We start from the raw sequence: 551,549 nt of genomic DNA, 5'->3' as shown, positions 1-551,549 counted from the left end.
AAAGTTGGGTTGTATATTTGTTGTGTACGTGTTGCAGTATATGCTTTGCCCCCTCCGTACACAGGATCTATATCTGGATATATATATAATTATTTGTATGATCAGTGTGTCACCATTTCTGTCTGTGTATTGGGGTGTATCGATGTGGGTGTATAAATGTACAGATGTGGGCGTCTTGGGGTGTATATGATGTGTACAGATGTGGGTGTATTGGGATATATATGATGTGTACAGATGTGGGTGTATATATGTACAGATGTGGGTGTATTGGGATATATGATGTGTAGATGTGGGTGTATATATGTACAGATGTGGGTGTATTGGGGTGTATATGATGTGTACAGATGTGGGTGTATATGATGTGTACAGATGTGGATGTATTGGGGTGTATATAATATGTACAGATGTGGGTGTAGTGGGGTGTATATAATATGTACAGATGTGAGTGTATTGGGGTGTATATAATATGTACAGATGTGGGTGTAGTGGGGTGTATATAATATGTACAGATGTGGGTGTATTGGGGTGTATATAATATGTATAGATGTGGGGGTAGTGGGGTGTATATGATGTGTACAGATGTGGGTGTATATAATATGTACAGATGGGGTGTATATGATGTGTACAGGTGAGGTGTATTGGGGTGTATATGATGTGTACAGATGGGGTGTATATGATGTGTACAGATGTGAGTGTATTGGGGTGTATATAATATGTACAGATGGGGTGTATATAATATGTACAGATGGGGTGTATATAATATGTACAGATGGTGTATTGGGGTGTATATGATGTAGGTGTATTGGGGTGTATATGATGTAGGTGTATTGGGGTGTAGATATGTGACCCCCCTAGGAGGACAGGTCAGGGATCCCCCATCCTGGCCCAGGGCCCCTCCTGTACTCCGGTGACAGGCGAGGCGCACATTGTCGGGTCCGGCTCATCTCCGGTGTATTGGTGAGATCGGCACCCCGGACCTCACACGGGGCCGTTGCCGGTGCAGCCCGGTCCGGCGGGACAGAACTGAGCGAGATTCGTTCCGGCACCGGGATAAGCGCCCGGCCCGCCGTATATTCGTTGTGCGATGTTCGTACATCGGGGAAGGACGGCCGATCGGGGCGGATGGAGGGTGCAGGTCCGGGGCTGTAGTGTGCACACTTCCCTGGGGGGGAGGGGGGGACCACAGACCTGACCGGGCACCGACCGACCGACCGACCGACCCCAATGTATGGGCAAGTCTAGGGGAAATCCCGACCGATCCCTCCACTTCACTCTATACAACTCACACCGACAGCAGAGGAACCAGAAAGAAAAATAATATACCGATTGTATATTGTGTGTGTATATATATATATATGTGTGTATGTATATGTATGTGTGTGTGTATATATATATATATACTGTGTGTATGTAGATATATATATATGTAGATATATATGTGTATATATATATATATACACACAAATACATCTGGAGATACACAGAAATATGATAGAATTCTGTCGGATTTGGGTATAAATCCCCTTCCCATCTCTATACACCGAGATATACAGAGAATATAGAACTATCATTAATATATACAGACATTTCATCTACATGTGTACATGGACCGACACATACATGTGTGTATACAAAATATAGACATGACATATATGATGTGTGTATATTGATATATATATATATATAAGAGCTGTCCATGTATACATGTCCCTCGCTGTATATACACAATGACAGGGATGGAGGGAAGATTCCGCTATAATGGGACATATTTATAACTCGATATCCATCAGTCTATATACCGCGTGCATGGCACATATACAGCAATGTACATCTACCGGAGGATTTGTCGGTTTCTGTATGTAATGTGGTGTCATTGGTGTGTGTATACTGATATCCAGCTATATGTCTATTATCTATATACAGTGTATATTTAGCATGTATATGTGTGTGTGTGTGTGTGTGTATATATATATATATATATATATATATATATATATATATATATATATATATATATATTAGTATATTCGGTGTGTGTATATAGATAACTATATATAGTATATATTCGGTGTGTGTATACAGAGATCTGTATGTAGTATATTGGAGGTGAGTGTATACATATTTCTATGTTGTGTATACAGACATCTATGTGTAGTGTGTATTCGGTGATCCTGGTCGGATGTGTCGCTCTGTGTGTGGAGGAGGAAGGAGATCGGGTGGTTGCTCTGAGTGTGGTGCCCGAGGGTGGGGGTGGGGGGGTGTACAGGGGGGGTCAGGACAGGGCAAGCTTCATTAAACAGCAGCTGTTGTCACTTTAGGGTCCCAGAAGAGATCATCTGCACAATGCAGATCCAGGGCCACCACCACTGCCAGGCACTGGACTGCACACACTGGGTACACTGGGCTATACTGGGCTCTCCTGTGACCCTGGACATCCCTGCCTACAACATGCTCTGCTGCTGTGTCTGTACAGAATACTGGCAGCCAAGTATGGGATAGGAAACTACAAGTGTGTGTACAAGTTTATGTGTTTCTGTCTTTAATGATTGCATAGTTTAATCAATGCAGGGTTCCCCTTAATTATTGTGTTTATATATATATATATATATATATATATAGATACATATCACACAATACACATGGAGAGACAGACCACTTAATTAGTGTGTGTGTGTATATATGTATGTGTATGTGTATATATATATATATATATATATATATATATATATATATATATATTTGTGATATAATTCACCTTCTTATTGTATATGTGCTCATGTGACCAGAGTGTATAATTGCATGTGTATATGTGTGTGTGTGTGTGTATATATATATCATACTCATTGTGGTCACATATGCACACATATAAAATACATGAGTGATAAACATATAATGCACACAAATATACACTGTGGTCACATGAGCACACATACAATAAGTGCTGAAATATATATATATATATATATATATATATATATATATATATATATATATATATACATACACACACACACACATACAGACTGTGGTCAGACTTGCAGTAATATATATATACACAGACATACAATTTTTTTTGCTTACCATAGATTGGCCAATTATTGTATGTGTGTTAATAGGTATATATGTGTGAGGTTGTATAAATCTCCTAAATGCTTTTTGTGTATATATTAGACTACAGTGTATGTTTATATATGTGGATATAGAGACAGACAGACATTATACATCTATGTATGTGTGCATTTTATAGATACAAATATTTTATATATATATTTCTATGTGTGTGTGTGTCTGTATATACATATATGTATGTGTGTGTGTGTATATATATATATATATATATATATATATATATATATATATATGTGTATGTGTGTGTGTGTGTGTATGTATGTATGTATGTATGTGTGTATATATATATATATATATATATATATATATATATATAAATTTTGTGTGTGCCTGTACCTATCTATTGTGGTGTATGTAGAGTATATATTGTGTATACTGTATAATATGGATGGATGGCTGTGTGTGCTTCTACAGAACATACAGAAGGACACTGCACCCATGGCCGCCTAGGACTTCCACTCTCTCTGCATCATTGTAGGAATTCTTGCATAGCTGTATACATATTGAAGTCATATTTCCTGTGTACAGATGCTTCCCATTACTTTCTGTACACGGCAAGAAGTTGGTATTTTTAGAATCTCTGGAAATGTTGAGGTGTGTTCATGTGACAATCCCATCCAGTTATTATAAATAGGCACTTTTGGTTTTCGCCAGGTCTCGTGTTCCATGCACATGTATTGTAATATGTATATGTAACCTGAGTCTGTCAATATACAAGTGATACAAGTAGGTGTGTCAGGGGTTGGGGTGAGGAATGTATAGATGTAGGTGCAGATATATATCCTGTATAATTAGACGTCTATGTGTATGGGGAATAAAATGAAGCCCAGATGCAGCTGTTCAGGGACAGAAGTCATGTTCTGCTCATTTTAATCATTTTAATGTGGGAAACCTCATATACCAAAAAAAAAGAACAATCCAGCCTAGCAATGTATTCATCCATACACCTTGTTCTAAATTCTTTTTCTGCAGCAATGGTAATAGTATGTTTTATACAGGATATGAATAGGAAAATGATTTACACTGAATGCCTTCTGATCACTATAGGGTGTATTGTGTGCTTATAGATCTGTGTGCAAAGCCATAACAACCTACATATTTAGATATATATATATAAGATTTAATGTACTAAGCTGGTGTCGGCACACCTGCAAGCCGCAATATTTGGCGACATTAGCCCGCCCCACCGCCAATTGCCAGTCTAAGTGATGCGTCTCCTATGTGGTGTTTCTATGTACATATAATCTCCGCGCCCCAGGCTGCGACTGCGCCTCAGCCTGACCCCTGGACGTCACGTTAGACCCCGCCGCATTACGTATATATTCCCAGATACAAATATTGGAGTGTAATCCTTTTCTATATCGAGCGAAAAAAAAAAAAAAAAAAACCCAGCCTGCATATCTGGCAATCTTAACATACTTGCAGATGAGCAAACATTCTTCCGAGGGGCCTACAACACTCGATTTCAGTGTCTGGATGATTATTATTCAGCTCTGATGCAAAAAAAAAAAAATATATATATATGAACCTGAATAAAATCTGGATTTTCCTAAAGGCGTAAACTAAGATCATCCAGAGGTTTAAGTTTGCAAATCAGAAAAATCTAAATGAGGACGAAGCCACGGGCCTCCTGCTGTCATGGGTACTACAAGTCCTAGCAGGCCAGGGGTGGTATATTTATGATGTGGATATATGAAGCTGTGCGACTCACATTAGTGTCAGGCCTCCTTAAATGAATGTCTAGTCAGCTCTTTACCATTCATAGAGGATGTGGTTGAAATATTGGTTTATAGAAAGGGATCCTATATCCATGATTGCTCATGAATGTCATTCACATATACAGCATATCATCATCATCACCATCACCATCATCATTATTATTATACAGGATTTATCATTATTTTGTAATAAGAAGAATAATAAAACGTAATATATGTCATTTTTTTTTTTTTTTTTGGCCACACATGTTCGGTTTTGTATATTTCAGACCTCGCCGTCCTCTCTGTGTATAGGAAGTACTAGTCGGTGTATATGTCCATGCCTGTCGGTGAAGGCGCTGGGGTCAGCAGTGAGACGCAGGGTGATGCTATCTATAGTAGAGTCCCTGCCTCTCTACTGGAAGTGGCTGTGCTACAGGCAACCCAGTTTCTACAGCACAGCTCACATAATGCTGAACGCCTTTCAACTCTACGACAAGGAGAAGATTTTCCACAGAGAATGATGCTTCTTGTGTGGGGTTTTTTTTTTTTTTTCGCCGCAGTCCCTTAAAGGTGCGGTTTGCTGTACATTGGCTGGTGCTCCCCTCGTACATCTTGTCCTACATTCTCTCTAAGCTCCAGAGTATTTTTCAGAGGTGGCTTTTTTCATACGGCACGGCTTCTCCGTCTTGTGCCCAGGTGTGCCGGCGTCCCATCTTTTTTTTTTTTCGCTTACTGTAAATTAAAAACAGTTTTGCAGAATCTGTTATTTTTTTTTTCCCGTTTCACTCCTGTTTGGCGGATGAGATTAAATTGCGTCATTTTTTTGATGCCGAATAACTTGGAAAATATCTTTGTATCTCCTTATCAGCATTTAGCTGTTTTTTTTTATATATATATCTCTGCCCCATCTATCTACCTCTCTGCCTTTCCATCTTGCGGTCTATCTATCCATCTGTCTCCTATCTGTCTATCTCTCGCTCTATCAGTCGAGCTATTTAATGTCGCTTTTTTTTTTTTTAGCTCATGCGCCCGTCCTATATCACTGATACCGGCTCTTCTAAATAGTAGAATGTTTACATTTTCAAACATTAGACCGGTCAAGTTTGCATCTTTCTTCCTTGGATTCTGGCAGCCGAATTCTGCTTTTAAGATGTACCTACAGAAAAAAAAGCAGGTCGCAGAATGGCAGGTCTTACCCAATAAACTGGATCCTAAACTGTGACATGGGCCGGATTGTCGGTCATTTACCCAACGCTCTTGTGAACGTTTTATAAATGAATGCAAATAAAAAACAAATACAGGATCAAATCTGTGGATCCTAAAGCGTGACATGGGCTGGACCGTCGGTAATTTACCCAACGCTATTGTGAACATTTTATAAATGTATGCAAATAAAAACCAAATACAGGATCCAATCTGTGGATCCTAAATTGTGACATGGCTTGTATTATTGGTAGTTGACTCAATGCTCTTGTGAACATTTTATAAATGTATGCAAATAAAAAACAATCACAGGATCAAATCTGAGGATCCTAAATAGTGACATGGGTCGGATTGTCCGTAATGAACTCAGCGCTCTTGTGAACGTTTTATAAATGAATCCATATAAAAAACAAACCTGGGATCGAATCTGTGGATCCTAAAGTGTGACATGGCCTGTATTATTGGTAGTTGACTCAACGCTCTTGTGAACCTTTTATAAATGTATGCAAATAAAAAACAAACCTGGGATCGAATCTGTGGATCCTAAAGTGTGACATGGGCTGGACTGTCAGTAATTTACTCAACGCTCTTGTGAACATTTTATAAATGTATGCAAATAAAAACCAAATACAGGATCCAATCTGTGGATCCTAAATTGTGACATGGCTTGTATTATTGGTAGTTGACTCAATGCTCTTGTGAACATTTTATAAATGTATGCAAATAAAAAACAATCACAGGATCAAATCTGAGGATCCTAAATAGTGACATGGGTCGGATTGTCCGTAATGAACTCAGCGCTCTTGTGAACGTTTTATAAATGAATCCATATAAAAAACAAACCTGGGATCGAATCTGTGGATCCTAAAGTGTGACATGGCCTGTATTATTGGTAGTTGACTCAACGCTCTTGTGAACCTTTTATAAATGTATGCAAATAAAAAACAAACCTGGGATCGAATCTGTGGATCCTAAAGTGTGACATGGGCTGGACTGTCAGTAATTTACTCAACGCTCTTGTGAACATTTTATAAATGTATGCAAATAAAAAACAATCACAGGATCAAATCTGAGGATCCTAAATAGTGACATGGGTCGGATTGTCCGTAATGAACTCAGCGCTCTTGTGAACGTTTTATAAATGAATCCATATAAAAAACAAACCTGGGATCGAATCTGTGGATCCTAAATTGTGACATGGCCTGTATTATTGGTAGTTGACTCAACGCTCTTGTGAACCTTTTATAAATGTATGCAAATAAAAAACAAATACAGGATCAAATCTGTGGATCCTAAATTGTGACATGGGCTGGATTGTCGTTAATTAACTCAGCGCTCTTATGAACATTTTATAAATGAATCCATATAATAAACAAACATGGGATCGAATCTGTGGATCCTAAATTGTGACATGGTCTGGATTGTCGGTAATTTACTCTGGTGAACGGTTTATAAAACTTTGCAAAAAAAAAAACAAATGCAGGATCGAATCTGAGGATCCTAAATTGTGACATGGGCTGGATCGGAGGCAATTTACTTAACGCTCCTGTGAACATTTTATAAATTAATGCAAATAAAAAACAAACATGGCATAGAATCTGAGGATCCTATATTGTGACATGGGCCACACTGTCGGTCTTTTACCCAAAGCTCTTGTGAACGTTTTATAAATTAATGCAAATAATAAACAAACATGGCATAGAATCTGAAGATCCTAAATAGTGACATGGCGATTGTCGGTCATTTACTCTGGTGAACGTTTTATAAAACATTGCAAAAAAAAAAATCAAATACAGGATCTAATCTGAGGATCCTAAATTGTGACATGGGCCGGATTGTCGGTAATTTACTTAACGCTCTTGTGAACGTTTTATAAATGTATGCAAATAAAAAACAAACATGGGATCAAATCTGAGGATCCTATATTGTGACATGGGCCGGATTGTTGGTCATTTACCCAAAGCTCTTGTGAACGTTTTATAAATTAATGCAAATAAAAAACAAATATGGGATCGAATCTAAGGATCCTATATGGTGACATGGACCGGATTGTCGGTCATTTACTCTGGTGAACGTTTTATAAAACATTGCAAAAAAAAATCTAATACAGGATCGAATCTGAGGATCCTAAATTGTGACATGGCCTGGATTGACCGACGATCCAGCCCATGTCGCAATTTAGGATCCTCAGATTCGATCCCATATTTGTTTTTTTTATTTGCATACATTTAAAAAACGTATGCAAATAAAAAACAAACATGGGATCGAATCTGTGGATCCTAAATTGCGACATGGGCCGGATCGTCGGTCATTTACACAACACTGTGGTGAACATTTTATAAATGTATGCAAATAAAAACCAAATACGGGATCGCATCTGTGGATCCTAAATTGTGACATGGGCCGGATTGTTGGTAATTGACTCAACGCTCTTGTGAACGTTTTATAAATGTATGCAAATAAAAAACAAACATGGGATCAAATCTGAGGATCCTATATTGTGACATGGGCCACACTGTCGGTCATTTACCCAAAGCTCTTGTGAACGTTTTATAAATAAATGCAAATAAAAAACAAATATGGGATCGAATCTGAGGATCCTAAATTGGGACATGGGCCGGATCGTCGGTCATTTACACAATGCTGTTGTGAACGTTTTATAAATGTATGCAAATAAAAACCAAATACAGGATCGCATCTGTGGATCCTAAATTGTGACATGGGCCGGATTGTTGGTCATTTACAAATTAAAAAAAAACAATCACAGGATCGAATCTGAAGATCCTAAATTGTGACATGGCCCAGATTGTCGGTAATTAACTCAAAGCTCTTGTGAACGTTTTTATAAATGATTTGCTAATAAAAACAAACACAGAATTGAATCGGTTCAAATAGACACAGAAAAATACAGAATATATCTTGGAAAACGCAGATCTATCTAAAACCAGGGAAATCAGTGACACAAATCTGCCTGTTTTTTTATTTATGTCGCTGCAATAGAATTAGTTATACCTTGAGCGATGGGCCGCGCCATTCCCTTCATCATACTATCAGGTCCTCTTCATGTAAATACACAAATTGTGTAATAACCCCCCCCCCACCAAAAAAAAAAAAAATATAAAAAATGCTTTTCAGCTGAGTATAAAACCACTCACAGGCCAGCAGTCCTATAAATCTCAGCAAAGGAAATAACCTGCCCTATCCAAACACCTGCAGCTTATAAAAACACGCCAAACCCCCCAAAAAAAAATAAAATAAAAATGAAGAACATATACATGTCATAAAACAGCGGTTTTCTTCATAAAACTTTCCTTTTTCTTAATTTCTAATTTCTTTTAAAATGTGTTTTCCTGGTTTTGTTTTTAAAGGAATCCACACACACACAAAAAAAAAAATACATGGAAAAAAAAAAAACCCCCCTTCAGTAGGAATTTTAATAGCACAATTACATGCTTTATTCCCAATCCCTCCCCGTGCCGTGGAGTCAGGGAGAGGAATGGCTGTACGATGCCGGATGATATTCCAGCATGTTCTATGAAGTTGTCAGACCGACCTTATGCATTATTCACAATCGACGAGACAAACGTATTGGTTTTTGTTTATTGGGATGTAGGTGTGTGTGTTTATTATAGCGCGGGTAGGATCGGATTTATTTATAAGGGGGGGGGGGGGGGCGGTAATTGTCGTGATCAAATTGGACAATTCGCTGCTGAGGTTGCGTGGTATTGGTGCACCTTCCAAGGCCCCGTGCACACTAGGCGACTTGGAATAGCGCCGATTCTGCCCGCCATTTCAAATCGCAGCAAAACTAGCAACATGTATTTGGGTACCATTCTTTTTTTTTTCCAGAAAAGAGGGTGCTAATATTCTTAATGGCACCCCAAACGCGGCACGATTTGGCAATGTGCATTAAAAATCGCGCTAAGCTTGTCGACCAAAAAGGCGCAGGAACTTCTTTTAGGTCACAAACGCGCATAAGGCAGCCATTAAAGTGGATGGAGAGACACACAGACGCGCGTAAATTGTGCTTAAAAAAAATCGCAAGCTGGAATGCTTGTTCCCGCAATGTGATATCAGAATGGAGCCTGACAGTGCTGACGGTCTTTTCCTGGACTGACTTTTTAAGTGTCTGTGGACATCCAATGTTAGAGACACTTTTGAATATCATTAGGACCACACCGGCGCCAGAACTGCTTCTGCATATTTTCAGAAATGATTCTGACCATTTAGTTACAAGGTTACAAAATCTTGTCATGTGACCATCTCTTCTTCCTGATTGGGGGGGCGGGGTTACAGGATGCTGTGCAGACACACAAGAGGCAGGTTGTGCTTGAGCAGGGGGTGTGTTCAAGAGGCTGGCTGTGATAGGAGGGGGCGTGTTCAAGAGTTAGGCTTTGATTGGGAGGGAGCATGTTCAGGAGGCAGACTGTGATTGGGAGAGGGTGTGTTCAAGAGGCAGGCTGTGATTGGGAGGGGGTGTGTGTTAGAGGCTGGCTGTGATTGGGAGGGAGCGTTTTCAAGAGGCAGGCTTTGATTGGAAGGGGGTGTGTTCAAGAGGCAGGCTGTGATTGTGAGGGGGCATGTGCCAGAGGCAGGCTGTGATTGGGAGGGGTCGTGTTCAAGAGGCAGGCTGTGATTGGGAGGGGTTGTGATCAAGAGGCAGGCTGTGATTGTGAGGGGGCATGTGCCAGAAGTAGGCTGTGATTTGTGAGGGGGGTGTGGTCCAAATGCACGCTGTGATTTGTCAGGGGGCATGATGGCTGAAAAAAAACTACCCAATCCAGGCATGCTGTGTGTCTGGCTGTCCATTCACAGGTACAGGACACTAAGCAAAGGATGAAAACTGGCCACACTAACACAGATCAGCTTCTATACTTTGTGTAGTCAGTTTAGAACAACAAAGAAAGATGACTGTCAGGATCAACCAGGTACATCAGATGGAAGAAGAACACGAAAATGACAGGGACTATAATTTATAAAATACACAGATGGGAACACACACACATAGAGAAAAAATATATTTAGGGTAATGTACATTTTCAGTGCTAAAAAACTCTTTGTTGATCTCCTTCTGATAATACTAGTTGGCCACCCCTGGCTCCTGTGGGAGCGACACAGAAGAGGTAGGTAGATTTGGAGTTCAGACTCTATTGGCTACATGTCTGTTCAAGGTCAACGACTCAGAGGCCACTGGAATGGCAAGAGGAAGATCAGCAATCAACGTATTTTCTCAGCACAGGGGATGTGGCCTATTTATTCACTAGAAGCTTATTAAATCTATGAGGCTTGAGAAACGCAACTCATTCCAAGACAGGGGGTGGAAAATGGCTTCCAGCCTTGTTCAGGAGGGGAGGGGGGACCTGGTGCAGTGTTTCCATGTGGGGGGGGGGGAGGCTAACATATCTCTTCATTGCTACAGGCTGACCGAAGTAGGGACAGCAGCATCACACGTCACAAGTGGTGAGCCAACACTGGAGAGTAAGAGAAAGGCAGGAGTAGGTGCAGGCTGTGCTCCCTCTCCTCTGTCCTGTCCATCCTGGACGGGCAGATGCCCCTGGTGCAGTGTTTTCATCTGGGGGGAGGAAGGCTAAGGTGTCTTCATTGCTACAGGCTGACCAAAGTAGTGACAGCAGCATCACAGGTCACAAGTGGTAAGTCAACACTGGAGAAGAGGAGAAAGCCTGGAGTAGGCACAGGCTGTGCTCCCTCTCCTCCTCCATCCTGGAGGGGCAGATACCCCTGGTGTAGTGTTTCCATGTGGGGGGGAAGGCTAACATATGTCTTGATTGCTACAGGCTGACTGAAGTAGTGACAGCAGCATCACACAACACAAGTGGTGAGCCAATACTTGAGAAAAGAAAGCAGAGCCAGGAGGAGGTTCAGGCTGTGCTTCCTCTCCTCCTCCATCCTGGAGGGGCAGATTCCCCTGGTGCAGTGTTTCCATGTGGGGGTAAAGGCTAACATATGTTTTGATTGCAGGCTGATTGAAGTAGTGACAGCAGCATCACACGTCACAAGTGGTGAGCCAATACTGGAGAAGAGGAGAAAGCCAGGAGGAGGTGCAGGCTGTGCTCCCTCTCCTCCTCCGTCCTGTCCATCCTGAAGGGGCAGTTTCCCGTGGTGCAGTGTTTCCATGTGGGGGGAGGCTAACATATGTCTTGATTGCTACAGGCTGACCGAAGTAGTGACAGCAGCATCACACGTCACAAGTGGAGAGCCAACACTGGAGAAGAGGAGAGAGCCAGGAAGAGGTGCAGGCTGTGCTTCCTCTCCTCCTCCATCCTGGCCAGCACACCCATGCCAATGCTGTCCCCCCCCCAGCCATGTGAGTGGCAGGAGCAGCAATGACAACAACACAGCACACTGCAGCGCTCACCACCTTCAATGCTGCGCACCCTTTCTGCATCCTTCTCCAACCACCTCACCTACAAAGCCCCCTCCCCCCACCCCTTCTGCTATTTACTGTACTCAAGCACATGTGCCTGTAGCTGGGACACAATAGGCTCCAATCACAGAGCTTCCACACCGCGATGAAGGAACTAAATGACAGATATTTCCAGCTGAGATTTGACAGTCACATGGCTGAAAATAAAAATCCATATCTTTGCCAAAAAGTTTGTGAACGAAACCCTTTATTTTCCATATCTGGAGCCGTTTTTGTTTTGATATTTTTGGGGAATTTGTTTGTATTTGTTCATTTTTATTTACTTATTTTCTGTGGCTGTGAATAGACCTGGAAGTATAATGATTTATCTACAACAAACATTTTATTATATTGCAGCTTCCCAATTCTTAGATGTGGTGGCTTCATTCGTTTTCTTTTTTGAGCTCTCTTCCTTTTATTTTCATCTGGTGATCCAGCCAGTAAGTCTGTTTTTAATATGAACAAGCTGTCCTGCAGATGTAGCAGTTACAGCAATGAGACAAACCATTTATCACTGACGGGTGCTTACAATGATCAGCTTTACTGACGTAATGAAAAAGGAAACGGTTTGCTGTAAAGAAAGTTTATAAAGATAATGACGTGTGAGCTGGAGGCTGGTTTCAATTTGTTAGTGTATTTAAATCTGCTAGTCCGTCTTAACACTCACGCCCCCCCCCCAGACTGACAATGCTGCTGTCCAAAGATGCCCCCTGTGCTCCTTCCTCCAGAGTGGGGGCGCTCTAATACAGGAGGTGTGGTACGGGCCAGATCACCAGGTGAAAACAGAGGGGGAAAACGCCTAAAAAAGAAAACAAATGCAGCCACCACATCTAATGAGTGAGATCCTTGAGATCTATTAAAACCAGGGGCGGACTGACAACTCATGGGGCGCCCGGGCAATAGGGGATCATGGGGCCCCTGTGTCCGTGCCCAAACTCAAAAAAGCCTATGAAAGGTACCAGGGGCATCTCATGGGGCCCCCTACTGACCCCCAGCCCTCGGGCAGTGGCCGAGTTTCCAAATGGTCAGTCCGCCCCTGATTAAAACTGATTAAAGTAGTTGTAAACCTTCCATATCCCCAGAGAAGTGACTGGCCTCAGGTGAGGCACAGAGATGAAACAAATCCTCCTACATACGTTGCATCTGTTTATCTGTAGCAAGTGCTGAATTTATACAGCTTGTCCGAGCTTTCAGAAAACGGGATGGGGAGCTGAAGTTAGGCTGGCCATACATGTTACATTCTGACGTTACAGTCTACTTTAGATCAATTAAAACGGATTAAAGTGGTTGTAAACCCTCCATATTCCCAATGAAGTGATCAGCCTCAGGTGATACACAGAGATGAAACAAATCCTCCTACATAAGTTGCATCTGTTTATCTGCAGCAAAGTGCAGAATTTATACAGCTTGTCCGAGCTTTCAGAAAACGGAACAGGGAGCTGAAGTTAGGTTGGCCATACACTATACAATTTTCTGCCCAATTTCCTTTAGATTTACCTTCCACTATGTAGTGCAAAGGCCCGCCTAATTAGATACAATTGAAAGTGTTGTTTAGGTTTTGACCTCATATTATATGGTTTTTGGTAAATCTAAAGCAATAATCTAAGGAAAATTGTATAATGTATGGCCAGCCTTACTCTCTGTGAGAGATAACTGGATGGAAACATCATCCCCCCCCCCTTCACACAGAGTTGAGGCTGTCAATCACAGGCTGTGCCCTCCCCTGTCACCATTTTTCTCTTGGTGTCAGGAACAGGGGTGGACTGACAACTCATGGGGCCCCTGTGTCCTTGCCCACACTTAAACCACACCCAAAACAGCCTATGAAAGATACCAGGGGCATCTCATGGGGCCCCCTACTGACCCTGGGCCCTCGGGCAATGCCCGAGTACCCTAATGGTCAGTCCGCCCCTGGTCAAGAAAACTTGTTAGAAGCGATTCATACTGATAGCAGAGGAAGGAGGCAGAAGTGACACTTCAGTGCTCTGGACTGAGACAAGTACACACTATAGAGGGGTGTGCTTTGTTCATATTTCATGGCTGAGGGTTGCACTTTAGAGCCCATTCACACCCATGACACATCGCACCCCGTGTTTCCCAATGAGCACCATTCATATCTGTGCGACTTCAAGTAGCAGCGACTCGACACTGCACTGCTTTGGTCTGACTTTCATGTGACTTGGGGGGGGCCAAAGACTTCAATGTAAACCCTTCAAAGTCACACCTGAAGGTTCTACATGTGACTAGAGCACAATTATCCGTGGTCAAAGCCCAATGCCCCGTACCACCGACAACTCATGGGGCCCCCGGGCAATAGGAAATCATGGGGCCCCTATATCCTCACCCACACTCAAATTACACCCAAAAAAGCCCATGAAAGGTACCAGGGGCATCTCATGGGGCCCCCTACTGACCCCGGGCCCCCCGGGCAGTGCCTGAGTGGCTAAATGGTCAGTCCGCCCCTGCCCCGTAAACACTATAAGAAAATCGTACAGAAATTTTCGCACAAGGACCGATCGCCCGATAATCGGATCGTTGGCACACAGCTTTCGAGAGCCGATCACGACAATTCATGCGACAATATCCGAAGGGACCAGCGCGATACCAGATTGTACGATTTTCGTTTAATCAGCACAGTAGTCCTCCGAAAATACAAATACAGCGCAATACATGACATCACTTTCCAAATTCTTTTCTTTCATAGGAGAATTTTTGTATCTTTAGTCAGCTTTTCACTTTCGATGTGAGACTGGGAGGTGAAAAAAAACGGCCGATCGTTAGTCCGATATTCTCATCGTGTGTACGGGGCAAAAGTCGTCCAAAGTCGCAGTGAAAATCGCACGATCTTGAAGTCGCACCAATTTATATGCAATCGGGAAGGTTTTGTAGTTTGGGTAAATCCAAAGATTGTACAACTAGATAATAATTTAACCCCCCTGGCGGTATTCCTGAGTGTTGCTCGGGGTAAAGTTTCAGCACCACAAGCGGTAACCCCCCCCCCGAGCTACACTCGGGAATACACTGCAGCGTTGCTCCGGGATCTCTTCTGCACTTACCTTGTCCTGCGCTCCCGCGATGTCCCCCCTGCAGCGTCCCCGGCAGGGGCGGACTGACAACTCATGGGGCCCCCGGGCAATAGGGGATCATGGGGCCCCTGTGTCCTTGCCCACACTGAAATGGTTTGATACAGGAATGTTATACTATGTGATTTTAGTGAATGTCACTTTTTGACATTTTTTTAAATTTCCCGCCAGTTCCGTCCCCCGTACATCCCGAAAAAGCCTATGAAAAAGGTACCAGGGGCATCTCATGGGGCCCCCCTACTGACCCCACATCCTCGGGCAGTGCCCGAGTGCTTGAATGGTCAGTCCGCTCCTGGTCCCCTGCCATCTCCTCCGGCCGATGCCGGCATCCATCTTCCGGGTTCCGGTCCCTGCGACGTCGGGACGTACGGGGGACAGAACTGGCGGGAAATTTCAAAAATGTCAAAAAGTGACATTCACTAAATACACTAAAATCACATAATATAACATTCCTGTATCAAACCATTTCACATACATTTTGTCCCGAGTGCTTTGTCCGGCGCCCTGCCTGCATTTTTACTGTTCTTTCTGCCTGGAAACTGAGAAACGTCCATGGCGTCCAAAAAGCGTCCCTTTAGGTCAGACGCGGTTTTAGACCGGCTAGAGAACAGCGATAGTAAATCAGAACCACTTGCAGAATTGAGTGATAATGATTGGTGGGGGAAATTCCTCATCAGACACTGAAAACGATTCTGCGACTGAGCTCAGTGATGTGCGAACTTGGCGCTCTATTTCACATTTCAGTGTTTTTGGTTTGATTATATTATTGAATTACATTTATTATTATTATATTAATATTTTTTATGATTATTTATTATATTATAATTTATGATTTCGTGTTTTATCCTCCCCGGGATGTTTACTAGACTCTTGTTCGGACAGATTTCAGTGAGTTATTCCTAAGAATTACAGGACTACAATAAAAAAACGACATATTTCCATGCAAAAAAAGTACCACTTTGAGCACAGAAATACTGACATCATCAGACCGCTAGGGAGGTTAAAAAAAAAGAATGGTGGTTGCTATGGGTTACTACCAGGGGCGGATTGACCATTCTGGCACGAGGGCCCGGGGTCAGTAGGGGGCCCCATGAGATGCCCCTGGTACCTTTCATAGACCTTTTTGGGTGTGGTTTGAGTGTGGGCGAGGACACAGGGGTCCCATGATCCCCTATTGCTCGGGGGCCCCATGAGTTGTCAGTCCACCCTTGGTTACTATGCTTTACATATTGCACTGAGGAAGGTATTTTACCGTCAGCGAGGGAGGGGGGGGGTAAAGAACCAGCGAGTTCTGTGACCCCCGGTGTATCCCTATACCAGTCCTTCTAGGAGTCTTTGGTTCTGGTCCCTGCGATGGCAGCCCCCCCCCCCCCCGTGAAGACGGCGTGCTCCTGAGGCGTAGGAAGCGACTTTCCCTAGATGACAAGATTAACAGTTCCAGGGCCAAAGGAAATCTTTTCTTGGATGGCGATCAAGCGCCAGGAATTTCAGGTTTGGCCTGATGTTCCTGGTAGATGCAACTTTGCAGCGTGCCCAGGGAGTGCCCATTCACAGATCCCAGAGGCCCCGAAGGCGCGACAAAACAACATACCGCAAGGTGCAGGAAAACCACGCGGGGAGGAAGGAGAAAGACGATTCTGCGAGAGCAGAGAGGAGAGAAATGCAAAGCAGCCCGAGGCAACACGAGGCATCTGAGGAGCGTTCTGCCGGCGTGGCGTCCCCTCCATCCCCACGTCTGCCGCTCCTCAGATCCTGCATCCAGCCCCCCCAATAGAACGGGGGGCCACATTATCCAGCAGCACCCCTGCCATCGGACAGCCATTGGATTTAGGGGCCCATTTGGACCTTGGCGTCCAGGTTGGCACACGTATGTCCCCACATACAGGAAGTGAGGGGGAATCTTCTCAATGGGGACACCGGCGACAATAAAAAGCCGCCAGAGAATCGCACTGCCCCCCCACCCCCCCATCTGGAAGACATTTACTATCATGGATTCATCGCTGCTCTTTGTCAGAATTGCATCTCATTGCGGTAATACAGAGGCACGGCGTCCCCTCCATCCCCACGTCTGCCGCTCCTCAGATCCCGCATTCCCCCCGTAGGACGGGGCGCTGCATTATCCAGTGACACCCCTGCCATCGCAGCGGGACTGTCATCGGATTTAGGGGCTCATTTGGACCTTGGCGTCCAGGTTGGCACACGTGGTAAGGTCCCCACATACAGGAAGTGAGGGGGATCTTCTCAATGGGGACACCGGTGACAATAAAAAGCCGCCAGAGAATCGCACTGCCCCCCCACCCCCCCATCTGGAAGACATTTACTATCATGGATTCAGTAATACAGAGGCTGCAATCGCCGATCTCCTACACGTGAAATCTGTGCAGCATGCCTATTGATCAAGGCGCCCCTGCCAGACAGCGCGGTCAGGTCAGGACCTCCACTACAGGTACAGTTTTTGTTTTTTTTTTAAACAAAGCCTTGCCGCCAGGTTCTCACATGTGCGTGTAACATTGTACATGCCTGCGATTCACCTGTACCAGCCCCCCCTTGTGTAGGCATCCAGGAACCGCGAGACTGCGATGGGGCGCCGCCATCTTGGATGTTATGTCAGCAGCCCCAGAGCAGCAACAGGGATAGAATTCCTGCACCAGCCACAGAGCAAAGCATTTGTACTCCCCACAGCCGCTGCCCCTGCAGGTAGAGGGGCAGTAAAAACATGGCTCAACTGGGGTTTTACCACCCCCAGTTTACAAATGTAAATCAGCCCTAAAGGAAAAAAAAAAGTTTATAGTCAGCAATAAAAGTGAACACAAAATGTGTAATAAAATGCTGGAAGGGCTGGAAATGGGGCTGGGTGTCACTGTGGGGTAGCTGGGGACTGTGGAGGGGATTAGGGGGGCTGTGAAGGGGATTAGGGGGGCTGTGGAGGGGATTAGGGGGGCTGTGAAGGGGATTAGGGGGGCTGTGGAGGGGATTAGGGGGGCTGTGAAGGGGTTTAGGGGGGCTGTGGAGGGGATTAGGGGGGCTGTGAAGGGGTTTAGGGGGGCTGTGAAGGGGATTAAGGGGGCTGTGGAGGGGATTAGGGGGGCTGTGAAGGGGATTAGGGGGGCTGTGGAGGGGATTAGGGGGGCTGTGAAGGGGTTTAGGGGGGCTGTGGAGGGGATTAGGGGGGCTGTGAAGGGGTTTAGGGGGACTGTGGAGGGGTTAGGGGGGCTGTGAAGGGGTTTAGGGGGGCTGTGGAGGGGATTAGGGGGGCTGTGAAGGGGATTAGGGGGGCTGTGGAGAGGATTAGGGGGGCTGTGGAGGGGATTAGGGGGGCTGTGTAGCATATGATGTAGCCCTGTATGGGATGAGGTCTCTGGAGGAGACTGAGAGGATAGGAGGTACTGTGGGTGGGTTGGCAGCAACAGTGGGACACAGTTTGGGGGTGCTATAGTGGGGCTGGAGACTGGGGGGCTCTGAGGGAGGTTGGGGGGTACTGTGGGGGGGGGGGGACTAGAGGCTCTCAAGGAGCACTGCGGGCAATTAGAGGAGGTTAGGGACACTATGGCAGACTGCAGATTTTGCAGCAAGCTGGGGGGTACTGTGGGAGGTTGGGGGGCACTGGGGGGCTGTGGCCACTGTGCATTGTTGCAGGCAATTATGGGAGGTTAGGGACAGTATGGCAGACTGCAGCAGGTTGGGGGGCACTATGGTTGCAGGTGGTCTGGGGGTACTGTGTGGGGTTGTGGGCAATTATGGGAGGTTTGGGACACTATGGCAGACGACTTTGCAGCAAGCTGGGAGGGGGTATTGTGGGATGTTGGGGGACACTGGGGGGGCTAGAGGCCCTTTGGGAGCCTGTGGGCACTGTGCAGGGTTGAGAGCAATTATGGGAGGTTGGGGACAATATGGCAGACTGCAGCAGGTTGGGGGGTCCCTGGCCCCACCCCTTTCTTCATTAGATTTCAGTTGGCTCAGTGCCACATGTGACCATTTCTTAGGGCAGTCTGAATGACAATGCCACCTGCTCAGGAATGTCCACCAGACCAGGGGTGGACTGACCATTTGGGAACTCGGGCACTACCCGAGGGCCCGGGGTCAGTAGGGGGCCCCATGAGATGCCCCTGGTACCTTTTTCATAGGCTTTTTTGAGTTTGGGCAAGGACACAGGGGCCCCATGATCCCCTATTGCCCGGGGGCCCCATGAGTTGTCAGTCTGCCCCTGCATCTACCCATTCAGGCATTTTCATATTTGCAGCAGGGCTGAGGGTACCTGAGATAGGAGTGCTGAGGCGGGGTGCTGTGATGCTTTCAGGAAGCTATGTACAACACCCTGGCAGCCTCTCCCACCAGCCATGATCTGCCTGCTTTGCAGAGAGAAGCACAGAGACCCAGCAATGGTATCACTGGGTCTTCAATAAGGTATGAAAATGAAAAAGAAAACTGATGAAGGCAAAATATTCAGCAGATTAAACTTCAGCTTCAAATGTATTTTGAATGCAGCCAGTGAAAGTACCTGAATTTGTCCTGGAATCAGCATTTTGCATTCCCCCTATGCAGCAGCACTCAGACTGGGAGAGGGGAGGGTCAGCACTAGGAGCCAAGTAGATCTGCTGCATGCAGACATGCTGATAGGAGACCAGAGCAGAGGGAGCTCCGGCTCTTCAGCCACATGACATGACACCCTTCCCCAGGCACACGCTACACGCTACACGCTACACGCAGTACCTGCTGCCCTCCAGCACCTTGCCTTCCCCTCCCTGTGTCTGGTGCATGGCTGCCATGCGGTTCTTAGGGCCAGTAGGACTTGGAACAAAGACAAAATAGGAGAGAGGACCGTGACATCTTCAAGCTGAACCAGGGCTGCCTTAATAGCATCAGGGGCCCCTGGGCAAAGTAATATATTGGGGCCCCTACCAGCCTGCTCCATTTTACACACCTACTCTCAAGAATTAAAATATAAAGAGTTCATAGAATCCATCGTGTCTATTTGTACTTCCAGCAAAACTGATTTAAAAAAAATAAGAAACCCATAAATCAATGATTAATCAACACAAAGGGCACAGTACACAGGGAAGGGGGGGGGGGGCAGGAGGGCACAATACTGGGGTCAGGGGGGCACAGTACACAGGAGGGGGGGGGGCAGGATACTGGGGAGTATTGGGCAATATTGGGATCAGGGGGGCACAATACTGGGGAGTCAGGAGGGCACAGTACTGGGACCAGGAAGGAACAATACTGGGATCAGGGGGGCACAGTACACAAGAGGGGGGGGGGGGGGGGCAGGAGGGCACAATACTGGGGTCAGGGGGGCACAGTACACAGGAGGGGGGGGGGCAGGAGGGCACAGTACTGGGACCAGGAGGGAACAATACTGGGATCAGGGGGGCACAGTACACAGGAGGGGGGGGGGGGCAGGAGGGCACAATACTGGGGTCAGGAGGGAACAATACTGGGATCAGGGGGGCACAGTACACAGGAGGGGGGGGGGGCAGGAGGGCACAATACTGGGACCAGGAGGGAACAATACTGGGATCAGGGGGGCACAGTACACAGGAGGGGGGGGGGGCAGGAGGGCACAATACTGGGGTCAGGGGGGCACAGTACACAGGAGGGGGGGGGGCAGGAGGGCACAATACTGGGATCAGGGGGGCACAGTACACAAGAGGGGGGGGGGCAGGAGGGCACAGTACTGGGACCAGGAGGGAACAATACTGGGATCAGGGGGGCACAGTACACAGGAGGGGGGGGGCAGGAGGGCACAATACTGGGGTCAGGGGGGCACAGTACACAGGAGGGGGGAGGCAGGATACTGGGGAGTATTGGGCAATATTGGGATCAGGGGGGCACAATACTGGGGAGTCAGGAGGGCACAGTACTGGGACCAGGAGGGAACAATACTGGGATCAGGGGGGCACAGTACACAGGGAAGGGGGGGGGGCAGGAGGGCACAATACTGGGGTCAGGGGGGCACAGTACACAGGAGGGGGGGGGGGCAGGATACTGGGGAGTATTGGGCAATATTGGGATCAGGAGGGCACAGTACTGGGACCAGGAAGGAACAATACTGGGATCAGGGGGGCACAGTACACAAGAGGGGGGGGGGCAGGAGGGCACAATACTGGGGAGTCAGCAGGGCACAGTACTGGGACCAGGAGGGCACAATACTGGGGAGTCAGCAGGGCACAGTACTGGGACCAGGAGGGCACAATACTGGGGAGTCAGCAGGGCACAGTACTGGGACCAGGAGGGCACAATACTGGGATCAATACTGGGATCAGGAAGACACAGTACAGGTTCTAGGACGCTGGCCGGGCCATCCTGGGACAGCTTAGTAAAAAGTGTGACTGTCCCTGCAAATCCGGGACAGTTGGCAAGTATGATGTAATGTAAGATTATCATGGGGTCCCCATGCACCTGGGGCCCCTGGGCATTGCCCAAGGGTGCCCATGCATTAAGACCTAAACTCCAGGCACATGTGAAAAACAGAAATAAATGCGGTTCTGTATTCATTAACACATCATTAAATGCGTTTTGTAAGACCTAGACCTAGAACAGGCCTCATATCATCCCCTTTGCTGTTGCTGTACAGCAGGGCTGGAGTGTTCAAGGAAGAAGCAGCACAAGAAGCCAGTCAGTATATATCCTAACGAGGAGCATACTGATAGGAGGAGAAAGAGTAATAAAGAGATGAGCTCATACCTGTGCTGTTTCTTATTTCACTGTCCAAGCACTGACTGAGGGGGAGGGGGTCGGTTCCACAATGATCTGGGCTCAGAGGAAGTAGACTGAATAAAGCTGGCCATCAGAATGAGGATATCTAGTGGCAAATAGAAGTACTGTGGGGGAAATTTCTAAATTGAAGCTGAATATTTCATGGGCTTTTGATTTTGTTGTATTTGGCTGGAGTCCTTCCTTTGGTGGAAGGAGCTGAGATTGCGAATTTCCCAAACAAATGAGGCGTGTATACAGTATATATATATATATTTCGGCTGCCATTTGCATTTAATTTTTTTCAGGACAAATTGGGCTTTCATTTGGTGGTAAATAGTGACGGATATCAAAGGAAAACTGGCCCAATACGGTAAAAACAAATAATAATGTTCTACAATGTATCCGGATTGAGCTGAACAACCCAAAATAAATCCTCCTGACCATCGCAGTGATACCACATACAGTATGGTGGTTGTCTGCACCCGTAGTGCGGCCCAGAGGCAGGAGGGCGCATTTTACTTTTTTTTCCCCTTGTTTTAATCAAAACACGCTGACGCTAATTTAAAAAAAGAAGCTTTTTTTTTTAGAAAAAAAATACCTAAAATATTCAGACCCTGACCTTTGACCTTGACTTTGGCCCTTGACCTCTGACTGCCCTTGACCTTTGACCCTGACATTGATCCTGACTCTAACCCTGACACTGACCTAGATTTAACCTTGATCTAAATATGTTTCTTATTTAATTTTTTTATTTATTTTTTAACCTTCGCTTTGTTTATTTACCATTTCATTTTGTATTATATATTTTGTACTACTGATTACTCACATGTCTTGCATTTAAAATTGTTTTATTGTATACCTTAGATTGTACGCCCCTTGAGGGTTAGGGACCTTAGATTGTACGCCCCTTGAGGGTTAGGGACCTTAGATTGTACGCCCCTTGAGGGTTAGGGACCTTAGATTGTACGCCCCTTGAGGGTTAGGGACCTTAGATTGTACACCCCTTGAGGGTTAGGGACCTTAGATTGTACGCCCCTTGAGGGTTAGGGACTGATGTGATTGTACAATATATATGTAAAGTGCTGTGTACATTGATGGCGCTATATAAGTACCTGAAATAAATAAATAAAATAAATATTATGTAGTACTAAGTGTATTCTTGTATATTATGTAGTACTGGGTATTTTTGTACATTATGTAGTATTGGGTATTTTTGTATATTATGTAGTATTGGGTATTTTTATACATTATGTAGTACTGGGTATTTTTGTATATTAGGTAGTACTGGGTATTTTTGTATATTATGTATTACTGGGTATTTTTGTATATTATGTAATACTGGGTATTTTTGTATATTATGTAGTATTGGGTATTTTTGTATATTATGTAGTATTGGGTATTTTTGTATATTATGTAGTACTGGGTATTTTTGTATATTATGTAATACTGGGTATTTTTGTATATTATGTAATACTGGGTATTTTTGTATATTATGTAGTATTGGGTATTTTTGTATATTATGTAGTACTGAGTATTTTTGTATATTATGTAGTACTGGGTATTTTTGTATATTATGTAGTATTGGGAATTTTTGTATATTATGTAGTATTGGGAATTTTTGTATTTTTGTATATTATGTATTACTGGGTATTTTTGTATATTATGTAATACTGGGTATTTTTGTATATTATGTAGTATTGGGTATTTTTGTATATTATGTAGTACTGAGTATTTTTGTATATTATGTAGTACTGGGTATTTTTGTATATTATGTAATACTGGGTATTTTTGTATATTATGTAATACTGGGTATTTTTGTATATTATGTAGTATTGGGTATTTTTGTATATTATGTAGTACTGAGTATTTTTGTATATTATGTAGTACTGGGTATTTTTGTATTTTTTGTATATTATGTAGTACTGGGTATTTTTGTATATTATGTAGTATTGGGAATTTTTGTATTTTTGTATATTATGTATTACTGGGTATTTTTGTACATTATGTAGTACTGGGTATTTTTGTATATTATGTAATACTGGGTATTTTTGTATATTATGTAGTACTGGGTATTTTTGTATATTATGTAGTACTGGGTATTTTTGTATATTAGGTAGTACTGGGTATTTTTGTATTTTTTGTATATTATGTAGTATTGGGGTTTTTGTATTTTTGTATATTATGTAGTACTGGGTATTTTTGTATATTATGTATTACTGGGTATTTTTGTACATTATGTAGTACTGAGTATCTTTGTAGTATTGGACATCATGATGTGTACATTTCTGAGTCGGAGAACATTCCCCAAACAAACAATCCGATGACAAACTTCCTGAAAATGTAACGTTGCAAAATCTCCCCATCGGCACGGATTACGTAAGGCTGAGTGTGGAAATACATGAAATAAATCTAATAGTGTGTTCTGGTTGGAGAATCAGGCGACATGTATGTCTTGTCATAGGACTCCGCCCCCCCCATATTTCCAGGCAGGTCACTGTTTGGGGGCGGGGTCTCCTTTCTTGGCTGAAATATAAATGAGGTTTATCCTGAAGAGCAGTGCAGGTCACAGAAGGTCCGATGTAGCATGCAGGCTGCAATTGCTGACCTATTGGAAATGCTAGATGCCTGGCTTTCTTCGCATTTAGTACTCCCTAACCCGGAACAAGAACGTGGTCATGAAGTCAATGGAACTAAAAAGCTGTTGAAGCCATTAAATCAGCAAACAGCCAGGCGACTGGCATTTTCAGCTGGACAAGTCTGCTCTGGCATCCTGGCACTTCTATCAGTACAGGATTACTAGAGAGAACCTGTCATGGAGGTGCGCTACTGCTGACCCCCTTCTGAAAATGGCAGTTGCCTGGCAGTTCACTGTTCAACCGGCTTCACTCCTTTCAGGGTTTGCAAAGAGGACAGGCAGAGGAAAGTCCTTGACTGCATACTTGTTTCAGGTCAGCGACTTGAGGCGTTGAAGCGGGAGGATGAGGATAACAGGCAAGTCATTGACTTGAGGTGTTGAAGCGGGAGGATGAGGATAACAGGCAAGTCATTGACTTGAGGTGTTGAAGTGGGAGGATGAGGATAACCAAGTCATTGACTTGAGGTGTTGAAGCGGGAGGATGAGGATGACAGTGTTGATACAGGAGGATGAGGATAACAGCCAAGTCATTGACTTGAGGCGTTGAAGCGGGAGGATGAGGATAACAGCCATGTCATTGACTTGAGGCGTTAAAGAGGGAGGATGAGGATAACCAAGTCATTGACTTGAGGCATTGAAGCGGGAGGATGAGGATAACAGCCATGTCATTGACTTGAGGCATTAAAGAGGGAGGATGAGGATAACCAAGTCATTGACTTGAGGCATTGAAGCGGGAGGATGAGGATAACAGCCAAGTCATTGACTTGAGGCGTTGAAGCGGGAGGATGAGGATAACAGGCAAGTCATTGACTTGAGGCGTTGAAGCGGGAGGATGAGGATAACAGCCAAGTCATTGACTTGAGGCGTTGAAGCGGGAGGATGAGGATAACAGCCAAGTCATGTGTATTATCAGCAGTCAGCCTCTGCCTGTACCCAGCGGGGGGGGGGGGCAGTCTGCACCGGGTGACACCGGACACGCCACACAAACAGGTAAGTTGTAAAGCAAGCAGACGATCCCCGCGGGATGGATCCGATCCATTCTGCAGGGATCATCGGCTTTCTTTACAACTTACCTATTCTTGGAGCGGGTCCAGTGCAGGGGCGGACTGACAACTCATGGGGCCCTCGGGCAATAGGGGATCATGGGGCCCCACGTGTCCTTGCCCACACTCAAACAAGCCTATAAGAAAGGTACCAGGGGCATCTCATGGGGCCCCCCACTGACCCCGGGCCCTGTGGCAGTGCCGAGTGCTCGAATGGTCAGTCCGCCCCTGGTCCGGTGTCACCCCGTATAGGTCCTGCGGGGATCATCGGCATGCAGCCTATTCGGGGTGACACCGGACCCGCTCCGCGAAAAGGTAAATTGTAAAGAAAGCCGATAATCTCCTCAGGATGGATCGGATCTGCGGATTGGGGAGCATAATGGATCAGAGTCCGATCTGTTATGCTCAATCCGCAGATCCGATCCATCCTGCGGGGATCGTCGGAGGGGGTGTCACCAAGTGTTACCGCACCGGGTGACACCAACCCTAGGGACAACTCTGCCTGTACCTGCCTGCAAAAAAATGTGCATTTAATATTTTTGGTCAAAAGGTGAACTTATCCTTTAAATCTGAAGTTTAAATCAGCAGCTGATTGAATCACTTGCTGGGTATGCAGCTACTTGATCTTTAGTCCTTGACTGTGCGTTGGTGACACTGCCCCAGGTTTCCTGTTTTAGGGTGACTGCTGATATCATCCTATGGAGCCACCATGCATGCAGGGACTAGGTTTGTGTCTCCCTACACTGCGTTCATCAATAGAAACACACAGCCCTGTAACATAGGGTGGCAAGACACTCCCCTGCTCCTCCCCCCTCTGTACTCCAAGCTAACAGGCTGACTCCAGATTGCACCGCCCACCGTTAACGCTTTCCTGTGAAGATCGGAAGTTCAGGGAAGCAGCACTGAGACAGCAGGACTGAAAAATTGTAAATTGTCTTTTGTTATATTCAGCCAAAGAATACTTACCTCTATTTTGAATAGATATCGAGGCCTTACAGACGCTCCCTGAGTCCTGTTGTTAAATGAAAAATTGTTTTGTTGTCGAAAAATATTTAATAAAAATCATTGAAAAGAGAAAATGTGTGAATTGCATCTGCTGGGGTCAGAATGTTGGCAACGAGACTGGGGAATGTTCGTGAAAGGCTAAAAAAGCCCTAAGCCCCGGTCAGGGGCGGACTGACAACTCATGGGGCCCCCGGGCAATAGGGGATCATGGGGCCCCTGTGTCCTCACCCACACTAAAACCACATCCAAAAAAGCTTATGAAAGGTACCAGGAGCATCTCACGGGGCCCCCTACTGACCCCGGGCCCTCGGGCAGTGCCCAAATGGTCAGTCCGCCCCTGGCCCCTGGGTGCGGCTTTGAATTCGGTGCGACTTCATACACAGATGTCACTGCCAGTCACACACAAAGTCGCACAAATATCATGCGAGGACCTTTTTCAAAGTCGCACCGAATTGAAGGGTTCCGTAGCAGAAATTTGGGGGTGCGACTTTTCATGTGACTTTGATCTGCCCCGGTGTGAACCCGGTGTGAACGGGGGCTGAGGGTTCAATACTACTGTCAGTAAATGGACTGGCAAGGCACCAAAATGTTCAAAAAAAGGACCTGCACCATTTTTGGCAATGCGGTGCACCACAACGCACAGTAGTGCATTGCTGTGTGTTGTGCATTTCATATGCATTGGAGAGCTGCCTTAGTGTGTTGGGGTTCCATTAACAATGAATGTAATATACATGAAGGTGCGTCGCGCACTACAGCAGAAACGTGTGTCTTGTCCCTCTTGTATCTCTGGGATGGGAACTGAAAGGGAAACACCCCAACAGGACACATAGGAAAACATACACGGCCAGCAGTTTTACCACTCCCCCCTATATTTAATACTAAGTTTGGCTTTATGTAGACTTCAGAATATACACTATATTGCCCAAAGTATTGGTCGGCCGGCCTTTCCACACACATGACCTTTAATGGCCCCCCAGTCCTAGTCCGTAGGGTTCAATATTGAGTTGGCCCCGCCCTTTCCACGCACATGTCCTTTAATGGCCCCCCAGTCCTAGTCCGTAGGGTTCAATATTGAGTTGGCCCCGCCCTTTCCACGCACATGTCCTTTAATGGCTCCCCAGTCCTAGTCCGTAGGGTTCAATATTGAGTTGGCCCCGCCCTTTCCACGCACATGTCCTTTAATGGTCCCCCAGTCTTAGTCCGTAGGGTTCCATATTGAGTTGGCCCGCCCTTTCCACACACATGACCTTTAATGGCCCCCCAGTCTTAGTCCGTAGGGTTCCATATTGAGTTGGCCCCGCCCTTTCCACACACATGACCTTTAATGGCCCCCCAGTCTTAGTCCGTAGGGTTCAATATTGAGTTGGCCCCGTCCTTTCCACACACATGACCTTTAATGGCCCCCCAGTCTTAGTCCGTAGGGTTCCATATTGAGTTGGCCCCGCCCTTTCCACACACATGACCTTTAATGGCCCCCCAGTCTTAGTCCGTAGGGTTCCATATTGAGTTGGCCCCGTCCTTTCCACACACATGACCTTTAATGGCCCCCCAGTCTTAGTCCGTAGGGTTCAATATTGAGTTGGCCCCGCCCTTTCCACGCACATGACCTTTAATGGCCCCCCAGTCTTAGTCCGTAGGGTTCAATATTGAGTTGGCCGGCCTTTCCATGCACATGACCTTTAATGGCCCCCCAGTCTTAGTCCGTAGGGTTCCATATTGAGTTGGCCTCGCCCTTTCCACATACATGACCTTTAATGGCCTCCCAGTCTTAGTCCATAGGGTTCAATATTGAGTTGGCCCCGCCCTTTGCAGCTATAACAGCTTCAACTCTTCTGGGAAGGCCGTCCACAAGGTTTAGGAGGGTGTCTATGGGAAGGTTGGACCATTCTTCCAGAAGCACATTTGTCAGGTCAGGCACTGATGTCGGGGGAGGAGGCCTGGCTCACAGTCTCCGCTCTAATTCATCCCAAAGGTGTTCTATGGGGTTGAGGTCAGGACTCTGTGCAGGACAGTCAAGTTCCTCCACCCCAAACTGGATCCTCCATGTCTTTATGGACCTTGCTTTGTGCACTGGTGGGCAGTCATGTTGGAACAGGAAGGGGCCATCCCCAAACTCTTCCCACAAAGTTGGGAGCATGAAATTGTCCAAAATGTTGCCTTAAGTGCTACCTTCACTGGAACTAGGGGGCCAAGCCCAACGCCTGAAGAACAACCGCACACCATAATCCCCCCTCCACCAAACTTTACACTTGGCACAATGCAGTCAGGCAAGTACTGTTCTCCTGGCCACTGCCAAACCCAGACACGTCCATCGGATTGCCAGACAGAGAAGCCTGATTGGTCACTCCAGAGAAGACGTCTCCACTGCTCTAGAGTCCAGTGGCGGCGTGCTTTACACCACTGCATCCAACGCTTTGCATTGCACTTGGTGATGGAAGGCTTGGATGCAGCTGCTCGGCCATGGAAACCCATTCCATGAAGCTCTCTACGCACTGTTGTTGGGCTCATCTGAAGGCCACACCAAGTTTGGAGGTCTTTAGCTATTGACTCTGCAGACAGTTGGCGACTTCTGCGCACTGTGCGTTCAGCATGCGCTGACCCCGCCCTGTCATGTGACGTGGCCTACCACTTGGTGGCTGAGTGGCTGTTGTTCCCAGTGGCTTCCACTTTGTTATAATCCCACTAACAGTTGAGCGTGGAATATTTAGTAGCCAGGAAATGTCACGGATGGACTTATTGCCCAGGTGGCCACCTATCACGGGACCACGCTTGGAGTCACTGAGCTCCTGAGAGCGACCCATTCTTTCACAAATGTTTGTAGAAGCAGTCTGCATGCCTAGGGGCTTGATTGTATACACCTGTGTCCATGGAGGGGATTGGAACACCTGAATCACATGATTGGGAGGGGATTGGAACACCTGAATCACATGATTGGGAGGGTGGGGCCAATACTTCCAGTGATATAGTGTTTGTGTCTTCATGAGCTTCAGTTGGTTTTGTACTATTTCCCTGCAATGTTACCACCATTCTGAGTTTTATATCAAAGGATCAGATTTATTATTTTTTTCAAACCCTTCTAGACAATCGCCAGACTGGCTTTGTGTTGCTCGTCTGTAACTTACTTTCTTCGGACTTATCTTGGAAAAATTGATCTTCCTGTTTTTTTTTATGGCATACAACAAAAGCACAAATCTAATGAAACAAAGTAAGACATTAAAATGAATCCAGATTAGGAGAATCAAAGTCAGGACCTTCAAAGCCCAACTCCGGTCAAAGCGATTTATTTCCACATAGACAGAGTGATGGGGGGATGGAGCCTCTGTCGGGTCTTTATTGTCATCAGTATAGGAAGTGTTGGATGGGACATTTCTCCAATGGGGATACTGACTGAACAAATGAGTAGGGTGAGGAAGGATTACAATTTCTAACAATGTTTTATTGCTCCCTACAGTGTCCCGTGACTACCACTCCCCCCCATTTCATGAACAGGTTGGGCCAGGAGTGGTGACCCAATTTATTGTGGCCTCTGTACATTGCTGCTCAGCCTGTGGATTCTTCAGATACCCTTCATTATAAGGAGGGGGTTCCTAACCTTCCCCCCCAAGTAACAATGTCTAGAGTGGCCATTCTCAACTCGGAGTCCTCCAGAGGTTGCTATCAGTTGGAGGAATAGTGCCCCATCATTGGTATCAGGGGGAGGAATAGTGCCCCATCATTGGTGTCAGTGGGAGGAATGGTGCCCCATCATTGGTGTCAGTGGGAGGAATAGTGCCCCATCATTGGGGTCAGTGGGAGGAATAGTGGCCCATCATTGGTGTCAGTGGAAGGAATAGTGCCCCATCATTGGTGTCAGTGGAAGGAATAGTGCCCCATCATTGGTGTCAGTGGGAGGAATAGTGCCCCATCATTGGTATCAGGGGGAGGAATAGTGCCCCATCATTGGTGTCAGTGGGAGGAATAGTGCCCCATCATTGGGGTCAGTGGGAGGAATAGTGCCCCATCATTGGTGTCAGTGGAGGAATAGTGCCTCATCATTGGTGTCAGTGGAGGAATAGTGCCTCATCATTGGTGTCAGTGGAGGAATAGTGCCCCATCATTGGTGTCAGTGGGTAGAATAGTGCCCCATCATTGATATCAGTGGGAGGAATAATGCCCCATCATTGGTATGAATAGAGCTCCATGATTGGTGTCAGTGGAAGGAATAGTGCCCCATCATTGGTGTCAGTGGGAGGAATAGTGCCCCATCATTGGCGTCAGTGAGAAGAATAGTGCCCCATCATTGGTGTCAGTGGAAGGAATAGTGCCCCATCATTGGTGTCAGTGGAAGGAATAGTGCCCCATCATTGGTGTCAGTGGGAGGAATAGTGCCCCATCATTGGTATTAGTAGGAGGAATAGTTCCCCATCATTGGTATGAATAGAGCTCCATGATTGGTGTCAGGGGGAGGAATAGTGCCCCATCATTGGTGTCAGTGGGAGGAATGGTGCCCCATCATTGGGGTCAGTGGGAGGAATAGTGCCCCATCATTGGGGTCAGTGGGAGGAATAGTGCCCCATCATTGGTGTCAGTGAGAGGAATAGTGCCCCATCATTGGTGTCAGTGGGAGGAATAGTGCCCCATCATTGGTATCAGGGGGAGGAATAGTGCCCCATCATTGGTGTCAGTGGGAGGAATAGTGCCCCATCATTGGGGTCAGTGGGAGGAATAGTGCCCCATCATTGGTGTCAGTGGAAGGAATAGTGCCCCATCATTGGTGTCAGCGGGAGGAATAGTGCCCCATCATTGGTGTCAGTGGGAGGAATAGTGCCCCATCATTGGTATCAGTAGGAGGAATAATGCCCCATCATTGGTATCAGTAGGAGGAATAGTGCCTCATCATTGGTGTCAGTGGAGGAATAGTGCCTCATCATTGGTGTCAGTGGAGGAATAGTGCCCCATCATTGGTATCAGTGGGAGGAATAGTACCCCATCATTGGTGTCAGTAGGAGGAATAGTGCCCCATCATTGGTATCAGTGGAGGAATAGTGCCTCATCATTGGTGTCAGTGGAGGAATAGTGCCTCATCATTGGTGTCAGTGGAGGAATAGTGCCCCATCATTGGTGTCAGTGGGTAGAATAGTGCCCCATCATTGATATCAGTGGGAGGAATAGTGCCCCATCATTGGTATGAATAGAGCTCCATGATTGGTGTCAGTGGAAGGAATAGTGCCCCATCATTGGTGTCTTTGGGAGGAATAGTGCCCCATCATTGGTGTCAGTGGGAGGAATAGTGCCCCATCATTGGTGTCAGTGGAAGGAATAGTGCCCCATCATTGGTGTCAGTGGGAGGAATAGTGCCCCATCATTGGTATTAGTAGGAGGAATAGTTCCCCATCATTGGTATGAATAGAGCTCCATGATTGGTGTCAGTGGAAAGAATAGTGCCCCATCATTGGTATCAGTGGAAGGAATAGTGCCCCATCATTGGTGTCAGTAGGAGGAATAGTGCCCCATCATTGGTGTCAGTGTGAGGAATAGTGTCCCATCATTGGTATCAGTGGGAGGAATAGTGCCCCATCATTGGTGTCAGTGGGAGGAATAGTGCGCCATCATTGGTATCACTGGGAGGAATAGTGCCCCATCATTGGTGTCAGTGGGAGGAATAGTGCCCCATCATTGGTATCAGTGGAAGGAATAGTGCCCCATCATTGGTATCAGTGGGAGGAATAGTGCTCCATCATTGGTGTCAGTGGGAGGAATAGTGCCCCATCATTGGTATCACTGGGAGGAATAGTGCCCCATCACTGTTGTCAGTGGGAGGAATAGTGCCCCATCATTGGTGTCAGTGGGAGGAATAGTGCCCCATCATTGGTGTCAGTGGGAGGAATAGTGCCTCATCATTGGTGTCAGTGGGAGGAATAGTGCCCCATCATTGGTGTTAGTGGGAAGAATAGTGCCCCATCATTGGTGTCAGTGGGAGGAATAGTGCCCCATCATTGGTATCAGTGGAAAGAATAGTGCCCCATCATTGGTGTCAGTGGGAGGAATAGTGCCCCATCATTGGTATGAATAGAGCTCCATGATTGGTGTCAGTGGAAGGAATAGTGCCCCATCATTGGTATCAGTGGAAGGAATAGTGCCCCATCATTGGTGTCAGTGGGAGGAATAGTGCCCCATCATTGGTATGAATAGAGCTCCATGATTGGTGTCAGTGGGAGGAATAGTGCCCCATCATTGGTGTCAGTGGGAGGAATAGTGCCCCGTCATTGGTACCAGTGGGAGGAATAGTGCCCCATCATTGGTATCAGTAGGAGGAATAGTATCCCATCATTGGTGTCAGTGGGAGGAATAGTGCCCCATCATTGGTGTCAGTGGGAGGAATTATACCCCACTGTTGGTGTCAGCAGAAGCAGTAGTGCCCCAAGGGCCAGGTAAAGGCTAGCAAAGGGCCACATTTTAAAGGCCACTGCTCTGAAGGAACCCTAGGGGTCCAGGGAACCTGGATGTGAATGGCTGCTCTGCTCTCATAATTGCTGTTTTTGCTACCAGGTAGGTCAATAGATGTGGGCAGGAACCCCTGCAAGTGACACCTTCGTGTGTCTGTGTCCCGGCCATGGACGATGTATTTGATATTTGGATGTCAAGGTGCCCCCCTGTCCACGTGATACGGAGATCTTCAGGCGCTCTTCTCTCTCGTTATCCCTCCCAGATGTGTGCAATTTGTCAGATTGCCGTTTGCTGGATGAACATGTTTTCCATATGAGTACATTTTAAAACAAATAAACAGCTTAACAAACCGACGTCTCGTTACAAATTCGGGGAAAGGCCCCCCCCCCCCACCCAGAACGCAGCAGTCTTAGATAATCATCCTAAATGGTTGGTTAGCAGTGATCCGAAATAGTAAAACTTCTGTCCCGGGAGATTCCCCCGATCCGGCAGACTCGCTCCAAAAACAAATCTATAAAAACAAAATGTCTTGCCAGAAGTCATTACTACTCCGCGTCCAGTAGTGAGCGGGGAGGCCGTGTTATTTCATAGTACATGAAAATATGTCCATTAAACACGAGGAGGAGAAATCCGGGCCTTTCATTGGCCGTGTCTGTCTTTTGTCTCTCTAGATGCCGATTGGGACGCCGTCCAGCCAGCGATGAGCCGAGCCGCTCGCCGTCCGTCGCAAGATCAACGCTCTTCATTTCGTTCTTTTTTTTTTGGCTATGAATTAATAAACATCTGATGAGTTTACATTTGTTGGCTGTTTTTTGGGTTTGTTTGTTACAAAAAAAGACAAAACCTGTCCAAAGGCCGGCCGTGCGATGCCGCTGATACAGAGGATGGAAGTTGGCTGCATTCACGCCGGAGATTTAAGCAGGCCATAGACGGGTCGAAAATCGGACGTTTTTTAAAAAAACAAAAACAAAAAATTGGTCGTTCGATCGGCTGACATTACCACCAACCAGGGGTGGACTGACCATTTGGAAACTCGGGCACTGCCCGAGGGCCCGGGGTCAGTAGGGGGCCACTTGAGATTCCCCGGGTACCTTTTTCATAGGCTTTTTTGAGTTTGGGCAAGGACACAGGGGCCCCATGATCCCCTATTGCCCGGGGGCCCCATGAGTTGTCAGTCCACCCTTGCCACCAACGGTAAAGAAATCGGCCAATTTTTGTCCCGTCTATGGCCGGCATTTAACCCCATAATTACTTCTGTCCCTTGCAGAGACAGGGGAGCACACAGGGGAGCAATACATGAGAAGAAGAAGAAGAAGAAGAGGAAGAAAAAGAAGAATTCCAGTCCGCTATTATATTTTATATGAAAAGTCTTGCAGTTGCAACAATGTATCCATTTGTATCCATTTCAGATACAGATGTTTTTATTCAGATACAAATGGATACATTGTTGCAACTGCAAGACTTTTCATATAAAATATAATAGCGGACTGGAAATCTTCTTTTTCCTTTTTTCTTCTTCTTCTTTTTCTGCTGCTTCTTTTTCCTCTTTTTGTACTTCTACTTCTTTTCTTCTTTTTTCTCCTTCTTCTTCTTCTTCTTCTTTTCTTCTTCTTCTTCTGCTTTTTCTTCTTCTACTTTTTTTTCTCCTTCTTCCTCTTTTTCTGCTTTTCTTCTTCTTTTTCTTCTTTTCTTCTTCTTCTTCTTATTCTTCTTCCTCTTCTTATTCTTCTTCTTTTTTCTTCTTCTTTTCTTCTTCTTCTTTTGCTTTTTCTACTTCTGGTTTTTCTTCTTCTTCTTCCTCTTTTTCTTCTTTTCCTCCTCTTCTTCTTTTCCTCTTCTTCTTCTTCTCCTTTTGCTTCTTCTTCTTTTTCTTCTTCTTCTTCCTTTTTTCTTCTGCTTCTTTTTTTTCTTCTTCTTCTTTCTCTTCTTGCAGGTCACAGCTCATGCGCAGATTTTTTATCAGTAAAACGATCGACCAATTTGCCCATCACTGCCAGGAAAATCGGCCGATTGTTAAGATCGGCCGCCAATTTTCCAACATGACCGATAAAAAATAGTGCAAAAACCCCGAAAACGGCCGACCAATTAACCCACTAACGGTCCGTTTTTTTTTTTTGGGCCGATTTTCGACCCATCTATGGCCGGCATTAGGCTCAGTTCACGTCTTTGCAGGTTGCGGTTGATGCATTTTTTTTTTTTTGCTTTTTTGAGCACGCGCTTTTGATGCGTTTCACGTTTTGTGTTTTTGTTTTTTGTTAGCTGATTGGAAAGTATGACAGTTCTGTTGTGTAGTGTGACTTTGATGCGACTTTTAGGGCTCTTTCATACGGATCAGCTGGGTGTAGGATTATAACTTTTTTTTTTTTCTATGGTTGAACTGGATGGACTTTTGTCTTTTTTCAGCCGGACTATCTATGTAATTGGATGTTCCGATCGGGTCCGCCTGCCCGTTTTTTTCAGGCAGACTCGATCGGAATCTCCGTTCTCCTCTATGGAGCGGCGGGTATAAACGGACACGTGTTTGTTTACACCCGCCGACATCCGATCCGATCCGCCAAAAAGGGACGGATGGGGATCCAATTGCCCTTCCATCTGTCTGATCAAGTCGGATGAAAACGGACAAGTGGTTCATTTTCATGCGACTGCCCATTGAGGAGAGCGAGCTGCTCTGCGTCTTCTCTGCAGCAGCGGAGCAGACACAGACCTGTCATCTGCTTGGGCAGCGGGGATCAGCGAAGAGATCCCCCCGCTGAGCAAGAGGATCCGCTAAACGGGTCCGATCCGCGTGAAAGGACCATATCACGCTCTGGCACTCAAGTCGCATCAAAGTAGTGCAGGAACCTTTACATGTCCAAAGTCGCCTTGTTTTTTGGCCACTAGGAAAGTATGACAGTTCTGTTCATGCTGTGCGACTTTAATGCGACTTTACACTGCCTGGTACTCAAGTCGCATCAAAGTAGTGCTGGAACCTTTACATGTCCAAAGTCGCTTTGCTTTTTGGCTACTAGGAACGTATGACAGTTCTGTTCATGTAGTGCGACTTTGATGCGACTTTACACACTCAAGGAGCATCATGAACAGAACTGACATACTTTCCTAGAGGCCAAAAAACAAGGCGACTTTGGTCACATAAAGATTCCTGCACTACTTTGATGTGACTTCAGTACCAGAGAGTGTAAAGTTGCATCCAAGTCGCACTACATGAACTGAACTGTCAGCCTTTCCTAGTAGCCAAAAGCAAGGCGACTTTGGACTTATAAAAGGTTTCTGCACTATTTTGATGCGACTTGAGTGGCAGAGAGTGTAGAGTCACTTCAAAGTCGCACTACATGAACAGAACTGTCATACTTTCCTAGTAGGCAAAAACAAAGCGACTTTGGACATGTAAAGGTTCCTGCACTACTTTGATGCGACTTTACATTCTCTGCCACTCAAGGGGCATCATGAACAGAACTGTCATACTTTCCTAATGGCCAAAAAACAATGCGACTTTGGACATACAAAGCTACCTGCACTACCTTGATGCGACTTGAGTACCAGAGAGTGTAAAGTCGCATCAAAGTCGCACTACATGAACAGAACTGTCATACTTTCCTGGTGGCTTAAAAAGCAAGCTGACTTTGGACATGTAAAGGTTCCAGCACTACTTTGATGCGACTTGAGTGGCAGAGAGTGTAAAGTCGCATCCAAGTCGCACTACATGAACAGAGCTGTCATACTTTCCTAGTGGCCAAAAAACAAGGCGACTTTGGACATGTAAAGGTTCCAGCACTACTTTGATGCCACTTGAGTGGCAGAGAGTGTAAAGTCGCATCAAAGTCGCACTATATGAATTAGCAAAAAAAACCCTGCAAACTGCAAAACACATTTCCTGCGGATCTAGTTGACATCTGTGCGTTCTGAACCGGTGCGTTTTTTGGAAAGGGTCAGGGACTTTTCTTGCGTTTTGCGTGTCATGGACTTCATCAGGTGTTCCGTGCAGCCCTGTGCAGGCAGGCCCGTTCCTGTTCATTAGGACACCGCGGCTGCTACTTCCAGTGTGATGCGTGTGCGATTATTTGAACTCGCACTGTCTGCATTCGGGGACACGCTCCGGGACGCACCCACACGGGTGTCAGATTGGGGGCAGTGCTGTATCTGTGCAGCTGCTGCATCCCGATTGACATGAATGGAACAGCCTGCATGGGGATGCACGGAACACCTCTCCATCCTGCGTGGGCAATCACAGTCCTCATGCTACACAGTTAAAGCGGCTGTAGCGTTCACAGACATATCCCCAGTGAAGTGACCGGCCTCAGGTGATACACAGAGATGACACAAATCCTCCTACATACGTTGTACCTGTTTATCTGCAGCCTTTCAAAGTGCAGAATTAAGGGTCAGTTCACACTATAGGAACGCAGCCCAGATGTGTTCCGGATGTGTTTCTGCATGCGCGTTTTTCATGCGTTTTTGGCGCGTTTCAGTTCATTTTTTCCTCTTTCTTTTTCTTCACTTTTTATCAGGGACAAGTGCCTTCCGGTGCATTTTTGATGCGTTTTACAGCATTCCAGTACTGTTCTGTGCAGGAAAAATGCAGCCAGTTCTAGTTTTTTCTCCGCAACCGAAACGCACTGGAACTGCAAGCGCTGATGTGAACTATGACATTGACAACCATAAAGCCTACTTTCTGTACATTTTGGATGCAGAAAAAAAGCAACTGAAACGCATGGAGTGTGAACTGGCCCTTAACCTCTTCACGCCGGCCGGGCACAGGTCTCCCGGTGTCTGGGCCTAGACGCCGAGCGGCCGCACATTTGTGTTCTATTAAAAAAGGACATATGTGCTGAGAGCGCGCGCCCTGCACGCTCCCTGCACACGTGTCCGGTACTCACGGAAAGGTCTCAATCTCCTCTTTCGATCGGGACCTTTCCTGATCATGTGACTGCCATGACGACGCGTCACGGTGGTCACATGACCCTAAACCCCGCCCCGCCTTCTGGCTTCTGAAACTCTTAAAGGGCCCGGAGGCGCTGGCGTGAAGGGGTTAAACAGCATGTCTGAGCTTTCAGAAAGCAGGGGGCGGGAAGCTGACGTTACACTCTGCAGAGCTCAATGACGGCTGATTGGATGGAAGGGACACACTCCCCTCCAAACAGCACGCAGGAACAGAGCTGGGTCTGTCAATCACAAGCTGTGTGCTGGAGCTCCCTCCTCTGTCACCTTTTTTTCTCTCGGTGTCAGAAAAATTTGTCAGAAGTGACTCATGCTGATAGCAGAGGAAGGAGGCAGCGGACGGAAATGACACTTAGTGCTCTGGACTGAGACAAGCACACACTATAGAGGGATGTGCTTTGTTTATATTTCATGTCTGAGGTTCACAACCACTTTAAGTACGGCGTAGGCCTAAATGACTAATGTTATGAAGATACAATGCAGAGTACAGAGTTCAGCAATGTAATGTATAGCACAGTGTACAATGCAGCAGTCTGATGTACATATTACATAGCACAGCAAACAGATTGCAATGGTCCAAAATACGCAATATACAGCGCAGTATATATTATATATACAGTATATACACACAAGATATCACTTGCCCTGCCTATGTAAATGGACTTAGAACACAACACACACTGTACCAGGGGCGGACTGACTATTCGAGCACTCGGGCACTGCCCGAGGGCCCAGGGTCAGTAGGGGGCCCCATGAGATGCATCTGATGCCTTTCATTGGCTTTTTCATAGGCTTTTTTGGGTGTTGCCCAAGATCCCCTATTGCCCAGGGGCCCCATGAGTTGTCAGTCCGCCCCTGCACTGTACTCAATACATCAGACATGAAAGAAGAGCCAACTGTGAAACGAAGGACAGAATTGGGACTTATAACAAGGGCCACCTACTGGAGAGAGAGGCCGCCGGGTCCTGTGGCATGTAAACCCAATCACTAAAGTCTCATCTATGCCCTCTACATATTAATGGGATTCTAAAAGTAATGTTCGATATTTACTCTGCACCAGGGGTGGACTGACAACTCATGGGGCCCCTGGGCAATAGGGGATCATGGGGCCCCTGTGTCCTTGCCCAAAGTCAAAAAAGCCTATGAAAAAGGTACCAGGGGCATCTCATGGGGCCCCCTACTGACCCCGGCCCTTGGGCAGTGCCCAAGTTTCCATATGGTCAATCCGCCCCTGCTCTGCACTTTTCTCTAAAATAAAGATCAATGTTCAGGCACTTCCTGTGATAGAGTGACAACGCTCTGGTCTTGTCTCCCATCTGTGCACTTGTGTTGTCACCCTGCTCTCCCAATGCAGACTACAAGAAGCCTCGCTGACGTACCTCATGCAGCCACATTGCGCCAGTGAACCCCTATCCAACATGCGGCACCGCTCCAAGCTCCGCTGATTTTGTCACCCGGTGATTCAGTCCCTGTCGGGTGCAGCTCTCACAGAATTCGTCCTGCCCAATTGCCAGAAACTTACAAGGGAGGGATGACAGCGCACACCAAAAAGACGCTCAGTTTCAAATAAGCTCCATCCCCTACTGAACCACACCCACTAACGCGTTTCACCCATCACGGGCTTAGAGTGGAACTACACGGCATGTGAGACCCACAAACCAACAATGCCATTGAATTCATTTTTAGTATTTAAAGCAAACTCCCCCATCCATCCATCCATCCGTGTCTCCATGCTTTATTTTGCTGAGAAATCACTTTGAAAAACACCCCTCTAGCATTTCTGGCATTTCTAGCATTCCTGCATGCCTGAGCTAAGGGCAGATAGATTCCAGGAAGTAAATGCTGCATGAATCATCTGCCCTTAGTCAAGATGGCCACCATCTTGACTAAGGGCAGATGATTCATGTAGCATTTACTTCCTGGAATCTATCTGCACTTAGTTCAGGCATGCAGGCAGGAGGGTGTGCTTAGCTAAGAAAGCCCCTCCTCCCCTCCTAAAGGATCCTGGGATGTATGGCATCATTTGCCTAGGCATGGAAACCAGGAAGGAAGTGAAAAAAGTATAAAACAAGTAAATATAATATACCTTCCTATCTATCTAGCAGCATACGGATTACAATAATCAAAGCTGATTGAGAGAATGAAGTTCCACTGCCATTGATTAAAGTGCTTCTAAAGCAGGGGCGGACTGACCATTTGGAAACTCGGGCACTGCCCGAGGGCCCGGGATCAGTAGGGGGCCCCATGAGATGCCCCTGGTACCTTTTTCATAGGCTTTTTTGAGTTTGGGCAAGGACACAGGGGCCCCATGATCCCTTATTGCCCGGGGGCCCCATGAGTTGTCAGTCCGCCCTTGGTCTAAAGGCAGAAGGTTTTTATTCCATGTACTAAGGTAAAACACTTTCTCCAAGCAGCCCCCCCCCCCCTAAATACTTACCTGAGCCCGATGTTGTCTCGGCTCTCTCTCTCCTCATTGGCTCACAGACAGTGGGAGCCATTGCCTAAACACAATTTGTGTCCTTTTTCACACAAATGTTGCGTTGGTTTGGTGGTCTTTGATCAGCACTGGGTTTTTGTTTGTGATATAAAAAAAAAAAGGCTGACATTTTTGAAAAATGAATATTTTCTACTTTCTGTTATAAAGAATATCCAATGAACCCAAATGTAGTCATAAATGTAGTCCCACGTGTCTTCTGCTACTTGTCTTTGGTGAAAAAAAATAAAAATCACAATATGTGAATATTAATTAGTTTGTGTGAAAGTTATAGCGACTACAAACTATTGGTGTGTATATTGGAATTTATGCAGCTTTTACTTTCTGAGTTACTTTCTTACTTTTTTACATTTTTTGAGGTGCTAAAATGCCAGGGAAGTACAACCCCCCCCCCCCAAATGACCCCTTTGTAGCCTCCCTAGCGGTCTGATTATGTCAGTATTTCTGTGCTCAAAGCGGTACACTATTTTGCATGGAAATATGTAGTTTTTTATTGTAGGTCTGTAATTCTTAGGAATAACTCACTGAAATCTGTCCGAACAAGAGTCTAGTAAACATCCCGGGGAGGATAAAATTTGAAACACGAAATCATAAATAATAATATAATAAATAATCATAAATAATAATAATATAATAATAATAAATGTAATTCAATAATATAATCAAACCAAAAACACTGAAATGTGAAATAGAGCGCCAAGTTCGCACATCGCTGAGCTCAGTCGCAGAATCGTTTTCAGTGTCTGATGAGGAATTTCCCCCACCAATCATTATCACTCAATTCTGCAAGTGGTTCTGATTTACTATCGCTGTTCTCTAGCCGGTCTAAAACCGCGTCTGACCTAAAGGGACGCTTTTTGGACGCCATGGACGTTTCTCAGTTTCCAGGCAGAAAGAACAGTAAAAATGCAGGCAGGGCGCCGGACAAAGCACTCGGGACACAATGTATGTGAAATGGTTGGATACAGGAATGTTATACTATGTGATTTTAGTGAATTTAGTGAATGTCACTTTTTCACATTTTTAAATTTCCCGCCAGTTCCGTCCCCCGTATGTCCCGACGCTCGCAGGGAACGGAACCCGGAAGACAGATGCCAGCATCAGCCGGAGGACATTGCCGGGGACACTGCAGGAGGGACATCGCGGGAGCGAAGGACAAGGTAAGTGCAGAAGAGATCCCAGAGCAGCGCTGCAGTGTATTCCTGAGTGTAGCTCGGGGTTACCGCTTGTGGTACTGAAACGTTACCCCGAGCTACACTTGGAAATACCGCCACGGGGGTTGACACCCCAAGGAATTTGCCAAGTAGACACCCCAAGGAATTTGCCAAGTAGACACCCCAAGGAATTTGCTAAGTAGACACCCCAAGGAATTTGCCAAGTAGACACCCCAAGGAATTTGCCAAGTAGACACCCCAAGGAATTTGCTGAGAGGCTTATTGAAGTCCATGGAAGATTTTCTTTTTTGCCACCAATTTTTCTCATGTAGATTTCTACTTTTTTCCTTTGGTTCCGTCTGCATTGCTTCGCACCTCACGTCTACCTGTGTAGCCCGGCTTCGGCTGCCATGGCACACTAAGATGCGTAGATGTTGTGCCGTTAAAGGGTCTTAGGTTGGCCGCCTATTTCAAGCCACTTATGTACTGAAGAACATGCCTAAGGATGTCATTATAAACTTCAAAGGAGGATAGGAAAATGTCCGCACCTCCTGCATTTTGTTATGAATTTGTGCATAATGTGGACATTAAATCTGCCAGACAAGCTAAGCTCCGCTTCAGCGTTAAAATCGTAATTTAAGTTATTTTCTAGTGAATTTTGGTCAGGCAGAGGAGCTGATCTGTGCTGGAGATAGGAGCAGCGAGACGTTTGCATTTTAACCCCTGGGGAACTAATTAGTGTTCTCGTTTTTATGTGGTTTCATAAACACCAACGCCGGAGTCAGACAGGGCTGGAATAATAGCCTTTCCCTGCTACAGTCATAAATCTTAAAGGGGGGCTCCAACCCCGAAGCACAGGCCGGCTTTCCAGCTTATTACCTCTTCTTTCTGCTTGTTGTTATGGAGGAAAGACGTTGGAGGGGGTTTTTTTTGTTGTTGTTTTTTTAGCAGAAGTCGATCATACGGGGCAGACGACAATTCCCGGGTGAAAAGTCTGCGCTTTTTAAAATAACTGCTTACTAATGTTAAGAGCAGATACGTTCAGGAAAAGGTTCGGGGTTTTCTGGGAAGACAGATCTGTCTCTACAGATGTTAGAGCTGGAATCTGGGATTTTTATTAAAAAAACAAAAAGCGATTACAGTGTCCGCCGCCACCCCCACCCCCGCCACACACTGCAAGGATTAACTCCTCCTTTATTGCGGTGGTAGAGGAATACGCTGCAATGGTCACCACGTTCCTTGCCCCGGCAAGCCAGGAAATCTCTTCTGTATGGAGCCCCAGCCGGCAGCCGTGCTCAGACTTCTTCTCGGAAAATGCAGCTCCGGCAGTCCTGCTGGAGTGAGGAGTAAGGTAAGTATAAGTCACACCGCTGCGATTTAAAATCACGTGACTTGTGTGCGATTTCAGTGCGATTTCAGGTGCGGTTTCTGAAGACTTTATTGCTACTAGTGAAGATTTTCAGCGATTTCTTACAATTTGCAGTGCGATTTCTATTATATTCTATATATGTGAAATCGCAACAAAACTGCAGAAAAAGTAACACAAGAACTACTTTAGAAATCGCGCTGCAGAAAATTGCAAATGTTGAGGCGCCGATGTTCACATTCATTAGATGCGATTTCAGGTGTGAATTCAATTCCCAAATAGCTGCAATGTGACCGGGCACTAAGGCCGCATGCGCACTGGGTGGATAGGAGATGTCTACACTGATGATGTCTTTGCTGCCTGATGTCTATGCTGATGATGTCTACGCCAGGGGCGGACTAACCATTTGGAAACTTGGGCACTGCCCGAGGGCCCGGGGTCAGTAGGGGGCCCCATGAGATGCCCCTGGTACCTTTTTCATAGGCTTTTTTGAGTTTGGGCAAGGACACAGGGGCCCCATGATCCCCTATTGCCTGGGGGCCCCATGAGTTGTCAATCCGCCCCGGTCTACGCTGATGATGTCTACGCTGATGATATCTATTCTGCCTGATGTCTATGCTGCCTGATGTCTACGCTGATGATGTCTACAGTGATGATGTCTATGCTGATGATGTCTACACTGATGATGTCTACACTGCCTGATGTCTACGCTGCATGATGTCTATGCTGATGATGTCTACACTGATGATGTCTATGCTGATGATGTCTACACTGATGAAGTCTATGCTGATGATATCTACACTGATGATGTCTACACTGATGATGTCTACACTGATGATGTCTACGCTGATGATGTCTACGCTGATGATGTCTACACTGCTTGATGTCTACACTGATGATGTCTACACTGCCTGATGTCTACGCTGATGATGTCTACGCTGCCTGATGTCTACACTGATGATGTCTACACTGAAGATGTCTACGCTGATGATGTCTACGCTGATGATGTCTACGCTGCATTATGTCTACGCTGCATTATGTCTACACTGATGATGTCTACGCTGATGATGTCTACGCTGCATGATGTCTACGCTGCATTATGTCTACACTGATGATGTCTACGCTGATGATGTCTACGCTGATGATTTCTACACTGATGATGTCTACACTGATGATGTCTACGCTGATGATGTCTACGCTGAGGATGTCTACAATGATGATGTCTATGCTGATGATGTCTACGCTGATGATGTCTACGCTGATGATGTCTACGCTGCATTATGTCTACGCTGATGATGTCTACACTGCTTGATGTCTACACTGATGATGTCTATGCTGATGATGTCTACACTGATGATGTCTACACTGATGATGTCTACACTGATGATGTCTATGCTGATGATGTCTACACTGATGATGTCTACACTGATGATGTCTACACTGCCTGATGTCTACGCTGCATGATGTCTACGCTGCATGATGTCTATGCTGATGATGTCTACACTGATGATGTCTACACTGATGATGTCTACGCTGATGATGTCTACACTGATGATGTCTACACTGATGATGTCTACACTGCCTGATGTCTACGCTGCATGATGTCTATGCTGATGATGTCTACACTGATGATGTCTATGCTGATGATGTCTACACTGATGAAGTCTATGCTGATGATGTCTACACTGATGATGTCTACACTGCTTGATGTCTACACTGATGATGTCTACACTGATGATGTCTACGCTGATGATGTCTACACTGATGATGTCTACGCTGATGATGTCTACGCTGATGATGTCTACACTGCTTGATGTCTACACTGATGATGTCTACACTGCCTGATGTCTACGCTGATGATGTCTACGCTGATGATGTCTATGCTGATGATGTCTACGCTGATGATGTCTACGCTGATGATGTCTACACTGCTTGATGTCTACACTGATGATGTCTACGCTGCCTGATGTCTACACTGATGATGTCTACACTGAAGATGTCTACGCTGATGATGTCTACGCTGATGATGTCTACGCTGCATTATGTCTACACTGATGATGTCTACACTGATGATGTCTACGCTGATGATGTCTACACTGATGATGTCTACACTGATGATGTCTACACTGCCTGATGTCTACGCTGCATGATGTCTATGGTGATGATGTCTACACTGATGATGTCTATGCTGATGATGTCTACACTGATGAAGTCTATGCTGATGATGTCTACACTGATGATGTCTACACTGATGATGTCTACACTGCTTGATGTCTACACTGATGATGTCTACACTGATGATGTCTACGCTGATGATGTCTACACTGATGATGTCTACGCTGATGATGTCTACGCTGATGATGTCTACACTGCTTGATGTCTACACTGATGATGTCTACACTGCCTGATGTCTACGCTGATGATGTCTACGCTGATGATGTCTATGCTGATGATGTCTACGCTGATGATGTCTACGCTGATGATGTCTACACTGCTTGATGTCTACACTGATGATGTCTACGCTGCCTGATGTCTACACTGATGATGTCTACACTGAAGATGTCTACGCTGATGATGTCTACGCTGATGATGTCTACGCTGCATTATGTCTACACTGATGATGTCTACGCTGATGATGTCTACGCTGATGATGTCTACACTGATGATGTCTACACTGATGATGTCTACGCTGATGATGTCTACACTGATGATGTCTACACTGATGATGTCTACGCTGATGATGTCTACGCTGATGATGTCTACACTGCTTGATGTCTACACTGATGATGTCTACACTGATGATGTCTACACTGCCTGATGTCTACGCTGATGATGTCTACACTGCCTGATGTCTACACTGCATTATGTCTACGCTGATGATGTCTACGCTGATGATATCTACACTGATGATGTCTATGCTGCCTGATGTCTACGCTGATGATGTCTACGCTGCCTGATGTCTACACTGATGATGTCTACGCTGATGATGTCTACGCTGATGATGTCTACGCTGATGATGTCTATGCTGCCTGATGTCTACACTGATGATGTCTACGCTGATGATGTCTACGCTGCCTGATGTCTACGCTGCATTATGTCTACGCTGATGATGTCTACGCTGATGATGTCTACGCTGATGATGAGGCCAGTAGAGAGATTGGCAGAGAGGGGTAGAGGACACTAAGTTGAGGCCAGTGGAGGGATTGGCAGAGAGGGGTGGAGGACACTGAATGGAGGCCAGTGGAGGGATTGGCAGAGAGGGGTGGAGGACACTGAATGGAGGCCAGTGGAGGGATTGACAGAGAGGGGTGGAGGACACTGAGTGGAGGCCAGTGGTGGGATTGGCAGAGAGGGATGGAGGACACTGAGTGGAGGCCAGTGGAGGGATTGGCAGAGAGGGGTGGCAGATACAGAATGGTTAGTAAGGTGGATGAGTCTGGCAGCAACATTTATAGTTCCCCATCCAAGTTGATTTCCTTTAATAAAACAACAAAGCAAGCCCTCGGACTGGATGCGTCTGTGTGAGGAATTCCTGTTGCCTGGCTGTGCGGAGAGAATCTTCAGGGTACCCACAACACAGCGGCCCCCATGAAGGTAGCTCTCCATACATCTCTGCACACATGGCAGTAGACCGCAGGGCGCTGCGTAAACTTGTAAAATGTATCTTCTTTCTTCCTCGGCTGCATTTTCCTATTTTTTGTTTTAATTGCTTGTCATGTGCTAAGTGATCCTGAGCGTCCTCCTTATGGAGCCCCGGGGCTAGAAGGCACCACCTGCCCAGCCTAAACTACCCATCTGGGGGTCTGCGCGGTGGGAGCAGTTGGGACTTGCTGCTCCGGGGGGAGGAATCCTCGTCCTCTTTGGGCACGGAGCCAGAATATGCAACAGAGAGGAAATAATTAATTAAGGACGAGGGAAGCCTTTTGGACAGACGTTGTTCTCTGGTAGGAAGGTGGAGTGCTTTAGGGACGGTGGAGGGGCCCCGTGGCCTGTGACTGAGGACGTATATATGCTGGGAATCCCACCAAGAGCCATCAAGAGGGTTCATAAACCACCCGGGAGAAGGGGGGCCCATTAGAGAGTCTATTAAGCTGGCATTAGATAGGTGTGAGATCATTACCATGATCCTGGAAGGAGGGGACGGTGCATGTAGGACATTATCGGTCCTAATGGCTTACATTTACCACTCATTGCCATGTGATAAAACACCTCCGTGCCTCAAAAGCCGATTCAGCCATCAGCCGGGACTGGTGGGGGCAGCCTGAGCGGTGAAAGTGTGGCCGCGGCGAGGAGGGAGAAGCCTGTGTGTACTGAGGGAGTGTTAAGAGGCTTCCAGGAACCGGCAATAAGTGCGTTGTCTTCACCCACTATTTATTAGTAGCTGCAGGCGGTGCAGCTTCCGCCGCGGTGTAATAAGCGGAGCTCAGTAAATCTGGGGATTCCAGCCATAAACAGGCTTTTACCGCCCTCCTGGGCTGCTGTGCAGATCAAGGGCTGAGAAAACCGCCGAGATTGTCACCGAGTAACCCCCACACACGACTTAATGGTCATTGTCGCGGGATATATCCTGGCACAGGGCTGCTGTAAGGAACCGTGGGGCCCCATACAACCTAGGGACACCCCCCCCCCCAAAAAAAAAGTCTTCGCCGAGATGCCACGGCTGTGATGCTATACAGCCATGGCCAGAAATGATACGCTTGTCAAGCAGGACCCATTCAAATGTATAGTGCAGCTCTGAGCGCCGTGCGAAGCAGCGGTTGTGGTGCGTCAGTGCGGGGATAGAGAGGCAATATGCCTCCTCACCGCCTGTCAAATGCTCTCTGAAAAACGATCCAAATGCTGACTGCTCTTCAGAGAGCAAAGTACATGGAAAGGAGATCTTAAAGGATAAGTTCACTTTTGGGAATGTGTTACATGTTCCACCCGTTGCTGCAGCCACCCCCCCCCCCCTCTGACAGAAGTACCGGGAGGATTTCCCCATGCTAGCTATCAGATTTGAAAACATGGCTGACATGGCCACGTCATTCATTCTCAGACTTCTGTGAATGAACTGCAAATCCCAAAAGCCGTAGTGGCTGTAGGCTTCTAGTTCTAATTTTCCTGTCAGTATGTCTGCTTTTCAATGCATCCCGCAATCCCATACATCCCGCAATCCCATACATCCCGCACATCCCATACATCCCATATATCCCGTACATCCCATATATCCCATACATCCCGTACATGCCATATATCCCATACATCCCGTACATGCCATACATCATATACATCCCGTACATCATATACATCCCATACATCCCGTACATCATATACATCCCGTACATCATATACATTCCGTACATCCCATACATCCCGTACATCATATACATCCCATACATCCCGTACATCATATACATCCCATACATCCCATACATCCCGTACATCATATACATCCCGTACATCCCGTACATCCCATATATCCCATACATCCCGTACATCATATACATCCCGTACATCATATACATCCCATACATCCCGTACATCCCATACATCCCGTACATCCCGTACATCATATACATCCCATACATCCCGTACATCCCATATATCCCATACATCCTGTACATCATATACATCCCGTACATCATATACATCCCATACATCCCGTACATCATACACATCCCATACATCCCGTACATAATATATATCCCATACATCCCGTACATCCCATACATCATATATATCCCATACATCCCATACATCCCGTACATCCCATACACCCCATACATCCCGTACATCCCATACATCCCATACATCCCGTACATCCCATACATCTCATACATCATATACATCCCGTACATCATATACATCCCATACATCATATACATCCCATACATCCCGTACATCCCATATATCTCGTACATCCCATACATCCTGTACATCCCATACATCTCGTACATCTTGTACATCCCATACATCCCGTATATCCCATACATCCCGTACATCCCATACACCCCATACATCCCGTATATCCCATATATCCCGTACATCCCATACATCTCGTACATCATATACATCCCATACATCCCATACATCCCGTACACCCCATACATCCCGTACATCCCATACATCCCGTACATACCATACATCTCGTACATCATATACATTCCATGCATCCCATACATCCCGTACATCCCATACATCCCGTACATCCCATACATCCTGTACACCCCATACATCCTGTACATCCCGTACATCCCATACATCCCATACATCCCGTGCATCCTGTACATCCCATACATCCCGTACATCTCATACATCCCATATATCCCGTACATCCCATACAAGCCATACATCCCGTGCATCCTGTACATCCCATACATCCCGTACATCCCGTACATCCCTTACATCCCATACATCCTGTACATTCCATGCATCCCGTACATCCCATAAATCCCGTACATCCCATACATCTTGTACATCCCATATCCTCCTAGATTGTAAGCTCCAAGGAGCAGGGCCCTCAAATCCCTCTCCCGTTATATTGTAAAGTGCTGAGCAAACTGTTGGCGCCATAAATCCTGTATAATAATAATAATCTTGTACATCCCGTACATCCAGTACATCCCCGTACATCCCGTGCATCCTGTGCATCCTGTACATCCCACACATCACGTACATCACATACATTCCATACATCCCGTACTCCCCATACATGCCGTACATCCCACACATCATGTACATCACATACATTCCGTACATCCCGTACATCCCATAAATCCCATACATCCCACACATCACGTACATCACATACATCCCGCACATCTCGTACATCCCATACATCCCGTACATCCCACACATCACGTACATCACATACATTCCGTACATCCCGTACATCTCATAAATCCCGTACATCCCATACATCCCATACATCCTGCACATCCCGTACATCCCATACATCCTGTACATCCCATACACCCCATACATCCCATACACCCCGTACATCCCGTACATCCCATACACCACGTACATCCCATAAATCCCATACATCCCATACATCCCGTACATCCCATGCATCCCATACATCCTGTACATCCCATACATCTCGTACATCCCATACACCCCATACATCCTGTACATCCCATATATCCCATACATCCCGTACATCTCGTACATCCCATGCATCCCATACATCCCGTACATCCCGTACATCCCATACATCCCGTACATCTCGTACATCCTGTACATCCCATACATCCCATTTCTGGCAAAGGTATACTTATGCTTTAAATTTTTTTATTATGTTTCAGATTTTCTTTTTATATTTGATTATTTATTTTATAGGGGTTTTTTTTAAACTGCCCTGTGGGGAGGGGGGGGGCGGGATTTGGTGAAATATCAGGGGTCTAAGCAGACCCCTGATGTCTCACATTTGAAGCAATGAAAGAGACTGAAAACATACGGGTTGATTTACTAAAGGCAAATAGACTGTGCACTTTGCAACTTTCCAGAGCTTAGTAAATGAGGTGAAGCTTCACTTTACGAATAATACCCAATCACATGCAAGGAAAATAAAAAGAACCTGCATTTTTGCTTGCACATGATTGGACGCTGGAAGTCAGCAGAGAGCTTCTCCTCATTTACTAAGTTCTGCAGCAACTGCTCTTGCAGAGTGCCCAGTCTATTTGCCTTTAGTAAATCATCCCCATAGATTCATCAGACCCTTTCTCTGCAGCCTCAGCTGCACAGATGAATGAACAGAAAGCACAGATGAATGCACAGATGAATGAACAGGAAGCACAGATGAATGCACAGATGAATGAACACATTGGGCGATTGGTACCAACCATTCCTGTGTCCATTCATCCCTGAAGCATAGTAAACTGTATATACTATGCTTCATTTGCAATGTATTAGATTGCATGTATTAGATTTGTGCATTGTAGCCGGCAAAGCATTGTAGCCATGACCAACGGTTCGCAGGTGCAATGCACAGGCTCCTGCACACTATTCCTCCAGCACTAGGTCCATACCAAGGTACAGAACTTCATTTATGGAGCTGGAGGAAGTATCATTTGTCTACACCTGCGGTGACATCCAGAGGCGTAACTAGAATCTTCAGGGCCCTGGTGCAGCAAACCATGAAGGACCCATTCGCAAATTGAAGCATAGTATATACAGTTTACTATGCTTCAGGGATGAATGGACACAAGAATGATCGGTACCAACCCCCCACTGTGTTTATTTAGGAAAGACCTAAGAAGAGAAAATTTAGAAAAGGACATATTTACCAGCACCCCCGCTTTCCATTCTGAAACCGAACCCCCTGTATGCCCCCATCAGTGCCCACAGGAGGAAGAGGAGGAAAGCTGACAGCACTGCTGGGGCAGGGGGAGGCACACAAGGGGGCTCAACAGCAGGTGGACAGGGGTGCAGATACAAGAGCAAAGTACAGCACACATACTCACATTCATACATACACATACTAGGACCAATTTAGACAGGAGCCAATTAACCTACCTGCATGTCTTTGGAGTGTGGGAGGAAACCAGAGTACGCAGAGAAAACCCACGCAGGCACAGGGAGAACATGCAAACTCCAGGCAGGTGGTGCCAGGGTTGGGATTTGAACCAGCGACCCAAGTACTGCCAGGAGGAAGTGCTAACCACTAAGCCACTGTGCTGCACCCAACCCCACCCATATCGCCCTGGGGTTGATTTACTAAAGGCAAATAGAATGTGTATTTTACAAGTGCAGTTAAACGCTGCAAGGGGCATTCATAAATGAGGGGAGAGCTTTACAGACGGAAAGTGCTCTGTCAATTTGCCTTTAGTAAATCAACCCCGGTGTGTATGTGCGTTGCGGTGCACTGACCATTCATCTTCAATGGCACCCCAACATGCATACACGGCTAAAATGAGCGCACCACACGCATGTGTCAGGCTTTGCATTTATGTATTTGAATTTTTCCAATTGCATTTACTAAAACTAAACAGACTGTGCACTTTGCAAGTGCAGTTGCTTCAGAGCTTAGTAAATGAGATGAGACTTCACTTTGCAAAGAATACCCAATCACAGGCATGGGAAAATTAAAAGGGGGGGGGGGGGGTAGGGGCAGAAAAAAGGGGCAGTTTGACAGCGGTAGTGTACATGAGGCCTTGGAAGCACATTCATTATTTTTTATTTATTATTTATTTCAGGTACTTATATAGCGCCGTCAATTTACGCAGCACTTTACATATATATTGTACATTCACATCAGTCCCCGCCCCCGAGGAGCGTACAATCTAAGGTCCCTAACTCACATTCATACATACACATACTAGGGACAATGTAGACAGGAGCCAATTCACCTACCAGCATGTCTACATGATACATTGTAACCTCTACATGATACATTGTAATAATATCTATCATATTATTAGTATTTCAGGTACTTGTATAGCGCCAACAATTTACACAGCACTTTACATATATATTGTACATTCACATCAGTCCCTAACCCTCAAGGGGCGTACAATCTAAGGTCCCTAACCCTCAAGGGGCGTACAATCTAAGGTCCCTAACCCTCAAGGGGCGTACAATCTAAGGTCCCTAACCCTCAAGGGGCGTACAATCTAAGGTCCCTAACCCTCAAGGGGCGTACAATCTAAGGTCCCTAACCCTCAAGGGGTGTACAATCTAAGGTCCCTAACCCTCAAGGGGCGTACAATCTAAGGTCCCTAACCCTCAAGGGGCATACAATCTAAGGTCCCTAACCCTCAGGGGGCCTACAATCTAAGGTCCCTAACCCTCAGGGGGCGTACAATCTAAGGTCCCTAACCCTCAGGGGGCGTACAATCTAAGGTCCCTAACCCTCAAGGGGCGTACAATCTAAGGTCCCTAACCCTCAGGGGGCGTACAATCTAAGGTCCCTAACCCTCAAGGGGCGTACAATCTAAGGTCCCTAACTTACATTCATACTTTATTATTATTATTTTACAGGATTTATATATTATTATTATACAGGATTTATGGCGCCAACAGTTTTCTCAGCGCTTTACAATATAATGGGAGACAATACAGCAATGATACAGTTCAATACAAGAGGGATAGGAGGGCCTGATCCTGGGAGCTTACAATCTAAGAGGGAGGGGCTAGTGGTACAAAAGGTAGTAACTGTGGGGGATGGACTGTTTGGAAGAGTAGAAGATTCCATTATTAGCTGAGGGCAGGATAGGCTTCCCTGAAGAGAGAGGTTTTCAGAGATCACCTGAAAGTGAGCAGAGTAGGCGATAGTCTGATAACTTGGGGTAGAGAGTTCCAGAGGATAGGGGAAGCTCTGGAGATGAGCATGGGAGGAGGAGACTAGGGAGCAGGAGGTCTTGCGAGGAGAGGATGGTTTGGGTGGTATTTGGAGACAAGATTGGTGATGTAATTTGGGGAGGAGTTATAAATCGCTTTATACGTTATTGTTAATGTTTTGAATTTTATCTGTTGGGCAATGGGAAGCCAGTGGAGGGATTGGCAGAGAGGGGTGGAGGCAAGTGGAGGGATTTGCATCATACATACACATACTAGGGCCAATTTTGGACCATAGCCAATTCGCCTACCAGCATGTCTTTGGAGTGTGGAGGGAAACCCACGAAGGCACAGGGAGAACATGCAAACTCCAGGCAGGTGGTGCCGTGGTTGGGATTCGAACCAACGACCCCAGTGCTGCCAGGTGGAAGTGCTAACCATTTAGCCAGTGTGCTGCCATTTTCTTTTCCAGTCTGTTCATTAAGTTTTGACAAGACAAGGGAGGTGCATCTCACGATTTGGGAAAGCATCAGCACATGACACCACAGACATCGAACAATGGTTCACAGAAATAAAACATCACTTACAAAGGAAAGTAGTACAGGAAATGCGTTCCCCGATATCAGCTGAACTTATTCCATATTTTTTGGTAAAAATGACTAAATGCCCCCATACTGTAAAAGGAAAAACGTGTGCATGTGTTAGTTGTGTGCATTGTAGCCATGACCAGCGGTTCGCAGGTGCAATACTCAGGCTCCTGCAGACTATTCCTCCAGCACAATGCAAAAACCCTAATAGAGAAAAACTAATGGGGCATTCTAAGGCGCCATACTATATGAAAATATAAAGATACACAGCATGAAAACACTAAATAATATAGGACACATTTTATTATTAAAAAACCACATAAATGGTAAGAGAGACCATATGGTCAGCCAAAGTAGACACATACATAGTAAAGCAACAAAAACAAAATATAAATCTATAAGTAACAAAAAAGGGGGGGAAGGCTCTGGCCCGGGATGTCACGAGCAAGAGTCTAAAAGCCCCAACAATCACATTAGATAAGTAAATCATCATTGGGCAATTGTATTTCCATAGAGTTGAATTAAAGAAATGGATAATTAATTCAGAAATCCGACGCGTTTCGTGGGATAAGACGCACTTCCTCAGGGAATTTAGGAACACAAAATAACTGATGACAATAGTCTGTACAATAGTAACACCTGATGTAGACAAAGATCAATATTGGTAGAAAATACAAGAAAGCCTTATTCAGCGGACAACGGGGAGGAAACCACCAGTCCAAGAGCACCTCGTTCCAATTGTGTAAGGCTGCAGTAACCACTCATCAAAATTCAATGATGAAACCAAAGCTTAGCCGTATGCAGATGGAAAAAGAGCAGAAGTTCCAGCAATGGACAAAAAGAGGGCAAAACCTGCCCAAACAAGAGCCCCAGTGTAGTCCTTCTCCAGCACTAAGGTACAGAACTTCATTTATGGAGCTGGAGGACGTATCATTTGCCTACAAGTACAGCGACATCCAGAGGAGTAACTAGAAGCTTCAGGGCCCTGGTGCAGCAAACCATGAAGGACCCCCCTGACCCCCGTTTCGGGGCCCTTTCCATTGGTCACTGGGCCCTTCCTAATGATCCTGGGGCATATTACTCTCATCGCGGGGCCCTTTATAACAGATCTGCAGTGGGACACTTTCACATCTTCTGCAGCAGGCCCCCTTCCTGCCATCTTGGGGACCTGTATGTTTCAGAACGCAAGGGCCCGGTCACAAATGCGACCTTTGTGATCTTGGTAGCTCTGCCACTGCTGAGGCCTCTCTCTCAGTGGTGCCCCTCTCTCTTAGTATGACCTCTGACCCTTCCCTCTGCTTCTCTCTCAGTGGTGCCCCTCACTCTTAGTATGACCTCTGACCCTTCCCTCTGCTTCTCTCTCAGTGGTGCCCCTCTCTCTTAGTATGACCTCTGACCCTTCCCTCTGCTTCTCTCTCAGTGGTGCCCCTCTCTCTTAGTATGACCTCTGACCCTTCCCTCTGCCTCTCTCTCAGTGGTGCCCCTCTCTCTTAGTATGACCTCTGACCCTTCCCTCTGCCTCTCTCTCAGTGGTGCCCCTCTCTCTTAGTATGACCTCTGACCCTTCCCTCTGCCTCTCTCTCAGTGGTGCCCCTCTCTCTTAGTATGACCTCTGACCCTTCCCTCTGCCTCTCTCTCAGTGGTGCCCCTCTCTCTTAGTATGACCTCTGACCCTTCCCTCTGCTTCTCTCTCAGTGGTGCCCCTCTCTCTTAGTATGACCTCTGACCCTTCCCTCTGCTTCTCTCTCAGTGGTGCCCCTCTCTCTTAGTATGACCTCTGACCCTTCCCTCTGCTTCTCTCTCACTGGTGCCCCTCTCTCTTAGTATGACCTCTGACCCTTCCCTCTGCTTCTCTCTCAGTGGTGCCCCTCACTCTTAGTATGACCTCTGACCCTTCCCTCTGCTTCTCTCTCAGTGGTGCCCCTCTCTCTTAGTATGACCTCTGACCCTTCCCTCTGCTTCTCTCTCAGTGGTGCCCCTCTCTCTTAGTATGACCTCTGACCCTTCCCTCTGCTTCTCTCTCAGTGGTGCCCCTCTATCTTAGTATGACCTCTGACCCTTCCCTCTGCCTCTCTCTCAGTGGTGCCCCTCTATCTTAGTATGACCTCTGACCCTTCCCTCTGCTTCTCTCTCACTGGGGCCTCTCTCCTAATGTGCCCCCTGGCTCATCTCTCTGTTTCTCATTGGGTCCCCTCATGCGCTCTATCTCACCCCTTGGGTGCTCAGGTTACCCCACACATATTTTGATGCACAGATCCACAGAAATCCGAGGAGAAGAAGTCTGAGCCCACTGGGAGCCCCATCACTTGGCCTGGCTGAGGATGAGAACAGAAAGACGCGAGGGATGAGACACCGCATCATTGAACCAGTTCCGGTAACACGGTGGGGATGGGGTGATCAGCAGATGACACTGACAGACACTGGGCACAGGGAGACAGACAGCTGTATCTCCGGGATGCAGGGGCGGACTGACAACTCATGGGGCCCCCGGGCAATAGGGGATCATGGGGCCCCTTTGTCCTTGCCGACACTCAAAGCACACCCAAAAAAGTCTATAAAAAGGTACCAGGGACATTTCATGGGGCCCCCTACTGACCCCGGGCCTTCGGGCAGTGCCCGAGTGCTCGAATGGTCAGTCCGCCCCTGCCGGGATGTATTACTGGGGAGGCAGGCAGTACGGGGCAGGCATAAATCCAGTGCAGTGGTGGGGAGCGAGGGACCCTTTATATATGTTCTGCAGAGGGTTATGGGCCCTCCACTGGAATGCCAGAGCCTTGTTCCAATTGCGACCTTTGCGACCCCGGCAGTTCCGCTGCTGGACTTCGCTAAAAGTGTGTCCCATTGGGAAGTATGAGTCCCTCTGCTATGTTGGAATGGATCTGTCAGTAAAGTAAAAATAAGAACTCAAAAATATATAGATTGCTATAGGTAGAGGCACCCCTCGGTTCAGGTAGGAGGGGGGCGGTTTGAGGATAGGGGCTGCAGAATGGAACCATTACTCCCAAATGTAATATGAAACATCGGGGTGGATTTACAAAAGACAAATAGACTCTGCACTCTGCACCACACCAGGGGCAGACTGACAACTCATGGGGCCCCCAGGCAATAGGGGATCATGGGGCCCCTGTGTCCTTGCCCAAACTCAAAAAAGCCTATGAAAAAGGTACCAGGGGCATCTCATGGGGCCCCCTACTGACCCCGGGCCCTCGGGCAGTGCCCGAGTTTCCAAATGGTCAGTCCGCCCCTGCACCACACGCATGCGTCAGGCTTTGCATTTATGCATTTGAATTTTTCCAGTTGGATTTACTAAAGCTTAACAGACTGTGCACTTTGCAAGTGCCGCTGCTCCAGAGATTAGTAAATCAGATGAAGCTCCACTTTGCAAATAATACCCAATCACATGCAAGGAAAATAATAAAAACAGCCTCTTTGCTTTCACGTGATTGGATGATGGAAGTCAGCAGAGCTTCCCCTCATTTACTAAGCTCTGGCACAACTGCACTTGAAAAGTGCCCAGTCTATTTGCCTTTACTAAGTGCCCCCCACAGCATGAAAGGTGGAATTAACCTTCGAGGTCCACACTATCCTCACCCGGGAGACAGCCAATGGATGAACCAACAAGTCCTCCAAACACAGCACGCCTAATGAGTAGGATTCAAGAAGCATTCTAATTAGTATTTCTAAATCCCGGCGTTCTATGTGCCGTCACTTAGTAGGACCATCTTACCTGGGTGCAGGAGATAATGATGACATCAAACAGCGATCACCTCGGGAACTGCAAAAATAATAGAAACAAGTGTTAATCGAGAAGAAGCGCTGACATCTCTAGGCATAAAATATACTCCAGATCCCTATCGCCATCAGAACGCTATATTTTAAATTGACACATTTGTATCTCAAGGAATAACATAAAGCATTGCTGTGAAGTAAAAAGGAATGAAAGGTCACGGGTAATTCCGGAGATCTGTATACGAGGCTCCCACGGCCATGAACTCAGAAAAGACCGCAAATATCCTTTTCATTTTATGGCAAATTGTAGTTTTTTTTTTTTTCTCGCAATACACCAATTAAAGCCAAATTCCAGCTGATATAAAAAAAAAATGCCATTTATTCCATATATGTAGACATTAAAGCAAACCTGTCACGGCGGTTGCTAATCTCTTTCCAAAAATGCCGGTTGCCTGGCTGTTATGCTTTTACCAGGAACATCAGGCCAAACCTGAAATTCCTGGCGCTTGATCGCCATCCAAGAAAAGATTTCAATTGGCCCTGGAACTGTAAATCTTGTCATCTAGGGAAAGTCGCTTCCTACGCCTCAGGAGCACGCCGTCTGTAAGGGGGGGGGGGCTGCCATCGCAGGGACCAGAACCAAAGACTCCTAGAAGGACTGGTATAGGGATACGCCGGGGGTCACAGAACTCGCTGTGCCCCCCCCCTCTCTCTAGTGGTAAAATACCTTCCTCAGCGCAATATGCAAAGAGTAGTAACCCATAGCAACCACCATTCTTTTTTTTAACCTCCCAGGGGCATCTCATGGAGCCCCCTACTGACCCAGGGCCCTCGTGCCAGAATGGTCAGTCCGCCCCTGGTAGTAACTCATAGCAACCACCATTCTTTTTTTTAACCTCCCAGGGGCATCTCATGGAGCCCCCTACTGACCCAGGGCCCTCGTGCCAGAATGGTCAGTCCGCCCCTGGTAGTAACTCATAGCAACCACCATTCTTTTCTTTTTAACCTCCCTAGCGGTCTGATTATGTCCATATTTCTGTGCTCAAAGCGGTACATTTTTTTGCATGGAAATATGTATTATTTTTATTGTAGGCCTGTAATTCTCAGGAATAACTCACTGAAATCTGTCCGAACAAGAGTCTAGTAAACATCCCGAGGAGGATAAAATTTGAAACACAAAATCATAAATTATAATATAATAAATAATCATAAAAATAATAATATAATAATACATTTAATTCAATAATGTCATCAAACCAAAAACACTGAAATTTGAAATAGAGCGTCAAGTTCGCACATCACGCTCCCGACGCGCGAAGGGAACGGAACCCGGAAGACAGATGCCGGCATTGGCCGGAGGGGATGGCCGGGGACACTGTGGGGGGGACATCGCGGGAGTGCAGGACAAGGTAAGTGATCGAGGGATCCCGGAGCAACGCTGCAGTGTATTCCCGAGTGTAGCTCGGGGGGGTTACCGCTTGTGGTGCTGAAACTTTACCCCGAGCTACACTCGGGAATACCTCCAGGGGGGTTAACCTCCCTAGCGGTCTGATTATGTCAGTATTTCTGTGCTCAAAGCGGTACATTTTTTTGCATGGAAATATGTCGTTTTTTTATTGTAGGCCTGTAATTCTTAGGAATAACTGACTGAAATCTGTCTGAACAAGAGTCTAGTAAACATCCCGGGGAGGATAAAATGAAACACAAAATCATAAATTATAATATAATAAATAATCAAAAAAAATAATAATATAATAATAATAAATATAATTCAATAATATAATCAAACCAAAAACACTGAAATGTGAAATAGAGCGCCAAGTTTGGACATCACTGAGAATCGTTTTCAGTGTCTGATGAGGAATTTCTCCCACGAATCATTATCACTCAATTCTGCAAGTGGTTCTGATTTACTATCGCTGTTCTCTAGCCGGTCTAAAACCGCGTCTGACCTAAAGGGATGCTTTTTGGACGCCATGGACGTGTCTCAGTTTCCAGGCAGAAAGGGCGGTAAAAATGCAGGTAGGGTGCTGGACAAAGCACTCGGGACAAAATGTATGTGAAATGGTTTGATACAGGAATGTTATACTATGTGATTTTAGTGTATTGAGTGAATGTCACTTTTACAACTTTCAAATTTCCCGCCAGTTCCGTCCCCCGTACGTCCCGACGTCGCAGGGAATGGAACCCGGAAGACAGATGCCGGCATCGGCCGAAGGAGATGGCCGGGGACACTGCAGGGGGGACATCACGGGAGCGCAGGACAAGGTAAGTGAAGAAGAGATCCCGGAGCAACGCTGCAGAGTATTCCTGAGTGTAGCTCGGGGTCACCGCTTGTGGTGCTGAAACTTTATCCCGAGCTACACTCGGGAATACCTCCAGGGGGGTTAACTGCAATTTGAATAGTCTATAGTGCACTGTAGGAGGTTGGCTAGGATATGGTGCAGTGTCCCCTGAGAGGTATCTCTTAGTATAAGAAATAGGTGAAGGTCTCTGTGTTGCAGCTGTAAAGGGATAATCTTTAGTCCTAACTCTTCAGCCGGCTTACGCTGGGGCCCAGTTGTACCGTTGGTGCACATGAGTCTCGGTTGAACCTGCAGGCAGAAATGAGGCTACTAGTTGGCTGTATGGTCAGTTAATGAAGGGCTCAGTCTCTCCAGTAGCAGATAGTAAATCCCCGCAGTTCACACATGAGGTTGGGGGGCAGTATAACCCCACAGTTGAACCGTACTTTGCCACCCGGCAACTGCTACCCCCTTTAGCTCCAGAGGCAGCGGCCAGGGGTGTACATATGCCATGGCCACGATGCTTTGCAACTGCCTCAGGAGTTATACACTCTGATGATTTTTGGTGGGTGTAGCGCCTGCTGAATGTCACCCATTTAAGTGAAAGCCCACCAAGACCTGCAATGCGCGCTTTTTCGGCACACTAGTGGGAAATTCAAGGGGTTAAAGTAGGTGATGAGGCAATACAAGGCCACTCACTGTCTGCAAATGCTGCATTTGAATCGTTCTTCAATAACCACAACTAGTGTGAACCTTACTTTGCCCAACATTGGCCAGGCGACAGTGTCTGTTAAAGCGAGGTGTCTCAATCTTTCCAAAGAAAGGGCCAATTTAGTGTCCTTCAGACTTTAGGGGGGGACTGTGGCTGTGCCCAATGGGAGTAAAAAATGTCTGATCCTTGGTATTAGGGGGAGAAATAGTAGGTGCCAGTGGGAGGAAAATCGCCCCATTGTTGGTGCCAGTGGAAGGAATTAGGCCCATCGTTTGTATCAGTGGGAGGAAAAGCGCCCCATTGTTGGTGTCAGTGGATGGAATTAGGCCCATCGTTTGTATCAGTGGGAGGAATAGTGCCCCATTGTTGGTGTCAATGGAAGGAATTAGGTACCATCCTTGGTGCCAGTGGAAGGAATAGCACCTCATTTTTGGTGTCATTGGGAGGAATAGTGCACCACTGTTGGTGTCATTGGGAAGAATAGTGCCCCATAGATGGTGTCAGTGAAAGGCATTAGGTACCATCGTTGGTGCCAGTGGAATGAATAGTGCCCCATTGTTGGTGTCAGTGGGATGAATAGTGCCCCATTGTTGGTGCCAGTGGAATGAATAGTGCCCCATTGTTGGTGTCAGTGGGATGAATAGTGCCCCATTGTTAGTGTCAGTGGAAGGAATTATGTACCATCTTTGGTGCCAGTGGGATGAATAGTGCCCCATCATTGGTGTCAGTGGGAGGAATAGTGCCCCATCATTGGTATCAATGGGAGGAATAGCGCCCCATTTTTGGTGTCAGTGTAAGTAATAGTGCCACATTGTTGGTGTCAGTGGAAGTAATAGTGCCACATTGTTGGTGTCAGTGGAAGTAATAGTGTCCCATTGTTGGTGTTAGTGGAAGTAAAAGTGCCCCATTGTTGGTGTCAGTGGAAGTAAAAGTGACCCATTGTTGGTGTCAGTGGAAGTAATAGTGCCCCATTGTTGGTGTCAATGGAAGTAATAGTGCCCCATTGTTGGTATCAGTGTAAGTAATAGTGCCCCATTGTTGGTGTCAGTGTAAGTAATAGGGCCACATTGTTGGTGTCAGTGTAAGTAATAGTGCCCCATTGTTGGTGTCAGTGTAAGTAATAGGGCCACATTGTTGGTGTCAGTGTAAGTAATAGTGCCCCATTGTTGGTGTTGGTGTCAGTGTAAGTAATAGTGCCCCACTGTTAGTGTCAGTGTAAGTAAAAGTGCCACATTGTTGGTGTCAATGGAAGTAAAAGTGCCACATTGTTGGTGTCAGTGGAAGTAATAGTACCTCATTGTTGGTGTCAATGGAAGTAATAGTGCCTCATTGTTGGTGTCAGTGGCAGGTATAGTGCCTAAAAGGCCAGATAAAGCCAAGCAAATGGCCACATTCAGCCTTAGGGACGCAGTTTGGAAACCACTGGTTTAAGCCCTGAGGAAGTGTCCTTTAAGCCCTGAGGAAGCGTCCTTTAAGCCCTGAGGAAGCGTCCTTTAAGCCCTGACGAAGCGTCCTTTAAGTCCTGAGGAAGCGTCCTTTAAGCCCTGACGAAGCGTCCTTTAAGCCCTGAGGAAGCATCCTTTAAGCCCTGAGGAAGTGCCCTTTAAGCCCTGAGGAAGTGTCCTTTAAGCCCTGAGGAAGCGTCCTTTAAGCCCTGAAACGCGTTGTCTAGCTACTGTGGCATTTTATGATGACATAAATACTAAAAGAACCCAAAAAACCACGTGCGTGGCACTTTTGTCTTTCCTTACCGCCACGCCTTTCCTCCGAATGTGGACAGTGGCACGTCTGTCACCTCACAAGTACCCGCAGGAATATACAATTCGTTCTGCGTTGCCTACGATTATCGCAGACACCCACCATTCACCGTTTACCTCCGTTTTTACGTATTGAAAATAATTGTACAATGAGTCCTTTTCTCCGTTGTCTGAGATCACAGCCTCTCCTCCCAGCGGTATAATTAATCCCCCTCGCCGCGTGCCGTAGCTTTCGCTAAAATATTTATTTCAGGACAAATATGGAATAGCAGATGTTAAATACCCTATAAAAATCCTATTTTATATACAAATGAAGTGACAAGGAGAAAATGCTGCCTGAGAGTGGCCGCAAGACGTTCCAATCCAATCCCTCCATCTGTCATCTCACCCTCAACTGTGGGGAAATTAAATGAATCCACATAATGGGAGATTTTCTTCATCACGGCTTACAAGATCTAGTCTAGAAACAAATTAAAATATTCTGGCGTAATTACATTTCTCCCTTTGGTCTGGGTGCTTGTGAGTGAGAGCTTCTGGTGTATCAGGTGTATGGGAGATAATTCCTATATTTCTATGAGAAGAGCCAGATAGAGCGGGCAATGGGGCTCTTCAAAATCCGGCATATGTAAATGGATGAAAAACAGATGTAAATGGACAGAAATGGATGTAAACGGATGTAAATGGACAAAAACGGATGAAAAACGGATGTAAACGGACAAAAAACAGATGTAAATGGACAGAAATGGATGTAAACAGATGTAAACAGACAAAAACGAATGTAAATGGACAAAAAAAAGTTGTAAATGGACAGAAATGCATGTAAATGGACAAAAACAGATGTAAACAGATGAAAAACGGATGTAAACAGATGAAAACTGATATAAATGGATGAAAAATGGATGTTAACAGATGAAAACGGATGAAAAACGGATGTAAACTGATGTAAAATGAATGAAAAACGGATGTAAACTGATTAAAAAAGGATGTAAACTGATGAAAAATGAATGAAAAACGGATGTAAACTGATGAAAAAAGGATGTAAACTGATGAAAAAACGAATGAAAAATGGATGTAAACTGATGAAAACGAATGTAAACTGATGAAAAAACTAATGAAAAACGGATGTAAACTGATGAAAACGGATGTCAACTGATGAAAAACGGATGTAAACTGATGAAAAAACGAATGAAAAAAGGATGTAAACTGATGAAAAAACGAATGAAAAACGGATGTAAACTGATGAAAAAACAGATGTAAAACTGATGTAAACTGATGAAAACTGATGAAAAATGAATGAAAAACAGATGTAAACTAATGAAAAATGGATGTAAACTGATGAAAAACGGATGTAAACTGATAAAAAATGAATGAAAAACAGATGTAAACTGATGAAAAACGAATGAAAAACGGATGTAAACTGATGAAAACGGATGTAAACTGATGAAAAAACGAATGAAAAACTGATGTAAACTGATGAAAACGGATGTAAACTAATGAAAAAACAAATTCAACACTTTCCCCCCCTTCCAGTCCGGACGCTTTCACCCCCTTCCAGTCCGGACACTTTCCCCCCTTCCAGTCCGGACACTTTCCCCCCCTTCCAGTCCGGACACTTTCCCCCCCCCCTTCCAGTCCAGACGCTTTCACCCCCTTCCAGTCCGGACACTTTCCCCCCCTTCCAGTCCGGACACTTTCACCCCCTTCCAGTCCGGACACTTTCCCCCCCTTCCAGTCCAGACACTTTCCCCCCCTTCCAGTCCGGACACTTTCACCCCCTTCCAGTCCGGACACTTTCCCCCCCCCCTTCCAGTCCGGGCCCTTTCCCCCCCTTCCAGTCTGGACACTTTCCCCCCCTTCCAGTCCGGACACTTTCCTCCCCTTCCAGTCCGGACACTTTCCCCCCTTTCCAGTCCGGACACTTTCCTGCCCAGGCCAATTTTCAGCTTTCAGCGCTATCACACTTTGAATGACAATTGCGCGGTCATGCAACACTGTACCCATATGAATTTTTTTGAGACAAATAAAACTTTATTTTGGTGGTATTTATTCACTGCTGAGATTTTTATTTTTTTTGCTATGTAAATGAAAATGTCCAAAAATTTTGAAAAGTGTTTTTCTTATAAAATTTTGCAAATAAATAATATTTCATCATAAACCTTGGCCAAAATGTATTCCGTTATCTTTTTAGTAAAAAAAAAAAAAATAACCCAAATTAGTTTATAACCAAAAATTATAATTTTTACACTTTTTTTTACATTTTTATTTTTTTTTATATTATTATTTGTTTTTTTTTTTTTTTTACATACTGTCACCCTAGCAGTACAGGGTTACCATGGTGACACTGTACTACTTGTGGGGGGTGATGAAGATTTTTTTTCTTTTTTTTTACACTGATTGCTTTTACACCCATAAAGGCTGTAAAAGCAATCATTTCTCCTTCTCTCTGGCTGCATTCTTGCAGCCATTGAGAACTACTGTGAGAGCTGTGATTGGTCGCAGCTTATCACATGGTACAAGGCTGTTGTGAATAGCCCTCTACCATGTGACCTCTGTGATCATTCACAGATTTCACACGTAGTAAGCAATGATGTCAGAAGTGACATCTTGCTTACTACTCAGCATGTGATCACTGATTGGCCAATCAGTGATCACATGATCGGGACCTCGCACAGAGGTCCCGTCCGACGATCGGTGTTCCACTGTGTCCGCCACACACTTCTGACATCATTGCTGACTACGTGTGAAATGTGTGAATGATCACAGAGATCACATGGTACAGGGCTATTCACAACAGCCTTGTACCATGTGACAAGCTGCGACCAATCACAGCTCACACAGCATTTCTCAATGGCTGCAGGAATGCAGCCAGAGAGAAGGAGAAATGATTGCTTTTACAGCCTTTATGGGTGTAAAAGCAATCAGTGTAAAAAAAAAAAAAAAATCTTCATCACCCCCCACAAGTAGTACAGTGTCACCATGGTGACCTCTACTGCTAGGGTGACAGTATCGCGGTGCTGCGCGCTCCCAGGGAGTGCGCACAAGCAGGGGGCGGGGAGGCCGTTTATATACATGGGCCGGACGGGAAGTGGTTAAAAATTAAAAAAATTGCAATTGTTTATAATCTTCAGCCTTTTCTTGGGAAATAAAATTCTTCCCTGATGACATCATCGCCATCAAGTCCTGGTATCAGCGGCCAGGTGACAACCCCTAGATGAATAGAGCTTTAGAAAATGAAATGTCATTGGCCGGGGCTCCCGTAACAAAACAAACAAGGCAATCAGCGTTATTTACCGAGGTTACTATTTCAACGGTTTCCCAATCGCCGGATTTGTCGCAGAGGTGGAGTTGGGCGTTCGGTCGCGGTTGGTAGAGGAAGGGTTCAAGGCTTCCAAGCAAAGCTCCCCAGGCAGAGTGATCCGGCACCGCGGGGAGGACAATGGCAGCCCTGAGCACTTCTGGCAGGTGTCTGGGAAGTATTGGCATTTTCGGGCTCATGATATAGTGGATGTAATCAGGGGGACGATCCGCCGTGTATCACCGATACTCCAACCTTTCCCACGCACACATTATTCCATCCTGAAGTGTGACTGGCAGAAAACCAATGCCGGCCACTTCATTATCTGCTGACCTCCGTCCTCTTGGCTGGCTGCAATTCTCCGAGGCGGCTAACCCGCAGGACTCGGCCTCATTAAAGGTCACGACCTCCGGGCCTTCCCTACAACACATTGTGATTCTTGTTCCCAGGAAGTTTCCTCTTGGCTGACGTCTTGTGTTACCCATCTGTCCTTTGGATTTGTTTTCCGAGGGGAGATCTGAATGTGTTTAGGACGGTGTCATAGAAAACATTGGTGGAGGCTGACGTGGTGCAGGTGGAAAGTACGTTTGCTGTATATCAGGGGGTCTCCAAACTGCGGCCCGAGGGCCAGATGTGGCCCTTTGCTAGCTTATATCCGGCCCTTGGGGCACGATTCCTCCCAATGATAGGAGGCACTATTCCCTCTACAGACACCAACAATGGGGCACCATATCTTCCATCGATGGGGCACTATTCCTTCTACAGACACCAACAATGGGGCACCATTTCTTCCACTGATGGGGCACTATTCCTTCTACAGACACCAACAATGGTCCACCATTTCTTCCACCAATGGGGTACTATTCCTTCTACAGACACCAACAATGGGGCACCATATCTTCCACCGATGGGGTACTATTCCTTCTACAGACACCAACAATGGTGCACCATTTCTTCCACCGATGGGGTACTATTCCTTCTACAGACACCAACAATGGGGCACCATTTCTTCCACCAATGGGGTACTATTCCTTCTACAGACACCAACAATGGTCCACCATTTCTTCCACCAATGGGGTACTATTCCTTCTACAGACACCAACAATGGGGCACCATTTCTTCCACCGATGGGGCAGTATTCCTTCTACAGACACCAACAATGGGGCACCATTTCTTCCACTGATGGGGCACTATTCCTTCTACAGACACCAACAATGGGGCACCATTTCTTCCACCGATGGGGCACTATTCCTTCTACAGACACCAACAATGGGGAACCATTTCTTCCACTGATGGGGTACTATTCCGTCTACAGACACCAACAATGAGGCACCATATCTTCCACTGATGGGGTACTATTCCTTTTACAGACACCAACAATGGGGCACCATTTCTTCAACCGATGGGGCACTATTCCTTCTACAGACACCAACAATGGGGCACCATATCTTCCACCGATGGGGTACTATTCCTTCTACAGACACCAACAATGGTGCACCATTTCTTCAACCGATGGGGCACTATTCCTTCTACAGACACCAACAATGGGGCACCATATCTTCCACCGATGGGGTACTATTCCTTCTACAGACACCAACAATGGGGCACCATATCTTCCACCGATAGGGTACTATTCCTTCTACAGACACCAACAATGGTGCACCATTTCTTCCACCGATGGGGTACTATTCCTTCTACAGACACCAACAATGGGGCACCATTTCTTCCACCGATGGGGCACTATTCCTTCTACAGACACCAACAATGGGGCACCATTTCTTCCACCGATGGGGCACTATTCCTTCTACAGACACCAACAATGTGGCACCATTTCTTCCACCGATGGGGTACTATTCCTTCTACAGACACCAACAATGGGGCACCATATCTTCCATTGATGGGGCACTATTCCTTCTACAGACATCAACAATGGGGCACGATATCTTCCACTGATGGGGTACTATTCCTTCTACAGACACCAACAATGGGGCACCATTTCTTCCACCGATGGGGCAGTATTCCTTCTACAGACACCAACAATGGGGCACCATTTCTTCCACCGATGGGGCACTATTCCTTCTACAGACACCAACAATTGGGCACCATTTCTTCCACTGATGGGGTACTATTCTGTCTACAGACACCAACAATGGGGCACCATATCTTCCACTGATGGGGTACTATTCCTTTTACAGACACCAACAATGGGGCACCATTTCTTCAACCGATGGGGCACTATTCCTTCTACAGACACCAACAATGGGGCACCATATCTTCCACCGATGGGGTACTATTCCTTCTACAGACACCAACAATGGTGCACCATTTCTTCCACCGATGGGGCACTATTCCTTCTACAGAAACCAACAATGGTGCACCATTTCTTCCACTGATGGGGTACTATTCCGTCTACAGACACCAACAATGGGGCACCATATCTTCCACTGATGGGGTACTATTCCTTTTACAGACACCAACAATGTGGCACCATTTCTTCCACCGATGGGGTACTATTCCTTCTACAGACACCAACAATGGTGCACCATTTCTTCCACCGATGGGGTACTATTCGTTCTACAGACACCAACAATGGGGCACCATTTCTTCCACCGATGGGGTACTATTCCTTCTACAGACACCAACAATGGGGCACCATTTCTTCCACTGATGGGGCACTATTCCTTCTACAGACATCAACAATGGGGCACCATATCTTCCACCGATGGGGCACTATTCCGTCTACAGACACCAACAATGGGGCACCATATCTTCCACCGATGGGGCACTATTCCTTCTACAGACACCATCAATGGGGCACCATTTCTTCCACCGATGGGGTACTATTCCGTCTACAGACACCAACAATGGGGCACCATATCTTCCACCGATGGGGTACTATTCCTTCTACAGACACCAAAACGCTGCTGCTCCCGGACACACTGGCCCCGGGTTTTTTTTTTCTGCTGGTAAATGCTACTGTTATTAAAAAGCTTCACCATCACACCAGAGACTCCTTTCACATCAGAAGCCCCGCTTCCCATCAGAGCCCCACCCCTATCACATCAGAGTCCCACCCTTTATGTCAGAGTCCCCCATCACATCAGAGACCCCTTTCACATCAGAAGATGCCTTCTCATCAGAGCTCCACCCCCATCACATCAGAATCCCACCCTTTATGTCAGAGTCCCCATCACATCAGAGACCCCTTTCGCATCCTAGCTAAGCGCATCAAAACGCAAGGCTTGAGCGTTAATTCATTTCAGTGGTCAGAATAAATGATCGTTCTGGCCAACAAAATGAATTGACGCTTGTAAAAGCGTTCGATACTCTTACAAGCGTCAGGCGTTTTTTCTGCGAAGGAGGAGAACGGCTTCTAGGAGAGTTTTTTTTTTTACATGAGGCCTAAGGCTCCTCCGGGCCTCGTGTGTATACTGATGCCTGTATGCGATTATTGAGCGCACCGCCAGTTCAGACACAGGCGCCGCGCGGCAGGTGCATCGATCGCCGAGCGCTCTGTAGCCAGCAGAGGAGATCAGTTCCTAAAAGGTTAATCGCTTTGTGAAATCTCTGGCGGGATTTACAGAGGAAACGTTTGTATTGACAGTCAGATCCTCCAGCCCGAGGCCATCGGAGAGTCAGACAAGCAGAGGCTGATACTGTGGAAGGAGGCGAAATCGCTGGGGCCGGGGGTTCCAGAGCGGAACACACAAATCACCTGCGTCTTCATTCACACCCAACTTATGGAATTAGTCGTCATGGAGACGGAGGTGAATATTTGCAGAGCGGGCAAGGTGTGTTGCAGGAATACACGGAGCAGAGGGCCCCGGCGTACATGCGTCCAGGCAGTATTCTTCTCCCCGCCTCCTGCGCCCTGCGCGGCCCGTGATGAATTGTCAAGTAAAACGAGACGAGATAAGGAGCTAATCAGCAAGGCAAACATTCATATACACACACAGATATATACATCCAGGTGTCACTGCCAACCGGATCACAATGGAGACCCGGCCTTAAAGGGCCAACGCCATCCAAACGCTGCAAGAGAGGAACTCCGGGCAAAATCTTTTTCTGCTTTTCAGTTTGGAGTGGAGAAAGGCTAGAATCCCGCAAAGAGATCATTATTATTAACTGATACAATGTACTCAACACAGGAACTGCCTCCCCCCGGGGCGATCGACGCACATCGCAGGGATTGTAACAAATGTTGTAGCAGATTCCTCCCTTTTGTTACTCTGAAGAAATCTGTTTGTTTCTCTGTGTCCTGTGCAGGGGTGGACTGACCATTTGGAAACTCGGGCACTGCCCGAGGGCCCGGGGTCAGTAGGGGGCCCCATGAGATGTCCCTGGTACCTTTTTCATAGGCTTTTTTAAGTTTGGGCAAGGACACAGGGGCCCCATGATCCCCTATTGCCCGGGGGCCCCATGAGTTGTCAGTCCGCCCCTGCAGTGGCCCCATGATCCCCTATTGCCCGGGGGCCCCATGAGTTGTCAGCCCGCCCCTGCAGTGGCCCCATGATCCCCTATTGCCCGGGGGCCCCATGAGTTGTCAGTCTGCCCCTGCAGGGGCCCCATGTTCCCCTATTGCCCGGGGGCCCCATGAGTTGTCAGTTCGCCCCTGCAGGGGCCCCATGTTCCCCTATTGCCCGGGGGGTCCCATGAGTTGTCAGCCCGCCCCTGCAGGGGCCCCATGATCCCCTATTGCCCGGGGGACCCATGAGTTGTCAGTCCGCCCCTGCAGGGGCCCCATGATCCCCTATTGCCCGGGGACCCCAGAAGTTGTCAGTCCGCCCCTGCAGGGGCCCCATGATCCCCTATTGCCCGGGGGCCCCATGAGTTGTCAGTCCACCCCTGCAGGGGCCCCATGATCCCCTATTGCCCGGGGGCCCCATGAGTTGTCAGTCCGCCCCTGCAGGGGCCCCAGGTTCCCCTATTGCCCGGGGACCCCAGAAGTTGTCAGTCCGCCCCTGGTCCTGTGCAGAGTGAGTGTGAAAAGGAGCGACTTTAGAATGATCGATCAGCTGCAGCACTTGCAGGGCTCCAATGAGGAAAGCCGCGGGGTCTGTGATTAATGCCGGCCATAGACGGTTCGAAAATCGGCCGAAAAAAAATCGGCTGATTTTCACACCGTTAGTGGGTTAATTGGTCAGCTGTTTTTTGGGGTTTTTACACATTTTTTTTATCGGTCATGTTGGAAATTTGCAGCCGATTTTGACGATCGCCCGATTTTCCCGGCAATGATGGGCAAATTGGCCGATCGTTTTTCCAATAAAAAATCTATGCATAACAAATCTGCGCGGAGGAGGAGAAGAAATTTTATTCTGCTAAAGCAGTGGTTCTCAACCTTTCTAATGCCGCGACCCCTTAATACAATTCCTCATGTTGTGGTGACCCCCAACCATAAAATTATTTTCGTTGCTACTTCATAACTGTAATTTTGCAGTGGGAGGACTAGCGCCCCATCATTGGTGTCAGTGGGAGGAATAGTGTCCCATCGTTGGTATCAGTGGGAGGAATAGTTCCCCATCATTGGTGTCAATGGGAGGAATAGTGCCCCATCATTGGTGTCAGTGGGAGGAATAGTGCCCCATCATTGGTGTCAGTGGGATGAATAGTGTCCCATCGTTGGTATCAGTGGGAGGAATAGTGCCCCATCATTGGTATCAGTGGGGGGAATAGTGCCCCATCATTGGTATCAGTGGGAGGAATAGTGCCCCATCATTGGTGTCAGTGGGAGGAATAGTGCCCCATCATTGGTATCAGTGGGAGGAATAGTGCCCCATCATTGGTATCAGTGGGAGGAATAGTACCCCATCATTGGTGTCAGTGGGAGGAATAGTGTCCCATCATTGGTGTCAGTGGGAGGAATAGTGCCCCATCATTGGTATCGGGAGGAATAGTGCCCCATCATTGGTATCAGTGGGAGGAATAGTGCCCCATCATTGGTGTCAGTGGGAGGAATAATGCCCCATCATTGGTGTCAGTGGGAGGAATAGTGCCCCATCATTGGTATCAGTGGGAGGAATAGTACCCCATCATTGGTGTCAGTGGGAGGAATAGTGTCCCATCATTGGTGTCAGTGGGAGGAATAGTGCCCCATCATTGGTGTCAGTGGGAGGAATAGTGCCCCATCATTGGTGTCAGTGGGAGGAATAGTGCCCCATCATTGGTATCAGTGGGAGGAATAGTACCCCATCATTGGTATCAGTGGGAGGAATAGTGCTCCATCATTGGTGTCAGTGGGAGGAATAGTGCCCCATCATTGGTGTCAGTGGGAGAAATAGTGCCCCATCATTGGTGTCAGTGGGAGGAATAGTGTCCCATCATTGGTATCAGTGGGAGGAATAGTGTCCCATCATTGGTGTCAGTGGGAGGAATAGTGCCCCATCATTGGTATCAGTGGGAGGAATAGTGCCCCATCATTGGTATCAGTGGGAGGAATAGTGCCCCATCATTGGTATCAGTGGGAGGAATAGTGCTCCATCATTGGTGTCAGTGGGAGGAATAGTGCCCCATCATTGGTGTCAGTGGGAGAAATAGTGCCCCATCATTGGTGTCAGTGGGAGGAATAGTGTCCCATCATTGGTATCAGTGGGAGGAATAGTGCCCCATCATTGGTGTCAGTGGGATGAATAGTGCGCCATCATTGGTATCAGTGGGAGGAATAGTGCCCCATCATTGGTATCAGTGGGAGGAATAGTGCCCCATCATTGGTGTCAGTGGGAGGAATAGTGCCCCATCATTGGTATCAGTGGGAGGAATAGTGTCCCATCATTGGTATCAGTGGGAGGAATAGTGCCCCATCATTGGTGTCAGTGGGAGGAATAGTGCCCCATCATTGGTATCGGGAGGAATAGTGCCCCATCATTGGTATCAGTGGGAGGAATAGTGCCCCATCATTGGTGTCAGTGGGAGGAATAATGCCCCATCATTGGTGTCAGTGGGAGGAATAGTGCCCCATCATTGGTATCGGTGGGAGGAATAGTACCCCATCATTGGTGTCAGTGGGAGGAATAGTGTCCCATCATTGGTGTCAGTGGGAGGAATAGTGCCCCATCATTGGTGTCAGTGGGAAGAATAGTGCCCCATCATTGGTGTCAGTGGGAGGAATAGTGCCCCATCATTGGTATCAGTGGGAGGAATAGTACCCCATCATTGGTATCAGTGGGAGGAATAGTGCTCCATCATTGGTGTCAGTGGGAGGAATAGTACCCCATCATTGGTGTCAGTGGGAGGAATAGTGCTCCATCATTGGTGTCAGTGGGAGGAATAGTGCCCCATCATTGGTGTCAGTGGGAGAAATAGTGCCCCATCATTGGTGTCAGTGGGAGGAATAGTGTCCCATCATTGGTATCAGTGGGAGGAATAGTGCTCCATCATTGGTGTCAGTGGGAGGAATAGTGTCCCATCATTGGTATCAGTGGGAGGAATAGTGCCCCATCATTGGTGTCAGTGGGATGAATAGTGCCCCATCATTGGTATCAGTGGGAGGAATAGTGCCCCATCATTGGTATCAGTGGGAGGAATAGTGTCCCATCATTGGTATCAGTGGGAGGAATAGTGCCCCATCATTGGTGTCAGTGGGAGGAATAGTGCCCCATCATTGGTATCAGTGGGAGGAATAGTACCCCATCATTGGTGTCAGTGGGAGGAATAGTGCCCCATCATTGGTGTCAGTGGGAGGAATAGTGCCCCATCATTGGTATCAGTGGGAGGAATAGTGCCCCATCATTGGTGTCAGTGGGAGAAATAGTGCCCCATCATTGGTGTCAGTGGGAGGAATAGTGCCCCATCATTGGTATCAGTGGGAGGAATAGTGCCCCATCATTGGCGTCAGTGGGAGGAATAGTGCCCCATCGTGGGTGTCAGTGGGGGGAGGAATAGTGCCCCATCGTTGGTGTCAGTGGGGGGAGGAATAGTGCCCCATCGTTGGTGTCAGTGGGGGGAGGAATAGTGCCCCATCGTTGGTGTCAGTGGGGGGAGGAATAGTGCCCCATCGTTGGTGTCAGTGGGGGGAGGAATAGTGCCCCATCGTTGGTGTCAGTGGGGGGAGGAATAGTGCCCCATCGTTGGTGTCAGTGGGGGGAGGAATAGTGCCCCATCGTTGGTGTCAGTGGGGGGAGGAATAGTGCCCCATCGTTGGTGTCAGTGGGGGGAGGAATAGTGCCCCATCGTTGGTGTCAGTGGGGGGAGGAATAGTGCCCCATCGTTGGTGTCAGTGGGGGGAGGAATAGTGCCCCATCGTTGGTGTCAGTGGGGGGAGGAATAGTGCCCCATCGTTGGTGTCAGTGGGGGGAGGAATAGTGCCCCATCGTTTGTGTCAGTGGGGGGAGGAATAGTGCTCCATCGTTGGTGTCAGTGGGGGGAGGAATAGTGCCCCATCATTGGTGTCAGTGGGGGAGGAATAGTGCCCCATCGTTGGTATTAGTGACACAAATGATGGAGCACTATCCCTCCCACTGACACCAATGATACTTACCTTGCTGACTCCTGCTCCAGCCTGGGCTCGCTCTCTCCCTCTCCCATCTACATCCTGCATACCTGGCTGCAGCAGCAAAATTTGCACTTACCTGTCAGCTGTCTTCCTTCTCTGGCCTCTCTCTTCACTCGCTCCTGCAGCTCCCTGGATCTTCTTCGATCTCCGCGCGCTGCCGCTCGGCTCCTCCTCTCCAAGCTCCACCTCCTCGCCGGTGATTGGCCGCCTGTGTGCCTCTCCTGAGCTACAGTTCCGGTGGCCAATCAGCGGCGAGGAGGCGGTGACAGGGGCAGCATATCATCCCGCCCACACATCGCCGGAGACAGCAGCGGTGTCTCGGTTCCTAAGACCATCGGAAATATGTGTTTTCCGATGGTCTTAGGCGACCCCTGGGACATGGTCGTTCGACCCCCAAAGGGGTCGCGACCCCCAGGTTGAGAACCGCTGAGCTAAAGTGAATGGATGCTGGAATGGGAGACGCCGGAATCCTGAAGTCCAGTCCGCTATTATATTTTATATGAAAAGTCTTGCAGTTGCAACAATGTATCCATTTGTATCCGAATAAAAACATCTGTATCCACATAATGTATTTGTATTGCTGTCACATTGTATGGTGCGCTCCCGTCACATTGTATGGTGCGCTCCCATCACATTGTATGGTGTGCTCCCCCGTCACATTGTATGGTGCGCTCCCCCGTCACATTGTATGGTGCGCTCCCCTGTCACATTGTATGGTGTGCTCCCCCGTCACATTGTATGGTGCGCTCCCCTGTCACATTGTATGGTGCGCTCCCCCGTCACATTGTATGGTGCGCTCCCCCGTCACATTGTATGGTGCGCTCCCCCGTCACATTGTATGGTGCGCTCCCCCGTCACATTGTATGGTGCGCTCCTCTGTCACATTGTATGGTGCGCTCCCCCGTCACATTGTATGGTGCGCTCCCCCGTCACATTGTATGGTGCGCTCCCCCGTCACATTGTATGGTGCGCTCCCGTCACATTGTATGGTGCGCTCCCCCGTCACATTGTATGGTGCGCTCCTCTGTCACATTGTATGGTGCGCTCCCCCGTCTCTAATGCCGGCCACAGACAGGTCGAAAATCGGCCGATTTTTTAAACGTTGGTGGTAACGTCGGCCGATCAAACGATCGATTTTTCTTTTTTTTTACAAATCGGCCGATGTTCGACCCGTCTATGGCCTGCTTAACCCTTCGGGAGTATCTCACCAAAAAGGACATTTTTTGTTGCAGGAGATGCCCAAAATCTGACTCGTATCTTAGTGCAGACTTCTGGGGAACTCGGTGAGCCAATCACACAGCAGGAAGTGACATATCTGGGGGCGCTCCGCATACCATCTGTATACAGAACACCTCCAGGCGGCCATATTGCATTTTACAGAAAATGACGGCGCTGCAGATTGAGGAGGAAAGGGACATTCTGATGACATTCAGTTACAATGTGACTCGTGTTGTCGTTTTATACGCTTCATTCATTTTGTTTGTTTCCTATTTTGCCCCACAAAAGTGGAGTTGCCCTTTAAGTGTTTTTTCAACCTTTTTTCCAGTCATGGCACCCTTTAAACACATGAAAAATTATCTGGAGGCACACCAGTTCTAAAATGTAAAAATGGGAAATCTGAGCCTGCTACACAACCACCCTATTCACGTCAGAGTCCCCCCCCATCACATCAGAGTCCCCCCCATCACATCAGAGTCCCCCCTCCCCATCACATCAGAGTCCCGCCTTCATGTCAGAGTCCCACCATCACATCGAAGGTCTCATTTTTATATGAGAGTCACCTCATCATATCAGAGACCCCTTTCACATCTAAACCTCCCTTTCCCATCGGAGCCCCACCCCCATCACATCAGCGTTCCACCCTTTATGTCAGAGTCCCCCATCACATCAAAGACTCCTTTCACATCTAAAGCCCCCTTTCCCATCAGAGCCCTACCCCCCATCACATCAGAGTTCCACCCTTTATGTCAGAGTCCCCCATCACATCAGAGACTCCTTTCACATCAGAAGACACTTTCTCATTAGAGCTCCACCCCCATCACATCCGAGTCCCACCCTGTATGTCAGAGTCCTCCATCACATCAGAGACTCCTTTCACATCAGAAGCCCCCCTTCCCATCAGAGCCCTACCCCTATCACATCTGAGTTCCACCCTGTATGTCAGAGTCCTCCATCACATCAGAGACTCCTTTCATATTAGAAGCCCCCCTTCCCATCAGAGCCCTACCCCTATCACATCAGAGTCCCACCCTTTATGTCAGAGTCCCCCATCACATCAGAGAATCCTTTCACATCAGAAGACACTTTCTCATTAGAGCTCCACCCCCATCACATCAGAGTCCCACCCTTTTTTGTTAGAGTCCCCCATCACATCAGAGACCCCTTTCACATCAGAAGCCCCCCCTTCCCATCAGAGCCCCACCCCTATTACATCAGAATCCCCCCTAAATGTCAGAGTTGCACATAACATCAGACATCCCATCTTCGTATGAGAGTCTCCTTATCACATCAAAGACCCCATTCACATTTGAAGCCCCCTTTCCCATCAGAGTCCCACCCCCATTACATCAGAGGTCCCATGTCCATATGAAAGTCTCTCATCACATCAGAGACCCCTTTCACATCAGAATCCCCGCCTTCCCATCAGAGCCCCACCCCTACTACATCAGATTCCCTCCTAAATGTCAGAGTTGCAGATCACATCAGTCGTCCCATCTTCATATTAGAGTCCCCTCATCACATCAGAGACCCCTTTCATATCAGAAACCCCCCTTTTCATCAGAGCCCCACCCCCGTGACATCAGAGTCCTGCCCCTCATCTTAGAGTTCCGCCATGACATTTAAGCCCCCCTTCCATATCAGAGTCCCCCTTTCACAAAGTCCCCCTATCATTGAGTCCCCACCATCACTGAATCCCCCATCAGAGTCCCCCCATCACAGAGCTCTCTCTTCCCACCAGCGCCCTACCTTACCCCAGCAGCATGGCAGAGGGCCGGAGGCGGGATAGGTCTGGATGGAGGTGCTCTTCTGTGAATGCAGAGGGTGGCCCTGCATGCAGCTGGCCCTGGATCAGTGTCATGCACACCCCTGGTGCAGGCGGGATGACGTGTGTCCTAGCAGTAGAGCTTGCAGCCAACCTCCCCACACCATGGCAATGCACCCTGATCCAGGGCAGACTACGTCCAATGTTTGTGGTACCCCAGGGGAACCCAAATGGCACCCCAATTCGGTAATTATGCTTTAACCAACATGTCTCAGGGGTTCTCGGGGGGGTCCCCCCTTCATTACATACAGAAATTCACAGATTCCTGCTGCAAAGCCAGCTATTAAAATGTATCTAAATGACAAAAACTGAATATTTTTCAGTTTTGTGCTTATATATGGTGGTTGCATTAGTTTTCTCTTTTCAGGCTTTTTTCTCCCTTGATTTTCACCTGGTGATCCTTCCAGTAACACATCCTGTCCTGGGGTGACAACGCTCACTCACTGTACTGTATCTTTGTAAAAACAGCTTTTTTATCCTAGAAAGGGAAGTATATTAGACCGGAGCTACCTATGATTTGTTCTAATTAAAATTTCAATCAATACTCTCTTGTCCTGAATGCTGCAGGTTCTGTTCACGAGATCCAACACCGGGAGGTTCTCACACGGCATCTGGATGCACTTCGGAATCCGCAACCTGTGTGCCTACACCGTGAGGCCCGGTTTGCATTTGCAGTTGAGGGTCAGTAAAGATAGGCAGTTGTGCCACAGTTTTAACCCCCCCTTCCCGTCAGCTACAGTTTTTGTATTTTTTCACGTTTGCACTGGAGCTCCGCTTTAAGGTCCATTGTATTGAAATGGACAATAGGGGATCATGGGGCCCCTGCAGGGGCAGACTGACAAATCATTGGGCCCCCGGGCAATAGGGGATCATGGGGCCCCTGTATCTTCGCCCACACTCAAACCACACCCAAAAAAGCCTATGAAAGGTACCAGGGGCATCTCATGGGGCCCCCTACTGACCCCGGGCCCTCAGGCAGTGCCCGAGTTCCCAAATGGTCAGTCCGCCCCTGGTATCCAGTGTATTTCATTGTGTCCAGGAGATCGGCCGGTGATGCTGTAACACCAGCATGGCCAGTGAATGATTCCAGCCAGGGGACCATGTGGTCTGTCACCTCCAGGCGTGTGGCTGGGCCGGTGAGCGATTGCAGGGCTGACTGCGGGTCAGGGTCAGGGTCAGGAATCAGGCCATAGCCGCTCACTAATGGACTGCGAGCGAACAAGCTGAGCGCCTTGTAAGGTCGGTGTCCAGCTCGTGCCATGGCTGACCCCTGCCTGGGGGAACAAGGGGATCAGCCGTCCTGGAAACCTGCCAGCTGATGGAAGCGGCTGATAATAGCTACAGCCTGTGATGGCCGAGGAAGTTCGTCCGCTTCATCGACTGACCCTGCACAGCCGGGCATTGATGCTTTCCTTTTTTTCCCCTCACTTAATGAATCCATTCCCCGTCTCCAGCTGAATGTAAAGCATTTGTGGTAGGGTTGAGCCAATACCGTTTTTTTAATTGGAAGTACGAGTACTGATACTGTGTTCAAGTACAACTGCCGATTCCTTTGCAGAGCGACTTCAACCCGTACAAAATGAATGGCTAAAACCGCTCTGCAAATCGGAACTGCCCCCCGCAGGGAAACTGCATGTGATTCGGACAGAAATTGCACCGCATTCCTGTTCAAGTCGCATGCGATTCTTTGCGGTGCGATTTGAGGCCCATTCATCTTGTACAGGCTCAACTCACAGCGCCAAGGTATGGATTCCAGGTATCGGAGCGCTTGCACGAGTCCAGTGCAATCTATCTATTTATCTATCTATCTATCTATCTATCTATCTATCTATCTATCTATCTATCTATTATCTATCTATCTATTATCTATCTATCTATCTATCTATCTATCTATCTATCTATCTATTATCTATCTATCTATTATCTATCTATCTATCTATCTATCTATCTATCTATCTATCTATTATCTATCTATCTATCTATTATCTATCTATTATCTATCTATCTATTATCTATCTATCTATTATCTATCTATCTATCTATTATCTATCTATCTATCTATTATCTATCTATTATCTATCTATCTATTATCTATCTATCTATTATCTATCTATCTATCTATCTATCTATCTATCTATTATCTATCTATCTATCTATTATCTATCTATCTATTATCTATCTATCTATTATCTATCTATCTATCTATTATCTATCTATCTATTATCTATCTATTATCTATCTATCTATCTATCTATCTATCTATCTATCTATCTATCTATCTATCTATTATCTATCTATTATCTATCTATCTATTATCTATCTGTCTATCTATCTATTATCTATCTATCTATCTATCTATCTATTATCTATCTATCTATCTATCTATCTATCTATCTATCTATCTATTATCTATCTATTTACCTATCTATCTATCTATCTATCTATCTATCTATCTATCTATCTATCTATCTATTATCTATCTATCTATTATCTATCTATCTATTATCTATCTATCTATTATCTATCTGTCTATCTATCTATCTATTATCTATCTATCTATCTATCTATCTATCTATCTATCTATCTATCTATTATCTATCTATCTATTATCTATCTATCTATCTATCTATCTATCTATCTATCTATCTATCTATCTATTATCTATCTATCTATCTATCTATCTATCTATCTATCTATCTATCATCTATCCATCTATTATCTATCTATTATCTATCTATCTATCTATCTATCTATCTATCTATCTATCTATCTATCTATTATCTATCTATCTATCTATCTATCTATCTATCTATCTATCTATCTATTATCTATCTATCTATCTATCTATCTATCTATCTATCTATCTATCTATCTATCTATCTATCATTTATCTATCTATCTATCTATCTATCTATCTATCTATCTATCTATCTATCTATCTATCTATTATCTATCTATATATCTATCTATCTATTATCTATCTATCTATTATCTATCTATCTATCTATCTATCTATCTATCTATCTATCTATCTATTATCTATCTATCTATCTATCTATCTATCTATCTATCTATTATCTATCTATCTATCTATCTATCTATCTATCTATCTATTATCTATCTATCTATCTATCTATCTATCTATCTATCTATCTATCTATCTATTATCTATCTATCTATCTATCTATCTATCATCTATGTATTTATCTATCTTTCTCTCGCTATATTTCTATAAACATAGAACAGCCCAGTATTCTACAGAGAAGAAGCTGGATGTAATATGTTGGCTCTTCACTAATAAGCTGTAAGAATGAATGTGACTTTTCCCCTCACATACATAGAGAATCTATATTTTAATGTTGAAAGAAATGTGTGTATACATATATATATATAAAACAATATATACAATAAACTTAGATCATGTGTGCGGTTTCCTGTTGTGTGCATACAATAAATAAATAATAACAAAATAAAAATAAATTAAGAATAAATTAAAAAATAAATAAATAAATAAATATATAATATATAATATACATATAATAAATATATATATGTTAATTCAATTTTCCAGTTCCCACTGACCATTTTTGCCTGTATAGTAGCGTTACCGCCAGTACAATTGCCTCGGTTGCAGTTATCGCTGTGATAATATAGCGTTTATCACCTTGAGAGCTTAAATTTCACCTGAGATGAGTGTTTGGTTCATCTCGCACATTCATTTTAGGGGTTAGGTTCAGGGTAATGTCTGGGCTTACAGGCTAGGTGTAGGAGTTACATTGGGGTTAGTGGCCATTAAGTCGCTATTACTGTTTCAAGTGTGATCAATGCGGAACACATGCAGTGAAAGTTAAAATTCAAGTGCCAAAATCTCTGACAAGGCATTTTTCATTAAAAGGCACCTCCCCCCACCCTTTCTCTCTCTCTCTCTCTCTCTCTCTCTCTCCCCTGTTCCCTCTCTCTCGCTCCCAGCCATTCTCTCTCTCTCTCTATGTCTCTCCCCTGTTCCCTCTCTCTCCCCCTGCTCTCTCTCTCTCTCCTGCCCCCCCCTGTTCTCTCTCACCCCCTGTTCTCTCTCTCTCTTTCTCTCTCTCTCCAACCTGTTCTCTCTCTCTGCCTCCCCTGCTCTCTCTCACTCTCCCCATGTTCTCTCTTCCTGTTCTCTCCCCCTCCTCTCTCTCCCTCTCTCTCTTGTTCTCTCTCTCCTGCTCCCCCCCTCTCTCCTGTTCTCTCCCCCTTTCTCTCTCTCTCTTCCCCTGTTCTATCTCCCTCATGTTTCCTCTCTCCTGCCACCCCTCTCTCTCCTGTTCTCTCCCCCGTTCTCTCTCCCACCCCTCTCTCCCCTCTCCCCCCTCTCTCTCTCCTGTTCTCCCCTCTTTTCTCTCTCCCCTCTCTCCCCCCCCCTCTATCTCTCCTGTTCTCTCCCCCTTTCTCTCTCTACTCTCTCTCTCTCCCCCTCCCCCCTCTCTCCTGTTCTCTCCCCTTTCTCGCTCTCCCCCTCTCCCCCCCCCTCTCTCTCTCCTGTTCTCCCCCTTTTCTCTCCCCCTCTCCCCCCCTCTCATGTTCTCTCCCCCTTTATCTCTCTCCCCCCTCTCTCCCTCTCCCCCTCTCTCCCCCCTCTCTCTCCTGTTCTCCCCCCTCTCTCTCTTCTGTTCTCTCCCCCTTTCTCTCTCTCCTTTCTCTCTCTCCCCTCTCCCCCCTCTTTCCTGTTCTCCCCCCCTTTCTCTCCCCCCCTCTCTCTCTCCTGTTCTCTCCCCCTCCCCCCCTCTCTCCTGTTCTCTCCCCCTTTCTCTCTCTCCTCTTTCTCTCTCCCCCCCCTCTCTCTCTCCTGTTCTCTCCCCCTCCCCCTCTCTCTCCTGTTCTCTCCCCCTCCCCCCCTCTCTCCTGTTCTCTCCGCCTTTCTCTCTCTCCCCTCTCCCCTCTCCCCCTCTCCTGTTCTCTCTTCCTCTCTCTCTCCCCCCCTCTCTCCTGTTCTCTCCCCCTCTCTCCCCCCTCTCTCTCCTGTTCTCCCCCCTCTCTCTCTTCTGTTCTCTCCCCCTTTCTCTCTCTCCTTTCTCTCTCTCCCCTCTCCCCCCTCTTTCCTGTTCTCCCCCCTTTCTCTCCCCCCCTCTCTCTCTCCTGTTCTCTCCCCCTCCCCCCTCTCTCCTGTTCTCTCCCCCTTTCTCTCTCTCCTCTTTCTCTCTCTCCCCCCCTCTCTCTCTCCTGTTCTCTCCCCCTCCCCCTCTCTCTCCTGTTCTCTCCCCCTCCCCCCCTCTCTCCTGTTCTCTCCGCCTTTCTCTCTCTCCCCTCTCCCCTCTCCCCCCTCTCCTGTTCTCTCTTCCTCTCTCTCTCCCCCCCTCTCTCCTGTTCTCTCCCCCTCTCTCCCCCCTCCCCCTCTCTCTCCTCTCTCTCCCCCTTTCTCCCCACCTCTCTCTCCCCCCCTCTCCCCTCCCCCCCTCTCCTGTTCTCTCTCTCTCTCTCTCTATATATATATATATACTGGATGAAGATATTTACAGTCACTCCATCTCTACCGCACCCGCAGGAGCCGGAGTTCCAAACTCTTCATCATTTTGCTGCAGCACTCATTTGAATATGTAAATACGTTCGTGGGCTCTCAAAAAGCTGATAATATATAGTATTTTTGTTCCCTACTTTATCCGGGGAGATTATTTTTTAACCCAAATTATTTTGCATTGTTAATATTTAAATCCACATTAAATCCAGATTAGTGCTGGTGAGATATGACAAGATATTTACAGGAAACAAAAAAACATCAAATTACTGCAGTCAGCTCATTCTGAGAAATCCTTTGTCAGGCTGGTGTGTTCAGATGGGTTCAGGGAAGAGCAAGGCATGGCAGTGTCCACACTTCACACCGTCACCCTCCCCTGTGCTATGCAACATCCATCACTGGAATTAATAACACAGATAAACCCAAAATAAATCAGGATTAGCGTGAACCGCATCTTGGGGTTTAGGAAAATGAAAGGATAAAGAAATTTACTGCTTAACACTGTCACTGCTGGACGTAGGGGGCCGAACGTGTTAATTCCCGGCAGGTGAACGGTCCTCGATTGTCTGCTGTATAATGGCTACGTACACTATAGATGACCACGCGGGGCAAGTGATTTCACGCTATATTAAGACGGTGGCTTCCTAAGTGATCTTAGGTTGGAAAATTTTAGTCCAATTTATATTTGCCTCAGTTGGTTAAGAAGAAATGAACAGATCGATAAAAGGGAATGATGTCTTAGGAAGGTCTCCCAGCAAATTATTCCATTATTCCACGAATTACTATGTCAAGCATTGGTACTCCTAAAGGATCACATATACACTCACCGGCCACTTTATTAGATACACCAGCAACTCAGTGCAGTTAGGCATCTAGACGACGTGAAGACGACTTGCTGAAGTTCAAACCGAGCATCAGAATGGGGAAGAAAGGGGATTTAAGTGACTTTGAATGTGGCATGGTTGTTGGTGCCAGACGGGCTGGTCTGAGTGTTTCAAAAACTGCTGATGTACTGGGATTTTCACGCACAACCATCTCTAGGGTTTACAGAGAATGGTCCGAAAAAGAGAAAATATCCAGTTGTGTGGAGGAAAATGCCTTGTTGAGCTCAGAGGAGAATGGGCAGACTGGTTGGAGATGATAGAAAGGCAACAGTAACTCCAATAACCACTTGTTACAACCAAGGTATGCAGAATACCATCTCTGATTGCACAACATGTCCAACCTTGAAGCAGATGGGCTACAGCAGCAGAAGACCACACCAGTTGCCACTCCTGTCAGCTAAGAACAGGAAACAGAGGCTACAATTCGCACAGGTTCACCAAAATTGGACAATAGAAGATTGGAAAAACGTTGCCTGGTCTGATGAGTCTGGATTTTATCTGCGACATTCAGATGGTAGGGTCAGAATTTGGCATAAACAACATGAAAGCATGGATCCATCCTGCCTTGTATCAACGGTTCAGGCTGGTGGTGGTGGTGTCATGGTGTGGTGGATCCATCCTGCCATGTATCAATGGTTCAGGCTGGTGGTGGTGATATCAAGATGTGGTGGATCCATCCTGCCTTGTATCAACGGTTCAGGCTGGTGGTGGTGGTGTCATGGTGTGGTGGATCCATCCTGCCTTGTATCAACGGTTCAGGCTAGTGGTGGTGTCATGGTGTGGTGGATCCATCCTGCCTTGTATCAACGGTTCAGGCTGGTGGTGGTGTCATGGTGTGGTGGATCCATCCTGCCTTGTATCAACAGTTCAGGCTGGTGGTGGTGGTGGCATGGTGTGGTGGATCCATCCTGCCTTGTATCAACAGTTCAGGCTGGTGGTGGTAGAGTCATGGTGTGGGGGATCCATCCTGCCTTATATCAACGGTTCAGGCTGGTGGGGGTGTCATGGTGTGGTGGATCCATCCTGCCTTGTATCAATGGTTCAGGCTGGTGGTGGTGGTGTCATGGTGTGGAGGAGATTTTCTTGGCACTAGAAAGGTGGACCTAACAAAGTGGCCGGTTGCTGTATGTTCAGCTTTACTGAACCTTTTCTCCTTTCAGTGAACTTTTGATGATCTAAGAAGAGGAATCAGCACAAATAAAAACCACTGTTGGTCCAATCGGCAGAGGAGGCCAGAGTGGTTTTTCTAAGGATAGGCATGAATAATCTGCTTTATTAAAACCTCCAATTTCTTTATTTCACCAAATAAAATTCACTTTGTGGCTTTAAATTGCCACTTCCTCAGTTCAAGATGATAAAATTGATGTAGAGCTTAGGCCAGTGATGTCATCTCCATGAGATCACCAGATGACTATGATGCAATGGGTGACCTCTGATGTGATGGTAGAACTCTGATGTGTTAGGGGGATGCTGACATCATGGAAGAACTTTGATGTGACTGGGGGACCCCAAAATAGAAGGGGGCTTCTGATGTGAAGCTTATTTCACCAATCCCAGGCTCAGGTTTCCCATTATTGGTAATAAATATTTAAATTTTTTACATGTAAGACTGGAGCGCCTCAAGATTTTGCGAACATATAAAGGGTGCCGTGACTGAAAAAAGATTGAAAATGGTGGATTAGAAGATCGGTGAGCTGTCGAATCACTGTCAGAAGAGGGAGCAGAGCTACCAAGAGAAAGTAAAAGTAAAACTAAGAAGATCTGCTGCAAACTTTGAGGATTAATTATTCCATAGTGGCTGCAGCTACAAAGGTCATTGATGGCTTTCTTTAAAGTGGTTATAAACCTCAGACATGAAATATGAACAACATCTATCTCTCTGTAGTGTATACTCTTCTAAATCCAGGGCAATAAGTGTCATTCTATCTGCTGCTTCTTTCCTCTGCTATCAACATCAGTCACTTCTGTTTTTCTTGACACCAAGAGAAAAATGGTGACAGGAGAGGGATCTCCAGCAGATTGACAGCCTCACCTCTGTTCCTGTGAGCTGTGTGAAAGGCGGGGGGGTCTCTTCCCTCCATTTAGCTCTCAGAGCTCTCCTCACTGAGCTCTGCAATGTGTAATTTCAGCTCTCTGCCCTTTTTTTTCTGAACTCTCAGACAAGCTTTATACTGTAAATTCTGGACTTTGAATGGATGTAGAGAACAGAAGACAGATAAACAGGTACAACCTATGTAGGAGGATTATTTTCATCTCTGTTTATCACCTGAGGCCAGCACTTGGTATATGTAAGCGGTTACAACTGAAAACTACATTCTGAAACTAGTTCTACCTTAGTAAACTAGTTGCAGAACACATGGTAGGTGGGAGGGGCATCAAAGAGCATACCAGAAGGCATGGGAGGTGGAAAGAAGATCTGGAATGTACATGATGTGGAAGGGAGCACCAGAATGCACAGGTGGTGGGAGGGAGCACCATAATACACCGGTGGTGGAAGCAGGGGCGGACTGACAACTCATAGGGCCCCCGGGCAATAGGGGATCATGGGGCCCCTGTGTCCTTGCCCAAACTAAAAAAGCCTATGAAAAAGGTACCAGGGGCATCTCATGGGGCCCCCTACTGACCCCGGGCCCTTGGCAGTGCCCTAGTTTCCAAATGGTCAGTCCGCCCCTGGGTGGAAGAGAGCATCAAAAGGAATGGGAAGGTGCACAATAATGCACTGGAGGTGAGAGGGAGCACCAGAATGCACAGGTGGTGGGTGGGAGCACCATAATACACCGGTGGTGGAAGAGAGCATCAAAAGGAATGGGAAGGTGCACAATAATGCACTGGAGATGAGAGAGAGCACCACAATGCACAAGTGGTGGGAGGGAGCACCAGAATGCACAAGTGGTGGGAGGGAGCACCAGAATGCACAAGTGGTGGGAGGGAGCACCGAATACACCGGTGGTGGAAGAGAGCATCAAAAGGAATGGGAAGGTGCACAATAATGCACTGGAGGTGAGAGGGAGCACCAGAATGCACAAGTTGTGGGAGGGAGCACCAGAATGCACAAGTGGTGGGAGGGAGCACCAGAATGCACAAGTGGTGGGAGGGAGCACCGAATACACCGGTGGTGGAAGAGAGCATCAAAAAGAATGGGTAGGTGCACAATAATGCACTGGAGGTGAGAGGGAGCACCAGAATGCACAAGAGATATGAGGTGCTCCAAAATGCATTGAAAAAGGGAGAGGCACCAGAAAGCAAAGGAAGTAAAAGGGGACACCAGAAGTTGCAGCAGGTGGAATAGGGCAGGTTGAACGGGTACCTTCTCCCTCTATAAAGTTGGTATTTGCATAAAGCAGAGCTTCTCAACCAGAGTTCATGGAACCCTAGGGTTCCTCCAGAGGTTGATAGGAGTTCCTTGAGCAATGAACAATTTCTGCCTCTCTGCCAAGTTCCCAGTGACACCATCAATCTTTTTAGCAATCTGTACGGGGATAATCCTTCCCAATGACCACAAATGTAAGGACCATTATTCCCAATGACCATCCCAATAATATATCATGAGTTGTAGATATAGTAATTATTACAGGGATTCCTTGACACCGGAAAGTTATTTCAAAGGTTCCTCTGTGTTGAGAAGATTGAGAATGGCTGGTATGTATGATTTTAGGGCTCCTGAACTAGTCTTGAAAAAGCTGCCATTATATGCATGCATCTGCTGGGGCATTTAGGTTACCAAGGTACCATTGGCTATAGGTTTGCCCTATCTCAGTGGCAACCACAACAAAGTGCCACTTGCCTCTTTTTTTACCCCACAGCCCTGGGTAGCTGTCCAAAAGCCTTTACGGCTATGGAGATATATAGCAGAGTGAAAGTCATTTTTACAGATCAACTTTGGTCAATAAAGCCGTGGAGGTGGGGCGAGAGAGTCTGACTTTGAATGATTACTAACATGAGCCTTCGCAGTAAAACAACATGCTCTGTCACTAATGAGGCCGCTGCTCAACCGCCTCTCATTTTGTTTTTACGTTTGCACATTACTTTGTTACAGTCTCCATATGGGCTCAGGAAAAATGCCCAGAGCCGCCCTCTGTCACCAGTCCGCATATATAATCCACGTGCTTATGTCAAACTTAATTACAGTACTTTAGGAGGATGAAAATAACTAGCAAGTCCACAGAGGGAAGACGTATGAAAAGCAGGGGTCTGTATAGAAAGGTCACAATTGATATCCTGCCTTTTTTTTCATGGCAAATATCATTTCAGACAGTTTTGCCTCTTTGTAAAGGTGCTCTGGGCTTCCTCAGCTGAAAGAGACGTTGAGTCAAAGATGCTGGTAAAACATACCAAGTGCAGGTCAGTGGTATTGGAGATGTACTAAGCACAGCTAAGTGTCACTGCTGTGTATACTAGAGCTGGATGGTAGAGCAAAAGTGGACCCGTTGTACGCAGACACCAAAATACTGTGCTCACCACGTTCTGCGAGTGCAAGGTTTCATGAATAAACAGGAATTTCTGGAAGACCTGGAATCTACTTGTAGGCAGGTGCGCTGTGTACTCCACACAGCAGGTGGCGCTCGACCAATGCGGCAATGCAGAAGGGGAGAGAAACCGTGAGGAACTTGGTTCCTCTACGACTTCCTGCGGTCACAGGGAGACGGCTGTCTGACTTGACCTTATGCGACTCCAGTGGCCATCTTGGGTCAGGCAGAGTCTATTTAAGACCCTGGCTCCCTGGTTTGGTGTGCTTTATGTGAGTGGCTAGCGTAGGGACCAGGGGCGGACTGACAACTCATGGGGCCCCCGGGCAATAGGGGATCATTAGGCCCCCTGTGTCCTTGCCCACACTCAAACCACACCCAAAAAAGCCTATGAAAGGTACCAGGGGCATCTGTTGTGTATACTAGAGCTGGATGGTAGAGCAAAAGTGGACCCGTTGTACGCAGACACCAAAATACTGTGCTCACCACGTTCTGCGAGTGCAAGGTTTCATGAATAAACAGGAATTTCTGGAAGACCTGGAATCTACTTGTAGGCAGGTGCGCTCTGTACTCCACACTGCAGGTGGCGCTCGACCAATGCGGCAATGCAGAAGGGGAGAGAAACCGTGAGGAACTTGGTTCCTCTATGACTTCCTGCGGTCACAGGGAGACGGCTGTCTGACTTGACCTTATGCGACTCCAGTGGCCATCTTGGGTCAGGCAGAGTCTATTTAAGACCCTGGCTCCCTGGTTTGGTGTGCTTTATGTGAGTGGCTATCGTAGGGACCAGGGGCGGACTGACAACTCATGGGGCCCCCGGGCAATAGGGGATCATTAGGCCCCCTGTATCCTTGCCCACACTCAAACCACACCCAAAAAAGCCTATGAAAGGTACCAGGGGCATCTGCTGTGTATACTAGAGCTGGATGGTAGAGCAAAAGTGGACCCGTTGTACGCAGACACCAAAATACTGTGCTCACCACATTCTGCGAGTGCAAGGTTTCATGAATAAACAGGAATTTCTGGAAGACCTGGAATCTACTTGTAGGCAGGTGCGCTCTGTACTCCACACTGCAGGTGGCGCTCGACCAATGCGGCAATGCAGAAGGGGAGAGAAACCGTGAGGAACTTGGTTCCTCTATGACTTCCTGCGGTCACAGGGAGACGGCTGTCTGACTTGACCTTATGCGACTCCAGTGGCCATCTTGGGTCAGGCAGAGTCTATTTAAGACCCTGGCTCCCTGGTTTGGTGTGCTTTATGTGAGTGGCTAGCGTAGGGACCAGGGGCGGACTGACAACTCATGGGGCCCCCGGGCAATAGGGGATCATTAGGCCCCCTGTGTCCTTGCCCACACTCAAACCACACCCAAAAAAGCCTATGAAAGGTACCAGGGGCATCTGTTGTGTATACTAGAGCTGGATGGTAGAGCAAAAGTGGACCCGTTGTACGCAGACACCAAAATACTGTGCTCACCACGTTCTGCGAGTGCAAGGTTTCATGAATAAACAGGAATTTCTGGAAGACCTGGAATCTACTTGTAGGCAGGTGCGCTCTGTACTCCACACTGCAGGTGGCGCTCGACCAATGCGGCAATGCAGAAGGGGAGAGAAACCGTGAGGAACTTGGTTCCTCTACGACTTCCTGCGGTCACAGGGAGACAGCTGTCTGACTTGACCTTATGCGACTCCAGTGGCCATCTTGGGTCAGGCAGAGTCTATTTAAGACCCTGGCTCCCTGGTTTGGTGTGCTTTATGTGAGTGGCTAGCGTAGGGACCAGGGGCGGACTGACAACTCATGGGGCCCCCGGGCAATAGGGGATCATTAGGCCCCCTGTGTCCTTGCCCACACTCAAACCACACCCAAAAAAGCCTATGAAAGGTACCAGGGGCATCTGCTGTATATACTAGAGCTGGATGGTAGAGCAAAAGTGGACCCGTTGTACGCAGACACCAAAATACTGTGCTCACCACATTCTGCGAGTGCAAGGTTTCATGAATAAACAGGAATTTCTGGAAGACCTGGAATCTACTTGTAGGCAGGTGCGCTCTGTACTCCACACTGCAGGTGGCGCTCGACCAATGCGGCAATGCAGAAGGGGAGAGAAACCGTGAGGAACTTGGTTCCTCTATGACTTCCTGCGGTCACAGGGAGACGGCTGTCTGACTTGACCTTATGCGACTCCAGTGGCCATCTTGGGTCAGGCAGAGTCTATTTAAGACCCTGGCTCCCTGGTTTGGTGTGCTTTATGTGAGTGGCTAGCATAGGGACCAGGGGCGGACTGACAACTCATGGGGCCCCCGGGCAATAGGGGATCATTAGGCCCCCTGTGTCCTTGCCCACACTCAAACCACACCCAAAAAAGCCTATGAAAGGTACCAGGGGCATCTGCTGTATATACTAGAGCTGGATGGTAGAGCAAAAGTGGATCCGTTGTACGCAGACACCAAAATACTGCGCTTACCACATTCTGCGAGTGCAAGGTTTCATGAATAAACAGGAATTTCTGGAAGACCTGGAATCTACTTGTAGGCAGGTGCGCTCTGCACTCCACACAGCAGGTGGCGCTCGACCAATGCGGCAATGCAGAAGGGGAGAGAAACCGTGAGGAACTTGGTTCCTCTATGACTTCCTGCGGTCACAGGGAGACAGCTGTCTGACTTGACTTTATGTGACTCCAGTGGCCATCTTGGGTCAGGAAGAGTCTATTTAAGACTCCTGCTCCTTGGTTTGGTGTGCTTTATGTGAGTGGTTAGCGTAGGGACCAGGGGCGGACTGACAACTCATGGGGCCCCCGGGCAATAGGGGATCATTAGGCCCCCTGTGTCCTTGCCCACACTCAAACCACACCCAAAAAAGCCTATGAAAGGTACCAGGGGCATCTCATGGGGCCCCCTACTGACCCCGGGCCCTCGGGCAGTGCCCGAGTTTCCAAATGGTCAGTCCACCCCTAGTAGGGACCATGAGGAACTAGTAGGGACCGTGAGGAACTTGGTTCCTCTATGACTTCCTGCGGTCACAGGGAGACAGCTGTCTGACTTGATCTTATGTGACTCCAGTGGCCATCTTGGGTCAGGAAGAGTCTATTTAAGACTCCCGCTCCCTGGTTTGGTGTGCTTTATGTGAGTGGTTAGCGTAGGGACCAGGGGCGGACTGACAACTCATGGGGCCCCCGGGCAATAGGGGATCATTAGGCCCCCTGTGTCCTTGCCCACACTCAAACCACACCCAAAAAAGCCTATGAAAGGTACCAGGGGCATCTCATGGGGCTCCCTACTGACCCCAGGCCCTCGGGCAGTGTCCGAGTTTCTAAATGGTCAGTCCACCCCTAGTAGGGACCAGGAGCGGACTGACCATTTGGAAACTCGGGCACTGCCCGAGGGCCCAGGGTCAGTAGGGGCCCCATGAGATGCCCCTGGTACCTTTTTCATAGGCTTTTTTGAGTTTGGGCAAGGACACAGGGGCCCCATGATCCCCTATTGCCCGGGGGCCCATGAGTTGTCAGTCCACCCCTGGTAGGGACAGGATCCTCTGACTGGCCGGGACAGTGCCTAGAGGTAGGGAAAAGTTCCAGAGAAGTAGGGATAGTGCAGGGACTATGTCAACCTCTCTTCAAGAAGCCTCCCCTTTGGGTGTGGACCAGCCAGGCTGCATTCTGCTCCTCGCTGCAGATGCTGTAGGCATCTTCAAGTTTTCATTCCACTGTCACAGTTCGGAAGTGGCTCCAGACAGGTGTGCCGACCTGCTGGGCCTTGATAAGTTGTGTTGAACTTTTCTACAATTTTATGCCTAGCCTGGACTCTGTGGGGTTTATTTACTAAAACTGGAGAGTGCAAAATCTGGTGCAGCTCTGCATAGAAACCAATCAGCTTCCAGGCTTTCTTGAACAGGCTGAAGTTAGAAGATGATTGGCTCCCATGCAGAGCTGCACCAGATTCTGAGTGCTCCAGTTTTAGTAAATCTACCACTGTGTGTTGACTGCCCGGCACACCACGCTGCACCTTACTCCCATACCATCAGGATTCCTGCCTGTAGAAACAAGGGGCTTCCACCAACCTCACAAGTCTCAGGGTTTTCTCTTGACAAACACATGGGGTTGACATTTCAGCAGCACCCAGAGGTTGAATCTGTTTTTTTTTAGAAGAACATTAAAATGTCTAGGAATTACAGCACAACCATTGGTCCTTGCCCTCATGCCAGGGTGCTAGGTGTAATCCTAGATTCTGACTTCTCCTTTGGGCCCCACATCCACTCACTGGCTAAATCCTGCCGCCTCAACCTCCGGAACATTTCCAAAATCCGCCCCTTCCTGACCAATGACACCACAAAACAACTTATCCATGCCTTGGTTATATCCCGCCTCGATTACTGCAACTCCCTCCTCACTGGTCTACCGTTACACAGGCTATCCCCCCTTCAGTCTATTATGAATGCAGCTGCTAGACTCCTCCACCTTACCAACCGATCAGCGACTGCTGCCCCTCTCTGCCAATCCCTTCAATGGCCTCCATTCAGTGTCCTCCACCCCTTCTCTGCCAATCCCTTCAATGGCCTCCATTCAGTGTCCTCCACCCCTATCTGCCAATCCCTCCCCTGGCTTCCACTAACCCAACGTATAAAATTCAAAATACTAACCACAGCTTAGAAATCCATCCACAACACTGCCCCGGCTACATCACCAACCTCATCCACAGATACCACCCAAATCGCCCACTCCGCTCCTCCCAAGATATCCTCCTCTCTAGCTCCCTCATCACCTCCTCCCACACTCACCTCCAGGACTTCTCCAGAGCCTCTCCCATCCTCTGGAACTCCCTACCATAGCATGTCCGGTCAGCCCCCACCCTGTCTGCCTTTAGGCAATCTTTGAAAACTCACTTCTTCAGGGAAGCCTGCCCCACCTCCACCTAAGAACTGTACTTGAATCACCTCCGCCAGTTCATCCCCTGCAGCTATCACCTTTTGTATCCCCTCCTCCTTCCTTTAGATTGTAAGCTCCATGACCCGGGCCCTCCTATTCCTTCTGTATTGAAATGTATTGTAATTGTGCTTTCTCCCTTATATTGTAAAGTGCTGAGCAAACTGTTGGCGCTACATAAATCCTGTATAATAATAATAATAATAATTATGTGTGAGATCAGACCCCAGTCTGCCAAGTACTTTAAAAACAATTGAAAAAAAACGTGCTGCGCTAAACAGAATAATAATAGCGCACGAACATGTGAAATATCAAAAATGACCAAACAAAATATCAAATTATCCAACGTTAAACAATAAGTGTCCCCTTATAATTCACTGAAGAGTACCATGAATCAGTGCATCCACCACCACTGAATCAGACCATCGCCAGAAATGACTATATGGAAGTTTGCCAAAAATCCATGACCTCCTAAATCAATAGAAAGGCCATAGCATGCATAGATAGAAACTCCTTGGCACACTGTAGGACGTACAAACTGATAATAGGTCAAATACCAATATGCTCAAAGATGTCAGATGGATCTCCCAATAAGGATAGAGGGACCACTGGGGCTAATGGACAAGACCTCTTCTGGTACCAAAGTTTCATGCAGTTGTCACTCAAAGAAAGCAAAAAGGAGACCTGTGCTCCACATAGTGTAAACCAGATAGTAAAATTTTATAAAAGATAAAGTTGCACTTACAGAGAAAGGCAAATACAGCTCTGTAAAGTCACATCCACCTAAGAGACAAAACCAAATTGTGATAACGTCACGTGAGTGTAACCCTATAACCAGGGGCGGACTAACAACTCATGGGGCCCCCGGGCAATAGGGGATCATGGGGCCCCTGTGTCCTTGCCCACACTCAAAGCACACCCAAAAAAAGCCTATAGAAGGTACCAGGGGCATTTCATGGGGCCCCTTACTGACCCCGGGCCCTCGGGCAGTGCCCGAGTGCTCAAATGGTCAGTCCGCCCCTGCCTATAACTAACTCGCATCACTAACACTTAATGTGGTGGTGGTTTTTAAGGGTGTATTAATTTTTGAGTTGTTTATGGAAGCTCTTTTGAAATATATTTATTAATGCTCACCATCAGCATAATTTCCATAAAATAAAACACATTTGTGAGCACGAAGGTCTCTTCTATGAAATACAGTCATATCCTGAAGAAAACAACAATAATTCTTGATTTAGGGTCAAACCTGCACTATTTCCTCTCTTTGCTACCCCTGTTACCACTCCACTGAGCCATGGTAAGGAAAAATGGACCTAGGGCCAATCACATCAAAAGGAACATTTACAGGAGCACTCGGTATTTCAGCAGGCAAGTGGCACCAAGTCATGGAAAACACCATTCTGAAGTGAACAGTAATAAATAAAGCAGTCAAGAAGCACCCTAGAAGCAAAAAGGAGCAAAGGAAAATCTGCTGGCTTTAAAGCTTTCCCGAAAAAAAATGGAAAACCCTTAACTGGAGGAGTAAGACCCAAAGTAGACCCTCCACCAAACTTGAACATGAGCTTGAGTCTAAGAAAGTAGAATAGAATAAGGGATTTATACTAACTCAGACAATATGACCTTTGCTTCAGCACACTTCACCCAATGTAGATGCTTTATGTACCTGGTTGGGTACTTAGGTGCTCTGGACTTTAGTCTTTGTCAAGGTCCTACCTTTTCCCAGAAGTTATGTTTCTCCATGTGCTGGCATCCATGTTGGATTTCTGCAGAGCATGGTGGGAATCTTTTATGCCTTCAGGTCTCTGAGGTCCATCCCCCAGAGGGGTGTGGCTGATTACATGTAAGCCTGTGGTCCGCACGTGCTCTTTGCACTTGTGTCTTTGTGTTGCTATATCTCTGTTCTGACTCTCGTGACTCTCCTGTATCTGACTCGGCTTGTGACCTGACCATTCTTTGTGTTCTCCTTTGATCTGACCCTCCGTTGCTGAACTCGGTCTGTGACCTGTGATTCTCGTCTGCTGTCCTGTACCGTTTTGTCCCGTTGTTGTCAACCCGGCCTGCCCGACTACTCTATTGTCTTTTCCACCAGCTACACGCCATTGGCGGTGGCCATTACCGCAACTGAGGTGTCTCGGGGGCCGCGACCTGGTTCCTGGCTGCGTCAAGTCCATCCCCACCATCAGGGGCCCTGGTGAAGGGCAGCCTGGGACTTAGACTCCGCGCCCTGGGGGACTTCGGTCTGTGGGTGGTGGTTGTCGCCAGGCAGTGCGTTACATTGTTTAGGCCTGCCTGTCCGTTCCACAGCTCCTGCCCTGACACTCTTTAAGTAGAATAGTTGTTAAGCAAGCGGAGGCAGGCTAGAAGAGAAAAGATGGATGTAATTAGATCGTCCACACAGAAGTAAATCCTTAAACACCAGTATGTACCGCTACATATGGAGCTATAGAAATACCATCCAAGTCTCCCACTATCTTCGAGGCACATCGGCTCATTCTTAGGTTTCTTCAATGACCAGTATAGGGGTCTTGTTTTTGTTGGGTTTTTATTTATGGAGAATGGACCCAGGGGGAACCAGTAGAGATTGCAGGAGAAACAGTAGAAAAAATTCCTGGGGGACTAATAGGGAGCAGTCTTGAGTTCCCAATGGAAGACCACATCAGGAATGACTGTCACCATTTCAGAAGGATGAATCTCTTCATCAGGATAAATCCTAACAGCTGCAAAACTATTTTTCTGGCCTTTAGAACCCTGTTAAAATATTACTGTATGTGTATTCCTGAAAGACACCTCCTCGTAGTCCTGAGGTTTCAATATCCAGCACAGCATGTGCCACACAGTGCCTTTATGGCAGGGGCATATTTACCACAAGGCAATTGCCTAGGGCGGCATTTTTCAGGGGGGCAGCAACACCCCCCAGGAAGAGGGGACGGAAGAAGGGACACATGCCCCTTGGAGACGAGGTGGGATCTGAGAGAGGTTGCAGGCTTCTTGACTCTCATTCCTGGGGATGTCCAGAGCTGTGAATGTGAGTGTCTTTCTCTCTCTTGCTGGGAGGGGAGTGGCTGGGATATGGGGGCGATGGTAGTGGAAGGCTCTCTTGGGTGGGGGGGCAGGGGTGTTGTTGATCAATGTCAGGCTCTCTGCCGGGGCGGGGGGGGGGGGCGAATTTTGTGTTGCCTAGGGCAGCACAAAACCTGAATACACCACTGCTTTATGGGGTGGAAGTGTTCATGAGCGGAGCACAATATGCTTGGATAATCTGGGCATGAGTGTATTGTTTTGTTATGTTTTTCTTTTTGTTTTCTATTCTTTGTACTACTAAAATGACAATAAAAAGAAACTAAATAATATATTAGTATATGTGTACGTCTGCCGCTCGTCCTATGTTATTCCTTTAAATTTTCTGCTATATGCAGGGGTATTAAATAAGCCTTCATTTCAAAGACTTCCCCCAGTTTAGAAATGTCCCTGATTTCCGGGGCCAGTTCTGGGTTTTGAAGAATTGTCTCTGGAAAGTTTTATCCTTGGAGATGTCCTTGCTTCTAAATTTTAGCCAGTTGCACAATACGATCCTTCTCTTTTGTACGGTGGGTTCAGTTCTTATCATTGTTTCATATATGGCAAACGTTTTAAAAATGTCTGTTGAAGGCTAGTGTTTTAAATTCAAAACATATTTTATGAGCTAGTTTGGGAGACATGATATAACGTTGTGGATCACGGTCTTCTGGGAAAGAAATGAATTTGCTTGTAAAAAACTGCCTAGCTCAGTAACGGTATACTCTTGAAAATTATTTTACAATTTTTGCACCTTTGGTCTTCATTTCTAAAATAAAAAGTAGATGTTGGTTATGGTGACACTAGTAGCTTGTATTATTCCACCGTGTTGGTTATGGTGACACTAGTAGCTTGTATTATTCCACCATGTTGGTTATACTGCCACTAGTAGCTTGTATTTTTCCACCGTGTTGGGTATGGTGGTACTAGTAGCTTGTATTATTCCACCATGTTGGTTATGGTGGCACTTGTAGCTTGTATTATTCCACCGTGTTGGTTATGGTGGCACTAGTAGCTTGTACTATTCCACCGTGTTGGTTATGGAGGTGCTAGTAGCTTGAATTATTCCACCATGTTGGTTATGGTGGCACTAGTAGCTTGTATTATTCCACCGTGTTGGTTATGCTGGCACTAGTAGCTTGTATTTTTCCACCATGTTGGTTATGCTGGCACTAGTAGCTTGTATTTTTCCACCGTGTTGGTTATGCTGGCACTAGTAGCTTGTATTTTTCCACCGTGTTGGTTATGCTGGCACTAGTATCTTGTATTATTCCACCGTGTTGGTTATGCTGGCACTAGTAGCTTGTATTATTCCACCGTGTTGGTTATGGTGGTACTAGTAGCTTGTATTATTCCACCGTGTTGGTTATGCTGGCACTAGTAGCTTGTATTATTACACCGTGTTGGTTATGGTGGCACTAGTAGCTTGTATTATTCCACCGTGTTGGTTATGGTGGCACTAGTAGCTTGTATTATTCCACCGTGTTGGTTATGGTGACACTAGTATCTTGTATTATTCCACCGTGTTGGTTATGGTGACACTAGTATCTTGTATTATTCCACCGTGTTGGTTATGGTGGCACTAGTAGCTTGTATTATTCCACCGTGTTGGTTATGGTGGCACTTGTAGCTTGTACTATTCCACCGTGTTGGTTATGGAGGTGCTAGTAGCTTGAATTATTCCACCATGTTGGTTATGGTGGCACTAGTAGCTTGTATTATTCCACCGTGTTGGTTATGCTGGCACTAGTAGCTTGTATTTTTCCACCATGTTGGTTATGGTGGCACTTGTAGCTTGTATTATTCCACCGTGTTGGTTATGGTGGCACTAGTAGCTTGTATTATTCCACCGTGTTGGTTATGGTGGCACTTGTAGCTTGTACTATTCCACCGTGTTGGTTATGGAGGTGCTAGTAGCTTGAATTATTCCACCATGTTGGTTATGGTGGCACTAGTAGCTTGTATTATTCCACCGTGTTGGTTATGCTGGCACTAGTAGCTTGTATTTTTCCACCATGTTGGTTATGCTGGCACTAGTAGCTTGTATTATTCCACCGTGTTGGTTATGGTGGCACTAGTAGCTTGTATTTTTCCACCATGTTGGTTATGCTGGCACTAGTAGCTTGTATTTTTCCACCATGTTGGTTATGCTGGCACTAGTAGCTTGTATTATTCCACCATGTTGGTTATGCTGGCACTAGTAGCTTGTATTTTTCCACCATGTTGGTTATGCTGGCACTAGTAGCTTGTATTATTCCACCATGTTGGTTATGCTGGCACTAGTAGCTTGTATTATTCCACCGTGTTGGTTATGGTGGCACTAGTAGCTTGTATTATTCCACCGTGTTGGTTATGCTGGCACTAGTAGCTTGTATTATTCTACCATGTTGGTTATGGTGACACTAGTAGCTTGTATTATTCTACCATGTTGGTTATGGTGACACTAGTAGCTTGTATTATTCCACCATGTTGGTTATGGTGGTACTAGTAGCTTGTATTATTCCACCGTGTTGGTTATGCTGGCACTAGTAGCTTGTATTATTCCACCGTGTTGGTTATGCTGGCACTAGTAGCTTGTATTATTCCACCGTGTTGGTTATGCTGGCACTAGTAGCTTGTATTATTACACCGTGTTGGTTATGGTGGCACTAGTAGCTTGTATAATTCCACCGTGTTGGTTATGGTGGCACTAGTAGCTTGTATAATTCCACCGTGTTGGTTATGGTGGCACTAGTAGCTTGTATAATTCCACCATGTTGGTTATGGTGGCACTTGTAGCTTGTACTATTCCACTTGGATAGGTCCTATACTCAAGGACTGTTCTTGGTGTCCAAAATACTTGCTTAGATCCACAATCACGTGCCAGGCCAAGTCCAGAGTCTTTTGTCTAAAACCCTGCAGAGGAGGGTGCTTCTTCAGGTGTCCCTGTCATTGTCTGGCTGAGATGGACATTATTATATACTATATATTATATATTATAACTATTAGCTATATACAGTGCCAGAACAAGGTCATCCAGTGCCCAGGGCAAAGATGCCAAACTGCGCCCCCCTCCCCGGTTTATGATGTGCAAGCCTAGGGGATCCTACAGTTGTGGCCAAAATTATTCAACCCCCAATGCTGTAAAGGGGTTTAGGGACTATAGTGTACATTTGGAATTGTATTCAGAATCAAATCCTACAAGGACGTTGTAACTACCCAAATGCAACTAAAATGACATCAATTGTTTATGTAATACAGTAGTAAATGGTTCTTATGTGGTTTCTTCATTGCCACAATTATTCAACCCCTTAAAGACTACCACTCTGAAGAACAGAGGTTCATACAGGTGCTTTCCATCAGGTATTGAAAACACCTGTGGATGTCACCGAGCAGCAATCAAGCATAATAAGCACCAATTAGGCAGCTTTAAAATGACTGTGATACTCAGCTCCTTCTAGACATTTACTGGTGTGGTTACAAACATGGTGAAGGCAAGAGAATGGTCCAGGAAGACAAGAGAAGAGGTGATTTCTCTTCACAGGAAGGGCAATGGCTATAAGAAGATTGCAAAGATGTTAAACATACCAAGAGACACCTTAGGAAGCATCATTCGCAAATTCAAGGCAAAGGGCACTGTTGAAACGCTACCTGGTCGTGGCAGAAAGAAGATGCTGACTTCGACTGCTGTGCGCTACCTGAAGCGTAGAGTGGAGAGAAGTCCCCGTGTGACTGCTGAGGAACTGAGAAAAGATTTGTCAGATGTGGGTACAGAAGTTTCAGCCCAGACAATAAGACGCACACTGCGTAATGAAGGCCTCCGTGCCAGAACTCCCAGGCGTACCCCCTTGCTGTCTCCAAAGAATAAGAAGAGTCGACTGCAGTATGCCAAAAGCCATGTGGACAAACCACAAAAGTTGTGGGATAGTGTTCTGTGGACTGATGAAACAAAATTAGAACTGTTTGGGCCCATGGATCAACGCTATGTTTGGAGGAGGAAGAACAAGGCCTATGATGAAAAGAACACCTTGCCTACTGTGAAGCATGGTGGAGGGTCAATCATGCTTTGGGGCTGTTTTGCTTCTGCAGGTACAGGGAAGCTTCAGCGTGTGCAAGGTACCATGAATTCTCTTCAGTACCAGGAGATATTGGATGGAAACGTGATGCAGTCCGTCACACACCTGAGGCTTGGGAGACGTTGGACCTTTCAACAGGACAATGATCCCAAGCATACCTCCAAGTCCACTAGAGCATGGTTGCAGAGGAAAGGCTGGAACATTTTGGAGTGGCCATCGCAGTCACCAGACTTAAATCCGATTGAGAACCTCTGGTGGGACTTAAAGAAAGCAGTTGCAGTGCGCAAGCCTAAGAATGTGACTGAACTGGAGGCCTTTGCCCATGAAGAATGGGCGAAGATACCCGTAGATCGCTGCAAGACACTTGTGTCAAGCTATGCTTCACGTTTAAAAGCTGTTATAACTGTAAAAGGATGCTGTACTAAGTACTAAGATTGAATGTCACTTGGGGGTTGAATAAAACTGATAATGCTGTGAGCACAGAAAAGACATTTGTGGTTATTTCATTATAACTGTTATGTTATATTTGTCTGACCTACAAGTGCCTCTTTAATGTAAATGTAAGCAAGATGACTGAATGATCAAAAGCAATGTCAAACTGGCCAAAACACTCAATTTCAGTGGGGGTTGAATAATTTTGGCCACAACTGTATGCCAGGCAGTCACTTGCTTGTCAAAATCACTGCCACTGTCCCTACTCCTGTTCCTTGTAACAGAAAGAAAGAGCTACCATTCCGACAGCAAACCACTGCACCCGGGGCAGCCGCCCCTTCCGCCCACCCCTTGTCCCGGCCCTGGATATATACAAAGTATGTGGGTGGAGCTATCTGATTATTTCCATATTAAGACATCATCCCTCAACCATACACAATTACCATATGAACTGCCCCAAACACTTGGAAGAGATGCAACAATGGGACTTTAAATGTTCCCTAACTGGAATCCATCAATACAAACAATTAAAATACAATAATTATTGTTTTTATAACAATGTATTTATAATGTATTTATTACAACAATTAAAATACATGAAAACATTATTATTACGCACCAGTGTGCATCATCAGCCATGTTAACATTACATATACGACAAGGTCATGTGCATAAATATACATATATGGATAAATGGTTAGCACTTCCGCCTGGCAGTACTCGGGTCTTTGGTTCAAATCCCAACCACGGTACCACCTGCCTGGAGTTTGCATGTTCTCCCTGTGCCTGCGTGGGGGTACTCCGGTTTTCTCCCACACTCCAAAGACATGCTGGGAGGTGAACTGGCTCCTGTCTAAATTGGCCCTTGTATATGTATGAATGTGAGTTAGGGATCTTAGATTGTACACCCCTTGAGGGTTAGGGACCTTAGATTGTACACCCCTTGAGGGTTAGGGACTGATGTGAATGTACAATATATATGTAAAGTGCTGTGTAAATTGAAGATGCTATATAAGTACCTGAAATCAATAAATAAACAGTAAATTCACCCCAAAGTATGCATGTGGAGAAGGACAGAGAGGAGTGGGAGTTTTCTGCTGGCCACAGAAATGAATTTCGACCTCTCTATGGCTGTTTCCATTCCAGAGTAGTCGACCTAGGGGTGGTTGGAAATTTCACGTTGGATCCGCGCATGCAGCCAGTCAACTGCAGCGCTGATCAGTGTGAGTCCCATCACCAGAGATGACTTCCCCATCCACCTTGAATGTGTGGATTATTATTATTATACAGGATTTATATGGTGCCAACAGTTTGCTCAGTGCAGGGGCAGACTGACAAATCATGGGGCCCCCGGGCAATAGGGGATCGTGGGGCCCCTGTGTCCTTGCCCAAGCTCAAAAAAGCCTATGAAAAAGGTACCAGGGGCATCTCATGGGGCCCCCTACTGACCCCGGGCCCTCGGGCAGTGCCTGAGTTTCCAAATGGTCAGTCCGCCCCTGGTGTGTTATATATTTGCCTGGAATTACAGTTAGGGCCATATATGCGGTATATTTCAAAGTAGGGCTCTCCAAACTGCGGCCTGGGCCTGCAGGTCAGATTTGTCCCTTTGCTTACTGTTATTTGGTCCTTGGGGCATCTCATGGGGCCCCCTACTGACCCTGGGCCCTTGGGCAGTGCCCGAGTGCTCGAATGGTCAGTCCGCCCCTGGGTACCAGGGGCATCTCATGGGGCCCCCTACTGACCCCGGGCCCTCGGGCAGTGCCCGAGTGCTCGAATGGTCAGTCCGCCCCTGGGTACCAGGGGCATCTCATGGGGCCCCCTACTGACCCCAGGCCCTCGGGCAGTTTTCGAGTTTCCAAATGCTCAGTCCGCCCCTGGGTATCAGGAGCATCTCATGGGGCCCCCTACTGACCCCAGGGCCTCGGGCGGTGTCCGAGTTTCCAAATGCTCAGTCCGCCCCTGGCTCAGCGCTTTACAATATAACGGGAGACAATACAGCAACGATGCAGATCAATACAAGAGGGTTAGGAGGGCCCTGATCCTGGGAGCTTACAATCCAGGAGAGGATGACGAATAAATAATGGTTGAGGTCGAGCTTTGCCCAGAAATGGGGCCAGAGGTAAGTTACACTGGCAATTTTCAGTAGCTCAGTGACTCTACTAAAAACACTAACAATCACTAGGAGTAGCAATTGATCACTAAGCACATAGAATAACATGGCTCCCTATGGTGTACACTAACAAGTAGCATGTTGTTCCGATTATGCTCCAGTCATGTGCGACTGATCACCACCACATAACACTGAATGCTATAGGAGGGTGCCATTTAGTCCATCTGTTTAGTCATCAATTGCTGCTCCTAGCAATTAACATCCAACAATTTTAGAAGCAAGATCGACTAATTAAAATTCGTGTAGCTGTAACGAAAAAGGTTAGGATTTAGGTCGAGGTGTCTGGTTCTGTGATATGCGTATCATCAATTCATGCAGATTACCCCGGATTTTATCTGCTTCAAACACCAAAAGAACAGAGAAATACCCATCGATCGACCAGAAAATGTGCTCCTAACTTCCTGTTTTGGACTTACAACACAACCGGCATTTTCAACTGTCTGCTGGACTAAAGCTGGCCATACATGGATCCTTTTATTTTTTTCTTTTTATCAGTCAGCTGGCCGATAAAAAGAAAACAAAATAAAAGGATTTAGTCATCCTCGCCTAGATTGTAAGCTCCAAGGATCAGGGCCCTCCTGACCCTCTTGTATTGATCTGTATTGTTGCTGTATTGTCTCCCGTTATATTGTAAAGCGCTGAGCCAGGGGCGGACTGACCATTTGGAAACTCGGGCACTGCCCAAGGACCCGGGGTCAGTAAGGGGCCCCATGAGATGCCCCTGGTACCTTTCATAGGCTTTTTTGGGTGTGGTTTGAGTGTGGGCAAGGACACAGGGGCCCCATGATCCCCTATTGCCCGGGGGCCCCATGAGTTGTCAGTCCGCCCCTGCGCGGATACATTTACATGCATTTCAATACAATGGACTTTAAAGCGGAGCTCCAGTGCAAATGTGAAAAAATACAAAAACTGTAGCTGACCTTTTTCATAGGCTTTTTTGAGTTTGGGCAAGGACACAGGGGCCCCATGATACCCTATTGCCCGGGGGCCCCATGATTTGTCAGTCCGCCCCTGCGCTGAGCAAACTGTTGGCACCATATAAATCCTGTATAATAATAATAATCCACACATTCAAGGGGGATGGGGAAGTCATCTCTGCTGCTGGGACTCACACTGATCAGCGCTGCAGTTGACTGGCTGCATGAGCTGATCCAACATGAAATTTCCAACCACCCCTAGGTCGACTACTCTGGAATGGAAACAGCCATAGAGAGGTCGAAATTCATTTGGCTCATCAAGGACCGGCCAAATTTCAATCCATCTGTGGCCAGCAAAAAACTCCCACTCCGCTCTGGCCTTCTCCAAATCCATACTTTGGGGTGGATTTACTGTTTATTTATTTCAGGTACTTATATAGCGCCATCAATTTACGCAGCACTTTACATATATATTGTACATTCACATCAGTCCCTAACCCTCAAGGGGCGTACAATCAAAGGTCCCTAACCCTCAAGGGACGTACAATCTAAGGTCCCTAACCCTCAAGGGGCGTACAATCTAAGGTCCCTAACCCTCAAGGGGCGTACAATCTAAGGTCCCTAACTCACATTCATACATACACATACTAGGGACAATGTAGACAGGAGCCAATTCACCTACCAGCATGTCTTTGAAGTGTGGGAGGAAACTGGAGTACCTGGAGGAAACCCCACACAGGCACAGGAAGAACATACAAACTCCAAGCAGTTAGTGCTGTGGTTGGGATTTGAACCAATGACCATAGCACTGTCAGGCGGAAGTGCTAACCATTAGCCACAGTGCTGCTACTGAAGGCAAATAGGCTGTGTATTTTGCAAGTGCAGTTGTCTCAGAGCTGAGTAAATGAGGGGAAGCTCTGCTGACTGCCACCATCCAATCATGTGCAAGCCAAAATGCTGTTTTTTTTATTTTCCTTGCATGCGATTGGGTATTCTTTGCAAAGCGAAGCTTCATCTCATTTAGGCTCCACGCACACTAGCACTTTTTTCTGCTCCTAGAAACTAAATAGTGTCATCCATGTGACCACTGCTTTGGGTTATTAACATTTTTTTAACCTCTTCACGTCAGCTGAACGCGTCTGGGCCTAGAAGTCCGGTACTCACGGAAAGGTCCCGATCTCCTCTTTCGACCGGGACCTTTCCTGATCATGTGACCGCCGTGACAGTATAATATATATGTATAATAGGATGTATATAATGATACAATGTATAATAGGATGTATATAATGATACAATGTATAATAGGGTGTATATAATGATACAATTTATAATAGGATGTATATAATGATACAATGTATAACGGAATGTATATAATGATACAATGTATAACGGAATGTATATAATGATACAATGTATAACGGGATGTATATAATGATACAATGTATAATGGATGTATATAATGATACAATGTATAATAGGATGTATATAATGATACAATGTATAATAGAATGTATATAATGATACAATGTATAATAGGATGTATATAATGATACAATGTATAATAGAATGTATATAATGATACAATGTATAACGGGATGTATATAATGATACAATGTATAATAGAATGCATATAATGATACAATGTATAATAGAATGTATATAATGATACAATGTATAATGAATGTGTATATAATGATACAATGTATAATGGTATGTATGTATATAATGATACAATGTATAATAGGATGTATATAATGATACAATGTATAATAGGATGTATATAATGATACAATGTATAATGGGATGTATATAATGATACAATGTATAATGGAATGTATATAATGATACAATGTATAATAGAATGTATATAATGATACAATGTATAATAGGATGTATATAATGATACAATGTATAATATGATGTATATAATGATACAATGTATAATGGGATGTATATAATGATACAATGTATAATAGGATGTATATAATGATACAATGTATAATAGGATGTATATAATGAAACTGGCGGTGCTATATAAGTACCTGAAATAAATAATAGTAGCAAAATTACAGATATGAAGTAGCAACGAAAATCATTTTATGGTTGGGGGTCACCACAACATGAGGAACTGTATTAAAGGGTCACGGCCATGGGCGGACTGACCATTCGAGCACTCGGGCACTGCCCGAGGGCCCGGGGTCAGTGGGGGGCCCCATGAAATGCCCCTGGTACCTTATAGGCTCTTTTGAGTGTGTGCATGGACACAGGGGCCCCATGATCCCCTATTGCCCGGGGGCCCCATGAGTTGTCAGTCTGCCCCTGGTCGCGGCATTAGGAGGGTCGAGAACCACTGGTCTAGATGTATAACATGCCATAAATGCTACTGGTGCCAATTGTCCCAAACTAATAATAAACAAGTTTTCAGGGTCTTTTAGGAGTTATAGGAAACAGATGGGAGGTTCGTTTTTTCCAGCAAGTGAAGTCTTTGGGCCCAGTTGACCTATAATCTTTGCATGGCCCAATTGGAGCAAACAAAGCTTGACTGTGGCTCACCAGTTGTAAATATCAGCCTTACAGTGGATTTCGTGGCTTTCGTCTAATGAACGTGTCCTTGAAGTTCACATGCTCAGAGCCCTCCCCGATCTTCCTCCCCTCCTCTCTTCCCAGGCTGGCTGGATACAAGTCCATGTCTTGACACAAGCAAGTTTCCCGGGAGAATTTTCCCATGCTACTGTCCCTCAGTCCGGTTTAGCTGTTCAGTATTTATAGCAACATGGAACTCTTAATGGGCCAATTTGTTTTAATTTCCACCGCTTTTGTGTTTAGCTCGCCCTCAGCTGTGGGCAGCCTTGTTTTTTTTTGTCATTGCTTTGTTAGTGGGGTGTGTTGGGAATTGGGGGGGGTTGTCGTACTTGCAGGATACAAGATGCACGGTGCACAGAGCAGGCTCTGTAAATTTACTGTTCTCTAAAGCTGGTTTTCTCGTTGAGAGAGAAGAGGTATGCAGAGATCGGCTGGGACAAAGACACAGAGACAGGCAGCATGCCAAGCAGGGCCGGGTGCCAAAGCACATAGAGCCAGGACCAGCTCAGAGCAGGCAAATGAGGAACACATGTCGGGGAGCCGTGGCTACTAGTTGGGCAGAGCTGCTGACACGTCTCCAAAAAAAAATGTGCTCCTCTGGTCTCCGCCAGTGGCCTTCCAAGGCCTGGAGTCATGGGTGCAGGAGCAGGTGACGGGCAGGTGCTAGGTTCGGGGGAGGGCTGAAGGCAGGCCATTGGTTCACTGAACATGCATGAAAGTGTGCCTAGAACTTGCACACAGGGACAAGGAATTTCATATTTTTGATTAAATAAATATTGGTCTGGGCCTTGAGTTCCTTAAGGTACCACCCAATACCGAGCAGAATTTTGATGCTGCTATTTGCACCCTAACAAAACGGTACACAGTATAGTACATGTTTCAATGACAAGGTATCCCTTCTAAACTTTGGGTGCGCACAGTACGCAAATGCTTCCTTTTCTCCAGACTTAAAGTGTTACTAAACCCACAACAGTAAAATCAGTCTGTAGATGCAGTAAAGCATGCTGGTTATACTCACTGTGGAACCTAAGGGGTTAATCCTTCGCATTGTGTAAAAAGGCTGCTTGATCCTGACTTCTCTGATCCTCCCCTTCTTCTACTGTCCCCAATCTATCTGCTGATAGAACAGAGCTCTAGGAGGCACTCTGCACATGTTCAGTTTAGTGTGTATTGCTAGAGAGTTTTTTTTTTCTTTGGGAGGGTGCATGTGATCAGCCCAGGGCCAATTAGAACAGTCCGGACAGAGGGACAGGGGTCAGAGGAGAATGAAAACTCCTCCTACAAGCTTTAACCAGTGCTCTGCTGGACACTGATAGAAATCACAAGACTGCTATACACTGCTGATGAGAAAAGGTATTTTGCAGTTTATATTTACTAAAATAATTGCATTTCCATGTTGTGTGTACTGTGGGAGAGCGGATATAGTGAATGCGGGGTCCGGGGAGACCAGATATAGTGAATGCGGGGTCCAGGGAGACCAGGTATAGTGAATGCGGGGTCCAGGGAGACCAGATATAGTGAATGTGGGGTCCGGGGAGAGCGGACTGCAAGGCCCCCCCCCCCCAGTATCGCATAATGTTGTGCAGGTGCTTCAGCAACCTATTGAGTAAGACCAGCATTGCATTGTGGTATAAGTCCCCCTCTGCACAACATATTGTGGGCTGCTGGGGTGGGGAGGTGATGGGGGAATAGGCATTAGCACTGGCTTGAGGCTGAGTTCCTGAGACACCTGAATTGTATTGTGGAATGCAGGTGGATGGGTCTAAGTACTGACTTGAAGTAAAGTCATAATTTGCAAACTGCTTTGATGTCAGATTCAGGGCTGACTATGAGCACACCCTATCATTGTGTAAGTGGGAAGAATAGTGCCCCATCATTGGTGTCAGTGGGAGGAATAGTTCCCCATCATTGGTGTCAGTGGGAGGAATAGTGCCCCATCATTGGTGTCAGTGGGAGGAATAGTGCCCCATCATTGGTGTCAGTGGGAGGAATAGTTCCCCATCATTAGTATCAGTGGGAAGAATAGTTCCCCATCATTGGTGTCAGTGGGAGGAATAGTTCCCCATCATTGGTCTCAGTGGGAGGAATAGTTCCCCATCATTGGTGTCAGTGGGAGGAATAGTACCCCATCATTGGTGTCAGTGGGAGGAATAGTACCATGTCTTCGGTGTCAATGAGAGGAATAGTGTCTCAAATCAGTGGAAGGAATAGTGCCCCAAGGACCAAATAAAAGCAAGCAAAGGGCCAAATTGACCTGCAGGCCCAGGCCGCAGTTTGGAGAGCCCTACTTTGAAATATACAGCATATATGGACCTAACTGTAATTCCAGGCAAATATATAACACACCAGGGGCGGACTGACCATTTGGAAACCCAGGCACTGCCCGAGGGCCCGGGGTCAGTAGGGGGCCCCATGAGATGCCCCTGGTACCTTATTCATAGGCTTTTTTGAGTTTGGGCAAGGACACAGGGGCCCCATGATCCCCTATTGCCCGGGGGCCCCATGAGTTGTCAGTCCGCCCCTATAACACACTATTTGGTTCACAGATGTATTCTTGCAATCATCATGCAATAATTTTAACATTAAGCTAATAATTTATTTAACATTTGATTTTAGACGTTTGTGAAAACATGCCGCATCCCGGCTAGAATATCAATCTGTGAATTGAGAGTGAAGAGTGGCAATGGTTGTAAAGCAGCACTGACTGCAGATATAGTGGCAGATAGAAAGTTGGCTTTGTTAGTAAGCATCGTCTACAGGCTACTCCTTAGGGCATAGGAACTTGCCAACTACTGTTTGTAAGTTGAAATCAGCCTTGTGATAGGAGAGTTTACTCTGACAAATGATAGGCAGGAGGAGGAAGCTCTTGGATGAGAAGAACTTAAGAAGGATGTCATCACTGTGTCACCAGATTGCAGAGGTATTGCCACCAGTACCCAGTGCTCCATTACTCAACTCTACCTCTTGATAGGCAGGAGGAGGAGGTACTTGGATGGGGAGAACTTAAGAAGGATGTCATCGCTTTGTCACCAGATTGTAGAGGTATTGCCACCAGTACCCAGTGCTCTATTACTCGACTCTACCTCTTGATAGGCAGGAGGAGGAAGCTCTTGGATGGGGAGAACTTACAAAAGAAGTCATCGCTGTGTCACCAGATTGCAGAGGTGTTGCCACCAGTACCCAGTGCTCCATTACTCGACTCTACCTCTTGATAGACAGGAGAAGGAAGCTCTTGGATGGGGAGAACTTAAGAAGGATGTCATCGCTTTGTCACCAGATTGCAGAGGTATTGCCACCAGTATCCAGTGCTCCATTACTCGACTCTACCTCTTGATAGGCAGGAGGAGGAAGCTCTAGGATGGGGAGAACTTAAGAAGGATGTCATCGATTTGTCACCAGATTGCAGAGGTATTGCCACCAGTACCCAGTGCTCCATTACTCGACTCTACCTCTTGAAAGGCAGGAAGAGGAAGCTCTTGGATGGGGAGAACTTACAAAAGACGTCATCGCTGTGTCACCAGATTGTAGAGGTATTGCCACCAGTACCCAGTGCTCCATTACTCGACTCTACCTCTTGATAGGCAGGAGGAAGAAGCTCTTGGATGGGGAGAACTTACAAAAGAAGTCATCGCTGTGTCACCAGATTGCAGAGGTGTTGCCACCAGTACCCAGTGCTCCATTACTCGACTCTACCTCTTGATAGACAGGAGAAGGAAGCTCTTGGATGGGGAGAACTTAAGAAGGATGTCATCGCTTTGTCACCAGATTGCAGAGGTATTGCCACCAGTACCCAGTGCTCCATTACTCGACTCTACCTCTTGATAGGCAGGAGGAGGAAGCTCTAGGATGGGGAGAACTTAAGAAGGATGTCATCGCTGTGTCACCAGATTGTAGAGGTATTGCCACCAGTACCCAGTGCTCCATTACTCGACTCTACCTCTTGATAGGCAGGAAGAGGAAGCTCTTGGATGGGGAGAACTTACAAAAGAAGTCATCGCTGTGTCACCAGATTGCAGAGGTGTTGCCACCAGTACCCAGTGCTCCATTACTCGACTCTACCTCTTGTTGCATTTAAATGGTTTTGCACTAGTTATTTAATGTTCTCCTTGTGTTCCTTTTTTCTATTCTAACCATGTGTTGCTCCATTAAAGATAATAGAGAAGGGATGTCGAGCGGACGTGGATGAACTTGTGAAGTTCTCAGTTACTAATGGGGGACGTATGTGCACAAAAGTATAATGATTTGCAGTGACCTATGGCAATCCTTCATTTCATTTTACTTAAGTCACGTCAGCAAATAATGATATCTGATTGGTTGGTATGTGTATCTGCACTTTGCTGAGCCTTATGAAACTGCACAGGACAGATCAGCCATACATGATTTCTCTTTCCCAATATACCCAAATAATGGACAGAGACAACTGGCCATTCTTTTACTGGACACATAGACAAGATAATATTAACAAATAACTCCTATCATTCCCTGAGTTTGAGCACCGAGATCGAACAACATGGGTAGACATATCTGTATTAAAGTGGAACTGCACTGCATCTGAGAACCACAAACCGAAAATGCGATATAATTCATTTTTAATGTTCAAAACAAACTCCTCCACCCATCCATGTCAACATGGTTTATTTTGCTGAGAAATCATTTTGAAAAACACCCCACTAGCATTTCTGGCAGTGGCCATTTTGAGTAAGGGCAGATGATTTATGTAGGAGTTATTTCCTGGAATCCATCTATCCTTAGCTCAGGCATTGGCTGAGCTGAGAACCCTTCCCTCCTGAAGACTTCTATGACTGACATCATTTGCCTAGGCATGAAAACCAGATAGTAAATGAACAAATGCAAAAAAAAAGTTAAAACAAGTAAATATGATACACTTTCCAATCTATTTACTAATGCTAGTAGCATACGGATTAGAAATAGTCCATGTTGATTGAGAGAGTGAAGTTCCGCTTTAAGCCCTACTCTGTCACGGTGTCAAACTTTTTAAAGTAGTCTGCCCAATTATCATGCTCTGATCTATGAACATACATACACTCACTGCCAGGGGCGGAGTGACCATTCGGGTACTCAGGCACTGCCCGAGGGCCCAGGGTCAGTAGGGGGCCCCATGAGATGCCCCTGGTACCTTTCATAGGCTTGTTTGAGTGTGGGTGAGGACACAGGGGCCCCATGATCCCCTATTGCCCGGGGGCCCCATGAGTTGTCAGTTTGCTCCTGCTCACCACCCACTGTATTAGGTCCATCTGTTCAATTGCTTGGTAACACAAATTACTAATCAGCCAATCACACGGCAGCAACTCAATGCATTTAGGCATGTAGACGTAGCAAAGACGACTTACTGAAGTTCAAACCGAGCACCAGAATAGGGAAGAAAGGGGATTTAAGTGACTTTGAATGTGGCATGGTTGTTGGTGCCAGACGGGCTGGTCTGAGTATTTCAGAAACTGCTGATCTCTTGGGATTTTCACCCATAACCATCTCTAGGGTTTACAGAGAATGGTCCAAAAAACAGAAACATCCAATGAGCGGCATTGTGTAACGCAAATGGCTTGTTGATGTCAGAGGTGAGAGGAGAATGGGCAGACTGGTTGCTGTGACATTCAGATGGTAGAGTGAGAATTTGGCTTAAACAACAAGAAAGCGTGGATCCATCCTGCCTTGTATCAATGGTTCAGGCTGGTGGTGGTGGTGTCATGGTGTGGTGGATCCATCCTGCCTTGTATCAATGGTTCAGGCTGGTGGTGCCATGGTGTGGTGGATCCATCCTGCCTTGTATCAATGGTTCAGGCTGGTAGTGCAATGGTGTGGTGGATCCATCCTGCCTTGTATCAACGGTTCAGGCTGGTGGTGGTGGTGCCATGGTGTGGTGGATCCATCCTGCCTTGTATCAACGGTTCAGGCTGGTGGTGGTGGTGCCATGGTGTGGTGGATCCATCCTGCCTTGTATCAATGGTTCAGGCTGGTGGTGGTGTAATGGTGGAGGATATTTTCTTGGCACTAGCAAGGTGGACCTAATAAAGTGGCCAGTGAGTGTACATAGTCCTACCAAATGGTCCTTCTATGCGTCCCTGAATGTGCACCTTTCATAAATATGTTCTTTGGTGGAAGAAGGAACTATGAACAACATCATATCAGGCATGTCTACACACGTTAAATGCAATTACAGTGGAAATCTCTAGAACACATTGAGAAAAATGATCAATTGAGTCTGTAGCCCCCCCCCCCCCGTAATAAACTTCACTGGATGGTCCAAAGAAGATAATGATTTAAACAGAAAAAAAATGTTTCGGTAGCTTTTGGATTTCACCCAGTAGAGCTGTTTTCAACACAAATCCTTTGTCAACTGGGCAAAGTTTCCTCAAAATTTTCATACCGATGATATTTGATCTAAATGAAACCTATCAGGGTACAAACATGGGAACCATGGCTGTCAATCTTACACCTTTGAAGCCAAGGACTTGAAACAAACATGTCCATACTAGATGTTGGGACACTTGTTATGCACAAGCTTGTTCTGGGTCATGGCTCATTTCTTCGAAGTGTAGTACATGTAGTACCTTTCCTTTCTGTTGACCACCTTAGGCTTCTATGCACCATATTTTATCTAAATGAAACATATCAGGGTAGGAATATGGGAATCAGAGCTGTCATTCTTTAACCTAGTATTTGGTGTCATTCTGGACTCCAACCTATCCTTCCAGCCCCAAGTCCAATCTTTAACAAACTCGTGCGACTCCACCTCAGCAACATCGCCAAAATCCGCATGTTCCTAACCCCAGAAACCACTAAACAGCTCATCCACTCCCTCATCATATCACGACTCGACTACTGCAACTCCCTCCTCACTGGCCTGCCTTGCCGCTGGCTATCCCCGCTTCAGTCGATCCTGAATACGGCTGCCAGACTCATTCACCTTTCCAACCGCTTCATTTCTGCCACACCCCTCTCTGCCAATCCCTCCACTGGCCTCCACTCAGTGTCCTCCACCCCCCTCTGCCAATCCCTCCACTGGCCTCCATTCAGTGTCCTCCACCCCTATCTGCCAATCCCTCCACTGGCCTCCCCTCAGTGTCCTCCACCCCCCCTCTGCCTAATCCCTCCACTGACCTCCAATCAATGTCCTCCACCCCTCTCTGCCAATCCCTCCACTGGCTTCCGATTGCGCAACGGATCAAATTCAAAATCCTAACACTGACGTACAAAGCTGTCCACCATACTGCACCGAACTACATCACCGACCTAATATCCAAGTACCACCCAGCATGCACACTCCGCTCCTCACAAGACCTCCTTCTCTCTAGTTCCCTGGTCTCCTCCTCCCATGCCCGCCTCCAGGACTTCTTCAGGGTGTCACCCATCCTCTGGAACTCCCTGCCCCAACCCATTAGATTATCACCTACTCTCCTCTCCTTTAGGCGCACCCTGAAAACCCATCTCTTCAGGGAAGCCTACCCCACCCCCTGCTAACTTGCCGACCTCCTCCACTCTTCCTACCACTCCATCCCCACAGCTATCTCCTCCTGTGCCACCATCCCCTCCCTCCTAGATTGTAAGCTCGAAAGAGCAGGGCCCTCAAACCCCTCATGTTTTGCATTGTATTGGTATTGTTCTGTTACATGTTCTGTCCCCCTTTGTAATGTACAGCGCTGAGCGAACCATTGGCGCTTTATAAATACTGTATAATAATAATAATAACCTTTGAAGTCAAGGGCTTGAAACAAATATGTCCATACTAGGCGATGGGACACTTGTTCTGGGTCATGGCTCATTTCTTCGAAAGTGTAGTACATGTAGTACCTTTCCTTTCTGTTGACCACCTTAGGCTTCGAAGCGCCATAGATCTATCGAACTTTTTTTTCTTTGCTTATGGATAAATGACATCACTGAGATGTGACAGTACTTCTCCTTTTAGTGTCACATGTGAACTCATAGCAGTAAGATTTGTGCCTCCTTTAAAGCATATGTATAACCAAAACCTTTTTTCTTTAGTTTTGGATAGAGTAAAGCGGGGTTAAAACCCCTATCAGCTTACTTTTTTTCTTGTCTGTGTTCTGTGGGGGAGATTTCCCTTCATTTTCTGATTTGTAGATGCAAGAGGCAATGAAAGGCAATATCCTCAAAGAAAGGGGAATTCCAATTTTGGATAGTTGTCATTAGAAAAGCTGTTCCTGTTGTATAGTTTACCCTACCATTTTGCTCCGGTTACATCTCTAAAATGCTGAATTTGCCCTCACTTTCTGTTTCAGTGTCAGTGATCATCAGGACAAATAGAGGGCTAAATCTTCTCAGTGGGGACAGCAATAAAAATTTGAGAGTGTCTAACCCAGGGTTTCTCAACCAGGGTTCCTCCAATTATTGCTAGGAGTTCATTGAACAATGAGCAATTTCTGCCTCTCAGATCAGTTCCCGCTGACACCATTGATCTTTTTAGCTCTCTGTAAGGAGGACCATAAGTGTAAGGAGCATTCTTCCCACTGACCATCAGACTGATGTATCATGAGTTGTAGATATAATATTTGCCTGAGACCAGAAGGTTATTTAAAGGGTTCCTCTGTGCTGAACCCGTGTGTTGTGGTGTAACCCTTTCCCACTCTACCCAAAACTTTTGGCTTTACATAGACTTCAAAGTTAAAGAGTCTTTCTACCTTACTAAGTGCCATCCAATCCTCTCTTCAATTCATGCTCTTTTATGCTAATTCCAGGCAAAGCTTGGATGGTCATGCTCTGGTCTGCCCTTTCACCTTTTATACCTCCCTACTGTCTACTAAATGTGGAGAAAGGATGGCACGGTGGGAACGGCCAGAGATTGGTCATTCAAGCTCTGATTGAATTGTGTGTTTTTGGACATTCTGTAGCACAACTTCAGAAGCTTACTTACACAGCTGTGCCTGCTATACAATATGGAGCCAGTTAGTAATTTTTAAGATGCCCCAGGTATCCAGGTTTTTGATATTATCAATTTTTAACTAAAGCTGGTCATAGATGGATCGAATCTCAGCTGCTTCAGAAGGAACCAAGATTTGATCCACCTATTGGCAGATTGATTTGTATGTAAAAAAACCTGCAGGGTCGGCAGGGTGTCAGGCGACTAATCGTAGAAAAACTGGCACTGTCTGCAGGTTGCGCACTCCCCTGCGCATTGGCACATGCATGAAGCATGACCTATTTGTCTTTAAAAGGACAGCAGCTCTGATCACTAGCTGCTGGATGATTGTCAACCCCTCATGTTCCTGTGCTCCTGTATTGCTATTACTGGACTTCCTGTTGCCGGCCTGGATTGCCTTTGACCTCTCTTGCCTCTTCTCCTAGCTCGGACCCCTGGCTTGTTCTACTGACTTTGCTGATGCCTGATTACCTGTGTATGTCCCCAGCATATTCTCCTGATCTTACTTCTGCCTGATCACTTGGGTTTGACCTTGGCCTATTCCTGATCTTGCTTCTTGCTCCTGCTCCTGATTGACCTTCTGTGCTTAACTACTAGCCTAGCTCCTGACCCTGCTTCCTGTCTGCTGTCAGGTACTGCCTGCCACTTCTGGAGAACATCTGCTCTGCAGTCACTCCTGCTGGTCCTGACATCTTCAGGTGATCATCATCTCAGCTCTTCAGGCTCCTACAGTTGGCAACCCATGATTCTTTGGGCCGGGCATCTCCTGCCCCTACCTTGAGGGGTGTTCCGCACTCAGCCGCAAGGGGAGCCCTTTCAGCACCCCGGCCTCTGACCAGGTACATGGCAGAAGGCTCCCAACTGGAAGAACACAATGGCTCCTTGGGAGGGATTCCCCAATCAACAATGACTGTGGTGATGGGGGAATCGAACGATTTTCTTTCCTGCAACCCGTGGCTGCAGGAAAGAAAATCACATTATCTATGGCCTTACACTTTTTTTATTGGAAACTTTAACTCGTTGTCAATGGTATACTGTAATTCTGAGCCCTATTCACTTGCCCAGGGGCGGACTGACCATTTGGAAACTCGGGCACTGCTCGAGCGCCCGGGGTCAGTAGGAGGCCCCATGAGATGCCCCTTGTACCTTTTTCATAGGCTTTTTTGAGTTTGGGAAAGGACACAGGGGCCCCATGATCCCCTATTGCCCGGGGGCCCCATGAGCTGTCAGTCCGTCCCTGCCCCTGCCACACCCTTACCTCATGTCTCTTAAAGTATAAGATAAGCAATATATTCATTTTAGGAAGGGCTTTATAGTTTTAGAACATCTCATGTGTCCAAGTAGAGGAGAGACTCAGCGTAAGCTTCAGACCAACTTTTCAGAGCTTACACAGGGCTATGGACTCTTTCCCTGCTCCCATCTGACATCATTGGGCCAATCATGAAGCACATTGTCAGGGATCCCCTCGATCCCTGCCGCGATGGTCCCGCGGCAGGCGCAGTGCACCGCCCTGTGCAGGGACACGGGCACTAGGTCCGGGCCGGCCGCGGCATTCGAGTTCGCGCATGCGCAGTAGAAGCCGCGGCCGCCCGCTGGGCACCAATGGCAGCGCAGGGCGGGATATTTAAATGGCCCTGAGCTGTCATTCAGTGCCTTCTGGTCTTCCCTGCATCCTGTGAACCTGTGATCCTGTACCCCTTGTAAGTTTTGACCCGGATTGAACCTGACCTTGCTGCTTTCTCCTGCTCTGACCCTTGCTTTGCCTGACCTCTCTCCTGGATGCCCCCTATTGGATTTGACCTGCTGTTGCTGACCTGGCGTGTGACCCGACCATTCTATGCCCGCTGCCTTGTACCTTGCCGTCCTCTCTGTTACCGACCCGGCCCGTCTGACCTTGCTCATCCATCCATCCATCCCTTGCGGTGGGGTCTTCCGACCTCCTCACATCAGACTCTTCCCCGTGGGAGCCCCTTGCGCATACTACTACCACTGACGGGCGCACCCAGTAGTCACGACCTGGTCTCAGGGAGCTCCAAGTCCATCCCCACCATCAGGGGCCCTGGTGAACAAGCACCCTGGGACTTAGATTCCGTGCGCTGGGGACGCCTATTCAGTGGAGTGCTAGTGGTACCGCCGGGCGGTCCCTTACAGTACCAGAAGGCCATGACTGAGTCTAGAGGAGGTCCCTCGCCGCTTGAGGAGATCTGCAGGCACCTGTCTAATTTGACACAGGCCGTATCGGCCCTGCAGGATAGATGTCAGCAGATTGAAACCCAATTCCAGACCTGCACTATATCCATTCCCGCCCCACAGGCCGCGGTCCCCGCACCTCCAGCCGTAGCAGGCCCTGTGCTGGTGTCTGGGGCATCCGCACCACTCCCGGCGGCCGACCCCCGAGTACCCTTACCGGAACGTTTCCACGGGGACCGCACACGCTTCAGATCATTCCGCGAGTCCTGCCTCCTCTATTTTGAGCTACAACCCCGAACCTTTGTGACTGAATCCGTGAAGGTGGGGTTCGTCATCTCCCTCCTGCAGGGTGAACCCCAAGACTGGGCCCACCGACTGCGGGGAAAAAATGACCCTCACCTCAGTTCGGTTGACAGTTTGTTTGATGCAATGGCCATCCTTTATGATGACCCGCAGCGGGCAGCTTCTGCTGAAGCTACTCTGTACACGCTCCGGCAAGGCCGCCGAGCGGCGGAGGAGTACGCATCTGAGTTTAGGCGGTGGATGGGGGATACTCGCTGGAACGAGTTCGCACTCCTGCATCAGTTCCGTATAGGCCTATCAGAAGGCCTGAAAGATGAGCTCGCCCGGGTGGAGGTACCTGAGACTTTAGAGGACTTAATAGCACTGACCATTAAAATTGACCGTAGACTGCGGGAACGCAGGTTTGAGAGGTCCGGCCAGGGTCATGGAAATCCCTGGGGATCATTTCAAGGCCCCAGTCAAACACCTAGGCCAATCATCCAAAACCGGCCACCTGGAGATAACCCCGAACCCATGCAACTCGGCCTGGCACGGCCTAAACTATCCCCAGAGGAACATCTGCGCAGACGATCCCAGAACCTGTGCCTCTATTGTGGCGAAGCTGGTCATATGGCACGTTCCTGCCCGCAGAAACTGAGTAAGTGCACCTCTTCTTCCTTATCCATTGGCAATACTGGTCCATCCCAATACTTAGTGGTACCCCTTTCCTTTCAGCTTCCAGAAAGGACCGTGGAAGTATCGGCCATAATTGACTCTGGGGCATGCAGCTGCTTCTTGGATATTAATTTTGCTCACCAGCAGGGTATTCCTCTCCAATTGAAACAGAAGGGGTTCAATATTTATTTGGCCGACGGTTCCCGAATAAAATCGGGGGTAGTGAACCAGGAAACCCCCTCCATCACCACTGTCATTGCCGGCCAGGACCAGGAACTCCTCCGCCTGGATGCTATAGCTTCACCCCTCTTCCCAGTCATTCTGGGGCTCCCATGGTTACGGGCCCATAACCCCCAGATTGACTGGGAGACCGGAGTAATCACGTTCCCTTCCCCATACTGTCGGGTATACTGCCGCACTTCGGGCCCGGGGGCCCCCCAAATCCTCCTGTGCTCTGAGGGGGAAGCTGAATTAAAACAAGTAATCCCTGCAGTCTACCATGGGTTTCTAGATGTGTTCAGCAAACGGGGAGCCGATACTCTACCCCCCCATCGCCCTTATGACTGTCCCATTGACCTGTTACCCGGCTCAGAAATTCCGTTTGGGCGAATCTTCCCCCTTTCAGAGCCCGAATTGGGGGCCCTAAAGGAATATATCGAGGATAGCCTCCAGAAGGGGTTCATCCACCACTCCACTTCACCGGCGGGGGCGGGAATCTTCTTTGTTGAAAAGAAAGACAAAACCTTAAGGCCGTGTATCGACTACAGGGAATTGAACAGGGTCACGATAAAAAACCGTTACCCACTACCGTTAGTACCAGAGCTGTTCCAAAGTTTAAAGTCAGCAGTGGTTTTTACCAAGCTGGATCTGAGGGGGCCGTACAACTTGATTCGCATAAGGGAGGGGGACGAGTGGAAGACGGCCTTCCGCACCCGCTTCGGTCATTTTGAATATCTGGTCATGCCGTTCGGGTTGTGCAATGCTCCGGCCACTTTTCAACACTTTGTGAATGATATTTTTAGGGACTTTCTGGATGTCTTTGTGATCGTTTATTTAGACGACATTCTGATTTTCTCCCCGTCTTTGGGGGAACACAGAATACATGTAGCAAAAGTATTGGGGCGGTTGCGGCAGCATGGGTTGTACGCCAAGGCAGAGAAATGTTGTTTTGAACAATCCAGCATTGCCTTCTTGGGCCTGATTATCTCCACCGCGGGGGTCGCGATGGATCCCCAGAAGGTCGCTGCAATACTGGATTGGCCTGAACCCACAGACAGGAAAGGCGTCCAACGATTCATCGGCTTTGCAAATTTTTACCGGAAGTTCATCAAGAACTTCTCGGGTCTGGTCTCCCCCATTACTCAGCTAACCAAGCTGGGAACCCGATTCAGATGGACACCAGAAGCGCAGGGAGCTTTCGAAGCCTTGAAGAAGCTGTTCACTTCGGCACCCATTTTGGGTCACCCAGACGCCGCCCTGCCCTATATCTTGGAGGTAGATGCATCGGAGAATGCGGTAGGCTCCATCCTCTCCCAACGAAAAGGCACCAAGGAACTGCTCCACCCTGTAGCGTTCTTCTCACGGAAGCTTACCCCAGCAGAGAGGAACTATGATATCGGTGATCGAGAGCTACTAGCGATCAAAACGGCGTTAGAGGAATGGAGGTACCTGCTGGAAGGTGCGGTGCACCCCATCTTAATATTTACTGACCACAAGAACTTAGAGTATCTGAGAACCGCCAAGCGTCTACGCCCGCGACAGGCGAGATGGGCACTATTCTTTTCAAGATTCAACTTCCACATTACGTACCGGCCGGGATCAAAGAACACTAAGCCGGATGCGTTATCACGGATGTACGAAGACGCCAAGGAGATCCCAGTACCCGACACCATCCTGTCCTCGGGTAACTTCTTGGTCCTTCAGTCGGACCTTCGTTCCAGGCTAATGGAGGCATCCACAAACTTCTCTACCCCAGGCGGAGGGCCGCTCCAGAACAAGGGGGGACTCCTATGGAGGGAAGATCGAATTGTGGTGCCGGAAGAAGCCCGAACCCTGGTCTTGGGGCATTGCCACAACCACCCGATGGCGGGGCACTTTGGCCCAGAAAAGACCCTGGAACTTCTCCGACGCTCATTCTGGTGGCCAGACATGGCTAAGGATTGTAAGGGCTATGTAAGGTCCTGTGTCACCTGCCAGAAGAACAAGCCATCAAGAAACAAGGTTTGGGGTCTGCTGCGACCCTTACCTATTCCTGAACGGCCTTGGCAAAAGATCTCATTAGACTTTATAGTCGAGCTTCCGCCATACCGAGACCACACGGCAATCCTGGTGGTCGTGGACCGCTTGTCCAAGATGGCCCACTTCATCCCGTTAAAGAAAACCCCCTCGGCGGCCGAGACCACGCGAGTCTTCATTCGTGAGGTAGTCAGGTTGCATGGGGTCCCCGAAGACATTGTCTCGGACCGAGGGGTCCAGTTCACGTCCAGATTCTGGAGAGCACTGTGCAAAGCCCTGGACATCAAATTATCTCTCTCCTCTGCGTTCCACCCTCAAACTAACGGTCAAACCGAAAGGACCAATCAGACCTTAGAGCAATACTTAAGATGCTATACTTCGTTTACTCAAGATGACTGGCTGCCACTTCTACCTCTAGCGGAATTTGCGTATAACAACGCCCGCCACTCAGCAACAGGGCAGTCCCCGTTCTTTGCCAACTATGGCTTTCACCCAGTCTTCCTCCCGGATTTGGTTTCGGAATGCCCAGTACCAGCAACACAAGATGTGGTAACGTTCTTCGCTGCGAACAATAAGAAGCTTCAAGAGGCCATCAGTCGGGCCCAGGAAGACTACAGGAAAGCATTCAACAGGAAACGGAGAGGAGATCAGGTATTGCAGCCTGGGGAGAAGGTTTGGCTGGCGACGTCCAATTTAAAGATGCTTTGCCCGTCAAAGAAATTGGGACCCAAATTTATAGGCCCCTTCTGCATTAAACGGATGGTTAACGAAGTAGCCTACGAACTCGTCCTCCCTGACACGCTCAAGATCCACCCGGTCTTCCATGTGTCCCTGCTGAAGCCAGTGGTCCCAGATGCCTTCCCTGACCAGGAATCTAGACCCCCGGAAGTGGTAACGGTCGAGGGAGAAGAAGAGTTTGAGGTTGAAACAATCCTGAAGTGTCGAAGGAGGGGAGGCCAGACCCAATTCCTTATCAAATGGAAGGGCTATGGCCCTGAGGACAATTCCTGGGAACCAGCCCATAATGTCCATGCACCCAGACTTGTCCGGAGGTTTTTTCGCGATCACCCGTGGTGGAGAGATCGGGTGGGCATCCGGAGGCTGCCCGTAGGGGGGGGGGCAATGTCAGGGATCCCCTCAATCCCTGCCGCGATGGTCCCGGCGCAGGCGCAGTGCACCGCCCTGTGCAGGGACACGGGCACTAGGTCCGGGCCGGCCGCGGCGTTTGAGTTCGCGCATGCGCAGTAGAAGCCGCGGCCGCCCGCTGGGCACCAATGGCAGCGCAGGGCGGGATATTTAAATGGCCCTGAGCTGTCATTCAGTGCCTTCTGGTCTTCCCTGCATCCTGTAAACCTGTGATCCTGTACCCCTTGTAAGTTTTGACCCGGATTGAACCTGACCTTGCTGCTTTCTCCTGCTCTGACCCTTGCTTTGCCTGACCTCTCTCCTGGATGCCCCCTATTGGATTTGACCTGCTGTTGCTGACCTGGCGTGTGACCCGACCATTCTATGCCCGCTGCCTTGTACCTTGCCGTCCTCTCTGTTACCGACCCGGCCCGTCTGACCTTGCTCATCCATCCATCCATCCCTTGCGGTGGGGTCTTCCGACCTCCTCACATCAGACTCTTCCCCGTGGGAGCCCCTTGCGCATACTACTACCACTGACGGGCGCACCCAGTAGTCACGACCTGGTCTCAGGGAGCTCCAAGTCCATCCCCACCATCAGGGGCCCTGGTGAACAAGCACCCTGGGACTTAGATTCCGTGCGTTGGGGACGCCTATTCAGTGGAGTGCTAGTGGTACCGCCGGGCGGTCCCTTACACACATAGTGCTTCTGCATGCAACAAAAAGGAGTGAGGCACAAATTAACCCACACCCTGAAGTGCTGGGTATTTCTGCTTGGTCCTGACGCTCAAGCGGAGGTGAATAAATGTTGCTGGGGAAGGGAAAAGTTAGGTTATGAGGAAATAAAAGTTCAGTTTACAGTTACACAAAAATGTGGCAGCCACCTCAACCTATAACTGGTCTTTGCAGCAAGGTGCACATAAAAGGGTGACCAGGGGTGGACTGACCATTTGGAAACTCGGGCACTGCCCGAGGGCCCGGGGTCAGTAGGGGGCCCCATGAGATGCCCCTGGTACCTTTTTCGTAGGCTATTTTGAGTTTGGGGAAGGACACAGGGGTCCCATGATCCCCTATTGCCCGGGGGCCCCATGAGTTGTCAGTCCGCCCCTGAGGGTGACACACATCCCAAACAAACAAAGGATTTCCCAGCACACGTACCAGCCAGCCTGCAAAACAACCAAATTGGTCCTAATAGTTTACATTAAAAGCAAAGAGTTTTGTTTGCACACATTTGCAAATATATGTGTAAGCCGCAGTGCCCATACCAAGGCACCTCTGTATATACTGCAGTCCGAACTCTGAATTTCCAGAGCACATGTAAGAATGGATAGATTAAGGGCAGGTATGCCTGGAGGGAGCCCACCCCTCCTTAAAGGCACAGGGACGCACATGATGCCTAGCAAGAACACATTATTATTATTATTATTATACAGGATTTATGGCGCCAACAGTTTGCTCAGCGCTTTACAATATAAGGGAGACAATACAATTACAATACATTTCAGTACAGAAGGAATTGGAGGGCCCGGCTCGTGGAGCTTACAATCTAAAGGAAGGGGGAGGTGATACAAAAGGTGATAGCTGCGGGTGATGATCCGGTGAAGGTGATTCAAGTACAGTTCTTAGGTGGAGGTGGGGTAGGCTTCCCTGAAGAGGTGAGTTTTCAAAGATCGCCTAAAGGCAGACAGGGTGGGGGCTGACCAGACATGCTGTGGTAGGGAGTTCCAGAGGATGGGAGAGGCTCTGGAGAAGTCCTGGAGGCGAGGAGGTGATGAGGGACACATTGGCAGTGAAGACATCCAGTGCGTCTCTGCACCCAATTCGTACACCAGTACTATGGCTAATGGTTAAGGCTTATTACTGAAATGCGTAAGAAATTTTTTATCTGTACACTTTACTCGTTATATAAAGTTAAATAATTGGGAGGATGAGTAAATGGCTCTTTAAATCTTCATTTCCATACCGTACTTGTGTTGGGAGGACACGCTGAGCTCGAGCACCAACAGTCCGCCTCTGTGGGGAATATATCTAGGCGTAGTATCTTTTCCTCCATGTACAAAAAAATGGCAATCACCCCAACCTATAACTGGATTTGCAGCACTGATCTATTTCATATTTTATATGTATATCTACAAACAGGGGCGGACTGACCTTTTGGAAACTTGGGCACTGTCAGCAGGGGGCCCCATGAGATGCCCCTGGTACCTTTTTCATAGCATAAAACAGAGAATAATAAGTGAGCGCTTTCAATGTACAAGCAGCTAAGGCACACAGGACAACCAAAAAAATCCTCGCATAAAAATAAAATAAAAGTACAGCGCTAAAAAATATATAAATGTGACACGATATATAAAAGTGATCAGAGAAAAGTCCCAACAACGGTGACCAAGGTTAACAATTCACACTAACCAGAAGTGCACATTAAAAGTGCAGTGTAGGAAGGATGGAATTCATAGAGTAGTCATCAGCATGGGAAGGGTGGATGTATTCCCTTGGTCAGTGAAGGTCCACACGATGGTACAGAGCTGGGCAGAAGAAATCCACTGGATGGTAGAAAACGATCAACCAAAAAAAGCACTGCTCCTCCACTGTGCACAAACGATATCTGGGAGAAAAGGTCCTCCCCACTTACACCAGAACTCTGCAGAAGCACATTCCCACAAGGTTTGAGATCTTCAGCTTTCCAAGAATCTCATAAGAAGGCTGAGTGACATCACCAGGACCTAACTGGAGGCAGCCATGACAGGGAAACACTGGGAAACTTTTTCATAGGCTTTTTTGAGTTTGGGCGAGGACACAGGGGCCCCACGATCCCCTATTGCCCGGGGGCCCCATGAGTTGTCAGTCCGCCCCTGTCTACAAACAAAAACAGTGGTTCCTTATAGCTTCATCATTTGTTCAACATTGGTTCATGTAACTAAAATGGCTGCAGCCAATAGGTTCCTTGCCAAGTTGCCATCAAAAAAAGCTTGTAGAAACAGGACAATGACCACACCCAGCTACCCAGATCAGGGCATACAAACAAAGAGTGGCTAAAAAAGAAAATAAAATGGTGAAGGGACACTGACAAAAAGTGATGGGAAGATTGCAGGAAAATGCGTGGTATATATTTAGAAATGATTAAATATCTTTTTTAGATTTCACAGCGATGGGAAAGTAAGAATCCGTGGGCCCTCCTTCCCCCCCACCCTCCAGGATACAGGGCTGTGGAATGCTGACTCCATAGCAGAAGAGGGACGGGGAGGGTTAGATTCCTTAGTAAGTCTTGGTGTACTTTCTTAAATATAATTAGATGCGCCTCATTAGCTCGCACTGAAGGTCCTTTGTACTTTTTTGGAGCTGGGTTTGCTAAATGCTCTGACGGCCGCTGTGTGTAGCACCCCTGGCCTGCGGAAGCTGTGCCCTTTCATCTCTCAGTTTTATTCTCTTTCCACGCTTTAACAAAACACTTTGTCATTTCCTTTGTTTTTCACAGGCTCTTTCCAGCTGTGTCACTTGTCTCTGAGTACATATGGCAGCTGTTGTATGAAGTACACACCTAGCATAACCTTGTGAGGTTCCAACTGTACCCACCATGGGCCAGATTTTAAAAACTGGGCCTGTGAACTCTCTGTGAAGGTCTAGTCCTGAAAGTTGTTTCAAGGTCTGTGATCCATGGGACCCGGGGCCATCTCATCATACCAAGTAAGATATTGGTGTGTGTAGGGTCTGGTTTGCAAGAAGTCCTCAAAGCCCAGGAAGTCTATCTATCTATCTATCTATCTATCTATCTATCTATCTATCTATCTATCTATCTATCTATCTATCTATCTATCTATCCATTCAGTCATATCCAACCCTTGGTGATTGGATGGACCGTCACTCGTAAGTGACTTTTTCCATGAATTCTCTTAGCAATTATTTTACAGGGTAGGTTGCCAGGTCTTTCCCCAACCCCTACCATGCAGGAGATCCCACATGGCCAGGGATGAAACCAGGACAATTTAGACAGGAGCCAATTAACCTACCAGCATGTCTTTGGAGTGGAAACCGGAGTACCTGGAGGAAACCCACACATGCACAGGGAGAACATGCAAACTCCATGCAGGAGGCACCATGGTTGGGAATTGAACCCATGACCCATTTTATTGCATGGCAGACGTGCTAACCACTAAGCCACTGTGCCGCCCACCCACGAAGTACCGGTAGCTTTATGCTGTGAAGAGTCCACAAGGATAGGTTGGTGACTCAACAAAAAAAGGAGCATGTATTTAAAGTCTGGATATCATGTGTACTCTCCAGTGCTTCAGGAAACGAACAGCCAAAGGAAAGCCAAGGAGACCAGGACAGAGGCGACCAAAAGAAGATGCTTCAGGGGTGCAGCCCTGCTCAGACGGGGAGATCAGCCACTAGATAAACAGTAAACAGGTACACCTAGTGCATTATCCAAGATTTATTCAAAGGTATAAAAGACAAAAACATACTCACAGATGAAGCGTGTATAAAAAAGCTTTTGTATTATGAAGATGGCCACAACGGCAGGCAAGGTGTTCCAACTGTCAGTGCGGTCAAATGTGTGACGCGTTTCAGGAACGAGTCCCTTTCCTCAGAGCTGATGGTATCAATGGTGTATTTAGGTTTTGTGCTGCCCTAGGCAACACAGAAATCTCCCCCCCAACCCCACCCCCCAGAGAGCCTTCCACTAACACTGCCCCCATACACCAGCCACCATCTTCCACAGCGAGACAGAGAAAGACACTCGCCTTCACAGCTCCGGATATCCCTTGGAACAAGAGCAAGGCTGTGCATACACCATCATGAAACCCGCAGCCTCTTTCGGAACCCATCAGGTTCCCATGTTGTGTGCGTCCCTTCTTCCGAGGCCCCACCCCCTGAAAACTGCCGCCCTAGGCAAATGTCTTGTTTGCCTTGTGGTAAATACACCCCTGGATGGTATCAGCAGCACCACTGTTTTGTTTCTACCATCTGTCTACCTCACTCACATCACATCTGAACCAGTCCTGGTCAGCAGCTCTGTGGAAACGGATTCGTCCCCGAAACACGTCAACCAGTCAACAGTTGGAACATCTTGCCTGCTGTTGTGGCCATCTTCATAATGCAAAAGCTTTTTATACATGCTTCATCTGTGAGTGTGTTTTTGTCTTTTATACCTTTGAACAGGGGCGGACTGACAACTCATGGGGCCCCCGGGCAATAGGGGATCATGGGGCCCCTGAGTCCTTGCCCAAAATTTAAAAAAGCCTATAAAAAAGGTACCAGGGGCATCTCATGGGGCCCCCTACTGACCTCGGGCCCTCGGGCACAGCCCAAGTTTCTAAATGGTCAGTCCGCCCCTGCCTTTGAATAAACCTTGGACAATGCACTAGGTGTGTGCGCCACCTGTCTACTCTTTATTATGTAGTTAAAGTCTGATTTTATGAGCAAAACAATACTCTTTATGGAGCTTTAAGGGCCAGGCTGCTATAGCCAGTGTAGGGATTGGTTCACCATCCCCTTAAATCATATATAGCACTGTGCAAAAATCCTAGGTAGGTGTGATAAAATGCTGTAAATGAAGAAAGCTTTCAGAAATAGAAGTGCTAATAGATTCTTTTTAGCAATTAATAACATGGAAAGTAAATAAACAGAAGAGAAATCCAATTAATATTTGGTGTGACCTGGGGTGGACTGACCATTGGGGAACTCGGGCACTGCCCGAGGGCCCAGGGTCAGTAGGGGGCCCCATGAGATGTCCCTGGTACCTTTCATAGGCTTTTTTGGGTGTGGTTTGAGTGTGGACAAGGATACAGGGGCCCCATGATCCCCTATTGCCTGGGGGCCCCATGAGTTGTCAGTCCGCCCCTGGGTGTGACCATCCTTTGCCTTCTTCTAGGTAGACTTGCACACGGTTTTTGAAGGAACACGGAAGGTAGGTTGTTCCAAACACCTTGGAGAATTAAGCACAGATCTTCTACGGATGTAGGCTGCCACAAATCCCTCTGTCTCTTCATGTAATCCCAGACAGACAGACTCTATGATGTTGAGATCAGGGCTCCGTGGGGGCCAGGCCATCACTTTCAAGACTCCTCGTTCTTCTTCATGCTAAAGATAGTTCTTAATGACGTTGGCTGTGTGTTTGGAGTAGTTGTCCTGCTGCAAAATAATTTGGGACCAATCAAACACCTTTCTGATGGTATAGCATGGTGGATAAGTATCTGCCTGTATTTCTTAGCACAGAACACCATTGATCTGGACCAAATTTCCAACTCCATTTGCAGAAATGCAGCCCCATAATTGCAAGGAACCTCCACCATGCTTCACTGTTGGCTGCAGACACTCATTATTGTACCGCTCTCCTTGGCGAAAAAACTGCCTCCCGCTGCAGCCAATTATTTTACATTTTGACTCATCAGTCCAGAACATCGGCTGCCATTTTTCTGTACCCCATCTCCTATGTTTTCCTGCATAGTTGAGTCACTTAGCCTTGTTTCGAAAACATGATGTGCATTTCTGTCCATCCAGCTCAGAGATTTAAAAAGTTAAGCAGCACAGCTCGGTCATCTCTCTATCCCCCCCCTGTAACTGGACTGTGAAGAAGCCCCAACAGACTGGTGGGGTCAGCTCGCTGGCATTCTCCCCCTGTCAGCATGTTCCTTGTTGGCACATGTGAAGGCATGACACCTGACTGATTCCAATTACTGCCTCCTCCTCTCCCAGAAGCTGAAATCAAGTAAAAATCAGGTACTTACACTAGTTATATTTAAAATACATTTAATAATTTTTTAAATAATAAATATCTGCATTCATATTTGATTTTTTTAATTATCTGCCCAGAATTCAATGTAAAGATTTTATGTGCCTACTGGAACCTGGAATTATTTCACCTGATTAGAATACCTGAGCCATGAATAGCATTACCTCACTGGAAGAAAAATAGGACTGGTCAGAGACAAGCCAGGACTCCAAGCAGACAGACAGAATTAGTAGCAAGAGGTTAAGATGAGTATGTCTTGAGGCTGGCAAAGGGTCAAATCCAAAAGGCTGAGCATCAAAACTGAAGGAGATGTTGTATATTCAGAAGCGAAGCAACAATCGGGGCAGGCAGGGTACTCTTAAAGTGAAACCTCTCCATCTCCAAAGCAAATAAACATGGTGGTCCCGTCACGATTTGCTTCATCAACTGTTTTATTATACAGGAATTGCAGGGGCTGGTGAAGGCACAAGATTACTTTGACTTTAAATACATCTGTGAATGGGGCCACAGAAATTCCTGCTTTGAAGACGAGGACTGTGGAAAGGTGCTATTGGCTCTAAATGGGGTTAGAATCTAAATACAACCAGAAATCAAAGCTGCAAAATCCTTACTAATGAGCCAGTCTAAACCAAACACCAACCTCTGGTCCACTGGAAGGCAGGTTGCATACAGTAGGCAACCCGCCTACCAGTGGACCAGAGGTTGGTGTTTGGTTAGCTAGTCCAGCTGCCTAGGTCAGGGGCAAGGGCGGACTGACCATTTGGGAACTCGGGCAGTGCCCAAGGGTCCGGGGTCAGTAGGGGGCCCCATGAGATGCCGCTGGTACCTTTCATAGGCTTTTTTGGGTGTGGTTTGAGTGTGGGCAAAGATACAGTGGCCCTATGATCCCCAATTGCCCGGGGGCCCCATGAGTTGTCAGTCCGCCCCTGGTCAGGGGGAAGGGGTTTAATGCTTTGCTGCCTTCCCTGGTCATGTTCGCAGGCTTTCTGGGGTCCGGCCTCCCTTCCCATGTCATATAAAGGGGAGAGGTTCGGGTCTCAAGGGCAGCAGGCGAAAGAACAGGAACAAGTGAAGAAGTGTGCTGGAACCTGTGGTCCATCTCAGGAACACCGACACATTGGGACCCCGTAACAATGGACACCTCCACTCTGGATTCTCCAATGGACCCTACGCATAAGGACTTTACCTGTGCAAGTATGCTGGGGCAGTCGCAATTAACATTAGTTAGAGAAAGGATGTTTCACCTTGTTGCATTAATCATGCCGAGCTTACAGTAAAGTTGTTTCAACCACATTAAGCCTGGTCTGAAGTTACCTAAAGGGATGGATGTTTGGTGTATTCCTCAAGAACCTAGGTCTGTAATAGCACTATGGGATATGTGTGACACCACTACAGAAGGTTAATAAAGCAAGGAAGAGGAGGTAATGCCATGGGTAACTGAAGAGAAGGACAGCTACAGCATTCGTTTGGCATGGTACCTGGTTAGGTGACAGGTTCTCTGGTAGTGACTGGATCTAGGGGGGGTGCTGGGGAGGGCTATGCCCCCAGATTTTAGTTGTTACCCCCAAAGCCAACCATAACCTGCCACTATACTACCCTAACCTGCCACTATGCTATACCACCCTAATCTGATACCTTACCGCCATAGTTTGACATTATACTGCCCTAGCCTGACACTATACTGTGCTTGACTGACACCATACTGATCTCAGCTATGCATTGTATGGGGAGGAGGATCTCTGCTGCCTGTGCCCAGGCTGTGTGCAGTGCAGGGGTGGGAGAAGGAGCTGGGCCCCTGTACTCTGCCCTGCCAGCACTGACCCCTGTCCTCTGCCCTGCCAGAAGTGACCCCTGTCCTCTGCCCTGCCAGAAGTGACCCCTGTCCTCTGCCCTGCCAGAAGTGACCCCTGTCCTCTGCCCTGCCAGCAGTGACCCCAGGACTCTGTCCTGCCAGCTGTGACGCCTGTCCTCTGCCCTGCCAGCAGTGACCCCTGTCCTCTGCCCTGCCAGCTGTGACCACTGTCTCCTTCTCTTCCAGCAGTGACCCCTGTCCTCTGCCCTGCCAGCATTGACCCCTGTCCTCTGCCCTGCCAGCAGTGACCCCTCTCCTCTGTCCTGCCAGCAGTGACCCCTGTACTCTGCCCTGCCAGCAGTGACCCCTCTCCTCTGTCCTGCCAGCAGTGACCCCTGTACTCTGCCCTGCCAGCAGTGACCCCTGTCCTCTGCCCTGCCAGCAGTGACCCCTGTCCTCTGCCCTGCCAGCAGTGACCCCTGTCCCCTGCCCGGCCAGCAGTGACCCCTATCCTCTGTCCTGCCACCGGTGACCCCTGTTCTCTGCCCTGCCAGCAGTGACCCCTTTCCTCTGTCCTGTCAGCAGTAACCCATGTCCTCTGCCCTGCCAGCAGTGACCCCTCTCCTCTGCCCTGCCAGCAATGACCCCTCTCCTCTGCCCTGCCAGCAGTGACTCCTCTCCTCTGTCCTGCCAGCAGTGACCCCTGTACTCTGCCCTGCCAGCAGTGACCCCTGTCCTCTGCCCTGCCAGCAGTGACCCCTGTCCTCTGCCCTGCCAGAAGTGGCCCCTGTCCTCTGCCCTGCTGACCTCCCATCCTTTGCCCCCTGATATTTTTTTTGCACCCCCACATTGGACAGGCTAGGTATAGTTTTCAGCTCACAGTCACAATTAACATTTCTAGACATTCCTTATAAGATATCAAATCTTTATTTTTTGAGTACAGGTTCGTTCACTCTTAGTATGTAGACCATTTACATCATTCCTTGCCCCTTCATGGAGTTTACAGACTTTATCTCTGCCAAAGGCACACTAGGCACAGTCTTGGAAAATATCTACTAAAGTGGTTGTAGAGGCAAAAGGTTTCTCATTCTCTGCATTAATGTAAAAAAACATTTTACTGTTAGCTCCCCCTTCAAGTACTTACCTGAGCGCTATCCTGATCCAGCACTGTGCCCGAGAGTGGCGGCACTGCTCTCCTCCCTCCTCACTGCACTCAGTGAGAGCAGTGGAGGCCATTGGCTCCTGGTGCTGTCAATCAAATCCAGTAGTGAGGGGGATGGGCTGGGCCACACTCTGTTTGTCAATGGACACACAGAGTGCAGCTCAGGATCAAGCAGATTGATATGGTAGCACATGGAGAAGAAGAGTCCAGAGCACCAGCGGGAAACCTCAGAAGAGAAGGATCGGGGCGGGTAAGTATGACATGTTTGTTTGTTTTGTGTTTTTTTCATTTAACTTTACAATCACATTAATTTGAGATATATATTATGTTTTTTGGGTTGTGGGAGAGAACTGACACGCTCCGAGAAAAGTTACCAAGCATGACACACACACACCACGCAGGCAGTATTCCTGGTGAAAATGAAAACCAATTTCCAAAGGCTGCAAGGAAAGAGCACTAAATACTTAGCTACCATGCTCCTTATTAAATGTACCCACCCATGATTGCATCACATGCAAGATGAATCGTATGTGGAAGGTTGAACTACAATGCACATGTTGGGCATCGGAGCAATATGGAGGCAGCAAGAGGAAAATGAGATGAAGTTGGTCCAGGTTAGGCCTGTGAAAGTCTGGATCTGCTTTTCTGAGGAAGACATTCGCAGGACGGAATTTTTGGATATACCTGATTAATCGCAGATGTGTGAGGGAGTGACGCAGACGATTTGGCTGTCATGGCAGTGAATAATAGGGGATAAGAATAGCATTTCAGAACACGTTCGGCTGATAAATTTCCATAGGGCAGGCGACAAATTTATAATTGTCATTTGAATACCTTTTTCTTCATGCTGTTGGGCTCCAGTAAAATCTGGGGAAGCATAATGCCGAGCTGATCGATGTGTTAGTAAATCGATTAGTAAACTGTCTTTCTTCCCAAAATGTAAGGTTACGTGGCTCAGTCACGTACAGTTATCTGGATTCGGGAGTGTTGCAGGAATTGGCCCACAGAGATCTCTGAAAATCCCAACTTCAAATTGTTATGTCCTCCTAGGCCAGTGTTTCTCAACTCCAGTCCTCATGAACCCCCAACAGGTCATGTTTTCAGGATTTCCCTCAGATGAAACAGCTGTGGTAATTACTAAGGCAGTGAAACTGATCAAATCACCTGTGCAAAATAATGGAAATCCTGAAAACATGACCTGTTGGGGGTCCATGAGGACTGGAGTTGAGAAACACTGTCCTAGGCCAATGTTACCTCGCTGTCCCTATGAACCATGGCCTTTGTGACCACACAGTTCTATAGATCCATATAAAAAGTCGCAAGAAGAGCTGGGATACTCCACAACACTTAGTAACATCAAAGAGAGGACAACCTTAAGTAGATGTGAATGTTGGACTGACAGCTGAAGACCATGAGGAAAATTTCTGAACAGTCTACAGACTCACATCTGGGGATCATGAGGTAAATCTCTTTGGCATCTAGTTACCTTGAACCAATGCACAACTACTGGTATCCAATGCAGCCTCCAGAACACTGCACAGTCACAGGGATCAATTTAGGGTCTTTACTCACAAGCACCCAGGGCAGCTGCCACCTTCCAGCTTCCTCCAGGCATGATTTAGTGAGTAAGACAATCCTTCTCTAGACCAGATTCTTCGTGGTGAGGCCCTGTGATCGGCTTCCAGGAAGGTCCATCCAGGCCCTCAACCCTAATTCCGCTGAGGCCTCAACAACAGCTACATAGCAGGGGCGGACTGACCATTTGAGCACTCGGGCATTGCCTGAGGGCCCGGGGTCAGTAGGGGGCACCATGAAAGCCCATGGTACCTTTTATAGACTTTTTTGGGTGTGCTTTGAGTGTGGGCAAGGACACGGGGGCCCCATGATCCCCTATTGCCCAGGGGCCCTATGAGCTGTCAGTCTGCCCCTGGTACATAGGCTGCCTAAGGGCAGCAGCCCCTGATGCACCAGAACCCTCCTGTGGAGAAGGAATGCAGCTCTCCAGTGCTTCAGACTAGTGATCACCTTTCCAGCCCCCTACTGGATACCCCTCTGCAGGGATTGGCTGGAGCATGATAAATGCCCAGGCTGGTTATTTGAATCTCCCTCTCTAAGCTCCAGAAACTTCTTCTTCAATCAAACTCCCAGCCTGTGAAACCCTGAGCAGGCCAGAACAAACAATTATCCTTGATTACAGAAGGAGCCAAAAACTAAATGTACCTAGCAGGGGCGGACTGACCATTTGGAAACTCAGGCACTGACCGAGGGCCCGGGGTCAGTAGGGGGCCCCATGAGATGCACCTTTTTTATAGGCTTTTTTAAGTTTGGGCAAGGACACAGGGGCCCCATGATCCCCTATTGCCCGGGGGCCCCATGAGTTGTCAGTCTGCCCCTGTTCAAAGGTATAAAAGACAAAATCATACTCACAGATGAAGCATGTATAAAAAGCTTTTGTATAATGAAGATGGCCACAACAGCAGGCAAGGTGTTCCAACTGTCAGTGCGGTCAAATGGCGGACGTGTTTCGGGGACGAATCAGCTCTGAGGAAAAGGACTGGTCCCTGAAACGCGTCAGCCATTTGACCGCACTGACAGTTGGGACACCTTGCCTGCCGTTGTGGCCATCTTCATAATGCAAAAGCTTTTTATACATGCTTTGTCTGTGAGTATGTTTTAGTCTTTTATACCTTTGACTAAACCCTGGATAATGCACTAGGTGTGTGCGCCACCTGTTTACTCTTTATCTAGTGGCTGATCTCCCCGTCTGAGGAACCCTGAAGCATCTTCTTTTGGTCGCCTCTGTCCTGGTCTCCTTGGCTTTCCTTTGGCTGTTCATTTCCTGAAGCACTGGAGAGTACACATGATATCCAGACTTTAATTACATGTTCCTTTTTATTGTTGAGTCACCAGGGGTGGCTGATCTCCCCGTCTGAGGAGGTCTGAGGAGCCCTGAAGCATCTTCTTTTGGTCGCCTCTGTCCTGGTCCCCTTGGCTTTCCTTTGGCTGTTCATTTCCTGAAGCACTGGAGAGTACACATGATATCCAGACTTTAATTACATGTTCCTTTTTTTGTTGAGTCACCAGGGGTGGCTGATCTCCCCGTCTGAGGAGGTCTGAGGAGCCCTGAAGCATCTTCTTTTGGTCGCCTCTGTCCTGGTCTCCTTGGCTTTCCTTTGGCTGTTAGGGGACGAATCCCTTTCCTCAGAGCTGCTGACCAGCCTCTCAGACTGGTTCAGATGTGATGTGAGTGAGGTAGACAGATGGTAGAAACAAAACAGTGGTGCTGCTGATACTATCCAGGGGGGTATTTACCACAAGGCAAACAAGGCATTTGCCTAGGGCGGCAGTTTTCAGGGGGTGGGGCCTCGGAAGAAGGGACACACACAACATGGGAACCGGGTGGGTTCCGAGAGACAGGAAGACAGGAAGTAAAAACTCTCCCCAATGGGGTCATGGACAGAAATAAGAAAACTGACAAAATTTCTCCCCCTCTACCCAAAACGAACCAAAAAAAGTTTAGATAGACTCAACATTTTGTTTTGCCTTAGCCCTACCTAATAATCTAGGAATGACGGGGATCTTCTAGCAATGTCACCTGTCACTACTTAGCGAAGCGTGCCCAACAAGTCAGCTTTCCATCAGACCGAAACTCCCCAGGTCCCCGCAGGCAGGCAAACCAAAACATTTGTCTTCCATTTGATTACAAAATTATACAGTCCCGGTTCCTTGCAGTAAGTCTCAGAAATTCTACGCCACATCTGATCTAATCTACGAATAAAGTAAATGTCGGGGTGGTTGTTTTTGTAGCACCATAAACATCTACATGTGTGCGTTGTGCCAAGCATTCGTCACGCCGTCATCTGCACTGAAGCAGTTAATAACGCATCACCATGATTTTAAAAGTGCTTCTGACAATCTGCAGTTAATGGGGAAAGACTCCAAAGGGATACTGTGGGGTTGTTGAAGAGAGATCACAGATTGTATGTAATGTGTGCACCACATGCTTGGTCCATGTGTTCCATGTCATGTGTGAATGAATGTAAAGTCCAGACAGAGGCATCCTTCAGCAAGGCTGAGATTATTCAAACCATCTGCTGATCCCTGGCTGTGAAAATATTCCAAGTTACAAGAGCCAGCACAGTGGAAGAGTGGGCCCGTCTGCTTCCCCGCTCCCTCCTCTGCTGTCTGCATTTTGTCAAGCTGAAGGGGAGAGGCTTGCAGCACTCAACTCGCAAAAGGCGCTCACTTTTAGCACGAAGAACAGGGCTGGATGTCACTTTCAATACCCCTGCTCCGTTTTAAAACGATTTTTCATAGCGCGGAACTTATCTTGCAAAGTTGCTTGATCTCTTATGAAGAACACACGCCAGTCACACGGAAAATTAAAGCCGGACTCCAACCACATTTTTTTGCTTTTTGTTTTGGATAGAGTCAGATTTTAATTTCTGTCTGTGACCCCACTGGTAAGACTTGACCAGGGGGCTAAAGAGGGCTTGTAAGTCCCACTAAACCAATACCTACCCCCCATACTTAACCTAAGTCTCTAACCTTGTCTCTAAATATCACCCAAACCGCTCTCCGCTCCTCGCAAGACCTCCTACTCTCTAGCTCCCTTGTCTCCTCCTCCCATGCTCGTCTCCAGGACTTCTCCAGAGCTTCCCCCATCCTCTGGAACTCTCTACCCCAATTTATCAGACTATTGCCTACTCTGCTCACTTTTAGGCGATCTCTGAAAACCGATCTCTTCAGGGAAGCCCATCCTGCCCTCAGCTAATAATGGAATCTTCTACTCTTCCAACCAGTCCATCCCCCACAGTCACACAGCGGTGGGAGAAAGAGCTGGGCCCCTGTCCTCTGCCCTGCCAGCTGTGACCCCTGTCCTCTGCCCTGCCAGCACTGACCCCTGTCCTCTGCCCTGCCAGCTGTGACCCCTGTCCTCTGCCCTGCCAGTAGTGAACCCTGTCCTCTGCCCTGCCAGTAGTGAACCCTGTCCTCTGCCCTGCCAGTAGTGAACCCTGTCCTCTGCCCCGCCAGCATTGACCCCTGTCCTCTGCCCTGCCAGCACTGACCCCTGTCCTCTGCCCTGCCAGCATTGACCACTGTCCTCTGCCCTGCCAGTAGTGAACCCTGTCCTCTGCCCTGCCAGTAGTGACCCCTGTCCTCTGCTCTGCCAGCAGTGACCCCTGTCCTCTGCCCTGCCAGCATTGACCACTGTCCTCTGCCCTGCCAGTAGTGACCCCTGTCCTCTGCCCTGCCAGCATTGACCCCTGTCCTCTGCTCTGCCAGCAGTGACCCCTGTCCTCTGCTCTGCCAGCAGTGACCCCTGTCCTCTGCCCTGCCAGTAGTGACCCCCGTCCTCTGCCCTGCCAGTAGTGACCCCTGTCCTCTGCCCTGCCAGTAGTGACCCCTGTCCTCTGCCCTGCCAGCATTGACCCCTGTCCTCTGCCCTGCCAGTAGTGACCCCCGTCCTCTGCCCTGCCAGTAGTGACCCCCGTCCTCTGCCCTGCCAGTAGTGACCCCCGTCCTCTGCCCTGCCAGTAGTGACCCCTGTCCTCTGCCCTGCCAGTAGTGACCCCTGTCCTCTGCCCTGCCAGTAGTGAACCCTGTCCTCTGCCCTGCCAGTAGTGACTGTTGTCCTCTGCCCCGCCAGTAGTGACCCCTGTCCTCTGCCCTGCCAGTAGTGACCCCTGTCCTCTGCCCTGCCAGCATTGACCCCTGTCCTCTGCCCTGCCAGTCAGATTTTAATTTCTGTCTGTGACATTAGTAAGACTTTCCCTCACTTCTTGTCCCTGTAACACCCATACATACAATGGAAGTGTTGGCTGTCACCAATGCAGGCATGCACATACAGGGATAAAAACATTTTCAGACATTCTTGTCCAATGGTTGCTAACCTCAGTCTCAGAGTACTCTCAACAGGTCCTGATTTCAGGCTTTGCTTCATCTTCCACGTGTGCATTAAAGAGGATTTAACTCACATAGATACCCATATCCTCATTCCAGCGATGCGGTGGGTAATCCCTCACCAGCCACTGTCATCTTCTCCCTGGCTACTTCCAGGTGCTGGGTTTTTGGCCTCTTGATTGACCAGTTCCGGAATGACGAATGACATCAGTGTTTGTTATTGCAGAAGAGACATAGCATGTGCACAGGAGTGATACTTCAAGGTGTTGGGTTTTTGACCTCTTGATTGGACAGTCAGGGAATGACATCATGCCGCACATGTGCACAGGAGTCCCTTATTCTGGTACAACTGGAGTGTGCTGGGAATGTGCAGCTCAGTGTGCATTTGATAGAAGAGTGCAAGCAGGAAGGTAAGTGTTTGTTATTGCAGAAGAGACATAGCATGCGCACAGGAGTCCTACTTCCAGGTGCTGGGTTTTCAGCTTCTTGATTGGCCAGTAGGGGAATGACAAATGACATCAGTGTTTGTTATTGCAGAAGAGACATAGCATGCACACAGGAGTCCTACTTCCAGGTGCTGGGTTTTCGGCCTCCTGATTGGCCAGTCAGGGAATGACGTCATCCCGCACATGCACATAGGAGTCCCTCAGTCTGGCACAGCTGCAGTGTGCTGGGAATGTACAGCTCAGTGTGCATTTGATAGAAGACTGCAAGCAGGCAGGTAAGTGTTTGTTATTGGAAAAGAGACATAGCATGCACACAGGAGTCCTACTTCCAGGTGCTGAGTTTTCAGCCTCTTGATTGGGCAGTCAGGGAACGACATCATCCCACGCATGTGCATAGGAGTCCCTCATTCTGACACAGCCGGAGTGTGCTGGGAATGTGCAGCTCAATAAGTATTTAAAAAGACACTGCAAGCAGGCAGTCGGGTGTTTTTTTTTAATTGCAGAAGAGGTATAGCATGCATACAGGAGCCTTACTTCTAGGTGCTCCTTCCAGGTGCTGGGTTTTTGGCTTCTTGATTGGCCAGTCGGGGAATGACATCATCCCGCACACAGGAGTCTCTCGTTCTGGCACAGGCGCAGTGTGCTGGGAATGTGCAGCTCAGTGTGCATTTAATAGTGTTGGTATTGCAGAACAGACATAGCATGTGCACAGGAGTCTTACTTCTAGGTGCCCCTTCCAGGTGCTGGGCTTTGGCTTCATGATTGGACAGTCAGGGAATGACGTCATCCCGCATATGCGCACAAGAATCCCTCATTTCAGCACAGCCAGAGTGTGCCCTGAATGTGCAGCTCAGTGTGCATTTACTAGAAGAAAGAAAGCAGCCAGGTAAGTGTTTTTTATTGCAGAAGAGACATAACATGTCACTTCTGTAATAAAGAACTGTCTGCTCGCAGCCCTTTTTAATAGTCATGTTTAGTTCCACTTTAAATCAATGTCAATGGTGTGATATTTATGACTGCTAACTGTATTTTACCTAAGAAAAATTCTCAAAATATGGTCCTTTTGGGTACATGAGGACCGAGGTTGGGAACCACCATTCTAATCCTTCCTTGCTTTAATAAAAATGTTTTTAGTTTAATATATTTTTAATAAGATTTTCATTGTAAGAATTTACAAAAAGGAAAAGGAAAAAGGGCAAAGCTTAGATATATAGTAGAGTCCATAAGTACAATACATACATGGCTCTTGGTATGCAATATTATAAAAATAGTAAAACAACATTACTAATATGTAATTGAGATATTAAATACACTAAACATATATATTTATACTATATTGCCAAATGTATTGTCCCCCCCTCCACATCATGTGATTTAGGTGTTCCAATCCCCTCCACATCATGTTATTCAGGTGTTCCAATCCCCTCCAAATCATGGGATTCAGGTGTTCCAATCCCCTCCAAATCATGGGATTCAGGTGTTCCAATCCCCTCCAAATCATGTGATTCAGGTGTTCCAATCCCTTCCAAATCATGTGATTCAGGTGTTCCAATCCCCTCCAAATTATGTGATTCAGGTGTTCCAATCTCCTCCCAATCATGTGATTCATGTGCTCCAATCCCCTCCATGGACACAGGTGTATACAATCAAGCCCCTAGGCATGCAGACGGCTTCTACAAACATTGGTGAAAGAATGGGTCGCTCTCAGGAGCTCAGTGACTCCAAGCGTGGTCCCGTGATAGGTGGCCACCTGGGCAATAAGTCCATCCGGGACATTTCCTGGCTACTAAATATTCCACGCTCAACTGTTAGTGGGATTATAACAAAGTGGAAGCAACTGGGAACAACAGCAACTCAGCCACCAAGTGGTAGGCCACGTCACATGACAGAGCGGGGTCAACGCATGCAGAAGTCACCAACTGTCTGTAGAGTCAATAGCTCCAAACTTGGTGTGGCCTTCAGATTAGCACAACAACAGGCTCTTCTCAGAGAGGGAGATGAAGGCTCACACCACCATAGGACAGCTGGATACTTTCCCCACCAACTTCCTCCTGGCTCTCTCCAGACCCTCCATCTCAAAAAGAATGGTTACAGTCCACGGGGCAAACTCTTAGGCTAGAGAAGTACATATATCAACATAGAGATTGACAACCTTTGGGGCCCATGGCTGGACACCCTGGGCCTGAGTCCGCTTGACCTAGTCATGGACAGATTATTGGTAGGTTAATGCACACTCCTCCAATTAATGGTCTTAGTCCGGTGGTTGAATAGCCCTGGATGCTGCTTATGTTGCACAATGTCGTTCATTTGCTGTGTCACCTGTTTACGGTTGGCTTAATGATCTTTCAATGACATGCCTAGTCTGTATCATTGATTGATTTTGATTTTGTACACGACTTGAATGGCCTCTGCTCTGATTGTTAATCTGTTCTGGAGTCACTGTACTTTATTCCTTATTTTTAATAAACTGTAGTCTTGATTAACAAAAAAAAACAAAAAAAACCTTCCTCCTGACTCTCTCCAGCTCTCTTCTCTTCTTAAAATGAGAATAACCCCCCCAGCTAGGGCTAGCTGGGACCTCGGTGTCTTCTTAGTGGCTCCATCCAGCATTCCTGCCCCAGGGACAGAGCGCCCTATACAGGGGTCTCCTCCAGCAAGAATGGACCCAGGAACTCTCTGCTGTTGCCTCAAACTAAAACATAATCTTGGCTGGACTGGGTTTGAACGATTAAAAAAAGTGATAGTTTCCCTGAGAAATGACCACTGCAGGCCCTGATCACCCCTTTGTGACCCGTACTGTGGTGGCCTACTAGGCCGCATCAGCATTGGGGTTGGTGCTCTATAAATCTTAAATAATAATAATAAATATCAAAAACTAAAACATAACTTTGGCTGGACTGGGCTTGAATGATTAAAAAAACTCACAGTTTCCCCGAAAACTGAGCACTGCAGACCTAGATCACCCCTTTGTGATTACTGTGGTGGCCTACTGGACCCCATCAGCATTGGGGTTGGTGCTCTATAAATCTTGAATAATAATAAGTATATCAAAAAGGAAAACATATTTTTGGCTGGACTGGGCTTGAACGATTAAAAAAAGTCACAGTTTCCCGGAGAAATGACCACTGCAGGCCTGATCACCCCTTTGTGACCCGTACTGTGGTGGCCTACTGGACCCCATCAGCATTGGGGTTGGTGCTCTATAAATCTTGAATAATAATAAGTATATCAAAAAGGAAAACATATTTTTGGCTGGACTGGGCTTGAACGATTAAAAAAAGTCACAGTTTCCCCGAGAAATGACCACTGCAGGCCTGATCACCCCTTTGTGACCCGTACTGTGGTGGCCTACTAGGTCGCATCAGCATTGGGGTTGGTGCTCTATAAATCTTGAATAGTAATAATAAATCAAAAACTAAAACATAACTTTGGCTGGACTGGGCTTGAACGATTAAAAAAAGTCAGTTTCCCCAAGAAATGACCACTGCAGGCCCTGATCACCCCTTTGTGACCCGTACTGTGGTGGCCTACTAGGCTGCATCAGCATTGGGGCCGGTGGTTCTAATCACGGAGTAAATGAAATGCTTTGACCCATGAACTCGTGAACTTCAGTCTGCTTCTTGGGCTCTGCTCTGGTTTCCCACTGGTGATTCGAGGCATCGAGCCTGAGAACGGGGCTTTTCCTGGTTCATCTGACATGTAGAGAAGACCTCGGGAAGTGCCATCAACAAGAGCGTCTGGGGGGGGGGGGGGGGAGGACACTAGCATCTCCAGGTCAGGAATGCTGACCAGCCAGATCCTTAAAAAAGGTTGTGGAAAACCAGCGAACAACAAACCGAATAAAAATAGCCTTTCCCGGGGCCAGTCTGTGAGAAATGCATGTTGAAGGAGACGAGGAATCGCTGTCTGAGGGAAAACGACACAACGCCTGCTACATATGCGCGGCTCTGCTGAGGTCATGCTTTAAATATCATTTATAGACGCTGCTCTGCTTTACATGGCCTCTAATATATCTTCCCTGGCATTCCAATGATGGGGTGAAGCCCTGACTATATGGGTGGAGGAGTGCGGACACATTAATGGTAATGAGGGTCAGGGGAGGCCTACCGTGCCGGAGTCAGCCTTTACCTGCTCTGCCAGGCCATGATAATGACTGAGCTTCTCTAACAGTGGCAAATCATTATTTAAAGCGTTACTAAACCCCGGGCCCTGCGTCCTCTAAATCCGCTCTCCCTACAGTACACAGAAATGCAATTATTTTAGTAAATATAAACTGCTAAACACATTTTCTCATCAGCAGTATATAGCAGTCTTGTGACTTCTATCAGTGTCCAGCAGAGTACTGGTTAATCTTGTAGGAGGAGTTTTCATTCTCCTCTGGCTGTCCTATGAGGCTGCATGACCCCTGAGCCTCTGTCTGGACAGTGCTGATTGGCCCTGTCCTGATCACATGCACCCTCTCAAAGGAAAAAGAGAAAAACTCTCTAGCAATACACACCAAACTGAGCATGTGCAGAGTGCCTCCTAGAGCTCAGTACTATCAGCAGATGGAATGGGGATAGTAGAAGAAGGGGAGGATCAGAGAAGACAGGATCAAACAGCCTTTTTACACAATGCGGAGGATTAACCCCTTAGGTTCTACAGTGAGTATAACCAGCATGCTTTACTGCATCTACAGACTGATTGTACTGTTGTCGGTCTAGTAACACTATAAGGCCTCCTGCACGCGGGACGGTTTTACAGCGGCTGGTTTTGGCTTTTGGCATTTTTTTCTACAGCCAGTAACCCCTCCCCCCCAGCATGTTCTCCTAGGTGTCCGTACACACATGTAATCAATGATTTTTGGCTGTAACCCCCCCCCCCCAGGACTAGTGGGCTTCTAGAGGAGATTTTTAGCTGTAAAAATGCTCTAACACTGAAAATTGTGGCAAAATGCAGTAAAATGTAGCAAACCTGCATTTTTTTTTGTTTACCATAAAAACCCTTTTTTCAGTAAAACCAAAAAACGCTAAAAAATGCAAACTCGAAAGAAACGCAGCAAAATGCAGCTAAAAGCTAATGCAAAAATGCTAAATAGGGCAGAAAAACTCAAAGATGCGGAGCGCAAAGATGCTGAGCGCAAAAATGCTGAGCGCAAAGATGCTGAGCACAAAGACGCTGAGCGCAAAGACGCGGAGTGCAAAAACGCTGAGCACAAAGACGCTGAGCGCAAAGACGCTGGGTGCAAAGATGCTGAGCGCAAAAATGCTGAGCGCAAAGACGTTAAGCACAAAGACGCTGAGCGCAAAGATGCTGAGCACAAAGACGCGGAGAGCAAAAACGCCGAGCACAAAGACGCTGAGGGCAAAGACGCTAAGCACAAAGACGCTGAGCGCAAAGATGCTGAGCATAAAAATGCTGAGCGCAAAGACGCCGAGCACAAAGACGGTGAGCACAAAGACGGTGAGCACAAAGATGCTGAGCACATATACGCTGAGCGCAAAGACACTGAGCATAAAGACGCTGAGCATAAAGATGCTGAGCACACAGACGCTGAGCGCAAAGACGCTGAGCACACATACGCTGAGCGCAAAGACGCTGAGCGCAAAGACGCTGAGCACAAAGATGCTGAACACACAGACGCTGAGCGCAAAGACGCCGAGCATCACCCAAAGCACACGGATGACACAGTGACAGTAAACCAGTACAATCCTACTTTCTATGAAGAGTTGACCTATAACCTGGTCTATAGTGACTGTGTTGAGCCGCCCCTCCTCCTCCTCCACCTGCCTGACCCCATTCTCTCCGCAATCATCTTCTACTGACAGTAATTATATTAAGCTGTAAATTTGCAGCTTTGTGAAGTTTATATTTAGTTGTTCTTGTCAGTAAGGATCTCCCACACTTTCCTGACACTGACATTCATCTCAACGTGTTCTATCAGTCCCTTGTTTGTTTGAACTTGTTTCCCTGAAGTTCATCTTTCCCTCTTATTGCTGCGCATACGTTTGGTTACTTTTCATCCGCGGCCCCGTGAGCACTTTGCTTTAAATCTTCGGCCGCACCGCATCCGACTCTGGTAATCGAGCGACCACACTTGAATTCGCATAATTCCAAAGACGCCGAGCGCAAAGACGCCGAGCACAAAGACGCCGAGGTCAAAGACGCTGAGCACAAATACGCCAAGGTGAAAGACGCCGAGCGCAAAGACGCCGAGCACAAATACGCCGAGGTCAAAGACGCCGAGCACAAAGACGCCGAGGTCAAAGACGCCGAGCACAAAGACGCCGAGGTCAAAGACGCCGAGCACAAAGACGCCAAGGTCAAAGACGCAGAGCGCAAAGACGCCGAGGTCAAAGACGCTGAGCACAAAGACGCCGAGGTCAAAGACGCTGAGCGCAAATACGCCAAGGTCAAAGACGCAGAGCGCAAAGACGCCGAGCACAAAGACACCGAGGTCAAAGACGCCGAGCACAAATACACCGAGGTCAAAGACCCTGAGTGCAAAGACGCTGAGCACAAAGACGCCGAGGTCAAAGACACCGAGCGCAAAGACGCTGAGCACAAATACGCCAAGGTCAAAGACGCTGAGCACAAATACGCCAAGGTCAAAGACGCAGAGCGCAAAGACGCCGAGCACAAAGACACAGAGGTCAAAGACGCCGAGCACAAATACACCGAGGTCAAAGACCCTGAGTGCAAAGACGCTGAGCACAAAGACGCCGAGGTCAAAGACGCCGAGCACAAAGACGCCAAGGTCAAAGACGCTGAGCACAAATACGCCAAGGTCAAAGACGCTGAGCGCTGAGCCGCCTCTTTCCTCCTCTACCTGTCTGACCCCATATGACCGCTTCCATTGTGGGCAATAAGGTGCGACTTGTCAAGAGATTCGAAGCTAATCGTATGACAAGTCGCACCGGTGTGACCGCGGACTGAGCTGCAGACAAACAGGTAAAGACATATTTTAGAAAGCGCGCGGCGCTAGAAATGATGGATCAATTGTATACAAAATATATACGGTGAATGTGCAAATATGAATGTAACAAAAGAATAAAAAAATCAAAAGAAACAAAACAAAGTCCACCACAGAAAGGTGCAAACAGGGGCGGACTGCCAACTCATGGGGCCCCCGGGCAATAGGGGATCATGGGGCCCCTGTGCCCTTTCCCAAACTCAAAAAAGCCTATGAAAAAGGTACCAGGGGCATCTCATGGGGCCCCCTACTGACCTCGGGCCCTCGGGCAGTGCCTTAGTTTCCAAGCGGTCAGTCCGCCCCTGGGTACAAATATCAGTGCCGTTCCAGAGACAGAACAGATAAGAGTACACTTCACACCTGCCGAAAAAAATGGTAAATAAATGCTCCACCAATTCACCACAAATCCACCGTACCAGATGGCGTGGCCACCAATAGGAGGATGGTCCCACAAGCTTTCAGTATCCTCCATAGATATATGGCACACATTGCAACGCAAGACATACTGTAATGTAACATTATTAAAAATCCCCTTTCCTTTGCAATCTGCAGCTCTGTAATTCTCTGTAAAATGCAACATGGCGACCTGGAGGCGTTCTGTACACAGATGGTATACAGAACTCCTCCCCAGAAATGCCATTTCCTGGCATTGGCTCACTGATTTCCCCAGAAGTCTGCACTAAGATACAAATCAGAATTTGGGCATCTCCTGCAACAATAATGTCATTTTTGGTGAGATACTCCCAGGGGCGGACTGACAACTCATGGGCCCCCCGGGCAATAGGGGATCATGGGGCCCCTGTGTCCTTGCCCAAACTGAAAAAAGCCTATGAAAAAGGTACCAGGGGCATCTCATGGGGCCCCCTACTGATGGTCAGTCCGCCCCTGAACACTCCCAAAGGGTCAATCATGTCTAAAGAGATGCAAGAATTCTGATGCAGCCGGCAATTAAATTGAGTTTGACACCCCTGTGGCAAACTATAGTTGTTTCCTTGCTTTAATGCAAAGAATCAAACAGCTGAAAAGGAAAAAGCTAAATTATTGGGGGTTCTGTTCCAGGATTTGCAATCATTTCCAATAGAAAAATAGGTGCGCTCACACGTCATTTCATGAAATTCTGGAAGAATGCACGCCTCCCCCACGCTGCTGCTGGATGAATAAGAGGGAGCTTCTATGACGTCACCAGACCTGCAGGAAAAAGTTATGTATAAAAATTTTTTAAAGTGAAAAACACCTGGGGGGGCTCTTCGGGGGCTGAGGGGAGGGCATTGGCAAGGGATGTCAAAATGCCCGGAGTTACACTTTAAGTAAAGTGGCCACTTTATCAGGTCCACCTTGCTAGTCCCGGGTTGGACCCCCTTTTGCCTTCAGAACTGCCTTCATTCTCCGTGGTTGGAAACAGTCCTCAGAGATTTTGGTCCATATTGACATGATGACATGATAGCAGCACGCAGTTGCTGCAGATTTGTCGGCTGCACATCCATGATACGAATCTCCCGTTCCACCACATCCCAAAGGTGCTCTACTGGATGGAGATCTGGTGACTGTGGAGGCCATTGGAGTGCAGTGACCTCATTGTCATGTTCAAGAAACCAGTTGGAGATGATTGGAGCTTTGTGACATGGAGCATTATCCTGCTGGAAGGAGATGGGGACACTGGAGTCCTAAAGGGATAGACATGGTCAACAACAATACTAAGGTAGGCCGTGGTGTTTAAACGATGCTCAATTGGTACTAAGAGGCCCAGAGCGTGTCAAGAAAATCTCCCCCACACCATGACACCACCACCACCAGCCTGAACTGTAGATACAAGGCAGGATGGATCCACCACACCATGACACCACCACCACCAGCCTGAACCATTGATACCAGGCAGGTTGGATCCACCACACCATGACACCACCACCACCAGCCTGAACCATTGATACCAGGCAGGATGGATCCACCACACCATGACACCACCACCACCAGCCTGAACCATTGATACCAGGCAGGATGGATCCACCACACCATGACACCACCACCACCAGCCTGAACCATTGATACAAGGCAGGATGGATCCATGCTTTCATGTTGTTTACGCCAAATTCTGACCCTACCATCTGAATGTTGCAGCTGAAATCCAGACTCATCAGACCAGACAACATTTTTCTAATCTTCTATTGTCCAATTTTGGTGAGCCTGTGCAAATTGTAGCCTCCGTTTCCTGTTCTTAGCTGACAGGAGTGGCACCCGGTGGGGTCTTCTGCTGCTGTAGCTCATTTGCTTCAAGGTTGAACATGTGTGTTCAGAGATGGTATTCTGCACACCTTGGTTGTAATGAGTGGTTATTTGAGTTACTGTTGCCTTTCTATCATTTCCAACCAGTCTGGCCATTCTCTTCTGACTTCTGACCTCAACAAGGTATTTTCCTCCACACAACTGCCGCTCACTAGATATTTTCTCTTTTTCGGACCATTCTCTGTAAACCCTAGAGATGGTTGTGCGTGAAAATCCCAGTAGATCAGCAGTTTTTGAAATACTCAGACCAGCCCATCTGGCGCCAACAACCATGCCACGTTCACAGTCACTGAAATCCCCTTTCTTCGCCATTCTGATGCTCGGTTTGAACTTCAGCAAGTCGTCTTCAACACGTCTAGATGCCTAAATGCATTGAGTTGCTGCCATGTGATTGGCTGATTAGCAATTTGTGTTACCAAGCAATTGAACAGGTATACCTAATAAAGAGGCCGGTGAGTGTATACTTCGGAATCCCAGCCTATATCATCTGCTCCTTTAACAAAAAAAATAAATAACGCACTCGCCATGTAGTTTTACAAAAGCAAAGATTATTAGAACCAGAAAAGCAACCTAATAAACACTCATCATTTCTGAGAAAAGTTCCTCCTTCCCTGTGACTGACTTGCCTCAGGCATAACTTCAATTTGTTGTTGGTATGGGCAAGAACTTCTTAAGTGTAATTAGAAAGAAGCCTGCAAATATTACCTTGGTAACACTGGTTTCCCAATCTGTGTGACTGGAAAAAAGGCTCACGGTGATCTGCTTTCTGGCTGCTCAGCTCGTGAAGACACAGAGTGACAACACTTTCAGTGCTTTCTGACACTTCTTCTAATGGCAGGATAATGAAAGGAAAGCAGCAGGTCCTAACAATGCCGCTACCGATATGAGCCGAGGTGCCGGGGCTTAAAGCTGAACTCCAGACCACAGTTGTACAGTTGAGTCCTGTGCTGAATGCCCGCTCTGGTTTTACTGCACACTGTGGGCTTCTCTCATTGTGCATGAGCTGTAGGAAGTCAGAGAGAGTCCACCTCATTTTATGGCTGGAGGGTCAGCTAATGCTTCCCTCCCTAGCCTCACTGCTGAACACCCGGCTCACCCCTTTCATTCATTGGATTTCAGTTCTTTCAATCATGGAGGTCAACATGTGGGCGTTACTTAGTGCAGTCATCGTGCAAATACAGTTTGCCTAGAAATGCTTACTTCCCCAGATTGTCACTCTCACACCAACCCTTTCTGATATTTTCAAAACTCCTCCCAGGACTTTTCCCCCAAAGAATAGGTGCAGGTACTCCCCCCTTCTGAGTGACCCCTTGTCTCCATCCCTTACCCACCTCCGAGTACCATCCCCTTGGTTCAACCCCTCTACCCACCTCCGAGCACCGTCCCTTGGTTCAACCCCCTTCCCACCTCTGAGCACCGTCCCTTGGTTCAACCCCTTACCCACCTCCGAATACCATTCCCTTGGTTCAACCCCCTACCCACCTCCAAGCATCGGCCCTTGGTCCAACCCCCTACCCACCTCCGAGCATTGTCCCTTGGTTCAACCCCCTACCCACCTCTGAGCACCGTCCTTTGGTTCAACCCCCTACTCACCTCCGAGCACTGTCCCTTGGTTCAACCCCCTACCCACCTCCGAGCACCGTCCCTTGGTTCAACCCCCTACCCACCTCCGAGCACCATCCTTTGGTTCAACCCCCTACCCACCTCCGAGCATTGTCCCTTGGTTCAACCCCCTACCCACCTCCGAGCACCGTCCTTTGGTTCAACCCCCTACTCACCTCCGAGCACCGTCCCTTGGTTCAGCCCCCTACCCACCTCCGAGCACCGTCCCTTGGTTCAACCCTCTACCCACCTCCGAGTACCATTCCCTTGGTTCAACCCCCTACCCACATCTGAGCACCGTCCCTTTGTTCAACCCTCTACCCACCTCCAAGCACCGTCCCTTGGTTTAACCCCCTACCCACCTCCGAGCACCATCCCTTGGTTTAACCCCATACCCTCCTCCGAGTACCATTCCCTTGGTTCAACCCGCTACCCACCTCCGATCACCGCCCCTTGATTCAACCCCCTACCCACCTCCCAGTACCGCCCCTTTCGGAGAATACAGAACTAAGTATCATTTTGTGGTGCAAGGTAATTTGTAGGGCTGCACCGATACTGATACTGGTATTGCTATCGGTGCTGGTACCGAGTATTTTCATGAGTACGAGTGACGGTGCTGACCAATCAAAAGCCCTCTAGACCGATCTGTCATCACTGCAAGGAGAGGAGAGAAAGCGGCTTGGATTTCAGATCCCCGTTACTTTCTCTCCTCTCCTACCGCTGAAAATTTGGAGTACCTGCCTCCATAGCATACACTCCCACACGCCTACTGTCTGCTCAGCCTGGCATCCATGCAGGGAGGAAAGCAGTAAAATAGACCCCAGCAGCCAGCAACAATAGTCCCCACCCCCCAGCAACAACAGACCCCCTCAGCGACAATAGATCCCCCCACAACAATAGACCCCCCCATCAATAATAGACCTCCCTCAGCAACAATGGACCTACGCAACAAAATACCACCCCACCAACAATAGACCCCCCTCAGCAACAATGGACCTACGCAACAAAATACCACCCCATCAACAATAGACACCCTGCAGCAACAACTGATCTACCAGCAGCCAGCAACAATGGACAGTAGATGCCTCTCAGCAACAATTGACCCCCAGCAACAGAAGAACCCCCCCCCAGCAATGATAGAGCTCCCACCATCAACAATAGACCCCCATGCCAAAACAGATCCCCCAGCAGCCAACATCCATTCTAAAGCTGGCTGCAGATGTTTTTTTTTGTGTTCAGCCAGGAGGTGGATGGAGAAATCCCCCTGCCGGGACATTATATTTTGACAATGGGACTTTCCACCGACACTGGGGTTGATTAACTAAAGGCAAATAGACTGTGTACTCTGTAAGAGCAATTGCTCCAGAGCTTAGTAAATAAGGGGAAGCTCTGCCGACTCTCATTGTCCAATCATGTGCAAGCAAAAATGCTGTTTCTTTTTTTTTTTATTTTCCTTGCACCTGATTGGGTACTCTTTACAAAGTGAAGCTTCACCTCATTTACTAAGCTCTGGAGCGATGCGCTTTGCAAAGTGCACAGTCTGTTTTCCTGTGAATTAATCCCACTGTAGTATGGCCGCAGCCGCCGATCATCAAAACTTTTTCAGCTTGCCTGTTCAGCCGAAGTCGATCTAACAATCACCTTCTGTCGAACAGGGGGATCGAAATTCAGCCAGTCCCTGCTGAACCAGCTGAACATACTGATACTGAGCCTGGGTTCACACTTGTGCGGTGTGGCATATCACATGTGATTCGTGAAGGAACCGCACCACATTCCTGTACAAATCACATGCAAATTCTGTGCGGTGTGGCATATCACATGTGATTCACGAAGGAACCTCACCACATTCCTGTACAAATCACATGCGAATTCTGTGTGGTACGGTATATCGCATGTGATTCGCGAAGGAACCACACTGCATTCCTGTACAAATCACATGCAAATTCTTTGTGGTATATCGCATGTGGTTCGCGAAGGAACCGCACCGCATTCCTGTACAAATCACATGCAAATTCTGTATTGTGCGGTATATCGCATGTGATTCACGAAGGAACCACACCGCATTCCTGTACAAATCACATGCAAATTCTGTATTGTGCGGCATATCGCATGTGATTCGCGAAGGAACCGCACCGCATTCCTGTACAAATCACATGCGAATTCTGTGTGGTGCGGTATATCACATGTGATTCACGAAGGAACCTCACCACATTCCTATACAAATCACATGCGAATTCTGTGTGGTGCGGTATATTGCACGTGATTCGCGAAGGAACCGCACCGCATTCCTGTGCAAATCACATGCGAATTCTGTGTGGTGCCATATATCGCATGTGATTCGTGAAGGAACCACACCGCATTCCTATGCAGATCACAAATGCGAATTCTGTGTGGTGTGGTATATCGCATGTGATTTGCGAAGGAACCACACCACATTCCTGTGCAAATCACATGCGAATTCTGTGTGGTGCGGCATATCGCATGTGATTTGTGAAGGAACCACACCGCATTCCTGTGCAAATCACATGCGAATTCTGTGCGGTGCAATTTGAGCCATACATTTTGTATGGCTCAAATCGCACCGCATCCGCACCAAAAAGGTGCAGGACCCTTTTTTGGTCCGCACTAGAATCGGATCGCATGGTTATTCACACCCAGGGGTGGACTGACCATTTGGAAACTCGGGCACTGCCTGAGGGCCCGGGATCAGTAGGGGGCCCCACGAGATGCCCCTGGTACCTTTTTTATAGGCTTTTTTTGAGTTTGGGCAAGGACACAGGGGCCCCATGATCCCCTATTGCCCAGGGGCCCCATGAGTTCTCAGTCTGCCCCTGTTCACACCTATGCTATGATTCTGCTCCTCGCACCTCATTTTGCGGACCAATTTTGGGGTGTTGCTAATTTAACATACACACCCGCAGAGATTCGCATGAACGGGGCGTGATTCTGATGCAGTGCGGAATTCGCTGTGAATTCCGCACCGCATCAGTGTGAACCCGGGCTGAAAGTGAAAGGCATGTTAATTGATACAATGATATATTTCTTTGACACCCATTTTTTTTAATGGTCATTGTTCAGATGTTATGGGATTGATTTACTAAACTTGGAGCACACAGAATCTGGGGCGGCTGTACATGGGAGCCAATCAGCTTCTAACTTCAGCTTGTTCAATGAAGCTTTGACAATAAAAGCTGGAAGCTGATTGGTTTCTTTGCAGAGCTGCACCAGAGTTCGCACCCCCCAGTTTTTAGTAAATCAATCCCTATACGTCAATAAAGACACTGGACAATTGTTAACATGGAAAAACTTTAATAAAAACAATTGAAAACAGAATGAAAATTTCCAAGGACAACGGCAAGCGTACCAAAGCTCATCCTGCATGTTAGTGTCTTAGCGGACCAAAAATCATTATGAAGCTCAGCATTCGGAAAAAACGCAACTTTATGATACATTTGGTCAATTAGGAAAACCATGGACATTTCTGAGGGTGAAACTTTTCATGGATACGCCAAGAAAACTAGGACTGTCACTGGAAATCATTAACTGCAATGTTTTCTTTCCATTTTTGTTTTTATCCCCACCAAAAAAAGGGCTTGGTTTAAGGTAATCAGAGCAGTCGCTTAGCTAGAACTGTTAGGGCGAATTCCAGGCCCCCTCACCCTTAACTATACCCCACCACCGGCACTTTACTGCATGGGGTATCTCATCGTGTGACTGTTAGCTTCACTTTTTTCCCACTATAATTTACCAGAATTCTAACTGGCTGTGGGCAATGGGTTGTGTCACGGTCAGGGCTCAGGCTTGGAGGCCAGTAGCTATAGCAATAGAGAGGTTCCCAGTTGGATAAGTAGAAGCAGGTCATTCTAGTGGATGACATTGGCTCACCCGAGGCAAGGATTCTAAACACTATCCGGTGTTCACCAGAGCTCCTGATGGTGGGGATGGGTTTTGCTGCGTGGTAATACCAGGTGATGGTCCTCAGGATCACCCCACCAGGTGGTGAGAAAGCCGGGGTCCAGTAGCAGAAGTAGCAGGTAGGGATAAGCAGAAACGTAGGCAGTAACATGCCAAAGGTCAGTAACAAGTGGTTGCAGGTTGGGATCAAGCAGAAGCATAATTGAAGAACAAGCCAAAGGTCAATAATGAGTGGTGAAGATACGAATGGCAGCAGAAATTACAAGAGCAAGACTTCTCCCAAGTCACTCCCTTTATACGAAACTCTATACTGCAATCTGTCAAACCTCCTCCATCCTATGAACATCCATACCTCAATCTGTCAAGCTTCCTGCATCCTATGAACATCCATACCTCAATCTTTCGAGCCTCCTCCATCCTATGAACATCCATACCGCAATCTGTCGAGCCTCCTCCATCCTATTAACATCCATACCACAATCTGTCAAGCCTCTCCCATCCTTTGAACATCCATACCTCAATCTTTCGAGCCTCCTCCATCCTATGAACATCCACACCGCAATCTGTCGAGCCTCCTCCATCCTATGAACATCCATACCACAATCTGTCAAGCCTCTCCCATCCTTTGAACATCCATACCTCAATCTTTCGAGCCTCCTCCATCCTATGAACATCCATACCTCAATCTTTCGAGCCTCCTCCACCCTATGAACATCCATACCTCAATCTTTCGAGCCTCCTCCATCCTATGAACATCCATACCTCAATCTTTCGAGCCTCCTCCGTCCTATGAACACCCATACCACAATCTGTCGAGCCTCCTCCATCCTATGAACATCCATACCTCAATCTTTCGAGCCTCCTCCATCCTATGAACATCCATACCTCAATCTTTCGAGCCTCCTCCGTCCTATGAACATCCATACCTCAATCTTTCGAGCCTCCTCCGTCCTATGAACACCCATACCACAATCTGTCGAGCCTCCTCCATCCTATGAACATCCATACCTCAATCTGTCAAGCTTCCTGCATCCTATGAACATCCATACCTCAATCTTTCGAGCCTCCTCCATCCTATGAACATCCATACCGCAATCTGTCGAGCCTCCTCCATCCTATTAACATCCATACCACAATCTGTCAAGCCTCTCCCATCCTTTGAACATCCATACCTCAATCTTTCGAGCCTCCTCCATCCTATGAACATCCACACCGCAATCTGTCGAGCCTCCTCCATCCTATGAACATCCATACCACAATCTGTCAAGCCTCTCCCATCCTTTGAACATCCATACCTCAATCTTTCGAGCCTCCTCCATCCTATGAACATCCATACCTCAATCTTTCGAGCCTCCTCCATCCTATGAACATCCATACCTCAATCTTTCGAGCCTCCTCCATCCTATGAACATCCATACCTCAATCTTTCGAGCCTCCTCCATCCTATGAACACCCATACCACAATCTGTCGAGCCTCCTCCATCCTATGAACATCCATACCTCAATCTTTCGAGCCTCCTCCATCCTATGAACATCCATACCTCAATCTTTCGAGCCTCCTCCGTCCTATGAACATCCATACCTCAATCTTTCGAGCCTCCTCCGTCCTATGAACACCCATACCACAATCTGTCGAGCCTCCTCCATCCTATGAACATCCATACCTCAATCTGTCGAGCTTCCTCCATCCTATGAACATCCATACCACAATCTGTCGAGCCTCCTCCATCCTATGAACATCCATACCGCAATCTGTCGAGCCTCCTCCATCCTATGAACATCCATACCACAATCTGTCAAGCCTCTCCCATCCTTTGAACATCCATACCTCAATCTTTCGAGCCTCCTCCATCCTATGAACATCCATACCTCAATCTTTTGAGCCTCCTCCATCCTATGAACATCCATACCTCAATCTTTCGAGCCTCCTCCATCCTATGAACATCCATACCACAATCTGTCGAGCCTCCTCCATCCTATGAACATCCATACCTCAATCTTTCGAGCCTCTTCCGTCCTATGAACATCCATACCTCAATCTTTCGAGCCTCCTCCATCCTATGAACTTCCCTACAACAATCTGTCAAGCCTCCTCCATCCTATGAACATCCATACCGCAATCTGTCGAGCTTCCTCCATCCTATTAACATCCATACCTCAATCTGTCGAGCTTCCTCCATCCTATGAACATCCATACCACAATCTGTCGAGCCTCCTCCATCCTATGAACATCTATACCTCAATCTTTCGAGCCTCCTCCATCCTATGAACATCCATACCACAATCTGTCAAGCCTCTCCCATCCTTTGAACGTCCATACCTCAATCTTTCGAGCCTCCTCCATCCTATGAACATCCATACCTCAATCTTTTGAGCCTCCTCCATCCTATGAACATCCATACCTCAATCTTTCGAGCCTCCTCCATCCTATGAACATCCATACCACAATCTGTCGAGCCTCCTCCATCCTATGAACATCCATACCTCAATCTTTCGAGCCTCTTCCGTCCTATGAACATCCATACCTCAATCTTTCGAGCCTCCTCCATCCTATGAACTTCCCTACAACAATCTGTCAAGCCTCCTCCATCCTATGAACATCCATACCGCAATCTGTCGAGCTTCCTCCATCCTATTAACATCCATACCTCAATCTGTCGAGCTTCCTCCATCCTATGAACATCCATACCACAATCTGTCGAGCCTCCTCCATCCTATGAACATCCATACCTCAATCTTTCGAGCCTCCTCCATCCTATGAATATCCATACCTTAATCTTTCGAGCCTCCTCCATCCTATGAATATCCATACCTTAATCTTTCGAGCTTCCTCCATCCTATGAACATCTATACCTCAATCTTTCGAGCCTCCTGCATTCTATGAACATCCATACCACAATCTGTCGAGCCTCCTCCATCCTATGAACATCCATACCACAATCTGTCGAGCTTCCTCCATCCTATTAACATCCATACCTCAATCTGTCGAGCTTCCTCCATCCTATGAACATCCATACCACAATCTGTCGAGCCTCCTCCATCCTATGAACATCCATACCACAATCTGTCAAGCCTCTCCCATCTTATGAACATCCATACCTCAATCTTTCGAGCCTCCTCCATCCTATAAACATCCATACCTCAATCTTTCGAGCCTCCTCCATCCTATGAACATCCATACCTCAATCTGTCAAGCCTCCTCCATCCTATGAACATCCACACCTCAATCTTTCGAGCCTCCTCCGTCCTATGAACATCCATACCGCAATCTGTCGAGTCTCCTGCATCCTATGAACATCCATACCACAATCTGTCAAGCCTCTCCCATCCTTTGAACATCCATACCTCAATCTTTCGAGCCTCCTCCATCCTATGAACATCCATACCACAATCTGTCGAGCCTCCTCCATCCTATGAACATCCATACCGCAATCTTTCGAGCCTCCTCCATCCTATGAACATCCATACCTCAATCTGTCAAGCCTCTCCCATCCTTTGAACATCCATACCTCAATCTTTCGAGCCTCCTCCATCCTATGAATATCCATACCTTAATGTTTCGAGCCTCCTCCATCCTATGAACATCCATACCGCAATCTGTCGAGCTTCCTCCATCCTATGAACATCCATACCTCAATCTTTCGAGCCTCCTCCATCCTATGAACATCCATACCGCAATCTTTCGAGCCTCCTGCATTCTATGAACATCCATACCGCAATCTGTCGAGCTTCCTCCATCCTATGAACATCCATACCTCAATCTTTCGAGCCTCCTCCATCCTATGAACATCCATACCTCAATCTTTCGAGCCTCCTGCATTCTATGAACATCCATACCACAATCTGTCGAGCCTCCTCCATCCTATGAACATCCATACCACAATCTGTCGAGCCTCCTCCATCCTATGAATATCCATACCTTAATTTTTCGAGCCTCCTCCATCCTATGAACATCCATACCGCAATCTGTCAAGCTTCCTCCATCCTATGAACATCTATACCTCAATCTTTCGAGCCTCCTGCATTCTATGAACATCCATACCACAATCTGTCGAGCCTCCTCCATCCTATGAAAATTCATACCGCAATCTGTCCGATCCCTGAAAACCCTTCCTTTCAGAGAAGCCTATCCCGACTGTATCTCCATTTTCTCCATCAGCTCATCTCCTCAGTTATTACCTTTTGTGTCACTTGACCTTCCCATTTAGATTGTAAGTTCTAACGATCTGGGCCCTTTGATTCCTCCTGTATTGAATTCTATTGTAACTGTACTGCCTGCCCTCACGTTGTAAAGCGCTGGGCAAACTGTTGGCGCTATATAAATCCTATAAAATAATAATAATAAAAAAATATTGGCTGGAGAAAGCACAATATTATGGCAAACAGGAAGTGCAAAGGCACGGCTAAAATAGGAAGTTCATGGGAGGAGCCAAGGGTTTAAGGTACAAGAGAAACAAGATTCAAGGCAAGATAGTTCAAGGAATTGTCCAGGCTGCTGTCCAGCATCCCAAAGACACCTCCAGACACAGCAGCAGAGGTTGCAGGTGCAGGCCTGGGTCCTGACAGAGCCATCTCGGACGATCTATTCATTATCTGCCCTGCCAGCTTCACACACAAAGAAAATAGGTTGTTTTGGAGGTCTAAACATGGCTGCCAAAAGAAAACTATAGAAAAAAAGTACACAGCTGACAAGAAAAGTGGTGCCATCCAGGTAAACTTGTATCCATTATAGAATATGTGTTGCATTGGAGTCTTTGAGATATATATATATACAGTTGTGTTCAAAATAATAGCAGTCAGACATCACTAACCGGATCAATCACTGTTTTTGGTGGAAATTATATTTCTACATGGCAAATAATTTCCTAGCAGGTGTAGTAGAGTAATAGAATCCAACAGACCCAACAGTCATGACATGCGTGCTGCTGATTCTGTGTCATTGAATCACTCACTGAAAGGGGCGTGTTCAAAATAATAGCCGTGTGGAGTTCTATTAGTGAGGTCATTCATTCTTTGATAAACAGGTGGCAATTATTGCCCTTATTTAAGGAAGGAAGGCAGCAAATGTTGTACATGCTGGTCACAGTGCATTTCTCTCTGAAATTCTGAGGAAAATGGGTCGTTTCAGACATTGTTCAGAAGAACAGCGTACCTTGATTAAAAAGTTGATTGGAGAGGGGAAAACATATAAAGAAGTGCAGAAAATGATCGGCTGCTCAGCTAAAATGATGGCAAATGCTTTAAAATGGCATCCAAAACCTGAAAGACGCGGAAGAAAGCGAACAACTACCATTGGAATGGATAGAAGAATAGCCAAAATGGGGCGGACTCAGCCAACAATCAGCTCCAGGAAGATGAAAGAAGGTGTAAAGTTCCCTGTGAGGACTGTTACAATTAGAAGATGCCGATGTGAAGCCAAGCTATCTGCAAGAAGTCCCCGCAAAGTCCCACTGTTGGGAAAAAGACATGTGCTGAAGAGGTTACAATCTGCCAAAGAGCACATTGACCGGCCTAAAGAGAAATGGCGCAACATTTTGTGGACTGATGAAAGTAAGATTGTTCTTTTTGGGTCTAGTGGGCGGAGACAGTTTGTCAAACGACCGCCAAACACTGAATTCAAGCCACAGTACACTGTGAAGACCGTGAAGCATGGTGGTGCAAGCATCATGATATGGGGATGTTTCTCATACTACGGTGTTGGGCCTATTTATCGCATACCAGGGATCATGGATCAGTTTGAATACATCAGAATACTTGAAGAGGTCATGCTGCCTTATGCTGAAGAGGAAATGCCCTTGAAATGGTGTTCCAACAAGACAACGACCCCAAACACACCAGTAAATGTGCAACATCTTGGTTCCAGACCAACAAGATGGACGTTATGGAGTGGCCAGCCCAATCCCCGGATCTTAATCCAATAGAAAACTTGTGGGGTGACATCAAAAATGCCGTTTCTGAGGCCAAACCAAGAAATAGAGAAGAACTGTGGAATGTGGTCCAATCATCCTGGGCTGGAATACCTGATCACAGGGGCCAGAAGTTGGGTGACTCCATGCAACACAGATGTACAGCAGTTCTCAGAAACAGTGCGACTACAACCAAATATTCATGAAGTCATTCAAAGGAAAGCAAAATCTTCAAACATTTCTCAGTTTATATAGTGAATGTTTGAGTTTGTAAAGAAGAATACAAACACTGCTATTTTTTTGAACCGTCTAATATTCACTTTTCTTCCATTTTTTTAGAGGAACAACACAAATTTGATGTATTTTTCTTCATGTTGTGATTTGGAATAGAATGTGTCGTGTTCCCAATGCATTTGTGTGGATGGAAATAAAAGCTATTAGACGGATTTTGGGGTTTATTCACTTTTTTCAACACACTGCTATTATTTTGAACACAACTGTATATATATATATATATATATATATATATATATATATCCCACAAACATGAAAATGTAAGTCACTGAACGGTCTCTCTTTATATTTCGGAATGAACACTTAGCTCCGCGCCGTCTCTACAGACTCATACAGTCCCTCTGCTACATGTGTACACATCTACCACTTACACACTCCCCTTCTCAAACAAAACATACCCTTGATTTTTTTTTTTCTTCTCTCTCTCCGCTTTCTCTTATCGAAATTCTGACAGCCCCCAAAATGACATTTCTATGTTCTGATCTTGCCAGAGATAGAGGGATTTTTTTTGATTCAGATGGTGTATTCTGCAGATCAAGCAGCCAAAGACCAAGGACAGCTCTGAGTCCTAATCCGTTGACCCACACGCCCTCCTCTAACTAGCTATTGACATTGAACTTAAGAAGCACCAGTGCTTAGCTGAGATAATGAGAGCTGCAGGCTAGCAGCCCAGGGATCAGGGAAGAGCCGCCGAGAAACACACAGACGTGTTGCTGTTAAGAACATCAGTCTTGGGTTTGAAAGGTGGCTTTTCACCACAAAACTAAATCTGAAGCCTGGGCACTGGGTCAGGAATGACAAAATCAATACTGCTCAATGATTTGCTTCACCAGCCTGATGAAACCAGCTCTGAACGCATGCACTGGTCTACTTATGAAATGTGTTTAAGGTTTTACAGAGACAGCAGTGGATATAGAATTACTACGGGGAAGTTTTGGGGGGCGTCCGCAGGAGTTGGCACTTCTTACAACTGTGCTTGGTGGAGCACAGCCACAAGGGGGAACATACACCAATTTTGGCATCAGGTATTGGTCTCCTGAATGGAGATCCTGGCGACCAGATGGAACCCAGTGTGGACGCAAATGAGTGCATTTCAGCAGCCGTATTCCTGGTGGTGACTTTGCTCAGATTGAGCGAAACACATTCCGGTGACAAAAAAAAGTGGCAGTATGGCTGTCAGATTTGTAAATATGGCCATGGCAATATGTGGTCAATGACGTCTGCCAACATTCCCAACCAGTTTGTTGATATTCAGCTGCCAGTTAGGAAGCAGTCATTTGGGGCAGGAGCAGATTGTCAGCATGAGTCATTGTGTTTGCGTTGTGATTGACAATGGATCCACATTGCTGGATGATGGGACTGACTAGGGGTGGACTGACCATTTGGAAACTCGGGCACTGCCCATGGGCCCGGGGACAGTATGGGGCCCCATGAGATGCCCCTGGTACCTTTTGCATAGGCTTTTTTGAGTTTGGGCAAGGACACAGGGGCCCCATGATCCCCTATTCCCCGTGGGCCCCATGAGTTGTCAGTCCGCCTCTGGGACTGACACTGGAATTCCATTGTGTGGCATTTTTTTTGGTAATAATATACTGTTTCTTTAGTTTCTGTGTGCTTATTTACTTTGTCCTTTTTTTGTGGAGGAGTAACAGAGCGTACCATCAGGTTGATTTACTAAAACTGGAGAGTGCAAAATTTACTCCAGCACAGAAACCAATCAGCTTCCAGAATTATTGTCAAAGCTTAAAGGAGAAGTACAGCTAAAGCTCATTTGGCTGTACTTCTCCTGTGGATCACAGGGGTGCAGCTCTTTCTGCACTCCTGTGACCCGTTTTCAGCTGACAGCGGGCTGAAGTCTGCTGTCAGCTGACGTCACTCAGCCAGTCCAGGCTGTGGAAAGATCCCAACTTTAAAGTTGCGATCAACCCCAGAGTCTGGGGCGGCACCTGGCTCAGCCTCTTAGCGAGCCGCTGAGAGCCTGAGCCAACCACCCCCTCCCTCTCCACAGCCCAGCACTCCAGTGAGCACTGGGGGGGCAGAGCAGATAGCGGTGACCAGGGACGGACTGACCATTCGGGTACTCGGGCACTGCTCGAGGGCCTGGGGTCAGTAGGGGGCCTCATGAGATGCCCCTGGTACCTTTCATAGGCTTTTTTTGGGTGTGGTTTGAGTGTGGGCGAGGACACAGGGGCCCCATGATCCCCTATTGCCCGGGGGCCCTATGAGTTGTCAGTCCACCCCTGGCGGTGACTGACAGTCCAACTCTCTGCTCACATTGACTGTGAGAACTGAGCAATCGGCAGTCATGTTATCACTGAGTTCTCACACTTAGAGCAAATGGGGACAGCTGCATCCACCTAGGTAAGTATAATTCGGGGGCAAAAATCCCAAACTTCTCTTTTAATTGAACATGCCGGAGTTAAAATCGAATTGGCTACCACGCAACGCTGCACCAGATTCTGCGCTATCAAGTTTTATTAAATCAACCCCTATGTACCCTGTACTCATTCATATGGGGGGGGGTGGCTGGGTATCTGGGGACCCCTTATTCTAAAGGGGCTTCCAGATTCAAATAAGTTGTCCCTTACAGACCACACATCCACCAAGCCAAGGTACCCCGGTCTGCTACTTTTCTTCTACTTGTAACCTTTAATTGTTACTTAATAAATTACCCGGGAAAGCCATCAGGTAAGCTTGCAGGAAACTGTTAAAGCAAGATATTGCAAACTCAGATCTGTTCTCAACCCAATAATAGGTCAGCCCTTTATTATATATGGGTAGAGGTATAAGTACATGATCTGAAACACACAGGCACATGTGAAGACATTCAGAGATTAGAACCTACCCATGTGTGCATCTCAGCATATCAAAGGTAAAGCCGGCCATAGATGGAGCGACGGCAGGAAAGAAAATTGCTTGAGTCCCAGGAATCCCTCCCTTGGAGCCATTGTGTTCTCCCGGTGGGAAGGAGGAACCGTCCCCACCGGGGCAGCACAGTGATTACTGCTAGCGGCTATAACCACCGCTAGCTTTAATTATTATTATACAGTATTTATAAAGCGCCAATGGTTCGCTCAGCGCTGTACATTACAATGGGAGACAATACATGAGACAGTACAATAACAATACAATGCAATACACGGGGGGTTCGAGGGCCCTGCTCCTTCTAGGAGGGAGGGGATGGTGGTACAGGAGGAAAAGCTGTGGGGGATGAAGTGGTAGGAAGAGTGGAGGAGATCAGCAATTAGCAATTAGCAGGGGGTGGGGTAGGCTTCCCTGAAGAGGTGGGTTTTCAGGGTGCGCCTAAAGGAGAGGAGAGTAGGTGATAGTCTGATGCATTGGGGTAGGGAGTTCCAGAGGATGGGTGATGCCCTGGAGAAGTCCTGGAGGCGGGCATGGGAGGAGGAGACCAGGGAACTAGAGAGAAGGAGGTCTTGTGAGGAGCGGAGAGTGCGTTTTGAGTGGTATTTGGATATTAGATCGGTGATGTAGTTCGGGGCAGTATAATGGACAGCTTTGTATGTCAGTGTAAGCATTTTGAATTTGATCCGTTGGGCAATCGGAAGCCAGTGGAGGGATTGGCAGAGGGGGGTGACGGAAACGGAGCAGTTGTTAAGGTGGATGAGTCTGGCTGCCGTATTCAGGATCAATAATAGAATGTACAATCCGACAGGTTGGTTGTATCCAAGTTGACCGATCAATCAACTTGGGTAGATTCAGCCTGCTCATACATGGTTCAAATCTCGGCCGGTCCTTGCTGAACTGAACAAGATTCAAACTGTCTATGACCGGCTTAAATAAGTTAGAACTAAGAAAAAATCTTAGATCTGTTTAAATTGTCCCTAGTAGGTATATGTATGTGTGGTAGGGATCTTAGATTGTAAGCTCTTTGAGGGAAAGGACTAGTGTGAATGTCCAATATGTAAAGTGCTGCATAACATGTTGGAGCCAGGGGCGGACTGACCATTTGGAAACGCGGGCACTGCCCGAGGGCCCGGGGTCAGGGGGCCCCATGAGATACCCCTGGTACCTTTTTCATAGCCTTTTTTGAGTTTGGTCAAGGACACAGGGGCCCCATGATCCCCTATTGAGGGCCCGGGGTCAGTAGGGGGCCCTGTGAGATGCCCCTGGTACCTTTTTCATAGGCTTTTTTGAGTTTGGGCAAGGACACAGGGGCCCCGTGATCCCCTATTGCCCAGGGGCCCCATGAGTTGTCAGTCCACCCCTGGTTGGAGCTATATACAGTAAATAACTAAAAAATAATAAATACATGCATTAGGAGCAATCTTTGTTTTGCTACATGTAACCTGTACTGTTTAATGGAAGGGACACTAAAAGACCAAGAATTCAGCTTCAAAGTGTATCCACCTTTTGGTTAAAATTACTACACTGCAGTTCACTTTCATGTTGCCTTTGGCAGGATGACTTCAAAACCTCTATTGGTGTTGCAAATATGAGATACAGAATGACCTGGCCCCCAATCCATGAATGCAGTAACTAAGCAGAATACAGCACAGAAGGTTCAGAGTGTCTAAATATTTCAGAACCTTTTCTGCCTTCCACAGCCTTGTATTGACGTCCATTTGTCTTCTCAGCTTGGCTTGCACCTCCTGTCATTGCCTATTGCCTGTTTCCACTTCTTCTCTCCTAATTTCCTGTTCTTTCTTTTCTTGATTGCAAACAATTTCAAGGGGCACGCCGGTGCACCTTCCATTTGGCTCTCATAAAGCAATCCATGGTCCTTGGGATTTTCCACCCAATGCTCCCTGCCTACTTCACTGGTGTTCTATTTCATTACGTATCGATCCCCTCGCCCCTTCACTGTATGCCTGTAATTTACACAAGTCCTCGTAGCCTTCAGCAATTCTAAATACTTCAAAACCAACAGCCCAGCTTTTTAGCAGCTCCCAAATTCAATAAACAGTCAAGTAAACATGAAACCTACAGCCAGGAAAAATCTATAGCGGAACTAATAGTACGCATGTGCAGCCCAAAAATGGGGCAGGTCTCAAAGTCATCAGTCATATAAGATGCTAAATTGGCCTCAAGTATTAAAAAAACCTTTGAAGAAAATCTACAGCCCCAAATTTTGGAGCGGTCTTGTATTGTCTGAATCCTCTACAAAAATTGTTAGCCGGCCACATTTCTCCCACATCCGTTGGTTCATTGTACAACACCAACAGTGCCTACCTCCTTGAACAATCAATAGGGAGCTGCAGGAGGCTAGATGGCCATCCAACCCTAACTTTGGTTAAGAAGCTCAGATCTGAATATCAAACAACCTGGAATTTCCTGATCTGAGAGCACTGAACTTGCCATTCAGAGTTACGTGTGGTTTTGAAGCATGGGACCAGTTCAATTTTCCTGTAGTGACTTGGAGGTTGGCTGGAGGAACCACTGAACGTTGCAGGGGGCCAAGAGATTGACTCTCTGAAAAGTGCTGGTTTCTGAACAGACTTCAGAGGAATACTTCTCTTTAATGGAGTAGCATTTGGTGGCATATAATACTGAACAGAGGTGAGTGCATAACTGGTGTATAATAGAAAGCAGAAGTTATATTTGGGCCCTATGGCCTCCTGGACCTCGGCCTGTATCCTATTAGCTCATGCTAAAGATTCTGCGTGTGGGTTGGTACAGCATTGTGCGGCAGTAATGACAGTCTAGTTGCAGTGAAACCTGAACCCTGTATTGAAGAGAATACAAACTACAAACAATCCCAGCTAGAGCACCGCTTAAGGTAACACTCACAGTTCAGTTCAGTTCAATGCACTGCGGTAGAAGACGCACTGACAGCATTGGTATTCCGAGGGCGGAACGCGTCCTGGCTGGTCTGGTCCCAAAGAGGAGGCTTCCTTGCAGGTTTGTGAGTCCCTAGCCTGTCCTTACTCATCTGGAACCTTTCCCTACCACTATTACTTTCTCTGACAGCTGGGTGCTCTTTCCCTACACTAGCCACTTTGCAAAATGCATCCCAAACCCTGGGGGGGCAGAGATTTATAAAGACTCTGCTGTCCCAAGATGGCCACCAGAGGTCACCTGAATGCAGCATAGCCAACCAGAACGCTGCCTCCAGCCGCCAGAAAAACCATAGAGAAACCAGGTTTCTCCTGACTTCCTCTCCAGGCAGTAATACCACTCTGGTCAAGTGCCACCTAAACCCTGGGGGGCAGAGATTTATAAAGACTCTGCTGTCCCAAGATGGCCGCCAAAGGTCACCTGAATGCAGCATAGCCAAGCAGAACGCTGCCTCCAGCCGCCAGAAAAACCATAGAGAAACCAGGTTTCTCCTGACTTCCTCTCCAGGCAGTAATACCACTCTGGTCAAGTGCCACCTAAACCCTGGGGGGCAGAGATTTATAAAGACTCTGCTGTCCAAAGATGGCCGCCAGAGGTCACCTGAATGCAGCATAGCCAACCAGAACGCTGCCTCCAGGAGCCAGGAAAACCATAGAGAAACCAGGTTTCTCCTGACTTCCTCTCCAGGCTGTAATACCACTCTGGTCAAGTGCCACCTAAACCCTGGGGGGCAGAGATTTATAAAGACTCTGCTGTCAAAAGATGGCCGCCAGAGGTCACCTGAATGCAGCATAGCCAACCAGAACCCTGCCTCCAGGAGCCAGGAAAACCATAGAGAAACCAGGTTTCTCCTGGCTTCCTCTCCAGGCTGTAATACCACTCTGGTCAAGTGCCACCTAAACCCTGGGGGGCAGAGATTTATAAAGACTCTGCTGTCAAAAGATGGCCGCCAGAGGTCACCTGAATGCAGCATAGCCAACCAGAACCCTGCCTCCGGGAGCCAGGAAAACCATAGAGAAACCAGGTTTCTCGTGGCTTCCTCTCCAGGCTGTAATACCACTCTGGTCAAGTGCCACCTACAGCAAAGAAAGCAGACTGCACCTGCCCACATGCTCACCACTCCACCTCTGATACATTATATGCACTTCTTGGATTGGTTACACACCAAAACCTACTTTTCGTTTAGTAGGGCTTTGCTAGTTGGCTGCTTGGCACCAAGTCTCAGGAAACCTGCAACAGTTAGCAAATAACAACAATAATTCTAGAAGAGACAAGACTCTTCAAAAGATCTGTAGAGTTATACTGAGAAGGAAGAGCACATAAGACATTTTTCAAAAAGCTTTGAGCTTATATTTTTACATCTTGCCGCCAGAAAGTAAAAGTAACCCTAAGGTCGCAGTTTGGCCTGTCCATCTCTCCAGACTCTGAGAGAACCTTCTAATCCATAGCTTTGCTTTCAAATTAAGACCGCCGCAATCGCTAAAATGGCTAAGCCCGAGCAAGGGTGCCCCTTAATCCTTTGTAAATGTCAATTTCCACCTGATATTAGTTAGTTTCTGACACCGTTTCAGCTACAATGTTCAGAGAAAATGAAAAAAAAACTGTTGCGGATAGTTTCAGTCCATATTCATAATATTATTGTGCGGTGGTTGGATTAAAGGCTCTTTGCCTCTTGGCTTTACAAAGACAAGAGAGCCCTCCAAACATCCTCTTTAATTCCATGCTGGTATGTCTCAGACTGCCCTTTCACTTCTTGCGATTGCTGTCCAATTGTCCCCTTGTTATGGATTGTGAGTTAGGTAAAGAGCACTTCTTCAGAGGAACACACTTGAGACACAGAGAACAAACAAGTTTCTGCCCGAGTGCAACTTGAGTCTATGAGAGGTGTACAAGGCTAAATATCCTTTGACATGGGCTGGAAATACATAAATTTGCAGCTCTTGTGGAACTGAAAGTCCTAGCAAGTCTGTACACTAAATAGAGGACTCCATCTCCCTACCAAATCTGACCGTTAGACATGTTCACGCTGGAAATGTTTGTGTAGTTTCGGATGCATTTGTTGATTGAAGAATTTCGTTTCGTCATATTTATTATGTTGAGCCGATTCGTTTTAGGAAATTAGTTTTGTTTCTTTGGCATTCGTTTCGTAAACTCTCCAGCCACATTATTAGGTACACCTGTTCCATTGCTTGGTAACAAATTGCTAATCAGCCAATCACATGGCAACAACTCGATGCATACAGTTGCAAGAAAAAGTATGTGAACCCCTTGGGATTATGTGGAGTTTTGCATGAATTGGGCATAAAATGTGCTCTGAACGTCATCTAAGTCACAACAATAGAAGAACACAGTCTGCTGAACATAATACTACACAAACATTAGATGTTGCTATGGTTTAATTGCACATAACATGTAAATATTCACAGTGCAGGGAGGAAAAAGTATGTGAACCTTTGGACTTATTAACTGGTTGACCCTCCTTTGGCAGCAATAACCTCAACCAAACGTTTCCTGTAGTTGCAGATCAGACCTGCACAACCATCTGGAGTCATTTTGGACCACTCCTCTTCACAAAACTGTCTCAGTGTAGCAATATTGTTGGGATGTCTGGTGTGAATCGCTCTCTTAAGGTTTTTCTTGCAACTGTAGATGTGGTCTAGACCAGCCTTTCTCAACCAGGGTGCCCAGGCACCCTGGGGTGCCTTGAAGTTTATTCAGGGTGGCCTTGGCAAAATGTATCAAAAGTTGCTCAAAACTTCTATACGAGCCAGCGGGTGGAACAAGCCGGCCTTTTAGTAACCCAAAATCACAAGTTTTCATTGTACACCATTACAACCTTCTACCCGCCAGCGTCCTGACAACCAATGACATCATCAGTTGATAAGGAGGATTTCAACTGCCTGCACAGCATCCTAGTTTGACCTTCCCTGCCCCTCTCCATCAGTGCTGGGGTCATATTAGCTCAGTAATGTTGAACAACTGAGGGAGAAGAGAAACACTGGAATACTAGTCCGTACCAGTGTGCAAAATCATATTTGGTTTGGAAGAATAATTCACCTCTAATGTTGGGTGTCCTACAAATGTGGTAATTGCTGCAATATATAAAGCTTTTGGAATAGTTTTTCACATTTTAGAATGGGATGCCTCAAAATTGTCCATGACTTCAAAGGGTGCCTCGGGACTGTCCATAATTTGCCTTGAATGAAAAAAGTTTGAGAAACTACTGGTCTAGACTACTTGCTGAAATTCAAACCAAGCATCAGAATGGGGAAGAAAGGGAATTAAAGTGACTTTGAATGTGGCATGGTTGTTTCTGCCAGATGGGCTGGTCTGAGTATTTCAAAAACTGCTGATCTACTGGGATTTTCATGCATATCCATCAGAGAATGGTCCGAAAAAGAGAAAATATCCAGTGAGTGGCAGTTGTGTGGAAAAAATGCCTTGTTAATGTCAAAAGCAAACGTACATATTTGCCAGCACACCATGGATCTCCAAATATGGTTCAAAGAGATTTTTATTGCAAAAAGATCACCTCAGAAGAAAGTGCAGGGGAATGCCTGACAAAGGGGTCTTGCTTGGCTCCGAAACGTTGCACTTTCTTCTGTGATGTGATTTTTAAAAAAATAAAAACCTCTTTGGACCATATTTGGAGATCCATGGTGTGCTGGCGAATATGTACGTTTTCTTATGATGTTTCCAGTCCCAGCAGGAAGTTGCTACAGCACCCACTATTGATGACCTGTGTTTCCAGGAATGTGTGTGATGGGAATATAGACAAGATTGTTGATGTAAGAGGTCAGAGGAGAATGAGCAGACTGGTTGCTGCAACATTCAGATGGTAGGGTCAGAATTTGGCATAATCAACATCAAAGCATGGATCCATCTTGCCTTGTATCAAAGGTTCAGGCTGGTGGTGGGGGTGTCATGGTGTGGGGGATCCATCCTGCCTTGTATTAATGGTTCAGGCTGGTGGTGGTGGTGTCATGGTGTGGGGGATCCATCTTGCCTTGTATCAATGGTTCAGGCTGGTGGTGGTGGTGTCATGGTGTGGTGGATCCATCCTGCCTTGAGTCAAAGGTTCAGGCTGGTGGTGGTGGTGTCATGGTGTGGTGGATCCATCTTGCCTTGTATCAATGGTTCAGGCTGGTGGTGGTGGTGTCATGGTGTGGGGGATCCATCCTGCCTTGTATTAATGGTTCAGGCTGGTGGTGGTGGTGTCATGGTGTGGTGGATCCATCTTGCCTTATATCAAAGGTTCAGGCTGGTGGTGGTGGTGTCATGGTGTGGTGGATCCACCCTGACGTGAACTGAGCACAACAAACAAGTAGAGGCAGACAGGCAGAGGGGTTCAGTAACAGTGTAAGTACACGCATGCAACCTTCAGAATAGTCAGGGTCAATCCCTAGTCAAAAGGCAAGCAGAGTTCAGAGAATAGTCAGGGTTCCAATCCGAAGTCACAAAAAGGGGAATCCAAACAGCAGGGGAGACAAACAGGGAGCTTGAAGCATGTGTTACACACAATATCACAAGCAAAAGGCTGCAGGCTTGGCTGGCTTAAATCAGGTTTGGTCTCCACCCAGAGACTGGCCACATCAATCACCTTGCAGGTGGACACACAGACCGGGAGAATGCATCACAGCCAAAACCAAGATGCTGGATAGGATCAGCAGTTGCGATGGAGCAGGAGCGCTACATGCTCCGGACAATAATCCTTGAGGTACACATTGCACATTGTGTTTATTGCCATAGTTATTGGTCTGCAGCTGAAAAATGTTTGCTCAGACAACAATCGAGTGTTTCTACACTCCCCGAATGATAAGAAATACAATTTGGACTACATTGGCTCAAATTAATATCTCAGGCATTTACAGAGGTATATGATATGGGCTGAAAATTATTAAAAAAGAAAAAAAACAAACATTTATACTCACTTTTTTTTCCTTTTTATTGGTTGAACTAGATGGACTTTTTTTCTTTTTTCAACCAGACTAACTATATGTAACCTAAGTGGATGCAGCATATCTGTCCCCTGTCGGCTCTGCAGTGAGAACTGAGCGATCAAACGCCGGTAATCACTCAGTTATCCCCCTCCACTCTAAGCAGAGTGACTGTCAGTCACTGGCCCTTTGCTCTGCCCCTCCAGTGCTCACTGGGTGGGAGGGTCTGGCTCAGGCTGTCAGTAGATCACTGGTCCATGCATCTGGGTGGATCCCGACTGTGAAGTCTGGGTCTTTCCAGAGCCTGGACTGGCTGAGTGACGTCAGCTGACAGCTGACTTTATTCTGCTGAAAACTGGTCACAGGAGTGCAAATAACTGGTGCTGATGATAATGCACAGAACTGATCCGCAATATTTTTTTGCTTTTCTTTGAAACGTTGGATTTCCCAAGTCTAAGGAGGGCAGCAAGGCCGTGAGTAGATTCTGGGCACTGTATGGATTTAATTGGAGGAACGAACATCCTTAGAATCTTCAGGATGCTGGGCCATGTTTTGTTATACTTGAGCTCACATAAGGCAGTGGTCTCCAAACTGCAACCTGGGGCCCCGATGTGGCCCTTTGCTTGCCTTTATCCGATCGTTGGACACCAACAATTGGGCACTATTCCTTCTGCTGACACTAATGATGGGGCATTATTCCTTTCCTTGATAATGATTGGCTTTTGCTATAAGGGACCATTCCTCAGACTGACACCAACATTGGAGCACCATTCCTCCTATTGGCACCAATGATAAGGCACTTATCCTTCTCCCGACACCAACAATGGGGCCCTATTCCTTCTACTGACACCAATGATGGGGCATTATTCCTTTCCCTGATAATGATTGGCTTTTGTTACAAGGGACCATTCCTCAGACTGACACCAACATTGGAGCACCATTCCTTCCATTGGCACCAATGATAAGGCACTTATCCTTCTCCCGATACCAACAATGGGGCCCTATTCCTTCTACTGACACTAATGATGGGGCATTATTCCTTTCCCTGATAACAATTGGCTTTTGCTACAAGGGACCATTCCTCAGACTGACACCAACATTGGAGCACCATTCCTCCCATCGGCACCAATGATAAGGCACTTATCCTTCTCCCGACACCAAAATGGGGCACTATTCCTTATACTGACACCAATGATGGGGCATTATTCCTTTCCCTGATAACAATTGGCTTTTGCTACAAGGGACCATTCCTCAGACTGACACCAACATTGGAGCACCATTCCTCCTATTGGCACCAATGATAAGGCACTTATCCTTCTCCCGACACCAACAATGGGGCCCTATTCCTTCTACTGACACCAATGATGGGGCATTATTCCTTTCCCTGATAATGATTGGCTTTTGTTACAAGGGGCCATTCCTCAGACTGACACCAACATTGGAGCACCATTCCTTCCATTGGCACCAATGATAAGGCACTTATCCTTCTCCCGATACCAACAATGGGGCCCTATTCCTTCTACTGACACCAATGATGGGGCATTATTCCTTTCCCTGATAACAATTGGCTTTTGCTACAAGGGACCATTCCTCAGACTGACACCAACATTGGAGCACCATTCCTCCCATTGGCACCAATGATAAGGCACTTATCCTTCTCCCGACACCATAATGGGGCACTATTCCTTCTACTGACACCAATGATGGGGCATTATTCCTTTCCCTGATAATGATTGGCTTTTGTTACAAGGGACCATTCCTCAAACTGACACCAACATTGGAGCACCATTCCTCCCATTGGCACCAATGATAAGGCACTTATCCTTCTTCCGATACCAACAATGGGGCACTTATCCTTCTCCTGATACCAACAATGGCCACCATTCCTCCAACTAATACCAACGATGAAGCATTGCCTACTTCCATTGACGCCAAAGTGTTTTCTACTCCCACTGGCCACATTCCGGCCCCCAAAGAGTCTGAAGGACAGTTAACTGGCTCTTTGTTTATAAACTTCGGGGACCCCTGATATAAGGTGTTCCTTTTTCATGAATTTCAGTCAACTTCCAGCTTCCATCCTCCAAGTGCATGACTATGAGTGTATTCAGCTACCCTTCGGATTGTTACTGCCGCGTTATTAGTGTACGGTCCTGTTGTGTGAAAGGGAAGGCGGGTAGCTGTAGACACTCATTTTTATTGGTTATATTTTAGCAATGGAGTCCTGACTGAGGACCTAACTCTTCTTAACTCCACACAAAACAAAGCCAGTTTTGGCTGGAGTTCTGCTTTAACAAACACTGGTTTATTGCTGCTCTTCGTAAAGATTAACGTTCGAGTGTCTTTTCAATGAGAACACATTTGGGCTTTCACCTTTAAAGTTTGACTGAAAATAGTTTTTTCTAATCTGCTTTATTATAAGTTTGCTATTCCCATATTTTCATGCCGGTATTTTACAGACATATTTGTGGATTCTCCCTCTAGTGGCTACTGTACAGTGTTTCAGATTGTTCATCTCGTAACTATGCGAAGTGACCTCCAAGTGCACGCAGACCCCAACAATGAACGGATTGCCCCCTTTTGGTCTGTTAAACATAAAACGGGAGGCGCTTATACTATGTTCATAAAATACAAGAAAATACCTGTTGATCCCGCCATAAATCTGGTGAGCTCCCAACTTTCTGTGCTTTCTGCCTGGGCAGCACTAAAATCTCATGAACTGTTATCAGACCTGCCTGTGAACACCTCCACCCAATTTTATGAAGGATGAGGAGAGGAGAAGGTGTTCTGTAGTCCAAATCAGAAGCAAGCAGCCTAGGGTAACAACACTGCCCCTCAAAACGTCCAGCACTGTAAGTAAGCGCTGTCAGCCGTGGACAGGGAGTGTATTTCTTCCAAGATTCACAGGTGAAGATAGAAGAAAAAACACTGGAAAAAAAAAGAGAAAACAAAGGCAGCCATCACATATAGGAACTGGGCGCATGTGGCCCTTTGGCACTTTTTGTGCTGCCCTCAGGGCCCCTGCAGACGCTAATCTTTGTTTCACTATTGACTTATTATAGTAATGATTTCTAGCAGTTTCATGTCGTAAGTCTCCAGTCTATGACTGTCTCCTGAAGCATAGCCTCAGTCTCCAGCAACTTCAATAGCATGTTCACATTCTCTGACAGTCTATAGTATCATGTCTGCAGTCTCTGACCATCTCCTGTGTTATGTCCACAGTCTCTGACAGTCTCTAGTATCATGTCTGCAGTCTCTGACCATCTCCTGTGTTACGTCCACAGTCTCAGACCATCTCTTGTATCATGACTGAAGTCTCTGACCATCTCTTTTATCATGTCTGCAGTCTCTGACAGTCTCTTGTATCATATCTGCAGTCTCTGACCATCTCCTGTGTTACGTCCACAGTCTCAGACCATCTCTTGTATCATGACTGAAGTCTCTGACCATCTCTTTTATCATGTCTGCAGTCTCTGACAGTCTCTTGTATCATATCTGCAGTCTCTGACCATCTCCTGTGTTATGTCCACAGTCTCTGACCAACTCTTGTATCATGTCTGCAGTCTCTGACCATTTCTTGTATCATGTCTACAGTCTCTGAACATCTCTTGCATCATGACTGCAGTCTCTGACCATCTCTTGTATCATGACTGCAGTCTCTGACCATCTCTTGTATCATATCTGCAGTCTCTTTCCATCTCCTGTATTTTGTCCACAGCCTCTGACCATCTCTTTTATCATATCTGCAGTTTCTGACCAACTTCTGTATTATGACTGCAGTCTCTGACCATCTCTTGTATCATGCCCACAGCCTGACCATCTCTTGTATCATGTCTATAGTCACTGACCATTTCTTGTATAATATGTGCAGTCTCTGACCATCTCCTGTATCATGTCTGCAGTCTCTGACAAATTCCTGTGTCATGACTGCAGTCTCTGACCATCTCTTATATCATGTCTGCAGTATCTGACTATCTCTTATATCATGTCTGCAGTCTCTGACCATCTCTTATATCATGTCTGCAGTCTCTGACCATCTCTTATATCATGTCTGCAGTCTCTGACCATCTCTTATATCATGTCTGCAGTCTCTGACCATCTCTTATATCATGTCTGCAGTCTTTGACCATCTCTTATATCATGTCTGCAGTCTCTGACCATCTCTTGTATCATGTCTGCAGTCTTTGACCATCTCTTATATCATGTCTGCAGTCTCTGACCATCTCTTGTATCATGTCTGCAGTCTCTGACCATCTCCTGTATCATGTCTGCAGTCTTTGACCATCTCTTGTATCATGTCTGCAGTCTTTGACCATCTCTTATATCATGTCTGCAGTCTCTGACCATCTCTTGTATCATGTCCACAGTCTTTGACTCTATCCTACTGTGTCTGCTTTCTCTGATAATGAACATTCACTGCAGCCCTTCGGTAACGTGGGGGACCATACTTGAGCCCCAGCATACCAAGAAAGTTGACCACCGCTGCTTTAAGTTCTATATCAGCAATCCTGTCACAGGAAATACTCTTTAGCTGGCCTGAGACGCTGCAGAAGCTCAGTGAGGAAACAGGAGAGCGTCCTCTGGCTGGACTGGCTAGTGAGGGAGCTTCTCTGTAGGACAACAATAGGGATCTGTTAGCGATCCTGCCAGTGACCGGATCCTTTGTGTGACATCAGCCATGAAATGATAGAAGAAGCCTCCTGGGGGATGAATTGTTTTACTTCAATGTCTGCAAACTGACAAGCTGCACCTAAATACTTGAGGGTGATTGGGAATGAGTCAGGTACTTGTGTATTCAGCCAGGCCCATAGGCATGAATGTTCAGCTCAGCTGATCGATCGTATTTAACCTATTCAGAGGGAAGGAGCTCACTGACACACCATAGCAGAAGAATATCCGAGGGAAATATTGGTGATCAGGCATGGTGTCCTAGCTTTTACCATTTGTATGTCAACCAGATTCCCGACAGCCAGCAGAGTGTATAGGTACCTCAACAACCACCCAATCTGCCCGTTGTAGACTCTGATGTAACACCCTCCTTGCTAGGCTGCTAGTTGGGCTAGGTAGATTTAGTTTTTGTAGCCCTCCTATAATTAGTTGTGATTTTTTGGGGCTGTTCTGTGTCTAAAGCAGGCCATAGACGGGTCGAAAATCGGCCGATGTTCGCACCGTTAGTGGGTTAATTGGTCGGCCGTTTTTCGGGATTTTGGCACATTTTTTTATCAGTAAAGTTGGAAAAAATTGGCCGATTTTGCCGATCGGCCGATTTTCGACACAATGATAGGCAAATCGGCCGATCTTTTTACTGATAAAAAATTCTGCGCATGAGCCGTGACCTGCAAGAAGAAGAAAAAGAAGAAGAAGAAGAAAAAGAAGAAGAAAAAGAAAAAGAAGAAAGAAAAAGAAGAAGAAAAGGAAGAAAAAAAAGAATAAGAATTCCAGTCCGCTATTATATTTGACATGAAAAAGTATAGCGGTTGCAACAATGTATCCATTTGTATCCGAATAAAAACATCTGTATCTGAAATGGATACAAATGGATACAGTGTTGCAACTGCTATACTTTTTCATGTCAAATATAATAACGGAGCTCTCTGCAGGGACAGAAGTAATTAATGCCGGCCGTAGACAGGCCGATTTTTTTACCGTTGGTGGTAACGTCAACCGATTGAACGACCAATTTTTCGTTTTTTCTTTTTAAAAACAGACGGTATTCGGCTTGTCTATGGCCTGCATAACTGGTTGCAGGTTTGACTGCCCCCCCTCCTTCTGAGGATTCTGGAATGTAGTGGCCTGGGAGAGTCGAATAAGCAGCCTGAATATTTATATGGTCCCAGCCAATCCCTGGGGGGTGCCCAGTAGGTGACTGGGGAGTACATAAATAGTTGGGGGCTTGGAACACCAGGGTTCTTTTCCAGGAGGAGAAGTTCACAGCCTGAAGGGCTGCTGCCCTTTTGGGCAGCTCAGCTGTTTTTTTTACACTTGCTCATCGCGGTGCTAGCAAATGCTAAAGCTGGGGGGGGGGGGGCTATTCTACGGAACCCTGCTGGAACTGATTGAGGGATTCCACTGAGGAACTGGTCTGAGGAAGTCAAGGGAGAAATATCTGGCTGATATTGGAAGGAGGCAGGGACTTTTGTGAGTACAGACCAGGGGAAGACTGACAACTCATGGGGCCCTTGGGCAATAGGGGATCATGGGGCCCCTGTGTCCTTGCCCACACTCAAAACACACCCAAAAAAGCCTATAAAAGGTACCAGGGGCATTTCATGGGGCCCCCTACTGACCCTGGGCCATCAGGCAGTGCTTGAATGGTCAGTCCGCCACTGGTACAGACCGGTAGGAGAAAACCTAGTGACTGTGTGCTGCTGCTATCCTATGTGCAGCAGTGCTAGCTCTTGCTCAATATTTGGACCTTTCCTATGGTGTCCCAGTGTAGCTCAGTCCCCTCGTTGCTGCTGCAAAGACTGTGCTAAGAAGCTCTAAGAAGTTGAGACATGTCCTTGTGTTACTATTTTGTGCTGTTGGAGTATCCCACAGCTGTCCAAGTTCAAGAAAAGGATACCCCTAGACCAGGGGTCTCCAAACTTTCTAAGCAGAGGGCAAGTTTACTGTCCTTCAGACTTTAGGGGGGCCAGACTGTGGCCACTGGGAGCAGAAAAAGAACCAATGCCCCATCTTTAGTGTCTGTGTGAGGAATTTTGCCCCTTTGTTGGTGCAAGTGGGAAGAATTGTACCCCATCAGGGGTGGACTGACCATTTGAAAGTTCTGGCACTGCCCGAGGGCCCGGGGTCAGTAGGGGGCCCCATGAGATGCCCCTGGTACCTTTTTCATAGGCTTTTTTGAGTTTGGGCAAGGACACAGTGGCTCCATGATCCCCTATTGCCCGGGGGCCCGATGAGTTGTCAGTCCGCCCCTGGTCCCTACGCTAGCCACTCACATAAAGCACACCAAACCAGGGAGCCGGAGTCTTAAATGGACTCTGCCTGACCCAAGATGGCCACTGGAGTCACATAAGGTCAAGTCAGACAGCCGTCTCCCTGTGACCGCAGGAAGTCATAGAGGAATCAAGTTCCTCACAGTTTCTCTCCCCTTCTGCATTGCCGCATTGGTCGAGCGCCACCTGCTGTGTGGAGTACAGAGCGCACCTGCCTACAAGTACAAGCCCCTGGTACCTTTATCATAGGCTTTTTTGAGTTTGGGCAAGGACACAGTGGCCCCATGATCCCCTATTGCCCGGGGGGCCCCATGAGTTGCCAGTCCGCCCCTGTACACCAATGTTGGTGTCATTTGAAGGAATTGCGCCCCTTCATTGGTTCAAGGGGGGCTGATTATGACCGATTTTTGGTATGAGTGAATGAAATCGTGGCCCAAAGGCCAAATAAAAGCAGGCAAAGGGCTACATCCAGACCCCGGGCCGCAGTTCAGTGGTCACTGCCCTAGACTGTTCATTGAGTCACAGTGTGTGCTTGGCTGCTGATACACCAGTTTGGGAAAAGAATCGTGGGACTACGCAGCACTACACATCTCACATCTACAGATAACTACCGCCCACTTTATTAGCTACATCTGTTCAATTGCTTGGTAAATAAAGGAAAAAAAAACAGGATTTTTAATCATGGAATAAAAAGTGCATAACTAACAAACGTAAATGACCTCAGCAAGCTTTAATTTTTTTAAAAAAAATATATATACAGTACATACACTCACCGGCCACTTTATTAGGTACACCTCTTCAATGGCTCGGTAACACAAATTGCTTATCAGCCAATCACATGGCAGCAACTCAATGTATTTAGGCATGTAGACGTGGTGAACACGACTTGCTGAAGTTCAAACCGAGCATCAGAATGGGGAAGAAAGGGGATTTAAGTGACTTTGAACATAACATGGTTGTTGGTGCCAGACGGGCTGATCTGAGTATTCCAAAACCTGCTGATCTATTGGGATTTTCACACACATCCATCTCTAGGGTTTACAGAGAATGGTCCAAAAAAGAGAAAATATCCAGTGAGCGGCAGTTGTGTGGAGGAAAATGTCTTGCTGATGTCAGAGGTTGGAGGAGAATGGGCAGACTGGTTCCAGATGATAGAAAGGCAACAGTAACTCAGGTCAATATGGACCAAAACCTCTGAGGGATGTTTCCAACACCTTGTTGAGTCTATGCCATGAAGAATGAAGGCAGTTCTGAAGGCAAAAAGGGGTCAAACCCGGGACTAGCAAGGTGTACCCAATAAAGTGGCCGGTGAGTGTATATTTGTACTGAAAAAGAGAAAATTGCAATGCACAAGCACTGCACATTATTATTAACCACCTCCCATCCGGCTGTTGTATATAAACGGCCGGACGGTGGCAGTGTAGGGGCGAGTGGGCGTTTATAAATGGCCTCCCCGCCCCCTGCTTGTGCACGCTCCCCGGGAGCACGCAGCACCGCGATTTGGTGCCCGATGTGTCCTCTGGACACAGTAGAACACCGATCGTCCTACGGGACCTCTCTGCGAGGTCCCGATCATGTGATCATTCACTGGCCAATCAGTGATCACATGCAGAGTAGTAAGCAAGGATGTCACTTCTGACATCATTGCTTACTACGTGTGAAATCTGTGAATGATCACAGAGGTCACATGGTACAAGGCTATTCACAACAGCCTTGTACCATGTGACAAACTGTGACCATTCACAGCTCACACAGTAGTTCTCAATGGCTGCAAGAATGAAACCAGAGAGAAGGATAAATTATTGCTTTTACAGCCTTTATGGGTGTAAAAGCAATCAGTGAAAAAAAAAAAAAAAAATCTTCATCATCCCCCACATGTAGTACAGTGTCACGATGATGACACTGTACTGCTAGGGTGACAGTATGTAAAAAAAAAAACCAAACAACATAAATAATAATATAAAAAAAAAATGTAAAAAAAAAATGTTTAAAAATTTTTAAAAATTTTTGGTTATAAACTAATTTTGGTTATTTTTTTAATTTTTTTTTACTAAAAAGATAACGGAATGAATTTTGGCCGAGATTTATGATGAAATATTATTTATTTGCAAATTTTTTCAGAAAAACACTTTTTTTCAAAATTGGTGGACCTTTTCATTTGCATAGTAAAAAAAAATAAAATCCCAGCAATGAATAAATACCACCAAAATAAAGCTTTATCTGTCTCAAAAAAATGCTAAAATATTCCTATGCGTACAGTGTTGCATGACCGCGCAATTGTCATTCAAAGTGTGATAGCGCTGAAAGCTGAAAAGTGTCCGGACTGGAAGGGGGCGAAAGTGTCCGGACTGGAAGGGGGGGAAAGTGTCCGGACTGGAAGGGGGTGAAAGTGTCCGGACTGGAAAGGGGGAAAGTGTCCGGACTGGAAGGGGGTGAAAGTGTCCGGACTGGAAAGGGGGGAAAGTGTCCGGACTGGAAGGGGGTGAAAGTGTCCGGACAGGAAGGGGGTGAAAGTGTCCGGACTGGAAGGGGGTGAAAGTGTCCGGACAGAAAGGGGGTGAAAGTGTCCGGACTGGAAGGGGGGAAAGTGTCCGGACTGGAAGGGGGTGAAAGTGTCCGGACTGGAAGGGGATGAAAGTGTCTGGACTGGAAGGGGGTGAAAGTGTCCGGACAGGAAGGGGGTGAAAGTGTCCGGACAGGAAGGGGGTGAAAGTGTCCGGACTGGAAGGGGGTGAAAGGGTCCGGACAGGAAGGGGGTGAAAATGTCTGGACTGGACGGGGGGGAAAGTGTCCGGACTGGAAGGGGGCAAAAGTGTCCAGACTGGAAGGGGGGGGAAAGTGTCCAGACTGGAAGGGGGGGGGGGAAGTGTCCGGACTGGAAGGGGGGGAAAGTGTCCGGACTGGAAGGAGGGAAAGTGTCCAGACTGGAAGGGGGTGAAAGTGTCCAGACTGGAAGGGGGTGAAAGTGTCTGGACTGGAAATGGGCGAAAATGTCTGGACTGGAAGGGGGTGAAAGTGTCTGGACTGGAAGGGGGGGAAAGTGTCCGGACTGGAAGGGGCTGAAAGTGTCTGGACTGGAAGGGGGGGAAAGTGTCCGGACTGGAAGGGGGGGAAAGTGTCCAGACTGGAAGGGGCGGGGAAGTGTCCAGACTGGAAGGGGGGGGGGGGAAGTGTCCGGACTGGAAGGGGAGTGAAAGTGTCCAGACTGGAAGGGGGGAAAGTGTCCAGACTGGAAGGGGTTGAAAGTGTCCGGACTGGAAGGGGGTGAAAGTGTCCGGACTGGAAGGGGGGGGGGAAGTGTCCGGACTGGAAGGGGGTGAAAGTGTCCGGACTGGAAGGGGGGGAAAGTGTCCGGACTGGAAGGGGGGGAAAGTGTCCGGACTGGAAGGGGGGGGAAAGTGTCCGGACTGGAAGTGGTTAAACAGAAAGCAGAGTCTGCACCGGTAACAATTACATATGGCTGCCCCATGTACATATCCCGTATATTTTTACACTCTTGGCAGGAAGACAATTTTCCAAACGTTAACACGCATTAATAAGACTGTTTTACATGAAGTTTCTCACAATTACATAGGAAGATGATCGTGTATCTTAAAAAATATCATAGATTCTCTTAAAGTCTTTGACAGGACATATTTCATAATCTCACTACTGTTTCTTCTTCCCTTTTTGTTTCCCCTTGGGGTCCTAAAACGTCCCATGATGTGTCTGTGCTTTGCTTGGCAAGAGGCCCCTTTGTTGTATATGTCTGAGCAGGCTTGGATCAAATGCTGCAAAGTCGGTTTCATTTGGAACCTTACAAAAGCTGGAACTAAAACATAAATATTACACAGACTTATACTCAAGCCGCAGCCAAGAATCACCCGGCGGGGCCTGATGGATTCAGGAAGAGAAGTGTTATGTGACACAGAAGCAGCACCTGTGCTTGACAGCCGTTGCACTGGATACAAATTAGTGAAAGGGAACCCTGTCAAGTCCCTAAGCACATCCAAATACTCGTACCCCACATTTGGGCTTGTGGTGACAGGCTTTGGGCTTGCGTTGACGGCATTAGTTTGACATCAGTTTGAGATACTTCTAAAATCATTCAGAATTCATTGACAGGTGCGTTTGACCTCCTTCTGACCTGCTTCAAGTTTTTTTTTTTTCAGGGAGAGATCTAACAGTGCTGCGTCCAGGGGCGGAGTGACAACTCATGGGGCCCCCGGGCAATAGGGGATCCTGGGGACCCTGTGTCCTTGCTCACACTCAAAAAAAGCCTATAAAAGGTACCAGGGGCATTTCATGGGGCCCCCTACTGACCCCGAGTTCTCGAATGGTCAGTCCGCCCCTGGCTGGGTCTAATGGTGTACATTAACCCCTTCACGCCTAAGGGTAAAACAAATCTAAATGCCTAAGCACAATTTTACAACGTTGACATGTGTTAGTAAAGCCGTCCATATCATCACAACTACTTTGTACATCCAGGTGAATTGTCTCACGTTTTTTTAAGGACGAATTGGGCTTTTATTTGGTGGTAAATGGTAATGAATATCTACTGATTTTTTTTTATTATCAAAGGAAAACTGGCCCAAAATAGTAAAAAAAAGATTTTTTTTAAATTTATCTGTGTGTTTCTTGTTACTACCATAACCTACCATCAAAGAACAACCCAAAATAAATTCTCTAGCTCTTGACGATCGCAGCGACACTATATATGTGGATGTTATTTGTTGTTTGTACCCGGAGTACAGCCCAGAAACAATAGTGCGCTTTTTGTGTTTTTATTTATACCTAAAACACACTGACACTGACACTAACTGACACTGATACCAATTTCCAATTTTTTTTTTAAATCCTGACCTTTGACATTGACTTTTGACCCTGACCTTGACCCAAACACTTAACCTGGCACTGAACTAGATCAAACCTTGATCTAGGTATTTTTTCTTTATTTTTTCTTTTATTTTTTAATATTTATTTATTTATTTTTTAACAAACATTTTTTCCCCCCTCTATGCCAGGATACAATGTATCTCTCTCCTCCATTCATAGAGAGAGAAAAGAACAAGGGGGCCGGGCTGTATGACTGATCACTGTGATAGCCAATCAGAGGCTATCACAGCGATCATGAGACCCGGAATCGGGAGTCCTGGGTCCCGATCGTTAGAACGGGACCCGGGGCTCTCAGTGATACCCTGGTCTTTGTGCTGGGAGTGTGCTGTGCGGCGCGCTCCCAGCAGAAAGACAGGTAAGCAAATATGTGGCCCTACGGAAAAAAGCCCCGTTCTGTGAGGCCGCATATTTGTGTGACGTCGGCGTCAAGGGGTTAAGAAAAATTTGAATGGATGGTGGTCAGACTAGTAGGTAGCAAGTAAAAGGAAGAGGGGAGGGCTTCAATTTGATGATTAAAACCTTCGATTCAATTTAAGAGGGGGGTGGAATGTCAACTGAAGGATCACTAGTCAAGAGTCTGAGTTGACACCATTGACTGTATTGAAAGCATTGCATTATAGATTGTTGAGTTTATAGGGGCAAGGTTTGAATGAAGGATTCCAAAATGTTGAATGAATTTTGAACCCATAATTGCTTGTGCAAGGAGGCCTCCACCCATTCTATGCGAAAAGTGTAGAACATTTTAGCAATGAATAGGAAGATAGCAGGTGGTTTCTGGAAGATCCATTTATGTAAAATAGTTTTTCATGCCACAAGGGATAGTAAGGAGTTGCTTGCAGCCCCTTGAGATTTTAATGTCCAGGAAATTGATTAGGCCAAAAAGGTCCCATTCAGGTGTTAGAGGTAGGTAGTTGAAGTATGAAGTAGCATAATGCACTATGGAGTTGTTTGAGCCTGGGGCATGACCAAAACGCATGGAACAGGTCCTCATCTCATTGTCCACATTTCAAGCAGCAGGTTGATTTTATATACAGTAGACACCAATTTTCCCAGAGTTGCCAGGACAGTGCCACATCTAGATGCTCTATCCCAAGGATTGAGTGTCCCTGGCTGTGTCCCAAGATCACTGCATCATCCTTTTTTGAGTTAGTGATCCTGTACAGTACCTGAAAATATAAGTGGGCAGTTGTAGCATAACTAGGGGCAGGGTCTCTCCAGTGGTGTATTTAGGTTTCGTGCTGCCCTAGGCAACACAAAAATCGGCTCCCCCCCACATGGAGAGACCCTGACACTGACAAACACTCCCCCATGATAAGAGCCTGATATTGACCGACAACAGACCACCTGAGAGAGCCTTCCACTACCACCGCCCCATACACACTGGCAACCCCCCCCCCCCCCCGGGAGAGAGAAGACACTCACCTTTACAGCTCCAGACATCCCGGGGAACAAGAGCCAGGCTCTACATACACCATCAAGCAGCCTGCAGCCTCTCTCAGATCCCTCCTGGTCCCCATGCTGCGTGTGTCCTTTCTTCCAACTCTTCTTTCGGGGGGTGGCACTGCCCCCCTGAAAAATGCCTCTGCCCCCCTGAAAAAATGCCCCCCTAGGCAAATGCCTTGTTTGCCTTGTGGTATATATGCCGCTGGGTCTCCCAGAAAGTGAGTGTGATCTGAGTGGGACCCCCTGGAAAATGGGTGTTATCTGGCCAGGAATGCCCATTAGCTGAGGGTGTTAAGTGTGGGTTGAGGGCGACAGTGTCCGAGGCACTGTGACTGTTGACAACTATGTTTTCCTTAGACTTGTATAGAGTGCAAAACCTACTTGAAGCATACAAAAGCCCATCAACACAGCCTCTTAAACTCACCTCTCCAGAGTGGCCCATATGTCCCTCCTTCCAGTGATGCAGCCTCCCTTAGTTCAGGATGCCTGTGTCCTCCACCATGTGGTGGCTCCAGCCTCCGACCCTTCATGTCAAGACTCAAGTCTACAGCACTCAGCAGTTGAGTGAACTCTTGCAATTGGTATGTGACCTGACAAATCACTAGGTCGGTTACTATGGTTGCAAGAAAAAGTATGTGAACCCCTTGGGATTACGTGGAGTTTTGCATGAATTGGGCATAAAATGTGCTCTGAACGTCATCTAAGTCACAACAATAGAAGAACACAGTCTGCTGAACATAATACTACACAAACATTAGATGTTGCCATGGTTTAATTGCACATAACATGTAAACATTCACAGTGCAGGGAGGAAAAAGTATGTGAGGCCCTAGCTTAATGACTTCTCCCAGAGCTAATTGGAGCCAGGAGTGAGCCAACCTTGACTCCAATCAGTGTGATGATATTGGATGTGTTGCGGACAGCTGTCCTACCCTTAAAAAACACACACCTGTTTTGGGTTTACTGGTTTCAAGAAGCACTGTCTGATGTGAACCATGCCTCGCAGAAAAGAGCTCTCAGAAGACCTACGATCAAGAATTGTTGACTTGCATGAAGCTGGAAAGGGTTACAAAAGTTGTTCCTGTTGTTCCTTGTTGTCATTTACTTGTCAAGGCTCTCCTAATGAAGTCCTTATGTTGCAATACCTCACTATTGTTCATTGTTGTCAGTAACTTGCCAAGTCATCAAATTAAAAAAAAAAAATACTGGCCAGGGGGGAGGTTTTCAATGCTTGATCCCTCCCTTCCGCAGACAGCCATGGTTTCGAGGCTTCATATTCATTTTGAGTGGCGGCGATGATTGTGTATTTACTATGCATTATGGCTTCTTACAAGACTAGAGACCCAACCCACATTTGGTATGAAAAAATTGACTTCAGTGAACTTTTGGCCAAAACAGTAATTCCACTGACTACTTTGAATCAAAAGCCTGATTCCTTAGTCTCACGTTAAGCAAGGGCCCCGATTCTGATGGATGAATTAAATATAAATAAAATATTAAATATAGTCTCCATAACTGGCGATTGGAGAAGGTGGATCTGGCACTGCGACTCACTCAGACATTCATTTCATTCATGGGAAGCTGCGACAAGTATTCAGAACCCACTGAGATATCCACAGCTGAATTTACTGATATTTTATGGTACATGAGATTATTTCTATTAACATTTTATGCTGTAATTAGAGAATGATTCGTGGATTCTAAATTTTTGATCGCTCTTGGACTTGCTGGGACACCATTAAAGTTGATTAACGTTAATTGCAGTGTAGGAAGATATTAACCAAAGTCACTTTAACATCACATAATTGGAGTTTAAGTCAAGCTGCAGAAAAATTCAATGCACCTTTACATCTACAAAAAAAAATATCCTCTTGTGCTTAAAGCAAAGGGTGGTATAATGTACCAATCGTATCTGCCTCTTGCTGATTAATATATCATCATCATTAGCTACTTCATGCTGCTTCTCCAAGGGTGGCTGCTGGAGCACTGGGCTAAAGCTGGCTGCACACATGAAATTATTTTTACACCAGCTCACTGGCCATCAGCAGGCAGAAGAATGGCTGTTGTCAAATGGGAGATTTCCTTCCCAAGAGCTTAAGAGTACCTTTCCCAGTAATTTCCTCCCTCTTCCCTAGCTAATTACAAAAACAAAAAGTGCATGTGTATAGATCAGGGGTGGGCAAACTTTTGGACTTGAGGGCCGCAATGGGTTCATATATTGGACCCGGGGGCCGGACCAAGAGTAGATGAATGATGTGTATGTGTGAATTAATATAAATTAAATTAAAATTTGTAACATTAAATGTTTAGATTAATTTAAACACTACCATGCCATCCATAGTAAGTATAGTAATATTCCGCCATAGTAAGTATAGTAATTCATCCCCCATATAGTAATTCATCCCCCATATAGTAATTCATCCCCCATAGTAATTAATCCCCCATATAGTAATTCATCCCCCATATAGTAATTCATCCCCCATAGTAATTCATCCCCCATATAGTTATTCATCCCCCATATAGTAATTCATCCCCCATAGTAATTCATCCTCCATATAGTAATTCATCCCCCTATAGTAATTCATCCCCCACAGTAATTCATCCCCCCTATAGTAATTCATCCCCCCTATAGTAATTCATCCCCCCTATAGTAATTCATTCCCCATATTAATTCACCCCCCATATAGTAATTCATCCCCCATAGTAATTCATCCCCCATATAGTAATTCATCCCCCATAGTAATTCATCCCCCACAGTAATTCATCCCCCCTATAGTAATTCACCCCCCCTATAGTAATTCATTCCCCATATTAATTCATCCCCCATATAGTAATTCATCCCCCCTAGTAATTCATCCCCCATATAGTAATTCATCCCCCATATAGTAATTCTTCCCTTATAGTAATTCATCCCCCATAGTAATTCATCCCCCATATAGTAATTCATCCCCCATAGTAAATCATCCCCCACAGTAATTCATCCCCCCTATAGTAATTCATCCCCCCTATAGTAATTCATCCCCCCTATAGTAATTCATTCCCCATATTAATTCATCCCCCATATTAATTCATCCCTCATATAGTATTTCATCCCCCATAGTACTATTCCCCCCCAAGTAGTAAGCCAAGTCCCCCCTGTGTCAATTTACTTACCTTTGCTCCGCGCGTTCCTCTCGCCGTGTTCCCGCGCCGTTCCGGTCTTCAGGGCGGACTGTGAGAGGAGCCTAGCTCCCCTCACGTTCGTCACGCTGCCCCGCCTACACACATCCTGACAGCCAATGTTTGCCTGCCCTGGCTGTTTTTTTTTTTTATCACGCTCCGCGGGCCGGATTAAAAGGTCCACCGGGCCGTATACGGCCCGCGGGCCGTAGTTTGCCCATTGCTGGTATAGACCCACCGAGCCATGGCATATCATGGGTGCGGCAATGGGATCTGTCCACTCCGGGTACGGTTGGGGGTTGTTATGACAGATTGACCTCCAACCAGGGGTGGACTGACCATTCAAGGAGGGCCTGATCCTGGGAGCTTACAATCTAGGAGAAGACCCTCTTCTTTGATGATCAGTGAAGAAGGGGCCTCTTACATTGGTAGTAAGTGGGAGAAGGACCTCCTTACCTTGGGAATCAGTGGGGGAGAGCTCCCATACATTGTGGTCGGTGGAGAAAGGTTCCCTAATATTAGCGGTGAGTGGAGAAAAACCCCCTATATTTGTGGTCAATGTAGAAGGGTTCCCTAACATAAGTGGTCAGTAGAGAAGAACCTTCATAAATTGGTGAGCAGTAGATAAGGGGTTCCTTGCATTGCTGGTCAGTGGAAAGTATACCCTATTAATGTGAGATAAAATGGTCATCGGTGTTAGTGGTTTTTTACCTGAAAGACAAGACTTGATATTGCACTATTGCAGGCATTGCTGGGTTGGAGGCAGGGGCGGACTGACCATTCAAGGAGGGCCTGATCCTGGGAGCTTACAATCTAGGAGAATACCCTCTTCTTTGATGATCAGTGAAGAAGGGGCCTCTTACATTGGTAGTAAGTGGGAGAAGGACCTCCTTACCTTGGGAATCAGTGGGGGAGAACTCCCATACATTTGTGGTCGGTGGAGAAAGGTTCCCTAATATTAGCGGTGAGTGGAGAAAAAGCCCCTAAATTTGTGGTCAATGTAGAAGGGTTCCCTAACATAAGTGGTCAGTAGAGAAGAACCTTCATAAATTGGTGAGCAGTAGATAAGGGGTTCCTTGCATTGCTGGTCAGTGGAAAGTATACCCTATTAAGCGCTCTGAGGAAGAGGCAAGTCCTCGAAACGCGTCAACCTTTTGGATGTCTAAACTCCCTATTGCGGACTGTTACTCAGCACGATGTTGACCCAGCTGTTCTTTATGATGTGCCTTGACTATATTGTCGTTTGTGAGTACAACACCTACTTTATTTTTTATTAAACATTTTTTATGGTAATGCACTAGGCCTGTGCGTCCTCTGTTTTGTCTTTCCTCATTCAGTATATTTGGATTTCCCCGGTCCATTTGAGGGCAGCAAGGTGTGCATGTTCCAGGACATTCTTAATGTGGTTGTAGCCTGCATCGAGTCCATCCCCAAGAGCAGGAGCATTTGTGTTTGCCTATACCCTATTAATGTGAGATAAAATGGTCATCGGTGTTAGTGGTTTTTTACCTGAAAGACAAGACTTGATATTGCACTATTGCAGGCATTGCTGCGTTGGAGGCAGACTGACAACTCATGGGGCTCCCGGGCAATAGGGGATCATGAGGCCCCTGTGTCCTCGCCCACACCCAAAAAAGCCTATGAAAAAGCCAATGAAAGGTACCAGGGGCATCTCATGGGGCCCCCTACTGACCCCGGGCCCTCGGGCAGTGCCCGAGTTTCCAAACGGTCAGTCCGCCCCTGCTCGAGACCATGTAATTTTCAATTCCGGGCATCATATGGTACATTTCCAGCCAAAACTGAACTTATTTAAAGATTTTTTTTAAAGGCATTCATTTACTATATTAAATTTAACTTGTGCTATGACATTTTTAGAGATTTGTATATAAAAAGTACTTTAAACTGCAAAAGTTTGTAAAAATGTAAGGTGTATCCACAATTTTGGCCACTAGTATGAAGTCTATGGCCCTCAAGTTGCACGAAGGTCAGACCAACGTAGTGCATGAATTACTTTTTAGTCTCTGCAATTTTAAATCGCACATATATGAATGGTTACCATTCGAAAACATCTGGTATGACTCGTCGTGCGACTTTAATCTCCAAAATCACGTGAAAAGTTGCACAAGTATGAATGGGGCCTGAAAGGCCAGAAGGGTAAGATGTGTCTGAGATAGACAGAAAGTAATGTACAGTCGTTGACGCGGCACAAAGGTTTTATTTGCTTATTGCAGTGTTTCTCAACTCCAATCCTCATGGACCCCCAACAGGTCATGTTTTCAGGATTTCCATTATTTTGCACAGGTGATTTGATCAGTTTCACTGCCTTAGTAATTACCACAGCTGTTTCATCTGAGGGAAATCCTGAAAACATGACCTGTTGGGGGTCCATGAGGACTGCAGTTGAGAAACACTGGCTTATCGGGTGCCCCCCAACCTGGGTGACATTTGTCTCGCTCTCTCCCAGCCCCACACATGAGCATTACCTTTCACTCACATTTCTAATAAACATTCTGGAGAAAGGGTGGTTCATACAGTAATAGCATGGATTTATTTAGATCTGACCTGCGAGGTTAATATTTACCTCAGGCAAATATTTAAATGATATTTATGGGCTCTCCTTAGCTTGTCACAAACTGGTTCTGCTTAGTAAACTGACACTAGAAGGAAGAGGCGTGAACACAACCAGACTCTCGACAATCTCTAACAATGCATCTGCCTTTGATCTCTCCCCATCTTCTTTCATTTGTCTAAATGAGAACCTGAGTAATTGGATCCACAGGCTGGGCGAGTGCAAACATCGACCATTTAAAGAAAGGAAAAAAAAAAAACAGGATTTTTAATCATGGATTAAAAAGTGCATAACTAACAAACGTAAATGACCTCAGCAAGCTTTAATTTTTTTTTAAATATATATATACAGTACATACACTCACCGGCCACTTTATTAGGTACACCTCTTCAATTGCTTGGTAACACAAATTGCATCTAGACGTGGTGAAGGCGATTTTCTGAAGTTCAAACCGAGCATCAGAATGAGGAAGAAAGGGGATTTAAGTGACTTTGAACGTGGCATGGTTGTTAGTGCTAGACGGGCTGGTCTGAGTATTTCAAAAACTGTTGATCTACTGGGATTTTCACACACAACCAGCTCTAGGGTTTACAGAGAATGGTCAGAAAAAGAGAAAATATCCAGTGAGCTGCAGTTGTGTGGAGGAACATGCCTTGTTGGTCAGAGGAGAATGGGAAGACTGGTTGCGGCGACGTTCAGATGGTAGGGTCAGATATTGGTGTAAACAACATGAAAGCATGGATCTGTCCTGCCTTGTATCTACGGTTTAGGCTGGTGGTGGTGGTGTCATGTTGTGGTGGATCCATCCTGCCTTGTATCTACGGTTCAGGTTGGTGGTGGTGGTGTCATGATGTGGTGGATCCATCCTGTCTTGTATCAACGGTTCAGACTGGTGGTGGTAGTGGTGTCATGGTGTGGTGGATCCATCCTGCCTTGTATCAACAGTTCAGGCTGGTGGTGGTGGTGTCATGATGTGGTGGATCCATCCTGCCTTGTATCAACGGTTCCGGCTGGTGGTGTCATGATGTGGTGGATCCATCCTGCCTTGTATCAACGGTTCCAGCTGGTGGTGTCATGGTGTGGTGGATCCATCCTGCCTTGTATCCACGGTTCAGGCTGGTGGTGGTGGTGTCATGATGTGGTGGATCCATCCTGCCTTGTATCAACGGTTCCGGCTGGTGGTGTCATGATGTGGTAGATCCATCCTGCCTTGTATCAACGGTTCGGGCTGGTGGTGTCATGGTGTGGTGGATCCATCCTGCCTTGTATCCATGGTTCAGGCTGGTGGTGGTGGTGTCATGGTGTGGTGGATCCATCCTGCCTTGTATCAATGGTTCCGGCTGGTGGTGTCATGATGTGGTGGATCCATCCTGCCTTGTATCAATGGTTCCGGGTGGTGGTGGTGTCATGGTGTGGTGGATCCATCCTGCCTTGTATCAACGGTTCCAGCTGGTGGTGTCATGGTGTGGTGGATCCATCCTGCCTTGTATCCACGGTTCAGGCTGGTGGTGTCATGGTGTGGTGGATCCATCCTGCCTTGTATCAATGGTTCAGGCTGGTGGTGTCATGATGTGGTGGATCCATCCTGCCTTGTATCAACGGTTCAGGCTGGTGGTGGTGGTGCCATGGTGTGGTGGATCCATCCTGCCTTGTATCACCGGTTCAGGCTGGCGGTGGTGGTGTCATGGTGTGGTGGATCCATCCTGCCTTGTATTAACAGTTCAGGCAGGTGGTGTCATGGTGTGGGGATTATTTTCCTGACACTAGGTGTACCTAATAAAGTGGCCAGTGAGTATATATGTAGTATACAGAAGAGGTTTTAGTGCAGGAAGGAGAGTTGTTGGTGCTCATAGATTGGTGGCTGACAAAGTCAGTGCCAGTTGTCAGGAGTGAATTGAAATGCTAGGGGTTACATTTGGAAAGCTAAAGCCCAACTGAACCTACAGAAATAGATATACAGTCTGACAGACAATATACCAACATTTTCCAATTTTATGGACTTACAGTTGTGCTCAAAGGTTTGCACCCCCTGGCAGAAATGGTGACATTTTGGTATTGATATTGAAAATATGATATTGATCATGCCAAAAAAGTGTCTTTTATTTAAAGTGATACTAAAGTTTTTTTTTTCCTAAAATAATAAATATGTCATACTTACCTGTTGAACAGAGCAGCTCCAATCTTCCTCTTCTAGGGTCCCCTGCCGGTTATTCTGACTCCTCCCCCCTGAGCAGTGCCCCCATAGCAAGCCATTTGCTATGGGGGCCCAGGTCCATACAATGCATGAAGGTAAAAAACTTTACACCTTACAACCACTTTAAGTATAGTGATCATATGAAGCCATTTATTATCACAAAGTTGTTTGGCTCCTTTTCAATCCTAATGATAACAGATATCACCCAAATGGCCCGGATCAGAAGTTTCCATCCCCCAGAATGTTTGGCCTTTGGCTTGACTCAAGGTCAGGTAGACCAAGAAAGATTGCAGCCACAACTGCCAGAAGAATTGTTCGGGATACAAATGAAAACCCACAGATAACCTCAGGATAAATACAGGCTGCTCTGGAAAAGACGATGTGGTTGTTTTGAAGGAGCACAATACAATGATGCTTGTAACAAAAATGAACTGCATGGCCGAGTTGCCAAAAAGAAGCCTTTACTGCATCAATGCTACAAAAAAGCACCCATACAATATGCTTGACAACACCTTGACATGCCTCACTTGTCTTTTTTCTGCCATTGGTGCAGTAAAGGCTTCTTTCTGGCAACTCGACCATGCAGCTCATTTTTGTTTAAGCATTGTCGTATTGCGCTCCTTCAAAACAACCACACTGTCTTTTTCCAGAGCAGCCTTAAGCCTCATACACACGATGAGAATATCGGACAAATGATCGTTTTTTTTTTTTTTGCTTGCTGGTCCCATATCGAAAATGAGAGTTAAGAAAATTCAGACAGAATACAACTTCGGAAGTGATGTAATGTAATGTATTGTAATGTATTCTTTCGTTTCTGAGCATGTGTGGTTTTGAACGCTCAATTTTTTACAGACAAATACTGTCAAAACAAAAATCATTAGTTCTGGTATCGTATGAGAAAAAAATTTCACGCTTGTCCCTTCGGATAATTTTGCATGACCTATCATGATCGGCTCCCGAAAGTTGTGTGCTAATGATAAGATTATCGGACGATTGCTTCAAATTGTTCGTCTGACTTTCTCATCATGTGTTCTAGTGTCAGGGTCCTGTCCACGGCAGAAGTTCTGGAAGATCTGGCATTTCTGCCAGTACTCTGCATGCCTGCAGAAGCACACATCAGCCTCAGTTTGGTGCCAGACGGACTTTATAAGGAGTTTCATCACTTCCTCAAGTTGCTGGATGACCTCTAGCTCCCCGTGCCTTGTTCCTGGTTCCTGTGATTCTGACCCGTGATTTCCTGTTACCGACTCGGCTTGCTCCTGGACCTGCCTACTCTGCTTTACCCCTGATCTGACCTCGGCCTGGCTTACGGATACTCTCTCTCTCGCTCCTCTGTGTATGACCTCGGCTATCCCATCTGACTACGTCTGCTCTGATTCCCACCTGGTACCTGACCTTGGCTTGAACCGACTACCCAGTAAACATCTAAATCCCGGAAGGGTTTGCATACCACGCACAGGCGCCTCCTGTCTGCAGACCTATCTCCGTGCACCAGCTGTGCTTCTGAGTGGACCACCAACCAGCACTCCTACAGGCGACCTGTGCCACTTTGGGCCTGACTCCCGCTGTCCCACTATCAGGGGAGTCTGGAACTTAGCCGCAAGGGAAGCCCTCTCTCCATTGGCCTCCATCACCAGGAATGTTACATCTAGGCTTTAGGCTTTATTTTTTTTATTTGCACCTGGTGATCCTACTTTAACTTTCTTTAACAGACTAAGCTGTCCACCAAAAGTGGCAGTTAGAGGGTTGAGAAAAAACATTTAACACTGACAAGGAAGAGGTACAATAGTCAGCATTTATTCTCTTCTCCATCTACACCTCCTCCCTTGGCCAACTCATACACTCTCACGGCTTCAACTACCACCTCTATGCCGACGACACACAAATCTATCTCTCAACCCCCCACCTCACCACCTCAGTCTCTGCCCAAATCACACACCTACTGAGCGACATATCAGACTGGATGTCGCTTCACTTCCTTAAACTAAACCTCTCCAAGACCGAGTTTCTTGTCTTCCCCCCAGCCCGGACACCACCCCCATTGACTTCTCCATCATGTCCAACAACGCCACCATCAAACCCGCCCCACAGGCCAGAGTACTTGGTGTCATTCTGGACTCCAACCTATCCTTCCAGCCCCAAGTCCAATCTTTAACAAACTCTTGCAGACTCCGCCTCCGCAACATCGCCAAAATCCGCACGTTCCTAACCCCAGAAACCACTAAACAGCTCATCCACTCCCTCATCATATCACGACTCGACTACTGCAACTCCCTCCTCACTGGCCTGCCTCACCGCTGGCTATCCCCGCTTCAGTCCATCCTGAATACGGCAGCCAGACTCATTCACCTTTCCAATCGCTCCATCTCTGCCACCCCCCTCTGCCAATCCCTCCACTGGCCTCCACTCAGTGTCCTCCACCCCCCTCTGCCAATCCCTCCACTGCCTTGTGATTGCGCAACGGATCAAATTCAAAATCCTAACACTGACGTACAAAGCCGTCCACCGTACTGCCCCGAACTACATCACTGACCTAATATCCAAGTACCACCCAACACGCACACTCCGCTCCTCACAAGACCTTCTTCTCTCTAGTTCCCTGGTCTCCCCCTCCCATGCCTGCCTCCAGGACTTCTCCAGGGTGTCACCCATCCTCTGGAACTCCCTGCCCCAACCCATCAGATTATCACCTACTCTCCTCTCCTTTAGGCGCACCCTGAAAACCCACCTTTTCAGGGAAGCCTACCCCACCCCCTGCTAACTTGCCGACCTCCTCCACTCTTCCTACCACTCCATCCCCCACAGCTATCTCCTCCTGTACCACCATCCCCTCCCTCCTAGATTGTAAGCTCCAAAGAGCAGGGCCCTCAATCCCCTCATGTTTTGCATTGTCTTGTTATTGTTCTGTCACATGTTCTGTCCCCCTCTGTAATGTACAGCGCTGAGCGAACTATTGGCGCTTTATAAATACTGTATAATAATAATAATTTATGCGTGAGCCTGCACTATCCGTTGGATCTCCGGCAACTCGGTTTCTACAGCTGGTGCGAGGGGATGCATATGTACAAAGCCTGTGATACCCCACGTGAGCGCAGATGGGTGGTTTATTTATTCTTTTAACAAAAACCTATCACACTAGGGGGCTCGTGCTCTCTGTCTCTCTTTTGTTTTTGGTTTTTCATTTCTGTAAAATCTTTATCCAAGAGAAATAAAAAACAATTTGTCTGTAACTGGCTAAAAAGTGTTAGGTGGAGTTCAGCTTTACTTTATTTATTTATTTGTTTATCGAGTTTATATAGCGCCAAAGGGTTTGCTCAGCGCTGTACAATAGAGGGGGGACAATACATGAAACAGAACAGTACCATCAAACAGTACACAAGGGGTTAGAGGGCCCTACTCTTTCGAGCTTACAATCTAGGAGGTAGGGGGTAGAGGCACAGGAGGAAACGGCTGTGGGGGATGGAGTGGTAGGAGGAGGGAAGGGCAGCGGCTGTTAGGTGAGGGTGGGGTAGGCTTCCCTGAAGAGGTGGGTTTTCAGGGTGCGCCTGAAGGTGAGGAGGGAAGGTGACAGTCTGATGGATTGGGGTAGTGAGTTCCAGAGGATGGGGGAGGACCTGGAGAAGTCTTGCAGTCGTGCGTGGGAGGAGGAGACCAGGGAGCAAGATAGAAGGAGGTCCTGTGAAGAGCGAAGGGTACGGGTAGGGTGGTACCTGGGAATCAGGTCGGTGAGGTAGTTAGGGGCAGTGTTGTGAATGGCCTTATAGGTCAGAGTGAGCAATTTGAATTTAATGCGTTGGGCAATGGGGAGCCAGTGGAGGGATAGGCAGAGGGGGGTGGCAGAGGTGGAGCGGCTGGTGAGGTGGATGAGTCTGGCCGCTGAGTTCAGGATGGTCTGAAGCGGGGAGAGTTTGCACTGGGGTAGGCCGGTGAGGAGGGAGTTGCACTTTGACAAGCCCATTCAAATCTGCTAGTACAGAGGTGCCTAACCCTTTGAAGAGCGAGGGCCACTGATTTGGTAACTGGTTGAGGGCCACAATGAGCAGAGTGGGACACATCCTGCTCTGCTCTATGGGCCCTACTAATGTAGCCACCTTACAGTTACTTTCAGTAATCACCCCCCCCCCCCTTTCTCTCCAGAAGGTGAAGGCCACCTTTTTTCAAGCATCATCGATGGTCAGCATCCACTTCCTGGACGTAGATGCTGACTCGGAGGTGACGTGACGATGTTGTTGCACTTCTTGGCTTTGTTCAGAAATGTCTCACACAGATCGTCCTCTGCTGCAGGCTCCCACCTTGTGACTTGCTTCACTCTGATCAATGGGGGAGAGAAGACAGAGGAAATTCTTCATCCTGCCTGCAGCTTCTCAGCATCATCTCAGCCTAGGCAATATCACTTGACTGGAGCTCAAGGGTGGCTTTTTGATGATAAAAGTCACAACATCTTTAAACAAATGTTTCCTTTTTTGTACATTGTGACATACCAGAAATATTGCACATGTAAACTTACTGAGGAATCCACTTCAAATGCCTATTTTGCTACGAAAAAAATGGGTCTTGAGCCTGTTTGCAAAAAATACAAATATTGTAGCTGCTATCTTTTAACCACTTGCCCTCCTGAGGATTTACCCCCCTTAATGACCACGCCTCTTTTTGCTACTCGGCGCTGCACTAATTCAACTGATAATTGCGCGGTCATGCAATGCTGCACCCAAACGAAATTTACGTCCTTTTTTTCACACAAATAGAGCTTTCTTTCGGTGGTATTTGATCACCTGTGCGCTTTTTATTTTTCACGCTATAAACAAAAAAAGACCAAAAATTTTGAAGAAAAACAATATTTTTTACTTTCAGCTATAAAAAATATATAGTAAACTCAAAGTTGGTTATAAATTTAGGCCCAAATGTATTCTGCTCCATGTTTTTGGTTAAAAAAATCCCAATAAGTGTATATTGATTGCTTTGTGTGAAAGTTATAGCGTCTACAATCTATGGTATAGATAATGCAATTTACGTCATTTTTTTGCTATACAGCGCTGCGCTAGTTTAACGGACAATTGCGCGGTCATGCAATATGGTACATAAATGAAATTTACCTCCTTTTTTTTCCCACAAATTTAGCTTTCTTTCGGTGGTATTTGATCGCCTGTGCGTTTTTTATTTTTTGCGCTTTAAAAAAAAAAGCCTGACAATTCTATGCCCCATTGTTGGTGTCATTGGGAGAAATTGTGTCCCATCATTGGTGTCTTTGGGAGGAATTGTGTCCCATCATTGGTGTCTTTGGGAGGAAGTGTGTCAGTGGGGGATCTATGTCCCATTGTTGGTGTCATTGGGATGAATTGTGCCCCTTCGTTGGTGTCATTGGGCTCCATTGTTGGTGTCATTGGGAAAAATTGTGTCCCATCATTGGTGTCATTGGGATGAATTGTGCCCCTTCAGTGGTGTCATTGGGCCCCATTGTTGGTGTAATTGGTGTCTTTAGGAGGAATTGTGTCCCATCATTGGTGTCTTTGGGAGGAATTGTGTCCCATCATTGGTGTCTTGGAGAGGAATTATGTCCCATCATTGGTGTCTTTGGGAGGAAGTGTGTCAGTGGGGGGATCTATGTCCCATTGTTGGTGTCATTGGTGTCTTTAGGAGGAATTGTGTCCCATCATTGGTGTCTTTGGGAGGAAGTGTGTCAGTGGGGGGATCTATGCCCCATTGTTGGTGTCATTGGGAGAAATTGTGTCCCATCATTGGTGCCTTTGGGAGGAATTATGTCCCACCATTGGTGCCTTTGGGAGGATTTATGTCCCACCATTGGTGTCTTTGGGAGGAATTGTGTCCCATCATTGGTGTCTTGGAGAGGAATTATGTCCCATCATTGGTGTCTTTGGGAGGAAGTGTGTCAGTGGGGGGATCTATGTCCCATTGTTGGTGTCATTGGTGTCTTTAGGAGGAACTGTGTCCCATCATTGGTGTCTTTGGGAGGAAGTGTGTCAGTGGGGGGATCTATGCCCCATTTTTGGTGTCATTGGGAGAAATTGTGTCTCATCATTGGTGTCTTGGGGAGGAATTATGTCCCATCATTGGTGTCTTGGGGAGGAATTGTGCCCCATCATTGGTGTCTTTGGGAGGAATAGTGCTCCATCATTGGTGTCAGTGGGAGGAATTGTGCCCCATCATTGGTGTCTTTGGGAGGAATTGTGTGAGTGGGGGGATATATGCTCCATTGTTGGTATCAGTGAATGAAATAATACCCCAAGGACCAGAAAAGTAAGCATAGGGCCGCATCTGGCCCCCGGGTCACTGTTACAGACAAATTACAGAATGTTTGCAGTGCTGCAACAAATGCTGAGAAGCAACATTTGAATTTTTTTTAGTAGGTGTCTGTATATTGGAATGGAAAGGTGATATTTACTACTGCTAAGGATCCCAGGGAAAGGGGGGGGGGGGCCCAGTCATAAAGGAATGGGGGGGGGGGGGGGTCAGTCAGCTTTTCAGCATTACTTTTCATCATAAATGACAGGTGCACTTTAATGCTGCATCCTCTGCCAGTTATTGCCTGGGTGCTATAGATTACATCCCAACCTCGCGTGATATTATTACATAAAGGACTAGCTGAGGAATATAATAAGTTCTGGTAAACCAGAAGAGACTGGAATTCAATGACCCTCGGTTAGTTTCTGATCACATTGTAGGTAGGTATCCGTAGTAAGTACTAGCTGACAAATGCTTTTGTTGTTAGTTGATGTATTACAGCCACAGGTCCTCCCCTCTGCATCGTGAAACCAGCTAACTACAACCGTCTCCAATGGTGGGAACGCTTGCCTTACTCCACGATGCTGGAAAACGCATTGGAAAATGTTACCATTGTACAGCATTTTATTCAATAAGAAGCCTTAAACGTCAGCAATATCAAAGGGTTGTTAGTCGTCCAACTTAGATTAGGCCCCAGGAAATTTCTAAGAACAATTAGTATATAACATCAGCGTAAGCAGCCCTAACAGTCTTCCATTGACCACAGGGAGTACCATGGACAGCTCCACACTTCCATGGCAATCCTTGAGTGCATGTTGCAATTCCAATAAAAGGAGCCCCAGGCAATGAAAAGGCAAAAAGACCACCAGGCAAGAATTCGAGGGAACACAACAGAAACTGCCGTCCCTTACGTCCCCGGAATCTGCAGACTTGGGCACAGTTTTCTGACATTGCAAAGACAAGAAGACGCTCTAAGCCCTGAGGGATGCCAATGTCTCAAGTACATTGCAAAGGTTATCGTGATCATGTTTGATTTATACAGTTCCATATTTTCTGTGGCGTTGTAAAAGAAAAAAAAGGACTGCAAAGAACGGTAAAAAAAAGAAGGTCTGAAGACTAAGTGCACTACATAGACTGCACAGCAGATCATAGAGAACCTAAATATACTCCATCCTGGACAGCCCTGCCCAAGCCTACAGTCTAGGAAAATACGACATAAATGAGAGGTAATGCTGGGTGTTACGATCCGCCAGGTGGTGCCTCAGGCTGCCAACTGACAGACCTACTCAGAGCGTGGGGTCTAAGCCCGGGCTGTGCTTTCACCAGAGCCCCTGATGGTGGGGATGGACTTGAAACAGTCCCGGGCCAGGTCACGACCTCCGAGCAGGCCCGCCAGTGGCTGAGGAGACCCTTGGGGACAGGTACCGGGAGAGCCAGATATGAAGAGGATGGCGGCCCCAGCAGGGTAGTAACGGATCGTGGGCCCGTGAGGGTAAGCGGGATACAGAATCGGTAGGCGAGAGTAGTCGGGTCACACGCAGGGTCAGCAGGGAAGTCAATCCGTAGAATGATCAGGGCAATCCGGGTCAAACGCAGGAGCAGGCAGAGTAGTCAGGACAATCCGGGTCAAACGCAGGAGCAGGCAGAATAGTCAGGGTCAATCAGGGTCACAAGATAGGTGCAGGAACTCAGGATCACAGGAAGACCTTGCGGCAATCTGTGACAGTGCAGGGCATCTTTAAATAGTGCGCCCTGCACTGTCATTGGCCGGCTAGGACGCGCCCCCGGCTGTCATTGGACGCCTGAGGCGCGCCCGCGGCTCCTACTGCGCATGCGCGGTGTCCTGTCAGCCGCGGCTCGCCGGGACCTAGTGCCTGTGTCCCGGCGCGATCCGCCGCCACTGCGCATGCGCGAGGGACGGAGCCGCGATCGCGGACCATGGAGCCGTGGTCCCTGACACTGGGAGTAGAGATACCCATAGATGTAGGATGACAGTCAACCATTCAAGTCTTTTTTGCCTGAATTAGGTGAAAAATGTGTGCAACAATGACACTCATGAAGAGCGATTGACGGGGCAATTAAAGAAAAAAAAAAGCACGGCACTGATTAATTTTGTTCTTTCCACGTGTCTCTTGCACTTGCCGCTCCGACCTCATCCTCTCTGAATAGAAAACGAAGAATAGCAAATGTGGCTGGGCCAAACGGAACATGAAGGTTCACACTCACCGGACACTTTATTAGGTCCACCTTGCTAGTGCTAAGAAAATGTCCCCCACACCATGACACCACCAGCCTGAACCGGGCATAAAAGGTAGGATGGATCCACCACACCATGACACCACCACCACCAGCCTGAACCGTTGATACAAGGCAGGATGGATCCACCACACCATGACACCACCACCACCAGCCTGAACTGTAAATACAAGGCAGGATGGATCCACCACACTGTGGCACCGCCACCACTAGCCTGAACCGTTGATACAACGCAGGATGGATCCACCACACCATAACACCACCAGCCTGAACCGTTGATACAAGGCAGGATGGATCCACCACACCATGACACCACTGCCACCAGACTGATCCATGGATACAAGGCAGGATGGATCCCCCACACCATGACACCCCCACCACCAGCCTGAACCATGGATACAAGGCAGGAGGGATCCAACACATCATGACACCACCGCCACCAGCCTGAACCGTTGATACAAGGCAGAAGGGATCCACGCTTTCATTATTTTGCCTGTCAACAAAGAGCTGAGAGGACATAAACTATTATCTACTGTATCCCAACAATCACCCAACTGTAGGAGGTACAAGATGGATCCCATACGCAAACTACACTGGAACCTATCCCCTCCAGTGCCCCCAGTGACAGAAATGCATCTTTCTCTTGTTTGAGAACTGCATTGAGAAGTACAGTGTTACTTGAACTGTATTCCAGAATTTGCTTGAGAAATCTTGCAATAATTTCAGACTTCGCATAAAGTCTCAGTCTCATGCTATATAGTTTGAATACAATGTCATAGATATATTATTTATTATTGTAAATTAACATATTCCACGTTTTTTTTCCAGAAAAAAATAAAAAACAGGATAAAATTTTTTTGGATAAAAATGGAAAAAAAAACATTTTTTTCTGCCAATTTCCCCCCCCCCCCTAATTTTTCGAGTTTTTTTCCAGGCCTTCCGATCTCTAATCTGAAAAGGTGCATTTTTAAAGTGGAACTGCACTGCATCTGAGCACCACAAACCAAAAATGCTATTTAATTTATTTTTAATATTCAATACAAACTCACCCACCGATTCATGTCTCCATGCTTTATTTTGCTGAGAATTCATTTTGAAAAACATCCCCTGGTATTCCTGGCAGTAGCCATCTTGAGTAAGGGCAGATGATTCATGTAGCATTTACTTCCTGAGATCCATCTGCCCTTAGCTTAGGCATTGGCTGAGCTGAGAACCCTCCCAACCCTCCTGAAGACTCCTGGGATGTATGACATCATTTGTCTAGGCATGGCAACCAGGAAGTAACTGAAGAAATGTATAAATAAAGTTTAATACAAGTAAATATGATATATGCTTTCCTATCTAATACTAGCAGCATGAGGATTACAAATAGTCAATGGTGATTGAGAGAGTGGAGTTCTGCTTTAAGGTAACTCCACCTTAAAGCAGAATACTTCAAACTCAGCATATAGTTAAGAAATTCACAAGCATAGCTTGCTTTAACGTGGTCGACAGGCTGAAGGTTTTTTACCTTCATACATTCTATACATGAAGGCATGAAACCTTCTGTGTGCAGCAGTGCTCCCAGCCCCCTCAATACTTACCTGAGCTCCATCCCGATCCATCAGTGTGCATGACAGCCTCGGCTGTCCCGGGTCTCTGCCTCCTCAATGGCTGAGACAGCAAGCGGGAGCCATTTGATCACGCTGCTGTCAATTACAGCCAGTCAGCCAATGAGGAGAGAGACGGCGCAGAGCCATGTGAATGGACACACGGAGCAGTGGGTGCCCCCATAGCAAGCTGCCTGCTATGGGGGCACCCAGTAGAAAGAAGGAGCCAGGAGAGCTCCTTGAACCTTTAAAAAATGAACCTTTAGTGTCATGTTTCACATGACTGTCATATGCCTTTAAGAGTTTTCTATATCTTGTCTCTGCCCCTCCCTTTCCTTTGGTTTAGTTAATGCTGTATAGATATACAACCCCTTTTCCCAGTAAGGCATTGCAGCCAGCCTCATGGCAAGAAGCAGAAAAATTATGATCTTTTGACCTATAAGATGTTCATTGTTGTAAGCTTCTCTCAGTTTATGGAATAAACTTCTCAAGATCTGCAAGATATCATTCTGATTGAATCACTGACTGTGGTATCCAACCGAGGTTGGAGTTATCGCTATCTCATCTCAATTGTAAGTTACAGAGATCACACCATCAATGCTTAGATTGGAGAGACAGAACATATAGTATCGCTTTCAATTAAATTTAATGTCAAAACAATCATTAGGTCCAGAGATATGGGTGGTTGAAGGTATATGCCAATCTCAACTATTCTCGTAAAAGTTGACCTAAGCCTACCCTCCTCCACCTTCTGGGTCTTCCTCTATGAATCTGTCCTTTACATTAATAGAACAATAGGAAGGCCTAGTTGGTGGAAATGAGCAGAGCAAGGCTCAAGAAAAGCTGAAATTGTTATAACATTTTGGCTCTTTTGATGGTTTGGACTTCTCACTTTACTGACTATAACCAACTTATGTGCATTTGTGGTCATATGACCCATTTAAATTGGCCAAGGTTTTGGACATGTTGAGAAGCTGTAAGAGTGTTAAGAGGTGGTTAGAGTGGAGAAGGTGGCTTGCAGAATGGAGGTTACACTTTGGGTAATATCTCGAAAGTAGTGAGCTGAAAGGAGAGAGCTAAGTAGCACTATTGAGCCTGTAAAATGTGAAACTTTTATTTTTTTAATTTACACTTTAGGTGAGAATGCATTTACCAAAGTTAGGGGCCGCAACAGAAAGAAGAAAGAATTGAAAATGACAGTATACAATTCTAAAACATAAGGGTTGATTTACTAAAGGCGAATAGACTGGGCACTTTGCAAGAGCAGTTGCTCCCGAGCTTACTAAATGAGCAGAAGCTCTGCTGACTTCCATCGTCCAATCATGTGCAATCAAAAGTGCTTTTTTTTTAGTTTTCCTTGCAAGTGATTAGGTATTCCTTGCAAAGTGAGTCTTTATCTCATTTACAAAAGCTCTGGAGCAATTACTTGCAGAGTGCAATTGCACCATGTATGGTGCACAGTCTATTTGCCTTTGGTAAATCAACCCCACAGTTTAAAGAGGAGTTCCACTCTCTGTCAAAAAATAAAAGTCAGCAGCTACAAAAACTGTAGCTGCTGACTTTCAAAAAACAGCAACTTACCTGTCCCTCGGTCCCGTGGTGTGTCCCCCGCAGCCTGTTTCATCGGCCGTCCTGTATTCCAGGAGGCCGACATCTTCAGTGTGGGTACTCACTGTGCATGCACAAGTAGCACTGTACTTCATGAATGGTCCTGTAGTCTTCTGGGACCTGTCATGTGTCCCAAAAGACTACGGGGAGGGAGGGAGGACACCTTCCGTTTCCGAATGCCTTGGCGATCGGACCGGAAGTGGGAGCGGGTACCTGTCAAATTCGGTACCCGCTCCCCCCTCGCCCCCCAAAGGTGACAATCCTTAATGGAGAGCGGGGGAGCAGTCCTTCAAGTGGAAGTTCCCCTTTTGGGTGGGGCTCCGCTTTAAGGGTAAACTAGTAGGACAGGGTCTAGAAAGGGGGCACGGTAAGCACCAGGATGGACAGCGGTCAATTTAAAATTGATAGGTGGTAATGGAAAGGGGGGGGCTTAAATACCAGGTTTTAATGTACATCCCAAGTAAGTGGAGGATACAGGATCAATTGGAGGGTCATTATTAGGAATCTAATTTAATACCACTGGGTATATTGGAATCACTTCATTATAGACTGTTGGGTACCAACCGGTAGGGTTTGGACAAAGGATTCCCAAACGTCAAAAAAAAGTTTGACCCGTAATTCTTTGCTTAAGGAGGCCAGTCCATGGGAAACACATAAGATAGTTTAGCGATAAAAAAAGAAAAAGTGGGGGATGGTACAGGACTCCCTCGATTCTAGCCAGAATATTTCCTCAGGATGCTGGAGATGCCGTGCTCATGTGGTCACTCTTCTTCACACCTTTTGGGAATGTCTGGTATTACGCCCATACTGGCAGCAAGTCCCGCATTTTGTACACAGGTTCACTCATGTTTCCTTACCTGATGACCCGACGGCTATTCTCTTAAATTTGACTCCCCTCTCTAAGAATAAATATCACAGATCCTTACTCAAACATCTCTTGAATGCAGCTAGAGCCTGTATTCCAGCTATGTGGAAGCAAAAGACTCCCCCTACTATTTCTCAATGGTTCGCCCGGGTGAATGATATAGAAACCATGGAGCATCTGACTTCGGCTCTGCGGGGAAAGTCAGATGAACATCGAAATAGATGGTTCTATTGGGGCCAGTTTCGCTTCACCGATGAATATGCTGAACTCAATTGAACCCTTGCCCCCAGATATCATGTTGGTGGGTTTTTCTACTGTTATTATTATTATTATTATACAGTATTTATAAAGCGCCAATAGTTCGCTCAGCGCTGTACATTACAAAGGGGGACAGAACATGTGACAGAACAATACCAATACAATGCAAAACATGAGGGGATCGAGGGCCCTGCTCCTTGGAGCTTACAATCTAGGAGGGAGGGGATGGTGGCACAGGAGGAGATAGCTGTGGGGGATGGGGTGGTAGGAAGAGTGGAGGAGGTCGGCAAGTGAGCAGGGGGTGGGGTAGGCTTCCCTGAAGAGATGGGTTTTCAGGGTGCGCCTAAAGGAGAGGAGAGTAGGTGATAATCTGATGGGTTGGGGCAGGGAGTTCCAGAGGATGGGTGACACCCTGGAGAAGTCCTGGAGGCGGGCATGGGAGGAGGAGACCAGGGAACTAGAGAGAAGGAGGTCTTGTGAGGAGCGGAGTGTGTGTGCTGGGTGGTACTTGGATATTAGGTCGGTGATGTAGTTCGGGGCAGTATGGTGGACGGCTTTGTACGTCAGTGTTAGGATTTTGAATTTGATCCGTTGCGCAATCTGAAGCCAGTGGAGGGATTGGCAGAGGGGGGTGGTGGAAATGGAGCGGTTGGAAAGGTGAATGAGTCTGGCAGCCGTATTCAGGATCGACTGAAGAGGGGATAGCCAGCGGCGAGGCAGGCCAGTGAGGAGGGAGTTGCAGTAGTTGAGTCATGAGTTATGCCATGTACGACCTGTACCGCTGTCTCCCCCTGTCCTTATTATCTCTCTCCTTATCCCTGCCCTTCCCTTCCCCATTCTCCCTCTGCCCTACCCTTTTTTTTTTCTCTTGTTTCTCTTTCCTTCTTGCTCTTCCTTTCATTCGCTATCTCACTGCTTGCTTCTTGTTCCCAATCTCAACAAACAAAAATAAAAAACAAAACCCCTCAATGCACAACCCTCTGGCTAGTCAACATCAAACGACTTGATAATTTTTTCTGGAATCCTGGAGACTCGATCTCTGAGTTCTGTATCCATATTATGCCTGTTAATGAGTCATTTTTAGAACTTTCTTTCTTTTACAGTCAGGCTTTTTATATTCTAAACTCTTCTGAGTTTAGTTAAATGTACCTGACAATGATCAATCTAATGCATCTCTTCTCTATGTTTTATTTCAGAAGTGCCTTGCCAAGATTTGCAAACTGAAGTTGTTATACTTTTGTATTTACCTGTGGATTTATAAATAAAAAAAAAAAAAGAAATAGTGGGGGGTTGCGGACAGATCCACGTATGGAGGATTGCTTCCGTGCTGCAAGAGATATAATAGCGAGGAGCTGTTTGCAGTTTGCTGTTTGTTATAATATACCCAGTTTGATACCACTGAGTATATTGGGATCACTTCATTATAGACTGTTAGGTACCAACCGGTTGGGTTTGGACAAAGGATTCCCAAACGTCAAAAACAATTTTGACCTGTGATCAGGGGCGGACTTACAACTCATGGGGCCCCCGGGCAATAAGGGATCATGGGGCCTCTGTGTCCTTGTCCAAACTCAAAAAAGCCTATGAAAAAGGTACTAGGGGCATCTCATGGGGTCCCCTACTGAACCCGGGCCCTCGGGCAGTGCCCGAGTTTCCAAATGGTCAGTCCGCCCCTGCCTGTGATTCTTTGCTTAAGGAGGCCTCCACCCAGTCCAGATACTTTAGCTATAAACAAAGAAACAGTGGGGGGCTCCAGACAGATCCACTTATGAAGGATGGTTTTCCGTGCTGCAAGGAATATAACAGTATGGAGTTGTTTACAGCCAGTTCCGATATACCCAGTTTGATACCACTGGGTATATTGGACATACTTCATTATAGACTCCTGGGGACCAACTGGTAGGATTTGGACAAAGGATTCCCAAACATCAAAACATTTTTTGCCCCATTAATCTTTGCTTATGGAGGTCTCCACCCAGTCCATGTGAATTGCATAAAATGGTTTAGCTATAAACAAAGAAATATTGGGGGTTCTGGATAGATCCACATATGGAGGATGGTCTTCCATGCTACAAGGGATATAACAGTGAGGAGTTGTTTGCAGCCAATCCCAATATACCCAGTTTGATACCACTGGATCTATTGGGATCACTTCATTATAGACTGTTAGGTACCAACCGGTTGGGTTTGGACAAAGGATTCCCAAACGGCAAAACATTTTTGACCTCTGATTCTTTGCTTAAGGAGGCCTCCACCCAGTCCAGATTGTTTAGCTATAAACAAAGAAACAGTGGGGGGTTCCAGATAGATCCCCTTATGGGGGATGGTTTTCCGTGCTGCAAGGAATATAACAGTGAGGAGTTGTTTACAGCCAGTTCCAATATACACAGTTTGATACCACTGGGTATATTGGACTCACTTCATTATCGACTCTGGGGACCAACTGGTAGGATTTGGATAAAGGATTCCCAAATGTCAAAACATTTTTGGACCCATGAATCTTTGCTTATGGAGGCCTCCACCCAGTCCATGTGAATTGCATAAGAAGGTTTAGCTATAAACAAAGAAATATTGGGGGTTCTGGATAGATCCACGTATGGAGGATGGTCTTCCATGCTGCAAGGGATATAATAGTGAGGGGTTGTTTGAAGCCAATTCCAATATACCCAGTTTGATACCACTGGGTCTATTGGGATCATTTTATTATAGACTGTTAGGTACCAACCGGTAGGGTTTGGACAAAGGATTCCCAAATGTCAAAAAAATTTTTGACCTGTGATTCTTTGCTTAAGGAGGCCTCCACCCAGTCCAGATACTTTAGTAAACAAACAGTGGGGGGTTCCAGACAGATCCACTCATGGACGATGGTTTTCCGTGTTACGAGGGATATAATAGTGAGGAGTTGTTTGAGATCCTGGCACCTGGGATATCCTTTAGGTCAAAAAGTGCCATGTGAAGCAGTTTTCAATTCAACGAGGGGAACCAAAATGCATGTTCTGTAAGGCAAAGGGGGACTAAGAAACCGGCACAATGAACACTAACTAAAAAAAAGAAGAAGCTTCCGGCACAATGAACGCTAACTAAAAAAAAGGAGAAGCTTCCATGTCGTTGGATGTTCAGGCCGGTGAAATTCTGCAGATCTGGTTCTTCTTCTGGATTAGCCTGGAATGCAGCAGATGTTTACTGACCTTTCAGGAACCAGCGACAAGATAGTAAGATTCCCAAACGTCAAAAAAATGTTTGACCTGTGATTCTTTGCTAAAGGAGGCCTCCACCCAGTCCAGATACTTTAGCTATAAACAAAGAAACAGTGGGGGGTTCTGGACAGATCCACTCTTGGAGGATGGTTTTCCATGCTACGAGGGATATAATAGTGAGATGTTTGCAGCCTCTTGAGATCCTGGCACCTGGGATATCCAGTAGGCCAAAAAGTGCCATGTGAAGCAGTTATCAATTCAACGAGGGGAACCAAAATGCATGTTCTGTAAGGCAAAGGGGGACTAAGAAACCGGCACAATGAACACTAACTAAAAAAAAGAAGAAGCTTCCATGTCATTGGATGTTCAGGCTGGTGAAATTCTGCAGATCTGTTTCTTCTTCTGGATTAGCCTGGAACGCAGCAGATGTTTACTGACCTTTCAGGAACCAGCGACAAGATAGTAAGATTCCCAAACGTCAAAAAAGTTTGACCTGTGATTCTTTGCTTAAGGAGGCCTCCACCCAGTCCAGATACTTTAGCTATAAACAAAGAAACAGTGGGGGGTTCTGGACAGATCCACTCATGGAGGATGGTTTTCCGTGTTATGAGGGATATAATAGTGAGGAGTTGTTTGAGATCCTGGCACCTGGGATATCCAGTAGGCCAAAAAGTGCCATGTGAAGCAGTTTTCAATTCAACGAGGGGAACCAAAATGCATGTTCTGTAAGGCAAAGGGGGACTAAGAAACCGGCACAATGAACACAAACTAAAAAAAAAGAAGAAGCTTCCATGTCGTTGGATGTTCAGGCCGGTGAAATTCTGCAGATCTGTTTCTTCTTCTGGATTAGCCTGGAACGCAGCAGATGTTTACTGACCTTTCAGGAACCAGCGACAAGATAGTAAGATTTATTAGGAGAATGCAAAATGCAGACAGGTGCGTTTTAGCGCTGTTTGGAAGTGTGAATGTCCTTTGGGTTGGCTTTGTCAGCCAATGACGTGTGAAGCAGGGAAGGAAGGCAGTCGGGCAATCTCAGGTCAACATGGAATGTCTAATCAATGGTACACATGCTGCAAAATAAAAGCCAGTTAGGACAGTGGGTGGGTAGAAAGGGCACAGGTGAATGGATCCAACCAAGAGGGGGTTGAGCTTGGTGCCCATGTTGAAGGTTCACATAGAACAAGACCGTTTTGTTTGTTTTTAAAAAAAAAAAAAGAACAAATTGTTCGCTCGCTTGTGTGTTCTCCCTCCTCTCTCCTTTTCTTCCTCTTGCTTTCACTCTGCCTTGCTGTAGTTTCTTTCTTAGAACCCTATATACACATTGATCGATGTCTGAAGCTCACGCTCTCCTGCGCCTTTTTCGACAAATCCTTTCCCCGTTCTCAGTGGTTTCGCTCGGCGAGCACGATGCGCGTACTTTGCTCGTTTTCTTTTTTTTTTTTTGCCTCTTCCCCATACCCCTCTTTGGAATTGTGCTGATGAGGCGTTAGAAGTAAATAAGCATATGCAGTTATGCAAATTGCAGAGTAGCGTGAGATAATGAAAACAAAGCTGTGCTGGCTCTCTGCCAAGCAGTGGCACTCGGGGAGCCTTAGGCAGATCTATGCCTTCTGATTCCTCCGTAGAAGCAGCTGAAGAGAGAGCCATGACGGGCGCCCCGTGACATTCCGGTGCCCATCGCTCGCCAGACGCAGGGAATGCACTATCTGAATGTCGCTTCCTTGGGAAGAACGGCATTCCCAGGAGTCTACCGCCCTGACACGTACGCCTCCCCTTCTTTGCACAGCTCCTTCATGATTCCCTCCTTGGAATTTACAAACATTTCCCTCAGATCAATAGCTGTATTGATTATTCATTGTGAGCGGGTTCTATGTCTCTGGCCATACAGCTTTGGCACACTGAGAGCTGCTGCAGAGCAGGAAATGGGGGGGGGGACCGAGCTGCTGTTCAGGGTGAAGCCAAGACAGCAAAAAAAAAAAGGAGAGAGAGCAAAAGCAGGAGTGAGAAAGAAGAACAGCAAAAATGGAGAAGAGAGGGAGCGATGTCACGGGCAGCAAACTTCTTCCAAGGCACGTGGGGAGTTTTGGGAACCTTCCACCAGCCACCTCTACGTGTCTGGCTAAGGCTCTGCGCTCCGATGTGACACTTAAGGGGGGATTTCTTGGCATTTTTTTGCAAAGGGAAACAGGAAACATCGAAGGACATGACGAGAGAAGAAACGCGCTGCTGCCGTTGAGCTTGTGGCAGGCGCCTCGCCAAGAGAAGTTGGCACCAGCGACGCCTGGAAGCTGAGTATCGGCAGCCTTTCCAGGGAGAAGGGATGATGCTTCAGGTTCTGCGCATAAAGGAGGCTGTAATTTTCTGGCGGATAAAAAGTCACTGAAGAGCGCTTCGGCTGCTTTGAACGCGCGGAATTAGCTAATTGTCAGGTTAATTAATGGGATCACCCGTACAGACTGAGCCGCAAAACGATGGGATATGCGTTGGACATTTGCCAAAGTCAATAAAATAAAGGAGAGGGATCTGCGGGTGACAGCGCCGAGCAATAGGGGATACAAGGAGTGGAATATTCTGGAGAAATGGTGACACCAGAGACTGTGGTCTGGAAGGAAGCCTCCAGAGAAAGAGATTTAATAGGAAAGGACCTGGATGGGGATTCACCGACGATTGGCTGCTTATTGTCTTCTTCGTAAGCAAAGGTATCTGTGATGGACAGGACGGGATCGTCATTTGGAGGCCAACTGGAAAATGAAAGAAGCGGCAAGCGTAGAGTTACCCAGCAGCCTACGGCCCCTCACCTGCCGGCTGCTAGGCTGGATGCAGATGGGGCTTTTGCTGAGCCATGTGCAGGGGGGGGGGCTCTCTATAAATGCATGGTGTGAGCTGTGAGGCTGTCTATGTGTATTGTGCGTTTGAGCTTCTCAGCAGGAGTGCTCTTGCATCTGATGTCTGGGGAGTGAATAGGTCAAGCGTTTTGTATGTCTCTTCAGAAATATCACATATGTATTGTGTGACACACACTCCTCTCTCTCTGGAGCTGTGTGTGGTCCGTGCACCATGGTGTGTGCATCCCTATGGGAGGTGCACTATAGATCTAAACTTGCATACATTACATTGAGCCATAATCCTGAACCTGCGTGTGGGAGTGTGGAGGTCTGTGTAATACATAGGATAATGTGGTGTATGGAACGTGCTGCATGGCTTTGTACCAACACGGGGCTCATTTATGGAGACCATTGCAACCCAATAGAATCCTTGATTCATTTCTCACGGCAGGGTAGAGAATTTGAGGCTGAACCTCATTAGCTGCTACTTTCCTTTATTTCATTTAACCACTTTAGTACCGTGCTAATTCCTGAAGGGTGTCTATGGGCATCCTCCCTGCTCCCCGCACACCCCCTGAGGCGCTCATTGGGCACGCTCTGTGACCGTTGTGTACTTCAGTGCCAATCAGTACCACCCATAAATGCCCATCAGTGCTTCCTTATCAGTACCCATAAGTGCCCATCAGTGCAGCTTATGAGTGCCCATCAGTGTTGCTTCATCAATGCAGCCTCATCAGTGCACATCAGTGAAGAAGAAAAATTACATATTTGCAAAATGTTATAACAAAAACTAAGAAAAAAAAAAATTTTGTGTGTGTGACAACATTGAAAATGAAAATTGGCCTGGGCAGGAAGAGGATGAAAGTGCCCAGTATTGAAGTGGTTAAACAATATGGACCTCAATGTCCTACTGTGCGCATGGATGTGCTTCGGATACATTTGTAGCAAAGAAAAAAGTATTCCCTTTCCATCCAATCATATGTGTAACCTAAACGTTGCCAGGGGCAACAACTTCAATTTAATACAAGCATGCCTCTAGCAATGGGGGTGATTTACTAAAACTGGAGGGTGCAAAATCTGCATAGAAACCAATCAGCTTCCAGGTTTCATTGCCAAAGCTTACCTGAACAAGCTGAAGTTAGAAGCTGATTGGCTGCCATGCACAGCGGATGTTTTTTTTGCACTCTCTGGTTTTAGTACATCAACCCCCCCCCCCCCCAGTGACTTTGAAGGTTTAAAGAGTAACTCAAACTTTTGTTGAGAAAAAAAAAACCTTCCCCTCGGAGCAGGGGCGGACTGACCATTTGGAAACTGGAGCACTGCCCGAGGGCCCGGGGTCAGTAGGGGGCCCCATGAGATGCCCCTGGTACCTTTTCCATAGGCTTTTTTGAGTTTGGGCAAGGACACAGGGGCCCCATGATCCCCTATTGCCCGGGGGCCCCATGAGTTGTCAGTCCGCCCCTGCCTTGGAGTGATTTATGTACACTGCGAGGATTTTACCAAACTTTGTTGCAGATTCCTACCATTTGTCATTCTGAAGAAGTAGAGGTTTGTTTCTCTGTGTCCATGTGAAGAGTGATTCTAATGGGAGCAGGGGCGGACTGACAACTCATGGGGCCCCCGGGCAATAGGGGATCATGGGGCCCCTGTGTCCTTGCCCAAACTCAAAAAGCCTAGGAAAAAGGTACCAGGGGCATCTCATGGGGCCCCCTACTGACCCCGGGCCCTTGGGCAGTGCCCGAGTTTATAAATGGTCAGTCCGCCCCTGATGGGGCACAATTCTTCCCACTTGCACCAACAAAGGGGCAAAATTCCTCACACAGATACTAAAGATGGGGCATTGGTTCTTTTTCTTCTCCCAGTGGCCACAGTCTGGCCCACCTAAAGTCTGTTGGACAGTTTCCAAATGGTTAGTCTGCCCCTGAATGGGAGTGGTTTTATAGTTATCAATCTGCTCTCATGAGGAAAGTGGCAGGGTCTGTATCCCTTTAAACATGATTTCCTATAGGGAGTATCTCATCAAAAATGACATTTTTGTTGCATGGGGACGCCAAAAATCTGACTTGTATCCAGAGGTGGACTGACTATTTGGGCCCTCGGGCAGGGTCATGAGCTGCCCCTGGTACCTTTCATAGGCTTTTTTTGGGTCTGGTTTGAGTGTGGGCGAGAACACAGGGGCCCTATGATCTCCTATTACCCAGGGGCCCCATGAGATGTCAGTCCGCCCCTGCTTGTATCGTAGTGCAGACTTCTGGGGAAATCAGTGAGCCAATCACACAGCAGGAAGTGACATATCTGGCCGGGCGTTCTGTATGCCATCTGTGTATACCAGACCGCCTCCAGGTCGCCATATTGCATTTTACAGAGAATGACAGAGCTGCAGATTGAAAAGGAAAGGGAATTTTTAAAAACCATTCAATTACAACGTGAATTGAGTCCTAATTGTAAAAGCAATATTATTTTTTATTTTCATTTGCTAATTATTTTTCCCACAAAAGTGGAGTTGCCCTTTAATTAGAAGTACATAAAGAATAACAGTTGTTAGTAGCAGCCAATGAGATTTCAGCTGTCATTGTCCTTCTGCAGATTAGAATAAAAAAGGGAACATCTGATTGGTTAATAACCAGTAAAAACAAACAGCACACATGTATGCAACATTGTTGCATTTCACATGTTCTCTACAATCAATATATATATATCTATATATATATATAGATATAGATATATCTATATATATATATATATAAAAATAAAATAAATATATATATATACATATATATATATATATATATATATATATATATATATTTACATATCTATATATCTATATCTATCTATCTATCTATCTATCTATATATAAATATATATATATAATATCTATAGTGTGTATTAACTAAACCTTTTACTATCAAACATTTTATATTGCTCTTTGATTAAACTGCTCATTATTGTATATTATTGTATTGATTATTTTTTAAAAACAATATTTCTGTCTAAACTGATGAAAACAGGACAATTGGATAATTTTTACTATTGGATAATTTTACTAAGGCCGGGTTCACGCTAGCCCGCACGCTGGTGGCTGGTTGCAGGTGCAGGAAGCGATGCGATTCCCGCACCCGCAACCACCCACAGCCGCATTGCATTTCTCTTGCGAGATGCATGGGGGTGCCATTCATTCTGAATGCACCCTCACGCATCTGATCCCGCAGCGTGACCGTGGGTGTGGGAACCACACGGAAACCACACAGTCAAAAAAGACCATGCAGTGTCTGTGTGGATGTGTTTTGGGAAAAGTTCAATCAAATAAATGGGCTGCCATTCCCGCGTAAACGTGGGGCGCATGGCCCGCACTCATGTGAACCAGGGGTAAAATGAGTCTGTATTTCCTGCCTCAGAAAGTTGGGAGTACACTGCAATTCTGCAGAAATACACACTGGACATGTGCAGAACGAATACATTTGTTTTGTTTGAATTAGTTAATTAAAAAATGTAATTTAGTTATATTCGTTAAATCCATTACATTTGTTTTCGGAATTCACTTTGTTTAGTCCTTTTTGATTTGGATTTGAATTTTATGAATTTGCCCCAATTAAATTAAATTCGATTGAATTTTGAAACCGCATTCAAATTTTTTTTTCAATTCAAATGCGGTTGCCGAATTTTTCACATCTAAGAATTGCAATATGTTTACCTTTTTATTTTCGTTACATATTTAAATTTAGTCATTTCGGATTAATTTAGTTTTGTTATTTTGAAGGATTCATTTACATTCGTTACTATTGTGATTCGGAAATCGGATGCATCCAAATTTCCGAAGAACTAAAAATTCATCTGAATTTCGATTCGGAGCAGAATGAATCGCACATGTCTACTGCACATGTTTATTACAGATATACCCAGTAATGTTTATAGCCTGCACTAGTGTGTGACTGTCTAATAATTTTAGTTTTCAAGATGTACAGTCATGGACAAAATTATTCCCCCCCCCCTCATTTCTGTCAGATAACGCACCACTTCACCCAGAAAATTGTTGCAATTACAAATGTTTCGGCGTTCTCATGTTTATTTCTTTTGTTTGTATTGGTGACACAAAAAAGTGGAGAAACAAAAAGCCAAATCTGACACATTCTATGCAAAACCCCAATAATGGACCGGACAAAATTATTGGCACCCTCTGTGTAATATTTGGTAGCACACCCCTTGGAAAAAATATCTGAAATCAAAGGCTTCCTGTCACCATCAATGAGTTTCTTCCACCTCTCTACTGGAATTTTGGATCGCTCTTCTTTCCCCAACTGCTCCAGGTCTCTCAGATTGGAAGGGTTCCTTTCCCCAACTGCTCCAGGTCTCTCAGATTGGAAGGGTTCCTTTCCCCAACTGCTCCAGGTCTCTCAGATTGGAAGGGTTCCTTTTCCCAACTGCTGTTCTGAGATCTCTCCACAGGAGCTCTATGGGATGGAGATCTGGACTCATTGCTGGCCAGTTCAGTCCTCTCCAGCGTTTTGTCTGAAACCATTTCTGGGGACTTTTTGATGTGTGCTTTGGGTCATTGTCCTGCCAGAAGACCCATGACCTCTGACGGAGACCCAACTTTCTGACACCGGGCCCTACATTACAGCCCAGAATTTTTTGGTAGTCTTCAGATTTCATAATGCCATGCACAAGGTCAAGACACCCAGTGCCTGAAGCATCAAAGCAACCCCAAAACATCAGTGACCCCCCACCATGTGCGACTGGAGGGACTGGATTCTTTTCTTTAAAGGCCTCATTGCTTTTTCTAAAAACAGTAGAATGATGGGCTTTACCAAAAAGCTGCCATTTTGTTTTGTCTGCCCACAGCACATTCTCCCAGAAGGATTTTGGCTTTCCCAAGTAAGTTTTGGCAAACTCCAATCTGGCTTTTTTGAATTTCTGTGTCAGCAGTGGGGTCCTCCTGGGTCTCCTCCCATATTTCTGTGTCAGCAGTGGGGTCCTCCTGGGTCTCCTCCCATATTTCTTTGTCAGTAGTGGGGTCCTCCTGGGTCTCCTCCCATATTTCTGTGTCAATAGTGGGGTCCTCCTGGGTCTCCTACCATATTTCTGTGTCAGCAGTGGGGTCCTCCTGGGTCTCCTACCATATTTCTGTGTCGGCAGTGGGGTCCTCCTGGATCTCCCACCATATTTCTGTGTCAGCAGTGGGGTCCTCCTGGGTCTCCTACCATATTTCTGTGTCAGCAGTGGGGTCCTCCTGGGTCTCCTACCATATTTCTGTGTCAGCGGTGGGGTCCTCCTGGATCTCCCACCATATTTCTGTGTCAGCAGTGGGGTCCTCCTGGGTCTCCTACCATATTTCTGTGTCAGCAGTGGGGTCCTCCTGGGTCTCCTACCATATTTCTGTATCATCAGTGGGGTCCTCCTGGGTCTCCTACCATATTTCTGTATCATCAGTGGGGTCCTCCTGGGTCTCCTACCATAGCGTCCCTATTCATTCATATGGAGACGTATAGTGCGAGCCGACACCGTTGTACCCTGTGCCTGTAGGTCGGCTTGAATTCGTTGCAATCTTTGATCAAGTTTTCTCTTTCGTCCGCATCCAGGGAGATTAACTATAGTGCCATGGGCTGTGAACGTCTTGACAATGTTGCGCACAGTGAACACAGGAACATGAAGATCTTTTATTGATACAGGTTAGTTTAATTACAAATTACAGGAGCATCACAAGCTTGAAATACAATTATTTCTTACAATTTTGAGAAAGTGGCAATAATTTTGTCCGGTCCATTTTTGAAGTTTTGCGTGGAATGTGTCAGATTTGGCTTTTTGTTTCTTCACTTTTTTGTGTCATACCAATACAAACAAAAGAAATAAACATGAGAATGCCAAAACATTTGTAATTGCGACATTTTTCTGGGCGAAGTGGCCCTTTCCCTGTGCACTCACTATGTGTTTACATTAGAGAGTAGAAGGCTGGAAGGCTTCCAAGTCACTCCTGGGAGGAAAGAGCAAAAGGAGCTACTTAGAGAAAATCAAAGTTAGTATTTTGCTGTAAACTTTGGGGAGGAATCATTCTATGTTGCCTGCAGTTTCAAAGGTCAGTGGGGGGCGTGATGTTAAGTTCATTTAGTACCAGCAAACACAATGCTCCTGCGCTTGGCGATGAACTCGATGCATGCTACAACCACATTGAGAATGTCCGGGAACATGCACACCTTGATACCCTCAATAGACCAGGGAAATCCAAATTTCAGTAACAGTCCACAATAGGGAGTGTAGACATCCAATAGGCTGACGTGTTTCGAGGACTTTCCTCTTCCTCAGAGCCTGAGACGTGTCTTGACTTTATTGTTGTTTGTGAGTACAGCACCTATTTTATTTCTTATTAAACATTTTTTATGGTAACGCACTAGGCCTGTGCGCCCTCTCTTTGTTCTTTCCTCAAAGTTCATTTAGTGCTAGATATCAATATGTAAATATTAGAATGTCTATAGACAGGACACAGTTTACCTTTAAGAGGTCATATGGCTGTGAGCACTTGACTGCACCTTGTATGCAGATTCAAGATCCATCATTATGTAGTGCACTCATTAGTAGCACATTTTTGGTATCCATTTTTGGACACTCAGAAGCAGGGGCAGACTGACCATTTATAAACTCGGGCACTGCCCAAGGGCCTGGGGTCAGTAGGGGGCCCCATGAGATGCCCCTGGTACCTTTTTCATAGGCTTTTTTGAGTTTGGGCAAGGACACAGGGGCCCCATGATCCCCTATTGCCTGGGGACCCATGAGTTGTCAGTCCGCCCCTGCTCAGAAGCAAACACCATGTAGCTAGGAATGAGGATAGGATTCCCTACTACAATGGGTTTGTGGCTATTTCCCACTGTTGGTCAGTTTTACACTGAAGTATCCTAATTCTTGTAGTAAATCCCCAGCTTGTTCTCTTTGTCTCTAGTAAATTTGGGCCTAGCCTTGCTGTTAAAGACTGTTCTGCTGTTGACCAATTACATTGCTGTGTGGTCTGTGGTCTCTCAATTCTTGCACGTTTTCTCTAGTACACTTTGGCCAATTCAACCTCAGTAAAAAAAATGTTCTTCAGCTGGCCAGTTTATTGCTGCTGGATCATCTGTGGTCTCTTAATTTTTGATGAGACTTTGATCGTTGGCCAGCAGTTGGACAGTTTGGAATCAGCAAGAACAGGGAGAGCCTCAGTGGACTGCTGGCCAGTTCAAAGCAGGACTATTGATACTGTTTGATGAAAAAGCATGTCACTGCTAAAATTATCTGAGGAAAGTCTCTTCGGCAAACAGAAATGGATCAGGTTGGGTGCCTTTACTGTATGTAAGTCAAGCGAATTGTAAAAGAAAAACTTAAAATACAGCCAAATATGCAATGTATGCTGCGGCTGCGACTGTTTGTGAAAATCGTACTGTTCTGTTATACCTTGGATCATGAATGTCACCAGGACTGAAAGTGGGGTATCAGATTTATGATTTTCCACCCGAATAGAAAAACAGGAGAAATCTTCAACTGGATACATTTGTTCAAATGACAACTGTCTAAGAAGGGATTTCCCTCACATTGGAAAGATATCCTCTCACTTCCTGTATTAGCCTAAAGGACAGGAAGTGAAGGAAAATCTCCCAAATGTGACACAGATGGGAAAAAAATCCACAGTAGTGTAGCCGGGTGCCCGCTTGTGAAGTCCCCGATCGCCATGCCCCTCCCCCCCCTGCAGTGCGCATCAGGAGAGCAGCACAGCTGCAGGCTATGCATGTGCTTGCCTTTCACTTTCCTGCTGCTGCTACCACCATACTGTGTCAAGGGCGGGTGCTATTCAAGGGGAGCTATTCAACATCTGTGAATGGAGGCCGTGGGATAGCAAGCTACAATATCAAGGATTCACTGTGCTGAGGGGAGGACAGCATTTTTCCAGGCAAAACTAGAGAGCAGGGATCAGACCAGGGAACAAGATGGTGTGGACCTTTGGCCAGGGTGTGCACAGGACAACAGGCAGACAGTGCAGAGAAACCAATGTGAGTGGACCTATGCCATGCTTGCCTACACCAAGGATGGAGCGGTGAGCGAGAGATTGAGCCACAGAGAGTTGCTGTACCTTGGAATCTAAGACGGGGAGACTGGTTGCTGTGAGTGCCTGTCTCAGAGAGGATTTGATTGTGAGGACTGAGACTTCTGGGACTACTGATCGCCAACCCTACTGAACCTGATCCACTGTATAAGGAGAGTGGTGAGCGGAACTACAGAGCTTAAGTACTTACTGCCCACAGTGAATGCCAAAGAGACCAATCCTTACTTAACAGCCCATTAGCCTATTGTGGATAGCCTTAAAGAGACAGCTACATGTGCACCACTTTAGAGAAAGGCCCCAACCACAGGCAGCTAACGCTGAAAATTAGGTGCTGGGTACTTTAGACACACATCCCCTTTTGCCAGTAATGCATACTCCCACCCATTATTGGGGCTGTGTGTGTACAGGGCACCTAAGAACGCTGTTTGAGTAGTTATTGATAGAAATTATAGTGAGGTTTCTTTTAAGCCTTTCATGCTTTTATGTTTGGTGCTATACTTTCTGATACTATGTTGATTAGTATTAGGTTGTCTAGCGAGCGCTACCTAGAAATAAAGAAATAGTGTATCAGGAGAGCGGCTAGAACACCAAAAAGGTAACCAATACACCTTCCAGGAAAATATGTAGATAATATAGGTGCAGCGCTATAAATAGTATGAAAGTAAAACATACAATATATAAAAACATATCAAAGACAAGTAATATAACGTCCAAATGAGAAGATGTGTGATATAGGGATCCTGTAGAGTCACTGCTTATGGTGGGAGTATGTGAACCAGAGGTAATAGATAATGAACAGAATGCCCACTCACCAGAAGTGCGTATCGAATACGCATTAAGAAAAACTCCTATATCATCAGGCACGTGTGAGCTCTTCCGTATTCAGATCAGGCTGCATTCACTATCATCATCTGGTCACCGACACAACAGGATTCTGGGGTTCATCATTCGGTCACAGCATCACGGGTCACCTTTTGGGAAAGGCACTGCGGAGGATGGTGCTCACGGAGAGAGCCCAATAAGGGACATCACATAGTGTGATACTGTTTGATGAACTTTTATTCAATGTAGTTAGGTAAAATTACAAATACTGACCAGAAATTCAGGATGGCCACCAGCGGTGGCTAGATGTCCAGAAGCTGTAGCCCACGCTGACGCGTTTCATGCTAAGCGCGTATTCATAGGGTGCAGGGCTTACCTTATGTTGATTAGTGTAATGAGGCTCAGCTTTACTGCAGCAAAAATTAAAGTAGGTGAGGCTAACCTGCCCTTCAGTTGATCTACCGTATTATTTTGTTCTGTTACTTGTTCTGTGTCTTGCAGTTGCTCACCCTTCTATAATACATTCACCTTATTAACCCTTAAGTTGCTTCTGGTCTATTTTTCTGAGTACTACCATAGAGCGGTAGAATATTAATGCTTAAGCTACACAGGAGTGAGTAACCTATAACCATGTGTGTCTGGGAGGACCAAGGAGCTTCAGGAGTCGAGGCAAGGAACAGAGGACCCATCTTACCAAGTGGCTCCTTCGGAGGTAGCGCTACAGTAGTTTTAACCTTCCTCTACTCTATATGAGATGAAAAACAACATTTTGGTTTTAGATACACTTTAAGACACCAAGACACTTCCAAGGTCCCAGAGGACTACGGCCCATTCACAAAGTGCAGCATGATTCACACAAGCGCAGTAGGAAACTGGCGGTGAAGCCGCAAGGCACGTTTCCCTTAATCAAGATGTCTGCACCAGCACCCGACAACTGACTGAAGAATCGGCTCGGGGTGACCGCTGGATCCCTGCACAGGTAGGTGCCCTAATAATAAATGTCAGCAGCTACAGTATTTGTAGTTATTGGCTTAAAATTTTTGGGGGGAGGTGGTGGGGACCACCACTTTAAACAATTTTTATTCACTTGCACAGTGCCTTTGTACTTACAAGAAAACCTGACTACTCCAGGAAGAGTCCATTCCCTAGCACAGGCGTGGGCAACTGTGGCCCTCCAGCTGTTGTAGAACTACAAGTCCCATGAGGCATTGCAAAACTGACAGTTACAAGCATGACTCTCAAAGGCAGAGGCATGATGGGACTTGTAGTTCACCAACAGCTGGAGGGCCACAGTTGCCCACCCCTGCCCTAGCACACGCCCCTCCCACCTTGCAAGTCAAAGCCCTCTCTCGTTATCAGAGTGTTTAAAGCGGTATTAAACCCAAAAGCCAACTTTTATTATATTGCAGCTTGCCATTTCTTAGATGTGACGGCTGCATTCATTTTTATTTATTTATTTTTTTTCCCCCTTATTTCGACCTGGTGCTCCAGCCAATAAGGCTGTTGTTTTTGAAAAGAAAAAGCTGTCCTGCAGATGTGACAATTACAGGGATGAGTCAAACCATTTACCACTGACAGGGGTGTTTACAACGATCAGCTTTTATTTATTCATGTAAAACCATTATACTAAAAGGAAAAAAATGTTGCAGTAACTGGTTATGTAAGCTGGAGTTTGACTTCAATTGGTTAGTGTATTTAAATCTGCTAGTATATCTAACACTTACCTCCCCCCAGACTGACAATGCTGCCGTCCAAAGATGCCTCCTGTGCTCCTTTGTCCAGAGTGGAGGCACTCTCATACAGGGGGTGTGTTACTAGTCAGATCACCAGGCGAAAATAGAGGGAAAAAAGACTAAATCAAGAAAACAAATGCAGTCAACACATCTGACGATTGGTAAGCTGCAATATTTTACATTTCTGGTTTTGCGTTTAATATCACTTTAATTACTCTTTGAGCTGGCCCAGCACACCATCCCTGCTCCTCACCTCCCGACATTACCTTTTTTAAATGTGCCAAGGAAGAAGCAAAGAGGAATACTATAAATTTGTACTCGAGTGACAGTTCTGAGCCTGCAGAGACTGCTGACATCACACCCAAGATGGCGGTGCCCAGCAGCAGTCTCAGGCCTTTTGGATGTCTGCACAAGGGAGGCTTTTACAAGTAAATAAAACACTTAAAATATGTTAAACGTAGATACACTCACCGGCCACTTTATTAGGTACACCTGTTCAATTGCTTGGTAACACAAATTGCTAATCAGCCAATCACATGGCAGCAACTCAATGCATTTAGGCATCTAGACGTGGTAAAGACAACTTGCTGAAGTTCAAACCGAGCATCAGAATGGGGAAGAAAGGGGATTTAAGTAACTTTGAACATGGCATGGTTGTTGGTGCCAGACGGGCTGGTCTGAGTATTCCAAAAACTGCTGTTCTCCTGTGATTTTTATGCACAACCATCTCTGGGGTTTACAGAGAATGGTCCGAAAAGAGAAAATATCCAGTGAGTGGTAATTGTGTGGAGGAAAATGCCTTGTTGATGTCGGAGGTCAGAACAGGCAGACTGGTTGCTGCGATATTCAAATGGTAGGGTCAGAATTTGGCTTAAACAACATGAAAGCATGGATCCATCCTGTCTTGTATCAACGGTTCACGCTGGTGGTGTCATGGTGTGGTAGATCCATCCTGCCTGGTATCAATGGTTCAGGCTGGAGGTGGTGGTGTCATGGTGTGGTGGATCCATCCTGCCTGGTATCAATGGTTCAGGCTGGAGGTGGTGGTGTCATGGTGTGGTGGATCCATCCTGCCTGGTATCAATGGTTCAAGCTGGTGGTGTCATGGTGTGGGGGAGATTTTCTTGCCAATAGCAAGGTGTACCTAATCATTTTTGTTAAAAGGAATGGTCTGGTGACAGGGTCTCTTAAAGCATATCCACAATCTCTGACCATCTCCTGGAACATGCTGTCAGATGCTGAATGTAATTAACAGCTCTGGTGAGATCAGTGGCTGCATTTGAGATTCACTAGTTGCTGATATGAGGTGCAAGTTCATTAGCTATAAACCAATCCCTGTCGTGTGCTGCCTGACTCTCCGGTGATATGGTTGTCTTTTTTAGACTTGGCCGTATCTCTCTGCTGATGTGTAAGTCCCAGAGATATAGACCTGTCTGACGGATGTGCTATATGACTCTCAGATGGTGTGGTTGTCTCTGTGGCCTTATCTGTATCTCTCTAATGATGTGTAAGTCCCCCGGATATAACCCATACTTTGTAATGTGCTGTATGTCTCTCTGGTGACATGGTTGCCTTCGTAGTCTTGGTTCTGTCTCTCTGGGGATGTGTAAGTCCTCTAGATATAATATTTTCTCCATGATTTGTTGAATGACTCTTTGGTAATGTGGTTGTCTCCATGATCTTGGTTAAGTCTCTCTAGATATGTGTACGTCCCCTAGATATAAGCCTGGCTCCCTGATGTGCTGTATGACTCTCCAGTGATGTGGTTGTCTCCATGGTCTTGGTTGTGTCTCTCTTGTGTTGTGTAAGTCCCCTAGATATAAGCCGGTCTCTGATGTGCTGTATGACTCTCTGGTGATGTGGTTGACTCCATGGTCTTAGTTGTGTCTCGCTTAGGTTGTGTAGGTCCCCTGGATATAAGCTGGTCTCTGATGTGCTCTATGACTCTCCGGTAATGTGGTTGTCCCCATGGTCTTGGTTGTGTCTCACTTAGGTTGTGTAAGTCCCCTAGATATAAGCCAGTCTCTGATGTGCTGTATGACTCTCTGGTGATGTGGTTGTCTCCATGGTCTTGGTTGTGTCTCTCTTGTGTTGTGTAAGTCCCCTAGATATAAGCCGGTCTCTGTTGTGCTGTATGACTCTCTGGTGATGTGGTTGACTCCATGGTCTTAGTTGTGTCTCGCTTAGGTTGTGTAGGTCCCCTGGATATAAGCTGGTCTCTGATGTGCTGTATGACTCTCTGGTGATGTGGTTGTCTCCATGGTCTTGGTTGTGTCTCGCTTAGGTTGTGTACGTCCCCTAGATATAAGCCGGTCTCTGATGTGCTGTCTGACTGTCTGGTGATGTGGTTGTCTCCATGGTCTTGGTTGTGTCTCTCTTGTGTTGTGTAAGTCCCCTAGATATAAGCCGGTCTCTGATGTGCTCTATGACTCTCCGGTAATGTGGTTGTCCCCATGGTCTTGGTTGTGTCTCACTTAGGTTGTGTAAGTCCCCTAGATATAAGCCAGTCTCTGATGTGCTGTATGACTCTCTGGTGATGTGGTTGTCTCCATGGTCTTGGTTGTGTCTCGCTTAGGTTGTGTACGTCCCCTAGATATAAGCCGGTCTCTGATGTGCTGTCTGACTGTCTGGTGATGTGGTTGTCTCCATGGTCTTGGTTGTGTCTCTCTTGTGTTGTGTAAGTCCCCTAAATATAAGCCGGTCTCTGATGTGCTCTATGACTCTCCGGTAATATGGTTGTCCCCATGGTCTTGGTTGTGTCTCGCTTAGGTTGTGTAAGTCCCCTAGATATAAGCCAGTCTCTGATGTGCTGTATGACTCTCTGGTGATGTGGTTGTCTCCATGGTCTTAGTTGTGTCTCGCTTAGGTTGTGTAAGTCCCCTAGATATCAGCTGGTCTCTGATGTGCTGTATGACTCTCTGGTGATGTGGTTGTCTCCATGGTCTTGGTTGTGTCTCTCTTGTGTTGTGTAAGTCCCCTAGATATAAGCCTGTCTCTGATGTGCTCTATGACTCTCCGGTAATGTGGTTGTCCCCATGGTCTTGGTTGTGTCTCGCTTAGGTTGTGTAAGTCCCCTAGATATAAGCCGGTCTCTGATGTGTTGTATGACTCTCCGGTGATGTGGTTGTCTCCATGGTCTTGGTTGTGTCTCGCTTAGGTTGTGTAAGTCCCCTAGATATCAGCTGGTCTCTGATGTGCTGTATGACTCTCTGGTGATGTGGTTGTCTCCATGGTCTTGGTTGTGTCTCTCTTGTGTTGTGTAAGTCCCCTAGATATCAGCCGGTCTCTGATGTGTTGTATGACTCTCCGGTGATGTGGTTGTCTCCATGGTCTTGGTTGTGTCTCGCTTAGGTTGTGTAGGTCCCCTGGATATAAGCTGGTCTCTGATGTGTTGTATGACTCTCTGGTGATGTGGTTGTCTCCATGGTCTTGGTTGTGTATCGCTTAGGTTGTGTACGTCCCCTAGATATAAGCCGGTCTCTGATGTGCTGTCTGACTGTCTGGTGATGTGGTTGTCTCCATGGTCTTGGTTGTGTCTCTCTTGTGTTGTGTAAGTCCCCTAGATATAAGCCGGTCTCTGATGTGTTCTATGACTCTCCGGTGATGTGGTTGTCTCCATGGTCTTGGTTGTGTCTCGCTTAGGTTGTGTAAGTCCCCTAGATATTAGCTGGTCTCTGATGTGCTGTATGACTCTCTGGTACTCTTGGTTGCGTTTCTCTGGTAATGCAGTTGTCTTAGCGTTTTCTCTCTCGTAATCTGTAATAAATAACTTTTCCTCTGGAGAAGTTTCCACTCATACCTCAGCAGTGTTATCCATGTCTGTATTGTGTTGTCATTGTGTCTATTGTTTTGCAAAGGCCTTTGAATTCTTAAAAAGGATAAGTTCGCCTTTTGACCAAAAATAATAAATGCACATTATTTTGCAGGTAAAAAAATGTGCGTTTATTATTTTTGGTTGCAGGAGCCTGTAAAGCATTGCACCAGTGAGCAGCAGATCTCTGGTGCCATGCAGGTCTCCTGCAGATCTGTAAGTACTTCTGCTTGCCTGTACAGAATGCACATTAGTACATTTGTAGTTCATTGAGAACTACAAGTTGACAGCCGCTAAGGATGTTGGGACTTGTAGTCCATTCATTCACAGAATTCTGAATGAATTACAAGTTCAGAACTGTGAATGAAAGATCCTGCCATGTGGGCGGAGCCCTGCACGGCCGTGCTCTATTCAAAAAGTCGTAGCTTGTGCAGAGAACTTCTACCCGTACTGCTGTCACAGGGAGGGGGTGCATTGGGCAGCAGCTGCAGCATTGGGAACATGTTACAAGTTCCACTCTAAAAACGGGCGGAACATATAACATATTTCCAAAGGTGAACGTACCCTTTAAAGAACTGTTAGGACTCCAGCTGCCAAATAATGTCCTTGCAGTTGTTCATGAACTGTTTATAGCAGCATTTCTCAACTTTTTTAACCCAGAGGAACCCCTTAAATAATTTTAAGGTCTCAGGAAACCTTATGTATACCAATTATCGGTGGTCAAATGCAAAAATGGCCCTTGTATTGGTGGTCAGTAGGGTAAATGCAACCCTTCTAGTGGAGGTCAAAATATGACCCTTACGGACATCTTAGAACTGGTGTCATGCTGCTGGCTGTGCCAAGTGGTGCAGGTCCTGGAACAATTCAGGCACCATCAAATGAGGGGTCAAGGAACCTCCGGAATTCTCGGGGGGAACCCTGGTTGAGAATGACTGGTTTATAGAGTTGCATTTAGTGCTTCCATTTATTCAGTGATACAGACTGTGATATTCCTTGGCCTTTTGGTATCTTCTATGTGTCATTCTTTGCTATGTGTGGGCTCGACAGCTGTGTAAAGATGTCTAGAGGTGGGCTTTGGCCTTCAGCAATTTTCACAGGCTGATATTAGCTACTGGCTAATGATCAGATCTCTCTTCTATTGTAAACGACTTACTGAAGTGTAGACTCCAAAAGATAGCAGGAGCTTTAATTGTAGCCCCTGATCAGTGTATTCTGACAGCAAAGAGTCCCTGCTATCAGGATACAGTGGGGTTAATTTAACTGGAGAGAACTCCATTAGCTGAACAAATACTGTAAATGATCCAACTATGGCCAGTTTAAGCCTGCACAGTTATAGTAAACTAAGACTAAATATAGAGATGCTAATGTAAGCCCAATCGTGACTGGTTCTCTTAAATTAGCCATTTACTCCACATTAGCCTCTCTCAACCTCTGTGGGACCACATGGTTCCTCCAGAGGTTGTTATAAGTACACCACAGGGTTCCTCCAGAGGTTACTAGAAGTACAAACCAGGGTTCCTCCAGAGGTTGCTAGAAGTACAACACGGGGTTCCTCCAGAGATTGCTTGAAGTACAACACGGGGTTCCTCCAGAGGTTGCTAGAAGTACAACACGGGGTTCCTCCAGAGGTTGCTAGAAGTACAACACAAGGTTCCTCCAGAGGTTGCTAGAAGTACAACACAAGGTTCCTCCAGAGGTTGCTAGAAGTACAACACAGGGTTCCTCCAGAGGTTGCTAGAAGTACAACACAGGGTTCCTCCAGAGGTTGCTAGAAGTACAACACAGGGTTCCTCCAGAGGTTGCTAGAAGTACAACACAGGGTTCCTCCAGAGGTTGCTAGAAGTACAACACGGGGTTCCTCCAGAGGTTGCTAGAAGTACAACACGGGGTTCCTCCAGAGGTTGCTAGAAGTACAACACGGGGTTCCTCCAGAGGTTGCTAGAAGTACAACACGGGGTTCCTCCAGAGGTTGCTAGAAGTACAACACAGGGTTCCTTCAGAGGTTGCTAGAAGTACAACATGGGGTTCCTCCAGAGGTTGCTAGAAGTACAACATGGGGTTCCTCCAGAGGTTGCTAGAAGTACAACACAGGGTTCCTCCAGAGGTTGCTAGAAGTACAACACGGGGTTCCTCCAGAGGTTGCTAGAAGTACAACACGGGGTTCCTTCAGAGGTTGCTAGAAGTACAACACGGGGTTCCTCCAGAGGTTGCTAGAAGTACAACACGGGGTTCCTCCAGAGGTTGCTAGAAGTACAACATGGGGTTCCTCCAGAGGTTGCTAGAAGTACAACACAGGGTTCCTCCAGAGGTTGCTAGAAGTACAACACAATTCCTCCAGAGTTTTCTAGGGGTTCTTTTGCGCTGTGGATAATTGACTTCTCATTTGGTTGTACCTGCATAGTGTTGGGACCAACATCACCTGACAGCCAGCAGCATGACACCAATCTGTTTTTCTGTATGTAAGGGGGCATTCTGACGACCACTGTAAAGGGGGCTTTTTTCCCACTGACACCCAATGAATTTGTTTTATCTGGGGATCACTGACATGTGTATTTCATGGGTTCCTCTGGTAGATAAAGGCTGCCTCACACCCTAAGCGCATCCTGTGATTACAGCCTGGATAGAGCACATCCTCAGCACTCACAATGCTCATTTTCAGTAAATAACCTGCATTTTCCTCATGGATTATTTAGCGTTTCTGATGAAAGTGCAGAAATGTCACTGCAGAGCATCCGCAGCCAATCAGGCAGCGACTAAGTGACCTCTGCCCTTTCCTTTTCATGTTGGCTGCTATTATCTTCAAGGGAGAGAAGCCCCACTGGTCCAGCACTCTGTGCTTGCATTTTATGATCTGGGATGCACTTCATAATAACTGAGGCTGCATAAAACACAGCCATTAATGTCACCAAGTCCCCTTAGAATTCTGCAAACCAGTTTCCTTCAAGAGAGGACAAGGTAAAACACAGCCTGTGCACATATGCCCATATCACACACAAAGAAACACCGGGGCACAGGTCCCTTCCCTGATTAGCTCTCCGTCACGTGATGAGCATAGAAAGATCTTCTCTTGCCTAACTATACAATAAGAACTGAGCAGTTCGGTGTTGTGAAAGGCAGACAAAAGCTAAACGGAAAACGCACCCAAGAAAAACATCAAACTCTTTTTTTCAAGAGTGAGCTGTAGCCGATACTGTGTTTTTGTTTTGGCAGTAAACTATCAATTGATCAATTATTAGTAAATTCTAGGGGTTAGCGGTACCCATGAAATGAACTTAGTAATATCCGCCTTCCTCACGGATGCATTTTCGAGGCTGTCCTCCCTATGGTGCCATGTATCATGTTTGGTGGCAATGCTCTAAAATAAAGGGCTTCTGGAATAAGGTCTTTGCCTTAAAAAGAAAGGATACGGAGGCCCTGGTACCTCAATTACCATGTATCACCTTAGTGAATGAACCATTGGGGAAGATCTCCACACAAAACCATCCACAGAAACGTGAGTGCATTATGTTTGGCTAATTTTATTAATAATTAAAGCGGTTTTACACTATGGAGGATGTGCTTCTCTTCTGTTGTATGGGCCATTGAATAAGTACGTGAAGGTGTCCATCCGCCTGCCTACCTATTGTACCAGAGGGGTGAAGACATGGGACATCAGAGGGCCCTTTGCAGCCCAGGTTATCAGGCCGTCAGGAGGATCCATACAGGAAGGATCCAGGGGTGATCCACAGGGCTTTATGGCCCTTAGGGGTCGCTGAGTGGAGGTGAGAGACCACTGCAGCCATTTTTAGGAGCACCAACCAGTGTGTTGTGCATTCACAGTGTGCTGTTCGCATGACCAAGAAGATTGAAGCACTGCTGTTGTATTTACACCTGTCGGACTGTGTTACACCATTACTGATATATGGTCTATGTCAGGGGTGGACTGACAACTCATGGGGCCCCCCGGGCAATAGGGGATCAAGGGGTCCCTGTGTCCTTGCCCAAACTCAAAAAAGCCTATGAAAAAGGTACCAGGGGCATCTCAAGGGGCCCCCTACCAGGGGCGGACTGACAACTCATGGGGCCCCCAGGCAATAGGGGATCATGTGGCCCCTGTGTCCTTGCCCAAACTCAAAAAAAGCCTATGAAAAAGGTACCAGGGGCATCTCAAGGGGCCCCCTACCAGGGGTGGACTGACAACTCATGGGGCCCCCGGGCAATAGGGGATCATGGGGTCCCTGTTTCCTTGCCCAAACTCAAAAAAGCCTATGAAAAAGGTACCAGGGGCATCTCAAGGGGCCCCCTACCAGGGGCGGACTGACAACTCATGGGGCCCCCAGGCAATAGGGGATTATGGGGCCCCTGTTTCCTTGCCCAAACTCCAAAAAGCCTATGAAAAAGGTACCAGGGGAATGTCATGGGGCCCCCTACTGACCCAGGGCCCTCGGGCAGTGCCCAAGTTTCCAAATGGTCAGTCCGCCCCTGCCCCCTACTGACCCTGGGACCTCGGGCAGTGGCCGAGTTTCCAAATGGTCAGTCCGCTCCTGGTCTATGTTAATTTGAGCACTGAGTGTGTTTTTATCCCTCCACAGGGATACACTTTCATACAGTTTTTGAGTCCCATTTGTGGGCACTAGGGGTCACTTGGTTTGTATCCCGCATTGGGATTGGGCTCACGGCATTTATAGGTCACTTAATAGATCATTTAGACCTTTTGTGTTTTTGATCACTTATTGTCACTGTTATTTCATTCTTAGCGCTACACCACTTTGCATTTATTAAAACTGATGTTATTTATGTTCTTGTCAGCCCAGCTCACCATAGCTTGCTCATGGAAGAAGACTACAGTACTCATTTCTACGTTTAGGCACAATGGGGGGGGATTTACTAAAGCTGGTTCAGTCAAAATCTGGGGTAACAGTGCATGGTAGCCAATCAGCCTCTAACCTCAGCTTGTTCTGTTAAGCTTTAGAAGTAAAACCTGGAAGCTGATTGGTTTCCATGCAGAAGTGCGTGAGATTCTGAGCGAACCAGTTTTAGTAAATATACCCCAAGGTGTCTTGGATAATGCTCCACGAAAAGCTAGCCAGTATAATTCCTGGTATTACCAAACGGCTTGAGAAGGTCTGGAATCCATGGGCCAGCAAGGTTCATATTTATCTTTAGTGGTCATAAACGCCTTCTGTGAGGGTCCCTCTTGTCAACATGCGAAATTATAACTTGAAACTATTGCAAAAACGTAAAAAAATAATAATACAGCAGCACACACAAAAAGAAGATATCCCTTCCAATAAAAGTGATTGGAGTAGTGATGCGTTGCGCTTATTAAATACCACGAAGTGCAATACTTCCACAATAATCACATACGGTCCTATTCTGTGAACCTTCAATACAAATCAAATGAAAAAAAGTGAGAAGTACAACAAAACTGAAATAAAGCGTCCAAAAAAAAAAAGTCCCATCAAAAGTGCAGAGCATATGAATTTGCGCCTCTTCAAACGCAGTGATGTCACCAACAGGCACCTCCACCCAGAATCATAATCGGGTACACGCTTACCAACTGTCTAAGACCCCCTTATTAAGAGGGGTCATAAAGCTTGAGTAATTCCCATATATCAATGGCACCTTTCATACATCTTCTCTACCTGCCAGGAAAGCTGCACAGCAAACAGCCGGGTCCGGACTTCAAACAATGAACTCAAGCAAACAAAAAGATGCCTCTCCATAGTGAACACAACCTCTAAAACATTGATGGTAACAAAGAGATGCAGGGGGATATGTATGGTGCACAGGGAAGGCGATGGGTGTGAAGATGCAGGAGGATATGTATGGTGCACAGGGAAGGTGATGGGTGTGGAGATGCAGGAGGATATGTATGGTGCACAGGGAAGGTGATGGGTGTGGAGATGCAGGGGGATATGTATGGTGCACAGGGAAGGCGATGGGTGTGAAGATGCAGGAGGATATGTATGGTGCACAGGGAAGGTGATGGGTGTGGGGATGGAGGAGGATATGTATGGTGCACAGGGAAGGTGATGGGTGTGGAGATGCAGGGGGATATGTATGGTGCACAGGGAAGGCGATGGGTGTGAAGATGCAGGAGGATATGTATGGTGCACAGGGAAGGCGATGGGTGTGGAGATGCAGGAGGATATGTATGGTGCACAGGGAAGGTGATGGGTGTGGAGATGCAGGGGGATATGTATGGTGCACAGGGAAGGCGATGGGTGTGGAGATGCAGGGGGATATGTATGGTGCACAGGGAAGGCGATGGGTGTGGAGATGCAGGGGGATATGTATGGTGCACAGGGAAGGCGATGGGTGTGGAGATGCAGGGGGATATGTATGGTGCACAGGGAAGGCGATGGGTGTGGAGATGCAGGGGGATATGTATGGTGCACAGGGAAGGTGATGGGTGTGGAGATGCAGGGGGATATGTATGGTGCACAGGGAAGGTGATGGGTGTGGAGATGCAGGGGGATATGTATGGTGCACAGGGAAGGCGATGGGTGTGGAGATGCAGGGGGATATGTATGGTGCACAGGGAAGGCGATGGGTGTGGAGATGCAGGGGGATATGTATGGTGCACAGGGAAGTGATGGGTGTGGAGATGCAGGGGGATATGTATGGTGCACAGGGAAGGCGATGGGTGTGGAGATGCAGGGGGATATGTATGGTGCACAGGGAAGTGATGGGTGTGGAGATGCAGGGGGATATGTATGGTGCACAGGGAAGGCGATGGGTGTGGAGATGCAGGGGGATATGTATGGTGCACAGGGAAGGCGATGGGTGTGGAGATGCAGGAGGATATGTATGGTGCACAGGGAAGGCGATGGGTGTGGAGATGCAGGAGGATATGTATGGTGCACAGGGAAGGTGATGGGTGTGGCAGGGGGGTAATTACTGGAACCAGTCCCCTGTATGCTCTCTGCAGCAGCTGAAAGCCAGCGGGAAGGATAAGAGAAGAAGCCAGCTTTCAGCTCCTGCAGAGAGAGCAATATAGGGGATCAGTTCCAGTAATTTCCCCCCCCCCCCGCATTGCTGATCACCAGCCCTGCCCACATCTGATTTACCCAGCTGCCTGGGCCCCCCTGCTGGCCTGGGCCCCATACAGGGGGACTGGTGGTACTTATCCACAGCCCTAGCCTGATGAAAAGGGAATTTGTATGTCAAAGAGGCTTACTTGGTTGGCCAATCACTCATCACCAGACACCAAAGTTTGCCATGACATTGCTGAAGGACACTTTTTTTTATCCTCTTGACTCTGACGAGTCGTCATGTATCATTGCACCCGGAACCACATTTATCCCTGCAAGGAAAGACAATGGATACGGACAAAAACACCTCTCAAAGGCATCGGACACAACTCCAGTCTAGTGGTGGTGCTAAGCTGGACATAGATGGAATGACTCTTGGCTGGTTCAGGAGGGACCGGCAGAGCTTTGATCCATCTATGGGCAGGCTGATTGTACTGAAGTGGATCCATCGATTGGCTTCAGTACAATCAGCCTATCCAATTTTTTGCATGCAATCACTGACACCAATGATGGGGCACTATTCCTCCCACTGACACCAATGATGGGGCACTATTCCTCCCACTGACACCAATGATGGGACACTATTCCTCCCACTGACACCAATGACGGGGCACTATTCCTCCCACTGACACCAATGATGGGGCACTATTCCTCCCACTGACACCAATGATGGGGCACTATTCCTCCCACTGACACCAATGACGGGGCACTATTCCTCCCACTGACACCAATGATGGGGCACTATTCCTCCCACTGACACCAATGACGGGGCACTATTCCTCCCACTGACACCAATGTTGGGACACTATTCCTCCCACTGACACCAATGACGGGGCACTATTCCTCCCACTGACACCAATGATGGGGCACTATTCCTTCCACTGACACCAATGATGGGGCACTATTCCTCCCACTGATACCAATGATGGTGCCCCATCATCAGTGTCAGTGGGAGAAATAGTGCCCCATCATTGGTGTCAGTGGGAAGAATAGTGCCCCATCATTGGTATTAGTAGGAGGAATAGTGTCCCATCATTGGTATCAGTGGGAGGAATAGTGCCCCATCATTGGTACCAGTGGAAGGAATAGTGCCCCATCATTGGTGTCAGAGCGAGGAATCGTGCCCCAGCATTGGTGTCACTGGGAGGAATAGTGCTCCATCATTGGTGTCAGTGGGAGGAATAGTGCCCCATCATTGGTATCAGTTGGAGGAATAGTGCCCCATCATTGGTATCAGTGGGAGGAATAGTGTCCCATCATTGGTGTCAGTGGGAGGAATATTGCCCTGTCATTGGTGTCAGTGGGAGGAATAGCACCCCATCATTGGAATACCATACCATATTGAAACCAAATCTGATGTTTTTTAATTTATATTTGGTGTGCGTTGGAAGGGGGGTAGTCTTATACGGCGAGTATAGCCCAAACACTATATTTTAACAGGAAAAGTAGGGGGTCGTCTTATACGCCGGAAAATACGGTAATTGCAGATATCATTTCTTCTTGAATTAAGTTTTCTACTCCGAAGGCCACACTGTGTTGTCTGTCACATTTGCAGATAATAAATGATGAAAAGGCAAAGATTTTTGCAGATTAGTTACTTACCTGCTGACAGTAGCGCTCTCTTTCAGGATGTTCAACCATTCACTGGCCTGGTGCTTCCAAGTTGGGAGGAAAGCTGTGCAGATACTGGCTGTCGCGGTTGGTCTACGCCTCAGTTCCTCTAGAAAACAAAGTACAAGCTAGTTAGTTATAAGTGTCAAAAAAAAAAATTTAAAGCGTAACTAAAACTAAAACAATATATATAATTAGAAGGCATACATGGAAAAAAATTGATTTTCAAAAGAAGACACACTCACTGAGATTATATACATAAAGCTGTTCATGTTCACATACGCCCACCGGACACTTTATTAGGTACGTCTGTTCAATTGCTTGGCAACACAAATTGCTAATCAACCAATCACATGGCAACAATTCTATGCATTTAGGTATGTAGACGTGGTGAAGACGACTTGATGAAGTTCAAATCGAACATCAGAATGGGGAAGAAAGGGGATTTGAGTGACTTTGAACATGGCATGGTAGTTGGTGCCAGACGGGCTGCTCTGAGTATTTAAAAAATTGCTGATCTGCTGGGATTTTTACGCACAAGCATCTCTAGGGTTTACAGAGAATGGTCCGAAAAAGAGAAAAGATCCAGTGATCGACAGTTGTGTGGAAAAAAATGCCTTGTTGTCAGAGGTCAGAGGATAATGGGCAGACTGGTTGGAGATGATAGAAAGGCAACAGTGACTCCAATAACCCCTCGTTACAACCAAGGTATGCAGAATACCATCTCTGAACGCGCAACACGTCCAACCTTGAAGCAGATGGGCAACAGCAGCAGAAGACCACACCGGGTGCCACTCCTGTCAGCTAAGAACAGGAAATGGAGGCTACAATTTGCACAGGCTCACAAAAATTGGACAAAAGAAGATCGGAAAAATGTTGCCTGGTCTGATGAGACTGGATTTCAGCTGCGACATTCAGATGGTGGGGTCAGAATTTGGCGTAAACAACATGAAAGCATGGATCCATCCTATTTATTTATTTATTTCAGGTACTTATAGCACTGTCAATGTACGCTGCGCTTTACATATATATTGTACATTCACATCAGTCCCTAACCCTCAAGGGCGTAAAATCTAAGGTTCCTAACTCACAGTCATACAAACACATACTAGGGCCAATATAGACAGGATCTAATTCCCCTCCCAGCATGTCTTTGGACTGTGTGAGGAAACCAGAGTACCCAGAGGAAACCCAGGCAGGCACAGGAGAAAATGCAAACTCCAGGCAGGTGGTGCCGTGGTTGGGATTAGAAATAATGACCCGAGTACTTCCAGGCGGAAGTGCTAATCATTTAGCCATCCTGTCTTGTATCAACGGTTCAGGCTGGCGGTGGTGGCGTCATGGTGTGGTGGATCCATTCTGCCTTGTATCAACGGTTCACGATGGTGGTGGTGGTGTCATGGTGTGGTGGATCCATTCTGCCTTGTATCAATGGTTCAGGCTGGTGGTGTCATGGTGTGGTGGCTTCATGCTGCCTTGGATCAATGGTGCAGGCTGGTGGTGGTGGTGTCATGGTGTGGTGGATCCATCCTGCCTTGTATCAATGGTTCAGGCTGGTGGTGGTGGTGTCATGGTGTGGTGGATCCATCCTGCCTTGTATCAACGGTTCAGGCTGGTGGTGGGGGCATCATGGTGTGGGGGATCCATCCTACCTTGTATCAACGGATCAGGCTGGTGGTGTCATGGTGTGGTGGATCCATCCTGCTTTGTATCAACAGTTCAGGCTGGTGGTGGCGGTGCCACAGTGTGGTGGATCCATTCTGCCTTGTATTAATGGTTCAGGCTGGTGGTGGTGGTGTCATGGTGTGGTGGATCCATCCTGCCTTGTATCAACGGTTCAGGCTGGTGGTGGTGGTGTCAAGTTGTGGTGGCTCCATCCTGCCTTGTATCAATGGTGCAGGCTGGTGGCGTCATGGTGTGGTGGAACCATCCTGCCTTGTATCAGCGGTTCAGGCTGGTGGTGGTGGTGTCATGGTGTGGTGGATCCATCCTGCCTTGTATCAATGGTGCAGGCTTGAGGTGGGGGTGTCATGGTGTGGGGGAGATTTTCTTGGCACTAGCATGGTGTACCTAATAAAGTGGCCGGTGAGTGTATATCCAACAACATTGTAGAATTTGATAGCTTCCCGTTAAATCTGTGAAATGTTGAGAAAGCCAATAGCTTTTGTAGTAGAGGACTACCACAGCCCACGGTAACCAGGAAAGACTCCTTGAAGTGAAAGAGGTCACTGGTTTCGTCCTACACGAGAACCCATTTTAGAGATAAAAGAGGCAAAAAGCAACAAAACCTCATTAGGTTCGGCAATGCAGATCATAGCCGGATGATCAAACGCAGACCTTATTAGTATATGTTATTTTCCATGAAAAAGACTGTTTTGAGTAATAATAAGAGTCTGATAGTTGTTTCATGGCGAGGGCAGGACAGGCGCTCACGGTTCAGGATTATATTCCCTGGATACAGACGGCACATAATCCCTTCTTATAGCAACACTGCAAAATATGAGCATTTTCATACTCCAGCATCCGTCTCATGGCAGACAGATGGAAGAGCATCTGCTATTTGCTGCTTAGTGACACAGAGATTGTTAGTGCGCCTCTAATCTTTGCTCTGCAGGTATTCACACACAGCGACATCCTCCCCGGCACCGCGCAGATATGCACAATGTAAAATATACACTAGAGAGAAAAGTAAACAATCAGTAAATAGAAGAAAGAACAAAAAGGAACCTCTGTAGCTGGTTCACTGCAAAGACATGCTCCATGTTGGTGAACCATTCAGGCTATGGGTTATATTCATCATTTAAGGCAAACCTGTGCTTTACACATGCAGGACAAAGCTTTACCGCCCCCCCTTTCCTTTGCTCTTCTGCCATTCTGTTCAAACTACCGGATCCCACTAGGTACTTCAGGTACGAAGGAGCATTTGGCTTTCTCCATGTTAGAATGTTGGGATAAACTCCAAGAACCAGCGCTGTCACATGCGGAGACCCGAGCTATGGCATGACTAGTGCACCCGAGATAGGTTCATCCAGACCCCACTACACCACCATTACCCTTCCATACCAATCCCCTTTACTTACTATACTTACAGAAAACACAACACCAATTTTGGAGTAAAATGGCCAACACGGCGTTTTATTAACAAATCAAGTTTAAACACATCAACCATTCCTTATAACAGAAAACATAAAGAGTTGTTGTTGGTCTTTGAAGGCACCCCCCAAAACGATCCAAAATGCACATGCGGACAACCACATTACACTAGGCCTCCAGCCGCAACCAACCAGCTCGGAGACAGCCATACCGTCCGCAGTGCAGCACCACCACCTTCCAGTTAAACCTTGGATAACTGGGAATGTTCCCGGGCACCCCATACCAACGATGGGTCCCACACCATTTTGTACCTCCAAGATAAGAACCGCCTCCAAAGACCAACCACCACCCAGGAACCAAATTAACCCCCCCCCCCCCCAGGAGGAACACAACATTCACCAAACAGGGCGGGCGGGAAGGAAGCTCTCTCTCCCACGTCCAGCTCCCAACTGACGCCCCTCCCCACAACACCCCACCCTAAAGTGCAGAAGACCCCACCTACACTCTCCTCTACCAACCAGATCCCCCAGCTATCCTTTACCAACTCTAAACAATCATTAACCCTCACACGTCTTCCTTCCCACTCTGGGCCTAGTCATGCCTGCCCTTCGCTAATTCTTTTCTTCTTTTATCGCTGCGGGCATTTCTTGAGTAACTTGAAGCTTACATAGTTTGGCTTCTACTCTCAAGCAACAAAACAAGGTGGCTGGGGAATGAAGGAACGGTTACTATGTGCTAATGTAGGGGCTTAAAGGCTAAGTTCACCTTTTCCAGAAAATAGCCTATGAATCCAAGGGGCCCCAGTAGGCATTAAAAAATGTGAAGCTTTGTAAAATGCTCATTCATCTTTTTGTCCTACCTCTAAGCCAGTGGTCTCCAAACTGTGGTCCATGGGTCAGATGCAGCCCTTTGCTTGCTTTTATCTGGCCCTTGGGCACTGTTTCACTTATAAACTGCACATTCCCCCTACGAATACCAATTATGGGGCACAATTCCACCTACTGACACAAACAATGGGGCACCATTCCTCTCAGTGACACCAACAATAGGGCATAATTACTCCTACTGACACCGATGATGGAGCACTATTCCTCCCACTGACACCAATGATGGGGCATAATTCCTCCCACTAACATAAGCAATGGGGCACTATTCCTCCTACCAGTACCAATAATAAGACCAAGCCTGTTTTTCAGGGGAAACATGGGGTAGTGCAGTTCTGGCACCTCCAGTATTTTATGTATTTGCAAGGGGTGCTGGAGGGTCTATTGATACTGGCTACTGGGGGATCTGTTGTTGCTAGAGGTGATCTTTTTTGTGATGGGGGTCTACTGTTGTTGGTGGGGGATCTATTGTTGCTGGGTGGGCATTATGTTGCTGGGGGGTTCAATCCTTGCAAGTAGGATTTTACTACTGAGGGAGGGGTCTGTTATTGCCAGCTGCTGGAGGGTCTATTGATGATGGCTGCTGGGAGTATATTGTTGCTGGGGTGCATCTATTGTTAAATGGGGCTCTATTTTTGCTGGGGGGAGATCTATTGCTGATAGCTCCTGATATCATTACCAATTCCATACAAATGACATAACACCACAAGATGATACTTGGTTCTGTATTCTCTAAATGGGGTGGTACTGGGAGGTGGGTAGAGAGTGGAACCAAGGAACAGTACTCAGAAATGGGTATGGGGCGAGGACACAGGGAAATTCGAAAGGGGAGAGTTCCTGCACCTATTCTCTGAGAAAAAAAAGCCCTGGATATGGCACTATTCCTCCTACTAATACCAATGATGGGGTACTATTCCTCCTACTGATACCAATGATGGAGTACTATTCCTCCTATTAATACCAATGATGGAGTACTATTCCTCCTATTAATACCAATGATGGGGCACTATTCCTCCCACTAATATCAATGATGGGGCACTATTCCTCCTATTAATACCAATGATGGGGCACTATTCCTCCCACTAATATCAATGATGGGGCACAATTCCTCCTACTAATATCAATGATGGGGTACTGTTCCTCCTATTAATACCAGTGATGGGGCACTATTCCTCCTATTAATACCAATGATGGGGTACTATTCCTCCTACTAATACCAATGATGGAGTACTATTCCTCCTATTAATACCAATGATGGGGTACTATTCCTCCTACTAATACCAATGATGGGGCACTATTCCTCCTACTAATACCAATGATGGAGTACTATTCCTCCTACTAATACCAATGATGGGGTACTATTCCTCCTACTAATACCAATGATGGGGCACTATTCCTCCTATTAATACCAGTGATGGGGCACTATTCCTCCTATTAATACCAATGATGGGGTACTATTCCTCCTACTAATACCAATGATGGGGTACTATTCCTCCCACTAATATCAATGATGGGGCACAATTCCTCCTACTAATATCAATGATGGGGTACTGTTCCTCCTACTAATACCAATGATGGGGCACTATTCCTCCTACTAATACCAATGATGGGGCACTATTCCTCCCACTGACACCAATGATGGGGCACTATTCCTCCCACTAATACCAATGATGGGGCACTATTCCTCCCACTGACACCAAAGATGGGGCACTATTCCTCCCACTAATACCAATGATGGGGCACTATTCCTCCCACTAATATCAATGATGGGGCACTATTCCTCCCACTAATATCAATGATGGGGCACTATTCCTCCCACTAATATCAATGATGGGGCACAATTCCTCCTACTAATATCAATGATGGGGCACTATTCCTCCCACTGATACCAATGATGGGGCACTATTCCTCCCACTGACACCAATGATGGGGCACTATTCCTCCTACTAATACCAATGATGGGGTACTATTCCTCCCACTAATACCAGCAATGGGGTACTATTCCTCCTACTAATACCAATAATGGGGTACTATTCCTCCCATTGACAAAAACAATAGGGCATAATTTCTCCTACTGACACCAGCAATGGGGCACTAATCCTCCAGCCAGTACCAATGATGGAGCACAATTCATCCTTCTACTGAACACAGACACTATGTCATTTATTTACTCCCATTGACCACTAAGCCGGAGACATTGTCTTCTCCCACTGACAGTGGAGCATTTCCTACTTTTGCTGGCCGCAGTCAAGCCCCCCTGAAGCCTGAAGGACAGTAAGCTGGCCATTTATTTAAAGAGTTTAGAGACCCCTGCTGTAGACCATTTGGGTCCCCCTGGAAGCCTTACCAAATAAACTCCCAGTTGGCAATCCCCAAGCTGTAGGAGAAGCTGCATCCAGAAGGCTTTCTTACCTTGATGCAAAAAATACATTGAGGTAAAAAAAGTTCTGCCTTTAGAACCATTCTGATGAACATTTTCCAAAGCTGCGTCTCTAGAACCATTCTGATGAACATTTTCCAAAGCTGCGTCTTTAGAACCATTCTGGTGAACATTTTACAAAGCACCATTCTCTAGAACCATTCTGATGAACATTTTCCAAAGCTGCGTCTTTAGAACCATTCTGATGAACATTTTCCAAAGCTGCGTCTTTAGAACCATTCTGGTGAACATTTTCCAAAGCTGCATCTCTAGAACCATTCTGATGAACATTTTCCAAAGCTGCGTCTTTAGAACCATTCTGATGAACATTTTACAAAGCTGCATCTCTAGAACCATTCTGATGAACATTTTACAAAGCTGCATCTCTAGAACCATTCTGATGAACATTTTACAAAGCTGCGTCTCTAGAACCATTCTGATGAACATTCTACAAAGCTGCGTCTCTAGAACCATTCTGATAAACATTTTAAAAACTGCGTCTCTAGAACCATTCTGATGAACATTTTCCAAAGCTGCATCTCTAGAACCATTCTGATGAACATTTTACAAAGCTGCGTCTCTAGAACCATTCTGATGAACATTCTACAAAGCTGCGTCTCTAGAACCATTCTGATGAACATTCTACAAAGCTGCATCTCTAGAACCATTCTGATGAACATTTTCCAAAGCTGCGTCTTTAGAACCATTCTGATGAACATTTTCCAAAGCTGCAGCTCTAGAACCATTCTGATGAACATTTTACAAAGCTGCATCTCTAGAACCATTCTGATGAACATTTAACAAAGCTGCATCTCTAGAACCATTCTGATGAACATTCTACAAAGCTGCATCTCTAGAACCATTCTGATGAACATTTTACAAAGCTGCGTCTCTAGAACCATTCTGATGAACATTCTACAAAGCTGCATCTCTAGAACCATTCTGATGAACATTCTACAAAGCTGCATCTCTAGAACCATTCTGATGAACATTTTCCAAAGCTGCAGCTCTAGAACCATTCTGATGAACATTTTACAAAGCTGCGTCTCTAGAACCATTCTGATGAACATTTTACAAAGCTGCGTCTCTAGAACCATTCTGATGAACATTTTACAAAGCTGCGTCTCTAGAACCATTCTGATGAACATTTTACAAAGCTGCATCTCTAGAACCATTCTGATGAACATTCTACAAAGCTGCATCTCTAGAACCATTCTGATGAACATTTTCCAAAGCTGCAGCTCTAGAACCATTCTGATGAACATTTTACAAAGCTGCGTCTCTAGAACCATTCTGATGAACATTTTACAAAGCTGCGTCTCTAGAACCATTCTGATGAACATTTTACAAAGCTGCGTCTCTAGAACCATTCTGATGAACATTCTACAAAGCTGCATCTCTAGAACCATTCTGATAAACATTTTACACAGCTGCAGTACTTTAATATCTATTAGGGCCTCTTGATTGTATAGGATATTATCTGGAAAAGGTAAACTTAGCCTTTTTAAGTGATTCTGATGCTTTGCTCTGCATGGAATATATCCATATGTATCTCTTCATTGTGGTGCGCTATAAAGCAGGTGCAGTACATTGCCATGCGCTGCAGTAATTCCCATTTTAACAAGCCCTTTGGGCCCATTCACACCTATGTGTTTTAATGCTCGTTAATGCACAAACACAGGTTGGCCATTGTTTTACATGGTGCTTGACAACTGTGTGATGCATTGACCGGCATTGTCCATTTTTTTAATGTAACTTTGCGCATTTTATGTCTTATTCATAGTGCCTACTAATGCATGATTGTTGATAATTAAAGTACATAAAGTGTAAAGTAATACCCTAAAATGTACAGTGAATGATATAAATCCTACTTTAAAATTAAATATCAGACAAAAAATAATAATCGAAGCAAGAAGGTAAATAAAACTCTTTATGAATAAACTTTCAGGGTTGTTATACTTTAATACTGAATATTCAGAATCTTTCATTAACCTAATTGTGGCTGTTTTATGCTTCTTGTGAAGACTTGGATCCAATGGTGTACATAATAACAACATAAATAAAATAAAACCACCGTACGGCAAACCTTATCTGCTGGATATAGATTAACTAAAGTATAGAAATACCTTTTAAATTCAAACATTGCAAAATTGCTTTCTGTTTGGTAATAAATATTTAAAGAATATTATGTGTTCTGATGCATATTCATGTGTACAGTATATTTTAATTTGGTTTTCTGCATAACTGTCCATTTTTTAATAAAATAAAATGATGTATATTTACAGGCTGGAGTGTTCCATAATTACTTTCAGCAACATTATCTGCTTTGGTGATATGTTGAATTTATATGGAATCTAGTAAGGCATTTTAATAATGCTGAACACAAGGCAGAAACACCAATTAATGCAGTTTCAGATTCATTACAAAAAATGAAACTTATTGCTGAATGTATCTATTGTAAGTGCCTGGATTTTACTTAGTACCAGCCCCTCATAATCCCCTGCACAGCACCACTTTCAATCACAGACTAGGGGCAGAATGATGTCTGAAGGATGGAGGATGATGCCTGAAGAATGAAAGAATGAAGGATGGAGGGTGGAGGATGATGCCTGGAGGATGATGTCTTAAGGATAAAGGATGGAGGATGATGCTTGAAGTATGAAAGAAGGAGGATAATTGTAACTTCCTCCTCATTGGCCTACCTAATCGCAGGCTATCCCCTCTTCAGTCTATCATGAATGCTGCTGCCAGACTCATCCACCTTACTAACCGTTCTGTATCTGCCATCCCTCTCTGCCAATCCCTCCACTGGCCTCCACTCAGTGTCCTCTATCCCTCTCTGCCAGTCCCTCCACTGGCCTCCACTCAGTGTCCTCCACCCCTCTCTGCCAATCCCTCCACTGGCCTCCACTCAGTGTCCTCTATCCCTCTCTGCCAGTCCCTCCACTGGCCTCCACTCAGTGTCCTCCACCCCTCTCTGTCAATCCCTCCACTGACCTCCACTCAGTGTCCTCCACCCCTCTCTGCCAATCCCTCCACTGGCCTCCATTTAGTGTCCTCCACCCCTCTCTGCCAATCCCTCCACTCAGTGTCCTCCTCCCCTCTCTGCCAATCCCTCCACTGGCTTCCCATTGCCCAACGGATAAAATTCAAAACATTAACAATATCATATAAAGCTATTTATAAAATTACATCACCGATCTTGTCTCCAAATATCACCCAAACCGTACTCTCCACTCCTCGCAAGACCTCCTGCTCTCTAGCTCCCTCGTCTCCTCCTCTCATGCTCATCTCCAGGACTTCTCCAGAGCTTCCCCCATCCTCTGGAACTCTCTACCCCAATTTATCAGACTATCGCCTACTCTGCTCACTTTTAGGTGATCTCTGAAAGCCTCTCTCTTCAGGGAAGCCTATCCTGCCCTCAGCTAATAATGGAATCTTCTACTCTTTCAACCAGTCCATCCCCCACAGTTACTACCTTTTGAACCACTAGCCCCTCCCTCCTAGATTGTAAGCTCCCAGGATCAGGTCCTCCTATCCCTCTTGTATTGAACTGTATTGTTGCTGTATTGTCTCCCGTTATATTGTAAAGCGCTGAGCAAACTGTTGGCGCCATAAATCCTGTATAATAATATTAATAATACAAATAATATTAATACCTGAAGGATGAAGTATGATTCCTGGAGGATGATGTCTGAAGGATGAAAAATGGAGGATGATGCCTGAAGAATGAAGTATGAAGGATGGAGGATGATGTCTGAAGAATGAAGGATGGAGGATGAAAAATGGAGGATGATGCCTGAAGAATGAAGGATGGAGGATGAAAAATGGAGGATGATGTCTGAAGAATGAAGGATGGAGGATGAAAAATGGAGGATGATGCCTGAAGAATGAAGTATGAAGGATGGAGGATGATGTCTGAAGAATGAAGGATGGAGGATGAAGTCTGAAGGATGGAGGATGAAAGATGAAGGATGGAGGATGAAGGATGGAGAATGAAGTTGGCATTCCTAACCGCAGCACATTATAGTCAGGCCACTAACATCCGGCAGAGTTGTGTAAATTCCAGGACTGGCTCGACAGAGTTATAAATCCTACATTTTCCGGGAAAATGTCATCTGATAAGCATAAGCGCTGTCGACATGGTCAACTGACCGAAAGAAGCAAAAGGACATTGCGCAGGATGGTGATCCAGAGTAAGAAAACAACTGCTGCAAGTGATTGCAGAGCTCAATCTCAGTCTTCCAAAACTCATGTTCACGTAAACTGTGCAGAGGAAACTCCATAAGCAAAACATTCATGGGCGAGTTGCAATGGCCAAACCACTAGTGACCAATATTAATGTTCAGGAGAGGAAAGAGAGGTGCAACACCCATAAATCATAGACTATGGATCAATGGAAGAATGTAATATGGTCCGATAAATCAAACTTCACACTCTTCTCAACCACAGGATATGTTTACGTGTGGCAAACACCATCCCAAGCTTATAACCAAGACTGTCTTTTGCCAAAAAGTAAAGCATGGTGGCAGTGCAATCATGGTTTGGGCAGCCATATCTTGGTATTTTGCAGGCCCCATCATCACCTTGAAAGGTAGACTCACCGCTAGCAACTATGCACAAATTTTGGCCAACCATGTGCACCCCATGGTGCAGACATTATTTCCCGAAGACAGCGCCATTTACCAAGATGATAATGCTCCGATTCACACAGCTGGTGTTGCCAAATCATGGTTTGACGTGCATGCAGATCAGATGAACTCTCGCTGGACCCAAATATCGTAGAGCCACTATGCTCAATTTTTGGAAAACAAGGTTCAGGCTCGTTTTCTGCTTCCGGCATTTTTGCGAGAACTGGATGGGTTTTTGCATGAGGAGTGGTAACAGATTCCATTATCCACCATCCAAGAATTATATCTGTCATTTCCCTGGAGAATTCAGGCCATCTTGGATGCCAAAGGCTGTCCAACACCATATTAGATAACAATTTTGTTCTTTTACCTGGCGTTTCCATAATTTTGTTCAACCTCTCTCTCTCTGTCTCTCTCCCCCCCCCTTCTCTCTCTCTCTCTCTATATAGACACGCATGCACAAAATTGCAGAAGCCTCTTTCAATCACCTAAATTATAACCATCGGGAAGGACAATATGGTGCTGTGGCTCCTCCTATGCTGCACACACTTCACGATCCAAACAAATTCTAATCAGCATTTTCCCAATATTGTTGGCAGGTCCTCAAGTAGACCTCTCATTCTTTGGAAAAAGAAAGGTGCTCTTTTATTAGACATAGAAGGCCTAGACAAAGATGGCAAGCGAGTCTGAGCCCTTCAAGAGAACTTCATACCCGGAATCTATTCTTTCCTTTATTCCTAATCCCCTCACTTGGCTCTGACTGGTAACCTCACGGAAACATCTCTTCAGAGCGGCCCATTGAGCTGTGCTCTCCAATTGCCTCCAAGCCCGGTGGATATTCCTTCAGATGTCTAACAAGTGACTAACGCAATGAAGGTTTAGAGAGACACAGAAATCAATACTGCAGCTTCCACTGGTCACAGAGAGGGATTAGCCATCCTCGGCAAAAGCACAGGCAGCTGAACAAGAGAATCATGACTCGAAATGCCCTTAGAGGTTTGTGGAAGTCACAGACAGGTGTATGGCCTCTGTCTGCTCCTACCGTGTCCCGGGGAAAAAGCAAAAAATTGGGATTTCAGATTCATGAAATGTTCTTTTTGGTAAAAAAAACTATCTTAGTGATAGCTGTCTAATGCTAAATGGATGTGTTTTTTTTAACCACTTGCCTTCCAGGTACTTCCACCCTCTTCCTGCCCAGGTCGCTTTTCAGCTTTCAGCGCTGTTGCACTTTGAATGACAATTGCGCAGTCATGCAACACTGTACCCATATGAAACTTTTATCATTTTTTTGCGACAGATAGAGCTTTCTTTTGGTGGTATTTATTCACCACTGGGATTTTTTTTATTTTTTGCTAACCAAACAAAAAAAGACCGAACATTTTGAAAAGAAGAAATAACTTATCTTCTACACTGTTGGGCACATATCAGGCTGCACTGATGGGCACAGGAAAGGCGGCACTGATGTGCACTGATGAGGCTGCACTCATGAGATGGCACTGATGGGCACTGATGAGGTGACACTGATGGGCACTGATGATGCTGCACTCATGAGATGGCACTGATGGGCACTGATGAGGTGACACTGATGGGCACTGATGATGCTGCACTCATGAGATGGCACTGATGGGCACTGATAAGCTGCACTGATGAGCACTGATGAAGCTGCACTCATGAGATGGCACTGATGGGTACTGATGAGGTGGCACTGATAAGCTGCACTGATGGACACTGATGAGGCTGCACTCATTAGATGGCACTGATGGGCACTGATAAGCTGCACTGATGGACACTGATGAGGCTGCACTCATGAGATGGCACTGATGAGGTGGCACTGATGGGCACTGATAAGGCTGCACTCATGAGATGGCACTGATGGGCACTGATGAGGTGGCACTGATGAGTGCAGCACTGATAAGCTGCACTGATAGACACTGATGAGGCTGCACTCATGAGATGGCACTTATGGGCACTGATGGGCACTGATGAGGTGGCACTGATGAGGCTGCACTCATGAGATGGCACTGATGGGCACTGATGAGGTGGCACTGATGAGTGCAGCACTGATAAGCTGCACTGATAGACACTGATGAGGCTGCACTCATGAGGTGGCACTTATGGGCACTGATGGGCACTGATGAGGTGGCACTGATGAGGCTGCACTCATGAGATGGCACTGATGGGCACTGATGAGGTGGCACTGATAAGCTGCACTGATGGGCACTGATGAGGTGGCACTGATGAACACAGCACTGATAAGCTGCACTGATAGACACTGATGAGGCTGCACGCATGAGATGGCACTTATGGGCACTGATGAGGTGGCACTGATAAGCTGCACCGATGATCAGATCACTTGTCAGTGCCCTGACTATCAGTGTACATGTGTCCTGTCAGGATTCCCCTTGGACCGGAGCTGCATCCACCTAGGTATGATTTTACAAAAAAGAAGCAACCCCAGACTTCTCTTTAACTTAATATTAACATCTGCAACAAATTGCAACTGCAGCGCACGTAGACCGCGGTGAGGGGAACCTGCACAGAACCAGGACTTCCCCCGCCGCGTTCTCATGTGAACGGACCCTTTAAAATAAATGTCATGATTTTACTGTTACTATTTTACTGGGTTTTTTTAAGTACATACCTGCATTCATCTGCGTTTTATTTATATATCTGCCCAGAGATCAGCTTTAATCTTTGTGTAATTTTCTCCTCTCTGCCCCATAATCCCCATCCTGCCTGTCACTGAGCTCTTCCTAGGAAGCCGCCTTGTCCTGAGCAATTATATGGCGAGTATACGGCACTCACTTGCCTCTCTCCTGCAATCAGCCAGCAGTGAATATGCTAGACACAAGCCAGGTTTGAAAACCTTCTTCTCAGATTGTGCTGAGCGGCCTGACCCTCCGCCAGAAGCACTCATAAATCTGCCTCACCTGATAGGCGATGGGCTTTTTAGGATCTCTCAGGGTGCTCCGAGGTAGCACTTCCCTGAACTCTGTGCCACAATAAATAATGCTACCTGCAATATGTCTTGGTGAGTGTGTCAGCCGCGGCCATTCTGCCATGAATTCTTATTCTTCTATGCCCTGGAAGATAGATTCCAGATACAGCACACTGCTGATCCCTGTGTCAGCTCTCTTTACCCCCTTGCCCCAATGGAATGACAGGGGCCACAAATAAAATGATATAAAAAAGAAGCGACACATAAAAATAGCTTCGGAGGAAAGGCACAACGATATATTCTACATGGAGAAAGAAAACAAAGACGGTCGGTAAATTAGGATAGATAGATAGATAGATAGATAGATAGATAGATAATAGATAGATAGATAGATAGATAGATAGATAGATAGATAGATGGATAGATAGATAGATAGATAGATAGATAGATAGATAGATAGATAGATAGATAGATAGATAGATAGATAGATAGATAGATAGATAGATAGATAGATGGATGGATGGATGGATGGATGGATGGATGGATGGATGGATGGATGGATGGATGGATAGATAGATAGATAGATAGATAGATAGATAGATAGATAGATAGATAATAGATAGATAGATAATAGATAGATAGATAGATAGATAGATAGATAGATAGATAATAGATAGATAGATAGATAGATAGATAGATAGATAGATAGATAGATAATAGATAGATAGATAGATAATAGATAGATAGATAGATAGATAGATAGATAGATAGATAGATAATAGATAGATAATAGATAGATAGATAGATAGATAGATAGATAGATAATAGATAGATAGATAATAGATAATAGATAGATAGATAATAGATAGATAGATAGATAGATAGATAGATAGATAGATAGATAGATAGATAGATAGATAGATAGATAGATAATAGATAGATAATAGATAGATAGATAATAGATAGATAGATAATAGATAGATAGATAGATAGATAGATAGATAATAGATAGATAGATAGATAGATAGATAGATAATAGATAGATAGATAATAGATAATAGATAGATAGATAGATAATAGATAGATAGATAATAGATAGATAGATAATAGATAGATAATAGATAGATAGATAGATAGATAATAGATAGATAGATAATAGATAGATAGATAGATAATAGATAGATAGATAGATAGATAGATAATAGATAGATAATAGATAGATAGATAGATAGATAGATAGATAGATAGATAGATAATAGATAGATAGATAATAGATAATAGATAGATAGATAGATAGATAATAGATAGATAGATAATAGATAGATAGATAGATAGATAGATAGATAGATAGATAGATAGGCCAGTGGAGGCATTGGCAGAGAGGGGTGGAGGACACTGAGTGGAGGCCAGTGGAGGGATTGGCAGAGAGGGGTGGAGGACACTGAGTGGAGGCCAGTGGAGGGATTGGCAGAGAGGGTTGGAGGACACTGAATGGAGGCCAGTGGAGGGATTGGCAGAGTGGGATGGAGGACACTGAGTGGAGGTCAGTGGAGGGGTGGAGGACACTGAGTGGAGGCCAGTGGAGGGATTGGCAGAGAGGGGTGGAGGACACTGAGTGGAGGTCAGTGGAGGGATTGGCACAGAGGGTTGGAGGACACTGAATGGAGGCCAGTGGAGGGATTGGCAGAGAGGGGTGGAGGACACTGAGTGGAGGCCAGTGGAGGGATTGGCAGAGAGGGTTGGAGGACACTGAATGGAGGCCAGTGGAGGGATTGGCAGAGTGGGATGGAGGACACTGAGTGGAGGTCAGTGGAGGGATTGGCAGAGAGGGGTGGAGGACACTGAGTGGAGGCCAGTGGAGGGATTGGCAGAGAGGGGTGGAGGACACTGAGTGGAGGTCAGTGGAGGGATTGGCAGAGAGGGGTGGAGGACACTGAGTGGAGGTCAGTGGAGGGATTGGCAGAGAGGGGTGGCAGATACAGAACGGTTAGTAAGGTGGATGAGTCTGGCAGCAGCATTCATGATAGACTGAAGAGGGGATAGCCTGCGATGAGGTCGGCCAATGAGGAGGGAGTTACAATAGTCAAGGCGAGAGATAACAAGGGAGTAAGGGCCCTCAAAATTTGTGGAGTTAGGACCACAGAATATCGGGGTGCCATGGCGTGGCTCTGTGGCTTATGTATGTATTTGGAAATGTGTGCTAACTAAACCCCTGTTTTTAAGCGCACATTGTTAGACGGGTTCATTTGGTTGTTGGCTAGCTGGCTGGCAAGTTGAACTGGATATTTTCTTTCCTTTTATTGATATGCGATGCCTGTCCATGTTTCTTGCTGCAAAAGCCAGTTATAGGCCTGGGCAGTGACTGCTGTTTTGTATTCTTGGCAACACTGCAGCCCCCATTTACAAGGGCTGTGCAACCTTACAATGAATGAGGGTAAGTAGACACTGGACTCCGGGAGAGACATTGTTGGAACCAAGGAACACATTCCAGTCGGCATTCTTCCAGGCTCAGCTGAAGGGTCATTGTAAGGAAATATGTCTTATTACCGGTCATCTATTTTGTATAATGCCTCCATTTCTAGATGTGTGAACAGTTAGTTTTGATTTTGTAACTTCTCTCTCATTTTCTTAGACTAGTTTCATTTCAGTAAACGGAACGTCCTTATATGTTATCCCTCAACTATTCGCAGTTTCTGTTCTTCACGTAACTATATTGATAAGAGTGGAATGTTTCATTGCTCATCCTGAAATTAACCTCCCTAGCGGTCTGATTATGTCAGTATTTCTGTGCTCAAAGCGGTACATTTTTTTTGCATGGAAATATGTATTTTTTTTATTGTAGGCCTGTAATTCTCAGGAATAACTCACTGAAATCTGTCCGAACAAGAGTCTAGTAAACATCCCGGGGATGATAAAACTTGAAACACGAAATCATAAATTATAATTTAATAAATAATCATAAAAAATAATAATAAATGTAATTCAATAATATAATCAAACCAAAAACACTGAAATGTGAAATATAGCGCCAAGTTGGCACATCGCTGAGCTCAGTCGCAGAATCGTTTTCAGTGTCCGATGAGGAATTTCCCCCACCAATCATTATCACTCAATTCTGCAAGTGGTTCTGATTTACTATCGCTGTTCTCTAGCCGGTCTAAAACCGCGTCTGACCTAAAGGGACGCTTTTTGGACGCCATGGACGTTTCTCAGTTTCCAGGCAGAAAGAACAGTAAAAATGCAGGCAGGGCGCCGGACAAAGCACTCGGGACAAAATGTATGTGAAATGGTTTGATACAGGAATGTTATACTATGTGATTTTAGTGAATGTCACTTTTTCACATTTTTAAATTTCCCGCCAGTTCCGTCCCCCGTACGTCCCGACGCTTGCAGGGAACAGAACCCAGATGACAGATGCCGGCATTGGCTGGAGGACATTACAGGGGACGCTGCAGGGGGGACATCGCGGGAGCGCAGGACAAGGTAAGTGAAGAAGAGATCCCAGAGCAACGCTGCAGTGTATTCCCAAGTGTCAGGGACGGACTGACAACTCATGGGGCCCCCGGCCAATAGGGGATCATGGGGCCCCTGTTTCCTTGCCCACACTCAAAGCACACCCAAATAAGCCTATAAAAGGTACCAGGGGCATTTCATGGGGCCCCCTACTGACCCCGGGCCCTCGGGCAGTCAGTAGGGGGCCCCATGAAATGCCCCTGGTACCTTTTTTGAGTTTGGGCAAGGACACAGGGGCCCCATGATCCCCTATTGCCCGGGGGCCCCATGAGTTATCAGTCCTTCCCTGACACTCGGGAATACCGCCAGGGGGGGTTAAGCAACGCCTACTGAGTTCTGTAGGACCGTTCTTGTCAGGCATTAAACTTTCAGAGATTTAGCTTGCACACTTCGGTGTCTGGAGCTTTATTTCTCCCAGGCCTGAGAGTGAAAATAACGAGGACAAGGGGGCTACAGACATAGGTTGAATCCTTGCAGACAATTAGGAAGGACTATACCAGGGGCGGACTGACCATTTGGAAACTCGGGCACTGCCTGAGGGCTCGGGGTCAGTAGGGGGCCCCATGAGATGCCCCTGGTACCTTTTTCATAGGCTTTTTTGAGTTTGGGCAAGGACACAGGGGCCCCATGATCCCCTATTGCCCGGGGGCCCCATGAGTTGTCAGTCCGCCCCTGGACTGTACGTTTAGCAGCCACTATGGGGATTTTGTTAGCAGGGCAGCCAGGTACAAATGGAAGCCACTGAGCAAGAAGGATACGTCCCGTCCAGGTAGAGTATTGTGCATGAGGAATAGATGAGGAAGCACCCCAAGGCGGGTGGTGGTGGAGCAAACATATGTCTTGCATTCAAACCTGCTAACAAGGAACAGTAGGTAGCAGGGGCGGACTGACCATTTGGAAACTCGGGCACTGCCCCAGGGCCCGGGGTCAGTAGGGGGCCATATGAGATGCCCCTGGTACCTTTTTTGAGTTTGGGCAAGGACACAGGGGCCCCATGATCCCCTATTGCCGGGGGCCCCATGAGTTGTCAGTCCGCCCCTGGACTGTACGTTTAGCAGCCACTATGGGGATTTTGTTAGCAGTGCAGCCAGGTACAAATGGAAGCCACTCAGCAAGAAGGATACGTCCCGTCCAGGGGCGGACTGACCATTTGGAAACTCTGGCACTGCCCCAGGGCCCAGGGTCAGTAGGGGGCCCCATGAGATGCCCCTGGTACTTTTTTTGAGTTTGGGCAAGGACACAGGGGCCCCATGATCCACTTTTGCCCGGGGGCTCCATGAGTTGTCAGTCCGGCCCTGGACTGTACGTTTAGCAGCCACTATGGGGATTTTGTTAGCAGTGCAGCCAGGTACAAATGGAAGCCACTCAGCAAGAAGGATACGTCCCGTCCAGGGGCGGACTGACCATTTGGAAACTCTGGCACTGCCCCAGGGCCCAGGGTCAGTAGGGGGCCCCACAAAATCCTAACGCTGACGTACAAAGCTGTCCACCATACTGCCCCGAACTACATCACTGACCTAATATCCAAGTACCGCCCAGCACGCACACTCCGCTCCTCACAAGACCTCCTTCTCTCTAGTTCCCTGGTCTCCTCCTCCCATGCCCGCCTCCAGGACTTCTCCAGGGTGTCACCCATCCTCTGGAACTCCCTGCCCCAACCCATCAGATTATCACCTACTCTCCTCTCCTTTAGGCGCACCCTGAAAACCCATCTCTTCAGGGAAGCTTACCCCACCCCCTGCTAACTTGCCTCCCTCCTCCACTCTTCCTACCACTCCATCCCCCACAGCTATCTCCTCCTGTGCCACCACCCCCTCCCTCCTAGATTGTAAGCTCGAAAGAGCAGGGCCCTCAATCCCCTCATGTTTTGCATTGTATTGGTATTGTTCTGTCACATGTTCTGTCTCCCTTTGTAATGTACAGCGCTGAGCGAACTATTGGAGCTTTATAAATACTGTATAATAATAATAATAATAATGAGATGCCCCTGGTACTTTTTTTGAGTTTGGGCAAGGACACAGAGGCCCCATGATCCACTTTTGCCCGGGGGCTCCATGAGTTGTCAGTCCGCCCCTGGTCCCATCTGCATAAATGCAAATGTTCACATTCGATTGGAACGTTCCTTTAATCCCTGTGTAAAATAACAAGCTCGGTGTAGATCTGCCAAGTACGACTTTATAAAAGAACAGTGCAGTGATACCCGTCATTCCCCATGAGGAGCAGCAATCTGCTCACACTGAGCCCTTTGTAGGCACGAGCCGGAGATGTGATACAAAGTGATGTTCACCAGATAACAAGCGACCCGCGTATGCACAAGTCGCTGCAGCACCTCCGGTAGTCCCCGTGACAGAGGTGGCCTGTGCCATGAAATTCGAGGTGATTTACAAGGTCGTTGACAGATGCGAGTATTGATCGGGTATTAAAGTGTCTCGTGATTAATACAGCCTTCTAAGTAATTAGTGCAGAAGACCTCTTATATCTCGGCGCGTTTAAATAATGTATCTCCAAACACACAGGCACCTTGTCAATCAGGCGGGCTGCGGCCAAACATCATATCACCTGATAACTCATTTGGAAACTGGGCTCGGTGCCTGCTGAATACCTTTCACGAAACAGCGGCTCTCTCTTCTAATTGCCTTGGGTGACCTAAATTTAGAGACCAGCAATCAGCAGGGGTGGAATGCCAGAGGGAAAATTAGAGATGGGAGACTTTGATAGAGGCCGTGAGGGATGCTGAGTACAAGAGGAGGCTGCAGAGACAATGGTACAAAACACACAAGCTCCTTCCAAGCAGCCGAGGTTAACCTGGTGGGATCAGAGGGCAAGTTAACAGCATCTGCCACAATGAAAGCAGAGAAAAGTGTGTGCTGGAGAGGAACACTGCCTGCCTGGCAATGACTTTCAATGAAAATCCGTATTTAGGGGACCTTGGGTTATTAATCGGGGAGGGGGGGGGGTTGTAATGGAATGGATAGGTTCTGTTTTTATTAATACCAAGTGTCCTTCATCATTGTCCTATTCCAGCCAATGCTACAAGGACAAAGCTTCCAGCGGCAGACAATGCCGGAATCCATAAAAAAAAGCCCAAAACAAGAGACAGCTATCAGATTAGCGTACTTTTCTTCAAGCAGGCAAGTTGCTTTTATTGCCCGCTGACATAAGAATTTCATTTTTCATGTTTTGGAACCATTGCGTGCTGCAGTTTTAGATTTACTTTTGTCATTTCTCTTCTAAGTAGTTGATATGAAGCAGGTGTTTGTTCTTTTTTTAATTCTGTAGTTGAAGGTTTGCAATAAAAAACAAAAATACAAAAAATAATCAACAGCTATTCTAAGGCCAGAGAAAGTAATTACACACACAATTAAAATATTGTCCAATGGCTACACTACCTCGCCTTCCCCCACCATACCTATTCTTGTCATCCGTACTGGTACAAATCTTCCACACACGGACCTGAGATAAGTTATACGTTTTGTACATACCTCCACACCTCCCGACTTTCTGAGATGAGAAGGAGGGGCACCTTTTAGTACAAAGAATGTAGCCAAAGGATCAGCAAAAATGAATATGCCAAAAACCCATTTGTGTTAACAGGGGCGGACTAACAACTCATGGGGCCCCCGGGCAATAGAGGATCATGGGGCCCTGTGTCCTTGTCCAAACTCAAAAAAGCCTATGAAAAAGGTATCAGGGGCATCTCAATGGGCCCCCTACTGACCCGAGTTTCCAAATGGTCAGTCCGCCCCTGGTTGTTAAACCCATATACAGTGAGGAATAGAAGTATATGAACACCCTGCAATTTTGCAAGTTCTCCCACTTAGAAATCATGGAGGGGTCTGAAATTCACATTGTAGGTGCATTCCCACTCTGAGAGACAGAATTCAGGAAATCCCATTGTATGATTTGTAAAGAATGTATTTGTCTCGCACGGCTGAACAGAAGTATTTGAACCCCTGAGAAGATCCGTGTTAATATTTGGTCCAGAAGCCTTTGTTTGCAATTACAGAGGTCAGACGTTTCCTGTAGTCCTTGGCCAGGTTTGCACTGCAACAGGGATTTTGGCCGACTCCTCCACACAGATCTCCTCTATATCTGTCAGGTTTCGGGGCTGTCGCTGAGCGGAGTTTCAGCTCCCTCCAAAGATGTTCTATTGGAATTAGGTGTGGAGACTGGCTAGGCCACTCCAGAACCTTGATATGCTTCTTACGGAGTCACTCCTTGGTTATCCTGGCTGTGTGCTTCGGGTCGTTGTCATGTTGGAAGACCCAGCCACGACCCATCTTCAATGCTCTATCTGAGGGAGGGAGGTTGTTGCTGAAAATCTCACAATAAATGGCCTCATTCATCCTCTCCTTAATACAGTGCAGTCGTCCTGTCCCCTTCGCAGAAAAGCACCCCCAAAGCATGATGTTACCACCCCCATGCTTCACAGTAGGGATGGTGTTCTTGGGATGCAACTCATCCTTCTTTTTCCTCCAAATACGACGAGTGAAGTTTAGACCAAAAAGTTCTACTTTGGTCTCATCTGACCACATGACTTTCTCCCATGCCTCCTCTGGATTATCCAGATGGTCATTGGCAAACTTCAGACGGGCCTGGACATGTGATGACTTGAGCAGGGGAACCTTCCGTGCAATGCATGATTTGAAACCATGACGGCGTAGTGTTCTACCGGCAGTGACCTTTGAAACTGTGGTCCCAGCTCTCTTCCTGTCATTGACCAGCTCCTCCCTTGTAGTTCTGGGCTGATTCCTCACCTTTCTTATCATCAGTGATACCCCAGAAGGTGAGATCTTGCATGGAGCCCCAGTCCGAGGGAGACTGACAGTCGTCTTTAGCCTCTTCCATTTTCTAACAATTGCTCCAACAGTTGATCTATTTTCACCAAGCTGCTTGGCAATTGCCCCGTAGCCCTTTCCAGCCTTGTGGAGGTCCACAATTTTGTCTCTGCTGTCTTTTGACAGCTCTTTGGTCTTGCCCATGGTAGTATTTGGCATCTGACTGACTGTGGGGTGGACAGGTGTCTTTAAAGAGGTCAGACAGGTGCTACTAAGTTAGATTATTGAGTGGAGTAGAGGTGGACTTTTTAAAGGCACAGTAACAGGTCTTTGAGAGCCAGAATTCTTGCTATTTCTTAGGTGTTCAAATACTTCTGTTCAGCAGTGCGAGACAAATAAATTCTTTACAAATCATACAATGGGATTTCCTGAATTTTTTTTTTAATTCTGTCTCTCAGAGTGGGAATGCCCCTACAATGTGAACTTCAGACCCCTCCATGATTTCTAAGTGGGAGAACTTGCAAAATCGCAGGGGGTTCAAATACTTCTGTTCCTCACTGTATAACCTTTTTCACCACTACTTGGCTGAAGTATTGCTGATGTTGCGACTGCCATAGCCTTACCCCTATTACCCGCATCCCATATTGCTCCTATAAATATTGACACAACCACATATTTTGGATTTAAGTGGCTATAGCGGCCCTTTTATTAACAACCATAGATAACAGAATCACTTTTATTCCATTTTACGTAAGCAAAATTTACAACCAAGTACCTAACTGACTATCTCCCTTGTCTCAGGTTAATGAAGGCATGTTTGTCTATCGCATTGGCTGTATCAAATACCACGTTCCTATCCCAGCCCCAGCTCAGGGACAATTTTTAAGCGTTTTAACCACCGATGCAGCCCCATGACTGATAGCCCCTTACTGATGTCACTCAATAGGGAAGGTACACCCATACCGAGATGGGCCCAACCCTTTACATTCCATCTACTGTTTTTTTTATCATGCTGGCCTACAAGAACCTGAGACCCCTGCCTGCTGCCAAGACAAAACAGAGACAACCCACTGCAAAACCCTAAACACCAACCCCATAGCACCCATCGTCCCCTGGAGTAAGACAACACAAACCAAGACCCTAGATGGCCTCCTAAAAGATGAGGGGAGGAAAGGTGGGCAAGTGTCTTCTCTGCTGACCAGTCTCCCACTGACCCCTAGCAACTCCTCCCTTCTGCCAGACCACTGCCAACACGCCCAGCCAAACCCTACCCCCCGTGGTCATCCAATAAGGTAGGCTTTATGTCCAAAAAGGTAGGCCTTACGGTAGGCTGCACCAATTATTCACATGTTGGGACTGAATATTAATATTTTATTTGTATTTTTTATTTGTATCAGTGTTATCACTTTAAAGATTGCACAGTTTATTTAGTCAATTTATGACCTTAACGCGGTCCATTTTAGAAATATATAATACTTTAAATGCCCCCACCCCCCTCTCCAAAGTCTTACTTTCAGCTTGAATTACATGATAGACAGCCTCTCCATAGGAATGAATGGGTTTTTATCTGTTCATGCACAGAAAACGTCTGGACCAGCTGGGAGAGTATCCAGCCAGGGTCATTCAAGCATGTAGACAGGTACAGGGGCAGACTGACCATTTGGGAAGTTGGGCACTGCCCCAGGTCCCGGGGCCAGAAGGGGGCCTGATGATATGCCCCTGGTACCTTTCATAGGCTTTTTTAGGGTGTGGTTTGAGTGTGGGCGAGGACACAGGGGCCCCATGATTTCCTATTGCCCGGGGGGCCCCATGAGTTGTCAGTCCGCCCCTGGACAGGTAAATATAAGACCTTAGTGGGGAAGTCATTATTTGAAGACTAGTACAAGTACAGTTATCCATTCTAAACACAATGTTTGCTGTGAAATACATGACTATTAGGCCCTGATGATGCGCATGCATGGGTTGATGAATGTTCTGGTAAAATGCTATGATCTGTATAGTATCTTTAGAAGATAAATGAAGTAATCTGGCTTTGGGATGCCATGACTATCTATGCACTTATCTTTCCCATAATGCTCAGCGCATACATTAGCAGAGCCAGGGTGATCAGACACCTATTAAAGGCCACAGACATTATAGACTCCACTCAACATTTGCCTGTCTACCTGTTAATGTATCTAGTCACTCATCCCAGACTCACCCCTCCTCCAGTCGCTATAAGTTTATTTATTGGGGCTATTTCAGCCAAAGATTTCACTTAAATATTCATCATTTAGCTCTCTGGGTAAATCGTATTTAATCAGCACAAGAGAGAAAATAGCATAATTATAGATGCCGGATGCCATTACAGTGAGAGAAATGAAACCTGGTCCGAGACGTCCAGCCGAGTTCCTGATGAGGAGTAGATTGCATTACCAGCGGGGTTACTCTGAGGTTATTGGCCAAGGGGCTGACTGCACCTTGTAGCGTCTCTGACCCCAATGAGGCACAAGAGTACAGAAAGATGTTAGCCGTCTGAGCAGCTCAACCTCCTCCCTTTAGCGGCTCCCAATGAATCTTTCATTGTAATGTGGACGTGATTAATGTCAGTGTAATCAAGCCACATTAATGCAGAGATGCAATGATCTCTCTAAATAAACATGCTCTAATAATCCCAGATCCAAGCTGTTTGTGTTCTGCAGATCTATTCGTTGTAAAAAAAGATGGTAAACTGGGAAGAGTGCAGCATTGCGTTCACAAAAGGGTCTTCCTTCATGGGTGCGTCCATTGGTGGAATGGAAAACTTTGCAACAAAATGCAGGAATGCTGGTCTCATAGATGCACTTATGGTGCTTGCTAAAAGACAACAAAATGTAAAAGGGTCCTAATTAGGGATGGGTAAATTTTAGAGTTTTTTTATTCTCCCCCAATTTTGGTCAAAATCGGAAAATTTGTAAAATTTATTGTTGCCTCTCCACCTCTTCACTTCATGAACATGATAACATTTGAAATTAAACATTTTTCATTGCATACCTTACATTAGCCCCAGTGATATCATCACTACTCTTCTCAATGCATTGTAGTGTATCGCTACCCCTGTAGGGGCCGTTGCTGTTAACTGGTTCTTCCCTAAATGTGCCGAGTCTGCCCACCACTGCAAGCATCAGTCTATGCACACCCGCTCCAATAACACAATCTGTCTTTTTGAGACACGCTGACTGCCGGTTTATGTCTTCCATCTTGGATCTCTGTCTACCGTCCATTGGTGGAATGGAAAACTTTGCAACAAAATGCAGGAATGCTGGTCTCACAGATGCACTTATGGTGCTTGCTAAAAGACAACAAAATGTAAAAGGGTCCTAATTAGGGATGGGTGAATTTTAGAGTTTTTTTTATTCTTCCCCAATTTTGGTCAAAATCAGAAAATTTGTAAAATGTATTGTTGCCTCTCCTCCGCCTCTTCACTTCATGAACATGATAACATTTGAAATAAACATTTTTCATTGCATACCTTACATTAGCCCCAGTGATATCATCACAACTCATCTCAATGCATTGTAGTGTATCGCTACCCCTGTAGGGGCCGTTGCTGTTAACTGGTTCTTCCCTAAATGTGCAGAGGCTGCCCACCACTGCAAGCATCAGTCTATGCACACCCGCTCCAATAACACAATCTGTCTTTTTGAGACACGCTGACTGCCGGTTTTTGTCTTCCATCTTGGATCTCTGTCTACCGTTTTTGTGGCCATTTATGGGATGCAGGAGTGATTTTACCCTAAAGTGACATATTGAATCCTGATTTGGAATCTGAAGAATTGCCACCAGCTGGTGCACCACACACCCACACCTGAGCTTGTGACTAGAAAGGGGAACTATACCAGCACATTATTATTATTATACAGTATTTATATAGCGCCAAAGGGTATGCTCAGCGCTGTACAATAGCGAGGGGGACAGAACATGAGACGAGACAGTAACAATACACGAGGGGTTCGAGGGCCCTGCTCTTTCGAGCTTACAATCCATATCCTTACCCTACAGGAACATTATGCAAACAGTGCCACTGCGCTGCAGGCTTAGTTCTTGAAGAGCCATATTTCGGAAAAGACAGCACGGAGGTCTGTTTTGTCATCATTCTCTGATGTTCCTGAAAGTGTCACTCTGGTGAAGGAGCCGGTACAACTGTGCAAGATTGAAGGTAAGACTGGACTTCAGCTTTCAGATGGTGTGGGTGATATTTAAAGGAGAATTGGTCTTGTAATTGCCCCTGAGGGTTATGCACCGGGATAGGAGGAGTGGCATGCAGAGGGACCAATTCCTTCCACTTTCCTCCTGCAGCCGCTGAAAGGTTTCAGAAGGGATATGAAGGGGATCTGTTCCTCTGTATGCCATCCCTCCTATCCAGGTGTACAGGGGGTCAAAGGGCCTACTGGAGCATGAGGCCACAATTACGACCCCTGTACATACGCCCTTACTACTAGACCTTTCTGTGGCCTTTGATACTGTTGATCACCCTCTCCTCCACAATAAACTCCATTCCCTTGGCCTACAAGATTCTGCTCTTTCCTGGTTCTCCTCCTATCGATCACAGCTTTCCTTTAGTGTCACCTACAACTCTGTCTCCTCCTCTCCACATTCTGTAGGGGTTCCCCAAGGTTCTGTTCTTGGACCCCTTCTCTATCTATACCTCCTCTATATCTTGGTCATTTGATAACCCCCCATGGATTTCAATACCATCTCTTTGTAGAGGCAGCCATCTTTGTACAGGCTGGTTTGCCACTGCCCCCACTCCTGATAAACTGTGATCTGATGACTTGAGGGGTAATAATCAAGAAGCAGCAGGAGAGGTGGAGAAAGCACAGATCAACATAGAGGATAAAGCAGAAGCAAGGAGGTCTTTGTAATACAGGTCCCCAGCTACAGCTTACTCTTCAGCAAGGAAAACTGATCTGTGTCCCAGAGGAGAAATTTCCTTCTACCTTCTGTGGACACAGTGAGAAGAAGTCTCTCCAAAGTGATGTACATTCTCTGTTACAGTAGAGAGTCATCTCCAAATTGTGTTCTGTTCCTCTTCTGGTGTTAATTGAAAGTTGTGGAGTTTCTTTCACTTCTAGCCTGAAAGAAATGCCCGCAGCGTTAAAAGAAGAAAAGAATTAGCGAAGGGCAGGCATGACTAGGCCCAGAGTGGGAAGGAAGACGTGTGAGGGTTAATGATTGTTTAGAGTTGGTAAAGGATAGCTGGGGGATCTGGTTGGTAGAGGAGAGTGTAGGTGGGGTCTCCTGCACTTTAGGGTGGGGTGCTCTGGGGAGGGGCGTCAGTTGGGAGCTGGACGTGGGAGAGAGAGCTTCCCTCCCGCCCGCCCTGTTTGGTGAATGTTGTGTTCCTCCTGGGGGGGGGGGGTTAATTTGGTTCCTGGGCGGTGGTTGGTCTTTGGAGGCGGTTCTTATCTTGGAGGTACAAAATGGTGTGGGACCCATCGTTGGTATGGTGTGCCCGGGAACATTCCCAGTTAACCGAGGTTTAACTGGAAGGTGGTGGTGCTGCACTGCGCACGGTATGGTTGTCTCCGAGCTGGTTGGTTGCGGCTGGAGGCCTAGTGGAATATGGTTGTCCGCAGGTGCATTTCGGATCGTTTTGGGGGTGCTTTCAAAGACCAACGACAACTCTTTATGTTTTCTGTTATAAGGAATGGTTGATGTGTTTAAACTTGATTTGTTAATAAAAGGCCGTGTTGGCCATTTTACTCCAAAATTGGTGTTGTGTTTTCTGTAAGTATAGTAAGTAAAGGGGATTGGTATGGAAGGGTAAAGGGTAACGGTGGTGTAGTGGGGTCTGGATGATCCTATCTTGGGTGCACTAGTCATGACAATGGTCACCAGGACAAATATAGAGAGTACATCTCCCCAGTAGGGACACAGACAACAATGAAAATCTGACAGGGATTCTAACCCCTCAGCACTCTATCCAAAGCCAGAAAAAGAAATTTGACTTTGGAAACACTTTAATGTATAATTTAAAGCTTGCATTCTTTTTTATGCCCCTCATGACCTTCTTTGGAGCCCACGTAGCACTGATGCACTCACATTGTCCGTCCCAGCAATACCCATGCTTGCGCAGATAGGACAGCCTTCTGGCTTCTTTGACAGCCCACCTACTCTCATTGTCTTCAGCAGTTTCTTCGCCGTTGCTTTCTCAATGTGGAAAGTCGCAGAGAAATATGTGAGCATCTAGCTGCTGGTGGTTCTTCCTTGCCTCTCCATCTCGCTGCTGACAATTAAGAAACCTCAAAGTAATTTTTGAAAATGTCACCTTCTCATTTAGCAAAAGGCTAAATAATATATGAAGCATAATCAGCGTCCTGTGTTGCTGGTACAGCTATGCAATGTCATTAGTAAACCCACACTATAATATCCGAGTGTCACAGTTTAATTATAACATGTAATTAGTTTCCTCACCGCCAAGCAAGTCCCCTGAGCTAAACAAAAGGTAAAGGAACAATCAGCCCCCCAACATCAATCAACTATCTGAAGGCTAAGTGGAGTTAACGTCAGACTCTGTGCAACAGATAGGAAGACCAGGGCAGTGAAGAAGGCCACAGCTTCCGAAACCCAAGATGCCAATAGCATGACCCTGTTATCTCTGAGCTCAAGTGCACAGGATTTTTAAATTACCATTTTCTGCTTTTTATAGGTATACATCGTCACATATACTGTAAGCATTCAGAATTTTCACTGAATTTTCATTTTGCCATTTATTTGTGTTAGATAAATCCTTATAGTTGCCAATATCCTTATCTTCTAAACCAGTGATCCCCCAACTGTGGCCCAGGGGCAAGAAGCACCCCTTTCCCCCTTGCCTCTATCCGGCCCTTGAGACACTATTCCTCCAACTGATGGGGCACCATTCCTGATGGTACACTCTTCCTTCCACGGACACCATCAGTGGGTCACTATTCCTCCTGCCAAAGCCAACAATGGGGCACTGTTCCTCCCACTGACACTGTAGATAGGGCACTATTTACTCCTACTGATGATTGGACATTTTCAACTCACACTGGCCACAGCCTGGCACCCCTGAAGCCTGAAGGACAAGGCTATTAGTTTCAAAAATTTGGAGACCCCATTCTACACAGCCTGGCACCCCCTGAAGCCTGAAGGACAGCAAACCGGCCATTTGTTTCAAAAGTTTGGAGACCTCCATTCTACGCAGCCCCAAATCTTAGCTTGTTAAATTGCACACCAGTATGTTCATTACAATTGTTCATGATACATATTGTCATACACACATAGGCATAAATCCAATTCTAATTCTTTAATATGGAGCAGGGGCGGACTGACCATTTGGAAACTCGGGCACTGCCCGAGGGCCCCGGGTCAGTAGGGGGCCCCATGAGATGCCCCTGGTACCTTTTTAATAGGCTTTTTTGAGTTTGGCCAAGTACACAGGGGCCCCATGATCTCCTATAGCCCGGGGGCCCCATGAGTTGTCAGTCCGCCCCTGATATGGAGTAAGGGGTTTGGGTAACAGGTGCCATGTTTCGTATTTTGCACCAAAGCCCAGCAATATCAAGCTATGCCACTTGGAGTATGATAAATAATGAACCTTTTATAAGATGTGCTTTACAGTGAACCCTAATGGAATGACATTTATTTTGCTAAAGCACTGTGTATCATAAACAATTGCAATTTTGCTTAATAAAAATATGATTTTTTTTGTCCAAAGAGATTTTCCAGTAAGTATAAAATTATTTTCATTACCATTTACCAAGAGACACAGGAAGTGTATATAATCTAAGCCAACTGGGACATCCAAAAGCATTCCAACTGAGGGACAGGCAGTTGCCACTGAAAAACCCAACCAAAGCGGATATGAAATTAACACCTGTATAAAAGCCTGAATGGAGAGGGCACTGAGACAGAGCTGGGAATTACAGACAGACCCGTACAGAAAGAAATCACTGCAAAGATAAAAACTGTACCTTAGGAACTATGGGATATAATGAAGCTCGGGTATCAGTCCACCAGAATACAGGTGGAAATAATACAATATCTGCAGAAGATCTAGACCAGGGGTAGGCAACCAGAAGCTCTCCAGCTGTTGCAGGACTACAAGTTCCATCATGCCTCTGCAAGTCATAGCTGTAACTGTTACGGATCCGCCAGGTGGTACCTCTGGCAGCCCACTAGGCGGAACCACCCGGAGCGTGGAGTCTAAGTCCCGGTCTGCGTTTTCACCAGGGCCCTTGATGGTGGGGATGGACTTGGAGCAGAACCAGGACCAGGTCACGACCTCCGAGCAATCCCACCAGTGGCAGAGGGAGCCTCCGGGGATGAGAGTAAGCCAGAATAGAGCCAGATATGAGGAGGCCGGCAGGACCAGGCAGGATAAACCGGCGGTGGTCACCGTGGGGAATGGCGAGGTACAGAGACGGCAGGCAGAGAGTGGTCAGGTCACACGCAGGGTCAGTACCGAAGTCAGTCCGCAGAATGGTCAAACAAGCCGGGGGTCGGGATAGGAGAAGGCAGCGTAGTCAGGGGCAATCCTGGTCAAACGCAGGAGAAGGCAGCATAGTCAGATAATCCGGGTCAGAGCTGGAGCAGGCAGAGAGGTCAAACAATCCGGGTCTAATATCACAGGGCACAGGAAAACTTCAGATAGCTGGTCAGACCTTGCGCGCGATTTGTGACAGTGCAGGGCATCTTTAAATATCGTGCCCTGCACTGTCATTGGCCGCCCAGGACGCGCCCCCGGGCTGTCATTGGGCGCCCGAGGCGCGCCCGCGGCTCCTACTGCGCATGCGCGGCCTCCTGTCAGCTGCGGACCGCCAGGACCTGGTGCTTGTGTCCCGGCGTGAGCCGCCGCTAGTGCGGTCCCTGACAGTAACTGTCAGCTTTGTAATGCCTCATGGGAAATGTAGTTCCACAACAGCTAGAGAGCCGCAGATTGCCTACCCCTGACCTAGACCAAGTAACACAAAAAATCAATTGGAACTGCGGAACAGGCTTAAGCCTAACGTGCCTAAAGCTAGGCATAGATCAACTTCAGTTGAACAGGGAGGGCCACACGCAAACTGAAATTCGGTCAGTCTCTGCTATATTGGCTAAAATTCACTTAGTCTGTGCCCAGCTTAATTCTTGACTTCAGGAAAAGGAAGTCTGTATAGGCATGATGTGGGAAGGTCATACTGCCTTAATTAGGTGAGAAAGCTCATTAGTCCTTGGCAAACAAGAGTCCATACCCTGACTGGTCTCACACAAGGGATAGTGTAGGGCAACAGTTCACATTTTCAGCAGCATCTTGTTCCTTGAGGAGATCTCAAATCAAAACTTTGGAGGTCTTACTAATTATGGTGCCCCCGAGAAGTGGTTCCCTCTCCTTTTTATAAGTTGGCCCCAGTAAAAGTTGGTACTTCCCCTAAAAGTGTGGGAAAACCTGACCAGCAGTCGTAACCCTTACCTCTCAGGGAGTAACACATCTGCCAGACAAACATACAAAGGTTGGACAAAATTATGGAAACAAGTCTGGTGAAAGAACAAAATCTTTAGCAAATATGGTGTTGGACCACCTTTGGCATCCAAGACAGCCTGAATTCTCCTGGGAATTGACAAATATACGTCTTGGATGGTGGATAATGGAATCTGATACCACTCTTCATGCAAAAATCCAGGTCTCAATCCAGCGCAGTGTCCTTTTGTAGCTTCCAGTCAGTCCACCATGCTTATGCCTATCAGACAACTTTTTCCAGGAAACTGTATATGCTGTAACCTTTAATACTTTACCTCGTGACCAGGGGCGGACTGACCATTGGGAAACTCAGGCACTGCCCGAGGGCCCGGGGTCAATAGGGGGCCCAATGAAATGCCCCTGGTACCTTTTTCATAGGCTTTTTTGAGTTTGGGCAAGGACACAGGGGCCCCATGATCCCCTATTGCCCGGGGCCCCATGAATTGTCAGTCCGCCCCTGCTCGCGACATGACAAATAAATTGACAACTTCAGTCACAAAGGCACCAGCTAACTGGCACCAACAATTTGCTCTCTTTGAAGCTCAGTAAGCGCTAACATGACTCCTTATTACTAGCAGCGCAAGCAGTGAATGAGGAAGGTGTGGCTTCCCACCTGTTAGCTAGGTGTCTCATCACACAGTGGAAGCAAAATAATGTTACATCACTTCCGCTTTCAATGCAAAAATGTCACTTTCACACATGCACACATATGGAATAAACACACAACACAGAAAAAATCCCTTGGAAGCATCTACTTACAAGGAACATCTGGACAAAAGATCAGTCAGTGAGCTGCTAAGGGACCAATAGGATATCCTACACTCTTGACTTCAGGGAGAGAACAATCCATGACAAGAATAATGCTATCAAAGAGAAGAAACAAACACCTTGAATACAACTGCCCTTGAACCCTTCTTAAGAGAAGGATACAGGAAACAAGAATTCCTTTATCAAAAAGGAAGTAGGCTGAAAGCAGAAGAACGAGAATGAAGTCTGTCCATAAAAGACACCCAAGGGTGAAAAGGGGGTTGGGGTAAGCACACAGCAGACCTGTCTTTGAAAAGGCAGAAAATAATCCTGCCTGGATATACCTGCTAGAATAAGTAGAGTTAATCAGCTTCAAGAAAAAGGAAGAATCAAAGAAGTCTCTATTATGAATTGCAGCTCAGTAAGGCTTCAGAAGAAGCAGCCTTTGGAGCTACACTGACTGACACATGACTTGCCAGGTGAACTTCATGGGATAACAGGACCACTAAAGAATTGATAGTTACTTGGAGGGAAATGGACCCCTCACTGGTTAGAGTAGAAAGGCAAGGGGAAGTAAAAACTATCTTAGTCATTCAGAAGATAGTGGACACAAAGGACTTATAAAGGAGTTCCACTTAAGAAAAATGTCACCCAGCCTAAAAACAAGGGGAGCTTTCAAACCTTCTCAGAGTAGAAAGATTTGCAGCTATAAAGTGAAGAGAAGGTTAGATCAAGGAATATAAATAAATGAAGCGCTACTTACACAGAGATCTTATAACACGATAAATGTGATACAGCCCATATAGATTCTCAAATAGATAGAAGTTGGTGCTTGAGAGGAAAGATACAATCTAAAAACAGTCACCGTCCACCCAAATAGATTGGCCTCTTACCGGAAAGTTTGACCATGGAGGGCCCTCCTCCTCCTCTTTGAGCTACTGACATCGGGAATGGTTGGATAGAAAATAGCCAGTGGAACCACAATTTGAAAAGAGCACCAACAGGCCTAAATGATTCTGCTATTTGGAAGATCATTGAAGTTGGAGAAGCAATTTTATTGTTCTGGACGGGATTTCTATTGATGATCTACTGTTGCGCTAGAGGATGTACCATATTGCTCATGTTGAACGACCCTTTGGGCGGTCAAATTTTCCGGTAAGAGGCCAATCTATTTGGGTGGATGGTGACGGTCTTTGGATTGGATCTTTCCTCCCATGCACCAAGTTCTATCTGTTTGGGAATCTATATGGACTTTATCACATTTATCGCATTATAAGATCTCTGTGTAATTAGCGCTGCATTTATTTATATTTCATCATTATTGTCTTCAAATGTGCAAGACGCTTTTTTATTAGTCTTTATTGTTTACATTCTGAGAGCAAGGTTTTGTATATATTTTAGATCAAGGAGGCCAAGGAAAAATATCTTCAGCGCCACAGAAACTGTCTGTTCTGGAGAATTAGAAGTAAGGATATACCCAATAAGGGAGTCCATTAAGATGGAGAGAGAAGCATCTGCAATCTTCCCAGGTTGATCACTAGCAATTGAGATCATATAGATCCGATTTATATGATTTCGAGGAAATATTGACAAAAATACCATAAACCCCAAATGGTATCCTGAAAAAAAGATTCTGGAATAATAAAAGAGGGTCAAAGATCCAATGATAGTGGACTTTCCTACTTTGAAAGGGACAGGATCCTCATCTTGTACAAAGTGTAACAATACAGATAGTTGTATGGGATCTGTTCTAGCAGACTGACCTAGAGCGGCGTTGCTTTGCTTAACAAAACAGTATACTCTGGGCTGAAGGAATGCACACAGATCTTACCCATAAACCTGTTCCCACCAGCCATTCACATATATGCAGCCGCTGGGTGGGTTTTAATACCGACCTGTTGCATACATGTGTCCATGGGGAGCTCCCAGCACAGTATCTAAGATTTCATGAGCAGCTCCTGATGCATACTTGCAATTGGGAGCTTATGATCATGTGACTGCTGTGACAGCCAATTACAGCGGTCACAAGACCTGAAAGCCTGTTTCCGCCTCCTGGCATTTGGCGGTGGCAGCAAGGTGTTAAAGTGTACTGTACACAATCATCCTGATGAAGGAGCTGCTAAGCAGCTAAGGAGCCATGAAACACGGTGCTGTTTTAACCTGCTTTTATGATCCGTATCTGCCACCTCTCTCTGCCAATCCCTTCACTGGCTTCCACTCAGTGTCCTCCACCCCTCTCTGCCAATCCCTCCACTGGCTTCCACTCAGTGTCCTCCACCCCTCTCTGCCAATCCCTCCACTGGCTTCCACTCAGTGTCCTCCACCCCTCTCTGCCAATCCCTCCACTGGCCTCCACTCAGTGTCCTCCACCCCTCTCTGCCAATCCCTCCACTGGCCTCCACTCAGTGTCCTCCACCCCTCTCTGCCAATCCCTCCACTGGCCTCCATTCAGTGTTCTCCACCCCTCTCTGCCAATCCCTCCACCGGCCTCCACTCAGTGTCCTCCACCCCTCTCTGCCAATCCCTCCACTGGCCTCCACTCAGTGTCCTCCACCCCTCTCTGCCAATCCCTCTACTGGCCTCCACTCAGTGTCCTCCACCCCTCTCTGCCAATCCCTCCACTGGCCTCCACTCAGTGTCCTCCACCCCTCTCTGCCAATCCCTCCACTGGCCTCCACTCAGTGTCCTCCACCCCTCTCTGCCAATCCCTCCACTGGCCTTCATTCAGTGTCCTCCACCCCTCTCTGCCAATCCCTCCACTGGCCTCCACTCAGTGTCCTCCACCCCTCTCTGCCAATCCCTCTACTGGCCTCCACTCAGTGTCCTCCACCCCTCTCTGCCAATCCCTCCACTGGCCTCCACTCAGTGTCCTCCACCCCTCTCTGCCAATCCCTCCACTGGCTTCCACTCAGTGTCCTCCACCCCTCTCTGCCAATCCCTCCACTGGCCTTCATTCAGTGTCCTCCACCCCCCTCTGCCAATCCCTCCACTGACCTCCACTCAGTGTCCTCCACCCCTCTCTGCCAATCCCTCCACTGGCCTCCACTCAGTGTCCTCCACCCCTCTCTGCCAATCCCTCTACTGGCCTCCACTCAGTGTCCTCCACCCCTCTCTGCCAATCCCTCCACTGGATTCCACTCAGTGTCCTCCACCCCTCTCTGCCAATCCCTCCACTGACCTCCACTCAGTGTCCTCCACCCCTCTCTGCCAATCCCTCCACTGGCTTCCCATTGCCTAACGGATAATATTCAAAACATTAACAACAACATATAAAGCCATATATAACTCCGCCCCAAATTACATCACCAATCTTGTCTCCAAATATCACCCAAACCGTTCTCTCCGCTCCTCTCATGACCTCCTGCTCTCTAGCTCCCTTGTCTCCTCCTCCCATGCTCGTCTCCAGGACTTCTCCAGAGCTTCCCCCATCCTCTGGAACTCTCTACCCCAATTTATCAGACTATCACCTACTCTGCTCATGTTTAGGCGATCTCTGAAAACCTCTCTCTTCATGGAAGCCTATCCTGCCCTCAGCTAATACTGGAATTTTCTACTTCTCCTACCGGTCCATCCCCCACAGTTACTACCTTTTGTACCACTAGCCCCTCCCTCCTAGATTGTAAGCTCCCAGGATCAGGCCCTCCTCACCCTCTTGTATTGAACTGTATTGTTGCTGTATTGTCTCCCGTTATATTGTAAAGCGCTGAGCAAACTGTTGGCGCCATAAATCCTGTATAATAATAATAATATAATAATGATGAATAAATACTGACCTTCCTGATGAATCCACTTGGAAGCACCTATTTAAAGGGGGGCCTCTCCTGACCACACAATAGTTACACTTGGGACCTCATCCTTATTACCATTGTTAAGATGAGTTGAGTTTTTAACATGTAACTAAATGGAGTCACAAGGAAGTTATCATTTTGAGAATTAATCTGAATTATAAGTGAACTTCATTTTACATCTTGTTGTGTTCTGAGTTCTTTCTGTTCTTTTTATTTTAGCCCTGTCTAGACAAGGTAGTAATGAGAGGATGACTGCAGTAATGAGAGGATGACTGTAGTAATCAGAAGATGTCTGTAAAAGCAGGTTTACGATGGTCACCATTGTTCTAGATGTGTGGGATGGTGGTCAGAAGCAGGTGGATAGGGAAAGACGTGCAGCCTTGTACCTTTGGCAATGGCTATTTCTTTTATGGGTTCTCTTTCATGTTATTTATATGTGTCTGAGATATGGAATCATTTAGAAAGCATGTAACAGATACCATATAAAAACTGCATGTTTATTCTAGAACTCTATCACGTCTAGCCTTCAATGTTTGCAATCCATTGTACTCCGCTATTCCTCAGCAAACCATACATAGATGGAAGATATACCTGTGTGGATGTCCTTCATTGCAAGGCTATTCTTTACAGTGCGGACCCCGAGCTCTCTTTCCTAGCGCAGTGCCAGAATTTCTGGAAAAAAAAAACAAGAATCGGGTTCGAATGCCAACACTCGGCATGGAGACTGATATACTCTCCACCAGGGGTGGACTGACCATTTGGAAACTCTGGTATCGCCCGAGGGCCCGGGGTCAGTAGGGGGTCCCATGAGATGCCTCTGGTACCTTTTTCATAGGCTTTTTTGAGTTTGGGCAAGGACACAGGGGCCCCATGATCCCCTATTGCCCGGGGGCCCCATGAGTTTTCAGTCTGCCCCTCCTCTCCACATGTGCTAAAATAGTTTGCTGGACCTTAAGGTGGTTATCCAGTAACCCTATTAATGTGAGAATACGCTTAATATACTTTTTACCATACTTTTCACATATGTATAGCGGAATGGGCAGCACAGTGGCTAAATTGTTAGCACTTCTGCCTGGCAGTGCTAGAGTCGTTGGTTCAAATCCCAGCCACGGCACCACCTGCCTGGAGTTTGCATGTTCTCCCTGTGCCTGCGTGAGCTTCTTCCAGGTACTCCGGTTTCCTCCCACACTCCAAAGACATGCTGGTAGGTGAATTGGCTCCTCTCTGAATTGGCCCTAGTATATGTATGTATGGCACAGTGGCCAAATGGTTAGCACTTCTGCCTGGCAGTATTAGGGGTCATAGGTTCAAATCCCAACCATGGCACCACCTGCCTGGAGTTTGCATGTTCTGCTTGTGTGGGTTTCCTCTGGGTACTCCAGTTTCCTCCCACACTCCAAAGATATGTTGGTAGGTAAATTGGCTCCTGTCTAAATCGTCCCTAGTATGTGTATGTATGAATGTGAGTTAGGGACCTTAGATTGTACGCCCCTTGAGGGTTAGGGACCTTAGATTGTACTCCCGTTGAGGGTTAGGGACTGATGTGAATGTACAATATTCAGCCTCATAAGACAGACAGAGTAGCATGAAAACTCCTCCTAGACATTTTAACCAGTGCTCAGCTGGATACTGAAAGAAGTCAGAAAACTGCTATATACTGCTGATGAGAAAAGGTATTTAGCAGTTTATATTTGAATTGAATGTACAATATATATGTAAACTGACGGCGATATATAAGTACCTGAAATAAATAATAAATACTACTAATAGAAGGATCTCTCTCATGGCTATTTACCCCACGATTTCTGCTTGTTTCTGCTCATCTGGAGCACCACAAACTGAAGCCTCGTAGCTGTCTGACCTTAAAGTATATGTGAGCCCACACAAGGTCCATGACTTGTAAGTTTAAAGGTACCTCATAAATGAAGTTTATATTTACTAAAATAATTGCATTTCCATGTTCTGTGTCGGGTGGGAAACCGGATATAGTAAATGCGGGGTCCGGGGAGAGCGGATATAGTGAATGCAGGCTCCGGGAAGAGCGGATATAGTGAATGCAGGGTCCGGGAAGAGCGGATATAGTGAATGCGGGGTCCGGGGAGAGCGGATATAGTGAATGCAGGGTCCGGGGAGAGCGGATATAGTGAATGCAGGGTCCGGGAAGAGTGGATATAGTAAATGCGGGGTCCGGGGAGAGCGGATATAGTGAATGCGGGGTCCGGGGAGAGCGGATATAGTGAATGCCGGATCCGGGGAGAGCGGATATAGTGAATGCAGAGTCCAGGGAGAGCGGATATAATGAATAAAGGGTTCAGGGAGAGAGGATATAGTGAATGCGGGGTCCGGGGAGAGAGGATATAGTGAATGTGGGGTCCAGGGAGACCAGATATAGTGAATGCGGGGACCGGGGAGAGCGGATATAGTGAATGCAGGGTCCGGGAAGAGTGGATATAGTGAATGCAGGGTCCGGGGAGAGCGGATATAGTGAATGCAGGGTCCAGGGAGAGTGGATATAATGAATACAGGGTTCAGGGAGAGAGGATATAGTGAATGCGGGGTCCGGGGAGAGAGGATATAGTGAATGTGGGGTCCAGGGAGACCAGATATAGTGAATGCAGGGTCCGGGGAGAGCGGATATAGTGAATGCGGGGTCCGGGGAGAGCGGATATAGTGAATGCGGGGTCCGGGGAGAGCGGATATAGTGAATGCGGGGTCCGGGCAGAGCGGATATAGTGAATGCAGGGTCCGGGGAGAGCGGATATAGTGAATGCGGGGTCCGGGAAGAGCGGATATAGTGAAGGCAGGGTCCGGGGAGAGCAGATATAGTGAATGCGGGGTCTGGGGAGAGCGGATATAGTAAATGCGGGGTCCGGGGAGAGCGGATATAGTAAATGTAGGGTCCGGGGAGACCTGATATAGTAAATGCGGGGTCCGCCGAGAGCGGATATAGTGAATGCAGGGTGCAGGGAGAGAGGATATAGTGAATGCGGGGTCTGGGGAGACCTGATATAGTGAATGCAGGGTCCGGGGAGAGTGGATATAGTGAATGCAGGGTGCAGGGAGAGAGGATATAGTGAATGCGGGGTCTGGGGAGACTTGATATAGTGAATGCGGGGTCCGGGGAGAGCGGATATAGTGAATACGGGGTTCCGGGGAGAGCGGATATAGTGAATGCGGGGTCCGGGGAGAGCGGATATAGTGAATGGAGGGTCCAGGAAGACCAGATATAGTGAAGGCGGGGTCCGGGGAGAGCGGATATAGTGAATGGAGGGTCCGGGGAGACCGGATATAGTGAATGCAGGGTCCGGGGAGAGTGGATATAGCGAATGGAGGGTCCGGGGAGAGCGGATATAGTGAATGCAGGGTCCGGGGAGAGCGGATATAGTGAATGCCGGATCCGGGGAGAGCGGATATAGTGAATGCAGGGTCCAGGGGAGACCGGATATAGTGAATGCAGGGTCCGGGAAGAGTGGATATAGTGAATGCCGGATCCGGGGAGAGCGGATATAGTGAATGCGGGGTCCGGGGAGAGCGGATATAATGAATACAGGGTTCAGGGAGAGAGGATATAGTGAATGCGGGGTCCGGGGAGAGAGGATATAGTGAATGTGGGGTCCAGGGAGACCAGATATAGTGAATGCGGGGTCCGGGGAGAGCGGATATAGTGAATGCGGGGTCCGGGGAGAGAGGATATAGTGAATGCAGGGTCCGGGAAGAGTGGATATAGTGAATGCGGGGTCCAGGGAGAGCGGATATAATGAATACAGAGTTCAGGGAGAGAGGATATAGTGAATGCGGGGTCCGGGGAGAGAGGATATAGTGAATGTGGGGTCCAGGGAGACCAGATATAGTGAATGCGGGGTCCGGGGAGAGCGGATATAGTGAATGCAGGGTCCGGGGAGAGCGGATATAGTGAATGCGGGGTCCGGGGAGAGCGGATATAGTGAATGCAGGGTCCGGGGAGAGCGGATATAGTGAATGCGGGGTCCGGGGAGAGCGGATATAGTGAATGCGGGGTCCGGGAAGAGCGGATATAGTGAAGGCAGGGTCCGGGGAGAGCAGATATAGTGAATGCGGGGTCCGGGGAGAGCGGATATAGTAAATGCGGGGTCCGCGGAGAGCGGATATAGTGAAGGCAGGGTCCGGGGAGAGCGGATATAGTGAATGCGGGGTCCGGGGAGACCTGATATAGTGAATGCGGGGTCCGGGGAGAGCGGATATAGTGAATGCGGGGTCCAGGGAGAGCGGATATAGTGAATGCGGGGTCTGGGGAGACCTGATATAGTGAATGCGGGGTCCGGGGAGAGCGGATATAGTGAATGCGGGGTCCAGGGAGAGCGGATATAGTGAATGCGGGGTCTAGGGACAGAGGATATAGAAAATGCGGGGTCCGGGGAGAGCGGATATAGTGAATACGGGGTCCGGGGAGAGCGGATATAGTGAATACGGGGTTCCGGGGAGAGCGGATATAGTTAATGCGGGGTCCGGGGAGAGCGGATATAGTGAATGAAGGGTCCGGGGAGACCGGATATAGTGAATGCAGGGTCCGCGGAGAGCGGATATAGTGAATGCGGGGTCCGGGGAGAGCGGATATAGTGAATGCGGGGTCCGGGGAGAGCGGATATAGTGAATGGAGGGTCCGGGGAGAGTGGATATAGTGAATGCGGGGTCCGGGGAGAGCGGATATAGTGAATGCGGGTCCGGGGAGAGCGGATATAGTGAATGGAGGTTCCGGGGAGACCGGATATAGTGAATGCAGGGTCTGGGGAGAGCGGATATAGCGAATGGAGGGTCCGGGGAGACCGGATATAGTGAATGCAGGGTCCGGGGAGAGCGGATATAGTGAATGCGGGGTCCGGGGAGAGCGGATATAGTGAAGGCAGGGCCCGGGGAGAGCAGATATAGAGATTGCAGGGTTCAGGGATAGCAGATATAGTGAATGTGGGGTCCAGGGAGAGCGGATATAGTGAATGGAGGGTCCGGGGAGAGTGGATATAGTGAATGCGGGGTCCGGGGAGAGCGGATATAGTGAATGCGGGGTCCGGGGAGAGCGGATATAGTGAATGCCGGATCCGGGGAGAGCGGATATAGTGAATGCAGAGTCCAGGGAGAGCGGATATAATGAATACAGGGTTCAGGGAGAGAGGATATAGTGAATGCGGGGTCCGGGGAGAGAGGATATAGTGAATGTGGGGTCCAGGGAGACCAGATATAGTGAATGCGGGGACCGGGGAGAGCGGATATAGTGAATGCGGGGTCCGGGGAGAGCGGATATAGTGAATGCAGGGTCCGGGGAGAGCGGATATAGTGAATGCAGGGTCCAGGGAGAGTGGATATAATGAATACAGGGTTCAGGGAGAGAGGATATAGTGAATGCGGGGTCCGGGGAGAGAGGATATAGTGAATGTGGGGTCCAGGGAGACCAGATATAGTGAATGCAGGGTCCGGGGAGAGCGGATATAGTGAATGCGGGGTCCGGGGAGAGCGGATATAGTGAATGCGGGGTCCGGGGAGAGCGGATATAGTGAATGCGGGGTCCGGGCAGAGCGGATATAGTGAATGCAGGGTCCGGGGAGAGCAGATATAGTGAATGCGGGGTCTGGGGAGAGCGGATATAGTAAATGCGGGGTCCGGGGAGAGCGGATATAGTAAATGTAGGGTCCGGGGAGACCTGATATAGTAAATGCGGGGTCCGCCGAGAGCGGATATAGTGAATGCAGGGTGCAGGGAGAGAGGATATAGTGAATGCGGGGTCTGGGGAGACCTGATATAGTGAATGCAGGGTCCGGGGAGAGTGGATATAGTGAATGCAGGGTGCAGGGAGAGAGGATATAGTGAATGCGGGGTCTGGGGAGACCTGATATAGTGAATGCGGGGTCCGGGGAGAGCGGATATAGTGAATGCGGGGTCCGGGGAGAGCGGATATAGTGAATGCGGGGTCTAGGGAGAGATGATATAGCAAATGCAGGGTCTGGGGAGAGAGGATATAGTGAATACGGGGTCCGGGGAGAGCGGATATAGTGAATACGGGGTTCCGGGGAGAGCGGATATAGTGAATGCGGGGTCCGGGGAGAGCGGATATAGTGAATGGAGGGTCCAGGAAGACCAGATATAGTGAAGGCGGGGTCCGGGGAGAGCGGATATAGTGAATGGAGGGTCCGGGGAGACCGGATATAGTGAATGCAGGGTCCGGGGAGAGTGGATATAGCGAATGGAGGGTCCGGGGAGACCGGATATAGTGAATGCAGGGTCCGGGGAGAGCGGATATAGTGAATGCCGGATCCGGGGAGAGCGGATATAGTGAATGCAGGGTCCAGGGGAGACCGGATATAGTGAATGCAGGGTCCGGGAAGAGTGGATATAGTGAATGCCGGATCCGGGGAGAGCGGATATAGTGAATGCGGGGTCCGGGGAGAGCGGATATAATGAATACAGGGTTCAGGGAGAGAGGATATAGTGAATGCGGGGTCCGGTGAGAGAGGATATAGTGAATGTGGGGTCCAGAGAGACCAGATATAGTGAATGCGGGGTCCGGGGAGAGCGGATATAGTGAATGCGGGGTCCGGGGAGAGAGGATATAGTGAATGCAGGGTCCGGGAAGAGTGGATATAGTGAATGCGGGGTCCAGGGAGAGCGGATATAATGAATACAGGGTTCAGGGAGAGAGGATATAGTGAATGCGGGGTCCGGGGAGAGAGGATATAGTGAATGTGGGGTCCAGAGAGACCAGATATAGTGAATGCGGGGTCCGGGGAGAGCGGATATAGTGAATGCAGGGTCCGGGGAGAGCGGATATAGTGAATGCGGGGTCCGGGGAGAGCGGATATAGTGAATGCAGGGTCCGGGGAGAGCGGATATAGTGAATGCGGGGTCCGGGGAGAGCGGATATAGTGAATGCGGGGTCCGGGAAGAGCGGATATAGTGAAGGCAGGGTCCGGGGAGAGCAGATATAGTGAATGCGGGGTCCGGGGAGAGCGGATATAGTAAATGCGGGGTCCGCGGAGAGCGGATATAGTGAAGGCAGGGTCCGGGGAGAGCGGATATAGTGAAGGCAGGGTCCGGGGAGAGCGGATATAGTGAATGCAGGGTCCAGGGAGAGCGGATATAGTGAATGCGGGGTCTGGGGAGACCTGATATAGTGAATGCGGGGTCCGGGGAGAGCGGATATAGTGAATGCGGGGTCCAGGGAGAGCGGATATAGTGAATGCGGGGTCTAGGGACAGAGGATATAGCAAATGCAGGGTCTGGGGAGGGAGGATATAGTGAATACGGGGTCCGGGGAGAGCGGATATAGTGAATACGGGGTTCCGGGGAGAGCGGATATAGTTAATGCGGGGTCCGGGGAGAGCGGATATAGTGAATGAAGGGTCCGGGGACACCGGATATAGTGAATGCAGGGTCCGGGGAGAGCGGACATAGCGAATGGAGTGTCCGGGGAGACCGGATATAGTGAATGCAGGGTCCGCGGAGAGCGGATATAGTGAATGCGGGGTCCGGGGAGAGCGGATATAGTGAATGCGGGGTCCGGGGAGAGCGGATATAGTGAATGGAGGGTCCGGGGAGAGTGGATATAGTGAATGCGGGGTCCGGGGAGAGCGGATATAGTGAATGCGGGTCCGGGGAGAGCGGATATAGTGAATGGAGGTTCCGGGGAGACCGGATATAGTGAATGCAGGGTCTGGGGAGAGCGGATATAGCGAATGGAGGGTCCGGGGAGACCGGATATAGTGAATGCAGGGTCCGGGGAGAGCGGATATAGTGAATGCGGGGTCCGGGGAGAGCGGATATAGTGAAGGCAGGGCCCGGGGAGAGCAGATATAGAGATTGCAGGGTTCAGGGATAGCAGATATAGTGAATGTGGGGTCCAGGGAGAGCGGATATAGTGAATGGAGGGTCCGGGGAGAGTGGATATAGTGAATGCGGGGTCCGGGGAGAGCGGATATAGCGAATGGAGGGTCCGGGGAGAGCGGCTATAGTGAATGCAGGGTCCAGGGAGAGCGGATATAGTGAATGCCGGGTCCGGGGAGAGCGGATATAGTGAATACAGGGTCCGGGGAGAGCGGATATAGTGAATGCCGGGTCCGGGGGGAGGGGGTATAGTGAATGCAGGGTTCGGGGAGAGCGGATATAGTGAATGCAGGGTCCGGGGAGAGCGGATATAGTGAATGCCGGGTCCGGGGAGAGCGGATATAGTGAATGCGGGGTCCAGGGACAGCAGATATAGTGAATGTGGGGTCCAGAGAGAGCGGATATAGTGAATGCGGGGTCCAGGGAGAGCGGATATAGTGAATGCGGGGTCCGGGGAGAGCGGATATAGTGAATGTGGGGTCCAGGGAGAGCGGATATAGTCAATGTGGGGTCCGGGGAGAGCGGATATAGTGAATGCGGGGTCCATGGAGAGCGGATATAGTGAATGCGGGGTCTGGGGAGAGCGGATATAGTGAATGCGGGGTCCGGGGAGAGCGGCTATAGTGAATGCGGGGTCCGGGGAGAGCGGATATAGGGAATGCAGGGTCTGGGGAGGGCGGATATAGGGAATGCAGGGTCCGGGGAGGCAGGATATAGTGAATGCAGGGTCCGGGGAGAGCGGATATAGTGAATGCGGGGTCCGGGGAGAGCGGATATAGTGAATGCGGGGTCCGGGGAGAGCGTATATAGTGAATGCGGGGTCCGGGGATAGCAGATATAGTGAATTCGGGGTCCGGGGAGAGCGGATATAGTGAATGCAGGGTCCAGGGAGAGCGGATATAGTGGATACAGGGTCCTGGGTTTAGTAACACTTCTTGTAAAAGGGATTGTAAGTAAGAGTAGGATGGTGATCAAACAAAAGGTCTCCTAAGCAAAGTAGGAAAAAGAAAATGCCAAGCTATGGGAAACCTAAACTCTCTAGAACAAGGCCCATTGGAGTACAGAAGCCCAGAGGAGTGAGGAAAGGAAGATGAACAAAATGCCTGACTGTAGGGTCAAGAATAGAGCTACAGGGAGGGACCTGAATATCCATCATGAAGGGAAGCAAGTTGCCTAGGCCCTGAAAGGGATAGGCAAAACAAAAGACGAATGGAAAAGGTGGGGAGCTCCTTTAAATGGAAGGTTTCTGGCTTCAAGATCTGCGGTTCAAGTGGAAGGCGGACTCTGGATGCCTACAAAGAACCACAACTAAGAAATGAAGATTGGGATTCTTCTGCTCCATCTACAGATGTCCTACCCTGAGACAGGGTCATAGTGCAGGAAGCAGAAGGATTAACCACTGTTAATGCTCATTAGGGATTGTTCTTATAGGAATCTGGTACATTCCAGGCACATAACCAAAGTGCCCTACGCATGTGAACAGACCTCACTAACACGTGACACATAAACGTAGATGCTTCTAAAAGGGCGTCATGACTGAAGTGTAGTGCTGCCAACATTTGTTCCACAAGCTACAGGACATGTGGATTTTTTTAACCAGACCTACTCATGGAGTGCATGTTCAGAGACTGGGTCACACAGAAGATGTGTCATGCCTCGACCTGGGGAAAATGCTCTGCAACTAAGACAGTATGAAAGGTTTGGAAAGGACCGCAATGCAGAGCTCAGTGCTCAGGTCACATTCCAGGCTGCAAAGTTTGGTACAGCAGCGACTGGGTATGGCCTCCAAAGCTGTTGCTGAAGATAGGCCAATCCAGAGAGCTGCTGTATAGAGACCTGCTCAAGCAGCATATTAGATGTCTTGACTGACGATAAAGAACACCCGAAGGTTTGGGAACCATGGATCGCATATAACGACAACCTGAACCTTGACCACTCTTTAGACTTGATGATTCTAATGAAACTCTCAATCACAGACATGCGGTTGTATCCTGCATGAGCTCCCCCTCCCATCCCCACCCTTTTTTTCCTTTCTCTTTTTTTCCCTTTTTCTCTCCCTACTTATATTTTTGGTTTTGGGCTTCCACAGGATTTTCTCTCTTTCACTTGTATGGAGTGCTTGGACCACTTCCCCCCAGGTTGTGGATGGTTCTGATCATACATGAGGTGCAGACCCCGAGGACTTGAGCAACTTTTTGTGCTACTGCGTACTTGAGCTCTGGTTGTGATGACTATTTGGGTGGTTGTTGTAATACCGACCGGTTTGTTTCGTACTGCCTTTGTTATTACAGGCCTATTGGCCCATTTTTCTTCCCCCTTATTGTCTCATTGGTGCTTATTGTCTTTGGTGCAATTGTTTTGCGCTGTATGTAAACTTGTGTTTTTTTTTTAATATTCCAATAAGTACTTTTTTAAAAGAACAGTCACATAGTATTGTCTACATCGGCCACTTTATCAGGTACACCTTCAGAGGTTCACCTACAGAGGTCAGTGAGGGCTTGTTTTAAAGATAGTTACTGCTTTCTAATAATATATACACTCACCGGCCACTTTATTAGGTAAACCTTGCTAGTGCCAACCCCCCACCATTACACTACCACCACCAGCCTGAACCATTGATGCAAGGCAGGATGGATCCCCCCACCATGACACCACCACCGCCAGCCTGAACCATTGATACAAGGCAGGATGGATCCACCACAACATGACACCACCACCACCAGCCTGAACCGTTGATACAAGGCAGGATAGATCCACCACACCATGACACCACCACCACCAGCCTGAACTGTTGATACAAGGCAGGATGGATCCCCCACACCATGACACCACCACCACCAGCCTGAACCGTTGATACAAGGCAGGATAGATCCACCACACCATGACACCACCACCACCAGCCTGAACTGATGATACAAGGCAGGATGGATCCACCACACCATGACACCACCACCACCAGCCTGAACCGTTGATACAAGGCAGGATAGATCCACCACACCATGACACCACCACCACCAGCCTGAACTGATGATACAAGGCAGGATGGATCCACCACACCATGACACCACCACCACCAGCCTGAACCATTGATACAAGGCAGGATGGATCTATGCTTTCATGTTCTTTACCCCAAATTCTGACCCTACCATCTGAATGTTGCAGCAATCCGTCTGCCTATTCTCCTCTGAACTCTGACATTAACAAGACATTTTCTTCCACACAACTGCAGTTCACTGGATATTTTCTCTTTTTAGGACCATTTTCCTAAAGATCAGCAGTTTTTGAAATACTCAGCCCGTCTGGCACCAACAACCATGCCACATTCAAAGTCACTTAAATCCCCTTTCTTCCCCGTTCTGATGCTCGGTTTGAACTTCAGCAAATCGTCTTCACCACGTCTAGATGCCTAAATGCAATGAGTTGCTGCCATGTGATTGGTGTGTTGAGTATAACCTGCGCAGGGGACTGATCGATTAGACTGGCTGCTGCTAAGAAAATCACAAATGTGTACCGGTGAACAGATATGTGAGTGCAAACGTAAAAATTGCTGCACTGCCTCTCCCAAAAACTACTTTAAATAATTAATTAAATAAATGAATGAACTCCATACTACACAAAGGGTCCCCACAAATGAGCATGTGCTGTAATGCCCCGTGGGCTGGTAATTATATCCCTCCTCCCCAGTGACTAATTCCCAAATAAACCAATAAGTAAATACAAGGTGCTTAAACAACAATAGTGCTAAAAATAGCACATATACAATGCCATGAAACTGTGTATACAGGAAAATTATACATATACATATATATATATATATATATATATATATAAAATTCCCAATAATTGTGAAAACATATAAAAATAAAAAATTCAAAGTTCCAAAAAAACCCCAAAGAAACCCCCATCTGCATCCGGTGTGAATATTTAGTGATACAGTAGTAAATCTTCTTATCCATAGCCATTCTCTGTGCGTGGTGCTCCAATTAGTGCTCCCCCTCCAGAGCCTCACTCACCGCAGCTAATTGACCACCTGGAATGGTAGGTCAATTATCGCATAAGATGTTGCAACGCTCTCCTGCAGGAAAGTTGGCCGTCTGTGTGGTCTTGACACCTCTATGATGACAGACTCCATAGTGGAAACACCTCTAGATCAATTGTTTGATCAAAACTTCTCCAGAACCTCCACAGTACTCCTCCACCACCGTAAAAACATCAAAGGGAAACTTCCATAGCATAACACCGTATTTATTAGGTAAAAAAAAAATGTAAAATTGCACTTACATAAAAACCATGAGTATGGCACTCTAAATCCCAGCAAAAAGCAATTCCTTCTCAGAGGACAAGTGCAGCGCTATCAAGCCCCGCTCTACATGTTTCGTCGTATGACGTCATCAGGAGCGTGATGAAAAATAAAAGAAAATAATAATAGAAAAAAAATGAAGAAAGCAATATAATTAGTTTTCTCAGTGAAGCTGAGGAAAAAAGTGTCCAACCTCCTAGGACACTAAAAAAAATCAAAGCAATAAAGTTGGGAAGGGGGGTTCAAGGTTTTATTGCTTGCCAGGGTCCCAAACTCCTGTAGACAGTCGTATAACTCAACTGTCTAAGATTATCTACCATTCCTGTGCCCCTCAATGGATGATAAAGAATTGCTTTTTTTTTAACTTTCATCTTTTATTGCATCTCATCATGGCTAACCTCCTGCAGCCTCTATACAGCCAGCTCCCATCTATATGCACTCCACTGATGGTGGCATGGCTTTGCTTGGGTTGGATTCCTAATGGTGACAACAGTGGACCATACCTGAAATGTGTCCATTTATCGCCCTCTCCCTCTCCCTCTGGGTTGCACGTGGTTCTGATCATATCTGACATGCAAATTCCATGTACTTGAAGTATTTTTCCACATTACCATGCATGCATGGTCTGGATGTATTGGTCACACCGGTGGTTTCTGTTGTACCACCCATCTGTATTTGTACTGCCTTTGTAACCATAGGACTATCCGCCCATTTCCTTCATCTCTATGTATTGCATAGTCTCATTGGCACCTGTTTCCTTTGACACCTTTGTCTTTCGATGGTGGCCCATGGAACACAGAGGTGTCTCAGCTCCCCATATCCCTCTTATGTGTAAGTCACCCTGTGCCTGTTGTTAGGGGTGCAGGGTGAAATGTCCTGATATTGTGTAGACATGTATAGGTGGGGTGTGGGGGTTGTTCACTGTCTACTGCCATGTGGTGCATCCCATTGTTCTATTGTGTGTCTTGCTTGGGAGCAAACTATCATGGGATGTATGTGTTTGTGTATTGGCTTGGTGGGGGGTGTCTGCTGATGTGTCTCTGGTTGCTAGATTTGGTTTGCCCCGCCCTGTATCCTTATGCAGGGAGGGGGGGTTGTTCCCTTGAATGTTTATATCTTGTGTCTGTGTTAAAATAAAGCAGTCTATTTCCTGGTTTCGTTCAAGAGTGGTGTCCGTGGACGGTGATCGGACAGGGGTGCGGGAGTCTAACGGAAATACCCTAGTGCAGTCGGGGTCCGGTTCCGTTACACACCCCAACACACTTTTCCAGTGCACTTGGGTTGCACTGTGTTGTGCTGCCAAAAATGCTGCATGCACCATTTTTAGTCCATTGTGGTGCATTGGACAGTTCAGTCAAATGAAAGGGCTTCCCTAAGTCAGTGCACATTAATGCGTGGTGCACGTAGCACACAGCAGTAGACTGGGATAGTGAGAATGGCCCCTAAAGCGGTTGTAAACCCTCACATGTATCCAGTGAAGTGACTGGCCTCAGATGATACGCAGAGATGAAACCAATCTTCCTACATAAGTTGTATCTGGTTATCTACTGTCTTCTCTATCTATCTATCCATTCAGTTGTATCTGGCCCTTGGCAATTGCACAGACCGTCACTCATAAGTGACTTTTTCCATGAATTCTCTTAGCAATTATTTTTACAGGGTAGGTTGCCAGGTCTTTCCCCAACCCCCACCATGCAGGAAATCCAGCATGGCCAGGGATGAAACTAGGACAATTTAGACAGGAGCCAATTAACCTACCAGCATGTCTTTGGAGTGTGGGAGGAAACCAGAGTACCCAGGGTGGTGTCCGTGGACGGTGTTCGGACAGGGGAGCGGGAGTACGGAAATACCCTAGTGCAGTCGGGGTCCGGTTCTGTTACAGCCTCCAACCCAAAGTGACTCCCTTCACAGTTTGCATCTTTTTTTTTTTTGTTAAATATCAAACCTTTTGTAAATGAAATGTGCTTTAAAAAAACACCTGTAGGCTCCATTGTAAGCCCATATGATGGGGTGACAAAACAGAAGCACTGGGAGACAGGGACAGAGTGTTGTCACCCTATAAGAGGAAGTGCCTCAACTAGGACCTCTATGGCAGGGTCACCAGGTATTATTTTAATGAAAGGTGAAGATTTAAAACATTGACTTGAAATGGAATATTACATTTTGAGGTTTTGTGATTATGTTCACATCTACTTTATATACCAGTGAACAACCTCCACTACTGACCAGTCCAGCATCGGATGGATTCCACCCTGTAAACCGACTTCCATCCTAACCTGACCTTTATCCGAACCGACAAAAGGAAGCCGTAAACATGGAGGAAGATCTTTGGCAAGAGTCTGATAGGTAGAGGAATATTGTGCAGAGCTGCAGCCCACTCCCCCTGGAAACACTTCTGTAAATTTAACAAAAGAAAACCAGGAGCTTTAATAAAAAAAAAAAAGTGTCTGCTCCCCAGACTGGTGTGCTGCAATCTGGCTGTTTCCATGGAGACATGTCCGCCTGTTCACATGGCAACATACCTGCGGTCCACTATTAAAGTGATGAGATGAGCCGGATAGTAGATGCATATGGATGCTTTTATAACCCCTTGCCTGCCAGATGATCCGCCGATACTTAAATGGCCATAAAGAAAAAAAATGCCCCGCGTTAACAGCGAGGCCCCCGACTACAGCTGCCTTGATCCCGCAGAGAGGAAAGCAGGTCATATCACAAATAAATATTAATATCACTTTTCACGATACAACCTCAATGTCCTAGCCAAGCCTCGGGGTGTGCGGCAGCTGCCAGGCAAGAAAGGTGACAAAAATATTATTTGCAACTCAGTATGGAGAGGACCCTGAACCTGTTAGAATGGTAGATGAGAAGGCGGCTTTTCTGCTGCCTAATGATCTCCTTACAGACGAGCATTGGGAAGTGTCGGAGCCGCTGGGTGAGAGCAATACTTCGCTTTCCGTCTGAGTGTTTCTGCATTATTTGGACTCCACACAAATGTACATCCCTTAAAGAGGAAATACGACACGCAAAAGAACGCCAAAGTCCCACAGCTACCATTTTGTAAGTGTATGTTGTTGACCAGACACAACTGTAAGGAGATATTACACACCAGCCATCCATTTTTCATTGTTGGGGCTGCTTTGAATCCATTTACTCTGTCCCTCAGTATGAGCCATTCCAAAGGTGCTAACCTCCCGAAACCCAACAGTGCTCAATTACCATAGGTGTGAGAGAGACAACCACATCAATGTTTGAGATCTCTTTCAGACGGGTACTCTCACCTCCCTTCAACCGTCCAACTGATCTGTAAAATAACAGCTGGATGGGGCTGTTCACATGCCAAGGCTACCATACCCTGCTTCACGGCTGTTCACATGCCAAGGCTACCATACCCTGCTTCACGGCTGTTCACATGCCAAGGCTACCATGCCCTGCTTTGCAGCTCTTCACATGCCAAAGCTACCATGCACTGCTTTGCGGATCTTCACATGCTAAGGCTACCATGCACTGCTTTAGGGCTGGTCACGTACCAAGGCTATCATGCTCTGCTTCACGGCTGTTCACATGCTAAGGCTACCATGCCCTGCTTTGCAGCTCTTCACATGCCAAAGCTACCATGCACTGCTTTGCGGATCTTCACATGCTAAGGCTACCATGCCCTGCTTCACGGCTGTTGATAAGCCAAGGCTACCATGCCCTGCTTCAGGGCTGGTCACGTGCCAAGGCTACCATGCCCTGCTTCATGGCTGTTCACATGCCAAGGCTACCATGCCCTGCTTTGCAGCTCTTCACATGCCAAAGCTACCATGCACTGCTTTGCGGATCTTCACATGCTAAGGCTACCATGCACTGCTTTAGGGCTGGCCACGTACCAAGGCTATCATGCTCTGCTTCATGGCTGTTCACATGCCAAGGCTACCATGCCCTGCTTCATGGCTGTTCACATGCCAAAGCTACCATGCACTGCTTTGCGGCTCTTCACATGCTAAGGCTACCATGCCCTGCTTCACAGCTGTTCACAAGCCAAGGCTACCATGCCCTGCTTCATGGCTGTTCACATGCCAAGGCTACCATGCCCTGCTTCATGCCTCTTCACAAGCCAGTGCTACCATGCCCTGCTCCATGGCTCTTCACATGCCAAGGCTACCATGCCTTGCTTCATGGCTGTTCACATGCCAAGGCTACCATGCCCTGCTTTATGACTCTTCAAATGCTAAGGCTACCATGCAATGGTTTGTGGTTCTTCACATGCCAAGGCTACCATGCAATGCTTTGTGGCTCTTCACATGCCAAGGCTACCATGCAATGCTTTGTGGCTCTTCACATGCCAAAGCTACCATGCCCTGCTTCACGGCTGTTCACATGCCAAGGCTACCATGCCCTGCTTCGCAGCTCTTCACATGCCAAGGCTACCATGCCCTGCTTCGCAGCTCTTCACATGCCAAGGCTACCATGCCCTGCTTTTTGGCTGCTGCATTTTTACCTTGGGGTGCACAGTTTGATAAGTGGCATCACTTGCCCATTGTGTTCAATGGGGGTCACGTTGCAGTTGTGTGTGATGCACGTAATTGTGGTGCGGTAGTGCGGCATTCTAGACTTATATCTGCTGGTGAGGAGGTGATATAGGGAGAGATTTACTAAATATCCTCCTATTTCACCAAAACCAGAATCTGGTGCAACTATGCATGGCAGCCATTCAGTTTCTAACTTCAGCTTGCTTAATTAAGCTTTGACAATAAGACCTGGAAGCTGATTGGTTTCTATGCAGAGCTGCAACAGATTTTTAACTTTCCAGTTTTAGTAAATAACCCCCACAGTGTCTCCTCGCCCTCTAAAAAGCCCCTCCAGCACGGGCTGCTCTTCAGAGGGCACCACACTCCACATCAAGTGCGAAATTCCCCTTATTTTCTTGAAACTGTGCTGAGCAGTTGGAACCTCTGTTAGGTTTTTATTGCTATTTGTCCATAGTACTTCCACATCAGGGGCGGACTGACCATTTGGAAACTCGGGCACTGCCGAGGGCCCGGGGTCAGTAGGGGACCCCATGAGATGCCCCTGGTACCTTTTTCATAGGCTTTTTTTGAGTTTGGGCAAGGACACAGGGGCCCCATGATCCCCTATTGCCCGGGGGCCCCATAAGTTGTCAGTCCGCCCCTGTTCCACATGAACATTATGTCGATCATAGTGCCTACCATGTACATACTGTAGACAATGTATATTTTGCACTGCTTATTGCATTTCTGGTTGGATACTAAACTGCATTCCGTTGCCTTGTACTTGTACAGTTGTGTCCAAAATTATTCAACCCCCAATGCTGTAAAGGGGTTTAGGGACTATAGTGTACATTTGGAATTGTATTCAGAATCAAATCCTACAAGGACGTTGTAACTACCCAAATGCAACTAAAATGACATCAATTGTTTATGTAATACAGTAGTAAATGGTTCTTATGTGGTTTCTTCATTGCCACAATTATTCAACCCCTTAAAGACTACCACTCTGAAGAACAGAGGTTCATACAGGTGCTTTCCATCAGGTATTGAAAACACCTGTGGATGTCACCGAGCAGCAATCAAGCATAATAAGCACCAATTAGGCAGCTTTAAAATGACTGTGATACTCAGCTCCTTCTAGACATTTACTGGTGTGGTTACAAACATGGTGAAGGCAAGAGAATGGTCCAGGAAGACAAGAGAAGAGGTGATTTCTCTTCACAGGAAGGGCAATGGCTATAAGAAGATTGCAAAGATGTTAAACATACCAAGAGACACCTTAGGAAGCATCATTCGCAAATTCAAGGCAAAGGGCACTGTTGAAACGCTACCTGGTCGTGGCAGAAAGAAGATGCTGACTTCGACTGCTGTGCGCTACCTGAAGCGTAGAGTGGAGAGAAGTCCCCGTGTGACTGCTGAGGAACTGAGAAAAGATTTGTCAGATGTGGGTACAGAAGTTTCAGCCCAGACAATAAGACGCACACTGCGTAATGAAGGCCTCCGTGCCAGAACTCCCAGGCGTACCCCCTTGCTGTCTCCAAAGAATAAGAAGAGTCGACTGCAGTATGCCAAAAGCCATGTGGACAAACCACAAAAGTTGTGGGATAGTGTTCTGTGGACTGATGAAACAAAATTAGAACTGTTTGGGCCCATGGATCAACGCTATGTTTGGAGGAGGAAGAACAAGGCCTATGATGAAAAGAACACCTTGCCTACTGTGAAGCATGGTGGAGGGTCAATCATGCTTTGGGGCTGTTTTGCTTCTGCAGGTACAGGGAAGCTTCAGCGTGTGCAAGGTACCATGAATTCTCTTCAGTACCAGGAGATATTGGATGGAAACGTGATGCAGTCCGTCACACACCTGAGGCTTGGGAGACGTTGGACCTTTCAACAGGACAATGATCCCAAGCATACCTCCAAGTCCACTAGAGCATGGTTGCAGAGGAAAGGCTGGAACATTTTGGAGTGGCCATCGCAGTCACCAGACTTAAATCCGATTGAGAACCTCTGGTGGGACTTAAAGAAAGCAGTTGCAGTGCGCAAGCCTAAGAATGTGACTGAACTGGAGGCCTTTGCCCATGAAGAATGGGCGAAGATACCCGTAGATCGCTGCAAGACACTTGTGTCAAGCTATGCTTCACGTTTAAAAGCTGTTATAACTGTAAAAGGATGCTGTACTAAGTACTAAGATTGAATGTCACTTGGGGGTTGAATAAAACTGATAATGCTGTGAGCACAGAAAAGACATTTGTGGTTATTTCATTATAACTGTTATGTTATATTTGTCTGACCTACAAGTGCCTCTTTAATGTAAATGTAAGCAAGATGACTGAATGATCAAAAGCAATGTCAAACTGGCCAAAACACTCAATTTCAGTGGGGGTTGAATAATTTTGGACACAACTGTACATGTGTAATGACAATAACGTTGAATCTAATCTAACCTATTTGTAAGGAATAATTCAAAAGATTTATATAGTCATTGACCTAAAGTTGTTAAAACATTATTGGAGACAGACAGAAGTGCGTATTGGCGCAGGAGAGGTAGTAGTGGGTATGCAATTCATAAAAGTCTTTAAAGGGAGGTAGTTCAGTTATAGGAGAACATGGGGACTTCTCCGCGAGACTAGGGGGGAGGAGAGGGGGGGGGGAAATATATGTAGGAGTACATAGAGTAAATGGTGGTTCAGTGGGGGTTATGGAGCTTAAATAGTTCTGAGGGTGGAGGGGTCTTGTAACTCAGGTAGTTCTGGGCAGGAGGGGGGTTAGTAAAAAAAATAGCTGCAACATTCACACCGTCGTGAGGCTGCACTCGCTAGAGTAAACCGGAACTCTGTGTAGAGAGAATAGAGGAGAGAAAGGTGCACCAGACTAAGTGTAGTAAGAAGGTTACAGTTTATTGCACACAAGATTAAAAACTCACAAGATGTGGGTGTATATCAGGCATCAGCTAGTAATAGAAGGACGTCATCTGGGCTGGAGGACGTGACCAAACCCATACTGATGTGAGAGGCCAGGAACACCTGTCCAGAGCACGGTTCCTTCCCTGCACAACGACTCCCTGGACACTCATCTGCCCTCCTCGCTCCTCCATTGGGACCCGCTAAGGAGCGCCAGCCACTACGGGAGCCTTGGCCCCTGGTACCTCAGCCATCCGCTCCAGATGTCCAGCCCAGATGACGTCCTTCTATTACTACCTGATGCCTGATCTACACCCATATCTTGTGAGTTTTTAATCTTGTGTGAAATAAACTGTAACCTTCTTACTACACTTAGTCTGGCGCACCTCTCTCTCCTCTGTTAAAACATTATACAGCTTTATGAATTGCTCATATAAAATAACCATGATCCAAGACAAGGTCTCCAAACTTTCTTAACAAAGGGCCAGTTTGTTGTCCTTTAGACGTTAGTGGGGGCAGGACTGTGACCAGCGGGAATGGCAATTTTCCTGGCATCAGTGGGAGAAAACCTCATCACATTTGGTACTATGAGGAGGAATAGTGCCCCATTGTTGGTATTAGAGGGAGGAATAGTGCCCCATCATTGGTGTCAGTGGGAGGAATATAGCCCCATCATTGGTGTCAATGGGAGGAATAGTGCCCCATCATTGGTATCAGTGGGAGGAATAGTGCCCCATCATTGGTGTCAGTGGGAGGAATAGTGCCCCATCATTGGTGTCAGTGGGAGGAATATAGCCCCATCATTGGTGTCAATGGGAGGAATAGTGCCCCATCATTGGTATCAGTGGGAGGAATAGTGCCCCATCATTGGTATCAGTGGGAAGAATAGTGCCCAATCATTGGTGTCAAAGGGAGGAATAGTGCCCCATCATTGGTATAAGTGGGAAGAACAGTGCCCCATCATTGGTGTCAGTGGGAGGAAACATCAACACATTTGGTAGTATGGGTAAGAATACTGCCCCATTATTGGTAGTAGTGGGAGGAATGGTGTCCCATTATTGGTGTCCATGGGAGAAATAGAGCCCCATTGATGGTTTCAGTGGGAGGAATAGTGCCCCATCATTGGTGTCAGTGGGAAGAATAGTGCCCCGTCATTGGTGTCCATGGGAAAACTAGTGCCCTATCAATGGTTACAGTGGGAGGAATAGTGCCCCATCATTGGTATCAGTGGGAGGAATAGTGCCCCATCATTGGTGTCAGTGGGAGGAATAGTGTCCCATCACTGGTGTCAGTGGGAGGAATAGTTCCCCATCATTGGTGTCAGTGGGAGGAATAGTGCTCCATCATTGGTATCATTGAGAGGAATAGTGTCACATTTTTGGTATCAATGGAAGGAATAGTGCCCTATCATTGGTATCTTTGGGAGGAATAGTTTCCCATTTTTGGTATCAATGGAAGGAATAGTGCCCTATCATTGGTATCTTTGGGAGGAATAGTTTCCCATTTTTGGTATCAATGGAAGGAATAGTGCCCCATCATTGGTGTCAGCAGAAGTAATAGTGCCTCATTGTTGGTGTCAGTGCCCCACTGTTGATGGGTTGCATCCAGCCCCTGGGCTGCAGTTTGGAGATGAATGATCTAAGAGAAAACTTCATAATAAAACCGGTCAGTCTTTATTACTGTCTGGATCCCTATCAGTCAGATTCACTTTTTCTGTTTCTCCTGGTGACCACTGGGACAGACAGTGAGGGGAATATCTAAAATTTTGATGACACCAGAACAGAAGTAGAGGGAAATCTTCCAATGCAGACACTTGTTTTGGTGATAACTGTCTAAGTAGGGATTTCTATCACTTTTTAGAGATTTATTTATTTTTTACAGAATAGAAATGTATTAGATTTAAATAAGAACACATAGTACGGCCATTAGACCCAACGGGGCATAGTCCTTGGCCACAGCACTAGACAGAGGCATCAAGTGTATAAAGAGCTCCTGTATATATTAAGCCTGAAGGCAAGGCCATATAGAGAGATCAGTGAAATTAGTCTGCCGATAGAGTGGAATGTCCTACAAAAATTAATAGGGTGGTGGTTTAACCATCATGCCAGGCGGCTGTAAGTAGAGTATTGTGCATGAGGAATAGATGAGGAAGCACCCCAAGGCGGGTGGTGGTGGAGCAAACATATGTCTTGCATTCACACCTGCTAACAAGGAACAGTAGGTAGCAGGGGCGGACTGACCATTTGGAAACTTGGGCACTGCCCGATGGCCCGGGGTCAGTAGGGGGCCCCATGAGATGCCCCTGGTACCTTTTTCATAGGCTTTTTTGAGTTTGGGCAAGGACACAGGGGCCCCATGATCCCCTATTGCCCGGGGGCCCCATGAGTTGTCAGTCTGCCCCTGGTAGGTAGGAAGTAAGAGATGACCCCATCAGCCTCTTGCTGCTGCTTTACTGTCCAATTACAGGCCAGGTAACCTGTGCTACTTAACTGCTTTCTAGCAGGGCTGTGTAAGGCCCAGGGGCGGACTGACAACTCATGGGGTCCCCGGGCAATAGGGGATCATGGGGCCCCTGTGTCCTTGCCCAAACTCAAAAAAGCCTATGAAAAAGGTACCAGGGGCATCTCATGGGGCCCCCTACTGACCCCGGGCCCTCGGGCAGTGCCCGAGTTTCCAAATGGTCAGTCCGCCCCTGGTAAGGCCTAATGCACACTGCTGCTCCTAAACCTTTTGGATCATTTGGTATGTTTACCGAAACCCATGAACACAACTCAATAAAAGCCTATGTGTCCATGCAATGGCCAATGAAATGAATAAATGCCCAAGCACTTGACATGGGTAAACGCGGCTAAATACGATACGCGGATTTACCAGCGTCAAGCATTTTTGTGGCCAATGAGTATGAACCCTAAATCTCAGGACTGGTTGGAGAGAAATACAAATCTTTGGCTGGTCAGACTGCTCTGGGTATATTAAAGACCTATATTTAGCCATTTGCCTGGATTACAGCTTTCACATCCCTGAAGCCACATTAAGAAACATGCTCACCGCCTGCATCTATATCATCTGTGGTCGCGTGCAAATCAAATGCAAATCTTATCCTCAATTATTCCTGACATGATCTATTGTTTCAGCAAATTAACAGCACAATATGAAAAACAATCTTGTTGATTCAGCTCATTATTCTGAAAGGTAAAGATTGGACAGAATTAGGGCCTGAAGATCCGGCCTGAAATCCAGCTCAGTTTTATTGTATCCCAAATGAAATGGATCTAATGCTACTCGTCCTGGAAACAAGGATCGATAATGATGAAAAATGACTATAAAATCAGATTTGGGTTCTGGGCTATGATGCAGAGTAAAGCAGGTTGACGTATCTGCAGTTATATGTAAAAATGTCTCTAGGCCTCGATGTGAAGGTTGTTTCCAGGACCTCTCACCCCCCACCATACCACTCACTAGGTCACTATAGAGGTCAAACGGCTGATACATTTCATAGCTACTACTCTGGATATAAAGGTTCCTGCTAGCCATGGGAATTGTTTTATGTATTCCCAGCAGGGGCGGACTGACCATTTGGAAACTCGGGCACTGCCCGAAGGCCCGGGGTCAGTAGGGGGCCCCATTAGATGCCCCTGGTACCTTTTTCATAGGCTTTTTTGAGTTTGGGCAAGTACACAGGGGCCTCATGATCCCCTATTGCCCGGGGGCCCCATGAGTTGTCAGTCCGCCCCTGATTCCCAGCATCCATCTGCAATAGCCAATCAGAAGGAAGGTACAGCCTGCTGCAGGAGGAAAATACCGATGATTGGTTCTAGTAAATGCTGCTCCTCCTGTCCAGATGTTATAGGGAAGCTGCATGTGCTCCCTGGAGCATAAAGATGGTGGCACCCCCCTCAATGCAGCACCTGGGGAACATGGCCCCCCACCCACTCCCAGTTTCGACCCTCGCACAGTACACCTCATGACAATTGTACATATCTTTGCTGACCCTAAAGGAAAGGGGACATTGAAAGAATCCAGGTTTCTGCAATCCAGTGTACCCGGCCACTTGTTCCCAAAATATGAACAACAATTGTTTGAACAGAAGCCCCAGGAGAGGGGACCCGAATGTCTGCAAGCACTGTGGCATCACAACAATGCACTCCTTTCAAAGCAATAGAATTATTCTTCCATTTAGTTAGCAAAATGATTTGAAATCTATGCCTGTTTCCTCACAAGACCTCCTGCTCTCTAGCTCCCTTGTCTCCTCCTCCCATGCTCATCTCCAGGACTTCTTCAGAGCTTCCCCCATCCTCTGGAACTCTCTACCCCAATTTATCAGACTATCGCCTACTCTGCTCAGTTTTAGGCAATCTCTGAAAATCGATCACTTCAGGGAAGCCTATCCTGCCCTCAGCTAATAATGGAATCTTCTACTCTTCCAACCAGTCCATCCCCCACAGTTACTACCTTTTGTAGCACTAGCCCCTCCCTCCTAGATTGTAAGCTCCCAGGATCAGGGCCCTCCTAACCCTCTTGTATTGAACTGTATTGTTGCTGTATTGTCTCCCGTTATATTGTAAAGCGCTGAGCAAACTGTTGGCGCCATATAAATCCTGTATAATAATAATAATAAAAAACAAATTGGTGGGTGTGGGAGATGCTTGGGTGGGCTTACAGGAAAAAAAGAATGCTCAATGTGCTCAAAGGAAGGTGCTGTCAATTAATGCAGCACTGTACATATATGTTGTACATTCACATCAGTCCCTAACCCTCAAGGGGTGTACAATCTAAGGTCCCTAACTCACATTCATACATACACATACTAGGGCCAATTTAGACAGGAGCCAATTCACCTCCCAGCATGTCTTTTGGAGTGTAGGAGGAAACCAGAGTACCTGGAAGAAACCCATGCAGACACAGGGAGAACATGCAAACTCCAGGTAGGTGGTGCAGTGATTGGGATTTGAACCAATGACCCAAGTGCTGCCAGATGGAAGTGCTAACCACTTAGCCACTGTGCTGCCCCAGTAGTTTTCATATATATTTTGTGTATTGTTTATGAATGTAGTGCAGCATATTGTTATCTCACTTGTTTCACTATGTTAATATCACGTAGTATGTTTGCAGCAGGGACGGACTGACCATTAGGAAACTCGGGCACTGCCCAAGGACCCTGGGTCAGTAGGGGGCCCCATGAGAGGCCCCTGGTACCTTTTTCATAGGCTTTTGTGAGTTTGATCAAGGACACAGGGGCCCCATAATCATTTATTGCCCAAGGGCCCCATGAGTTGTCAGTCCACCCCTGGTTGCAGCTTTTTAAAATTTTGGTATACACTAGCGCAATGCACTATTTGGTATAGAAAATAGATTTATTTATTTATATAGCGCCATCAATTTATGCAGCACTTTACATATATATTGTACATTCACATCAGTCCCTGACCCTCAAGGGGCGTACAATCTAAGGTCCCTAACCCACAAGGGGCGTACAATCTAAGGTCCCTAACTCACATTCATACATACACATACTAGGGACAATTTAGACAGGAGCCAATTAACCTACCAGCATGTCTTTGGAGTGTGGGAGGAAACCCATGCAGGCACAGGGAGAACATGCAAACTCCGGGCAGGTGGCACCGTGGTTGGGATTTGAACCAGCGACCCGTGTACTGCCAGGCAGAAGTGCTAACCATTTAGCCACTGTGCTGCCCGATTTAGGCACCTTTCACATGGGCAGTCTGGTCGGGTCCACCTGTACATTTTTCAGACGGACCTGATTGGACCCTCCATTCTCCTCGATGGGCAGTTGGATGAAGCCTCCTTGTCCAGTGAGGAGAGAGAGCGGAGGCAGCCATTGCTCTCTGGCACAGCAATATATCGAGATCAGACTTAGGTAAGTATAAGGGGGGGGGGGCTGTACGTAGAATGTTTTTTATCTTCATACAGAGAATGCATTAAGGTAAAAAACCTTCTATCTTTACAACCACTTTAAGCTTTATGTAAAAGCGTTACCGAGAGTAAGATTTGCAGGATTAGAAAGGTCTATTGTATAGGGAAGTTGCTACGACATACTGCAAATAGTAATTCGCTAAATTGTTTCGAAATCAAGTCAAATCTTTAAAAAAATGAACGTATTCTAAAATCTTCCCATCACCCTGAAAATAGACGTACAGTGATGTCTACATACAAAACACATTATAGGCATCAAACCCGCCCCGCAGGCCAGAGTACTGGGTGTCATTCTGGACTCCAACCTATCCTTCCAGCCCCAAGTCCAATCTTTAACAAACTCGTGCAGACTCCACCTCCGCAACATGCAGACTCCACCTCCGCAACATCGCCAAAATCCGCACGTTCCTAACCCCAGAAACCACTAAACAGCTCATCCACTCCCTCATCATATCACGACTCGACTACTGCAACTCCCTCCTCACTGGCCTGCCTCGCCGCTGGCTATCCCCGCTTCAGTCCATCCTGAATATGGCTGCCAGACTCATTCACCTTTCCAACCGCTCCATCTCCGCCACCCCCCTCTGCCAATCCCTCCACTGATCTCCACCCCCCTCTGCCAATCCCTCCACTGGCCTCCACTCAGTGTCCTCCACCCCCCTCTGCCAATCCCTCCACTGGCCTCCATTCAGTGTCCTCCACCCCCCTCTGCCAATCCCTCCACTGGCTTCCGATTGCGCAACGGATCAAATTCAAAATCCTAACACTGACGTACAAAGCCGTCCACCATACTGCCCCGAACTACATCACTGACCTAATATCCAAGTACCAACCAGCACGCACACTCTGCTCCCCACAAGACCTCCTTCTCTCTAGTTCCCTGGTCTCCTCCTCCCATGCCCGCCTCCAGGACTTCTCCAGGGTGTCACCCATCCTCTGGAACTCCCTGCCCCAACCTATTAGATTATCACCTATTCTCCTCTCCTTTAGAGGCGCACCCTGAAAACCCATCTCTTCAGGGAAGCCTACCCTACCCCCTGCTAACTTGCCGACCTCCTCCACTCTTCCTACCACTCCATCCCCCACAGCTATCTCCTCCTGTGCCACCATCCCCTCCCTCCTAGATTGTAAGCTCCAAGGAGCAGGGCCCTCAATCCCCTCATGTTTTGTATTGTATTGTTGTTGTTCTGTCACATGTTCTGTCCCCCTTTGTAATGTACAGCGCTGAGCGAACTATCGGCGCTTTATAAATACTGTATAATAATAATAATAATAAGCCTTCGTAAGACGTTGCTGTCCTGCTTTTGTTGTCTCGCTTAGCCTGCTGAATCTTGCTAACTGCTCCACGTTGCACTTTGCCGTAACGCTTTGCTGCCAAACCGCACAATGGCCAAATCACCAGGGCAGGTTGGGTTACACAGAAGAGTTGTAGAGGGCCACATATCGTGGACCAGCGTTTAGACTACTCTTAATGATTTGGGACTGTGTACCTGAGTAGAACGTATCAAGAGCATCAGAGCGTTCTATAGCGACAGCGAGGGATTTCCTTTTTTGTATCGTGTATACACTGTCCAGTCTCCGCCTGTAACATCAAAGATCAAGGCCTTAACACACTAATAGAAGAGAGTATTCCTTTCTGCTGCTTCCCTTTATGTGGCGGTTTGAATGGCTACATGAATCAGAAGGAAGTGATCTAGAAACCTTAAGAGTCCTTTGTGAAAATCATCCACACATCTGCTCCAATGGCTTGATGTTAAGAAGTGACCCGGCATTGCAAGTCCCTGTAACAATGACACGCAGTTAAGGCTTTTCACTCTTCAATCTCTCTATATGTTCCATAGTCTAGACTTTTACTATGATTGTCCAGTATTTGGAATCTCCCCTTCCCAGGTATAAAGCTAGAGCTATCTACCCACAGACCATGGGGTAAAAACAGAAGACCCAACAATTTCTCAAGTTTCAGATTCATGTATGCGTGTACGCAATATTCAAAGTCCTTAAAGGGAACCTGCGCCCAGGATAACGACGTTCAATTTACATTCACCGGCCACTTTATTAGGTACACCTGTTCAATTGCCAATCAGTCAATAACATGGCTGCAACTCAATGCATTTAGGTATCTAAGATGACTTGCTGAAGTTCAAACCGAGCATCAGAATGCGGAAAAAAGGAGATTTCATTGGCTTTGAATGTGGCATGGTTGTTGGTGCCAGATGGGCTGGTCTGAGTATTTAAAAAACTGCTGATCTACTGGGATTTTCACGCACAACCATCTCTGGGGTTTACAGAGAATGGTCCGAAAAAGAGAAAATATCCAGTGAGTGGCAGTTGTGTGGAGGAAAATGCCTTGTTGATGTCAGAGGAGAATGGGCAGACTGGTTCCTGATGACAGAAAGGCAACAGTAACTCATGTCAATATGAACCAAAATCTCTGAGGAATGTTTCCAACACCTTGTTGAATCTATACCATGAAGAATGAAAGCAGTTCTGAAGGCAAAAAGGGGTCCAACCAGAATGGGCAGGCTGGTTGCTGCAGCTGGTCAGATGGTAGGGACAGAATTTGGCATAAACAACATGAAAGCATGGATCCATCTTGCCTTGTATCAATGGTTCAGGCTGGTGGTGGTGGTGTCATGGTGTGGTGGATCCATCCTGCCTTGTATCAACAGTTCAGGCTGGTGGTGGTGTCATGATGGGGTGGATCCATCCTGCCTTGCATCAACGGTTCAGGCTGGTGGTGGTGGTGTCATGGTGTGGTGGATCCATTCTGCCTTGTATCAATGGTTCAGGCTGGTGGTGGGGGTGTCATGGTGTGGTGGATCCATCCTGCCTTGTATCAACGGTTCAGGCTGGTGGTGGTGGTGTCATGGTGTGGTGGATCCATCCTGCCTTGTATCAACGGTTCAGGCTGGTGGTGGTAGTGTAATGGTGTGGGGGATTTTTTTTTTGCACTAGCAAAGTTTACCCAATAAATTGGCCGGTGAGTGTATATACAGAATTATTAGCAAGCAGTAACTATCTTTAAAACAAGCCCTCACTGACCACTGTAGCTGCAGTCAGTGTTCAGCAAGTCATCCTCAAAGGTCACAGCAGAGGCATTAAAGTCATTCACGTTATTCTATCAGGTTAAAGTCAGGTGAAGTCTGTCCTCCCCTCTGAAGGTGGCGCTAGGCTTGAGCAGCAATTTCTCTACAACTGCGGTCATTGGAAGAGCAATTGGACGCTGGTGCCTTGCGTGACCTCTGCGGCCATCTTGGGTGAGGGCAGAGCTTATTTCAGACTTTGGCCCCCTGATCCGGCATGCATTTGGTGTGTAGTTAGTGTAGGAACAGGTACCCCATCTGTCAGGGACAGCATAAAGGGACAGTAGGGAGAGGTTCCGGAGGAGTTGGAAAAGTGCACCAGGCCAGGTTGTACCTTGTAGGAACTTCCTACAATATACATTTCACGTTACTTGGCCTATCTTTGACACATCATGCTGCACCCTGCTCACAAGCTGCTCAGTTAAACCTGAACCCCTTTCCAGTACTGTCTCAGGAGCTCAGCTCTTCCTGATAACCCCTTAACCCCTCCCAGGAGTGAGGCAGCAGCTTTCCAGCCTGATACTCTATGATGCTTACAGGGTAGGAGCTCTGGGATTGGGAAGGAGAGTAAGCTGAGAGAGTGACTCGAATTACATTTGTGCTTCTGCTGTGAACATTAAGGATGAATTACTCCTCAGTGCACATAATTATGTCTTGTTATATATCTTATTAAGGATGTGTAAAAACATAATTCTCAGTAGCTTGGCCATGCGTTCATTTTATAGGGAACCTTTAACCAGTTGACCTCCGGAAAGTCTTTACCCCCTTCATGACTAGGGGATTTTTTTGCTATTCAGCACTGTACTGTTTTAACTGGCAATTGCTCAGTTATGCAACACTGCACCCGAATTAAATTTGTATCATTTTTTTTCGCACAAATAGACTTTCTTTTAGTGGTATTTGATCACCACTGGGTTTTTTTCATTTTTATTCTTCAAATGAAAAAAGACCAAAAATTTGGAAAAAAAATATCCAATAAAATCACATTTCCTCATAAATTTAGCCCAAAATGTATTCTGCTGCATGTCTTTGGTGAAAAAAAAATCCCAATAAGTGTATATCCCTCCACTGGCTTCCAATTGCCCAACGGATCAAATTCAAAATCCTAACACTGACGTACAAAGCCGTCCACCATACTGCCCCGAACTACATCACTGACCTAATATCCAAGTACCACCCAACACACACACTCCGCTCCTCACAAGACCTCCTTCTCTCTAGTTCCCTGGTCTTCTCCTCCCATGCCCACCTCCAGGACTTCTCCAGGGCGTCACCCATAATCTCTCACTCCCTACCCCAATTCATCAGACTATCATCTACTCTCCTCTCCTTTAGGCGCACCCTGAATACCCACCTCTTCAGGGAAGCCTACCCCACCCCCTGCTAATTCCTGACCTCCTCCACTCTTCCTACCACTCCATCCCCCTCAGCTATCTCCTCCTGTGCCACCATCCACTCCCTCCTAGATTGTAATCTCCAAGGAGCAGGGTCCTCGAACTCCTCTTGTATCGCATTGTATTGTTTTCGTACTTTTGCATATTCTGTATCCCATTGTAATGTACAGCGCTGAGCGAACTGTTGGAGCTTTATAAATACTGTATAATAATATATTCATTGGTTTGTGTGCAAGTTAGAGTATCTACAAGCTATGCTATAGATATGTGTTAAAATAAAATGGTGCAGCGCTGAATACTAGAGCACAGTTTATACACACAATATATATACACATGCGTGATATCACTCTAGGGGTGATCAATGAATATAAAAGTTCTATGTAATAGTGCGGATCATACAGGATCCTAATTCAAGGTGAGTGGACGTCCTGATCCAAGGTGTGATGATAGGTGTGTTCACACAAATAGGTGAAAAACGCACTCACCAGATGTGCGTTTAATACACGCAATATGTAATCCTGCGTCACCAGGCCATGAAACGATCATCAGATCCCAGATCAGATTGTACCCAGATTACCATCCCGGCTCCGCGGAAGCAAGGTCATCCGAAACCGTTACCAGGTATCACCACCAGGGTCCTGAATCCTCCAAATGGGCACTGCGAATGATAGCACTCATACAGAGTGCCCAATAAGAGACCTCATAGCGTGATACTGCTTTAGATGCCTTTATTCAGGGTTACATCCATTATTAATAAAGGATATACTGAGGGAATTATAAATAAAAAAGAAAAACTTTATCTTTGCCCTACAGTACCCAAACTTCCGATCATGTACATATTACCAAAAATTCATAAGGATCCCATCAATCCCCCTGAGAGGCCTATAATCAGTGGCATTGGGTCCTTATGTTCACGAGTAGGTGAGTACATAGATCATTTTTTACAACCTCTCGTCGCAAGGACCCCTGCCTATTTGAAAGACACAAAGCAAGTACTCCAGGATATTAGTAACATCACTATGGACAAAAGTTCTTTTCTGGTTACGGCGGATGTAACATCTTTGTACACAAGTATAAAACATTCGGATGGGATGGAGGCTGTGGATTTCTTTTTAAAAAATGGTGATTTTAAATATATGTCTGATTTGCATAAGAACTATATTTTAACTTTATTAGACTTTGCGATGACGAGGAATTATTTTTGGTTTGGCCATAATTTTTATTTGCAAGAAAAGGGCGTAGCTATGGGGGCAAAGTTTGCCCCCAGCTTAGCAAATTTGTTTATGGCCAGATGGGAGGAGGATGTCATCTATGCTAGAGACTGGCCTGAGCTCTCCTTTTATCGGAGATACATTGATGACATCCTCCTCATATGGAACGGTGAGGAACAAGCTGTGCTCTAGTATTCAGCGCTGCACCATTTTATTTTAACACATATGTTTGATTGGAGGTTTTATTTGGTTACCTTTTCGGTGTATCAGCTGCTCAGTTATATTGTCTGTGTATACGCTTTTGTGTACACACATTTATACATTTTTTGGCATTTAGTTGCGCTCACTTTAACATCCTATATTACTATGCTATAGATATATCTCCACCTCCTCTACTTGTTATAGGGCGAGATCTGCTCCCAAGGCATTTAGCCCTGGTTATTTGCCACTTGACCTTCATACAGGCTGGTCAGTAGCTCTGAGGAAAGGGATTCATCCCCAAAACGCGTCAGATTTGACCGCAAAGACAGTTTGAACATCTTGCTTGCCGTTGTGGCCATCTTCATTATGCAAATGCTCTTTAGATACACGCTTCATCTGTGAGTATGTTTTTATCCTTTATACCTTTGAATAAACCTTGGATAATGCACTAGGTGTGTGCGCCACCCGTTTTATTCTCTATCCAGTGGCTGATCTCCCCATCTGAGGAGGGCTGCACCCCTGAAGTATCTCCTTTGGTTGCCGCTGTCCTGGTTCCTTTGGCTTCCCTTTGGCTGTGCATTTCCTGAGGCACTGGAGAGTACATAAGATAGGCTATCAATCATCAGCTTTCTGGGGAGTGTATGGTGGTGGAGGAGCTTACACTGTGGATTGAACACATTGGGAAAATTATTGGAGATCCTTAAAGGACGTTCCTTTTTTTTGGAGTTGTTTTCTATGGACTTTGGCTACATATAATCACCGGCACTTTATGAGCACTATCAAATTGCATATTTCTATGTATTTATTTATTCACGTGGTCACCTTTGTGCTGATGGATATTTTGTGCCGTAACTGTCACAGATATATTTTGTTGCACAACTTTAAGCGCTACACTATTTTGGTTCCGTTACATCACTACAGGCTAAGCGCCTACCGTATCATGTTTGGGGAGGGCTAAAAAGAGAGTGCACTAGACATAAGTTGTGACCTTTCTGATATTTTATCTAAAACAGAAAAAATATTTGCCTTTGGATCCGCTTTAAACAAGTCTGCCATAGGTTGGGGGTTGCTAAAACAAGAGCACCAGACTTGCAAAAAATGGTCATTCCATTCAGCTTGAATGAAAAGCTTCAAACGTTCACCATTAAGAAAAGCTGATCTGTCCTTGCCCCATATGTTACATAGGTATAATGATGCCATTTTTCTCCCAAGTACATTGGAACAATACATTTCCCATTTCCTTTTTTTTTTGTGTTGTGCAAAGAATATGTAACAATGTTGGGGGTGCATGACACTGTTGAAAGGCATAAATGCCCCATGTTGTCTGGTATGTGGTATCGTCATTTGAATGAACCATCGTTCTCTGGTTTAATCTTTATAGATGATACACATTTTTTTTGTGACCACCAATGTAAGGGACATTCTTCCCACTGACCACCAATGTAAGGGACATTCTTCCCACTGACCCCCCAATGTAAGGGAGATTCTTCCCACTGACCGCCCAATGTAAGGGACATTCTTCCCACTGACCCCCAATGTAAGGGACATTCTTCCCACTGATCACCAATGTAAGGGGCATTCTTCCCACTGACCCCCAATGTAAGGGGCATTCTTCCCACGGACCCCCAATGTAAGGGACACTCTTCCCACAGACCCCCAATGTAAGGGGCATTCTTCCCACTGACCTCCAATGTAAGGGACATTCTTCCCACTGACCCCCCAATGTAAGGGACATTCTTCCCACTGACCCCCCAATGTAAGGGACATTCTTCCCACTGACCCCCAATGTAAGGGACATTCTTCCCACTGATCACCAATGTAAGGGGCATTCTTCCCACTGACCCCCAATGTAAGGGGCATTCTTCCCACGGACCCCCAATGTAAGGGACACTCTTCCCACAGACCCCCAATGTAAGGGGCATTCCTACCACAGATCCCCAATGTAAGGGACATTCTTCCCACTGACCACCAATGTAAGGGACATTCTTCCCACTGATAACCAATGTAAGGGACATTCTTCCCACTGATCCCCAATGTAAGGGACGTTCTTCCCACTGACCCCCAATGTAAGGAGCATTCTTCCCACTGACCACCAATGTAATGGACATTCTTCCCACTGACCACCGATGTAAGGGACATTCTTCCCACTGACCACCGATGTAAGGGACATTCTTCCCACTGACCCCCAATGTAAAGGAGCATTCTTCCCACTGACCACCAATGTAAGGGACATTCTTCCCACTGACCACCGATGTAAGGGACATTCTTCCCACTGACCACCGATGTAAGGGACATTCTTTCCACTGACCACCAATGTAAGGAGCATTCTTCCCACTGACCCCCAATGTAAGGGACATTCTTCCCACTAATCACCAATATAAGGGACATTCTTCCCACTGATCACCAATGTAAGGGACATTCCTCCCACTGACCCCCAATGTAAGGGACATTCTTCCCACTGACCCCCAATGTAAGGAGCATTCTTCCCACTGACCACCAATGTAATGGACATTCTTCCCACTGACCACCGATGTAAGGGACATTCTTCCCACTGACCACCGATGTAAGGGACATTCTTCCCACTGACCCCCAATGTAAAGGAGCATTCTTCCCACTGACCACCAATGTAAGGGACATTCTTCCCACTGACCACCGATGTAAGGGACATTCTTCCCACTGACCACCGATGTAAGGGACATTCTTTCCACTGACCACCAATGTAAGGAGCATTCTTCCCACTGACCCCCAATGTAAGGGACATTCTTCCCACTAATCACCAATATAAGGGACATTCTTCCCACTGATCACCAATGTAAGGGACATTCCTCCCACTGACCCCCAATGTAAGGGACATTCTTCCCACTGACCCCCAATGTAAGGAGCATTCTTCCCACTGACCACCAATGTAAGGGACATTCTTCCCACTGACCCCCAATGTAAGGAGCATTCTTCCCACTGACCACCAATGTAAGGGACATTCTTCCCACTGACCCCCAATGTAAGGGACATTCTTCCCACTGACCCCCAATGTAAGGGACATTCTTCCCACTGACCCCCAATGTAAGGGACATTCTTCCCACTGACCACCAATGTAAGGGACGTTCTTCCCACTGACCCCCAATGTAAGGGACATTCTTCCCACTGACCACCAATGTAAGGGACGTTCTTCCCACTGACCCCCAATGTAAGGAGCATTCTTCCCACTGACCCCCAATGTAAGGGACATTCTTCCCACTGACCATCACACTAATATATTATGAGTTGTAGATGTATTAATTCTTAGTTGGGGTTCCCTGAGACCAGACAGTTATTTCAAGGTTTTCTCTGTGTTAAAAAGGGTGAGAAAGGCTGCTGTAAAATGGGTGCATGACACTGTTGAAAGGCATAAATGCCCCATGTTGTCCGGTATGTGGTATCGTCATTTGAAGGAACCATCGTTCTCTGGTTTAATCTTTATAGATGATACACATTTTTTTCCCCCTTTGCCTTTGGATGGCTTAACACTCTCCCTCTTTTTTTTTTTTTTCATGTTGCTGATTTCTCTCATGTAGACTATATTTTCCAGTTTGACTCAATGATGGAGTTGTTTCTTTGCTTCTTGTGCGCTTAGCCATTTAATTAAAGCGATCCATATTGAATTCATGTCCAGATGCCTTGACCAGCGGAGTCAGATCCTCATTGGCATGCCAGCTGCTCGGTGCTGAGAACAGCTCCTACATACTAATGAGGAGACAGGCAGCGATTCATCAGCCCATGATACAGCTCCAGCATCTACAAGCACTTATGACATGTAATTGGTGGTGCATAAGGAAGCGAGGCCACATTAAAAACCCTACAGATAGTCAGAGATAAAAATTAATGACTTTTGCTTTGTGTAATCCAGTGTGCGTTGGTGGGAAAAGGGAGGGGGGGGTGGGGTGGGGATTAATAATGGCACAAAGGAACAAAGCCTGACTTGCTGTTGTTTACGTACTAAACAATACAAATTTTCGGCACGGGTGAGCCAGGACCCCTGGCAGAATCAGCATTTCCATATTTATGATCAAGAAAAAGAGCCATCTTGACAGGGTCTTGCAGGGCAACCCCGATTTCTATGATTTTCATTAAAGACTACTGAGATTGTTATTATTGTGCTGTGATGAGCCATCTAAACAGGATAAGCTTGAAATTTTGTGGCGGAATCTTTTTATCTACAGACTTTCCTTTTAAACGCGCGGGGTTACGGCAAACGCGCAGATAGCCGCAAAGATTCATTTGTTAATATTGCTATTTATACCTGTGCTAGATTCTCAGAATTCATTAGAGAGATATATAGGTTGAACCCACACTGTGCTTTGGATATATTATATCCTTTATATGTATATTTAGAATATAGGAAAGAGTAGCATTTGACTGGTCTCAGGGTACTTCAGGTTCCTTATTCATTTATAAGAAAGAATTAGATATATACATCGGTATATATAGAACATTGCTTAGTGAGGGTTATATAGACTCAATACAGGGTTTCCCAGAGATTTGCAAATGGAGAAATAAGGGAAGGCCTGGGTATAAGCAGCATGGGCCCTTGTGCAAATAAACTGTGTTCATTTTACAACCAGGGTTCTTTGGAAACCTAGAGTTCCTCTAGAGGTTGCTAGGGGTTCCTTGAGCAATGCACCAATGTAAGGGACATTCTTCTCACTGACCCCCAATGTAAGGGACATTCTTCCCAATGACCACCAATGTAATGGACATTCTTCCCACTGACCACCAATGTAAGGGACATTCTTCCCACTGACCCCCAATGTAAGGGACATTCTTCCCAATGACCACCATTGTAATGGACATTCTTCCCACTGACCACCAATGTAAGGGACATTCTTCCCATTGACCACCACTGTAAAGAGCATTCTTCCCACTGACCACCAATGTAAGGGACATTCTTCCCACTGACCTCCAATGTAAGGGACATTCTTCCCATTGACCTCCAATGTAAGGGACATTTTTCTCACTGACCCCCAATGTAAGGGACATTCTTCCCACTGACCTCCAATGTAAGGGACATTCTTCCCACTGACCACCAATGTAAGGGACATTCTTCCCATTGACCACCAATGTAAAGGGCATTCTTCCCACTGACCACCAATGTAAGGGACATTCTTCCCACTGACCACCAATGTAAGGGACATTCTTCCCACTGACCTCCAATGTAAGGGACATTCTTCCCACTGACCTCCAATGTAAGGGACATTCTTCCCATTGACCTCCAATGTAAGGGTCATTCTTCCCACTGATCACCAACGTGAGGGACATTCTTCCCACTGACCCCCAATGTAAGGGACATTCTTCCCACTGACCTCCAATGTAAGGGACATTCTTCCCACTGATCACCAACGTGAGGGACATTCTTCCCACTGATCACCAACGTGAGGGACATTCTTCCCACTGACCCCCAATGTAAGGAGCATTATTCCCACTGACCCCAAATGTAAGGGGCATTCTTCCCACTGACCACCAATGTAAGGGACATTCTTTCCACTGATCACCAATGTAAGGGACATTCTTCCCACTGACCCCCAATGTAAGGGGCATTCTTTCCACTGATCACCAATGTAAGGTACATTCTTCCCACTGACCCCCAATGTAAGGGGCATTCTTCCCACTGACCACCAATGTAAGGGACATTCTTTCCACTGATCACCAATGTAAGGGGCATTCTTCCCACTGACCCCCAATGTAAGGGACTTTCTTCCCACTGACCCCCAATGTAAGGGACATTCTTCCCACTGACCCCCAATGTAAGGGACATTCTTCCCACTGACCCCCCAATGTAAGGGGCATTCATCCCACTGACCCCCAATGTAAGGGACATTCTTCCCACTGACCCCCAATGTAAGGGACATTCTTCCCACTGACCCCCAATGTAAGGGACATTCTTCCCACTGATCACCAATGTAAGGGACATTCTTCCCACTGACCACCAATGTAAGGGACATTCTTCCCACTGACCCCCAATGTAAGGGACATTCTTCCCACTGATCACCAATGTAAGGGACATTCTTCCCACTGACCACCAATGTAAGGGACATTCTTCCCACTGACCCCCAATGTAAGGGGCATTCTTCCCACTGACCACCAATGTAAGGGACATTCTTTCCACTGATCACCAATGTAAGGGGCATTCTTCCCACTGACCCCCAATGTAAGGGACTTTCTTCCCACTGACCCCCAATGTAAGGGACATTCTTCCCACTGACCCCCAATGTAAGGGACATTCTTCCCACTGACCCCCCAATGTAAGGGGCATTCATCCCACTGACCCCCAATGTAAGGGACATTCTTCCCACTGACCCCCAATGTAAGGGACATTCTTCCCGCTGATCACCAATGTAAGGGACATTCTTCCCACTGACCACCAATGTAAGGGACATTCTTCCCACTGACCCCCAATGTAAGGGACATTCTTCCCACTGACCACCAATGTAAGGTGCATTCTTCCCACTGACCTCCAATGTAAGGAGCATTCTTCCCACTGACCCCCGGCTCGTGACCTGTGATTCTCGTCTGCTGTCCTGTACTGTTTTGTCCTGTTGTTGTTGAACCGGCTTGTCTGACTACTCTTTTGTCTCTTCCACCAGCTACACGCCATTGGCGGCGGCCATTACCGCAGCTGAGGTGTCTCGGGGGGCGCGACCTGGTTCATGGCTGCGTCAAGTCCATCCCCACCATCAGGGGCCCTGGTGAAGGGCAGCCTGGGACTTAGACTCCGCGCCCTGAGGGACTTCGGTCTGTGGGTGGTGGTTGTCGTCAACCAGTGCGTTACATTGTTAGGCCTGCCTGTCCGTTCCTCGGCCCCTGCCCTGACACTAAGATCTTGAATAGTTTTCATTCTGCTCTGATTGTCCTAAGAGGCTGTATAACCCCTGACCCTGTGTCTGGATAGCGCTGATTGGCCCTGTGCTGATCACATGCACCCTCCCAAAGGAAAAAAAAACTCTCTAGCAATACACACTAAACTGAGCATGTGCAGAATGACCCCTAGAGCTCTGTACTATCAGCAGATGGTTTGGAGACAGTAGAAGGGGAGGATCAGGGAAGACAGGATCAAACAGACTTTTTTCCCAATGCGAATTAACCCCTTAGATTCCTTAGTGAATCTAACAAGCATGCTTTACTGCATATATGGACTGATTTTTTATTGATGTGGGTTTAGTAACACTTTAAGGTAAAAATGTTCTGCCTTTAGAACCACTTTAAATATGGATATTGTGAAACATTCAGCTTCATCCACCATTTGGACAAAGTGTGGTTTTACACTAACAACAAGGTATTGATAAAATAAATACATCATTGCAAAGATTTGATGGTGTACTTTGGCCAATTACATACTGTGACGGGAGTGACTTTGGGTGGGGGGCCCATGGAACACAGCTCACTTTAGAGGGGTGGGGAGACCCCTGTCTCAGCTCCCCATATCCCTATTATGTGTAAGTCACCCTGTGCCTGTTAGGGGTGCAGGGTGGAATGTCCTGATATTGTGTAGACATGTATAGGTGGGGTGTGGGGGTTGTTCATTGTTTACTGCCATGTGGTGCATCCCATTGTTCTATTGTGTGTCTTGCTTGGGAGCAAACTATTATGGGATGTATGTGTTTGTGTATTGGCTTGGTGGGGGGTGTCTGCTGATGTGTCTCTGGTTGCTAGATTTGGTTTGCCCCGCCCTGTGTCCTTATGCAGGGAGGTGGGTTGTTCCTTTGAATGTTTATATGTTGTGTCTGTGTTACAATAAAGCAGTCAATTTCCTGGTTGCGTTCAAGAGTGGTGTCCGTGGATCTGTGTTCGGACAGGGGAGCGGGAGTCTAACGGAAATACCCAAGTGCAGTCGGGGTCCGGTTCCGTTACACATACCCCCCAACTTTCTGAGATGGGAACGAGGGGTACCTATTAGCAAATGTATGCAGGCCTAGGGCACACCCCCTGCCACACCCCCTTAAAGGAGAATTATATAAAAAAAAAAAGATCAGCTAAACCTTTTTTTATCACTACTATTCTTTAATATTGGCTTTTGAAGTTTACAAATGCAACAATTTAGAAATTGGATGAAAGAATTAGCAGTGTGAAACATGTTTTGAACAATAAATACTACATTTTATATACAAAGATATAGACCAGACCAACATGAGGGACAAATGAGGAGGAAAGAGGGACAGAAGGACTTTGTTCCAAATCAAGGACAGTCCCTCGAAATCAGGGAAAGTTGGGATTTACAGTATTTTCTGGCGTATAAGACTACTTTTTATACTTAAAAATATACCCCAAAAGTTGGGGGTCATCTTATACACGTGGTATAATATGTGAACCTTGAGTTTGTTTGGGTCAAGCTGGCTCGATGTGCAGTATATACACAGTATACTGCACTGAGCCAAGCGGTTTCAAAACGTACCGGTACGTCCCTACAGTAATCAGCCCGCTGGATGCGTGTATGTACGGTAGCTGCGGCTACATACAGTATACGCTGGGCCAATCACGGCGAGTGATGTATTCTACGACTGAATACAAAGCCTGCTCGGATTGGCTGAGTCAGAGAGGTGGGCTGATGATGTCACAACCTCAGCCAATCCAAGCAGGCTTTGTATTTTTTAGTAGAATACATCGCTCGCCGTGATTGGCCCAGTGTATACTGTATGTTGCAGCAGCTACCGTACACACACGCATCCAGCGGGCTGATTACCGTAGGGACGTACCGGTATGTTTTGAAACAGCTTGGCTCAGCGCAGTATACTGTATATACCGCACATCCAGCGGGCTGACACATTAATCTGTCATGGGGACATTTGTTTTGAGCCAGCTTGGCTCAGCGCGGTATACTGTATGTACATTACCGCACATCCAGCGGGCTGTATATATACTGTATACTGTATGTAGCCGAAGCTACCGTATTACCGCACATCCAGCGGGCTGTATATATACTGTATACTGTACGTAGCCGAAGCTACCGTATTACCGCACATCCAGCGGGCTGTATATATACTGTATACTGTACGTAGCCGAAGCTACCGTATTACCGCACATCCAGTGGGCTGTATATATACTGTATACTGTACGTAGCCGAAGCTACCGTATTACCGCACATCCAGCGGTAACATCTGATTTGGAATTTGATCCATATGATTAGAGATGAGCGAATTATTCAAAAATTCGATTCGGCTGATTCGCCGAATTTGCGGAATAAATTCGATTCGATGCGAATTTATTCGCTGCGAATTTAACTTATTAAAAGGGTTTCTAGGCTTCAGAGAGCCTTTATATTAGTGCAGAACACTGTACCTTTAATTTAAATGCCCTTGGAGTCTGCTGGGGAAGAGAAATAATACTGTCAGTCAGTATGACATGCAGATGAGTGCCGTCGATCTTAGAATCACCGCACACTTCACTCATTTGGGCAGTCACGGGGCACGACGAAGAAGAAGAAGAAGAAGATGAAGAAGAAGAAGAAGATGATGAAGAAGAAGAAGATGAAGAAGAATAAGAAGAAGAAGAAGAAGAAGATGAAGAAGAAGAAGATGATGAAGAAGATGATGATGAAGAAGATGATGATGAAGAAGAAGATGATGAAGAAGAAGAAGATGAAGAAGATGAAGAAGAAGAGACGAAGAAGATGAAGAAGAAGATGAAGAAGAAGAAGAAGATGAAGAAGAAGGATAAGAAGAAGAAGAAGAAGAAGATGAGGATGAAGAAGAAGAAGAAGATGAGGATGAGGATGAAGAAGAAGAAGAAGAAGATGAGGATGAGGATGAAGAAGAAGAAGGATAAGAAGAAGAAGAAGAAGAAGAAGAAGAAGGATAAGAAGAAGAAGAAGAAGATGAGGATGAAGAAGAAGAAGAAGAAGATGAGGAAGATGAGGATGAGGAAGAAGAAGAAGGATAAGAAGAAGGATAAGAAGAAGAAGAAGAAGAAGAAGAAGAAGGATAAGAAGAAGATGAGGATGAAGAAGAAGAAGAAGAAGAAGAAGAAGATGAGGATAAGAAGAAGAAGAAGAAGGATAAGAAGAAGAAGAAGAAGAAGAAGGATAAGAAGAAGAAGAAGAAGAAGAAGATGAGGATGAAGAAGAAGAAGAAGAAGAAGATGAGGATGAAGAAGAAGATGAGGATGAAGAAGAAGAAGAAGAAGAAGATGAGGATGAAGAAGAAGAAGAAGATGAGAATGAGGATGAAGAAGAAGAAGAAGAAGATGAGGATGAGGATGAAGAAGAAGAAGAAGAAGAAGAAGAAGGATAAGAAGAAGAAGAAGAAGATGAGGAAGATGAGGATGAGGAAGAAGAAGAAGGATAAGAAGAAGAAGAAGGATAAGAAGAAGAAGGATAATAAGAAGAAGAAGGATAAGAAGAAGAAGAAGAAGAAGAAGAAGGATAAGAAGAAGAAGAAGAAGAAGAAGGATAAGAAGAAGAAGAAGAAGAAGAAGAAGGATAAGAAGAAGAAGAAGATGAGGAAGATGAGGATGAGGATGAAGAAGAAGAAGAAGAAGAAGAAGAAGTAGGATGAAAATAAGAAGAATTCCAGTACAGCAAAATGTGTATCTGCAGAGAGCTCCGCTATTTCTGACAGTTCTCTGACAGTTCCTTCACATTTACAGCGGTTGAAACATTGTATCTATTTGTTTCCGAATAAAAACATCTGTATCCTAAATGGAAACAAATAGATACAATGTTTCAACCGCTGTAAATGTGAAGGAACTGTCAGAGAACTGTCAGAAATAGCGGAGCTCTCTGCAGGGACACTTTTTGCCGGCTGTAGAAGGGATGAAAATCGGCCGATCGGGAAAAATTCGATTCGTGCATCCGAAGTTTGCTAATTTTCGGATTCGGTGCGAATCAAATTTTTCCTAATATTCGAAACGAATTCCACTTCGCCAAGTTCGATTCGCTCATCTCTACATATGATGACTGTCTTACAAATGTATCACAAGATGTCATTCATGAACTTATGATGTCAGAGGATGAACATGAGGATTTTGAAGGATTTTAAGTACCGGTAAGACATAACCATTTCAATTAAAAAATCTGATGTTTTTAAATGGTGTTGCCTCGGAAGGGGGGTAGTCTTATACGGCGAGCATAGCCCAAAACCTTTGTTTTAACTGGAAAATTAGGGGGTCGTCTTATACACCCAGTCGTAATGCATAACCCTAGATTGGGTCATGGTTATCCATTACTGATCTAACTTCTGGCCAGACTTGTATATAGTTCGGTAAAGTTCAACTGCACATCGGGGGCCCCCCCCCCCCGATTCTCTTAAATTGAAAAAGAAAAAAAATCAGCCTAGTAAGCCGTTTACTTGGCTACGTTGACATCTCTTAAATGTCTTTATGTTAAACAGTTATAATTCTCATTAAAGAGGTGATATGCAAATGATGACACTGGACAAAAGATGGAAAATTCTTTGAAGATCTGAACTCTCAGCTGGATAAATCTGTTGTACTAACATCCATCAACAACACCTTGTGGAACATGAAAGGTCAGAGCATCCCAACGCTGCAAGGGTAATTTTCACCTCCTGGCAGAAATAAATCTCCTGTTATTGTGAGAATGCGAGTTACACGCAGACACCTAGTGACATTACCAATGAGCGCTGGCAGCTAGTCTAGGCGCTGATACCGCAAGGCAGGGGCATTCGGCACCGTCATTCCTTTTAATTTCTTAGCGCCAGGAGTCGCACAGATATAAAAAATAGGAGCACATTGCCTGAGCCTCCATAACCACCTCTCCTGTTACAGCGTATTGTTGTTCCTTTGTCTGCTCCCGACTTTCGCTGTGTAATGCCGAGAGATCGATGTAACACCCACTGAAGAGATTTATGCGAGTCCCAAGTACGCGATTCCGAAACGCTGCCTCTTGTTTCTCTCTTACAAACTTACATTTCAACCGGTGTAATGCTTTCGCCAACACTTCCGCTAACCATTTCCCTTAGGGCTCTGTCACTACTGTTGACTTTCATTTTCAATTCTGCCTCTACGGCTCGGTTTTCATCTACAGTTCTGCTTCTGTCACCACTTTTTATTAGCTCTGCACCTCCTCTTCTACATTTATTGAGAGTGTAGCCCTAACAATGGTTTTTTATCTATGGTTCGGTATCGCCCACCTTCCTTTTACCTGGAGTTCTACCTCTACGTTTTTCTTTCATCAAGATGCGTCTTTACGACTTGGCTTTGATCCATAGCGCACAGCCTCTAACACTTTCTCTAGAATCGGGAGTTCTATCTCTCCACACTTAAAAACTGAGCTCTCATCCCCTCAATGTACACATTAACTGAACTAGCTGCAAGTTTGGGTCTGATATTTTATTATTATTATTATTATTATTAATAAACAGGATTGCTCAGCGCTTTACATTATGGTGGGAGCAGGGGCGAACTGACAACTCATGGGGCCCCCGGGCAATAGGGGATCATGGGGCCCCTGTGTCCTTGCCCAAACTCAAAAAAGCCTATGAAAATGGTACCAGGGGCATCTCATGGGGCCCCCTACTGACCCCGGGCCCTCGGGCAGTGCCCGAGTTTCCAAATGGTCAGTCTGCCCCTGGGTGGGAGACAGTACATGAGACAGTACAGTAACAATACAATGTGATACATGAGGGGTTCGAGGGCCCTGCTCCTTGGAGCTTACAATCTAGGAGGGAGGGGATAGTGGTACAGGAGGAAATAGCTGTGGGGGATGGAGTGGTTGGAACTGTGGCGGACTGACAACTCATGGGGCCCCCAGGCAATAGGGGATCATGGGGCCCCTGTGTCCTTGCCCACACTCAAAGCACACCCAAAAAAGCCTATAAAAGGTACTATGGACATTTCATGAGGCCCCCTATTGACCCCGGGCCCTCGGGCAGTGCCCGAGTGCTCGAATGGTCATTCTGCCCTTGGGTTGGAAGAGTAGAGGAGTTCCGTATTAGCTGAGGGCGGGGTAGGCTTCCCTGAAGAGATAGGTTTTCAGAGTGTGCCTAAAGGTGAGCAGAGTTGGCGATAGTCTGATAGATTGGGGTAGGGAGTTCCAGAGGATGGGGGAAGCCCTGGAGAAGTCCTGGAGATGAGCATGGGAGGAGGAGACAAGGGAGCTAGAGAGTAGGAGGTCTTGTGAGGAGCGGAGAGTACGGTTTGGGTGGTATTTGGAGACAAGATCGGTGATGTAGTTTGGGGCAGTATTATGAACGGCTTTATACGTCAGTGTTAGCGTTTTGAATTTCATCCGTTGGGCAATTGGAAGCCAGTGGAGGGATTGGCAGAGAGGGGTGGAGGACACTGAGTGGAGGTCAGTGGAGGGATTGGCAGAGAGGGGTGGAGGACACTGAGTGGAGGCCAGTGGAGGGATTGGCAGAGAGGGGTGGAGGACACTGAGTGGAGGTCAGTGGAGGGATTGGCAGAGAGGGGTGGAGGACACTGAGTGGAGGCCAGTGGAGGGATTGGCAGAGAGGGGTGGCAGATACGGAACGGTTAGTAAGGTGGATGAGTCTGGCCTTTCATGATTTCATTCATTCAGCATTCATGATAAATTGAAGTGGCGATAGCCTGCAGAGAGGTAGGCCAATGAGGAGGAAGTTACAGTAGTTGAGGCGTGATATGATAAGGGAGTGAATGAGTTGCTTAGTGGTTTCCGAGGTGAGGAACGGTCGTATCTTGGAGATGTTGCGGAGGTGACGTCTACATGAGTTTGTCAGCGACTGGACCTGGGGCTGAAAGGACAGATTGGAGTCTAGGATGACACCTAGTACTCTGGCTTGAGAGGTGGGACTGATGATAGTGTTGTTGGTCTTGATGGAGAAGTCGGGGGGGGGAGCGCAGGCTGGGGGGAATACTAGGAGCTCAGTTTTGTATTTTACCTATTGCATGCTCCTGGCTGCAGTATTATCCTAAACATGTCTTCAGAAACTTCTGAGACAAATACTACAAAAGGAAAGAACAGGACTGTTGGACTTGCAGAATATCGAGGCTAATACTTACCCCTAATCCATAAAAACCACCACCATTCCCACACGCCAAGATTCCATTCCCACACGCCAAGATTCCATTCCCACACGCCAAGGGAGACGTCTCTGTAGCTGCCTACCACCCAAAGGGAGGAGAGTCCGTTAAAACGGCCCAACTCATCCATCCCATCCTGAGAGGGGGACCTCCGGTCATACTAATTATATGCGTATTTAAAGATACGCATCTGGTGAGTGCGTATTTTTACTATTTTTTGGCACGCCACTGAAGTTTGAAGTCACCATCAACTCCTGTATCCAGCCCCTTATCACGAGCTGTCACCATTTTATAAATATAATTTTATACCATTATACTTCTGAATAATTTTAAGCGCTGCACTTTTATGTATTTGAGTTCTATCTCTCCGTTCTTCTTTCAGCTAGAGCTCTATATCTGTATTTTTCCCATCTATAGCTCTCCCACTCACACTCCCAGACTTCTTCCCCGGCACTCTTCTGTAAGTCCTCAAGCTCTTTGCCCAATATTCTTCTTCAATTCAGAGCTCTGATTGTACCCTTCCTCTTTTGTCTACTATTTTCATTACATATACTGTACATGTCTCTCTTTGTCATTCTTTGTTTCTTTTTGGATTTTTCTTCCACTCTCTCTAGCACCCTTCTCTAAATTCCAGAGCTCTTTGGATAGTCTTCTTTTACTCAGGGCCTTGGTTCTAGCATTTTACTTTCATCTGAAATTCCATTTCCACCATTGTTCTTTCATCTATCCCTCAATCTCTACCATTCTACTGTCATTTAGAAATCGACCTCTACAAGTCATCTTTCATCATTTTTTTCAGTAATTAACATTCCTCTTTTATCTGAAGCTCGGTTTCCACTATTCTACTTTTATCTGGAGCTCTGTCTCTACCATTCCACATTCATCTAGAGCTCATTCTCTACCATATGTTTTCCATCAACCTGTCTCTAGCTTTTTGCATTCTTTTATCATCCAGAGCTGTCTCTACCATCCTCTTATCATCCAGAGCTTCTTTCATTTACAGCTCTGTCTCTACCATTCTTCTATCATCCAGAGCTCTGTCTCTACCATCCTCTTATCATCCAGAGCTCTGTCTCTACTATCCTCTTATCATCCAGAGCTCTGTCTCCACCATTCTTTCATCCAGAGCTCTGTCTCCTCAATTCTTCTTTCATCTAGAGCCTGTCTCTGCCATTCTTCTATCATCCAGAGCTCTGTCTCTGTCATTCTTCATTCATCCAGAGCTTTGTCTCCACCATTATTTCATCCAAAGCTCTGTCTCCTCAATTCTTCTTTCATCTAGAGTTCTGTCTCTGCCATTCTTCTTTCATCTAGAGCTCTGTCTCTGCCATTCTTCTAACATCCAGAGCTCAGTCTCTGTCATTCTTCTATCGTCCAGAGCTTTGTGTCCACCACTCTTTCATTTAGAGCTCTGTCTTCACCATTCATTTATCATCCAGAGGTCTGTCTCCTCAATTCTTCTTTCATTTAGAGTTCTGTCTCTACCATTCTTCTGTCATCCAGAGCTCTGCCTCTGTCATTCTTCTATCATCCAGAGCTTTGTCTCCACCACTCTTTCATTTAGAGCTCTGTCTCCACCATTCATTTATCATCCAGAGGTCTGTCTCCTCAATTCTTCTATCATCCAGAGCTCTGTCTCTACCATTCTTCTATCATCCAGAGCTCTGTCTCTACCATTCTTCTTTCATCTAGAGCTCTATCTCTGCCATTCTTCATCATCCACAGCTCTGTTGCCACCATTCTTCTATCATCCAGAGCTCTGTCTCTGCCATTCTTTCATCATACAGAGCTTTGTCTCCACCATGCTTCAGTCATCTAGAGCTCCGTCTATCATTCTTCTGTCATCCAGACCTCTGTCTCCACCATTCTTTTATCATCCAGTGCTCTGTCTCCCCCATTCTTCTTCATCCACAGCTCTGTTGCCACCATTGTTCTACCATCCAGAGCTCTATCTCTGCCATTCTTCTATCATCCAGAGCTTTGTCTCCACCATTCTTCTGTCATCCAGAGCTCTGTCTACCATTCTTCTATCATCCAGAGCTCTGTCTACCATTCTTCTATCATCCAGAGCTCTGTCTACTATTCTTCTATCATCCAGAGCTCTGTCTACCATTCTTCTATCATCCAGAGCTTTGTCTCCACCATTCTTCTGTCATCCAGAGCTCTGTCTACCATTCTTCTATCATCCAGAGCTCTGTCTACCATTCTTCTATCATCCAGAGCTCTGTCTACCATTCTTCTATCATCCAGAGCTTTGTCTACCATTCTTCTATCATCCAGAGCTCTGTCTACCATTCTTCTATCATCCAGAGCTCTGTTGCCACCATTGTTCTACCATCCAGAGCTCTATCTCTGCCATTCTTCTATCATCCAGAGCTTTGTCTCCACCATTCTTCTGTCATCCAGAGCTCTGTCTACCATTCTTCTATCATCCAGAGCTTTGTCTACCATTCTTCTATCATCCAGAGCTCTGTCTACCATTCTTCTATCATCCAGAGCTCTGTCTCTATCATTCTTTCATCTAGAGACATTATTCTTCATCTACAGCTCTGCTCTACGATTTGACTTATGCCTACATTTCTGCTATTTCCATTGTTCCTTCACTTAGAGCTCTGCCTCTAAGCTTGTTCTTTCATCTAGAACTCTACTGTAACTCTAGCATCTTTTTTTCATGTAAAGATCCATCTTTATCATTTCAATTTCACCGAAAGCAATCTTTTCAATTCTCCATTCCTAGACTATAACTTCTATAATGTCTTCATCCAGAACTGTTTCTGCAGTATTCCAATGTCCTTTCATTAGAGTATATGTAAACCCCACCTGGCTGGCATTTCGTTTAATTTAATTACTATGTATCATAAACAATAATCATTTGTGTAAATAGAATATCACTGTAACCGTTTAATCCTTTGTTTCGTCTCACTGCTGCTGAACTCCTGCATCCTTTTTGCTGCCACTTTCTGCCTACATGTACTGTAGAGATAGCTGCATTCCACTTCTCAGGGTCAGTCTCTTGATGGTGATAACAGGGGACTGTGGGTCGAATTTACTAAAATGAACACACAGAATCTGGTGCAGCTCTGCACAGAAACCAATCAGCTTCCAGGTTTTATTGTCAAAGCTTAATTGAACAAGCTGAAGTTAGAAGCTGATTGGTTACGATAAATAGCTGCACCAGATTCTGTGTGCTCCAGTTTTAGTAAATCTCCCCCCCCCCATGTCTGCATGATGTGTGTTGAAATTGCACTGGTAGTCCCCATCAGAACACAGGCATATGACACCGAACAAGATATTTGATCCAAACAGCATCTGAGTCCATACGATGGAACCCTGGATGACCAACTGGCTAACACGTTTCGAGGACACAACCTCTTCCTCAGAGCCCTGAGCTCTAAGGAAGAGGTTGTGTCCTCGAAACACGTTAGCCAGGGTTCCATCGTATGGACTCAGATGCTGTTTGGATCAAATATCTTGTTCGGTGTCATATGCCTGTGTTTGTATGTCCATTTTGAGTATTATATTTACTTTGTTCTTTCAATAAATATTTTAAACGATAATGCACTAGGTCGGTGCGCCCTCTTTTTTGTTTTTCTATGTGTATTTAGTGAAGTTGGAGCACCCCGATCTGTTGAGGGCAGCAAGCAGTGCATGTTTCAGAACATCCTTATTGCTTCCACCGGGTCCATTCCCAGCGCAGGAGAAAAGTGTTTTGCGGTGTTAGTCTCCATCAGAAGTATGAGTGACAGGGTGACAACACAGGAGTACAACTGAGAGACAGGGACAGAATGTTGTCACCCCATAACAGGGAGTGTCTAAACAAAGACCCTAATGGCAGGATCACCAGGTATTATTTTAATGAAAGCTGCAGATTTGAACGGTTAGTTCACCTTTACAGCAAAAAGGAAAAGGTGAACTCACACCGTACACCCTCCCCACTTCCCCAGTCCCCGCTATACTTACCTCAGGCAATGCTGATCTGTCAGAGCCCATGCAACCGGTCCAGCGGTCCGGGGATTTGAAATTGCCTCTCTTTTCCTTCTCTCTGTGCAGCGCTTCCAGAACAAACCAGTTCACCTGTACACTTTTTCTGTAAGGGCTGGGTGTGACGGGAGCAAGGGCGGACTGACAACTCATTGGGCCCCCGGGCAATAGGTGAGTTGTCATGAGTTGTCAGTCCGCCCCTGGGCCTTACACAGCCCTGCTAGAAAGCAGTTAAGTAGCACAGGTTACCTGGCCTGTAATTGGACAGTAAAGCAGCAGCAAGAGGCTGATGGGGTCATCTCTTACTTCCTACCTACCAGGGGCAGACTGACAACTCATGGGGCCCCCGGGCAATAGGGGATCATGGGGCCCCTGTGTCCTTGCCCAAACTCAAAAAAGCCTATGAAAAAGGTACCAGGGGCATCCCCTACTGACCCCAGGCCCTCGGTCAGTGCCCAAGTTTCCAAATGGTCGGCCCCCCCCTGGACGGGAGTGACTTTGGGTGGGGGGGCCCATAGAACACAGCTCACTATAGAAAGGCGGGGAGACCCCTGTCTCAGCTCCCCATATCCCTCTTATGTGTAAGTCACCCTGTGCCTGTTAGGGGTGCAGGGTGAAATGTCCTGATATTGTGTAGACATGTATAGGAGATAGGTGGGGGTTGTGGATTGTTTGGTGCTGTGTGGTTGCATCCCATTATTCTATTGTGTGTCTTGCTTGGGAGCAAACTAGTATTTGATGTATGTGTTTGTGTATTTGCTTGGTGGGGGGTAGTAAATAATAGTGAAGCGCTAAATTAGTATATAAGATATGAATTGAAAATATAGACAGTAATCAACCAATCAAAATAAATATAACAATATAATATAAATAGGTGACAACCTATATCTAAACACACAGTGCTCTGATCCCAAATGGATCTAATAAAGTGCAAATCTCCTGATAACCACAAGGCTCACGTGAAAAAACAACAAATCCCCCCTTTTTATAATCCTTATCAGGAAACATATAGTGATTACACAAACGTGATCCCTTAAAAAAAGGGAAAAATGAATAGTGTGGGTGTCTTATATACAAAAATATATACTATATGAGTTATACTCAGTGCTTAGGAACAAATAATGTACAGAGGAAATGTCATATTAACTCCCAAACATATAATAAAAAAAAAAGAATCGCAAAAAAAGTCCAATTATATCATAAATTCATGGTTAACCAAAAATTAATAATAAAAAATCATGCAAGTGATGTAGTGAACCGGTGATCTCAACGCTAGTGCCAAATCCTCACACAGCAGAAATACCCGCTCAGCTCCACAACGTGACCCTAGGGGCCAACACGCTTTTTAGGATCACCCCAACGATCTTTAACCATTTGCCGCCCGCCCTATGGCCGAATGGCGGCCGGCAAATGTCATCAGCGTTCCGGATGGACGCCATATGGGGTACTCCCGCACATGCGCAGATCGCGCTCCTGCAGAGCGGCACAGCGGTGCGATCTGTCACCGGCCATGTACCTTGGACACGGCCGATGACAGATCTGAGTACCGGCTCCCGTTGCCAGTACCATGTGACCTGCTGTGACCAACCACAGCAGGTCACATGACAGTTGTATACAATGGATGGCTTAATTCATGCCATCCATTGTATACTAGTGTCTAGCTGTGAATGGTCACAGCAGGTCACATGCACATGTCATGTGATTAGCTGTGGCCAAATCACAGCTAAGCACAAAAAAAAGAAAAAAAAAAAAAACCCCTGAATGAATCGATGTCATTCAGGTAAATGCTTGCTTATAGCAAAGTAATTCTTTGCTATAAGCAAATTGTGTAGAAAAAAAAAAATACTGATCACTTCCCCAAAGTAGTACAATGTTACTATGGTAACATTGTACTACTTTGGTCATAGTAGAATATGAAAAAAAAAACTTAAAAAAAAGAAAGAAAATTTAATAAAAAATAAAAAAAACTAAAAAAAAAATATATATATATTTTTTTTTCATACTGTCACCAGTCAGTGTCCCTGATCACCGCCATGCCAGTTATATGATGACGCTGTACTGCACTGGTGACAATATGTAAAAAAAAAAATAGTGAAACTAATTTTTTTCATTTTTTCATTTTCCAAAAAATTATGACAAAAAAAATAGAACTTCAAAGAACTTGCCATGTCTCTTATGAAGTACGTCGGACTATCTACTTTGCAAAAAGGGGTCATTTGGGGGATATCTGTACTGTTCTGACATTTGGGGGATATCTGTACTGTCCTGACATTTGGGGGATATCTGTACCGTTCTGACATTTGGGGGATATCTGTCCTGTCCTGACATTTGGGGGATATCTGTACTGTTCTGACATTTGCGGGATATCTGTACTGTTCTGACATTTGGGGGATATCTGTACTGTTCTGACATTCTTGGACCTCAAGAAATTAGATTGGCTGTCAGTACTTCAGGATTGATCAATAGTCAGATCTATCCCATAGTTTGTGAACTCTATAACTTTCCTACGAACTAAATAATAAATCCTAATTTGGGTTATTTTCACCAAAGACATGTAGCAGAATACATCTCGGCCTAAATTTGTGAAGAACAATCATTTATTTGCAAACTTTTATAACAGAAACAAAGAAAAACGTGTTTTTTTTTTCAAAATTTTTGGTGTTTTTCTGTTAATTTAGCAAAAAATAAAAACAATGTTGTATGACCGCGCAATTGTCATTCAAAGTGTGAGAGCGCTGAGACATGAAAACTGGCCTTGGCAGGAAGGTGTAAAATTGCCCGGTATTGAATTGGTTAAGGGTACTTTATCACCACAGGGAAAGATGTCAAATATACTCCGTTCGGCAGTATCTTCTACTCCTCATAGACTCGTTACAGGTAACGGTACTGTAATACAGCTCATTCTTCACTTTCTCCACTCAGGATCATGTTAGTGAGATACAAAGAAGAAGATCCTCTATAGTGCAATATTGTTTTAATAATTAATATGAATTAAAAGCCAGTAATACACTCACATATATTCCCATGAAAAAACACCTTTCACCACATACTATGGGTGTACTGCATGGCTTGGGTGTACCAATATGGCTGTCACGCACGGACGTGCATCACCGGAAGTAGTGTAGCAACGCGTTGCGTCACGTGACTTCATCAGGGTTTCTGCTGACGTGTTTCTTGTTGCCACTTTGGAGGGGTGGGGAGTCCCCTGTCACAGCTCCCCATATCCCTCTTATGTGTAAGTCACCCTGTGCCTGTTAGGGGTGCAGGGTGGAATGTCCTGATATTGTGTAGACATGTATTGGTGGGGTGTGGGGGTTGTTCATTGTTTACTGCCATGTGGTGCATCCCATTGTTCTATTGTGTGTCTTGCTTGGGAGCAAACTATTATGGGATGTACGTGTTTATGTGTATTGGCTTGGTGGGGGGTGTCTGCTGATGTGTCTCTGGTTGCTAGATTTGGTTTGCCCCGCCCTGTGTCCTTATGCAGGGAGGGGGGGTTGTTCCCTTGAATGTATATATCTTGTGTCTGTGTTAAAATAAAGCAGTCTATTTCCTGGTTTCGTTCTAGAGTGGTGTCCGTGGATCTGTGTTCGGACAGGGGAGCGGGAGTCTAACGGAAATACCCAAGTGCAGTCGGGGTCCGGTTCGGTTACACTGGGCGGCGGTGGCGGTGGGAAGGGGTTAACATGTTTCAGATTGTGTTGGAGTTTAGCGATTACATTTATATATACTTTAGGAACATAACCTCCTTAGATCATATTTTATATACTTACCCAACAATTCTTATAGTTAAAAGAACACTCTTCTGCAGCCTTGTAACACAAGTGCTGCTTCTAAATCTATGGCCTTGGAAGCTTCTAGACTCAAGGAAAAGAGGAGACATTTAAAGACGAGGTATTATAACTGTATAAATGGAGGAAAATACACAAACTCTTTTCCTTTGCAGCACCTGCCAGGCGTTGATCAACTCAGCTGACCCCCCGGTAAACAATTTTCCCAATTGTCTGCATATCTGCAATGACAGAATCTACAGCATCAATTAAGCGCGCGGCATAACAGGAGGGCGAATGTGTAGAAACACACGCCGCGCCGGGGTAAGTGTGCGGAATCACCAACTAAGCAGCAATCACTAAGTAACAAACTGACACGGACAGCGACGGGGGGGGGGGAGAAGCTTTTGGAACAGATATATTTAAGGAGAACAAGCAGATCCAGGTAATGCAATTTAAAAGAGATAAAAGTCTTCTGGTAGGACTGTCCTTTAAAAGGACACTTTCCTTCGTTCAAGTGTCAACCCCAATCGCAGCAAGGTCACCCCGCTCAGACTGTAGCCTAATGTACTCTCAAATTGTCTCGGTGGATTCCCGCACAAACACACGGGGCCGGGAGAATTGTCTTTCATGTGGCCGTATTGCTCCCTAATACAATTACCTGCCAATAAGGCAGCTGGATGAGACGCTCTCGCTTGCTAGTCAGGCGGATCTTAGAGCAGGAATGAACTTAAAGTAGAGGTCCTCACTTTAATCCGACTGGCGGAGATAGGTGTTTCCGGAACTGTGGTCTACGTGGGGACATCTTGCACATTTGGTGGTCGTGCCCACGATTGATAGGCTTCTGGTCTAGGGTTTTTGGTTTGCTGCAAACGTTATTTCATATTACGGTCCGTAGGGATGCAAGGGTGGTCCTCCTGCATTGCCCAGTTTTGGGTCTGTCTAGGGCTCAGCAGAAATTGGCATCCTACCTATTTATTTCAGCCAAACGTGCCATAGCTCAAGCCTGGAGAACCCCTTCGGTCGTCTTCCAGGGGGTGAAGACCCGGATGAATGCTGTTCTGATCAATGAACAGATGTCTAGTGTTCTTCAAGATTCTCATCCGAGATTCCTTAACCACTTCCAGTCCGGACACTTTTACCCCCTTCCTGACCAGGGCAATTTTCAGCTTTCAGCGCTATCACACTTTGAATGACAATTGCGCAGTCATGCAACGCTGTACCCAAACTAATTTTTTACCATTTTTTTGAGACAGATAAAGCTTTATTTTGGTGGTATTTATTCACCGCTGGGATTTTTATTTTTTTTGCTATGTAAATGAAAAGTCCAAAAATTTTGAACAAAAGTGTTTTTTTTATAAAATTTTGCAAATAAATAATATTTCATCATAAATCTTTGCCAAAATTTATTCTGTTATCTTTTTAGTAAACAACAAAAAAATTAGTTTATAACCAAAAATTATAATTTTTAAACATTTTTTTTTACATTTTATTTTATTTTTTTATATTACTATTTTTTATTTATTTATTTTTTTTACATACTGTCACCCTAGCAGTACAGTGTCACCATGGTGACACTGTACTACTTGTGGGGGGTGATGAAGATTTTTTTTTTTTTTACACTGATTGCTTTTACACCCATATAGGATGTAAAAGCAATCATTTCTCTTTCTCTCTGTGTGCATTCCTGCACTCATTGAGAAGTACTGAGTGAGCTGTGATTGGTCACAGCTTGTCACATGGTACAAGGCTGTTGTGAATAGCCTTGTACCATATGACCTCTGTGATCATTCACAGATTTCACACATAGTAAGCAGTGATGTCAGAAGTGACATCTTGCTTACTACTTTGCATGTGATCACTGATTGGCCAATCAGTGATCACATGATCGGGACCTCGTACAGAGGTCCCGTCCGACGATCGGTGTTTCACTGTGTCCGGAGGACACAGCGGGCACCGGATCGCGGTGCTGCACGCTCCCAGGGAGCGCGCACAAGCAGGGTGTGGGGAGGCCGTTCATGGAACCTTGGATACGTTATTCCCTGCCATCCCTGCCTCCTACTAGTTATGGCCTCTTATAGTCGCCCTGAATCTGTGACTCTTCTAGTTTTATTTTCTTCCATGTTTTTTCTCTGAATCTTTCTTTTTTCCTTATTTTTTTCTATGTTTTTATGTTCTTTTTCCTTTTTTCTCAGTTTTTAATACGATGGATTGCTGCTGCTACTATTTGGTTCGGCTTTTTTCCGTCCCTCCTTGATGTCATTGGACGTTCTGTTATTTGGCTAATACAAGTCAGCAGGATGTATCTGTTCATGTATGTTATTGTTCTGCTCTGCCCTTGCGTGGGCATATCTTGAGCTTGTTTTATTATTAAAACTAAAACTTTCTTAATAAAAATATTGAAATAGAAAAGTAGAGTTCCTCTACAAATACAAATGACCTCACCATAGCAGTTTGCATGCACTTGCCTTTTTTTTTTTTTTTCTTACTATGAGCTGCAGTAAAATCTGCATATTAAGTAAGCCTATTAATGGAATTAGCTTGTCTAGCTAGAACTGCCACTTAGAGGAGGCCTTGCCTTACAATGCAATTTTATGTTAAGTGCATGCTAAGTAATGTCCAAGTGCAATACGTATCTCTCAGAGCTCATAGTACATCTTGTGGCAAAGATTTCATCTTCCGTTCTTACCAGGTGACCTGTGCCATCTTTGTTGAGGTATTGTCAAGCTCAATTTCATTGCGGTCCTCATCAGCATTATGGTTGGCCCTCAGAGGGCCCAGTTGCCTCTTTAGGACTAGATGTCCAGAACGCCCCGCCCCCCATACATCAGATGTGAACAGCCCCCCCACCATCATAAGTCAAGAGTCTCCACCCTCCCTTACATCGGAGTGCACAACCCTTACCTTTTGCTGCTGCTGGGAAGAAGCTGGGGGTGCTGCTGTGAAGCATAAAGTGCAGGGTCTGGAGGAGGACCAGAGGAGGGCTGGAGTCAACTGCCAGAGTCTGTTGAATACTGAGATGAGGGTGTGCTGCAGCTGCACAGAGAGGCACAGGATCTGTAGGAGGAGTTCTGTCCTCCTCTCTGCTGCTGACTACTATGAAAGGGGGGCAGAGATGAGCCTGTACACTGCTGCAGCTGGAGTTCTCTCCTCCTTTCTACTGCTAACTACAGAGATAAGGTGAAAGTGTGTCCACAGCCACCCCTCTGTCCAAGTATGCCACGTCCACAGCCACCCCTCTGTCCAAGTATACCACGTCCACAGCCACCCCTCTGTCCTAGTATACCACGTCCACAGCCACCCCTCTGTCCAAGTATACCATGTCTACTGCCACCCCTCTGTCCAAGTATACCACGTCCACAGCCACCCCTCTGTCCAAGTATACCACGCCCACAGCCACCCCTCTGTCCAAGTATACCATGTCTACTGCCACCCCTCTGTCCAAGTATACCACGTCCACAGCCACCCCTCTGTCCAAGTATACCACGTCCACCGCCACCCCTCTGTCCAAGTATACCACGTCCACAGCCACCCCTCTGTCCAGGTATACCACGTCCACAGCCACCCCTCTGTCCAAGTATACCACGTCCACCGCCAGCCCTCTGTCCAAGTATACCACGTCCACAGCCACCCCTCTGTCCAAGTATACCACGTCCACAGCCACCCCTCTGTCCAAGTATACCACATCCACAGCCACTCCTCTGTCCAAGTATACCACGGCCATCCCTCTGTCCAAGTATACCACGTCCACAGCCACCCCTTTGTCCAAGTATACCACGTCCACAGCCACCCCTCTGTCCAAGTATACCACGTCCACCGCCACCCCTCTGTCCAAGTATACCACGGCCACCCCTCTGTCCAAGTATACCACGTCCACCGCCACCCCTCTGTCCAAAGTTTGGCTCACCTCAAATCAGATTTGTTTGACAACTTCTGTCTTTCATGAATCCATGCTGTCTGTTGCTTACAATATTTATTTTCCAGCAAGAACTCCTCTATGTGGTCTTTTATTAAACTCTCCGGTATCTCCCCAACTATAGGTCTATAGTTACTTGGTAAAGAAATATAGGCACCACATTGGGCTTGTTCAAGCCTCTTCCTGCTACATTGCCAAGGATGTTACCTATTTCCCCGGAGAAGGTGCTGTGATCTCTTTTGGAATTGTGTACCTCAAGGACTTCTATGCTAAAAGTGTGGATGACAGCTGATGGATACCCTGAAAACAATCTAAAAGGATCAACTGTAACTAGCTGTTATAATTCTATGGAGTGTCCCACAGTCAAGCCTGTACCGGGGTGGACTGACAACTCATGGGGCCCCCAGGCAATAGGGAATCATGGGGCCCCTGTGTCCTTACCCAAACTCAAAAAAGCCTATGAAAAAGGTACCAGGGGCATCTCATTGGGCCCCCTACTGACCCTGGGCCCTTGGGCAGTGCCCGAGTTTCCAAATGGTCAGTCCACCCCTGGGTAGATGTCAGTCTGGCACAGGGGCGGACTGACAACTCATGGGGTCCCCGGGCAATAGGGGATCATGGGGCCCCTGTGTCCTTGCCCAAACTTAAAAAAGCCTATAAAAAAGGTACCAGGGGCATCTCATAGAGCCCCCTACTGACCCCGGGCCCTCAGGCAGTGCCCGAGTTTCCAAATGGTCAGTCCGCCCCTGGGTAGATGTCAGTCTGGCACAGGGGCGGACTGAAAACTCATGGGCCCCCCGGGCAATAGGGGATCATGGGGCCCCTGTGTCCTTGCCCAAACTCAAAAAAGCCTATAAAAAAGGTACCAGGGGCATCTCATAGAGCCCCCTACTGACCCCGGGCCCTCGGGCAGTGCCCGAGTTTCCAAATGGTCAGTCCGCCCCTGGGTAGATGTCAGTCTGGCACAGGGGCGGACTGACAACTCATGGGGTCCCCGGGCAATAGGGGATTATGGGGCCCCTGTGTCCTTGCCCAAACTCAAAAAAGCCTATAAAAAAGGTACCAGGGGCATCTCATAGAGCCCCCTACTGACCCCGGGCCCTCGGGCAGTGCCCGAGTTTCCAAATGGTCAGTCCGCCCCTGGGTAGATGTCAGTCTGGCACAGGGGCGGACTGAAAACTCATGGGCCCCCCGGGCAATAGGGGATCATGGGGCCCCTGTGTCCTTGCCCAAACTCAAAAAAGCCTATGAAAAAGGTACCAGGAGCATCTCATGGGGCCCCCTACTGACCCCGGGCCCTCGGGCAGTGCCCGAGTTTCCAAATGGTCAGTCCGCCCCTGTACATAACACAATGTAAAGCCTGAGTTTGTCTGGGTCAACATCCTTCATCCTACGACTCTGCCTGATACCCCATTTCATCCGGGAGGGGGGACCCCGTGATAGATCTAATGGAAATGAGTTGAGTCTACAATTCATTGGACTAATCATACACACAGGCATTCATCTTCACTATGCAAGATCTATTATTGCTGAGGACAGCAGAGAGGGTTGTTGTGATAATTAGCTAAAGTTTGCTTTTGATGTTGGTATTTGCCGGCAATAATAATGCAAGCTTAAATTATGCAATAATTATGTACTATTAAATTACCCCGGTTTTAGATCTACCTAGCAAAACTCCAAGCAATTGTATCAGTGGTTAATTGGCTGGTGGAGGTTAATTTGGAAGTGGAAATGATGTAATATACAAGTTGAACATGTTCTTAGTAAACTATTATGGGATGCTGTAAAGAGCTAATGTAATTGCTATATCTATATACTAAACAATGCAGAAGCTCTTAATGGAATCACGTTTCTGTAGTTCAAAACACATACCTTACAATTACCAAGAAAGTGGTGTATATTCATACATATTAATACGTTGGGTCTCAGTGTAAGAAGAAACTTTTTTTTTTAACCTCCTTGGCGGTATGATTCTTTCCGATTTTTTGTGCTGAAAGCGGTACCATTTTTTTGCATGGAAATTTTTAGGAATAACTCCCTGAAATCTGTCCGAACAAGAGTCTAGTAAACATCCCGGGGATGATAAAATTTGAAACACGAAATCATCAATTATAATTTAATAAATAATCATAAAAAATAATAATATAATAATAATAAATTTAATTCAATAATATAATCAAACCAAAAACACTGAAATTTGAAATACAGAGGAAAATTTGCACATCGCTGAGCAAAGTCGCAAAATCGTTTTCAGTGTCTGATGAGGAATTTCCCCCACCAATCATTATCACTCAATTCTGCAAGTGGTTCTGATTTACTATCGCTGTTCTCTAGCCGGTCTAAAACCGCGTCTGACGTAAATGGATGCTTTTTGGACGCCATGGACTTTTCTCAGTTTCCAGGCAGAAAGAACAGTCAAAATGCATGTAGGGCGCCGGACAAAGCAGTAGGGACAAAATATATGTGAAATGCATTGAAACAGCAATGACAGCAAAAATGACATTTTTTAAAAATTTCAAATTTCCCGACGGTTCCGGCGCCCGTACGTCCCGACGTCACGGGGACCGGAACACAGAAGCCGGATGCCGGTATCGGCCGGAGGAGATGGTCGGGGACGCTGCAGGGGACACATCGCGGGAGCGAAGGACAAGGTAAGTGCTGCAGGGACCCCCAGAGTAACGCCACATGGTAAGCCCGAGTCTAGCTCGGGGTTACCGCTGTTGGTATAGAAATTTTACCCCGAGCTACACTCGGGAACACCGCTAAGGAGGTTAAAATAAAGTAAGCAAGTTGAATACTATTGACTCCTATTGTACATCCTATTTCAGGTGGACTTCAACAAATCTTCACATTGTGTAAAACCAGGGCTTTTTTTCAGCGGGAGCGCGGAGGAACAGCATTTTTTCTTGCACATGATTGGATGATGGAAGTCAGCAGAGCTTCTCCTCATTTACTAAGCTCTGGAGCAACTGCACTTGTAGAGTACACAATCTATTTTCCTTTAGTAAATGAACCCCCCATGGTTTCACTACTTTCCCCAGTCATATGCATAAAGTCAGTCTTTCATTTTTGGTGTGGTTCCTGCAAAGGATTCTGCAGAACTTTGCAATATGCAGACAGTTTGATGCAGGCCCATCCAGCAAATGCAGTAAAAGAGCTTACCTTGATATCTACAGGATAGAAGCAGGTAGGTGTAATCAAGTAAGGAAGGATGCAGTCCTTTGCTTGCTGTCATCCAGCCCCTGGGGCATTATTCCCCCTATTGTCAGCAACAGTGGAGCATAGTTCCTGCCATTGACACCGATAATGGGGCACTAGTTCTCTAGCTGACAAAAACTATAGGTGACTATTCCTCCCATTGATACTAATGATGGGGCACTATTCCTTTTATTGACACCAATGACGGGGCACTATTTCTCCAACTGATACTAATGATAGGGCATTATTCCTCCCATTGATAACAATGGGACACTATTCCTCCCACTGACACCAATGATGGGACACTATTCCTCCCACTGACACCAATGATGGTGCACTATTCTTCCCACTGATGCTGATTATGGGGCACTATTCCTCCCACTGACACCAATGATGGGACACTATTCCTTCCACTGATGCTGATGATGGGGCACTATTCCTCCCACTGACACCAATGATGGGGCACTATTCCTCCCACTGATACCAAGATGGGCACTATTCCTCCCACTGGCACCAATGATGGGGTACTATTCCTCCCACTGATACCAATGATGGGGCACTATTCCTCCCACTGATACCAAGATGGGCACTATTCCTCCCACTGACACCAATGATGGGGCACTATTCCTAGATAGAAAGGTTTACCTAATAAAGTGGCCGGAGAGTGTATCTTGCACGTGTGGTGCACTTTCTGAAATTGCACCAAAACTTCTACATTCAGTTTGAGGTGGCGGGCCATGTCAGAGGGCTTCGAGTGCCACATGTGGTCCACAGGCCACAGGTTGAGCACTCTTGCCCTACTTCATGGGATTTTAAGTCTTCCCTACTCTAAAACTATAAAAAAAGAAGGTTGAGTTCAGGGCCGGACTGACCATTTGGAAACTTGGGCACTGCCCAAGGGCCTGGGGTCAGTAGGGGGCCCCATGAGATGCCCCTGGTACCTTTTTCATAGGCTTTTTTTAGTTTGGGCAAGGACACAGGGACCCATGATCCCCTATTGCCCGGGGCCCCATGAGTTGTCAGTCCGCCCCTGGTTGAGTTTTACTTACACTTGGTGAACTGCACAGGTAATGCAATGGTAGTTTTCCAAATAAAGCAGATAGATGGGGCCTCCAAAAGTGGATCCTAGATTTAATAATTTGAAGCCGCATACGGCTTGGCTGAAGCCGGTACAAACAAACACCATATGATCTGTGCCTTGGGTAATGAGATGTTTCCATACAGCCCGGACTGAACACGCCAACTGGCAGTTGTAAGTAACTCAAGTAGATGATCTCGCCTTCATTGTTACATGCGTGTCCTGGATGTTCCTGGCATTAAAAAGGTTTTTCAGTGAACTCCAGTGGGGACAGATCTATTTAACATGCCGCTAACATGAGGTCAGCTCTGGTCCTATAAAGGATTATCCAGTTAGGTTAACAGAGAAAGACGACTTACTGAAGTTCAAACCGAGCAACAGAATCAGGAAGAAAGGGGATTTAAATTACTTTGAACGTGGCATGTTTGTTGCGCCAGACGGGCTGGTCTGAGTATTTCGAAAAATGCTGATCTACTGGGTTTTTCTCACACAACCATCTCTAAGGTTTACAGGGAATGGTCCAAAAAAGAGAAAATATCCAACGAGAGGCAGTTGTGTGGAGGAAAACGCCTTGTTGATGTCAGAGGAGAATGGGCAGACGGGTTCCAGATGATAGAAAGGCAACAGTAACTCATGTCAATATGGACCAAAACCTCTGAGGAATGTTTCCAACACCTTCCGAAGGCAAAAAAGGGTCTAACCCACTACTAGAAAGGTTTACCTAATAAAGTGGCCGGTGAGTGTATCTTGCAGGTGTGGTTCACTTTCTGAAATTGCACCAAAACTTCTGCATTCAGTTTGAGATGGCGGGCCACATCAGAGGGCTCTGAGTGCCACATATGGTCCACAGGCCACATGTTGAGCATCTTGCCCTACTTCATGGGATTTTAAGTCTTCCCTACTCTAAAACTATAAAAAAAGAAGGTTGAGTTTTATAATCAGACCACTAGGAAGGCTACCCCCTGTCGTGCCGACCCTTCATTCAGGTCTTCTTTCTGTACTTGGTGAACTGCACAGGTAATGCAGTGGTAGATTTCCAAATAAAGCAGATAGATTGGGCCTCCAAAAGTGGATCCTAGATTTAATCTATTGAAGCCCTATACAGCTTGGCTGAAGCCGGTACAAACAAACACCATATGATCTGTGCCTAGGGTAATGTGATGTTTCCATACAGCCCAGACTGAACACGCCAACTGGCAGTTGTAAGTAACTCAAGTAGATGATCTCGCCTTCATTGTTACATGCGTGTCCTGGATGTTCCTGGCATTGAAAAGGTTTTTCAGTGAACTCCAGTGGGGACAGATCTATTTAACATGCCGCTAACATGAGGTCAGCTCTGGTCCTATAAAGGATTATCCAGTTAGGTTAACAGAGAAAGACGACTTGTTAAAGTTCAAACCGAGCAACAGAATCAGGAAGAAAGGGGATTTAAAAGACTTTGAACGTGACATGTTTGTTGGCGCCAGATGGGCTGGTCTGAGTATTTTGAAAACTGCTCATCTACTGGGATTTTCCCACACAACCATCTCTAGGGTAAACCTACTAGAAAGGTTTACCTAATAAAGTGGCCGGTGAGTGTATCTTGCAGGTGTGCTGCACTTTCTGAAATTGCACCAAAACTTCTGCATTCAGTTTGAGATGGCGAGCCATGTCAGAGGGCTCCGAGTGCCACATGTGGCCCACAGGCCAGAGGTTGAGCACTCTTGCCCTACTTCATGGGATTTTAAGTCTTCCCTACTCTAAAACTCTAAAAAAAGAAGGTTGAGTTCAGGGCCGGACTGACCATTGGGAAACTCGGGCACTGCCCGAGGGCCCGGGGTCAGTGGGGGCCCCATAAGATGCCCCTGGTACCTTTTTCATAGGCTTTTTTGAGTTTGAGCAAGGAGACAAGGGTCCCATGATCCCCTATTGCCCGGGGGACCCATGAGTTGTCAGTCCGCCCCTGGTTGAGTTTTACTTACACTTGGTGAACTGCACAGGTAATGCAATGGTAGTTTTCCAAATAAAGCAGATAGATGGGGCCTCCAAAAGTGGATCCTAGATTTAATCTCTTGAAGCCGCATACGGCTTGGCTGAAGCCGGTACAAACAAACACCATATGATCTGTGCCTTGGGTAATGAGATGTTTCCATACAGCCCAGACTGAACACGCCAACTGGCAGTTGTAAGTAACTCAAGTAGATGATCTCGCCTTCATTGTTACATGCGTGTCCTGGATGTTCCTGGCATTGAAAAGGTTTTTCAGTGAACTCCAGTGGGGACAGATCTATTTAACATGCCGCTAACATGAGGTCAGCTCTGGTCCTATAAAGGATTATCCAGTTAGGTTAACAGAGAAAGACGACTTACTGAAGTTCAAACCGAGCAACAGAATCAGGAAGAAAGGGGATTTAAATTACTTTGAACGTGGCATGTTTGTTGCGCCAGACGGGCTGGTCTGAGTATTTCGAAAAATGCTGATCTACTGGGTTTTTCTCACACAACCATCTCTAAGGTTTACAGGGAATGGTCCAAAAAAGAAAAAATATCCAACGAGAGGCAGTTGTGTGGAGGAAAATGCCTTGTTGATGTCAGAGAAGAATGGGCAGACGGGTTCCAGATGATAGAAAGGCAACAGTAACTCATGTCAATATGGACCAAAACCTCTGAGGAATGTTTCCAACATCTTGTCGAAGAATTGAGGCAATTCTGAAGACAAAAAGGGGTCTAACCCAGTACTAGAAAGGGCCCGGGGTCAGTAGGGGGCCCCATGAGATGCCCCTGGCACCTTTTTCATAGGCTTTTTTGAGTTTGAGCAAGGACACAGGGGCCCCATGATCCCCTATTGCCCGGGGGACCCATGAGTTGTCAGTCCGCCCCTGGTTGAGTTTTACTTACACTTGGTGAACTGCACAGGTAATGCAATGGTAGTTTTCCAAATAAAGCAGATAGATGGGGCCTCCAAAAGTGGATCCTAGATTTAATCTCTTGAAGCCGCATACGGCTTGGCTGAAGCCGGTACAAACAAACACCATATGATCTGTGCCGAGGGTAATGAGATGTTTCCATACAGCCCAGACTGAACACGCCAACTGGCAGTTGTAAGTAACTCAAGTAGATGATCTCGCCTTCATTGTTACATGCGTGTCCTGGATGTTCCTGGCATTGAAAAGGTTTTTCAGTGAACTCCAGTGGGGACAGATCTATTTAACATGCCGCTAACATGAGGTCAGCTCTGGTCCTATAAAGGATTATCCAGTTAGGTTAACAGAGAAAGACGACTCGCAGGCCTTGCGCTCAACCGGGTCACTGATCTAGAAGAGGCTCTAGTGTCGCCTTATTAGACACAAACATGACCAAAGTGAAATGTGACCTGCCCACATTCTCAGAATCACATTTAAAGGCTGTTATGTCTTCCTGAACACCAAGCTGCAGAGAGCTCAATCTTTTGTATCTGATTTCTCCCAGCCAGAGGAGAAGAAAAAAAAAAAAAAGGCCAGGAGCGAGTCCTAATTCTCGTCATCGACGCAGCGCTGTTTAATTCGTCATGTAGAATATCTCTTGGCATCAGTGCCTGGATTCCCTCCTCGTGCCTGGTAAATCGGTCTTCATTTAAAACCCTCTCTCTTAGCCCTAAATGGAAATCAATTCTGCAAGTTTAGCAAATAGTTAATTACTCCACAAAGAGGATTGATCGGCCTTTGATCACCAGAAAGCTCTGTAGTGCTATTAGTCTCTTTCATCTGTGATTAAACCACAGAGAGAAAGAAACAAAAACTAAATTAGGCTTCCTCTGTTATCCTACAAATATTTAATGACTGGATAATCTTCTAGAGGTGTGTTCGGGGATGTACGTTCCGACAGGAATGAGTTGCTTCCCAACCTTGAACCCTCAACGTGGGTGAAGAATGGATTATTTTTTTTTTTTTTTTTTTCTTCCCAACTCTTTATTTGTGAAGATACTCGGCTTCTGTCATCATAAACACAACGTGGAAGTCAACGGCGTACTTTTCATTTCCACTGACCGCTCCACGGCTTTCTTTTTTTAATGGAAAAAGAACATTTAAATGTAGAAAGCAGGAAATAACACCTTTGCGAAGTACAAATATTTATGTGATGTTTTCCTTTGCTATGACAGGGAGAACGTGTAGCGGGAAGGATTTGTTAAAGGATTAGTCCAGTTTTAACAAATCCTAAATAGTAAAGCTCTACTCATATAAGGATAATTCTACAGTAAGAATTACTTACTTAGCTGTAACTCATCTCTATTTATAGCAGGTGACGAGTCCTCTGAACTCGGCCTGTTATCCCACTAATGTTGTTAACTGTTTTGTCAGTGACAACCATAGACAAAGAGTGCAAATCTCCCCGCCTTTTTTTCGTGCAGCCTCAAAGAACTAAATATATCAATAGAGTGCAGCGCTAAATAAAACAGTCAAAAATGTAATCAGGATACAATCAAGATATAATAGTTTACGAATAAATGATGATATATGATCCAAAAAATAAGCAGAAATCAAATGCTGGTGCTCAGAAGGAATGGTAAAATTGCGCACTCACCAGATGCGCATAGAAGATACACACTATATTCACCATGGAAAACTTAGGGGTGTGGGGTATAACAGGTGTGTGATGATCATCCTTCAAGGGATAGGGCAGCACAGCAGTGAATCTGTAGATTTAGGTGAAGTCTGCTCGTCCAGAGGTCCCCTTTAGGATGGATGGGTCTGCAACCTGCTTACAGGGATTCCCTCCTCTGGGTGCTGGATCCGTAAGGAACATCCACATTTACATAGAAAATTGTCTCACGTGAAAACAAATGGCAACTGCCCCGATCTATAACCGGCCCTTGCAGCAAGGAGCACATGGACGGGCGACGCAAGTCAAACAACAAAAAAGAGAAAGTACTAGCTCAACTTACCAACCAGCCTGCAATCAACTGAAATGTCCTGTCTGAGGCTAGGTGTGGTGCGGGTGGTGCGGCCGCAGATCCGCATGAAAATCCATGCAACCGCACCACCCGCACAAAGGAATGTGGACCCACGGGCGGGTGCCATTGGTTCCAATGGCACGCCGCCCACACTGGAAAATGCAACCGTACTGGGAACCTCGGCTGTGTTTTCAGAAGACGTGCAGGGACTTCTTCCTTGTGTGTCATGGGGCATGGGAGTCCATTCAAATGAATGGGCTCTCATGCCCGCACATATGTGCTGGTGGTGTGGCTGCGGATCCGCATGAAAATCCGTGCAGCCACACCACCCACACAAAGGAATGCGGACCTGCAGGTGGGTGCCATTGGTTCCAATGGCACGCCGCCCACACTGGAAAATGCAACTGTACTGGGAACCTCGGCTGTGTTTTCAGAAGAAGTGCAGGGACCAGGGGCGGACTGACCATTTGGAAACTCGGGCACTGCCCGAGGGCCCGGGGTCAGTAGGGGGCCCCATGAGATGCCCCTGGTACCTTTTTCATAGGCTTTTTTGAGTTTGGGCATGGACACAGGGGCCCCATGATCCCCTATTGCCCGGGGGCCCCATGAGTTATCAGTCTGCTCCTGGCAGGGACTTCTTCCTTGTGTGTCTTGGGGCATGGGAGTCCATTCAAATAAATGGGCTCTCGTGCCCGCATGGCTGCATATATGTGAACCGGGGGTAACAGTTTGCATTAAAAACAGGGGTTTAGTTTGCACACATTTGCAAATATATGTGTAAGCTGCAGAGGCTCTTCACAGCACCCCAGTATTTTCTGCAGTCCAAACCAGGGATGTATTTACCACAAGGCAAACAAGGCATTTGCCTAGGGTGGCATTTTTTCAGGGGGGCAGCAGCATTTTTCAGGGGGGTAGCGGCATTTTTCAGGGGAGCTCGCCGCACCCCCAAAAGAAGGGATGGAAGAAAGGACACACGCAGCCTGGGGACCAGGTGGGATCTGAGAGGGGCTGCTTGATGGTGTATGAAGAGCATGATTCTTGTTCCCGGGGATGTCCAGAGCTGTGAAGGTGAGTGTCGTCTCTCCAGCCGGGGTGGGGGGGAGGTTGCCAGTGTATGGAAGCCAGTGGTAGTGGAAGGCACTCTCGGGTGGGATGTTTTTGGTCAATGTCAGGCTCTTTTCATGGGGGAGGGGGTTGTTTGTCAGTGTCAGGGTCTCTCCATGGGGGAAGACAATTTTTGTGTTGCCTAGGGCAGCATGAAACCTAAAAACACCACTGGTCCTAACGCTATAATTTTGAGAGCCTCACGTAAAACCTTTATTATAAAATAATCAACTACTCTTGGCCAGGAAACTGGGAAAAACTGCTAAAGGGTCGATGAGAAGTATCAAGCACGTTAACACATATTGTCATGTGCATTAAAGTCTGGTACAACGATTGACCCCATTTGAAAATAGGTATCCTAAGGAACCCTCGCTGGAAGGTTTAGTGTCTGGCCTCTATGGCTCACTAATGGACAATATGGGGCCTTGTACACTTTATTTCGGTACAAAATGGGAAGTAGACCTTGGCAAGTCTTTGGAGCACTCCTTCTGGAACCAAATTTGACTTGATTCTTCTATATTTTTGCCCCAGAGGACATCTAGAAGCTCCTCTCCTGTTGGTATATGACCCAGATGCGGGTGGCTAAATTTTTGCCCCGGAGGACATCTAGAAGCTCCTCTCCTGTTGGTATATGACCCAGATGCGGGTGGCTAAATTTGTTCCTTTCGCATCACCTTCTTTTTTTGGGGACGCAGGGAACCCAGTACTTTCTTTCATATCTGGTTGTGGTCCTGCCCAAAAGCCCTAATTTTGGATCCGGGTCTATTCATTAATCAGATCAGTTTTTAATGTTTCATTAGCATATAATCCCTGGGGAGCCTTCTACAAGTCCATCCTGTCCTTGACTAAAGCTCAAAGGAAGCTAATGGGATTTGTCTTCTTGGCAGCTTGACAGACGTCACCTAGGGCTTGGCGTCAGCCATTTATCAACATCGCTCATGGGGACCTTGGTCCACCAGAAACTCACAGCTGTCTTTATGGATACTCATGCCAAGTTCCTGAAGATTTCGGAACTTTAGACAGTGGTGTATTTTGTGTTTGAGCTGCCCTAGGCAACACAAAAATCGGGCACCCCCCTAATATAAAAAAAAACTGAAAAGAGGGGAGAGAAAAAAAGCAGCTGGCCATCAGAGAGAAACGTTCTTCCAGCACTCATCTCTACCTCTCCGGAATGGTAGCAGTCAGCCATCCCCAATGTTGCCCTTGTGCAGGAACAAGAGTCGGCCTCTATCTACATTCTCCAAAAGCCTGCAGCCTCTTTTGGATCTCATGGTGGAGCTCAGGCTGTGGCTCACCTGGCCCCCACCTTCTGTCACCTGCTACGTGAGACCCTTCTGAGGGGTGGCGCTGCCCCCTGAAAAATGCTGCCCAGGACAAACGCCTTGTTTGCCTCGCAGTAAATATGCCCCTGACAGTAGCTTACTTTTAACGATGAATTGGGCCGGAACCACTCTTTTCTATCCATGTGACTGCTCATACAGTCTGAATTGGGGGGTTACACAGCGGACTGGATTGCGTAAGAAACACCCTTCTCCCCTTACTCCTCCCCCCCTCCATGCAGGAAAATTCTCCTCTCTTTTTGTTTCCCTCTTTTTACCAAGGACCGTTGTGGACTTTAGGCTTCTCCTCTGATGTCCTGTTTTCCCTTTGGGCATTAGCACCACTTCCCCTTCCCCTCCTATGCCCCTGTCCAGGTAAAGGTCTCTTAGGCAACTTACCCTTCTGCTTGGTAGCCTTTTATGTCTCACTGAGGCTGGCTCTGTGTTTTTACCCTTCTTTTTTTCATTTGGGATGAATCCTTGTGTGTTGCCTTCGTGTCCAGATAGGCTTGTTATAACATGCCTGCCTCTGTCATGCTTTACCTTCTCTAATACTGCAGTTTCTCTGTGATTACTGATTTGCACATTTTGTATAAAAACCTTCAAAATACAATAACATTTTTGCAAAAAAAAAAGTCTGGTACAGCAATGTACAACCCGGTGCGCATACACAGCCAACACAGCAGCATCTGCCTCTTGGTGCATTGCAACGCATGTATTTAGGGATGGCAGATTTATATGTCAGGTTTAAAATTCAGATAGTTCCTTAGCCAAGCACTATCAAGCTTACACAAAATTCTTAGAAGCGATCAAAAACTTCACCTATGACGTAACTCCATGGTACAAGCATGGGAATCAAACACAGAACTTCCAAACTGCAATGCAAGGGTGAGTCTACTAAGCCACCATGATGTACCTTCAAAACCAGGATCTAGACCCCATGGAGTGGCTGAGTAGGATCATTCCTAAAAAAAAAACCTGGGAATTTGGCAGGTGGGAGGTTTGGAACTTGTTCTCTGAGTACAAGAACAATCAAGTATGCTACAAGGGTGGCTTAGTGCCTTGCATATGTTGACTCCATAATACTTCCAATGACTGACATTTGGTGGCAGGTCGCATATCACTCAGTTACTGGTGCCCATGAATTTGGCTGACCAGGGCAGACCAAGAAGAAAGGCTGGAAATGGCTTTCAAAACCACTGAAAAATCTGCATATGTGATGAGCAGGTGTCAGCTAATCTTACAGACTGCAGCTCGTTCCTGTTGGCCCCATTGACTGTTAAATCCAAAGTGACGGGGCCCAAACAAACTAAAGAAACTTGTCAAACCGGAACCCTAAGAAAGGAGGCACCCTCAGCATGCCACTTCTCTCCTGCACAAAAACATCAAAGAGGTAAAGGAATACTTCAGCATAAGAAACGTCAAACGCCTGTCTTGGAAATGTTTAATCCTCGTGTTAAAGATGTCCCCAAAGGGGCTCAGATTCTGATTACACATAATCTCTTTTGTGTCAATCACATAACTGTTGACAGGGCTGCTCCCAGTTAGCACTTGAGGTTTTCTTTACATACAGAGCTTGAAACCAGTAAGTAAATAGCCTAATGCTGTAAACTCCCATAAAGTCAATATATCAAGGACATATTTGGGAGAGCAGCATTTATGTGACAGATGTATATTTAACACTGCTCTTGGTTGTAATCGGAGATATAGGCTGTCTAAAATCATGTCCCTACACCAAAACCAGCACATGACTAGTGTAGAAGAGATGTGTCGTCAAATGCTAACACCCCCAAAACATACCCAACTTCCGAAAAAAAAAACATTTCCCAACACTCCCTCCACCAATAAAAGGAGACCACACTTTGTTGGAGTAAAATGGCCTTCAAGGCCTTTTATTAACAATTTAACTTAAATATACAGAAAACATTCCTTAAAACAGAAACCTCCATAAACTTACGGAATGAGTTGTTGGTCTAGGCAGGCACCCAAGACAATATCGATCTCCCCCTGCAGAACCTTCACCTTAATGTTCCTACTAGGCCTCCATCCGCAACGCACCGACTCGGAGACAAGGACACACCTTCTGCAGGTAGACCTCCACCTTCCAGTTAAACCTCGGTTAACTGGAATTTACCCGGGCACACCACTCCACCGATGGGTCCCAACCATACCACAGATGGGTCCCAACCATACCACAGATAGGTCCCAACCACACCACCGATGGGTCCCAACCATACACTTATCATTCTGAACAATATTGATCTCCCGCTGCGGAACCTTTACCTTAATGTGCCTACTAGGCCTCCATCCGCAACGCACCGACTCGGAGACAAGGACACACCTTCTGCAGGTAGACCTCCACCTTCCAGTTAAACCTCGGTTAACTGGAATTTACCCGGGCACACCACTTCACCGATGGGTCCCAACCATACCACAGATGGGTCCCAACCATACCACAGATAGGTCCCAACCACACCACCGATGGGTCCCAACCATACACTTATCATTCTGAACAATATTGATCTCCCGCTGCGGAACCTTCACCTTAATGTGCCTACTAGGCCTCCATCCGCAACGCACCGACTCGGAGACAAGGACACACCTTCTGCAGGTAGACCTCCACCTTCCAGTTAAACCTTGGTTAACTAGAACTTACCTGGGCACACTATACCACAGATGGGTCCCAACCATACCACCGATGGGTCCCAACCATACACATCATCACAAACCATTAACAACCTACCAAGACCAACAACTGCCACCAAACTAAACAAGCCAAACAGAACAAACACCCCAGGGAAGGGCGGGCGGGAACTTCTCTCTTCAGCTGCTAACCAGCACTGGCTCTTCTGACCCCCCAGCACTCACCCAAGATTCAGGATGATCCCACCCAAACCTACTAACACCAATCAGGTAACCTTACTATCTTTTTTTAACCCTTCCCCTTTAACTTAACCCTTTCCTGTCTTTTCTCCCTCTTCACCTAGTCATGTCTGCCCTGCGCTATTCTTCTCTTTCTTTGTTTTTCTACAGGCACCCCTAGAAACCTCTGGGAGAAGTTCTTGTCTAGGACTTGGCATACAGGGATTTTGCAGACACAGCCATGAATTCCAAGTGTTTTGTTTGGAGGTGCATTTGAGCCAAACTTGAAAAAATAGCACGAAAATAAATACAAGAGACACAGCCTAGAGCACATGTGCCAAATACATTTCATGGGGTCCTCGCCCCTCTCCTGCAGTTTCGGCACCCCGCTTGTCTCTGCCACCACTTTGTCTCAGCAGTTGGCAGCAGAGAAGAGAACAGAACTCCTCTTCCAGACCCTGCAAAAAGGCTCATCTCTGCCACCCTCCACAGTCTCGACTGAGAGGAGTAAAAAACTCCTCCTACAGATACCGCACCTCTCTGTGCAGCCATAGCACCCCTTTGTCTCTGCCCACGCTAGTCTCAGCATTCAACAGTAGAGAGGAGGACAGAACTCCAGCTGCAGCAGTGTAGAGGCACGTCTCTGCTCCCCTTTCATAGTAGTCGGCAGCAGAGAGGAGGACAGAACTCCTCCTACAGATCCTGTGCCTCTCTGTGCAGCTTCAGCACACCCTCATCTCGGTATTCAACAGACTCTGGCAGCTGACTCCAGCCCTCCTTTGGTCCTTCTCCAGACCAGGGACGGACTGACCATTCGAGCACTCGGGCACTGCCCAAGGGCCCGGGGTCAGTAGGGGGCCCCATAAAATGACCCTGGTACCTTTTATAGGCTTTTTTTGGGTATGTTTTGAGTGTGGGCAAGGACACAGGGGCCCCATGATCCCCAATTGCCCGGGGGCCCCATTAGTTGTCAGTCCATCCCTGCTCCAGACCCTGCACTTTCTGCTTCCCAGCTCCATCCACAGATTCTTCTCAGCAGCAGCACAAGGTAAGGGGGGGTGCACTATCCGATCTAGTCTGCCTGACCGTTTCTCAGGCAGACCCAATCGGACCCTCCATTCACCTCTCTGGAGCTGCAGATGTTAAAGGAAAAATCCCATAAAATCCCATTAAGCACTTTAATGTTTTATATATACATCATTGTTTTAGATATTTGCATATTTATTTAGTATTTCTGATGTGTAAACTTTGTATCGTTTCCCGTTGCACTTAGCCCTTCATACGTTACAAAGAGATACTAATAATACTTTAGGTACAGAGCAGTTTAATTGCACTTTATTGATTCTATAACATGTGAGAGTATTGGAATAGAACCTTCTAATCAGCTTTGTCTCTTTTGCATTGATGTTCATCACTGCCAGATCGCTGCTGTGGGATTAGTAAGAAGCACAACATATACCGTGGCGCAGCTCAAAATGTTTTCCTGTAAAGCTGCAGATTTGACTGGAAATGATTGCAGAAAAGGGATCGCAATAAGAAACAGAACTGAAACAAGGAGACGAATTGCACAGAATGACTGAAAAGGAGATGTAGGGTTAATCAGAGGAATTCAGAAAGCCCTGCTCAATCTGGGAGCAAGGAATCATAGGTAATGTTCATAAAAGGAAGGTAGGCAAAGCTAAAGTGTTACTAAACCCACAAAAGGACAATCAGTCTGTAGATGCAGTAAAGCGTGCTTGTTATACTCACTGTGGGACCTAAGGGGTTAATATTCCGCATTGTGTAAAAAGGCAGTTTGATGCTGTCTTCTCTGATCCTCCCCTTCTTCCAGTGTCCCTCTTTTATCTCCTGATAAGACATATCGTGTGGAGTCACTCTGCACATGCTCAGTTTCGTGAGTATTGCTAGAGAGTAATTGCATTTCCATGTTCTGTGTACTGTGGGAGAGCGGATATAGTGAATGCGGGGTCCGGGGAGAACGAATATGGTGAATGCGGGGTCCGGGGAGAGCGGATATAGTGAATGCGGGGTCCGGGGAGAGCGGATATAGTGAATGCGGGGTCCGGGGAGAACGAATATGGTGAATGCGGGGTCCGGGGAGAGCGGATATAGTGAATGCGGGGTCCGGGGAGAGCGGATATAGTGAATGCGGGGTCCGGGGAGAGCAGATATAGTGAATGTGGGGTCCGGGGAGAGCGGATATAGTGAATGCGGGGTCCGGGGAGAACGGATATAGTGAATGCGGGGTCCGGGGGGACCGGATATAGTGAATGCGGGGTCCGGGGGGACCGGATATAGTGAATGCGGGGTCCGGGGAGAGCGGATATAGTGAATGCGGGGTCCGGAGAGAGCGGATATAGTGAATGCGGTGTCCGGGGAGAGCGGATATAGTGAATGCGGGGTCCGGGGAGAGCGGATATAGTGAATGCGGGCTCCGGGGAGAGCGGATATAGTGAATGCGGGGTCCGGGGAGAGCGGATATAGTGAATGCGGGCTCCGGGGAGAGTAGATATAGTGAATGCGGGGTCCGGGGGGACCGGATATAGTGAATGCGGGGTCCGGGGAGAGCGGATATAGTGAATGCGGGGTCTGAGGAGAGCGGATATAGTGAATGCAGTGTCCGGGGAGAGCGGATATAATGAATGCGGGGTCCAGGGAGAGCGGATATAGTGAATGCAGGGTCCGGGGACAGCGGATATAGTGAATGCGGGGTCCGGGGAGAGCGGATATAGTGAATGCGGGGTCCGGGGAGATCGGATATAGTGAATGCGGGGTCCAGGCAGAGCGGATATAGTGAATGCGGGGTCCAGGGAGAGCGGATATAATAAATGCGGGGTCCAGGGAGAGCGGATATAGTGAATGCGGGGTCCGGGGAGAGCGGATATAGTGAATGCGGGGTCCGGGGAGAGCGGATATAGTGAATGCAGTGTCCGGGGAGAGCGGATATAATGAATGCGGGGTCCAGGGAGAGCGGATATAGTGAATGCAGGGTCCGGGGAGAGCGGATATGTGAATGCGGGGTCCAGGGAGAGCGGATATAGTGAATGCGGGGTCCGGGGAGAGCGGATATAGTGAATGCAGGGTCCGAGGAGAGCGGATATAGTGAATGCGGGGTCCGGGGAGAGCGGATATAGTGAATGCGGGGTCCGGGGAGAGCAGATATAGTGAATGTGGGGTCCGGGGAGAGCGGATATAGTGAATGCGGGGTCCGGGGAGAACGGATATAGTGAATGCGGGGTCCGGGGGGACCGGATATAGTGAATGCGGGGTCCGGGGGGACCGGATATAGTGAATGCGGGGTCCGGGGAGAGCGGATATAGTGAATGCGGTGTACGGGGAGAGCGGATATAGTGAATGCGGAGTCCGGAGAGAGCGGATATAGTGAATGCGGGGTCCGGGGAGAGCGGATATAGTGAATGCGGGCTCCGGGGAGAGCGGATATAGTGAATGCGGGGTCCGGGGAGAGCGGATATAGTGAATGCGGGCTCCGGGGAGAGTAGATATAGTGAATGCGGGGTCCGGGGAGATCGGATATAGTGAATGCAGGGTCCAGGCAGAGCGGATATAGTGAATGCGGGGTCCAGGGAGAGCGGATATAATAAATGCGGGGTCCAGGGAGAGCGGATATAGTGAATGCGGGGTCCGGGGAGAGCGGATATAGTGAATGCGGGGTCCGGGGAGAGCGGATATAGTGAATGCAGTGTCCGGGGAGAGCGGATATAATGAATGCGGGGTCCAGGGAGAGCGGATATAGTGAATGCAGGGTCCGGGGAGAGCGGATATGTGAATGCGGGGTCCAGGGAGAGCGGATATAGTGAATGCGGGGTCCGGGGAGAGCGGATATAGTGAATGCAGGGTCCGAGGAGAGCGGATATAGTGAATGCGGGGTCCGGGGAGAGCGGATATAGTGAATGCGGGGTCCGGGGAGAGCGGATATAGTGAATGCAGGGTCCGGGGAGAGCGGATATAGTGAATGCGGGGTCCGGGGAGAGCGGATATAGTGAATGCGGGGTCCAGGGAGAGCGGATATAGTGAATGCGGGGTCCGGGGAGAGCGGATATAGTGAATGCAGGGTCTAGGGAGAGCGGATATAGTGAATGCGGGGTCCGGGGAGAGCGGATATAGTGAATGCAGGGTCCGGGGAGAGCGGATATAGTGAATGCGGGGTCCAGGGAGAGCGGATATAGTGAATGCAGGGTCCAGGGAGAGCGGATATAGTGAATGCGGGGTCCGGGGAGAGCGGATATAGTGAATGCGGGGTCCAGGGTTTAGTAACACTTTAAGCACAACTGAAAGCTTTACAGAACTGCATGAACAGTTCACCAAAAATTCTAAGCATGTTAAAAAAACAATCAAGGGAAAGGTATTCAAGAGTCACACTTCCAATTGACAGCTCTTAGCTGTTGATACAAGGCAGGATGGGTCCCCCACACCATGACACCACCACCACCAGCCTGAACCTTTGATACAAGGCAGGATGGATCCATGCTTTCATGTTGTTAACACCAAATTCTGACCCTACCATCTGAATGTCGCAGCTGAAATCCAGACTCATCAGACCAGGCACCGTTTTTCCGATCTTCTATTGTCCAATTTTGGTGAGCCTGTGCAAATTGTAGCTTCCGTTTCCTGTTCTTAGCTGACAGGAGTGGCACCCGGGGTGGTCTTCTGCTGCTGTAGCCCATCTGCTTCAAGGTTGGATGTGTTCTGCGTTCAGAGATAGTATTCTGCATACCTTGGTTGAAATGAGTGGTTATTTGAGTTACTGTTGCCTTTCTATCATCTCCAACCAGTCTGCCCATTCTCCTCTGACCTCTGACATCAAGACATTTTCCACCACACAAATGCCACTCACTGGATATTTTCTCTTTTTCGGACCATTCTCTGTAAACCCTAGAGATGGCTGTGCGGGAAAATCCCAGTAGACCAGCAGTTTTTGAAATACTCAGACCAGCCCGTCCGGCACCAACAACCACGCCACATTCAAAGTCACTTAAATCCCCTTTCTTCCCCATTCTGGTGCTCGGTTTGCCTAAATGCATTGAGTTGCTGCCATGTGATTGGCTGATTAGCAATTTGCGTTACCAAGCAATTGAACAGGTGTACCTAATAAAGAGGAGAGCGAGTGTATACTTAGGGGGTAAGAGTGCAGGTTAGTGCTTTATTTTTTTAGGGGGATTGGATTTGTGTTGACATATTTATTTCAGGTACTTATATATCGCCGTCAATTTGTGCAGCACTTTACATATATATTGTACATTCACATCAGTCCCCGCCCCCGAGGAGCGTACAATCTAAGGTCCCTAACTCACATTCATGCATGCACAAACGAGGGACAATTTAGACAGGAGCCAATTCACCCTCCAACATTGTCCATTTTTTCTTTAATTTATTTATTTATTTCAGGTACTTATATAGCGCCGTCAATTTACGCCGCGCTTTACATATATATTGTACATTCACATCAGTCCCTAACCCTCAAGGGGCGTACAATCTAAGGTCCCTAACTCACATTCATATACAAGGGCCAATTTAGACAGGATCCAATTAACCTCCCAGCATGTCTTTGGAGTGTGGGAGGAAACCGGAGTACCTGGAGGAAACCCACGCAGTCACAGGGAGAACATGCAAACTCCAGGGAGGTGGTGCCGTGGTTGGGATTCGAACCTTAGTACTGCCAGGCGGAAGTGCTAACCATTTAGCCACTGTGCTGCCCCGCATATAATGCTCATACATCTTGTGGGTGGGGCCAGGGGCAGACTGACCATTTGGAAACTTGGGCACTGCCTCAGGGCCCGGGGTCAGTAGGGGGCCCCATGAGATGCCCCTGGTACCTTTTTCATAGGCTTTTTTGAGTTTGGGCAAGGACACAGGGGCCCCATGATCAGGGGCGGACTGACCATTTGGAAACTCGGGCACTCCCCAAGGGCCTGGGGTCAGTAGGGGGCCCCATGAGATGCCCCTGGTACTTTTTTTCATAGGCTTTTTTGAGTGTGGGCAAGGACACAGGGGCCCCATGATCAGGGGCGGACTGACCATTTGGAAACCTAGGCACTGCCCGAGGGCCCGGGGTCGGTAGGGGGCCCCATGAGATGCCCCTGGTACCTTTTTCATAGGCTTTTTTGAGTGTGGGCAAGGACACAGGGGCCCCATGATCAGGGGCGGACTGACCATTTGGAAACCTAGGCACTGCCCAAGAGCCTGGGGTCAGTAGGGGACCCCATGAGATGCCCCTGGTACCTTTTTCACAGGCTTTTTTGAGTGTGGGCAAGGACACAGGGGCCCCATGATCAGGGATGGACTGACCATTTGGAAACCTAGGCACTGCCCGAGGGCCCGGGGTCGGTAGGGGGCCCCATGAGATGCCCCTGGTACCTTTTTCATAGGCTTTTTTGAGTGTGGGCAAGGACACAGGGGCCCCATGATCAGGGGCGGACTGACCATTTGGAAACCTAGGCACTGCCCAAGAGCCTGGGGTCAGTAGGGGACCCCATGAGATGCCCCTGGTACCTTTTTCATAGGCTTTTTTGAGTTTGGGCAAGGACACAGGGGCCCCATGATCAGGGGCAGACTGACCATTTGGAAACGCGGGCACTGCCCAAGGGCCTGGGGTCAGTAGGGGGCCCCATGAGATGCCCCTGGTACCTTTTTCATAGGCTTTTTTGAGTGTGGGCAAGGACACAGGGGCCCCATGATCCCCTATTGCCTGGCGGCCCCACGAGTTGTCAGTCCGCCCCTGGGTGGGGCACAGTTTGGAATCTTTGCCCTGGGCAGCTTTGGTAATGGGACATCACAATTCCTCAAGGATTATCCGTACGTAAATAGCGCACATTTTGCTGACACTTAGATATAAAAAAAAAGAAAGGCGACATCCAAGTAAGGTTGCATGGAGGAATTTGAGCCCAAAAAAAAAAGGACACTTGGGAGTTAAGTGCTCACCCTCTCCCCACCTCCTGTCATCTAGACCATCCATTTAGAATTGATTGCAATTATGCACCCTGTAATCTCCATAACATTTAGAGCCGCAATTTTCAGATACGTCCTCCCATATACTGTTCTTAAATCCCTTTCAAAAAAAATAGACCAGGGCCCAGGAGAAAAAGAATTTATAGGACTGCAGTCAGAGCATTTGACAAGTTTCAAGCTGGTGTTGAGCTTCGCTCTCGCTGGGAAGGCTTGGTTCCCCAAAAGGCTCATTCTAAGGGCATATGATAATGCAATTAAGTAATTGTTATGCAGTCACATAAAACTGTGCATAGCCCATGGTGCAAATCTACTTGTCATTAGAATATTTGAAGACCATTTGCTAATGACTGTGTTGCACATCAATCTAAATTAGGAATTAATTCCAGAAATAAGCAGAGCTGGGAGTAAAATATTCTAGGGCAAAACTGTCATTTTTTTATAATAAAACTGGAACATGCTTGTGACCATCACATATATATATATATATAGTCAAGGTCTAAACTTGGAAAATGGAAAATGGAACATGTTAATCCCACAGCACGCAGATATTCAGTTTTGATGTTTCAGCCGTTGTCACCACCTCCAGCTTTGCTCTTAGCTTTGGCAAACACATATTTTCAGGGCCTAGAGCAGCAATGGGCAAACTACGGCCCGGCGGACCTTTTAATCCGGCCCGCGGAGCGTGATACTGTCAGGATGGCTGTCAGGATGTAGGCGGGGCAGCGTGACGAACTCCTCTCCTCTCACAGTCCGCCCTGAAGACCGGAACGGTGCGGGAACACGGCGAGAGGAACGTGCGGAGCAAAGGTAAGTAAATTGAATTACTATAGGGGGGATGAATTACTATAGGGGGGATGAATTACTATGGGGGATGAATTACTATGGGGGATGAATTACTATAGGGGGGATGAATTACTATATGGGGGATGAATTACTATGGGGGATGAATTACTATATGGGGGATGAATTACTATAGGGGGGATGAATTACTATGGGGGATGAATTACTATAGGGGGGATGAATTACTATGGGGGATGAATTACTATGGGGGATGAATTACTATAGGGGGGATGAATTACTACATGGGGGATGAATTACTATAGGGGGATGAATTACTATGGGGGATGAATTACTATGGGGGATGAATTACTATAGGGGGGATGAATTACTATAGGGGGGATGAATTACTATGGGGGATGAATTACTATATGGGGGATGAATTACTATAGGGGGGATGAATTACTATATGGGGGATGAATTACTATGGGGGATGAATTACTATAGGGGGGATGAATTACTATGGGGGATGAATTACTATATGGGGGATGAATTACTATATGGGGGATGAATTACTATATGGGGGATGAATTACTATGGGGGATGAATTACTATATGGGGGATGAATTACCATGGGGGATGAATTACTATATGGGGGATGAATTACTATATGGGGGATGAATTACTATATTGGGGGATGAATTACTATGGGGGATGAATTACTATATGGGGGATGAATTACTACATGGGGGATGAATTACTATAGGGGGATGAATTACTATGGGGGATGAATTACTATGGGGGATGAATTACTATATGGGGGATGAATTACTATAGGGGGGATGAATTACTATGGGGATGAATTACTATAGGGGGGATGAATTACTATGGGGGATGAATTACTATATGGGGGATGAATTACTATATGGGGGATGAATTACTATATGGGGGATGAATTACTATGGGGGATGAATTACTATATGGGGGATGAATTATCATGGGGGATGAATTACTATATGGGGGATGAATTACTATATGGGGGATGAATTACTATGGGGGATGAATTACTATATGGGGGATGAATTACCATGGGGGATGAATTACTATATGGGGGATGAATTACTATAGGGGGGATGAATTACTATATGGGGATGAATTACTATATGGGGGATGAATTACTATGGGGGATGAATTACTATATGGGGGATGAATTACTATATGGGAGATGAATTACTATGGGGGATGAATTACTATATGGGAGATGAATTACTATGGGGGATGAATTACTATGGAGGATGAATTACTATATGGGGGATGAATTACTATGGGGGATGAATTACTATATGGGGGATGAATTACTATGGGGGATGAATTACTATGGGGGATGAATTACTATATGGGGGATGAATTACTATAGGGGGGATGAATTACTATGGGGGATGAATTACTATAGGGGGGATGAATTACTATGGGGGATGAATTACTATATGGGGGATGAATTACTATATGGGGGATGAATTACTATATGGGGGATGAATTACTATGGGGGATGAATTACTATATGGGTGATGAATTACCATGGGGGATGAATTACTATATGGGGGATGAATTACTATAGGGGGGATGAATTACTATAGGGGGATGAATTACTATATGGGGGATGAATTACTATGGGGGATGAATTACTATATGGGGGATGAATTACTATATGGGAGATGAATTACTATGGGGGATGAATTACTATAAGGGAGATGAATTACTATGGGGGATGAATTACTATGGGGGATGAATTACTATATGGGGGATGAATTACTATGGGGGATGAATTACTATATGGGGGATGAATTACTATGGGGGATGAATTACTATGGGGGATGAATTACTATATGGGGGATGAATTACTATGGGGGATGAATTACTATATGGGGGATAATTTACTATGCTTACTATGGGGGAATATTACTATACTTACTATGGATGACACATACACATCATTCATCTACTCTTGGTCCGGCCCCCGGGTCCAATATATGAACCCATTGCGGCCCTCAAGTCAAAAAGTTTGCCCACCCCTGGCCTAGAGTTCTATGTGTGCAACTTGGAGTCCAGTTGGGTCTTTGGCTACATCTATGCAAGAAACGTGTGCTGCCATTTCATACACCAAAACTGCACCTTAAACAAACCTGCACTCATGTAAAAATCACTTGCAATGGGGGGCACCCCCAGCTTTTCTTTAGGGTATGCCAGGACCCCCGAAACTTGGGAAGCATTAGTAGGCGAATCTCCACTTCACCTAAGATAACTGCTGTTGTCAATTGCCTCTTCCACCTTCTATCACATTTCTGCCCCAATGAGGTGGCTCCAATGGTAGGGAGAGGTGGGGCCAAGCACCAACCTTCTAGATCAGGGGTCCCCAAACTTAAAAAAAAGGGCCATTTTACTGTCCTTCAGAGATTAAGGGGGCTGGACTGTGGCCATTAGGAGTACAAAATGTCCCAGTATCAGTGGGAGTAAACAATATCCCTAGTTCCCTGGTTTCCTCCCATGCCCGTCTCCAGGACTTCTCCAGGGCTTCCCCCATTCTCTGGAACTCCCTACCCCAATCCATCAGACTGTCACCTACTCTCCTCACCTTTAGGCGCACTCTGAAAAGCTATCTCTTCAGGGAAGCCTACCCCACCCTCAGCTAATTAATGAACTCCTCCACTCTTCCTACCACTCCATCCCCCACAGCTATTTCCTCCTGTACCACCATCCCCTCCCTCCTAGATTGTAAGCTCCAAGGAGCAGGGCCCTCGAACCCCTCGTGTATTGAATCGTATTGTTACTGCGCTGTCTCGTGTACTGTCTCCCATTATAATGTACAGCGCTGAGCAAACTGTTGGCGCTATATAAATCCTGTATAATAATAATAATAAAATATAAATCCTGTATAATAATAATATATAAATTCTGTATTATAATAATAATATATAAATCCTGAATAATAATAATAATATATAAATCCTGAATAATAATAATAATAATATATAAATCCTGAATAATAATAATAATAATATATAAATCCTGTATAATAATAATAATATATAAATCCGGTATAATAATAATATATATATCCTGTATAATATTAATAATAATAATAATAATAATAAAATATAAATCCTGTATAATAATAATAATAATAATAATATATAAATCCTTTATAATAATAATAATATATAAATCCTGTATAATAATAATAATAATAATAATATCCCATCATTGGTGTTCATGGGAGGAACAATGCTACATAACTGGTGTCATTGGTAGGAATTGTGCCCTATCATTGGTATCAGTGGGAGCCTTCTAGATCAGGAGTCCCCAAACTTTATAAACAAAGGGCCATTTTACTGTCCTTCAGACATTAGGGGGGCCGAACTGTGGCCATTTGGAGTTCAAAATGTCCCAGTATCAGTGGGAGTAAACAATCCCCCATCATTGTCCCGAGTGCTTTGTCCGGCGCCCTGCCTCCATTTTTACCGTTCTTTCTGCCTGGAAACTGAGAAACGTCCATGGCGTCCAAAAAGCGTCCCTTTAGGTCAGACGCGGTTTTAGACCGGCTAGAGAACAGCGATAGTAAATCAGAACCACTTGCAGAATTGAGTGATAATGATTGGTGGGGGAAATTCCTCATCAGACACTGAAAACGATTCTGCGACTGAGCTCAGCGATGTGCCAACTTGGCGTTATATTTCACATTTCAGTGTTTTTGGTTTGATTATATTATTGAATTAAATTTATTATTATATTATTATTTTTTATGATTATTTATTAAATTATAATTTATGATTTCATGTTTCAAATTTTATCCTCCCCGGGATGTTTACTAGACTCTTGTTCAGACAGATTTCAGTGAGTTATTCCTAAAAATTACAGGCCTGCAATAAAAATAATACATATTTCCATGCAAAAAAATGTACCGCTTTGAGCACAGAAATATGGACATAATCAGACCGCTAGGAGGCTACGAAAAAAAATGTTGAACATATTACATACACAGAATATAACTGGATCAGGGGTGGACTGACAACTCATGGGGCCCCTGGGCAATAGGGGATCATGGGGCCCTTGTGTCCTTGCACAAACTCAAAAAAGCCTATGAAAAAGGTACCAGGGGCATCTCATGGGGCCCCCTACTGACCCCGGGCCCTCGGGCAGTGCCCAAGTTTCCAAATGGTCAGTCCGCCCCAGAACTGGATATAACATTTATAGGGAAAGTTGATCCAGGGAATATCCGATTGCCTCTCAGGGGATCGGGAAGGAATTTTTTTCCCAGCAGGTGCAAATTGGATCGTGCTTTGCTGGGTTTTTTTTGCCTTCCTCTGGATCAACTGTGGGTATAACTTTTTTTTTTTTTCTATGGTTGAACTGGATGGACTTTTGTCTTTTTTCAGCCAGACTAACTATGGGGCAGCACAGTGACTAAATGGTTAGCACTTCCACCTGGCAGTACTCGGGTCGTTGGTTCGAATCCCAGCCACGGCACCACCTGCCTGGAGTTTGCATGTTCTCCATGTGCCTGCATGGGTTTCCTCTGGGTACTCCGGTTTCCTCCCACAGACATGCCGGTAGGTGAATTGGCTCCTGTCTAAATTGGCCCTAATATATGTATGAATGTGAGCTAGGGACCTTAGATTGTACGCCCCTTGAGGGTTAGGGACCTTAGATTGTACACCCCTTGAGGGTTAGGGACCTTAGATTGTACGCCCCTTGAGGGTTAGGGACCTTAGATTGTACGCCCCTTGAGGGTTAGGGACCTTAGATTGTACACCCCTTGAGGGTTGGGGACCTTAGATTGTACGCCCCTTGAGGGTTAGGGACCTTAGATTGTACGCCCCTTGAGGGTTAGGGACTGATGTGAATGTACAATATATATGTAAAGTGCTGCATAAATTGACAGCGCTCTATAAGTACCTGAAATAAATAAATGTAACTATGTAACAAAAAGGGAAAAAAATCTATTCCCAAACCATTTGAAGATAGATGTGAAGCTTGTTCACCTCACACATTGGTTACTTGATGGCTAAAAGGGTAAGAAACCCCCAAATACACGCGTCACACTGTTCTTTCATCGATGACCCAAGTTCACTTAACCAGTGTTAAAATATGTATGGATTTAGTTTAACTCCATTCATCAATATTCAGTAATTTTCCACCAATAGTTGTTTGATCATTATAAAAAGTCAGGGACTGAACTCTAATCAATACACATACAGGCTAAATCTGTAATACTCTGTCTTATCAAATTAGCAGCTACCGAAACAGCTCTATATAAAAATCAATCTTCTGCGCCTAAAACACGAACCAATTTCCACACAGACATTAATACACTTTGCTGCGCGCACACACACGCACACACACGCACACACACGCACGCACACGTGTCTTTACATGCTTCTGCTGATGCCTGGTGCCAAAATATGCTGAAGACATGTGGTGCCACAGACTTATCAACACCAGCTAAAAACCATGATAAATAATAATTGTCACCGTACAGCAGAGGTCCATATGACACCCAGATCTCATCCCGGCTGTCACGATGCTAAATACCACCGACAAATTGTAGACATGACAAGTCACAGATCCTGCGAAGCAGACGGAGTGCCGGTCTGAAACATCTGCGGAGCAATTGAGGGGCTGACATTGGTTTGTGGGAAGACACTTGACAAGTGAAAAGAGATTTAAAGCTTGCATACATCCAAGGAGCAGCCATAGGTTTTATAGTACCCTGCCTTTTATAAATTCCCCCCCCCCCCCGTAGCACAACTTCTCTACCCTTCAAATCCCCCCTCGTAGCACAACTCCTCTACCCCTCAAATCCCCCCTCGTAGCACAACTCCACCCCTCAAATCCCCCCCGTAGCACAGCTCCTCTACCCCTCAAATCCCCCCCGTAGCACAACTCCTCTACCCCTCAAATCCCCCCTCGTAGCACAACTCCTCTACCCCTCAAATCCTCCCCCGTAGCACAACTCCTCTACCCCTCAAATCCCCCCTCGTAGCACAACTCCTCTATCCCTCAAATCCCCCCCGTAGCACAACTCCTCTACCCCTCAAATCCCCCCTCGTAGCACAACTCCTCTACCCCTCAAATCCCCCCTCGTAGCACAACTCCACCCCTCAAATCCCCCCCGTAGCACAGCTCCTCTACCCCTCAAATCCCCCCCGTAGCACAACTCCTCTACCCCTCAAATCCCCCCCATAGCACAACTCCTCTACCCCTCAAATCCCCCCTCGTAGCACAACTCCTCTACCCCTCAAATCCTCCCCCGTAGCAAAACTCCTCTACCCCTCAAATCCCCCCCGTAGCACAACTCCTATACCCCTCAAATCCCCACCGTAGCACAGCTCCTCTACCCCTCAAATCCCCACCGTAGCACAACTCCTCTACCCTTCAAATCCCCCCGCAGCACAACTCCTCTACCCCTCAAATCCCCCCTCATAGTACAACTCCTCTACCCCTCAAATCCCCCCCGTAGCACAACTCCTCTACCCCTCAAATCCCCCTCGTAGCACAACTCCTCTACCCCTCAAATCCCCCCCCCGTAGCACAACTCCTCTACCCCTCAAATCCCCCCGTAGCACAACACCTCTACCCCTCAAATCCCCCCCGTAGCACAACTCCTCTATCCCTCAAATCCCCCCCGTAGCACAACTCCTCTACCCCTCAAATCCCCCCGTAGCACAACTCCTCTACCCCTCAAATCCCCCCTCGTAGCACAACTCCTCTACCCCTCAAATCCCCCCTCGTAGCACAACTCCTCTACCCCTCAAATCCCCCCTCGTAGCACAACTCCTCTACCCCTCAAATCCCCCTCGTAGCACAACTCCTCTACCCCTCAAATTTCTCCTCCGAGCACAGATCCTCCCCCCAACCCCCACTTCAAATCCCCCTCTCCCAGCACAAATTCCCCTCCCCAAATACCCCATACTAGCACAAATCCCCCCATCAAATTTCTCCTCCTATCACAAACACCCCCCCATCATCCCTCCTAGCACAAATCTCTTCCCCCAACCATATCATGTTTTCTAGCACAACCCCCCCCCCCAACCGCCCCACTCCTATCACAAATCCTTTTCCCCCCTTCCAACACAAGTCGCCACTCCAAGCACACCTCTCCACATTTCCCCTTCTAGAACAATTCTTACCCCCTGCCACCCCCCTCAAATTCCCCCTCAACACAAATCACCACTCCTAGCACACCTCTCCAAATTTCCCCATTCTAGAACAATTCTTACCACCTGCCACCCCCTCAAATTCCCCCTCCCAGCACAAATCTCCACTGCTAGCACACCTCTCCAAATTTCCCATCCTAGAATAATTCTTACCCCCTGCCACTCCCTCCAATCCCCCCTCTCAACACAAATCACCACTCCGAGCACACCTCTCCAAATTTCTCCTAGAATAATTCTTACCCCCTGCCACCCCCTCAAATCACCGCTCCTAGCACAAATCTCCACTCCTAGCACACCTCTCCAAATTTCCCCTTCTAGAACAATCCTTACCCCCTGCCACCCCCCTCAAATTCCCGCTTCCAACACAAATCTCCACTCCTACCACACCTCTCCAAATTTCCCCTTCTAGAACAATCCTCACCCCCTGCCACCCCCCTTAAATTCCCCCTCCCAACACAAATCTCCACTGAGGGCTCACTTCTCCAAATTTACCCTCCTAGAACAATTCTTACCCCCTGCCACCCCCCTCACATTCCCCCTCCAAACACAAATTTCCACTCCTACCACACCTCTCCAAATTTACCCTCCTAGAACAATTCTTACCCCCTGCCACCCCCCTCACATTCCCCCTCCAAACACAAATTTCCACTCCTACCACACCTCTCCAAATTTCCCCTTCTAGAACAATCCTTACTCATATTCCCTTTAGTGCTTCTACTGTGAAATTTTAGGATGATTTGCTCCACAGTACCTGCAGCTACAGAGATCAGGAGTAGTATAAAGCTTATTTATGGCTTGTATAAAATATACTTGTATGTCCACATGGCCCACATGGCTACTGGAAGCTCATTATTTATTTGAAAGGTAAGGCTAAGCGTACCTTTATCTTTGATAAAAATCACATATGTGACTGTAATCTGGTATAATTCTTAAAATGCAGTTTATTCCACTTGATGGCACATTTGTAACTTGCATGTATATTTTTGCAGTTCCTGAAAGTAGGAGGACCCCCCTTTGAAGATAAAGGCTGAAGATGATGCCTTTATGGTAATGAACTATATTTTTAATCCTAAAACAAATATAGAAATCATAAATATGGTCCAACATAAACAGGATTCTGTATAACAGACAAGCTTCCTTCATGCTGCTTATGGATCCCTCCCCCTTTCTGTAGTATGAATGATACTCCTATTTCTTAGAACCGCATCTCCTCCCCGTGATATCAAAGACTGCTTTTATCCCTTCAGAATATACAGATATGTTTCATCATCAAATATACCCTGTTCTATATTTACATCTTCTGCAGCATGTTCCATGGGGTTTGTTTTCTGTGTTATTTGCTTTTCTTTCTGAATTTTACAAAGATTTATGTTGAAGCATAAGGGTTGAAATTAAAGTGAAACTCCATTTTTATGGGGGATAAAAAGAAAATAATCCCCTTGGGGCAATAATATAAATTGCAAGAATTGCTTCGCCTATACCGAGGGCTTTTTTTTCTAAGAGAATAGGTGAAGGAACTCCTCCTTTCTGACTCACCCCTTGTCTCTACTTCCCACCCACCTCCGAGCTCTGTCCCTTGGTTCCGTCCCTACCCACCTCCGAGCACCGTCCCTTGGTTCCGTCCCTACCCACCTCCGAGCACCGTCCCTTGGTTCCACCCCCTACCCACCTCTGAGCTCCGTCCCTTGGTTCTGCCCCTACCCACCTCCGAGCTCCGTCCCTTGGTTCCGCCCCTACCCACCTCCGAGCACCGTCCTTTGGTTCTGCCCCCTACCCACCTCCGAGCTCTGTCCCTTGGTTCTGCCCCTACCCACCTCTGAGCTCCATCCCTTGGTTCCACTCCTACCCACCTCCGAGCACCGTCCCTTGGTTCTGCCCCTACCCACCTCCGAGCTCCGTCCCTTGGTTCCGCCCCTACCCACCTCCGAGCACCGTCCTTTGGTTTCGCCCCCTACCCACCTCCGAGCACCGTCCCTTGGTTCCGCCCCTACCCACCTCCGAGCACCGTCCTTTGGTTCCGCCCCCTACCCACCTCCGTCCCTTGGTTCTGCCCCCTACCCTCCTCCCAGTACCGCTTTTTTTAGAGAATACAGAGCCAAGTATCATTTTGTGGTTCTAAGGAATTTATATGGAATTTGTTCATGATAACAAGAAATGTAGTAAAACAGATCCCCTTCAGCCAGCAACAATAGATCCCACACAACAATAGACCCCCTCCAGCAACTATAGGTCCCCTCTACAACAATAGACCCCCCCACAACAATGGACCCCCCCCACAACAAAATACTACCCCCAGCAAAAATAGATACCCCAGCAACTGTCATCAGTAGACCTCTCCCTCAACAGTCGATATCTCTCTCAACAACATGCATGAAGTGGGTAGAACAAGCTCTTCTTCTATCTGCCTGTTCTAAAGACCCACCTAATATATAGTCCTCAGACAACGGATGTTTTAGATATTAAACTGATGAGAACAGATATTACATGAATGGATATTACATGAATGGATTGTGTAGTATTGACTGTATAGACATACATATCCCGAACTGTGAAATATATACCATTGCCATGACTTTGAAGTCTTCTGGATTGTCAGCTACCATGGGGCCAATAGTGCGGGACACATAGGGGTGGATTTACTACAGGCAAATTGACTGTGCACTTTGAAACTGCAGTTGCACTCATTTTCCGCAGAGCTTAGTAAATGCGGTAAAGTCTCATTTTGTAAAGAATGCCCAATCAGGTGCAAGAAAAATTAGGAAAAGCTATTTTTGCATGCGCATGCCTGAATTATAAACACCACATTTGTCAAGCTCTTGGGAAAATAAGTGCAAATGCACTGGCAAAGTGTGCAGTCTATTTGACTTTAGGAAATCCACCCCACAGTATATTGGCTTGTATTTATCCCATTGGACAATCTGGAGAAGACAACATCCAAATTGAATGCTGGAAACACTGGGTGTAATGGAAGCGGACCCTGCAGTTGGCAGAGGGGGGTCTCAAACCTATGACCATGCATATCCTGGACAGGCACCTTAACCACTCATCTACAGCTGCTGCTGGAAACACCCCCCACCAAGCCAATACACAAACACATACATCCCATAATAGTTTGCTCCCAAGCAAGACACACAATAGAACAAGGGGATGCACCACATGGCAGTAAACAATGAACAACCCCCACACCCCACCTATACATGTCTACACAATATCAGGACTTTCCACCCTGCACCCCTAACAACAGGCACAGGGTGACTTACACATAAGAGGGATATGGGGAGCTGAGACAGGGGTCTCCCTACCTCTCCAAAGTGAGCTGAGTTCCATGGGCCCCCCACCCAAAGTCACTCTCGTCCCACTGGGGTTGATTTACTAAAGGCAAATAGACAGGGCCGTCTTAATGCATGGACACCCCTGGGCAGTGCCACAGGTGCATGGGGGCCTCATGATAATTTTGCAGTACATCATATTTGGCAACTGTCCCGGATTGTCTGGGACAGTCACACTTTTTACTAAGCTGTCCAGGATGGTTGTGTCCTACAAGGACAGCAGCAGCCCATCACTGGGCTAAATCTACAAACAGAATGACATCCCCCCTCCCCCTCGGTACTTTCCTTCTTCAGTTTACGGTGCTCTTCCGGCACTTTGCAGGGCTTAAGGAAGAACCCCCAAGGCACAGCTTCTTACTACTGCTGCTGCTTGTGTGGGCGAGATATGTACTGCTCCGATCACAAGGGATGAATAGGATAGGAGAGGATGGCCGGCGGGGATTGGGGGCCCAATGAATTACTTTCCCCAGGGGCCTGTGATGTTATTAAGACGGCCCTGCAAATAGACTGTGCACTTTGCAGTTGCTCCAGAGCTTAGTAAATGAGGGGAAGATCCACTTTGCAACGAATACCCAATCGCCTACAAGGAAAATGAAAAAAAAAAAAATTTTGCCTGCACGTGATTGGATAATGGACATCAGCATAGCTTCTCCTCATTTACTAAGCTTCGGAGCAACTGCACTTGCAAAGTGTACAGTCTATTTGCCTTTAGTAAATCATCCCCATTGATATTATTATTATAATTATACAGGATTTATGGCGCCAACAGTTTGCTCAGCGCTTTACAATATAAAGGGAGACAATACAGCAACAATACAGTTCAATACAAGAGGGTGAGGAGGGCCCTGATCCTGGGAGCTTACAATCTAGGATATATTTTATATACATATGAAAACAGCCTTAAATTCTATGGTATAAAAATAACTTTCCACCCCCTGAAATGTTTAATACAAGAGCAGAAAATGCTTTTTACTATGATAACGACGATAAATACCCAATTCTGTATGGATACTACTGTAGTTTCATGAAATCTGCTGCACAGTGCTGCCCTGACTGCGGCAAGTAGGGTCATATATATATTTTTCAAGTGTATCTAGTAGTCTGCCTGCAGTTCCCCTTTAAAGAAAAGTGTCATTTTATTTGTTTATGTATTTATTTTTTGAGCAAGTGAAATTTTCTCTGGACAGCACTCCATAATCGTGTCCATCTAAATCACCCTAATCACTAAATGGAGATTTCATTATGCATAGACTATATTAAAACTGCAGGAAAATCAGTATAAAAAAAGGAATTTTAAACAACTACGCAAGGTGTACAATCGGAACATGTGTGCTACTGGGGGTGTCACCATCATCTAGACTGAGATGGCATCAACTATAAAAAATATGTATACACATATACACATACATATATATATATATATATACATACATACATATATACAGTTGCAAGAAAAAGTATGTGAACCCCTTGGGATTACGTGGAGTTTTGCATGAAATGGGCATAAAATGTGCTCTGAACGTCATCTAAGTCACAACAATAGAAGAACACAGTCTGCGGAACATAATACTACACAAACATTAGATGTTGCTATGGTTTAATTGCACATAACATGTAAACATTCACAGTGCAGGGAGGAAAAAGTATGTGAACCTTTGGACTTAATAACTGGTTGACCCTCCTTTGGCAGCAATAACCTCAACCAAACGTTTCCTGTAGTTGCAGATCAGACCTGCACAACGATCTGGAGTAATTTTGGACCACTCCTCTTCACAAAACTGTTTCAGTGTAGCAATATTCTTGGGATGTCTGGTGTGAATCGCTCTCTTAAGATCATGCCACAGCATTTCAATCGGGTTGAGGTCAGGACTCTGACTGGGCCACAGAAGGCGTATTCTGTGCTGTTGCAGCCATTGTTTTGTTGAATTACTTGTATTTTTTGGGTCATTTTCCTGTGGCATCACCCATCCTCTGCGGAGCTTCAGTTGGCGGACAGATGGTCCTACGTTTTCCTGCAAAATGCCTTGATAAACTCTGGAATTAATTTTCCCATCAATGACAACAATCCGTCCAGGCCCTGAGGCAGCAAAGCAGCCCCAAACCATGATGCTCCCTCCGCCATGTTTTACAGTGGGGATGAGGTTTTGATGTTGGTGTGCTGGGCCTTTTTTTCTCCACACATAGTATTGTGTGTTCTTCCCAAACAACTCCATCTTGGTTTCATCTGTCCACAGTATATTCTGCCAGTAGTGCTGTGGAACATCCAGGTGCTCTTTAGCAAACTTCAAACGTGCTGCAATATTCTTTTTGGACAGCAATGGCTTCCTCCGTGGTGTCCTCCCATGTACTCCATTCTTGTTTAATGTTTTCCTTATTGTAGATGTGTCAACAAAAATGTTAGCATGTGCCAGAGATTTCTGTAGGTCTTTAGCTGACACTCTGGGATTCTTCTTTACCTCATGCAGCATTCTGCGCTGTGCTCTTGCAGTCATTTTACAGGACGACCACGCCTAGGGAGAGTAGCAACAGTGCTAAACTTTCTCCATTTGTAGACAGTCTGTCTTACCGTGGACACATGAACATCAAGGCTCAAGGAGATACTTTTGTAACCCTTTCCAGCTTCATGCAAGTCAACAATTCTTGATTGTAGGTCTTCTGAGAGCTCTTTTCTGCGAGGCATGGTTCACATCAGACAGTGCTTCTTGAAACCAGTAAACCCAAAACAGGTGTGTGTTTTTTAAGGGCAGGACAGCTGTCAGCAACACATCCAATATCATCACACTGATTGGAGTCAAGGTTGGCTCACTCCTGGCTCCAATTAGCTCTGGGAGAAGTCATTAAGCTACGGCCTCACATACTTTTTCCTCCCTGCACTGTGAATGTTTACATGTTATGTGCAATTAAACCATGGCAACATCTAATGTTTGTGTAGTATTATGTTCAGCAGACTGTGTTCTTCTATTGTTGTGACTTAGATGACGTTCAGAGCACATTTTATGCCCAATTCATGCAAAACTCCACGTAATCCCAAGGGGTTCACATACTTTTTCTTGCAACTGTATATATACATACACATACATATATATATATATATATACACACATACATATATATATATATACACATACATATATATATATACATATACACATACATATATATATATGTATATACACATACATATATATATATATATATACAGTCATGGCCGAAATTGTTGGCACCCTTGATATTTTTCCTGAAAATCAAGTATTTCACACAAAAAAGGTATTGCATTAACACATGTTTTGCTATACACATGTTTATTCCCTTTGTATGTATTGGAACAAATATAAAACAGAGGCAGAAAAGCAAATATGACATAATGTCACACAAAACCCCAAAAATGGGCTGGACAAAAGTATTGGCACCCTTAACTTAATATTTGGTTGCACACCCTTTGGAAAACATAACTGAAATCAGTCGCTTCCTATAACCATCAATAAGCTTCTGACACCTCTCACCCGGAATTTTGGACCACTCTTCCTTTGCAAACAGCTCCAGGTCTCTCTTATTGGAAGGACACCTTTTCCCAACAGCAATTTTAAGATCTCTCCACAGGTGTTCAATGGGATTTAGATCTGGGCTCATTGCTGGCCACTTCAGAACTCTCCAGCGCTTCTTTGCCATCCATTTCTGAGTGCTTTTTGACGTATGTTTGGGGTCATTGTCCTGCTGGAAGACCCAGGATCTTGGACGCAAACCCAGCTTTCTGACACTGGGCCCTACAGTGCGACCCAAAATCCTTTGGTAATCCTCAGATTTCATGATGCCTTGCACACAGTCAAGGCACCCAGTGCCAGAGGCAGCAAAACAACCCCAAAACATCATTGAACCTCCACCATATTTTACCGTAGGTACTGTGTTTTGTTCTTTGTAGGCCTCATTCCGTTTTCGGTAAACAGTAGAATGATGTGCTTTACCGAAAAGCTCTATCTTGGTCTCATCTGTCCACAAGACGTTTTCCCAGAAGGCTTTTGGCTTACTCAAGTACATTTTGGCAAACTGTAGTCTTGCTTTTTTATGTCTCTGTGTCAGCAGTGGGGTCCTCCTGGGTCTCCTGCCATAGCGTTTCATTTCATTTAAATGTCGACGGATAGTTCGCGCTGACACTGATGCTCCCTGAGCCTGCAGGACAGCTTGAATGTCTTTGGAACATGTTTGGGGCTGCTTATCCACCATCCGGACTATTCTGCGTTGCAATCTTTCATCAATTTTCCTCATCCGTCCACGACCAGGGAGATTAGCTACAGTGCCATGGGTTGCAAACTTCTTGATAATGTTGCGCACTGTGGACAAAGGCAAATCTAGTTCTCTGGAGATGGACTTGTAACCTTGAGATTGTTGATATTTTGCCACAATTTTGGTTCTCAGGTCCTCAGACAGTTCTCGTCTCCTCTTTCTGTTGTCCATGCTTAGTGTGGCACAGACAGACACACAATGCAAAGGTTAAGTGAACGTCTCTCCTTTTTATCTGCTTTCAGGTGTGATTTCTATATTGCCCACACCTGTTACTTGCCCCAGGTGAGTTTACAGGAGCATCACATGCTTGTAACATTCTTATTTATCCACAGTTGTGAAAGGGTGCCAATACTTTTGTCCAGCCCATTTTTGGAGGTTTGTGTGACATTATGTCGAATTTGCTTTCTTTCCTCCCTTTTTTTGTTTTGTCCCAATACACACAAAGGGAATAAACATGTGTATAGCAAAACATGTGTTAATGCAATACGTTTCGTGAGAAATACATGATTTCCTGGAGAAATATCAAGGGTGCCAACAATTTCGGCCATGACTGTATATATATATATATACACATACATATATATATATATATATATATATATATACACATACATATATATATATATATATATATATACATACATACATACATACATATATATATATATATATATATATATATACATACATATATATATATATATACATATATATATATACATACATACATATATATATATATATATATATATATATATATGCGTAGTGGTTAGCACATCTGCGTTGCAGTAAATGGGTCATGGGTTCAATACCCAACCATGGCACCTCCTGCATGGAGTTTGCTTGTTCACCCTGTGCTTGCGTGGGTTTCCTCTGGGTACTCCGGTTTCCTCCCACACTCCAAAGACATGCTGGTAGGTTAATTGGCTCCTATCTAAATTGTCCTAGTTTCATCCCTGGCCATGCACGATCTCCTGCATGGTGGGGGTTGGGGAAAGACCTGGAAACCTACCCTGTAAAAATAAATGAATCCATGGAAAAAGTCACTTATGAGTGATGGTCCATGCAATCACCAAGTGGATACAACTGAATGGATATATATATATATATAAAACATATATATGCTTTTTGCACCCATTATATTTTCACAAAATAAAGAAAATTAAATAAAGAAGAACAAGCAAGGCAAAGATCTCTTCCAAAAATAGAAGTACAGATTCATTAGCAGCGGTCAGACTGGTTCTAAGAGCAGTAAGAAGTATGGCTAGATACCTTAAGAAGGGACTGAAACATGTTATGGACCAACTTTGACAATTTTTCTGGTGCTGGTGGCTTTTCCCATTTAAAAGGCTGTCTATACCCATATCAAAAAAAAATTCCCTGACCTGACTGATTAAGGCCACATTTGAATATAAACACACAGAAAAACACATTGTAAAACCTAATGCTTGTGGTCTAAAACATTATTGGCTTAAAATTGAAAGCTGGCTATGAGAATGTTTACATATTTTTAACAAGCATTAAATAGGCTTTAAAATAAGTCTTCACTGACCTCTATAGTTGCAAGCACTGTGGAGTAATTCATACTAAATTATTGACATGTGTGCTTCTGTTCTGAACTTGAATTCCTTTGTTGCAATTACAAATGTTTCAACATTCTCATGTTTATTTCTTTTGTTTGTATCGGTGACACAAAAAAGTGGAGAAACAAAAAGCTAAATCTGACACATTCCATGCAAAACCCCAAAAATGGACTGGACACAATTATTGGCACCCTCAAATTACTATTTCATAGCACACCCCTTGGAAAAAATAAATGAAATAAGTTGCTTCCTGTAACCATCAATGAGTTTCTTCCACCTCTCTGCTGGAATTTTGGATCGCTCTTCTTTCACCAACTGCTCCGGGTCTCTCAGATTGGAAGGGTTCCTTTTCCCAACTGCTGTACCGAGATCTCTCCACAGGAGCTCTATGGGATGGAGATCTGGACTCATTGCTGGCCAGTTCAGTCCTCTCCAGTACTTTGTCTGACACCATTTCTGGGGGCTTTGTGACGTGTGCTTTGGGTCATTGTCCTGCTGGAAGACCCATGACCTCTGACAGAGACCCAACTTTCTGACACCGGGCCCTACATTGCACCCCAGAATTCTTTGGTAGTCTTCAGATTTCATAATGCCATGCACACGGTCAAGACACCCAGTGCCTGAAGCAGCAAAGATGGTGATGTATAGTGGACACAGTTGTACCCGGTGCCTGAAGGTCAGCTTGAATTTGTCTGGAAGGTAATCAAGGTTCTTTAGCCACCATTCTAACAATCCTTCCTTGCAATCTTTGTTCAATTTTTCTCTTTCATCCAGATCCAGGGAGATTAGCTACAGTGCCATCGGCTGTAAACTTCCTGACAATGTTGCGCACAATGGACACAGGAACATTAAAATTTCTGGAGATGGACTTGTCACCTTGAGATGGTCCATGCTTTTCCACAATGTTTGTTCTCAAATCCTCAGCCAATTCTTTGCTGCTCTTTCTCTTCTCCATGTGGCACACAGAGACACACAACAGGTTAAGTCAATTTTTCTCCAGTTTACCTGGTTGTCGGTGTGATTTCTATATTGTCAGCTCCTGGTCATGGATACGGGGAGCTTAATGACAAATGACAGGAGCCTCACAAACTTGGAATGCAGTTATTTCTTACAATTTTGAGAAGGTGCCAATAATTTTGTCCGGTCCATTTTTGGGGTTGTGTGTGGAATGTGTCAGATTTGGCTTTTTGTTCCTCTACTTTTTTTGTGTCATAGCCAGGGGCGGACTGACCATTCGAGCACTCAGGTCAGTAGGGGGCCCCATAAAATGCCCCTGGTACCTTTTATAGGCTTTCTTGGGTGTGTTTTGAGTGTGGGCAAGGACACAGGGGCCCCATGATCCCCAATTGCCCGGGGGCCCCATGAGTTGTCAGACCGCCCCTGGTCATACTGATACAAACATATGAAATAAACACGAGAACGCCGAAACATTTGTACATTGAACAATTTTCTGGGTGAAGCGGTGCATTATCTGAAAGAAATGCAGGGGGTGCCAATATTTGTTGGCCATGACTATATATATATATATTTTATATATCTACTGTATATATTTTCATGTAATTGTTCTACCCTCTGGAGCTCTATTAAGCTGATTTACACCAGCAAAATATTTCAAGTTCCTGTGCATTAATTCCCCCCCCAGGTCCGCTTGGTCAGGGAAATCACACCTCACTCTAAAAGACAATTAAGAAGATGAGGGGTTGAAGTAAATTACAGGGGGTGGGACAAAGCTTGACATTTAGAATTGTAAATGTGTATAAGAGAGTGTCGGGAGGGAGTATCATCAGGTATCTGACATAATGTCTCCTTTAGATTGCAGATATAATCCTCCGCTAGTGGCTCCATTAGTGTTTGCTCATGTCAGGTTTAAAAAGAATTCTAGGCAACAAAAAAATTAAGTAATATTTTATTTATTGCAGGTACTTATACAGTGCCATAAATTTACACAGCTCTTTACATATACAGTATATTGTACATTCACATCAGTCCCTAACCCTCAAGGGGTGTACAATCTAAGGTCCCAAACTCACATACTAGAGCCAATTTACCTACCAACATATCTTTGGAGTGTGGGAGGAAACTGGAGTACCTGGAGGAAACCCACACAGGCAGAACATGCAAACTCCAGGCAGGTGGTGCCATGGTTGGGATTTGAACCTATGACCCCTAATACTGCCAGGCGGAAGTGCTAACCATTTAGCCACTGTTCTGCCGTAATCCAACCACAATGATGTTGCCACTTGTATTTACAAGCATTCTTTGGAGAAAAAAATACAAAAACTATTTGACAGTGATCCAACCAGTGAACATTTTCTCAGGTCAGGTTAGATTGTAAGCTCCCAGGATCAGGGCCCTCCTAACCCTCTTGTATTGAATTGTATTGTTGCTGTATTGTCTCCCTTTATATTGTAAAGTGCTGAGCAAACTGTTGGCGCCATAAATCCTGTATAATAATAATATAAATCCTGTATAATAATAATAAGGTCAGTGTATCAACCTTCCTACTTATATTGGTTGGGCATGCTGGTCTACACATGGCTGTAGAACGACAGGCAGAAGTACGAGCCAACTGGCCACTGTGCTACCATAATTCAACCACAACGATGTTGCCACTTGTATTTACAAGCATTGTTTGAAAAAAAAACATACAAAAACTATTCAACAGTGATCCAACCAGCAAACATTTTCTCAGGTCAGTGTATAGACCTTCCTACTTATATTGGTTGGGCATGCTGGTCTACACATGGCTGTAGAACGACAGGCAGAAGTACTAACCATTTGGCCACTGTGCTGCCATAATCCAACCATAATGATGTTGCCACTTGTATTTACAAGCATTGTTTGAAAAAATAAAATACAAAGACTATTCGACAATGATCCAACCAGCGAACATTTTCTCAGGTCAGTGTATAGACCTTCCTACTTATATTGGTTGGACATGCTGGTCTACACATGGCTATAGAACGACAGGCAGAAGTACTAACCAAGTGGCCACTGTGCTGCCATAATCCAACCACAATGATGTTGCCACTTGTATTTACAAGCATTGTTTGGAAAAAAAAATACAAAACATATTCGACAATGATCCAACCAGCGAACATTTCTCCGGTCAGTGTATAGACCTTCCTACTTATATTGGTTGGGCATGCTGGTCTACACATGGCTGTAGAACGCCAGGCGGAAGTGCTAACCATTTGGCCACTGTGCTGCCATAATCCAACCATAATGATGTTGCCACTTGTATTTACAAGCATTGTTTGGAAAAAAAAATAGAAAACATATTCGACAGTGATCCAACCAGTGAAATTTTCTCAGGTCAGTGTATAGACCTTCCTACTTATATTGGTTGGGCATGCTGGTCTACACATGGCTGTAGAACGACAGGCGGAAGTACTAACCATTTGGCCACTGTGCTGCCATAATCCAACCATAATGATGTTGCTGCTTGTATTTACAAACATTGTTTGGAGAAAAAAATACAAAAACTATTCGACAGTGATCCAACCAGTGAACATTTTCTCCGGTCAGTGTATAGACCTTCCTACTTATATTGGTTGGGCATGCTGGTCTACACATAGCTGTAGAAGGACAGCTTTTCAGCCAACCTTCTCCTGAACAATAGATACTGTATATGAAAATTCAACCTTGTCCCTCAACAACCGGAGAGTCCACTGTAGTCTCAAAGTGCCTACAGACATTACAATTATTGCCCCACATCTAATGTCCATAAATGAGACTTGGACATGGCAGCAACGACTGGACTTAATGGTGAAAAAAAAAAAAAAAAGAAAAAAAAACTCGTCTTACAAGAGAACAAATGGCCTCTAATTTCTTGGAATGAAAAGAACAAAGATATCTATCAGATCATCTCTCGATCCCTGATTAGGTAACAGAATTTTCTCTGACTGAGAGATGTCCTCAAGCATTGGAGATATTTTTATTGCTGTTAAATATCTGCTACTCCAATTGAATTTGTGACATCTAGAGTAAGTTCTTGACTCCCCCGAGACAGAACTGATCAACCTACAGGAGACAAGATCTGAATACTGATATTGGAGCAAGGGAGGTCGGGAAGGACATAGACGAGACACAGAAAGACAAAGACAAACAAGACTCAATGAGAATGGCAATAAACAAGTAACACAGGAGGTGGCAAATTATTATAAAAAATAAAAAGTGTTTATAAAAGTGTGTCAGTATCTGGGAAAGCGTCGTCTTCATAGTTTGCTTTATGAATGGTGTCATGCTACAAATGTTCCCAATCATAGATGGACTGAATTGTACAGACAAATTAAAACAGAGAATGTTTTTTCTCTTCGCCCAAAAGGTAGTATAGACTAAAATGTGAAAGGTTACCAGTCACTTCCAAGATCCGTATGCTGCATGGGGAGAATTGGTTAAACTGCTTTGTAAATACGGTTACTGCAAGCATTTGGCTCCCTCAAATTTCGTAGCATACCCCTTGTTTGTTTGTTTGTTTGTTTTTTTAAATAACAAACATGTTATACTTACCTGCTCTGTGTAATGGGTTTGCACAGAGCAGCCCCAATTCTCCTCTTCTCAGGTCCTCCACTGGCACTCCTGGCCCCTCCCTCCAGTCGGGTGCCCCCACAGTAAGCAGCTTGTTATAGGCGTGCTCCTGACAGCAGCTCTGCGTGACTATTCACACACAGGGCTGTGGCTCGGCCCTCCCTCTCCTAATTGGCTCACTGGCTATGATTGACAACACTGGGAGCCAATGGCTCCCGCTGCTGCCTCAGCCAATCAGGAGTCCCTGGAGAACTGAGGCTCTCCAGAAAATCGTTGGATTGGGATGGCGCTCAGGTAAGTATTAGGGGGCGCTTGATACACACAGAAGGTTTTTTACCTTCCTACATGAAAGTAAAAAATCTTGAGCCTTTAGAACTGTTTTAACCCCTTGATGCCGACGTCACACAAATATGCGACCTCACAGAACTGGGCTTTTTTTCCATGGGCCGCATATTTGCGTACCTGTCTTTCTGCTGGGAGCGCGCCGCACAGCGCGCTCCCAGCACAAAGACCAGGGTGTCACTGCGAGCCCTGGGTCCCATTCTAACGATTGGGACCTGGGACTCCCGATTCTGGGTCACGTGATCGCTGTGATAGCCTCTGATTGGCTATCACAGTGATCAGTCACTGTACAGTCCGGCCCCCTTGTTTTTTTCTCTCTCTATGAATGGAGGAGAGAGATACATTGTATCATTATATACATCCTATTATACATTGTATCAATATATACATTCCGTTATATATTGTATCATCATATACATTCCATTATACATTGTATCATTATATACATTCTATTATACATTGTATCATTATATACATCCTATTATACATTGTATCGTTATATACATCCTATTATACATGGTATCGTTAGATACATCCTATTATACATTGTATCGTTATATACATCCCATTATACATTGTATCATTATATGCATCCTATTATACATTGTATCATTATATACATTCCATTATACATTGTATCATTATACACATCCTATTATACATTGTATCATTATATACATTCCATTATACATTGTATCATTATATACATCCTATTATACATTGTATCATTATATACATCCCATTATACATTGTATCATTATATGCATTCTATTATACATTGTATCATTATATGCATCCTATTATACATTGTATCATTATATGCATCCTATTATATATTGTATCATTATATACATCCTATTATACATGGTATCATTATATACATCCTATTATACATTGTATCGTTAGATACATCCTATTATACATTGTATCGTTATATACATCACATTATACATTGTGTCATTATATACATCCTATTATACATTGTATCATTATATACATCACATTATACATTGTATCATTATATACATCCTATTATACATTGTATCATTATATACATCCTATTATACATTGTATCATTATATACATCACATTATACATTGTATCATTATATACATCCTATTATACATTGTATCATTATATACATCACATTATACATTGTGTCATTATATACATCCTATTATACATTGTATCATTATATACATCACATTATACATTGTATCATTATATACATCCTATTATACATTGTATCATTATATACATCCTATTATACATTGTATCATTATATACATCACATTATACATTGTATCATTATATACATCCTATTATACATTGTATCATTATATACATCCTATTATACATTGTATCTCTCTAACTCCTGGCATAGAGGGGGAAAAAATGTTTGTTAAAAAAAAAAAGATAAATAAATATTAAGAATAATAAAAGAAAAAATAAAGAAAAAATACCTGGATCAAGATTTGATGCCAGGGTAAGTGTTTGGGTAAAGGTCAGGGTCAAGGGTCAGGGTTTTTTTTTTTTTTTTTTTCAAATTGGTATTAGTGTCAGTGTGTTTTAGGTAAAACAAAAAAACAAAAAACAAAATGCGCACTTCTGTTTCTGGGCCGTACTCCGGGTACAAACAACAAATAACATCCACATAGATGGTATCACTGCAATCGTCAAGAGCTGGAGAATTTTTTTTGGGTTGTTCTTTGGTGGTAGGTTATGGTCAGGGGTGGACTGACCATTTGGCAACTCGGGCACTGCCCGAGGGCCCGGGGTCAGTGGGGGGGGGCCCCCATGAGATGCCCCTGGTACCTTTTTCATAGGCTTTTTTGAGTTTGGGCAAGGACACAGGGGCCCCATGATCCCCTATTGCCCGGGGGCCCCATGAGTTGTTAGTCCGCCCCTGGTTATGATAGTAACAAGAAACAATAGTTTCTGCAAACAGCAAATAACATACACATATATGGTATCGCTGCGATTGTCAAGAGCAGGAGAATTTATTTTGGGTTGTTCTTTGGTGGTAGGTTATGGTAGTAACAAGAAACACACAGCTAAATAAAAAATATTATTTTTTTACTATTCTGGGCCAGTTTTCCTTTGATATATATCATGAGATATCCATTACCATTTACCACCAAATGAAAGCCAAATTTGTCCTGAACAAAACGCGGTATAATTCACCCGGATGTACAAAGTAGTTGTGATGATATGTACAGTTTTACTAACACATGTCAACGTTGTAAAATTGTGCTTAGGCATTAAGATTTGTTTTACCCTCAGACATGAAGGGGTTAAGCCGGACATATGGGGTCAAATTTGGCCAGCTCAGCAGGGACCAGCTGAATTCCAATCCATGTAGAGTTGTGCTCAAATGTTTGCACCCCCTGGCAGAAATGGTGACATTTTGGCATTGATATTGAAAATATGACTGATCATGCCAACCAACTGTCTTTTCTTTAAGGAGAGTGACCATATGAAGCCATTTATTATCACATAGTTTGGCTCCTTTTTAAATCATAATAACAGAAATCACCCAAATGGCCCGGATCAGAAGTCTCCGCCCTCTGGATCAAAAGATTCCATCCCCTGCAATGTTTGGCCTTAGTACAGACACACAAGGTGACACACACAGGGTTAAAAGGACAATTTGTGGCTTTTGAAATTGCAGTTACTGTCTGAGTATAAATAGTCAATGAGCTTGTTAGCTCTCACATGGATACACTGAGCAGGCTGGATACTGAGCCATGGGGAACAGAAAAGAACTGTCAAAAGACCTGTGTAACAAGGTAATGGAACTTTATAAAGATGAAAAAGAATACAAAAGATGTTCAAAGCCTTGACTTTGCCAGTCAGTACTGTTCAACCACCTATTAAGAAGTGGAAATTCGGGGATCTCTTGATTCCAAGCCAAGGTCATGTAGACCAAGAAAGATTGCAGCCGCAACTGCCAGAAGAACTGTTCAGGACACAAAGAAAAACCCCATATGTAACCTCGGTCGAAATACAGGCTGCTCTGGAAAAAGACGGTGTTGTTGTTTTGAGGAACACAATACAATGATATTTTAACAAAAATAAGCTGCATGGTCATGTTGCCAGAAAGAAGCCTTTACTGCGCCAATGCCAACCCCCTTCACGCAGCACACAGGAAGCTGAGGCTGTCAATCTTCAGGAGTTCCCTCCCCTGTCACCATTTATCTCTTGGAGTCAGGAAAACTTGTCAGACGTTATTTATGCTGATAGCAGAGTAACAGGGCAGCAGACAGAAATGACACTCAGTGCCCTTAATTGAGACTATAGTATACACACTGTAGAGGGATATGCTTTGTTCAACTCTGTTGCTGGTGGGCATGGCTACGTGTTTCGCAGCTATATACTCCTTTTTGTCAAGCCAGGTACTGATGATGGAGGAAAAGACCAGGCTTGCACTGAACTTTCCAAATCATTTCAAAGGTCTTCAATAGGGTTGAGACCAGGGCTGTGTGCAGGACACCAAACTTTCTCTGCATCAAACCATGTCTTTATGGTGGGCATGGCTACATGTTTCGGAGATAGATACACCCTTTTGTCAAGCCAGGTACTGATGATGGAGGAAAAGACCAGGCTTGCACTCAACTTTCCAATTCATTTCAAAGGTCTTCAATAGGGTTGAGATCAGGGCTGTGTGCAGGCCACCAAACATTCTCTGCATCAAACCATGTCTTTATGGTGGGCACGGCTACATTTTTCAGGGCTATATACGCACTTTTGTCAAGCCAGGTACTGATGATGGAGTAGAAGACCAGGCTTGCACTCAACTTTCCAATTAATTTCAAAGGTCTTCAATAGGGTTGAGGTCAGGGCTGTGTGCAGGACACCAAACTTTCTCTGCATCAAACCATGTCTTTATGGTGGGCACGGCTACATGTTTCGGGGCTATATACGCCCTTTTGTCAAGCCAGGTACTGATGATGGAGGAGAAGACCAGGCTTGCACTCAACTTTCCAATTCATTTCAAAGGACTTCAATAGGGTGGAGATCAGGGCTGTGTGCAGGTGTCAAGGTCCTACCTTTTCCCAGAGGTTATGCTGTTCCATGTGCTAGCATCCATCTTGGGTTTCTGCAAAGCATGGTGGGAGCCTTTTATGCTTTCAGGCCTCTGCGGTCCATCCCCCAGAGGGGTGTGGTTGAGCACATTTAAGCCTGTTGTCTGCACTTGCTCTTTGCATTCGTGTCCTGTTTGATAGTATTGTTGCAAGCTCTTACTCTACTCTCGTGGCTCTCCTGGAAACTGACTCGGCTTTGTCTAAGACTACTCTCAGCCTTATCCCTTTATCTGACCTCCCGTTGCTGAACCCGGCTTGTGACCCGTGTATTCTTGTCTACCGTTCTGTACTGTCTGTCCCGCTGTTATCGACCCGGCCTGTCGACTACGCTATCGTTCTTATCTGGTTCCTACCCGCTATACGCCATTGGCGGCGGCCATTACCGCAGCTGGGGTTTCTCGGGGGCCGCGACCTGGTTCCTGGCTGCGTCAAGTCCATCCCCACCATCAGGGGCCCTGGCGAAGGGCAGCCTGGGGCTTAGACTCCGCGGAATGAGGAAAGAACAAAGAGGGCGCACAGGCCTAGTGCATTACCATAAAAAATGTTTAATAAGAAATAAAATAGGTGTTGTACTCACAAACGACAATAAAGTCAAGGCACATCATAAAAGAACAGCTGGGTCAACACCGCGCTGAGTAACAGTCCATAATGGGGAATGTAGACATCCAATAGCCTGACGCGTTTCGAGGACTTGCCTCTTCCTCAGAGCCACTGAGGCTCTGAAGAAGAGGAAAGTCCTCGAAACGTGTCAGTCTATTGGATGTCTACATTCCCCATTACGGACTCTCTTTGTTCTTTTCTCATTCAGTATATTTAGATTCCCCCGGTCTGTTGAGGGCAGCAAGGTGTGCATGTTCCAGGACATTCTTAATGTGGTTGCAGCCTGCATCGAGTCCATCCCCAAGCGCAGGAGCATTTGTGTTTGCTGCTTAGACTCCGTGCCCTGAGGGACTCCGGTCTGTGGGTGGTGGTTGTCGTCAGTCGGTGCGTGACCCTGCCATTAGGCCTGCCTGTCCATTCCACAGCTCCTGCCCTGACAGCAGGCCACCAAAGTTTCTCTGCATCAAACCATGTTTGGTATTGTGCATGGGGCACAGTCAAGGGCCTTCCCCAAACTATTTCCACAAGATGTATAAAATGTATTTGTATGCTGAAGCATTGACAATACTCTTCACTAAGAATACCAGAACTCAGTAATCTGGTGGGATGTCTACATACTTATGGCCAAATAGTAGGTGTGATGGCCACGTGTCCACCAGCAATTAGCCATGTAGTGTATCTATTGCCAGCTTGCCGTATTGATTAACAGCGAGCCACTGGAAAAGAGCAATAGAGTGATATGCAACAAACAAAACTGCAAGCTTGATTGGCCTCTTTTCGATCTTCTCATCTCCACATTTACCAGATATAAGGTAGGCTGCTAAATATTTTTTTTTTAATTTGGATAGCTATAAACAACAATTACCTAATCAAACCAACTTGGCTAGAGCCATTCAGAGCATTGAGATTAGTGATTAGCGCCCCTGCTTAGTTTCCCTTCTCCATGAAGGGAGGGGGGGGTGGAAGACGACTCAATGAGCTCTCATTTCGTGGTAACGAGCTCCAATTTACCATGATCATTATGTCTGACATTAAAGGTTTGTGAACACTGTCACATGCCCAGAAGCTATTTTTTTTTTTTTTACCTTCTAAAGTCAGAAATAACAAGCTGGAGCCCAGAGATTCAATTCTATCTTTAAATCTGTGCATCAAATGCAAAACACACTGCTACACGATGCACAACATGACCAGAAGGCTGTCTGTCTTCCAGGAGGTTCTGCAAACTCAGATAATTGTACCGCGATCCCGTCCAGAACCATGCCACCCTCATTATGTGTCTAAGGTGCTTGGCGTGTGTACTACCAGCCTATTAGCAAATTTGCTTAACTAATACGAGACAGAAACTCTTAATTCTGTTCTTCGAGTGTAATTAATTGCCATTTCCGAATGGAGTGAAATTGCCTGTTGGTGAAAAAAACGGCATTTTATATTCCCCGTGTTAACAGAAACCACAGCTCTCCGTGGCCCTATGAATTGCAGATCTGCAGTTGCAAAGCTCGGGGTAGCAGAGGCACAGTTGTACCGAAGGAGGTTGTTGAGCAGTAAGATGCCGCTTGCGGTAAAAAAATGCCCGTAGCGGAAAAGGAAAAGAAAATTAGCGCAGGGCAGGCATGACTAGGCCTAGAGTGGGAAGGAGAATAGAAAGGGTTAAGTATAGTGCCAGGGGGTTTGAAAAGTATAGCTGGGGTGCTGGTTGGTAGAGGGAGAGCGTGAGTGGGCTCTGCCGCACCTTAGGGTGGGGTGTCCTAGTGGGGGGGGGGGGGGGCGTCAGTCGGAGCTGGACGTTGGTGAGAGAGCTTCCCTCCCGCCCTCCCTATTTTAGTGAGTATTGTGTTCCTCTCGGGTGGAAAGGGGGGTTATTTCGGTCTTGGGCGGTTGTTGGTCTTTGGAGGTGGTTCTTATCTTGGAGGTACAGATAATGACTAGGCCCAGAGTGGTGTAGGGAACAGAAAGGGTTAAATTTAGCTCCAGGGGGTGGGGAATTGATTGGGGAATTATAGGATTGGCAGATGTGGAGTGTAGGAGGGGTCTGTGGCACCTTAGGGTGGGGGGTTCTGTGGAAGGGGCATCAGTGGAGCTGGACGTGTGCAAGGAACAGAGCTTCCCTCCCGCCCTCCCTGTTTGGTTGGGTATAGGGTCTCGTCCGGGGGCAGGTAAGAGAAAAAAAAAAAAAAAAAAAAGGACACCAGTTGGAAAGGGGTTTTTTTTTTCTGTTGGTTCGCGGGCGGTTGTTGGTCTTTGGAGGCGGTTCTTATCTTGGAGGTACAGATAATGGTGTGGGAACCATCGGTGGTATGGTGTGCCCGGGGACATTCCAGTTAACCAAGGTTTAACTGGAAGGTGGTGGTGCTGCACTGCGGACGGTATGGTTGTCTCCGAGCTGGTTGGTTGCGGCTGGAGGCCTTGTGTAATATGGTTGTCCGCAGGTGCATTTCAGATCATTTTTGGGGGGTGCCTTCGAAGACCAACAACAACAACTCTGTATGTTTCTGTTATAAGGAATCGTTGGTGTGTCAAAATGTTTGTTAATAAAAGGCCATGTTGGCCATTTTACTCCAAATTGGTGTCATGTTTTCCTTTAAGTATAGCTAAAAGGGGGGATTTGGATGACCTATCTCTGGTGCTCTAGTCATGCAAGGCCCCGTCTGATTGTGGATACTAAAGGGACCAGAATTTGTCTTTCTGGGATGGCTTCAGCTGTTGAAGCTGTGGAATCTGAAATGCTTTTTGTGATAAAGGTGCAAATGGCCTGATGAGTTTGTTCCAGGTTACTGGAAACCCCGGGATGCACTGGAGCATTCATGAGGTCTCATGCTTGGACGGTCAGCGATGGCTCTGGATTGTGTCTAACAGCAACTGTCACGGGATGGAGCGCTCTTTTTCCTACTGATCATATATTAAAAAAAAACACAAAAAAGAAACCCACACCATCCTTACATACATAAAAAATTTAAGTATCTAAATCTAAACCCAAGAACAACAACTGGATATACTGTATTGCAGCTCATCAATCCTTAGATATAGTTCCTGCAATAGTTTTCACTAGACATGTGCGGTTTGTTTTGTTCCGAATGGAAATTTGTACAAAATTTTCATTATTCAGAGATTCAGATGTTTCACTGTATTAGTGTCACTAGTGACATCAGTTAGTGCACCTCCCATTAAGGGTCTGTTAGCGCCAAATTGCCTTCCACACTATCACAGTTCCACGGAGGTCCAGTTACTAAAATTTTCTTCCAGCTGAGGTCTGAATCACGTTTGAATCTTAATGGCACCTCAGAACATTCCCTCAGATCCTTCACAGCACAATCTGTTCAGGGGCGGACTGACAACACATGGGGCCCCCGGGCAATAGGGGATCATGGGGCCCTTGTGTCCTCGTCCATACCAAAAAAGCCTATGTAAAAAGCCATAGGGGGAAATGTCTGACAACATTGTTGTAATAACAGATTCAGAGGTGGACTGACCATTCGAGCACCCGGGCACTGCCCGAGGACCCGGGGTCAGTAGGGGGCCCCATGAGATGCCCCTGGTACCTTTCATAGCTCCAAGCAGGAGCCACAAAAAAGGAGCTTGGAGCTATTAAGCCCACAGGTACCTGTTAGTATCCAGCACTATCCGGAGGAACAGGAGCCCTATATCCAGGCTGACCACCTCACTGATCGTAAGGAGGACCTCCGGAACCAGTGGATTTAATTACTTCCCTTAACGGCTTGATGACTGCACCATAGGAAAAGTTCACCAGATTGACCAGTTCACCTTGAGAATTTACATATATGCGCATTATCTATGCGCTTCCGGTGAGTGCGCACTTTTCACTTTTGGCTGGAGTCACAAGTTCATCTGCTGCATTTTTTCCTGCATACAGACTTTTTATTCGTTTACATATTTACATTATTTTTTATATCGAGTTTATATAGCGCCAAAGGGTTTGCTCAGCGCTGTACAATAGAGGGGTGGACAATACATAAAACATTACAGTAACAACAAACAGCACACAAGGGGTTAGAGGGCCCTACTCTTTCGAGCTTACAATCTAGGAGGGAGGGGGTAGTGGTACAGGAGGAAATGGCTGTGGGGGATGGAGTGGTAGGAGGAGGGAAGGGGCAGCGGCTGTTAGGTGAGGGTGGGGTAGGCTTCCCTGAAGAGGTGGGTTTTCAGGGAGCGCCTGAAGGTGAGGAGGGAAGGTGACAGTCTGATGGATTGGGGTAGTGAGTTCCAGAGGATGGGGGAGGACCTGGAGAAGTCTTGCAGTCGTGCGTGGGAGGAGGAGACCAGGGAGCAAGATAGAAGGAGGTCCTGTGAAGAGCGAAGGGTATGGGTAGGGTGGTACCTGGGAATCAGGTCGGTGAGGTAGTTAGGGGCAGTGTTGTGAATGGCCTTATAGGTCAGAGTGAGCAGTTTGAATTTAATGCGTTGGGCAATGGGGAGCCAGTGGAGGGAGAGGCAGAGGGGGGTGGCAGAGGTGGAGCGGCTGGTGAGGTGGATGAGTCTGGCCGCTGAGTTCAGGATGGTCTGAAGCGGGGAGAGCCTGCACTGGGGTAGGCCGGTGAGGAGGGAGTTGCAGTAGTCAAGGCGTGAGATAATCAGGGAGTGTACGAGTAGTTTAGTGGTGTCTGGGGTAAGGAAGGAGCGTATCTTGGCGATGTTCCGGAGGTGGAGCCTGCATGTGTTTGTAAGTGATTTGACATGAGGTTGAAAGGAAAGGTTTGAGTCCAGAATGACGCCAAGGACCTTGGCTTGCGGGGCGGGATTGATGGTGGTGTTGTTGGTAGTGATGGAAAGGATGGGGGGGGGGCGCGGGGAGGGGGAAAGACGAGAAGCATATTTACATGCATTTATGATTACTATATGTGGACGTATTGGTTTATTCTTAAAGATAAAGCTCTATACCCTATACATTTCAAATGCCTTGATTGCCTTGTGGTAAATACGCCCCCTGGTTACACTGCTGTTGGTCCTCCGTTAAAGCCTCTTATGTGGTGGCCTCTCTTGGTCCCCGATTTGAATTATAAAGCAAAAATGCCCTGGTCATGAAGAGGGTAAAACCACCTGGAGGTCAAGTGGTTAACAGGCTCCCGCAGTATTTATCATAGCATACTACAAACCCAGCAACATCACAATCTAGTGGCCCCAGATCAATTAGAACCCTAGAAATGTCCCCGGTTCACAGTACCAAAGGCATCTCTTTGCGCCACGCGTGACCACGATTAATATAACAACCTTCTCCAGATTTTTCATGTTTTTTTTATTTTTAATCTTTCTTTTTGTAATTCTCCTCCTTTGCTTCAGTTCCCTCTTTGTTTCGCCTTCCTCTCCACATCCGCCCACCATTATCCCACAGTGAATTCCTTCTCATAAAGCACCTTACGCCACCTCTAGATCTCCCGGTCTGACATCCCTCCTTTAATTAAACGCGGAGTGGCCTGCATAGGAACCTATATAAATCTGGGTCTTCTTTGCAGACAAAAAAAGAGAGGATGCTGGATAGTGAAGCGTTTTTAATCTGTGTCTGAATTGAGGGGAGGATGGTGATTGTGCCGGGTGATGGAAAGGCTGAAGGAGCGTCTACGGGAAGAAGAAGTTCCAATTTGTTTCTTACCCTCTAATTGGTTGTTTGTGTGGAGGAAGAATGGAGGGTTAAGGCAAAACAGCGCAGGCTAAGATTTCCTCGTCTGATGATGGGAAGAGGAATTGTTAGTAACCAGAGCTGGTCCCGCAGGGGTTCATTAAGTCACTGGACTCTGCGCTGTCCTATTTTCACCTATCCTGGATACTAGCTGCATCTGTGTCATTTAGGGCACGCAAATGTCCGCTCCAATCCATGTTCCAGAAGGCGTCTAGTTCACAACGGCTCCACGGCTCACATCTTATTAGTCATGCAATTAAATTCAACTTAAAAAAAGGTAATACCCTTCATTTTTGGCAGCGCACACAAAACCTATGGCTGGCCCGCATTAAAATTGTATGCCGCGTGCGTGCGCCCTGCTTTTTAGCAACACAATAGGTTTTTTTTTTTTTCTTCTTCTTCTTAATAAAGCCTATGAAATCACACAGCCAATGTGCCTGATAATTAAGGTAGATTTAAAGTAAGCCTGCCATGAAGAGATAGTGGAAGTGGTCATTTTTTTTTTTTTTTTATCCAGATCCATTAATCAGCTTATCCATTGACTGGGAACTAGGGTCATGACTGGAGAGGTGGCGGCTCCTTCAGTATTAATTCGGCCCTCAAAATGGTGACGGTAAACTTTACCGGACCGGTAAACCGAAATGACAAATTTGGTTACGTATTTAAAAGAGGTTGAAGTTGATATCCAGTTGTGGCAAAAAAAAGAAAAAAAAAAAATACTCCCCCCTCCACTGGTCACTAGATGAACAAAACAGGGGGTGCACCGGCCTTGTACATTACCTTTATAAATATAGTAAAAGTGCAGCGCTAAGAAACTGGATGATCATAAAATATCTTATAAAAGGGATATTATTATTATTATACAGGATTTATATAGCGCCAATAGTTTGCTCAGCGCTGTACATTATAGTGGGGGACAGAACATGAGACAATACAGTAACAATACAATACATTAGGGGGTCAAGGGCCCTGCTCCTTGGAGCTTACAATCTAGGAATATAGATAAAAGTTCATAAAATATATTTATATTTTGTATAATAAACAGTCCATAGGTGACTATAGTGCTCTATAACCCCCCTGGCGGTATTCCCGAGTGTAGCTCGGGGTAAAGTTTCAGCACCACAAGCGGTAACCCCCCCCCCGAGCTACACTCGGGCTTACCATGCGGCGTTGATCCGGGATCTCTTCTGCACTTACCTTGTCCTGCGCTCCCGCGATGTCCCCCCTGCAGTGTCCCCTGTAATGTCCTCCGGCCCATGCCGGCATCTGTCATCTGGGTTCCGTCCCCTGCGACGTCGGGACGTACGGGGGACGGAACTGGCGGGAAATTTGAAAATGACAAAAAGTGACATTCACTAAAATCACATAGTATAACATTCCTGTATCAAACCATTTCACATACATTGTGTCCCGAGTGCTTTGTCCGGCACCCTGTCTGCATTTTTACTGTTCTTTCTGCCTGGAAACTGAGAAACGTCCATGGCGTCCAAAAAGCGTCCCTTTAGGTCAGACGCGGTTTTAGACCAGCTAGAGAACAGCGATAGTAAATCAGAACCACTTGCAGAATTGAGTGATAATGATTGGTGGGGGAAATTCCTCATCAGACACTGAAAACGATTCTGCGACTGAGCTCTGCGATGTGCGAACTTGGCGCTATATTTCACATTTCAGTGTTTTTGGTTTGATTATATTATTGAATTACATTTATTATTATTATATTATTATTATTTATGATTATTTATTATATTATAATTTATGATTTCGTGTTTCAAATTTTATCCTACCCGGGATTTTTATTATTATATTATTATTATTTATGATTATTTATTATATTATAATTTATGATTTCGTGTTTCAAATTTTATCCTACCCGGGATTTTTACTAGACTCTTGTTCGGACAGATTTCAGTGAGTTATTCCTAAGAATTACAGGCCTACAATAAAAAACTACATATTTCCATGCAAAAAAATGTACCGCTTTGAGCACAGAAATATGAACATAATCAGACCGCTAGGGAGGTTAAAGTGCTTGGTGTCCTGGTAAGCCGGTGTCTGTGCAGTGATTATAGAAGACTTGCGCACTCACTGGATGCACACTTTAAATGCGCATATAAATGTAATTCCAGATGACCTCAGGATCAGCCAGGTAATGGGGGGACTTCCCTCTGAAGGGTAGGTGGTCATCAAAGAATCCTAGGGCATTAGTGGTGATCCAACGCAGCCAGAGCTCCCCTAGAGGGTTAAGTGGGTGCTGCTCCCTGGATGAGTAAGAGATTCCCTCTCTGGATACTGAGGTGGATCCTGTCCTTTGGCGGGGCGTCTGAAATTAATGCTCCACCAGGGAGTTAAGACAAAGACATGCCCATAGTGTAGTAGGTATGTATTAATTTATTCATGGAAACATTAAAAAACCGATGCATCATCAACTATAAAGCAAGCTGTCAGGACTAACCGTCCACATATAAAGATGGCCGCCGGAGCTCCACGACTTCCAGAGGGAAGTCCCCCCATTACCTGGCTGATCCTGAAGTCATCTGGAATTACATTTATGTGCGCTTTCAGAAAGTGCACCACACCTGCAATATATAATAGAGGTCTATGACAAAGCACAGTTAACCCTCAGGAAAGCCGCAGGTGCAAAGTGCTGCACCCGCAGTGTGGGCAAACCGCAGCAGGTCAGTGTGAAAGCAGCCTTATAGGGGCACAGGACAGTAAGGGCTCATTTACATTTGTGGTTTGGGGGACAGAGGTAAAACCCCAGACTTGAGACCTGTTTTTACCACACACCCCCAACCACTGATGTAGCATTAAGGGCTCAAGGGCGGTCCCTGCCCCGTGCTCCAAGGGGCCGGTGGGGCTCCCTTGTCACATTTTGTTTTACACTTGGACAGGAAGGGCAACGAGTGTGGGATATACAGGAACCGATCCTCTCCAGTTTCCTCCTGCAACCTTTGAAAGCTGGCTTCTCCTCCTCTTTTTCCCACCAGCATTTAGCAGATGCAGGAGGAGAATGTTCATTATGCTACTGAAAATAAAAAAATCCGGAATTCCAAACCATTTCATTTCATTGTGGCCTGCGACAGGTTACCAAATCACTTAAAGTGGAAGTAAACCCACTTTTGTATCTTTTACCTACATAAAGCTTACCTGTAGGTAAAATGAATGTCTCCTAAATGTGCACCGATTAGGAGACATTCGCATTTTGACAGCCAACGCATGCGCTCTGAAGGAACAGCATTCCCCTGCCATCCCTTCACAGCACTATGCTGTGGGTCAAGACTCCCACGTGCATGTGACGTCATCGCGTCTTGCCAGTCAAACTGCCAGAGCTCTTGAACCCAGAATGAAGACTGGGTGAAGATGGAAGCCTCTGCTACTAGATGTCACAGCAGGAAGCGTACAGCACCCTTTTGGTAATGAAAGGTTCAGATCAGTGCATCAGAGAAAAGAGGTATTTACGAAGATGTGAAAGAGGAGAGAAGACGTCCTGCACTACTGAAGCTAAGAAAAAACGAAGTTCTGCCTTTAATATTATTATTATACAGGATTTATGGCGTCGACAGTTTGCTCAGCACTTTACAATATAACAGGAGACAATACAGCAACGATCCAGTTCAATACAAGAGGGTTAGGAGGGCCCAAAAAGAAACATACTATGTACTAATCCCAGAGGAGAAAACAACTACGGCAAAGGTCCATGTGAGATGGTTGATGCTGCCACCAGTGGAAGGATCACCGATAGCTAACTCACGAAATCACTAACTTACCTTTTCCTATAAAGTCGTTCTCTGGTTGACCAGATGAGCCAGATGTCACTCCTGTGCTACCCTGTAAGAATCTACAGCAAAGGAGCAAAGCCACGGAGTGAATACTTACTTAGTGGGGTTAGGGAAAAGTAGGAATTTTAAAAGAAATGTGTTTTTTTAAGAAAATACATTTTTTAAATTCTTTATTTAAGGATAGACAAAGGTGAACAATCATTGTCACAGAACAGAATGACTCAGCGGAGTGCTCCAGGGCTTTTTTCAGCACGAACACGGGAGAACGCAGTTCTGGCACGTCCAGCACTAAATGTATGTAATGGCAAGGGGTGCTGATGTGTGCTGGAGGATCTATTGATGCTGGCTGCTAGGGTATCTATTGTCACTGGAAGGGATCTATTTTTGAGTGTGGTCTATTGTTGCTGGGGGATGGGGGATCTATTGTAACTGGTGGGGAATATATTGTTGTTGCGGGGGTCTTATGTTGCTGGGGGTTCAGGGTTTCTGGGAGGGATCTACTGTTGAAGAAGAGGTCTAATGATGATGGTTGCTCAGAGATCTGTTGTTGATGCTGGGGGTCTATTGTTGCTGGGGTAGTATTTTGTTGTTGGGGGTCCATTGTTGTGGGGGGATCTATTGTTTGGGGGGGGGTCTTTTGTTGCTGGCTGAAGTGGATTTATTTTACTACTTTTCTTGTTATCATTAACAAATTCCATATAAATGACTTAGCACCACAAAATGATGCTTGGCTCTGTATTCTACAAAAAGGGTGGTACTGGGAGGTGGGTAGGGGGCGGAACCAAGGGACGGTGCTCGGAGGTGGGTAGAGGGCGGAACCAAGGGACGGTGCTTGGAGGTGGGTAGGGGGCGGAACCAAGGGACGGTGCTCGGAGGTGGGTAGCGGGTTGAGACAAGGGGTGATTCAGAAAGGGGGAGTTCCTTTACCTATTCTCTGAGGAAAAAACCCTGGCGTGTTCCAACCATTTTGCTTGTACAGTATTAATGTATACTGTACCGGGTAAAGGTAAGAGAAGATACAAATTATGCAAATGAAGATGCATTCAACAATAACACACAACTGCTGGTTATAAGCAGGGGCGGACTGACCATTTGGGCACTCGGGCACTGCCCGAGGGCCCGGGGTAAGTTGGGGACCCCATGAGATACCACTGGTACCTTCTCATAGGCTTTTTTGGGTGTGGTTTGAGTGTGGGTGAGGACACAGGGGCCCCATGATTTCCTATTGCTTGGGGGCCCCATGAGTTGCCAGTCCACGCTTGGTTATAAGTCTCAACAAGAATATGGCAGAGACGCTGCAAGCCATTATTTGTATCACACTGCTTTCCAGAGTTTTCCAGGTTTAAATCAAAAATAGAAGAAGAAAAAAAAAGAAAAGAAAATGGAAAAGGAAAAGGAAAAGAGGGGAAAAGAAAAGTAAAGGGAGAGGGTAGAGAGACGGAGGGCCAGGGGAGAACAGACTATACAATGTAATGTTTTGAGCCTGTAAATGTATTCCAGGATCTGATCCTCTCAGAGTCAGCCAGAGTCCAAGTGCAGTAACAGGAATATATTGTAAGTGAAGTCCAATAACACACAATGGGACCAACCAGGAACACTCACAGACCATGGCAGCGATGCAACAGTAGACAGAAGACCCAGAGGTGCCAACAGCGTCTCTCTCTTGGGGCGGAATATGGCCTTGATGGTCCATTTCCAAGTACGGAGGCTTCCAGGAAGGTTGATGTGTCCCTGCACTTTCTATACTTCTCTGGAACCTTTCCCTGAAAGACGGGTGACCTGTCCCTTTACTGCCACTCGCAAAAATGCACCAAACCTGGGAGTCAGGGTCTTAAATAGACTCTGCCTGACCCAAAATGGCCACCAAAGTCATATGGGGCACCAGCATCCAATAGAATAGCTGTCTCCTTGTGACTAAGGAAACCATAGAGGAACTAGGTTCCTTGCAACTTCCTCCTCCACTTGCATTGCCACTGCAGATGAGCACCACCTGCTGTGGAGAAAGACTTTCCATGGTCCTAATATCATCAATTTTGGAGAGCCACAAAAAGACTGGGAGAGAAACTGGCTGCTTCCACAAGGCAGCCAATAGGATAGCTGTCTGCTTGTGACAGAGGAAACCATAGAGGAACTAGGTTCCTCTCGACTTTCTCCTCCGCCTGCATTGCTGGTGCAGGCGAGCACCACCTACCATGGAGAAAGTAGACTGCACATGCCTACATGAGACTTGCCATGGTCCTAATATCAGCAATTTTGGAGAGCCACAAAAAGACTGGGAGAGAAACTGGCTGCTTCCACAAGGCAGCCAATAGGATAGCTGTCTGCTTGAGACGGAGGAAACCATAGAGGTTCCTCTCGACTTTCTCCTCCACCTGCATTGCTTGTGCAGGCAAGCACCACCTGCCATGCAGAAAGTAGACTGCACCTGCCTACATGAGACTTTCCATGGTCCTAATATTAATTTTGGAGAGCCATATAAAGACAGGGGGAAAAATTGGCTGCTTCCAAAGGGCCAGAATGCAAAAGATGGGCTGTTAATGAAGACTTATATTGGGTAAGAGGTACATTATTATTGTGTAGTAAGTAGCTCATGGAATGATAACCCACATCTACTTAGGTGAGCTAGAGCACCAGCTATCTAACAAACCTTTGGTAAGCTCCAAAAAATATGTTAAAGAATACCCACCTCTGAGGAGCATTACCAACATAAAATCCTGTGGAGAATTGTTGGGGCCCAATTCCAGTGAGATAGTATGCCTGCTCCTGAAATTTGTTGGCTATAGAGTACTTATGTGCAAACAAAATGGCTCTCTCAATCATACCAGAATGGCTTTCCCATTTTTGTATGTAAGGTGGGATGTACCCTGGTGGGAGAGATACTAAGAGTTTGAACGGGTTTACATCTTATGACCAGTTTAGATGAAAAGAGCGTTTTGTAGCTTTTGTGTTTATCCCTCGCTCTCTTTATATTCTGGATAATAGGCTACTTGACACGACATTATATAATACATAGTATTTATATATTTCTTAATATATAAAATTCTGAGGAGCATTACCAACATAAAATCCTGTGGAGAATTGTTGGGGCCCAGTTCCAGTGAGATAGTATGCCTGCTCCTGAAATTTGTTGGCTATGGAGGACTTATGTGCAAACAAAATGGTTCTCTCATAGTGATCTGATTAGAAGGTCATACCAGAATAGCTTTCCCACTTGTGTATGTAAGGTGGGATGTACCCTGGTGGGGGAGATACTAAGAGGTTGAACGGGTTTACATTTTATGACCAGTTTAGATGAAAAGAGCGTTTTGTAGCTTTTGTGTTTATCCCTCGCTCTCTTTATATTCTGGATAATAGGCTACTTGACACGACATTATATAATACGTAATATTTATATATTTCTTAATATATAAAATTCTGGGTGTCTGAGGGCTGGGAAAAACCTATGTGCACACTTGAGTTGTAAAGAATGAATACCCAGGCAATAAAGCAATTAGATAATCGTTACTAATACAGACTGAACCTGGAGTGGAGCAGTTTATAATAGACAATGTGCTGTGTGATCCTATAAACACAGACATAAACACGTAACAAAAGAGCTTTGTGTGGCCCTTGGGTCCAAAGTGCCTTTTTATAGACGTGCCAAGTGGTGCTGTGAATGGAGGTAGTAGACCCTTGTGTCGCGATGAGGAATGCAGGCACAATTAAGAGGAATGTATAGCGGCAGAACAGCGCTACCCCCGTCCCCCTTCAGATGAAGGGTTAAATGCATTACCGCTCAACGGGGTCATGTTTGTACTGCGAAGATGCAACAACAGTAATTGTTGCATCGCATCACTGCTAATTACCGCATTCCTCAAAACATTGCCTATAACCTCGCTAATGAGACAGAATGCAATTCTGAAAGAGTTAATGGCTGCCAGGCTGGCGATGAGCAAAGGTATACAAGGCTTGACGTTAACTCGTACCTGGCTCTTAGAAACCAGCGGCAGTTGAAGGCCCCAAAGCCTAGCGAGAAGGTCGTAGGCCTCATCGCCAGGTGCCTCCTGTTTCTTAGACCTTTAAATGTGTTGTCTTCTTTTTTTTTTTGTGTTGTTTGTTAAACATTCTGTACATGTCGTGGAAAGCAAAGGAAATAAAACAAGCTGCACATTAAGCCGTCTTTGATCTCTCCTTCCTACATGAGGACTTGTTGCGGGGAGACATGGAGACAAGCAACAGCAGAAGGTTATGTAGGCTATGCTAGACCTTCATTTCAAAGACACAGCCTGGGGAATAGGAGCACTGCCCTTCTTTTGCCCTCTTCATTCTTCATTTTTTTTTTTTGCTTGCTTTTATCAGAAGCACAACCCCCCCCCCAACCCAATCCTTAGATACTCATGCTCAAGGAGATTGAAGAACTGAAAGGCATCCCTTCCACCTGAATGGAACTGGACACCACTCTGCTGGAAAGAGTCCGAGGGCTTGTGTAAAAGCAGTTCGGAAAGCAAATGGAGTCACTTTCTTCTGCTTGGGTGGAAAGATTTAGCCCAAGCTGGAAGTGTAGATGCTCTTTCCAAGCTCCCGTAGGCACCGCTGCATTATATTGTGTGGCGAAAGCCTTCAGATTGGAAAAGAACGGAGGTACTTTTGGCTGCTGCTTCCATAAAAAAAAAAAAAGGAATAGTAAAGGAAAAGGATTCTATAAGTGGTCTTGATTCATTAGTAAAGAGGGCGGAAAGATGACTGGGGCTTCTCTGTGTGGCCTCCTGTTAAATTAGCTATAAACCCTATCTGAATGACATTTACTTTTCTAAAGCACTGTGGATAATAACCAATTGTCAATGTTTTCCTTCAGAGAATACTGTTTTCACTTTTTGTAACCTTTGTTGCATCTCAGCACTCTTGATCTCCTGCAGAACCTCTTTGCAGACACTTCCCATCTACAGGCACTCCAGCGATGTCTGCATGGCGTTTCTCGTGGCAGGTTTTCTGATTGTGACAACGGTGGGCCATGCCTGCGTAATGTGTGTTATAACAGCCAATTGTAGTCTCCGCAAACAGCCCACAGGGTGACAACGCAGAACAACTTGACTGGTGATGGATTTACATTGGGGGGACGTGTATATTTATTTTTTTAAATAAAGGACTTTTTGAGTGTGTGAGTGTTTGAGCTTTTATTTATTTTTGACACTTTTTTGGTGAATGAGTGAGTAGGGGCACTATGTACCCCCTACTCATTCCCATAGGGAGGCGGGATCTGGGGGTGCCTTTAAAGGAGGCTTTGAGATTCTGATACCCCGCACATCCCCACAACTACTAAGCCAAGGTTGTGGGGAAGAGGCCCTTGTCCTCAACAACATGGGAACAAGGTGTGTTTGAGTTTTTATTTAATTTTGACACTTTTTTGGTGAATGAGTAAGGGCACTATGTACCCCCTACTCATTCACATGGGGAGACGGGATCTGGGGGTGCCCTTAAAGGAGGCTTTGAGATTCTGATTTTCTACCCCACACATCCCCACAACCATTAGGCCAGGGTTGTGGGAAAGAGGCCCTTGTCCTCATCAACATGGGAACAAGGTGTGTTTGAGTTTTTATTTAATTTTGACACTTTTTTGGTGAATGAGTAGGGGCACTATGTACCCCCTACTCATTCACATGGGGTGGCGGGATCTGGAGGTGCCCTTAAAGGAGGCTTTGAGATTATGATTTTCTAGCCCACACATCCCCACAACCACTAGGCCAGGGTTGTGGGAAAGAGGCCGTGGTCCTCATCAACATGGGAACAAGGTGTGTGTTTTTATTTATTTTTTACACTTTTTTGGTGAATGAGTAGGGGCACTATGTACCCCCATTCACTCACATGGGGAGGCGGGATCTGGGGGTGCCCTTAAAGGAGGCTTTGAGATTCTGATATGCTACCCCACACATCCCCACAACCACTAGGCCAGGGTTGTGGGGAAGCTCACATCAGAATGTATTGAAATCACATCAATTTGCACTGCAACTGCACTACAAAATCGCATTGAAAATCAGATCAAAATCGCACTGCACTAGTGTGAACCTTGGCTTATACTAGAACTCCAGCCTATTCCATGATGTTTGCCAGGAACATAAATGTAGCAGAGCTGTCTCATAACAATAAATAATTTATACTGCATTTATGTTATTTAGTATACAGTATATATATATAAAAAATATATAATAATATATTAACATTATAGAATGTTTGGGAAATATTAGGATGAATTACACCCAAATCAAACTGGTATTGCTATCTGCAGCTTTGTCCACAGACCTGGTCCAACTTCTTCATTTATTAGAATCCTCCATCTTAGAATTATGATGCCTGTTCAAAGCTAGAATGGAGAGGAGGGAGCCTCTTTCAGGTGTGTGATAGCATGAACACCTGAATCCTACAGCAAAAGACATCTCCTTTTAAACAATCAAGGGATTTAAGAGGGGATTAGATACATCTATGGGTATAGTCAGGGCCAGGGGAGGACTGATCATTCGAGCACTTGGGCACTGTCCAAGGGCCCAGGGTCAGTAGGGGTCCCGTGAAATGCCCCTGGTACTTTTTATAGGCTTTTTTGGGTGTGCTTTGAGTGTGGGCAAGGACACAGGGGCCCCATGATCCCTTATTGCCCAGGAGCCCCATGAGCTGTCAGTCCGCCCCTGGTCATGGCTTTTTTCCTCAGAGAATAGGTGAAGGAACTCCCCCTTTTGAACCATCCCTTGTCTCTGTCCCCTACCCACCTCTGAGCACTGTCACTTGGTTCCACCCGCTACCCACCTCTGAGCACTGTCACTTGGTTCCACCCCCTACCCACCTCTGAGCACTGTCACTTGCTTCCACCCCCTACCCACCTCTGAGCACTGTCACTTGGTTCCACCCCCTACCCACCTCTAAGCACTGTCACTTGGTTCCACCCCCTACCCACCTCTGAGCACTGTCACTTGGTTCCACCCCCTACCCACCTCTGAGCACCGTCCCTTGGTTTCACCCCCTACCCACCTCTAAACACTGTCACTTGGTTCCACCCCCTACCCACCTCTGAGCACTGTCACTTGGTTGCACCCCCTACCCATCTCTAAGCACTGTCACTTGGTTCCACCCCCTACCCACCTCCCCTTTTAGAGAATACAGAACAAGTATCATTTTGTGATGCTAAGTAATTTGTATGGAATTTTTTAATGATAACAAGAAAAGCGTTAAAATAGACCCCCCCACAGCCAGCAACAATAGACCCCCCCCAACAACAGACCCCCCCATAAAAATAGAGCAAAAATAACCCCCCTGCAATATTAGACTACCCCAACAGCAATAGACCCCCCCATAACAATAGAGGCCTCAGTAAAAATATATTCCCCCACAACAATAGACCACCACAGCAACAATGGACACCCCACAACAAAAAGCCCCTGGCAAAAAAAAATCCCCCCACAACAATAGACTACCCCAGCAACAATGGATGCCCTAGAACAATAGATCCCCCTCACAAAAATAGACCCCCTCCAGCAACAATAGAACCCCTCTACAGCAATAGACCACCCCAGCAACAATGGATCCCCCACAAGAAAATACTACCCCAGCAACAATAGGACCACCCAGCAACAATAGACCCTCAGTAGCAACAACAGATCCCGCTGCAGCCAGCATCAACAGACCTCTCCCTCAGCAATAAATCTCTCCCAGCAAAAATGTGCCCCACAACATCATAAGACCCCCCAGCAACAATAGACCCCCTCTACAGCAATAGACTCCCCAGCAACAATGGACCTCCCACAAGAAAATACTACCCCAGCAACAATAGGACCACCCAGCAATAATATACCCTCAGTAGCAACAACAGATCTCCCAGCAGCCAGCATCACCATACCTCTCCCTCAGCAATAGATCCCTCCCAGTAACAATTTGCCCCACAACAACATAAGAACCCCCCCCAGCAACAAAAGATTCCCAACCAGAAAAAATTGATTTCCCAGGCAACAACAGATCCCCCTGCAAAAATGCATCCCCTTCAGTGACAATAGATCCCAAAGCGGCCAGCATCAATAGACCCTACAGCACACCCCATCACCCCTTGCCATTTCATACATTCAGTGCTGGAGGTGCCGGAACCAGGGGCGTACTGACAACTCATGGGGCCCCCGGGCAATAGGGGATCATGGGGCCCCTGTGTCCTCGCCCACACCCAAAAAAGCCTATGAAAAAACCAATGAAAGGTACCAGGGGCATCTCATGGGGCCCCCTACTGACATCGTGCCCTCGGTGCTCGAATGGTCAGTCCGCCCCGGCCGGAACTGAGATCCCCCCACGTTCCAGCTGGCTATAGTAGAAAACCCCCATAATCCCTTCTGCAATATATTATTCAGCTAAAGTCATCACCAAACAGGCTAGCAGGCCTCACCGTCATGGGGCATACAGCTGAGATAATATCTGTTAGCATGCCACGGCTCCTGCCGCTAACATTAATCGATCGCAACATCTGTCCTGGTGGAGCCATGTTTGCCCATGGCTCAAGGAACACAAACGGGACCTACAGACCGCACCGTGCCCAAGGCTACAACCTCAGACAGAACCTACCTCCTATACCCCGGTACGGCACCAACAACACAGTCAGTGAGCATCCAACACTCTCACCCTCTTATGAATACGCTGAAACAACTCCAACAATGGTACGTGAATGCTGCTTTCATGGACATGGTCTAGTAATTATTGAACCAGGCCGTTTATCTACATCAGACCCCTATAGACAAACAGTTTAGCCACCACGGGGCTGCTTCATAGCCATGAGCCGGGGTCACGGAGCAGCTGGCTAGTGTTCAGCCCGCATCAAGCCAAGACGTAGTTTGGAGGATGAATTCAGCATGGCTGTTAAGCTGTGCTTGCAATCTGGCCACTTCAATTAATCAAATTTCTTTTTCCGTCTCTCTGCATATGCATGCGCTGGTGATGGCCGTGTTGGGTGGGGGGGAGTGGAGGCAGAAACCCTTTGACCTCCTGATGGAAGTGAACTTGCTTTGACAATGGACCGCCTTGGCTAGAGATAGACGCAGAGAAAGGAGAGGATGGATAAAGAATAGGCAGGGATCAAAGAGCCAAAGAAAGTGGCAGAGAAATGAGAGTCAAGAAGATTTACTGAGAGCAGGAAAGGACGGGCGAGAGGGAAGGATTGCAGTGTGGAAGAGCAGCAAACACAGACTAGACTGAGCCCTTGAATATGTCAGTTCCTGAAGGTGTCAGTGCACCTTCCTACCATAACCCGTGAAAAGAAGAGTAGCTGCACCATGATCAGTACTTTTTGGAGTGGATTTACTAAAGGCAAGTAGTCTGAGCACTTTGCAAGATCAGCTGCTCCAGAGCACGGGTCTCCAAACTTTCCAAACAAAGGGCCAGTATCACGGGCGGACTGACAACTCATGGGGCCCCCGGGCAATAGGGGATCATTGGAGCCCCTATGTCCTTGCCCAAACTCAAAAAAACCTATGAAAAAGGTACCAGGGGCATCTCATGGGGCCCCCTACTGACCCCGGGACCTCGGACAGTGCCCGAGTTTCCAAATGGTCAGTCCACTCCTGGCCAGTATACAGTCCTTAAGACTGTGGGGGGCCCAGACTGAGGGCAGTGGGAGTAGAAAATGTCCTGGTGTCAGTGGCAGGAAAAGTGCCCCATCTTACATGTCATTAGGAGAAAATTTCCCCTTTATTAGTGTCGTGGGAAGTGCTCCATTATTGATATCAGTGGAAGGAATAGTATCCCATCATTGGTGTCAGTGAGAGGAATAGTGCCCCATCATTGGTGTCAGTAGGAGGAATAGTACATCATCATTGGTGTCAGTGGAAGGAATAGTATCCCATCATTGGTGTCAGTGGGAGGAGTAGTGCCCTATCACTGGTGTGTCAGTGGGAGGAATAGTGCATCATCATTGGTGTCAGTGGGAGGAACAGTGTCCCACATTTGTGTCAGTAGGAGGAATAGTGCCCCATCATTGGTATCCACTACCCCCTCCCTCCTAGATTGTAAGCTTGAAAGAGTAGGGCCCTCTTACCCCTCGTACGCTGTCTGTTTTTGTTGTACTGTGCCATGTATTGTCCCCCCTATTGTACAGCGCTGAGCAAACCCTTTGGCGCTATATAAACTCGATGTAATAATAATAATAATCAGTGGGAGGAATAGTGCCCCATTGTTGGTGTCAGTGGGAGGAATAGCACCCCATCATTGGTGTCAGTGGGAGGAATAGCACCCCATCATTGGTGTCAGTGGGAGGAATAGTGCCCCATTGTTGGTGTCAGTGGGAGGAATAGCGCCCCATCATTGGTGTCAGTGGGAGGAATAGTGTCCCATCATTGGTATCAGTGGGAGGAATAGTGTCCCATCATTGGTATCAGTGGGAGGAATAGTGCCCCATCATTGGTGTCAGTGGGAGGAATAGTGCCCCATCATTGGTGTCAGTGGGAGGAATAGTGCCCCATCATTGGTGTCAGTGGGAGGAATAGTGCCCCATCATTGGTGTCAGTGGGAGGAATAGTGTCCCATCATTGGTATCAGTGGGAGGAATAGTGCCCCATCATTGGTGTCAGTGGGAGGAATAGTGTCCCATCATTGGTATCAGTGGGAGGAATAGTGCCCCATCATTGGTGTCAGTAGGAGGAATAGTGCCCCATCATTGGTGTCAGTGGGAGGAATAGTGCCCCATCATTGGTGTCAGTGGGAGGAATAGTGCCCCATCATTGGTGTCAGTGGGAGGAATAGTGTCCCATCATTGGTATCAGTGGGAGGAATAGTGCCCCATCATTGGTGTCAGTGGGAGGAATAGTGCCCCATCATTGGTGTCAGTGGGAGGAATAGTTCCCCATCATTGGTGTCAGTGGGAGGAATAATGCCCCATCATTGGTGTCAGTGGGAGGAATAATGCCCCATCACTGGTATAAGTAGAAGGTTCCCAGTACGGTTGCGTTTTCCAGTGCGGGCGGCATGCCATTAGAACTAATGACACCCGCCTGCGGGTCCAAATTTCTCTGTGCGGGTGGTGCGGCTGCACGGATTTTCGTGCGGATCCGCAACGGCACCACCCGCACAGATGTGAACCTAGGGTTACTACTAGGTCTCTCAGTTTCTCTCACAGAAACGGACAGATCTCTCCCTCTGTATAGAGCTCTGTGTTGTTTACCAACACAGGGCTCTGGGCTGTGGTTGTACACAGCCGATACCCAGTTCCCCGCTGTGAATCATTGACCGGCTCTTGCTGACATGCTCCTACTGTGTACAATCACAGCGGGTGTTGGGCGGGGGCGCACATGAGCGCACCCTAAACCCAGAAGTAGACAGCGGCGTAGAGGTACGTCACTTTGCCTGCAGCGTCCGCTCGCCCGCAGTAAATTATAGGCGGGTGATCGCCAACTAGTTAACAAATTTTGTTGCAGATTCTTACCTTTTTTTGTGCTGAAGAAATAGCTGTTTGTTTCTCTGTGTCCATATGCTCAGTGAATGTGAATGGGAGCGACTTTATAATTATCAATCAGCTGCTGCACCTGCAGGATGTGGAAAGTGGCAGGGCCTGCATCCCTTTAGGGAGTATCTCACCAAAACTGACATTTTTTTGTTGCAGGGGATGACCAAAATCTGACTTGTATCTAAGTGCAGACTTCTGGGAAAATCAGTGAGCCAATCACACGAGCAGGAAGTGACATTTCTGGGCGGGCGTTCTGTATACCATCTGTGTACAGAACGCCTCCAGGTCGCCATATTGCATTTTACAGAAAAGTACAGAGCTGTAGACTGAAAAGGAAAGGGAATTTTTGAAAATATTCAATTACAATGTGACTTGGGTCGCAGTTGTATACGTTATAACATTTTGCTATTTGTTTTCCCACAAAAGCGGAGTTACCCTTTAAGAGCTCCAACCATGCTAGATGTATAATAAGATCCCCATTACAAGAAGTGTGGATGGCGTTTAGGCAAGGTTCAGGAAAGTGACAATCACACTAAACGCGGGGCTTATGTATTTCTGTAATGTATTCAAGACATATGTGAGTTCATGTGTTTTCAGGGCCCATCTGTCACCTTCTGGAGGGATGCTAATTTTTAAAGTGTGTTAGTCACCATTGATATTGCCTGACACTTCCAGGCCCTAGATATCAGCAGGGAAGGCCCCCCGGCCATGCAAACTACATATAAATATATAGATAATAAGCCCTAATTTACACTAATTGATATAACAATGCCTCATTAGCAATTCTAATTGACAATGATACCAGCAGAAAATGTGAAATTCTACATTAACATGTACAAATAAGTTTCTTTCACAGATGGAAGATAATACTTACCAACCCTAAGCCACATCTAATCAATGGAGGGTGACTTTAAAGACCCCAGGTAGCAACCATGAAATAGGGGCATATAGGAGTAAGGGGAAAGGCCCTATAATGTGGAGCCACCATGGCAGCGACCATGAAATAGGGGCAAATAGGAGTAAGGAGAAAGGCCCTATAATGTGGAGCCACCACGGTAGCGACCATGAAATAGAGGCATATAGGAGTCAGGAGAAAGGCCCTATAATGTGGAGCCACCATGGTAGCGACCATGAAATAGAGGCATATAGGAGTCAGGAGAAAGGCCCTATAATGTGGAGCCACCATGGTAGCGACCATGAAATAGAGGCATATAGGAGTCAGGAGAAAGGGCCTATAATGTGGAGTCACCATGGTAGCGACCATGCAATAGGGGCATATAGGAGTAAGGAGAAAGGCTCTATAATGTGGAGCCACCACAGTAGCGACCATGAAATAGAGGCATATAGGAGTCAGGAGAAAGGCCCTATAATGTGGAGCCACCATGGTAGCGACCATGAAATAGAGGCATATAGGAGTCAGGAGAAAGGGCCTATAATGTGGAGTCACCATGGTAGCGACCATGCAATAGGGGCATATAGGAGTAAGGAGAAAGGCTCTATAATGTGGAGCCACCACAGTAGCGGCCATGCAATAGGGGCATATAGGAGTCAGGAGAAAGGCCCTGTAATGTGGTGCCACCAAGGTAGCGACCATGAAATAACGGCATATAGGAGTAAGGAGAAAGGCCCTATAATGTGGAGCCACCACGGTAGTGACCATGAAATAGGGGCATATAGGAGTAAGGAGAAAGGCTCTATAATGTGGAGCCACCACAGTAGCGGCCATGCAATAGGGGCATATAGGAGTCAGGAGAAAGGCCCTGTAATGTGGTGCCACCAAGGTAGCGACCATGAAATAAGGGCATATAGGAGTAAGGAGAAAGGCCCTATAATGTGGAGCCACCACGGTAGTGACCATGAAATAGGGGCATATAGGAGTAAGGAGAAAGGCTCTATAATGTGGAGCCACCAAGGTAGCGGCCAAGCAATAGGGGCATATAGGAGTAAGGAGAAAGGCTCTATAATGTGGAGCCACCACGGTAGCGACCATGAAATAGGGGCATATAGGAGTAAGGAGAAAGGCCCTATAATGTGGAGCCACCACGGTAGCGACCATGCAATAGGGGCATATAGGAGTAAGGAGAAAGGCTCTATAATGTGGAGCCACCACGGTAGCGACCATGAAATAGGGGCATATAGGAGTAAGGAGAAAGGCCCTGTAATGTGGTGCCACCAAGGTAGCGACCATGAAATAGGGGCATATAGGAGTAAGGAGAAAGGCCCTATAATGTGGAGCCACCACGGTAGCGACCATGAAATAGGGGCATATAGGAGTCAGGAGAAAGGCCCTATAATGTGGAGCCACCATGGGTGCTTGCCTTTAAGGTCAGCATATTTATAGAAAGTGTAGCACACCCCCTAAGGAGCCACTGGTGAGCTTGATTCCTCTTCCCCAGTTAAAGCACACACAGCCAGGTACCCAACATTTTCTTCACACTTTCACGGGCTCCAATAGAACAGTCTAGGGGTGTCTTTCTGATGTTTTATTGGAATGTTGATCTTGGATGGGGTGAAGGGAGCGTGGGATACCCAAAATTGGTGAACTGAACAGTTTGAGAATTCTTCTCTATCTCACTGAGCTACACAAAAAGTCCTAGAGAATCTCTACTGCTGACGGGTGACTATGACTTCTTCCAAAAGACCAAGAGCTACACACAGTCACTAACATCCAGTACTGGGTCATCTACTCACAATGCCACAGGATTATCGGTTGCCTGCTTCCGATATTCACCAGGCACACTCTATTGAGGAAGATACAGGCTCACACCACCGTAGGACAGCTGGGCACCTTTCCCCGACTTCCTCCTGGTATTCTCAAGTGAGCTTCTCCAGACCCAAATAACTCCAGGACTAGGCTCTGTGAATAGCTAAGGCTTCAGCTGCGATCTCAATGTTGTCTAGATGGCACCTTCAGTGATCCTGCCCCCTGCACAGGGGTCTCCTTCAGCAGGATTGCACTCAGGAACTTTCTCTTCTCAGACTTAGGCCTCAGACTATTTAGGTACTCCCCAGCCAGCTACTGGGCACAACTCCCCAGGGATTGGCTGGATCCCCATAAATATTCAGACTTCCTACTTTGTTATTCCTCCCACTACGATTCTAGAATCTTCTAGAATACAGGTGGAAGTAATCAGAGCAGCAGCCTATTAGACACTGAACAGGTCAGAATAATCAACCCCTGCTCCACTGATTACAGAGGTGATCCAGCAGGGTGCTTCAAAAGTCACCAGTACAAACCTATCCACCAAGGCTTCATCATCTCTAATGACAGGAAGTTCTGCTCTCCACCGTGGTGAAGGAGACCCTATGGGCTCTCCAGGAACAGGACTGGTCTAAACCAGTGTTTCTCAAACTTTTTTCAGTCAAGGCACCCTCTAAAATTATGGACAGTCTTCAGGCACCCCATTCTAATATGTAAAAAATTATTTCAATAGTTCTACATAATGCGTCAACATCCACACACATAGGACACCCAACGTTAGCGGTGATTTATTCTTCCAAATCAAATACATTTTTGCACACCGGTACTGACTAGTATTCCAGTGCTTCTCTTCTCCGTCAGTTTTTCCTCATCGTTCAGCTAATGTGACCCCAGCACTGACAGAGAAGGGCGGGGGAGGGTCAAACAGGGATGCTGTGCAGAAGACCAACATCCTCCTTATCAAGTGATGATGTCATTGGTTGTTGGGATGCCGGCGGCTAGAAGGTCATAATGGTACACAATGAAAACCCATGGCTTTGTGGAACTAAGAGGCAAGCTTGATCCACCTCTGGCCTGTACACAATTCTTGGGCAATTTTTAGGCATTTCGCCTAAAAGAGACCTCAAGGCACTCCAGGGTGCCTGCACACCCTGGTCGAAAAAGGCTGGTCTAAACTGTGAATAATGTGGCCCTTGTTGCAATTCCACGTTTGTTTCTTTACTTGACATGGACATTCCCTCTTCTGATTGTGATTGGCAATATCCCTTCTACTGACAATGCCATAGAGGCAGGGGCATATTTACCACAAGGCAAACAAGGCACTTGCCTACGGCGGCATTCTTCAGGGGGGCAGCATCTCCCTCCAGAAGAAGGGATGGAAGAAGGGACACACACACTATGGGAACCAGGTGAAATCCGAGAGAGGCTGTGGGCTTCTTGATGGTGTATGTAGAACCTGAATCTCATTCCCAGGGATGCCCAGAGCTGTGAAGATGGGTGTCTTTCTCTCTATCGCCGGGGGGTGGGGGGACGTAGTGGAAGTTTCTCCCAGGTAGGGGGCAGGGGTGTTGTTGGTCAATGTCAGGCTCTCTCCATGGGAAGGGGGGGTGGTGTTGGTTGGTGTCCGTGGGGGCAGACGATTTTTGTGTTGCCTAGGGCAGCACAAAACCTAAATACACCACTGCATAGAGGGTAGATTTCAAACCTGCTGATCGACTCTGGTCTCCTGGGGTCCACTCCTATAACTGTCCTGGCACAGGCTCAGTCAGTACTGAAGCCAGGAGATCAGCAAAACAATCAGGCAACTAGCATTTCCAAAAGGAGGCCTGGAACTGTACCTTCACAGTTCGCTCATGATGTACAGTAAAATGAAACGTGGTTGTAAATCCTTCCATATACCCAGTGAAGTGACTGGCCACAGGTGATACACAGAGATGAAACAAACCCTCCTACATAGGTTGTACCTGTTTATCTGTGGCCCTCTCTTCTCCACAAAGTTCAGAACTTTCACAGCATTTCTGAGCTTCCAGAGACAGGGAGCGGTTGCCTGATGTCACACACTGCATAACTCAGACGGGAGAGTTGTGTGTAATCTGAGACCTGAGCAGAGGGAAGGGACACACCCCCTACACACAGTCCCATAGGGAAAAATACACAGCTGAAGCTGTCAATCACAGGCTGTGTGCTGGATGCATCCTCCCTGCCCCCCCACGCCAGATTCCTTGGAGTTGGCACAGCCTGTCGGAAATGACTCATGCACATAACAGAAGAATGGGAGTGCAGACAGAAATTACACTCTGGATTGAGAAAAGTATACACTATGGAGGGATATGCTTTGCTCATTTTTAATGTCTGAGGTTTACAGCCACTTTATAAGAGAAATATGAGAACTGCCATCTCGGGTCTCCTTCTGAGAATGCTAGCCCCCTGGCTGTATCTGGCTTCTTTGTTGGAGAGATTATCAGTCACTTCCTGTTCTGAAAGGGACAAGAGTAGGGCCAAAGATGGCAATACAAATGGCTAGAGGGTAAATCTTCCTAAATTTTATCAAAACCAAAATGAGACGTTTCGGCTGGAGTGGAACTTCAAAGGTCAACTTCAGTTTTGCATCTTATTAAAAAATATTGTATACGTACCTCAAACCCTAGTAAAATATAGTAAAAAAGCGAGCGCTGTTTGGAAAGCAGCTGTAGCACTCAAGGCAACCTATATAAACCTTATAAGAACAATAAAAAATAAAAAATATTAAATAAATATCTAGCGCTGCACTTTAATTTTTTATACCTCAAATCCTGCTATTTTGGGGTCAGTCTCATTATTTGGCGGGTTCTTCTCTTTATTCTCCAGCAGTGAGCAGTTTCTGACTGCTACAGAGCACCGCCGCGCAGGGTAGTGACAGGCCGCCATTCCCTCCAGGCTTCCCCTGTGAGTTCAGGGCAACTAGGTGACACTTGCTCAAGAGGGCGGGTCCTTGACACCCTGGGCTCACAGGAAGTGGAGACTGGCACTAGATTGCAGGGGAGTGAGCCTGAGGGAGAGAGTGGTGGAGGGTGAGTATTGCAGTGGAAGTAGCTCCTTTAATTGAAATTCCTGCAGATCTGTTCATTGTTTAGAACAATTTCTTGCTGGAGTTGGGCTTTAAATCTTCAATGTTTGATATAAATGTGATACGTCCCTTTAAATAATGTTTGTTCATTCTTTTATATTTAGTCAGAATATGTCTGATTTGACACACAAGTCTGATGTAAGATGAAATAAAAATATGTCATTACATTCACAAGCTTGTCTGGACTAGACAGCAGCTGTCTGCAGTTTCTTTATGTAATCTTCTGTAATCTGCTTGAAATGTGATTCCTTTATTGTAAAGTTTAGAAATGAAGGAAAAAAAAAAATAATGTAAAAGTTAGAATAAAATATTTGTATTTAAAAAAGAGTTTTGTATTTAAAAAAAAAAAAGTTTTTTTTAATTACCACCTGTGTCCCTAAGGCTACGTTTACACTTGGGGAAGGGGGGGGAGGCTGTTAATAACAGGCGGTTGAGCAGCGTTTTTACCACCGCCATGACTCTCCCCTTAACTGCAAAGGCAGCCAGAGGTGGTCGTATGCATGCTGTGGCCACAATACTTTGCAGCACGAATCATATCCCCTGTCGCTTTTGGCGGGCAGTACCGCCTGCTGAACACGACCCATTCAAGTAAATGGGACTAACCAGCAACTGCGGTGTGATAGTGCAGGCCTTTAGGGGGTGAAACATGTCACCTTCTCACCGCCTGTAAATTTCCCCTCATGTCAATCCAAGGCAGGAAGTAGCGGGAAATCCATCCAACAGGGATTCAGACCGAAATACATTTTAGTAGAGGGTTTACATTTCAGAAATCTTTATTGCTGTCTGTGTTTTCCAGTCTTACAGAAATGGCCGTAGCGGAAAAGAAAAAGAAAATTAGCGCAGGGCAGGCATGACTAGGCCTAGAGTGGGAAGGAGAATAGAAAGGGTTAAGTATAGTTCCAGGGGGTTTGAAAAGTATAACTGGGGTGCTGGTTGGTAGAGGGAGAGCGTGGGTGGGCTCTGCCGCACCTTAGGGTGGGGTGTCTTGGTGGGGGGGGCGTCAGTCGGAGCTGGACGTTGGTGAGAGAGCTTCCCTCCCGCCCTCCCTATTTTAGTGAGTATTGTGTTCCTCTCGGGGGGAAAGGGGGGTTATTTCGGTCTTGGGCGGTTGTTGGTCTTTGGAGGCGGTTCTTATCTTGGAGGTACAGATAATGGTGTGGGACCCATCGTTGGTATGGGGTGCCCGGGGACATTCCAGTTAACCGAGGTTTAACTGGAAGGTGGTGGTGCTGCACTGCGGACGGTATGGTTGTCTCCGAGCTGGTTGGTTGCGGCTGGAGGCCTAGTGTAATATGGTTGTCCGCAGGTGCATTTCAGATCATTTTTGGGGGGTGCCTTCGAAGACCAACAACAACAACTCTGTATGTTTCTGTTATAAGGAATGGTTGGTGTGTTAAAATGTTTAATAAAAGGCCATGTTGGCTATTTTACTTCAAAATTGGTATCATGTTTTCCTTTAAGTATAGCTAAAAGGGGGGGATTTGGATGACCTATCTCTGGTGCTCTAGTCATGACAACTGCCATTTTGTTTGTATGAGCATCACAGGGAGATACAGGGAGAAGTAAACGCCGGCCTAAAGTTTAGCCTCTTCCCCATTCTATACTTTAAAAAAATATGTGGGCAGGGGCGGACTGACCATTTGGAAACTCGAGGGCCCGGGGTCAGTAGGGGGCCCCATGAGATGCCCCTGGTACCTTTTTCATAGGCTTTTTTGAGTTTGGGAAAATACCAAGGGGCCCCTTGATCCCCTATTGCCCGGGGGCCCCATGAGTTGTCAGTCCGCCCCTGTATGTGGGCTTACGCTATAATACAGAAGGGATGTAAAAATAGGAAAATTGGACTGACACCATTTATTGGAACTTTTATATGTCATGATGGGACTTCCAAGAGTGGCCGAAGGTTCAGCTTCTGGCATAATAGGAGACCCTGTGGTGACACAAACGTTCCTGTGTATTGGAGCTTTTGTACTGGCCATAGATATTGGAGAATGGTCAGATATCAAGGCACACAGGTCAGGGACAAGGGGTGGGCAGGAGGGGCGGTTGCCCTGGGTGCAGTGGTATCATGTGAGGTGAAGGGGGGGAAGCACTGCGGGGAGAGTTCCTACCTACAAGCTGGCAGGAGTAGTGACAGCAGCTTCAGAATAATAAATATTTGTGATGACGATGAGAGTATTTGTGCTCGGAGGGGGAGGGAGAAGAGGATTAGTCCTAGGAGGGAGGATTGGGGGGGGGGGGAGATCTGTACTGCGAGGAGGAAATTCAAAGGTTCAGTGGCGTATGAATTATTTTAGGAGGCAAACTTTGGGGGGGGGGGATTTGGGAGGGATGTGCTAGGAAGGGGGATTCTGGGGGGATATGTGCTTGGAGGGGGAATTTGTGTAAGAAAGGGGAATTCGTGGGGAATGATTTGATCTAGTAGGGATGATTGGGGGTGAATTGTGCTGGGAGGGGGGATTGAGGGGAGAGAATTTGTATTGGGAGTAGGAAATTCAAGAGCAGTATGATTTATTTTAGTAGGCAAAATTTGGGGGGGGGGGGGAGAGATTTGGGAGGGATGTGCTAGGAGTAGATTTGGGGGGATGTTTGGGGGGATTTGTGCTAGGAAGGGGAATTTGCGGTAGAAAGGAAAATTTGGAGGGGAAGGATTTAATCTAGTAGGGATGTTTGGGGGAGGGGGGTGCTAGAGTTGTGCTAGTAGAACAATCTAGTAGGGTAATCTGGGGGGGTGAGGATTTGTACTGGGAGGAGGAAGTTCAAGGGTGCAGTGGCATATGATATATTTTAAAAGGCAACATTGGGGGGGGGGGGGGGGAATTTGGTAGGGATGCGCTAGGAGGGGGAATTTTTGCTATGAGGGGGATTTGGGGGGGGGGATTCGTGCTAGGAGGGGGATTTGGGGAGGCAGAGGATTTGAGCTGGGATAGAGGATGGTGGGGGCAAAGATTTGTGCTGGGTTAGGCATGTCAGTGGGGGGAGGGGGTATATTTGTACTGGATGAGGGGTTTTTTTTTGTTTGGGGAGAATTTTGGTTTGCAAAATGAATTTATGTTTAGGAATACGCGTGCAGATTGGGGCTCAAGTTTTTTGGGGGAGGGAGGGGATTTTCAACCGCTGTATGATGTCCTTTGGCTCAGCTTCTGGCCTAAAAAGAAACCCTGTGGTGTCAAAAAGGTTGCCGGTTATTGGAGCTTTTATACTTCATGTACTGGCGATAGACATTGGAGAACGGTCAGCAGTACACACAACCCAACCACCTGATGATCCCTTTCTGGCCTGAAGAGAACCCCTGAGGTATCACTAGCATTCTGGTTTGGGAATAGGGGAGGGAGGGGATGAAGTACAGACAGTCTTGGCTCCATTTTTGATCAATAGGAGTTGAACCTGTCCTATTGCTTGGTCTTCAGGATCACTGATAGACATAAGATTGGAGCTCCATCTGAGAGATGAAACCAATGAAATGCTTTGATGTTTAGTGCAGATAACAATCCAAGTTGGTCCATGTATAATCAATGCTTTACTGATGGAAGTATCATTGTTGCTCCCCCCATTAAAATACACACTTGGCTATCATTTCTACCTGTATGTTTCTGTTTTAAGGAATGTTTTGTGTATTGAAGTTGAAGTGGTAATAAAAGGCTGTGTTGGCCATTTTACTCCAATCGGTGTTATGTTTTTCTTTAATGATAGTTTATAGGGGGGGGGGGGGGGTATGTGGGAGAGTGAGATGGTGGTGTAGGGGGTCTTGACTAGCCTATCTCTTGTGCACTAGTCAGGGAAACATGGAGGATGTGACAAACAACCATCACCCTACCCCTTACAGATAACACCTGACATCAAGAATCTGAAGGGATGTCCACTAAGTCATACAGAAAGGAGTGATGTTCTGGTTTCCACCAAATTCTGGCTATATAGCGTAATCTAAAACGGAAAGGTGAGCCTTCAGATACGACCTTCAGGTAAACCTTAGCCCAAAACGTTTACTACACTACAGTTTCATTTCAAGTTTAACCATTTGCCGCCCGCCCTATGGCCGAATGGCGGCCGGCAAATGTCATCAGCGTTCCGGGTGGACGCCATATGGCGTCCTCCCGCACATGCGCAGATTGCGCTCCTGCAAAGTAGTACAATGTTACTACAATGGTACTACTTTGGTCATAGTGAAATATGAAAAAAAAATCTTAAAAAAAAGAAAAACATTTAATAAAAAAAAAATATATATTTTTTTTTCATACTGTCACCAGTCAGTGTCCCTGATCACCGCCATGCCAGTTATATGATGACGCTGTACTGCACTGGTGACAGTATGTAAAAATAAAATAGTGAAACAAATTTTTTTAATTTTTTAATTTTCCGAAAAATTATGACAAAAAAAATACAACTTAAAAAAACTCGCCATGCCTCTTATGAAGTACGTCGGACTGTCTACTCTGCAAAAAGGGGTCATTTGGGGGATATCTGTACTGTCCTGACATTTGGGGGTTATCTGTACTATTCTGACATTTGGGGGATATCTGTACTGTTCTGACATTTGGGGGATATCTGTACTGTCCTGACATTTGGGGGATATCTGTCCTGTCCTGACATTTGGGGCATATCTGTACTGTCCTGACATTTGGGGCATATCTGTACTGTCCTGACATTTGGGGGATATCTGTACTGTCCTGACATTTGGGGGATATCTGTACTGTCCTGACATTTGGGGGATATCTGTACTGTCCTGACATTTGAGGGATATCTGTACTGTCCTGACATTTGGGGGATATCTGTACTGTCCTGACATTTGGGGGATATCTGTACTGTCCTGACATTTGGGGGATATCTGTACTGTCCTGACATTTGAGGGATATCTGTACTGTCCTGACATTTGGGGGATATCTGTACTGTCCTGACATTTGGGGGAAATCTGTACTGTCCTGACATTTGGGGGATATCTGTACGTTCTGACATTTGGGGGATATCTGTACTGTTCTGACATTTGGGGGAAATCTGTACTGTCCTGACATTTGAGGGATATCTGTACTGTCCTGACATTTGGGGGATATCTGTACTGTCCTGACATTTGGGGGAAATCTGTACTGTCCTGAGATTTGGGGGATATTTGTACGTTCTGACATTTGGGGGATATCTGTACTGTTCTGACATTTGGGGGGATATCTGTACTGTCCTGACATTTGGGGGATATCTGTACTGTCCTGACATTTGGGGGATATCTGTACTGTCCTGACATTTGGGGGATATCTGTACTGTTCTGACATTTGGGGGATATCTGTACTATTCTGACATTTGGGGGATATCTGTACTGTTCTGACATTTGGGGGATATCTGTACTGTTCTTACATTTGGGGGAAATCTGTACTGTCCTGACATTTGGGGGATATCTGTACTGTTCTGACATTTGGGGGATATCTGTACTGTTCTGACATTTGGGGGGATATCTGTACTGTCCTGACATTTGGGGGATATCTGTACTGTCCTGACATTTGGGGGAAATCTGTACTGTCCTGACATTTGGGGGATATCTGTACTGTTCTGACATTTGGGGGATATCTGTACTGTTCTGACATTTGGGGGGATATCTGTACTGTCCTGACATTTGGGGGATATCTGTACTGTCCTGACATTTGGGGGATATCTGTACTGTTCTGACATTTGGGGGGATATCTGTACTGTCCTGACATTTGGGGGATATCTGTACTGTCCTGACATTTGGGGGATATCTGTACTGTTCTGACATTTGGGGGATATCTGTACTGTTCTGACATTTGGGGGATATCTGTACTGTTCTGACATTTGGGGGATATCTGTACTGTTCTGACATTTGGGGGATATCTGTACTGTCCTGACATTTGGGGGATATCTGTCCTGTCCTGACATTTGGGGGATATCTGTACTGTTCTGACATTCTTGGACCTCAAGAAATTAGATTGGCTGTCAGTACTTCAGGATTGATCAATATTCAGATCTATTCCATAGTTTGTGAACTCTATAACTTTCCTACAAACTAAATAATACATCCTAATTTGGGTTATTTTCACCAAAGACATGTAGCAGAATACATCTCGGCCTAAATTTATGAAGAACAATTATTTATTTGTAAATGTTTAAAACAGAAACAAAGAAAAACGTGTTTTTTAAAAAATTTTTGTTCTTTTTTTGTTAATTTAGCAAAAAATAAAAACCCCGGCGGTGATTAAATACCACCAAAAGAAAGCTCTAGTTGTGTGAAGAAAATGATAAAATTTTAGTTTGGGTACAATGTTGTATGACCGCGCAATTGTCATTCAAAGTGTGAGAGCGCTGAAACCTGAAAACTGGCCTGGGCAGGAAGGGGTAAAATTGTCCGGTATGGAATCGGTTAAGCAAACAGCGCCGAGGTTGTGGCAGGAAAGTCTTGGTAAATCTGAGATTTATTCAAGTCATAAATATTAAGGGGAAAAAAAAAAATTCAGCCATGAGCTAGCAGAGTACTGGCTCTCAGACAGGTATGAAGGCCGCTGACCCGCGCATTTCTCGTGGTGCTTTGTGCCGAGCTGAAGAGCGTTGCAATGAAAAGGAGCATCCTCAGAAGTGAGACGCACAATACGCAATGAAAGAGATACGATCCAGGCAATGTGACAGGCTGATGCTCCCTGTGACTGAATGTGCGCAGAGAAGCCTCCTGACACCGAATGGCTCACAAAGCTCTTTTTGATTGTGTGCCGAGTAAAGGGAGCAACTGAACGGAGGCCGCGCAGGACTGCGCAACTTGATTTGCTCTCAGTGCAGCAGATTGGGGCTGTGAATCTCTAATGCAAGGTAGCTCATTGTCTTCTAAGTGCTATAGATGCAGCTTTCTCCGCTCAACCAACCCCCACACACACACACAAACCCCCCCCACCTCATCCTGTTTCACTTGACCCGGAGGTCAGAGGCGCCCATGCTGGCCTTGAACCCTCCGTCTGTCTCCTCATCGTCTTCTTGCCATATTAATTATCATTCTCCTCAGTCAGGGCAAAAGAACAACCTTCATAGCATTAGTGCTAATTAGGGGGAAAAAGCAGAAGCCCATTCCTGCAACTTCACTGGCCCCTTTCTCCTCAGACGCTCAACACCGAGCCGTAACAAAGCGAGACAAGGAGGACGTTGTGATAGAAGTGGCAGTTTTTCTGGCACAATGCACCACTCGCAGCCCCAACGTTCCCTTCAACAGTCTGAACGCATCCACTAGAACATTGATATAATGTACAAGAAGGAGCAGTAAACCACCGAGGGAGGTCTGCGGAATACGGAGCCCCAATACATAAACCTGTGAGCTCCATCAAATGACTCCAGGACAAGAACATTCCATGCATTACTTAGGCACTTTGAGTGAGATGCATCAATAATTGATATGATGTAGCCACCGTTGGTGCCTGGAGTGCTGCAAACGTGATGCAGGTGCCTATCGGAACACATATATATATATATACAGGGGCGGACTGACAACTCATGGGGCCCCCGGCAATAGTGGATCATGAGGCCCCTGTGTCCTTGCCCAAACTCAAAAAAGCCTATAAAAAATGCATCCCCTTCGATGACAATAGATCCCAAAGCGGCCAGCATCAACAGACCCTCCAGCACATCCCAGCACCCTTTGCCATTTCATACATTCAGTGCTGGAGGTGCCGGAACCAGGGGCGGACTGACAACTCATGGGGCCCCCGGCATCAGGGGATCATGGGGCCCCTGTGTCCTTGCCCAAACTCAAAAAAGCCTATGAAAAATGCATCCCCTTCGATGACAATAGATCCCAAAGCGGCCAGCATCAACAGACCCTCCAGCACATCCCAGCACCCTTTGAAATTTCCTACATTCAGTGCTGGAGGTGCCGGAACCAGGGGCGGACTGACAACTCATGGGGCCCCCGGGCATTAGGGGCCCCTGTGTCCTTGCCCACACCCAAAAAAGCCTATGAAAAAAACAATGAAAGGTACCAGGGGCATCTCATGGGGCCCCCTACTCACCCCGGGCCCTCGGGCAGTGCCCAAGTTTCCAAATGGTCAGTCCGCCCCTGTATATATATATATATATATATATATATATATTGTAGCAGTGCGGTATCCTGCCACGGTGAAAATGAAGGTTATAACCCAGGATTCTCAACCCTACAGGTTGAGGGGCTCCAGGCAGTTCTCTTAATGCAGAGGAAACTGGGTTGTTAGCAGGGGCGGACTGACCATTTGGAAACTCGGGCACTGCCCGAGGGCCCGGGGTCAGTAGGGGGCCCCATGAGATGCCACTTATACCTTTTTCATAGGCTTTTATGAGTTTGGGCAAGGACACAGGGGCCCCATGATCCCCTATTGCCTGGGGGCCCCATGAGTTGTCAGTCCGCCCCTGGTTGTCAGTTTCCTCTTTGGTTGGTAAAGCCCATTTTGGGACCTGTGGCCTGGAGATTTCTAAGTGATTTGGGAGGGGCTATACAGGGCTCTGTGATGCTGATCGGTGTGTTCTGTAACGAATCACAGTACAGCCGGGTCGGCGGGCGCGCGCCCTACCGAGAGCGCTGATCATGTATATGTAAGTTATGTGGTCAGCAAGCAGATACATCGGTCTTTGCTAAATATATATTAATCAGATATAACCAGGGATTTTTTTTTTCAGCAGGAACGCGGGGAACACAGCTCTGCCACCTCCAGCACTAAACATATGTTATGGCAAGGGGTGCTGGGGTGTGTTGGAGGGTCTATTGATGCTAGCTGCTGGGGGATCTATTGTTTGAGCGGCCTATTGTTATGGGGATCTATTGTTGCTGAGGGGGTTCTATCGTTGTAAATGGGGTCTATTGTTGCTCGAGCGGTCTATTGTTGTGGGGATCTATTATTGCTGGGGGTCTATTGTTACTGGGTGCTGGAGGGTTTATTGAAGCTTGTATCGATCCAATGTTTCTTGGGGGGTATTTTGTTGCTGGGGGGTGTCTATTGCTACTTGCTGCAGGGGATCTGTTTTTACTGCTTTTTCTTGTTATCATTAACAAATTGCATACAAATCACTCAGCACCACAAAATTGGACTGGGTTCTGTATTCTGTAAATGGGGTGATACTGGGAGGTAGGTAGGGGGTGGGACCAAGGGACAGTGCCACGAGGTGGGTAGGGGGTGGAGACAAGGGGTGAGGCACCTAAAAAAAATCCCTGGATATAAAGTTGTTTCAGATACACTCAAACAGGGGCGGACTGACCATTCAAGCACTTGAGCACTGCCTGAGGGCCTGGGGTCAGTAGGGGGCCCCATGAGATGCCCCTGGTACCTGTTTCATAGACTTTTTTGAGTTTGGGCAAGGACACAGGGGCCTCATGATCCACTTTTGCCCGGGGGCCCCATGAGTTGTCAGTCCGCCCCTGTACGGTATATGTGTGTTTATAGCATATTTATTGCTCTTTGTATTACAAGTCTATAGGCCCCTTTACACTTCTTCACTCTGTTGCAGTATTTTGCATGTTTATGTTCATTGCTTTGCCTTTTCATTTCAAATGCTTTAAATATTTCATAGGCTTTTTTAGGTGTGGGTGAGGACACAGGGGCCCCATGAGCCCCTATTGCCCGGGGGGCCCCATGAGTTGTCAGTCCGCCCCTGCACTCAAACAAGCTGATTTCCGCAGCGGTGTACTCATGTGGCACTTTTTCCGCACCGACGTAGGAGACGGAGTGTATTCATTTTTTTAAGCGTCATTATTACATATAAAAATCCTAATAATGTTACAGCGACTATTAATGTCGTTTCTGGAAGAGCTAAAGCAAATGTCACAATGTTGACAATCCCGGGAATGCAGACTAAAATTCATTTACGCTTAAGTGTTACGGGGGAATTTGAGTCATTATTTTGTACCTCTGATTGAACTAACGCTTGAAGCCCAATTGAACTTTTAATTTTAAAATAGATAAATAAGTTCCCCGTGCATGAAAACAAAGGATGTGCAAAGTCTTACAGTTCATTTTCTTTAGAAAGCAGCCACTGCCTGAGTAGAAAAGCCGTACCCCTGCCAGCATGCTGCAGAGAAGGACCTTTGCTCTCTCCGTGGAAGGAGTGGTCTTATTGCGAAGGTCTGGCAAACCCCTGTTGAGGCAGAGCTAGAGTTCTCCAATCAGCAAGGAGAATGAGCTTTGCTGATTGTAGTGTTAAGAGTTTGACTCAGCAGAAGGCGTGTCGGAACCAGGAGTGGACTGACCATTCGGGCACTTGGGCATTGCACGAGGGCCCAGGCTCAGCAGGGGGCCCCATGAGATGCCCATGGTAGCTTTCATAGGCTTTTTTGGGTGTGGTTTGAGTGTGGGCGAGGACACAGGGGCCCCATTATCCCTTTTGCCTGGGTGTCCCATGATCCCCTATTGCCCGGGGGCCCTGTGAGTTGTCAGTCTGCCTCTGGTCAGACCTCTGCCCGAGGGTCCAGGGTCAGCAGGGAGCCCCATGAGATGCCCCTGGTACCTTTCATAGGCTTTTTTGGGTGTGGTTTGAGTGTGAGCGAGGACACAGGGGCCCCAGGATCCCCTATTGCCTGGGGGCCCCATGATCCCCTATTGCCTGGGGGCCCCATGTTCCCCTATTGCCCAGGGGCCCTATGAGTTGTCAGTCCGCCCCTGGTCAGACCTCTGCCCGAGGGTCCAGGGTCAGCAGGGGGCCCCATGAGATGCCCCTGGTACCTTTCATAGGCTTTTTTGGGTGTGGGTTGAGTGTGGGCGAGGACACAGGGGCCCCATGATCTCCTATTGCCCGGGGGCCCCATGATCCCCTATTGCCCGGGGGCCCTATCAGTTGTCAGTCCACCCCTGGTCGGACCTCTGCCCGAGGGTCCAGGGTCAGCAGGGGGCCCCATGAGATGCCCCTGGTACCTTTCATATGCTTTTTTGGGTGTGGGTTGAGTGTGGGCAAGGGCACAGGGGCCCCATGATCCCCTATTGCTCGGGGGCCCCATGATCCCCTATTGCCTGGGGGCCCTATGAGTTGTCAGTCTGCCCCTGGTCAGACCTCTGCCCGAGGGTCCAGGGTCAGCAGGGGGCCCCATGAGATGCCCCTGGTACCTTTCATAGGCTTTTTTGGGTGTGGTTTGAGTGTGGGCGAGGACACATGGGCCCCATGATCCCCTATTGCCCGGGGGCTCTATGAGTTGTCAGTCCGCCCCTGGTTGAACCTCTGCCCAAGGGCCCAGTGTCAGCAGGGGGCCCCATGAAATGCCCCTGGTAGCTTTCATAGGCTTTTTTAGGTGTGGTTTGAGTGTGGGCGAGGACACACCGGCCCCATGATCCCCTATTGCTTGAGGCCCTATGATCCCCTATTGCCAGTGGGCTCTATGAGTTGTCAGTCCGCCCCTGGTCGGACCTCTGCAGAAAGACCACTGCTTCCATGCAGAGAGCAAGGATCCTTCAGCCCGGGTTCACACTGATGCGGTGCGGAATTTGCAGCGTTTTCTGTGCAAATTCCGCACCGCACCACAATTGCACCCCGCACATGCGAACCGCTGCGGGTGTGTACATTAACAACACCCCGAACTGCCCCAATCTTCCCTCCAAGAGCTCCTTCTCTGTGTTTACATTAGAAATTAGAGTCCTGGAAGGCTGCAAACGCTTTGCTGAGAGGAGGAGCGGAGCGCCTGAGTCACTGCTGGGAGGAAGGAGCAGGGTGATCAGATCTTCAGTTACTGATGGGTGGGAGGAGCTTAGACAAGAACTTTACTGCCTATGCTGAAAATTTAAGCATGAATCGCTCCACAGTGCCTGCAGCTAAAGAGGTCAGTGAGGGTTTATTTTAAAGCTCATGTAATGTTTATTAATGTTTATTAAAATGTTTCAAATTGAATGTTCGTAGCCTAGTCACAGTTGCACTTTAAAAGGTATGTGGACCCAAACAATAGACTTTTCTGTCTGTTAAATATACAGCTGAACACAATTTGATAGATCTGCAAAATGTTATCTGTTGATCCCACCACAAATCTTGTCAGCTTATATTTGCCTGTGGTCACTGCCCGAGCTGTAGTGTTATCAGTTGCATTGTATCCAAATTTTTCTGAAGACTACAGAATCCCCCCCAATGTTAGGGAGAGAGGCAGGTTTCTCTTGTCCTGTCCTAGGATGACAATGATGCTTTCCATAGATACAGCAAGGTGAGTGAGAGTTGTCCTCATAGGACAGGACTTGTGTTACTGGCAGAACCACCAGGTGAAGAGGAAAACAAGCCTTTAAAAAAAGGAAACCAAATGTAGCCAATGCATCCAAGGACTGGTAATGTCAGGGAATTCCAGCAAGGCAACTGGTGCACAGGCGTGCGCATGCACATGGCATCACCAATAAAATTGGGACCAGCGTACAGGAATGTGTGTGGACGTGTGCATGTAGGAGCGTGTCCACAGTCCCTTTTGGCACTAGACGGCCTATTTAAGGGATGCTCTTGTTCACTGTCAGGGCTGACGGGTCTTAAGCTGTTTCTTGTGCCTTGCTTGCATCCAGACAAGGCCTGGACTGAGCGAAGCTAAAAGGGAGGGCCAGCATGACTGGGGTGTGCAGACGAACGTGTATTTTGGGTGGGAGCATATGCAGGAGGTAAGGGGGGTGGTTACTTACCTGATTGGAGTACGCAACATTGAGCAATGGTCTTGCCAAGATTAGGAGGGAGGTCAGTCGGAGCTTGTGTCAGCACGGGGGTGGTTTCTCCCGCCCTCCCTCTCTGGAGCTGTTTCATATTTTGTTTTGCTGTTTTGGTTCTGGTTTGTTCTTTGTGTTTGTCTTGTTGTTTGTTCTGTGTGGGTTCCTTGCGTTTGTTTCTTGTTGGGAATGGCTTTTGTGTCCCGAGGTGTTTGTCTGTTTGTTTTGTCATGGCAGCCAGCAGGGGTCCATAAGTCTTTGAAGGCGGTGTTGGAGCGACAATTTGGTGGATTATGGGTTGGGCCCATCGTAGGTATGGGTGTCCCATCCCAATTATAAGGTCACGTTGGTAATGTGGGAGTTCATTGGCTGTATCTGGGATTACGTAACTGTAGTATTGTCCCTGAGGCGGTATAGTAGCGGCTGGGGGCCTTTTGATTGGGTGTCAGATACAGCCGAGTTTGTGATGTTACGGTGCCTTCGAAGACCTTGGACCCGGTTGGGATCATTACTGTCAGTTATTATTTGAGTGTACTGTAAGAAGTGTTATGTTTGAGTTATGTTAAATAAATGGCTGCTATGGCCCGTTTTACACCAAAAAGAGAGTCCCGTGGTCATTAGGTGGGGAAGGTTTGAAGGGGCGGTGGTGGTTTTATGGATTAGGGATAAGTATTAGCCTCGATATTCTGCAAGAACAGCGGTCATGTGTTTATCTCCGGTGCTGACCCAGCTTGTTGTTGACCTAACCCTGGATCCTGTTAATACTTCTGCCCACCTGTTTTTGAACTTGGTTCTGCTCTTGACTACGTTCCTGCCATGGTTCTGTACCTCGTTGCCTGCCCGTTGCTGACCTTGGTTATTCCTCTGACAACACTTCTGTCTCTGGTTTGGCTGCACGTTGCTGCTGAGTGTCTGGCTGTCCTTCATATCAGCTCCAGTCATTGCAGTGTTTTCCTGCTTCACGCCAGCTAGGAGCCATGTATCCCGAGTACACAAGAAGTGCTCTTTAACCTCGGCTGGTCCATGCTGCTCTGCTTCTGTTTCTGACTCGATGTCCTGCCTGACCTTCCGAACTGGCATCTCCTACTGTAAGCTCTGCTATCAACCCCAGTGGCCACTCGTGTTCCTCCTGTCCCTCAGCACCATCTGTTTCACCGTCAGTGAGGCCTGGACTGGAGATACAAGAGAGGCCAACCTCAAGTCAGTCCCCTACCAGGTAGGTGACAGGTAAGCTGAAATATATAACTTTTTTTGTCCTTGGGGTTAGATCAGTGGCCTCCACACTGTGGCCCGAGAGTCAGATGCGGCCCTTTGCTTGTCTTTATCTGGCCCTTGGGGCACTATTCCTCCCACTGACACCCACAATTGAACACTATTCCTCCAATTCCCATTATTTCTTCCACTAACACCAATAATTCCTGCCACTGACCCTAACGATGGGGCACTATCCTTCTACTGATACCAGAAATGGGGCTTTATTCCTCCCATTCCCACTATTTCTTCAAATGACACCAAAAATGTATCCCACTGACACCAACGATGGGATACTATTCCTACTGTTGACACCAATGATGGGGCACTGTTTCTTCCAATGAAACCAACAATGGGGCTCTATTCTTTCCCCTAAGACCAAAGATGGGGCAATACTCCTCCCACTGACTCCAGGACTTTTCTACTGCCACTGGCCACAGTCTTGCCCTCCAAAAATCTGGAGGAGAGTCAACTGGTCCTTTGTTTAGAAAGTTTGGAGACCCCTGGTGTAGATGTGCCTTAAGGATTGTAAGCATCCTACCAGTGCCACTAGTGAGACAACCATGTTATGAACCAACATGTATCAAAAAACATTGATAACCTAGGTGGCCATTTTGTAAACCAATATATAACAGTTTCAAAGCTGGCAGCACCATTCCGGTAGCAATTTTCTAATTCATAGAGTTGAACTTAAGCCAGTGGCATCACTATGACAACAATTTTTTGAGCTGAATTATTTGAGCAGCTCATCAGCAGCTTTTGACATCAGTGCCCCAACCATTTTGTGGGCCATTACATATCAAGTCATTGAAGCTGGTGACATCAATAAGTTAGGCTTGTTATGAACTGATATACCATCTAACCTCTGTTATGAATGTGTTCATTGTTTAGAAAAAGAAAAGTGCCGGCACAATCTGGAAGAAATTACTAGCCACTGGTTTCAGAATGACAAGGCCAAGAGCCGGACAATTACTCAATTCCTTTTGGTTTTCAACGCAACAAAATGTAAAAATGAATATCTGAAGAAAATAGTTTCTTCAAACACATGGAAATCAAGAACAAGGTAATTAATACAATCTGTGACGTTCAATAATCGCCGGTTCCACCTCGCAATATCAGAATTACCAGAAAATTGGAAAAAGGTGGTGTGAAATGTTAATATGGATGAGATTTCTGAGTGCTGTCATGTTTTGGTAAATTGGTGCTCTTTTCATTCTGAGAAGCAAAGAGTTACAGTGAGGACACATTTTTTGCCGGTTTTCTCATGAAGAATAGTTTAAGAAAAACAATTCATAATGTCTCCCTGCTCAACTGGACGAATTTCGATCCATGTATGGCAGACTTTGGATCATAAAGCTGGCCATAGATGACTCAAAATTTGGCTCAAATTCCAGTCCTTCTATGGCTGGGTTGATATTACTAAAGTCAATCTATTGATCAACTTCAGTACAAGAAGTATGTCATATTTTTTCATGGGATCACTGCTGGTGGCATTGTGTTCTGCTGGTGGGGAAGGCACCCTGCCGGCAAAACACAATAGAGCTGCGGGAGGGATTCCCCCATCAACACAGTCTGAGAATTTTCTTTCCTTCCATCCATGTGTATGCAGGTTGAAAACTGCTTAGTTAGCTACCGCCCCAGGCTGGGTTGGGCGAGGGTTAAAATTTCTGAAACTTTCTGAAAAATTTTTGAAACTTTCTGGGCTTTTTAAGTTTCAGCCGGTCCACCTATCCTATAAACTAGGGGGGGAGGCTGATGGCTCTGGTTCCCCGTGCTTTCCGGTGAGTTGCTGTGTTGCTGCTATCCCCGTATCCAGAGAAGAACCAGTAGTACGGAGAATCCCAGGATGCCACCAGCAATGGACTATGCCACCAGCTATGGACTCTAATGTGCTGAAATTTTCTACCTGGGCCATCTTATAGTTAGTTAGGGTCATGAAAGGAACTGTTGACACTTTATCCTGTTATGTTTGCACTGAAGAAGGTCAGTAAAGACTGTAGAACTTTTCCTTAAGCCTGAAATTATTCAAAGGGTCTGTTTAAGCACTAGAGGGGTACGAAGTACATGACATTACAGAGTTAAGCAAGCACGTCAAAAACAAGGTTGTTGCTTAGGGCAACCAAGTTTGCAATGAGAAGTCACAAGCAACCAGTAGGAGTGTGGTACATCTGTAAGGTGGAGTATTCTCTGGTAGTTAGGAGGCATCCTTGGGGCTCCTACCCTAGCGGTCCTTCTTCCATGGCAACAGGGAGCAGAGTGTTACATTACGGAGGCCCTCACCCTGACCAACAGGTATGGAGCAGAAAGAGTTAATTCAGGACATGTATGAGACCCACACTGTGTATCCGGCGAGGTTCAATTCTGTTCCTGAGAGGGAGGTATGCTGACTGGTGGGTGCAATGTGGTCAGACCTACTGCCCCTAATGCAACACATGTAAATCACTGAAAGTGGAGCAATAGGACAACTCTTGGAAGAGGAATTCAGCTTCATACTACTTTCTCATCTCTGCGTTGGGAGACTGCCTTAATGTTGAACTTTGCACATGACCGCAGTTCCCACTTGGTCCTGGGTATTGATGGGCGAGCCTTTAGATGAGGGTACCTCTAGTGCATGGGCGCATTAGGCTCTGCCCACAATATGACATAGTAGGAGTATCAAGTTCCCATTCCCCACCTTCATGTGGTGGAAGGAAAGAAAATTGCATAACCTATGGGTTGCTTAAACTACTTGAGTGCAGGGACTGAAGTGAAAGTATACTATGATCTGTGCTTTTTTCAGCGGGAAACGCAGTTCCAGCACCTCCAGCACTGAATGATTATAATGGCAAGGGGTGCTGGCATGTGCTGGAGGGTCTATTGATGCTGGCTGCTGCAGGATCTATTTTTGCATGGTGGTCTATTGTTGCTGGAAGGGATCTTCTGTTGAGGGAAGATCTGTTGTTGCTGCTGGGTGGTATTTTGTTGCAGGGGTCCATTGTTACTGGGGGAATCTACTGTTGCTGGGCTGGGGCTATTGCTGCTATTGTATCTGTTTTACTGCTTTTCTTGTCATCATTAACAAATTCCATACAAAATAATACTTGGCTCCGTATTCTCTAAAAGGACCGGTACGGGGAGGTGAGTAGGGGGGCAGAAACAAGTGGTGAGTTCCTGTACCTATTCTCTGAGATAAAACAGCCCTGAGTATCAGGGGCGGACTGACAACTCATGGGGCAGTAGGGGATCATGGGGCCCCTGTGTCCTCGCCCACACTCAAAGCACACCCAAAAAAGCCTATAAAAGGTGCCAGGGACATTTCATGGGGCCCCCTACTGACCCCGGGCCCTTGGGCAGTGCCCAAGTGCTCAAATGGTCAGTCTGCCCCTGCTGAGTATGATACAGTACATTAATTAGTCAAAATAACTTTTTTATTGCATAGGTCTAAACATCAGAGGGGGCGGCACAGTGGCTTAGTGGTTAGCACTTCTGCCTTGCAGTAATTGGGTCATGGGTTCAATTCCCAACCACAGCGCCTCCTGCACGGAGTTTGCATGTTCTCCCTGTGTTCGTGTGGGTTTCTTCCAGGTACTCCGGTTTCCTCCCACATTCCAAAGACATGCAGGTAGGTTAATTGTCTTCTGTCTAAATTGTCCTAGTTTCATCCCTGGCCGTGTGGGATCTCCTGCATGGTGGGGGTTGGGGAAAGACCTGGCAACCTACCCTGTAAAATAATTGCTAAGAGAATTTATGGAAACAGTTGCTTATGAGCAGGGGCGGACTGACCATTCGAGCACTCGGGCACTGCCCAAGGGCCCAGGGTCAGTAGGGGGCCCCATGAAATGCCCCTGTTACCTTTTTATAGGCTTTTTTGGGTGTGCTTTGAGTGTGGGCAAGGACACAGGGCCCCATGGTCCCCTATTGCCCAGGGGCCCCATGAGTTGTCAGTCCACCTCTGCTTATGAGTGACGGTCCATGCAATCGCCAACTGAACGGATAGATAGATAGAAACATCAGAGGGGCAACTGAGGAGGAAAGAAGGACAGAAAGATTTTATTCCAAAAGAGGGAAAGTCTCTCCAAATGAGAGGCAGTTGAGAACTATCTCTGAGCCATGGCTGCCAGGGTACGATGGGCAAGCTTCATTATAAGCCAAGCCTTTCCAGAAATGTGTCCTGACAGCCTCCCGTTGACAATAAAACCAAATAGCGGTTCTGCAGTCCACACCCTGCCATTCTGATTGTATACAGTGAGATGGTGCACCTTCTTGTATTTCGGAGGGGGGCTTCCTGTGTCCGCATGTGTTTTACGTTTAGCCGCCCATGGCAGAGCTTTATGAAATGGAATCGCTGCAGCACAAAGTCTGCAGAATCAGCCTAATAAAAGTAACACTAATTTGTGCCAAGCTTGAATGGCAGTTTAGAATTTGCACTCTGAAGGCACCTAATTCCTTTGATCCTGTGTTTTCCCCACAATGGTGAGATGCTCTCTAGGGAGACCGGCTCTTTTTACTGAGCTCTGGATGTTCAAAGCTTATTACGGGAAGGTTTTTCCTCCTGCTTCTAAATCACCTTCTATACAACAGACACAGCGAAAAGGAAACCGTAGCTTTAAGAAGAAAAGTGGGGCCTTGTTCTGGGGTCAGAGCATTGCGTTCGAACACAACTGCCAAGCTGACATATAGGGAGCCATTAAAGCATCTGGAAGTAGTTTGCACTTAGTATGGCTAAGAAATAGCGGCATGAAATCCATAATTTGGGAGTTTATTGAATAGCCAGGATGAATGTCAGCCATTTGATAGGTTGCTTTACCTCACAATGGTTCACACTCGTCTGATGAATCCGGCGTTCTTAGGTTACACCTGTTTGGCTGTGGCTTAATATCTGATCTTTCAACACCACGTGGGCTGGATTTACTAAACGGTGCAGGAGTCGTAGTGGTAGGGTTACACAAAGGCTCTGCTGCTGTTACCAGCCAAGTTTGCTGGAGGATTGAATGCAAATTTATTTTTATCTTCTAACTTCCTATGGGGATGTGGTTAACCGTTCAGACTCCTAGCTTCAGTCTGATAGCCCTCTGGCATTTGCCAACTCAGCTGAATACCCCAGTTTATGGCAGTGGAGAGGAAAGGTGGGAGGAGTCAGGCGGTACAGACAGACACGATTGGAGACATCGACCTTCGGGTGAATGATTGGCAGTTGATGCTTTCTTTATATGGTAGTATCTTAATCTACACAGTTTGATTTTTTTTTATACAGTTGCTTTTCATATTAATTGTGGTAATCATGCGCAAGGGAACTGTAGAACTTTGAGGACAAACTGCTTAGCAACAAAGCACAAAAATAGACGTAGCAATAGTGTCTCCTTTAAGAGCACTCAGCACTTTTTCTTGTACCTCCTCAGACCCTGGATTAATCCTCTTCTTCACCCAACTATACTGAGGATATTCCCCTGGCAGGGGGGCCCAGAAACTGCCAATTCAGCACCGCAGCCATGGATGAGAAGTTAGTTGGGTTTTCCACCTAACTGTTCTTTCCCCTTAACCAGCCCAAGGGGTGTAAGGCTACTCACATTGTCCTTTCCTGTCAGCTTGGTGGGTTGGTGGCTGTGTAATGCCCACCACGTTAGCCAGATAGGCTGAGTTGTTTTTTAGGTAGAAGCTGAGTAGCAGCCTGGGATGAGTCAGCCTGTGAGTAAGGCAGGAGTTCACCTTAGTACAGGCTAGGGAGGTTCTGAAGGTCGGAGCTTGTGGAGCCCTCCCACCTCTCCAGAAACCTGAGAGCTTTCTGGAGGAGAGATAGGGAGGGGAGGAGGCTCAGATCTGCATGTTAGAGGAACCTTGGCCAATTCCCTGGCAGGAGGTTGGGTATGGTGACCAAGGCAACCCTTATGTATGACAGGGCCTGGGGAGGAAGTCAGTGAGAGTCGGTTTTGGGTGGAAGCTGGAGTGTGGAGCCTTGGAGGGGCTCACCTATGGGCAGGATTCTGGAAAAAAAGGATCTCCACTGCACCAACGTCTTCCAGGAGGGACATCGACCTTCGGGTGAATGATTGGCAATTGATGCTTTCTTTATATGGTAATATCTTAATCTACACAGTTTCATTTTATTTTATACAGTTGCTTTTCATATTAATTGTGGTAATCATTATGTGTAACGCCCTCCACGTTAGCCAGATAGGCTGAGTTGTTTTTTAGGTAGAAGCTGAGTAGCAGCATGGGATGAGTCAGCCTGTGAGTAAGGCAGGAGTTCACCTTAGTACAGGCTAGGGAGGTTCTGAAGGTCGGAGCTTGTGGAGCCCTCCCACCTCTCCAGAAACCTGAGAGCTTTCTGGAGGAAGGATAGGGAGGGGAGGAGGCTCAGATCTGCATGCTTGAGGGACCTTGGTCAATTCCCTGGCAGTACGTTGGGCATGGTGACCAAGGCAACCCTTAAGTATGACTAGGCCTGGGGAGGAAGTCAGTGAGAGTCGGTTTTGGGTGGAAGCTGGAGTGTGGAGCCTTGGAGGGGCTCATCTATGGGCAGGATTCTGGAAAAAAGGATCTCCACTGCACCACCGTCTTCCAGGAGGGACATCGACCTTCGGGTGAATGATTGGCAATTGATGCTTTCTTTATATGGTAGTATCTTAATCTACACAGTTTCATTTTATTTTATACAGTTGCTTTTCATATTAATTGTGGTAATCATTATGTGTAACGCCCTCCACGTTAGCCAGATAGGCTGAGTTGTTTTTTAGGTAGAAGCTGAGTAGCAGCCTGGGATGAGTCAGCCTGTGAGTAAGGCAGGAGTTCACCTTAGTACAGGCTAGGGAGGTTCTGAAGGTCGGAGCTTGTGGAGCCCTCCCACCTCTCCAGAAACCTGAGAGCTTTCTGGAGGAAGGATAGGGAGGGGAGGAGGCTCAGATCTGCATGCTTGAGGGACCTTGGCCAATTCCCTGGCAGGAGGTTGGGCATGGTGACCAAGGCAACCCTTAAGTATGACTAGGCCTGGGGAGGAAGTCAGTGAGAGTCCGTTTTGGGTGGAAGCTGGAGTATGGAGCCTTGGAGGGGCTCACCTATCGGCAGGATTCTGGAAAAAAGGATCTCCACTGCACCACCGTCTTCCAGGAGGGACATCTTGAGCAGCAGGAAAGAAGCCAGCCTAGCAAAAGGCCTGAAGGCAGCCACCAACCCACCAAGCTGATAGGAAAGGACAGTGTGAGTACCCTTACACCCCTTGGGCTGGTTAAGGGGAAAGTACAGTTAGGTGGAAAACCCAACTAACTTCTCATCCATGGCTGCTGTGCTAAATTGGCAGTTTCTGGGCCCCCCTTGCCAGGGGAATATCCTCAGTATAGTTGGGTGAAGAGGAGGATTAATCCAGGGTCTGAGGAGGTACAAGAAAAAGCGTTGAGTGCTCTTAAAGGAGACACTATTGCTACGTCCATTTTTGTGCTTTGTTGCTAAGCAGTTTGTCCTCAAAGTTCTACAGTTCCCTTGCGCATCCCATACACCCTTCAACCTATCCAAGTCATCACCTCTTAGTAAAACAACAAAACCAAGCTCAACGACTGACGGCAAAGTGTGAAAGAAATTGTATGTTGCCGGGCTGTGCAGAGCTTTAGGGGGACCCACAATCCAGCGGCCCCTACGAGGGTAGTGCTACATATGAAAATAAGGGATCTTCTGGTGCCAGTTAAGAGCTTTTTCATACATGTGGCTATACTGCCGACACTCTACAAAGCAATCAATGATGGATCACTTTTTTGAGGGTGTTTGACAGGTGGTGAGGAGGCAATATGTCGCCTGTTTTAACCTGTAAAAATGCCGACCCACCACGCCTCAACCTTGTGCCTTCCATGCACTTGTAGGGCAGTTGCTGCATTGTCCCTTTCACTTACAGGGATTGGGAATGCTCACTTTTTTTTTATTAAAATAACAAACATGTTATACTTACCTGCTCTGCGCAATGGTTTTGCAGCCACGATCCTCCTTTTCTGGGGTCTCCCGCTGGTGTTCCTGGCTCTTTCCCCCCGCAAAGTGCCCTCATAGCAAGCCTATTACTACACTCATGAATGCTCACACCCAAATGCCGCTCTGTGTATCCATTGTGTATCCATAGACACACAGATCGTGGCTCAGCCTCTCCCCCACTCTCTCCTCACATGCTGTGACTGACAGCAGCAGGAGCCAATGGCTCCTGCTACTGTCTCTGAGCCAAAGAGGAGGGAGAGAGCCGCTGCTCTTGTGCGTGGATCGAGATTGGGCTCAGGTAATGATAAAGAGAGGCTGAGGGGGGGGCTGCATACTGATTTTTTTTACCTTAATGTGGAGAATGCATTAAAGTGTTACTAAAATCAATTAGAAAAAAAAAATAACAAACATGTTATACTCACCTGCTCTGTGTAATGATTTTGCACAGAGCTTCCCTGATCCTCTACTTCTTGGGTTCTCCGTCAGTGACCCTGGCTCCCCTTCTTCTTAGTGTGTCCCCATAGCAAGCGGTTACAGGGGCACACAGTGTCTGCTCGCTCCCAAGCTGTGTGTCTATGAATCCGCGCTCCATAGACTTACACAGGCGGAACTTAGCCCTGCCCCCCACTTCCTCCTCACTGCAATTGATTGACAGCAGCAGGAGCCAATGGCTCACTCAATTCTGCAAGTGGTTCTAATTTACTATCGCTGTTCTCTAGCCGGTCTAAAACCACTTTTGACCTAAAGGGACGCTTTTTGGACGCCATGGACGTTTCTCAGTTTCCAGGCAGAAAGAACAGGAAAAATGCAGGCAGGGCGCCGGACAAAGCACTCGGGACACAATGTATGTGAAATGGTTTGATACAGGAATGTTATACTATGTGATTTTAGTGAATTTAGTGAATGTCACATTTTTAAACTTTTGAATTTCCCGCCGGTTCCGTCCCCCGTACGTCCCGACATCGCAGGGACCGGAAGACAGATGCCGGCATCGGCCAGAGGCAGGGGCGGACTGACAGCTTATAGGGCCCCCAGGCAATAGGGGATCATGGGGCCCCTGTGTCCTTGCCCAAACTCAAAAAAGCCTATGAAAAAGGTACCAGGGGCATCTCATGGGGCCCCCTACTGACCCTATGCCCTCGGGCAGTGCCCGAGTTTCCAAATGGTCAGTACACCTCTGGTTCGTGGTAATGTCGGCCAATTGAATGACCGATTTTTCGTTTTTTTTTTAAAACGGCCGATTTTCGACCCGGCAATAGACGGGATAAAAATCGGCTGATTTTTTTACTGTTGGTGGCAGGGGCAGAGTGACAACTCATGGGGCTCCCGGGCAATAGGGGATCATGGGGCCCCTGTATCCTTGCCCAAACTCAAAAAAGCCTATGAAAAAGGTACCAGGGGCATCTCATGGGGCCCGCTACTGACCCTGGGCCCTCTGGCAGTGCCCGAGTTTTCAAATGGTCAGTCCGCCCCTGATATTGAGTTATATACCAAGCAGATCATCCCTGTTGTTCTCCCTGTTTTTCGACAACAGCCATTGGGATATATCAGAGGTAGACACGCAACGAGGGAAGGAAGGAATTTTTTTAATTTCCCTCCAGTTCCGTCCCCCGTACGTCCCAACACTCACAGGGAATGGAAGACGGATGCCGCCATCGGCCGGAGGCAGGGGCGGACTGACAACTTATGGGGCCCCCGGGCAATAGGGGATCATGGGGCCCCTGTGTCCTTGCCCAAACTCAAAAAAGCCTATGAAAAAGGTACCAGGGGCATCTCATGGGGCCCCCTAATGACCCCAGGCCCTCGGGCAGTGCCCGAATTTCCAAATGGTCAGTCCACCTCTGCTTGGTGGTAATGTCGGCCGCTCAAATGACCGATTTTTCATTTTTTTTTTATAAAACGGCTGATTTTCGACCCGGCCATAGATGGGATGAAAATCGGCTGATTTTTTTACTGTTGGTGGCAGGGGCAGAGTGACAACTCATGGGGCTCCCGGGCAATAGGGGTTCATGGGGCCCCTTTGTCCTTGCCCAAAGTCAAAAAAGCCTATGAAAAAGGTACCAGGGGCATCTCATGGGGCCCCCTACTGACCCCAAGGCCCTCGGGCAGTGCCTGAGTTTCCAAATGGTCAGTCCCCCCTGGCTGGAGGACCTGGCCGGGGATGCTGCAGGGGGGACATTGCGGGAGGGCAGGACAAGGTAAGTGGTGGAGTGGTGGAGGGATCCCAGAGCATTGCTGCAGGGTATTCCCGAGTGTAGCTCGGGGTTGTTACCGCTTCTGGTACTGAAAGTTTACCCCGAGCTACACTCGGGAATACCGCCGGGGGGGGGGTTAACTGTCTTTCATCCGTTAATGTTATTTCTAGCAAGACAAATGCAAAGGAGAGCGAATCTCCAGCTCCTACAATCTGCGGTGAAGTTGTTCGTGTGACACGGGCCTCATAATGGAATTCTCCACGTGGAATGACAGGTCCTCTTAGATAAAAGTGATGACGCTCCATGGTATTGACAACCGTCCCGCTCAGCTCGCCATACAAATAACTTCAACGTAATCCACCAAAATAGCAGTGTGCGCCACACTTATTGCCGGCAATTAGAGACGCGTGTCGAGAGTTCATCTGTAGGCTTGGAGAAAGAAAGGAGCTTCGTTTGCTGCCATGATGGTGTCACAGCAGCTTCTGCCAACCGGCATCTCAAACTGATTATCATCACGTCACATTGTGCCAGAACAGCCTGCAATTATACAATTACATTGATACAAGCTTTCAGCGAGTGTTTATTTCGTCTGCCAGTCAAGGGACTTACTTGAAAACAAAAGCTGGGACCGCCCAAACTCAAGAGTTTCTCTCGTCTGTCATTCTTCATCATATTGCCATATTCCTCTGAATCTTTAATGTTCATAAAGATTTAACTTGTTAAAGAAAAAAGAAAAAAAAAAAAAAAAAAAGTTTCTAGTCAGTAGGAAACAAAGTTCGGATGTAGCAAGATAGAGCTATTTACAGCGGGTTCACGCGATGGATGCATCTTGTAAAGCACCACCAGTAATCTACGCCCCTGGTGCCCAACCTGTGGCCCTCGGGGCCCCTGCAGACACTCTTCTATGTTTCCTTATTGCCCTGTTATAGCAGTTCTAACGGTCTCTTGTAATATGTCCCCAGTCAATGATGGTCTCCTGAAGCATGTCTGCAGTCTCCAACAACTCCTATAGCATGTTCACAGTCTCTGACAGTCTTCTGTATCATGTCTGCAGTCTCTGACCATCTCCGAGACCAGGTCCACAGTGTCCAACAATCTCCTCTACCTCTATGTATGCAGTTTCCAAAAATCTCTTGTATCATGTCTGCAGTCTGTAACCATCTCCTGTATCATGTCTGCAGTCTCTAATCATCTCCTGTATCATGTCTGCAGTCTCTAATCATCTCCTGTATCATGTCTGCAGTCTCTGACCATCTCCTGTGCCACGTCTGCAGTCTCCGACCATCTCCTGTATCATGTCTGCAGTCTGTAACCATCTCCTGTATCATGTCTGCAGTCTCTAATCATCTCCTGTATCATGTCTGCAGTCTCTGACCATCTCCTGTATCATGTCTGCAGTCTCTGACCATCTCCTGTATCATGTCTGCAGTCTGTAACCATCTCCTGTATCATGTCTGCAGTCTCCGACCATCTCTTGTATCATGCCTGCAGTCTCTGACCATCTCTTGTATCATGTCTGCAGTCTGTAACCATCTCCTGTATCATGTCTGCAGTCTCTGACCATCTCCTGTATCATGTCTGCAGTCTCTGACCATCTCCTGTATCATGTCTGCAGTCTCTGACCATCTCCTGTATCATGTCTGCAGTCTCTGACCATCTCCTGTGCCACGTCTGCAGTCTCCAACCATCTCCTGTATCATGCCTGCAGTCTCTGACCATCTCTTGTATCATGTCTGCAGTTCCTAACCTTCTCCTGTATCATGTCTGCAGTCTCCGACCATCTCTTGTATCATGTCTGCAGTCTCTAACCATCTCTTGTATCATGTCTGCAGTCTCTGACCATCTCCTGTATCATGTCTGCAGTCTCTGACCATCTCCTGTATCATGTCTGCAGTCTCCGACCATCTCCTGTATCATGTCTGCAGTCTCTAACCATCTCTTGTATCATGTCTGCAGTCTCTGACCATCTCCTGTATCATGTCTGCAGTCTCCGACTATCTCCTGTATCATGTCTGCAGTCTCTAACCATCTCCTGTACTATGTCTGCAGTCTCTGACCATCTCCTGTATCATGTCTGCAGTCTCCGACCATCTCCTGTATAATGTCTGCAGTCTCCAACCATCTCCTGTATCATGTCTGCAGTCTCTGACCATCTCCTGTATCATGTCTGCAGCCTCTGACCATCTCCTCTACCATGCCTGCAGTCTGTGACCATCTCCTCTACCATGCCTGCAGTCTCTAACCATCTCCTGTATCATGTCTGCAGTCTCCAACCATCTCTTGTGCTATGTCTCCAGTCTCTGACCATCTCCTGTATCATGTCTGCAGTCTCTAACCATCTCTTGTATCATGTCTGCAGTCTCTGACCATCTCCTGTATCATGTCTGCAGTCTCTGACCATCTCCTGTATCATGTCTGCAGTCTCCGACCATCTCCTGTATCATGTCTGCAGTCTCTGACCATCTCCTGTATCATGTCTGCAGTCTCCGACTATCTCCTGTATCATGTCTGCAGTCTCTGACCATCTCCTGTACTGTGTCTGCAGTCTCCGACCATCTCCTGTATCATGTCTGCAGTCTCCGACCATCTCCTGTATCATGTCTGCAGTCTCTGACCATCTCCTGTATCCTGTCTGCAGTCTCCGACCATCTCCTGTATCCTGTCTGCGGTCTCTGACCATCTCCTGTATAATGTCTGCAGTCTCCAACCATCTCCTGTATCATGTCTGCAGTCTCTGACCATCTCCTGTATCATGTCTGCAGCCTCTGACCATCTCCTCTACCATGCCTGCAGTCTGTGACCATCTCCTCTACCATGCCTGCAGTCTCTAACCATCTCCTGTATCATGTCTGCAGTCTCCAACCATCTCTTGTGCTATGTCTCCAGTCTCTGACCATCTCCTGTATCATGTCTGCAGTCTCTAACCATCTCCTGTATCATGTCTGCAGTCTCCAACCATCTCTTGTGCTATGTCTCCAGTCTCTGACCATCTCCTGTATCATGTCTGCAGTCTCTAACCATCTCCTGTATCATGACTGCAGTCTCTAACCATCTCCTGTATCATGACTGCAGTCTCCAACCATCTCTTGTGCTATGTCTGCAGTCTCTGACCATCTCCTGTATCATGACTGCAGTCTCTAACCATCTCCTGTATCATGACTGCAGTCTCCAACCATCTCTTGTGCTATGTCTGCAGTCTCTGACCATCTCTTGTACCATGTCTGCAGGCTCTGACCATCTCCTGTATCATGTCTGCAGTCTCTGACCATCTCCTGTACCATGTCTGCAGTCTCTAACCATCTCTTGTATCATGTCTGCAGTCTCTAACCATCTCCTGTGCCATGTCTGCAGTTCCTAACCTTCTCCTGTACCATGTCTGCAGTCTCTAACCATCTCTTGTATCATGTCTGCAGTCTCTAACCATCTCCTGTGCCATGTCTGCAGTTCCTAACCTTCTCCTGTACCATGTCTGCAGTCTCTAACCATCTCTTGTATCATGTCTGCAGTCTCTAACCATCTTCTGTGCCATGTCTGCAGTTCCTAACCTTCTCCTGTACCATGTCTGCAGTCTCTAACCATCTCCTGTATCATGTCTGCAGTCTCTGACCATCTCTTATGCCATGTCTGCAGTCTCTAGCCGTCTCCTGTATCATGTCTGCAGTCTACAACCATCTCTTGTACCATGTCTGCAGTCTCTACCCATCTCCTGTACCATGTCTGCAGTCTCTAACCATCTCCTTTATCATGTCTGCAGTCTCTAACCATCTCCTGTATCATGTCTGCAGTCTCTGACCATCTCCTGTATTATGTCCGCAGTCTCTAACCATCTCCTGTATTATGTCCGCAGTCGCTAACCATATCCTGTATGATATCCGCAGTCTCTGACCATCTCTTGTATCATGACTGCAGTCTCCAACCATCTCCTGTATCATGTCTGCAGTCTCCAACCATCTCCTGTATCATGTCTGCAGTCTCCAACCATCTCCTGTATCATGTCTGCAGTCTCTAACTATCTCCTGTATCATGACTGCAGTCTCTGACCATCTCTTGTATCATGTCTGCAGTCTCCAACCATCTCCTGTATCATAACTGCAGTCTCTAACCATCTCCTGTACCATGTCCGCAGTCTCCGACCATCTCTTGTGCTATGTCTGCAGTCTGTGACCATCTCCTCTACCATGCCTGCAGTCTCTAACCATCTCCTGTATCCTGTCTGCAGTCTCTAACCATCTCCTGTATCCTGTCTGCAGTCTCTAACCATCTCCTGTATCCTGTCTGCAGTCTCTAACCATCTCCTGTACCATGTCTGCAGTTTCTGACACTGAATTTTATGTGCGACTCTTTGGTGGAGGGCCAACTTGATGCCCCCTATAACAAGAAAGTTGTCCAACACTGGTCTAGGCTGTTGGTATTTTCTGTACCCCCTAATAGCTATTCACACTGATGTGCTACGGTAATGGTTGTGAATGCTAAGTATGTTAGAACGCTCAGCTGCCTGCGGTACGTCGCACTGCCATTTACTATGAAAGGTGCACTAACCCAATAGAGGCAGAGAGAGGGCGGGACCAGGAACAGCGAACACATTGGTCTGCATTTCATTTGCTGCAGAAGATGAATCTCAGGATGAGAATGACAGCCATTCAGCAGATAGACTGCTTCTCCTAGGGCAGAAAAAATGCTAATTGTTAATATTTAAGTGGAGCATCCCTTTAAATCCATATGTTTTTTTTGGAGAGGCTCACTAGGTCATATGTGAAAGGGAAAGAAACAAAGTAAAATATTCTGAAGGACAGATAAACATCAAAAGCAGACGTTCTAACTTCCAAGGCACGAAGATAAAACACTAAGTTCGCTTTTATCAGTACAATTCATGTCGCTACATTAAAAATTAAAGTTTAATTACTCCCTTCCCCCCGGATATGTACAACAAAAATTACAATGTATGACTGTAAATAGTAGATACAAAGGCAAGGCTTCTGTGAAATTCGCTGCTGAGCCCTTCCACATCCTACCAGTTTATACAGATCGTTCCTGTTACTTAGGGGACTGCAAGACAATAACTTGGACTTCCACATCCAGACATCTGTCCTAATCAGCGGCGGACTCACCATTTGGGAACTCAGGTCAGTAGGGGGCCCCATGAGATGCCCCTGGTACCTTTCATAGGCTTTTTTGGGTGTGGTTTGAGTGTGGGTGACAACACAGGGGCCCCATGATCCCCTATTGCCCGGGGGCCCCATGAGTTGTCAGTCCACCCCTGGTCCTAATCCAATGATAAGATTGGCTTCGATCAGACAACTCTGGTCAGGCACAGGGGCCACACTGACTACATTTATAATGCAACGGGGCCTGGCTCAGAGTTATGCTTTAGAAGCTCAATTTGTTATACATGTAGGGTTCTCCCTTAATGTTTCCTTTCTTCAGCTGCATTCACATGAGAATATAGAACAGCAGTGTCCAAAATGTGGCCCCTGGGCCAGATGTGGCTCTTCGCTTGCCTCTATCTGGACCTTGGAACACCATTCCTCCCACTGATACAGGCACTATTCTTTCCACTGACACCAATGATGGTGCTCCACTCCTTCCACTGACACCTATGATGGGGCACTATTTCTCCCACTGACACCAATGATGGGACACTATTCCTCCCACTGACACCAATGATGGGACACTATTCCTTCCACTGACACCAATGATGGGGAACTATTCCTTCCACTGACACCAATGATGAGGCACTATTCCTTCCATTGACACCAATGATGGGGCACCACTCCTTCCACTGACACCAATGATGGGGCACTATTCCTTCCACTGACACCAATGATGAGGCACTATTCCTTCCATTGACACCAATGATGGGGCACCACTCCTTCTACTGACACCAATGATGGGGCATCACTGCTTCCACTGACACCTATGATGGGGCACTATTCCTTCCACTGACACCAATTATGGGGCACTATTCCTTCCACTGACACCAACGATGGGGCACCACTCCTTCCACTGACACCAACGATGGGGCACCACTCCTTCCACAAGCACCAATGATGGGGCACTATTCTTTCCACTGACACCAATGATGGGGCACTATTCTTTCCACTGACACCAATGATGTGGCACCACTCCTTCCACTGACACCTATGATGAGGTACTATTCCTTCCACTGACACCAATGATGGGGCACCACTCCTTCCACTGACACCTATGATGGGGCACTATTCCTCCCACTGACACCAATGATGGGGCTCCACTCCTTCCACTGACACCAATGATGGGGCACTATTCCTTCCAATGACACTAATGATGAGGCACTATTCCTTCCACTTACAACAATGATGGGGCACCACTCCTTCCACTGACACCTAGATGGGGCACTATTCCTCCCACTGACTCCAATGATGGTGCTCCACTCCTTCCACTGACACCAATGATTGGGCACTATTCCTTCCACTGACACCAATGATGAGGCACTGTTTCTTCCACTTACAACAACGATGGGGCACCACTCTTTCCACTGACACCAATGATGGGGCACTATTCCTTCCACTGACACCAATGATGGTGCTCCACTCCTTCCACTGACACCAATGATGGGGCACTATTCCTTCCACTGACACCAATGATGGGGCACCACTCCTTCCACTGACACCAATGACGGGGCACTATTCCTTCCAATGACACCAATGATGGGGCACCACTCCTTCCACTGACACCAATGATGGGGCATCACTGCTTCCACTGACACCTATGATGTGGCAATATTCCTTCCACTGACACCAACAATGGGGCACCACTCCTTCCACTAGCACCAATGATGGGCGATTATTCCCTCCACTGACACCAACAAGCCAGGAACGCCAGCAGGGGACCCCAAAAGATGAGAATCGGGGCTGCAAATCCCGTTAAGTGAAAGGGACAATGCAGCACCTGTCCTACAAGTGCATGCAAGGCACAAGGTTGAGGCGTGATGGGTCAGCATTTTTACGGGTTAAAACAGGCGACATATTGCCTCCTCACCACCTGTCAAACACCCTCAGAAATTATTTTCAAAACTTACTTGAAAAAGCCAAAATCCTTCTGGGAGAATGTGCTGTGGGCAGATGAAACAAAATGGCAGCTTTTTGGTAAAGCCCATCATTCTACTGTTTTCAGAAAAAGCAACGAGGCCTTTAAAGAAAAGAATCCACTCCCTCCAGTCACGCATGGTGGGGGGTCACTGATGTTTTGGGGTTGCTTTGCCGCTTCAGGCACTGGATGTCTTGACTGTGTGCATGGCATCATGAAATCTGAATAATCTACTAAAGAATTCTGAGGTGCAATGTACAGCCCGGTGTCAGAAAGTTGGGTCTCTGTCAGAGGTCAAGGGTCTTTCAGCAGGACAATGACCCAAAGCACACATCAAAAAGCCCCCAGAAATGGTATCAGACAAAGCGCTGGAGAGGACTGAACTGGCCAGCAATGAGTCCAGATCTCCATCCCATAGAGCTCCTGTGGAGAGATCTCAGAACAGCAGTTGGGGAAAGGAACCCTTCCAATCTGAGAGACCTGGAGCAGTTGGGAAAAGGAACCCTTCCAATCTGAGAGACCTGGAACAGTTGGGGAAAGGAACCCTTTCAATCTGAGAGACCTGGAGCAGTTGGGGAAAGGAACCCTTCCAATCTGAGAGACCTGGAGCAGTTGGGGAAAGGAACCCTTCCAATCTGAGAGACCTGGAGCAGTTGGGGAAAGGAACCCTTCCAATCTGAGAGACCAGGAGCAGTTGGGGAAAGGAACCCTTCCAATCTGAGAGACCTGGAGCAGTTGGGGAAAGGAACCCTTCCAATCTGAGAGACCAGGAGCAGTTGGGGAAAGGAACCCTTCCAATCTGAGAGACCTGGAACAGTTGGGGAAAGGAACCCTTCCAATCTGAGAGACCAGGAGCAGTTGGGGAAAGGAACCCTTCCAATCTGAGAGACCTGGAGCAGTTGGGGAAAGGAACCCTTCCAATCTGAGAGACCTGGGGCAGCTGGGGAAAGGAACCCTTCCATTCTGAGAGACCTGGGGCAGCTGGGGAAAGGAACCCTTCCATTCTGAGAGACCTGGGGCAGCTGGGGAAAGGAACCCTTCCAATCTGAGAGACCTGGGGCAGCTGGGGAAAGGAACCCTTCCAATCTGAGAGACCTGGGGCAGCTGGGGAAAGGAACCCTTCCATTCTGAGAGACCTGGGGCAGCTGGGGAAAGGAACCCTTCCAATCTGAGAGACCTGGGGCAGCTGGGGAAAGGAACCCTTCCACCCTTCCAATCTGAGAGACCTGGGGCAGTTGGGGAAAGGAACCCTTCCAATCTGAGAGACCTGGAGCAGTTGGTGGAAGAAGAGCGCTCCAAAATTCCAGTAGAGAGGTAGAAGAAACTCATTGATGGTTACAGGAAGCCATTGATTTTTATTTTTTCCAAGGGGTGTGCTACCAAATATTTAATTGAGGGTGCCAATAATTTTGTCCGGTCCATTTTGGGGGTTTTGCATGGAATGGGTCATATTTGGCTTTTCGTTTCTCCACTTTTTTGTGTCACCAATACAAACCAAAGAAATAAACATGAGAATGCTGAATCATTTGTAATTGCAACAATTTTCTGGGAAGTGGTCTGACAGAAATGCGGGGGGGGGGGGGGGGGGGGGATAAGATTTTCGGCCATGACTGTAGTAAGGTGTAAATCAGTGTCACAAGACATGCGTAATGAATATATATTGTGATCTTTACTCAAGAGGAGTGTAAACTGGAGACAACCAATTACAAAACTCAGTCCCACTTTTTATATTTTCTGCTACAGTAGTTCACTTTATGTACAATTATTTTGGCTGATTGAACACTCGTGCCGTAATTCACGTGTAATTACTCCATAGTGAACAGATCACCGCCCCCTCCCCCCCCCCCCCACGCACACACACACGTCCTCCTGCTGTGAACCTTAAACCATAGGGCACAAATGCAGATGAAACAGATATAATCACCAAATATTATCCATGAAATATTAATGAGAATTTAATTCAGCGCTTTTTAATGTACATCTTTCATTGTCGACGTCCATATATATATATATATAGTTCTGTGATTAAAGCTGAACTCCAGGCAGATATAAAAGATGCAAATTAGTGCAATTCTGCAATATCTAATAAATCCTCTCCTCCTATCAGCATGCTCCATGCACCGCAGCAATCCAATTTTGGTTCATTGTGCCGCTTTTTCCAATCCCTGTCTGAGGACTGCAAGAGACTGATACCGAGACAAATTCAGGGACTTACACTGCTTGTATTTAAAATGTTACTAAACCCCCAACAGTACAATCAGTCTGTAGCTGCAGGAAAGCATGCTTGTTATAACTGTGGAACCTAAAGGGTTAATCCTCTGCATTGTGCAAAAAGGCAGTTTGATCCTGTCTTCTCTGATCCTCCCCTTCTTCCAGTGTCCCCCTCTTATCTCCTGATAAGACATATTGTGTGAAGACACTCTGCACATGCTCAGTGTGGTGTGTATTGTTTGAGAAGTTTTTTTTTTTTTTCTTGGGAGAGTGCATGTGATGAGCACATGGCCAATCAGCACTGTCCAGACAGAGGTCAGGGGTCCTACATAATCCTAGTGCAAAATGGAAACGCCTCCTACAAGCTTTAACCAGTGCTCTGCTGGACGCTGATAGAAGTCACAAGACTGCTATATACTGCTGATGAGAAAAAGGTATTAAGCAGTTTATATTTACTCAGATAATTGCATTTCCATGTTCGGTGTACTGTGGGAGAGCGGATATAGTGAATGTGGGGTCCGGGGAGAGCGGATATAGTGAATTCGAGGTCTGGGGAGAGTGGATATAGTGAATGCGGGGTCTGGGGAGAGCGGATATAGTGAACGCGGGGTCTGGGGAGAGCGGATATAGTGAATGCGGGGTCCAGGGAGAGCGGATATAGTGAATGCAGGGTCCGGGGAGAGCGGATATAGTGAATGCGGGGTCCGGGGAGAGCAGATATAGTGAATGCGGGGTCCGGGGAGAGTGGATATAGTGAATGCGGGGTCCGGGGAGAGCGGATATAGTGAATGCGGGGTCCGGGGAGAGCGGATATAGTGAATGCGGGGTCCGGGGAGAGCGGATACAGTGATTGCGGGGTCCGGGGAGAGCGGATATAGTGAATGTGGGGTCCGGGGAGAGCGGATATAGTGATTGCGGGGTCCGGGGAGACCGGATATAGTGAATTCGGGGTCCGGGGAGAGCGGATATAGTGAATTCGGGGTCCGGGGAGAGCGGATATAGTGAATTCGGGGTCCGGGGAGACCGGATATAGTGAATTCGGGGTCCGGGGAGACCGGATATAGTGAATTCGGGGTCCGAGGAGAGCGGATATAGTGAATTCGGGGTCCGGGGAGACCGGATATAGTGAATTCGGGGTCCGGGGAGACCGGATATAGTGAATTCGGGGTCCGGGGAGAGCGGATATAGTGAATTCGGGGTCCGAGGAGAGCGGATATAGTGAATTCGGGGTCCGGGGAGACCGGATATAGTGAATTCGGGGTCCGGGGAGAGCGGATATAGTGAATTCGGGGTCCGGGGAGAGCGGATATAGTGAATGCGGGGTCCGGGGAGAGCGGATATAGTGAATGCGGGGTCCGGGAAGAGCGGATACAGTGATTGCGGGGTCCGGGGAGAGCGGATATAGTGAATGTGGGGTCCGGGGAGAGCGGATATAGTGATTGCGGGGTCCGGGGAGAGGGGATATAGTGAATGTGGGGTCCGGGGAGAGCGGATATAGTGAATTCGAGGTCTGGGGAGAGTGGATATAGTGAATGCGGGGTCTGGGGAGAGCGGATATAGTGAACGCGGGGTCTGGGGAGAGCGGATATAGTGAATGCGGGGTCCAGGGAGAGCGGATATAGTGAATGCAGGGTCCGGGGAGAGCGGATATAGTGAATGCGGGGTCCGGGGAGAGCGGATATAGTGAATGCGGGGTCCGGGGAGAGTGGATATAGTGAATGCGGGGTCCGGGGAGAGCGGATATAGTGAATGCGGGGTCCGGGGAGAGCGGATATAGTGAATGCGGGGTCCGGGGAGAGCGGATACAGTGATTGCGGGGTCCGGGGAGAGCGGATATAGTGAATGTGGGGTCCGGGGAGAGCGGATATAGTGATTGCGGGGTCCGGGGAGACCGGATATAGTGAATTCGGGGTCCGGGGAGAGCGGATATAGTGAATTCGGGGTCCGGGGAGAGCGGATATAGTGAATTCGGGGTCCGGGGAGACCGGATATAGTGAATTCGGGGTCCGGGGAGACCGGATATAGTGAATTCGGGGTCCGAGGAGAGCGGATATAGTGAATTCGGGGTCCGGGGAGACCGGATATAGTGAATTCGGGGTCCGGGGAGACCGGATATAGTGAATTCGGGGTCCGGGGAGAGCGGATATAGTGAATTCGGGGTCCGAGGAGAGCGGATATAGTGAATTCGGGGTCCGGGGAGACCGGATATAGTGAATTCGGGGTCCGGGGAGAGCGGATATAGTGAATTCGGGGTCCGGGGAGAGCGGATATAGTGAATGCGGGGTCCGGGGAGAGCGGATATAGTGAATGCGGGGTCCGGGAAGAGCGGATACAGTGATTGCGGGGTCCGGGGAGAGCGGATATAGTGAATGTGGGGTCCGGGGAGAGCGGATATAGTGATTGCGGGGTCCGGGGAGAGGGGATATAGGGAATGCGGGGTCTGGGGAGAGCGGATATAGTGAATGCGGGGTCCGGGGAGAGCGGATATAGTGAATGCGGGGTCCGGAGAGAGCGGATATAGTGAATGCGGGGTCTGGGGAAAGCGGATATAGTGAATGTGGGGTCCGGGGAGAGTGGATATAGTGAATGCAGGGTCCGGGGAGAGCGGATATAGTGAATGCGGGGTCCGGGGAGAGTGGATATAGTGAATGCGGGGTCCGGGGAGAGTGGATATAGTGAATGCGGGGTCTGGGGAGAGCGGATATAGTGAATGCGGGGTCCGGGGAGAGCGTATATAGTGATTGCGGGGTCCGGGGAGAGCGGATATAGTGAATGCGGGGTCCGGGGAGAGCGGATATAGTGAATGCGGGGTCCGGGGAGAGTGGATATAGTGAATGTAGGGTCCAGGGAGAGTGGATATAGTGAATGCAGGATCCGGGGAGAGCGGATATAGTGAATGCGGGGTCCGGGGAGAGCGGATATAGTGAATGCGGGGTCCGGGGAGAGCGGATATAGTGAATGCAGGATCCGGGGAGAGCGGATATAGTGAATGCAGGGTCCGGGGAGAGCGGATATAGTGAATGCGGGGTCCGGGGAGAGCGGATATAGTGAATGCGGGGTCCGGGGAGAGCGGATATAGTGAATGCGGGGTCCGGGGAGAGCGGATATAGTAAATGCGGGGTCCGGGGAGGGCGGATATAGTGAATGCGGGGTCCGGGGAGAGCGGATATAGTGAATGCGGGGTCCGGGGAGGGCGGATATAGTGAATGCGGGGTCCTGGGTTTAGTAACACAATAAATATGAAAACACTGCTAACATCATCAACGTAGTGATGCTACCTCATTGCCCAATCAGCAAGCTGGGTCAGTGACCAAACTGTTTTGTTTGGCTGCAGCTGAGAAAAGTGAAGTCAAGGACCCAGCCGTCATGTCAGGTAGGGGTGCCAGCCGGAGAAGACTGGCTGTACAAATCATTTTGTAGGTGAAATAGTTAACATATATGTATTTCTTCAGCTTTGTACTCAGCTATTTGCTAGGAGTTTAACTAAAAGCCCTTGTAACCAACATAATGCTAGACTAGAGAAAATTGTACCAATTAAAATGTCACAAAAATAACAAAATTTTGAAATAAGACTTATAAAAACAAAATACTAAACACACTGAAAGCTTCATTTCTTTTTTATTTTCTGCAGTGAAAATATGTTTTTTTTTTTTTTTTCTGATTTGAAAACAAGGGTAAGATTGTGTCACATTGTGTGTGGAGCCGCGCATTACTCTAATCCTGGTGGACATACAGTATTGATTTTGTATTCCTAACGACTGATCCTGTTAATTTGGGTGACGTCACTGTCCGGGGCAGTTCTAGGCATGATGGCTAATGCAGCCAAGACAGCTCATTACTGGGCATCCCAGGTCCACTTCTCCATCTGTTAATGATGATTGGAAATGCAAAGAATGTGTTAATCACTTGTTAGGATGTTGTTATCCAGATGGCCGACCCACCTCAAACCTGGACACTAAGAGCCTCACCTGCTGGTGCATTCATTAGGGACCTCCGCTGATCTGTTAGCCATTACTTATTGTTTTATGATGATGTGTGGTCATCCGTCTCGCTTCCTTCCTTCCTTCGTTGCGTGTCTACCTCTCAGATATCCCAATGGCTGTTGTCGAAAAACAGGGAGAACAACGGGGATGATCTGCTTGGTATATAACTCAATACCAGGGGCTGACTGACCATTTGGAAACCCAGGCCCGGGGTCAGTAGGGGGCCCCATGAGATACCCTTGGTACCTTTTTCATAGGCTTTTTTGAGTTTGGGCAAGGACACAGGGGCCGCATGATCCCCTATTGCCCAGGGGCCCCATAAGTTGCCAGTCCGCCCCTGCCTCCCGCCGATGCCAGCATCCGTCTTCCATTCCCTGCGAGCGTCGGGACGTACGGGGGACGGAACTGGCGGGAAATTCAAAAAATTCCTTCCTTCCCTCGTTGCGTGTCTACCTTTGATATATCCCAATGGCTGTTGTCGAAAAACAGGGAGAACAACAGGGATGATCTGCTTGGTATATAACTCAATACCAGGGGCGGACTGACCATTTGGAAACTCGGGCACTGCCCGAGGGCCCGGGGTCAGTAGGGGGCTCCATGAGATGCCCCTGGTACCTTTTTCATAGGCTTTTTTGAGTTTGGCCAAGGACACAGGGGCCACATGATCCCCTATTGCCCGGGAGCCCCATGAGTTGTCACTCTGCCCCTGCCACCAACAGTAAAAAAATCAGCTGATTTTCGTCCCATCTATGGCCAGGTCGAAAATCGGCCGTTTAAAAAAAAAACGAAAAATCGGTCATTCGATCGGCCGACATTACCACCAACCAGAGGCGGACTGACCATTTGGAAACTTGGGCACTGCCCGAGAGCCCGGGGTCAGTAAGGGGCCCCATGAGATACCCCTGGTACCTTTTTCATAGGCTTTTTTGAGTTTGGGCAAGGACACAGGGGATGCATGATCCCCTATTGCCAGGGGGCCCCATAAGTTGTCAGTCCGCTCCGGCCGATGCCGGAATCCGTCTTCCATTCCCTGTGAGCTTTGGGACGTACGGGGACGGAACTGGCGGGAAAATAAAAAAATTCCTTCTCTTGTTGCGTGTCTACATCTGATATATCCCAATGGCTGTTGTCGAAAAACAGGGAGAACAACAGGGATGATCTGCTTGGTATATAACTCAATATCAGGGGCGGACTGACCATTTGGAAATTCGGGCACTGCCCGAGGGCCCGGGGTCAGTAGGAGGCCCCATGAGATCCCCCTGGTACCTTTTTCATAGGCTTTTTTGAGTTTGGGCAAGGACACAGGGGCCCCATGATCCCCTATTGCCCAGGGGGCCCCATAAGTTGTCAGTCTGCCCCTGCCTCCGGCCGATGCCGGCATCCGTCTTCCATTCCCTGCGAGCTTCGGGACGTACGGGGGACGGAACTGGTGGGAAATTCAAAAAATTCCTTTCTTCCCTCATTGCGTGTCTACCTCTGATAGATCCCAATGGCTGTTGTCGAAAAATAGGGAGAACAACAGGGATGATCTGCTTGGTATATAACTCAATACCAGGGGCGGACTGACCATTTGGAAACTTGGGCACTGCATGAGGGCCCAGGGTCATTAGGGGGCCCCATGAGATGCCCCTGGTACCTTTTTCATAGGCTTTTTTGAGTTTGGGCAAGGACACAGGGGCCCCATGATCTCCTATTGCCCGGGGGCCCCATGAGTTGTCAGTCTGCCCCTGCTCAATACCTTTGCTTTCAAGCTGAGTTCCGGGAATTCAGCTACTTTGTAAAAACCACAGGCATACCATGAGTCACATCTAATGAGGTGCATGCCACCTTGTGGACCTACCTCTATTATTTTCTTCTGACAGGTTTATTGTGCACCAGGAGGATACCTTCTGGAGCTCCAACACTGCTCACTGTGGTCTCAGTTCCTTCAAGAGCAGAGTCACTTAATCCCCCAGAGCTCCCCCTGGTGACTATCCTATCATATTGAAGAGGCTGCACCCGTGTCCTTAAAGTGGTCCTCCGGTTGAATATTCCTGATGGCATCCGGAATTGAATATCGAAATTGGGCAGCACAGTGGCTAAATGGTTAGCACTTCCATCTGGCAGTATTAGGGTCGCTAGTTCGAATTCCAGCCACGGCACCACCTGCCTGGAGTTTGCATGTTCTCCCTGTGCCTGCGTGGGTTTCGCCCGGGTACTCAGTTTCCTCCCACACTCCAAAGACATGCTGGTAGGTTAATGATGGGGCACTATTCCTCCCACTGACACCAATGATGGGACACTATTCTTCCCACTAATACCAAAGATGGGGCACTATTCCTCCCACTGATACCAATGATGGGGCACTATTCCTCCCACTGACACCAATGATGGGGCACTATTCCTCCCACTGACACCAATGATGGGGCACTATTCCTCCCACTGACACCAATGATGGGGCACGATTCCTCCCACTGACACCAATGATGGGGCACTATTCCTCCCACTGACACCAATGATTGGGGCACTATTCCTCCCACTGACACCAATGATGGGGCACTATTCCTCCCACTGACACCAATGATGGGGCACTATTCCTCCCACTGATACCAATGATGGGGCACTATTCCTCCCACTGATACCAATGATGGGACACTATTCCTCCCACTGATACCAATGATGGGGCACAATTCCTCCCACTGACACCAATGATGGGGCACTATTCCTCCCACTGATACCAATGATGGGACACTATTCCTCCCACTGATACCAATGATGGGGCACTATTCCTCCCACTGACACCAATGATGGGGCACTATTCCTCCCACTGACACTAATGATGGGGCACTATTCCTTCCACTGATACCTATGATGGGGTACTATTCCTCCTACTGACACCAATGATGGGACACTGTTCCTCCCACTGACACCAATGATGGGACACTATAACTCCCACTAACACCAACAATTGGGCACAATTCCTTTCACTGACACCAAAGATGAGGCACTATTCCTCCCACTGATACCAATGATGGGACACTATTCCTCCCACTGACACCAATGACTGGGGCACAATTCCTTCCATTGACACCAAAGATGAGGCATTCCACTGACATCGCCCCCTAAAGTCTGAAGTACAGTAAACTGGCCCTTTGTTTAGATAGTTTGAAGACCCCTGTACTGAACCAATAGGGAGCTGCATGAAGGCTACCTGCCAATATTACTGATAGTTCAATAAATGAATCTGATTTTTGTCCAGCTGCATCACTTGCTAGACAGCATTTTCCTCTTACCGATGGGTTCCACTTGTTGGCTGGAATTGTTATTTAAACTTGGATATTTGTGCATGTGTCCTGGCCGACCTGTTTTATTTACCTAAAGCCAAAAACGAGCTGTCTGTATTTCCAGCGATGTTATAAAAAGTGATTTTTTTTTTTTGCTGAGCCATCATTAAGTCAGCGAAAGGTGTTAATAGTAATAAAAATGCATAAAATGGATTTACATTAAATGAGGCCTCCGGACTGAGGATCTGCTAGGAGTCCCAGAGCATTAAATCACAGTAAGAGGAAACCGCACCTGTGTGACTTTCTGCACTTTGATGTTTCCAAGTGCCAAGAATGATCTGGAAAATAATATTTGGCACATGCAGTTTTATTGCTGCTGAGATCCATATGTTAACAATATGTATTAATTTAATTGGTGACTGTTGAGGGCGGAGCCGGGGAAACTGTTGTGCAATCTTACGCATGACCGTAATTCAAAGCATGTTTGGCTCGAGTCTCACTGCCAACATTATTCATTTTTAACTACTGCAGACCCAAAGGCAAATAGTAGTCCTGTATATTTGGTGTTCCGATTTATATAAAACTCAAAAAAATAGAATATGGTGCAAAAATTCATTTATTTCAGTGCAGCGACTTAAAAGGTGAAACTAATACATGAGATAGACTCATTACATGCAAAGCAAGATAGTTCAAGCCGTGATTTGTCATCATTGTGATGATTATGGCTTACAGCTCATGAAAACCCCAAATCCACAATCTCAGAAGATGAGAATATTCCATGCAATCAATAAAACACGGATTGTACATAGAACAATATCGGACCTCTGAAAAGTAGAAGCATGCATATGTACTCAGTACTTGGTTTGGGCCCCTTTTGCAGCAATTACTGCCTCAATGCGGCGTGGCATGGAAGCTATCAGCCTGTGGCACTGCTGAGGTGTTATGGAAGACCAGGATGCTTCAATAGCGGCCTTCAGCTCTTCTGCATTGTTCGGTCTCATGTCTCTCACCTTTCTCTTGGCAATGCTCCATAGATTCTCTATGGGGTTCAGGTCAGGCGAGTTTGCTGGCCAATCAAGCACAGTAATCCCACGGTCATTGAACCAGGTTGTGGTGCTTTTGGCAGTGTGGGCGGTGCCAAGTCCTGCTGGAAAATGAAGTCAGCATCCCCATAAAGTTCGTCTGCGGAAGGAAGCATGAAGTGCTCCAAAATCTCCTGGTAGACGGCTGCGTTGACCCTGGACTTAATGAAGCACAGTGGACCAACACCAGCAGATGACATGGCTCCCCAAATCAACACAGACTGTGGAAACTTCACACTGCACTTCAAGCATCTTGCAGTGTGTGCCTCTCCATTCTTCCTCCATACTCGGGGTCCTTGGGCCTCTCCATTCTTCCTCCATGCTCGGGGTCCTTGGGCCTCTCCATTCTTCCTCCATACTCGGGGTCCTTGGGTCTCTCCATTCTTCCTCCATACTCGGGGTCCTTGTGCCTCTCCATTCTTCCTCCATACTCGGGGTCTTGTGCCTCTCCATTCTTCCTCCATACTCGGGGTCCTTGGGCCTCTCCATTCTTCCTCCATACTCGGGGTCCTTGGACCTGTCCATTCTTCCTGCTTTTTTACATAGGACACCCCTGAGCTGTGCATTCTGTACATAATGCACTTCTGAACCCTGCATTCTGTACCTAGCGCACCTCTGAACTCTGCACACTGTACGTAGTGCACTCCTGAATTCTGCACTCTGTATGTAGCGTACTCCTGAACTCTGCAGTCTGTACATAACACAATCCTAAACCCTGCTTTTTTACCTAGCACACTCCTGAACTCTGAGCTCCGTACATAATGCACTTCTGAACCTTGCATTCTGTACCTAGCACACCCCTGAACTCTGCACTCTCTACATAACACACTCCTAAACTCTGCACTCTGTACGCAGCACACTCCTGAACTCTGCACCCTGTACGCAGCACACTCCTAAACTCTGCACCCTGTACGCAGCACACTCCTAAACTCTGCACTCTGTACGCAGCACACTCCTGAACTCTGCACGTAGCATATTCCTGAACTCTGTAGGTAACACACTCCTGAGCTCTGCACTCTGTATTTAGCTCACTCTGTACATAGCGTAACCCTGAACCCTGCACTCTGTACATAGCGCACCCCATATACAACTAGCCCTTTGAGGGCAGCCATACTGCTGATGCAGCCCGCAACCCCAGCTTTAGAGGAATAATACTGGTCTAAATTTAGACTTGGTTGCTTGTAGTTCATCTTTATCTGCCGAAGCTGTACAAAAGGACAGTATCAGGGGCGGACTGACCATTTGGAAACTCAGGCACTGCCCGAGGGCACGGGGTCAGTAGGGGGCCCCATGAGATGCCCCTGGTACCTTTTTCATAGGCTTTTTTGAGTTTGGGCAAGGACACAGGGGCCCCATGATCCCCTATTGCCCGGGGGCCCCGTGAGTTGTCAGTCTGCCCCTGGACAGTATATATGTGTTTATAGCATATTTATTGCTCTTTGCATTACAAGTCCATAGGCCCCTTTACACTTCTTCACTCTGTTGCAGTATTTTGCATGTTTATGTTCATTGCTTTGCCTATTTATTTCAAATGGGCTGCCAATGCACCACACCAGATTCAGCAATGTACCTGCACCATCTCTGAAGCCCACATCACACGAGCCGTAATGTACTGCTGTGAAGTTTCGTTGCCAGTTACCATACTTGGGGTGCCATTCTAAACAAGCATTACTGTATACGTAAGAAAAATACTTGGTAAATCACACAGTTTAACAAACATTACCAAAATGCAAAAGTGAAAAGCCAATTCAAAGGGGACCTGTCACGGAATAAAGCTTCAGACTTCTAACCCATAGGAACAGATTTCATATAATGTCTTCTGAACAAAACTTTTGCTGAGCACTCACAGCATGCAATCCTCAGCTTGATCTCCCAGTCAGATGACTCTTCCCCCAGGTATCCCACTGTGCAATGTGCCAACTGCTCTACTGGGTGCTAAGACACCCGCACTGCACTGTGGGATGCTGGAGATCAATCTGAAGGACTACATGCTGTGTACTCCAGAGAGGATTAAAGGTGGGTGGAGGTGCCTGTTCTTATGGCCTTGTATTAGTTACATGCATATTTGGTGACAGGCTTTCTTTACATTATTTATCAAGAAAATTTGCAAGGTTTGGCTTTTAACATGACCCCTTTTGTATCATATTGGGCATTTTCCTTCCACCAGCCCCATCACCACAGTACCCATTGAAAACGGTGGAATTTGAAAGTAATGCCCCGGTCACAAAGGATATAGACTGCTTGTAATATGATACAGGAACAAGACACTTTATGAACAGTATGCACAAAAATTCCTGATATGACTTCTACGACTGACTTTGTATATTGCTGAACACCAGGTATGATCATTGCATATTGTGACGGGAGTGACTTTGGGTGGGGGGGCCCATGGAACACAGCTCACTTTGGAGAGGTGGAGAGACCCCTGTCTCAGCTCCCCATATCCCTCTTATGTGTAAGTCACCCTGTGCCTGTTAGGTGTACAGGGTGATCTGTCCTAATATTGGGGTGGGGGGTTATTCTTTGTTTACTGCCATGTGGTGCATCCCATTGTTCTATTGTGTGTCTTGCTTGGGAGCAAACTATTATGGGATGTATGTGTTTGTGTATTGGCTTGGTGGGGGGGGGGGTGGCTGCTGATGTGTCACTGGTTGCTAGATTTGGTTTGCCCCGCCCTGTGTCCATATGGAGGGAGGTGGTTTGTTCCCTTGAATGTTTATATCTTGTGTCTTTGTTAAAATAAAGCAGTCTATTTCCTGGTTTTACTTCGAGCGGTGTCCGTGGATCTGTGTTCGGACAGGGAAGCGGAAATACCCTAGTGAAGTCGGGGTCCGGTTCCGTTACACATTTGGTCCAGCTTGGCAAAATGTAGGTATACATATCCCATACCTGATGAGCCTCTATGAGTGCTCACATTCCCTGTAGTAGTTGGCACTACTGTAGTTATAGCCGCGATCTTCTAGGCCAGGGGTGGGCAAACTTTTTGACTTGAGGGCCGCAATGGGTTCATATATTGGACCCGGGGGCCGGACCAAGAGTAGATGAATGATGTGTATGTGTCATCCATAGTAAGTATAGTAATATTCCCCCATAGTAAGCATAGTAATTAATCCCCCATATAGTAATTCATCCCCCATAGTAATTCATCCCCCATATAGTAATTCATCCCCCATATAGTAATTCATTCCCCATAGTAATTCATCCCCCATAGTAATTCATCCCCCATAGTAATTAATCCCCCATATAGTAATTCATCCCCCATAGTAATTCATCCCCCATATAGTAATTCATCCCCCATAGTAATTCATCCCCCATATAGTAATTCATCCCCCATATAGTAATTCATCCCCCATAGTAATTCATCCCCCATAGTAATTCATCCCCCATATAGTAATTCATCCCCCATATTAATTCATCCCCCATATTAAGTCCCCAAGTCCCCCCTGTGTCAATTTACTTACCTTTGCTCCGCGTGTTCCTCTCGCCGTGTTCCCGCACCGTTCCGGTCTTCAGGGCGGACTGTGAGAGAAGCCTAGCTCCCCTCACGTTCGTCACGCTGCCCCGCCTACACACATCCTGACAGCCATCCTGACAGTATCACGCTCCGCGGGCCGGATTAAAAGGTCCACCGGGCCGTACACGCTCCGCGGGACGTACTTTGCCCATTGCTGTTCTAGGCTATGCTCAGGTTCTCTGCCCAATCTTGGGGTTGGGTTCTTGGCACTACAGCCATTTATAGGATGCCTTTTTTTCAGAAGCATTCTCTGGTTGGATAAGGTGGAGAGTAGGGGTGGTGACATCATGATCTCCACCTCATTCAAAAAAAATACAAGGCATTCTATGAGTGCTGATCAAGTAGCCCTTGTGGTCAGCTTCCCCAGCGGCCCATCAGATAAGCATACTTACCTTGTGCCAAGAAAACTCCAACAATGAACTTGAACAATTTAGTGTTGTGATGAGTTGTTTGTTATCAGCTCTGCCCAGTTCTCTCTGTGAACTACAAACCTCCGCCTCCTGTGTCATGGAGAAGAGGAAAGGTATAGTGTAGTCCTCAGTTACTTCCTATCCTAGGGTGACAATGCTGCTCATCCACAGACACAATGTCACCCTAAGACAAGGTGCTTGATACTGGAAGGATTATTGGGCAAAACTAATGAAGCCACCACATCCAAGGATTGCTAAGCCAAAATATCATAAACGTTTGTTTTTGAGTTTGAATACATTTTAAACCCAAATCCAAAGCTCACCACCAGGGGCGGACTGACAACTCATGGGGCCCCCGGGCAATAGGGGATCATGGGGCCCCTGTGTCCTTGCCCAAACTCAAAAAAGCCTATGAAAAAGGTACCAGGGGCATCTCATGGGGCCCCCTACTGACCCCGGGCAGTGCCCGAGTTTCCAAATGGTCAGTCCGCCTCTGCTTGGTGGTAATGTCGGCTGATCAAATGACCGATTTTTCTTTTTTTTTTTTAAAACGGCCGATTTTCGACCAGGCCATAGACGGGACGAAAATCGGCCGATTTTTTTACTGTTGGTGGCAGGGGCAGAGTGACAACTCATGGGGCTCCCGGGCAATAGGGGATCATGGGGCCCCTGTATCCTTGCCCAAACTCAAAAAAGCCTATGAAAAAGGTACCAGGGGCATCTCATGGGGCCCCCTACTGACCCCGGGCCCTCGGGCAGTGCCCGAGTTTCTAAATGGTCAGTCCACCCCTGCTCACCACCCCATCACTCCCCTCTCTGTTTTATTTAATTTTTATAGGATACAGTAAGTACCTTTTTTTTCTTTGGTCTCATGGCACGAGGGGTCCTCCTCTTCCCTCCAGAAGTAGGTTGTCCTTTTGTAATAATTTTTGAATTCTGTTCTATACAGCATTACTATACAGCCAGTGGTGGATTTAGGTTTTGTGCTGCCCTAGGCAACACAAAAATTGGGGCACCTCCCCGCAGAAAGAGCCTGACATTGACCAAGAACACCCCTGCCCTCCACCCGAGCCTTCCACTACCACTGCCCCCCATACACCAGCCACCATCCCCCATGGCAAGAGAGAGAAAGACACTCACCTTCACAGCTCTGGACATCCCCAGGAACGAGAGTTGGGCTCTGCATACACCGTCTTGAAACCCACAGAATCTCTCGGAACCCACCAGGTCCCCATGCTGCGTGTGTCACTTCTTCTATCCCTTCTTCCAAGGTGCAGTGCTGCCCCCCTCCTGAAAAATGCCGCCCTAGGCAAATGCCTTGTTTGCCTTGTGGTAAATACCCCCCTGAGTGGAGTTCAAAGACAGGAGTTGTAGGCCAGTTCAGTATTTAGGCTTTTGTTTTCAGGCAAGTCTGATTTTTACTTTTGAGTTGTTTTATGAAAAACTGAAGGGGACATTTTCACCGTTCACTGGAGGTTTTCTATAAGTATTTTTTTTTTTATTTTAAACTATTTTCTATTATTCTATATTTTAACCATTTACTGTGTTTTCTGTTACCATGGATTTTCCTTGAGCGTTTTCCTGCCTCTGATTCTCCAAATACAAAACTAAATAATCCACAGAATTTCGCTTCCATTGTAAACTGGAAAAAAACATGCAACGCGTTGAAATTTCTGGAAATCGTTTAACATAAGCATACTCTGAGAAGTATAACCGCTGTGCAATAACATGAATAAAGGTATTATACCTACCACAGGGCTTTGGTATTGTCACACAGACATAATCATGCAGTAAGAAGCTCTTGACATAATGAGGGCTTAACAACAAAGAAGCAACGATTCCACTTCCAGTCTTTATTTTATGAACAATGCAATATTACTCAATAAATCGTTAATAATATGTTATTATATAAAGAAAGTCCGGTGCGTTCTATTGTTATAATCTGCGAATAGTGATGTCATCGGGCCTGTGACATATAATTTTTTTTTTACGCTGGTCACTTGAAAGGTTCCAATTATAAACACATGAAGGGAGAGCAGAGGGAGATATTGTGGAAAGTGTGACATAAAAAAGAATCACAGCAAACCGAATAGTGAAAATATAATTGACGAGTGGCCTGTTCAGAGGTGGTGTCACTATCTGCTGATTGCGTCTTCCAATATCTCACATCCATATGGTGCATTAAATTGCATTTTCAGCCTATTTGTAGCCTATTTCTTTTTTAAAGTCTTCACCCCAGCTCCTGTGTATAAAAAAAATGCTGCTCCACGCACCCTTCCCATGGTTCTCTCCTAATCTAGGGTTGAGTAATGGCCACCATTATTCAGCCAACTTCCAGTGAGAATCTGAAGATGCATCATCACACCACCACCTCACGGGAGATTACTGAAAAGAATTGCACTGATTTCACTTTACGGCGCTGTTGGCAACCCCGAGGCCCCATACAACCAACCTGACAGCCCCCCCACCCACTAAGAAGACATAGTTTACCATGCTTCAGTTATGAATGAAAACAATGAACGATTGGTACTGATCACTAATTGTGTTCACTTTTCACTTTACGGCGCCGCTCAGGGCTGCTGTTGGCAACCCCGAGGCCCCATACAACCAACCTGACAGCTCCCCCCACCCACTAAGAAGACACAGTTTACCATGCTTCAGTTATGAATGAACACAATGAACGACTGGTACTGATCACTAATTGTGTTCACTTTTCACTTTACGGCGCCGCTCAGGGCTGCTGTTGGCAACCCCGAGGTCCCATACAACCAACCTGACAGCCCCCCCACTAAGAAGACACAGTTTACCATGCTTCAGTTATGAATGAACACAATGAATGATTGGTACTGATCACTAATTGTGTTCACTTTTCACTTTTTGCGGCACCGCTCAGGGCTGCTGTTGGCAACCCTGAGGCCCTATACAACCAACCTGACAGCCCCCCCACTAAGAAGACACATTTTACCATGGTTTAGTTATGAATGAACACAATGAATGATTGGTACCGATCACTAATTGTGTTAATTCAGGAAAGGAAGGGCCTGGTAGATGTGACATATTTGCAAGACCCATCCCCCACTCTTCATTCTGAAGGATCCTATTGTGTGCTTACAGCTGCTTGTGGAAAGGAGAGGAGGGAAGGGGTGTACTGCAGACAGGGGGGGCACACAGGGGGGGCTTGGGCAGCAGGGGGAAACATAAGGTGCACAGGGAGGGTGATGAGTGTGGCACGGGGGCAATTACTGGAACCGATCCCCTGCATGTCTCTCTCTGCAGCAGCTGAAAGCCAGTGGGAGTCCCCGCAGCTCAGATTCTTGGATGCTGCCAGGACACGGCCATCCTGAGACAGCTTAGTAAAAAGTGTGACTGTCCCAGCAAATCCGGGACAGTTGGCAAGTATGATGTTAATGTAAGATTATCATGGGGCCCAGATGCACTTGGAACCCCTGGGCAGTGCCCAGGGATGCCCATGCATTAAGATGGTCCTGGTTCTTGCTATCTCAACCAAAACCCAGCTACAAAACCCAACTCATTTGGCCATTGCAAAGCCAATTGATGGCGTCACTCTTTCCTGATGAAGTTTATATTATGTAGAATTGTTTTAGGGGTAGATGACATAAACTACCAACATTGGCTCACTATAGGAACCTGCAGCTAAAGATCTTGACATTTGCGTGGCCTGAGTTACACAAAGCTCTTCAGGTATTAGCAGGGGTTCTTCCTTAACCCCTGCAAAGTTCCAAAGTTCTGAAACTGCAGGAAGATAGTAGTGGGGGGGGGGGGGATGTCATTTCGATTTAGTGATGGGCTGCTGCTGTCCCCGCAGCTCAGATTCCTGGATGCTGCCAGGACATGGCCAGCCCGGGACAGCTTAGTAAAAAGTGTGACTATCCCAGCAAATCCGGGACAGTTGGCAAGTATGATGTTAATGTAAGATTATCATGGGGCCCAGATGCACCTGGAACCCCTGGGCAGCACCCAGGGATGCCCATGCATTAAGATGGTCCTGGTTCTTGGTATCTCAACCAAAAACCCAGCTACAAAACCCAACTGATTTGGCCATTGCAAAGCCAGTTGATGGTGTCACTCTTTCCTGATGAAGTTTATATTATGTAGAATTGTTGTATGGGTAGATGATATAAACTACCAACATTGGCTCACTATAGGAACCTGCAGCTAAAGATCTTGACATTTGCGTGGCCTGAGTTACACAAAGCTCCTCAGGTATAGTAATGCCCGTAGCGAAAAAAGGAAAGGAAAATTAGCGCAGGGCAGGCATGACTAGGCCTAGAGTGGGAAGGAGAATAAGAAAGGGTTAATGATGTGCCAGGGGGGTGTGGAAAAGTATAGCTGGGTGTGCTGGTTGGTGGAGAGAGAGCGTGGGTGGGCTCTGCCGCACCTTAGGGTGGGGTGTCCCGGGGGGGGGAGGCATCATTTCGGAGCTGGACGTTGGTGAGTGAGATTCCCTCCCACCCTCCCATGTTATAGGGGGTATTGTGTTCCTCTCGGGGGACAGGGGGTTGTTTCGGTCTTGGGCGGTTGTTGGTCTTGGAGGCGGTTCTTATCTTGGAGGTACAGATAATGGTGTGGGACCCATCGGTGGTATGGTGTGCCCGGGGACATTCCAGTTAACCAAGGTTTAACTGGAAGGTGGTGGTGCTGCACTGCGGACGGTATGGTTGTCTCCGAGCTGGTTGGTTGCGGCTGGAGGCCTTTGTGTAATATGGTTGTCCGCAGGTGCATTTCAGATCATTTTTGGGGGGTGCCTTCGAAGACCAACAACAACAACTCTGTATGTTTCTGTTATAAGGAATGGTTGGTGTTAAAAATGTTTGTTAATAAAAGGCCATGTTGGCCATTTACTCCAAAATTGGTGTCATGGTTTTATTTAAGTATAGTAAGGGGGGGGGGGGGATTTGGATGACCTATCTCTGGTGCTCTAGTCAAGGCCACTGCATAGATCAGCATGTTTTCCACGGCGTGCTGACACTTTTATCATATCAGACAGCATCACTCCTGAAGACAGATACTAGGGGCCCCGGCTATGGCTAAAAACGAGACCTTTATTTTACAGCTCATTCATTTCAGCTTATTTGAAACTTCTGATTGCCTGCCTGTCCACTGCTTAGAATTTCAAATGAAAGCCGTGCAATCTGCGGAATTTAAATCAGCTGGCAGGAAAATAAACAGGTGATTTTCAATCTGTGTCTGTGATGGGAAGCATTCTGTTGTCCCTTCTCCAGCGAGCTGTACACTGATGAAATCTCTGACGCATAGATCAGCCTGTACATAATGACATCGCTGTATTGTGATGTGCAGCTTGTCTGAGCATTGCTAGGGATGTCCTACCAGACTACCCTGCTGGATGGAGGCCACAGGAATGGCACTAATAATCAACTGTACTTCCGTCATACATCTACACACTAAATTATTATTATACAGGATTTATGGCGTCAACAGTTTGCTCAGCACTTTACAATATAACGGGAGACAATACAGCAACAATACAGTTCAATACAAGAGGGATAGGAGGTCCCTGCTCCTCGGAGCTTACAATCTAGGAGGGAGGGGCTAGTGGTACAAAAGGTAGTAACTGTGGGGGATGGACTGGTTGGAAGAGTAGAAGATTCCATTATTAGCTGAGGGCAGGATAGGCTTCCCTGAAGAGAGAGGTTTTCAGAGATCGCCTAAAAGTGAGCAGAGTAGGCGATAGTCTGATAAATTGGGGTAGAGAGTTCCAGAGGATGGGGGAAACTCTGGAGAAGTCCTGGAGACAAGCATGGGAGGAGGAGACAAGGGAGCTAGAGAGTAGGAGGTCTTGCGAGGAGCTGAGAGTACGGTTTGGGTGATATTTAGAAACAAGATCGGTGATGTAATTTGGGGCGGAGTTATAAATGGCTTTATATGTTATTGTTTGAATTGTATCCATTGGGCAATGGAAAGCCAGTAGAGGGATTGGCAGAGAGGGGTGGAGGACACTGAGTGGAGGCCAGAGGAGGAATTGGCAGAGAGGGGTGGAGGACACTGAGTGGAGGCCAGTGGAGGGATTGGCAGAGAGGGGTGGAGGACACTGAGTGGAGGCCAGTGGAGGGATTGGCAGAGAGGGGTGGAGGACACTGAGTGGAGGCCAGTGGAGGGATTGGCAGAGAGGGGTGGAGGACACTGAGTGGAGGCCAGTGGAGGGATTGGCAGAGAGGGGTGGAGGACACTGAGTGGAGGCCAGTGGAGGGATTGGCAGAGAGGGGTGGAGGACACTGAATGGAGGCCAGTGGAGGGATTGGCAGAGGGGGGTGGAGGACACTGAGTGGAGGCCAGTGGAGGGATTGGCAGAGAGGGGTGGAGGACACTGAATGGAGGCCAGTGGAGGGATTGGCAGAGAGGGGTGGCAGATACAGAACGGTTAGTAAGGCGGATGAGACTGGCAGCAGCATTCATGAAATGGCCATAAGCCTGTGGACACCTGACCACTACACCTATATGATCTTTTGGAAATCCCATTTCAAAACCATTGGCATTAGTATAGAGTCTCTCCACCCCTCACTTGCCCACATATCCATTGCAACTGTAACATGGGCTTTATTTCAGCTGGAACATGGGGGAACGCCATTCCAGCACCTCCAGCACAGTATGTTTGTTCTGGCAAATGGGGTTGGGGTGTGCTGGAGGGTCTACTGATGGTGACTGCTGGGGATCTGTTGTAACTGGGGGTGTTGTGTTGTTTGGGGTCCACTGTTTCTGGAGGGATCTACCATTGCAAGGGGATCTATTGTTGCTGGTTGGGGATCTTTTGTCGCTCTGGGGTTATGTTGTTGGGGGGTCCACTGCTGAGGGAGGGGAGGCTTTATTGATGCCTGGTGCTGGGGGATCTATTGTTGCCAGCAGGGGTCTATTGTTGCTGGGACAAATCTATTGTTGCTGGTGAGGTCTATTTTTGCTGGAGGGTGGTATTTTGTTCCTGGGGGGGGGGGGGGTCTTTTGTTGCTGAGAAGAATCTATTGTTGCTGGCAGATATGTTGTTGCTGGGTTGGGTTCTATTATTATTAACCAGTTCCATACATATTACTTAACACCACAAAAGTATACTTTGTTCTGTATTCTCTAAAAGGAGCAGTACTAGGAGGTGGATGGGGGGGGGGGGGATAATGCTTGGAGGTAGGTCTGTACCAGTCTACATTAGTTTGATAAGCCTTTCCACAATATTGTGGAATGTGAACCCAAAGGTTTTCAGTAGGGTTGAGGCCAGGGCTTTGTGCATGCCACTGAGGTTCCTCCACACCAAACTCATCAAACCATGTCTCTATATTCACCGGCCATCTATATTAGGTGTACCTTTATTAGGACCACCTGTTCAATTGTTTGGTAACACAAATTGGTAATCAGCCAATCACATGGCAGCAACTCAATGCATTTAGGCATCTAGATGTGGTGAAGATGACTTTCTGAAGTTCAAACCGAGCATCAGAATGGGAAAGAAAGGGGATTTAAGTGACTTTGAATGTGGCATGGTTGTTGGTGCCAGACGGGCTGGTCTGAGTATTTCAAAAACTGCTGATCTACTGGGATTTTCATGAACAACCATCTCTAGGGTTTACAGAGAATGGTCCAAAAAAGAGAAAATATCCAGTGAGCGGCAGTTATGTGGACAAAAATGCCTTGTTGATGTCAGAGGTCAGAGGAGGATGGGCAGACTGGTTGGAGATGATAGAAAGGAAACAGTAACTCATGTCAACAATGGACCAGAATATCTGAGGAGTGTTTCCAGCACCTTGTTGAATCCATGCCAGGAAGATTTGAGGCAGTTCTGAAGGCAAAAGGGGTTCCAACCCGGTACTATCAAGGTGTACCTAATACAGTGACCGGAGACAGAAGAGAATCTGGGAAACGAGCTGAGGTCAGGGCAGGCAGCAGAGAAGCACAAATGGAAGACAAATCCGGGATCTGTACATGGAAAGTCAGACAATGAATACACGAAACAATAGACAAAAAGGAGCTCAGAGAACTAGGAAGCTGCTCAGGGAACGCGGGCTGCACTCGGCTTGTTTTATATAAAAAAGCAAACTAGGAAGCAGGCCAGAAAATGATAAAAGAAAGAAAAAAAAACCCTCAGTATAGCAGGCGACCCCCATAGGTGAACGCAGAAGCCAAAGAACACATGTGAAAGAAATTAGAGGTCTATTAGAACCACTACAGCAAGGAGGTAAAAATACACAGGCAGAAAAACTGCAGGATAAATCGTGACACCTTGTAGGTCAGCCATTTTTAGCATTGGCCCTGTAGAACAGAATTTCTTGAGCTTAATATCCCAGATGAAGCCATGAAATCATTTTTAATGTATCGGTGAACCCTTGGTAAAACCAATTCATTGGGTGTCACTGGGAAAATACTCTTTGTTGGCCAGTGGAAAGAATGCTACCCTCACAGACAGCTAAAAAAAATCATTGGGGTCCTGCAGCTGGCTATGCAAAGTGGTACTGACCCCAGAACCATGCAGGCACCATCAAATAGGACAGGGGTTCTCAACCAGGATTGCATGGAACCCTAGGGTTCCTCCAGAGGTTGCTAGGAGTTTCCTGAGCAATGAGCAACTTCTGCCTTTCAGATAAGTTCCCACTGACCCCATTGGTCTTTGTAACTATCTGTAAAGGGGAATTATTTCCAATGACCACAAGTGTAAGGAGCATTCTTCCCACTGACCACCACACTAATGTATCATGAGTTGTAGATATAGTCGTTTTTAGCAGGGGTTCCCCAAAATTGGGAGTTATTTCAAGAGTTCCTCTGTGTTGAAAAGGTTGAGAAAGGCTGAAATAGGAAGTCAATCAGCCACTGTTTAAAGAGCCCCTAGAAACCTCTGAAGAAACCCTAGATTTTGCCCTTCCCTCAACTAATTGCTGTATTACTTATCTTAATCCATGGTCACATGATGTGCCAAGTTCTAGGGCACGGGTGTCAAACTTGTGGCCCTCCAGCTGTTGCCAAACTACAAGTCCCATGAGGCATTGCAACATTGACAGTTACAAGCATGATTCCCAAATGTAGAGGCATAATGGGACTTGCATTTTCGAAACAGCTGGAGGGCCGCCAGTTTGACACCCCTGTTCTAGGGCCTTTCTCTCTTCTTCACTGCAAAATGGGTGAGTACTTTTGGAGTCCATGTCACAGCCTGGCTGAAGGGACACTCTATATTGGCTGTCTGGTGGCAGGGTCCTGCCAGGTTTGAGAAGACAGCATTATGATCTCAAGAACAGCCGACTGGTCTGCAGAATCACTGACCATGGTGCTGGTCATCCAAATATCAGAAAAGGACTGATCACCCAGGGCAGGGGTAGGCAACCTGCGTCTCTCTAGCTTTGTGGAACTACATTTCCCATGAGGCATTGCAAAGATTACAAAACTGACAGTTACAGCTATGACTTGCAGAGGCATGATGGAACTTGTAGTCCTGTGGCTCTCAGGTTGCCTACCCCTGACCTAGGAGGTCTTATACCGATGAAAGCACGAATGATGCTTTTAAATGAGCATTTTGGTTACATATAATGCAACAGGGTATTCAACGGTGCAGTTAACCAATAGGGATCCTGCAAAAACAAGCTGGAGAGGACAATCATCAGCCATGGGAAACTTTATTCTAATTATTTTCACAACAACCCTGAGCAAAGACTTTGGAGGAACAAGACATATTTGGTGAGCCTCGCTTAAAATGGTTATTATGGTATGCAGAATCTGCCAATGACCACCACCAACATGGTGCACCAAACAAGACGTTTGCCTGGGGCAGCAATTTTCAGGGGGCGGTGCCACCCCCCGAAAGAGGTGACACAACTGGCAGGGCTGGGGACCTGGTGAGGCACTGCCTGAGCCCCGCCAAGAGACTACTACAGTTAACCCTTACAGTCTACAAACCAAGATAGGGGCACAGCTGGACACAGTTAGGACTCCTTACATGCTACAAGCTCATCAGGACACCGGCAGAACCATTTAACTATTTACATGCTGAATGCCATGCAGGGACACAGGTAGGACACAAGCTTGGGCACCTTGACAGCCAAGTGGAGACATTTGAGTCTTCATTATTAACAGTGCCCAGTGGGGTGTTTACCACGAGGCATTTGGTGGCGGTGAGCAGCGGTGGTGGAAGCTGGTGGTAGTGGTGGTGAAATTTTGATGGTGGGGTGGGGTTGGGGTGTCCAATTTTAGTGTTGCCTAGAGCAGCACAAGGAATAAATACACCACTGGTGCCATGACAGCATCAATCACCATTCGAAAGCTCCTGGCAGCCGGGCAGTGCCAAAGCAGAGGGTTCCAAGACCAGCTACGACAGCTATGACATGAATTCATCAAAACAGCAGCAGGCCTTCACAGAACAGATCTGAAGTCTAAGTCCGGTATGGTACACTTGTTTTGGCCCAACATTATAGCCTCAAGATGGTTTCCAATGAAAACTTACACAATGGACCTTTCAGTATCCAAAGTCAAGAAAAACACAACCACTACTGAAATTTGCAAAACAATTTTTTGTGGCTTTTAAACATTTCACATTTCCAAAAATGACCAAAATTGTGTTCATTACCTTTAGGGAAGTGAAGTGGACGGTCCCACCGCAAACATCCGTGTGTCTTGAAAGTTTTCAGGTGTCGATGATGTGACCGGATCAAGTGCAGGAGAAGATTCCTGGTGGAAACAAATATTTTTGTTATGATTGCCGTAAAAAAATCTCTGTTGGGTTTATTTAAACTCAAGAGATTCAATGCATTATATCATTCAGAGGGTAATTAAGGGTCCGTTCACACTGTTGTATTGTGGTGACGTGCGCATTACTGCACTGCATGTTAATGCACATTAGATACCTGCTGGGGAACTGCAAAGCCATTCATTTTCAATGACACCCCAACACACTAAAGGAATGGACATGCACTGTGGCACACAGGGGCGGACTGACCATTTGGAAACTCGGGCACTTATGAGTGACGGTCCATGCAATCGCCAAGGGTCAGATACAACTGAATGGATAGATAGATAGAGAATACTGTAGATAAACAGATACAACTTATGTAGGAAGATTCTGCGTATCATCTGAGGCCAGTCACTTCACTGGATACATGTGAGGGTTTACAACCGCTTTAAGGGCCCATTCTCACTATCCCAGTCTACTGCTGTGTGCTACGTGCACCACGTATTAATGTGCACTGACTTAGGGAAGCCCTTTCATTTGACTGAACTGTCCAATGCACCACAATGGACTAAAAATGGTGCATGCAGCATTTTTGGCAGCACAACACAGTGCAACGCGAGTGCACTGGAAAAGTGTGTTGGGGTGTGTAACGGAACCGGACCCCGACTGCACTAGGGTATTTCCGTTAGATTCCCGCTTCCCTGTCCGAACACAGATCCACGGACACCACTCAAAGTAAAATCAGGAAATAGACTGCTTTATTTTAACACAGACACAAGATATAAACATTCAAGGGAACAACCCCCCCCCCCCCTCCCTGCATAAGGACACAGGGTGGGGCAAACCAAATCTAGCAACAAGAGACACATCAGCAGATACCCCCCACCAAGCCAATACACATAAACACATACATCCCATAATAGTTTGCTCCCAAGCAAGACACACAATAGAACAATGGGATGCACCACATGGCAGTAAACAATGAACAACCCCCACACCCCACCTATACATGTCTACACAATATCAGGACATTCCACCCTGTACCCCTAACAGGCACAGGGTGACTTACATATAGGAGGGATAAGGGGAGCTGAGACAGGGGTCTCCCCACCCCTCCAAAGGGGGCTGTGTTCCATGGGCCCCCCACCCAAAGTCACTCCTGTCACAGGGTGCCATTCAGAATGAATAGAACATCAGTGCTCCAAGGAACTTAACATGCATTATGATGTGCCACCAGGGGCGGATTGACAACTCATGGGCAATAGGGGATCATGGGGCCCCTGTGTCCTTGCCCAAACTCAAAAAAGCCTATGAAAAAGGTACCAGGGGCATCTCATGGGGCCCCCTACTGACCCCGGGCCCTCGGGCAGTGCCTGAGTTTCCAAATGGTCAGTCCGCCCCTGGATTGGGGTTGCAGTCTCCCTCACTAGCTGGAAAACTGGGCGCCAAGAAATATTTAAACAATAATTAAAATGATACATATATAGAAATATATACTAGTAACAGATGCAACACCAAATCTACAAGGTGACAAATAAATGTCACCTCAAGATGGACATCTCCTTTAAGTACACTGCGGTGACTAGCAGCCGGCAGACAAGATGTGGCAGAGGTCACGAAGCCCGTATGAAAATGTCTACCTTTTTTAATCAGAAACAAAATCCCGCACTGGGCCTGGATATGCAAAAAAAACAGAAAGCCGGGTCAAGGTCTTAAGCTGGACATATGTAATAGTCTTTCAAAGGCAGGACCTGAGACTGCGGCGCCGCAGCCCCTTCATTTTCATTCTATCTTTTAAGCACCGCCGCTTAATAAAAGCCATCAAATATCATTGGGAAATATCACTATTTTCTTAACTGCGCCCAAGAATTAAACCAAGAGCAAAAAAAGGAAAAAAAAAAAAAAAAGGAGAAAAAGAGAGAGAGAGAGTCAGGTTAAGCTCAAAGACAGAGAGAGCGAAATGGACCAGATTATACAAAATTAAAAAGCAAATTCAGCCAGACAATTTGTGCCGAGTGATTGCAAGCAATTACAGCCCAGCTTTTCTGGGAGGAAGGGTGCATTATTTCAGCTTAAAAGGAGACTTTATTCATTCCCGATCAGCTTCTACTGCCATTCTCTTTTATTCTCAGCTATCAATTTAAAAATAAATAAATAAACCTTTACATTTTCAACCCGGCTGAATGAGACCCTCCGGCATTGGGTAGGATTTAGACTTCCCGGCCGCTCTGGCTATGGTCCCTGAAAAACCAATTTGCTTTTTAAAAAGCATATCACACACACACATACACACACACACATACACGCACACACACACACACACATACACGCATACACGCACACACATGCACGCACACACACACACACACACATACACGCATACACGCACACACATGCACACACAAATACACACATACACACATACATACATACACGCACACACACACATACACGTATACACATACACACATACATACACACACATACAGGGGCGGACTGACCATTTAGAAACTCGGGCACTGCCCGAGGGCCCGGGGTCAGTAGGGGGCCCCATGAGATGACCCTGGTACCTTTTTCATAGGCTTTTTTGAGTTTGGGCAAGGACACAGGGGCCCCATGATCTCCTATTGCCCGGGGGCCCCACGAGTTGTCAGTCCGCCCCTGCACACATACACACACATATACACACACATATACACATACACACGCACACACATATACACACACATGCACACGCACACATACATACACACACACACACACACACATACACACACACACACACATGCATACATACACACACGCACACGTACATACATACACGCACACATGCACACATACACATGCACATGCACATACATACACACACACAGACACTCATATATGTATAAACTGCTCAAAAAAAATTAAAGGAACATTTGAAAACCCATTAGATCTCAATGAGCAAAAATCTCCTGCTGGATCTCTATACTGACATGGACGGGGGATGGGTGAGGAACGTAAGGATGGCCCATCGTTGGATGGAAATGAAAATGATCGACCTACAGAGGACTGAATTCTAAGATGCCCCGAAAATCAAAGTGAAGAAATGATGCAGCAGGCGAGTCCATTTTGCTGATATGTCATTGCAGCAACTCAGAATGGTCCTCAGTTGTTTGTGTGGCCCCCACGTGCTTGTATGTATGCCTGACAATGTCGGGGGAGGCTCCTAATGAGACAACGGATGGTGTCCTGGGGGATTTCTTCCCAGATCTGGACCAGGGCATCACTGAGCTCCTGGACAGTCTGAGGTGCAACCTGGTGGTGTTGGATGGACCGAAACATGATATCCCAGAGGGATTCTATTGGATTTAGGTCAGGAAAGAGTGGGGGCCATTCAATGGTATCAATTCCATCATCCTCCAGGAACTGCCTGCATACTCTCCCCACATGAGGCTGGGCATTGTCTGCACCAGGAGAAACCCAGGACCCACTGCACCAGGAGGAACCCAGGACCCACTGCACCAGGAGGAACCCAGGACCCACAGCACTAGGAGGAACCCAGGACCCACTGCACCAGGAGGAACCCAGGACCCACTGCACCAGGAGGAACCCAGGACCCACAGCACTAGGAGGAACCCAGGACCCACTGCACCAGGAGGAACCCAGGACCCACTGCACCAGGAGGAACCCAGGACCCACTGCACCAGCGCAGGGTCTGACCATGAGTCCAAGAATTTCATCCCGATACCTAATGACAGTCAGGGTGTCATTGTCTAGCCTGTAGAGGTCTGTGCGTCCCTCCATGGATATGCCTCCCCAGACCATCACTGACCCACCACCAAAACGGTCATACTGAACCATGTTACAGGCAGCAGAACGTTCTCCACGGCTTCTCCAGACCCTTTCATGTCTGTCACATGTGCTCAGGGTGAACCTGCTCTCATCTGTGAAAAGCATAGGGTGCCAGTGGTGGACCTGCCAATTCTGGTGCTCAATGGCAAATGCCCATTAAGCTCTATGATGCTGGGCAGTGAGCACAGGGCCCACTAGAGGACGTCGGGCCCTCAGGCCACCCTCATGAAGTCTGTTTCCGATTGTTTGGTCAGAGACATTCACACCAGTGGCCTGCTGGAGGTCATTTTGTAGGGCCCTGGCAGTGCTCATCCTGTTCCTCCTTGCACAAAGGAGCAGATACCGGCTCTGCTGATGGGTTAAGGACCTTCTACTGCTCCGTCCAGCTCTCCTAGAGTAACTGCCTGTCTCCTGGAATCTCCTCCATGCTCTTGTCTCCTGGAATCTCCTCCATGCTCTTGTCTCCTGGAATCTCCTCCATACTCTTGTCTCCTGGAATCTCCTCCATGCTCTTGTCTCCTGGAATCTCCTCCATGCTCTTGTCTCCTGGAATCTCCTCCATGCTCTTGTCTCCTGGAATCTCCTCCATGCTCTTGTCTCCTGGAATCTCCTCCATGCTCTTGTCTCCTGGAATCTCCTCCATGCTCTTGAGGCTGTGCTGGGAGTCACAGCAAACCTTCTGACAATGGCATGTATTGATGTGCCATCCTGGAGGAGCTGGACTGCCTGTGTACCTGTAGGGTCCAGGTATCCCCACATGCTACCAGTAGTGACATCGACCCTAGCCAAATGCATTACTAATGAAAAACAGTCAGAAAAGGCGAGTGGGGAAAAAATGTCAGTGGCCTCCATCTGTAAAACCATTCCTGTTTTGGGGGTTGTCTCATTGCTGCCCATCTAGTGCACCTGTTGTTAATTTCATTACTACCAAAGCAGCCAAAACTGATATGTATATACAGTGTATATATATATATATATATATATACATACACACACACACATGCAAATACACATACTTACACACACACAAACATACATATACACACACAAACATACATATACACACACAAACAGACTCCCATTGGTAGGGTGTAAATTCTCCAGTGTTGGTGTCACTGGCACCGGGCTGCTTTGAAGTGAAGAATTATTACAGCAATCACAGTTTGTAGCACATCTATGGGACAGCAAAGAATAGGATTTACAAACAGAATATACTGCAGCTCGGATCCTACAATGGAAAACTGCCATCTATAACTGTGACTGCTTATAGGAGGAAGGGATTCTCCAGCCGTGTCAAATCATTTGTAGATATGAACTAAAGATGATGTAAATGATCTCAATTTATATTTTAAAACCTGTTTCTATTTATAGCTTGTAAATGAGTCCAGCTGTGTTAAGCTTGTTACTGTACAAACCCAATTGGGGCCGTTTACACATGCGACAGCCCCTTCCGCTCAATTGTGGATTGATTTTCAGAGGGAGGAGGACAGGTGGATGGGAGACGATATGTCGCCTCCTCGTTGCTTGTTTCATCCCTCCGAAATCCGCACCAATACACTGCACACAGCTGCAGGGCGGTTGCAGCGCAGCCCCTTTCACTGGAATGGGCTACTTCTGGTACTGCCCAACAAACAGGGCAGCGGCAGGGGCAGACTAACCATTTGGAAACTCGGGTCAGTAGGGGGCCCCATGAGATGCCCCTGGTACCTTTTTCATAGGCTTTTTTGAGTTTGGGCAAGGACACAGGGGCCCCATGATCCCCTATTGCCACGGGGCCCCATGAGTTGTCAGTCCGCCCCTGGCGCCGACAGTTTGCTCAGCGCTTTACATTATGGTGGGAGACAGTACATGAGACAGTACAGTAACAATACGATTCAATACACGAGGGGCTCGAGGGCCCTGCTACTTGGAGCTTACAATCTAGGAGATGTCAGTAAGCATGATAGTTGCTTTGAAGTCACGCTGAAGTAGTGGACCAGGGCTACTAATTTTTATATTTTTTTTAATTTTTACCATCCCCCTTACTGCAAGTGTAAACTAGGCCTTACACACAAAGGTCTGCTTCCTGTTTTGCAGATCTATAGAATGTTTTTGCTTTACTGCTCTTTTACACAATGCAAGTCTGTACATCGTCCCATCCAATGAAAACAATGTACTCCCTGTGTGGCTAATATTTTAACAGCCCTACTAAGTTTTAGAATTGACCATACAGCCATCTAGTAGCCTGCAGGCTTGACTGGGACAACTCTCATGCGCACCAACGGTACAACAGGGCCCCAACGCTAACCGGCTAAAGAGTTAGGACTAAAGACTGCCCCTTTACAGCTGCTACACAGAGACCTTCACCGATTCCTTCTACTAAGAGATACCTCTCAGGGGACACTGCACCAGATCCTAGCCTTTATTGCTGACTTTGCTGATTCTCGAGTTAATCTCAGTCTAATGGTACAGAACTTTATTCTAAGTCACCTTGGCACAGTGATCATACCGTCTGCGACTATGTCTGAGCCTACCTTCTATGTGCTCATTTATGCTCAAACCACCATTTATTCGATCACTAATCGGTCTTGTGTCTATTTCCTGGTACTAATTCACAGCCCAATTAAAGGGATCTGTACTCGTGTTCTTATAAGTGTTTGCAGTAACTTTCATTCAACCAGCTGTGTCAGAGGGGAGGAAGTTGTTCTTGGAGTCGAGGTGCAGAACAGAGAACCCAAATTGACAAGCGGCTCCTTTGGGGGTAGCGCCACACTTACCTTCGGGGTTGATGAGCTGTCAGCACCCACGCTGCTGGTGTAGCAGTCTTGGGATTTGAAATCCCCGCTCCTCTTCCCCTTCCCTGTGCAGAGCTTCTGGAATGATCAGAGTGATTCTAAAAAATTCAGCACCGGCACAGAACATCGCTCTGATCCATCCCACAGAGAAGAAGAGCAGGGATTTCAAATCCCCGGACCGCTACACCAGCAGCGTGGGCACTGACAGCTCATCATCCACGGAGGTAAGTACAGAGGGGACCAGGGGGTGGGGAGGGAGTAGGGAGTCAGTTCCCCTTAGTCTTTTTTTCTAAAAAGGCGAACTAATCCTTTAGTGCACAAAAAAAACAGAAATGACCTTTTTTTTAAAGCAGCGCACTAAACGCTTGGCATGTGCGCTGTAACAATATGGCGGCACCAGTGGTGTATTTAGGTTTTGTGCTGCCCTTGGCAACACGAAAATCATCTGCCCACACGGACACCGACCAACACTACCCCTCCCGGGGAGAAAGACTGACATTGACCTGACATTGAGGCTTCCACTACCCCCCCCCCCCTCCCGGCATTAGAGAGAAAGACACTCATCTTCACAGCCTCAGACAACCCCGGGAACAAGAGTCAGGCTCTTGTTCCCGGGGTTTGTAACAATATGACGGCACCAGTGGTGTATTTAGGTTTTGTGCTGCCCCAGGCAACACGAAAATCGTTTGCCCACACGGACTCCAACCAACACCACCCCTTCCGGGGAGAAAGCCTGACATTGACCAACAACACCCATGTCCCCCACCCAGGAGAGCCTTCCACTACCCCCCCTCCCGGCGATAGAGAGAAAGACACTCATCTTCACAGCCTCAGACAACCCCGGGAATGAGAGTCAGGCTCTACATACACCATCAAGCAGCCCGCAGCCTCTCTCGGAACCTACATGGCTCCCATGGCGTGCGTTTCCCCTCTATCATCCCTTCTTCTGGGGGGAGGTGCTGCCCCCCTGAAAAATGCCGCCCTAGGCAAATGCCTTGTTTGCCATGTGGTAAATACCCCCTTGGGTGGCAGACCAACGCACCTTGGTTCAAAGCAGGGGCAGACTGACCATTGGAGCACTCAGGCACTGCCCTAGGGCCCAGGGTCAGTATGGGCCCCATGAAATGCCCCTGGTACCTTTTATAGGCTTTTTTGAGTGTACTTTGAGTGTGGGCAAGGACACAGGGACCCCATGATCCACTATTGTCCGGGGGCCCCATGAGTTGTCAGTCCGCCCCGGGTTCATAGTTTACAGGTGTTGCGGTAAAATGCGCATCTTTGGCACACAATGCCATGTGCGATTATGTGAATGGGCCCTTGCGTTTTCTTGCATTGTAACAATATGGCGGCACCAGTGGTGTATTTAGGTTTTGTGCTGTCCTAGGCAACACGAAAATTGTCTGTCCAAACGGACACTGACCAACACCACCCCTCCCGGGGAGAAAGCCTGACATTGACCAACAACACCCCTGTCCCCCACCCGGGAGAGCCTTCCACTACCCCCCCTCCCGGCGATAGAGAGAAAGACACTCATCTTCACATCCTCAGACAACCCCGGGAACGAGAGTCAGGCTCTACATACACCATCAAGCAGCCCGCAGCCTCTCTCGGATCCCACATGGTTCCCATGGCATACGTTTCCTCTCTATCATCCCTTCTTCAGGGGGGAGGTGCTGCCCCCCTGAAAAATGCCGCCCTAGGCAAATGCCTTGTTTGCCTTGTGGTAAATACAGCCCTGGGTGGCAGACCAACGCACCTTGGTTCAAAGCAGGGGCAGACTGACCATACGCGCACTCGGGAACTGCCCTAGGGCCCAGGGTCAGTACGGGGCCCCATGAAATGCCCCTGGTACCTTTTATAGTCTTTTTTGAGTGTACTTTGAGTTTGGGCAAGGACACAGGGACCCCATGATCCCCTATTGCCCGGGGGCCCCATGAGTTGTCAGCCCGCCCCTAGTTCATAGTTTACAGGTGTTGCGGTAAAACGTGCATCTTTGGCACACAATGCCATGTGCCATTATGTGAATGGGCCCTTGCGTTTTCTTGCATTGACGTCCTCCATGCCCCTTGTTATTTTCTGTCACATCTAATTCTTGGGTCCCTCTTATCGTCGTACAGCCATCCTTACTCCAGCCACTAAGAGATGTGACAATTCCTTCCCTTCAGTCTTATCTATCCCACCTGCTTTATCCAAGGAAAACATTACTGTAAAGAATTTATAAGAGAAAACATTTTAAATCTGTCTGGAATGTGTCTTTAATCTATTTTATTTATTACAAAAGAAAACCCTGAATGCGTTGAAGTTACTCGGTTTTTTTTTCCTATAAATAAACAGTCCGCTTTAGACTGTTTTCATGTCACTAGTTATCGCGTAAGAAACAAAATATTCCCGAACAATGACCGTCTGCGCGGAGCAATTTTGGACTAGTGGAATTGGCATTTAGATTTTCTGGACTGCTTTTCCTATAACAACAATAATAACACAATAAAAATAGATTTCCATAAACAGATGCTCAATAGGAGAAAATAGGGGATTATCAGAGGACCGTCGGTGATGGATGACACGGGGCGGAAAGAAAGGTTCAGGTTCAATTCACACAAAATTCTGCCGTTTCCATTAGCGGAATTTCACATTCTAAACTTTTATCACTCCATTGGCAACGTTTAGAGGGAAATCTGTATCCTTTCATTTATACGAGGAAGGGAACGGAAATGTACTGTGCTTAATCTTATCATGCATTAATGTTGGGATATATGCATTATTGTGTATGTCTGCTATTTGGCCAAAACAATGTGGATGTCCCTCTAAATCAGTGGTTCTCAACCTGTGGGTCCCAACCCCTTTGGGGGTCGAATGACCCTTTCACAGGGGTCACCTAAGACCATCGGAAAACACGTATTTAGGAACCGAGACATCGCTCCTCTATCTGTCTCCAGGCGGGTCAGCCCACATGCAGATATGCCCACATACAAGTACCCGGCGTGATGACATCATCGCGTCAACCCCATCACATACACCCCGTACAAATACAGGTGTATGTGACACGGTTGGCGCCATAATGTACTTATGTGGACCAGTCACACATGTGTAAAGAGCAGCTACTGTGTAGAAAGCAGCTACTGTGTTGAAAGCAGCTACTGTGTAGAAAGCAGCTACTGTGTTGAAAACAGCTACTGTGTTGAAAGCAGCTACTGTGTAGAAAGCAGCTACTGTGTTGAAAGCAGCTACTGTGTTGAAAGCAGCTACTGTGTAGAAAGCAGCTACTGTGTTGAAAGCAGCTACTGTGTAGAAAGCAGCTACTGTGTTGAAAGCAGCAGTATTGGAGGTAAAACGACACTTCATGAATTATAATTACTGGGTAAATGTAAAATCATGTACTATAAATATATAAATACATATTTTTTTTGTGATTAATCACTATGCTTTAATTATGTTCAATTTGTAACAATGAAAATACATCCTGCATATCAGATATTTACATTACGATTCATAATAGTAGCAAAATTACAGATATGAAGTAGCAATGAAAATAATTTTATGGTTGGGGGTCACCACAACACGAGGAACTGTATTAAAGTGTCACGGCATTACGAAGGTTGAGAACCACTGCTCTAAATGAATGATTTCCAGTGAAGGGTACTGTTACTGGCTCAATAGACAAAACATTTAAGGGTTTGTGTATACAGGCAGGGGCGTATTTACCACAAGGCAAACAAGGCACTTGCCTAGGGCAGCAGTTTTCAGGGGGGGGGCAGCAAGAAGGGATGAAAGAAGGGACATGTACACCATGGGAACCAGGTGGGATCCGAGAGAGACTGCGGGCTGCTTGATGGTGTATGTAGATCCTAACTTTCGTTCCTGAGGATATCCGGAGCTGTGAAGATGAGTGTCTTTTTCTCTATCGCCGGGAGGGGTAGGGTCGTGGAAGGTTCTCCTGGGCGGGGGGCAAGGGTGTTGTTGGTCAATGTCAGGCTATCTTCGTGGGAGGGGGAAGGGGGGGGTGTTGGTCGGTATCCGTGGGGGCAGACGATTTGTGTGTTGCCTAGGGCAGCACAAAACCTAAATACACTTCTGTATACAGGTGTTGTTTCCCTGTGTCTGAAACACCAAAAGCCGGTCAGCAGATGACCATTTTCAGTGTGGATGACAGCTCTGAAGCTACTTTTGACTTGCTCTCTCTAATTGCAGGATGTCCTACTGGAGATGCATTTCCATTCCAGGCAAAGCAGGTCCTTTTACCTGTGAATTTAAAAGCCTGCATTCTTACAGACCGTAGGCAGGAGCAGTCTATAGTTGGCGCTCAATGGAAGCGCCATTGTAGAAGAGGAACTTTGTTCATCTATGACTTCCTGTGGTCAGCTCTCTGATTGAACGCTGGCACCCCACGTGACCTCGGCAGCCATCTTGGGTCAGATCTATTTAAGTCCGGCTCCTGGGTTTGGCGCACTGTATGTGAGTGGCTAGTGTAGGGACAGGTTCCCCATCTGGCAGGGACAGCGCATAGTGACAGGGAAAGGTTCCTAAGGAGTAGGGAAAGTGCAGGGACTACGCCATCACCTCGTAGGAAGCCTCCTGTTTGGACTGGCCAGGCTGCATTCCTGCTCCTTGCTGCAGATGCTGTTGCAATCATTTCCAGATCACCATCCGCTGCTACTGCTTGTAAGTGGCTCTGGTTGGCTGTACCTACCCACCAGACCTGACTATATGTTGTTGGGACTCAATATATCGTTCTGTCCAACCTCAGTGTAATCTTTGCTGTCGGCGCACCACGCTGCACCTTTCCCACAACCTGTGTGCATAAGCCTTTAGACAATTGTGTGCTCCCAACCTCAACAGTTTGGGGGAGGCCTCTGTCTGTTCAAGAATGGCTCTACAACTGAGAACAAAGCCACCTCTGGGGATGAGCTCAGATGATCTCCAAACTCATCTCTAGCTGCACTTTGAACTTGTGCTTTTTTTTTTCTTCCAATGAGCTGCAGGCTGGGTCATTCCCACCATACAGTCCACCTCTTTGTTTACATGAGTTTAAGGGCTAGAATGACCCCACCACAGCTCACTGGAGTAAAAAAAAGACCATAAGGTTGGAGTTTGGGATGAGTTTGAAGGATGCCCAAGCTCACCTCAAGCCAGTTCCATAAAGACATGGTTTGAGGATTTGGTGTAGAAGAGCCCTGCTCTCAACCGTACAGCACACCTTTGGGATGAACGCCAATTGCAAGCCAGGTCTTCTCATCCAACATCACTACCTGGCCTCACATATATAGTTTTGGTTGGATGGACCTTCACACACCATCATCTTGTGGAAAGTCTTCCCAGAAATGTGGAGGCTGTTATAACCACAGAGAAGAGCAACTCCATTTTAATGTCTATTGTTTCGAAATGGGCGCCAACAAGCTCATATACAGTATGTGTGATGGTCAATGTCCAAAAACATTTGGCTATACAGTATAGCAGCCTTTCTCAACCTTTTCAACACAGAGGAAGTCTTGAAGTAACTTTCTGGCCTCAGGGAACCGCTGCTAAAGATTACTATATCTACAACCCATGATACATGAGTGTGATGGTCAGTGGAAAGAATGTTCCTTACACTTGTTGTCAGAGTGCTTCCAATCACATCAATTGCCCCCCATCAGAGTGCCCCCTTACACCAACTGTTCCCATCAGAGTGCCCCCTAACATGATCAGTTACCCCATCAGAGTGGCCCTTTACACCAACTGTTCCCATCAGAGTGCCCCTAACATATGATCAGTTACCCCATCAGAGTGGCCCTTTACATCAGGTATCTGAATCAGAGTGCCCCTTTACATCAGATATCCTCATCATAGTGCTCTCTTACATTAATTGCCCCCACTTATATCAGACCCTGTTCCCCTTATATCAGGTGTCCCCATTAGAGTCCCCTCCTAAATTAGGGTTTCCATCAGTCCCCCATTGCATTAAGGTCCCTATCAGAGTTCCTCCATTACATCAGGGTCCTCATCAGAGTACCCCATTACATCAGGATATTCATCAAAATGCCCCCTTACATCTGGGTCCCCACCAGAGTCCCCCTTACATCAGGGTCCCTTTCAGAGTGCTTCCTTACATAAACTGCCCCCCCATCAGAGTGCCCCCTTACACCAACTGTTCCCATCAGAGTACCCCTTAACATATGACCAGTTACCCCACCAAAGTGGCCCTTTACATCAGGTATCTGAATCAGAGTGCCCCTTTACATCATGTATCCCCATCACAGTGCTCTCTTACATAAATTGCCCCCACTTATATCAGACCCTGTGCCTCCTTATATCAAGTGTCCCCATCAGAGTCCCTTCCTAAATTAGGGTTTCCATCAGTCCCCCATTGCATTAAGGTCCTCATCAGAGTACCCCATTACATCAGGATACTCATCAAAATGCCCCCTTACATCAGGGGCCCCACCAGAGTCCCCCTTACATCAGGGTCCCTTTCAGAGTGCTTCCTTACATCAATTACCCCCCATCAGAGTGCACCTTACACCAACTGTTCCCATCAGCGTGCCCCCTAACATATGATCAGTTACCCCACCAAAGTGGCCCTTTACATCGGGTATCTGGGCAGCACAGTGGCTAAATGGTTAGCACTTCCGCCTGGCAGTACTAGAGTCGTTGGTTCGAATCCCAACCACGGCACCACCTGCCTGGAGTTTGCATGTTCTCCCTGTGCCTGCATAGGTTTCTTCCAGGTACTCCGGTTTCCTCCCACACTCCAAAGACATGCCGGTAGGTTAATTGTCTCCTGTTTAAATTGGCCCTAGCATGTGTATAAATGTTTGCTCCTTGAGGTGCTCCAGGAATGGTTCTCCACTGATGTCAGTGGGAGGAATGGTACCCCATTAATGGTAGCAGTGAGAATGGTAGGTATATTGGATCCTGTTTAAATTGGCCCTAGTATGTGTATGTATGAATGTGAGTTAGGGACCTTAGATTGTACACTCCTCAGGGGCGGGGACTGACGTGAATGTACAATATATATGTGCTGCGTAAATTGATGGCGCTGAAATAAATAAATAAATCTGAATCAGAGTGCCCCTTTACATCATGTATCCCCATCACAGTGCTCTCTTACATTAATTGCACCCACAAGCCTGGCTCATTGATCAGTGAATGCACTCTCAGAGACCTGGGTGGGGGGGCTCAACTAAAATCTGGGGGGGGCATAGTCCACCCCAGCACCCCCCTGGATCTGGCCCTGGTTTAGTTGTGCTTTACTGCTCTCCTTACCCTAATGCTGCCCATATACAACATAAGTTGATGTAGAATAACGTTCGATCAGATCGTTCTAATCGATGGCGTGTCAGAAATAATTGTTCGATGCAACTCAGAGCAGAAAATTTACCAGCCAATTGCTTTCTATATCCAATAGAACAATGTAAACATAGAGAGTGGGATTAAACTAGAGTGTGCAAAATGGCACCCCGTCATTGCAATCATTTGTGCTTTTTTATATCATTTACTGAACAGCACACCGTTTAAAGCTCATTTAGAAACAGTTGCTATGACTTCCTGCACAACAGCCCCTATTAAGGATGTTAATATTCGGTAAACTTTTACTAGAAAAGCGATGCAGCCGAACACAGACATAAAAAGCTGGCCTTCGTGTCAGTTCCGTGTATTAGATCATACATCATGCTTAAAGTATACCTACTCATTTGAATAAAAGAGTAAAAACCTTTCTGAGACTCGCTTCCCCTGTCTCTGCTTTGCCTTTTTACATTTAGGACAGCTTGTCTCTTAACTGTCACTGAGCATATGCACAAATGACAGTTACTGACACAATGCATTGCTGGGCTTAATGTCAGATTTAAGTATTTCTGACATGGAAGAAGTGGCATTGCAGTTCTACATACAAGGGGTCTTGGGTCTTTATGTAACATTCAAATGATTTGAATGATAGGCGCATGTTGGAAAACAAATGTGAATATGCTGTACGTTCATGGGCTGCTTGATTCTCCACCCTGAAAATGAGTCATTCTAGGCCAAACTACAGCCTGCGGGCCACATCTGGCCCCGTACATAGGGTCAGCAGCAAGGGCGGACTGACCCTTTGAGCATTCGGGCACTGCCCGAGGGCCCTGGGTCAGTAGGGGGCCCCATGAAATGCCCCTGGTACCTTTTTATAGGCTTTTTTGGATGTGCTTTGAGTGTGGGCGAGGACACAGGGGCCCCATGATCCCCTTTTGCCCGGGGGCCCCATGAGTTGTCATTCCGCCCCTGGTCAGGGGCGGATCCTCAATGTCCACTGATCGAGGATTAAGGTCAGCAGAGGCTGCTTGTGGTCTCCTTTACTGATGTAAGATGGGCTTTGATGGGAACCCTGATGTAAGGGAAGTCTCTGATGGGCTCCCTGATGTAAGGGAAGGCTCTGATGGGGACCCTAAGGTTAAATGGGACTTTGATGAGGAACCTGATCAGGGGCAGACTGACCAATTGAAAACTCGGGCACTGCCCGAGGGCCCAGGGTCAGTAGAGGGCCCCATGAGACGCCCCTGGTACCTTTATCATAGGCTTTTTTGAGTTTGGGCAAGGACACAGGGGCCCCATGAGTTGTCAGTCCGCCCCTGAACCTGAATTAAGGGGGGGACTCTGATGGGGGGGGGGTCTGTGATGGGGTCCCTGATGTAAGGGGGGTCTCTGATGGAGACAGAAAGGTAAAAGAGGACTTTGATGAGAAACTAAGGAACCTGATGTAAGGGTGGAGGGGAAATCTTGTAGTGTCCATGACATAATGGAGTTCTATGGCAGGGTCCCTGATGTAAGGGGGATCTCTGATGGAGACCCTAAGGTAAAAGGGGGCTCACAGATGTAAGGAGGGTCTATGATGGGGTCCCTGATGTAAGGCAAGTCTCTGATGGGCTCCCTGATGTAAGGGGGAACTCTGATGGGGTCCCTGATGTAAGGGGGGTCTATGATGGGGCCCCTAATGTAAGGGAGGTCTCTGATGGGCTCCCTGATGTAAGGGGGATCTCTGATGGGAACCCTCAGGTAAAAGGGGTCTATGATGGGGTCCCTGATGTAAGGGGTTCTCCCGTGGGGTCCCTGATGTAAGGGGGACTCTGATGGGGATCCTAAGGTGAAAGGGGGCTGTGATGGGGACCCTGATGTAACAGGGGGCATTTCATGGGAACCCTGACATAAAGAGCAATGTTGATGGGGACCCTGATGTAAGTAAAAACTCTGATGGGGACCCTGGTGTAAGGGAAAAATCTGATGGGGACAGAGATGTGGGGGGGACACTGATAGGGATGTTGATGGGGATTTTTTGGAATCCACAAATTTTTGTAACTTGTACTGATAATTGTGGAGACCCTGTTCTAGGCCAAGATTACTAAAAGATGTCTGTGGAAGAAGGCATGATACCAGAACCTACGTTGGTTCCATTTAGGATACAACTTGTGAATGTGGTTTTGTTTTGTGAGTGATTTTGCTAATGTTTTCCAACTGTATATCTATGGTGCACTGTTGGCCTTCCTAATCTCCATAAGTGTACCGGCTTTTACAGAAATCCGATTCCCCTAGTGGGGTTCATAGCAAAAGTCTGCAACCCTTACCTATAAGTGTTGTGTGGGTCTGAGGGAAGCAAGAGATGAGATCACAGGCTGATGATGTAAGGGGGGTCTCTGATGGGCTCCCTGATGTAAGGCGGGTCTCTGATGGGGACAGTAAGGTAAAAGAGGACCTTGATGAGGAGCTGAGGAACCTGATGTAAGGGGTGAAGGGAAATCTGATGGTGTCCCTGATGTAATGGGGTTCTATGATAGGGTCCCTGATGTAAGGGGGATCTCTGATAGAGACCCTAAGGTAAAAGGGGACTTTGATGGGCTCCCTGATGTAAGGAGGGTCTATGATGGGATCCCTGATGTAAGGGGGGGGGTCTATGATGGGGTTCCTGATGTAAGGTAAGTCTCTGATGGGCTCCCTGATGTAAGGAGGGTCTATGATGGGGTCCCTAATGTAAGGGAGGTCTCTTATGGGCTCCCTGGTGTAAGATGGGTCTCTGATGGGAACCCTCAGTTAAAAGGGGACTTTGATGAGGAGCCTGATGTAAGATAGGGACTCTAACGAGATCCCTAATCTAAGGGGGTTTATGATGGGGTCCCCATTGTAAGGGGGTTCTCCAGTGGAGTCCCTGATGTAAGGGGGACTCTGATGGGGATCCTAAGGTGAAAGTGGACTGTGATGGGGAACCTGATGTAAGGGGTTATCTGATAGGGACCTTGATGTAACGGGGGGCATTTAATGAGAACCTTGACATAAAGAGCAATGTTGATGGGGACCCTGATGTTAGTAAAAACTCTGATGGGAACCCTGGTGTAGGGGAGAAATCTGATGGGGACAGTGATGTAGGGGGGACTCTGGGATGTTGATGGGGATTTTTTGCAGTACACACATTTTTGTAACTTGCACTGATAAATGTGGAGACCCTGTTCTAGGCCAAGCTTACTAAAAGACGTCTGTGGAAGAAGGCATGATACCAGAACCTACGTTGATTCCATTTAGGATACAACTTGTGAATGTGGTTTTGTTTTGTGAGTGATTTTGCTAATGTTTTCCAACTGTATATCTATGGTGCACTGTTGGCCTTCCTAATCTCCATAAGTGCACCGGCTTATACAGAAATCCGATTCCCCTAGTGGGGTTCATAGCAAAAGTCTGCAACCCTTACCTATAAGTGTTGTGTGGGTCTGAGGGAAACACGAGATGTGATCACAGGCTGATGATGTAAGGGGCGTCTCTGATGGGTTCCCTGATGTAAGGGGGGGTCTCTGATGGGCTCCCTGATGTAATGAGGGGCTCTGATGGGGACAGTAAGTTAAAAGAGGACTTTGATGAGGAGCTGAGGAACCTGATGTAAGGGTGAGGGGAAATCTGATGGTGTCTCTGATGTAAGGTGGTTCTATGATAGGGTCCCTGATGTAAGGGGGATCTCTGATGGAGACCCTAAGGTAAAAGGGGGCTTTGATGGGCTCCCTGATGTAAGGAGGGTCTATGATGGGGTCCCTGATGTAAGGGGGGTCTATGATGGTGTTCCTTGATGTAAAAGGGGGGGTCTATGATGGGGTCCCTAATGTAAGGGAGGTCTCTGATGGGCTCCCTGATGTAACGGGGGTCTATGATGGGAACCCTCAGGTAAAAGAGGACTTCAATGAGGAACCTGATGTAAGATAGGGACTCTAATGGGGTCCCTAATATAAGGGGATCTATGATGGGGTCCCTGATGTAAGGGGGTTCTCCAGTGGGGTCCCTGATGGACTCTAATGGGGATCCTAAGATGAAAGGGGGCTGTGATGGGGACCCTGATGTAACAGGGGGCATTTAATGGGAACCCTGACATAAAGAGCAATGTTGATGGGGACCCTGATTTAAGTAAAAACTCTGATGGGGACCCTGGTGTAAGGGGGATATCTGATGGGGACAGTGACGTGGGGGGGGACTTTGATAGGGATGCTGATGGGGATTTTTTGCAGTTCACAAATTTTTGTAACTTGTACTGATAAATGTGGAGACCCTGTTCTAGGCCAAGCTTACTAAAAGACGTCTGTGGAAGAAGGCATGATACCAGAACCTACGTTGGTTCCATTTAGGATACAGCTTGTGAATGTGGTTTTGTTTTGTGAGTGATTTTGCTAATGTTTTCCAACTGTATATCTATGGTGCACTGTTGGCCTTCCTAATCTCCATAAGTGCACCGGCTTATACAGAAATCCGATTCCCCTAGTGGGGTTCATAGCAAAAGTCTGCAACCCTTACCTATAAGTGTTGTGTGGGTCTGAGGGAAGCAAGAGATGAGATCACAGGCTGTGTACAACCACTTGTGAATCTGATTTTAAAGGAACCTATCAGTCAAAAAATATGGGAGATCTTTTTGATCATTTGGACTGCCATCCTTACTCTCTGTCACTACTTGAGAATAAGTGATACCACTGAGAAGAGGTTTAAGATAGAATAAGATCACCTTGTATAAATCCATAAATGGCCAATATAGTGAACTTGGTGGAAAGCTTCTCACTTTAAGGCTTCATGCACAGGGCTGTACAGGGGCCATACAGAGCATACGTAATGCCTCATTACAGCCGCCCGTTGAGATGAATGGAAAGAGGCGACTGTACGGGACTGTATACCAGGAGTTTGCGCAAAGAGGTATGCTGCAAAATCATATAGGGTGTGTCAATCAGGCAGCAGGGTGGATCCTGACAATATGGTCAGGATCCTTGCAGAGCCTGGAGCGGCTGCCAGCTGATTCTGGGTCACAGGAGGGCAAAAGTAAGTGCACACCTGTGACCCAAAAGAAACGTTTGGCCAAACAAGCTCTTTTAATGTGATCAAAAATCAGCCAGGGATAACATGTAACTCACAGAAATGTTAAATTACCGAAATATCAGTTTTGGGTGAAGATGGACTTTAAAAAAAGATATAGGATTACTGCTCTCCTTAATATTACAGATAACTTTTTCTTCATTCGACACCCCCCCAGAGGTCTGAAATGTGCCTTTAGAGAGAATGTAACGGAACCGGACCCCGACTGCAGTTGGGTATTTCCGCTAGGCTCCCGCTTCCCTGTCCAAACACCATCCACGGACCCCACCGCTGGCCATACAAGACTAGATGAAAACAGTCTTGAAGAAAATCAGGAAATAGACTCCTTTATTTTAACACAGATACAATATAGATACACAGGGCAGGGCAATACACACTAAGTAACAAGAGATACATCAACAGACAGTCCCATCAGGGGGAAGGGTTGCCGGAAACACCCCCCACCAAGCCAATAAACAAACACATACATCCCATAATAGTTTGCTCCCAAGCAAGATACACAATAGAACAATGGGATTCAACCACATGGCATTAAACAATCAACAACCTCCACCTATCTCCTAGACATGTCTACATAATATTAGGACATTTCACCCTGCACCCCTAACAGGCGAAGGGTGACTTACACATAAGAGGGATATGGGGAGCTGAGACAGGGGTCTCCCCACCTCTCCAAAGTGAGCTGTGTTCCATGGGCCCCCCACCCAAAGTGACTCCCGTCACAGAGAGCATTAGGTATAAGGCTCCAAGTTGATCTAAACCCATTCACCACCATTCCATGGAGTAGAGACACCTTCAAAGACCTATCCACGATTACCCCGACAGCTGGTTTTAGGTACGCCCCCTGATTGGTAGCCTTTTTTACACTTATTTTGGTCCTCGGGAATCGCAAATGTTCTGATTTCCTTTCTTTATCTTTCACTTTCTTTTCCTTACTTTTGACTTCACTAGATAGTCCTTGTCTTCTTTGTATTCATTTTCTTCTTGTCTCTTATTTCAAGTGTTTTATCATGCCTTGTTCTGTTCTCTCTTCTGCTACTTTAGGCCCTGGCCTTACTAATTCAACTACAGTTTCCTCCCTTATCAGCACAGTTAGGAGCTGCAGGGAGCGGTCTTGCACTTGGAGGATCAGAGGATTAGGTGAGTTTATCTCGGCTCTCCAATCCCCTAGACAAGGGGTCTCCAAACTTTCTATGCAAAGGGCCAGTTTACTGGCTTCAAGCTTTAGGGGGGCCGGACTGTGGGCATTGGGAGTAGAAAAGGTCCCAACATCAGTGGGAAAAGACAATGCCCCATTGTTGTCATTGGGAGGAGTAGTGCCTTTGTATTGGTGTCAGTGGGGGCAAATTATGACTCGTTGTTGGTATCAGTGGATAAAATCGTACCCCCCAAGTGCCAGATAAAAGAGAGCAAAGGGCCGCATCTGGACCATGTGCCGCAGTTTGGAGACCATTGCCCTAAACAAAAACAAGCAGTTAACCCATGCAGTGCTGGCATAGCGCCATTACATGGGGAAAATAAATTGCCCAGAGTTCAACTTTAAGCAAGAACGGTCACTAGGGTCTCTCCCACTCTGACCTTTACTCGCTGTGCCCTGTGTACATGGATTTTTACTCAGTACCATCCAGATTCTGTACCTCCAGAGCAGATCCACAGTAGACTTCCTCCAAACGACTCTCAGCAATCTTAAGAATAGGTTCCCTAGCTCTCCTTGAGCTGGGACCTCGTTGGCCTCCTGCGGACTTTAGCTAAGTGACCCAGAGTGCCACAGCCCTCCAGGCTGTGTCTTCTCCAACAGCACAAGGACCCTGTTGTTCCAAGTCCCAGCCTATTTATATACACCTCAGCCTCCTACTGGTCACAATCCTTTCCTGTGACTGGCTGAAGCTGTATGAATATGCAAGTCCAGAGCCTACCTCTTCCAACCCAATAAATTCTACAACTCACTAGAATACTGAGAGAAGCAGTTGAACCAGAAAAACCCATAATAGCCATCAAACTTCACTCCACTGGCTACAGAGGAGCCAAAAACTAAATTTTCCTTAATCCTACTGGGGTGCAGTGTGGTGTGGCAGCATTGACACACACAGTCCAGTATGATGTAAAGAACTTTTATTGAAGTAATGCAAAATGGTTCACAGTAAACCCAGAGGGGGGCAGCCCAACCGGGAACACTCACGGATCCCAACATCGTGTAGAGAGCCAGTCCCAGCTGAATAGACAGCACCTGTTAGGAGGGGCCTGGCCATCACATACCCAAGTGGGAAGATATCCATAGGAGTTATGCTTTCCCTCTATATCAGGAACCTTTCCCTACCGCTAGTTCTGTCCCTAACAGATGGGGTAGCTGAGCCTACTCCACCCACCCGCAAACGCAAGCCAAACCTGGGAGCCTTAAAAAGGCTCTGCCTGACCCAAGATGGCTGCCAAAGTCATATAGGGCAGCAACATCCCATGGGATAGCTTCCCCAGTGACCCAGGAACTCAGAGGAACCATGTTTCTCTTGACTTCCTCTCGTACTGCAGTGCTACTGCGGAAGAGCACCACCTGCAGTGGAGAAAGTGGACTGCACCTGCCTACATACTAGCAAGAGGGTGCTATCACTATCAGTGGCGGACTGACAACTCATGGGGCCCCTGGGCAATAGGGGATCATGGGGCCCCTGTGTCCTTGCCCACACTCACAACACACCCACAAAAACCTATAAAAGGTACCAGGGGCATTTCATGGGGCCCGAGTGCTCGAATGGCAGTGCCCGAGTGCTCGAATGGTCAGTCCGCCCCTGGTCACTATCAGGAAGCAGGTCCAGAGCAATGTTATGCATCTGGCTCTGGTGGGATTGCATGGAGATAGGAAGAGTCTCGTAAGACTGGAGGAGGCTGGCAGCACTGAGATGCTAAATTATTATTATTATACATTATTTATATAGCGCTAAAAGGTTTGCTCAGCGCTGTACATTATAGTGGGGGACAGTACATGAGACAATACAGTAACAAAACAAAACACGAGGGGTTCGAGGGCCCTGCTCTTTCGAGTTTACAATCTAGGAGGGAGGGGATATTGGTACAGGAGGAAGTGGCTGTGGGGGATGGAGTGGTAGGAGTGGAGGAGATCGGCTGTTAGGTGAGGGCGGGGTAGGCTTCCCTGAAGAGATAGGTTTTCAGAGTGCGCCTAAAGGTGAGAAGGGTAGGTGACAGTCTGATGGATTGGGGTAGAGAGTTCCAGAGGATGGGGGAAGTCCTGGAGAAGTCCTGCAGTTGGGCATTAGCTTCGGCGGTTAGCAGGTCGTTGATGATTTTGAGTAGGGCGGTTTCGGTGGAGTGTAGGGGACGGAAGCCAGACTGTAGAGGATCGAGGAGGTTGTTGTCAGTGAGGTGGGTGCTTAGGCGATTGTAGACTAAGCGCTCAAGGAGCTTGGATGTGAATGGCAGCAGGGAGATGGGTCTAAGGTTGTTCAGGTCAGTGGGGTCCAGGGAGGGTTTTTTGAGTATGGGGGTGATGTGCACGTGCTGTAGGGGGGAGCGGAATGCGTGAGTAGGGAGGGAGAGATTGAAGATGCGGGTGAGGGAGCGTAGGATGGAGGAGGAGGGTGACCGGAGGAGTTGTGTGGGGACAGGGTCAAGGGGACAAGTGGTGAGGCAGGCTTCTGAGAAGACCTTGGTGACCTCCTCAGTGGTAGCAAGGCTGAAGGAGCGGAGTGTTGGGGAGGTTATACTGTGATAGGGGGGAGTGGAATGCGCAAGTAGGGAGGGAGAGATTGAAGATGTGGGTGAGGGAGCGTAGGATGGAGGAGGAGGGTGACCGGAGGAGTTGTGTGGGGACAGGGTCAAGGGGACAAGTGGTGAGGAAGGCTTCTGAGAAGACCTTGGTGACCTCCTCAGTGGTAGCAAGGCTGAAGGAGCGGAGTGTTGGGGAGGTTATAGTGTGATAGGGGGGAGCCGGAATGCGCAAGTAGGGAGGGAGAGATTGAAGATGTGGGTGAGGGAGCGTAGGATGGAGGAGGAGGGTGACCGGAGGAGTTGTGTGGGGACAGGGTCAAGGGGACAAGTGGTGAGGCGAGCTTCTGAGAAGACCTTGGTGACCTCCTCAGTGGTAGCAAGGCTAAAGGATCGGAGTGTTGGGGAGGTTATAGTGTGCGGGACGCTAGGTGTGGTGGGGGGCAGGGCGGGTATGAGGTCAGAGGAGGGGAGAGTTGATGGGGTTATAGTGGGAGGGAGGCTGGGTGTGGTGGGGGGCAGTGCGGGTATGAGGTCAGAGGAGGGGAGAGTTGATGGGGTTATAGTGTGCGGGACGCTAGGTGTGGTGGGGGGCAGTGCGGGTATGAGGTCAGAGGAGGGGAGAGTTGATGGGGTTATAGTGGGAGGGAGGCTAGGTGTGGTGGGGGGCAGTGCGGGTATGAGGTCAGAGGAGCGGAGTGTTGGGGAGGTTATAGTGTGCGGGATGTTAGGTGTGGTGGGGGGCAGTGCGGGTATGAGGTCAGAGGAGGGGAGAGTTGATGGGGTTATAGTGTGCGGGACGTTAGGTGTGGTGGGGGGCAGTGTGGGTATGAGGTCAGAGGAGGGGAGAGTTGGGAGGTTATAGTGTGCAGGACGTTAGGTGTGGTGGGGGGCAGTGCGGGTATGAGGTCAGAGGAGGGGAGAGTTGATGGGGTTATAGTGGGAGGGAGGCTAGGTGTGGTGGGGGGCAGTGCGGGTATGAGGTCAGAGGAGGGGAGAGTTGCGAGGTTATAGTGTGCGGGACGTTAGGTGTGGTGGGGGGCAGTGCGGGTATGAGGTCAGAGGAGGGGAGAGTTGATGGGGTTATAGTGTGCGGGACGTTAGGTGTGGTGGGGGGCAGTGCGGGTATGAGGTCAGAGGAGGGGAGAGTTGGGAGGTTATAGTGTGCGGGACGTTAGGTGTGGTGGGGGGCAGTGCGGGTATGAGGTCAGAGGAGGGGAGAGTTGATGGGGTTATAGTGGGAGGGAGGCTAGGTGTGGTGGGGGGCAGTGCGGGTATGAGGTCAGAGGAGGGGAGAGTTGGGAGGTTATAGTGTGCGGGATGTTAGGTGTGGTGGGGGGCAGTGCGGGTATGAGGTCAGAGGAGGGGAGAGTTGATGGGGTTATAGGTGGGGAGGTAGGTTGAATAAAGAAAATTAAAAAACACGAAAACAGTATTTTATGACAAAAAAAATGATTTGCCAATTGTTTATATCACACAGCGGTTTAGCAAACTAAATGTCATCCAGTTAGATCTGATTCTAGAAGGTCCCAGTCCAACCGCCCCAAATAAAAAAATGTCCCCGAACCCGCCAGCATTACAGAAGAAATTCTTCCTATGCAAAATGCGTAAATATACGGAGAAGTCAGTTTTCCATGGGGTCTGCAGTATATTTATTTAACAATGCAGAGTCGCTTTTCAAAGGCCTCTCCTGGAATTAGCAGCATTTCATCTTCCCGTGCTCTGATCTCGGTCGGCTGTGGATTTCTGCTTAAGGTGATAGCGCAGACGGTCTGAACGCAGGAAGAAAGGGATGTCTTTTCACCTTTGCCTTTCGCGGCGCACTGCCACGGATTCCAGACAAATACGCTTAACCCGTTCGGCGCTCGGGAGGACGTAGCACACCGGCGTAGGTACGTCTGTGCCCGCGCAGCGGTGGCAGCGGACGGCGGTTCCAGACACTTGATGCATTGATCTCGCATGTGATTGAGTCAAATCTGTATATTTTTATTGCATGACAAAATGACGGCCGCCGTCTCTTTGTCTTGATCAGACATTAATTTCTTTAGCAGGTCATTGCTGAGATGAGGTCACGGGCCAAGCGGCCCACCTTTTGCCTGCCGATACGCCGGGCCCCCTTTCTTTCTACCCACTAATTAGAAATGCAATCTCACGAGGAGTGAGTCTGCCTGCCAATGTCCCTCACTCAAAATGATTTATTAGCAATTTGTACAAATGGAGAAAATGAAAATTCTGCTTTCGCTGCCATTTCAGCAATGAGGTGATTGAAAGACAACGAGGTCTGGGTGAATATGTAGATTTTTTTTGTCCCCGGTGTGCGCACTTGAAGTCGCGCTTTGCCGAGATGCATATTCCTCTGTTACTTGATGAGTTCATGGATGAGATGGTGATGTCAGTGATATTAGCGGGTAATCCTGGGAATTAAATCCAAAATGAACTTTGGGGCTAACCTAGCCTTTAAAATAAAATGTAAAGCTTTCATTAAGGAGAACTTTGGTCAAGAGAAAAAAAAACATAGTATCAGGCTGATTCCATTTCTGGTAGAGCACTGTAAAAGTACCTGCAGAGAATACGACAACGCACATCCCGACAGCTGGCATCATGATTCTTATCAAAGAAAGGGAGTAACAGGGGCGGACTGACAACTCATGGGGCCCCCGGGCAATAGGAAATCATGGGGTTCTGTGTTCTTGCCCATAATCAAACCACACCCAAAAAAGCCTATGAAAGGTACCAGGAGCATCTCATGGGGCCCCCTACTGACCCCGGGCCCTCGGGCAGAGGTCTGACCAGGGGCGTACTGACAACTCATGGGGCCCCCGGGTAATAGGAAATCATGGGGTTCTGTGTCTTCACCCACACTCAAACCACACCCAAAAAAGCCTATGAAAGGTACCAGGGGCATCTCATGGGACCTCCTACTGACCCCGGGCCCTCGGGCAGTGCCCGAGTGGCTAAATGGTCAGTCTGCCCCTTGGGGGGTAATAATCCTTGGGCAATGTTAGATGGAAATGCTCTCCTCAGTGAGGACCCCTCATTTTATTGCACTGACACCTGCAGAACGAAGTAATATACATATACTGCAGAGGGCGTAAAAGCGGAGTCCCCCCCCCCCCTCAAAAAGAATTTCAAAGTCAGCATCTGCTGACTTTTAATATTTGCACACTTACCTGTCCAGGGATCCAGCGGCGTCCTCTCCCCGAGCTGATTTTTTAATCACCCGTCAGATCCTGGCAGCGCCATCTTGAATAAGGGAAATGGCTTCACAGCCAGTTTTCTATTGCGCATGTACAAAGTACACCGCACTTTATGAATGGACCTCTGTCCTCTGACTGACACCCATTCCTGTAAGCCCAGGGAGTCATGGACACACCCCCTGGGTGGGTGATCACATGTTTTGCACAGTATATTACAATGCTGCAGAGAACAGCGCTGATACAACTAAGTGAATGACATTCTCTACAGTATTCAGAACCATCATTTGCTAGAGAAAACTAGAAGATGAAGGAGACCTAGTACAACACACAACTGGCCTGGAGGCAGCTGAAACGTATATATATATAAAGGGCATGGGTGCTGGAACTCGCCCTTTCCGAGTCACCCCTTATCTCTGCCTTGTCCTCACCCCCAAGCATCATTCCTTGGTTCCACCTTCTACCCACCTTCCAGTACTGCCCTCTGAGAGTATACAGAACCAAGTATCATTTTGTGGTGCTAAGAAGCAAGAAAGAAAGAAAGAAAGAAAGAAAGGGAAGAAGGAAAGAAAGGGAAGAAGGAAAGAAAGTGAAGAAAGAAAGAAAGAAAGAAAGAGAAGAAGGAAAGAAAGAAGGAGAGAAAGAAAGAAAGAAAGAAAGAAAGAAAGAAAGAGAAAGAAAGAAGGAAGGAAAGAAAGAAGGAAAGAAAGACAGTAAAAAAGTTCCCCTGCAGCCTTAAACAATAACACTCCCAATGACAATAGATGCCCCAGCCACAATGGATCACCTGCCACAACCCCCCCATGGCGATAGACCCCTGGCAGCAACAACAGATCTCCCCACAACCAACATCAATAGACCCTCCAGCATCCAGGGTCAATAAACCTCCCCTGAACAGTAGATCTCTCCTGGTAACAACGGACCCCCCAGCAACAATAATATCCCCCACCAACAACAATAGACCTCCCTGCAAAAACATACCCTCCCTCCATCAACAATAGATCTTCCGGCACACCCTAGCACCCCATGCCATTACAAACATTCAGTTCTGGGGTGCGTACCCCCGTGTTCCCACTGAAAAACATCAATCTATCTATCTATCTATCTATCTATAGATCCAGGGGCGGACTGACCATTCGAGCACTCGGGCACTGCCCGAGGGGCCGTGGTCAGTAGGGGGCCCCATGAAATGCCCCAGATACTTTTTTATAGGCTTTTTTGAGTGCGGGCAAGGGCACAGGGGCCCCATGATCCCCTATTGCCCGGGGGCCCCATGAGTTGTCAGTCCGCCCCTGTATACATCTATTTATCTATCTATCATTTATCATCTATCTATCTATTGCTACCCACGGAGGAGCCACTTGTGTTTTTTGCCCCGGTTTCCCCCCTTCTCACTCCACAGGCAGGCACAAAGTATTTTCCACAGCCAGGTACACACACTCTTTCGTTTGTTGTCCCCATTGACCAGTCTCGGGGATGTTTGTTCTTGGGGTTTAATTGCAGAGCTGGGGACAGGGATGGGGAATTCAGTAGGATACTCCAAGATTAGAACGTTTCACACTGAGGACATCTAGCTGACCTCCTAGTTGAGCACTCTTGAAGTCCTGGCTGATAGCAGACTTCTCTTTAATTTACAAGTAACAAGTACCTTTGGGATGAGCAAAGTCCCTTTAGCAGTAGTAGTAGTTGCAGGGTTGAGCTCCTCAGGTACAGGCCTGTTACGGCAGACTGTGGCAGTCCAAAGTGATAGAACTGAGCAAAGTCCTTTGCAGTAGCGACAGTTGGACAAGCTCTTCAGACATCAGCCCGTGTTCCCTTTTCTCAGACCTACGCTGACTATCAAGCACCACAGGGGTAACAACGCACACAGAGTCCCCAAGATCTCTCAGGGTCTGTACTCACAAGTCCAAGGACACAATGGCAACTTCCTTCCAATCTTCCAAGCGACTCTTTCCAGTGATACCAGACAGATCTTTGGCAGAGAGCTCCCCTCAGTCAGCATATTGTAGAACCAGGGTCACTCTTCCTAACTTCTGGCCTCCAGATCGCCCATCCAAGGAAGAATGGCAAAAGTACCAGGCAAGGCAAGCCTACCTCCAGCCAGGCTTGGTGCAATCCTTTCCCGGGAAAGATGCTGAACCCATGTGCTCACAGAACGTAAATACCACTCCCAGCATGCAATGGGGCCACCCTCCTCTGCAACTGGCCAGGGATGTATCTATTTGCCTAGTTCCCTCCCAGGTTCTGGAAGGCTCTCATAGCTTTAATGAAAAAACAATGCCCATTCACTTCAATGTGAAATCGTGTCCCATTGACTTCAATGCAAAAACGCCCCTACTGACTTCAATGCAAAATTGTGTCCCATCGACTTCAATGAAAAACCATGTCCCATTGACTTCAATGCAAAAATGGTCCTGGTGACTTAAATGAAAAACCGCCTCCTATTGACTTCAATGCAAAAACTTCTATATTTAGGTTTTTTAATTTTATATATATATATATATATATATATATATATATATAGGAAAATATATATATATATATATATATATATATATATATATATATGTATATATACACATATATATACTTTTTTTTTATTTTATGTCCAATTTCTGTGTGTTACTTTCAGTAAAAGTTATTACTGAATTGTATTTTTTATATTCATATTCATTTAAATTTAATGATATTAATTAAAAAGTAAAATATAATTCAATTATATATTAAAAATATATATATTTTAAAAAACTATCCATTTCAGTTGACTGCCTGAATTTTCGGATTGAATCCAGAATTTTAATTTTGGTCACCACTAATATATATATATATATATATACACACACTGTATAAATAATCTCCATTGTAGTGCACAATCTGATTCCACAAGAAGAATTTCTGTCTCTCACAGATGGTTCAAATATAATGTTTTCTTATGGGAGCTGAACGTTTGATCTTTTACCATCCAGGGCCTTGTTATTCCTCATTAACAAATAATTAGCAGTTTATGACTTTACTAATCTCTCTAGAGATATGCAAAACATCAAACTGTTTAAACTACACCTGACGGATGGCACACACACGGAACAGTCTGGAATAACTGATGCAACAAAGTGTCATTTAATTGGCCGTATGCCAAACTCAGGACTAATACAGACATAAGATGGTGCGCCAGGCTTGCGGCTCGTTCCTCGGTTGTATAGTTTCACACGAAGATCATTACACTCAATGTCTGGTCTACTTAGAAAAAAACAAATTACACGTTTACAAATGTGAGGTGTCAAATCATACCAAAATAATGCTTCCGGGTCCAAAAAATGTATTATCCCAATTACACGCGTGATGTATTGTGTGCCATTGTTAGACGAATTCATGAAGAAAAAGAAACAGGCATGGGAGCAGGAGCGGACTGACCATTCGAGCACTTGGGCACTGCCCGAGGGCCAGGGGTCAGTAGGGGGCCCCATGAGATGCCCCTGGTACCTTTCATTGGCTTTTTGGGTATTGGCAAGGACACAGGGGCCCCATGATCCCCTATTGCCCAGAGGCCCCATGAGTCTGCCCCTGCATGGGAATTTGGTTTGTCCGAATGTCAGAAAACATCCCAAAAATTTCAGCTTCACAGATCGTTTTTTTCTGGGATCTTCAGTCTGTTATTTAGGTCGCGGGCCTGTTCGTTCTATAGGTCGCGGGTCTGTTCGCTCTATAGGTCGCGGGTCTGTTCGCTCTATAGGTCGCGGGTCTGTTCGCTCTATAGGTCGCGGGCCTGTTCGCTCTATAGGTCGCGGGCCTGTTCGCTCTATAGGTCGCGGGCCTGTTCGCTCTATAGGTCGCGGGCCTGTTCGCACTATAGGTCGCGGGCCAGTTCGCTCTATAGGTCGCGGGCCCGTTCGCTCTATAGTTCGCGGGCCCGTTCGCTCTATAGGTCGCCGGCCTGTTCGCTCTATAGGTCACAGGCCTGTGTGCTCTATAGGTCGCGGGCCTGTTCGTTCTATAGGTCTCGGGCCTGTTCGCTCTATAGGTCGTGGGCCTGTTCGCTCTATAGGTCGCGGGCCTGTTCGCTCTATAGGTCGGGGGCCTGTTCGCTCTATAGGTCGTGGGCCTGTGCGCTTTATAGGTCGCGGGCCAGTTTGCTCTATAGGTCGCGGGCCTGTTCGCTCTGTAGGTCGCGGGCCCGTTCGCTCTGTAGGTCGCAGGCCCGTTCGCTCTGTAGGTTGCGGGCCCGTTCGCTCTATAGGTCGCGGGACTGTTTGCGCTATAGGTCGCGGGCCTGTTCGCTCTACAGGTTGCGGGCCTGTTCGCTCTATAGGTCTCGGGCCTGTTCGCTCTATAGGTCACAGGCCTGTTCGCTCTATAGGTCACAGGCCTGTGTGCTCTATAGGTCGCGGGCCTGTTTGTTCTATAGGTCTCGGGCCTGTTCGCTCTATAGGTCGTGGGCCTGTTCGCTCTATAGGTCGCGGGCCTGTTCGCTCTATAGGTCGCGGGCCTGTTCGCTCTATAGGTCGGGGGCCTGTTCGCTCTATAGGTCGTGGGCCTGTGCGCTTTATAGGTCGCGGGCCAGTTTGCTCTATAGGTCGCGGGCCTGTTCGCTCTGTAGGTCGCGGGCCCGTTCGCTCTGTAGGTCGCAGGCCCGTTCGCTCTGTAGGTCGCGGGCCCGTTCGCTCTATAGGTCGCGGGACTGTTTGCGCTATAGGTCGCGGGCCTGTTCGCTCTACAGGTTGCGGGCCTGTTCGCTCTATAGGTCTCGGGCCTGTTCGCTCTACAGGTCGCGGGCCTGTTCGCTCTACATTTCGTGGGCCTGTTCGCTCTACAGGTCGCGGGCCTGTTCGCTCTATAGGTCGCGGGCCTGTTCACTCTATAGGTCGCGGGCCCGTTCGCTCTATAGGTCTCGGGCCTGTTCGCTCTATAGGTCACGGGCCTGTTCACTCTATAGGTCGCGGGCCTGTTCGCTCTATAGGTCGCGGGCCAGTTCGCTCTATAGGTCGCATTAATGCTTAAAGTGGTTGTAAATCTCAGACATGAAATATGAACAAAGCACATCCCTCTATAGTGTGTGCTTGTCTCAGTCCTGAGCACTAAGTGTCATTTCTGTCTACTGCCTCCTACCTCTGCTATCAGCATTAATCACCTCTGACACGTTTTCCTGACAACAAGAGAAAAACGGCCCGGGATGGAGCGCAGGTGGACCGCACATGGACCCGCCCACCTCTCTCGATATCCGGCACATGTGATCTCAAGGCAGCAGCCCATTGGCTGCCCTTACTGAATCTGACAGCCTAGGACACAGGAGAGCTTCTCCACGTCCAGCTGACCTTGGTCTGTCCGTCAGAGTCCTGCAATGTGGCAGTGGATCGCACATGTGGGGGGCGCTCCAGCCCCACATATCATATGTTATATACCACTATGAACACCTTATTCCATCATCATCTCATCCCACAGTCTCATTGTTCAGCAACATGGCAATGGATCGCACATGCTGGCCAGCCCCACATACTATTCACCTTCCCTGACATGTTTTCATCATATACTACCAATGATCTTCCCATAAGTGTTTACACATTTATTATATTTATTATATGTTATTATTTGTATATATATATATATGTTTTCCTAATATAGTTCACAATCATCATTATTTATTTATTTAAAAAAAAAATTTTTGTCTCATCCAATGTTCGAATTGGATGCCAATGGGTCATGTGACGCTAGGCTCCACCTTCAGGGTGGTTTTGATACGGCCCTTTTGATATAATTTATTATTATTATTATTATTATTATAATACAGTATTTATATAGTGCCAAAGGGTATGCTCAGCGCTGTACAGTAGCAAGGGGGACAGAACATGAGACGAGACAGTAACAATACAATACACGAGGGGTTCGAGGGCCCTGCTCTTTTGAGCTTACAATCTAGGAGGGAGGGGGAGGTGGTACAGGAGGAGATGGCTGTGGGGGATGGAGTGGTGGGAGGAGTGGAGGAGGTTAGTTGTTAGGTGAGGTTGGGGTAGGCTTCCCTGAAGAGGAGGGTTTTCATGGTGCGCCTGAAGGTGAGGAGGGTAGGTGACAGTCTGATGGATTGGGGTAGGGAGTTCCAGAGGATGGGGGAAGTCCTAGAGAAGTCCTGCAATCAGGCGTGGGAGGAGGAGACCAGGGAGCTAGAGAGTAGGAGGTCCTGTGAGGAGCGGAGGGCACGGGTAGGGTAGTATTTGGGTATCAGGTCAGTTATGTAGCTTATATAAAGAGAAGTGCAGACTCTTGGAGTGTTGGCTCTGAGGAAGAGGCTGTGTCCTCGAAACGCGTTAGACAGTTGGTCATCCAGGGTTCCATCGTATGGACTCAGATGTTGTTTGGATCATACACCTTGTTCAGTTTGACATGCCTGTGTTTTTATGTCTATTGTGAGTATGATACTTTGTTTCTTTAATAAATATTTTAAACGATAATGCACTAGGTCGGTGCGCCCTCTTTCTGTTTCTCCATTTGTATCCAGTGTATTTGGACCACCCCGGTCTGTTGAGGGCAGCAAGCAGTGCATATTTCAGAAAATTTCAGAACGTTCCTATTGGGTCTACTGAGTCCTTTCCTAGCGCAGGAGAAAAGTGTTTGTTGTGTTGGAAGAGAAAAGTGTGACTTGGCCAAAATTGGCCAATCAGTGATCACATGATTGGGACCTCACGCAGAGGTCCCGTACAGCGGGATCGCGGGCACTGGATTGCGGTGCCATGCGCTCCCAGGGAGCTCGCACAGTCCAAAATGGCGGGCACCATTTATGAACGGTAGCCTGCTCCTGCACTGCCACCGTCCATTCGTTTATATACATGGGCCAGACGGGAAGTGGTTAAAGGGATTTGTAATTCCGGGAGGCGGGGTGGGGTTCAGGGTCATGTGACCACCGGGATTGACCGTCACGGTGGTCACATAATCGTAAAGCGCTCGGGACCTTTCCGTGAGGTGCCGGTAAGTGTGCTGGGAGCTCGCAGGGCACATGCTCTAAGCACATCTATTTACAATGGGTATGCAAATATATGGTCAAGGCCCAGCAGCTGAGAGGTCGCATATTTGCGTCCGCTCGGCACAAGAGGTTCAGAAATGTCTCCTTAGGTTCATACAAGGTGGCAGCTCTGTGGTCTACACATTGAGACATCTTTGACCCTGCCTGAATGACGTCCCTTATCAGTGGACCCCATATTATGACGTTACAATCTTAAAGGAAGGCCCGGAGTAAGAAGAAAGAAGACCTGAACGAAGGGCCAGCATGATAGGGGTTAAAGGGGGTTGGGATAGGCAGAGTCCCATTAGCATAAGGTGGAGTCTAAATAGTGTGAAGGAGGGAGCGGGTGGACCTACGAGGGGTGGTCTTACAAGGTGTGGCAGGGGGTTTTCAGTCTGAAGAGAGTTTTCACAGGGCAAACTTCCCTCCCGCCCGCTTGTTGTTTGATGGTTTGTCTTGGTGGTGGTTGTGCCATATTGGTCCTGGGGGACGTCCGGCGGGGTCCAAGGTCCTCGTTGGTTAATGTGGGCACAAGAAAAGGCACTTTGTAGGAACCCGTCTGAGGTACGGCTTCCAGTTGTTTTGGTGAGGGTATCTGCGGTGGTGTCTTCGAGTCGGTGATGTTGCAGCTGGAGGCCTAGTTAAGCAGGACGCAGGTATTCGTTTTCTTGATGCCTATTGGGACCTTGAAAGAACGTATGTTTATACTGTGTTTTCTGTTATTTATAAATGTTATTTATTGATGGTTGTCATAAAAGGCCGGTTTTGGGCCATTAACTGACTTTGTTGTCAGTGTGGTTACTTAGGTTAAGGATGGGGGGTAGGTATTGGTTTAGTGGGACTTACAAGCCATCTTTAGTCCCCTGGTCATGGGCTTTTGATTTCCCAACCAAAAATCATTGGTAGGCATTTCCCAAATTTTCATTATTAAATGCTGGTGTCCATCACCATTCCATTCTCTGTGGTTGGAAACCTCAAAGGTGCCCTAGCTCAGGCAGTCTGGACGTCTCCCTTTGTCTATTATAACAAATGATTGCTCTGAAGTTACCATCTTCAATTTCATCAAGGTGTTACATTTTACATGAATGCATTAATCAGACGATGGTGTCACAGGACAGAGACTTTGCTTGTTGAAGCAGATTCTGCTGATCCCGGCAAGAGATGGGAAAGTAACGATGATGGCACTGAGGGTGTTCGCAGTGGAGGGCCCCGAGAGCCCCGAGAGCCCCCTGTATTCTATTCACCACAAATCTACAACAAGAACTATATATAAACCATAATCAGTAATTGGCTGAAGGGGTGAATGAGGAGAGCCCCTTGCCTGATTGGTTCATGTCCATTCATATGCCGTACCTGAATACACGTTTGTAAATATTATTTTATAAAGGAAAGTAGGGCATCTAAGAGTCATTTATTTTGAATAAAATATTTTACTTCATTTGCGTGGTCTTTCAAAACTCATTAAATAATTGAGTACAGTTTTTATTGCCTGAAAACTCTCTTTATATTGTGTTCTCAAAATTTAATGTAAAGTGATACTCCTAGATTGTAAGCTCCCAGGATCAGGGCCCTCCTATCCCTCTTGTATTGAACTGTATTGTTGCTGTATTGTCTCCCGTTATATTGTACAGTGCTGAGCAAACTGTTGGTGCCATAAATCCTGTATAATAATAATAATATATAAATCCTGTATAATAATAATATAAATCCTGTATAATAATAATATAAATCCTGTATAATAATAATAATAATAATATAAATCCTGTATAATAATAATAATAATAATATAAATCCTGTATAATAATAATAATATTAATATAAATCCTGTATAATAATAATAATAAAGTGATTGTAAACCTAATTTTTTTCACAACAACAAACATGTCTATACTTACCTGCAGCCCCAGTCCTCCTCTTCTTGGGTCCTCCGCCGGTGCTCCTGGCTCCTCCTCTCCGTCGAGTGCCCCCATAGCAAGCCGCTTGCTCTAGGGGCACTCATGCTATCCTGAGCCCCAATCTGTGTGTCCATTGACCCACAGGGCGCGGCTTGGCCCCCGTCCCCTCACTCCCTTCTCACTTGCTGTGATTGACAGCAGTGGGAGCTCTGAGGCATTGAGGAGAGAGAGAGCTGAGAGTGCCTCTGCTTCCTTGCACATCCCTGAATCGAGATCGGGCTCAGGTAAGTATAAGGGGGGGGGGGTATGTAGCTTGCTTTGTTATATATGTGCCTTGCTTGGAGTTTGCATGTTCTCCCTGTGCTTGCGTGGGTTTCCTCCGGGTACTCCGGTTTCCTCCCACACTCCAAAGACATGCTGGTAGGTTAATTGGATCCTGTCTAAATTGGCCTTAATATGTGTATGTATGAATGTGAGTTAGGGACCTTCGATTGTACGCCCCTTGAGGGTTAGGGACTGATGTGAATGTTCAATATATATATGTAAAGTGCTGTGTAAATAGACAGTGCTATATAAGTACCTCAAATAAATAAATAAATATATGTAGCTTACTTTGTTATATATGTAGCTTACTTTGTTATATATGTATCTTGCTTTGTTATATATGTATCTTGCTTTGTTATATATGTAGCTTACTTTGTTATATATGTACCTTGCTTTGTTATATATGTACCTTGCTTTGTTATATATGTATCTTGCTTTGTTATATATGTAGTTTACTTTGTTATATATGTACTTTGCTTTGTTATATATGTACCTTCCTTTGATATATATTTACCTTGCTTTGTTATATATGTAGTTTACTTTGTTATATATGTACCTTGCTTTGTTATATATGTACCTTCCTTTGATATATATTTACCTTGCTTTGTTATATATGTAGCTTACTTTGTTATATATGTAGCTTACTTTGTTATATATGTACCTTGCTTTGTTATATATGTACCTTGCTTTGTTATATATGTATCTTGCTTTGTTATATATGTAGTTTACTTTGTTATATATGTACCTTGCTTTGTTATATATGTACCTTACTTTGTTATATATGTACCTTGCTTTGTTATATATGTACCTTCCTTTGTTATATATGTACCTTCCTTTGTTATATATGTACCTTCCTTTGATATATATATGTACCTTCCTTTGTTATATATGTAGTTTACTTTGTCATATATGTAGCTTGCTTTGTCATATATGTGCCTTGCTTTGTTATATATGTAGCTTCCTTTGTTATATATGTAGTTTACTTTGTCATATATGTAGTTTACTTTGTTATATATGTGCCTTGCTTTGTTATATATGTACCTTGACGCTTGGCGCGGCTAAACACGGCGAAACGCAAGGCACATTTAGTGCTTGGGCGCTAATTAATTTTAATGGCCATAATAAATCATTCTGGCCAATGAAATGAATTAACGCCCAGGCGCTTGACGTTTGTAAATGCACCTAAACGCTTGTAAAAGCATTTGATACTTTTACAAGCGTCGGGCGCTTTTTCTGCAAAAACACTGCTGCCAGGAGGGGGACAGCTTCTGCGGGAGTTTTTTTTTAATGCCCTGTGCGCATGAGGCCTAATATCGGCACAGGAAAAATGAAATATTACCGGAGAACTCCAGAATTTCAGAAGAACAGAGGTGAGAGGGGCGAAGTCTGAATCCTGCCTCTGCCTCTCTTTTTTATAACAAAAAGATTCCCCGCTCCTCCTTTTGCTGCTCTCAGCTGCTCTGACCAAGGTCCGAAATCTGGGAGGTGAAAACACAAATAATAGGGCAGGCTAATCGCCCTTAATTAACCAGGAATAAGTTGAAGGCAGCTGTTTGCCATTCCTGGGATGTATAGTATGTAAATGTCCCCCATAGAAGCATCACACTTTCTTTTTTTCTTGTGGACATTGAGGGTAACCAAATTAGCCGTTGGCAGCCATAGTAATTGGGAGGTACAGCTCCCATTAGGAGTCCAGCAAATTAGGAAGAATAATGGAGCAAGGGCTTTGTTACGAATAATAATAGAGGTACAAAAAAAAAAAAAAAGCCTGACCTTTTCTTTCGGCTGTGCAGAGCTGTTAACATAGCTCACCTGCAATCAGTACTCAAGTCACAGCCAAATCCAAGGAGACATGGGGCAGCCGGCTTCCCCGGAATCTTTAGAAAGCTATGGATGTCTGAGACGGCCGATCCAAACAGCTCCAAGACCACCGATCTATTTGTATTAACCACTTCCAGTCCGGACACTTTCACCCCCTTCCAGTCCGGACACTTTTACCCCCTTCCAGACCAGACACTTTTACCCCCTTCCTGTCCAGGGCAATTTTCAGCTTTCAGCGCCATCACACTTTGAATGACAATTGCGCGGTCATGCAACACTGTACCCAAATGAATTTTTACCATTTTTTTGAGACAGATAAAGCTTTATTTTGGTGGTATTTATTCACTGCTGGGATTTTTATTTTTTTTGCTATGTAAATGAAAAAGTCCAAAAATTTTTAAAAAGAAGTGGTTTTTTTTATACAATTTTGCAAATAAATAATATTTCATTATAAATCTTTGCCAAAATTTATTCCGTTATCTTTTTAGTAAAAAAAAAAAATCCGAATTAGTTTATAACCAAAAAGTATAAATTTTAAACATTTTTTTTTACATTTTTTTTTTATTTTTTATTTTTATTTTTTACATACTGTCACCCTAGCAGTACAGTGTCACCATGGTGACACTGTACTACTTGTGGGGGGTGATAAAGATTTTTTATTTTTTTTTACACTGATTGCTTTTACACCCATATAGGATGTAAAAGCAATCATTTCTCTTTCTCTCTGTCTGCATTCTTGCACTCATTGAGAAGTACTGAGTGAGCTGTGATTGGTCACAGCTTGTCACATGGTACAAGGCTGTTGGGAATAGCCTTGTACCATGTGACCTCTGTGATCATTCACAGATTTCACACGTAGTAAGCAATGATGTCACAAGTGACATCTTGCTTACTACTTTGCATGTGATCACTGATTGGCCGATTGGCTGATTGTCCGACGATCGGTGTTTCACTGTGTCCGGAGGACACAGCGGGCACCGTATCGCGGTGCTGCACGCTCCAAGGGAGCGCGCACAAGCTGGGTGCAGGGAGGCCGTTTATAAACGGCCACCCGACTCTGCACTGCCACCGTCCGGCCGTTTATATGCAACGGCCGGTCGGGAAGTGGTTAAAGAATATGTATCTTCTTTTCTTTTTTTTCCATTAATACCTGGTCATCTTGCTATGAAGACACTTCCTGTTATAGGGTGACAACGAATCAAAAACAAATTCTCCTGCACTCTAGGACCCAGGCGGGTGGCAAATGCATGGAACCAGACCTGGAAAAATCGACCACCGATGCATATAGAGTTGTGCAGCTCCAAACAAGGCTGGGGAAGCCCGACCAATACTGCAAAACGAAATGAAAACGAGAAGCGCACCAACCTTGCGCATTACCTCAGTAACCAAAATGTATTAATTATAAAATGATACTCACAAACAGCGAATAAAATCAGGCATGTAAGTCCTCAGAGGGACTTGAAAGATAAAGAGCCAGCATGAATCCCATCAAGGGGGTGGATACTCAGTACAGCTGATGCGTTTCAAAGGGCGTCCTTTCTTCATCGGAGCTAGAAGGGAAGAAGGGACGCCCTTCGAAACGCGTCAGGAGTACTGAGTATCCACCCCCTTGATGGGATTCGTGCTGGCTCTTTATCTTTATCTTTCAAGCCCCTCTGAGGACTTACATGCCTGATTTTATTCGCTGTTTGTGAGTATCATTTTATAATTAATACATTTTGGTTACTGAGGTAATGCGCAAGGTTGGTGCGCTTCTCGTTTTCATTTCGTTTTGCAGTATAGGGTGACAACGTTCTGCCCCTAGCAATCCTGCAGTCACCCTGGCTTCCACTGGAGACTACAAGTATCAGCAATAAATATATGAATATTTATGAGACACTACTGGGCTCCCTTCATTACAGCAGATCTCATGCGATATTTAGGTGTCTGGACACATTTTCCCTAAATATCGATCCTGAAATTGTCAATTCACCATTCCGTTTTCCGCAAAACGCTGGGAAAATACCATATAAAAGGGGTTACAGTCAATTCACATCATGAAATAAATAATTAAGTAGTGGTCCAGGCATGCCGTATTTAAAGAGGGGCTCCAGGCTCACCCCAAAAAATTAAAAGTCAGCAGCTACAAATACTAAAGGTGCTGACTTTTAAGATAAGGATACTTACCTGTCCAGAGATCCAGCAATGTCCTCAGCCGAGCCAGTTCTTCAGTTGGCTTTTGGGTGCAGACGCCGGCATCTTTAACCTCTTCACGCCGGCCGCACACGAATATGCGGCCTCCCGGCGTCTGGGCCTAGACGCCGAGCAGCCGCACATTTGCGTGCAATTAAATAAAGGACATATGTTCCGAGAGCGTGGGCCCTGCGCGCTCCCAGCAAACATGTCCGGTACTCATGGAAAAGTCCCGATCTCCTCTTTCGATCGGGACCTTTCCTGATCACATGACCCTAAACCCCGCCTCCTGGTTTCTGGAACCCTTAAAGGGACGGGAGGCGCCGGCGTGAAGGAGTTAATAAGTGGAACAGGAAGTGAAGACTCATCTTCACAGATGGGTTTCCTACCAGGGGTGGACTGACCATTTGGAAACTCTGGCACTGCCCCAGGGCCCGGGGTCAGTAGGGGGCCCCATGAGATGCCCCTGGTACCTTTTTCATAGGCTTTTTTGAGTTTGGGCAAGGACACAGGGGCCCCATGTTCCCCTATTGCCCGGGGGCCCCATGAGTTGTCAGTCCGCCCCTGTTTCCTACTGCGCATTCGTGTGAAGTGCGCTGTGCTTTGTGAATGGTACCACAGTCTTCTAGGACCTGTGAAGTGTCCCAGAAGGCCGCAGGGGAATGAGGGGTTGGGTCGAACTTCTGGATCAGTTCACCATGGTGCATCTGACCACAAGTGGGAGCGGGTACCTGTCAAAACCATTTACTTGCTCCCCCCCCCAAAAGTGTGGCAGTCGGGGGAGGCAAACAATTGGAACCTCCCCTTTTGGACGAAGTTCCGCTTTAAAGAATGTAAAAAAATAATAGCCAATATTGGGTATTGGCATAGAAACCTAAATATGGAAAACACACAATCATTGGGGTTGATTTACTTAAAATGGTTGTAAAGGCTCAAGGTTTTTTACCTTCATGAATTGTATGCATGAAGGTAAAAAAACTGTGTGTAGCAGCCCCCACGTAACACTTACCTGAGCCCCATCCTGATGCAGTGGTTCTCTGGGGACTTTCACTCCTGATTGGCTGAGGCAGCAGTGGGAGCCAATGGCTCTACATAGAAAAGAATCAGCTTCCAGGTTTTATTGTCAAAGCTTAGAGTGGTTCTAAAGTCTTAAGGTCTTTTACCTTCATGCAGTTTATGCATGAAGGTAAAAAACCTTCTATGTGTACCAGCCCCCCCCCCCCCCCAACACTTACCTGAGCCCCCTCTTGATCCAGAGATGTCCACAAGAGCTTCGATTCTCTGGGGACTTTCACTCCTGATTGGCTGAGGCAGCAGAAGCTGAATGTTGTAGGTGACCCAATTCACTTCTTGCATTTGGCCAGAAAAAGTCAATTTTTTGGTTGCCTGTAAAATCTTTTTCTTTGAGTACACCATCGGTCACAGAGCATCTTCAAATACATAACAACAGAATCATGTTGACGCCGACAACTTATGGGGCCCCCGGGCAATAGGGGATCATGGGGCCCCTGTGTCCTTGCCCACCTTTAAAGCACACCCAAAAAAAGCCTATAAAAAGGTACCAGGGGCATTTCATGGGGCCCCCTACTGACCCCGGGCACTTGTGCTTGAAAGGTCAGCCCGCCCTTAGTTACAAGTAACCAAAGATCTTTTCCCGGGACACGGACCATCTTCAAATGCATAATAATTGGAATGTCCTAAAGCAGTGAAATGAGGGGAGGGCACACAGGAACCGCCAACCAACCGCCAACCGCAAATAGGTAAGAACCTCACAAGTACGTGGACCAAAAGAAGCATTCACAGCGGCATGGACATCCACTAGATAACATTTAGTAACGGTATGCCTTCAGACACTAGCAAAACATCGGAGCCTGGCCCAACGGGGAGGGGGTATATCTGGGGGGGGGGACGCCCCCTCTTTGTTTTTTGTTTTTTTTAGCCAGCGTCCAATCATCTGAAGGTACCAGCATAACTATTGTTAAGAATTGAATGATGCTCTGTGTATTGGGATGTACGAAGAATAAATAATTTTTTCCGCAAGTTGCATTCAGAGAGAAAAAAAAATACAGGCTAATAGCTAAATATATATATATATATAAATAACAGGTTTAAACTAAGCAAAACCCCAGCCAAAGACAACAAGATAAAAAGAATAGTCCATTGAAAGTTGTATTTGATGTAACAGTCACCTTCATTCCAGTGATTGCTTTTTTTCTGGTGCTAGATGTCCTCAGTCTAAGGGGCAGCATCATTCAACCCACTTCCTCTGAGCCCATGTCACCCTGGACCCAACCCAACCCAGCCTGTGACTGGACAGAGAAACGAAAATCGGCACAGTGATGGGCTCATCTCTCTGTCACTATGCTCTCTCTTTCTAGCATGGTCTTTGTCAGTACATCATCTGATTTGCTCCTTGTGCTGCTAAGCCTTTCACATTCCAGCCCTGCTGTACAGGGATTGCAAGAGGCTGATACTAGGTCAAATTCATATACTTACATTACTTGCATTTAAAAAATACATTTAATGATGTATTAAAGTATAACTAAAGACAAAACATTGTTTTGTTTTGGATGGAGTGGAGAGTAATTAGAACCCCTGTCAGCTTTTATTGCTGTCTGTGTCCTGTTAGGGAGAGTCACCCTCTCTATTTGTCCTGTTTACCATTAACAAAAGTGAAAGTAAAATAAAATCCCAAATGTGGGTTGTCCCCAGAAAAAGTAGTAGAGTGACCTGGGGGCCCCCAAGAAATTTCCTTGATTTTCAGGGATTTCTTCTCACTTCCTGTTTTGGCTATGGGACAGGAAGTGAAAGGAAATCTCTCCAATGGGACACAGATGGCAAAAAAAAAAAAAATAAACTGGTAGGGGTTATAACCCTCCCTTACTCTACCCAAATAGAAAAAAAATACTACTTTAATGATTACAAAGCTGCTTTCATTTCTGCCTTTTATATACACCCAGAGTTCAGCTTTAAAGAAATGTAAATCAAAGAAAAAAAAATTAAAAAGCCTGTGGTTGGGAGAAATTTGAAGTGATCCAGGTATAACTTGAGCTGAGAGCTGAGTTTAGGAGTGAGCAAAGTCCTTTTAGCAGTAGTAGTAGTTGCAGGGCTGAGCTCCTCAGGTACAGGCCTGTTAGGGCAGACTGTGGCGTTCCAAAGTGATAGAACTGAACAAAGTCCTTTGCAGTAGCGACAGTTGGACAAGCTCTTCAGAACATCAGCCAGCGTTCTCAGGGATGTTTGTTCTTGGAGTTTTATTGCAGAGCTGGGGACAGGGATGGGGAATTCAGTAGGATACTCCAAGATTAGAACGTTTCACACTGAGGACATCTAGCTGACCTCCTAGTTGAGCACTCTTGAAGTCCTGGCTGATATCAGACTTCTCTTTAATTTACAAGTAACAAGTACCTTAGGGGTGAGCAAAGTCCCTTTAGCAGTAGTAGTAGTTGCAGGTTTGAGCTCCTCAGGTACAGGCCTGTTACGGCAGACTGTGGCAGTCCAAAGTGATAGAACTGAGCAAAGTCCTTTGCAGTAGCGACAGTTGGACAAGCTCTTCAGAACATCAGCCAGTGTTCCCTTTTCTGAGACCCACGCTGACTATCAAGCACCAGAGGGGTAACATCAGTCAGTGTTCTTGGGGATGTTTGTTCTTGGAGTTTTATTGTAGAACTGGGGATAGGGATGGGAATAGTCCAAGATTAGAACGATTCACACTGAGGACATCTAGCTGACCTCCTAGTTGAGCACTAGTGAAGTCCTGGCTGATAGCAGATAGCAGACTTGTCTTTAATTTGCAAGTAACAAGTACCTTAGGGGTGAGCAAAGTCCCTTTAGCAGTAGTAGTAGATACAGGGCTGAGCTCCTCAGGTACTGGCCTGTTACAGCAGACTGTGGCAGTCCAAAGTGATAGAACTGTGCAAAGTCCTTTGCAGTAGCGACAGTTGGACAAGCTCTTCAGAACATCAGCCAGCGTTCTCAGGGATGTTTGTTCTTGGAGTTTTATTGCAGAGCTGGGGACAGGGATGGGGAATTCAGTAGGATACTCCAAGATTAGAACGTTTCACACTGAGGACATCTAGCTGACCTCCTAGTTGAGCACTCTTGAAGTCCTGGCTGATAGCAGACTTCTCTTTAATTTACAAGTAACAAGTACCTTTGGGATGAGCAAAGTCCCTTTAGCAGTAGTAGTAGTTGCAGGGTTGAGCTCCTCAGGTACAGGCCTGTTAGGGCAGACTGTGGCAGTCCAAAGTGATAGAACTGAGCAAAGTCCTTTGCAGTAGCGACAGTTGGACAAGCTCTTCAGACATCAGCCCATGTTCCCTTTTCTCAGACCTACGCTGACTATCAAGCACCACAGGGGTATCAAAGCACACAGAGTCCCCAAGATCTCTCAGGGTCTGTACTCATAAGTCCAAGGACACAATGGCAACCTCCTTCCAATCTTCCAAGCGACTCTTTCCAGTGAAACCAGACAGATCTTTGGCAGAGAGCTCCCCTCAGTCAGCATATTGTAGAACCAGGGTCACTCTTCCTAACTTCAGGCCCTCAGGTTGCCCACCTGAGGTCTGAATGGCAGCAAGAACCAGGCGAGGCAAGCCTACCTCCAGCCTGGCTTGGTGCAATCCTTTCCCAGGAAAGACGCTGAACCCATGTGCTCATAGAACGTAAATACCACTCCCAGCATGCAAAGGGACCACACTCCCCTGCTACTGGATGGGATGTATCTATTTGCCCAGGGGTGGACTGACAACTTATGGGGCCCCCGGGCAATAGGGGATCATGGGGCACCTGTGTCCTTGCCCAAACTCAAAAAAGCCTATGAAAAAGGTACCAGGGGCATCTCATTGGGCCCCCTACTGACCCCGGGCCCTCGGGCAGTGCCCGAGTTTCCAAATGGTCAGTCCGCCCCTGTATTTGCCTAGTTCCCTCCCAGGTTCTAGAAGGTTCTCATAGCTTCCTGAAGGCAGGCAGAACTCAAGTCAAACTCAGCAGCACAAGAGCACCATGAGCAGACCTGACTAATCCATCCCAGCACTCTGTTAAGCAGAAAGCCCAGTTAGATTTTCCTAACAATCTCTCTGTTAAGCAGAGAATCACAGCTATACTCATCCTAACTATACAAATCCTGGCACCTACCTAGGAGGGTGTTACATCTGTGTTATGTAGGATTGCGTTGGGGTATAAAACAATTAACAAGACAACCTGTTGAAAACGAATCTAGCTATCCAAGATAATGGCTGATAAGGATTGGTAGATGATACTCTGTTAAAGAGAGTAAGAGATGGTTCCCTTCTTACTAACAGCATCAGACTGACTACTAATCCTATCAAAAGAACCTTTGATGGGCTTTTGATCATTGTTGGACACCAAAAACTACTTCTGCATAGAAAAACAGTATTATGTAAAATGAGTGAAATACACGATTATTTAGGTTGATCAATTTTGAACACAAGATATACAGCATTCCATGCACAAAAATATTATTTTGTTTGTGTGGGTGGGCTCTTTGAAAGAACTTTGAAAGGACTCTGTACACCCTACAACAACACCACTTATTAGGCCCACTAACCTCCTTTATACCAATCAACTGCGTGGCTGTCAAAGAATCTGTTGAAACCCCCAACAGAGAAACACATTTCTGATTTACAAAAGGAAGATTGGCGCATTCGGTAGCCAAACCTCCAGTAGAAGTCCAATAATGCAATAAAAAATCCAAAAATGTGCAGAAATATCATGCAAAGTCCACAACACACTGGGGTCTGCTTTATCCTAAGAGAGGGAAGGAAAGTGTCATCTACGTGTGGTAAAAGGATATTCCATTTCCTGTATATTGGATTTTCCATTTAGTGTGCTTGCGTTGGGAACTCACATGTTAAAATAAAGGAACTCACTTTTCAGTGAACACCGCTTGGAATCCTCATTCAGCGGAACCTGCAGGACGTGGCTTCCAAGTGATGGAAGTTTCATTTTTTTAACACGTGAGTTGCCAATTTAAGCACAATAAATGGAATCCTTTTACGACACTTAGATGGCGCTTTCCTTCCCTCTCTTTACATTTTTGATTTAAGGTGCCGGAGACACCCTGCAATGGTCTGCGGTCACAAGCGTAGCCTGTAGAACTACGCAACCTCTGTTGGTAACACGAAGGATAGCCTACTGTATCTCCATAATATGTACCTTTTCTTGGCATCTTAGGCTATCCGTAGCTCATCTCGCTTAGAATGTTATTATTTTTGCACTGCAGAAATAACATTTTTCCAATGACGCCTGCTTAGATAGTCAAAAAAGACTCCCGATATGACTGCGCTTACCTCTACAGTCAGTTCCCGTTCACCTCCTTTGAACGTACTTATAAAACCACAGTGGTAGATGGGAGCAACATTCGTGATGTATGGGCAGAGATAAAAAAAAAAAATGTCTTGGGAAGATAGAACCTGCTGGCGGAAAATACGAAGGAAATCGTTTAACCCACCTGGAGAACATACACCAGGCCATCAAGCCTCTGTTAACCATTCACCTGGATGCAACGCCATGGAGGAAGATCGCAGCTAGCCTTAGAGGGACGGACGGCTGACGCCGGAATCAGGCTGCCCAAGTCTGTGTGAGAGTGGGTTGGGGGGTGGGGAATGAATTAGATGGGGGGGGGAAGAATTCGCTGCTGTAAGGATGGTTAGCAATTTTTTTTTTTTTTTTTTTTCATATCCCTACCTATGATGAATGAAAAAAAGAAGTGTTTACAGCTTTTGGGTCATGTGAAGGAGCCTCTAGTGAAGATTATAATATTCAAGGCAAGAGAATGACAGAAGCAGTGAGGGAGAAGCGAAAGGCTTTCTATTATTTGGGACATTGGTGATGCACACAGAGCCAGTCAGAAGATTAAATTAAGTATTATATCTGCTGACCCCATTGCCATGGTTACCGGACAGCAGAAAATATTAATCAAGCCAACCTTTTCAGCAGAAGGTACTAGAAATAAATCTGATAAATATAAAAATATAGGCCTATCGCGCACCTCCGCTGCAGCTGGGGGCTAGGGAACATTTTGATCCCTAATGCTTCATGTTGCTTCAATAAATGCATTCCAGATTCCTCTTGTTTTTTAGAAATACGCATCTTGAGGGATCAGAGAGTCGAGGGAGGGCAGGCATATTTCTTTTTTTTTTTTATTTGCAATGAAATATCAAGTCTGTCTGTTTCTGAGATTATGACGGGTGGTGGGATTCTAACCTCCCAGTGACATGGAGGTCTTTAGAAGAAGTCAAATCCCCCGTCGTCTGATTGTTCACAAGGCTCCTCATTTAGAAATCTCATTTGAAATCTGTATTGTTTTCCTTTCTTGTCGTGGTTTTTTTTTTTACAAAAATACGAAATAAAAATTAGATAACTTTTTATATTTCAATATTTTTATTGAGAAACCAGCAAATTATAACAGAGAACAAGATGGCAAACACAAAGAAAAAGAAGGAGGCCCACCCGCATGGTGGGACAAGATGTAGAATCAGAATCATAACACTTATCGGTATATGAAAAAAAAAAAAAGTAGCATTACAATTCACCCAAAAAGTGTCATAGCCATCAGGACATACTAGTTTCATAAATCAATAAACAATAATTAAACCAAAATGAACCAGAAATAACAGAGAGAAAAAAGAAACAAGAAATTTTGCAACGAATAGAGTAAGAGAAAAAGAGGAAAAGAGAAACGAAAAGTGAGAGAGAAAAAAAAAAAAAAAAAAAGAAACAAGGGGGGGGGGGGGGGGGGGCAGATGCCAGACACTCACGATACAGTGATATAATCAATCCAAGGCTCCCAGGTCCTCTCAAATCTGGACACATCGTCAGTGACAATACTTGTCAGTTTATCATTAACCATTATCCAGTTTAGTTTTTGTTTCACTTTTTCCAACGGGATCAAGGATTGTTAGATAACTTTTTAATATGTTTAGTATTCATGTTCATGCACCCTGAAAGTCCCATCTTCTCTATTGAATATTTGCAGTCTTAAGGGATGTGGTGCAATAATCATATCTGGTCGCGCATTCACCACTTCACTTACTGTTTTTTGAAATAGTCAACATACTACATGCAAACATGACAATACCAAATCTTTGCCTCTTCTGGAAAAAAAAAAAGTAAAAAAACCAGAAAAAAAAACAGCCGGTGGTATATTTTGCAACTTGTGAAAGTCACATTTGTAACTTTTCATTTTAGCTACATATATTCAAATTCTCTAAGATTAAAACAATTGAAAAACGAAAGACCGCACTATTTTCCATTCACTTGGAAAATCCAAAATCCATCTGATAGTCATCTTGTTAAATTATTATTATTCGTGTAAATTATTAATTAAAAAAACAACAGCCACATTACCAAAATCAAAATATTTTGGATGTTCTACGCCATTGCGCTAGATTTTTCTTTACATTTAGCTAAATAAAACCCTTTCCTATCTTCAAGAATGTAATATTCATATATTTCTTACACAGAAACACAACAACTAGAAAAAAAAAAGAAAAATCTAAAGAAAATGTTCATTCAGTCTGGTGTTGCGTTTTAAAGGGCCAATTTCTATGAATTACCCTAAAAAGTAAATATATATATATATATAAAAATATATATATATATTAGATTTTATATATATATATATATATATTAGATTTTATATATATATATATATATATATATATATATATATATATATATTAGATTATATATGTATATATATATATATATATATATATATATATATATATATATATATTATATTGTTACATTTTTTTTTTTTCAATTTTCGAGTTTTGTCAACATCAAAGCGGTGATGGATGCTAGCTTTTTATGCAAAATGTATCTATCAAGAAAGACTTAAAGGGGTAGATTTACTAAAGGCAAATAGACTGTGCACTTTTTAATGTGAATGCACTCTTTGTTTAAAATAAATAATACAGTATTCAAATACTACACTATGGTAACTAGAAAAAAAATATAAAAAAAATGTTCCATCATTCAGTCTGCTGTTGCTTTTCAAAGGGCCAATTTCTACGAATTACCCTAAAAAATAAATAAATAAATACAATTTTATATATATATATATATATATATATATATATATATATATTAGAGTTTTGTAACTTTTTTTGCAATTTTAGAGTTCTGTCATTTTTGTCCAACATCAAAGTGGTGATGGATGATAGTTTTTTATGCAAAATGTATCCATGAAGGAAGACTTAAAGGGGTGGATTTACTAAAGGCAAATAAACTGTGTACTCTGATGCTCCAGAACTTAGCAAATGAGGGGATGTTTCACTTTACAAAGAATACCCAATCACATGTGATCTCCTGAGGAAGTCACGTGGTGTGACGTAACGCGTAGGGTCGGCCGATGACGTCAAGCCGCTATACGGGAAGTTTACGAGCTGGCATCTTGGAATTTCTCTGAGCATATTGAAAGTTTTACAGGCGTTTTCACAGCAGTCCCAGTAGGACACTTTTTAATGTGAGTGAAATCTTTTTCTAAAATAAAGAATACGGTATTCAAATACTACACTATGTTAACTAGAAAAAAATATAAAGAAAATGTTCCATCATTCAGTCTGCTGTTGCTTTTCAAAGGGATAATTTCTAAGAATTACCCTAAAAAATAAATATATATATATATTAGAGTTTTGTAACTTTTTGTTTTGCAATTTTAGAGTTTTGTAATTTTTGTCCAACATCAAAGTGGTGCTGGATGATAGCTTTTTATGCAAAATGTATCTATGAAGGAAGACATAAAGGGGTGGATTTACTAAAAGCAAATAAACTGTGTACTCTGTTGCTCCAGAACTTAGCAAATGAGGGGAAGTTTCACTTTACAAAGAATACCCAATCACATGTGATCTCCTGAGGAAGTCACGTGGTGTGACGTAACGCGTAGGGTGGGCCGATGACGTCAAGCTGCTATACGGGAAGTTTATGAGCCGGCATCTTGGAATTTCTCTGCGCATATTGAAACCAAAAGTTTTACAGGCATTTTCACTGCAGTCCCAGTAGGACACTTTTTAATGCGAGTGAAATCTTTTTCTAAAATAAATAATACAGTATTCTAATACTACACTATATTAACTAGAAAAAAAATATAAAGAAAATGTTCCATCATGCAGTCTGCTGTTGCTTTTCAAAGGGCCTATTTCTACGAATTACCCTAAAAAATAAATAAATAAATAAAATTATATATATATATATAGATATTAGAGTTTTGTAACTTTTTTTGCAATTTTAGAGTTCTGTCATTTTTATGCAAAATGTATCTATGAAGGAAGACATAAAGGGGTGGATTTACTAAAGGCAAATAGACTGTGCACGCTGTTGCTCCAGAACTTAGCAAATGAGGGGAAGTTTCACTTTACAAAGAATACCCAATCACATGTGATCTCCTGAGGAAGTCACGTGGCGTGACGTAACGCGTAGGGTGGGCCGATGACGTCAAGCCGCTATACCAGAAGTTTATTATCCTCCATCTTGGAATTTCTTTGAGCATATTGAAACCAAACGTTTTACAGGCGTTTTCACTGCAGTCAAATACTACACTATGTTAGCTAGAAAAAAATGTAAAGAAAATGTTCCATCATTCAGTCTGCTGTTGCTTTTTAAAGGGCCAATTTCTACAAATTAACATAAAAAATAAATAAATATATATAAATGTATGTATATCTATCTATATATATATATTAGAGTTTTGTAACTTTTTTTATTCAAATACGCTATGTTTAGCATTTTTTTGCATATACGGAGGACATGGTGGATTGGAAGGAGGTGAAGTAATCCGGAGCTGAGTGAGGAGGAGAATGGATTTTGAAAAGCCTCATACCTACTAGTTCAGTGCCAGGGTTAGTGTTTGTTAACCACTTCCCATCCGGTCCATGTACATAAACGGCTAGATGGGAGCAGTGCAGGAGCGTGTGGCCGTTTATAAACGTCCTCGTGCATTCCCTGCCTGTGCGCGCTCACCGATCGCTGTACGGCCAATTAGGCCAATCAGTGATCACATGAAGAGTAGTAAGCAAGATGTCACTTCTGACATCATTGCTGACTACGTGTGAAATCTGTGAATGATCACAGAGGTCACATGGTACAGGCAGGGGCGGGCTGACCATTTGTAAACTCGGGCACTGCCCGAGGGCCCGGGGTCAGTAGGGGGCCCATGAGATGCCCCTGGTAACTTTTTCATAGGCTTTTTTGAGTTTGGGCAAGGACACAGGGGCCCCATGATCCCCTATTGCCCGGGGGCCCCATGAGTTGTCAGTCCGCCCTTGCAGTGGGGGTTATTTACTAAAACTGGGAGGGTGAAAAATCCTGTGCAGCTCTGCATAGAAACCAATCAGCTTCCAGGTTTCATTGTCAAAGAGGTCCTAAAGTCTCAAGGTCTTGAGAGCCTCGATTCTTCAGGGACTATCACTCCTGATTGGCTGAGGCCAATGGCTCCCGCACAGCCAGCAAGCCAATCAGGAGAAGGAGCGGGAGGGGCCAAGCTATATATCTGTGTGTGAATGGACATGCAGAGCTGCAGCTTGGGAGCGTGACTGCTCGGGTGCCCCCATAGCGAGAGGACCCAACAAAAGGAGGAGTTGGGCTGCTCTGTGCAAAACCACTGCATATAGCAGGTACATAGAGACATCTTTGTTACTTTTGAGAACAAAAAAACTAAATTTTAATATCCCTTTAATTGAACAAGCTGAAGTTAGAAGCTGATTGGCTGTCATGCACAGCTGCACCTGATTCTGATTGCTCCAGTCTTAGTAAATCTACCCCAGTGGGGTAGATTTGGTAAAGGCTAATGGACTGTGCACTCTGCACGTGCAGTGGCTCCAGAGCTTAGTAAATGAGGTAAAGCTTCACTTTGCAAAGAATTCCCAATCGTATGCAAGGAAAATATTATTCATTTATTATTTTATTTTATAATAAAAAAAAACTGCATTTTTCTTGCACATGATTGGATGATGGAAGTCAGCAGAGCTTCTCCCTATTTACTTAGCTCTGGAACAACTGCACGTGCAGAGCGAACAGTCTATTTGCCTTTAGTAAACCAACCCCAGTGTTTCAGCAACAGCTTGTAGCCCCATTCGGGTGTAATAGTTGTAATCCCGTTCGGGTTTACATCAATCTTACATTTCAGGAATGATAAAACTCTCCCGATCCATACAAATCCATATCTAGGGGGTACCTGTATATCAAATACAAGTAGTAAAGGACAATTGAAAATTTTCCATCTGCTAAAAGACAAAGAAGGCTGGAAATTCGAGCGGTGTTGGAGCAAAGCACTGGCTTATTCTCACCTATTCTCTTGGCAGAAATATAAAACAAGTATTTGACAAGATTTGTCTGCCTAGTTTCAGGAAAGTGTACAGTTAGTTTACAACAAGGCAAGCCGAAGTCCTTCTATAACAATACTTCAACTTAATGACGCTATTATTTAAAATAAGTTTCCGAGACAAAAAAAAAAGAAAAGGGACTTGTGCTTCATATTGCCTGGAGGTATAAATCCAGCTACATTTTTACAAGAAGTATGTTTGCCAGAAAAGATACATTGAACAGGGTTTTTGGAGAAAAAAAAAAAAAAGAAGCCGTATGATCCCATGACTTAAATGGGAAGAATGAGATCAACTGAACTGTATTGGATCCATAAATTGCACTTTTGACAGCCGGATACGTGATGGCAAGTATGATTTTTAATAACTCCAGTTCATCTCTTTTGCAATATCTTCATATATTCTCAGTTTCCCTTCCCCCCCCTTACCCTCCCGCCTCCAGACTTACTACCATCATTTCTGGATAGAGAAGTCATTAACAGACCCGGGTCTTGGCCGGCTGGGGCCAGCTGTGCCATAGAAATTGCAGGCAGTGACCAAAAGCACTCAGAGAAACAATTGAATTTCCAGCACACCACCATCGTGGCTGATATATTTTTTCAAGGTCATTACCCAAGGCTGGGAAGGTCACATGATTAACGAGTGACAGACCCAATGAGACCCTGTGTGCGTGAGCGTCCTTCTTTTAATTAGAGAGAGGTTGGGAAAAGTAAGGCTTGCAAAACAAATAGAGCAGGCTTCAAGTGCAAGTTCCTGATTAACAGAATATGCAGGAAGGTATGGAAATTGCTTCATCCCTGGCCATGCGGGATCTCCTGCATGGTACGGGTTGGGGAAAGACCTGGCAACCTACCCTGTAAAATGCTAAGAGAATTCATGGAAAAAGTCACTTGGGAGTGACGGTCCATGCAATCGCCAAGGGTCGGATACGACTGAATGGATAGATAGATAGATAGATAGATAGATAGATAGATAATAGATAGATAGATAGATAATAGATAGATAGATAATAGATAGATAGATAATAGATAGATAGATAGATAGATAGATAGATAGATAGATAGATAGATAGATAGATAGATCAATAATAGATAGATAGATAGATAGATCGATAATAGATAGATAGATAGATAGATAGATAGATAGATAGATAGATCGATAATAGATAGATAGATAGATAGATAGATAGATAGATAGATAGATAATAGATAGATAGATAGATAGATAGATAGATAGATAGATTGATAATAGATAGATAGATAGATAGATAGATAGATAGATAGATAGATAGATAATAGATAGATAGATAGATAGATAGATAATAGATAATAGATAGATAGATAATAGATAGATCATAGATAGATAATAGATAGATAGATAGATAGATGGAAATTGCAGGTTCCACAGACATTTTGGTTCGGGCAGCATAGATAATAGATAGATAGATAGATAGATAGATAGATAGATAGATGGATCGATAATAGATAGATAGATAGATAGATAATAGATAGATAGATAGATAGATAGATAGATAATAGATAGATAGATAGATAGATAGATAATAGATAGATCGATAGATAGATAGATGATAGATAGATAGATAATAGATAGATAGATAGATAGATAATAGATAGATAGATAGATAGATAATAGATAGATAGATAGATAGATAGATAGATAGATGGAAATTGCAGGTTCCACAGACATTTTGGTTTGGGCAGCATAGTTACGGGACTCTAGAAATGAAAATGAAATCAGACGGCAAATGAAAAGAACTAACAAAGTTAACCATCCCGTAGGTGGACACATTTCCATAAAGAAACCTTTGAAGACCTAGGGAGCTACAGTATATTTGTAAATGTTCCTTGACTGAAGAATTTTGGTTTATTCAACCAACTGGTGACTTATAAAATCTGTCGTGACAGGTGCATTTTAAGTCGCTGAGCAATAAATCGATAAGCCCGACACATGTATGTGCAAATGAGTCAGCGACCACAGTTGTGTCACTAAGGTAAAGCCATAAGCCGAAGATGTATCAATGCACTCTACACAGTTGCAGTGGCACTACATCCAATAATAACATAACAAACAAAATGGCATACAATAGTAGAGAATCAATGCATAAATCAAATTCAAGGCATTATTAGAACACTAATGATCCTAACCAGGCCCAAAGTCTTTGAAGGCACTGATAATCCTAACAAAACCTGGATGTATCTGCCACCCAGAGAGAAGGCCCCCAGCTGCTACTACACTGCCTCGGGACAAAGATCCACCTATGTACTCCCAGCTACAACCCAATAAAGACAATGTTACTAACATAACCTTACTGTTGGGAAGGGACACCCATACTGAAGATGGGCCCAACCCATAATCCTCCAAAATGTTAATAAAACACCACCTTCAAAGACCCAAACTCTTGCCTGCTGCCATGACATGGCCATAGCACCCCTTTATTTTAACATAGCAAACAAAATGGCGTATAATATTAGAGAATCAATGCAGAAAATATATTCAATGTTTTAACAGAACAGTAAAAGGAACCAGGCTCAAGGTCTTTGAAGACACTGATAATCCTAACAAAACCTGGATGTATCTGTCACCCAGTGAGAAGACCCCCAGCTGCTACTACACTGCCTCCAGGACAAAGAACCACCTATGAACTCCCAGCTACAACCCAGTAAAGACACTGTTACCAACATTATTATTATTACTATACAGGATTTATGGCGCCAACAGTTTGCGCAGCGCTTTACAATATAAGGGAGACAGTATAATTACAATACATTTCAGTACAGAAGGAATGTGAGGGCCCTGCTAGTGGAGCTTACAATCTAAAGGCATAACCTTACTGTTGGGAAGGGACACCCATACTGAAGATGAGCCCAACCCATAATCGTCAAAAATGTTAATAAAACACCACCTTCAAAGACCCAGACTCTTGCCTTCTGCCATGACATGGCCATAGCACCCCTTTATTTTAACATAACAAACAAAATAACGTATAATATTAGAGAATCAATGCAGAGAATACATTCAATGTATTAACAGAACAGTAAAAGTAACCAGGCTCAAGGTCTTTGAAGACACTGATAATCCTAACAAAACTTGGATGTATCTGCCACCCAGAGAGAAGGCCCCCAGCTGCTACTACACCACCTCGGGGACAAAGATCCACCTATGTACTCCCAGCTACAACCCAATAAAGTCAACGTTACCAACATAACCTTACTGTTGGGAAGGGACACCCATACTGAAGATGGGCCCAACCCATAATCCTCCAAAATGTTAATAAAACACCGCCTTCAAAGACCCAGACTCTTGCCTTCTGCCATGACATGGCCATAGCACCCCTTTATTTTAACATAACAAACAAAATAACGTATAATATTAGAGAATCAATGCAGAAAATACATTCAATGTATTAACAGAACAGTAAAAGTAACCAGGCTCAAGGTCTTTGAAGACACTGATAATCCTAACAAAACCTGGATGTATCTGCCACCCAGAGAGAAGGCCCCCAGCTGCTACTACACTGCCTTGGGGACAAAGATCCACCTATGTACTCCCAGCTACAACCCAATAAAGACACTGTTATCAACATAACCTTATTGTTGGGAAGGGACACCCATACTGAAGATGGGCCCAACCCATAATCCTCCAAAATGTTTATAAAACACCACCTTCAAAGAACCAGACTCTTGCCTGCTGCCATGACATGGCCATAGCACCCCTTTATTTTAACCTAGCAAACAAAATGAGGTACAATATTAGAGAATCAATGCGGAAAATACATTCAGTTTATTAACAGAACAGTAACAGTTACCAGGCTCAAGGTCTTTGAAGACACTGATAATCCCAACAAAACCTGAATGTATCTGCCACCCACTGGGAAAGCCCCCTACGTACAACCAGATACAACCCAGTAAAGTTAATGTTACCAACGTAACCTTATTATTGAGAAGGGACACCCATACCAAAGATGGGCCCAACCCATAATCCTCCAAAATGTTAATACAACACCACCTTCAAAGATCCAGAGACCCCTGCTCGCTGCCATGACATGGGAACAGAAAGACCAAAACACTGAAGAGGGATTTAGGAATAAAACAGAAGCATACACAGAAATGCAGGAAAATACACAAATGAAAGAAGGCACTAGAAACCAACTAATGACCGAATCAATAAGTCTGGGGAAAGAGGTCCAAAGAAACCTCTCCAGTACAGGCAAAGTTCCAACTGAAGCCTGACAAGGTTCAGCTTCCTCTCCCCATACTGGGGACCACCCTCTAATCCTGAAAACTTCTGATCAGGGAAGTAAAATGTCTTATTCGTAAGTAAACACCCCAACCTCACTGTACTACTCAACCTCTTCTGCACACCCCAGTCATGCTGGCCATCCTCTTAGGCAAGGCATAGAGGAATCAATATTCTATCCTTCCATCATGGTTTTCAGGAAAGAAAATTGCTTGACTGACTGTGTTGATGGGGAAATGCCTCCCCTGGAGCTGTTGTGTTCTGCCATTGAGGAAGGCGCTGTTGCTACCGACTATAGCCACAGGCAGTAATCGCGTGCTAAAAATCCAACAGGCTAGTTGTACCCAAGTCAATCGATGGATCAACTTGGGTACAATCAACCTGCTCATAGATGGATCGAATCGGCCAAGATTCGATCCAACTATGGCCAGCTTTAGCTTCGTTTAGTTCCAGGCTATATACTTTTAAAGCTCTGATGGAAACTACTGCAGGGGTTCTTAACGTAGAACTATAAGGGGGAGGTAGAACTCCTCTCAGATTTTTTTTCGCCATCTGAGTCACATTGCAAAGATTTCCCTTCACTTTCTGTACCATAGCCAAAGAGGAAGTGGGAGAAAAACCCTGAAAATTAAGAGAATTTTTTTGGGGTACCCAGGTATTCTAATCCCTCTCCACTCTATCCAAAACTAAAAAAAAATATTTTCCCTTTAGTTATACTTAACCCTGAGTATGGGAAGCAATTATTCGGTATGGGGCTGGATCTTTCCACAATGTAAAAAAAAAGGGGGGGGGGGGGCACTATGGAACCTAAAATAAAAGTGGAGAAACATATTTGATGTATTAGATGATATGCAAGCAACAATGTCAGAAAATGTACTGCCAAATCATGTTTTGATGCACAAAGGCAACAGCAAAAAACCTATAAAAACCTTATTTTCTTCAGTTCAAAGCTTATCTAAAGTGAAAGCAAGCTACTGACATCCTTTGGAACACCGTCCCTTGGTTCCACACATTCCACTCCAGCACTCAATCCACAGTGCTTCAAAATATTTTATGATGTATAACGCTTCCACGGGTGCGGCCCTCCACAAATCGGGGAAATTCCAATGAACTGTGAAAACACACAAGAGGACACAACTCCTCCTGCATTACCTCCATAAAATTTATTAAACCTTAGATACAATTATACTCACAAACAATAAAAACAGCAAGCCTTATGCAGGAATATTTCAGCCTTGGACAATGCACCCCATCTTGGAACCGTCTGGTTGAAAATCTGAAGCGTTTCAGGAGTCAAGCCCCCTTCCTCAGAGCTAATCCAACCTAGTGTCCTGTCTACCCTTAAATGGCCAAGGGTCACCAACAGCCCTCCCTTCTATCAGAGGGCCAGTGAGCGGGGTCAGGGCATATCCGTCTCTTATGTCTTGTGACTCTAAAATGAGTACAAAAGGATATACAAACTAAACTAATTCCTTCATTCCTAACCCCAGAAAACACTAAACAGCTCATCCACTCCCTCATCATATCACGACTCGACTACTGCAACTCCCTCCTCACTGGCCTGCCTCGCTGCTGGCTATCCCCTCTTCAGTCGATCCTGAATACGGCTGCCAGACTCATCCACCTTTCCAACCCCTCCATCTCCGCCACCCCCCTCTGCCAATCCCTCCACTGGCTTCTGATTGCGCAACGGATCAAATTCAAAATCCTAACACTGACGTACAAAGCTGTCCACCATACTGCCCCGAACTACATCACCGACCTAATATCCAAGTACCACCCAACATGCACACTCCGCTCCTCACAAGACCTCCTTCTCTCTAGTTCCCTGGTCTCCTCCTCCCATGCCCGCCTCCAGGACTTCTCCAGGGTGTCACCCATCCTCTGGAACTCCCTGCCCCAACCCATCAGATTATCACCTACTCTCCTCTCCTTTAGGCACACCCTGAAAACCCATCTCTTCAGGGAAGCCTACCCCACCCCCTGCTAACTTGCCGACCTCCTCCACTCTTCCTACCACTCCATCCCCCACAGCTATCTCCTCCTGTGCCACCATCCCCTCCCTCCTAGATTGTAAACTCCAAAGAGCAGGGCCCTCGATCCCCTCATGTTTTGCATTGTATTGGTATTGTTCTGTCACATGTTCTGTCCCCCTTTGTAATGTACAGCGCTGAGCGAACTATTGGTGCTTTATAAATACTGTATAATAATAATAATAATTCCCAAGAATGGAAATTTTTTATTAGGAAAAATCTTTCAACCAGCAACAAAAAGGTCGTTTTCTTACAAAAGTATAAAAATATTATGTACAAATAAATAAATACAAAAAACCATACAGCTGGCATAAACTAAACAAAGATCAACTAGGTTATATTACTATAACGATCCATCACAAAAGCATAATCAAAACAGAAAGAAGACATAACTTTAAGATTTCAAGCCTTTATGGCCAAAAGGAAAACCATAATAATTTTCAAATATCAAGGCCTTTATGGCCTATACAAGGCAATATCTTCCAGAAAAGAAATTTAAATTCGCAGTAAGGACAAAAAAAAAAGAACCAAATTTATAGACATTATGGCCTATCAGTTCGGGGATAAGCTCTTTATGGCCCATATGTCCCATACCAAGGCTTTGGCCTGCACGAGATAACATCAGAAATGTAGATAAACATCCAGGGAAAGAAACATTAACGGAGGCCCTTTTGGCCTATCAGGCAAGAAAGAGGCCTTTTTGGCCTATCCATCCATATACATACTAAGGCCTTTATGGCCTTAACATATCCATATATATAAAAAACATACAAGTAACATACAATGCAGAACAAAGGCTAAGAAGCATAGATCTTCAGATGTACGTAGCCTCTCTTCAAAAATTCTTCGTCAAAATCTAAGGGAGTGAAAACACAGAAGGAAAGAAAAATAACAGCATCCTCACCCAGAGATCAACGGACCGCGGCTACAGACCTGATATTCCTCCACGCCTTTATCCAGGTCCTTTGCCGCAGCCTGAATTCCCAAGAATGGAAAGACCAAACCTGGTACCGACTGCCAAATAAAGACCATCACAATCAAGAGATGTCCACATGTAGGCCATCGTATTCAAGGAATGTCCACACTACAGTTTATTAGTCCATCAAATGTCTTTTTAATTTTTTTAGTGATAAAAGGTGGAGCTTCTCAGAAAAATGATACTTTTGTTGTATACTGTAACATATCCGATTTATTCATGCAGACTTGTAATGTTACCGAAAGATCAAGTTTAAGGAATGTGGTCAGGTTCAGGATTTGCGTAAATTTGGTTGTTTTATTTTTTTAATTCTTACTCTTGAAATGCCAAAATGTGACATTTGCTGTAAACACTGGCACCACATCCTGCCAATGAAAATGTCCTCTACAGTTTAACGGTAGCAAAACTTCATGAGCCAAAAAATTCAAGTGCTTCCCCAAAACAGCCGCAGCAGTTTTCAGTAGCTGAAAATCAACATTCCGGCTAATTTAATACAGCGAGCCCTAAAACGCCCATCGTGGCTTGGAGCAAAAGTGCGTTATGAGAAGGTCTCTCGTGCGTACATCTGCATGCAGTCTGTACCTCGCGATGGCGCAGGTCAGACGTTGTAGCCACAGGAACAGTCTCCAGGTGTGTATTTATCTTGGAAGTCACAAAATTGACTAAATAAAGAAAAGTTTCACAGCATTTGACCCCAGAAACATGTGCAAAGGAAAGAGCTCTCAGGGAATACGCAGCCAGCTGTGTATCCGAGGTCCGAGGCTCTTGATTCATGCCATCTTCTCCCAGCGCATTCTTTTATGTTTCCTAGTACTGCACAAATCTCTCCCTGGTGTCTACTCTCAGATGATAAATCTCCAGCTTCTCTAGCATTTTCTTTTTTCTTTCTCTTGATATTAGAGATCATGGCCTGGTCAGTTTCAGAAAATGGTCATTTAAATGAGGATCTATCTATCTATCTATCTATCTATCTATCTATCTATCTATCTATCTATCTATCTATTATCTATCTATCTATCTATCTATCTATTATCTATCTATCTATCTATCTATCTATCTATCTATTATCTATCTATCTATCTATCTATCTATCTATCTATCTATCTATCTATCTATTATCTATCTATCTATCTATTATCTATCTATCTATTATCTATCTATCTATCTATTATCTATCTATCTATCTATCTATCTATTATCTATCTATCTATCTATTATCTATCTATCTATCTATCTATCTATCTATCTATCTATTATCTATCTATCTATTATCTATCTATCTATCTATCTATCTATCTATCTATCTATCTATTATCTATCTATCTATTATCTATCTATCTATCTATCTATCTATCTATTATCTATCTATCTATTATCTATCTATTATCTATCTATCTATTATCTATCTATTATCTATCTATCTATTATCTATCTATTATCTATCTATTATCTATCTATCTATTATCTATCTATTATCTATCTATCTATTATCTATCTATTATCTATCTATCTATTATCTATCTATTATCTATCTATCTATTATCTATCTATTATCTATCTATCTATTATCTATCTATTATCTATCTATTATCTATCTATCTATTATCTATCTATTATCTATCTGTCTGTCTGTCTGTCTGTCTGTCTGTCTGTCTGTCTGTCCGTCTGTCCGTCTGTCCGTCTGTCCGTCCGTCCGTCCGTCCGTCCGTCCGTCCGTCCGTCTATCTATCTATCTATCTATCTATCTATCTATCTATCTATCTATCTATCATCTATCTATCTATCTATTATCTATCTATCTATCTATCTATCTATCTATCTGTTATCTATCTATCTATCTATCTATCTATCTATCTATTATCTATCTATCTATTATCTATCTATCTATCTATCTATCTGTTATCTATCTATCTATTATCTATCTATGTATCTATGTATCTATCTATCTATCTATCTATCTATCTATCTATCTATCTATCTATCTATCTATCTATCTATTTATCTGTTATCTATCTATCTATTATCTATCTATCTATCTATCTATCTATCTATCTATCTATCATCTATCTATCTATCTATTATCTATCTATCTATCTATCTATCTATCTATCTATCTATCTATCTATCTATCTATCTATAATCTATCTATCTATTATCTATCTATCTATTATCTATCTATCTATCTATCTATCTATCTATCTATCTATCTATCTATCTATCTATCTATCTATCTGTCTATCTGTCCATCCATCCATCCATTTATCCATCCATTCATTCATCCATCCATCCATCCATCTATCTATATTGATGGGGGAATTGTGCAAGAAATATAATCGAAAAAGGAATGAGCATGAGCTGTGACATGGAAAGCAAAGAAGATTCCCAGTCATGAAAATTATTTTCTGTAGCAACATGAGGTGAAATTGAAGGCTTGGTTGGTTGAATTTCAAAGTCAATGGTGGAGCCATTACAAAACGCACAGAATTTGTGATTTTCTAAAGAAATTTTGTTCAGAATTTGACCCATGTATGGCCTGCCTTAGTCTCGCCAGATGTAACGATTTCACCCCCTGTCTGCTTACTTTTCTTGCTGGAGAGAAAGTTGTACATGAGGATCTGCAGTGCAAGGCTCTACTCGCATTTGCATTATTTATTCTGTGGATCTGAGTCATCTCTACTGGGTTTCCAGAACATTACCCCACCAGTCAGCTGGGGCAGTGGTCTCCACACTGTGGCCCGCAGGCTGGATGTGGATGTTTACATGCCTTTATCTGGGCCTTGGGGCACTATTCCTCTCATTGATACCAATGATGGGGCACTATTCCTCCAATGACACCAACAATGAGGCTTTATTCCTACCACTAACTTCAATGATTGGTCAAAACTCCTCCCACTGACACCAATTACTGAGCACTATTCCACCACTGACACCAACAATGAGGCTTTATTCCTGCCACTGACACCAACAATTGGGCACAATTCCTCCCACTGATACCAACGACTGGACACTATTCCTCATACTGAAACTGAAGGGGCACTATTCCTCCTCCCACTAACCACAGGCATTATGTAATTTTTTTACTTCCACTGACCACTAAGCCCCAGGCACTTTCTACTCCCACTGGCCATAATGCGGCCCGTCTAAAGTATGAAGGACAGAAAACTGGCCCTTTTCTTAGAGCTGGGGACAACAAGAAGCAAAGTCTTACCTGCCCTCTGATGACTGCTGGGCTCCATACAGATAAACAGTACAGAACAATGCATGACAAGTCAGAAAGGGGAAAGGATTAGCTGCAGGGAGTCTACAGGCAATACTGGAGACTATGCCTTTGTCTTCTGCTTGCCTTTTTTGAGCATAGCCTTCACAGTCCAGGTTCTCTTTAACAAGCTTAGGCACACTCATGCGTGTTTGACCCTGATAAAGGACACAAACAAATGTTTGTTTTTTTTACATGTTTCAAGATAGGATTTTTATGTTTTATGCTGTTTTTGTTTTCTCTCCATCCCAACCAATTCCATCCTACTTGATAACTTTTTTTTTCCAAAGGCTTGTTTACGTTGTCTTCACTGTTGTGTGTACTGAGCAGTTAGTGGATTGCTGTCTAAAGTTGCCAAAAATGTAGGTACCCTTTCATAGCTAAAAGTTTGTGGTCACCTGACCATTGTACCTGCATATGCTTGCTGGACCTTCAATTCTCAAATCACAGGCATTAATATGGAACTTTCCCCCTTGGCAGCTGTAACAGTCTTCACTCTTCTGAGAAGACTTTCCACAAGATTTTGGAGGGTATCTGTAAGAATTTTGCCCACTCAGCCAAAAGAGCATTTGTGAGGTCATGTTGGACAAGAAGACCCGACTCACCATCATCATTCCAATCCATCCTGGCGTTGTCCTAACCTGATTAGGTATTGGGGGGAAGTCTTACAAACAATCTCCTTGGTGACCCAAGAGCCGATTCCGCAAGACCCACTGATTTGCTTGCTGGGAGCCTTGAACGTTGAGCTTTATGAACCCAGTGTTTATATAATGATTCCGAGACTGCTATACCTTGCGAGAAAGTTAATTGCCTGTTTCTGGCTAGATTCTAATCCCCCAACTAGACAATAAAGGGTAGATTAGGTCAACTCTTTATTACTGAGAGAGCAATTTACTTATCAACATCACAATGCCCAACGCAAATACCATTTGGTAAGGCTGGTTGGATATACCTGGGCTTGCCCCACCACAATTAGTGATGGATAGATTGTTGCAAGTGGAAAGGATTCCTGTAGTGCCTATTCTAAGAATAATCAATGTCAATGTGGGTTTTACTGCTAAGACAAGGATTTATCACTGACCCCAGTGGCCGCTTGTATATGTGATTTGCTCTATGTTCTTAAGTTTCTATTGACAGTCTGTTGGTAGTGTCCAATCAAATATTACTGGAGAATGTCCTTACTGCTCCTTTTGAAAATCTCAGAACACTGACTACTACTGCTTTGCAATATTTATCATTGTACTCCTGCTACATATGTCTGTATTCTTCCTTTTTTATATCTCAATAAAACTGTTTAAAGAAAGAAAACAAGGTGTTCAGTAGAGTTGGGGTTAGGGACATTTGAGGTCAGGGGCGGACTGACCATTTGGAAACTCAGGCACTGCCCGAGGGCCTGGGATCAGTAGGGGGCCCCATGAGATGCCCCTGGTACCTTTTTCATAGGCTTTTTTGAGTTTGGGCAAGGACACAGGGGCCCCATGATCCCCTATTGCCCGGGGGCCCCATGAGTTGTCAGTCCGCCCCTGTTTGAGGTCCTCCAAATGAAGCTTGTCAACTCATGTCTCTATGAAGTTGGCTTTGTACATGGCGGCACAGTCATGTTGGAACAAAGGCCTACCCAAAACAAGATTGGAAATGTACCTTTGTCTAAAACAGCCTTTCTCAACCTTCTCAACACTGAGGAACCCTTAAAATAACTGTCCGGTCTCATGGTACCACTGCTAAAAATTATTGTATCTAGAAATCATGATACAAACATGAAGAAACACCACTCAGGTGAGTGAAGTGGCCAGTCCCAAAGCCTATCCCACTGACAGGTGCCCGGCCTGGCTCGCCACCGTGCTGAATTATAAAGAAAGGAAAGGATGGTCACACTCTGCAAAGGGATACCAAAGATAAAGTGTCTTTATTCCAGATGACAGTACACCGAATACAGTGAAATGGTTGACATGATTTCAGTGCTTATTCATGACTAGGAGCTAAAGGCAAACTCAACAAATAAAACTGATGATACATTAGTGTGATGGTCATTGGGAAGAATGTTCCTTACACTTGTGGTCATTGGGAAGGATTTCCTCCTTACTAGGGGCGGACTGACAACTCATGGGGCCCCCGGGCAATAGGGGATCATGGGGCCCCTGTGTCCTTGCCCACACTCAAAGCACTCCCAAAAAAGCCTACTGACCCTGGGCCCTCGGGCAGTGCCCGAGTGCTCGAATGGTCAGTCCACCCCTGCTCCTTACAGAGAGCTAAAAGGATCAATGGTGTCAGTAGGAACTTATCTGAGAGGCAGAAATTTCTCATTTCTCAAGGAACCCCTAGCAACCTCTTGAGAAACCCTGGTTAAGAAACCCTGGTCTACAATGTCTTGGTATGCTGTAATATCAACAATACCTTTCACTGGAAAAACAAACTAAAAAATGCTGAGAGGTGTCCACATATTTTTGGTTATATAAGTAGGTATAAGGGTCAAGTGTACATTTTAGCCATATAGGGTAGCCAGGGGCGGACTGACCATTCGAGGGCCCGTGGTCAGTAAAGGGCCCCAAGAAATGCCCCTGGTACCTTTTATAGGCTTTTTTGTAGTGTGGGCAAGGACATAGGGGCCCCATGATCCCCTATTGCCTGGGGGCCCCATTAGTTGTCAGTCTGTCCCTGAGGGTAGCTATGCTTTAATATTTATTTTTGCAGAAATTCCAAATCTTTTGGAAAATCATAGTCCTTGTTGACTTGGAGACTATTGGCCTCTAATCCAAATTTTAAAACAGATATTCAATACAAATAGTTTCGTACACAAATGCAGCCTTCCCAAGCCACATGCATGCTTTTCGTTCTAAGAGTAATTTCCAGCGTAACCATGAAAATGCTATTTATCTAGAATTATGTCAGTTATTCAGGAATATAGATTTAATTTTTTTGCCCCTAAAATACAGAGTGCCGCTATTAATTTTCCTAAATAAATCGGTCTTTCATTTAAAGAGCTATCTGCGTCTAACCATCTCATTAACTATTAAAAGGAAAAACATTAATTTCAAATTGTTTTCCCACTGGGGAGATGCCCAATGCAGCACCTTTGTACACATTGTTGAATTTGCGATTAGCTGAAACATTTAATGTGGAGCTACCGGTGGCTCAAATTAACAATGGCTCGCTCGCTTTAATGGAGGGCTTTAAATCCTAAACTGTGTCAGGCTCAGCACAGTGCTCTCCTTCCCTATTATCTCTCTCCAGGTCAGCTTTCTGTCTATCCATCTATGTGTAATATTTCTGAGATTGCGTTTACGGACTCCTACACTTTGCTGTATTGTCTCGGCACGCTGGATCTCCCTGGGTTCTCCAGGGTCCTGGTGGGCTGTTTTTGAGCTCTAGGTAATTAACACAATGAAAGAGTTAGATAAGAAGAAAAAGGGACAGAGCATGTGCCGCTGGACTGCTGTGAGACACAAGTGGAGATATGCCTGCGCATGCAATTTTTAAGAAGTGTCTTTACTAAGGCCGTGCTCTGGACTTCACCTCCAGAATTTTTTTTTTTTCTTCCTTCCTAGATTGAACCTCGTTCCTTCCTTCCTCATCCCCCCTAAACTAGCTCCTGGTGAATGAATAGGTAGAGGAGCCCCTCCTTCTCACGTTGTCTGCCCATTTTACTGAGCCATCTCCTACAGAGTAAGATAATAGGCACAAGTGAGAACAATGGGAGTCGAAAAGATGGAACACAAAAGAGAAGAGGCCGCTACAGCCATGCCGGTAATTAAAGGGACTGTTTCAAGGTTGCAGGGGTAAAAGCCACATCATTTAATATACCCCCCTGATAATTTGGAAGCAAAGAAGTGGGAGACATTTGCTTGTGTCAAAAATGTATTCAGAGGTACATTTGCCTTGAAAAAAAAAAAAAAAGGAGAGAAAAAAAGAAAAACAATACAGAGAAAAAAAAAACAATAGAAAGTATTTTATGTGTTATAAATGCCCATTGCTTCAAACAAACTACACAATCACTTTTGTCATGACTGCTTTGTCACAATAATGGTCTATAATTAAGAAAATGTAGCTCATCCTATATGCCAGCATTGCGTTTTATATCCCCTTAACCCTTTGAGGACCGTAAGGTTTTGGAACGCCAAAATAATCATTTTTTTTGTTTTTAAAGTTCGTACACTTCAGTTGCTGTAACTAAGCCATTTCATGAAATAATTGGCAAAAAGCGAGATCCATTTGTTGTTTGTTGATAAGAACTAATATTTTGACACAAACCAAAAAAAAAAAAAGAGTTTTAAGTTCTTAATCAGATTTTTTTTTTTTTTTTTAAGTCCGCAAACGTGCAACTATAAACGAAAAAACCCGTAAGTGTTCACAAAAAAAGTGCAAGTGCAAAACACCACACGAAAAAGTGCACTTAGGGGTGTGCTTTTGTCCTACCCCTAAAGGGGCTGGACTGCTACCCTGATCCCCCGGGGCACGAAGCTCCTGACAGGGACAAGGTTCCCATTTGGTCCTCCTGGCCAAAAGGCCTGGTGGACCACCGTTCCTTGTGTCCAGCCGAAGCCGGACACCCAGTAGTTGGTTAGGGGGCTCTCCCGAAGAGAAAACCCTTTAGGGACAGGGGAGGAAGGAACCAAAAGGCCACACATCCTCCCCCTAGACTTCAGGGCAGGCCCGAGGACCCACACCCTACCATCCTGTGGAAAACACACACAAAAGTAAGAAAAAGTGACAAAACGTGGGAGTGTAAATAAATAGAAAATAAAAAAGTGGCCGTGCCAAATTGTGCACAGACCTTAATCAGATGATACACGCAATTACAAACATGGGACAAATACGTCCCTTGGTCCTCAAAGGGACTGTAAGGTGAGGCTGCAGATATTTATACTTTTTATACTTATTGTGAAAAATCCTTTGAGTAAACCACTACTAGGTCAAGTTTGTATTAGTCAGTGAGGAGAAGAACATCTTATTACAACAGGGACGGACTGACCATTTGGAAATTTGGGCACTGCCCGAGGGCCCGGGGTCAGTAGGGGGCCCCATGAGATGACCCTGGTACCTTTTTCATAAGCTTTTTTGAGTTTGGGCAAGGACACAGGGGCCCCATGATCCCCTATTGCCCTGGGGCCCCATGAATTGTCAGTCCGCCCCTGTATTAGAATATACTTGCTATCCCAAATACATAAATAATCAGTGCTCTAATCAATCAAAAACCACAAGTCCCAATATCTAAATTAAAAAATAGTCCTTCAAAAATATAAAGTCATTCAAAAAGTTTCAAATGAAAAACCTCCAAGTCAGGGGCGGACTGACAACTCATGGGGCCCCCGGGCAATAGGGGATCATGGGGCCCCTGTGTCCTTGCCCAAACTCAAAAAAGCCTATGAAAAAGGTACCAGGGGCATCTCATGGGGCCCCCTACTGACCCCTGGCCCTCGAGCAGTGGCCGAGTTTCCAAATGGTCAGTCCGCCCCTGCTCCAAGTAGAAAACAGCTTCCAGAGTGACTTCTGAAACCAAAAACCTCAAAAAGAAAGAAAACTCACGTAGTGTATTACCTTTATCAACTTGAATATATTCACTCCATAACGCATGTGATTCACACAAAAACCACTCGTGATCACTATTATATTAAGTGAACAACTGTGTAAAACGTGTCCATGAAACAATCTCCTGACAAATAAAAAAAAAAGAAAAAAAACTTTGAAAAACTGTGTCCACTTCTAGAGTGTGCAGATTAAATACCATAACCAAAAGAATATAAACACAAGCTTGAAATCCTCCAGGCAAGGTACTGACCTATAATAAGCTCCACCAGGGGGATCTTCACAGCCACAGTGATATACACTGTACACAGTGATTGGCCCTATGCTGATCACATGCACTCTCCCAAGTAATAAAAAAAAAAAACCTCTCTAGCAATACGCACAAAACTGAGCATGTGCAGAGTGACTCCACATAATATGTCTTATCAGGAGATAAAAGGGGGACACTGGAAAAAGGGGAGGATCAGAGAAGACAGGATTAAACTGCCTTTTTACACAATGCTGTGGATTAACCTCTTAGGTTCCACAGTGAGTACAACAAGCATGCTTTACTGCATCTACAGACCAGGGGCGGACTGACCATTTGGAAACTCGGGCACTGCCCGAGGGCCCGGGGTCAGTAGGGGGCCCCGTGAGATGCCCCTGGTACCTATTTCATAGGCTTTTTTGAGTTTGGGCAAGGACACAGGGGCCCCATGATCCTCTATTGCCCAGGGGCCCCATGAGTTGTCAGTCCGCCTCTGGGTCCAACATAACACAACTAGGCCCGGCGGGTAGGCACGACCTTCTGGAGCTACTTATGAACTGTAAGAACTAAACCTAAGAACTATTTGTGTCACCCTTGGCAGCAACAACTGCAATCAAGCGTTTACGATTACTGCCAATGAGTCTTTCACAGAGGAGTTTTAGCCCACTCTTCTTTGCAGAATTGTTTTATTTCAGCCCCATTGGAGGTTTTTCCGGTGTCAACAGCTTGTTTAGGGTCATGCCACAGCATCTCAGTAAGCCTGGACCAGGGGCGGACTGACCATTTGGGCACTCGCGCACTGCCCAAATGCCCGGGGTCAGTAGAGGGCCCCATGAGATGCCCTTGGTACCTTTCATAGGCTTTTTTGGGTGTGGCTTGAGTGTGGGCTAGGACACAGGGGCCCCATGATCCCCTATTGCCCGGGGGCCCCATGAGTTGTCAGTCCGCCCCTGGCCCACCATATATATAAATCAACAATAGTGTAATTTTGTATAACATTGACAGATAATACTTTATTCATGTGCTTACATATATCTCCATCTTTAGAATTGCCACCAAAAAAGGAACAAATGCAGCCAGACCTCTGGAAATCCTCAGCAGATCCTCTCCTGTGTCTTAGATAGAGAATTCCAGGATCCAAAAAGGCCGCTCCGTCACTTCCGGTTCCGCTGTGCGTCTGACTTCACTTCCCTTGACGCGTTTCGTCATTGGACTAAATCATAAAGGATCTTAGGAGAAGAACATCGCTCTCTCTTCTACATTCTTTGCTTATGCTTGAAATTGAAGATTTTTGTACAATTGTTGAATTTCTCGTCATATGAGGAGCCTTCAGGTCAAACCGGGACTTTTGATTTTACAGGTATAAAAAGGGATGCTAGCGCGGCGGTACTAGACGCAGTAGTAAGTGGCAAGTGTGTCCTATTACTGATAGGCGGTGCACATGCCGCGAGCCAGTCCATAGACTGTTAATCAAGATGGCGGACACAAGTGTTAGTGCGTGCATGGAGCAGCGTATGGTGATGAAGGTTCTTGTGAAGGAAGGTGTAAAACCCACCGATATCTACAGAAGACTTCCAGCAGAGTACGGCGATGAGACGCTCAGCAGCAGTAAGACATCTGAATGGTGTAAACGTTTCAAAGATGGGCGTACGTTTATCAGTGATGATCCCAACCATGGCGGTTCCCAACCCACAGCTACATTCAGCTCGCAGAACTCTGTTCCTGGATTATCAATGCATAACATGAAATTGCACAGGAGACAAATCTTTCTGTTTCTCCAGGACAGCTCAAAAGCTCATACTGCTCACCGCAGTACAGCTGGGAGGTATTGCCACCTCCTCCTTACAGCCCGGACCTCGCTCCAAGTGATTTTCAACCTGTTTGGACCCCTAAAAGAGTTCCTCAGAGGTCAGCGTTTCAGCACTGGTGAAGAAGTGAAGCCGGAGGTCCTAGGATGGTTCAGGTGTACTGACAAATCTTTCTATGCTGACACTTTCCAGGCATTAGTTAAACGCTAGGATAAGTGTATAACTGTAGCAGGGGAGTATGTCAAAAAATAAATGCAGTTTCCACACCATGAAATTTGTTCTTTTATTATATAAACTCAAAAGTCCCAGTTTGACTTGAACACCCCTCATATAATGATACACAAGCTCTGGAGCAACAAGTTCATGCAGGTGAAGAAGGAGCATAATTCATGAAGGACTGTTCCAATTAAGCCCCACCCTTCATCTTTTCTCTATCTGAAGCTTTAGGGGTTGATTTACTAAAACTGCATGGTGCGAAATCTGGTGCAGCTCTACACAGAAACCAATCAGCTTCTAGGTTTTTTGACTGAACAAACTAAAGTTCAAAACTGATTGGCTCCCATGCAGAGCTGCACCAGATTCTGAGAGCTTCAGTTTTAGTAAATCTGCACCATAGAAACGGGGCTTTTACGTCTTGGTTAAAGTGGCCCTTGCATTCCGATCAGAAAAAAAAAAACAAATCTCAACATATCTTACCATTTCATCTAAGATAAAAGACGTGCCAGAGTGCCAATGCTCCTGTGTATTTAAAGTGTTACTAAACCCTGGACCCCGCATTCACTACATCCGCTCTCCCTGCACCCCGCATTCACTATATCCGCTCTCCCTGCACCCGGCATTCACTATATCTGGTCTCCCTGCACCCGGCATTTACTATATCTGGTCTCCCCGGACCCTGCATTCACTATATCCGCTTTTCCCGGACCCCGCATTCACTATATCCGCTCTCCCCGGACCCCGCATTTACTATATCTGGTCTCCCCGGACCCCGCATTCACTATATCCGCTCTCCCCGGACCCCGCATTCACTATATCCGCTTTTCCCGGACCCTGCATTCACTATATCCGCTCTCCCCGGACCCCGCATTCACTACATCCGCTCTCCCTGCACCCCGCATTCACTATATCCGCTCTCCCTGCACCCGGCATTCACTATATCTGGTCTCCCTGCACCCGGCATTTACTATATCTGGTCTCCCCGGACCCTGCATTCACTATATCCGCTTTTCCCGGACCCCGCATTCACTATATCCGCTCTCCCCGGACCCCGCATTTACTATATCTGGTCTCCCCGGACCCCGCATTCACTATATCCGCTCTCCCCGGACCCCGCATTCACTATATCCGCTTTTCCCGGACCCTGCATTCACTATATCCGCTCTCCCCGGACCCCGCATTCACTATATCCGCTCTCCCCGGCCCCCGCATTCACTATATCCGCTCTCCCCGGACCCCGCATTCACTATATCCGCTCTCCCCGGACCCCGCATTCACTATATCCCCTCTCCCAGGACCCCGCATTCACTATATCCGCTCTCCCCGGACCCCGCATTCACTATATCCGCTCTCCCCGGACCCCGCATTCGCTATATCCGCTCTCCCCGGACCCGCATTCACTATATCCGGTCTCCCCGGACCCCGCATTCACTATATCCGCTCTCCCCGGACCCCGCATTCACTATATCCGCTCTCCCCGGACCCCGCATTCGCTATATCCGGTCTCCCCGGACCCGCATTCACTATATCCGGTCTCCCCGGACCCCGCATTCACTATATCCGCTCTCCCAGGACCCCGCATTCACTATATCCGCTCTCCCCGGACCCCGCATTCACTATATCCCCTCTCCCAGGACCCAGCATTCACTATATCCGCTCTCCCCGGACCCCGCATTCACTATATCCGCTCTCCCCGGACCCCGCATTCACTATATCCGCTCTCCCCGGACCCCGCATTCACTATATCTGCTCTGCCTGGACCCTGCATTCACTATATCCGCTCTCCCCGGACCCCGCATTCACTATATCCGCTCTCCTCGGACCCCGCATTCACTATATCTGATCTCCCACAATACACAACATGGAAATGCAATTATTTTAGTAAATATAAACTGCTAAATACCTTTTCTCATCAGCAGTATTAGCAGCCTTGTGACTTCTATCAGTGTCCAGCAGAGCACTGGTTAAAGCTCATAGCAGGAGTTTTCATTCTCCTCTCATGCCCTATGAGATTGCATAACCCCTGGCCCTCTGTCTGGACAGTGCTGATTGGCCCTGTGCTGATTACATGCACTTTCCCAAGAAAAAGAAAAAACTCTCCAGCAATACACACCAAACTGGGCATGTGCAGAGTGTCTCCACACAATATGTCTTATCAGGAGATAAGAGGGGACAGTAGAAGAAGGGGAGGATCAGAGAAGACAGGAACAAACAGCGTTTTTACACAATGCAGAGGATTAACCCCTTAGGTTCCACAGTGAGTATAACAAGCATGCTTTACTGCATCTACAGACTGATTGTACTGTTGTGGGTTTAGTAACACTTTTTGCTGCAGCTTCCATCTTGTGACCAGCCGTTCAGGAGATCACCACTGAGAGACAATGTGAATGCTCTGGCAGCGAATCAACAACAGCGTTTCTTTATGGCAAGTGGCGTTGTGGTGTGCAAGTGTAAAAAAACCAACTCTCAACACTTTAGTCAATATTGTTGAATTAATTGTAACACGGTGTATCTAACGTGAGATCCGTTCCCACATTGGGCCACGTCAGATGGGCGACATTGTAGCAGCGACTAATCACTGATACAAATCGCTAATGCCAGAAATGAACAGCATCTTGTAGCTGTGTGCTAATCCTGAGAGTTCCTGGCATTTTGCCGGTGAAAGGCGATTTGTTGCTGCCACGTGTTGAGCCACGGCATTGGGTTGTGTGCTGTGCTGCAAGTCACCCTTTTTCAGCAATTTGTAGCTAAGCTGTAAAGGAGAATGCAGAGCGGTTGTCATTGGTTAGCCAGTCGCTGACAAGAAAGGCAGGCCGGACACGGGTCGAATTCTGAACAAATTTTCTTTAGAAAATCTGAAATTTTGTGCGTTTTGTAACCCGATGGTGCCACCGCTGATTTTGAAATTCGACCAACCAAGCCTTCAATTTCACCTCGTTACTACAGAAAAGAATTTTTGTGGCCGGGAATCTCCTTTCCTTTTCAGATCACAGCTCAGGTTCGTTCCTTTTTCGATTATATTTGTTGCACGATTCTCCCATCAATGATTAGAAATTTGTTTGTGTTTCAAAAAATGTCCAACATGCCCGATCACTCAAATTCGATGGCCGAATGAAAATCAGATGATGTTACGACCCACTAATGGTGTGAAATTCGAAACAAAAGTTCTTAGTTACAATTTTTGAAAGAAAATTATTTCTGGAATTCGACCCGTGTATGGCCTGCACTAGGCTGGCCATAGATTATGGAGTTTTCTTTCCTTAAACCATGGATTGCCACATCCACCATTATATTTCTTGCACGATTCTCCCATCAATGTTTATAAATTTGTTCATGTTTTGAAAAATGTCCAACATGCCCGATCACTCAAATTTGATGGCCATACAAAAATCTGATGATGTTGTGACCCACTAATGGTGTGAAATTTGAACAAAAGTTCTTAGTTACATGTTTCGAAAGAAACTTATTTCTGGAATTTGACCCATGTATGGCCTGCGTTAGGCTGGCCATAGATTATGGAATTTTCCTTCCTTAACCTCTTGACGCCGGCGCCTCCCGGACCTTTAAGAGTTTCAGAAGCCGGGTGGCAGGGCGGGGTTTTAAGGTCATGTGACCACCATGATTCGCCGTCACGGCTGTCACATGATTGGAAAAGGTCCCGATCGAAGGGGAGATCGGGACCTTTCCGGGAGTCGCGGACATGTGTGCTGGGAGCACGCAGGGCGCGCGCTCTCAGCACATATGTATTTTTTAATTGCACGCAAATATGTGGCTGCTCGGCGTCAAGGCCCAGACACAGAGAGGCCGCATATTTGCGTGCGATCGGCGCAAGGGGTTAAACCACAGGGGCTGCTATTAGTCTCATCCACCCTCTACTGCACCACCATTCTTGGGAATTATTTTCCGAAGTTCCCAGGTATAATTATACAATATGCTGCCCCTAAGCTAGCTTTCATTTAGAGCACGCTGTGTTAAAGCTGCCCGATCTTCTCCTGCAGGGAATCTCAGAAGTCATGAAGCCCCCACAATAGCGACTGGCCACGTGTCCCTTGTCCTCGAACATGTGAGTTGATGTCTCACGGCTAAGCACCAAGAAATCACTGTGGCTGGCTCTGTAACCAACCTGTACAGCTCTGCCATGGACAGTCCAGCACTCCCCCACTCAATGCGCATTATTGTAAGATCATAGAGGGGGCAACGTTGGTGGGGGACCAGTAAAGTGTGTCAAAGGGGAGGGGATCCCAGCAAAGGGAAGTTCACAAGGCTGTCAGATGCTGTAAAGTCTATTATGCAGTCCCCATTTGTGTACACCAAAGGGAATCAAAGAGAAGTCAATTGAATGATGTTGTCTTAGCCCTGGCTCACACTGCTGCGATTTCTGGAGCAATTTGCTGGGACCTGCGACTCATTTCAGCGGGAATTCATAAAGTACAGCACTTAAAAAGTTAAAATGAAATTATAGTGACAGCTCGTTGTAAGGTGCTTGATACAGGAGTTAATGGTGACTTCAAACTTCAGTGGCGTGTAAATAGTAAAAATACGCACTCACCAGATGCGTATCTTTAAATACGCATGTAGATAATATGACCAGAGGTCCCCCTCTCAGGATGGGATGGATGCAAACAGGATCCAGCCAGAGGCCTCCTTAATGGATAGGTGGATGCTTGTCTGCCAATATTGGAACAGCTCTCTCCTCTGGAATGGTGCCACATAGGACTCTGCTCCTATATCTTCTAGGGTGGGCTCTATAAATGAATGTTAGCTCGCCACAGAGCCAACCAAAAAATGGCCCATAGTGCAGTAGCTTAAAATGATTTATTAAATAATCCACGTGGTATAAAGATTAAAACAAATTGGTGAACAAGAAAATGGTATACTGACCATTCATAATAAGATGGTAACCTATGCTAGGTGCCGGTGGCGTGACGTCACGGCGTAATGGCCCCTTTAACATGTTTCGTGCTAAAGCACTTCTTCAGAAAGGATGGCCATCCATTAAGAAGGCCCCTGGCTGGATCCTGTTTGTACACACCAAGGGAGACATCTCTGTAGCTGTATACCACCCAGAGGGAGAAGAGTCCGTTAAAACGGCCCAACTCATCCATCCCATCCTGAGAGGGGGACCTCTGGTCATATTATCTACATGCGTATTTAAAGATACGCATCTGGTGAGTGCGTATTTTTACTATTACATGCCACTGAAGTTTGAAGTCACCATCAACTCCTGTATCAAGTACCTTACAACGAGCTGTCACTATAATTTCATTTTAACTTTTTAAGCGCTGCACTTTATGAAATTTAGCTTTATGAGGTTTTTATTTGGTTACCTTTATGTGCATTAGCTGCTAAACCACTAAGCTCTCACTGACTATATATTTTATTGTTTTCATTTCAGCGGGAGCCTACTTAATTGGTTTGACTCAAGTCTAGTCGCAGCGACGGAAAAAAAAAAATCAGCTCCTGCACTACTTTCCTAGCTGTTTGGCGAGTTCCATAGACTGCAATGCTAAAATCATAAAAGTCGCAAGGTAGTCCCATCTGTGTCTTATCTAGAGGGGGTTTTTTAAGCCAAAGTCACAAAACATCAAAGTCGTATTGAGGTCCCATGGAAGTTGCATTAAAATCGCATCAAGTCATAAGCAAGTGGCACTGGAAGTCTCATGACTTTGGGGTTGCAGCCGTGTGAACCGAGCCTTCACGTCAATGCTGTAACTCAATGGCCAACCAATGTGGACGTGTGGCTGCAAATGTCATGATTTCACCACTAAAGGTCCACTCCATTCAAGACTAAACACACTCCGGTGAAAATTTCAGCACACCCAAAGGCCACAAGAGAGATTAGCCTGTAAGCACTTCTGGGAGTAGATTGCTCACCCGCACAGTCCTATGACAGGGACACAGAGATCTCCATTCATTTCAGGTCAGATCTGATGCAGCTCACCAGGACACAATTCTCTGCACGTCAAACAGCCTTAAAGGGAATGTCAACAGGAAAAAGAAGTCGTGGACATCCAGCAATTCGCTCAACAAAACACCATACTTCTGCCACGGTCCACAGTAATGTGGCAATGAAATAACAAACTCGCTCTGGATGCGGCCATATTAAATATTTATCTGCAGAGTCCGAGCGCCGTGCAGCACCTGACTCCATGCAGATCTCTGCTTTATTGTTGTCGCGTGGAATAAAAAGTGCCAAGACGGCTGATTTTCTGTTTTTGATTATTCAGCAATGGCAGAGTGAACTTCTAGAATTTCAGGCATTGTCTTCTATAAAGCAGTGCTACATAGATCCCAACTGTCCCTCATTTGCAGGGATTGTCCCTCTTCTGGACCCAAATCCCTATGTCCATTACTCCTTCTCACTTGTCCTTCTTTTTGGCCTAATGTATACAACTCAGCAGACTATGTACCAGGGGCGGACTGACCATTCAGGCACAGGATCAGTAGGGGGTCCCATGAGATGCCCCTAGTACCTTTCATAGGCTTTTTTGGGTGTGGTTTTGAGTGTGTGTGAGGACACAGGGGCCCCATGATCCCATATTGCCCGAGGGCCCCATGAGTTGTCAGTCCGCCCCTGCTATGTACTATGTAACCACTGAAGGCATTACACCTTTTGTCCAACCTCTAAATCAGTGGTCTCCAAGCCCTTTGCTTGCCTTTATCTGGCCCTTGGGACACTTTTCCTGCAACTGACACCAATGATGGGTCATTATTTCTCCCACTAATACCAATGATGGGGCACTATTCCTCCCACTGACACCAATGATGGGGCACTATTCCTCCCACTGATACCATCGATGGGACACTATTCCTCCCACTGATACCAATGATGGGGCACTATTCCTCCCCCTGACACCAATGATGGGGCACTATTCCTCCCACTGATACCAATGATGGGACACTATTCCTCCCACTGATGATACCAATGATGGGACACTATTCCTCCCACTGATACTAATGATGGGGCACTATTCCCCCCACTGATACCAATGATGAGGCACTATTCCTCCCACTGATACCAATGATGGGACACTATTCCTCCCACTGATACCAATGATGGGACACTATTCCTCCCACTGATGATACCAATGATGGGACACTATTCCTCCCACTGATACTAATGATGGGGCACTATTCCCCCCACTGATACCAATGATGAGGCACTATTCCTCCCACTGATACCAATGATGGGACACTATTCCTCCCACTGATACCATCGATGGGACACTATTCCTCCCACTGATACTAATGATGGGGCACTATTCCCCCCACTGATACCAATGATGGAGCACTATTCCTCCCACTGACACCAATGATGGGGCACTATTCCTCCCCCTGATACCAATGATGGGGCACTATTCCTCCCACTGATACCAATGATGGGACACTATTCCTCCCACTGATACCATCGATGGGACACTATTCCTCCTACTAATACCAATGATTGGGGTATGATTCCTCTCACTAACACCAATGATGGGGCACTATTCCTCCTACTGACACCAATGATGGGGCACTATTCCTCCCCCTGATGATACCAATGATGGGACACTATTCCTCCCCCTGATACCAATGATGGGGCACTATTCCTCCCACTGACACCAATGATGGGGCACTATTCCTCCCACTGACACCAATGATGGGGCACTATTCCTCCCACTGATACCAATGATGGGGCACTATTCCTCCCACTGACACCAATGATGGGGCACTATTCCTCCCACTGACACCAATGATGAGGCACTATTCCTCCCACTGATACCAATGATGGGACACTATTCCTCCCACTGATACCAATGATGGGACACTATTCCTCCCACTGATACCATCGATGGGACACTATTCCTCCTACTAATACCAATGATTGGGGTATGATTCCTCCCACTGACACCAATGATGGAGCACTATTCCTCCTACTGACACCAATGATGGGGCACTATTCCTCCCCCTGATACCAATGATGGGGCACTATTCCTCCCACTGATACCAATAATGGGGCACTATTCCTCCCACTGACACCAATGATGAGCCACTATTCCTTCCACTGAAACCATCGATGGGGTACTATTCCTCCCCCTGCCACAGACGATGGGGCACTATTCCTCCCACTGACACCAATAATGGGGCACTATTCCTCCCACTGTAACCATCGATGGGGCACTATTCCTCCTACTGATACCAATGATTGAGGTACAATTCCTCTCACTGAACCTATGATGGGCTCTATTTCCTCACTGACACCAATGATGGGACACTATTCCCCCACTGACACCAATGATGGGGCACTATTCCTCCCACTGACACCAATGATGGGGCACTATTCCTCCCACTGATACCAATGATGGGGCACTATTCCTCCCACTGATACCAATGATGGGGCACTATTCCCCCACTGACACCAATGATGGGGCACTATTCCTCCCACTGATACCAATGATGGGGCACTATTCCTCCCACTGACACCAATGATGGGGCACTATTCCTCCCACTGATACCAATGATGGGACACTATTCCCCCACTGACACCAATGATGGGGCACTATTCCTCCCACTGACACCAATGATGGGGCACTATTCCTCCCACTGATACCAATGATGGGGCAGGATTTCTCCAGCTGACACCAATGATGGGGCACGATTGCTTTAACCAATCATTTTTTTCTGTATCAATTCTTCGTGGTCCACACAATGGGGTTTGGTGGGGATGTGTCCGTTACTTAATCACTTTGAACTAGAAGACGTTCCTCCTTCTTATTTCAGAAAATTGAGAGGTACGCTGTTATGTTGCTACAAATGATCATATACAGCCCAATGGCAATCTCACCGTGAAGAGCCTGACACCACACTCCAACCATAATAAGTCTTTTTAGAATCACGCTAACAACCAGTCACAAGTGCTTCTGACCCAAGTGCTCGTTAGCATTCATGCGCTGATTCCGTTCTTTGGGTAAGTCAACCAATAAACAGAGGTGAAGGCAGAGAGACAGAGACAGGTAGTCGTCTCCATAGCCATCGTTCCCAAGAAAATATTTTTCTCTCCGTGGCCAGTTTAGGTGACCGGCCTATACTAGACTTTAATCCACTCCCACCCCCATTTGAAGACTGTTCTATCTACCTGTAAAAGGAAAGGTGCCTGCCTGATCCAGCCATCTAAGAAGGTGCAGGAGCCGCTATGATTCCCAAATCCCCCCAGATGTGAATCGGGCCCTACTGCTTGTAGGGTCAGTCCATGGGCGGGCTGACAACTCATGGGGCCCCCGGGCAATAGGGGATTATGGGGCCCCTGTGTCCTTGCCCAAACTCAAAAAAGCCTATGAAAAAGGTACCAGGGGCATCTCATGGGGCTCACTACTGAACCCGGGCCATCAGGCAGTGCCCGAGTTTCCAAATGATCAGTCCGCCCCTGGGTAGATGTTAGTCTGGTGCAGGGGCGGACTGACAACTCATGGGGCCCCTGGGCAATAGGGGATCATTGGGCCCCTGTGTCCTTGCCCAAACTCAAAAAAGCCTATGAAAAAGGTACCAGGGGCATCTCATGGGGCTCACTACTGACCCCGGGCCCTCGGGCAATGCCCGAGTTTCCAAATGGTCAGGCCGCCCCTGGGTCAGTCTACCAAAAAATAGAGCTAGCCGCTCGATCGCTATTACAAGCAGCGGGAGGTGACATCCCCTCTCTCGCTGCCTTCCAAGGGTTGCTTGGGCTCTCCGTCCCAGTGGGAGACCCAAGCGACCAGCCGATGCTTCTGCCAGCTGGTCGGACAGCTGAACCAAGCCAGGATCGGCTTTGATTGGCTCTCCGCTATGGTATCCTGGAAGCGATTACTTGACATCTCTTCCAGTTTACCTGGATGTCAACGGTGCCATTTTGTAACCCCTTCACGCCGGCGCCTCCCGGCCCTTTAAGAGTTTCAGAAGTCGGGAGGCGGAGCCGGCTTAGGATTTAAGGTCATGTGACCGGGAAAGGTCCCGATCGAAAAATGAGATCGGGACCTTTCCATGAGTACCGGACATGTGTGCTGGGAGTGTGCAGGGCACGCGCTCTCGGCACATATGTCCTTTTTTAATAGAACGCAAATGTGCGGCCGCCCGGCGTCTAGGCCCAGACGCCGGGAGGCCGCACTTTTGCATTCGGTCGGCGTGAAGAGGTTAAAAAACCAAAAGCTTTAGAAAAGGCGTGTTTTGAATGCTTTTAAGGGCAGAGGAGGCTAATGGGGTTTTACAGCCCCCCAAAAAATGCATTTAAAAAACCGCTGCGCAAATGTGACATAGGAAATTGCAAAGTGCACCAGTTAGGGCCTCTGCTTTAAAAAATATACATACATATATGGGACATGGGAGCCGTCAGCCAACTACATGCGTGTTTCCTTTGTAATCTATTGCATTTTTATGACTTTGAGGGTTGGGTGTCTCCTCTGAATCTTGTCTGGACCAGGGGCAGACTGACCATTCGAGCACTGCCCGAGGGCCCGGGGTCAGTAGGAGGCCCCATGAAATGCCAGAGATACCTTTTTATAGGCTATTTTTGAGTATGGGCAAGGACATAGGGGCCCCATGATCCCCTATTGCCCGGGGGCCCCATAAGTTGTTAGTCTGCCCCTGGTCTGGACTTCTTCCTTTCCTTTTCTTCCACTTATTCTCCCCTTCTCCTCTTTCCAGGGTTTTCCATCCAGGCCCCCGGAGATTCCAAGGGCTCATATAAATGTTTGTGGCCGGGAGTATAGTCCCTTTAGGATATGTATATGCTTCTACCTGCCTAGGATAGCTAGTGGACCAGATGTTGTACTCGGGTCCAAGATTTATTTCTGCGGTGTGCCGCTACTAGGTGTTTGGTGAAGTTTGTATCAGTCAGTGAGGAGAAGAACATCCCTCACTCTTCTACATTCTTTGCTTATGCTTGAAATTACCGATTAGAAATGCCCGTAGCGAAAGAAAGAAGAAATAGCGCAGGGCATACATGACTAGGCCCAGAGTGGGGGAAGGAAGAGCAGAAAGGGTTAAGGTAGCTCCAGGAGGATTTTGTTATTGTTAGTGGGGGGTAGCTGATTGGTAGAGGTTGGTGTAGGTGGGGTTTTGCTGCACCTTAGGATGGGAGGTTCTGTGAGGGGGAGTCAGTTAGCTGGACGGCAAGAGTGTGAGCTTCCCTCCCGCCCTCCCTGTTTGGGTGAGTTTTGGGTCCCTCCAGGTAGAGGGGGGATTATGTTGAGTCATGGGCGGTTGTTGGTCTTTGGAGGCGGTTCTTATTTGGAAGGTAAACAACAATGGTGTGGGACCCATCCGTGGTATGGGATGCCCGGGGACATTCCCAGTTAACCAAGGTTTAACTGGAAGGTGGTGGTGCTGCACTGCGGACGGTATGGTTGTCTCCGAGCTGGTTGGTTGCGGCTGGAGGCCTAGTGTATATGGTTGTCCGCAGGTGCATTTCAGATCGTTTTGGGGTGCCTTCGAAGACCAACAACAATTATGTGGGTTTCTGTTATAAGGAATGGTTGGTGTATTGTAACTTGAGTTGTTAATAAAAGGCCATGTTGGCCATTTACTCCAAAATTGGTGTTATGTCTTTTGTTAGTATAATTGGTTAAGGGGAAGGGGGTTGGTGCGGAACGGTAATGGTGGTAATGGGGAAGTGGACGAGCCTATCTCTGGTGCAATAGTCATGTGTACAATTGTTGGATTTCCCGTCATATGAGGGGCGTTCAAGTCAAATTTGAATTTTACAAGTATAAAAAGGGATGCTAGCGCGGCGGTACTACACGCAGTAGTAATTGCCAAGTGTGTCCTATTACTGATAGGGGGCGCACATGTCCCAGGCCAGTCCAGAGACTGTTAATCAAGGTGGCAGACACTAGTGTTCGTGCGTGCGTGGAACAGCGCGTGGCGATGATGTTTCTTGTGAAGGAAGGCGTAAAACCTGCGGATATCTACAGAAGACTTCAAGCACAGTATAGTGTACTGGAGGAGCCTGCATGCCGTGACGTCACGCTGCCAGATCACACAGGTCCAGCGGCCATATTGGAACACCAGCTGGTCAGTTTTCTCAGCAGCTTTATGCTGCATGCATTGTTCACCTTAAGCCACTGGATGTAATTTTATGGCATTTTAACCTTGATTATAATTAAAATTGGATTCAACTACTACACTATGGGCAATATCCCTTTTTGCTCTGCACCGAGCACTTATCTCCCCAGAACTCCTTGGTGACCATCCCAGCATCCAGAAGAGGGTAATCCACTACATTCCTACCCATCCATAAAGGGGACCTCTGGCTGACTACCATCCTAATCCCAGATGAGAGGCATCCAACCCGGGCTACATCCCATCCTACCATAGAGGGATTCCTGGCAGATCACCATTTAATTTATACATTGCGCTTTTAAAATGCGCATCTGGTGAGTGTGCATTTTATCTATACCCCGATTTCTCCGGATTATTTTACTACACACGGCTGGGAATATCAGTGTCACCTTGGTTGCAATTAGTGAAACCATTGATACTTATTTGAACTGTGATCACTTCCACTTGGACTTTCACTATTACTTATTGTATTATAACTTATAAAGCCATTTATAACTCTGCCCCAAATGACATCACCGATCTTGTCTCTAAATATCACCCAAACCGTACTCTCCGCTCCTCAAAAGACCTCCTATTCTCTAGCTCCCTTGTCTCCTCCTCCCATGCTCGTCTCCAGGACTTCTCCAGAGCTTCCCACATCCTCTGGAACTCTCTACCCCAATCTATCAGACTGCTCACTTTTAGGCGATCTCTGAAAACCTATCTCTTCAGGGAAGCCTATCCTGCCCTCAGCTAATAATGGAATCTTCTACTCTTCCAACCACTCCATCTCCCACAGTTACTACCTTTTGTACCACCAGCCCCTCCCTCTTAGATTGTAAGCTCCAAGGATCAGGCCCTCAAATCCCTCTTGTATTGAACTGTATTGTTGCTGTATTGTCTCCTGTTATATTGTAAAGCGCTGAGCAATGATTGGGGTACAATTCCTCTCACTGACACCAATGATGGACACTATTCCCTCACTGACACCAATGATGGTGCACTATTATTCCCACTGACACCAATGATGGTGCACTATTATTCCCACTGACACCAATGATGTGGCACTATTCCTCCCACTGACACCAATGATGGTGCACTATTATTCCCACTGACACCAATGATGTGGCACTATTCCTCCCACTGACACCAATGATGGGGCACTATTCCTCCCACTGACACCAATGATGAGGCACTATTCCTCCCACTGATACCAATGATGGGACACTATTCCTCCCACTGACACCAATGATGGGACACTATTCCTCCCACTGACACCAATGATGGGACACTATTCCTCCCACTGACACCAATGATGGGACACTATTCCTCCCACTGACACCAATGATGGGGCACTATTCCTCCCACTGACACCAATGATGGGTCACTATTCCTCCCACTGATACCAATGATGGGACACTATTCCTCCCACTGATACCAATGATGGGGCACTATTCCCTCACTGACACCAATGATGGTGCACTATTATTCCCACTGACACCAATGATGGGGCACTATTCCTCCCACTGACACCAATTATGGGTCACTATTCCTCCTACTGACACCAGTGATGGGGCACTATTCTTCCAACTGTCACCAATGATGGGGCACTATCAGGGGCGGACTGACAACTCATGGGGCCCCTGGGCAATAGGGGATCATGGGGCCCCTATGTCCTCGGCCAAACTCAAACCACACCCAAAAAAGCCGATGAAAAAGGTACCAGGGGCATCTCATGGGACCCCCTACTGACCCCGGGCCCTCGGGCAGTGCCCGAGTTCCCAAATGGTCAGTCCGCTCCTGGCACTGAGCAAACCGTTGGCGCTATATAAATCCTGTATAATAATAATTATGATGATTCACTAAAGTATTTATATTTGGATCATCTATTTGATGCCCTTTTATCCTTTTTAATATATATATATTCTTGTTACTTTTAGCGCTGCACAACTTTATATTTAGTACGGTGTTTTTTTTTTTAGATATATATATTTTTTTTACTTTCAATATTTTTATTGGTTTTCATATATGAAGAGAAATCTACCGGTTGTACAGTTGCAAGAAAAAGTATGTGAACCCCTTGGGATTACGTGGAGTTTTGCATGAACTGGGCATAAAATGTGCTCTGAACGTCATCTAAGTCACAACAATAGAAGAACACAGTCTGCTGAACATAATACTACACAAACATTAGATGTTGCCATGGTTTAATTGCACATAACATGTAAACATTCACAGTGCAGGGAGGAAAAAGTATGTGAACCTTTGGACTTAGTAAGTGGTTGACCCTCCTTTGGCAGCAATAACCTCAACCAAACGTTTCCTGTAGTTGCAGATCAGACCTGCACAATGATCTGGAGTCATTTTGGACCACTCCTCTTCACAAAACTGTTTCAGTGTAGCAATATTCTTGGGATGTCTGGTGTGAATCGCTCTCTTAAGGTCATGCCACAGCATTTCAATCGGGTTGAGGTCAGGACTCTGACTGGGCCACTCCAGAAGGCGTATTCTGTGCTGTTGCAGCCATTGTTTTGTTGAATTACTTGTATGCTTTGGGTCATTGTCCTGTTGCATCACCCATCCTCTGCGGAGCTTCAGTTGGCGGACAGATGGTCGTACGTTTTCCTGCAAAATGTCTTGATAAACTCTGGAATTCATTTTCCCATCAATGACAACAATCCGTCCAGGCCCTGAGGCAGCAAAGCAGCCCCAAACCATGATGCTCCCTCCGCCATGTTTCACAGTGGGGATGAGGTTTTGATGTTGGTGTGCTGTGCCTTTTTTTCTCCACACATAGTGTTGTGTGTTCTTCCCAAACAACTCAATCTTGGTGTCATCTGTCCACAGTATATTTTGCCAGTAGTGCTGTGGAACATCCAGGTGCTCTTTTGCAAACTTCAAACGTGCTGCAATATTCTTTTTGGACAGCAATGGCTTCCTCCGTGGTGTCCTCCCATGTACTCCATTCTTGTTTAATGTTTTCCTTATTGTAGATGTGTCAACAAAAATGTTAGCATGTGCCAGAGATTTCTGTAGGTCTTTAGCTGACACTCGGGGATTCTTCTTTACCTCATGCAGCATTCTGCGCTGTGCTCTTGCAGTCATTTTTACAGGACGACCACGCCTAGGGAGAGTAGCAACAGTGCTAAACTTTCTCCATTTGTAGACAGTCTGTCTTACCGTGGACACAGGAACATCAAGGCTTTTGGAGACACTTTTGTAACACTTTCCAGCTTCATGCAAGTCAACAATTCTTGATCGTAGGTCTTCTGAGAGCTCTTTTCTGCAAGGCATGGTTCACATCAGACAGTGCTTCTTGAAACCAGTAAACCCAAAACAGGTGTGTGTTTTTTAAGGGCAGGACAGCTGTCAGCAACACATCCAATATCATCACACTGATTGGAGTCAAGGTTGGCTCACTCCTGGCTCCAATTAGCTCTGGGAGAAGTCATTAAGCTAGGGCCTCACATACTTTTTCCTCCCTGCACTGTGAATGTTTACATGTTATGTGCAATTAAACCATGGCAACATCTAATGTTTGTGTAGTATTATGTTCAGCAGACTGTGTTCTTCTATTGTTGTGACTTAGATGATGTTCAGAGCACATTTTATGCCCAATTCATGCAAAACTCCACGTAATCTCAAGGGGTTCACATACTTTTTCTTGCAACTGTACATACATACACACACACGCACACATACACACACACACACACACACACACATGCATACATACACACACGCACACGTACATACATACACGCACACATGCACACATACACATGCACATGCACATACATACACACACACAGACACTCATATATGTATAAACTGCTCAAAAAAAATTAAAGGAACATTTGAAAACCCATTAGATCTCAATGAGCAAAAATCTCCTGCTGGATCTCTATACTGACATAGACGGGGGATGGGTGAGGAACGTAAGGATGGCCCATCGTTGGATGGAAATGAAAATGATCGACCTACAGAGGACTGAATTCTAAGATGCCCCGAAAATCAAAGTGAAGAAATGATGCAGCAGGCGAGTCCATTTTGCTGATATGTCATTGCAGCAACTCAGAATGGTCCTCAGTTGTTTGTGTGGCCCCCACGTGCTTGTATGTATGCCTGACAATGTCGGGGGAGGCTCCTAATGAGACAACGGATGGTGTCCTGGGGGATTTCTTCCCAGATCTGGACCAGGGCATCACTGAGCTCCTGGACAGTCTGAGGTGCAACCTGGTGGTGTTGGATGGACCGAAACATGACATCCCAGAGGAGTTCTATTGGATTTAGGTCAGGAAAGAGTGGGGGCCATTCACAAACAATGTTTGTGTAGTATTATGTTCAGCAGACTGTGTTCTTCTATTGTTGTGACTTAGATGACGTTCAGAGCACATTTTATGCCCAATTCATGCAAAACTCCACATAATCCCAAGGGGTTCACATACTTATTCTTGCAACTGTACAACCGGTAGATTTCTCTTCATATATGAAAACCAATAAAAATATTGAAAGTAAAAAAAAAATATATATCTAAAAAAATAAAATATTGACCGTAAGCATTTCGACATCGCATTTAGCTGTTTGCCTGGAGTTCAGCTTTAAATCCTCTGAAGATGGAAATCCACTTAAAAAAAAAAAAAAATATCTATACTGGAAATGGTTGTGTATTTATGGTATTAACATGTACTCTATAATAATATATTATTTTCAGATCTGTATTAGACTCAATGCTTCCTTACCCCAGTTCCACAAGAGTGCAAGTCTAGAATTGTTATTGAAAAGCTTGCAACCTTTCCAGTACAGGCTTCCCACCGCCTTCGCCATCAGGGCTAAAAACACATGAACTGAAAATTCTTCCTGCGCCAAAAAAACTACTACAGGATCTACCCTGCTGCTGTGCAATGTGATAAAACACAAAACGTGACAATTATCAATAAACAGCGCAAACATAGACCTCTAAATATAATCAATCTATAAAGTGCATAATAATACTAAATATATCATAAATAATATTAATAGTGAAAGTCCATCGTAATAATGAACACCAAAAGTCCGTGAATCACAAAAAATTTGTGTGAAGATAAGAAATCCAAAAATTCTTCAGATGCAAAGAAAACTTCCACCTTCCACCCGTGCAAACCAACATCAATTACACTCACCAGATTTTTGGTGAATGAAACGCCTTTTAGGGATTTAAAGGGATCCTAAGCCCTCTTTCGTATCCACTCTAAAGGATTCCTCACCATCAGAATAGGCTCCACCATTCAACCAGGGAGAAAAAAAATCTCAGATAGTGTGATATTGCTAATTGCTACTATTAACAAAATCAAAGATTAAGGCCACTCACATTTCAACCACTTTAACCTCCTTAGCGGTGTTCCCGAGTGTAGCTCGGGGTAAAATTTCAATACCAAGAGCGGTAACCCCGAGCTACACTCGGGCTTCCCATGCAGCATTGCTCAGGGGGTCCCTGCAACACTTACCTTGTCCTTCGCTCCCGCGATGTGTCCCCTGCACCGTCCCCAGCCATCTCCTCTGGCGGATGCCGACATACGGCTTCCGTGTTCCGGTCCCTGTGACGTCGGGACGTACGGGCGCCGGAACCGGCGGGAAATTTGAAATTTTTGCTGTCATTGCTGTTTCAATGCATTTCACATACATTTTGTCCCTACTGCTTTGTCCGGCGCCCTGCCTGCATTGTTACTGTTCTTTCTGCCTGGAAACTTAGAAAAGTCCATGGCGTCCAAAAACCGTCCCTTTACGTCAAAAGCGGTTTTAGACCGGCTAGAGAACAGCGATAGTAAATCAGAACCACTTGCAGAATTGAGTGATAATGATTGGTGGGGGAAATTCCTCATCAGACACTGAAAACGATTCTGCGACTTTGCCTCTGTATTTAAAATTTCAGTGTTTTTGGTTTCAAAAAATATATTATTGAATTAAATGTGTTATTATTATTATATTATTATTTTTTATGATTGTTTATTAAATTATAATTTATGATTTCGTGTTTCAAGTTTTATCCTCCCCGGGATGTTTACTAGACTCTTGTTCGGAGAGATTTCAGTGAGTTATTCCTAAAAATTACAGGCCTACAATAAAAAAAACTACGTATTTCCATGCAAAAAAATGTACCGCTTTCAGCACAAAAAATCGGAAAGAATCATACCGCCGAGGAGGTTAAAAAGGCACATTTATTGAAACAACCTCTTCCAGATGGAAAATGAGTGACATACAGCCTCCTCAGGAATCTCACGTCACAGCTCCAGGGTACAGCAGAAGCTCCACAGAGAAACCCATACACAGATCCCAAAAGATGGCCGCTGCAACGCACCGCTCAGCGTGCGTTCCACTCACCGGAAGTGACGTCAGACGTACGGGGTATAGACCGGAAATGCATCAACGCGTTTCGCCCCTCCCATCGGGCGTTCTCAATATGTATTTATATTTGGATCATCTATTTGATGCCCTTTTATCCATTTTAAGATATATATATTCTTGTTACTTTCAGCGCTGCACAACTTTATATTTAGTACGGTGTGTACAACCGGTGGATTTCTCTTCAAATATGAAAACCAATAAAAATATTGAAAGTAAAAAAAAAAATATATATAAAAAAATAAAATGACACCAATGACGGGGCACTATTCCTCCCACTGACACCAATGATGGGGCACTATTCCTCCCACTGACACCAATGATGGGGCACTATTCCTCCCACTGACACCAATTATGGGTCACTATTCCTCCTACTGACACCAATGATGGGGCACTATTCCTCCTACTGACACCAATGATGGGGCACTATTCCTCCCACTGATACCAATGATGGGGCACTATTCCTCCCACTGACACCAATTATGGGTCACTATTCCTCCCACTGACACCAATGATGGGGCACTATTCCTCCCACTGACACCAATGATGGGGCACTATTCCTTCCACTGATACCAATGATGGGACACTATTCCTTCCACTGACACCAATGATGGGGCACTATTCCCTCACTGACACCAATGATGGGGCACTATTCCTCCCACTGACACCAATGATGGGGCACTATTCCCTCACTGACACCAATTATGGGTCACTATTCCTCCCACTGACACCAATGATGGGGCACTATTCCTCCTACTGACACCAATGATGGGACACTATTCCTTCCACTGATACCAATGATGGGACACTATTCCTCCCACTGACACCAATTATGGGTCACTATTCCTCCCACTGACACCAATGATGGGGCACTATTCCTTCCACTGACACCAATGATGGGGCACTATTCCTCCCACTGATATTAATGATGGGGCACTATTCTTCCGACTGTCACCAATGATGGGGCACTATCAGGGGCGGACTGACAACTCATGGGGCCCCCGGGCAATAGGGGATCATGGGGCCCCTGTGTCCTTACCCAAACTCAAACAAGCCTATGAAAAAGGTACCAGGGGCATCTCATGGGACCCCCTACTGACCCCGGGCCCTCGGGCAGTGCCCGAGTTCCCAAATGGTCAGTCCGCTCCTGGCACTGAGCAAACTGTTGGCGCTATATAAATCCTGTATAATAATAATTATGATGATTCACTAAAGTATTTATATTTGGATCATCTATTTGATGCCCTTTTATCCTTTTTAAGATATATATATTCGTGTTACTATTAACGCTGCACAACTTTATATTTAGTACGGTGTGTACAACCGGTGAATTCCTCTTCATATATGAAAACCAATAAAAATATTGAAAGTAAAAAAAAAAATATATATAAAAAAATTAAATATTGACCGTAAGCATTTCGACATCGCATTTAGCTGTTTGCCTGGAGTTCAGCTTTAAATCCTCTGAAGATGGAAATCCACTTAAAAAAAAAAATATATATCTATACTGGAAATGGTTGTGTATTTATGGTATTAACATGTACTCTATAATAATATATTATTTTCAGATCTGTATTAGACTCAATGCTTCCTTACCCCAGTTCCACAAGAGTGCAAGTCTAGAATTGTTATTGAAAAGCTTGCAACCTTTCCAGTACAGGCTTCCCACCGCCTTCGCCATCAGGGCTAAAGACACATGAACTGAAAATTCTTCCTGCGCCAAAAAATCTACTACAGGATCTACCCTGCTGCTGTGCAATGTGATAAAACACAAAACGTGACAATTATCAATAAACAGCGCAAACATAGACCTCTAAATATAATCAATCTATAAAGTGCATAATAATACTAAATATATCATAAATAATATTAATAGTGAAAGTCCATCATAATAATAAACACCAAAAGTCCGTGAATCACAAAAAATTTGTGTGAAGATAAGAAATCCAAAAATTCTTCAGATGCAAAGAAAATTTCCACCTTCCACCCGTGGAAACCAACATCAATTACACTCACCAGATTTTTGGTGAATGAAACGCCTTTTAGGGATTTAACCTCCTTAGCGGTGTTCCCGAGTGTAGCTCGGGGTAAAATTTCTATACCAAAAGCGGTAACCCCCCTGAGCTACACTCGGCCTTACCCTGCGGCGCTGCTCTGGGGGTCCCTGGAAGCACTTACCTTGTCCTGCGCTCCCGCGATGTGTTCCCTGCAGAGTCCCCGGCCATCTCCTCCGGCCGATGCCGGCATCCGGCTTCTGTGTTACGGTCCCCGTGACGTCGGGACGTACGAACGCCGGAACTGGCGGGAAATTTGAAATGTTTAAAAAATTTCATTTTTGCTGTCATTGCTGTTTCAATGCATTTCACATACATGTTGTCCCGAGTGCTTTGTCCTGCGCCCTGCCTGCATTTTTACTGTTCTTTCTGCCTGGAAACTTAGAAACGTCCATGGCGTCCAAAAAGCGTCCCTTTAGGTCAAAAGCGGTTTTAGATCAGCTAGAGAACAGCGATAGTAAATCAGAACCACTTGCAGAATTGAGTGATAATGATTGGTGGGGGAAATTCCTCATCAGACACTGAAAACGATTCTGCGACTGAGCTCAGCGATGGGCGAATTTGCCTCTGTATTTCAAATTTCAGTGTTTTTGGTTTGATTATATTATTGAATTAAATTTATTATTATTATATTATTATTTTTTATGATTATTTATTCCATTTGTAATTTATGATTTCGTGTTTCAAGTTTTATCCTCCCCGGGATGTTTACTAGACTCTTGTTCGGACAGATTTCAGTGAGTTATTCCTAAGAATTACAGGCCTACAATAAAAATACACCATATTTCCATGCAAAAAAATGTACCGCTTTCAGCACAAAAAATCGGAAAGAATCATACCGCCAAGGAGGTTAAAGGGATCCTAAGCCCTCTTTCGTTTCCACTCTATAGAATTCCTCACCATCAGAATAGGCTCCACCATTCAACCAGGGAGAAAAAAATCTCAGATAGTGTGATATTGCTAATTGCTACTATTAACAAAATCAAAGATTAAGGCCACTCACATTTCAACCACTTTAAAAAGGGACATTTATTGAAACAACCTCTTCCAGATGGAAAATGAGTGATATACAGCCTCATCAGCCTCACATCACAGCTCCAGGGTACAGCAGAAGCTCCAAAGAGAAACCCATACACAGATCCCAAAAGATGGCCGCTGGAACGCACCGCTCAGCGTGCGTTCCACTCACCGGAAGTGACGTCAGACGTACGGGGGTATAGACCGGAAATGCCTCAACGCGTTTCGCCCCTCCCATTGTGCGTTCTCAATATGTATTTATATTTGGATCATCTATTTGATGCCCTTTTATCCTTTTTAAGATATATATATTCGTGTTACTATTAGCGCTGCACAACTTTATATTTAGTACGGTGTGTACAACCGGTGGATTTCTCTTCAAATATGAAAACCAATAAAAATATTGAAAGTAAAAAAATATATATATATAAAAAAATAAAATATTGACCGCAAGCATTTCGACATCGCATTTAGCTGTTTGCCTGGAGTTCAGCTTTAAATCCTCTGAAGATGGAAATCCACTTAAAAAAAAAAATATCTATACTGGAAATGGTTGTGTATTTATGGTATTAACATGTACTCTATAATAATATATTATTTTCAGATCTGGATTAGACTCAATGCTTCCTTACCCCAGTTCCACAAGAGTGCAAACCAACATCAATTACACTCACCAGATTTTTGGTGAATGAAACGCCTTTTAGGGATTTAAAGGGATCCTAAGCCCTCTTTCGTATCCACTCTATAGGATTCCTCACCATCAGAATAGGCTCCACCATTCAACCAGGGAGAAAAAAAATCTCAGATAGTGTGATATTGCTAATTGCTACTATTAACAAAATCAAAGATTAAGGCCACTCACATTTCAACCACTTTAAAAAGGGACATTTATTGAAACAACCTCTTCCAGATTCCAAAATGAGTGATATACAGCCTCATCAGCCTCACATCACAGCTCCAGGGTACAGCAGAAGCTCCAAAGAGAAACCCATACACAGATCCCAAAAGATGGCCGCTGGAACGTACCGCTCAGCGTGCGTTCCACTCACCGGAAGTGACGTCAGACGTACGGGGTATAGACCGGAAATGCCTCAACGCGTTTCGCCCCTCCCATCGGGCGTTCTCAATATGTATTTATATTTGGATCATCTATTTGATGCCCTTTTATCCTTTTTAAGATATATATATTCTTGTTACTTTCAGCGCTGCAGAACTTTATATTTAGTACGGTGTGTACAACCGGTGAATTCCTCTTCATATATGAAAAGCAATAAAAATATTGAAAGTAAAAAAATATATATATATAAAAAAATAAAATATTGACCGCAAGCATTTCGACATCGCATTTAGCTGTTTGCCTGGAGTTCAGCTTTAAATCCTCTGAAGATGGAAATCCACTTAAAAAAAAAAATATCTATACTGGAAATGGTTGTGTATTTATGGTATTAACATGTACTCTATAATAATATATTATTTTCAGATCTGGATTAGACTCAATGCTTCCTTACCCCAGTTCCACAAGAGTGCAAACCAACATCAATTACACTCACCAGATTTTTGGTGAATGAAACGCCTTTTAGGGATTTAAAGGGATCCTAAGCCCTCTTTCGTATCCACTCTATAGGATTCCTCACCATCAGAATAGGCTCCACCATTCAACCAGGGAGAAAAAAAATCTCAGATAGTGTGATATTGCTAATTGCTACTATTAACAAAATCAAAGATTAAGGCCACTCACATTTCAACCACTTTAAAAAGGGACATTTATTGAAACAACCTCTTCCAGATGGAAAATGAGTGATATACAGCCTCATCAGCCTCACATCACAGCTCCAGGGTACAGCAGAAGCTCCAAAGAGAAACCCATACACAGATCCCAAAAGATGGCCGCTGGAACGCACCGCTCAGCGTGCGTTCCACTCACCGGAAGTGACGTCAGACGTACGGGGGTATAGACCGGAAATGCCTCAACGCGTTTCGCCCCTCCCATCGTGCGTTCTCAATATGTATTTATATTTGGATCATCTATTTGATGCCCTTTTATCCTTTTTAAGATATATATATTCGTGTTACTATTAGCGCTGCACAACTTTATATTTAGTACGGTGTGTACAACCGGTGGATTTCTCTTCATATATGAAAACCAATAAAAATATTGAAAGTAAAAAAATATATATATATAAAAAAATAAAATATTGACCGCAAGCATTTCGACATCGCATTTAGCTGTTTGCCTGGAGTTCAGCTTTAAATCCTCTGAAGATGGAAATCCACTTAAAAAAAAAAAATATCTATACTGGAAATGGTTGTGTATTTATGGTATTAACATGTACTCTATAATAATATATTATTTTCAGATCTGTATTAGACTCAATGCTTCCTTACCCCAGTTCCACAAGAGTGCAAGTCTAGAATTGTTATTGAAAAGCTTGCAACCTTTCCAGTACAGGCTTCCCACCGCCTTCGCCATCAGGGCTAAAGACACATGAGTGCGTTGTACAGAAGCATTAAAATATGATTACCGTAGAATAATGCACTTATGTGACTTTTCCGCTGTCTGCGTGTGTGGCTACATTTTGGAAGATTATTGACTGACTTTCGCATTAATCAACGCGGGGGGCGGCTCGAACAATGGTAGCACCTTACGCCGGTTCCCGAAAGCACGCAGCGGTCTCAGCGGTGGAAAATGACAATTTTATGAATCCTAATCAATCAAAGGGCTTATTAACTCAACATGAAACCAGATTAAAATCTTTAATTAGAAAATGCTCCAATAGGAAAGGCAAATGCGCTTATGGGGAATGACAATACCGGATATTAAGACACTTGTCATTAAGTCTGGAGATATTGGATTCCCTCTTCGTTACTTCCTTGAATTCTCACCTCCTTGTTGAGTCCCCAAAGAGCAGATCTGCGGAGAGACAAGTAGGAGCTCTCGGCCTTATTAAAGCGGGGGGGACCCCTTTGGTAAGGTCCGGCACGTGAGGCCGGGGCGGGGCGGGGGGTTCAGGGGGCTGAAAGGACCCGTGTTGATGATTAGCGGGCCAGTGTCACACTTCTCCTGCTTATTGTTCCTCGGTGTTTTTGGGGTTGTGCTGAAATCAGATGTGATGCATTCTGGCTTAATGAAAGTAGAGTGCCTGGCGCGAGAAGTGTGCGTGATTGGCAGGCCTGCAGATTGCAAGCTGCGGGAAGGGGCTTTGCTTTAAGCAGTGGTGTGAGAGAAGGCTGTGGGTGCTTTTTTTTTTTCTTCCTCTCTTCACTGAGTAGACATTTGGGAAATGACCACAGCAAATGTAATCACAGTTGGGGGGCGAAAGGAGGAGGTGGTGGTGGGGGGGGGGGAATAAGACAGCCATCAGGGACGGCTATTTGCATGTTTTATTTATTTCTCCAATGTCAGGGTCATTCCATTGTTTGGCCGATCTCCCCTGT

The 551,549-nt window shown here is 46.3% G+C and overlaps 1 long non-coding RNA gene across 1 annotated transcript; it reads right to left on the bottom strand.

Annotated features, from left to right (window-relative positions):
• Window positions 1-232,598: 232,598 nt before the first annotated feature.
• Window positions 232,599-502,537, bottom strand: LOC149434366 (uncharacterized). Its single transcript, XR_016308760.1, has 3 exons — window positions 502,424-502,537; window positions 456,795-456,895; window positions 232,599-232,716 (listed from the first exon to the last, which is right to left on the bottom strand). It is a non-coding gene; the product is annotated as an uncharacterized LOC149434366 (long non-coding RNA).
• Between the last annotated feature and the right edge of the window lie 49,012 nt (window positions 502,538-551,549).

Source organism: Staurois parvus, unplaced genomic scaffold (assembly GCF_062004578.1).
Source record: "Staurois parvus isolate SC_StPar_1 unplaced genomic scaffold, SC_StPar_1.0 ptg001764l, whole genome shotgun sequence".
NCBI lineage: Eukaryota > Metazoa > Chordata > Amphibia > Anura > Ranidae > Staurois > Staurois parvus.
The sequence above is the reverse complement of the archived record's forward strand: the minus strand, read 5'-3'. Positions and strand labels throughout refer to the sequence as shown.